Genomic DNA, 576,716 nt, shown 5'->3' with positions numbered 1-576,716 from the left:
ACATATGATACTCAAATGTTAAACATGGAACCTCAGATGAAACTGTCAGGAAGAAGCTGAAAGTAGTTATTAATATGGCTTTTGATAAATATCTGCTCAGCCTCATACTGTGCCTCGTCTGTTTTCATCTCGGAAAGTAGTTAATCTGATTGATGAAGATCCTGGTTCAGATTGTCTCCCATGCTGAGTTTAATAACAGCACTATTTCCCCCAATTTTTTCTTATATTTTAGGAATAATGTTCATGCCTTCTCATTTTACTATATTTTTTAGAAAGATACGCATTATGTAGAATTATTGGCATTCCTAAGAGTAGGAGTTCCGTACTGTCACAGGTCAGATAGGCACAAGTTACAAGACTGCTATCAAGGCTCTCTGGCTCATTGTAAAGTAAGGTTTAAAAGGAATGTCAAAAACAAATGATATCCCTGCAGGCATAAAAAAGCAAATCCATTAAGACAAATCCGGCAGCCAATATGGATGGGCTCCCATGCATTGGCTCATTTTCATTATCCACCATCTTACATGAGCTGTGACGTTTAAAATCATAATTCAGATAGTTCCACTTCTAAATTACACACATCATAACCATGAAGAAAACAATAGAGAGTGTGATTCACTTCATGATAATCATGCTGTTCTAACCATGATAAAGTCATTTTAGTTTTATCTAGTCTTCTCAGTATCTTCATTTTTTTAATTAGTCATTGTGACTTACAATACTGTTACTGATACCGTTTCATGCATATAATGTTCCAACCCTACATCTTCTATCAGAGTGTCCTCCCCCCCCCACCTTTGTGACAGGGCTCCTCCCTTCTATTCTACCACTCTCTCCCTCACTCACTACTGCCCTGATTAAGTTCAATTTGTTAGGATTGGTATAACCCACTATTCCATCTAAATGAAAATAAACACCAGATGAAAGTTCAAAGATTTATTTAATCAAAGAAAATCAAAGAATAATTTTGAGATTTCTTATTATTAGTAATTATATCTTATAAAATTCAATAAAAGAAAAGTATTTTCAGCTCAGCTTTATTCTTATAAAATTAATCAAGTTCATTATTAATCATTGTTTGAAGAATAATATGGAGACTAAAATTTTAGTGTGTATGCGAAAAACAAGCAATCCTATAGGTAATTGCTCATTTAATTTTACAAATCAAGCTTTTGTCATTTTATTTGTAGATTTAGATTCAACTTGCTGTGGAGCATCTTTACATATAACTTAAACCATCACATTATAGAAGCTGTGTACTCTGACTTGTTCAACTGTATCTTTTTTATATCAATTATAAATGCACTTTTTGCTGTTTTACCATGGTTTCTCTTGTAGACTATGTAGACTAAACATGCTTCTTTCCTATGTCACTATCAATCTTCCCACTGGCAGAGATATCAATGGAAATTTGTAGAGATTATCTTGAGTCCATGTAAGCTTTGGCCTGCTTAGAATGCTTCACCCTTGGGCAAGCCTAAGAGGATGAGTAGGCCAAAGGTCTATTTGTTGTTGGGGCTTCTCACAGGTTGTTCCCCATATTAGTATCAGTGCTTCCTTCAGATATGCACTGGCTACAAATCCCTTTTGTGCTGTGGCTGCTTTTGTATGGCTTACTCCCAGTCTCCCCTCATATTCTCACAGGCCACGAGTTATAAAAACTTTTTATAATTATAAAGCAGCAATTCACACATAAAATTTTTCATCAAACTTTCAAAATAATTATGCTTCATGTTTCTTAAAAAACATAGATAATTTCATTTTTGACCTCAGGATAAACTACTTAAAATGTAGTTTTAAAAAATGTCAACTACAAACATGTTCTCAGGAAAAAATGAGGGATGCATAAAATGATCCATAGTAAAAAATTTTTTTTAATTATTTGTGCTTTGAAGTCAAATTCTAAAACTTTCTCAGGTTAATGCTGAGGGAATGATAATTACAAGATAAGCAAAAGAGTTTTTGTGGGACTAAAATTATAGTTTTGGAGGATGAGGAATACTTTTTTGTTTCCCAATGTTGAGAGCATGATAGAAAATTCCAGTGCACTTGCTTATGTTGTATGCAGAGGTAATTACCTTAGTAATATATTTATACCTAGCTTAATTAAAACTACTTGGCTTAGAGCTGGAGAGATAGCATGTAGGGCATTTGCCTTGCATGCAGAAGGACAGTGGTTCAAATCCCAGCATCCCATTTGGTCCTCCAGCATGCCAGGAGCAATATCTGAGCATAGAGCCAGGAATAACCCCTGAGCGCTGCTGGAAGTGACTCCCAAAACAACATAAAAACAAAACAAACAAACAAAATTATTTGGCTTAAATATTTTTAGATATAGTTATGTTTAAAGAGTTATCCTCAGTTTGACACAAAGAGTGGGGTAGAGCAGTTAGGGCAGGCAAGATACCATTATGAGTAATACCTGGAATGTTCTCTCTGAACAAGAACTGGGTGTTTAAAGGAATAAAGTATACACAATATACATACAATATACATCTTTAGCATCATTATTGCAAAGCACAGTGTCTAAAAGAAAAAAATAAGACAGAAAGAGAAATAAAGAGTGAGAGAGAAATGATTTATGCTATAGAAGCAGGCAGGAGGGAGAGGAGGGAGAAGTGAAGGAAGCAAACTGTGAACATTGGTGGCGGGAAATGTGCACTAGTGAAGGAATGGGTGTTGAACAATAGAAAATGAAAAATGAAATGTCACTCTATCTCAGATGAAATATATATATTCAATAAAAAAACTACATAAAAAAGAATTTTTCTCAAGGATTAAGACTTTTTCTAGTAATTTTAAGTTTTCTAGTAATTTTATAACCACTTTATAATAAAACGTTTTATTGTGTCTTTTATTTCAATAATGTAGAAAGGCTATTTTCATAAAACATAATTGTTTTCTAAGGTAGTACAATTATTAACTTAAGTATTTTATTCTAATGTTAAACTTGCCCTCTGATGAAGGAAGTCATACTTGCAAAACACATGTATTAGTGAAAAACACAAGGTCATATCTCTATCACCTAAGCTAAATCCAGTTCTTAGGTAATTTTTAATATGATTTGTGTGTGCTTGCTTTTAATTTAGGCACTATGATTTATAAAGCTTCTAATAACAGTCTTAGGCATTCAGTGTTGCTTTACCAAGCCCACCATCAATGTCGAAGTCAGTCCATGAATAACCCAAATTTATGTCCCTCTTCCCAAACTGCCTCCTCAACAAAAATTTTTTTACTTATTAAAGTTTGAAAAACATGTTTACAATAATGTTGACTTATTATTTATATATATGCTTATATATAATTAATCTCACCTTTAAACCACCAAAATGTTCAAATATCTGAGACTGAAACCTTCAATTTGGATGTTATTTCAGTTGACCAACCATTCCCACCCTACACTTCTTTCTTTTCCAGTGCATAGGTTTGTTGTTTATTTGTTTGCTGTTTTTTTGTGGTGTTACACACCCAGCTAAACTTTGCTTTGGGCTCAGAATCAATCCTGAGAGGGATTTGAGGACAATATGGGTCTGGGTATCGAACCAGAAAAGTCACATGCAAGGCAAATATTCTTTTTTTTTTTTACCCTTAATTTAATTTAATTTAATTTTTTACCTGCCTCTGAATAGCATGTCAGTTTCCTCATATGGATCAGAAACTCCTTGGAAAATTTTTGTATAGCTACTATTAAATTTGGCAAGAGCATCAAATTTTTCCCGAACACACATGCTATCTCAAGGACCTGTGCCAAAATGTCACTAGGTAGATCAGGTTGCTTTTATTCATCAGTGTACTGCAAAGCAAATATTCTACCCACTGTATATCACTCCAAGAACCAGCCAGGTATTGCTTTGTCCAAAGCAACTTTTCCTGGCATATAAATTACATATTGAAATTCAAATATATATAAAATTTACTGAATTATGTGTGCAATATGTATGTGTTTGCAATTGGCCACATATACAAATATATGTTGAAAGTGTGGGAATGTTACTTTCAACTAGGTAGGATAAAATTATATTAAAGATCGTTTCACTAATTTCAAATGTTTGAAGAATTATGAAAGAAAATTGGTGTGTATTTGTACACACATGCCTGTTTTCTTAATATCTATTTTAAGTCTTCCTTTAAATGCAGATTCCCTAGACAATAAAACATATTGCCCTTATTATGATTAATATTATGGTTAATTAATTCATTTATCTAATCAATGTAACAGATATTTATTACCTTATTTACTGGATGAGTGGATATTATCGATTGCAGAAATAACAATAATGGGCGTATTATTTATATCACAGTTCGTTACTCATTGAAAATGTAAGGATTAGAAGCCTTTGGTTATTGGTTTTTGACAAAAAAGACTCATTTTCTTTAAAACTCCTTGTATAAACTAATATATTTTTCTTAATGCTTAATTAACAGTCAGAAATAATTAGTTATCCCAGGAAATGAAATATAAGATGAGTTCATTTTTAACATATCTAAGCGAGAAAACCAGAGACAAAGATTCAATGATTTTTATAATTTCATGGAAATTTTTAAGGGAAAGTACCAATTTCATGGTGACATCTAGGGAAATGTGATGATTTCATGCATATTTATTTCTCTGTTCCTAAACCATCAACAAACAGTTCCCATGAATGTGAAAACAAAATATCTTTCTATAATAATTTTAGCATTATAAATATAAACATAAAGATGTAGAGAATGTTGAAAGTCTTAGTTTATAATTAAAAAGATGTTTCTCTTTTTTTTTTTTTTATAAGTTTTTTTTTGGGGGGCCACACCCGGTAATGCTCAGGGGTTACTCCTGGCTATGCGCTCAGAAGTCGCTCCTGGCTTGGGGGACCATATGGGACGCCGGGGGAATCGAACCGCGGTCTGTCCGAGGCTAGCGCAGGCAAGGCAGGTACCTTACCTTTAGCGCCACCGCCCGGCCCCAAAAGATGTTTCTCTTTAAAGGAGCATTAAAACTTAAATTTAAACAAAAATGCAATTACTATTATTTTATTTGGATATTTATTTATATACCAGCAGAAATTAGGGCTTATTCTGGACTCTCTGTTCAGAGAACACACTTTATCAGCTTTGGATACCACATGGAATGCTAAAAATAAATCTTTGTTTGTCTATATTTAATGCAAGTGCCTTATGCATAGTACTAGCTCTTCAGTCTAGGAATAAAATTATTTTAAACATAATTTTATTAAGATATTCTTAAATAAATTCTTCATGAATTCATGATTTTCCATAAGTGATGCAATAAGTAAGTCATGTGTAAACAGTTTATAAAATTAGTAAGTGTTGATTTTAGTAATAAAATTGACAGGTTCATCAAATCAAAAATATGTTTAGTGCTTTTTTTGTTGGTTTGGGGCCACAACCAGCAGTGTGCTCAGGACTAAACCCTGGCTCTATACTCACTGATAACTACTGGAGAACTCAGGGGTTGCTAGTGTACAAACAACAGGTTGGCAGAATACAAGGCTTCTGTAAGGTAAGGTATAGGTCTAGTCTAGAGAGTATAGATCTGGCCTCCTATGTATTGTTATATTTTATTCTGGTATCATAAAACCTCGCAGATAAGCAGACAGGTAAATATTTTATCTTATCATCTTCATTAATATGGAAAGATAATCAACATAGTTTTAATTTGTACCAAATAAAGATAAATTATACTTAATAATTTATTTACTAATTAATACATATTGTAATATCTGTCATATTTTAAAAGGAAATAGTACAAAATAACGTTAATTTTCTGCCTAAAGGTTTTTTTTAGGCATTTAGTATAAGCCACTTCCAGAAACTTCTGTTTCTTTTTTCCTACTAGATTCAGCTCATTGTAAGTTATCATAAGAATCTCCTATGTGAGGAGCAGAAGGAAACTAAAAGGATTAATGTCTGGAGGAAACATAAAAATAGCTACTTATATTATTGAAGTTTTCCAGACAGGTGGCAAATAAGTCATCTTCTTTTAAGCAACTTTGGTTTCCTATATTATATATTATTTATTGTTATTTTCATATGAGCATGTCTTAAGTAAATATTATATTATCAAATAAAGGATGATGTATATTAAATATCAGTAGACTGGTTTCCTCATGTCAGAGAATTAGACCCAAAATTATCCCAAAAATGTACTTAAAATGACTTCAATGGGTAAGTATTAAAGATTCACTAAGATTATAAGTATTGTTTTAGCATGTCTATATAAAATTAAATAATTGTGGAAAAACAACTCACTCTGAATATTGAAAGTCCCTAATTTTGTTTTGTATACTGTTTATGTAAATGAAATTGAATACTTTATATCTCCATATCTAATATAAACTTAAGAACTGCTAAAAATTACAACTCTATTGTTTTCAAATTTCTATAATAAAATAGAAGATTGCTAATGAAAATCCCCATGATAGTGATTTTCTTTATTAATAGTAATATGACATGAATTATAGCAGTTATTCTCTATGTAATTCTTTCCTTTATTCTTTTTAAATTGGCAAGGCACATTATTTTTCTATCATATCATACCAGATAGTACTTAAAATAACTTATAGCAATGATTTTTGATTATCAAAAGCAATGTTTCCACACCTTAGCAGGTGAGAGATACAATATCACACACATCCAAAACAATCAGCCACATAAACATTCAAAAATATGCACATTCAAAAGACTATACACTTTCTGTAGACTTGGTAACAAAGATTGCATACATTTTAGAGAAAAAGGAAGTGTAAGTTAATTTTATATAAATTATTAGGGCATCTGGACTATGTCCATCTGGAATACAAGGAGAAGAATATAATATGGTCATGCTTAGAAACAGGAGGCAAATTTTAATAGTATAGTATATAGAGGGTCTGAATTTCAGGTTGGAGTTTCTGGAATAATCATATAATAAATATTTGTTATCTATAGATGTTTAGGAAATCAAAGAATTTAAAAATTATATTTTCTAAAACAGAACTCAGAGATTCCAAGGCAATAATGCAGTGGGCAGAGCATTTGATTTGCCTACAACTATCCTGGGTTTGATCCCTGATACCCCATATATCCTAAAAGAACTACGATTCATAATCTCTGAATGCAAAACCATGGGTAAACCTGAGTACTGCCAAATGTGGCCCAAAAATAAAAAACTAAGTTAAAACTAAGATAAAATAATAAAACTCTGTAAAAATGAATGCTGTACACTTACTGTAATAGGCAAAAGTATTTTTAGATACGTATGATCAAAAGTATATATTCTAAAGTAGAGTAGTGCTCACAGGAATGATAAACATAACATATATTATGATACTAGCACATATTATAAACATTTGTATATATTAATTATTTAGAGGTAGGAGAATAGTTAAATTCACTACTAATAATTTGTACCAACTAGTTGAAAAGACAGCAAAGAAAGCAATTTTAAAACCCAAAGTAATTGTTTGAAATTTGGGAGATCAAATATATATATATAAAATGTAAGGCAAACTTGAAAATTCTGTTTGAGAAATGTCTAAATTTGACAGATTAAGTAGGTTAAAGTATAATAACAAATAAATTGACTTAAGGCAATTCTAAAGATAAAAATAAAGAATAATGGTGGCAGAAATTTAAAGATCACTTTTATTTAAGTAATGCATCAAGAGTAAAAAGACATTCCTGTTATTTCTAAAGATTGAAATAGCATTTTATGTAATCAAGTGAATAATGCATTGTGTGATTCAATTTTGATTAATGTCCCAACTTTCAAAAATAGCAAATTGAAGACGTTTAGTCCCTTCAATATCCTAACAACATCTGATAATCGATACACACTTAATCATTTCTAAATGTCTTTCTTGAATAGCCTCATCAATAATTGAGATTGGACTTTAACATTTTGGCTAATGCTTCTAAATACATCTGATGCAATCTCGGATGGTAACAAGTTTTAAAACACTGAACCAAGAAAAACAAAAATCTTAAAAGTTTCATGCATTATTATTGCAGAAATAGCAAATGATCATCATTACTGAACCCAAAAATGCAATATCAAGTTCACTGACATTGTTTGCTGTGGTCAAACTACGTTATTTCCATGTTTATTATTTATTTCTCTCACTTGGTAGATATGATTCCTTGCATTGACATTTTTTCCTTCTTTCTTTCTCTTTTTCTTTCTTTTTCTTCCTTCTTTCCTTCCTTCTTTCCTTCCTTCTTTCCTTCCTTCCTTCCTTCCTTCCTTCCTTCCTTCCTTCTTTCCTTCCTTCCTTCCTTCCTTCCTTCCTTCCTTCCTTCCTTCCTTCCTTCCTTCCTTCCTTCCTTCCTTCCTTCCTTCCTTCCTTCCTTCCTTCCTTCCTTCCTTCTTTCTTTCCTTTCTTCTTTCTTTTCTTTCTTTCTTGGTCTTTGGGTATCACCCGGCAGCACTCAGGCGTTACTCCTGGCTCTGAGTTCAGAAATTGCTCCTCGCAGGCTCGAGGGACCTTGTAGGGTTCTCAAACTCAACTTACCTGCGGGCCACAGGAGGCAAAGTCGGAGTGATCCTTGAGTGCAAAGTCAGTAGTAAGCCTTGAACATTGGGGGGTGTGACCCAAACAACTAAAACAAAACAAAATAAAAGATTACTCTAGGGCAGGGCCACAAAATGTTGTAGGGAGGGCCGTTTGCGGCCTGCGGGCCGCAAGTTTGAGACCCTATTATGGGCTGCCGAGATTCAAGCCACCATCCTTCTGCATGCAAGGCAAATGCCCTACCACCATGCTATCTCTCCAGCCCTCAACATTATTTCTTGTAAAAAAGTTATGGCTTAGGTAGGAACAGTGTAGGTATTTCATTTTTTTTTTTTTTTTTGGTTTTTCAGCCACACTCATTTGATGCTCAGGGGTTACTCCTGTATAAGCGCTCAGATATTGCCCCTGGCTTGGGGGAACCATATGGGACACGGAGGGATTGAACCACAGTCCTTCCTTGGCTAGCGCTTGCAAGTCAGACACCTTACCTCTAGCACCATCTCACTGGCCCCCAGTGTAGGTATTTCTAAAATTTAAGCTATATAGGTGGATAAGAAGTCCAACTTTTAGCCAGGATAAATAGTATTGTGATTAAAAAAGATTACAGACCTTCAAAGACAAAATTTGAACCTTTCAACATTAAGGAGTTTTATATACCAGTACTGAAACTACATTTAATTAAGATAAAAAAATATTGGCCACTTGATGATAATCACTATTTATTATTTTAAAGCAATGCAACTCTTTTAAAGTCAGTAGCTAGTGACAGGACAGATTTTGTGATATTATTTAATATTTTATTATTATTAAGTAGTATATGTATGAATAAGTACATAGATGCAGATTATGCAAAACATATAGCCATAACTGTATTGCAACTTAGTGTCGATCTAAAATGATGTTCCTATTAAGAGGCAGCACAGAACCCAAGAAACTCTAATTTCAGCTTCTGTGATAATTTACATTTTTATACACATTAATATTGATGTTTTCAAATTTGATGTTATGTATCACATGTTATGGCTTTCTAGGGGAAAAGATACTGACTTGCTTCACAAATTAATTTGCCTTTAAAATAAAATACAATTTACAACTTTAACATTCCTTTAAATAGATTGCATATAATATATTGTTGATAAAAGATATACTTGATTAAACTGTCTAGTTAACTGATAGTGCTGTCTAATGTAATCAGTACATATAGTTGAAATAGTCAATTATAAAACTGAGAAAGACAAAATGAAGGCTAATATTTCAGAGTTCTGTCGCAAAGTGAAATAAATGAATACTTATCCTCGTGTTTGGATTCTGTTTGAAATGTTACATGTGGCATTTTCCAACAAAAGACGCAATTAATGTCATGGCTGGCACTGTCATATTGCATCGGAAACATTTCTCTGGATGTCTGTCAAAATCAAAGCAGCTGTCACAATTTAACACAAAAACTATTTTAAAGAACTTCCTGTATACTGATGTTAACTCAAACCAGTAATTATACAGATAACAGCCAGAAATTCAGACTAGAAAATTAATATATTATCACCCCAAAAATAGTTTTGCTGTACTCTCTCTTGATATTATTTTCTTTAAAGATCTGTCTTTGAAAAAAGAGCATCTCACAAAGTTGGCAATACTATTATGACATTAACTTGCCATTCTATAGAATAAGAGCATTTATTTATACCCCACTAAATGCCATCTCCGATAAGTGTCATCAAAAATGTGCGGTTTTATTCCTTACAACTTTGCTGTCCTTAGGACAATATGTTCCAAGATCATTGAGTTTCTCCAAAGACATTATTTCAGTGAGAAAAGGAAGTATAGGTTAAAAAAAAAAAAGGAGGTAGTCTTGCAAAGACAAACTTAGGAGAACAGAGATTATGCATATTTAAAATTAGTTAACTTTAAATTTTACAAACAAACATGTTTTGAAGTACACGAAATACAAAAGAAAGTATGAGTTTCCTTAAAGTTTTCAATTCAAATAACACAAATAATAATAAATAACGTAACATTCCTAAAACATAGCTAGGATTTTGTTGGTTCCTGTATGCACTTCTGTTAAAATGAAATTTGTAAGTAGGTTTGAATCACAAATTTTAGTATGACCTTGAGTCATATTACATTGCTAATTTTATTTTTCTATACTTTATCTACTTATTTTTTGTTGCTATTTGGGGACCATATCTGGTAGTGGTCAGTGCTTACTCCTGACTGCACTCAGGGATCACTTGTGTGGCACATAGAGAACTAGATGAGGTGCTAGGAATTGAACCCAGTTCTTCAGGGTCCAAGGCAAGCACCTTCCATACTTATAATCTCTGAAAAGATTGTGGTTATTTATTTTTGTTGTTTAATGAAATCGGACCAATGCACTGTAATTCAATTATGTATAAACACTCTTGATGTTAGCAAGATTAAAATTCTTTGCAAGGGCCAGAGAGATAGCATGGAGGTAAGAGCATTTGCCTTGCATGCAGAAGGACTGTGGTTCGAATCCCAGCGTCCCATATGGTCCTCCAAGCCTGCCGGGGCGATTTCTGAGCACAGAGCCAGGAGTAACCCCTGGGTGCTTCTGGGTGTGACCAAAAAAAATTCTTTGCAAAAGTGAATTAAAAATGAGAATCAGAATTGTTTAGGAACCAATTACAGAAGAATGTTATGCTAGTAGAATTTGAAAAATAATTACCAACTTTTTGAGTAAACCCAAGGAGAAAGTTAGAAAATGCCAAAACCAAGCCTAATTTGGCATCCTTGGGTTCATTCTGGATAAAAATGAGTGATATTGTACTTCACTAAAAGATCTAACAGTTGAGTTTTTAAATTTAGCATGCTAACTTAAAACTTGAAGTAGATGAGTAGGGCATTGAAGAAGAGAGGCCAGACTTTGCTAAAGGCCAAGCCCACTATAACTCTGCAATAATCTGAAAATCCAGATATTCATTTAAGCAGGGCACAGTTTCTTCAGTCAGATCAAAACATACATTTTTTTTTTACTGAAAGCTAGAATAATTGGGGGAAAATAGAAAATATAAAATGTTAGTAACAAAACAATATCACACCAACCATCTTGAAAAGACTAAATGGACATATATTTTAAGGAATAAAAGAAAAATTATAAGTGTATACGTTATTGTGCTATTTGGCAATATAAAATGCACAAGTTTAAAATGTACGGTGATTTGATTTATTTCTTACTAAAACATGCAAAAATTCAATTCAAAAAACAATGAAGTATCAGTACTCTGTATCCTATGTTTTTGTCTGGGGTCTAAGACATGATGAACTGTAGAATATGGGAGAAGTTTGGAAAAGTCTTTTGTTAGTCTGTTTTGAGTTTCTTATAAAGATTTCTTATAAAGTTTCTTATAAAGATCATGGTTTTATTTTACTATTTTTAAATTGATTTTTTCTCCCTGTCATTTTAATGATTTTATTCTATCTACTTTTAGGAAAATTGCAAATTGGGAGGAAATGTGCATGCAAATGTTTGGAGCTTTATTTTTTGTTTGTTTTTGGGCCACACCCAGTGATGCTCAGGGGTTATTCCTGGCTATGTGCTCAGAAATCACTCCTGGCTTAGGGGACCATATGGGACACCCGGGGATCAAACCTTGGCCAGTCCTGGGTCAACACGTGCAAGGAAAATGCTCTACAGCTTGAGCAATCACTCCAGCTCCTGTTTGGAGTTTATTTAATAATAAATACTTCAAACTAGAAGCAAACAATGAAAATATGCAATGGAATATTACTTGAGAATATAGAGACAAAATCTAATGATATATAGTAGATGGACGATCTTCATATGTGCTCATTAGTGTAATTAAAAAAACTAAACTGGACATGTCAGAAATAGAAAGAAATTAGAAGAGAGATTCATGAGAGACTATTATGAACAATTTTATGCTATTAAATTCGAGAACTAAGGATAAATAGGAAAAAATCTTAGAATATTACAGGCTCCTAAAGTTGAAGTAGGGTGAAATAAAAAACCTGAACAATGTAGTCAAGGAAAATGAAATAGAAATAAAAAAATAATAATAAATACCATCTCCCAAAATACCCAGTGTCTCATATATTTACTAGTGAGTTCTACAAAATTTCAAAGACGGAATCTGGAGAGCTCAACACGAAATCCTGTGTTCTTCTTGGATTGACACTGGAACACTTGGGACATTGGTGGTGGAAATGTTGCACTGGTGAAGGTTTATATATATGTATATATATATATGTATATATATACATATATATACACATATACATATATAATGCTAAACAAGAAAAATAAAATATATCTTGCATTAAAAAAACTAAGAGAAATTTTATAATCTGGCATTTAAAAAGTGGTTAACATTATGTGCTCCACCAATCCAAACATGAGTCTTCTGGCTTAATTTCAGGAGAATGCATTACTGTCGCTTCAAAATGCATTCAAAAAAACACCCCAAAACTTCAAAGACTTGGGCCGGAGGGATAGCTCAGCATTAGTGCAATTGCCTTGCCCACAGCCATCACAGGATGGACCCTGGTTCAATCCCTGTATCTCATATGGTCCCCATAGATGACCAGGAGTGATTTCTGAGTGAAGAACCAAGAGTAACCCATGAGTGGGCTAGTGTGCCCCCTCCCGAAAACAAAACAAACAAACAAATAAACAAAAACACTTTAAAGACAACCTAATAGGAATTAAATATTATGCTTCATTTGGAATTCTGTTGTTAATGAAAAAAATCTATACAATTAAATTTAAACATTATTTTTGTTTGTTTTTGTGTCACACTTGACAGTGCTCAAGGATTACTCCTGGCTCTATGCTCAGAAATCGCTCCTGGCATGCTCTAGGATTTCGGGATTTTAACCACTGTCCTTCTGCATGCAAGGCAAGTGCCCTACCTCCATGCTATCTCTCTAGCCCCTAAATTTAAACTTTTTGACAAAACATGAAGAATAAATTATTCTTAGTAAAAAGGAAAATAAAGGAATATGAACTGAGTTTCATATATATGAAACAACTCAAAATGCTCATTACCTGTATGAGCATTTGTATGTGGCACACAAAAGAAAAATCATAAAATTCAAAGCAAAAACAAACAAAAAAATAAAGCACAAACTTTGGAGCATATATATATATATATATATATACCTAAAAATCTTAGCCCAAATACATAAATACACTTCATAAAATGAAAATATGGCATGGTAGACTAAATTATCAACTTTTGTTTAGCTAAATTTCTTTACAAGATAAAACAATACATCTCCAATGGAAAAAAATAAAGATATATGACATAGAAGTCCCCAAAATTCACAATAAAATGACAATATTAGATAATGAGAAAGATGGAAGTGTTACTGTCGAAAGTCACATAAAAGCTCTTTTAGACGTGTTTTTAGAATTTCTTCATAAACAAGCATGAATTAGTCATATGACCCAGTCACTCTTCTTCTGTACTTTTACTACATCTTTATCCCAGAGAAAATGTCAGTTACAGACATGCACACAAACACTCACAAAGTTTTATTCTTTTCAACATTTATTTATACAGCTAATAACTAGAAACAGGCATAAATATTTAACAAGTAGATAACTGGAGAAACTAATAACCATGCCATAAAACATTGATCGATGATATTTTTGTTTTGTTTTTTGGGCCAAACCCAGTGATGCTCAGGGGTCACTTCTGACTATGAGCTCAGAAATCGCCCCTGGCTTGGGGGACCATATGGGATGCCGGGGATCAAAATGCGGTGCTTATGGTCCGTCCTAAGTTGGCGTGTGTGAGGCAAACACCCTACTGCCTGCACCACCGCTCATGGACCCCCTGGCTTGAGGGACCATATGGAATGCTAAGGAATGTAAAAGAGGTTCTTCCTAGGTTAGTGCCTGCAAGGCAATTGCCTGAATGACTGGGCCACCATTCCAGACCCTCAGTGATACTTTTTAAACAGGCAAATTATACACAACAAGTTGGATGAATCAGAAAATTATGGTAATAATTTTTTTGAAGTTGGCACTTCTTTTTAATTTTTTTTAATTTTTATTTTGATCATAGTGGCTTACATATCTTTCACGTACATATTTTAGATACATATTAACATTGAATCAGGGGAATGCCCTCCACTAAATTTGTCCTCCCCCCTTCCCCGTTCCCTTTCTGCAACCCATATCCCCCACCATCGCCCCCCAGGCTGTTAGAGTAGGTGGTCCCCTCTTTGTATAGCAAACTATCAGTGATCAAACATCTGTTTGGTCCTGGTGCCCTCCCTTGTTTCTCCCTCTATTTGAAAGGCTAACCTAGATAAATAGTTATGTGGTTTTGTTTGAGGGAAAGAAAGGCAATAGAATGGGGTAAAGATTAAGCAAAAAAAAAACAAATAAATAAAATAAATAAATAAATTTAAAAAAATACTGAAAATGGGCGGTATCCTTCTAGTGGCTATCAGCCTCAGTTTGAGAGAGGACATTTAAAAGATAATTGAAACACCATAACAATACAAAAATAAATGTCAAATTAAATATCCAGTGAGCCCTACAGCAATAAAGAGAAGCACCACAAAATAGTCTCGGTTCTGAATTCAAATCATGCGGGAGTGCAAAAAGAAAGAGAAAGATAAGATAAAATAATATAAAATAAAAAAGAAGACATCAACTTCAATATCTATACCAAAATAAAGACATCAAAAAAATCTATCAATAAATATATATGTGGAAAAATGATTATTTTGTGCTTTTTCCTTTTTTTTCTTTTTCCCCCTGCATAAGCACAGTAATTATTGGGGATATTATAGAGGGAATTCCCTTGGCCTAGGAGATACAGGGTTTCTCCATCCCTGAAGTATACTGTCATGGGATTAACTCTAGATTCCTTGCATGATCATTTACTCTCCCGTCAGTGCTTTCGTGGTGTATGGAAGACTTCTGCTTCGTCATGGATGGTAAAATCAGTCCTCTGTATCTAGAGATCTTGGGGACTGTGCAGCTCAAGGAATGGAGCTTATGATGAAGGCTTTCTTTGTGGTTCTAGCAGTTCTACTTCTTCAGTGTCATTTTAATTCATCTTCTGTAGATGGTGTTCTTGGTCATTATGTTGCTCCAAAGATGCATACTGTCTAGTCCTGGTTGTATATATACAGTTGTATATATACAGGACTAGACAGTATATATATATATATATATATATGTATGTATGTATATATACATATATATATGTATATAGCAATCTTGGTTTTTGCACAGATCAAAGGGTGACATGTCTTCTGATTTTGTCTTATTGTTGGCTGGTGAGGAAGGATAACTTGCTCTTAGATCTAGTTGTTCCCATTTCCTTGTTGTCAGGTTATCAATTTAGAACTGGCATTGGTGTCAGAGCAGCATTATGAATCCCTGGAGGGGACTTGGTTCCTGGAGCTGTTGTGGAGAACTCTGTCATTTCTATGTCTGGGATCCAGGAGTCAAGGCTGGACTGTCGGTGCCTATTTCCTGGAGTCTAAGTTGGTTCCCCATGACATACATTCAGGGTGGGAAATGTCCCTGTGTTGTAAACAAGTATGAGTTCTTATCCCTAGTAGATAAGAGCTTGTTTTTATACGTACAATTTCTCCTTTGTTTAATATGTCTTTGCAGGAGGACACAGCAAAAGTAGTAATTAGGGGGAAACTTAGCAATACAGGCCTATATCAAGAAAGAGGAAAAATGACAAAATCAACTGTTTGAGGGATCATCTCAAGGAATTGGAACAACAGTAGCAAAGAAATCCAAACGCAACCAGAAGGCAAGAAATAATAAAAACCAGAGCAGAAATAAACAACATAGAAACTAAGAAAACAATACAAAAATCAATGAGACCAGGAGTTGGTTTTTCGAAAAAAATAAACAAGATATACAAAAAACTGGCAAAAATCACCAAAAAAAAGAGGGAAAACACCCAAATCAGTAGGATCATAAATGAAAGGGGAGAGATTACAACAGAACCCCAAGAAATACAACATATCATGAGATCATATTATGAACAACTATACACAGTTAGGCTGGAGAACCCAGTAGAAATCGACAGATTCCTGGAAAAATACCATCTTCTGAGACTGGAAAAGGAAGACCTAGAAAGCCTAAACAGACCAATCACTTCAGAGGAAATTGAAGATGTAATTAAGAAACTCCCTAAGAATAAAAGTCCAGGCCCAGATGGATTTACAGGTGAATTCTATCAAACATTCCGAGAAGACTTACTACCACTTTTCCACAGGCTCTTCCAAACCATCGAAAAAACAGGAATCCTCCCCAACTCCTTTTATGAGGCTAATATCACACTCATTCCCAAAGATGGCAAAGACACCACCAAGAGAGAAAACTACAGACCAATCTCACTAATGAACATAGATGCAAAGATACTCAACAAAATCTTAGCAAACCTAATCCAGCACTTCATCAAAAAGATCATACACCATGACAAAGTGGGTTTTATCCCAGGAATGCAAGGTTGATTCAAAATCATGGTAATAATTTACAAATCTGTTATGTGCCATGGTCTATAGAAAGGGTCTTTAGGAAGTGATTTGGGTTAGATGATGTCATGGAGAAAAGAAATACCACGTAGTGACCTTCTAAGAGTCAGGACCTATAAAATAGTCACCTGTGTATTCTCATACAATGTGGGCATGAAATGATCAGGGTGTTTATTTTGTTTATTTGTTTTGTTTTGTTTTGGTTTTGGTTTTTGGGTCACACCCAGGAGCTCTCAGGGGTTACTCCTGTCTCTACGTTCAGAAATTGCCTCCAGCAGGCTCCAGTGACCATATGGGATGCTGGGATTTGAACCAACGTCCTTCTGCATTCAAGGCAAAAGCCTTACCGCTGTGCTATCTCTCAAAACCACAAGATCAGGGGTTCTTTCTGGCTCTACACTTAGGAATTGCTCCTGATAGTGCTAGAGACTCATGTAGAATAGAATAGAACCTGAGTCAGCTGTTTACACAGTAAACACCCTATCTGCTGTAAGATCATTATGGCATGGAGAATGTTTTTTTTTATTTATTTAAACACCTTAATTACATACATGATTGTGTTTGGGTTTCAGTCATGTAAAGAACACCACCCATCACCAGTGCAACATTCCCATCATCAATGTCCCAAGTCTCCCTTCGCCCCACCCGACCCCCGCCTGTACTCTAAACAGGCTCTCCATTTTCCTCTTACATTCTCATTTTTAGGACAGTTCAAAATGTAGTTATTTCCCTAACTAAACTCATCACTCTTTGTGGTGAGCTTCCTGAGGTGAGCTGGAAATTCCAGCTCTTTTCTCTTTTGTGTCTGAAAATTATTATTACAAGGGTGTCTTTCATTTTTCTTAAAACCCATAGATGAGTGAGACCATTCTGCATTTTTCTCTCTCTCTCTGACTTATTTCACTCAGCATAATAGATTCCATGTACATCCATGTATAGGAAAATTTCATGACTTCATCTTCCTGACAGCTGCATAATATTCCATTGTGTATATGTACCACAGTTTCTTTAGCCATTCGTCTGTTGAAGGGCCTCTTGGTTGTTTCCAGAGTCTTGCTATGGTAAATAGTGCTGCAATGAATATAGGTGTAAGGAAGGGGTTTTTGTATTGTATTTTTGTGTTCCTAGGGTATATTCCTTGGAGTGGTATAGCTGGATAGTATGGGAGCTCGATTTCCAGTTTTTGGACGAATCTCCATATCGCTTTCCATAAAGGTTGAACTAGACGGCATTCCCACCAGCAGTGGATAAGAGTTCCTTTCTCTCCACATCCCCGCCAACACTGTTTATTCTCATTCTTTGTGATGTGTGCCATTCTCTGGGGTATGAGGTGGTATCTCATTGTTGTTTTGATTTGCATCTCCCTGATGATTAGTGATGTGGAACATTTTTTCATGTGTCTTTTGGCCATGTGTATTTCTTCTTTGTCAAAGTGTCTGTTCATTTCTTCTCCCCATTTTTTGATGGGGTTAGATGTTTTTTTCTTGTAAAGTTCTGTCAGTGCCTTGTATATTTTGGAGATTAGCCCCTTATCTGATGGGTATTGGGTGAATAGTTTCTCCCACTCAGTGGGTGGCTCTTGTATCCTGGGCACTATTTCCTTTGAGGTGCAGAAGCTTCTCAGCTTAATGTATTCCTATCTGTTAATCTCTGCTTTCACTTGCTTGGAGAGTGCAGTTTCCTCCTTGAAGATGCCTGTAATGTCCTGGAGTGTTTTGCCTATGTGCTGTTCTATATATCTTATGGTTTTGGGGCTGATATCGAGGTCTTTAATCCATTTGGATTTTACCTTCGTACATGATGTTAGCTGGGGGTCTAAGTTCAATTTTTTGCAAGTGGCTATCCAATTGTGCCAACACCACTTGTTGAAGAGGCTTTCCCTGCTCCATTTAGAATTTCCTGCTCCTTTATCAAAAATTAGGTGGTAGTATGTCTGGGGAACATTTTCTGAGTATTCAAGCCTATTCCACGGATCTGAGGACCTATCCTTATTCCAATACCATGCTGTTTTGATAACTGTTGCTTTGTAGTACAGTTTAAAGTTGGGGAAAGTAATTCCTCCCATATTCTTTTTCCCAATGATTGCTTTAGCTATTCGAGGGTGTTTATTGTTCCAAATGAATTTCAAAAGTGTCTGATCCACTTCTTTGAAGAATGTCATGGGTATCTTTAGAGGGATGGCATTAAATCTGTATAATGCCTTGGGGAGTATTGCCATTTTGATGATGTTAATCCTGCCAATCCATGAGTAGGGTATGCGTTTCCATTTCCGTGTGTCCTCTCTTATTTCTTGGAGCAGAGTTTTATAGTTTTCCTTGTATAGGTCCTTCACATATTTAGTCAAGTTGATTCCAAGATATTTGAGTTTGTGTGGCACTATTGTGAATGGGGTTGTTTTCTTAATGTCCATTTCATCCTTATTACTATTGGTGTATAGAAAGGCCATTGATTTTTGTGTGTTAATTTTGTAGCCTGCCAACTTGCTATATGAGTCTATTGTTTCTAGAAGCTTTTTGATAGAGTCTTTAGGGTTTTCTAAGTAAAGTATCATGTCATCTGCAAACAGTGAAAGCTTGACTTCTTCCTTTCCTATCTGGATTCCCTTGATATCCTTTTCTTGCCTAATCGCTATAGCAAGTACTTCCAGTGCTATGTTGAATAGGAGTGGTGAGAGAGGACAGCCTTGTCTTGTGCCAGAATTTAGAGGGAAGGTTTTCAGTTTTTCTTCATTGAGGATAATATTTGCCACTGGCTTGTGGTAGATGGCCTTCACTATATTGAGAAAGGTTCCCTCCATTCCCATCTTGCTGAAAGTTTTGATCAAGAATGGGTGTTGGACCTTATCAAATGCTTTCTCTGCATCTATTGATATGATCATGTGGTTTTTATTTTTCTTGTTATTGATGTTGTGTATTATGTTGATAGGTTTATGGATGCTAAACCAGCCTTGCATTCCTGGGATGAAACCTACTTGATCGTAGTGGATGATCTTTCTAACGAAGCATTGAATCCTATTTGCCAGGATTTTGTTGAGGATATTTGCATCTGCATTTATCAGTGATATTGGTCTGTAATTTTCTTTTTTGGTAGCGTCTCTGTCTGGTTTAGGTATCAAGGTGACGTTGGCTTCATAAAAGCTATTTGGAAGTGTTTCTGTTTGTTCAATTTCATGAAAGAGTCTTGCCAAGATTGGCAGTAGTTCCTCTTGGAAAGTTTGATAGAATACATTAGTGAATCCAACTGGACCTGGGCTTTTGTTTTTCGGCAGACATTTGATTACTGTTTTATTTTCATCAATGGTGATGGGGGTGTTTAGATATGCTACATCCTCTTCCTTCAACCTTGGAAGATTATAAGAGTCCAAGAATTTATCCATTTCTTCCAGGTTCTCATTTTTAGTGGCGTAGAGTTTTTCAAAGTAGTTTCTGATTACCCTTTGAATCTCTGTCATATCAGTAGTGATCTCTCCTTTTTCATTCCTGATACGAGTTATCAAGTTTCTCTCTCTCTCTTTCTTTGTTAGGTTTGCCAGTGGTCTATCAATCTTGTTTATTTTTTCAAAGAACCAAATTCTGCTTTCGTTGATCTTTCGGATTGTTTTTTGAGTGTCCACTTCGTTGATTTCTGCTCTTAGCTTTGTTATTTCCTTCTGTCTTCCTATTCTTGGGTCCTTTTGTTGAGTACTTTCTAGTTCTATTAGCTGTGTCATTAAGCTACTCAGGTAAGCTCCTTCTTCCTTCCTGATGTGTGCTTGCAAAGCTATAAATTTTCCTCTCAGTACTGCCTTTGCTGTGTCCCATAAGTTCTGATAGTTTGTGTCTTTATTGTCATTTGTTTCCAGGAACCTTTTGATTTCCTCCTTGATTTCATCTCGGACCCACTGGTTATTGAGCATGAGGCTGTTTAACTTCCAGGTGTTAAAGTGTTTCTTCTGAGTCCCTTTGGAGTTCACAAATAATTTCAGAGCCTTGTGGTCAGCGAAGGTAGTCTGCAAAATTTCTATCCTCTTGATCTTATGGAGGTATGCTTTATGTGCCAGCATGTAGTCTATCCTGGAGAATGTTCCATGTACATTGGAGAAGAATGTGTATCCAGGTTTCTGGGGATGGAGTGTCCTATATATATCCACTAGGCCTCTTTTTCCATTTCTCTCCTCAGGTCTAGTATATTCTTGTTGGGTTTCAGTCTGGTTGACCTATCCAGTGTTGACAAAGCCGTGTTAAGGTCCCCCACAATTATTGTGTTGTTGTTGATATTATTTTTCAGATTTGTCAACAGTTGTATTAAATATTTTGCTGGCCCCTCATTTGGTGCATATATGTTTAGGAGAGTGAATTCTTCCTGCTCTACGTACCCCTTGATTAATATAAAATGTCCATCTTTGTCCCTTACAACCTTCCTGAGTATAAAGTTTGCATTATCTGATATTAATATGGCCACTCCAGCTTTTTTATGGGTGTTGTTTGCTTGGATAATTTTTCTCCAGCCTTTTATTTTGAGTCTATGTTTGTTCTGACTATTCAGGTGCATTTCTTGTAGGCAACAGAAGGTTGGATTGAGTTTTTTGATCCATTTAGCCACTCTGTGTCTCTTAACTGGTGCATTTAGTCCATTGACATTGAGAGAAAGAATTGTCCTGGGATTTAACGCCATCTTTATTTCAAAATTTGGTGTGTCTTTTGGGTAGTCTTGTCTTAGATTAGGTCTTTCAGTTTTTCTCTTAAGACTGGTTTTGTGTCTGTGAAGTTTCTGAGCTGTTTTTTGTCTGTGAAGCCATGTATTCTTCCATCAAACGGGAAAGTGAGTTTTGCTGGGTATAGTATTCTGGGTGAAGCATTCATTTCATTTAGTCTTGTCACAATATCTCACCACTGCTTTCTGGCATTGAGTGTTTCTGGTGACAGGTCTGCTGTAAATCTCAGGGAGCTTGCTTGAACGTGATTTCCCCTTTTGATCTTGCTGTTTTCAGAATTCTGTCTCTATCTGTGGGATTTGTCATTGTGACTAGGATGTGTCTTGGGGTGGTTTTTCTGGGGTCTCTTTTGGTTGGTACTCTTCGGGCATGCAGGATTTGATCACATATATTCTTTAGCTCTGGAAGTTTCTCTTTAATGATGTTCTTGACCGTTGATTCTTCCTGGAAATTTTCTTCCTGGGTCTCTAGGACTCCAATAATTCTTAAGTTGTTTCTGTTGATCTTATCATAGACTTCTATTTTCATCTGTTCCCATTCTTTGACTAATTTTTCCATTGTCTGCACCTTTGCTTTAAGTTTTTTGTTCAATCTCTCCTGCTGTATGGAATTGTTATGTATCTCATCTTCCACAGCACTAAGTCTATTCTCAGCTTCTGATACCCTGTCCCAGAGCTTATTCATTTTGTCATTCACTTCGTTTACTGACTTTTTCAGTCCTGTTAGTTGACATGTTATTTCAGTTTGGAGTTTTGTGATTTCTGTCTTCATATTTTCTTGGTTCTTATTAGTGTTCTGTTCAACTCGATCCATGGTTTCTTGGAGTCCATTGAGCATCTTCCATATTGCTAGTCTAAAGTCCTTATCTGAGAGGCTGATTAATTGGTTGGTCATTATCTGGTCCTCAGAATTGTCATCTTCATTCTCTATGTCTGATGCTGGCCTGCGTTGTTTCCCCATTGTCACACTTGTATTGTGGGTTTTTCTACGTGTTGTGGTGGTATTTATTGTCTATATGATGCAGGCAGCACACTCCTCTGGCTCCTCCCTTTCTGGATGGGCTGACTTGCCTCTAAGGGAGGGGAGTCCTCCGTGGATGAAGCCTCACACTGGGTCAAATCTTAGGCCCGAGCATGCAACAGAGAAGACAGTCCAGAGAGAAATGTTTGCTTCTGTGATATCGCACCATTCTTAGTGTGATTTTTCCTTCTTGTTGCAATGGAGTTCTTTCCTTAGAAAGAATGCACGGCCGCGTAGCGAAGCGGAGTGGCCGTGCTCCGCTGGAGCCTCTTTTTGCCCCACTCGCAAGAGTTTCACACAAGAGGACAGTAGACAGACATAGACAGGTCACACTCACAGTTTTTCACAGTTGAGCCCCACTGGGCCGGTGTACTTTCGCGGATTTTCCCCGCCTGGTGTCACACACAGGGAGCCGGCTTTTGCAAAGCTTTGCCGGTTCTCATGCTCTGTAGTCCCTCCCTGAAAATGGTGTCTGTGCGAGCGAGGTTTCTGGAGCCTCTTTTTGCCCCACTCGCAAGAGTTTCACGCAAGAGGACAGTAGACAGACATAGACAGGTCACACTCACAGTTTTTCACAGTTGGGCCCCACTGGGCCGGTGTACTTTCGCAGATTTTCCCTGCCTGGTGTCACACATAGGGAGCCGGCTTTTGCAAAGCTTTGCCAGTTTTCATGCTCTGTAGTCCCTCCCTGAAAATGGCATCTGGGCGCGAGAGGTTTCTGGAGCCTCTTTTTGCCCCACTCGCAAGAATTTCATGCAAGAGGACAGTAGACAGACATAGACAGGTCACACTCACAGTTTTTCACAGTTGGGCCCCACTGGGCCGGTGTACTTTTGCGGATTTTCCCCGCCTGGTGTCACACACAGGGAGTCGGCTTTTGCAAAGCTTTGCCCTGGAGAATGTTTTTTAAGATATTAAATTATTATGGCTGGAGAGAGGTTAAGTTTCTTCCCATGCATTTCTTTGATTTGTCACTATATATGCTCCCACACTAAAGTACCTTTAGGAATGATTCCTGAGTACAATACTAGAAGTAAGCCCTGTACTCCACAAAGCATAGCTCGAACCCTATTGATTTGGGATTTCCAGCCTCAAAAACAATGAAAATAAATACCTATTTTTAATTCATGTATTCCATTGTAAAATCATTCCATGCACTGTATTTTCAACCCCCAACTGAACAAGTCTGATGCAGGATAGCCACAAAGAAATAATAAGCCAATCCAGTCAGACAAGAATCATTGAGGCGGTTAGCTCCTTACCTTATATTCTCTCTCAAGCTGCCAAGCCAAACCGGAAACTTCTTTTTTGGTTTGTTTGTTTTTGTTTATGTTTTTGGGCACAACTGGTGCCTCTCAGAGGTTATTCTTGTTCTGCACTCAGAAATCACTACTGGTAGACTTGGTGACCACATGAGATGCCTGGGATTGAACCCTGGTCAATCCCGGGTTGGCTGCCTTCAAGATCAATGTCTTAAAGCCATGTTGTCTCTCCGGCCCTGAAACTTCTTTTTATTCTACCAGTACAAATTCAACTAGGAGAAGTGAACATAAAATGAGAGACAAAGGTACCTATCCAGATGGACTTTTACAATTAAAGACCTGGGTGAAAAGAAAGAGGAAGTTGAGGCCAGAGCGATAGCACAGCAATAGGGCATTTGCCTTACTAGCAGCCAACACTGGATGAACTCTAGTTTGATTCTCATAATCTCATATAGTCCCTGAAGTCTGCCAGAAGAAATGTCTGAGCTCAGAATCAGGAGTAACCCCTCAACATTGTAGGGTGTGACCCCCTCTCCAAAAACAAACAAAAAAAAATGGGAAAGAGGAAGTTGTGGGAAGCTTTTTTTTTTTTTTTGGGTGACCTAACATTTCATTTTGTGTTTTTTATGGTAACAAATACAGACAAGATGATATATGTTTCATTTAACATTACAAGAAGACACAATTATGGAAATGAACTACTATTTAGTGATTACCAGGGTTAGAAGAAGTCAATGCATGCAAAAAATGAGATGAAATTTAGTTGTAATAAGGAAATGCTTTGAATATTAAAACTATCCAAGTCATTATACATTACATATTATTTTTCTTCAAATACTTTTATTTAAATAAACAGATTTTATAACATTCTTATATATGAACGTAAATCTACATTAGTACAAACTTTTTTGAAGAGGAGGCACAAATCACTGCTGGCATGCTGGGGGACCATATGGGATGCCAAGGATTGAACCTAGGATATCGGTGCAAGACAGTCTACCCTTTGTGTTTTTTTTTTTTAATTGCAAACATTTTTTAACATTTGATTATAGGGGCTGGAAAGATAGCATGGAGGTAGGGCATTTGACTTGCATACAGAAGGACGGTGGTTCGAATCCTGGCATCCCATATGGTGCCCCAAGCCTGCCAGGAGTGATTTCTGAGCATAGAGCCAGGAGTAACTCCTGAGTGCTGTTGGGTGTGACCCAAAAACAAAACAAAACAAGCAAACAAAAAAACCCCAAAACCATTTCATTATAGCTGACTATTAAGGCCAGAGACATAGAACAGGATTTAAGTTGTGTGCCTCACTTCATCTGCTCAAATCTCTTTATCACAATATCGCCTGAATATTCCAAGTAGAACAACAGTGGGGTATCTCATGTAACCACAGGGAACTAGCCTTGAATCTTCACATTAAACCATTCTCTCCAGGTAGTTGAAAATCACAGAGTGGCCACAAGGGTGCCTGAATACTATTTGGGGGCTCAAAATGAAGCATAGCTGGTCAATAAATCTCAAGGGTATTTAAAGACAGGCTAGGACCCAGGGGTGGGAAGGTAATGAAGTAAAGTCACTTGATAGCAGGCTCTAGAAGATTCAGCAAGAAATGAAAGGTATATATATATTATATATATATATATATATATATAATATATATATAATCAAGACACAATTTAGATATGCTAGTGTTAGTATAGAAGACAAAGTTCTCTTTTTATTTATTTACTAAAAAGATGGGATTGAGCAGGGATTTTGTGTAGAGAAGCCTCCTCAAATAAAGAATATTTATCATCTTAAAGAGTATTGCTCCTGGGCCGGAGAGATAGCATGGAGGTAAGGTGTTTGCCTTTCATGCAGGAGGTCATCGGTTTGAATTCCGGAGTCCCATATGGTCCCCCGTGCCTTCCAGGAGCAATTTCTGAGCCTGGAGCCAGGAATAACCCCTGAGCACTGCCAAGTATGACCCAAAAACTACAAAAAAAAAAAAAGATGTATTGCTCTTAGAATAACCTATCTAGAATGTAAAAATGGAAATATGCCTGAACAGCAAAATGGTTTTAATGTTTCTGTGTTGTTGCTCTTTGTGATAAAGTATTAACTGAAACAAAATTTACCTTGTGGTTGTGTTATTCTAAGTGTCTATTAAAAAGTAGTTCCTGTGTCATGAGCAATTGAAACCTTCAAAATATCATTATTATAATAAACAAATGATTTAATATATGCATTAGAATTAAAAGCATTTTCTCTAATAAAATAAGTAATAAATGATCAGGTTGAATTAAATGTAGAAACCATTGCAGAAATCATTTGCAAAAGGTAGAAAGGAGCAGAGACACTGAATTCTTTGCTGTTCTATTTACTGTTTTATACTTTTACCAAGTAAATTTCCATTAAGTGTGGGTCTTATGGGCTGATTTCACAGCAGGGACACCCAGAAACAGACTTTAGAAGGGAAAGAATTGTCTTTTTAAAGTGCAAAAGAATCTATAAATTTATTGATTTTCTTGTCTTCCCCTTCAAATTCTTTGAAATATGATCAAAAAATAGTCTCCATTTTATACACCACAATTTCCTTTTAATAGCTTTTTCTCCACAACAGAGTCAAAGCTTTGCCTTCCTAACTAAAGAGGAAAAAGCTGTCTCAGAGGAAAAAATAACAACTGAGCTACACCAACCCTAAACCACCATTAAATGTGTGAACATTTGAAAGGTCAGAGAAAAAGCTGTCTGGTGGCTACACTTTCCTGTCTTAGCACTCTGCCTGGTGGAGACTCGCTGGGCACAGATATTGATAAAGTGGCTGATCATCTCTCTTCCCTGAGGCATCCCCCATTTCCCTTTTGAATTTATATTTGTCCACTTTACTTCTCTATCCCTCATATACCCGTGGCATTCCATTGCTTCCCAATTTTAACAGTCACAAAGCAAAATATGTAGGAAAAGCCATTTTTATCAGTTTCTGATATTCCAAATCTCACTAAAAAAACTCATATCTTAAGATATTAACTAACTGCGTAACAAGCTTTTCAGTTATGGGAAATTTGTTCTCTACAGCTTTTTTTGAATTTATTTTTAGACAGGTCTGACAGATAGAAATAGCTATTTTATGTTTAGGTGGAAAAATGTGCAGAAAGCTTCTAATTCTAGTGTTTAGGGGCTATTCAAGATAAGTTAATCTTTTCCTTATTTGACAACCTGCATAATACTTGAAGACAGTAAATATATCATCCATATATTTTATCTTTAATGTATACCCCAAGTCATCTTGTTCCATTTCTTTTGGAATGAACTTAAAATGATTTTAAGTTCTTTCCCATGCTCAATTTTTACCTGTTGGATCTACTGTTAGACCACAATCTTACTGAAGAATTATAACTTTAGAATTTGACTCTCAGGTATCAAGTTGATGTAAATATATCTACACAGTGATATTTCCAGAGATTCCTACCTAAATTATGTACCATTACAACCACCAAAATGATCATAGTCTTTGATCAATGTAGTATGATGTTAAGCCTGGACTCAAATCTCGACAATGTCCATTGCAAATGATTCATTTCTCATTGGCTCAATATCTTCATTGCTTAAATAAAGCTTAATCAGTATACATCTCTAAGTTTTTATGTTTATTAAATGTGGTTAGGCATACAAAGGGATTTAAACAATGATGCTCAGATGATATTATTAAATGTCTCTTATCATCACCATTATCCCTAATATGCTATTAGAAGAGATGAGTAAAACAGAACATTTGCCACATCAAATCATCACTAATCTCCTGAAAAGTGGTCTAAGCTTTAATTTGATATTTTGACTTGAATAGCATAGTAACCCACAAATCTATAAAAATTATTCAACATGGACTAAAAATTAATGCAAAGGATTATTTTAGAACTTGATGTTGCAGCAGCTATTATAAGCAGAATCAACTTTGGATGGAATAATACTAGAGTGTTTTTAAATAGGGGATATAAACCTATGGTATGTGTAATATGGTATGTGTATGTCTACCTGAAGTATATAAAAATAGTTGAATAGAGGCAAATATATTTGAAAAGATCTTTGAGAGCAATCCTATTATGAGCACTGTGGACTTTGACATTGTGAGCTTTCTAATTAGAGGAGCATGACCTGTATACAGTCATCCTCTATTGAAAAGACCTAGATATAGGGGAAAATTGAATTTTATTTCACTTCAACACAACTATCTGAAAGCAGAAAAATCCCAATTAAGATTAATTTGATAGAATATATTTTAATTAGGTGACAGTATTTCTGTTCATCTATATGAGAGGATCAGTCTCAGATTCAAATATAAACTATTAAGTGATATTTTATTAGACAATAAGCTATCAAATTCTACTTTTTGGAGAGTCAAAGAAAAAATTTTGTCCCAATAGTAATGCCTAATTCACTCCCTCAAGAGATTTTAGTTATTTAATTACAGAAAATACCTTTGTTTAAGTTAATTTAACTTTAGTTTTCTGGCACCTATAACAGAAAAATATGAGCGCTATCAGTAATGTGAACAATAATAATGAATTTTAAACATATTAAATAGAATTCAAGTTATGGAGTTTGAACTTAACAAACTATTTAATTTTCTTTGTTAGGCCTATAAATTCCAAGCAAAAGACTTGGAGTGAGTTACATTAATTTTCTGAGTAGTAGTGGACAAAATTTCTCTGAATTATCAGAGATAGACGGGGGAAAGAAAAAAATTTTTTTTGGTGGATCACATTTAACTTAGCAAGAATTTACATATAAGTGACCTTCTAATTATAAGTAAAATCTCTAGAATAAATTTCTTAAAATTATAATCTTAGAAATTATAAATATAAGTAAACCCTAAACATAGCTAGGTGTGCTTTTCAAAGGAAAACACACACACACAGACAAAAAAAGATTGCATTACTGTCCTTTTAGTCTATAGCAAGATGTTTCTTTTGTAATATATTCTCTGATACACTTTTATCCTTTCAGAAAATGTTACTATTACAAGTGTGATGCTATAGAAGGCTCTTTGTAATATGATTTCAAGGAGCATGAAGTTATCCTTCTGACAATTTTACTTAGAGAAACTGATATAGAGTCATACCATCCTTTCTGGTTCAGTGGTATAGAAACATTTGAGATCTTGGCAAAAAACAAACAGATATATGTTATTAAATTCTCACCAAAATATAAGCCTAAACCTGCACACCTTTAAATTATTCTAGTCTTAAGTACTGAGTAAGCAGAATTTTGACACAGAAGATTGTACTTAGTAGAAAAATGAGATGAAAATTCTATCATAACCTGAACTCTGCCCTCTATAGTGGAGAGAGCAAGAGTTCATTCATAAGTGTAAAATGCAAAGAAGGTGGAGAGTTTAGCATATTATTTTAGTTCCCAAGATTGTCCATGACAGCCTCACCCAATACTGCTAAGTATCCTGATAAGAAGGAGACAAAATCTATTAGTGATATCATCATCCCACAAGTCACCATTTTTTAAAATGAGGCAAACCGATTATCCTTCATCGTCCTGCTAGTTATTTTCCCAGCTTCTGTTCCACAAACATTGTACTATTAAGAATGTCATATTGGAACAGAAAGTGTCAATTCTCTAGTGCTGTAATGAAATTTTTAGAAGTTCTAAGAAATTGTTCTATGAAGTTAAATGTTTGTGGGTCAAAAGAGTGACGAAAAAAATAAAAGAGATAAACTCACAAAACGTTATTTTATTACACAAAGAGAAATCATCATAACTGAGACCCTAAAACTGAAATTGATAACATTTTCTATTTATTTGTCAGGAAGCTACACTAAATCTGGAAGCTACACTAATCTGGGAAAAAGTTATAACATTTCATTCCAGTCTATATTCTGAAAAAAAATACTAACTATAAAAGCATATATATATATATATATATGCATTATATAGCATTAAATAAATTCAAAGTACTAATATATAACAATGGTCAGATGAGAAATATAAATAAATGTTTGTCATATAACATAAATTTTAAAAAGCAACTTATATATTTGTATGTATATAGCCATTAAATATTTTGGCTGATTTATAATAATAATAATTTATATATTCCTTTATTAAACATTTTTTGTGAAGTGTCAGGATATGTTTTGATAAACTTAAGCTAGTAAAGCTGACCTTTGCATTTCAGAAATGAAAACTTCCAATTATAATATATGAGATAGTAATTAAGACATTTTTCTTCTTGTGAAAACTATGTGGCATATACATTATATATGATTTGGAAGCTAGTCATTCCTTCTTCATTCTCCAATAGTGTAAATTTGATTACTTAAATTTGATTATTAATTTTTAAACTAATAAAATATCAATTTAAATAGGTTATAATGTTTACTTATAAGAATTCAAAAGTTATGTTCTAAGAATGATTAAAATTTAATTATAATTTAAAGTATATAATGTAATCAATACAGTGAAATACCTTCCCATCAGACATAACAAGTCAATAACTTACACGAAGCCCTGTACCATCCTCATAGTTTTATTTTAAGTATCTATAATGAAGAACTCCTAACAAAGGACAGGAGAGGTGGTGCAAGCAGTAGGGCATTTGCCCTGCATGCGGCTGACCCAGGATGTACCGCAGTTTGATCCTCTAGCATCATATAGTCTCCCAAGCCAGGAGTGGTTTCTGAGTGAGCCAGTAGTAACTCCTGAGTGTTCTGGGTGTGGCCCAAAACCAAAAAAAAAAAAAAGAAAAAAAAAAAAGAACTAGAACTAGCAAGGTATGTAATAATTTTTGTGGATTTATTATAAGAGAAGAATTATAAAGACAGTAGAATTTCCATCTAAGTACATTCTTAGAGAATAATGAATGTTAAATCAAACACTTTTCTTTACTTAGGGTATATTTTTGATACAATATCAATGAAATACAGTATCAATAATAAATGAAACTTATTCACAAGAGAATGAGAAGTGATGCAACACTGGGCCACAGAAAAACTGCAAGAAACACATCATGCACATTGTGTGGCCTATTTGGTCAATCAGAAAATGTTTACTGTTGCAAATTTTTTACACACTCCATAATTTAAGATGCTAAAACAACAGTTTAAGAAATAGTATGGAGATTGCATGTGTCCAACCCTAGTTTGACACCCAGCACCACAAGGTCCCTGAATATCTCCAAATATAGTCCTAAAACTTCACTGACTTCACCCACCCTCACCTCCACACCTCATCATGACAAGGTGGCTAGCACAATCCCAAACACAGATAAAATTAAGCAATAGTATAACTTCATGACCTTATATTGAACACTACGGAAAAGACTCCCTCCCCATGCCACCTCCCAAAAGAAGAAAGTCAACATAGAGCATGCATTTTATTTAATTTTAATTTTATTTCAGTTTTTCTTTTTTTTTCATTTTTTAATAGCTTATTTTTATTGAAAATCAGAAGTTAATATACGGTTAACATTATTTCTGCACACATCTTTCCAACAGTACCCCCATGGCCTGAGCGCTTCTAACCTTCACAGTAGCCCAAGGGCCCCTTTCATAATAGCTCAATCCAGGGCCTATTTTAGTAACATAGGATTGAAACATAAACCAATCAGATTTGTACAAGTACAACAATTTTAACCAATGGGAGCATAAACACATTTTGATGGCGGGAAGGATAAAAAGGAACCTGGCAGGATGGGGGGAGGGGAAGCAAATTCTTAAACAAATAGCTAAATGATATTTATGCAAATACAATTATTTGTTTAGCCTATTTTCCATTTAGATCTATCTTTTGTGCAAGCGATAAGGATCATAATTTAAACTTTACAAAAACATATCAATAACTACATGCTTGAGAGCAGTTACAAAAACAGGTTCCATGGAAAGGTTAAGGCATCTGGTTAAGCCAGATTCTTTGTGCTGAGCTAAATTTATTTGCAGAGTTTTCTGTTGGTTCAGGGCTATGCAAACTTTTGTGGCTTGAATCAGACAGTTTTTCTTATAAGCAGTAGAGTATGATCAACATTATTGAACATGAGCCTTTGTACTCAGATGTTAGTTTCTAACCTAAATTCCTGGAACTTAAATTTCTGAGTTGATAAAGTTTTGCATTTGATCTTTCTTTTCTAAAAATTCACTCCCACTTAACTGGAAACATATTTATTATGATAAATTATGTGACACATGGTCTTTTTATAAAGTAATTTATATATTTTAAAAATATATTAAAGCTGTTCCCATAAGCAAGATGGTGCTTGTCATTATTTGCTTATTTAAATTTAATTTTTAATTTATATGAATGCTGTCATGTGGCAATCATTGACATATGGCTTGTTATTTAAGTAATTATTATATTTTTATTCCATCAGTGCTGACCTTAGACCTAGAACATGTATTCTTACTTCTATATATTTTATTATATGAGTACATCATTTTTTTAAATTTTTGCTATTATTGGTATCTTATTATTTTTACATACATAGCTTTAAAAATAAGTGATTTCCTGAGAGACATGGACTCAGAAGTGAGGAATAGCTGTTTACACAAAACAAAAGTCAGACCTAAATATTACCAATGCTTTTTTGGTCAGTTGTCTTTCCCCTCACAAAAAGAATTTCAGGAAGAAATTAAAAGTAAAAAAAAAAAAAAAGTGAAATAAAATAAATCTATTAGGGAAAAAAGGGAAAGGAGAGAAGTAGACAAATGTAACCTGTGCAAGAGAAAACAGGGCTTCTCCATAATAGAAACTAAAGTAATGTTTGGGAAAAGGATAAGAATGAATATTTTCATAACTGCCTTTGTCCAAATTCTTTTTTGTTGTTTATTTTTGTTCTTATTTTTGTTTTGGGGCCACACCTGGTGACACTCAGGGGTTCTTCCTTGTTATATGCTCAGAAATTGCTCCTGGCTTGGGGGAACATATGGGATGCTAGGGGGTGGAACTGCAGTCCCTCCTAGATTAGTGTGGGCAAGCCTTACCTCCTAGATTAGTGTGGCCACCGCTCCAACCACTTTGTCCAAATTTTTTGCCAAAGTAGGTGTATTTCTTCACAGAAATAGTTGATTCCTGAGTTTTTCCAAGGAAAAGCATTGAACTTTGAGTAGTTCATTCTTGACTTCTCTAGCAGCCTTTTCCTTGAATTCCTGGAGCCTCTCATCAAAGGGATCATTCTGCACCTTGCCTAGAAATTCTGCATCAGTAATTTTCTAATTACTAACCCAGTGGTGGGTTGTTTTTTGTTTCTTTATTTTTTTTGTTTGTTTACCTTTTTTTTTACTTTTTTTTAATTGAGATTGTTGTCTGTGTCAAAAACCTCCATGCTTTTAGGCTGGTTCCAATTTTAGACTCTATCCATAGATACTCTAGTTGGGGCCCCACCTTCTTGTCTGTAACATTATCTTGAGAGCATTCCTTGATGAGTAGAACAAACAGGAACAAAAATTAAACGGCATAGTGCTAGGTTGAGAAGGTTAAGGTGTTTCTACTTTTATAAGTGTGTTTGTAATACATAGTGATGAAAATATGATTATCTCAACAGTATTTTTGAACAAGAAATAAATTATAATATGTATGGCATCTCTTCACATATTCTAAGATGTCTACATACTTGGGTTTCCTTAAGTATGTTTATTATTTTCCATTTATTTATTTATTTGTTTTATTATTGAATCAATACTATTGTAATGATTGATCAGTTCTGAATCAGTACTATGTATATGTCTTTTGGGGGGGGGTGTTACTCCTGTCTCTGTGCTCAGAAATCTCTCCTGGCTCGGGGTACCATATGGGATGCTGGAAAACGAACCCAGGTCTGTTTGTTTGTATGTTGCATGCAAGGAAAAAAACCTACCACTGTGCTATCTTTCCAGCCCCTCATTTTCATTTTTGTTTTACAAAGAATTTCTGATTTTCAATTTTTTAATTTGTATTTTAATTGATCATCTAATTGGAAAATTATAAATGTTCTATTTTTATTTTTAATGCTTATTGTGTTATTTTCCCCTGTGAGATCTTTTTACCTGGATCTTTGAAAAAAATGATTGATATAGAGGAATTATTTTTTTTTACTTTGTACAGTTCATTTTATAATTCTAAATATTTGTAAATGCAACACAATGGATCTATTATAGAAAAATGTCAAAAATTTTGAAGACATGGTTGAACACACTCAGATGTATTCAGAATTTATTGCTATCTTTGTGCTCAAGAGTAATTATGAGTGATGTTTGGGGGAGCTGTATGAGGTACTAAAGACTGTATGAAGTCTCTGCTTTAACCTCTCTATTTTATCACCCAGCCATACTATCTCTTACTTCTTCAAAATGTTTTCTTTACTAGAAAACTCATACATGCACATGTGTATTTTTGTATTCATAAATGCATAAATATTCACGTTCATTTATATTTTGTTCTAATTCATTAATTATAGCTGCCATACAATATCTATCAATTATTGTCTAAGTAAAGTTTTATATATTTATAAAATAAGGGATAGTGCTCAGTGGTAAAGTACTCACATTGCTAGGCATGTTGAGCTCATGAGTTCAAATTCTTGCACTACTAAAAAAGGTGTCTAATTTCTTTTCTCATGATTCTGTTTATGTGTCTATATATGATTATTTGTTTTCTTTGTTTGTTTGGGTGCCAAACCTAGCAGGACTCAAAGAACCATAAGTGTTGCTGATAATTTATTCTTGTTTGTATGCATGCAAGGAAAATGCCTTACCTCACACACCTCAAGGCCATCTCATGATTCTTTTTTTTTTTATGTAATATCTTTATTTAAGCACCATGATTACAAACATGACTGTAGTTGGGTTTCAGTTATAAAAAGAACACTCTCCTTCACCAGTGCAAACTTCCCACCATCAATGCCCCCTATCGCCCTCCTCCTCCACCCCCCTGCCTATATTCAAGACAGGCATACTACTTCTCTCAATCAGTACCACTCTCATGATAGTTGTTAGTGTGGTTATTTCTCTAACTGCTAAGTCTTTTAGGTTACTCAGATATCTGCAGTTAGCAGGAACTCAAGTGTGAATGTTCAAGTTTGGTCTTGTTTCCATTCTGACTGCTGATGCTGACAATGTGGTTGGGACTCTGTTTGCATGTGCTTCATCACACTATTAAAAGGAAACAACACTTACTCTTAAGGTTAATCTCAGGACAGCAAGGACCTTAAATTTGGAACAACTACAATTACAAGGTCAATTCAATAGCATGCCAAACTGTCTCAAAATCTGGCCAAATTTAATGAGTGTAGGATAGAGAACATCTATTCTTTGAGTTAGATGCCATATATCTCAGGTATGCTTTCAGAAGTGTGTGTATATACAGACATTCAAACAAGTATTAATAGGTATAATAAAATAAGCATGTACTGTGAAAAGACAGTATACACATATTCTAAATTATGCAAGAAGAATACTAAAGGGGAAAATAGAGACCTTGTATATTTTTTAGGAATAACTTGTGTTATCAAGTCCACTTCCTGTCAATGAAAGAGTTAATGTATTCCGAAGACAACAGACTCTTCAGGACTATTGAAAAATGCTATACTTTGGAAGGAATAACAACAAAGAGTCTATGAAAGGAATGTCTGTATCTTTCTATAGCTAAGTGTTCTTTCATCGTATCCATGCTGTGTGTTAAATCCCATTCACTCTTTCTACATATTATTAAATAATCCATCTTCTATTGTGTGGACATCTTTAAAACTGTTATGTATAATAGGAAATGGTCAAATTGGGTTCATAATGCAATGAAAGCAAAATGATAGCTTGTAGTTTAGAAACAATCTTTAAAAATATCTAATGATCTGAAAGAGAAATTATAAAAATTATGAATAGCATAATCACTTGGTTATTCTAAACTATAACTCAGCAAACATTTTGCAGTCCAAGTATGATAAAACCGTATTTATTTAATCTCACTATTAAAATGATCTGATCCTCTCTTCCCAATTTTTACAAAACCAATTTTTATATTATTATTTTAATTTTTTATTTGTCTTTTAAAAATAATAGACTGCAATATGCAACAGCTATGAAAAGAACATATAAAGAATAAAAGTGCATAATGGGGGTCAGAGAGATAGCACAGCGGTAAGGCGTTTGCCTTAGATGCAGAAGGACTGTGGTTCAAATCCCGGGACCCCATATGGTCTCCTGAGCCTGCCAGGAGCGATTTCTGAGCATAGAGCCAGAGGTAACCCCTGAGCACTGCCGGGTGTGACCCCCCACACACAAAATGAAAAAACAAAAAAGTGAATAATGCTTAAGCTGAGAGTATTTCTTAAACTCACAGAACAAGTTTATCACTATCATGTAATTTAAAGTATACATATTTTTCTTATAATTTATTCCTGTGTAACAAAACATCCCATAATTTTTTGACCAAAAGTGGAAGAAATATTTAGTCTTCTCATAAACCTGCAATTTGGGGCAGAACTAAGTGGGCAGCCTGGATTTTTCTTACTATTAGCAGTGACAAGGGATACAATTGACAGCTAATGCTGGGAAGATTCAAATAGATGGTAGTTTTAACAACCTAGATAGGGGCATCTCTCTTTAACTCTTTGTAGTCTCCAGTTGTCTCTCTCACAGAATAATTAGGAATTCCTGCACTTTCCAAACAAGTGGAAGCAGAGATCAACAGATGGGAATACATTAAGCTGAGAAGCTTCTGCAACTCAAAAGAAATAGTGCCCAGGATACAAGAGCCACCTACCGTGTGGGAGAAACTATTCACCCAATACCCATCAGATAAAGGGCTAATATCCAAAATATACAGGGCACTGACAGAACTTTACAAGAAAAAAACATCTAATCCTATCAAAAAAATGGGGAGAAGAAATGAACAGACACTTTAATAAAAAAAATAAATACAAATGGCCAAAAGGCACATGAAAAAAATGCTCCTCATCACTGATCATCAGGGAGATGCAAATCAAAACAACAATGAGATACCATCTCACACCAGAGAGATTTGCACACATCACAAAGAATGAGAACAATTGGTGCTAGAGGGGAAGTGGAGAGAAAGGAACTCTTGTCCACTGCTGGAGGGAATGCTGTCTAGTCCTACTTCTATGGAAAGCAATATGGAGATTCCTTCAAAAACTAGAAATTGAGCTCCCTTATGATCCATCTATACCACTCCTAGGAATATACCCTAGGAACACAAGAATGCAATACAAAAACCCCTTCCTCAAACCTATGTTTATTGCAGCACTATTCACAATAGTCAGGCTCTGGAAACAACCAAGATGCCCTTCACCAGATGAATGGCTAAAGAAACTGTGGTACATATACACAATGGAATATTATGCAGCCGTCAGGAGAGATGAAGTCATGAAATTTTTCTATACATGGATGTACATGGAGTCTATTATGCTGAGTGAAATAAGTCAGAGGGAAAGAGAGAGAGACGCAGAATAGTCTCACTCATCTATGGGTTTTAAGAAAAATAAAAGTCATTTTTGCAACAATCCTCAGAGACAATCAGAGGAGGGCTAGAACTTCCAGCTCATTTCATGAAACTCACCACAAAGAGTGGTTAGTGCAGTTATAGAAATAACTACACTGAGAAATACCATAATCATGTGAATGAATGAGAGAACTGGAAAGCCTGTCTAGAGTACAGGTGGGGCTGGGGTGGGATGGAGGGAGATTTGGGACATTGGTGGTGGGAATGTTTCACTGGTGAAAGGGGGTGTTCTTTACATGACTGAAACCTAATCACAATCATATTTGTAATCAAGATGTTTAAATAAATAAAAAAATACAAAAATAATTAGGAATTCCTGAATTTTTAGATATATTTATTCAGCTTCATAGAGCTGTATCTCAAGGGAGAAATTTAGGTGGAAGCTCAATCCTTTTATTTAATGAAATAGCCTCAAAAATTATGTAGCTTTACTTCCACCACAATGTGTTTATCAAAACAGTCAAAAATTCCCACACAGTTTTAAGGGAATGAGTGATTTCACCTTCTTCTTCTGTGACTTGAGGATGTAAATTGTGTAGCTCTGGAAACATTACTAGTCAGGTTTTTATTATTGTTATTGAACACACTGTCTTACCTTAAATTAGTTATTAATTTTGCCTTGTGACATCTCTTACTTCATGCAGTCCTATCTCCTAAGTATTTATTGCTAACATGGAAATTAATAAATAGAAGCTATCTAGTGCTAACTGGTATATACTTTCTTAAATAGTATAAATGTAAATAGTATACTAGCTTGAATAAGGTTACTGTATGTCAGTGCAAAACAGCTACCTTTTCCTTATCAAATTATATTGTATATTTTAAAATGGTTTTGAAAATACAAAACTTTTAGCCTGTAACAATGACTTATTCAACTTGTTTGATTTTTTACAAGGTAGAGATCAGAAGTTATATAAGGTTAATTTAATAAGAACTATGGAAATGACAATTTTTACTTTATAACCTATTTTTGTTTATGATTAATTCAGTTAAAACTCAGATTTATTTTTCCTTTTATTCCAAAGTGTGAGTAGTAGGAAGTGGAGAAGATGGATTAAAAATTTTAAATGGAAAAATAAAAACCTGCCCCAGGATTGCTTTGGAAAGTCTTTGAAGTTCATAGCTAACAGGTCTTACGAGACTACCGATTTAAACTGTTTATAATGAAAGGGATGGTTTTCATTTTAACAGTTAAACTAAATTCTTGCCTTTAGAAGTAACTTTTTTCCAGAACTGGCATCATGATGAAAAAATCATCTACTCATTTTGGCTGTTATTTACAGTCTCCACTGGAATTGAAAACAAGGCTTGTAATGCTTTAGAACACAATAAGAAAGTGACATATTTAATATTCTTACATCAAGGAATCAGTAAACTCAGTAGATAATATAGAAATGAAAGAAAACAGTATCTTCATTTTGGTGGTTCTTATTGGCTCTGTGCTATATCCTGTGGTATTCAGAGCTTTTTTCTGGCTCTCTACTCAGAGGATTCAAATGAGAGTCAACCATATGTGAAGTAAGTGTCTTAGACATCTTTCCAGTCCCATACACTTCAACATACTATATATTTATGTATCTATGGAAATATTAAGTAAGTATAGTGTAGATCTCTAGTTATGTGGAGAAATACTAATTGATAGTCAAATCTATAGCTGATTGATACAGTTAAATCTACACTTCTATTTTAGATATTGAAAGACTTAAATGAAGTTCCCCACCTATAAGTTGAAGATGCTGCTTTATTTCTTGTAAGTAAAACATAGGATGTTAAATTAAAATTGCTTTGATTTGTATAAATACATATACCCATGTATGTACATGGTAAATTAATGTTAGACATGATAACTTTCTTCTCCCAATCTACTTGTCTTTGCAACTTGATAACAAACATGGCCTTTCTTTAAATTACCCAATCTAGATAGGTCACTGTCATCAAACTGACCTTTCCCTTTCTAAGTGCTCTCTAACTTTATTGCCTTTTTTGCATAGTCTGTCATTGACAGTCCTAAAATTTCATTCTTTCAGTGATGCCTAAATCAACTTACTCTGCACAATGTAATTATGAAGTTTTCTCAAAAAGTGATGATATAGTTCTCATAATATAAGTTTAGTGGAAATTCTGAAGAATTTTAAATTATTCCCCTAGAATTCCTTTTGTAATGTGCTAATTTATTTAAGGTAAGAAATAACTAATACCGAGGCCGGAGAGACAGCATGGAGTAGAGCATTTGCCTTGTATGCAGAAGGACAGTGGTTCAAATCCTGGCATCTCTTAGGGTCCTTCGAGCCTGCCAGCTGAGCAGGCACCAGCTGAGCATGGCCAGGTGTGACCCAAAATAAAAAAAAAATAAAAAAAAAAAAGAACTAAGTAATACTAATCATAACTCTAAACTGATGATAAATTCATTATGTTAAATGTGAGAAGCAAAAATAACCTTATTGTTAGCATCTTGTCACCCTATTAAAAATCTTAAAAGTCAAATTAATATAGTTAAATAGTCTATTTTTCTCACCATAGTATAATAAAACCAGACCTATTAATTTTAGATAGGAGCAAAGACTTGTAAAATGGATTACCATAAATAATGATAAATCATAGAAAATACCTATAATAAAACATACAACCTCGTAGATATATAATTGAACTTAAAAATCTATAACAATGAGTAAAATGTCTTAATTTTCATGATCTGAGTCTATAAATCAATCATAAACTTTCTATCTCAAATATAAAGTGGTACTACTTGAAATTAAATTATATATATTATGAATAATTCATTAAATTAGTAACCAGAAAAAACAATCAAAATATGAGCTACTTTTATAATCGACAAAGAATGTAAAGTACAATTGTAATTAAATTAATCATGAAAGTGCCTGGGTAATCAATATCTTTCATGTAAAGTTGACTGAAATGTAATCTAAAATATAGTGAAAGGTTCAAAAACAAAAGTGATTAAGCATATTACTTTAACAATTTCCAGTTAAATAAAAAGAATGTTATTTTATATTTCATTAATTATTTTTGAAAATAATAACCCTATTATATAATGATAAACCCTATTATATAAAATAGGTTATATTTTCTGGTATTATATACATACACCCATAACATATGTCCATGTACTAAATATCTTAATAGAAAAACTATATCTGCCATTTGAACATCTGATATTGAAATTTAGAACTCATTACATATGATCTTGTCTTCCCTGACAAAGACCCATAGAAAAAACATTCTTTTCCTTTCTTAATTTAATATAATATAATAATAATAAATATATAATATAATATAATATAATAATATAAAAGTAGGAGCATTGTGGTTTGAATCTTTATATATATATATTCTGTATACTAAAATAAAAATTTTGCATTTCAAAATTAATATTTAAATTATCATTCTAGTTCTAATAGTTTATGGTTTTTTAAATATCCATTTTAAATAAAAACTGATCCTTATTATCTTCACTGGTGTTTATTCATTCATTCACTTAATATAGTTTTTAAGCATTAGAAACACAGCCCTTGAATATTTTCTAAAATAAAGCATGGAAAAAGTCCTATTGTCTGATATTAAATAGCCTGAATATTTTTATTTATTTTATTTTATTTTATTTTATTTTGGTTTTTGGACCACACTCAGTGATGCTCAGGGTACTCCTAGCTATACACTCAGAAATCACTCGTGACTTGGGGGACCATATGAGATCCTGGGAGACTGAACCATGGTCTGTCCTAGCTTAGCACGTGTAAATCAAATGCCCTACCATTTGTGCCATTGCTCTGGCCCCAAATAGCCTTAATATTAAGATGAGTTCCGAACCTTTTCAGTTAAACAAGTCAATAGTCACTTTTTATTTTAGTTTATTGTGGTCAAATTGAATTACAATTCTTTCACAGTAATATTTGAGGCACATAGTGACAATGAATGAGGGGCATTCCCATCACCATTGTTGTCCTCCCTCCACCCTGTTCCCAGAATGCATTCCACATCTCTCCTTTACCCTCGTAATGCTAATGCAACTGTTCTCCCCTTGCACAGCTTGTTGTAGAATGGGTATCGATTCTGTTGCCATTGACTTTGGATTTGGTATTTATGTCTGATCAGTTTTTATTTTCAACAAATGAACATTTGACCGTCTGGTCTTGGTAGCATTGGGGAGAGAAAGAAAGAAAAGGAAGAGAAAGAAAAGGAAGAGAAAGAAAGAAAGAAAGAAAGAAAGAAAGAAAGAAAGAAAGAAAGAAAGAAAGAAAGAAAGAAAGAAAGAAAGAAAGAAAGAAAGAAAGAAAGAAAGAAAGAAAGAAAGAAAGAAAGAAAGAAAGAAAGAAAGAAAGAAAGAAAGAAAGAAAGAAAGATAGAAAGATAGAGAGAGAGAGAGAGAGAGAGAGAAAGAGAGAGAGAGAGAGAGAGAGAAAGAAAGAAAGAAAGAAAGAAAGAAAGAAAGAAAGAAAGAAAGAAAGAAAGAAAGAAAGAAAGAAAGAAAGAAAGAAAGAAAGAAAGAAAGAAAGAAAGAAAGAAAGAAAGAAAGAAAGAAAGAAAGAAAGAAAGAAAGAAAGAAAGAAAGGAAGGAAGTAAAGGAAGGGAGGGAGGAAGGAAGGAAGGAAGGAAGGAAGGAAGGAAGGAAGGAAGGAAGGAAAAAAGAAGGCAAACAAAAATGAGAAAAACTAGGAGTCCACGTAGATGTTATAAATATTCATTTAGAAGAAGGAAGAGAAAAAAGAAGAAAAAGGTAGCAAACAAAAAATAAGGAAATAACAAAATTACAAAAAGAATAAAGAATAAAGAAAACACACACACAAAACCAGACCAAAAACTTCTTAAAAAGGGTTGTGTTTCTTCTTCTTCTTCTTCTTCTTCTTCTTCTTCTTCTTCTTCTTCTTCTTCTTCTTCTTCTTCTTCTTCTTCTTCTTCTTCTTCTTCTTCTTCTTCTTCTTCTTCCTCCTTCTTCTTCTTCTTCTTTTCTTTTTCTTCTTCCTCTTCTCTTCTTCTTCTTCTTCTTCATCATCTTCATCTTCTCCTCCTTCTCCTTCTCCTCCTCCTCCTTCTCCTCCTCCTTCTTCTCCTCCTCCTCCTCCTCCTCATTCTCCTCCTCCTCCTTCTCCTCCTCCTCCTCCTCCTCCTCTTTCTTCTTCTTGTGTAGGCATGGTAAATATTGGGGAAATTACAACAGGAATTTTTTTGGCCTAAGTGATATAGGGTTTTTCTGCCCTTGAAGCATACTGCCATGGGAACAACTACAGGCTCTATATTCACTTATTTACACACCCCAAGGTCTTTTTATCGTGCCAGAAAACTTTCCACTCAGATGTGGGTGATGACATCCCTCCTTTGTAGCTGGAGAACTTATTTGAGTAGATCATACAGTGAAGGCTAGAAGAGAGATTTTCTTTATGGTTCTGGAGTTCTGTTCCATCACTGTTTCTGTAATCAGTCTTCTGTAATTAGTGGTCTTGATTTTTATTCAGATCCTAGCACAGAGCCTAGGGTATAGTCTTTCAGCATAGTTCCAGAAGTTCTGCTCAGTAGCAGTTGTCAAAGTCAGACCTCTGGAATTATAGATCTTGATTTTTGTACAAATCTTAGGCCAAGGCCTATGCTAGGAACTTCCTCAATGGTCCCTTGATAAGTTCTGTCCAGACCATGTTTATCAAAGTCAGTCTTCTGTAGATAGTGTTTTTGGTTTTTGTTTAGGGCAAAAGATGACTTGTCTCCTAGTTGCATCTTACCATTAGATGAGATGGTCTAGCCCTCTCTTAGCTCAAGTTGCTGCCATTTTCTCATGTCAGGATGTCATGTTAAAACTGGTTCAAGTTGGTGCTGGGATGGTATTCAGAGTTTCCCAGGGAGGAGTTTGGTTCCTGGTGCTATTGCTGGGACCTGTGTTGGTTCCACATTTGGGATCTGGGGTTCTGGATTGGACAATCACTGTCCAATCACATGGATCTTAAATTGGGTTCACTTGACACATGCTTATGGTGAGAGGAGACCCTGCATTCTAAAAAGTATGGGTTCTTTTCCCTAATATATAAGAGCTTGTTTCTGTGCATAATATTTCCCTTTATTTAGAGTGCCTATGCAAAAGGGCATGGTGACATATTATATTGCTGTTGGATTTGGAGGTAGGAATGAAAGTCTGCGTAATCTCTGTGCCCTGGTTTTGACCCGAGCTTTTATCACAGGCAAGGATTTTCTTGTAGGTTTTTGTACCAAGCAGAACCAAAACAGCTAAGGTTGGAGAGAGAAAGAGAGAAAAAAGTTATAACTATATCTATAAATATATAGATATATAATAGAAGAAATAAATAAAAATACATTTAAAAAGGCATTACAAATTGCTGTTCACGAGGCTGACTTATTTTTGGGAACAAACAGACTAAGAGGTATTATTATAGAGATATTAAACACATAAAGAAAATATAGACTTTCCTGCTGTAGGCTGCTTCTGTCCTACAGCCATCAGTGAGATTTTGGTGAATCCACTTTAGGGAGAGTGGGTTGCACGGATGGCGAAATATAAAATATAAAATAATGAAACCACACACAAAGAATGTGAGGTCAACATGTTATCTGGCAGGAGTGCGGAAAGTTAAATTTTTTGAGCAAGGGAATTTATAGGGGTCAAATTAGCCATAGGTGAAGAATAATTATAATCCAAAAGCAAGATACAACAGTAACAATACCTAAACTATGAGTGTGACTGTAAAAATTCCAGGTTACAAAGGAGAAGGTTACAACTCAAGGCAACTCTTTACAAGCTTACTTTAAATGCAAAATTAGGATTAGGAAGGAATAGAAAATATCTAGGAACTTGATCTTTACTGGGCTGGACTCTCTTGTTTTAGGTGTCAAGTAAAGAAAGAAGCCAAATCCCCTAAATTGTGATTAGGTGTGGTTTTCTTTTTTCTAAGGAGAGTCAATAGCCCAGGTTCTGCTTTCTAGCTTTGCCCTTGATTACCAGAAACTGCAGCTTCAAGGACATATCTGAAAAAGAGAGAAAAAGTATTGTCTTTGCTTTTAGGGCTGGCTATTATCCAGAAAAGGAGTTCTCAAATCATTTTCGGTGCTGAAATTTCTGAGCCAAATTATTTGATAGAGGCCATAATTTTGCCTGATATTTACAAAGGAGAGATGCCAAATAATGACCGAAAATGTAATGCCAAGCATCTCTTCGTAAATTCCTCAACCATCCACGCAGAGGAAAAAGGCTTCCACAGCACGCCTTTTGAGAAGCCCCGTGGGGGTAATTGTAGTTCTCCCTACCAAGAAAATCTGGTGGGCTGAGTTCCCCTAAAGGTTTTGTATATGTGGCACTTCCCCATTGAGTCTTTTGAGATATTCTTGTGGTGAGTGGAGTCCAGGACATTTTTTGTCACACATCATGTCTGTTGACTTTGTGAAATTATTTGTAGCCATGAGGGAAGTGTCCTTGGGCTGGGATTCTTCTGGGGCTGAGTCAGTGGCATGGAACAACCTATGATTAGGCGAGTAAGAAGAAGGGCCATGAAGCATGAATTAGCAGGTGTTTTGGTTGTAATTTCTTGCCGAGGCATGTGATGTGGGGCTGGGAGTGTGTCCTTTCAGTTTGGGGGCTTGGTGATGGTTTATTGGAGCAAGAGATTGGTCCCGGTAACTACTGGGTTAATAATTGAGGGCAAAGAGGTTAAATTAGGAAAGATAATGGATCAGAATTAATGGGAGATGAGAGGCTAGAAGGATTTCTGAAGGGGAGTGGAAGGGTATTATAATAAGAGGAGGTATATACAATTTAGGCATGGCTTGTTTACATTTTAGGTTTTGCAATCAGAGAGGAGTCCACTGTCTACAAACTCATGCCCACACAAAGAAAGACATTTTTTGTACTATTTTTTGTACTACTATTATTTTTTTGTACTACTCTTTTTTGTCCTATTCTTAGGTTGTTGTTGGAGGCCTGACCCTCATAGGCTGGGTCTGAGCTTTTAAGATATAATTGAGTTAGGAAAAGATAAGTAATTGTTAAGATATGGCTTAGGGGAGAAAGGAGGGGAAAACAAAATATAAGAGAGGAGAAAAGAAGTAAATACGGTACAAATAAGTTACAGAGGGGGCCAGTGCGTCAGTATTGGAGGGTTTTCCACTTTTGAAGGTCTTCATCACTGATGGGGTGGTCTTTGCTAAAGGATTATATAGTGGCTGGAGCTTTTTAGGATAAACACAATTTTCGCATCTAGAGTACTAAGCAATGTGGTGGTGCGGACTATAGGATGTGGTTACCCTATGTAGTATCATCTGCTACATCTTAAGTATAGAGGTATCTTTCCTAAGGAGCAACTGACAGCAAGAGCCTTTTTAAAAAATGGATTGAATTTATGAAGAAGAATAAAGGACAGAGGGTAAAAATAAGTAGAAGGAAGAAGAGAGAAGAAGGAAGAAAGAAAAAAAGAAAGGAAGGGAGGAAGGAAGGAAGGAAGGAAGGAAGGAAGGAAGGAAGGAAGGAAGGAAGGAAGGAAGGAAGGAAGGAAGGAAGGAAGGAAGGAAGGAAGGGAGGAAGGAGGAAGGAAGGGAAGAAGGAAGGAAGGAAGGAAGGAAGGAAGGAAGGGAGGGAAGGAGGGAGGGAGGGAAGGAAGGAAGGAGGGAAGGAACGAAGGAAGGAAGGAACGAAGGAAGGAAGGAAGGAAGAGAGAGAGAGAAAGAAAGAAAGAAAGAAAGAAAGAAAGAAAGAAAGAAAGAAAGAAAGAAAGAAAGAAAGAAAGAAAGAAAGAAAGAAAGAAAGAAAGAAAGAAAGAAAGAAAGAAAGAAAGAAAGAAAGAAAGAAAGAAAGAAAGAGAGAAAGAAAGAAAGAGAGAAAGAAAGAAAGAGAAAGGAAAGAAAGAAAGAAAGAAAGAAAGAAAGAAAGAAAGAAAGAAAGAAAGAAAGAAAGAAAGAAAGAAAGAAAGAAAGAAAGAAAGAAAGAAAGAAAGAAAGAAAGAAAAAGAAGAAAGAAAGAAAGGAAAGTAAGAAAGAAAGAAAGAAAGAAAGAAAGAAAGAAAGAAAGAAAGAAAGAAAGAAAGAAAGAAAGAAAGAAAGAAAGAAAGAAAGAAAGAAAGAAAGAAAGAAAGAAAGAAAGAAAGAAAGAAAGAAAGAAAGAAAGAAAGAAAGAAGAAAGAAAGAAAGAAAGAAAGAAAGAAAGAAAGAAAGAAAGAAAGAAAGAAAGAAAGAAAGAAAGAAAGAAAGAAAGAAAGAAAGAAAGAAAGAAAGAAAGAAAGAAAGAAAGAAAGAAAGAAAGAAAAAGAAGTAGAAGAAAGAGAAAAATAAAAGGAAGTAGTGATTTGCCAAAACGTGTTTGATGAGTGGGACCTGTAGCGTAAGTCTGTGGTGTGCCATTGACTATTTCAGTGAATGATCATATGCTTTGGGTCCTAATAGAAGACATAAACAAAAGGAAGTGGGTTAAATAGAGCATTTTATCAAGACATTGACATAATGGGCACTTTATATGGTATCCAATATGATTGACCACCAAGGTTTAAAATTAGGGTGTCCACCCTTTGTTTCCAAGGCTCCCTGTGGACAAAGAAGCTGAAGAGTTATTTTATACTTGGTAAAATTAAGGCATCAAAGCATATTGTCAGTAATCACTGCAGTGGGCAACCAGGCTTCCAATCATATTCTGCACCTGGTTTGGGCTGGCAGAGGGGATCCTAAAGCAATAGTCACCTTTAATTAAATAATCATCTTGATAATAAAGTATAATCATTACCAATGCTCATCAGCAGTCTGAAAATCTATACTTTCAAGCAGAATTCCCAGATAATTGTCTAAATCATAGTTATATATTGGCATCCTTGAACGTCAATAAAAGCAATGCCCCTGTATAAAAAGTTGATTTAATGTACCTATTAATGTGTGAAAGAACTTGGAATAGGACTCTAAGACTGTAAACGTTATGCTGTTCTGGTTGACTTATTATTTAGGCTATATATTATTACCACTTAGCTGTCATAAATCAGATATTAACACTGTGTACTTTATTATGCAAATCCTATATACATAGAAATGACTAAGTTCTATTCCAACTAAATTTCATGAGTAGCTCTCAGTAGGATAGGGAGAAATTTACATAAAGAGAACCACTATTTATTTATTTATTTAAGTTAGTTTTGTATGTACCTAACAAGGCTTATTCCTGGCTCTATATGAGAGATCAGTCTCAGCAAGAAAGTCCCATATTTAAAGCTGACTTTAAACATGAACTTTTCTCTTTACTATAAGTTAAAAGATGGCAGGAGAACTGAATGTCAGAATAATAGGGTTCACATGCTTAAAGTATGAGGGTTATCCCATATGTGTGTTTAATTCATAGAGTAACCATACTCTCTGGCTTTAACATTCTTGTTAAATTAAAGAAAACATAAAATAGTATACACACAATACTACTAAATAGTCATCATTTTATTTCATTTTATGAATACAGTCAAAAATTCTATTAAAAATATATTACAGTATTCTTTGGTGCAAATTACACAATCATGCTATGGGATTACTCCTAGCTTTGTGTTTAGCAATCATCATCCCTGACAGTCTCAGGACCACCTAGTGTGCCAGTAATGCCTTTATTGTTGTATCGTCACTCTGCTACAAATCATGGACATTCAGATCATTAAAGATGTTAAATATGAGGCAGTTTTTAATGCAAGAATTCTTATGTCATAAATACATAAATCCTGTACTAGTGCCACTTTGAAAAATTATCTGTAGAAAACAATAAAGCAGACAAACTCAGATAACTTATTTTGATAAGTATATATCAAATACCATTAAAATGCTAAATGTCAATAAAATTTGGTAGTAATAATACAAAGCAATGACTTTACTCAAATAAATGAAAAATAGACTTACTGAATATTATGTAAATATCATAAACACTTGCAAACTTGCTAAATATAATATCTCAAATATTGGCTACAGCGTGTCAGTCAAAATTCCAAAACCAGAACTTTTTCCTTCAGATCACATAATTATTTCAAAAGTCCATCTTTTATCATATTCTATCATCTTTTAGCTGGAAATACACATGCTGATATTAGGGGGAAATTTTTGATGATATGAATCACGGTAATAACTTAAATTCCATCTCTTTTACCTTCAGACACTAAGAATGTTAAAGTGAAAATAATTGAAAATCTGTTATTCTTTAGAGATATTAAAGGAGCTAGTCTATGTTTGTGAAGCCATCTAATTGCTAATCTATAATCCTTTTAATATGCTCTGCTTTTTTGTATTGATCTATTGCCAACTGACCTAACAATGCTTGTAGCTATATTAATCCTATTATTCACATCCTATTACAGAGTATCAATGATACTCTTTAATAAATCCTGAAAAGCTTCCTTGCCAGACACCAATATCAAGTATAATTACACATGTATCATTCTTTTTCTTAATTATAAAGCCTCTGATTGTATTAATTGTTTTCAGTGGGGATCAGCATTTTTCTTCTCTGTAGTTATTTGTGAATTGACTCAAGGTTTAAAAAATAGTTTTTCAAAATGTCATTACCATATATATTGTTTTGAACCTTCTCAATGACAAATTCACAAGACAAAATGTTGTAATACATTTAAAGATTAAATTTTGTTATAAGGTAAATAAAGTACATGTGGCATAGTAGAATTAAGTAGGTTTATCAAGAGCAGATAAAATATTCTAGAGCAAAGTCTGCACTTTGAGTTCCTGATATATTCATAGTACCATTAATCCCCTAATAGGATGGATAAATCTGTCTTGGATGATAAGCCTACTTGTTAAGAGAGGAACATTTTCTATTGAATTAATCACTCCATATGAAAGTGGAAAGTATCATCAGTCTGAAAACCTATGATACCTTATCATCAATTTTAGTCTGATGAGTTGTTAAAGAGAAAAAAATTAACTCCAGTAAAATTGAAAATGGGCTTTCTTTTATTTTCTAAAAAATACAAAAAGTTAGAATTTTCATTTAAAAGGAGTATACTTATAGGAAAGAGACAATATTGTTTATGATACTATTGTAGATGAAGTCTTATGGTAACTAAAAGGTCTGAGGACTTGTTGTTTATAGGAATTCAGAATCTGATGAATCAAAGCAAGCTTCTATAATATTAGAAGTCAAGACAGCAATATGGAGTTTTATATCTTGAGTTTACCCACATCTTGGGAGAAAATATATAGGCATACATGGGTGATCTAAGAGAGGTTGTTTTTTCTTCAGAAATTGTATAGTATAGATAACGTTCTAGAATATAGTCTTTTTGACTTTGCACTATGTTCACCATCTCTTTTGCCAATTTATAAAGCCATATGAATTAATGGCCAGATCTTTTAGATTAAGCTAAATGATTTATATTGGTCTTTCTTTTAGCATATGATCATCGCAAATTTTGTTTTTGATATTTTTGATACTAATATGATGTGAAGGAGAGAAATATAATGATAAAATAAGCTATCAGGATAAATTAAATGTGCATATTTATTGAAGGGTAAACATAATATACATTTAAGATTAAGTATCTTCAAATATTTCCCAGAGGATAGTAGTTAAAAATAAAGTATCCTCTGAGTATCTGAAATTCAAGTTTAATTAGACATTGTACATCTTATTTTTAAATATGGCAACTCTAGAAAAGAAACCACAAAGTTTATGAAAAATAATGGAAACATTATCTTTGTTGATACTAAGGCACTTAAAAAACACTCTACTCTTTCTGTACAGACTAAATAATTAGAAAGATTCTTCAGAAGATGTAACTATGTATATTTTATCAAAATTGTCTACCCTAGTGTTTTACCATTTTGTTGAACATTTTCTCTTTTTTATATCTGACTTTACTCTTTGATTTTAACTTTAAAACATAATTATTTAACTTGGCCTTCTGGAACGTGATTGTAAAGAAAGACTATATATGTAAATATATGTGCAAAGTAATATTGAATTAAATAGTACTTTTTTCTGTGGAAGTACAATTTTCAAAACAGCAAGAAAGTTATTTTACACAGTAAAGTGAAGCATTTGGAATTGAAATTCAAACCAACTAAAATAAATTCACACTTCAATTGTGACCTTCATGGCCCCCTAAGTGCATTTTTAACAGTAGGTTGCTTTTCTTTTTATAGTGCAGAGCTGCATGTAATCATAAAGAAGGAGAAAAATGTATACATTGATCCACTTATGTAGAAACATGCCAAGTCCATATTCTAGCAGCAGAACAAAGTTATGGTGAAATAGGCAAAGGAATGTTTGCCTCTATATATTTAGGTATATGGACTACAATACACAGCCATAGTAATATAGTAATACATCATTTATCAAGGCTTTGTGTCAGGTGAATCATTTGCAAACCTAGCTAGAAGTCACTGAAAAAGAATTGGGGAGAAGTTGACTAAAGAAAGAAATAGGCAAACCCTAATTGTATAAAACATACCATTGCTATGATATAGTTGCATTTGACCTAATCACTGTGAAAATTCATCTTTCTGCAATGTTTTTACAACATTTAAGGCAGAAACACATCAGTTAACGTTTTTTTCTGAACACATATTATTTTTTGCAGTGTAATATTTTAATCATGGTCTATCATCAAATATTTGAGGAGCATCTTTAATGTTTAGATAGTATATAAGCAGCATGCAATAATTACATCATAAGTTCCCCAGCAGAGGAAATCTGTTGCACTGACTTTCTTTGCTGCCAGTTATCATAGGTTGCTTTAAGTTAGAAAAATGAATAATACTGAATACTGGATGTTGCACTTTGCATTTTTCTCAGTAATACTTGAGTTGTCAAAATATTTGATTATCCATTGATTGTTACATAAAAATTCTTAACTGTAATTGATGATGGTTATTTCCACAATAGTAATATATTGTCTGCATTTCCACCTCTAGTTGTGGGCTTTATGAGCTAGATTTTAGTATCCTTTACTGTGAACAAGTGTACAAGTCTTTTTTTAAAGAAATATGCTTTACTTGCACAAAGCTTATCAGTTTTGAAATATTCTTAATGCCCTTGAAGTGTTTTTGTATATGTGTTTGTGTGGGTGTAAACAAATGATGATATTTTAAATTGGTCCCTCTTTTTTTTAAAGGTATCACCTTTTCTATAATTATTTTTTATTAAGAATTTTTTTCTTCATTTTTTTTAAAGACCCTTCACCAGGGCAACATTCCCATCACAAATGTTCCAAGTGTCCCTCATGGGATGGGGAGGAGGAAATTGGTCTCTCATTATACTATTGAAATTAAGTCTAATTTTTAAGTCAAGTTCTTAACCTGACTTTATATACATGTATCTATTAATAAGCCTTGTGATATCTGGGGGTAGGCATATTTTCTGAGCTGCTGGTCTTAGCATGGGCAACCAAATTTGCGGATCCATGATTGCCTGTGGGCCTCTGACAAGCTACGGTTAAAAAAACAGAGAGGGAGCATGGAAGTAAGGCGTTTGCTTTACATGCAGAAGGTCGATGGTTCAAATCCCAGCATCCCATATTTTCCCCCGAGCCTGCCAGGAGCGATTTCTGAGCATAGAGCCAGGAGTAACCCTTGAGCGCTGCCGGTTGTGATCCAACAACAAAACCAAACAAACAAAATCTCACCACCATAGATTCACTTACAACCTGGTGATTTCCGGTGGAGTAACTCAGAAACCCCTTGGCCTTCTCTGGCAGCAGCGTTGACTTTGCAGTTGGCCAAGATCAGATACCGCAAATAGAGTGGAAAAACCAGGACCTGCTGATAGAGGATACCACCAAACCTGTAGAAATTGCCATCATTTAAACGTCCTGCATACAAAATCCTGTGAAGAAAGTGCTCCTGAGCGAGGCATTATGGCATAGGCAAAATAGTCACCAAACTGAGAAGTTCCAACTATCTGAGGGCTTCTTGAAGGGAATTTTATTAGAAATATCTAATTATCATAATATAATAATTATGCATCTAATTTTTATGCTTAAATATTGTTAGATGCACTCTGACACACTGGGAAACAAGCATGATAAGAATCCTTACATCCACATTATTGTTTTTGTCTGCTTGTATTCTGATGGTATGTGGTTTTATTGTTTGATGGTAAACAATAAGGTGAATTATTCATATTTGTTAATACTTTTCTTAACAGTAACTGTCAAAAAAATAAATTGCAAAGTCTGTGATTCAAAATAATTAAAGCTCTACTTAGAATTGATATCATTTTTAATTCAAATAGGTCTAGTTCTCTCCTAAAATTATTTAATTATATATAGATTATTAAAATGTAGTTTCAGGGGCCAGAGCAATAGAAAAGGAGTAGGGCCTTTGCCTTGCACATGCCTGACCTAGGTTAAATCCTCCAGGACTGATCCTGAGTACAGAGCCAGGAGTAACATTTGAGCATCACTGGGTGTGACCCCAAAATAAAATAAAATAAAATAATAATAATGTGCAATATCAATAATTTGCTCTACAGTATTTACTTTCTTACTAAAATTATGACGGTATGTGGGTACTAGCTGTATATCTTTGTTTTATTATTGCATTCATGCCCTTATTTGTCTATAATTTTGACAGATTAAGGCAACAATCCTGTTGACATGTGATAATCAAATATATTATGCTTTAGTCATCTTAAAAAAAACATGATCCTGGAGATAAATTCCTGCATCCCAAGAGTCAAAAAACTGTACTTATGAAGAATGGCACTGGAGATAGAAAAGGGAATTACAGTTTAAGCAGATAATATCAGAGTTTAACAAATTATTTTTATTTTTAAATAAAATTGCAGCTTATATTATTTAGCAGTTTTATCAGTTCTTTATATTGAAGGCCTTAATAAAATGAGAAGTCCTGATATTCAAATATGTGATGTCTTTCTTTCTCACAAATATTTCTGATTTTTTTCACTTCTTTCATTGATTTAATTCAAATGATTTATCAAAACTCTATTATAACAGCATTTATTATTTATTCAATTCACATTGTTGTATTTTGAAGCTATAGTGACATATTAAAAATTTATTATTGGGGTTAGAGAGATGATAATACAGAAGATAGGGCACTTGTCTTGCACACAGCCAACCTGGGTTTGATCTGTGGCATCCAATATGGTCCTTCAATCACCTTTAGGAGTGATTTCTGAGGGCAGAGTCAGAAGTGACTTCTGAATCTCACTAATGTCTAAAACATAATAGGATATTTATTATTATAATATAATTAAATCATTTAAATTTACAAATCCTTCATTTGTTCACAAGTGTTCAAATTTAATATAATCTTTGGTGAGAGTCATTATAAAAATTTTTAGGAGCAAAAGTCATCATGCTTGTTAATAAAATCAGTATGTCTCCTGAAAGGTTCTTTGAATGCTTAGCAATTTGTATATACTAAATAGCAAAAAAAAAAAAATTATACTAGGTGAAATTATCACAGCATGCCAGTAGGGAAATGGGTTTTTCTATTCATATTCACTCAATTTATATAAGACAATATTTTAACCAATTATGTTGTATATAAGAGAAGTTCAACTACATAATCTGTCACCTTACAAAGGTAATACGTTTCAATTCATGATTAACTTTTCTGGTATTCAATCATTTTTTTTCAATTGTTTTCTTCTCTCTAATTATAAATAAGATATGTAAAGATGATGCCACAAATGTTTGAACTCCCTATCTGTGACTTTTTCCTAATTTCTTCTCCTAATTGATAGCTGTTTTATAGTGCAGAATTTCATGCTCTGAAACCTAAATCTTTCTTTTTGAGCTCAAGATAGATGATTTGTGAACTCAATATAAGAATATTAGAGAAAATAGATCATATAAACATATATTTTACTTAAAAGTGTTTATTTACTTCAAAATTTGGTGATCTTTGATTGGCTTAAATACTTTTAAATCTTTAAATATTTTAATATCATATTTATTTGTAGAAGAGATAATCTACAAATAGTAGATAGTCTTTGTTTCTAGTACCAAAAATCAAATAAAATTCTTCTTAAAAATATCAAATAAAATTCTTCTTAAATGGTTTGTTAGAATAAAACATTTGATGTATATCTGTCATTATCATAGATCATAAAGTTATTGGTATGATCCAGATACAATATGTCTATTGTTAAAATAGCTATCAACTGTAAATGTAAAAAATTAGATATACTTATATTTATGTCAGAACATTTTTGCATAGCATGTTGGGGACAGAGCAGTGGCGCAGTGGTAGGGCATTTGCCTTGCATGCGGCTGACCCAGGACAAATCACAGTTCAATCCCTTAGCATCCCAGATGGTCTCCCAAGCCAGGAGCAATTTCTTAGCTCAGAGCCAGGAATAACCCTGAGCGTCCCTGGATGTGGCCCAAAAACCAAAAAAAAAAAAAAAAAAAAAGAACATTTTTGTATAGCATGTTATCTTAAAACTTTGAAATATAATTATTTTAACCAGAAATGTTCATTTTTATTGAGTATAAATAATAAGGATGCAAAGGTACTCCCTATCAAGTTAATTTTGTTATATTTTTTAACAAATATTCATGCTAGATGTAACAAAATATAGTATTTAAGGAGAATAACTAGATGATTAATTTGTTGCATAAAGGTTTAAATTTACCCAAGCATAAAATTTCTTAGGGTGTTTTGTGAAAAATTTAGAAAAATATTTAAAATCATGGCAGCTATTTCTATAGTTTATTATTATTAGTTTATGCTATGCATGTTATTATCCTGTTACCATATTGATACATAGTCAATGAAATTTTTTATATATCTATTAACTAGAGACTATGTGATAGCTACTATAAAACATAAAATGTGTCTATAGAGGAGTACACACAGAGTAATATTAACACAGAAAAGCAGTTGATCAAGTATGCACTGGTAAGGTTGATAATAAACTGGTCAGTGAAGCCCTCGAAAAGAAAATAGCATTAATGCTAATCTAGCAATCCTGTGAGCAATCCTTCAGAGTTTGTGATAATGATCTGGAAATAGTTTTCTTGGCTTTCCAATGATCTGTGAAATGTTCCTGTTGTACTGACTCAGTAATAACTGAGAGTATAATTCAATATAGCATTGAATTCTTTGCAGTGTTGCTAGTCAGTAGACATACCTGTAGCATGCTGTCAGCTTAGAAAGTAGCAATATTAGAGCTAAATTGTGTTTTATATCTTTTAAAAATTATAATGAAATATATAGCATCATAATTAACTACATATTTTATGTATTATAAGTATTTTTGCTGTGTGGTTAGTGCAATGTCTTAAATCCTATTTACTTCTCTGAAAAATATGTCCAGAAGGGAAAGAGGTATATTTCAAATATTTATTAAAATATTAAAAATCATTAAAAACTAAAAGTGATGGCATATTAGGGCCGGAGTGATGGTGCAGTGGTAGAGTGCTTGCCTTTCACGCGGCTGATTCAGGAGGACTGCGGTTCGATCGGACGACGACCCAGATGGTCCCCCAAGCCAGGAGCTATTTCTGAGCACAGAGCCAGGAGTAACCCCTGAGCATCACTGGGTGTAGCCCAAAATTTCAAACAAACAACAACAACAACAACAACAAAAAAAACCTATGGTATCTAAATTGTAAATTGTCTCATAAAAAGTTATTTTAAGGAGGATGAAGCAACAGTGCCAAGTGCCTTGCCTCCAATGTGGATGACTGGGATTCAGTCCTTGACACCCATATGTTCACTAGCACTACCAGGAATGATCCCTAAATGAAAAGCCAAGAGTTAGTCTTGAACATCACTAATATGCCCCCTACAAAACAGTTACTTTAATATAAAAAAAAAAACAAATTATATTTTAGATTGATATAATTTCTAAAACAAAAATGTGATATGTAAAAATCAATTGCAGTTATACATATTTATAACATGTTATTTAAACACCAGATATATAATCAATAGAGATGTTTATATATATAAAATATAGTACTTTTAAATATTGAAAATTCATGTTTCTCCACTTTGACAGTTTCATATTGAGTTCGGGAAAAAATAAAGAGGAAATGAATGTAGTCTTCCCAGCAATATACAACAACAAATGTGTAGAATTCTATTTGTACTTAAGTTGAGTACAGAAATTAAAGGAAAGAAAATTTTATTATTGTTTTGTGGCCACAGTTAGTGTTGCTCAGTTCAGGACTTATTCTTGGCTCTCTGTTCAGGGATCACTGACAGTGTCAGGGATTAAATCTGGTAGAATTTGCAAGACAAATGCTCCATCAGCTGTATTATCTCTTTGGCCTTCACAAATATTTTTGTTAACAGATTAATAATTTATAAAATATTAGGAATGAAATTATTGTCAATTATTTTATATATTAGTATATTTTTAATTTTAAGAAAGGAGTCACAAATTTAAGAAAGAAGGGGGTCAGAGCAATAGCACAGCAGTAAAGCTTTTGCCTTGCCTTCGGCCAACACAGGACAGACTAGGTTGGAATCCCAGCATCCCTTATGGTCTCCCGAGACTGCCAGAAGCAACTTCTGAGTCTGCAGAGCCAGGAGTAACCCCTGAGAGCCATCAAGTATGACCCCCCCCCCAAAAAAAAAAGAAAAGAAAAAAGAAAGAAAGGATCACAAATAAAGTACAACACTTGGGATGAGTGCTTCCTTGCTCAAGTTAACTCAGGTTCTATTCCTGGAACCCCATATTATTCCTTGCACCAGCCAGAAGTAATCCCTGACTGCAAAGCCTGGAGTAACACTGGAATAAACCTGAGCACCACTAGTGTGGTACAAAAATCTTTGTTTTTTGAATATTTCTTTTGAGGATATCAGTCATCACATGATAGTGAATAACACAAATTTTGTAAAAGACAAATATCAGTGGTAAAAGCAGAAAATAAGCAAAATAAATAATTTATAGCATTTTAAAATATTGATTATTCATATGATATGACCTCAGATGGAAAGGGAGTGAAGTAGAGATTCAATGATGGATGTTGCTGTTCATTTTTAGATACCAAGAAATGATAGTCTTTAATCATACATTAGAAGTTGTATAAATATTCTGTGCTGGATGCATGTTTGGAGTGTTCAAGAAAAAGCAATAAGTAATTAGGTATTTGGTTGAATCATTGGATTGAATGATATAGGCTGTTTTAAGGATATTCACTCTTTTTAAGGCAAGAAGATACTGACATTTGAACAGAAATGTGGAGTCGATATATATATTTAAATACACTTTGGCTACTATGTTGGAATAGATTTGAGAAAGAACAGCAAAGAAGCAAGTTAGAATTATATTGAAATAGCAGAAAAATGATGCTTTTCCTGATAACCAGGCATGAAAGCAATGTTGCTTACCAGAAAATCTGAAAAAAATTATGAAATTTAAATGAAATCAATAAAATATATTAGCAAATTATTCTTTATTATTTTATAGGTAATATACCTCGTGGAACGGGTGGGGATCAGAAGCCATTCTAGCAATGTCTTATTGATTTGGGCCTCGTAGCTCAGTGTTTGGATTGGTGTTGCTATACGCAGAAGCCATTAAAGGCCATGGTGCTGGAGACTGAACTCAATACCTCACATATCGTGGACATGTGTTATACCATGTAAATAATTTACTTTCATCTAAAGCTTAAACTTTATAAATGAAAGTAGACTAGCAATGAATCCAAAAAGCCTTGAACTCACAGATTGAAAAGAAAGAGATGTTAAATACTAAAATATGCAAGATTAAATAAGATAAATTGATAAAATATATTTCAAGTTCAATTTTGAAGACATATTTGAGATTTAAATTATACATTAAAATAAGATATGAAGCATTAAATTAATTATGGTCACTTACATATAAAGTATTAAATTTGATGCTTCATGTATATTTATAAAGACAAAATTTATATAATTAAATGAATATATAAGTGAATACATAATTTAGGGTATACCTTATGCATTATTATCTTTAACCTGCATGTAATAATAACATTTTTCTATTGCTAATTGATCTGAGAAAATTTTTTTTAGCCAAGATTTACAGGGACACAAATGGAACTCCTATCTGGGTGCATTATTATTATGTCAGATTCACAATGCACTTACCAAGTGTAGTTTTACCTAAAATTCCAGAGACTAGTTTCTCAGACACATACACCACAGGCAGCTTCCAGGAGAATCCTTGCAATTTTGGTGACAGCTGTCCAGTTGATGGTGATCACACCATCCTTTGTTAGAATACCTGGGTCTCATCTTTGAAAGAAAGTAGTCCTTTTTAAATATTTTTCTACATGGATTACTCTATCTAGACCTAAAATTTTAATTATTTAATGTATGTATTGCTGCACTTTTACTGTCCCCTTTCCATTTTTACTGTGTGCTCTTTCTTTTGATTTAATTTGATATTCTAAATAATATTTGGAGCCAGGAATTTAAAAGGAATTAAGAATAAGCTGCAAGACAAGACGTTCAATTGTTGAGTCCTATTTTGGTCCACATTGAGAGATTGAATACTTAAAAATGAAATACAAATTTCTAGAAAGAGTACAATGGGTAGGGCACTTGGTCTGCAAAAAGCTGACTCTGACACTATCTAAGCCCCGGATATGTTCCCCTGAGCCCACCAAAAGTAAGCCCTAGAAAATGTTGGGTGAACCCCTACCCCAAAATACTAAGCTATAGAGTTTAAATTCAAGATAACAACAGATAATAGAAAAATCTAAGGAGATTGAAATTTAAGTGAATAAATAGGTTTTTGTTGTTGTTGCTTTAATTTCATCATTTTTTGTAGCAGGGCAGTCCATTTTAGACAGTTGCCAGAGGCTATAACCACCTCTATATCTATTCTTATCTAGTCAGGAGTTATTTCTGGCAAAGTTCAGAGAAGTGGCTGGTTCCACAGTCTGAAATTCTGCAAAACGTGTAGGAGTTCCATTAAGCTATCTTTCAAGTTTCTGCATAAGCTGTTCTACAGGGGAAACAAGTGATCTACTATCAAAATGTAACTAGATAGACTCCTTGCTGTAGTTATTTCCATACCTGAATGAAAGGGTAGGTCTATTTATATTCTAGAGTAAATAAGAAAGGAAAATTTAAGGTCACAAATAAAATTAAACTTTTGAGATAAGGTATATACTATAATCAGTTAGAAGAGAAAATAATATTAAGACACTGGTTGCAATTGATATCGTCCATATGAGGAAAATAAAGGGTATTAACTTTATCAGTGTTAGTAATTGAGGCATAAGGATAAATGGAAAGTTAAGAATTATCATCATACCAAATTGTTTAGTTAGTGAATTACTTACATTTAACTATTTATAGTAAAACTTAAGATAAAAGTCATAGCTCTGACTGCTATAAGAAAACATTTATGAAACAGACTTCATTATATAAAATAATAAAATTTATATTATGTTTTTCTGAAACCACTATATTTTATAAATAAATATAAGCATAAACATTTAAGTGTAAATTATGATTTTTATCATTGCTCTTAGGCATTTCCAACATGCATGGGGTCATTACATTTAAGAGTATATATCTACATAGCATATATGAATACAAATATAAAAGGAAAGATAATTTTAGGTGTGTATAATTACATATATAATATGTGATGAGTAAATATACCTATACTTAATATTTTCAGTGTTTTAATTATCTCAAGTAAAGAACAAATAATATGAAGGAGCATAAGAATTAAAATATATATCTACTGCTTTATTACTTTTATATATTAAACATTTTAAAAATAAGTCTACTTTGATTAAGATATTTCATTTCACACAAATAATCACTATCAAAAATGGACCCCAACATTCTCTTCATGTCTACTCAGCTACGCAGCTTTTTCCATTCTTCCCTGAAAAGTATTATTTTGTGCATTATGAACGAAGAATGATGGAACTGTGAATGATCCAAGCCACAATCACTATTGAGCCCCTACAGAGTTTCGTGTTACTCAGGCTTGTTATTTTAAAAATAACAATTTGTGAGGAAACAGCTACTAGTAATTAGAAAAACCATGACTATCATTCTATCATGTCATATGAATACTCAAAAATATTATCTTTTTCTTTTCTATCTACCATACACTACCAATTAAGCCATGGGACATTGACAACAAGATAGTAGTACTGATTTTAGTAAGTCAACAAAGTGTTCTGCACATAGAGCACACATTTTAAATTTACATTTTGGTTTTTCTTTTTGCCTGATATAAACTTTTATTTTCTTTTATCTTTTGTAAAATGAGGTAATGCTTCATTTATAGGCAATCTGACTCATCTGATTAATATGCTAGAAGAAGTACTGCAATAACAAAATTTCTAGGAAAGAACAGCTAATCATTCACATTTGGCTATATTATTTTATTAGTCATTTTTTGTATTAATCACAAGGCATTTATACTTATTTACATAAGCCATTATCAATAGTGCTCAAAGCTCTCCTCTATATTTCTGATATCTTTCTCAGTCATAAGCTAAATGAAATCTTCTGGCTGAGTATCTAACCATTTGGATACCAAAATTTATCTGTCCAAATATTATTACCTTTTTAGATTCAAATAAGTACTATTTCAGTACAAGTAGTACAAGTATTAATTATGCATACATTGCAAAAGATCTTTAAGTGTTGGATTTTGACTGTGCTAAGGTATCAGAAATGTCTTCTATAGTATCCAATACTGTCCAGTATTTAATTTTTAACGTTATATACTGTACTAACAATTTTTCATAGTCTAATATTTTTATTAAAAAGAACTAAGATACAGGATGGTTGATTAGCATGCAGAGCACTAAAAGTCTCTGCAGTATATTGCTATATAACTGTAAGATTAAAAGTTGTTTATAAATGTTTATGACTAACTAGTGTAGAAATCGAACTATTTAACAAGCTTAGATTGCATTATGCTCCACAAAACAGTTCAAACCTTGGGCACAGCCATCAAATAGAAATAGAAACATCAATCAAAAAAGTGTTCTCTACAATAATTGGAGAGTCATAAATTATAAGTATACTGAAGTAAAACAGTTGGTTAATATTGTATACACTGAATAGTCACGTCCAGCTCCATATTTGATCAAACATATTTTCCTCAAAATAATTGCCTCTAATTTCTTGTGAGAATTGTATTCTGCCATCAAGTCCTTTCTGCTGAATATTTCAATTTAACAATACAGGCTAGATGATATGAGACCTCAAGTTTCTTCCAGGGGTAATATAAAGATCATACCAATAAAACTTTACATACACCATTATGAAGGAAAACATTCATGTTCCTGAATTCACTAAATAACCACACTGGAAGGGTAAGAGCAGTGGCACAGGCTTGCAAGCGCTAGCCTAAGACGGACAGCGGTTTGATCCCCAGGCGTCCCATATGGTCCCCCTAGCCAGGAGCGATTTCTCAGTGCATAGCCAGGAGTAACCCCTGAACATCACCAGATATGGCAGAGAAACAAAAACAAACAAAAAAAGATTTAAAATACTAACCACACTGGAAATTTCTGATTTGTCCCTGCAAAAGATAGTTTTGTTAGAAATTACAAGGATGTAGTTATGTATAGTTATAAAGCATATTCTCTATCCATGTTGTTTTATTTTCAAAAAGTTCAACATAAGTAGGCATGTTTTTCACAGACAAAGAGTAAAAAGAGTCACTGTGATATAACCTATCTTACTTTTTCTTAACATTTGAGACTTTATGTATACAAGTATTCCAGGGTTCCCCAAATTAGGAAACTATTTTTAGACCAATAAAATTCTCTGGTAATTTCTCAGAACTTTAAAGAATATTTATTGTAAACAATTTTGTATTCCTCTTTAAGTTTCAATGTTTCCTAACTCTGAGCACTATTTGCCTTATTTTCTTATTATCTCTTAGTTTTAAGACTATCATAGGATAGATAGTACAGTAAATAAGGAACCTGCAGACGGATGACCCAGGTTTGAGTCCCCATAGACTCAATCCTCACCCTACCCTATGTATTGAACTGAAAGAATCTATCACTGACTTCAGAAGCAAAAGACATGAGTGCAGTCAGTTATGACCTCAAAACCAAAATATAAAAATTAATAATTAAGGTAAGACATTTTTGTTTCTGAGTGTGAATAAACAAATGTATATGTGACTATAAATTCGAGTGATTTTCTTCACATAAGAACAAAAATAGATTGGCATCCAAATACATTAAGTAGCTATTACAAATTAAAATATTGCTTCTTTTATTAATAGCAGTATTATAATACATAATTCTCAAATAATCTAAGTACAAGACTCTTATGTTAGAGAAGTATCCTACTGTGAAATATTGACAAGAATTGCCCCTCCTGCCAAATTTAAGAATTTATTTTTCACAAATTTCTATAAATTCCAAGCTGATTGTCTCTTACTGTGAAGCAGTAATGAGAGTAGTATATAACAGGCAGATTTAAATTAGAATAAAGAGATTTTTTATGAAGGCCTAAGTGCAAATATAACCCTAATTAATGAGCATGCTAATATATACCCTCTATTTATAGATATTAACTCAAGTGCAGCTTGGTAAAATATCTTTGCACCCTATTTTCTAATAAAAGTTAAGATTTCTGAGGGTAGAAATTTTAACCATTTATAACTTTTTCATAAAATGAAGTTGGGTAGCTTAATAACTTTGTGATTACATCAATATAATTATTATACTACTTTCCAGGTTGATATATTAGTTAGGAAGAACAGAGGGTGAGAAAAGTTTCAGGCATAAGGGTTGTCAGGTAACTTCAGAATTACTTCTAGACACACCGTCATACAATCACTTATATTAGTCACTTATAGAATGTCAGAAAATAGACTCTTGGAAGGTGGTATGTGCAGTGTTTTATTGTCCTGTTCCACTTTTGTCAATGACATTATCTATAACAAAATTTCAATATGAAATAGAAATAAATATTATTTTCCCTATGGAGAAATGTGATGCCTTTAAAAAAATCTCCTAGAATAATTAACTTTTTTAAAATATTGTATTAAAGAAGATAATATTTATAGTTTAAGGTTATCTGATTTTCACTGTCACACATTTCTACACAAGAAAATGATATGCCAGTATATGCCTTGAAAATACATAAAAATATAATGCCTTGCTATACCTGATAAAACAGTAAGTACATGACATTCTGATAATTTCTACATAAGAATTTAATTTGAGCTCTAAGGTATATTGCTAAAACTATCCTTAATAGAATTCTTTGCAATGTTAACATTACTAAACAAATAAAAATATTTCTAGGTAAATATTTAGAAAAATTCAGAGGATTTAAATTAATTATGTCACATAGAATTAAAATATTTTCAGTTAAATATTTAGCAAACAAAAATATTAAAAAGAATGTTAATTTTATTTTATTGAAATTTAGTAACATTTGGTGGTATGGTATGTTCTTTTTTTTAAGTTTTATTGGAGTTAGCCTGCTTTTTCCTTTTGGCCTTTCTGCCTCAATGTCTCTCTGCCATGTGCTGCCCAAAGCTGGACTCTTTATTCACATCCATTACCCAACCACAGGGAAGGACTAGTGATACAGGTGGGCTTTTACAATAAAAAAGAAGAGGATACTAGGAGAGGAAATCAGAAACACTTCAGTTTGGGGCTGATAGCTAAGTATTATCTTTTTTTTTATTAATATCTTTATTTAAACACCATGATTACAAACATGATTTTACTTGGGTTTCAGTCATGTAAAGAACACTCCCTTTCGTGCAACATTCCCATAACCAAGGTCCCAAATCTCCCTCTTCCCACCCTGTACCCCCACCTGTACTCTAGACAGGCTTTCTACTTCCCTCATTTATTCACATTGTTATGCTAGTTGTCTATGTAGTTATTTCTCTAGTTGCACTTATCACTCTTTGTGGTGAGCTTCATGTCATGAGCTAGACCATTGAGTCCTCCTCTTTTTTGTCTCTGAGAATTATTACAAGAATGTCTTTTTTTAAAAAAAACCCACAGATGAGTGAGACTATTCTACATCTATCTCTCTCCCTCTCATTTATTTCACTCAGCACAATATATTGCATGCATGTCCATGTATAGGAAAATTTTATGACTTCATCACTCCTGACGGCAACATAATATTCCATTGTATATATGTACCACTTTATTTAGCCATTAATCTGTTGAAGGGCATCTTGGTTGTTTCCAGAGTCTGGCTATTGTAAATATCACTTCAGTGAATATAGATGTGAGAAAGGGATTTTTGTATTGTATTTTTGTGTTCCTAGGGTATAGCCCTAGGAGTGGTATAGCTGGATCGTATGGGAGCTCAATTTCCAGGTTTTGGAGGAATCTCCATATCGCTTTCCATAAAGGTTAGACTAAACGGCATTCCCACCAGCAGTGGATAAGAGTTTCTTTCTCTCCACATCCCCGCCAGCACTGCTTGTTCTCATTCTTTGTGCTGTGCGCCAATCTCTATGGTGTGAGATGGTACCTCATAGTTGTTTTGATTTTCATTTTCCTGATGATTAGTGATGTGGACCATTTTTTCTTGTGCCTTTTGGCCATTTGTATTTCTACTTTGACAAAGTGTTTGTTCATTTCTTTTTCCCATTTTTGATGGGATTAGATGATTTTTTCTTGAAAAGTTCTGTCAGTGCCCTGTATATTTTGGATATTAGCCCCTTATCTGATGGATGTTGGGTGAATAGTTTCTCCCACTCAGTGGGTGGCTCTTGTATCCTGGGCAGTATTTACTTTGAGGTGCAGAAGCTTCTCAGCTTAATATATTCCCATTTTTTTTTTATCTCTGCTTCCACTTGTTTGAAGAGTGCTGTTTCCTCCTTAAAGATGCCTTTAGTATTACTGTCATGGAGTGATTTACCTATGTGCTCTTCCTTATACCTTATGGTTTCAGGTCAGATATCAAGGTCTTTAATCCATTTGGATTTTACCTTCATACATGTTAGTTAGCTGGGGGTCTAAGTTCAAATTTTTGTAAGTGGCTAGCCAGTTTTGCCAACACCACTTGTTGAAGAGGCTCCCCTTACTCCATTTAAGATTTCTTGCTCCTTTATCGAAGATTAGGTGATTGTATGTCTGGGAAACATTCTTCTGAGTACTCAAACCTATTCCACTAATCTGAGGGTCTGTCTTTATTCCAATACCATGCTGTTTTGATAACTATTGCTTTGTAATACATTTTAAAATTGGGGGAGGTCATGCCTCCCATATTCCTTATCCCCAGGATTACTTTAGCTATTCAAGGTGTTTATTGTTCCAAATGAATTTCAAAAATGTTTGTTCCACTTCTTTGAAAATTGTCATGGGTATTTTAGAGGGATCACATTAAATCTCTATAATGCTTTGGGGAGTATCGCCATATTAATGTTAATCATGCCAACCCATGAGCAGGGTATGTGTTTCCATTTCTGCATGTGCTCTCTTATATCTTGGAGCAGGGATTTATAGTTTTCTTTGTATAGATCCTTCACATCTTTAGTCAAGATTACTGCAATTTATATTTGAGTTTGTCTGGCACTAATGTGAATGGGGTTCTTTGCTTAATGTCTATTTTTTCCTATTATTATTGATATAAAAAAAGGCTATTGATTTTTGTGTGTTAATTTTGTAGCCTGCCACATTGCTATATGAGTCTATTGTTTCTAGAAGCTTTTTGGTAGAGTCTCTAGGGTTTTCTAAGTAGAATATTATGTCATCTGCAAATAGTGAGAGCTTAGCTTCTTACTTTCCTATTTGGATGCTCTTAATATCTTTTTTCTAGCCTAATCGCTATAGCAACTACTTCCAGTATTATGTTGAATAGGAGTGGTGAGCCTTGTCTTGTACCAGAATTTAGAGGGAAGGATTTTATTTTTTCTTCATTGAGGATAATTTTTGCCATTGGCTTGTGGTAGATGGCTTTAACTATATTGAGAAAGGTTCCTTTCATTCCCATCTTGCTGAGAGTATTTTTTTTTATCAAGAATGGATGTTGGACCTTATCAGATATTTTCTCTGGGTCTATTGATATGATCATGTGATTTTTATTTTTCTTGTTGTTGATGTAATGTATTATGTTGATAGATTTATGAATGTTAAACCATCCTTACATTCCTGGAATGAAACCTACTTGATTGTAGTGAAGATATTCATAAAGAGGTATTGGATCCTAATTGCCAGGATTTTGTTGAGGATATTTGCATCTATGTTCATCAGGGATATTGGTCTGTAATTTTCTTTTATGGCAACATCTCTGTCTGGTTTTGGTATCGAGGTTATGTTGGCTTCATAAAATCTATTTGGAAGTATTCTCGTTTTCTCAATTTCATGAAAGAGCCTGGCCAGGATTGATAGTAGTTCCTCTTGAAAGGTTTGAAAGAATTCATCAGTGAATATATCTGGGCCTGGGCCTTTGTTTTTGGGCAGACATTTGATTACCATTTTAATTTCTTCAGTGGAAATGAGGGTATATAAGAAACCTCAGTCTCTGACATTCCCACGTGGGGGGGGGGCACTCTCCAGGCCAGCTTGCTTAGGTACTTCTCAATGGCTATGGCAGTGGAGGCCTGCACTGGCCCTGGTCTGGGTGTCCAAGACACTTCAGTCTCTGAGCTTCTCACAGAAGGCATTCTCCAGGCAGATGCACCTATTCCCCTCAATGAGGACTGCAGTGGAGGCCTGCACTCTCCCTAGTTGTGCGGGTCCAAGATTCCTCAGTCTCTGAGCTTCTCACGGAGGGTACTCTTCAGGTGGGCGCACCTATAACCCCCGTATGGTATGTTCTAAAAAAACATTCCAAAACAAAATATGACATTAATATCTAGATCAACGTATTAAGGAATGGAGATCATCATCATTTTTAGAAATTCTAGAGGCAGTAGCAATAGCACAGTGGTAGGGCATTTGCCCTGCAGGGGCTGACCCAGGATGAACCTGGGTCATCCCATATGGTCCCCCAAGCCAAGAGAGATTTCTGAGTGCATAACCAGGAGTAAGCTCTGAGCATCACCATCATTTTTGTGACCCAAAAACCAAAAAAAATTCTAATTGTTCTTATATAAAGTATTTTTTTCTATTTCCATGAGGAATTCCATTTCAAGCACAATAATAGTAAGCTATAACTCAATATATTTCAACCTAGGTTGTAACATAAATATAGGTACACATAATAAAATATGTTAATTTTAGAGTTCACATAATATTAAACATATCTTAATGTACTTTGACAAGCTGGAAACAATCAATATTAACATTAAACACCTAGTGAGTATAGTCCAGTATATTAATGTCCAGTTGTTAATTTTCAAGACGTAATTACAGTTCTTCTTGTCATGTATTTATAATGAAATAGTGGTAAAACTAATTAATCGAAAAAACAGTCATGAAAGGACACTATCATAAAATTTATGAGCCTTCCCTAATCTAAAAAACATGGAAACATTATGAAGTTCAATTAAAATTTACTCTATTACTAGCACAAAAGATTTGATTTGAATATGTGGAAATGGTGGCCAGAGCCCTGGGAAATGTATTCTAACTAACCACCCATCAATACCAAACTCTATCAGTTTAATGAAACTTATGTTCAAGTTTCCTAGTAGACTGAATGAATTAGTAATTCTATTCATATGAAATGGTTGATGTAAAACACATTTTATTAATAATAGTGGCCAAATAAGGTCCTTCACATCTTTAGTTAAGCTGATTACAAAGTATTTGAGTTTCTGTGGCACTATCATTGTGTTTATAAAAAGGTTATTAATTTTTGTGTGTTAATTTTGTAGCCTGCCACTTTGCTATATGAATCTGTTGTTTCTAGAAGCTTTTTGAAATAATCTTTAGGGTTTTCTAAATATACTAACATGTCATTTGCAAACAGTGAGAGATTGACTTACTCCTTTCTGATCTGGATGCCCTTGATATCTTTATCTTACTTAATTGCTATGGTAAGAAATTCTGGCACTATGTTGAATAGGAGTTTTAAGAGGGGCAGCCTTATCTTTTACCAGATTTTAAAGTAAAGGCTTTGATTTATCTCCATTGAGAATAATATTTGAATTGCTTTGGCCTTCACTATATTGAGAAATGTTCCTTTCATTTTCTCTGTTCATGAACTGAGAGGACTAATATCAGTAAAATGAAAATAATCCCCAAAGCATTGTACAGATTTTATGCAATTCCTCTAAGAATACCCATGACATTTTTCAAAGAAGTGGATCAAACATTCTTGAAATTCATTTGGAACAATAAAAAGCCACAAATACCTAAAGCAACCCTTAGGAAAAAGAATATGGGAGGCATCACTTTTCCCAGTTTTAAATTATACTACAAAGCAATAATCATTAAAACAGTATGGTATTGGAATAAATTGAATAGATTTGAGTAGTCATAGAATGTTCCCCAGACATACAATAAATTAATATTTAATAAATGAGCAAGAAATGAAAAATTAAGCAAGGAAAGCCTCTTCAACAACTTATATTGGGACAACTGGTGAGACATGCTAAAAAGTGAACTCAGACCTCCATCTAACACTACACACAAAGGTCATATCTGAATTGATTGAAGACCTTGATATGGACTGGAAAACATAAGGTATATAGAACAACACATAAGTAAAACGCTCCATGACATTTAGACTAAAGGCAACTTCAAGGAGGAGACATCACTCTCCAAACAAGGGGAAGTACATATAAACAGATAAAATCTTTTATTTTTTTAAATGTAGTTCTCTGACTAAGGATAAAGAAACCTGTTTAATCTATCATTAACCTATAATTCATTTGTTTTATTTTAGTGATTATATATTTAAACATTCTTTTTTTTTAATTTTATGCTTTGTTTTGCTTTGTTTTGGGGTCAAGCTACTCGGTGATTATTTCAGGTACTGTGTGCTCAGGGATCACTCTTGGTGGGGCTTGAGAGAGTATACGGAGTGGCAGGGACTGAATCTGGTTCATCCCATGCGAGACAAACACTCTACTTGCACTACTTTTGTTCCAGCCCTGTTTAAACACTTCTTAACTTTTTAAATTTTGTTTAAAAAAAGGCATATGTACTACTTTATGGAAATTCTAAATATAAGCAAAAAGCTCTGCATGGAGGCATTTTTAATCATTTGTCAATGAAAACCTTTTAAGTAAATCAAACAAAGAAACTTCAGATTTTAGAACTCTGATATGCCCTGATGTGTTACTAACCTGCTTTAAAAATAGTAAAAAAAAATACTTTTCTTGATTTACATCATCATCTTTTCTTGGAGAAAAAAATACCTAAACTTATACATCAGAATTCCAACTTTCTGTGTTATTTTAGTTTATAACATGTCATTTTTAATTAATGGGGGATATTTACTTTAAATAGCTGATATTTTAAGATTTTGGAGACATTTAAGATATTTTATAAACGATATTTATATTGTCATTGAATAATAAATATATTCAGTGTATAGTAGGGTGTTTTACTTCACATAATTTTCAAACTTGGTCCTATAGAGATGCCTTGAAAACTTCATTTCCTTAAGACTTGTATCAAAAAGAACAAAGTTTTGCTCTAGTCTAAATGTGACACTCTCGAATTGCTACTTTCTTTCCATATTTTCAGTAAATGGAAAGTGGCTTAAAGCTCAGACTGATATTACAGGAGATAACACTGGAGTTAAATTCTGACTGATTTAACGCTGTATCTGAAATAGCTTCTGACGCATTAAAATGGTTCAACCCCTTTCCTACCAGTTCTGTTACAGAGAAAAACTTCTAAGTGTCCTATCATTCCTACTCTTGTATATTTAGTCACTCTAAAAAAGAGTATACTCTACTAAAAGCCAATTCTTTCTACCTGGAACACCATCTGTCTCTTCTTATATTCTTTACTTTTCTAGTGGATTTAACCCAAGATTACTAAACTATTATGAAACCTGCATCAATCCTAATTTCCCAATAAAAAGTTCATTGACTCCAGTGGTCACACTTTAACTACTTTCCAATATACTCATTTACTTTGTTTTGTGTTTAATTTTCCTCTATATTCCCTTGCCTTAATAGACAGTTCTTCATTTTCAGATAATCTTTGTTTAAACCTAATTTTTACTGCAAATTTTACCCATGTGGAGCCAGAACGATAGCACAGTGGGTAAGTTGTTTGCCTTGCATGCAGTTTACTCGGGTTCAATATCCAGCATCCCATATGGTCCCTGAAATTACCAGGAGTGATTTCTGAGCACAGAACCAGGAGTAACCCCTGAGCATTGCCAGATTTAGCCCAGAAAAAATTATGCAAATCACAGATTTATCATTATAAATAACAGTTTGTCACAAAAAATGGTATGAAGTTTATTTCTATATGCTAAAATCTAATGACAGCTTTAACATTTGTGGTTGGTTTCAGCTCTTAGACTTCAGTATTAGAATGAGTCTGTAGATATTATTTGCACTTATATATGACTCTCTGGAACTTTCTAAATATACTTCCTTTGTCCCAATCATATGAAGCCATAATGAACTATAAGAAAATTAACATTTTTCATAGTTTATAACATAATCAGTTAATCATTTAGAATGAGAGATCACATATGTTTGGAGATCAGTTTTATTTAATACCCACTATAAAGGCATTAGAGTATCTAGTAAAAAAATCTACTTTTTCTCATGTTGGCTTGATATGGATTTTGAAACTCTTTTTTCCTATTTTTACCCAAACTATCTGCATAAGACTTCTAATGAAGAAGCATGATATCAAACTTTCTCAGAAAGTACCCTAAGCTTTTGAAATGAAGTCATGTTTTTAAAGTGGAAGTTAATTCTAAGTTAGCTTATGCTTTTTATCCCTAGAGTAGGATAAGTAAGTGTGCAATTGATTTTAATTTAATATTCATGGCATATTATAGCTGCCAGAGAATGTGAATTTTTTTAAGAAAGAAAGCATAGCCTGGACCTAAACTTACCCTTAAATTTATTGCCAGAGTTGAATTCTTGAATACTAAAAAAACATGTCTATAGGAAATAGCTGTTGAAAAACATTTTCAAATGGCAAAATCTACAATAAACATCTAGAAGTGCTATGCACTATAGAAACTTCAAAGTGTATTCTATTCACAGTGTTCACTTATAAATTTTTCCTAAAGCATTTCTAAATTGATTTTGGTTGACACATCCTTATCAAAAACATATTCCAGTTCAAATATCATTTCTTCAAAAAAAACAATCATGACTATTTATTAGACATAAGACCCCTTTGTCTCATATAACATCATTACTTTAAATTTTCCTATTTTTCATTCTTCACTTATTTTTTTTCATCTTAGAAAAAATATTCATGAAGTGAATATTGTCTACTTTTATCCTTGTAATAATGTCAGTCATTCTCTTCATTATATCTGCATGTATATATATTTACATGTGTATTTGTACATATGCACACATACATATATGTAGATACATATGTATATGGTGTTATACATGAACATATGACATAAAATATATCACAAAGAACCACTTATACATTTTATTTGTTTGTTTTGGGCCCACACACAGAGGAACATGGGGTTTACTCCTGCTCTGTAATCAGGAATCACACTTAGTGTAGCTTGGAGGACCATATGAGCAGCCAAGAATCAAATACAGGTTGGTCATGTACAAGACAAGCATCCTACCTACTGATCTATCTTTATTGGCCCCAACTTAATTATTTTTGAGACTCAATTTTATCTCTAAAAGTGAACCAAAATCTTACTTTATAGTATTGTTGAGAATTAAAATGAAAATAATGTATATGAAAGCATTTCATGTGTAGAAAAATTCTTAAATATAAATTCAAACTGCAAGTTCACATCAGTTATATATAGTTATATATAAACCAGAAATTGAACATCCTTAACTTTCACTAAGTGTAACCAAGAGAAAATATGTTCAGCTCTGCTTATAAGTAAAATTGATAGGCTATATTACTAAATTCAAGACTTTTTACTTAGCACATAAACCTTACCCCCTGTCCAAAGTGTTCCAATGTCATTTTCCATTATTTTGTTATCTTGATTATTTCTGTAAAATAAATATCCCTTGTTATTTTTCATTACATAAGTTTTCATTGATTCACTTTTCAAAAACAATTTTGACATAAAATGACATTGTCTCTACTGTCAAATATTTTTATTTAATTTTGCATTGAACTAGTACTTTGAAACTAATTCCATTTTATTTACTTTTGAAACTAAAGATTTAGAAAGAAAACTAGATTGCTTATTAAAGAGCTTTCCCTTTGATCTTCACAATGATAGCAACTTCACATTTCTCAATAAAAAATAAGTTAGTTGAGGTTATTGGGAAGCAAATATGAATTATACAACACACAAAAAATGATTTTGTGAGAGCATATATTTTTCTTAAAAGTGAATTTTAGTCTAAAGATCCCAAGCATGCTTTGTGCCTCACAGTACATTAGGGCTTAAAAATATTCAAATGTGAATAGGAAAAATACCTGGCTATAATTAACTGGCTTAATTAAATAACATTGTGAAAGATGAGTTCTTTATCAAGTATAGCAAGCATGGCCTCTTAGCAGTTTTCAGATCAAAACATCACTAATCTGGGACCAAAAACCATGCCTGAGTTCTCTAAGCAAAATATATCTCTCTTTACTTTTGTTCATATATAAACTATAAAACTATATATAAAACTATCTACATATAGTTTTATATATAAAACGATCTCATCATCCTGAAATCCCCATTAAAATTGAAAAAATCTAGGTTATTGGAAGGGTTTGTATTTTCAAGATGGTATTTGTGACTAGAGTTTGCAATATATTCATGAAATCCACTATATTTTATTTATGATTTTTGGGGGGAGACCCATGTAGAAATGCAGGTCATACTCCCTCACTCCTTCATAAAATAAAATACTGTTTGATTTCCTGAGGACTGAAATCTTTATAAACAATTTTTCTTTTCTTTTTTCTTTTTTTTTTTTTTTGAGTAAAATTTAAACTTAATTCGCTTGCCAACTGCTCCTAACTGACTGGGTTAGGGTTCTCTCTCACAAAAGACGAACCCCACCCAAGGTCAAGAATGGCATTATATAGGGTAGGGATATAGGGAGATTCTAGCATTTCAATAATATTAAAAATGATTGTCTGTGGTCTACGGATACCTTCCTTCTGCTGCCTGTGTCCCTTCCAGATAGGTTGCCCGATATGGCCATGTAGCTTGGGGCAGTGTAAATGGAAATAGGCTTGGGCAACCTAACATGTGGCTCACACCATGTGGTCCTTATAAAATGCCATATATCTTTGTTCAGAACCTAAAAGAGGCCTGCATGTGGCCTTTTCAAAATGGCATCCATCCTTGTTCAGAAACCAGGTCCCAACATTCCCTCCTCTTTTTTATGGACCCAAGTCAAATCCTTGACTCTCCTTAAAGTTTGTCATCCCCATCCAGTTTCTTCTGCCAAGTATGACATCTAGGGTAAGAGAATGACCATGATGAAAATTTCATCTGGGTTTGCAAAAGCAGTGGCAAACACACAGGGTTCAGTACCTTGGTGATCGCAAGCCATATCCCATTCAGTCCCTGATGGAAATTACTTCCTCATGCAGTTATATTGACCTCAATGGTCTAATTGCAAAGGCCCAGGTAAGAGGAGGAACCCTTAGTTGCAGCACGCCCCCCAGGGTAGGTAAGAGGTACGTATCTGTACCTTGGATTCCCTGAGGGTGATTCTCCCCTCAGTCCAGGGGCCCCGAATCTGTTGCCTGCACTATTGCTCCCATTACTCCCACTTCCATGGAATATGGGGTCTAGGGTCCAAATATAACCAGCAATCTTTGGCCAGCCCTGGCTGGATAGCATTGAGAAAACGACAGATTGCTTCTATAGTCCTGTGTGCCTCTTTCCTTTCAGTTAATGGACCAAAAAGAGGTACAGGGTTGTGGGGCTCAGGTGTCATCCCTGGGGAAGATAGTTCTGCTGGGCTCAGTGGGGGTGTGGAAGGAGGTCATCTTTTTTTATCTTAAGTTTCTGCAGCAACCTTTGTGACTTTTACATCTAGTTTAATATGCACATAAATAAACATAGTCATTTTCGGAGCCAGAATGGTAAGGCACTAGCCTAGGACCTCAGTTAGATCCCCGGCATCAAAGGATGGGGCCCCAAAATAAACAAACAAAAACAACAACAACAACAAAAATAGTCATTTCCTAGAATAAAAATTCATCTGTACAAGCACTTCCTAAGCATGATGGGGATGGTCTTTGTCACATTTATCTAAATATCTTGGTAGTTCATCTTTCTGAAGATTTTGACTTGTTTAAAATCAAATTATATTGTCATTACATACTGTATTCCAACTAAATATCATAGAGAAGAAAACTAAGCTACAAAAAGGGTTGAATAATTTACTTATACTTCAATTTAGCAAAGCAGACACAGGCCTTACATCTACTAAAACAGAAAAGTGCTCACATCACTGATCAAGATATGAATAAAAGTCATCTTACTGTCTTCTCCTTAGTCATTTTACTTGGAAAAATTTTTTTACAAAATTTGTGATTAATTAAATAATTATTTTATTTACAAGGTTAATTAAATAATTATTTATTTACAAGATAATATGTTTGTTATATTGTTAATAATGAGGGGCAAAATTTCCTAAATATTCCAAATAAAATATACACATATTTATTACTTCCAAAGAAGAATGAATAGCAAGTAAACCATTTGTTAAAATAATTTAAAGGCTAATAAAATTCACTTCATTTATACAACAAAGAGTTTGGTGTCCATTTATGTGTCTAACCTTATTTTAAGTACTAAAGATAGAATAGTAGGAAAAGATAACCAAGTCCAAAATTAATAGGCTTTCTTTATGTTTTGCACTGAAGTCACAGCTGCCCTCTTTCTGAATCAGGGACTAGCCATTATGTTTTCTATCTCTAACTTCACATTGTCTCTACCTACTATTTGGTATATTCTAACATACAACATGCTTAAGTTCCAACCACAAAACTTATTTTACCTTGCTATCGTGTGAGAAATTACACACTCTATAGTTTGTCTTGTTCATAAGTCTCCCTGCTGTTTTTCTTTTACTTAGTTTGTTTTAATTTGTTTGTTTTAGTGATGCAGTATATTTTTATTAAAATAAATCTACTTAAAAGAGTGTGAAGGTAGAGAATGAGAAATATGTGTTCAAGAGAGAATACAGGCATTTCCCAAGTATAAAAAGCCTCTCATCTGGTTTTTTTTATTACTTATAATAAAAAGTGAGAGTAATTATCAGTTTAGAGTAAATTAAGGCTCAGGAATTAAGGTACTTTATTCATATCATCTTATACATGTTTAAGTATATGTATTTCCAAGTTATATGCCATTTCTAATATAACAAAATTCTGTTAAGACACTGAAAGTCATATTACAAATATAATACCACAAATTCTACAGTATTCTACAAATCAAGTAAATTTACTCACAAGTAAAATTTTATAATATATAAGATTTTCTTGTTTTTTTTTTTTTAGTCAAATAATTTTATTTAAGGAAACATAAAGAGATGGGAAGGCAGCAAAAGAGAATTATAAGAATTCTAGAAGAATGAGTACTTGAGATAACAGAGAGCTGAGAGTATACTTCTCAGACAGATTTTTTTTTTAAATAGGAATCACATACAAAGGTTCTCTTAAAATAGCATCCTATAGTGCTTGGGCTTGGAGATCAAAATCAGAGCTTTACATATATTAAGCAAGTTCTCTATCAATTGAATCATGTGTTTGACCCCAAAATATACATTGAAATGTTTATTTCTTATTTTGTATTTGACATTTACTTATAAGAACTCTGTAATCAACAATCATCATTGAATATACATTCAAATGAAATATTGATAATAATGTGATAGACCTAAAACCCACTCACACTTCAGCTATATTAAAAAAGTAATCATTTCTCTATATTAAGGGAACTGTGATCTATTTCAATCACCAAGTATATTCAAAAATATTCTAGCTGTTTGGATGATTTTAAATATCATGTTGCAAAAACAATATTTCAGATAACCACTCACAATAATGTAAGTTATGCATATCCATTTGACTTACTGTTTTAGTAAAACTAAAATATGCATAAAAGTTAATATGAAACAAGATTTTCAGAAAAAGAAATCATCTGAGTTAATGAGGACTGACTCACATTTAAATGATGAAGCATTTTAAAAGTTAAATATTTATCAACTTAAAAAATAGAGTGAATGTAATTTTTAATGATTGGAAATAAAATTTAGAGGATGGATTAATATTTACAAAGTAATTTTTTTAAAAAAATGTATATTAAAGAAAATACTACAATTAATACTGCCTGTGCTTCACGTAACAGTTGCTAGTTTACATAACAGGACTACTCCCCACGTTTTTGTAACTTTTATTTTATTTAAATGTTACCATGTTGACATCCAAAACCTTCATGAATTGATTTATAATGTATACATGAACATTTGCCCATGTGTGGTCCTGTCATTTAGATGTATAAGTTTGATAAGTCAAATTTCTTTTTTTAAGAGAAAACATAAATAACAAGTCAGCGTTCTGCAATATATTATCTTAAAGTACTTAGCTACTTAATTTTTTATAATAATTTTTATTTTGACCAAAGTGGATTACAAATCCTTTACAGTAATATTTTAGGTACATAGTGGCATTGAATCAGGGACATTCCCTTAATTTTTGAAGAAAAAATTACTTGTAATCGGGAAAACTACTTTTCATTTATCTTCATTGCCATCATTTTTAAGTATAAGTCACTTTCCTTTAACTCAAAATCCCCAATTAATTTCAACAGCAATTCTGAATATCAATTTAATAACTGGATCAAGTAGGGTGGATTCTATTCTCATTTCACAGAATATTCTTCTGCTATCCTAAAAATCATTTCCCCAGAGACAAACAACTGGATAGACTAAAACAATTGTGAAGAGCTGCTTGGCAGTCATTTCATTTTAAACTACTAATCATAGAAACTTAATTAAATGTGCTATTTTCTTATTCCTCAATTCTGAAAGTAGACACTTAAAAAGGATTCTTCCTTGTTTGTCCCAATTATCAAGTCTGGTTTTAGTACAGATGTAAAATTTGGGTGTTGATTTCCCGACATCTCAAACTAAAATTTCAAGTTAAAAAAATAACCTGAGAAACTTAGTTATTTGTGATAAAATTATGCTAGCACTACTTGACTAGATTGCTTTATAACTAAAGCTTTGAAACCTGTCACAGGTCTTAAAAATAAAATTGCCTGGGTAGCTGAGGAGAACTATATTAAAATGCAAATTTCCAGCTGTTAATATTTCTTCAAAAACCAATAATCCCTCAAGGCCACCAATATGTCATAATACTTAATGGAAAAATATCCCTTAGGCAGAATGGCCTTTCTTAGTTGACTTTTGATTAAGCTTAAAATATTATATGACAAAAAATTAAAATTAAAATAGGAACATAAATATAAACTCAACTGAAATACCATCCAGTATGCAACTAAATGAAAGAGAAGGGATGGTATACTATCCTTATAACAAATTTGATAATAATTTACAAGTATTCAAAATTAACCAATAACTTGTAATGCAGGTAATTTCAGGTATTCCAATAATTACAATTTTGCTTAGATTTATGAGTATGCAAGAGTATTCCATTATGAACTACACAGGAAATTATTTTATTAATAACTTCATTGAACAAAGAGATAATAACTATGTTTACTTTTAAGTATACATAAATATCATAGACATTCATTTTAACTAAGCCTTTAATAAGGCACTAGAGTACTGTAACACCAAAAACTAAGAGCAACTTTATTTTTATTTTATATGATTTTGGTAAAAGTAAAAAGGTACAGCAAAAGGGGTCTTCTGGTTTGTCTATTATTGTACATAATGTGAAATGTTCAGAAAATGACAAAAATATTTTTTGTATTTAAAAAAAAGTTTAAAGTTCAGATAACTTGAAAAAAAAAATAACTTTGCATAGCTCTGTAACTCCTACCTAATCCCTGCAAGATATGCTTGCAACGCATAAATCCTGAACGCAACTACATGATTAAGCTCTGAGCAGAACTAGGACATCCTTATAGAATGGACTTTAAGGTTTCCCTTTTATAACTATATATTCCCTTGTCATTTGTATTTGTTAAATTAGAACTTATAAACAGTAGACAATCAGCAAATTAATAATAAATATGAGAATAATAAATGAAAAGCTGGGCCATGCTTGAATTAATATGGCTACAACAGTATTCTTAGGAAATAAATTTTATAAAGAAACTTTGAAAAAAACTTAGTTAATCAAATCATGTGGAAAAAGCAGATAACAAATAACAAAATTTTAATAACTGCAAAGAGTACAGAGGGTAAAGTGCTGGCTTTGCACATAGACCCAGAATCAGTATCTGGTTTCCATATTATCAAACACACAGAGCCAGGAGGAAGACCTGAGCATCATTAACTGTGGCCCTAATTATACACACTAAATTTATTTTAGATGTGTTGCCACTTTCCAGGAAAAAAAATCATATGAATATGATAGATAGGCCTTAACACATTACCTGCCAACATAAAAACATAAAGTGCTTCTGTCGAAAATAAGTTTTAAAAAAGTCACTACATACTATATGTAAATTAAAATATTCTGATTACATATTTATCTATTGAGATAAAACCTCAATAATGAGAAAATAAACTTATTTTAAAATGGTCGGATGATAGATAATCTGAAATACACAATTATCTGAAGGAGAAATACATAATGACAATAGTAGATGAAAATGTATAGAATTTTTTATTATAAGGGACATTAAATCAAAAGAATGAGAAATTGATTTATCCATATAAGAATGACTATAATAGTTATGCAATTATACTAATTTGAAGAGATACATGCACTTTCCTTTTTTATTGCAGCATGTTACTATAGTCAAGAACTGGAATAAACTAATTGCTTACCAAATCGCTAATAATGAAAATGTGATACATATAAAGAGAATAAGCAAATGCACTAAATAGAAAAAAAAAGGGACATTTGATTAAAATTTTATTTAGTGGTTTCCAGAAAAAAAAATGGCGAAAGGGACAAACATACTGTGAGGTATAAAATGAAATGTTAGTGAAATTAATATTCATAGCAGAGATTTTATGATGTTGAAATGAAATTTATTAAGATTTCTTTCAGGGGCCGAAGCTGTGGCACAAGCACGTGTCTACCTTTCATGTGTTAGCCTAGGACGGACTGCGGTTCGATCTCATATGGTTTCCCAAGTGAGGAGCAATTTCTCAATACATAAACAGGAGTAACCCCTGAGTGTGAGCCCCTAAAAAACAAAACAAACAAACAAACAAACAAAAAAGATTTCTTTCAGAATTTTATATTAGGTATTTTATTGAAAAACTCATTTTTCATAAACTTGATTAACAAACGTCAGGCTAAAATAGATTTTTTTCTAATGGTTATGTAGAAAATTAATTATTGATGGTTATGTTTTGAAAATATATTGTCATTATTATCTTGCACAATTGATTTCCAATCAGTTAAAAGTCTTAAAGAAAAATATTTTATTGCATTGTATATATTGCTTTATCATTATTATATATTTTGGTATGAACTCTAATTATGTTTTGGTATTTTCTTTCATAATAATGAACTTCTTGAATACTTCACATATGCAATTAATTGTCCTTTTTAATCACCATTTTTATTAATAATGAATGATTATTGATAATGAGTACAAAATTTCAGGTTTTACACAAATTGTACCACTTTCTTCTTTAAATACTTTAAATTTTGTGTTTTTTTTTCCTTTTTTCTACATATGCCTTTCTTATTTATTATTATATCATAATTATGTCAAAAACTGTATATATTATATGGAATTGTGGCAATTCCCTGATATTACCATTTTATTTTTTATTGTGTTGATTTTTTAATTATTTACTTCTCAAGACTAACATATTAAAGTCTGTCTATACCTGTGATGTAGTACTGGATTTTTAGTCCTAATTTCTTAGAAGTTACTAGTGGATCACCTTAGTTTTTGGTCAGTCAATAATAGATGAATGAATGTGCTATACTCCTTGAGGCAGTTAGGCTTTTACATTGTTAATGAAACTCTGCTTAGGCTGAGAAATGCTTTCCAACTTAAAAGAGTTTTACAAACTTGCTCAGGATTTTACTTTTCAGTATACTTCCCTGTATGCAAATTTTCACATTCATTAAATCTAGGATAAGAAATTAGAACTCTGGGACCTGTTCAGAGGAAGATTATAGAGCTTGCTTTACTTATGGCTGACCTGAGTTAAATCTCTGGCATTAAATATGATAACCAAGCACAGCCAGAAACATAGAGCCAAGATTAACACCTGAGCACAGCTATGTGTGGCCCACAAACCAAACAAAATTTTAAAAGAAAGTTGGACTCTGTGTACTGTCTCCTAAATAGTGCTGTGTATGGCTTTGCATATTTTCTCAGTCTTCCTATTCAACAAAATTTTAAGCACTTTTGTCGTTATGTTGTTAGTTTTTGACAACATCCCACAGTGCTCAGGACTTACTGCTCTTAGCTCTGCAATCAAAGATCACTCCTGGCAGCCACTGGGGAACCATCTGAAGTGTCATGGATCTAACCACTGTCAGCCACATGAAGATGAATGCCTTATCACTGTACTACAACTCCGACCACCGATGTGAAGCTTAAAAGAAAATATAACATATTATGAGATAAAATACAAGAGATTCTTCATTTACATTAGATTTAATTATTTGATCTATATTATATGTTTAACATATAAGTATATGTACATATGCATATATGTGAATTATGTATATGTTATATGTATATGTATATATGTATATGTTAAAGTTCTAATATATCAAAATAAATTTAGATAGATAAAGATATAGTCATAGATATAAGCATTGATATATTTTCTGCTCCTAAAGCTCATGGATAATGTTCTCATTCTAATTTATTATAGCACAAAAAAAATTACTGATGACTTCAAAATTTTATAACCTGTACAAAATGTATTCTATCATAATAGAATTTTAAAGTCAGTTGTACCATTAGCTAAATACATTATTTTAAAATAATTTTTATAAAAAAACAGAAAATCACCATATGTCTCAGGTAATCAATTGTTAAAAGAGCCCCCTGAAATTAGTTTTTATCATAATAAATAAGATATTTTGGATTTTTTCTTTTATTTACTTTACAAAACTCACTTTGAAGTAATATGAACATGTTTTCTTACAGCTGTTAAATAGAATAAGAAATAGTCATGAGTATAATATTCATTTTTGTGGTTTAAGTATTAATTTATACATGTTATTATTTGTATTTCATAGTTATTAGGTAGGTAAAAAACTTGTTTACCCATTTTACAGACCAGTAATTTGAGGTATAAAATGATTAGGTGATGTGCCAGTGTTCATTTCTAAGTACAACACTTAATTTCGTGCCTCACTCTAATTTGGAGAAGTATAAATCATTTAGCAAGAATATATTTAACATTATTTTATTCATTTGTATTATGATTATATAAGTAGTTTATTTTGGGCTTATTCCTCATCCTTAGGGATCACCCCTGGTAATGCTTAGGGGACCATTTCAGTACCAGGGATCAAACAGAGACAGGCATGGTATGTAGAAGCCAGCATCTCACCTGCTGTGTTATCTTTCAGATCTCAAGAATATGTTAATTTTAGAAATAATGTTATTTCTAAATTATAATTCTTTAAAAAATCAAAAATAAAGAAGCACAGAAACATTTGGTGATTTTTCTCCGTATTTCAGAGGTAATAACAAGTAGATACTGAATTAGTGTTTAGATCTTACTATCTAAAGCTTCTGGCTTTTCTCCACCAAAATATGCCTAGGAATTACTTGTACGTGTCTCAAGTGCTAGTGTGAATACAATACAGTGACCTGGACACTGTTCAGGAAGTTTTTTTGTTTTTTGTTTTGGGTCACACCCGGCAGCGCTCAGGGGTTACTCCTGGATCTATGCTCAGAAATCGCTCCTGGCAGGCTCGGGGGACCATATGATATACCGAGATTTTAATCACCGTTCCTCTGCTTGGAAGGAAACGCCCTACCTCCATGCTATCTCGCCAGCCCCAAGTTCCGGAAGTATTTTATAGATGTGATTAAAGTTTATAATTAGTTGACTGAGCATAGGAGACTATCCCAGATTAGAAACAATCCCAGATTACTAATACATTTTAGTATCAGTACCATTTTTTTTTATATCAGTACCTAAATGACTTATGGCCACCCTGAAAAAAGCAAATTGTGTTTCAGGGAAACAGCATTATTTTGTGCTTGCTTGCTCCAATTTACCCTTCCTGACAATCTGCCCTATGGATTTTGGGCCTGTCTAGCCAGCACTCATAAACGCATATAGTATTATTTTGCAATAATATTCGTATACATGTCCTATTGATGGTTTCTCTTCTTGCATCTTGACCAATATATGCCCAAATATTTAAACATTGTAGTATTTAGTTTCATAAAGTTGATCTTGTACTAGAAATTTATTCCTTCAAAATGTAATATATATTTTATTAATGTTGTCTTAGTATCTAGCAAGTGACCTACCACTTCTCTTTGGGTTGCTAATCATTGATTAGATGCTTATAACATTTTATGTTACTAGTGTCTTCAGCCACATACTCTATATTTTCAGAATATACTGTGAATCCTATCTGCATCTTATGCTATAAAGGAAAAGGAAACTAGAAGAATAGCTATCATTTAGGTCAAGGATGAGTTTCAATAAGAAAATAGTAAAATAACACAGTTATATAGTTAAGTTATTATTACAAAGTAAATTCAAAATGGCTACATTCTCTTGGCATTTAATAACTTTCAAGTATACCATGATACCATGATTGGAAAATGACCAAAGATTCTATGAAGCCTAGGAAAATCTTTTAGTCTTTCAAAGAATTATGCTTTGTACCTAATAAGCAACAATTTGTGATATTTCAGGATAAAATTGAGGCTGAAGAGTTTAGAATTAAGATGAAAAGAGTGATATATTCTTTTTTGTTTTGAATTCATGTGCTAACTGATAATCACAAAATAAAATTTTATAGGCTTGTTTGTTCCATGAGTTGGAGTTGTCCAATTATTTAAACTATATATTCATATTTTATGCTTTGCTTTTATTGAGAAGTTTTTTCTACATATTATAGTGCTCAATCTTCAAAGACAGAGAGAAAATGTTCATCTAATGAATTATTCCAAACATTCAAATACTCAGAATTATTTATATTATTTCAAAGTAATAGAAATGAACCACTGATCCCACCAACTTCCCAGTAAAATATGCAACAGCAGAGCAAGAAGTAAGTATGTCTTAAGCACATGTCTTGCATATTACTGACCTCAGTTCAATATACCCAGTATAACCTGGTCCCTGAACTGGGATCATGTTATGCTGGGTCAGCCCTTCAACACTCAGTGGTGACCCAGATAATGCCCAGCACTGTAGATCTCAGGCACATCCTAAATTTTGCTCAGTGAGTTGCCCATCTGATGGCTGGGAATCATCCATAAGGTACCTGCGCCTCCCTGAGTACTTCTGGGAAACAACCCCAGGTTCCTGTATATAAGCAAAACAGTTAATAAAACTAATTAGGTACATATTATTCTAATGATAAAATAAAACATTATCTTTAGAATATTTTCCAAAGTAAAATATATAGCAAATCTCCCCAAAACAGACCTCAAAATATAATGCGATCCATTATGAGCTTCCAAATCTGAAAGTTGCTTTCAAGCAGTTTTGGGCTACCAGCTGAGTGGCTGATTTTTCAGTCCCTCTTATGAAATATTTCTTTTTTTTTTCTGTTTCTGATCCTCTACCTTGCTGGGCTGCCTCATGCTTTGCATGAATCTTAGTCCCAAACTAATTGGAAAAAATCCTCCTGGGAAGATAGATTTTCAGCATTTTAACATCTCAGACTATGTCTGTGATCCTGCCTACATAAAGACTGTTGGACATAAGCAACTCAATGTTCAGTTTGTCAAATGACATAATGAATGTGAAATAAGATTTTATTGTTATAATTTTCCTAGAGCACCCCTGGTGCTTGTATATTAGCATGAGAGTAAATTTCATTATTTTTGTGAGTTTATTAGGTTGAGAACACTTAATCTTTTTTATACATTAAAACTAGAATAACAGTTCTTTATTTTCTAAATTGTTCTCACAGAGATTATATACTCTCAAAATCACATTAAATCCTAGAGCAAAGAATAAAATTTTTCCCTAATTAATTCAATTTGCTTATGAATATTTGTTCTGTCTACATGGAAGCATTTTCTTCTCGTTTTGTGCATAATGTATTTCTTTACAAAGAAATTAGCAAAAAAATAAAAGTTAGATATGTTATGACAAAATGTATACAACATCCCTTCCTATGTACTTCATATCGTTAGTGGCATAAAAGTCATGGAAAAGAAACTAATAGTTCTGGGGCCTAGTAGTGGCACAAGTGGTAGGTCATTTGCCTTGCACACAGCTGGCCTAGGACAGATGACAGTTTATTTCCCAGGCATCCCATATGGACCCCCAAGCCAGGGTCAATTTCTGAGTGCATAGCCAGAAATTACCCCTGAGCATCACCAGCTGTGGCAAAAGAAAAAGAAAAAAAGAAAAAGAAAGAAGGAAGGAAGGATGGAAGGAAGGAAGGAAGGAAGGAAGGAAGGAAGGAAGGAAGGAAGGAAGGAAGGAAGGAAGGAAGGAAGGAAGGAAGGAAGGAAGGAAGGAAGGGAGGGAGGGAGGGAGGGAGGGAGGGAGGGAGGGTGGGAGGGATGAAGAAAGAAAGAAAGAAAGAAAGAAGAAAGAAAGAAAGAAAGAAAGAAAGAAAGAAAGAAAGAAAGAAAGAAAGAAAGAAAGAAAGAAAGAAAGAAAGAAAGAAAGAAAGAAAGAAAGAAAGAAAGAAAGAAAGAAAGAAAGAAAGAAAGAAAGAAAGAAAGAAAGAAAGAAAGAAAGAAAGAAAGAAAGAAAGAAAGAAAGAAAGAAAGAAAGAAAGAAAGAAAGAAAGAAAGAAAGAAAGAAAGAAAGAAAGAAAGAAAGAAAGAAAGAAGAAGAAAGAAAGAAAGAAAGAAAGAAAGAAAGAAAGAAAGAAAGAAAGAAAGAAAGAAAGAAAGAAAGAAAGAAAGAAAGAAAGAAAGAAAGAAAGAAAGAAAAAGAAGAAAGAAAGAAAGAAAGAAAGAAAGAAAGAAAGAAAGAAAGAAAGAAAGAAAGAAAGAAAGAAAGAAAGAAAGAAAGAAAGAAGAAAGAAAGAAAGAAAGAAAGAAAGAAAGAAAGAAAGAAAGAAAGAAAGAAAGAAAGAAAGAAAGAAAGAAAGAAAGAAAGAAAGAAAGAAAGAAAGAAAGAAAGAAAGAAAGAAAGAAAGAAAGAAAGAAAGAAAAAGTTCTGACAATTTGAAAGCTTATCATATGTAAAGCAGTATTAAAACATAGTCTTATGTCTCACAATAATCTGTTCTGGAACCAAGAGTGGAAAAAGACCTTGATCCCATCATTTTTATTTTTAAATTCCTTTGTGTGCAATGGTCTTCATGTTCATTTTCTACATATTTTGGTAGCAAATAATGTTATATTATGCCTATGAAGCATTTAAACTGACATTCTCTGCAATCATACATTTATATATAACACAAATAAGATGTATAGCTAAGTTTACTATAACAAGAGCTCAATAGGTCAGTCCTATAAAATTTTGTAAGGTTTCTGAAATTCTGTTTTTAAAATAAAATATAGGATAGAGTTTACAAATCTTCTTTTAGATTAATACCAGAATTATATTCCTTTGAAATACTCAGCCCCTTCTAATAAACGTGTCTTTAAAAGATTCTGAACAATCACGTTCATAAACACCTATTATAAAATGCTATTTTCTAGAAAATTTATATATATTGGATATACCTATATACTTGAGTATAAGCAAACCCCCTAATTTTACCCTAAAAGCTTGGAAACCTTTGTGACTCAAAAATAAGTTGAGGTGGAAAATGCAGCAGCCACTGGTCAATTTCAAAAATAAAAATATATACCCAAAACAATTACAATAACCGAGGAATAAGTAGGTAAAATGTTTTTCAATATTAATTGCTAAAGAAAAACTCTAAACTAACAACAGTAACTTTAAAACTTTAAGTGCAGAAAACCATGCTTAACAGGTATTCAAGCTAAATCACAAAGGTTAAAATCCTTCAAAACTGGATTCATCCTCCTCCTCATCTGTATGTCTACAAAGAGCTTCAGCTGTATCTGATGTGAAGGTATCAGCATAGATATTGTCATCATCATTGAGTTCCCAGATATTATCATCACTGCTATCGGTCTCATACAAAGCTCAGAATACAGTGTGGGTTATATAGTGGCATGCAGTTCGGTCCAGCCACCTGCTCTTCAGCTCAGCTGCGGACTTATGGACTTGAGTAGAAGCACCGCCCCCTCCAGCAGATGGCAGAAGACGACTGGAGACTGCATGCATTTTACTTGGTGCACAGGCAAAGAATCAAATAATCTGTATGACCCGAGTATAAGTCTAGTTCGTTTTTTTTTGGGGGGGGGCACAAATTTTGCGCAGCAAAAAATCGGCTTAGTATATACGGTATGTAAAAAGTAATTTAGGATGTGGGCAATATTACAGGGGTTATTTGCTCTACATGTGCCTGGCCCTAGTTTTTTCACAAAATAGAGGATCATCTGAGCTTTACCAGTAGTAAAACTTGAGCTAAGTCGGTATCATCTTTTTTAAAAAATAATTTAAAAAAATAAATTTTTAAAAAATAATTTAAGATTTATCGAATACAAAAATTTTAGAAATAATTTGAAGATTAAAAAAAAATAATTTAAGATTTATAGAATACAAAAATTATTTAAAATATACTATATTTATTTCTGTTGACAGATACACTTCAAATATTCCAATCATTACTGAGCTATAAATAAAATATGAATTTTAGATAGGAGCTCTTTGTATCCTATATTAATTCATACAAATATATTAAGATAAATACAAAGAGAAGCTATAATATACTACAGCAGTAAGTTTTATAGTTTCAAATTCACCTTGTATATAATAAATACATAGATATATGTTTCTAATATATTCTTAGAAAAAGTTTATTTTATATATGCTTTTGAGAGATAAGGCTTAGACAAAAATGATTCATATGAGACATGATTAAAATGACATCACTAAGAAAATCTGTAGAAATATGTGTCCTTACTTAGTTGAGTAGAAGATATGATAAAAGATAACAAATTAAATTGTAGAAATACAGTGATTTACATTGTATAGGATAGGAGCACACTGCTAAACCTTGTATATCCTTATATATATAAATGCACATAAATAAATATAAATATATATATTAATATCCAGGAAAGTCTGTAAATATTGGAAAAGCCTAAATATGCTTTTATTCAAAGTAATCTGTCATAAAAATTCATTGCATAATAGGATTTTACTGGTGATTATGAAGCAAATATTATCGATCATTAGCCCTTGGCTTAGGTTTTATTTTTTTTAAAATAACATCATTAAACTATTGTTGCTTGAGATAACACTGTTTGAAATTAAGGAATAACTAGGACTTTTACTTGTGACATTATCCAGAAGCAATGATATTTGAACAAAAATTACATTTTAAAGTCTTCATGCAGCAAATAGATGCTATAATTTAAGATTTGCCATTGGGGGCCGGGCGGTGGCGCTAAAGGTAAGGTGCCTGCCTTGCCTGCGCTAGCCTTGGACGGACCGCGGTTCGATCCCCCGGTGTCCCATATGGTCCCCCAAGCCAGGAGCAACTTCTGAGCACATAGCCAGGAGTAACCCCTGAGCGTTACCGGGTGTGGCCCAAAAACCAAAAAAAAAAAAAAAAGATTTGCCATTAATAATTGTTTTGCTATAATATTTTATATACAGTAGTAAGGCCTAAGTATAATAAGTCTCAACCCTATTCTGACTGTACATTGAAGTTGATTTATTGTTTCATGTGAAAGTTCCCTTAAGATCAATATCTTAATTTTTATATTTTTTCATTTTTTTCAAATTAAAACAATATAAATGTTTTCAAGTATATGCTTTTGTAGAGATAAATGTAAGAGTATATAGTTTTTAATTTATAGCAACACCTCTTGAAAATATGTTATCACACCACATATACCAGTAAAATACAAATGCCCTTCCATCACATCCATCACTCTTTATTGACAACCCTTCCTGTTTAAATTCTCTCTATCCTGTTCTGATTACATCAGTTCTTCTTATAAAAAGTGTATATTTGTTTTGTTTCTCTTTAATCTTTATATCATATTGCTTGAGATCCTCTGGTATTTTTCTTTCTACATTTTCTATATTGTTTTCTTTTTTGTTTGTTTTGCATTGTTTGGGGGCCACATTCTGCTCTACTCAATGTGTCTGCATTAAGGGGTCACTCATGGTGACAGTGGACTATATGGTGTGCTAGGGATTAACTCACATCAGGCACATGCAAGGCAAACGCCTTACCAGCTGAAATACCTTACCAGTCCTGTCTTTTTCATTTGGTTTATTTCACATAGAATGACATCCACCAGTTCATCTATTTTAAGGCAAAACTAAAGTTGTCTTATATTTTCCTATATCTGAATAGAACTATATTATGTATATTTGCAACATGTTTTAATTTGTTCATCTATCCTTGGACAGATGTTGTTTCCATACGCTGGCTATTGTAAATAGTCTTGCAATGAATAGCAGTATGTATTATCTGTTCAATCCATGTTTTTATTTTTCAGATAGTAGAAATTCCATATTATATGTTAGATCTATTATTAATATTTGAGGTTTAATCTGTTTATATTCCTGTCAATAATTTGTGTTACATTTTTTATTACTTATCAACAACTGTTGTCTCTGGGTTTCTTGATATATAAACCATTTTTACGAGTGTAAAATAGTGTTTCATTCTCATTTTTATTTGCATTTCTATGATAATGAGCATTTTTTTCTTGTGCCAGTTAGCCATCTGTATGTCTTGCTTGTCTTGCTCTTCTTGTGTTTGATGTTGCTGTTATTATCTTTTAAGTTCTCTGAGTTTCTTATATATCTAGAATATAAACCATTTTTCAGATAAATGTATGCAAATACTTTCCCCATTAAATAGGATGTATTTTCATTGTAAAGATCAAAAATTTTGCTGTGCAGAAGCTTTTCCATTTGATATGATCTTGTTTGTTTATTTTTTAATTTTTGCTAGTATTTTGTTCCCCATGGACATCCTAAAAGCCAATATAATAGATCTTTGTCTAGATTTTCTTCATTAATTACATTGAAATTACATACATATAGTACAAGCAAATCTTTAATCTATTTTGAATTATCTATTGTTTATGGTGAAACAGTGATCAGTGTTATTCTTTTGCTCTCGGCTCTCACTTTTTCTCTGGACCAAATATTTATCTTTTTTTTTCATTTTGTGCTCTTGATGCTTTTGTTGTGAATTAGATATTCCATGTATGTGAGAATATAATTCTGGGTTCCCAGTTCTATTCTACTGAATTGTGTGTCAGCTCTTATTTCAAAAACACTCTGTTATGATTACTTTAGCTTTGTAATATAGTTTAAATATGGGGAAATGATGCTTCCAACATTCTATTGTTTCAGAATTGCTTTAGCTTCTTTGTTTTTTCTGATTCCATATAAATTTCAGTAATGATATTTCTATTAGTGTTAGCATGTCTTTAAGATTTTGATAATATTTACAATGTTAAATGAATATCGCTTCCCTGTCTTCCAACTGTGACTTATTATCAATGTGGTAATCTTTAGTTTATTTGCTAAACATAGTCTACAATGCTCAATTATTTTGTATAAAATCATAAATATGGCTTTTCAAATTATTGCCTCATTTGTGCTTACATATAGAAATTTAAGAGCTGGAGAAATTGTACAACGATTGAAGTGATTACCTTTCATACCTCCTACCAATTCAATCTCCCTGCAAAACATATAGTCTGCCAAAGCAATAAGAGTGAATCCTAACCACAGAGCTACAAGTGCCTAAGCACTAATAGTTATGGCCCCACATATTTGCAGTAAAAACTTCAATAAAAAGTGTATATTATTTTGTAGACTGTCACATTAATATAGTAATTATTTATTTGTATTATACTTTATAGTGTTGTAGGTATATATCATACTAATTAAAATAAGAATAATTAGATTTTTCTTAAATTATTTTAATCCCTTGTACTCCAAATTATTGCTTAATTCCTCGTTGGAATTTTTTGTTTCACTGGCTTTTTTGTTTTGTGTTTATAACCATGATTCTTAGAAACTATTTCTGGTTTTATGCTTAGGGCTGACACTGGATGGTCCTCAGGAAATCTTGCAAATAAATTCGAATACTACATTGACTATAGTGATAAAGTTAATATTGATCTGGAAGAAACCATTCAGTATTTTTATATTATGTATAATATAGTATAATAAAGTATTCTTATATATCATCTGTATTATGCTGAGGCATGGTCGTTCTTTCCAAAGTTTTGAGAGTTTTGTTGCCTATTTTTTGTTTATTTGTATTTAAGCCCACCCAGAGGTGCTCAGAGGCTATTCTCTGTATAATCAAGTATATTGAATAATATTTATTCCCAAAGATAATCAGAGAACTAGTCAATGTGGGTGATTAAACTCAGATTTAACACTTGCAAAGGCTATGAGACATGCTGAGTTGAGTGCTATTTTGTTAATTTTCCAGTAATAAATAGGTATTAAAACTTGTTTCTCTATTCATATTTATATTTATAGTTTATCTATTTATATTAACTGATAGGCAGATATCAGTTCTACCCTTGCATCTACCCTTGAACTACCCTTGTATCTCTGGATTAAACTCCATTCAGTTATGCTGCACTACATTTCTAATATATTTTGTAGATTTCAGTTTGCTAAGATGCGTAGACAACTTTTTTATCTTGTCCATTAGAGATGTCAGTCAGAAATTTTAATTACTTTTTGCTAAATTTTAGTTTGACTGACTACTAGCTCTGTAACTGTTATTTACTTTATTCTACTGACTTCAATTTTCATTTATGATACTCTACTTTCATTATGTATGCATTTAATTTATTCATCAGAGTTATTCTTTCCAGATGTGAGTCTATATGGCCATGGAATATTTTCTTAAGATCATTATTCCTGTTTCCTATTTTTTTTTAATTTTTGAATCACCATGAGATATAGATTTTAAAGGTTATTTATGGCTTAATTTCAGACAAAATATTCTAACACTCATTCCTTCACCAATGTTCATTTCTCATCACCAATTTCCCATTTTCCTTTCACCATGCCCTTCTCTATATCCCCTACATCCCCTTTATCCCCTATTGCAGACATCTTTCTTATTACTTTCTTTGTCTCTATCTCTCACTTTTTTCTTTTTTGTCATTTTAGGCATTTTTCTTTGCAGTAATATTTTTCTACTTGCCTTTCAATTACACCTTATTAAAGCACCATGTCTAAAATTTGTTCATGATTGAGTTTATGTCATAGAATGTAATCTTTTACCAGTGCACTTTTCCCATCACCATTTACAATACTATTACTAAAATAGTATTACATCAATTTACCTAATTTTATCACCTAGTTATTGTCTATAGTGATCACTTCCAAAAATATTGTCATAGTGGTTCCTTTGTAATTGTAATCCGTCACCCTCGTTTCAGTTGTATTTGTGTATATTTACATACTATTTCTGATGAGGGCTTACTTATATCCCACAAATGATTGTGATCTTTCTATTTCTATTCCTTTTTTCTCTGATTCATTTTACTCAGCATGATTCTCTGCATGTCTATCCATGTATAAGAAATTCCATGTCTTCATTTTTCCTAATAGTTGCATAGTATTCCATGGTGTAGATGAACCATCATTTCTTTATCCACACAATATTTTTGACACGTGTGTTGTTTCCAGATTTTGGCTATTGTGAATAGTGCTATAATGAACATAAGAGTGCAGATGCCTTTTCTGATTTGTTTTTTGGGGACCCTGTGTCATATTCCAAGAGTGATATTGCAGGCTCAATTTATAGGATTTTGAGGAGTGTCAATATTGTTTTCCAAAAATGCTGGGCTGTTTTCTAAAAATGCTAGCAGACAATGAGTCCCTTTCTTCCCACAATCATGCCAGAACTCATTGTTCTTATTCTTTTTTGATATGTGCCAGTTTAAGAGGTGTAAGATGATATTTCATTGCTGTTTTGGTTTGCATATTCCTAGTTATTAAGATGTGGACCATTTTATAATGTCTTTGGGCCATCTATATTTTTATAAGGAAATTTCTGTTTATTTCTTCTCCCCATTTTGAGATGGTGTTGAAAGACTATTTGTACATATTCTAACTGTGCTTTTTGTTTGTTTGGGGGCCACATTTGATGATATTCAAATGGTACTCCTGGCTTTTTGCTCAGAAATCACTCCTGGCAGGCTTCAAAGACCATATGGGGTGCGGAAAATTTAACCTGAGTCAGCTGTATGCAAAGCAAATGCCCTATCCACTGTTTTTTTGGTTTTGTTTTTGTTTTTTGGGCCACACCCCTTTGATGCTCAGGGGTTACTCCTGGCTAAGCACTCAGAAATTGAATGCTTGGGAGGACCATATGGAATGCCAGGAGATAGAACCGCCGTCCTTCCTTGGCTAACACTTGCAAGACAGACACCTTACTTCTAGCGCCACCTCGCTGGCCCAGCCCTATCCACAGTTTAATTGTTCGAGTACCCGTCTACTTGAGTCTTATATATCTTAGATATTATTCCCTAATAAGATGGGCATTATATGAATAAGTTCTTCTAATCCATGGGCAGTCTTGTATCCTACTCACTGTTTCCTTTTTCCTTTTGGGGGGGGGACTTTTGGTTTTGGGCCACACCAGGTGACTCTCGGGGATTACTCCTGGCTGTGTGCTCAGAAATTGCTCCTGGCTCAGGGAAACATATGGGACATTGGGGAATCCAACCGAGTTCTATCAAGAAACAGGAAACAGCCACATGCAAGGCAAATGCCTACCACTATGCTATCCTCCAGCCCCTCACAGCTCCCTTTTTAAAATTATTGTATTTAAACACTATGATTACAAGTTTGTTCACAATACAGGGTTTTCTCCCCCACAAATTGTTCATGATTGGGGCCAGAGAGATAGCTGGAAGTGGGGCGTTTGCCTTTCATGCACAAGGATGGTGGTTCGAATTCCGGCATCCCATATGGTCCCCTGTGCCTGCCAGGAGTGATTTCTCAGCGTGGAGCCAGGAGTGAACCCTGAGCACTGCCGGGTGTGACCCAAAAACCAAAAAAAAAAAAAAAAAAAGTTGTTTATGATTGAGTTACCAATCATACAATGTATAACAGCCTTCACCAGTGAGCATTTCCCACCACCAATGTCAACAGTTTCCCTCTCTCCATCCCTAATGCCCCCTTCCTTCCCACCATTCCCACCTGCCTCTGGTAGAGGCATTTTACTTCTCTCTCAAACTCTCTTTTTTTCTCTCTATCTCTGACACCATCTCTCTTCTGACACTGTGGTTTGTACTACTGCAAATGAAGGGGTGCCATAAATGTTCTTTCCATATTAGACGAGTCTACTCGAATTACGCACTGATAATTGTAGCAAGTTACCTGCCATGAAATAGTTTTCTCAAATTTCATCTCTATTTTATCTGAATATCACTCCAACATTCTCTTTTTTTCCTTATCACACAGTGACATTATCCTATGTTTCTCCCTCTCCCTCTGACTCATTTCCCTCAGCATAATACTATCCATGTCCATCATTGTGTAAGTGAAATTCATTACTTCCTTTATTTTCTAGTGGCTGCATAGTATTATATTGTGTAGATCTACCACTGTTCCATGAGTCCTTCATCTCTTATCAGACACCTGGGTTGCTTCCAGATTCTAGAAATTGTAAATAGTTCTGTGATAAACATAGGAGTGCAGAGATCATTTTTGTATTCTGTTTTTGCATTTCTAGAGTACATCTTTAGGATTGGTATTGCTGGATCATAAGGATGCTCAATTTCCATTTTTTTAAAAAAGAATATTCATATTGCTTTCCAGAAAGAATAGACTAAACATCATTCATTTCCATCAGCAGTGAATGAGAGACCCTTTTCCCACACATCCACATCATCATTGGTTGTACTTGTTTTGTGATGTATGCCATTCTTTGTTGTGTGAGATGATATCTCATGGTTGTTTTGGTTTGCATCTCCCTGATGACCAGTAATATGGAACATTTTTTCATGTGCCTTATATCCATCTGCATTTCTTTTTGAGGATATGTATATTCATTCATTCTCCCCATTTTTGATAGGGTTAGATTTTTATTCAGTTTTGTCAGTACCTTATATATCTTAGATATTAGCCCTTTATCAGAAGAATATTGGGTGAATAATTTCTTCAAATTCTGTAGGTAGCATTTTATCCTAGTTATTTTTGAAGTGCAGAAGCTTCTCAGTTTAATGCAGTCACTTTTGTTTATCTCTGTTTCCACTTAATAGTGAATAGTGGTGTTTCCTCCTTGAAGGTGCCTTTAGTCTTAGTGGGAAGAGTTTTGACTATGCTGCCCTCTGTTTTATGTCTGACATCAAGATCTTTAATTCATTTTGATTTGATCATCATGTATGGTGTTAAAGAGAGGTCTGAGTCACCTTTTTGCATGTAATTGACCAGTTTTACCAACAAAACTTGTTGAATAGCAATAGCTTTGCTTGCTCCATTTTGAGTTTCTTAGCCTTTATGAAAGATTAATTGATTGATTGTATATCAGGGAAACATTATGCTCATCCTCAGTCTATTTCACTGATCTGAATATCTGTCTTTATTCCAATACAATGCTGTTTCCATTACTATTGCTTTATAGTAAAATTTAAAGGTGGGGAAAATGATGTAACCCATTTTTTCCCAACAATTATTTTTGTCTATGTGTTAGTGTTTTTTTAAATAATAATTTTTATTTTGACCAAAGTGGATTACATATCTTTTACAGTAATATTTTAGGTACATATTGACATTGGATCAAGGGAATTCCCACCACCAAAGTTGTCCTCCCTCCACCCTTGTTCCCAGCATGCATCCCATATTCCTCTCCCTTACCCACTGGGTTTCTAGTATAAGTGGTTCCCTCTATGTCTATCTAGTTGTAGATTATCAATTCTGTTTTTGTTGTATTGGGTTTGGTATTTATGTCTGATCATTTTTATTACTACTTAGTGATCATACAACTGTTTGGTATTAGTGCCCTCCATTGTTTCCCCTTCAAATTGAAAGGCAGAACAAGTTGGTTCAAGTTATGTGGTTCTATTTAAGGAAAATAAATAAATAAATAAATGGGGGTAAGAATCAAACAAACAAAAAATGAGTGGAGAAATTCTAGAGGCTATAAATATTAATTTGAGAGAAGAAAAGTAAAAAGGAAGAGAAACACATCAACAGGAGCTGGAGAGATAACATGGAAGTAAGGCATTTGCCTTGCATGCAGAAGAACAGTGGTTCAAATCCAGGCATCCCAAATGTCTCCTGAGTCTGCCAGGATTAATTTCTGAGTGTAGAGCCAGGAGCAACCCCTGTGCACTGCCGGGTGTGATCCAAAAACAAAACAAAAACAAAACAAACAAAAATTCATGCAAAACAAAACAAAAAAATCACATCAACAATACAAAAAGAAAATCAAACAAAAAATCCAAAATGCACCACAGTGATAAAGACAAACATCACACACTAACCACGGTCCTGAAATAAAAACAAAACAAGACACAAAAAATGAAAACAACAACAGCAACAACAACCCCCCCAATTATTTTGTGCTGCTTTTTTTCTTGAATAGTCACAGTAAATATTGGGGAAATTAGAAAGGGAATTCCCTTGGCCTAATAGATACAGGGTTTCTCAGCCCTTGAAGTATACTTTCATGGGAATAACTACCAACTCCTTACATGTTCATTTACTCTCCCCTGTCCTTTTGTGATCTATGGAATGTTATTGTTCCATCATGGATGAAAAAATCAAACCTCTGTATCTAGAGATTTTGGTATCTGTATAGGTCAAAGAATGGAGTCTATGATAAAGTCTTTTTTACGGTTATAGAAATTCTGTTCCACCACTGTTGTTTTAATCAGTCTTCTGTAGTTGGTGGTCTTGGTTTTTGCACTGATCCTAAGATAAAGCCCAAGATAGAGTCTTTCATTATGTTTCCAGAAGATCTATTCAGTTGCAGTTGTCTCAGTCAGACCCCTGGAGTTAGACATCTTGGCTGTTTTAGGAATGTTTTGATTCACTTTAAAATAATGTCATGGGTATACTTAGAGGGATTGCATTTCATCTGTACAATGTTTTGAAAGTATTTAAATTTTAATTATGTTAAACCTCCCAATCCATGAGCAAGGTATATTTTTCCTCTTCCTGTGTCTTTTTTATTTCTGGAAGCTGACTTTATATAGTATACCTAGTATAGTCTTTCACCTCTTTAGTTGACTCCAAAGTACTTGATTTTCTGAGGCACAATTGTGAATGGGGTTGTTCTTGTGATGCCCTTTTCTTCTTTTCCTTTATATATAAAAATCATGGATTTTTGAGTATTAATTATATAGCCTGCCACAATTCTATATAAATCTATTGTTTCTAGAAGCAGTAGTCTTTCAGATTTTCTAAATATAGTATTATGTCATCTGGCAATTAATGAGAATTTAACTTCTTCATTTCTTATCTGGATCACCTAGATATCTTTTTCTTGCATAATTGGTATGGCAAGTATGCCCAATATAATGTCGAATAGAAGTACCAAGAGGAGGCAAACGTGTCTTGTGCTAGATCTTAGGAAAGTCTTTTAGTTTTCTCCCATTGAGTATAATATTTGCTTGCCATGAGCTGGTCTTAATTGGCCTTGAATATATTGAAAAAAGTTACTTTAATTCCTATCTTGCTAAGAGTTTTAATCATGAATGGGTGTTGGATCTTGTCAAATGTTTTCTCTGCATATATTGATATGATCATATGGTTTTTATTTTCCCTTTTGTTGATATGACATATCACCTTAATTTGCATACATTAAACCATCCTTGTATTTCTGGAGAACCCTGATTGTTCATAGTGTATGGCATTCTTAATAAGCCATTGAATCCTATTTGTTAAGATTTTGTTGAGGATTATTGCATCTGTGTTCATCAAGAATATTGGTCAGTAGTTCTCTTTTTTGCATGTCATTTCTGTCTGCTTTTATTACAGGTTGATGTTAGCTTCATAAAAACTATTTGGGAGTGTTTCTGTTTCTTCAGTTTCCTGGAAGAGCCTGACTAAATTTGGCTGCATTTCCTTTTGAACACTTTGGAAAAATTATCTAGTGAATCCACTGAGCCTGGGCTCTTGTTTTGGGAAAGTTATTTTTATTACCGTTTTAATTTCCTCAATAGTGATAAGTCTGTTCAAATATGCCAGGACATCTTGGTTCAATTTTGGAAGTTTACAGAAGTCCAAAAGTTTGTCCATTTCTTACAGTTTTTTTTTGTTTTGTGCCAAAGTTCCCCAAGGAAATTTCTAATTACTATTTGAATTTATGTTGTAATCTCCCCTTTTTATTTCTAATTTGGTTTATTAACTTACACTATATTTCTTTTTGAATCCTGTTAATGATTAATCAATTTTTTTTTTTTTAGTTTTTGGGTCACACCCGGAGGTGCTCAGGGGTTACTCCTGGCTATCTGCTCAGAAATAGCTCCTGGCAGGCACGGAGAACTATATGGGACACCGGGATTCGAACCAAACACCTTTGGTCCTGGATTGGCTGCTTGCAAGGCAAACACCACTGTGCTATCTCTCCAGGCCCGATTAATCAATTTTGTTTATATTTTTAAATATTAGCTCTTGCTTTCATTGATTTTTTTGGATTTTGTGGGGGTTGTAATTCATTCATTTCTACTCTGAGCTTTATTATTTCCTTCTTTTTTTATTTTTGGTTCATTTTATATCCTTTATTAATTTTTAAGCTTATCCATTAAGTTTTTCTTCCTTCCTAATGAATGCTTGCAAGGCAATGAATTTTTTCTTAATACTTCTTATGCTATGCCAAAGAATTCCGATAATTTGTCTTTATTCTCAATTGTTTCCAGAAATCTTTTGATTTCTTCTTTATTTCTTCTCAAACTCACTCCATTATGTAATGAGCAGTTTAATTTCTAGGTATTAATATTCTTTCTCTGTGTCTGTAATTCACGTCTAATTTTAGTGGATGGCGATTTCAGACAGCATTTAATATAATTTGTATCCTCTTGATTTTATAGAGGTATGATTTATGGTTCAGCATTTGGTCTATCTTGGAGAATGCCTCCTGTACATTAAAGGTTTATTCAGCTTTTTGGGTATTTAGAGCTATATATACCAAGCCACTCTCTTCCATTACATTATTTGGAGCCAGTGTGTCCTTGTTGAGTTCCAGTCTGGTTGACCTATCAAGGAGTGGCAGGCGGTGTTGAAGTCTCCATTATTATTGTATTGTTATTGATATGTTTCTTATAATATGTCAGAAATCATTTTAAATATTTTTCTGGCCCCTCACTGGGTGCATAAGTTTAGAAGTGTGATTTCTTTCTGTTGTACATATCCCTTGATTATTAAAAATGTCTAGATCTCTTATAACATTTTTAAACTTAAAGTCTGTGTTGTCATATTAGGCCATATTAGTTTGAACACCGCAGCCTTTTTTATTTTTTTGAGTTCTTTGCTAGAAAGATTATCCTCCATTCTTTGACTTTAAGTCTAAATTTGCATGGACTATTCAGATGTGTTTCTTACAGGAATTGGATTCAATATTTTGATAATTTTTGTCACTCTATGACTCGGAATTGGTTCATTTAGTCATTAACTCTAAAAGAGATAATTGTCTTGGGATAAAGTGTCATTTTATTGTAGGAGTTTGCTTGGTTTATTGGGTTTGTCTTGGTTAGAGTAGACCCTCTGCTCTTCTTTTAAGGATAGTTTTATATCTGTAAGTTTTTTGCACTGTTGCTTACCATGAAGCTATGTATCCGTCCTTCAAACCTGAATGAAAATCAGCTTGTGTGAAATTTATTCAGCAAATCATTTATTTCATTAAGTTTTGTCACTATATACCACCACTGCATTTGGGCCTTGAGAGTTGATTGTAATAAATCTTAAGGATGTCTCTTTGTTTATAATATCCCATTTTGATCATCTTGTTTTCATTATTCTATCCCCATATGTAGTTTCATCAATGTGACTATTATGTGACTTTGAGTGCTTTTCTTTGGATTTCTTTGAGCTGATTCTCTTCAAACATCAGAATGCATTTGCATGCACTCTTTGGTTCTGGGAATTTCTCAGTAATGATGTCCTTGATTGTTAATTCTTCATCAGACTTTTCTTCCTAGGTTTCTGAGATCCCAATTATTTTTATGTTGTTTCTATTGAGCTTATAAAAAGAGTTCCATTGCTTTCTGTTCATATTCTTTGAAAAATTTTTTAGAGCATCTTCTTTTGTGTGGAAGTTTCATGCAGCTCATTTTCAGTATCATGATTTTAACCTCAGCAGCTTTTACTCTGGTGGTGAGGCTTTTCAATGAGGTTTTTATTTCACCTACCACATTTTGCAGCCCTGATTTTTAATGTTTGAATTTTTTTCATTTATACTCTCACATACTTATGAATCTTCTGGGATGTTCATTTCATCATTTCTTTATGTTCTTTGAAAATTCATAACACTTTCTCTCTATAGTCCTGATCAGAAATGTTATGTACAGTCAGTCAGTGTAAAGAACACAGCATGTGGTAAGCATTGGGAGGACTTATCTTTACTTTTTTATTTTTTAAATATATATATAAAAAAACACCCTTCACCAGTGCAGCATTCCCATCACCAATATCCCAAGTGTCACTCCTCCCCACCCCAAACCGGCCTGTACTCTAGACAGGCTTTCTACTTCCCCCATTCAGTCACATTTTGTTATGATAGTTCTCAGTGTAATTATTTCTGTGACTGCACCAAACAATCCCTGTGGTGAACTTCATGTAGGGAGCTGAACCCTCCAGTCCTCCTCTATTTTGTCTTTGAGAATCATTACAAAACTGTTTTTCATTTTTCTCATAACCCATAGATGAGTAAGACCATTCTGTGTTTATCTCTCTCCTTCTGACTTATTTCACTCAGCATAATAGATTCCATATACATCCATGTATAGGAAAATTTCATGACTTCATGTCTTCTTACGGCTGCATAATATTCTATTTTATATATGTACCATAATTTCTTTAGCCATTCATCTATTGAGGGGCATCTAGGCTGTTTCCAGAATCTGGCTATTGTAAACAATGCTGCAATGAATATAGGTGCAAGGAAGCGATTTTTGTATTGTATTTTTGTGTTCCTAGAATATATCCCTAGGAGTGGTATAGCTGGATCGTAGGGGAGCTCAACTTCCAGCTTTTGGAGAAATCTCCATATAGCTTTCCACAAAGGTTGCACCCAGACAGCATTCCTACCAGCAGTGAATAAGAGTTCCTTTCTCTCCACATCCCCGCCACACTGCGTGTTCTCATTCTTTGTGATGTGTGCCAGTCTCTGTGGCATGAGATGGTACTTCATAGTTGTTTTGAGAAGAGGTACAGTAAATGCACCCCATGTACACCTCAGCCCAGGCCCTTTGCCTGGTCTGTATTGTGAATGGGGGGGAGCAAAAAAAAAAAGAGAAAGAAATATTATGTAGGTAGCAGGTGTGGTATGATCTCCAGAACTAGCTTCTTAAGTTACAAGGTGTGCTGAGATTCTGCACAGTTTTCCCATTGTGAAATTTGATGTACGGTACTTTTATTAAGTCTTGTAGTACAGTTTCTTGACTCGAAGACATGAAGAGTCATGGAGCGAAGTGAAATGGTTGTGCTCTTGCTGGTCTCACTCTGCTAAGCTCAAGTCAGAAATTTTTCTATTTTAAGTATAACCATGCAGTCCTGGAACCAACTCTCCCTTTTGCTTCAATCTTTGGTAGTGGGGGTCACTTATTTTCCTACACTATTCTGGGAACCACCAAACAGGCATCTCCTTCTGCTTCAGTCCTTGGTGGTAGGGTCACTTACCTGACAATTCTATCCTGTAAACCACCAAACAGATGCCCCTTTTGCCTCAGTATTGGTGGTGGGTGCCACTTACTTCACAAGGCTACCCGAGGCACCACCAAACAGATCCTTCTTCTCTCACTGTTGCCTTTAATGTTCAAAAATTTTTTAATTTAATGTAGTACTATTTGTTTATCTTTGTTTTCACTTTATTGACCACTAGTGTTTTATCCTTGAAGATGATTTAGCTTCAATGTCATGGAGAATTCTGCCTGTTTTCCTTTTTAAACGTTCTGGAATCAGTTCTGATAACAAGATATTAAATCTATTTAAATTTGGCCTTTGTGTATGGTGTTAGAAAGAGGTATGAGTTGACTTTTTGACAAGTTCTCCCAACACCACTTTTTGAGGAGGTTTTTCTATGCTTCACTTCATATTTTTACATCTTTAACAAAGATTAACTACTAATATCCTTGAGAATCTGTTTCATGATTTTCAAGTCATTCTATTGATCTAAAAGTCTGTCTTTTGTCCAATATCATGTTGTTTTAATGGCTACCACTTTATAGTATAGTTTAAAATTGAGGAATGTGATCCCTCCCATCTATTTTTTCCCCAGTGATTGCTTTAGCTATTGCAAGTGGTGATTATTATGCCATATAAATTCCAGAAGTTTGTGATCTATTTATTTTTATAATGATTTTTATTTTGACCAAAGTGGATTAAATATCGTTCACAGTAATATTTTAGGTACATATTGACATTGGATTAGGGAAATTTCCACCACCAAAGTTGTCCTCCCTCCAAACCTGTTCCCAGCATGCATCTCATATCCTCCTCTTTTGCCCTTCTGGCTGCTCGTATAAATGGTCCCTTCTGTGTCTAGCTTGTTGTAGATTGGGTATCAATTCTGTTGTCATTGGATTGGATTTGGCATTTAAGTCCAATCATTTTTAATATTACTTAGTGATCATACAACTGTTTGTTCTTGGTGCCCTCCATTGTTTCCCCCTCAAATTGAAAGGCCGAACAAGTTGGTTCAAGTTCTTAAAAAAACACAATGGATATCTTTATAGGAATTGCATTGAATCTGCATAATATGTTGGAGAGTATTACCATTTTAATGATGTTAATCCTTTAAATACATGAGCAAGAGTTATGTTACTATTCCCTCATGTCCTTCTTTGTTCCTTGAAGTAGTTTCTTTGTATAGGATTCTAACCTCATTAGCTAAGCTGATCCTGAGGTACCTGATTTTCTGAGGTATAATATTGAGTGATATTGTCTTTTAAATATCTCATTTATTATTTGCATATAGAAACACCTTGGATTTTTGTTTTTTTGTTTTTTTGTTTGTTTGCTTGGTTGGTTTTTTGGCCACACCCATTTGATGCTCAGGGGTTACTCCTGGCTAAGCGCTCAGAAATTGCTCCTGGCTTGGGGGGGACTATATGGGACACCAGGGGGTCCTTCCTTGGCTAGCGCTTGCAAGGCAGACACCTTACCTCTAGCGCCACCTCTCCAGCCCCAACCTTGGATTTTTGTGCCTTACTTTGTAGCCTGTCACTTTACTATAACAATTGTGTCTAGAATCCTGTTTAGTCTTTAGGATTTTCTAAATACAGTATTATCATCTGCAAATTAATCTTGGAATATTCTTTTTCTATATGAATGCCTTTATATCTTTTTATTCCTACTTATTATGTCAAGGGGCTTTTTGGATACATTGAATAAAAGTTACAAGAGTGTAAAAAATTGTACAAATTTGCCATGTTCCTGATATTAGAGAAAACGCTTTTAGTTTTTCCCTATTGACTATAAAGTTTGGCATGAACTTATGGTAAACGGTTTTGACTAACCTGAATAAAGTTTCTTTAATTCCAATTTTGTTGAGTATGCCATATGTAAAGGCTCACATGACATAATTCTACTCTGGGGAGTGGGTTTGGAGCAAGGCCACTTCAGGAAATAATCCAAACCAGCTGGTGAGGGTACAACATGTGTCCAGTGACCTTTCCACTTCATGGAGCAAGAGGTAGAGGATGGAAGATATTGCAGTATTTATTGGGAGATTAAGACCATCTTCATCAGTGGAGGGAGTGAAGAATTTATCTAGATTTATCTACAAATTTATCTAGAAATTTTTTTCTGCCTAAGTGGTTCTTTGACATGTAAAGAGGAAGCCACCTTTGTTTAGGGTAAAGGCTAGCTAACCTAATAGTTGAGAGTTTTTATCATGAGTGGGTCCTGCCTGGATTCATAATTTTGATATATGCCATGCTCACTGAAGTGAGATAATAGTTCAATGTTGTTCTGACTTGCCATTTCTCTAATCATAAATGATAATGACTATTGCTCAATGCCTCTTGGTCACCTGAATATCTTCTTTGGGATAATGTCTGGTCAATTCTTCTCTCAATTGTTTCTTTTTTTTTTTTTTTTTTTGTCTTTGTTTCTGTTCTCTCATTAAAGATGCTTCTACAGTATTTTTCCTGGAGAGTTTGGCCTATTTTTGTTTTCTTAGGTATACCTTATGAGTTCTGGTATCTTGAGGTCTTTAATCCATTTGAGATTATGTTTGTGAATATTATGAGGTATAGTTATAATATTATCTTTTTTTTATTCTACCAGGCATGGATTGGTTTTTTTAATTTAATTTTTTTTATAATTTCTTTAAGCACCACGTGTGCTTAAAGCAGGGGTCTCAAACTCATTTTACCTGGGGACCGCAGGAGGCAAAGTCGGGGTGAGGCAGGGCTGCATAAGGGATTTCGCTTACCGAATATTCGCAATAAAAAATTACATTAGTAAGAAAAAATACCGTAAAAAGGGGTATGCGAATGTTTATTGTGATTTTTTCTTACTAATGCGATTTTTATTGCTATTATCCGGTAAGCAAATAATCGCAAATACTGCGATATTTGAAGGGCGGCCAGGGTCCACAAAATGTTGGATGGAGGGCCGCAAACGGCTTGTGGGCCGCGAGTTTGAGACCCCTGGCTTAAAGCATGTTCATAGTTGAGTTTCACTCTTAAACTGTATACCTCCCTACACAAGTGCAACTTTCCCTCACAAATGTCTCCCATTTCCCTCTTCCCCCACCCCCTGACTGTCTTTGAGACAGGCAATTAATTTCTTTCTCTCACTATCATTGCCATGGTAGTTGTTAATGTAATTATTTCTCTTACTATGCTCACCACTCTTTGTGGGCAGCTTCATTTTGTGGGTTTATTCTGGCCCTCATCTCTATTGTATCTTTGGCATTATTACATAGTGCCTTTTGTTTTTTCTTAAATTTCACAGATGAGTGAGACTATTCTGTATCTATCTCTCTCCCTCTGACTTATTTCACTTAGCATTTTCATTTTCTTTTTTTCTGTTTCTTTCTTTCTTTCTTTTCTTTCTTTCTTTCTTTCTTTCTTTCTTTCTTTCTTTCTTTCTTTCTTTCTTTCTTTCTTTCTTTCTTTCTTTCTTTCTTTCTTTCTTCCTTCCTTCCTTCCTTCCTTCCTTCCTTCCTTCCTTTCTTTCTTTCTTTCTTTCTTTCTTTCTTTCTTTCTTTCTTTCTTTCTTTCTTTCTTTCTTTCTTCTTGCTTCTCTCTTTCTTCTTTGTCTTACTATTAATTACATTCTAACTCCAATTTTTCATTATTTGAAATTTATAATTATTTAAACTTTCTAATTGATGATACCCCATATGCTTTATTCAGTTCATTTAACACTCAGATTTTGTCAGTTCTATCTAATCCATAGCATAGTCCACTTAAACAAGTACAATGTTATGTTGTCATCACCCTGTCATCATTACTATTACTTTAATTTATTCAGCCCCTTTCAAAATATGCATAATTAATAAACTTATATAAAGTTAATACATGCACTCTTCAAAAATATTAGCTTATCTATTATTGCTTAAATCCTAAAAAGTTTTTCTTCTAATATTACAATGCTTATATTTTAAATCACTGACTCCAAAAAGAACAAGAAATACTAATATATTCATTACATAAATTTAGCATCTAATAAAATCATTGTGGAAGTTTTGCTTTATTTTCATTGTTGCCCTTTCAGTTGTTCCTAATTCTTTAACACTTTCACATGTATGGTTTCAGAAATATTTGACAATCTCAAGAACAGGCACAAAAGCATTAAAAGGTCTCAACGAAGCTATACAATGAATAGATGTGCAGTGAAATTTACAAAAATGTGCACTGACATTTTAGAAAAAGGCCAGATTGTATTTTTTTAAAGTACAATAACTAAGGAATATTAAATAACCTGAATCCTGCTCTGCTTGCCTCACACATGAACTTCCTTCTCATTATCTCAGTGAATTGTTTTGTGAACTTTTCCAAGCTCACTCAAGCTCTGCTAATATTTTACTAATGTTTTGATTCAGTGTAGCATATATTTGATATTTTATCGCATTTTCAAACATCTATTTGAGTCACATAGGATTTGTTTTCATTACTTGTCCTAGAATATGTCACAAGCATGGGTAGTAAGTCTGATAATTCCATTAGTGGAGAGAAAAGAATGAGCCACAAAAAATTTAAACTGAGATTAATCTCAAAGCATACAGATCTAATTTATAAGGCATCTTAGTTCTTAAAAGTCAAATACTAGTAAACATGATCTAAATTTTTTTCAAATGAAATGACCATATTCTACATAAGCCAACTTTGTCTTTCTTACCCAACTGTTCCCTTAACACTCCCCTCAGTTTTGTTTTGTATTCATTATTTGAAGATGTGTATCTTGCAACTAAAGTCCTTTGGAACTGCATTTTCTTCTGCTAGAATGTCTTTTGTACTACTTCTTTTTAAAAAATATTGATTATTTTCAATGCTCAAACCAAATTATATGTGTGTATGTAGTTTACATAAGTAGTTTGTCCAGAAAACAGAAATAAAAACATATTTTCACAATGAAAGATTTAAAATATCATCTTACACTAGAGTCAGAACTGCCAACAGCAAAATTTTCAAGGCTGCTAGAAAAGAAACAATGGTAGTCTATTTTATCATCTTGAATTCAGAGAAAATTTGGAGAAAAAAATGTTTATTTTTTATTATGTAAACTAATAAGTTTTTCACCTCTTACAATTTGACTGATTAGACTGGGTCTAACCATAAGCATAGGCTAAACTACTTTACTCAGTATTTACTAATGTCAATGTTATTGAAAGAAAACCTTCAAAACAATAGCTATATTGGTGTTTAATAAATACCTGGGGATATTTTGCACATGACTAAGCCATATTGACCCATAAGTTTAGCCATCAAAGCTTAATAATTTTTCTACATAACTTGACCTAGATCCATCCCACTAAAATTTTTATTTTTCTTTATAACACCTATAATCTTTATGATTTAGTGAGCCTTTAAGAAATTAATTCTGTAACATATTCTTCAATCTCTGGAATTCTTGGTAAGTTTGGTAAGCTAAAAATGAATCAGTTGTGCTATGTTTAAAAATAAATAGAATTCTCTCTTAATAACAGGCATTCTGGATAAGTAATAAACAATAAAAAGACAAAGTGTCTAGCTGATTACAGGGTATTTAAAAAGATAAGTTATCAAAGAGTTTTAATTCACTGTGATTGGAATTCATGAGAACATAGAAAGACACAGGATTGCACTCTTTGGACTTTAAGAGGCCTAGACAGAACTTTGAAAAGACTTTTGTTTGATAATAACTCAGGCCCCTATTAAGACGATTTCAGTTCTTTAAGAGAGACTGCACAAAAGAGCCTTTCTAAACCTCTATCCTCTTTGGTTTTCATGACCATACCGAAAACACCCAATGATGTTTCTCCACCATTTTATATGCATGCAATGCAAGTTCATTTCATAATCCTCTATTTCACATGTTCAACATTCTCCCACTTAAATTCATGTAAGTTTCCTTAAAAAAAAAAAAGCCCTGATAATAATAAGTATGAGCTATCATACAGCTCTATCATCACAGGATAGAAAAAAAAAAAAAAAGCCTTCATCCCCAGACCCTTACTTCCTTTCTTACATACAAAACAATCCTGTAGCCTCAATCTCAGGAAACTATGTAAAGATGTTCAAACAGGTTTTCTGGTGTTTGTTTTTTGTTTTTGTTTTTTTTTTGGTTTTAGTTGTTGTTTGTTTTTTGGGGGGCCACATCCAGTGACACTCAGGGGTTACTCCTGGCTATGTGCTCAAAAATCGCTCCTGGCTTGGGGAACCATATGGGACTCCGGGATCTAACTGTGGTCCATACTAGGTCAGTTGCGTGCCAGGCAAATGCCCTACCACTGTGCTACCACTCCGGACTTGTCAAATAGCATTAAATGAAAGCATGTCAAAATAAAAATAAATCTCAAAGTCAGTATGAAGTCATTAGTACTTTGTCATTTAATGGAGCATTGTTTTTTTTTTTGGAATATATGAGAAGTATCAAAGTTTATTACTCTCAGATTTATAATTGGTGATCATTTTTAAATGGTTTTTACTCAGATTCAATATTTTATACTTACTCTTCAACTTCCTATTCTTATATTCCCATTATAGAAATTCACTTTGCCCAAAGAAAGAGTTTTGCAAAGATGGACTAGATGGACTAGAATTGATTTGACTGTGTTGGTTTATGTTTTGGTTTTGTCTTAAATGAGAAAAATTTTCAAAATGCATCTGACAATATTAGTAATGATTGTGAAAAAGAAAGCAAATTGATTCATCCCCTAATCACCAGTTCATAAATGTAAGGTAAGTTATAAATAAAATGACAAATCATATAGAATCCAAGTTGAGTGGGATCTCTAAAACTATGAAGGACATAGTACTGGATAGGTTACATATTATGGTTAGACTATTTCATTTATATATTCAAGTATCCCTAAATTTTAAACAGATGCCTCAGTATATTATTGAGTATGGTACTGGTGACAAGATGATAATAATGTATATTGATGGGGCAAATTATCTATGTCTTTCCATATTAGCAATGCATTTATGTAATAAATTCAGCCACAATAGTGAGAAAAAATAATGCAGTAGTCCAAATAGTTCTCCTCATATTGAAAATATAGTCTCAAACTTTAAAGAGCTTTATTTAAAAGTAGTGGTTCATCATACATTCAGATGAAAAATAGTATAATCTCATATGCTCAAGTGAAGGCAGCTGAGTCATTACTAGTGAATCCTAATTAGATCTAGACCAATTGAGACTCAGTCCAAGACTTTCCATTCTAAATTATTTTACGATAGTCTTTTATAAATAATGTTCCTACCAATCACCTTGGGATCATTGAACGAAAGGAATGATTCAGGTTAAACAAGAATAGAGCTGCTACTTGACAGAACATTGAGTGAGATATTGGTAGGCAGAAGAGATTTGCTGTATCCTTAAATCATTTTCTTTATGTAACTCCATCTGGGCAGAGAGCCAGTCCTAAATTTGTAGCTCTTTTTATCAGAGCATTTGATAAGTAGCAGAACAGAAAAAAGAAATGAAAAATTATGCCTGATTGCCTAGTACTGTACCTTAGAGATAGCAAACTTTTTCTGTGACAAAAAAAAGAGTAATTTTAAGATTTTTATGGACTAAACAGTCTGTTGCAATAATACTGTCTTGTTTTATATTTATAAATAAACAATCACAAATATATATAAATTAATGTAGAGCTGGTTTCCTGTAAAACTGCATTTATTGTCATAGAAATTTTAATTTCATGCAATAATCACTTGTCATGGAAAGGTATTCTTTTGATCTCTTTCAAGCTATGACATACCATTTGTTTATATATCGAACATATGAACAAATGAATAAGCCATAGTTTATAAAATTCTATTCTAGAGATAATTCATTTTATAATTTTACAAAGAGTAAATGGTTTGGGGATGTGGTTTAGCAGCTAAACATTTATTTGCCTTTAATGTAAGAACATTGGTTTGATTTCTGAATTCAGTACCTTTAGATTACTCATCTAGGTTGAGCCCACTCCAATTTTATAGCTCTTTTTAGCAGAGTTTGTGAAAAATAACACTATTGGGAGATGAAAACACTTATGTTTGCCTAGCACTATGACTGGAAACACATACACAAACAAACAATGTTAATGGGTCAAAAACAGTACACACATTCTGTCTGCTGCTTCACCATTCCAGGTAAGGCCAGCAGACTTCCCTAGGACTAATGAGAATCAGGAGACAGAGCCACTTCCTACCAAGTGAATCCCAACAGAGTCCATGCCCAATCTGCACCATGTAAATGGGCCCACATCAAGGTCCCTGAATGGCATAGATCTATTCCACAAATTACATGCTGTTGACAATTACTTTTTCTGTCATTTGGTATAGACAGGTATAGACAGGGAGCAAACACATTCTGATCCCTCAGAATTAGAGAACACCGAAAGACAATTGGAAAAACATAGAAACCCACAGAACTCAATGATTGAATGCAATATAATAATGACATAAACAATACCAGTAACTCCTCAGACAATATCTTTAGTGACACTATGATGAATATATTCAACAAGTTCAATTAAATAATAGCACATTTGTCAACAAAGTACCAGAAAGTATAAGGGTTAAAATGAATAAAAGGAAGAGGGGAGTATTTGGAGCTATAACATGGAGCACATATCTTGCATGCACTCAACCTGGGTTTAATCCTCAGAACTCCATGAATTGTGAACACAAAATCAGAATTAGGACCTGGTACAGCCAATTTAGGTCCACCCCCAAACAACAAAACACAAATGAAAAACTACAATCAGAAATGACAGAAATGAAGAACATGAAGATATAAAAAGTCAATAGAAGCTCTAAATAGAAGAATAGTGGAAGCTGAACAAACAATTGAGGAGTTCCAAGATGAAAAGGAGAAAATTTCTAGGTCACAGTAGTAGGTAAGAAAATGTCTGAAAAGAAATAAACAGCATACCAGAGAACTATACGATGAGTTAAATAGAAAAATATACAAATCATTAGGAACCCTGAACAGGAAGGCAAATGTGATGAAGAAACAATAGCCAAATAAATCATTGATAAGAAATTCCCAGAGTTGATTACTGAGACCAAAGGAGCATGAGACCCCGAAAAATAGATCGTTTACTAAACTCCATGATACATTATACTCAAAATGACAAAATCCAAAGATAAATACAGAGTGGAGCAGTAAGATTAAAAACAAACAAACATAGGTACTTGCATTCTAAGGAAAGCCCTTAAGATGAATAGCAGATTTATGAAATGAAACTGCAAGCCAGAAGTATATAGAGGGATATACTCAACAAATTAACACCTCATCAAGAAAACTCTATTTAGCGGGATTATCATTCAGATTTGAAACAATTCACAGATTCATGTACAGGCAACAGCTTAGGGAATTCATAGAAATGAATTCTTTTGCAAGAAGGATAAAAATGAGCTTCTCTAAAGCATGAAACAAACATCCCAACCAACATGTGCCACTGAGTATGGCACTCACTAACATGGTTGCCCTCTACAAGGTTAAAAAAGGTATATTTTCTCATAACCTGTTATAGGATTTTATACGTGTCCAATAGTGAATCAAAGTCTTATTTATATTGGTTAAATTTGCTTAGTTATCAATCATCACAAATTTAATTTTATTGAGTAAATTTTTGATAATTCCATTTGCTATTTCTTTAAGTTTTGTTGGAGCAAGTCATATGAAATAAAATATTTATACAACCTCCAAGGAGACAGGGTAAGGGAATCTGGTGATATTAATGAAAGGAAAGGGAGAGGCTGGTGGTGGGGTTGGCTTTATAACATTTTATACCTGAAACTATTCTACTATAAACAACCTTTTGAATCATGGTGTCTTAATAAACATTAAAAAGAAAAATGCAAAATTACATAAAAGAAAAATGTACTATTTTATTTAATCCAGTATTAATATAACCTTTAAATAAATATTTTATATGATAATACCTCTTCTCTCAGACAATTTTCTTCTATTACTCTGGAAAAATATGTTAGTCATTTTGATATACATATAAAACTTGCATACCTTACATACTTCTTAATGTGAGAGGTGATTTATTTTTCTCCTCTTGCAGCTTGAACCAGAAGTTCCACAACTGTCCTTCTGACATTTGCTATCCGCGCTCTTACACAGAGTCAGAAAAGTAACAAAAAGTTTCAATTCTTTCCAAATCGAAAGGAATGATCTGTGGCAAGTACAAAAACCCTTACAAAGCCAAGCAAGGTAATTTGAAAAAAAAAATGTAATGAGTTTCAGGTTCATGAAATGTGATATTGACACCAGCAGAAATAAATTGCTCCTATTTAACTGCAGTCCAGCTCAGAAGAGATGAGTATAAGCCATGCTCTAACAATGTAGCTGATGCTGGACCCTGAGAGACATACTCTATTAAGACTAAAGTGCTATTAAGGAGACAGACCTATACTGTAGAGTTGGAAGGGGTGGAGGAGAGAAAGAAAGCCCCAATCTATACATCTCAGGGACTTGACAGCACTTGTCTTCTTATAAATCTGTCTAAGTAAAGTTATTAAGTGACTGAGAAATGTACCATTGGCAGCCAACCTGGGACAACAATGGAAAATGAATAGCCAATAGAAGACAGACAAATAAAAGGAGGTGGAAAGATGCTTGCTCACAGATTCTGAGAGATAATAAACACTGCAAATGGGACTTGGGCTGCATCATTCAGCACCAAGATGTAGAAAATTCTTAACAGAGAAAGTAAATGACTATATTATTACCTATTAGTTTCTAATATAGTTGATTCAGAAAATTTGAATTTTGAAAATTGATTTGAAGCTTATATATGTGTATAACAAATATATACAATTTAATTTTGTACAGCTTATAACTAGCCTGAAAGTCTAAATCAAGACACTAAAGAAAGACTCATGAAAAAAATTGATTCAAAGGAAGCTTCAAAGTTTAAGTTCAAACTTAAGAATTTTCTCTTTACGTGCATGTCTTCCTTTGCAGGTTTTATACATCCAATAATGTATTTTTTAAAGGCAAATATAATCTCTTAAGCAGAAAACAACTTGTCTTGTAATACACAGAATTAGACACCAGGTTGACACTATGCTGACATTTACATCAAGTTAAAGTATCATAACGAGGCATATGTTTAGGAATTCATTTACAATTGTGCTACAGTCTGAAGTGTCAGATACAAGGTATTTTGCCCTGTGAAATATATTGGTGCAAAAGACTGCATAAGTAACATATCCATTGAATTTGACTGCCATTATAATAATAACACACAAACTAATTGAAGACATAGGAGTTCAGGGATAGAACAAATACTTGATACTAAAAGTTCTTTATTCCAGTCAGGATTCCCCCACTAACCAGAGTTATGACTTTTAGAACTTCATAACCAAATAGCTTTTTCATATGAATAAAAGAATATATAGAAACTTATCTGGGAATATTACATGTCAGAAAAATGTTGTGTAAATCTATATAATTTAATTATTTGAAATAATATTTTAATAAAGTGAAAGAGAAAATATATAACTATGGATTAATGTCAAGTATTCAGGATTATTTTAATGTTTGATATTAAAGGAATAAAATTGAAGTTACTGGAAGTTACAGATAGACCATATCTATTTTCAGAAAGATATTTTGATATGTCTAAAAGAGCCATGTTAACTTAACAATATCCTTTTAATTTTTGTACCAATTTATATATCTGAAAAATTCTGAGACATTTTAGGAGGAAAAGGCTTTCATATCCAGAAACGAGCTTTTGTTTACACTGTAATAGTAAGTTTAGAAATGGCTGTCCTCCTGAGATAGTAAACTAAGTCTTCCATTCATCATCGTTCCCCTATTTTAGCTGTCTCAGTATACTGAAGTCCAGTGTCAGTTGCTGTTTATCATCATACTGTCTAGTTGCTTTGTTCTTGTTTAAGAGTTAAAGTTATAATATGTTGGACTTATCACACTATCAAAACTTTACAATAAAAATAACTCTACAAAGAAAAAAACAACTTTTAAGAAAACTGGAAGAATTAATGTATCAATTGAGAAGTAAAAGATATAAAAACTGCAAAATATATAACCTGCAAATAAAGCTATATAGAAAGAATTTGACTTAGTAACTTAAGGACACCATATTACAATTGTTCCCATGTTTTTTGGCTCATAAGGAATATTTAGTTGGTTTTCACAGGCATTTAATTTTGCAAACGTGATCTTAAAAGAGAATCATGGCAATCTGGACAGAGGTAAAACTACTAGCACCAAGGAGGATTTTCTGTGCTTGTGGGTTCTTGAGAATTTTAGGAAATACTTTCACTAAAATTTTGGAAGCTTAGGAAGTTAACTATACCGTTGAATAGATGGGTGCAGTTCCCTTCACAATACCCAGGCCTCTACTTTTCTGTCTGTCCCTGTCCCTGAATGTCCTGTCCAGTGTATGATATCCTAAATTCTATCCCTTGCCATCTGTTCACTTTCAATGTATAATGGCCTGGTCTTTTGTCCCTATGCTATTCTCAATTCAGTGTATACTTTCCTATTCTGAAATCTTGTCACTTGGACTCTTTGGGACTGTTCTCCCTAAGATGCCAGCTTTCTTTAGTACCTGCTCAAGCCATGTGTGTATGGGTAAGTTCCTGCTTTTCTGCTGTCTGTCTATGCATAGAGCTCTGTCTGATTAATCTCTCCAGGTGTATAAGCCTATCAAATTCTGCTATTTGCTTGGACATAGGTGAATACAAAAAGAGAAAGAACAATTTTTCTGGAGTTTCCTATAATCTACTGCTATCTACTACCCATAGGCATGAATAACTTTTTGATGGGCAAAATTTAATCTGTCCAACTTAATTATCTGGCACTCTATCCTATTACACCTGTTATATCAAAGCCTTTGGACTAATTCTCAGATCCCTCTTCCACATTCCACAAATACATTTACTTCAAAGCCTTTAATTTTCTCATAAATGATATGTAATTTTAAACATAAACACAGAAAAGCATCAGAGGATTATTTCTAAATTCTAACTTCAAATGTTTCTAGACATGTCTTTTAGCCTTACAGGAAGAAATTCTGTGAACTGAGTGAAATATAACAATGGAGTAATATACATAAAACTATTTCCTGTAATAAATGATTCAAAAGGATCAGGAGCTTCATATATGAGCATAACTAGACTAGAATATTACTTAGTGTTATAATATTGGAAATATATAGCATACATATAAGAACACATTTAGTCTTTATAACACTTCTTAAATTAAAAAAAATTTAAAACTAGGGGGCCAGAGAGATAGTACAGTTGTGGGGCATTTGCCTTGCACATAGCCGAAATAGGACTTTTGGTGGTTTGAATTCCAGAATTCCATATGGTCTCCTGTGCCCACCAGGAGCGATTTCTCAGTGCAGAGCCAGGAGTAACCCCTGAGAACCACCGGGTGTGGCCCCCAAACAAAATAAAATTAAAAACTGGTACAATAATCATTTGAATAGAAAGTTTATTTACTCTTTATAAAAGAAAAAAACGTTTTAAACATAATTTCCAACTACAGTAGCAGTTGTAATATCAATATATGAGAAATTGCTTTCTGTAGGGAGGCCCAAATCAGGTAGTATTTGAAATAAGTTATAACATTAGTGTAGAAATAAATTTCCAGTCATAGGCTCCATATTAAAGATGCCAGTCCCAAACTTAGTTATTTAAGTGCTCAAATTTGTGTACTATATTCTTGGACAATAGCATAGTCATATAAAAATCTTAGTAAACATGCTTAGTTGAATTTCCTCTTAAACAAACCTAAGAGAAAACATATTTTTAATGATAGTAAAGGATTCATTTGGAATTCATCATTAACAGTGATTTGTCAGAAAGCTAAATCCTAAAGATGCCACTTTCATTTCTCATAAATCATTACATTAATGAAATTAAGAGTTGTAGGAACAATAGAAAAGCCAATAAGTAAATATAATCCAGTCATATTTTAAGGCAATATATATGAAATATATGTATTTTATGTGGGGTGAGAGGCACACCTAGTAGTTATCAAGGCTTATTCCTCTTATTCATGGCTCTCTTCCTGTGCATGAATCAGTCTTAAAAGTTTCTAGGGGGGGCGTATGCCGTGCTGGGAATTGAACCACTATTTACTTCATGCAAAACTTGCACTGCACTCAATCCTTTTTCTCTTTATGATCCTATATGAAACAAAAATCAAGACAGACTACACACTTTCACTTTGTCAGTTATCACTCTTATTCAATGAGATCTCTATTATTTTTTCATTTTATATGTAAGAGAACTGAGTTTGAGATTCAGCTATTAAACAATCTTAGAGTTAGTGTCTGATGCCCAACATCTAGTTTCTGATGTCTAACATCTAAGCTGTTATCTGCTTCCCTGAACATTATGGCTATAAAGGAAATGGGAATCTTTTTAAAACATTTCTGACTACAAAGGAAATGGGAATCTTTACAAAACATTTCTGACTACAAAGGAAATGGACATCTTTACAAATGATAGACAGGAAGAAATAGGACCCATATTTGATTTAAAGAAGCTATTCTGTTGTTTCCCTAAAGTAGTTAAAAGCATGAAGACAGGATCCACTCTTTGTACACAAGAACTGAGATTGATAAGACGTAAACTGATGCCTGCCCAGGAAAAGTTTGGACCACAGTTGGAGAGCAGAAACAAGACTACTATAATGAAAGTGGACCACCAAAATGTGAAATGGCTTTGCCATTTTCCTAGCAAAAGATTCATATTTGCATAAAAAATCTCAAGAGCATTTGAAAGAAACCTAAACAACCAACTTTAGAAAGGAAAGGCATGCTCTATCTTAGAGATTCACCCACTTCTCAACCTGATGTGTACAACCAGTTATCTATTTGTTCTGTCTTGTACATTTCCTTCTCTCAAACCTCAGTGAAATTGTCTTTCCTCACTACTTGCCCCCTCTTGAAATGTGTTTCTTTTCTGTTTTTTGTTTTTTTTTTTGTTTGTTTGTTGGTAGGGGCACACCTGTTGACACTCAGGGTTTACTCCTGGTTATGAGCTCAGAAATCGCTCCTGGCTCGGGGGACCATATGAGAGGCCAGGATTCGAACCACCGTCCATCCTGAAACGTCTGCATGCAAGACAAACGCCATACCGCTGTGTTATCGCTTAGGACCCCCTGAAATTCATTTCTTTCAAAAAACTTTAAAAATATAAACTTAAATTGGGCCTGTTATACTGGCAGGCTGTGAGGACAGAAGGATTAGAATGGCATGCACGGGGAACATTGGAAGAGAGAGGTCGACACTGGTGGTGGGATTGGCCCTGATTCATTATGTTTGAAACCCAACTACAAAGGACTTCGCAAATCACTATGGTTTCAATAAAATAAAATTTAAATAAAAGAAAATCAATGGGCCTAAAAAGAACTTAAGAAGTTAGTACTAATTATATCTTCCTGCAAAGAGAAATTTCTGAATCTATCTTGAGTTGTACTTTCATGGCTGCCTATGAAAGTAACTGGGATAATTTCCCACATCAGATAGGACCAAGTGGAAGGCACACAGGTACACATTTGATATCCGTCTAGTGGGCCTAGTGAAACATAAGGTATTTAACCATTATGGGGTTTATGTCAGAATTACGTCTGTCAGAAACACCCAAGCACTTCTTTAATGACAGAAATATGCAGAGAGGAAAGTGGTAAACTTCCATTAGAGACAGTGCCTCTTTTCTCTATTTTACTTAAGTTACCTGCACACGAATACCTTGGTAGTAGAAAGTTAGTAGCATCACACTAGGGAAATTCTAGGCCATTAGATTTCAATGACCCTCTATCCCTCATCATAATTTTTCCATCACCCATGGAGCCTCATTATATTTTTCTTGGCTGAAGAGAAGGCAGTAGTATGTCATAAAAAATTAACCAAACTTGTGGGAATGTTATTTTTCATTTTAAAATCCAGATTATTTATAAATTATTAAATTTTTTCCTTACTAGCAGTATTTAACAATACTAAATATTCCAGAGTACTCAAAGTAAAAATTATTTTTTCTTTTTTTGGATTTGTAACACATGTTTAATTTCATCTAAAATTATCATCCTTATTTAATATTACATTAATCATAAAAAATAACTTAATATCATTTCCCGATGAAACTTGTAATTATAAATAAAGAAACCTAGGGGCCAGAGTGATAGCACAGCAGTAGCGCTTTTACCTTACATGCTGCCAACCCAGGATGGATCAGCCCTGGATGGATCAGGGATCAATATCCCTGGCATGCCAGATGGTCTCCCAAGTCTGCCAGGAGCAATTTCTGAGTGCAGAGCCAGGAGTAACCTCTGAATGCTGTCGGGTGTGGCCCATAAAACAATAATAAAAAAATGCAATCTATCTATATAACATAGTGGCAGAATTTAACAAGAAAAATATCCTAACCCTATCTGAGAATGGGAAAAGATGAATAGATACTTCCTCAAAGAAGAAATATAGATGACCAGAAGACACATGAAAAATTGTTCCACATCACTAATCATCAGGGAGATGCAAATTAAGACAAAAAGAGAAATTATCTCATACCACAGAGACTGGCACACATCAAAAAGAACGAGTGCTGGCATGGATGTGGGGAGAAAGAGAATCTCAGTAACTGTTGGTGGGAATGTTAACCAATTGGTCTAGCCTTTTATATAACAATATGGATATTACTTACAAAATCAGAAATTAAGCTTCCATATAACTCTAACATGCAGAAACACAATGCAGAGAAGCAAGAAGCCCTCTGCACTTAGGTGTTTATTGTAACACTATTCACAATAGCTAGAATCAAGAAACAATCTGTGTAGCCAAGAATAGACACTTGGATAAAGAAAAGATGATACATCTGCACAATAGAATACTATGCAGCTGTTAGGATAAATAAAGCCACCAAATTTGGGGAGGAAACTGGAGACATTGGTGAGAAAACTAATCTTTAGCCTGAGTACTCTGAGATATATAGTATTGTTAAATATTGCTAGTGAGAAAAACAAATTCAATAACTTAGAATCAGTCTGAACTTTATAATGAAAAATAGCATTCTCACAGAGTATTGTGCTAAGCACAATGAGTCAGAGGGATTGGGATAGATATCATTCATTTATGGGTTCATTATGTTCATTAATATATATAAAACTTTAATTTATATGTACATATATATATATATAAAGCTAGCATGGTAATAAGATCCAAAATATTAGAGATTAGGGCAAGGAGGACCAACCAGTTCATGCTAGGTATCTTGCCACAATAACAAGAGAGTTCCGTTAGGGCGGAAAAGGGACCCATTGGAAATCATTATTCTGGACATGAATTGAGGCTGAAAGAAGACAAAGTGATAGGTATGATACCCCTTTAATACTAATATTGCAAACCATAACTTCTAAGTTATCTCTTCATTATCAATATTGCAAACTATAGTGTCTAAAAGAAAAAAAATGGAGAGAGAAAAAGAAAGAAAGAAAAATATCTGCCACAGAAGCAAGGGGAATATAGGAAGGAAACTTGGGACATTGAACTCAGGATATGCTACTCAAAAGACCTCCAAAGAGACAGTTCAGCAATGCTAAAACATGGGAGTTTATTTCAGCATGCTAGGATCCAGCATTTCCTAAGATATGAGGACCCTAAGAATGGCTCGCAGGCCAATTTTAAAAGATATCTAGGGCTTCAGTCTAGGGGATTCTCACCTCTGGGTAGTGGATTTTTTTTTTAAATTATTGGTCCTTAGTACAAGGTTGAACAGCCAGATAGCTTCGATTGTTTTCCTATACGTTACATCGGATAAATGGTTTTGACACCCTGTAAGCTCAGGGAAAGATGATCAGATATCCCCGGATCCAGGGTTCATTTTGGACCCAGGGTGTAGATGTCCTCTGGCTGGAAGTCCATTGCTGTTTAGCCTTTGATATCTGATCAGGAGTCCAGTTCCTGAAATGTCCTGTAAGGTTTGATTCCAGGAACTGGCTGCTCTTCTGAGCCTAGTCCCTGTTCCTTAAATCTTGAACCTATCATAGGTATACTTAGGTTCATAGCAAAGCTAGGTTACAGTTGTAGTTAATTTCTAAACCAAACTTTAGATTCATTCTAACAGGATGAATTAAGACTCAAAGAAAAAAAAATTTCTACGTTTTCAAAAATATCTTACAATTGTGGAGAATATCAACTTGTCTAATTAAGGACATCTTGGCACCATTTGATAAATTTGTACTGCTAACTCATGTATTTCTGTCCTATAAAATAAAAGAACTTTTGAACAAAAATATTTTTAAACTATTTCAAACAGAAGTAGTTGTGTATGTAATTAAAAATAAATTCTTCAAAATAATTAAATTCCAATATGCATTTTCTAACTAGGTAAAATCTATATCTCCACTCTGAAAAACAATTTTTGCCAAATATTTAAATATTCAACTTGTACACACTTTGGTCCAAAAATTCCACATTTAGGGATATCTTTTGAAGACATTTTCAGAGTGACTGTTATGGTTAAACATCAACAGTGGTCATTTTCCTAATACACTGATATGCAACAATAAGGAAACTGCTTTAAAAAAATGATGAAGGAGGTGGTCTCCGGGTGATTTATGTTAAGGTAAAAGGAGAGAGAATAAAGTCTCAATAAAGAAATTTGTGGTTTGTACCTTTCCTTCCCAGCAGCACTTGTCTCCTATTGTTGTTTTCTGCACTTCCCAAAGGACTCTGTGGCACTCAAATTCTTTTAACCATATCTGCTTTTCAGTTAACCTAAACTGACATGATTCTCTTTGCTTGTATATCTAGGTACTTCAATCACTTCAACCTGAAGATCTATCTCTCAGAGAAAGACACTGCAAATTTTCTTGTGAAAAATTTTCCTTCAATATTATCTGAGGCAGTAAGACCCATGTTCAGGACACAAAAACATTTGGCGGTATTTTGAAATGAAACTTATTTTGCTCTTTACTTACATTTCTAAGTCTCTCTGGTTTTTGTGAAAATATAAAAAAATGGTACATTGTCCCATAGGAAAATTACATTTCTATATGCTGTCCCATAATGATACTGAAGCAAGCAAACAGGAAGGTAGGGACTCCCAAGACAATGAATTCCTGAGATGGAATATAACCAATAGATTGGATTAGAAGTACTTTGTCATTGACAAGACTTTGACCAGTGTCACTATAAGCCGAGAGAAGACTGGATTCCCTAAGGAAAGAAGCACCTGAGCAGGAACAAAGAACAGGAAAAGAAAACCCCTTGACAACCAATAGGAATCTTGCCTAGATAGAAATACATGGGGCAGGTTGGGAAAACCCTATAAAGGTTAGTTTGGAACAAAAAGGAGGTGCACATGTTGCCTCAGTAGCTGGTGCCTTTATAGGGTTTACCCAACCTGCTCTAAAATGCAAAACACATACATATACAAACATATATATACACATCTACCTATATATGTTATTATATATTGTACATTAATATATAATATTATATATTATTATATATATTAAGGCTTCTTGTAGTAAAAGTAGGTGGGAGTCTAATTGATATGGGAGGCATACTGGTGGATAGATTGGTATTGAAACACTGTTTACCTGGAACTCAGTCATGAAGAATTTTGTAATTACATAGTGACTAAATATTTTAAGAAGACCACTGCTTTTCGGGGTATTAGACCCTTACCCCAGTTTATTTACTTTCTCTTTTTCAGGCAAAACCACGCAACTTGAACTAGCTAGCCCTGCCCCCACTTACAGGGGGAAATAAGGGAGGCACCAAAACCAAACTGATGCAAGACTACTAAGTAGTAGGTTAGATACAGAGGGGACCACATATTCTAGCCGCCCTCAGGGTGAGGGAAGAGGAAATGGGAGGTAGGACAAAAACGGAGGGGTAGGGAGGACAATTTGGGGATGGGAAGCCCCCCCTGATTTTATGTAAATATGTACCTAAAATATTATTGTCAACAATATGTAAGCCACTATGATCAAAATAAAAATTATATTAAAAAAAAGAAGACCACTGCTTTAGGTCATTGTATTTTGTAGTTTCAAAACTACTAATTATCAAGACAGTATAATTTGGGTGAAAAATAGAAAAATGAATAGAAACATGTTCCATAGATAAACTGACATTTTAGAATCAATTCATCTTTGACAATGTAACAAAAGCAATATAACTGAGAAAAATTAATTTTACATAAAAGCAATGACAACTTTTATACAAAACAATAAAATTACATTAATATAGATGTATTATATTATTATTATATTATATTATATTATATTATATTATATTATATTATATTATATTAATATATTAATATATTATATTATTACATTAATATAGATGTATTTATATATCCCTTATAGAAATTAAATCAAATAGATCATAAAACTATAAAATGCAAAACTACAAAATCCCTACAAGATAACATAAGAGAAAGCCTAGATATTTACCAAAGTGTTAAAAAACTACATACACCTTAAAACTTACACACTAGTGTTTATAGAAATTTTAGTTATAACCACAAAAAAGATATGGAAACAACCAAAATGTCTTTTAGACAGTGAATGAGATAGATTTGCTTTTATATACAAAAAAAAAAAACCCTTAATGTTATTTAAAGCTAAAGAAAATAAGATATAAGACCATAGTAATAGTGCAGAGTGCATGGCATTTGCCTTCTATGTGTCTGAACCAGGTTCAATCCTCAACACACTATATGGTATGCCAAGTGTGCTAGAAGTGATCTCAACTCCCCCCCAAAAAAGACGTTTTTAGATGTGCTTTTAAAAGGTGTGGCAATTCCAAATGCCTATGGCTAAATGAAGTGATTACATACTATAGGTTTTCAACTTTATGACATTCTGTAAAAATGATAAATGAAGACAAAATTGATAACCAGAGGTGAGGTGTTTGGATGGAGGTAGTATGAGTAAGAAGAATATTGAAAATAATAGGGCAGTAAAAATGATCAATACATTTTATTATATTTTGCTGAAGTCTATATAATATATAATAACCCAAAGTAAAATATGAAGTGCTAGCTCCAAACTTGAGTTCCATCCCACAAAGACCACAAGTTGATGAATCAGTTCTGACTGCAAAAATAAAAGATGTTTATTTTAAAATATTAGCATTCTGGAACCGCACCTCTCACAAGTGCCACCCTGACCCATCTTACATTCCATTTGAATCTTACATACAATTTTAGAATGTATTGGCCATATTACATCATTGCTTAGGAGTAAACTGGTTAGTGAAGGAAGAATCAGGCACCAGCTAGATAGATTTCATAGATTTTGTCAGCTAGATAAATTTAAGGCCCATGTTCCATTTGGTTGGGTGGCCCACTTTCCATTTGGGTGTCCTCAGGTACCCGGAAATAATTAGTCCCTGGATGCATTTAGATTTGTTAGTTTACTGCTGGTCTACTTAAACTATCTGACCATCCTGATATTTCTTGGAATGCACTTTTTTATGTCCAGTGTCTAGAGCAAAGCAAGGCTATAGCAGTGAAGCAACAGTTAACTCTAAACTTATATTTTAATATTTTCTTCTAACAGTAGTCTGTAGAATTTGAAAGACTATATGTTTGAGTTATCACTTTAATTTTGACAAGTAAACCACTTTAGTGAAGCAATAATGGAGAGTTTGAGTATAGGGTATGGTTGTTTATATCTTTTTCAACTTTGTTATGTATTAAAACTACTCTAAATATTGTCCATACTTAATAAAAACTATAAAAAGTCTCTAGATAGGAGGTAGTGGTAGAGCATATCCCTTGAACGCAGCCAATCTAAGATGGACCTTGGTTTGATCCCCTTGCTTCCCATATGGTCTCCCAAGCCAGGAGCGAAATTTGAGCTCATAGCCAGGAGTAACCCCTGAGCGTCACAGGATGTGGCCCAAAAAGCAAAAAATAAAATCTTTAGATATTATATTTGAAATGTTTTTGACAGAAATCTAAAATGACAGGAATTTTCTTATAGAACCCTAAAAGTATTAATCCATGCTTTAGCTTTTCATATTTTCTGATGAAAAATCTCTAGTTTTTCTTATTATTCCTTCATAAGATGTGCATCAATTTTCTTACTTTTAATAATTTATTTTAATATTAATTTATTTAATTTCATTATATTTGTCAGCTGGGATCAAGGGAGTTTTTAGTTTGTGATATTTAAATCAATTTTGAATTGTTGTAGGCCTTAATATATACAAATTCTTTTTTCTAGCTACTTTTTATGATTCTGCTTCTCATCTATTAATAAACACAACACATGATAGAAATATTCACTTTTCCCTATATTTCTCTGTGCTTTAGCTTGGATCTTTTCTAATTTTGCCTTAATGATAATTGGTCTTTTTTTATGCAGTATAGAATCTATTCTCAGCACCTTTCAATCATGTATTAATTTAGACAAATTTTTCATCTCCAGAAGTTATCATTTTTATATCTTTATATTTTATATCTTTATTTTTATAAATATATTATTTATATTATATATAATATATTATATTATTTATATTTTATATCTTTATATTTGAAATATCTGTAAACTAAGCATTTTAATAAGTGTTTTTGCTCAACAGATTCCATTATCTGTCATTTCTTTTTGGTTCATAGATTGGATTACATTATTTTATTTATGCATTTATTATTATAAATGTTTTCTCAAATAAGCATGACTCAGATATTCTGTATGGCTTATCTGTGTTACACTGTCTTTTAAGTACTGCAGGTGAAAGGTAGCACTCAATCAATATGTTTCTCTTCTCTCAAAAATCTCAATTATGTGCTCCTAGGTATTGAATATCTAAAAATATTGATATTATTTTATAATCATTTCCCCATTGTTTTCTGTGAAGAGGGTAATTCTAAAAGTAGTGATTATTTCTATGTACAAAGTAAGAATCACTTTGCTTTTTTATTCTATGTTTTCACTTTTTAAAATGTAGTTGGCATCAAGAGGCCTAGAGCCCCTTCAAGGAGATACAGCTACCCTAGAAGAGAGTTCAATGTGATGTTGCCTTTGGTGTAATGTTGCTCAAAACCTGCAGAATCAGGAATTGTCCAAATAATCTTGGTTATTGAGGGCCTCCAGGGATGCACCTTACAATGTTCAAGAATCTATGTGGTACTAGGGATCAAACTTGGTTGGTGACATCCTAAGTATTCTTCATAATCCATACAAAGTTCTCCAGTTCTTACATATGGTTCTCAAATATTCAACATCCTTAAAATGACCATCCATCACATCTTAAGCACAAAAATTTGTGTGTCTTTTTTAAAGACATGGGCCATATACTACTATTAAGTGTTATATGGAGTCAGAATTAGTACAGTTGTTGGGATGCTTGCCATGCACAGAACCAACCAGGATTATATCCTAAGCACCATATATGGTCCCCTGAGCCTCCTAGGAGTGACCCCTGAATTTTTAGAGTCAGGAATAATCCCTGTAACCTTTGGGTATTGCCTAGACCTAAAAAAATAAAATAAAATTTATGTAGTTATAAAACTATAATAAAAATAGTTAAAGCATTCTTAAAAAGAAGATAAGCTACTTTTCCTTCTCAACTTTAAAATATACTGTAAAATTATAATAGTCAAAAAGTTGCAGTACTAATCTAAGGCAGAATATTAGACCAGTAGAACTGAGCAGAAAGAGACAAACTTTCAGGTACAGGGAGAGCTAATTTTTCATAAAGAAACTAGATACGTAAAGTGGAAAAAGATGTTTGAAACAACAAAAGGTGCTGGGAAAACTGGTTAATTACATACAGTGGCAGGGATTGGGGAAGATAATTTGGTTCATACATCTCACACCATACTCAAATTTATGTTTAAAATGGACTATTTTAATATTAGACAAGAATACATAAACACATGGAGGAAAACATAAATATATGCTTACCTCCAGGGTCTCCATGTTTTACTTCAAAGTCTTGAAATAAATGACAAAGAAAGCAAAATAAAAATTTAAAAATGGAACTATATAAAAATAAGAACTATTTAGCCTGTAGCTGGAAAGATAATATGGTGTATATAGTGCTTGCCTTGCATGTGTCTGGCTGATCCAGTTTTAATCTCTTGCATCTCATAGAGTTTCCCAAGTCAGTCAAGAATAATTCTTGAGTACAGAGCCAGAAGTAACCCCTAAGCATCACTAAGTGTGGCTCAAATGGCAAAAAAAAAAATGTTGTAATACAAAAGGAAAAATAATCACAATAAAATGACATTATATAGTTTTACAAAAACCTTGCTCACTCCAATCTCACAAAAAGCCAATATTCAACCTTGTCAAAATAGAGGTATTATAGCAGGAAAGAGAGTTGCCTTTGTATACAGCTTACCAGGTTTGCCCCAGAACCTGATATGGACTCCTGAGCCCCTCCAGGAGTGATTCCTGAGCATGGAGCCAGGAGTAAACCCGAGCACCACTGAAAGTGATCCAAAAAACAATCCAAAATATGGGGAGAAGAGCTAAACATGCATCTTCAAAGAAAACATATATATGGCTAATTAGTGCATAAGAATACCCCAAATTTGTTATAATCTCTAAATTCAAATAAAAATGGCGCAGTGGTATGATGTTTGCCTTGCACGCAGCTGGCCCAGGACATACCGCAGTTTAATCCCCTGGCAAACCTCCCCAAGCCAGGAGCGATTTCTGATTGCATAGCCAGGAGTAACCCCTGAGCGTCACCAGGTGTGGCCCAAAAACAACAACAAAATAACAAAACACACACACACACACACCCCAAGATATCACCTCATCCCAGTGAGGTGGGACACAAATAAGATTGTAATCAGTCAGTGCTCTGCTAAAAAAACAAAACAAAAACAAAAAACAAAAAACTCCTTATTCATTCACTATTGGAAATGTCATCTGATTTAGTCTCTGCGGAGAACAGTAAGGAGACATGAAATAATAATGATTATTTTGAGCTTTTGTGTGAACCAGTGATTTCCTGTTCTGATATCTATACCCTCAATAATCCAAAAAATGTTAATTAAATATGTATTTTCCTATATTCATTTAGGCACTATTCACAATAACCAAAATATGAAAGTAATGCAAGTAATCAAGAACAGATAAATGAATAAAGAAAAGGTGGCACTTACATAGTAGAATTCAACTCAGCTATTAGAAAATATAAACTCAAACAATTTACTACTACATGGGTAAAACTGGAACATATGTTGAGTGGAGTGAGTCAAGAAGAAAAAAGACTAATGATCTCTCTCACAAGTGTAGAATCATTAAACTTAGTAAAAAATATTTTAATTGGCGAATGGTAACAAGCCCTGAGAGTCAGCCTATAAAACTCTGAATTTTGGGGCCTGAGAAGTGGTGCTAGAGGTAAGCCTTGCAAGCGCTACCCTAGGATCCCCAGGTGTCCCATATGGTCCCCCAAGCCAGGGGCTAATTCTGAATGCATAGCCAGAAGTAACCACTGACTATCAAATGGGTGTGGCCCAAAAAACAAAAACAAAAAAACTAAAAGTCTGAGGTTTTTGGAAGAGTAGTGAGAAGGGCTCTAGAAAGAGTGGCGGATGGACTCTGATACTCTAATAGAGGTGCAGTGTGTGTCTGAAGCATCACAGTAATATCTTTATTATAAAAGCCAGTTATAGTAAATATATTTATCTCTTATGTGCATTAGAAATTTTATTTGGCCAGAGAGAAACAATGAGGGTGGGGAAGGGGGAAAAAGACAGAGACAGAATTAAAGATATAATGGCCAAGCCAAAATTTAATTTCTTTTCAGAGGCAGCGGATACATATCATAAGTAGAATATTTTCTTTGCATATTGAGGCCCCCACTACTGCAAATGATGATGATATGATGATGATAAAATGTATGGGTCTAGAGAGACAGCTCATCATACCTCACATGCAAGAGAACTGGGTTAGATTCCTGGCATTCTGCAAAATCTTCTGAGCTCTGTTAGGAGCAACATCTTATAATCAAGTAGCTATAAACATATAAAGAACAAAATAATCTATTTTTTCTTACAAGTTTAGAAATTATCAATGTAATTTATATGGCTGGCCCATAAAGACAATATAAATGTATTCTTAGAATATACTCTGACCCTCAGCTTTAATGTCCTGTGATTATTGTATTTTGACCATCATACTTGAAAATCATGTTACTGAAAATATATGAAAAAAAGGCAACTCTTGTGAGCGAGCTATCTCCTAGTACCTGGGAATTTCTCACATACAGCTGGCCAAGATTATTTTACATTTTACCCCTTGGTCTTAAAGGAATCATGAGATACTTTTTTTTTTAAATATGTAACTCTACAACATTAGTGTATCAAAAAGAATTATCTGGGGACTGGAGAGGTAAGTGCAGAAGAGGCACTTACCTTGTATACAGCTGACCCAGGTTCAAATCCCATAACCTTATAAGGTCCTCAAGCCTGCTAGAAGTGATTCCTGAATGCAAAGCCAAGAGTAAGTTCTGATCTCAGCCAGGCATGGTACCCTTCCCCCAATCATCTGGAAGCCATAATTAATTATCTGTTCTAAAGCATTTTAAATTGATTAATTATATTCTATCATATGATACTATAACTTAATCACTAATTTTACACAAAATTTAGAAGTCTTCTCAGCTCTCAGGCAACAAGTCTATGTGTTTTATATAAACACCAATTATGAGGAAAGGAGAAGGCTTGGTAGAAATAAGAAAAATACCATAAATACTCGAGTATAAACTGAAATAAAATTTTGTCAAAACACCTGAACTCAGATATACTCGGGTTATACAGGTCAGGCACTGAATCAAATGCGCGTAGTCTCCAGTTGTCTTCTGCTGTCTGCTGGAGAAGGCGGTGCTTCAGCTCAGTCCATAAATCGGATGAGCTGAAGAGGGAGGCGGCTGAACTGAACTGTCTGCCACTGAACTATTTAACCCACATATTCTGCGCTTTGGAGGAGACCAACAGCAGTGATGATGATATCTGCGAACTCAGTGTTGATGACAATGCCTATGTTGATACCCTCCTATCAGATACAGCTGAAGCTCTGTTTGGATATACGGATGAGGAGGAGGTGGAGGAGGAGGAGGAGGAATCCAGTTTTGAAGAATTTTAACCTTTATCTTTTATGAATTAGCTTGATTACCTGTAAAGCTACGTTTTTCTGAACTTTATTTAAAGTTTTAAAGTCATTGTTGCTAGTTTACAGTTTTCCTTTAGCAATAACTATTGAAAAACATTTTACCTACTGATTCCTCAATTATTGTAATTGTTTTTGGGTGTATATTTTTATTTTTGAAATGTACCAGTGGCTGCTGCATTTTCAACCTCAGTTTATACTTAAGTCACTAATGCTTCCCAGTTTTTAGGATAAAATTAGGGGGGGGGGTCATCATATATACTCGAGTATATATGTTACTGAGACTAGATTTTTCTATTCTTTCTTCACTCTAGTCACTTCACACAAATAAGAGAAATTAACTTTTTATTATAATTATCATTATAATAATAATTTTGAAATAAATATTATGATATAAAAAGAAAAATAATCAAAATGCTTAAATGTATGAGTTGATTGAAACCATAAAAATCACTTTATTACTGGGCCTGAAGAGATTGCATGGAGGTAGAGCTTTCGCCTTGCATGCTGAAAGACAGTGGTTTGATTCTCGGCATCCATATGGTCCCCCCCGAGCATGCCAGTAGGGATTTCTGAATGTAGAGCCAGGAGTAACAGCTGAGCACTGCCAGGTGTGACCCAAAAACCAAAAAAAAAAAAAAAATCACTTTATTTTATTTAAGATAATATAAGAATGATGGAGAATATTTTACATGATGTTTCAAGTTGTACAAATATAAATCAGCACCTGTGAGTCATTGAAGCCAGCAGTTCATACTTAATTGGTTATGCATGCAAGAAGTTACTGAGTATCAAATAAGAAGCTCACTGATATATATGTATATATATGATTTTAATGGACACATAGTTTCTTATTGACTATATTTCTAAAGAAACATTGTTTCTTCTAAAGAAACATAGTTGACTATATTTCTAAAGAAACATTTTAATGTCATTTAGATGTATAAAAGAGAATATAATACTATCTGATAATGGACATCTTAAAATGGGCAAAATATTCGAATTGGATGTAATTTAATCTATTACAAACTTAACATTTATATTTGAAGGTTTTAAACCCCAATCCATTTTAGAACATTTAGGAGTTTCTATAAATGAGAAATATGAAAAATTTGTGGTATTCCATTATAACCTGGCCACTGCAATATGTTTGTGTCCATGTATAATGTACTGAATTCCATTGTATTTCTTCATGTGCTTTCAAACTCATTATTAGTATCTGGGTCTTCCAATGATATTACTTGTGTAGATATCTGGTCTACTAGATCAAGTTCTTGTACAATTTCTGAGCATGCATTAGGTGTATATTATTTAACAAATTACTAACTATCCATGACTTATTTAACTCTGCACATTTTAATTGGTCTATACTTTTGATAATTTCCCACATATGCACTATACATAATAAAAAGAATAATGTTTACTATGATGCTACTCACATAATTCAATAAAGAATTGTAAGACAAATGCTTGAGTTATCTATTTTAGGATTTTAGATAACTTTAGTGACCTAATCTATATTCATTAATGGAAAAATATAGAATCATAAAAACATTCAAATGCTTAAGTATATAAAATTTATTTTAAACAATGATACAAAGTATGTCAGTTAAGATAGAAAAATGCAGCATAAAATATTTATAAATTATAGAAAGATGCTATGCGTAACACTCTGAAAGTTTTCAATATAATGGTTTAGTTTTACATACTGTTCTATAATTTAAACTGATTTCAAGCAGAAAGTGAGGAAACAGTATGATATAAATAAGTCATTTTTATTTTGTTTTTATTGTCTCAATTTGTCGATAATAAACGTTATGCTCATGTTGTGTAATGTGCATATGATTTTATTCTGCTTTAATTTGCTTATCTAAAATAATATTAGATACCTAAGAAATTCCTTCTGTTTAATTGTTACATTTTATATAACCAACACAAATTTTATTAGGATAATTTTTCTCTCAAAATCTTACTTCATTATATTTTTTAATTTTATCTCTTTCCCTGGCTTAAAGAATTTAAATTTAATATTGAAATTGGGAGACTCAATTGTATTGTTGAAAACTCACTCATTGTTTAAATTTTCTGGCTATTGTTTTATCTCCTGAGAAAGTTGATTAATAAAAATAAAAGATTTCATTATTTTCAACAAAACAAGAAGAGTCAAAAAACATTCCCAGGAAAAATGAACAGTTCTGAACAAAATAGAGTAAGAACCTAGATCTCTTACATAGTTCATTTATGAAACATGAACCTGTCTGACAAGCAGATGGATAAAATTGGACAGGCTAGCAGATGAGGAGGAAATCCCCAGTGGGAGAACCAAGTCCCCATTCTCACTTAGCAGGTGTACCAAAGACAGAAGAGATCAGAACTTGTTAATAGGACAAGCCAAAAAATTCAGGAATTTGTAAATTGAACAGGTGAAAATGTAACTGGTGATAATTGAAAGCTAATTATCTTCAGCTCACAATTGGCCACCAGGTGTTCTGAGTCACCTAAAAGGCTGAGCGGGGAGGATTGTGAAGATATTTCCTTTTGGCACAGATGATCTAAGTGTATTTTCTGAATTTGGCTTCAATTTAGGAAAATGGTTAGCCTTTCCATTGCTACTGTTTTGGCATGTCTAAGTGCTAACCATGGACAGCAAGAATTGTAAAGCAAAGTAATTATGGCTTGTTTTTTAAAGAGCGCCTTATATTTTTCTAAATTGACTTTTTCTAAATAAATAAAGTAACAACTAAAGCCACATTTACTGGCTTTAGACTATAATACTACCAATGTTGGTTGGCAAAGTTCTGCAAAACCATTAAGTGCTCAGGAAAAAAAACAATACTTTGATTCAAGGCTATTGATATGTAATTTACAAAAGTAGATTTTAAGAAACTGAATAGCAGATAAATTAGGTAACACATACAAGATAAATAGTAAGAAAGACATTCTGAATTCAAAATCAAAACTGCCTTATCAACTGTGAACTGGCTTTCATTATGTTAAGTTTATTTTCATGAAGAAATATTCTGTTACTTAAAAGAATAAGAAAATTCTGTTTTGCTTTATTTTCACTTAACTATAACTTTAAGTATTATAAATCATGAACATCTTCAACATTTTTAAAGTTTATATTCAAGTATAACATGTATGCAGAGAAGTATACATACTAGCATTGCTCAATGAATGAACACAGTCCAAATGTATCTATCTAACTCTACCAAGCAAAAAGTAGAACTCTGCTAACATGTTGGATATGCTTATGTTCCATTCATCTTACTCCTCCCGCCAATAGGATGTTCTGATTTCAAATCAGATTCATTATGCCAGTTTGTGAGTATCATAGAATAGTAGTTTGTGCTTTCTTGAATTGACTTTCATTTTTTAATGTTATGCATATGATATTTGTTATTGCATTTGGAAATAATTAACTCATATTTATTATGATATGTTATTCCATTCTCATAATGTCAATATAATTATCCATTCTACTTTGGTGAATGTTGGGGGTAGTTTTTAGTTTCGTAGAATTTTTTTTATCTTTTTCCTAGTTGTATTATTAAATAATTAAAGCACAACTTTGCAGTACATGCATGCAATAGATAGTAAATTAGATAAGCAAATAGACTTTGATAGACAGTTGATAAGGCAGTTTTGATTTTAAATTCAGAATGCCTTTTTTACTATTTATCTTGTATGTGTTACCTAATTTTTCTGCCATTCAGTTTCTTCAAAATCCCCTTTTGTAAACTGTGCACAAGATGAGTTTTCTTGGAATATCATTTTGTAATAATTATGGTTTGTTATTCACTGTCTGGCATCACAGGACAAGCTTGAAGTATGTCTGTTTACATTAGTTCTAGATGACTATTAGACGACTGTTTATCTGCAGCTACTGGGATTTCATGGGGCTTTGCTGTTGTTTGCTATTTTGTTTGTTTGTTTGTTTTGGTTTTGTATGTTGGGTCACACTCGGTGGCACTAAGGAGTTTCTCCTGGCTCTACACTCTACACTCCTGGCAGGCGCGAAGGAACATGGAATGCCAGATTTTGAACCACCGTCCATCCTGGATCAGCTGCATGCAAGGCAAACACCCTACCACTATACTATCTCTCCAGCCCCAATTTTATGTTTTTTTTTTATCTGATCCTGAGAAATATAAGATTGTTCTGAGGACTAATATCATGGACTGTGCTCTTGAATTTTTATATCTGCTGATGGAGAGGCCCCACCAATTAAGCTGTTATTGAAATGTTTAGGTTGTTGTGGATCAGAATGCTTTCTGCTTTTACTATCTTGGTTCCAATACCTCATTTATGGCTCTAAATTTTCTTTGGGTTTTTCTCCACATCTGTTATGACTCTAGTGCTGAGACTCTGAGCTGCCCTTAGGGTATACAAGTAACTCTAATCATTGGTAAGAGAGAGGCCAAAAGTCTAGTTTTCTCTATGCTGTGAACATTTTCTGCTATAAACACATGTATGCATTTCTAAAAATAGATACTCAGATGTATTAGTATATGTCATAGATTTATTTGGGCTCAGGCTTACTAAATACCATCACACATTTCTTAAAGTGTTGTTTTTCTCCACCAGCAATTTGGGAGAATTTCAATTATTCTACAACATTGTTAATCCAAAGTAATGCCATTCATTTAATTTGTGCCATTCCAGAAATTGTGCAGTTACCTTATTTATTTTATTTATCTAAAAGAAAAAACTTCACTTAAGCATAATGAAGCTTAAGCCTTTTCCGTGTAATATTGGCCACTTGTATTTTTTAAAAAGACTATTCAGATAATTTCTACTGTAATCTCACTACCTTAAATTGTTCCTATATTTTTCTTACTATTTTATATCTGAGTAAGGACTTCTTTGTCAAGTATAATATTCTAATAATATTGAACTATGAATTTAGTCCTATGCTAAATTTCTTCCTGACAGGGAAATTTCTTTTTCTTTTACTTTTTAATTAAATTCTATTTCTAAAAAACAAAATTCATGATCACTGTGGATTTTCTTTTTTATCACAAACTTTAAGAGAAAAAATGTTAGCTTCTAAAATATTTTAATGTTGAGGCCTGAAATATAGCATGGACATAAGGCATTTGCCTTGCATGCAGAAGGACGATGGTTAGAATCCTGGCATCCTATATGGTCCCCCAACCCTGCCAGGAGCGATTTTTGAAAGTAGAGCCAGGAGTAACCCCTGAGCACTGCTGGGTGTGACCCCCCAAAAAATAAAATAAAATAAAATATTTTAATGTAGCCTTTAGTCTTTTCAATTCTTACAGGAATGCACAAGTGTTCTACAAGAGAAATGTTTGAGGGCCAGAGAGATAGTATATATATATATATATATATATATATATATATATATATATATATATATATATAAAATATGGAGGCCCAAGGTCTTCCCTAACAGGCCTTTTTACAAGAAATAAAACTTCTAAGATAGCAGAGCCAGAGCAATAGCATAGCTGGTAGGGCGTTTGCCTTGCACACAACCAGCCAATCTATGTTTAATCTTTGGTATCCCATATGGTCCCCTGTGCCTGCCAGGAGTAACTTCTGAGTACAGAGCCAGAAGAAACCCCTGAGTGCTGTCAGGTGTGGCCCCCAAACCAAAGAAAACAACAACAAAAAATTTCTAAGATTTTGGTAAAAGTCTTCCTATGTAAGTTACTGCCTCATTATGGATTGTCATCTATTATTGGTTCAGACAATGACCCAGTCTTCACTGTGGCATTTCTAAGACTTTGAGAATAAAATGGAAGGTGCATTGTGCTTACATATATCAGATAAATAAGTAGATACAAGTGGAAAGAACAAATTGGAATCTGAAAAATGTTTTGAACAAGTTTGTGTTAGAAACTGGTTCTGAGAGTTCAATGTTTCTTCTTTAAACTCTGTTACAAGGTCAGTGCCTCCCTTATCAAGGTTCTCTGTTCCCTTTTATAATCATATTTGTGTGATCCCCCATTTTCTCCACAAGGGGTAAGATAATAAATTTGGCAGAAATTTCCTCAAGCTCCCTTTTATGATACCTTGAGTTTCTCCCACTGGTCTAGTTCCAAGCTCATGATGTCTATTGGAGAGAGAATCTCAGGAGAAACAATGTGACCTTCACAATTTCCAGCTTGGAAACCTGGTTTATGTGAAGATATTCTAAAAGGAAGGACAATAACTTTACTGAAATGGAACCCATACTTTTATTCTGAAAACATTTAATGCAGTCCATCACATGGATCCACCACCCCAAAATGAATTCTGCAAAGAAACTGCTAAGCCAGACTCAAAGGCCAGCTTTGATCCTGAAGAAATACTCATAAGAAACACTCGTGAAAAGACTAGCATGACTTGACTTGCTTTTCTTTTTTTCTTGAACAAATACATTTTATTTATTTATTTTTAATACATTTTACTTTATTTAAACACCTTGATTACATACATGATTGTGTTTGGGTTTCAGTCATGTAAAGAACACCACCCATCACCAATGCAACATTCCCATCACCAATGTCCTAAGTCTCCCTCCTCCCCACCCGACCCCGCCTGTACTCTAAACAGTCTCTCCATTTCCCTCATACATTCTCATTATTAGGTCAGTTCAAAGTGTTAGTTCAAAGTGTAGTTTCTCTAACTAAAGTCATCACTCTTTGTGGTGAGCTTCCTGAGGTGAGCTGGAACTTCCAGGTCTTTTTTCTTTTATTTCTGAAAATTATTATTGCAAGAATGTCTTTCATTTTTCTTAAAACCCATAGATGAGTGAGACCATTCTGCATTTTTCTCTCTCTCTCTCTGACTTATTTCACTCAGCATAATAGATTCCATGTACATCCATATATAGGAAAATTTCATGACTTCATCTCTCCTGACAGCTGCATAATATTCCATTGTGTATATGTACCACTGTTTCTTTAGCCATTCGTCTGTTGAAGGGCATCTTGGTTGTTTCCAGAGTCTTGCTATGGTAAATAGTGCTGCGATGAATATAGGTGTAAGGAAGGGATTTTTGTATTGTATTTTTGTGTTCCTAGGGTATATTCCTAGGAGTGGTATAGCTGGATCATATGGGAGCTCAATTTCCAGTTTTTGGAGGAATCTCCATATCGCTTTCCATAAAGGTTGAACTAGACGGCATTCCCACCAGCAGTGGATAAGAGTTCCTTTCTCTCCACATCCCCGCCAACACTGTTTATTCTCATTCTTTGTGATGTGTGCCAATCTCTGGGGTGTGAGGTGGTACCTCATAGTTGTTTTGATTTGCATCTCCCTGATGATTAGTGATGTGGAGCATTTTTTCATATGTCTTTTAGCCATTTGTATTTCTTCTTTGTCAAAGTGTCTGTTCATTTCTTCTCCCCATTTTTTGATGTGTCTGTTCATTTCTTCTCCCCATTTTTTGATGAGGTTAGATGTTTTTTTCTTGTAAAGTTCTGTCAGTGCCTTGTATATTTTGGAGATTAGCCTGTCTGATGGGTATTGGGTGAATAGTTTCTCCCACTCAGTGGGGGGGCTCTTGTGTCCTGGGCACTATTTCCTTTGAGGTTCAGAAGCTTCTCAGTTTAATATATTCCCATCTGTTAATCTCTGCTTTCACTTGCTTGGAGAGTGCAGTTTCCTCCTTGAAGATGCTTTTAGTCTCATTGTCCTGGAATTTTTTGCCTATATGTTGTTTTATATATCTTATGGTTTCGGGTTTTATATCAAGGTCTTTAATCCATTTGGATTTTACCTTTGTACATGATGTTAGCCGGGGGGGTCTAAGTTCAATTTTTTGCAAGTGGCTAGCCAGATGTGCCAATACCACTTGTTTAAGAGGCTTTCTTTGCTCCATTTAGGATTTCTTGCTCCTTTATCAAAAATTAGGTGATTGTATGTCTGGGAACCATTCTCTGAGTATTCAAGCCTATTTCACTGATCTGAGGTCCTGTCCTTATTCCAATACCACGCTGTTTTGATAACTATTGCTTTGTAGTAAAGTTTAAAGTTGGGGAAAGTAATTCCTCCCATATTCTTCTGCAAAGTACTGCTTATAGCCGGTTTTCATGTTATGAAGCAGTTCTTTGGTGTTCCCACCCTTGAATGAGCCTCTGGGAGAGCAAGTTTTCTGGAGCCTTTTTTCAGCCCACTCCTAAGAGGTTCAGGCGACAGGACAGGAGACAGACACACACAGGCAGCACTCACAATTTTTCAAGGTCGAGCCGAACTGGGCGACTTGCTTTTCTTATGTGATTAGTATTCTCTGCTGGGGGAACCTGCACATATGTTTAAATATGACATACATAGGCTGTAAAGGGGAAACTTTTGGTTAGCTATGAATTGTAGACACATGGTCCACTTGTTACCTTACTTATCATCCTGTTCCAACATGTTTCTATATAGTTATAGCCTGAATTGTAAGAGTCCATTTTCTGAAGTCTATCTGTGCTCTGATGGTCTTCCATTAACAGATGAGTCCATTCAATGATAGACTGACCCTATTATTACTTACCCTGTTAGTAATATATTAACATTGTATATGAAAGGGACCAAATGATATATCATGGCTCAAAATATGAAGGGAGATCCAGTCGATCACCTGCACTTCCAAGATCCCAATATCCAAGAAAGTTCCTTTTCCTTGAGCAGTCTGAAAGAGTTCATAATCCCCTGAAATACAAGAGGGAACTGGGGGATATACTAGAATATTCAGGAATGTTTATTAATGTTTAACTATAGGCTCAGAAAATCACTCCTAGGCAAAGGTCCCTCTCTGAGGTTGAAGACCTCTTTTTCAAGCCCAGTTCTGCTCCTGTGGTACCTATAGATCTACCCTAATTAGGATAGATGTGTGATAGGGAACTAATCCAATGTGTTGATCTCCAAATCAATTGAAGTATCTGCCTTATATCCATATACTTCCCCTAGCTGTATGCTTATTGTGGGGCTGAAGAAATGCTTCTATTGTCAACCATAAATGTCAACCATTCATTTCTGTGATAGTCAGGTTATGAGTGTAGATGCAATAGCCATTTGCACACTACTGCATTGGTAAAACTCGACCTCTCTCCTCCTTGGGCTCTAGCTCTTGGTATTATGCTCTCCTGCCCACTGCTATAGATGTTGAGGTTTTGGAGCTTGTGTCAAACTCTTATTCCTGAACAGAGGTGCAGGCTTTACCTGGACCCCAATGCATTGGGAGAAATCCTGGCTTGGCTTCCAGCTCCACCCAGCCCCCCTCCAGTTACAGCATCAGTTGAGATCGTGGGACTTCACATACTTTTCAAAAGGTGAAATTATGCATTATGCCATAGTTTTGGTGACTAAGGTTGACGGGCTGTTAACTTTATTTTACAGAACCTGCTAGGGTGAGATCCATTTTAGGAGAGCTTCTCCCTTCTGGAGCTTTTGACTTTTCACTGGGAGGAGCTTCCTTGGCCTTGTCTAGCTATTAAGAGGAGAGGGACTTCCTGGCTTTAAAGACCTTGGTCTGACAGCCATTCTAGGGAATTTTTCTTTGGCTTGATTTAGGTTGAGTTGTCCTCCTGGTTTCTGAATTGCCTTTCTTACCTATCTTCAATTGGAAAGGTCCCTTTTGATCTTATTGGCATTAGGATGAATTTCTTATTGCTTTTTCTGCTTTAGTGTGAGCTCTCCTCTCTCCTGACTTCCTGGAGGTTCTTTCCTGGGGGTTTTCCTGGCCTGGGCTGGGAAGATTTTTCTTGACATTGATTCTTCTTGCCCTTGCTGATACTCCTGGGATCCTTCTCACTGCCTGCCCCCCCTGGGTTTCTGGGGACTATCTTAGGGAATGTCTTCTTGCACTAGATTTTTTTTGTCATGAGCTTGTGAACTAACTCTTTTGAAGCTGCAGGTGGCTCCCTGGGCCTTGGCGTTGGTGGGCTTTGGTGGAGTTGGTGAAGTACCTATTCCAACAGGTACTTGAGATGAAGCATGTGCACTATGGGGTACTTGTGAAGAGTGTAGATCTTGTTGTGGTTACTGATTTCCCCCTGACACTGCCCAACCTACAACACCTCAAGTACAATTTGCAGCATGGTGTACACAGACAGTGCAGTCCGTGGACTTAGGCAAGGTGTTGAAATCCTCAATGATGGTGAAGGTGAAGGAAGAGAATGGAGGATTAAAGATCTTTCTCTCCAAAAATATGGCACAGGAGAATTTAGGTAAGCAATGGCAGGTGTCTGGATTTATAGTTAAAATGGAATGTTTTGGACCAGGATAGATCTCAGAGTAGGAGCTTTGCATGCACATACATAAATCAATAGCCAGCACTATATCATCTCCATGCATCACTGGGGTGAGTCATATGCATAAAAAGACTTTATTTAATTATAAACTAATTTCAAGTGGCTTAATTCAATCAAAACTCTAATTAGGGCTAGAGATATACACATGTAAAAGGGTTAAGGAACTTGACTTGCATACAGCCTTTCTGGAAGCAGTGTACTGAATTATGGCCTTCCAGCATTAATCTCTAAACATAGAGCCAGGAATGAACACAACCAGGTGTTCTCCTTCATCCCATAAAGACCCCACACTGTTATTGAGGTTTTTACAATAAACACAAACAGTTTTTCTCAATATATAACAGGAGACTATTTATATGTTGCTTTCTTCTGTTATTTGAATGATGTTTATTTTAACATATATTAATATCACTAAAATTATTTAGTAGACATGAAGAAATGGAAACATAGTAAAAAGTACATTTTAGGGAGATAAGCAACAGTGACTTTATTATTAGACTGAAGGATGTGGAGGGATGATAATAGGAGGTAAGGAAAATGGATAAAAGTACAACTAAGTTTAATATCGATTCTTTTTATCTATTCCCCTCTCTTACCTTGCCTTTATACAGAAAGATTATAAAATGGTAACACTAAGTTATTAATAAGACTGGAGAAATTTATAAATATCAATCTGAATACAGATGAGATGACTAGTCAGAAATCTTTTCAGAATAACTGATTAGTATTAGTATTAAGACTATCTGTTAAAAATCATGAATTTAAGTGCAGTGTGTTACATTGATATATTCTCTAGCACATTTGTGCTTCATGGCCATGAAGACAAACAAAGATGATAATTGCAATCAACCAAGACTGGGGTTGTGCCAGAGATATGCAAAAGAAAGAGAATAGTACTCTTCTATTAAAAGAGGTTTTTGTTTGTTCTGTTTGACGGCCTTTGGAAATAAAACTGAGTATGAAGGCAATAGAGAAAGAAGTCGCTGATAAACTAGAAGTAGGGAGTATTGGAAAAATAATAGGTATCATGAGATTTATTGAACAGTAGATAGAGTGTTGGTTTAGATAAGAAAATTATATTCTTGAATTCACAGTTATAGAAGAAAGCAAGATATAAATATGAAGGGAAGCATAGAAGTGATGTAAAAAGATGTTTCTGAAAATAAGGAAGTCAGTGAATTGAAAAGTGAAATATTAGTGTAGAAAGCATTAATGGTATTAAACACTTAGAGTATAAGGCTGGGCCACATTTACTCTGATGTCTTTTAATATCTGAGATATGCCTATAGAACTTCTAGCAGTAATTATTTAAAAATGCTTTTTTAAATTTTATTTTATTTGGTTGTTCTAGGATAAAATCTAGGCTTTCATATATACATGGCAAATTATCTACTTTTGAGCAATATCCCAGGCTCCTTTTAATTGTTTGAATTGTTTCCATATTTTTCCAAACAATGACAAACCAGACAATGAAAGCAATATCATTTAGTTAGTATGGCTCCAAGTAAAAACCATATGTCAAAAAATGTATATAAAGTTATTGGTTAGCAGTTCATACATTTTAATTATTAAAATACAATTTTAGCATCAAAATGATGGTGATTATATGTCAGGTCTAATGCTCCTTCATTCAAAGCTACAAGTGATGTGAATAGGAAGGTTATCATATTTCAATTTGTATGGATTCTGTCTATAATTTTGACTCAACTACAGAGGGAAATAAACATTCCCTGTCTATAAGTTACCAATCTCACATGGTAAACGGAGGGAAGATCATTCAGATTTTTTTCTATGTGAAAAGACATGAAAGGTTACATTTTTCCATGATTTGCTTCTTGGGACATTTGTATTCTCTTTATTAAGGAAGCAAAGCAATATAGTAAGTGTACAGTTTGCATAAAAAAGAATAAAGTAGCATAAATAGAAACAAGATGCATAACAACTTCTGAATTGCTAGCAGAGGTTGAGGAGAGGTTAAGTTTCAAGCAGTTTCCAAGAAATATTCATAGAACTAATTCAGCTTGTTCTACTTTAGCAGGGGAAAATTCAAGTCTCTGTAATCATGCCAATAGTTTGGGAAAAAGAGTGAGTCCTGATGCCCTACAGACAATAGGTCACAAATATGCCAGATAATGTCAGATTATTTAAGGGTTCATTATCTTCCTCATGAGTTTCCCCTTAGACCTTTTTTCATTAGCTTTCCTTTTTTCATGTCCATGTATTTTGCCATATCACTGCTCATTAGCATCTAAATTAAAGAGTTGGAATTTAGGTTAAGTTGAAATTTCTTAGATGCTCTAGGGTTATGGGGTGAGATAAGGCAGCAGCATAACAGAGAGTTTAGAAATAAGGCTCAGCGGAAGATTCAGAAGTGCCAATTATCTTGTTTTAGCTTCCACATGTCCTCTTTGGAAAACCTCTTCAATCTCACTTCTTGAACATACTGCTCTACATTCTGAGTGGCTCCAGCCCTATGTGAACTAGCTCCTAATTTTAAATGATAGGACAGGGTTAAATATTGACTTGACATAAATCAATTAGGAGTTCTATTTCCTGTCATTTGAAAATTGGATTGCAAATCACAGAACATCATCTGCCATTTTTTGTGGTGTGTAATGGGGGATCCTTTGGGCCTCACTGGCAGTGGTCAGATCTGAACTGTCATGTAGAATAAGTGATCTCTGTAAACAAATTAAATATAAACATTTTTAAAATTTAATTAACTTTAAATCATTGGGTCACCCATAGCAGAGCTCAGGAATCAAATACTTCCTAGTGAGCATGGGATGCCAGGAATTGAATCAGTGTCAATGGCTCAAAAAGCATGTGCCCTACCCATTGTGCTGTTGCTCATCCCTCAAGATTTGGTTATTTTTAATAAAGAGAGATAACAATTCTACATTATCTACATAATTATAACATGTTAATTAGTAGCAAAAGTAAAATGGAGAATCTTGATTTTATTTTTCCCATAATATAATGTCAGTCTTTCAGAAAAGCAGTTTTATTGTATTGATATATCTTGTCAATTATCTAAAGACCAAGTCATTACATAACATTGCTAATTAGGAAAATGCTACTGCTCATCTTTAATAAGAAATACTCTCTTGGGCAAAAGATTTCCGGGTGAAAGAATCCAACATAACATGTAAAGCAGAATAATTCTGTTCAAGATGGCCTTGAGATGGAGCCCATTCATGGATTTTAGTATCCATGAAATTGGAGGAATAAGTATACCTTGAAAATAGTTGCATTTTCTTTTAGCAAGAAGGATAGTACTTTCTTGCTTTGCTGCTTCTTGAAAGTTTTTGGATCTTCAAAAACCATTAAAAGCTAGAGAAAGGAAAACAAAAACTGCAAGCAATTGCCCAACTAATGTGTGCCTTGGATGCAAAGTGAGGAAAAAGTAGAACATCTTCAAAGAATGTAATCAGCTTGAAATGAGTGATAAAAATTCGATTATCTACCAGTGCAAATTTGTGCAACAAATTACTAACAACTATATATGGCCTTAGAACCTATTTGCTATTTCCCAATTATTTTGACTTTCAGTATAAAAAGCAATCACAAAGATTTCAAAAATATATTTAAGGCTTGTCAATGCTTACCAACTATAGCTTTACATACCCATTAACTTAAAATAAATGATCTCCTAAACATTGTCATTATTTTAATATAACACTTAAACCATTTTGGTGTATTACTTTTAAAGTATATTCCCAGAGTGATAATTGATGTTTTTTTAAATCAAGAAAAGTAAAGAAACTAGACTTTACAGTCAACATTTCCCATAAAATCCTAAATAAGCAAAGGTAAAGCGATTCTTTTATTGTTGGTTAACTTAAAGGCTTACTAGATTAAATTTCATTGGAAATCTCAGTAAAGGAAATTCCAACTCATTTGCTCACTGAATTCTTTTCCCAGAAGTATCACAAGAAACCTCAGTTTTACATTTGCTAATGAATTCCAATTAGGTGTTTATCACCATGTAGTAATAAAAATAAACACATATACTTTACTGAATGTTGCTTCTTTTATTTTCCTTTGTTGCATTCCATTACTATTAGTTTTATGCTGGAGTGAATAAACTGTCAACAAAATACAAAAAAGTTCTAAACATACAGTTTAAACGTTTAGCTTAAAATAAATCAAATCAGAAATTTAGAAGAGTGCCTAACTGATAGCACAGTGGGCAGGGCATGAGTCTTCTATGTGAAGTGACCCAGGTTCAATTCCAGTCATCCCTTATGGGTCTCTTAGCCTGCTAGGAGTAATTTCTGAGTACTGAGCCAGGAGTAACCCTGAGTGCTACCAGGTGTGTCCCCCCCCCACCCCCACCCCCTGCCAAAACATAGAAGAGTATCTAGAGATCTCACAGAATGAAGTGCTTTCCTTGCACATGCATCATTAAGTTTGATCCCCAACAACTCATCTGGTCCCTGAACACTGCCAGGAGTTTTCTTAGCACCACCGGGTATGGCTCAAAAACAAACAAACAAAAAAATAAAATGCAAGTATTCATAAATGCTATTGTCATTAGATTTCTATTCTTACCTACATTTTTACTTTTTTTTGTTTTGTTTTGTTTTTCGGGCCACACCCGTTTGATGCTCAGGGGTTACTCCTGGCTAAGCGCTCAGAAATTGCCCCGGCTTGGGGGGACCATATGGGACGCCGGGGGATCGAACCAAGGTCCTTCCTTGGCTAGCGCTTACAAGGCAGACCGACACCTTACCTCTAGAGCCACCTCACTGGCCCCAACATTTTTACTTTTTAATCCCATAACTCTTCTTTATCAAATATTAACTTTTGTCCTTTCCAATAGGAAAATTGAATAAGTTCTTTCTAATTAATTGTCATTTAGTTCACGAACATTAATATTTAGTATATTTATATTTTGCCAAAAACTCTAGACCTCTAAGTCTTAAATAATTTAGTTGGCAATAGCAACACACATAATGCAATGTATAAAGATAATGTTCTCATCTTTCCAGATCTGGAAAATTGCCTGATATGTCATTGTAAAACTTTTTTTTTCAAAATAATTACTCTATTTAGAGTATTTATTGGTTAAATACATAATAAACACAACATGATTGTCTGGCTTTGTATCTCATTTGTGTTCTGTTTAGAGTTTTAACTTTAGGATAGATGTAAGTGGAATATTAACAGTGACTAAATATCACCACAATTTGATAATATGATATACATTTGGGTGAATACTATATTTCCAAACTTGTGTGATTTTAGAATATTTTAATTAGTAGTATAAGAAAAATAGTCAGTGTCAATGTAGATTAGACAGATATTTTTATTATTCTTCAACAAAAGTTGAGTTCTGAGGCTTATGTAGTGCATTCTATTCTTTGCAACTATAAATTATATGCTAAATAGTATCATCTTTTCCAAACCACATCTAAAAGGATATATCTCTCAATTTCTGTAATTCTTGGGAATTTATGACAATCCTACTCATAACTGGTTTCAATATTTATTCAATTTATTTAGTTCTATTTGTTTTTATTTAAATCTAATTATTTCTTATGTATACACATAATTATTATTTGATTATATACACATAATAAAATGTAAAATGTGCCCTTTCTTCACTAAAATAGAATGCATCCTGATTTCTTCATTCCCTAGTCACTGTTATTAAACTTTTCCTGTAGTTACCTTTCCTGGAGATTGTGGTCAAATGTTTAGATGTACAATAGGATAAACAAAGAAAGATTGAATATTTGTACTTCAGTGTTTAAATTTCCTATGGATACCTAACATTTAGATCTAGATCTGGATAATCTTTTAACAAATTTCTGTTTTCTCATCAGATCATCCATTCTTACATCTAATTATATCTTATACAGAGATTTGAATGCAAAGATTGGGTTTATAAAAAAAAAACAAAAAACAAAGATTGGGTTTATGTGTGTGTGTTCCCCGTAGTTATCTATCATAATTAAAAATATACTGAATTTTTGTTTTGGGGATACACTTAGCAATGGAACTCTTACTCTGAGTTTACAGATCACTCCTACAGGTACCCAAAGGACTATATGGGATGCCTGGGATGGAACTAAGGTTGGTCATCCACAAAGCAATCTCCCTACCCACTATGATATCGCGTAGACTTAAAAATAAAATATTCTTCATCATTTTCTTTGATTTTTTTTTTAGTTTAGTGTCACATCCAGTGGTACTAAGAGGTTGTTCCTGACACTACACTCCAGAATCACTTCTGGCAGTCTCTTGGGACCATATGGGACACCAGAGATTGAGCTAGAGTTGGCTTTGTGCAAGGCAAGGCCCCTACCTGCTATGCTTTTACTCTAGTCCCCCAAAATAAAAATTTCTAAAACCAAAAAATTCTCAATCATACTTTTTGATTTTTGGAGGGGTGTCAACTTTGAACAGCATCTCACTATTTAGACTACCCTCAGAAGGCCTGGAGATCAGGCCTCTAGTTTGAGATTCAGAAAAGAGCTTCCAGGAAAATTGGTTTTGTTTCGAAGTGGATTTGTATCTACTTGTCTTTCAGAATTATGAGAGTGAAACAACAGAAAAAATAGATCATAGTGAAGAATTAAATTATATGCCAAAGAACATCAGAGGACATCCTTAATATCCTACTTAAAAGCCTCATTTTTAATAATACATAATTATTTCTGAGTTAATATACCATGATCATTTTAATTTTTTTTCAAGTAGATATTGATCCCACATCTTATTTATTAAGAAGATTTTTTTCATTTCATTACAAAGAACATCTCACTGAACATATTTTTATATATAATGCATAAAATACTTAAGACTCTTTTCTTGGAAATCATGCATAGAAGTTAAATTAAATTTAGTAAACTCAAATATGTGGTCCTTTTAAAATTATGTTTATGATATTTACTGCCAATTACTTTTGAAAGATTATGTTATTTTTTACTACCTTGTCGTGTTTTAAACTTTAATATAAGCACTTTTTTGCAGCTTGAAACCAAATATCTGCTTTTACAAAAATTGTTGATTTTAAGAATAACAAACTGACACAAAGTCTTTGAGTTTGGAATGAAGACCGTGAAAGCTTGGGAATAATGTTCATCTTCCTCTATTGAACCATGAAAATCTCTCTTTTCTCTCACCATGTAGGATAGTATATCCCAAATTCAAATAATAAAAATGTAAATGTAAGTTATAGTATTTGATTTCTGTTATCATTGTTGAGCTATATGCTGGCACAATTTTTTGCCAATCTTTCCGATAATAAAATTATGCTTAATTGCCACTAAATTCAGAAATCAGATAATTATAAGCAATAAACTTTTAATTACTTGTGGTGCCACCAGCTAAACCAATCTCTTTATATTCAATATTTTCATTCTGAAGGTATGGAACAAACAATGCCATATTCCGAGCATTTCTTCTAACATATCATCAGAGCTAAATTATACAAGCAACTAAAAAATCATGAGCTTTTCACCTAATTTTCTTTTGATATTAAAATTATTTGTCAGCATTAATTTTTAAAAATAATGCAATATTTCTAGGATAGGTGTACTATAACTTATTTAACAGTTCTTGCAACTTTAGCCTAATTTTAACATTTCAAGTGGTCTTATTTTATGTTAAAATATAATAAAGATGCATTTTATAGTGCAGAATTTGATTTTATTATCATGTAAGGATAAATTTTTAGATAAAGAATTTCTGGGTGAATAGTTTTTCCCATTCTGGGGGTTGCCTTTGTATACTTTTTCCTACTACTAATTCCTCATGGGTATTTCATTAATACCCATCAGATAAGTGGCTAATATCTAAGATATACAAGGTACTGACAGAACTTAACAATAAAAAACCATCTAACCACATCAAAAAATGGAAAGAAGAAATAAACAGAAAATTCCTTAAAGAAAAACTAAAAAGACATGAAAAATGTTCCACATCACTAATCATCAGACAGATGCAAATCAAAATAGCGATGAGGTACCATTTCGTGCCAGAGAGACACCACAAAGAACAAGAATAATCAATCAATGTTAGTAGAGATGTGGGAAGAAAGAAACTCTCATTCGCTGCTGGTGAGAATGCTGTCTACATTTATAAAAATCCATATGGAGGGGCCGGGCGGTGGCGCTGGAGGTAAGGTGCCTGCCTTACCTGCGCTAGCCTAGGAGACGGACCGCGGTTCGATCCCCCGGCGTCCCATATGGTCCCCCAAGCCAGGAGCGACTTCTGAGCGGCATAGCCAGGAGTAACCCCTGAGCGTTACCGGGTGTGGCCCAAAAACCAAAAAAAAAAAAAAATCCATATGGAGATTTCTCAAAAAACTGGAAATTGAGCTCCCATATGATCCAGCTATACCATTCCTAAGGATATACCCTAGGAACACAAAATCAAATACAAAAATGCTCTCTGCATGCATGTATTCATTTCAGTATTATTTACAATAGCCAGAATCTGGAAACAACCCAGATTCCTGAAAACAGATGAGTTGCTAAAGAAACTGTAGAACATATATACAATGGAATACGAAGCAGAGGTCAGGGAGAATGAAGTCATAAAATTTGCCTATATAGATATGGACATGGAAACTATTATGCTGAGTGAAATAAGTCAGAGGAAGAGAAATAGACACATAATAGTCTCGTTCATGTGTGGTATTTATGAAAAATAAAAGACAGTATGATAATACTACCCAGAGACAATCGAGATGAGGGCTGGAAGGACTGACCCATGATATGAATCTTACCATAAAGAGTGGTGAGAGCAGTTAAAGAAATAACTACACCAACAACTACCATGACAATGGTAGTGAGTGAGAGAAATAGAATGCCTGTCTTGAATACAGGCAGGGAGTGGGGAGGAGGGAAATGAGAGGCATTGGTGGTGGGAAGGTTGCACTGATGAAGGGGTTGTATTTTTACTACTGAAACCCAACTAAAAACATGTTTGTAATCAAAGTGTTTAAATAAAGATATTACAAAAAATCCCTTTGTTCCCTATATGAAAAATGTACAAGATAAAGTATTTTTGAATTAGAATAACTCATCAGATTGAACTATGAAAATTTATTAATAAACTCAGATCTGCCAGAAAAAAAAAGAATCTGGTTCAAAATTTATTGGAGTTTTTTTTAAAGCTTTCAATATAAATTTTCAAAACTTCCTTCAAAATTTTATTCCAATTTAGTCTCTCGTTCCAATTTCATCTTTAGTGTCTTGATGCAAATAGACAACAGACTTTTTTTTTTTTTTTTTGGTTTTTGGGTCACACCTGGCAGAGCTCAGAGGTTACTCCTGGCTCTATGCTCAGAAATAGCTCCTGGCAGGCTCGGGGGACCATATGAGATGCCGGGATTCAAACCACCAACCTTCTGCATGCAAGGCAAATGCCTTACCTCCATGCTATCTCTCCAGCCCCAACAATAGACTTTTAAAAATGGAAAGAATATATGTACCACATCTTCATGATCAATTCTTTATTTGTTGAGAATCTAGGTTTGTTCCAAGTCTTAGCTATTGTACTGAGTGCTTTAGTGAATAGTGGGTTGCATGCATTCTTTTGGATGAATGTTTTTCTTTCCTGGGGATATATACTCAAAAGAGGATTGCTGAGAACCCTCCTTACTGTTTTCCATAGGTTTTGGATCAGGCAGAATTTCTTCCAGCACTTAGGAGAGTTCCTTTCTCATCACATCCTTGACAACAGATATTGTTCCCACTATTTTTGATTTGTGCTATCCTCACAGGTATAAGATGATATCGCACTGTTATATTGATTTGGGTTTTCCTAATGATAAGTGATGATGAGCATTTATTTTATTTGTCATTTGGCCATCTGTTAGTCTTTCTCTGAGAAGTGTCTGTACCTTTCCCCATTTGTGCGTACTTTTTGTATTCTAAATATTAAACCTTTACCTGAAGTGTTTAGTGCAAAACTTTTCTCCCATTCAGTTAGCTGTCTTCTAATTTAGCCCATGTTTCTTTTGCCATAAGAAACTTTTTACTGGGGGCCAAAGAGAGAGCACAGTGGTAGGGCATTTGCCTTGCATGCAGCCAATCCAGGACAGCCAGTGGTTTGAATCCTGACATCTCATATGGTCTCCATGCATGCCAGGAGGGATTTCTGAGCATAGAGCCAGGAGTAACCCCTGAGCAAGGCGGTGTGTGACCCAAAAACCAAAAATAAATAAACGTCTTAGTTTGATATCGTCCCATTTATTCAGATTTGCTGCTATAGCCCTTGCCATTGGCATCCTATCATTGAAGACTTCTTTGAATTTTAAATATTGTGTGTTCTTCTATGTTTTCCTCAACGAATTTTATGAATTAAGATCTAAACTCAAGAATTTAATCCATTTTGAATTGACTTTTGTGTAAGGAGTGATGTGGGATGGATCTTTAGTTTCTTACACATGGTTATATAATTATTCCTATTTGTTCCAATTTTTTCAACCATTTCTTTTTTTTTTTTTTTTTTGGTGGGACACACCTGGTGACACTCAGGGGTTACTCCTAGGCATGTGCTCAGAAATCGCTCCTGGCTTGGGGGACCATATGGGACTCCAGAGGATCAAACCACAGTCTGCTCTAGGTTAGTGCATACAAGGCAAACGCCCTACTGCTTGTGCCACTGCTTCTGCCCCCTCTTCAACCATTTCTTGAAGAGACTATTTCATTTCCAGTTTTTGGCTTCTTTCTTAAAGATTAATAGACCATATACTTGGGGGTTTATTTGAAAGTCTATCTTTGTTTCATTACCATACTCTTTTTTTATTTTTTTATTTATTTTGGTTTTTCGGTCACACCAGGTAGCGCTCAGGGTTCACTCCTGGCTCTATGCTCAGAAATCGCTCCTGGCAGGCTTCGGGGACCATATGGGATGCTGGGATTCAAACAACCAACCTTCTGCATGCAAGGCAAATGCTTTACGTCCATGCTATCTCTCCAGCCCCCCATTATCATATTCTTTTGATCACCATGGCTTTGTAATAGTGCTTCAAGTTAAGTAAAAATAAAAAAATTACTCCCAGTTTCTTTTTTCAATCTTAATTATTTTATGGTTCCACACAAACTTTATAATTTATTGTTCTAATTCCATAAAGAATGTTCTCTGAATTTGAATAGGAATTGCATTGAATCTGCTATATAGCTGTAAGGAATGACGAAATTATGCAATTTGAAGCAACATGGATGCAACTGGAAGAAATTATGTTAAATGAAGTAAGCCAGAAGAAGAAGGATAAATACAGAATTAAATAATTTATATGTGGTATTTAGAATAACTGCATGAAGACATGCAATGCTCCAAATGAAGTTGTCTTGAAAACTCTTAGCCTTAGATTATAGCAAGGAAAAGAAAAAATACTGAGTGGAAGAGGATAAATACAAATATGAAAGGATAGGGACCAGGGGACAAGCAGTCTCAGGTGCATTGGTAGAGTAAAAGAAAAGATAGAATCAAATATCTAAGCCAAAGTCAGAAACAATGGAATCAGAGATCCAAACTCTAACCAATCTAAACTTTAAATGGACCTGAGAGAACACTGTAGTAGTTGGGTTATACTCTGGGAATATGGTAGAGGGAGGTCAACACTGGTGGTGGGATTGGTCCTGCTTCATTGTATGTCTGAAACCCAACTATGAAGGACTTCTTAAATCACAATGGTTTCAATAACATTAAATTAAATTTAAAAAATAGAATAGTATCAAAATATAACAAATTAATATTTATAAATAAATCATTATGAATATTTTAGGAAGTAATTATGCTAAAAACACATACGCAAAAATCCTAAAAATGATTAAGGTCAGAAATCAGTAAAGTGGCTAAGATGTTCAGCTGACAAGCACTGAACCAGGTTCCATGTTAGCACATTTATGGTCCCAAGTCCATTATCAAGAGTTATCTCTGAATAAGTTAGTCCTGAGTTTCTACAGGTGCAAATTTTGAGCTCTCCTGAATGTGCACAACCCTCAAATATTTAATACTATAAGTGTTTTTATTTATTGCCTAAAAGATATTTGAAGCCAATTTTAGGAGGCTTATTTTCACTTCTAAAAACAAAACTAGACCAAAAGATAATATTTTTCTTCCAAGTTATTTCTAGTGTTTCATTTTTAAAATATTCCCCAAAATTTTTATATGATAAAAAAGCTATCTTTATCTTCATGGATAAAATTTTCTTACATTATGCAGTCTACTATAGTATAAGGGAAGATTCTTCAAAAAAGGAAAATACATTTTATCGTATATGAGAACATATTTAAATAAAAAAGTGTTTATGGGGTTTTTGGGGTTTTTTGTTTGTTTTTTATTTGGGGGCTGAACTTAGTACAGCACTGGTGGAAGAAAAGGGAAGAAAGAGGGAAAAAAGAGGAAGGGACCTTTGGGTCTTACATTGAAGTGAGTACACTGGTGTGGTGTTATATTATGTATTCATAGAAATTTAATTAACAGTATTGTGAATAATACCTCAATCCTGATTATATATATAAAATATATATAATATATAAAAATATATAGTATACAATATATGTATACTTTTCATATAAAATATATAGTAAGTATAAAAGTATATGTATAGTATATATAAAAGTATATATAAATAGTATATATATATATATATAAATTACCGGTATATTTAAATTTATTCATCCTAGGATCCAGATAAAATTTCATAGCATGACAATTGTCCTTCTCTACTAATTAATGTAAGTAACTATGTCAAATCAATTATATTATGGCTTCCAAAATATTTCAACTATAGTATCTTTTAGAAATTTAAGAAAACTTTAAAAACTTTAAGAAATTAGCAGCTAAAACTCATGTAAACTACATTCTCCCTCAGAGGACTTGGATCCACTTTCTCACTGAAAAGAACAGAGGTATTTGAAACTGTAAATTTGCTTCTGGATGATAGTTTATAGGATTTACTTGCAAATAAATAATCTCAAAAAAGACATGCATTTCCATAAAATTTCAGCTATATGTAACAACCTTGAGTAAATAATACTCTATTTTTTAAAAAATAGCATAAGGACACAAAATAGTATATCCTTTACCATCAACTGATATACAAAATTTATCTTAAAATAATAAAAGTATACAGGCTTGAGGGATCATACAAGAGTGATCCCTGAGTTCAGAACCAGGAGAAATGGTGCCCTGAGCACCACTGAGTGTGGGCTAAAAATTAAACAAATAAAAATTAAAAAGTTTATTTTGACTTTAATATTTTACTAATGTAGGAGGGTTTGACCCATAAAATGGCATAAAATGAGTAAAAATCAAAATTCTTTACAAGCAAATCCTTAGCACTCATGTCAAATCAGTATCAAGTTCTACATGGATCTTTTCAGAAACCTAGGTAATCTGATGTTTATTTGCTCACAGTCTTCAAATAAAGAACATGTAACATGTAAAGAGTTATTAATGAATACTTAATCTTTACTAACTTTTTAAAAAGAAACTTTTCTAATATTTAGACAGAGATATGCTATATTTATATAATGTCAAAATTTTCTAGGACATTTTACTACCTCAAGAACTAATCTTAAAATCAAAGAAATAAACAGAATACAGGTTTTAAGAAACCATTTGCATGAAACATTATAATTTACAAACATTTATCAACACAAGTGAGAAAAAAAATTGTTATTATTTTTAGACAACAACACTTGGCAGTGTTCAGGGTTATACCTGGCTCTGCACTGAGGGATCTGACCTGGAAGGGCTTGGGGGACCATATAGGGTGCTGAAGATAAAAACTGGGTTGCCCTCTGCAATGCCAGCATCCTGCCCACTATACTATATCCACAGCCCATGAAAAACGTCCCATGAAATATGTATTTTTATAATGTAAATTTATTCATATTATTATGAATTCAAGTTTATTTTAGTTTCATTGGTTAGTGCTCAAGAGACTATATACTGTGCTGGGGTTCAATCAGAGATGTCTGTGAGCAAAGAAAATGCCCTAACCTATTTATCTAGTCCAAGTTTTGTTTCTTTTCATTTTTTAAATTGACTGTATTGTCCTATATATGAAAAATTTATGTTGTATTTAATAGAAACAACTTGGTATAAATAACTAATGGTATGAGTATAAAAATAAATTTCAACGCCCAAATTGCTCTAGACCTGTGTCCTGAATCAATGTTGTAAACTAACATCAATTTTCTCATTTCATAGTATAATATATCTGGGCCAACAGCAAATAACTTTGGTAACAAAATAAGACAAATGAAGGAATTTGTAAAATGAAAGAATGCTATTTTCCAAAGTGTGAGCCAGGGAAAATTGGTCCCATGTGGAAGTCTGGGAAAGAAATCAACAAAACTGTTTTAGCTCCTGAGTGCATTCTTGACCTTTGCATTCAAAACTACAGATGTTTATTATATAAACATTTCTTGATTATGTACTAATGTACAGAGGGTAGATACTTAACTTGCATGAAAATACTCCCTGCTATTCGTATAGTCCCCAGAGTCCACCAAGAGTGATCCCTGGGCACAAAGCCAGTAGTAAGCATGAGCATGGCCAGGTAAGATTCAAAAACAAATAAATAATTTCTACAAATCTACAGTCTTTGGTAGGACATGTTGCTATAGGCCATAGCAAATGTCTAGATCTCTGTATGCTTCCAAATTAGATCAACCAGACCTTGTCCCACATTATCTTTTTTTCTTTTCTTATAATAAATCTTAGTTTCACCCCAGTTACTTTCTTCTCCCTCATCCCAACCTTCAGTGTACCAAGATCACATCCTATCCCACACACTGTAAACCTATGTTCCTTGGCTGATGATCTTGACTCTCCTTGTTTCCTTGACTATTTTCTGTTCTCTGAATACATGCATTTGGAATAAACTGCTGATTTTTATTAAACAATCTGGCATAGGTGAGGAAATTATCTTTCCTGTGTTTCCCCTTTCAAGTGTTCTTATTCTTGCCTTTTAGCCATTTCTAATATCCATCTGACTGATTATCCCTCATGTTGGTGAGTTTTAATATGACCAATTGCTTTTACTAGTTGGCCTAGGGATATCCTCTCCTTTTCCCTATACCATAACAAATGGATAACAGAAAAATAAGTTTTGAAAACACTAAAAAGAAATTCAAAACTTATATTTTCATTTTTAAAAATTTTCTAAACTCATAGTAAGAAAAACTAAATATTTTCCTAATTAGTATGTTCATAATATTTTGTCAATATTATTTGCTTAGTCATACTATAGATATAAATCAGAAAACAATGTAGAATACACTGAGTTGAAAAAACTTTGATGTTATTAAATTAGACTAAATATTTAGCTCAATATTTTCCTAACAGATATGTCCATATTTTTGTCTGTGTAATTTGCCTAGACATGCTATAAATATAAATTGAAAGTAGTGTAGAATATAGTGAAGTGAAAGGACTTTGATGCTATTAAATTAGACTTAATTCAGAACAATGTTGTAGGTCATTGTCTTACTAATTTTTTCAAACCTAACTATAAGAACTAAGGTGATATACAAAATTCAATGACCAATTATTGAACATCATCCATTGAACTCTAAGTGGAATTCTTCTGTTTGGTGCTATACTTGGGGTGCTCAGGATTGACTCCTGGCATTACACTCAGAAATCATTCTTAGAGCACTCAAGGATCCTAAAAATGACAGGGTCTGCCACATGTAAGTCAAGAAGTTTCTGCCCCTTCTTTGTTTTTTTTCCCTGAATAGCAACTGCTAAATATTATTTCTACTAGAAAAATCATATGATATGTATATGAACATACATGTGAACATATATATGTGTATTAATATTGAGAAAGAGTTTGGCAAGACTAATCTTGGCAGCAGCTGCAGTAACCATAGTTAAATCACTAAGTGTATCTGGTCAGTCTAATACTGCATAGTTTAGCTATGCATCAAATCATCATGCTTGCTCCACTAGAAATGACCCTGAACTCTCAATCAGTTCCACTAATTCCTAGAAATAAAATAAAAATCTTAAAATTTTTCAGATAATTGTTTGATATTGTAAAGGCATCAGAATAATGTTGGAATACAAAGGTGATTTAGAAAAAGAGAAACAAAGTATTCTGATTTTATAAATAATCAAAATATTTAAAATAATCTTACCAACAGTAGTCATAAATATATTTTGAAAATCTTTGATTAGAGAACTTTCTGGATTAAAGGCAATTCATGGATACAATGAATTCTGATGGCTTTCTATTGACATCATTCATAATCTGGTACTATATACTTTTTATTGAAGAAGAACAAAATAATGTACCCCAGGACACACAATATCTAGTAAATGACTCTCTGTGAGCACCATCATGTAAAAATAAAGCCATGGATAAGTTAATGATAAAATGAGTTTTAAGTAATAATATGTAAAAAATTTTCAAAAGAAAGTTTCTATATTAATATTTCTAGATACTAAAAATTTAAAGTTTAAGACTGCAATATTACCAGCAATAATGAAGTGTTTTCATAATAAAAATTCTTAATCTGTCAGGAGGACATGGTGACCTAAATATTTCTGTCGTTGATAATAGGCAAAAGTACAAAAAAGATTAATAGACAACTAAATTTAATAGCTTCAGACTTTAATATGCTTCTAATAGAAATGAAATAAAATAAGCATGAAGAAATTGAAAAATATATATAACTCCTATTTTCCCAACACCTGTAACAAAATATTCTAAATCAACTTTACATCATTGCATTATTCAATTTGATGACTAATAAAAGGGTATCAGAGGTGTATGGAGGTCACTTACTTTGCACACATTGACCTAGGTTTGATCACTGATATCTCATATAGTGCTCCAACTTCTGCTAAGAGTAATTCCTAAGTTTAGAGCAAGGAGTATCGTCATATGTGACCCCGAAATCAAACGTTAAATAAAATAAATTTAAAGAAAAAAGATAATCTTTTAATAAATACTGTTGAAAAACTATATATTTCATTTGAAGTATCAAAATAAGTCAAATATTCCTCACATAGAAGCTAACTTTAAATGCATCAAAATTAAGACTAAATATACAACTTCAGGAAGAAAATGAACAACAGGGGCTAGAAGCAAAGCACAGCACCTATGGTTGCTTACTACTACCTCTCAGAATTAAAATTTATCTGTCACCAAGAGGTGGCTAGTAATATCGCCCACATTTGGAAGCAGTGATCTAAGCAAAGGATTACTCATAAATACAGCAGACTCATTTACAATAGTCAAAATTCAGAACAACTCAATAACCAACTCAATTTATACACAAATAAGTACTGCTTGGCAACTAAAACTATTGATCATAGAAGACACACATATAATAAAACAAAACAAAATGCCTAGAAAACCAGACAAATATAGTGCACAATGTAGAAATCCTTCAAAATGAAAGAATAAATTAAAACTAAATAGAGAAAAATTAGGTTTTGGATGGGTATTAATTAAAGAGTTACGAGGTAACATTTTGTGACAGATTTTCTGTAATTGTTTGTAATGGTGAAAATTACATAGTTGTATACAAACTTGCTGAACTATGCACCTAAAAAGATTGCACTTTATCACAGATAAATTATGTCTAAATTAGTTTCATGTAAAATTTGTATTTATAGATATGCCATTTTGAATTTTGATTACGAGCAAGTAATAGCGTAAGTAAAATATTTCAGTCAACAATTGTATTAGTTTGAGTTACCTGGAAGTATTTCCTAAATCAAAAATTGGACGGGTTAGGGCGATAATACAGTGTTTGCTTTTCACCAGTCTGCTCAGGTTTGATCCCCAGCATCCCCGATGGTGCCCCAAGCTTGACAGGAATATTTCCTGAGTGCATAGACAGGAGAAAACTATGAGCACTGCCAGGTGTGCCCCCAAAACAAAATAAAAAGAAAAAATATTTGAATAAAAGTAGTTCTGAGTTAAGATGATTATGTGTCATAAGTAATAAATCAAGTAAGTCAGATGAGGAAGTTCACAGATTCATAAAAGCATGCTCACATTAATCCTATGGATTTGGGCAAATCAGAGTACAGCACTCACTTTAAAGTTATTTCACTCAAAGATCACGTGTTGAAAGCTGTTGATATTATTCTTAGAAGCTTGCCCTGGAGAACTTCAGAACCTGATTTCAAGGCACTCTGGCCCTGCACAAGCAGGCAAAATACGACAGAGAAATTCCTTTAGGAAAAGAAATGCGAATCCGGCCCCTTTATTGTTATTTACACTTCTTTGTGCAGAAGCAAATGTGATAGGGATTGTGAAATGCTAGTAGTAAAGTGGAGATGGAGAGACATGAGCGGCACATGGCCTGGGTCCTGACATAACAATGCTGGAAAAACAAACAATTGCCAGAAACTCAAGTACCATGCTGATTTAGAATTCTTTGTAACAATTTAATAAAAAAAATTTAAAATAAAGTCAACATGAATCCTTAATACTTATATGTCTACATTGTTTAACACTAGCAAATTTTTGACAACTCTATAAAGAAGTACCATATTTTTCTGTGTATAAGACAACTTTTTAACCCGTGAAAAACTTCTTAAAAGCCGGGGGTTGTCTTATATAAAAGTATACGGCATGCTGACAATTACTCCAGCTTCAGGGATGAGTGATTCCTCCCCTGCACACACACTCTTACCTCTGCATCCCATCCAGCTGCCAGGTGTCATCACTCAGTCCTCTGCTTGTCCTGATTCATCTTTCAGGGCACACAGAGGAGCTGAGTTACCAAGTGCTTTGGACCATGCAGCCCCTGGGTGTCATAATTGTTATGAAGTTTTCCATAGCTCAAAACCTATATTTTAACAGGAAAAGTATTGGGTTGTCTTACTGCCCAGTCCTCTTATATGCTAAAATATATGGTAGCCATAGAAAATTACTACAAATTTGAAAATCAAATTTAAGCCATTTAAATGGTCTGGGAAATGTAGACTAATTTTTTGAGCATATAAATAAATTCACATCAATGTGAAAAATGGGCTAAAATAAGAAAGTTATTGAGAAAAATTCACATTATTCATTCTTATAATGTTTTTATTTGGTATAGACTACATGTGACCTAACATCCATCATTAGCAGCAATAATTTTAGGGATGAGTATTTCGAATAAGATAAAATTGTTTTAACTATCTAAAACTATTTTTCAACAGAAGAATACTCAGAATATCTATCTAGAGTACTATAGAAATATAATTTCCCACATACAAAATGAAACAATTAGGCTTGTTACTGTTTTTCTATAATGACCTCAACCAAGGCAATTGCTGGCCATATTTAACTAATTATATTTAAATCTATAAGATAATATAAACTTGGGAGCCAGAGAAGTAACATAGTGGTAGGGCATTTGCCTTGCAAGCAGCCAAACCAGGACCAACGGTGGTTTGAATCCCAGCATCCCATATGGTCCCCAGTGCCTGCCAGGAGCAATTTCTAAGCAAGAGCCAGGAGTAACGCCTTAGCACAGACAGGTGTGCCCCCCAAAAAAACAAAACAAAACAAAAGATAGTATAAATGTATATATTTAATCACTAGGCACAATATTTTTGAACCAAATTGTCCTATTATTACACTCTATATTAATTAAATATGTTAGCAAGTAAACAATACATATTAAATTGTCATCAATTCAGGAGCTAGAGTGATGGCACAGTGGTAGAGTGCTTGCCTGGCACGTGGCTGACCAAGGACAGACCTCGGTTTAATTCCTAATATGGTCCCCCAAGCCAGCAGCAATTTCTGAAGGCAAAGCCAGGATTAAGCCCTGGACTATTATGAGTGTGGCCCAAATTAAAATAATAAAACAATTGAATTTTCATCAATTCAGTATTTTCTCTGTAGGAATTATTATAATACACACATTTATGATAAATTTACTTCAGATGAATTATTACACTTTTTCCACATTGAAATGTATAGCTTCTCTCCAATTATTAAAGTTTTCTAGAAAAATTGAACTTGGGTTTAATGCTAGTACACATTAATTATGAAGATAATTCTACTGCTAACATTTGATCATGTTCATTTTAGGATTTGATTATTATATTTATATATAAATATATATATATATATATTTTTGGGGGGTACTATACTCAGTGATTCTCAAGGTTTATTCATAGATCTGTGCTTAGGAAACACTTCTGGCAGTGTTCAGGGGACCTATGGGATGCTGGAGATCAAACATAATTTAGCCACATGAAAGAAAACTGTATTACTCACTCTGTAATTAACTCTCCAGTCAGAACATGGCAATAATTTGAGCTAAAATTATTATATTATTTGTCCAATTTATATTTGGAGATATAAGTTATATCAAAGATAGTTTTCTTACCAACTCAATAACAATTTTTATAATTTCAAATATTAACTATAAAAATAAATATACTTGAAAAGTAATTCTCCATAATATCTTTCAAAATTTCTCTTTATTAATAACTTTGATCATTCATAAGTTTATTGTTTCTTATTACCCAATTATTTTGTTCTATGGACTTTTTACTTTTAAAAAAAACAACTTTGAAGGGCTGGAGCGATAAATGCAGTGGTAGGGCATTTGCCTTGCATGTGGCTGACCCAGGACAGACCTCAGTTTGATCCCTGGCATCCTATACAGTCCCCCAAGCCAGGAGCAAATTCTTTTTTTTTTGTTTTGTTCTGTTTTGTTTTTTGGGGTCACACCCAGCACCACTCAGGGTTACACTCAGAAATCGCTCCTGGCAGGCTTGGGGGTCCATATGGGATGCTGGGATTCAAACCGTCCTTCTGCATGCAAGGCAAATATTCTACCTCCATGCTATCTCTCCAGTCCCCAGGAGCAATTTCTGCAGGCATAGCCAGGAATAACCCCTGAGCATCACCAGCCAAATAATTAATTAATGAATCAAACAATTAATTAATAAAAATAACAACACATGGGATTATTCCTGGCTATGTGCTCAGATATCACTCTTGGCTTGGAAAAACAATATGGAACACTGGGAATCCAAGTGAGGTCCATCCTGGGTCAGTCACCATGCAGGCAAACAAACGCCCTACTGCTGTGCTATTGCTCTGGCCCCAACTTTTTAAACTTTTTAAATCTTTTATAAATATGACATTTAAGCCTTCTCACCCAGGGAAAATAAAACATATGTATAATTTTGTAATGTTTTTGCTTCAAATGAGCCATTTTTGATTTCCTGCTGTGTAAGAAAAATTTGTTACCTGATTATATGTAATATTGCTTAGACAGAATTGGTTAATATAAGCTGAAGATTTTCACATTTTAATTTTTTCTGCTCCACATATGCCTTCCCAATTGCGAAAAGCAAATTTTATCTCAATTTTTCAAAAGATCAATATCAAGTTCTATTTAAACATAACACCATAAAGAAATTAAAATATGTAAATCTAGTTAAGTTTTAAAAACCAATAAAATAAATTCCAGAATGAAATAAAAGGAAATCAAGCTAAATCAAAGCTAGTTTTAAAATGCTTATTTTTTTATAACTTATTTTATATCCTTACCTAATAATTAAAAATTAGTAAGCCAACATTGATATTCTCTTTTTCTAAAAAAAAACCACTACCACTAGTATATCAGTTAATTCTAAGATATGCCTTTGGAATATACCAAAAGTATGATAATATCTACCAATATTACACAGAGTAAAAATAGGAACCGTCATTACCTCCATTATTAGAATAACCTCATACATTTCATCCCTATTATTCTCTTATTTATTCTCTTTACAATACAGTTATTATTTTAAAAGATAAGTCACATCATATCACTACCAGAAATTGTTTTATTTTGCATTTAACAGATGTTCAGACCTCTGCTTTCTTTCTTAGGTCTACTTTGGTTCTTTCAAAAATCTAGCCATTCTTGCCTTAAAAACATAACAAATACATTCGTTGTTGTTGCTGATGTTGTTGTTTTGTTTTTTTGTTTTTGGGGGCCAACCTCGGTGACGCTCAGGGGTTACTCCTGCTATGCGTTCAGAAATCGCTCCTGGCTCAGTAGACCATATGGGACACTGGAGGATCGAACCGAGGTCTTTTCTAGGCTAACGCTAGCAAGGCAGATGCTTTACTGCTCCGTGCCACTGCTCTGGCTCCAAATACATTCTTAACCCAATCATTTATGATTGCTTCTCCCTCAGAAATGAAAGGGAATGTTCTTTCCCTAGAAAACCAGGTGACTAGCTCTCTGACTTCTATAAATGCCACTGAGTCATAATTCCAAGTCACCAATACTTCAAAATAAGTAATAAATAAAATATCTTCTGGGATCTGAGCAATGTCACAGTGATAGCGCGTTTACCTCGCACTTGGAAGACCTGGGACAGAACCGGGTTCAATTTCCAGCATCCCATATGGTCTGCATAGCCTGACAGGAGCAATTTCTGAGTGCAGAGCCAGGAATAACCCCTGAGCGCTGCAGGGTGTGACCAAAAAAAAAAAAAAAAGAAAGAAGAAAAGAAAAGAAAATATCTTCTACCCTCTCCTGCTTCAATTATCTTTAAAGCATTTATTACCACCAGATACATACTGATATTCATGTTGACAGACATACATAAATCTCACAATAATCTAAAATACGTGAAATTAAAAACTTTTTCTAATGTATTACTCACTGCTTTATACTCAGAAACTTTTCTAGTGCTTAATAGAAAGTAGACAATCATAAATGGTGGCAGGTGAATATTTTGGTGGAAGATGAATATTTCAGTAAAAAATATTATAGATAGCTCATTATTTGCCCATGAGTTTCACCACCCCAACATTGTCCACAGCTTTATAACATTCATATCTCACTCTATCATACTACTCTGCAAAAATTATTTTAATGGAGCTAAAAGCAGAATTTTACAAATACAAAAACAGATGCTCTCAGAGTTTGTGGGGTAATTGTAGCTGTAGTAAAATAAAATGTTAAATGTCAAGGGAAAGGAGTGCAGAGATGAGTCCTATTTTATTGCATATTTTTGAAAGAATATATAGGATTTCCAAAACATTTATTTCATTTTAGCTTGTACTGTAAGAACTACATTCTACATTCAGTAAATGAAAAGGGGATGAAAGGAAAAAGGAAGTATAATAGATATGAATTAAAAACATTCTCTATGCATTTTCTTCATATGTATTTAATTATCCTTTAATCCAAAACCATTATTTATAATGGTTTCATATTTATGCCAATTAAAATTACAATTTCAATTAAATTACATATTTTACTGTAAACAAAGTTCACAAAATATTCTAATTTAATGATTTACCTTTTCCATTATATAGATATTTCTATATTTCTGAATTACTGAAATAACACTGTACCTTTCACAAAATTGATATTAATAAACTATAATGAATGAATGAAACAATATCTAGCAGATGTTAATTATGAGCCATACAAATAATTGAGGAATAAATGTAATTTTGACTTTCTAAAATTTAATTTTTATCTTAGGCCCAGATTCTAGCATATGGTAAAAACTAAAATTAGCCAGCTGGGGCCAATTTCTGCCTATCTAGGTTTCTTCCAACCTGTTTCCAAGGTTGTATAAAACTTTCATGGGGTATTTGTCAAGCCAAGATGTTATTAAGAATTAGAACCTGGTTCTCTTAAATATTATGCCCATACTTTTCTCTGCAGGCACACCCTTCCCATTTAACATTCATCTGTAGTGATGTCTGCATAATCCTTGCCCCAACCACAAGGCATGTCCACTACCTCCGTACATTAGAATATATTTTTACTGCTGTATGGTATTTTCACAATTATCCTGATGATTTAGAGAATCTATATCACCTTCTCAACTCTGTAATCACTTCCCAATATTCTGTCTACATATAAGGATATTTGTTCTCACATCTTTAATCCCACAAAACAAAAGACTTTCCAGGAACTACAACAATATGCTTAGTCTTATTTCCATTAGTAAATTCTTTCATTTTTTTTTAGTGTAAAGACAAAATATATGTTTTGTGTGGGAAAAATGAGAGATGAAGAATTGACTTGTATTAACTTGCCTTTTCCAAATAAAATTGAGTAGTAGAATCTGTGCTTTGATTTTCCAAGGCCTTTCTTTGATTTATGTGTATAATATAAATATTTCTTTGTGTATTTAATATATATAAGATAAAATAAATCAAAAAATAAAATTTGTCTTCAATACGTAGTTTTGTAGATTTTCAAAGTAAATTAGGACCAGCAGAAATTTGAATGTTAAAAGCTGTAATTGTCTAAATTAAAGAAAGTACCATACAAAAAGTAAAGTTAATGCTGTATGGAGAAAATTGGAATCTGTAGATCAAAGGTCCTTTTCAAAGATTATCTGACAAATATCTAGGTAGAAAAATAAACTGAGAGTGAGTGAGAAATGGCTGCAGGTGGGGGTTTCCAGGCAGAGTGCTGACTGCTCTACCTGCAGAATCTCCACCAGGCTGTGCTTCTTCTGAGGAACTGAGCACCGGAAGGGAGCCCTGTCCTACCCTTCTCTGTCTTTCCTGAACTCTGGAAGCTCTCCTCAGAGCCCTGGGAAGCGAACCCCAAAGAAACTACATTCAGAAGCTACCCAGCGAGCCAGTGAGTGAGTGAGAAATGGCTGCAGGTGGGGGTTTCCAGGCAGAGTGCTGACTGCTCTACCTGCAGAATCTCCACCGGGCTGTGCTTCTTCTGAGAACTGAGCACCGGAAGGGAGCCCTGTCCTAACCCTTCTCTGTCTTTCCTGAACTCTGGAAGCTCTCCTCAGAGCCCTGGGAAGCGAACCCCAAAGAAACTACAATTCGGGAGCTACCCAGCGAGCCAGTGAGTGAGTGAGAAATGGCTGCAGGTGGGGGTTTCCAGGCAGAGTGCTGACTGCTCTACCTGCAGAATCTCCACCGGGCTGTGCTTCTTCTGAGTAACTGAGCACCGGAAGGGAGCCCTGTCCTACCCTTCTCTGTCTTTCCTGAACTCTGGAAGCTCTCCTCAGAGCCCTGGGAAGCTAACTCCAAAGAAACTACATTCGGGAAGAGATAACAATGCTATCTGGGCAAAAGCCGGCTCCCTGTGTGTGACAACAGGAGGGGAAAATCCGCGAAAGTACACCGGCCCAGTGGGGCTCAAATGTGAAAGACTGTGAGTGTGACCTGTCTATGGTCTGTCTACTGTCCTCTTGCGTGAAACTCTTGCGAGTGGGGCAAAAAGAGGCTCAGAGGAGCACGGCCGCTCCGCTTCGCTATGCGGCTGTGCACTCTTTCTAAGGAAAGAACTCCATTGCAACAAGAAGGAAAAATCACACTAAGAACGGCGCTATATCACAGAAGCAAACATTTCTCTCTGGACTGTCTTCTCTGTTGCATGCTCGGGCCTAAGATTTGACCCAGTGTGAGGCTTCATCCACGGAGGACTCCCCTCCCTTAGAGGCAAGTCAGCCCATCCAGAAAGGGAGGAGCCAAAGGAGTGTGCTGCCTACATCATATAGACAATGAATACCACCACAACACGTAGAAAAACCCACAATACAAGTGTGACAATGGGGAAACAACGCAGGCCAGCATCAGACATAGAGAATGAAGATGACAATTCTGAGGACCAGATAATGACTGAACAACTAATCAACCTCTCAGATAAGGACTTTAGACTAGCAATATGGAAGGTGCTCAACAGACTCCAAGAAACCATGGATCGAGTTGAACAGAACACTAATAAGAACCAAGAAAATATGAAGGCAGAAATGACAAAACTCCAAACTGAAATAACATGTCAACTAACAGGCCTGAAAAAGTCAGTAAACGAAGTGAATGACAAAATGGATAAGCTCTGGGACAGGGTATCAGAAGCTGAGAATAGACTTGGTGCTGTGGAAGATGAGATACATAACAATTCCATACAGCAGGAGAGATTGGACAAAAAACTTAAAGCAAATGAGCAGACAATGGAAAAATTAGTCAAAGAATGGGAACAGACGAAAATAGAAGTCTATGATAAGATCAACAGAAACAACTTAAGAATCATTGGAGTCCCAGAGACCCAGGAAGAAAATTTCCAGGAAGAATCAATGGTCAAGAACATCATTAAAGAGAAACTTCCAGAGCTAAAGAATATATATGATCAAATCCTGCATGCCCGAAGAGTACCAACCAAAAGAGACCCCAGAAAAACCACCCCAAGACACATCCTAGTCACAATGACAAATCCCACAGATAGAGACAGAATTCTGAAAACAGCAAGATCAAAAGGGGAAATCATGTTCAAGCAAGCTTCCCTGAGATTTACAGCAGACCTGTCACCAGAAACGCTCAATGCCAGAAAGCAGTGGTGGGATATTGTGACAAGACTGAATGAAATGAATGCTTCACCCAGAATACTATACCCAGCAAAACTCACTTTCCGGTTTGATGGAAGAATACATGGTTTCACAGACAAAAAACAGCTCAGAAACTTCACAGACACAAAACCAGTCTTAAGAGAAACACTGAAAGACCTAATCTAAGACAAGACTACCCAAAAGACACACCAAATTTTGAAATAAAGATGGCGTTAAATCCCAGGACAATTCTTGCTCTCAACGTCAATGGACTAAATGCACCAGTTAAGAGACACAGAGTGGCTAAATGGATCAAAAAACTCAATCCAACCTTCTGCTGCCTACAAGAAACGCACCTGAATAGTCAGAACAAACATAGACTCAAAATAAAAGGCTGGAGAAAAATTATCCAAGCAAACAACACCCATAAAAAAGCTGGAGTGGCCATACTAATATCAGATAATGCAAACTTTATACTCAGGAAGGTTGTAAGGGACAAAGATGGACATTTTATATTAATCAAGGGGTACGTAGAGCAGGAAGAATTCACTCTCCTAAACATATATGCACCGAATGAGGGGCCAGCAAAATATTTAATACAACTATTGACAAATCTGAAAAATAATATCAACAACAACACAATAATTGTGGGGGACCTTAACACGGCTTTGTCAACACTGGACAGGTCAACCAGACTGAAACCCAACAAGAATATACTAGACCTGAGGAGAGAAATGGAAGAAAGAGGCCTAGTGGATATATATAGGACACTCCATCCCCAGAAACCTGGATACACATTCTTCTCCAATGTACATGGGACATTCTCCAGGATAGACTACATGCTGGCACATAAAACATACCTCCATAAGATCAAGAGGATAGAAATTTTGCAGACTACCTTCGCTGACCACAAGGCTCTGAAATTATTTGTGAATTCCAAAGGGACTCAGAAGAAACACTTTAACACCTGGAAGTTAAACAGCCTCATGCTCAATAACCAGTGGGTCCGAGATGAAATCAAGGAGGAAATCAAAAGGTTCCTGGAAACAAATGACAATAAAGACACAAACTCTCAGAACTTATGGGACACAGCAAAAGCAGTACTGAGAGGAAAATTTATAGCTTTGCAAGCACACATCAGGAAGGAAGAAGGAGCTTACCTGAGTAGCTTAATGACACAGCTAATAGAACTAGAAAATGCTCAACAAAAGGACCCAAGAATAGGAAGACAGAAGGAAATAACAAAGCTGAGAGCAGAAATCAACGAAGTGGAAACTCAAAAAACAATCCGAAAGATCAACGAAAGCAAAAGTTGGTTCTTTGAAAAAATAAACAAGATTGATAGACCACTGGCAAACCTAACAAAGAAAGAGAGAGAGAGAAACTTGATAACTCGTATCAGGAATGAAAAAGGAGAGATCACTACTGATATGACAGAGATTCAAAGGGTAATCAGAAACTACTTTGAAAAACTCTACGCCACTAAAAATGAGAACCTGGAAGAAATGGATAAATTCTTGGACTCTTATAATCTTCCACGGTTGAAGGAAGAGGATGTAGCATATCTAAACACCCCCATCACCATTGATGAAATTAAAACAGTAATCAAATGTCTGCCGAAAAACAAAAGCCCAGGTCCAGATGGATTCACTAATGAATTCTATCAAACTTTCCTAGAGGAACTACTGCCAATCTTGGCAAGACTCTTTCATGAAATTGAACAAACAGAAACACTCCCAAATAGCTTTTATGAAGCCAACATCACCTTGATACCTAAACCAGACAGAGACGCTACCAAAAAAGAAAATTACAGACCAATATCACTGATGAATGCAGATGCAAAGATCCTCAACAAAATCCTGGCAAATAGGATTCAATGCCTCGTTAAGAAGATCATCCACTACGATCAAGTAGGTTTCATCCCAGGAATGCAAGGCTGGTTTAACATCCGTAAATCTATCAACATAATACACAACATCAATAACAAGAAAAATAAAAACCACATGATCATATCAATAGATGCAGAGAAAGCATTTGATAAGGTCCAACACCCATTCTTGATCAAAACTCTCAGCAAGATGGGAATGGAGGGAACCTTTCTCAACATAGTGAAGGCCATCTACCACAAGCCAGTGGCAAACATTATCCTCAATGGAGAAAAACTGAAAGCCTTCCCTCTAAATTCTGGCACAAGACAAGGCTGTCCTCTCTCACCACTCCTATTCAACATAGCACTGGAAGTACTTGCTATAGCGATTAGGCAAGAAAAGGATATCAAGGGAATCCAGATAGGAAAGGAAGAAGTCAAGCTCTCACTGTTTGCAGATGACATGATACTCTACTTAGAAAACCCTAAAGACTCTATCAAAAAGCTTCTAGAAACAATAGACTCATATAGCAAGGTGGCAGGCTACAAAATTAACACACAAAAATCAATGGCCTTTCTATATACCAATAGTAATAAGGATGAAATGGACATTAAGAAAACAACCCCATTCACAATAGTGCCACACAAACTCAAATATCTTGGAATCAACTTGACTAAATATGTGAAGGACCTATACAAAGAAAACTATAAAACTCTGCTCCAAGAAATAAGAGAGGACACACGGAAATGGAAACGCATACCCTGCTCATGGATTGGCAGGATTAACATCATCAAAATGTCAATACTCCCCAAGGCATTATACAGATTTAATGCCATCCCTCTAAAGATACCCATGACATTCTTCAAAGAAGTGGATCAGACACTTTTGAAATTCATTTGGAACAATAAACACCCTCGAATAGCTAAAGCAATCATTGGGAAAAAGAATATGGGAGGAATTACTTTTCCCAACTTTAAACTGTACTACAAAGCAACAGTTATCAAAACAGCATGGTATTGGAATAAGGATAGGTCCTCAGATCAGTGGAATAGGCTTGAATACTCAGAAAATGTTCCTCAGAGATACAACCATTTAATTTTTGATAAAGGAGCAGGAAATCCTAAATGGAGCAGGGAAAGCCTCTTCAACAAGTGGTGTTGGCACAATTGGATAGCCACTTGCAAAAAATTAAACTTAGACCCCCAGCTAACATCATGTACAAAGGTAAAATCCAAATGGATTAAAGACCTCGATATCAGCCCCAAAACCATAAGATATATAGAACAGCACATAGGCAAAACACTCCAGGACATTACAGGCATCTTCAAGGAGGAAACTGCACTCTCCAAGCAAGTGAAAGCAGAGATTAACAGATGGGAATATATTAAGCTGAGAAGCTTCTGCACCTCAAAGGAAATAGTGCCCAGGATACAAGAGCCACCCACTGAATGGGAGAAACTATTCACCCAATACCCATCAGATAAGGGGCTAATCTCCAAAATATACAAGGCACTGACAGAACTCTACAAGAAAAAAACATCTAACCCCCATCAAAAAATGGGGAGAAGAAATGAACAGACACTTTGACAAAGAAGAAATACACATGGCCAAAAGACACATGAAAAAATGTTCCACATCACTAATCATCAGGGAGATGCAAATCAAAACAACGATGAGATACCACCTCACACCCCAGAGAATGGCACACATCACAAAGAATGAGAATAAACAGTGTTGGCGGGGATGTGGAGAGAAAGGAACTCTTATCCACTGCTGGTGGGAATGCTGTCTAGTTCAACCTTTATGGAAAGCGATATGGAGATTCCTCCAAAAACTGGAAATCGAGCTCCCATACGATCCAGCTATACCACTCCTAGGAATATACCCTAGGAACACAAAAATACAATACAAAAACCCCTTCCTTACACCTATATTCATTGCAGCTCTATTTACCATAGCAAGACTCTGGAAACAACCAAGCTGCCCTTCAACAGACGAATGGCTAAAGAAACTGTGGTACATATACACAATGGAATATTATGCAGCTGTCAGGAGAGATGAAGTCATGAAATTTTCCTATACATGGATGTACATGGAATCTATTATGCTGAGTGAAATAAGTCAGAGAGAGAGAGAAAAACGCAGAATGGTCTCACTCATCTATGGGTTTTAAGAAAAATGAAAGACACACTTGTAATAATAATTTTCAGACACAAAAGAGAAAAGAGTTGGAAGTTCCAGCTCACCTCAGGAAGCTCACCACAAAGAGTGATGAGTTTAGTTAGAGAAATAACTACATTTTGAACTGTCCTAATATTGAGAATGTACGAGGGAAATGTAGAGCCTGTTTAGGGTACAGGCAGGGGTTGGGTGGGGAGGAGGGAGATTTGGGACTTGGGTGATGGGAATGTTGCACTGGTGATGGGTGGTGTTCCTTTTATGACTGAAACCCAAACACAATCATGTATGTAATCAAGGTGTTTAAATAAAAAAAAATATGCAAAAAAAAAAAAAAGAAAAATAAACTGAAAAAAATAAAGCCTATAAATTAAATAAAATGAAGAACAACACTTGTAATTATTAATGACTTTTTAATTTAACTATTTTTGTAACATGTGAAGTAAAAACATTGCAAATATTTAAAACTTGAATACAAATAATTCTTTTTGTGATGAGACTCATTTTCACTAAAATGGAGAATATGAAAAGGTGATCATCAGGTTCATTAACAATGAAGAGAGAGCTCATAAATTATTTATAACTAAGAAATCTGAACATGATTCTAGTTAAGTCAATGGAGTGTAACTTGCCTTCAGACTATGGTTTCTTTCAAAGAACATTAATTTTCAACATATAAGGGAAAAATTGGACAAATAATATTGCTATAATCAGGTCATGATAAAACCCGCAAACATATTTGTGTGTTCGTGTGTGTTTATGTGTGTGTGGAGCTGGAAGAGTAAGTCAAGTAAATGATAACATATTTTCAATGTATTTGTTATAGGATGAGGCAAAGTTGTTTAAACGAAGCACACTAGAGAAAAAGACTGACAATCCTCCACAGTCTCTCTGTCTGCCTAAGGTTTATGCATTATAAATTATCCTAGGTTTTGGTTTTTCCCCAGTCAGGGGAAAAATTCAGTACCAGATAGACACAGTACAAAATGACAAAAAAAGAGAAGTTAACTGAAAAGTGTATTAAAATTACATGACTAATTTTGAGGAAATATTGAAGTCAAGTTGCCAAAAGTTTTCTAAACATACAGCAGAATTTTTCTGAAATGATATTTCTATGTAGGAACTGAGAAATACAAAATTACCTTATAGTTCTACTTAAACTTATTTTGCAATTTTTATATTCATCAAGTTTAAAGACATGTCTGACTCCAAACCAAAATGATTTTATGAAAAGTGACTTGGAAAACAGCACAGGCTACTGCAATAGGAGACTGAAGCAGATCAAAGGTGGAGGACCAAGAAATCAAGTGGTCAGGTTCTGGTATTTGATGGAGACAGACACTAATGCTTCTCAACAGCTGAACACAACAGCTAAGCACAATCCAATCAAGTGACCTTGTTCTGGTGGCCAGCAAGTTATATTATGTTCTAAAACATTATGATCAAAACATTCTGTATTAAATGACCAAGGAATAGAAAATATGTAAATGACTCTTAGGATTAAACTATTTTCCTAACTCTGGCTAGGCCATCATTTCAGTGCTGGTCACTACCTGAAGCATCATCCAGTCCTCTTAAACTGAACTGTACTGAACAAATTCGGAAAGCCTTTGTACTGAACAAATTGGGGCACAGCAAGCAACAGAAGAAAACAAAATGAATTAACAAAGTCAATATGTTGCAACAGCAGAACTGCAAAAGAAAATGTGACTAGATAAAGAATTGATGATACATATGCACACATTGTAACATTTCTCAGATATTAAAAAAGATAGTATGTGCTACTATATGTATATAGAACTAGAGGGTATTATAATGCAGTGTGAAGTCTGAAGTAGAGGCATAAATAAAAATGATCTTTCATAAATAGAATATAAAGAAGCATGGTAAGAGAGGAAACAAATAGCCAAACTCAGAATCTATGAGTTGTCATTAGTGAATTTACCTGGAGAGGTTAAGTGGGATGAGAAGGATCCTTGGGATATTGGTAGAAGGAAGCAGATACTTTGATAATAGGTGGAGTGATGGAAGAATGTATAAACAAGACAGTCTTTAATAGTATTGTAAATCATTGTACATCAATAAAAATGAAGATAAAAGGAGGAAGCAGGGCCGGAGAGATAGCATGGATGTAAGGAGTTTGCCTTATGTACAAAAAAATGGTGGTTCGAATCCCAGGATCCCATATGGTCCCCCAAGCCTGCTGAGAGCAATTTCTGAGCATAGAGCCAGGAGTAACCCCTGAGCGCTGCCAGATGTGACCCAAAAACTAAAAACAAAACAAAACAAAAAAAGAGGAAGCAATGAATTAAATGAATTATTAATCTTGCCTCCATATAATGACATTATACTAAGTTATTGTACACTTTTCTAATGCAACTTGAAAAATAAATCAATTATAGTAGAAGTAAAAGTTTAAAAGTTACATGTAATCAAAGAGATAAAATTTGATTCCTAATCTTTTAAAGTGCTCTGCTACTTTCTGAAATTCACATTATGTCCCCAGACAGATGGTTCTTCTTTGTAACATGGAAATACTAAGAATATTTACTTCATCAAGTGGATATGGCTAAATGAGAAGCAATGGAAATTACTTAGCACAGCAAAAAGCTCATCTTTAAGCTTTAGCCCCTCTCAGCAACTTGCATTTTGGTCTTTTCTTCGTGAAGTGAATTGTGCAAGAAAGAACATATACTTTTCTTGTTTGAAATGCCAGTGTTAAAACTGTTGGAGAAGGTTAGAGAAGATCCTATCCTAAATGTTTTTTCTCTTCCCAGGGTCACCTTGAATCTAATCCTACATATGGAACAACAACAACAATAAACATTAACAGAACAACTTCTTCACACGGAGCAAACACAGAAATTAAAAACAAAAAATGAATAAAACTGGTTGTAAGTAGATAAGAAAAGTTGAGACACTCGAGATAAAATTCGCCCAAAATATGATAAACACAGTCACAAAGCAATTCAAAATTCTGAGTTTTTTACTTTAGATTCTACATAGGGTATCTCATTGTTGATGACCAATTCTTGAGTGAGGAACTCACTAAACATGGAACTCTCAAAACCCAAAGAACTTGGGCCCAGGAGACCCCCAGAGTTTAATTTTGGCAAGCTGAGAAATGATACATTTCTTAACTGACTACCATCTTTCAAGCAGTGCTTAGATAGAGCCCCAAAGTGTATTCACCCCCAATGTTTGGACAAAAATGTTTGCTGGGCTATTGGCCGAAATCAGCCTTCTGATTGGTCACAAATGAAGGGAGTCTCAGAAGTATTCTCAGAGAAGTGAAGCTTATTAGTACAAACTCTGTTTCTGCCTTAAGCTGATAACTTCAGGACCTTTCTTCCCTGGGCTACTTCCAGGGGACACCAGAAATAGGTGTCTTATTTTTATATTTATTTTTATTTATTTATTTATTTATTTGGTTTTTGGTTTTTAGGCCACACCCGGTGACGCTCAGGGGTTACTCTTGGCTATGCGCTCAGAAGTCGCTCCTGGCTTGGGGGATCATATGGGACGCCGGGGGTCGAACCACGGTCCGTCCTAGGCTAGCGCTGGCAAGGCAGACACCTTATCTCTAGCACAACCGCGCCGGCCCCATAGGTGTCTTATTTACAGATGTATTCCAATCAAGTGACCTTGTTCTGGTGGCCAGCAAGTTATATTATGTTCCAAGATCCTTGTGGATTGTAACAAAGAAATTTTTCAAAAACGACTACAACACAGCCAGAGGCCAAAGATGACTCAAGAAGTCTGTCTTATATAATATCACTAAATCTGAACAACAAACAACTAATTAAATTCATATACAAGACAGATTGAAAAACTTTTTCAAAGAATTCTATGCCTTTCCCAGCCACGTTCTAGTTACATCACTCAGAGGGTGATTTATTTTTGTTTATGATCCGTGTCCTGAGTTTTTGATCAGAGATGCCCCTTGACGACAAGTTCTGTTATTCAGAGGGTCTTGCATTTCTGTCTCTTCTAACATATGTAACAATGCGGATGGATCATCAGCATGCTGTACTTAGTGAAGTAAATTATCTGGAAAAAGAACAAGTATCATATGATATTGCTTATATGAGTAATGCAAAGAAAACAAAACAAAAATAGAATCCATAGATACAGAGAACAGGTTGTTTTGACCAGAGATGTGAACAGGCATTAAGCATGAAGTGATAGTGGGGTGGGTATGAAAATAAAAAGGTATAAATTTCTAGTTAAAAATTAAACAGTGCCGGAGAGATAGCATGGAGGTAAGGCGTTTGCCTTTCATGCAGAACGGTGGTTCGAATCCAGGCATCCCATATGGTCCCCTGTGCCTGCCAGGAACGATTTCTGAGCATAGAGCCAGGAGTAACCTCTGAGCGCCTACGCGTGTGACCCAAAAAAACAATAAATAAATAAATAAATAAATAAATAAATAAATAAATAAATAAATAAATAAATAATAAACTATGCAGAAATACTGTATAGCATGACAACTATAGTCAATAATACTGTATTGCATATTTAAAAACTGAAAAATTCTACATGGTTATTAATGTTAACTTCTATATCATGAAACAGTATATTGTGTTCTAAGCTTTATATACAGTTATATATCAATAATACATGGTTTAAAAGTCCACAAAATATTTTCATTCCTTTAGAAGATGTCTCTTGACCATGGCTTATCTTACAAACTTCCATACAATGCAAAAAAGAAATTTATTTGCATAATGAGGTTAGACTTTAGAAAGTAAATGTTAAAGAGAAAAAGTGGTAGACAATTTTAAAAAGTTCTTATTTACTGTAGTGGCATCCTCATATTTCTAAATATTCAAAAATAACAATGAATAAGTTTATTTCTATGTTAACATTTAAAAAATGTCATCAGAGAGCAATAGCATTTTAGCTTCTCTTTAGATCTGCCCTGGAAATAGAATGTAGAATATCTGCACCTGCCAGGCAAGGATGAAAAGAACAGTTATTAATTTTTTTCTAAATCATGGCTTAGAATCTTGTAACTCCAAGTGCAAAGGCAGTAACTACTATAGCCTTCATATGAAGACTATTGTATACTGCACATTTTACAGTTATTCATTTGATCATTGATTAAAAAAACCTATTCCTAAATATGTAGATGTAAATATACTAAAATTTTTTAGTCAAACTTGAAAATAATTGGCATTATAGTCTGCTTCTAATTTTAACTGATTTATAAACATATTCTGTCATGGAAATTATTTTATTTTCCATCTTGTTTAAATAAATAAGTAGTTTTACTTAAATATATGTCATTATAAATATAAAACTTAATATTTCATACCCTTCATTTTAAAAGCAATGTCATTTTCGTGCTTCCAATTCCCCAAATAATTCTTTGAGATGCATGGGACCCCTGAGAAAAGCTTGACTTACTAATCATTAAGTAAGCTTGACTTATTCAACTTTAGTCACCTATAAAGCAAATAGGAAGCTTTGAGTGCAAATTAATCTTTTTAAAAGTTTAGTTTTTGAATAGATCTACTGGTGTTTCATTAAATAAATATCTAAAAATCAGTATAAAATATAAAGATGTATAAAGGTAATAATAAATATGAGATAAGGATATGTTAATCCTTGAATAAATAGAGTTTTTAAAAAGTCTGAAACTGTACATGATAATTTCAAAGATTTATAGACAGTCATTTGAATTCTCTTTGGGCTCAAACTTGGTATTCAAAATTGATGGTTAAGATGCAAATATTTTTCCCAAAGAACTGTTTATATTGGTTAAATTGCTTCTTACATATAAAGCAGTTTGGAAAAGGGAAAAGACAAATACTTTCTCAGACATCTCATGATATTTTTAGCCTATACTTTGCAAAAATATGGCTTACAATTTATTGCTGAAATGTAGGAACCTGGTGCTTCTCAGTCCACAATCTTAAATTTCACAAGTATGTAATTTACTGGCACAATAATCACTTCCAGAACATTGTCCTGTTATTAAAAGTTATATCATTTTTATTCATGCAGAGAAATTTTCATAGGAAAAAATGGACCCCAAAATTCTCAACTGAAACTATACTATAGAAATTAATTGATTTTATCTTAAATAGATAAACCAAAATTTCTTTTAATATTTGTCTAAAGCATAAATCAGAAATAATCATTTCTTTATAATATTTTAATTTTAATGAGAATTAACTTACAAATCAATAGATGATAAACTTATGCTTACTTCAGATACTATTTCTATCTTAACATTTCCCCTATAAATATAGCAAAGGTGTATAGTAATATTATAAGATTAAATTTCTAGAGAATATTAATTTCTTTATGTATCTTAAAGATTACATTTCTAAATTAAAAACATTTTATAGCTCAATTAAAATTTAAGCAGTTTGAAGAAGTAACAAGTTGATCTAATAAGTTTTAAATCTAAACCTTTGAAACTTTATATTCACCTTCCTTCACTAACTTCCTTGTCTAAAATAGAATATACACTAGACACAAAAATACTTTTTTGAATTAAGGTTTATATTATCATGAATTTTCTATAGTATACATGGAGCTTTAGATTATGAAAGAGTTTAAAATAAATTATGCAAAAATATATCTAAAAACTTGAATTTCCTGCTGGATAGCTGGTATATTCTGAATAATTCAAACTATGACATGGGAGTTAGCTATGTTTTGAATATGTTTAAAGACAAAATTGATACTTCAAGAAAACATTACCAAGGTAAAACGGGTATAGATTGAAACATGTTTTCATCTCATCTTGAACTCTGGATTATAAAATACAATTACACCATGTAATGAAACTCAAAGTACACTAATAAAATGTTAAAATAATATTTCTTCCTCACATAGTACCTTCTATGAAAGAGAAAACTAACTCTTAAGTGAATATTTTGATGAATCAATCCCAGAAAACAGATTCATCTATAGCAGTGATGTCCTGCTGCTGGAACTCACAAAGCTTTTATTGCTTAATGTACCACAGAGAGGCTATTCTAATATTAGCATCCAACTCCATGACAAATTAATTGATTTGTTGGTATAGATGGTTGTTGAGACATATTGGAAGATTTTGAGAGATGAATATTAGACAGAATGACATGTCTTTAACATTGATGTCTTTAATATCGAAAACTCTAGTCAACTAGATTATTGAGTTTTTATTATAGCAGTCTGTGACATTTTTATCTTTGTGTACTTTCATTCTTATTCTCTATGTTAAAATATATTTAACCCTATAAAAAACTGAAACTTGGTTAATGAATTTAGGTTTTTTAAGTAATCTCTGATTACTTCTTCCAATTCTAACCACCAATTCCTAATTTTTTAAAAGGCTATATGTTACTTCTTGTGTTTGTCTTCGGCATTTATTTTTTAAACATATTTTAATGTTAAGAAGCAATACTATATAGTTGATTCCAACTGATATAGGTAAATCATGTATTGATCTCCAACACAATGGAAATTTTCTCAATTATGCTGTCACCATATTTAAATCAGGAAAGTCTGCCGCAACCTTCAGACATTTGGATTTCTTTTAAATAAAACAATCACTATCTTTTCCTAGATCTCCTTAGCAAAGAAATTTTCTATATAGGAAAAAAATACAGCAAGCTGAAATTAATCTGGAGCACTGAGGTATCTCCTATGTTCATTTATATTTTGTGTATTCTTTACTAACTAGCATGACAGTAAATTGAAAACATATACAAAACCTGTATGCCACAATTACTATTCAAGCTTGAGACTGAACTTCCTAAATTGTTTTGATTAGTCAGCTAATAGAAATTTATATAGTTTTGTACAAATTTAAAGATATGAGACTAAAGTCATAACTATTCCTGCACATTTTTCTAGTCAGAACCATTTAAATCATCATCTTACACAAATACATATTGAAACTCAACTTTAAGCATTTTATTTTATGTACATTTCATTTTGTCCAGAAATAAAATATCTAAGTACAGACAGACTGTAATGTTGTATATGTATAGCTTTCAACAATACTTGAGCTGAATAAATGCTATGTACATTAAATTTTCTTTTTTAATGGATTTCACAGCTACAGTGATAAATGGATTCCTCATATCCATTGTTTTTATAACCAATAACAAGCAGAGAGACAAGTACAAGTTAATATTAATAAGCAGCTCAAATAACACTTGGTTAAACTATGTACAAAACAAACCATTCATACAAATGAAGACTAGGATATTGAATTTGTTACAATATGTGTAGTAAAGATAAGACAGACACATAACTTACATGGTGCCTGTCAGTTAATTCCCTTCTTATATAATGATCAGAATTCATTTCTAAGTGGCCTTTGCTTGTCTCAACTTTGCAAAAGTCCAATAATTAGTGATAGAAGTTATAATCCAATGTCTTCTCACAAGTAAATTTCAAATATTTGCTCACCTTTACAGAAAACATATTACCTCTATAGAAAAAAAAACAGCCATCTTGTATCACCTTGAATGTGCCTACTATATCCTGGGGGGGGGGGATCACTACACTTTGTTGTGTTCATAAAATAAAGAATACTGAGCTCTAAGGACACATTTTTTTTTCCATTTTAACAAGCATATACTCCTACAGTAGTATTTACCAGTACAGCTATTCTAAGCGATAAGAATGCATGAGTGAAGATTATTGATTACCATGTATTCAAGATTTCAAAAGATATTTCTTAACAGCAAGTGTTAAAAACCATTTGCCAACTAGTTAAGCCTTTTGCCTGATGATAGTTTATCCTGAACGATTATGAGTCAGACATGTAAGCCCTCTCAATAGGAATCATGATGGGTGCAAGCTGAAATGTGAGTATGTGTGTGTATATATCTACGATGAGAGTGTGTCTTCAAGTGTGACTTTAAAATCTGTGGTGATTTGCAACTATATTGAGAGATGAAGCTGACTAGGCAGAAATTACAACAGATTGTTTTCCACTAGCGTATTTGCAGCTGGTTGACAAGAGCAGTAGTGTAGACACATTCCAGGCAACAGGTGTGACCTTCTTCTTGAGGTAACAGCCCTGTCAAATAAACTTTAATTCTCCAGGCTTCAGTTTCATTCCCAGTTCATTATCACCCCGAAGGAAAGTAAGGTGTGTCACTGTGGTAGTTGTAGTCAGGACACACTTTCTGTACTAGTTTATAATCTGTACTATAAAAGGAAATGTAAATACAGATCACCTTAAAGGGCTTGGAACAGAGCCAGGACACATGACTTTGTGTCTGCTCCTGGTAACAGGTTTTTGAAGGGTCATAGTTGCAGAGTGTGTTCTTAGTAGCCTTGTCAACTTTTTCATATTCAATGCGACAGTTAAAGGACTTGGAATCTTTGGCATCAATCACCGTTTGTTGTGCCAAGTCGAATTCCACTATCTTAGTCGGGGGCACCAGACTGACAGATACATTCCCTTGACCAGTGGAATTATGCCTGAAGTAAACACTAAAAGTTCCATTGCCATGATCCACAATTTTCCCTGTTATCAACAGGTTAAGCTTCACTGTTTTGATGTTGGAATGAAAATCACCCCATCCAAACATTTTCTTAAACTTGCCCGTCTTGACAATGGGCCTTCTCTTGGCCCTGGGCCGAGGTTCTTGAAGGTCTGTGGAGTTTCTCAGCCAGTCCCAGAGGTCTTGCTCAGAATAAGGTTCTGGGGTGTCATAGCGTAGGTCTAAATCTGTATCATTTTCTTTGCCGCGAAAAGTCTGTGACAGGAGTCGGCTGATAGACAAGTCTTTACTGCTTTCTGTCCATATGTGCTTTAGTGTGGATTTGCTGCTTCCTGATTTTAGAAGTTCTGATTTTCCACCATTTGTTAAGTTGGTACATGAGACCTGAAAATGGAACAGAAAATATGGTGTTTATATTTTTATATCTGAGAATACCAATCATATAAACTCAAGTCATTTCAGAGACACTTATTAAATAAGGACACTTAAATTATTGGCAGCACCTCTAATATGGATTAAGTTTTAGGAAACTGCCAGATTAATTTTTATATAATGATCAGGAACAGTAAATATAGGTAGATTCAAGACTCTAAACATGAGATAAAGCTATTTAAAATATTAAAATGTTATTGGTTAATAAAATGGTTCCTGACATAAATAAAGCAAAATGAATCTATAACCAAATTTAACTATTTATAGTAATAAAGCACACTTCTGAAATAATAATTTTATTTTACAATCAATTTTAGCAGTTTATACTACAATTATATATAAAAAGTTAACTTTTGCCCAGGGACTCATTTAGCTTAAGTCACCAAAATAATCTGCTTATTTTTTCTTAAAGCAATGAAAATATTAAATAACATGTGCTTGTTTTTCTTAATCTCTAAATGAACTTGAAATGTAGTCTAGGAAAGAAATGAAAACATCAAATACACAATGTTTGTTAAATTATTTTTAATCTAAAAAAGTACAATAAAATAACACATATGTTCAGTAACAGATAAGTAAGTTCAGGATTAAGATGAGTCATATTCAGAAACTATCTTGATACCCAAAGCAGCAGTATTAATTGATAAATGTAGTGTTGGCATTTTGGATTTGGAGTTGATTTTTGTCTATTTGTTTAGGGTTTTGTATTTGTTTAGATAAAACTATTTAATAAAATACCCAACTCTTTAATTATATAGTTATTGTCCTAATTTCATTCTCTATATTTATCCTTGAATATGCAAGAAATAAATGCAGACTTTATTCCCTGACTCCTATATTGCTAGATTTCAGTTCTCTGAATGAAAAGAATAAACATAAACATTGGCTTATTACTTATATCTCAACATCTACAGTTGATCAAAGAAAGGAACCATACTGAGATGCATACACAGTGCACTCACGCATGAACTGGTAATAAAGTTGTACCAAAAAATGAATCAAAGAGGGATTTACACACGCAATGTAATTTACCAGTGCCACATATGAAGAAAAGAAAAAGATGTGAAAATGGGGTTATAGGTTTCAAGAAGGAAGAATCAATATATTAAACAAGAAACGAAGACTCTAAAAGGCAGGTAAACCTCTGGTATTTAGGGAGACTAGAAATTTAGTACTAAATTATGCTATCCATCTTGTAGTGTGACTGAGTGTAAGCTTTGGAGCCCAACTAATATGAACTCCATTCCAGATCATGATCTTTTAAAACTGTAGGACGTAGGCATGTTATTCAACTTATTTATACATCTACTGTTTTCTGCTTGAGAATAAGAACCAAATTTCTCACAAACTGTGGTGACAATGAAGTAGGAGACTCTTAAAGTACTAATAATAACAATAACTTAATAGAGTAATAAAAATAACAGGGACAATAAGAACCATGGTGAACATCAATATTAGAATTATTAACTATTATTGCCCTCAAATCCCACTAGTTTTAATATTTTATATTATAAATAAATCATAATAGAATCGTTTTGTTTTAATTGCTTTATTTAAGCACCATGGTTAAAAATTATTTATTGTTGGGTTTAAGTTATACAATGTACACAATCCTTCCCCAGTGCCCCATACCACCACCAGCACCTATGTCTCCCTCTCCACACCTGCCTTGTTCTAAAGCAAACAAATCTCTCTCTCTCTCTCTCTCTCTCTCTCTCTCTCTCTCTCTCTCTCTCTCTCTCTCTCTCTCTCTCTCTCTCTCTCTCATCATACCGGCAGCACTCAGTGGTTACTCCTGGTTCTATGCTCTGAAATAGCTCCTGGCAGGCTCGGGGGACCATATGGGATGCTGGATTCTAGCCACCATCCTTCTGCATGCAAAACAAATGCCCTACCTCCATGATATCTCTCTGGCCCTTCTCCTTCCTTTTGTGACACTGTGGTTTGCACTATTGTTAATAGAGGGGTGATTTGCCTGTTAGTTTCACCACTTTCAGCACCAAGTTCTTGTCCAGAACAATTAATACTATCACTGTAGCTACAGTCAAGAAGGGTCTACTAGGACAATGATACATGGATCTCATAATAGAGGTTATTTATTTTTTGTTCTTTTTGGGGGGAGTACACCTGGTGATGCTCAGTGGTTACTCCTGGATCTGGGCTGAGAAACTGCTCCTGGCAGGCTGAGGTGACCATATGGGATGCTGGTGATAGAACCCAGGTCCATCCTGGGTTGCCATGTGCAAGGCAAACACCCTACCACTGTGCTATTGCTCCAATTCCTCATAATAAAATTTAAAGGCAAAAATTATCTTATAATAAAATCTTCCTTCTGCATAATTTAAAGAAAAACATTTTATAAAAATGCTTATATATGTGGAGCCTGAGCAATAGCACAGCAGTAGGGCTTGCATCTGGCTGACCCAGGACAGATGTGGGTTCGATCACTGGCATCCCATATGGTCCCCCAAGCCAGGAGAAATTTCTAAGCTCAGAGCCAGGGATAAACCGGGTATCACCGGGTGTGGCACAAAAACAAACAAAAAAAAAACACATATTTGTGAATGTCGCATTGATAAACCAAAATATAAGTGAGGACATGATGTAACCAATAAAATATCAGTTAACCCCAAATCTATATTTTTAAAAATTAAAAACATACTCTACTGATAAGCAGAAAATATTTGTTCTTTATCATTTATAATGAGGGAAATAACACTAAGCAATAAGAAACCACTTCATACTTCATACTCCTGGAAATGGAACATAGCACAAACACTGGAAACAACTAATGCTGGTGGTGATTTGGGGAAATAAGAATATTCATGTAGTCTAGATTTACTTCTATAGGAAACAGTGTGGAGATTTCTCCAAAGAATAAATAATGATTTTCCAAAAGGCTTAGATATTTTATATTTTGTTATCTACCCTATGAATCCAAAAAACCTTTAAAAAAAGATATCTGTGCTCTTATGCTCTTATCAGCACTATTCACAATAGCCAAACTTTGTAAACAGTTCTCATGCTAAGAACTAAATGGAAAAAGAAACTGATCGATAGATACATATGTTATAGATATAGGGTTATTCCTGTTACAAAACAAAATATAAAATTCAGTAGTTCACTGATATGTAGGTAGAACTAGAAGATATTATTTCAATCAGAGTCAGAGAAAGGACAAATAAAAATGATATTTTTCATATATAAAATATAAAGTAACATAGTAAAGGATAAATAGATAACCAATGGCCATAGAGAATTAAATTTTCTGATGGAGTTTGGAGGAGAGGGAGGAAACACAAAGGTCAGGGCAGAGAGATGCTGAAACTCTAGTTTGTTGGTATAATATTGGAATATCAAATGTATGAAACAGTAACAGTAGGGTACTACTACTGCAATAGCAATAGCACAAAGGGGGAGGGCATTTGCCTTGCATGTGGCTGACCTGGATTCAATCCCTGGTATCCCATATTTGTCTGGAGCCTAAAGGAATGATTTCTGAGTGCAGAGCCAGGAGTAACGTCAGAGTGCCACTGAGTGTAGTCCAAAAACAAAATACAAAAACAAAACAGCACTAACAGTATTGTAAATCCTGGTGCATGATCAAAAAAAGAAACTAAGAAAAAAAAAAAGCCGACCAGTTAATAAAGGGTGAATAGCAGTTTCATTAACAACTTTCAAGTTATCAAATGCAATCAATATATTTTCCTGTAATGCTGCAAACTAAAGATTTCATATTTCTGGAAGTCAAATAATCTTTCTGGAATATCAGTTTAGGAGCAGAAACAAGGCACATTTTAATTATAATTGTCATCAACAATATCTTAGAAATTTGAGTTTCTCTTCCCTTTCTTTTCAGTTAGATAAGGTGCAGAGCAGAGCAATGTGGAAGAGAGCATCAATCATGAAAATCAACAAAGCAACTTTAGGAAATTATTCACACTGTTCCATATAAAAACTCTTATTTATAAATTAAATAACTATAATTGTAGAATATAACTCTGCTTGTATTAAATAAAATAGTAGGAATATAAAGATGAATTAGACATATTCCTTGCCTTCAAGAACTTTTAAATTTAATGTAAGACTCAAGCAAATAATAGTCATGTGAGAAATATTGTGAACAACATTGTAGAAGTCATAATTAAACCTAAAGAGGTAGAAAACATATAAGACAATAGATTACCCTAACATATGGGAAATGAAATAGGTTTAATAGCTCAACAGACAGGAAATTGCTAGAGGATATCTTATTAAGTATAAGGAATATATTGCACAAGAGTTCTAAGAAACAACACATCAAATGTGAGAATGGAAAATAGTTCTTTATTGCTGAATCATAGAGAATATTCATAGGGAGTAAAAACAGAAGTTGAAAACATTCAAAGATAGTAGTTTAGGATATAATTGTAAAGGCTCATCTAAGGTATCAAAACTTAATCTTACAGGTAATGGAAAAATCATACCTTGTTCTCTTCTGTTTTGTTTGTTTTGTTTTGTTTTCTGGGCTACACCCAGTAGCATTCAGAAGGCTCAGGGTACCATATAGGATGCCAGGTTTCAAACCCAGGTCTACTGCTTGCAAGGTAAATACCCTATCTTCTGTGCTATTGTTTTGGCCCCTGTTCTGGTTTTTTACTTTTGTTGTTGTTTTGTTTTGTGGCCTCTCATGATGGCTCTCAAAAGTTCTACTGGCTCTGTGCTCAGAAATCATTCCTGACAGTCTTGGGGGACCATCTGGGATACAGGAAATTGATTCCGCATCTATCCCTGGTCCTCTGCATTCAAGGCAAATGCCCTACAGCTGTGCTATCACTCCACCACCAATGTTTATTTTCTTTGTTTTTTAAAATAACTCATATATGAATTACCGATTGGACATTGAAGGGTAGAGAGACTATCAAGAAAGAAACACTGATTGACATATTGATTGCATCTTGATTTGTGAACAAGATGAAAAATATAGAGAAATTAAAATTTATGAGATATTTTATGTGGTTAATATTAACACAAATTGATGATGATTTGTGTAATGAGGAACACAAAATATTAGTAATTAGTGTGTTTGTTTATATCTGTCAGGAATACAGTACTTGTGTTATAAGTAAAATAGGTTTATAAGTAAAATATTAAATATCAAATATTAAATAATTAAATATTAAATATTTTGGGAAGTATATGAGAGTCATTCTGGTGACTGAAGATCGAAAAAAATATAAGTTGTCAGGATGATTTTATAGTAAACAACTTTCTGCATTTATAGGATGATAATGAAGAAATGTCTGTATACAATATATAGGAAATGTCAATGTTGGGGCCAGAGCAATAGTGCAGCAGTAAGGTGTTTGTCTTGCATGTGGTGATCCAAGGACGGACCTTGGTTCAATCAGTGGTGTCCCATATAGTCCCCCCAAGCCAGGAGCAATTTCTGAGCACATAACCAGGAGTAACCGCTGAGCATCACCTGGTGTGGCACAAAAAAAAGAAAAGAAAAGAAAAGAAAAGAAAAGAAAAGAAAAGAAAAGAAAAGAAAAGAAAAGAAAAGAAAAGAAGGGAGGGAGGGAGGGAGGGAGGAAGGAAGGAAGGAAGGAAGGAAGGAAGGAAGGAAGGAAGGAAGGAAGGAAGGAAGGAAGGAAGGAAGGAAGGAAGGAAGGAAGGAAGGAAGGAAGGAAGGAAGGAAGGAAGGAAGGAGGGAGGGAGGGAGGGAGGGAGGGAGGGAGGGAGGGAGGGAGGGAGGAAGGAAGGAAGGAAGGAAGGAAGGAAGGAAGGAAGGAAGGAAGGAAGGAAGGAAGGAAGGAAGGAAGGAAGAAAGAAAGAAAGAAAGAAAGAAAGAAAGAAAGAAAGAAAGAAAGAAAGAAAGAAAGAAAGAAAGAAAGAAAGAAAGAAAGAAAGAAAGAAAGAAAGAAAGAAAGAAAGAAAGAAAGAAAGAAAGAAAGAAAGAAAGAAAGAAAGAAAGAAAGAAAGAAAGAAAGAAAGAAAGAAAGAAAGAAAGAAAGAAAGAAAGAAGAAAGAAAGAAAGAAAGAAAGAAAAGAAAGAAAGAAAGAAAAAGAAAGAAAGAAAGAAAGAAAGAAAGAAAGAAAGAAAGAAGAAAGAAAAAGAAGAAGAAAATAAATAAATGTCAAGGTTTTAAGGATAAGCAGAAATCCTATATAAAATATGAAATGAAAATAGAAACTATAATTAATACATTAATGGATACATGTGCAGAATGTTAATATAGGTGATACTAAAATTAAAGCAACAATTTAATAACATTTTAAAATCAGTCAAACTGAGTGTTTTGAAATTTGTCTTTTGAAATTTGTCACTAATACAGATTAAAGTTGCTTTCAATAGGGGTGTAGTGTTAATGTAACTTAGCTTAATGTATGTATTGCCAGGTGCAATCAAGAATCATTTACTTTCTCATTTAATCACATTACTTTATTTTATCACGTTTTTTATAAACATTGACACAAAACTGAAATAGATGTTAGGCTTACAGTATAAACAAGATCACTAAAAAGAATTTATATGGAAAACCCCTTTCACCACTGATTTTACAAAAAACAAGTGTGTCTCTTTTAAAATTACGTAAAGATACAGTGATGTCAATATGTGTGATAATAAAAATTGTGAATTACTGTCATAAAGATGAGAGAGCAAAGGAAAAACTAAGTACTTGTAATTAACATTACTACTAAAAAGTTACAAATACTTTCTTTAAATTATATTTATTTTCTGTAACAAAACAATGAATAAACACAAATCTACTTTCTAATTGGCTGTAGTTTTCTATGCCAAAAGACCATTTCTGAGACACATTGATTCAATAATGTCATTTCCACAATTTATTTGAGTTATTCATTGTTTAAAGACACTATGATAGATATATAACTTGACTGGTTATATGCATTTTATATTCTGTGTTACTTTTGAGAAGATTAAAAATAGGAACAAAGAGAAGGGCAGTTTCATTAAACTATAAATAAAGAAACTTAGTTCAGATAAGAAAGAAATACAATCTGAGTTTGGAGATGGGGAGAAAAATACTAACATTGTCTTTTGGTTTAAATATAAATACAAATACAGTCTATGAAAATATGAATGGTCTTTAAAAATAGTCTTTGGTGGAAATATATATACAGAAAGAATTGATACATTTCGATCTTGCTTCCTAACACATTTTCACATATTCTCTTTGATATCTTTTTATAATTTAAGTCATAATATTAATATTATATTTTTAAATATTGCTGAAAGACAACACTTTTGAAAATTAAACTCCTAAACCTGCATATGTTTGTATCACTCTTTTTTCTTCTTGGTGGCATCTGGCAGCATTCAAGAGTTAATGCTAGCTCAGATCTGAGCTCAAACTCACTTTAGGCAGGCTCAGGGGACCATTTGGGATGCTAGGAATCGAACCTGGATTGTCCATGTGCAAGAGAAATGCCTACCCTCTCCCACACTATGGATCACTCTTTTTATAAAAGAACTGTAGGATATCTTCTTATTTATAACAAGTTGCACATTTTACTGTTGATCTATATTGCTCAATATAAACAATTTTCTTATTTTTTTGAAAATCATGTACTTAATTCAACTATATGAACACATAAATTAAATTAAAAAATTAAACAAACTGATTATTAAGCAAATATCTCTCATTGGTAAAAAAAAAATCCTAATCAATAAAATGCCTTTACTCTATGATTACCACTTCATTTAAACAGTTTAATAATACTCTGTGTTGGAAACATATTGCGTGATATTAACAGCTATTGATTAAGGGCACTATATATTCCAACTTTACAAATAATATTTTACATGTTACTATAATGATGCAAACTATACACATAAGGTTAATAATTTTATCTTAAGCTCACAGATGGACATGTAAAATCTTAAAAGATCTTTTCCAAAATTACAGCTGAGAAGTGAAAAAACTACTTTTTACTCCACAGGGCATGCACTTTTTTTAAAAAAATATTTACTAATGCAATTCTTAATTAAATATGCTCATCAAATGGGGCCAGAGCGGTGGCAATAGAGGTAAGGCATCTATTTGCCTTGCAAGCGCTAGTCTAGGACAGACTGTGGTTCAATCCTTCATTGTCCCATATGGTCCCCCAAGCCAGGAGCGATTTTTGAGCGCATAGCCAGGAGTAACCCCTGAGCGTCAATGGGTGTGGCCCAAAAACAAAACAAAAAAATTTTTTTTTAAATTTTAAATATACTCACCAAAATAAATGGGATTTATGAACTAAAGGTTAAAAACCTGTCGACCCTTATTCTTTCCTAATCTCACTTCTCTCTGCAGAATAAAAACCTACCAAGTTTTTGGTATATATTGTTTCTGAGAAGGTTGATGATGCTAAATTTTGAGGTACTTAGGAACTTTTGGCATAGAAAGAATAAATATTTTGGAATTATATCTTGACCAGGAAAAGATGTAGCAAATATACATCTAATCTAGAATTTTATTTCATAGCTCAGGAAAAAAATGTTAAGGAAACCTAATAGCCACTTTGATTTCAGAGAAAAAATTAGGAAATTTTTAAAATTACTGTTTTCTATATCTCCAGAGGAAATTTAAGATCTATTGTTTGACTTGTAAATTATCATTGGTGGCCAAATTCTGTACCATAAATGTCTCCTACTCTGTTATGGCCAGCTTTAGCAGCAGATACATTGCTACACAGGGTTTCAGGAACATTTCATTTTGGTCAAGCACCATCCCTTTTAACTATGCCATGTAGTGCAGGGGTGTGTTGTGTGGGGTTTTAGATATGCCTAGCTGTGCTTAGAACCTTATATTCAAGTAATCATTCCTAGAATTTTTACAAATTTGTTTATAAGACCACTATGAAAGACCCAAACTATAGCAAGTTATACACAGAATGGACCAAATACATTAGCAGTCCAGGGAGTTAAGGGTGGAGGTAAGGGATGCATGCTGGGAACTATAGTGGAAGGAGGTCAACAGTGGTGGTGGGAATGGCCCTTATTCTCTGTCACTATGTGCCTGAAATACAACTGTGAAAGACTTGTAATTCACATTGATCTCAAAAAAAATTTTAAAAAACTAAAAAATGTAAATCAAATTTTAAGCAGAAAACAATCAACATTTCTTGGGGGCATTTTCTTTACAGTGTTTAAATGAATATTAGTATCAATGAATACTTGCTCTCAAATAGGAAGTTTAGTATTTATCAATTATTTCTTGGAAATGTTATTTACTTGGAAAATGTAATAGTATTTTTATAAAGTGAACAAAGCAAGTTATTTAATGAGTGCTTTGAATAGTCTCAAAATTGAACTGTAAAACTGTTTATTAGCAGTAAATTTAAAATGTATCAGAAATATGAGTCTCGGAGGCATTTTTGGTTGTATTCTCTAGTTGGCAGAGAGTAAATAAACACACTATTAATGTGACATTTTCATTTCTGACTGTGTCAATAAAAACATAACTATTGAGAGTTAAATCTCAAGCTTAAAATTATTTGATTACCTAGGTAACTTAGCATCATAGAGCTAAAGAAACACATGTAAAGTTCCCGAATGGTAAGAACCATTTAAATCATAGTGAAGCTAAGCTAGCCTGGTTTCAATCAACCCTTATGTATTCTAAAGTTTTGTTTTACCAATACAAATTTCTTTACGTATCCTCAAATTGAAATAAAATCTGAAAATCAGAGTCCACTTCAAAATTATGAACTTGTTTATATCTTATTTATTTTTTCTTTTCCAAATAGGTTTTTATTTGGTTTTTATTGTACATCAATTTATCTGTATATAAGTTTGAGAGAAATACATTTGTCTTGAAAATACTAAATTTCTGATTCTTTCATGTAGTATATTACAACAATAATATCTAGTGTCTCTCGATAGTACTTTATAATTTTCTTATATCTTAATAAACAAACTTTGTTTTGGGTACTTTCTTATATTCTGTATTTTTATTTCATTTTTAAAGTGTACATAGAGTAAACTCATTTTGGTCAATGACCTTCCTAAGTTTATTTTTCTAAGTTTATTTTCCTAAGTTTATTATTCTAATAGCCTGTTTATTATTTCATTAGAATTTCTACAGGTGTGGTCATATTCTCTGCAAATTAGGACAATTTCACGTTTTTTTTTTTTTTCACAATTTAGGTGCCTTTCTTCCGGCACAACCATATGAGGTAGAACAATGTAATTTTTATCCCAAGAATCTGCAAAGAAGGCAGGAGCCCCTATTAAAAGATAAAAAAGAAATAAAAGTGGGAAAAAAAAGGGATTGGCAGATTTTTGCATTGGTTCAGCAACAGTTGTGTAAAACAGAAAGAAAAAATGTTTGGCCTTAAAAAAGGAAGACCCTACCCATGAAGCATCCATAAGACCAACTACTGGCTCCAGGTGTACTAAATTGTCTAACCCTAAAGTCTTTCTTTTTTTTTTTTTTTTTTGGTTTTTGGGCCACACCCGGCGGTGCTCAGGGGTTACTCCTGGCTGTCTGCTCAGAAGTAGCTCCTGGCAGGCACGGGGGACCATATGGGACACCGGGATTCGAACCAACCACCTTTGGTCCTGGATCAGCTGCTTGCAAGGCAAACGCCGCTGTGCTATCTCTCCGGGCCCACCCTAAAGTCTTTCTTCATGGTCCCAGTAAAAGTTCTCCTCAATCATGGTTGTCACAACCAGGTTTCTGTGATTATGATCTTGGAAAACATCTTATTTTTATAGAAAGAAGGAATGACATTTGAATTTGACATTATTTGTCAAGCCTAAAACCAGGGACCCTGAAACTTTTTAAACAGGGCCAATTCACTGTCCCTCACACCCTTGAAGGATTGTACTATAGTTTGAAAATAAACTATGAACAAATCCCTATGCATATTGCACACATATTATTTTAAAGCAAAACAACAAAACAGGAACAAATAAAATATCTAAAATGTAGAACATGAAGAATTAAATTAAAAAAAAACTTACACTAGTTCAATGAAAAAAAAAAACTTATGAGCCTGCTTTTTGTGGCTATAGTTCGAAGAGCCCTGCCTGAACCTGAGAGGAGTCATCCAGAGACAGAAAGAAGGAGGGGTGTCAGGGAGTGCTGTGCTTATCCTACACATGTGGTACTGTGGACCTGGGATTAGTCAGCTGTTCAGCAGGATAGGCAGTGGCAGCAAAAATACCAGACAGGCAAGATAAATGTCCTTGGTGGGCAGTATGTGGCCCACAGGACATAGTTTGAGGATTCCTGCCTAAAATATCATTTCCTAAAATATAACAATTACAGATTAGTTTCTAAACATAAGCATAGGTCCATTACTTTTTTTTTAAACAATTCTGACTATTCTGAGGAATGTCAAAATCAAGTCACCATTCTTACAGCTTTTAAGTCAAGCAAACTATAACATGCAAATTTATTCTTCAGTCTTCTTGAAAGTGTTTTTTAAGTTTCTGAAAATGTTACTATTTTCTATTTTCTGAATCTTTTTTAAAGGAATCAATGCAAGAGGTACATTTTCTCTTCTATAAATCTGTCAACAAGGTTTTGTTAAAGAAGAAAAATGGGACCAGAGCGATAGCACAGTGGTAGGGTGTTTGCCTTGCATACGGCTGACCCAGGACGGACAGGGATTTGAGCCTGGTGTACCATAGCCAGGAGCGATTTCTGAGCTCATAGCCAGGAGTAACCACTGAGCGTCACTGGGTGTGTCCCCAAATAAAAATAAATATACACTGGTGGAGTGTGCTGTAGATTGCATGACTAAAACTCAATCATGAACATCTTTGTGACTTTACCTCATGTGATTTAATTAAGGAATTTATTTATTAAAAATATAAATAGCACAAATGTTGTCACCGGTTGGAACCAAGTTAGCTCCATAGACTCACTGTTTTCTAGAAAAAGATGTAAACCAAGCTGTGAAAAATTGTGGGTACACTGGCCACACAGCTGAAAACTGGCGATCTCTGGAGAAGGTAGGACAGCTGCACTTGCTGCCTCCATTACCCATAGTCACTGTGTGTTTGTGGCCCTGCCTCACCACTCCTCTAAAATTCATTGCAAAGAAACCATTCTAACCAAACTTCAGGTGTGCCAGTAACCAGGCTGATACCACCAGGACTTTTGTGTGTGGCGAAGTGAGTGCAGACACCCTCATCCCCACATTTTCCTACCTCTGGGAAACCTTGCAGCTGAAAAAATGTTCTACAAAAGTCTCAGTATCAGTTATATTTCATTGAATTCCTATACAACTTTATTTGTTTGATGCTGTCAAAACTACAGAAACTAATCAATTTAGATGCCAATATGTTGTTGAGGTCATTTAATGTTCAGAAACTAATGAGGTAACAAAATAGACAACTAGCAACAAGAGCTTACTAAACCTTCTGCCATTGTCCTAATGACTTCATTGGAGATATGATAAATTTCACAAATTAGCTTACCTTTGTACTTTATTTTTCTTTCTTTTTTAAAATTTTATTTTCTTCTTTTCCTTTTCCTTTTTCATTTTTTTTATTTTGTTTTATTTTGGTTTTTGTTTTGGGCCATACCTGGTGATGCTCAGGGTTCCTCCTAGCTATGTACTCAGAAACCGCTCCTGGCTTGGTGGACCATATGGGATGCCAAGGGATCAAACCATAGTCCGTCCTAGGCTAGCGCCAGCAAGGCAGGTGCCTTACCTCTAGCACCACCACGCTGGCCCCTATTCCTTTTTCCCTATTCCCCTATTCTATTTTTTATTTCTATTCTCTTTTTTAAAAAAAAATTATGTGACTCTCACTTATCTGGAAACAAATGTATTTCCTATTGGCCTTTGGAGATAAGTAATTTTCATAAATTTGCTTGTCACTGTACTTTTTCTTTTAATTTTCTTTCTTCTCTTCCCTTTAGTTTATAATTTTATTTTCTATTTTTTAATAACATTTTTTATCAGGAAGCAAATGCATTATGGTCAACTACATGATGCAGTTCTTTAAATAGTTTAAAAAAGCTAAAGAACTATAATATATACAAAATAATAATTAAAAATATTTTTGTTTTCTAATTATCTCAAGGAAATAATTTTATGTATTACAAATATCAGACTCTGAATAATACATTAATTCTCTTTACTCTCTTTTGGATAAAGGATCTATCGTTTTGGAGGCCAACTACTGTAAAGAATCTTCAAATTCAGTGATTTCCAGCAACATAGGAATAAAGCAATGCCAGGAAAACATGATCTGTAATATATCCTGAAGATTATGTTGAAATTATTGGTGACAGTGAAGAAATGTACACACCTTTGAATAAACACCATTTATCAGATATTTTATATTTTTCTCGAAGTGTTTTAAACAGTCAAGAAATGCAAGTGTCATTATCTTCTAAGTAATCTTGATACTAGACAAACTGCAAGAATCATACACATAAATTTGAAATTGCATAAAATGCTATTTATATTTATACTTTTAAAATTTAAACATTTAATTTAATTACTTATTTATATGAGGTTATAATATATAAGAAATATATATTCCTCATATAGATTTACAAAAATAGAGCATGTAAATATAAATTGCCTAATTGTTTATATATTTCTTCTGTTGATTCTTTCTCTTACGTATGAATATCATAATATAGATGATTTCCTGAAAAATTTTCAAAGTAAGTTCAGGATAACATGACCATTTTACTTTAAATATATTACATAGATTTTTGTGTGTGTGGACTAGAGAGGTTGGGGGGTGAATTTAGGTCATAAACAGTTGTGCGGAGAGGCTATTTCTGGCTCAATGCTCAGAGTTTATCACAATATGTGTTACCAGATATTTGATTGCAGGTTTTTGCCGTATAGCTACATATAAGGCCGTACCTCCTGTACTATATCTCAGTCTAATTATTAAGGAAAAGAATTCTTCGTGTTGTTATATAACCAGAACTTAGCTACAAAAGTTCAACTTTTTGTTATTTAACCAGAACATAGCTAACAAGATAAAGAAATAAGAGAGGGAGAGACCAAGATGGCATAAAAGGGGACAAAATGAGAGGGTTCTTTGCCCTAGCCCAGTGACATGAAAAAAAATTGAATGCTGAATTTTGTGTGGAGACCCATTTAGATGGTGACCCTAGAGAGACTATTTATCATCTACAGCAGATTCTAAGAGGGAATCACAGGAGCAAGAGTGTGGTATAAAGAGTGAACTAACACTGAAGTGTTGCCTAGAGATAGTCAAGAAGGCAAGCCCACCTATGTTATTATGTTGAGTCCAGAGCCTGTGTTTGCTCATATGTGGCTACACCAAACTGACCAGGAATTTTAAGCCTTATCTGTAGCACATACTACCAGCCTTTCGAAGGGACACTACCATCAAAAGATTAGGGTAGAGAACAGATTTTTCATCTGCAACCTTCTCTTTCTCATCTGACTGCTCATGTGCTAAGTGTTTGATATTTGGCAATAGACTAAGCTTGACCATAATTGAGGCAAAACACAGGCCGGATTAACTTGAAACAGAAAGCAGCTGACTGTGACCAAATACAGAGCTCCTGTGGACAATGGACTTGGTGAGATGTACTGAATTACTGGTCACAGTGATGATATCCAAGAGTCTGGTAAAAGGTAGATCATATCGCAAACATCAAAGGTGCTGATTCGGCAAACACCAGGTGGCAGCACTGGTCTGTTCATTCATAGGGTCCTGTCAACCCAGTAACGATTTATTAGGACAGCGAACCTTGTCAGTCGCTGGGTGAAATCTGAAAATTAGAATAATATACTACATGTGGGCCTACAAAAGAACAAGAACTCACCCTTAATCCTCACATAACATTACATGCATACCATGAAGCAAAGGAGTTCACCTGTAGTAATGAAAGAAGAGAAAGTTTCAGAAGGACCTAAGACTCAAGAATACAAGAGCTCTCCAAACTACCTGAGAAAGTTTTCAAGATGATATCTACAAGAAAATTTTCTAAAATAAGGAAAACAATAGATGTAACCACCAACAAGGAAAGAGAAAGTATGAGAAAAGTTCAACAGTTTTAGAAGTCACCAAAATGAAGTAGAATTAATAGCAAATAACTAATAATAGGTAAACTAATATATATATATATATATATATATATATATATATATGATAGAGAAGCTCAGCAACTGAATCAGAAAGCAGAGCATTTAATTGCTGCATGTTAGGATAAATTGTCTGCAGGATTGTCAAAGAAAAAGTACTTCTCAAGGGGAGAGACAATAGGACAATTGGTAAAATGCTTGCCTTGCAGGTAACTAACTGACTCAGGTTCAATGACTGACATCTGGTAAATTCCTCTGAGCCTTGCCAAGAGTGATTCTTGTTGCAGATCCAAAGTAACCCCTGACTAAAACCTGGTGTTGCTCCAAAACTAAACATAATAAAAATATAAAGTACTCTTTTATTTGAGAACATGGAAAACAATGCCTTGAGTGGTTGAAGAGCAAGTCAGATTGTATACCATGCTAAATAATTAACCTTTCTATCATATAGATTATTTAATATAATTTTACAGATACTTTATTTTCATTCTTAAAATTATTTGGCCACTTTTATATTAAACTCTTTAATTTCTGTAGCCTCCTTATTTTTACATCTTTTGTAAATGAAATAAATATTTTTATTTACAAAGTTACAATGCATATCATAGAAGGCCAATGTTTGTTTGAATAAGCAGGATACTTAAAGGAATATTTACACTATATTTGATATTTATATCATACTAACATATTATGTGAGTAGACTGATTCCTAACATTTTCCTGGGAAGTGGATATAAATAAGCTATTAGATATAGGAGAAAGTTAACAAAGACTGCTGCAGAACCCCACAGTGAGAAAGCAATGTTCAAGTCTTTTTTTTTTTTTTTTTTTTGGTTTTTGGGTCACACCTGGCAGTGCTCAGGGGTTATTCCTGGCTCCAGGCTCAGAAATTGCTCCTGGCAGGCACAGGGGACCATATGGGACGCCGGGATTCGAACCGATGACCTCCTGCATGAAAGGCAAACGCCTTACCTCCATGCTATCTCTCCGGCCCCGCAATGTTCAAGTCTTAACTCCAAAACCCAGAATCATTCTATTATTACCAAAACAAAGGTGTTTATTAAATTAAAGTAAACATGGTTATTTTGTCTTTTAATTGGCATAAAATCCATTGGTTCTATAAAGTAAAGGTCATATCATGCATCAGCCCTAAATATAGGAGCAGAATTCAGACATTCGTTATTCTCCTGAATGGGTTGACTGAAGGATCACACTGTTGTGCTAATATACCAGGTGTTCAAGTACACAGAAACTCAAACTATATCTCTAGCAGATGTTCAATGACCAAACAACAATTAATTCAAAGCTATAATCTCTAAACTTCAATTTAATTCAAGTTTAATTTAAATAAAATTAGAAATATCAAATAATCATATTTGTATAATATCCTCACTCTAAATTAGAAATATTAATACCTTTATCCCAGCTTAAATTTGAGAAGTCAAGATAATTTATGTGTTTCTTCCCAATAAATAGTAATGTTAATAAAACTTGCTTTTATGCTTATAGTTAACTTTGTTTGAAAGAATTTTATTTCTGTAATTTAAATTCATTACAAAATTTTGACTTTTTTGAAGAAAAAAATGTACATTCTAGATTCTTGAGCATAGTGGACTTTGGAGTTAGGCTTATATCCAAGCTCTTAAGGCAAATGCTTTTGTTCACGGGAATTGTCTAAATGGTGACTTTCCAGATCATATTGGCAATCAAATAACTGTTATTTATTGAAGTGGTAATGTGCCAAATAGAATATGCTTTTCATTAATAATCCTAGTTTTAGAATGTAAAATTATGACTCTACAAGAAAATATGATTCAAACCATAGATTTTGTATTTGTTTTCTTTAATGTGAGAGAAATACCACCCACTATCCCCATCAGCATTGTATTACCCAAGCCATAAAATTTTTGATCTGTTCTTTACAGAGCATCCCATTAGTGTTCCAGAGAAACCTTTAGTTTCTATTATGTCAACAACACCTTCTCTGGCCTGGAGCCATCATCAGCTCTTGAGCACTGAACCATGAAGCAATATCTTTGTAACTAGGCCAAATAGGCCTTGACCTGACAGGCAATAAAGCAGTCATTATCTCCTATTAAATCTGAAATCTGTGCTTTGCATATTTTAAAACAACTATCCAGTTGTGCTATAGGAGTATATCTGCCAAATGAATAATTAGATTTTTAGGAAACTATAAAGAGAACCAAAATGCTTTCTACTGTGCCAAAAACAAAGTCAATTCTGATTATGTTTTCCCTCCTTCCTTGTTTTTATTCTCATTATCTGGCAGTCAGACCAAAAATATTTCAATAATAGACAAATAGGCTTCTGTTGCATAACTTCATGCATGAAACCAAGGCTGGGGTTGTTGTTACACAGATGCCAAGCCTCTGTTTTGTGCACCGGGGGCTGTATGCATATAGCACAGAGTAGAACAATGTGGATGGTCAGCACCTAATATTTACTTTATTTGCCTGACATGATTGCAAAGAGAGCTTTATAAAATTTAAAATGACTGAATGAGCCACTTACATGTCAAAGCTTAGGAGAGATTTGCTTTTATAGCTTAAAACTTAAGTGTTTTTCTCTGCTCCCTGGAGATGTCTAAGTAACTCATTTCACAAAGCTTTAATGTTATAGATGCAAGTGACTTTAGAAAGATTTGGAAGAGGATTGAAATACAGCAGTATAAAATAGGCTATTAACTCTTGTCCCCTGTTTTACATTTTGAAGATTTTTAACTAAACTCTTGAAGCATAGTACCTATGATGTCATTAAGCATTTTTCACTTCAGTGGATTGTGACTAGAAAATTTGCAAGGACTTTCAGCAGAGGATTAAACTTCCAGAGAATAAATTAAATTGGGTTAAAATGTTTAACAGTGTTTTCATCTGAGTGTTTTGTTCAAGTAGTACAGACGATATGTTAACTTTGAAATGAAACTCTAGTTAGATACAATACTTTTGTCAAGAACCTATTGCTCAGGTACTGTACTGCTCTAAGTCAGCTTTAATAATATTGCTTTGATATCTTCAGCAAAGGTGTAGAAAGGAATTTTAAATGCAATTAAAGCAGAGTTAAGAGGCCACACAACTACATTTTAATTAAAAGCTAAGTTCAATGGGGCCGGAGAGATAGCATGGAGGTAAAGCGTTTGCCTTTCATGCAGGAGGTCATCGGTTCGAATCCCGGCGTCCCATATGGTCCCCCGTGCCTGCCAGGAGCAATTTCTGAGCCTGGAGCCAGGAATAACCCCTGAGCACTGCCTGGTGTGACCCAAAAACCAAAAAAAAAAAAAAAAAAAAAAAAGCTAAGTTCAAGCCTAGTTTACATCTAATATGTTCAAAGAAAAATCTCTTTTCTACATTAAGTATGATTACATAAATAGTCTATTTTGAGAAAAAAGGCAAATACACTTCTAAAGAAATACATGTGCCACATCATAAAAAATTTCATAAGTACCTAAAGAAATATTATGCTAGGAATATATTATTATGTTATTAAGTATTAATTAATTAATTGATTAAGTATTACTCAAAATCCCAAACTATCTATTAAAAATAAATGTGGAAAGGATGTGAAAATATAAATCAATTTTGTTTCTGTGTATACATAACACTTAGGTACACAAAAGTTCTAATTTTTTAAATTTTAACCTTCAATATTAGGAAAAGCTAGGATATTTATGTTTAGTCATTTTAAACTAAACATGAATGCTCTAAAATGCATATGCTACTGTTATTAAATCATATTCACATATTCACATGTGGCAGCTAAATTAAGTTTATATATATTTATATATATGTATATATACACATACAAGGGGGATTCTCCTGCATATCTCATAGAGAAGAACATTAGTTATTATTTGAACAAATATCTCTCTACTATCTTTTGTCCAGAAAATATAAGCATGTGTTTATTTTAGACCTTGAAATAGACTACCCGAAAGTCAAAAGAAAAACTTACAACAGACGCTAATTCAAATTTTAGATTATTTGATAATGAAACTTCAGATATTTTAGCATGTACATATATATAAAACTCTTTAAAACATAATATGCTACATATTTTATAAATATTAGAAACTTTATAGAATTGGGATCATTGATATTAATCAGATATTCTGTTATAGTTCACTAACACATTAACTATTCAGCAAAATAAAATTATACTATCTTGTGTAAAATTATATTATGAATCTTCAATTTTAAATCCTACATTTTATATGTGTGTTTTTGTCAATAGCTATTTTTACATGAGTTTTTATAAAATTGTGGCAAGAATATTGGAAAATAATATACTTGGAGGGTATTTAAAATTTAAAGTACTATTGTATTATCCGCCCAGTCGTGCTTTTAGGCTTCATTGGGAGTATATAAAGTAAAAAAAAAAAATGTTGAGAACAAAAGAATAGTAGAAAGTCTACAATTAAAGTAAGATGGAATGAAGATATTTCCAATCACATGCAACCAGTAAGCTTGGCTTGATATTTCTTGAACTGCAATTTGAAATTTTTTTAGCAACTAAGATATTTGAAAATGGTTGCAGTGCAGTGTCCTGAAAGTTCCTGATAGTGATTCCACACAGTAAATATGCTAATGATAAAAAATCCATATGGTGAGTAGAAGGAGTAAATGAAATAATTTAACAAAGCTTCATCTGGCACATAGTTAAAACTGCTTTCAGTTTAGGGTCTTTGGGACTTTCGTTTAATTTATATATTTTTTATATTTTGTTGTTTGTTTTTGGACCACACCCAGTGGTGCTCATGGGTTATTCCTGGCTATGCACTCAGAAGTCACTTCTGGCTCAAGGGACCATATGGGATGCCAGGGATCGAACCTAGGTCTGTCCTGGATTGGCCGCAAGCAAGGCAAATACCCTACCACTGTGCTATCTCTGTGACCCCTTTTTTAATCTTTAATTTATACTTTTATTACTTTCTTCATTTTATTGCTTTCTTACAAAGCTTACTGAGAACAGAAGAGTTATTTAATTCTTTGTATCTTCCCAAAGTACAAAGTAAAGAATTCTTTATTCAGTGTAAATAATTCTTTACTATTTATACTACACCAATAGTGATTAAATGTTCAGAAAGAATTTGAACTGCCCATTTTTTAGGAGCTGATTTCATTGGTTATCTCAGCGTAGTACAACATTTTCACAAAAAGAAACATAATAATATTATAATTAATTTATTATTTTGATATATTACATATGCTTAATTGGTAAACAACATTATAAAAATACTGGATATTAGCTAAGAAAAAATGATCCTAACATTGAACACATTGAATTCAACATTTGTAAAATCACTTCATGCACCATATTTCCAAATCCAGGTGGATGGGTCTGAAGGATGGTAGGCACAAAGAATTAATAAAAACAAGCCAGTCAGAAGAGAATCATGGAGGCACTTAGCTTTTTGCCTCATGGTCTCTCTGGGCCTGAAAACTTATCTTTTCTATTCTAGCAGTACAAATTCAACCAAGTGGGGGATTCAGTGAGTGAGATTCAGGTAGACTTTTACATATTAAAAGGATATGTGAAAAGAAAAGGAAGTTGAGAGAAAGCCTTTGTTTTGGTAAAAGCAGAGTGTGATCTAAAACCTCACCCTTTTTGTTAAAAGAAATTTTTTGAGAAGGACTACAAAAGTTTTGTTCTATTGCCACCGGATGTAAAATAAATACCCAGTGTAGCTGTTAATCTGCATAGGCACAGTAAAAGATGGGGAAATAAAAATAAAAAGAATTCTTTAGTAGTAAGTAAGCTACTGAGGAAATATTTAAATTCCTAGGAATCACTGTTGGTGATGGTAGACTTGACTTTAAAAAGTATCAGAGGTTAGATTGTGCATACATCAATCTCAAAATAATTAACTTTTTTCATATCCTTATCTTGTAAACATTGCAAATATTTTTCATTGACTTCCTTGAACATAAATATTAGGACCTTTCTGCAGTTATTCTTAATTTGAAAATTCTTAAACATTTTTACACTAAGCACTGTAATGAGTCTACAGCATTGAAATTCCTTTTTCATAAACATTTCTAAACAAATTCTTAAGAATATTTCTGTAGATATAAATTTACAATTTGAAAAAAAAAGTTTTATAAAACAATCATATAATGAGCACTATAATAAGAGTCTGTAGTATCTAAGTTCCTTTTCCATAGACTTCTTTGGACAAAGATATTAAAAACTGTTTGCAGACATAAATTGACAATATTTGCTAAATAATATACATAATAAAGCATCACAGAAATTAGGAAAATTTCACTAGGATAGCTTATAATTATTAAAAATCTAACAACATTATGAATTTCCCCATAACTGTGCAAACTAGTATTAAACCACTAGAGTTGGATACAAAATTAACTGTTTCAGGGGCCGGAGCGGTGGCTCTACAAGTAGTCTTCCTTGTAAGTGCTAGCCTAGGAAAGACCGTGGTTCAATTCCCCAGAGTCCCATATAGGCCCCCCGAGCCAGGAGCGATTTCTGAGCTCATAGCCAGGAGTAACCCCTGAGCATTAACGGGTGTGGCCCCAAAACAAACAAACAAATTATCTGTTTGAAGTGGAACATAGAACAAAGGAGTAGCTATTAATATCTTTACAGATAGAACACAGAGTTTAACCATAATAAAATGACTGATGCAAAAAGGATCAAGAGTTTAACCTAGAAGAAAGTTGCAGGAAGTTCTGAAAGCAGCTTTAGCTGGGCTTAGATTCTCCATCTCCACCTTCTGTTTTAGGCTGCTGAGGTTGCCTGGGCTGGAAAGACCGTCAGTCCCTGGGCTGGAACCTGAGTGAGGGACATGCTCATTTTAGTGTTATTGGTCCCTCTCCAATGAGGCTTCTTCTTTGGCTTCTAACCAATAATAATCTCAATAAGCTACTGCAGTTTCAGGGGGCCAAGGTCCTCACAAAAAATATTTTGGTAAAAGAAAGGCTTTGGGAAACAGCATCTGAGATGCTGCCAAAGTCTTCAACTATCTCCTCTTCACTATACATACATACCATGGGTAGTAGAGCAGTTGAGCAACCAGACCAAAGAAACTTGAAGATGTTCAGAACTGGTGCCATATGCACGGATGTTCTGGTGAAGAGCACTGCATACTCAGTCCAGCTCAAGGGGCCATCATGGTGTTTATACACAAGAAGATCAACTCACTCATCATCGATGAGGTCTTCTTCAATCCCTGTGCCCCTGTCATGCACAATTGTGACATCACAACTTGAACTGTATTTCTTTTTTGTTTGTTTGTTTGTTTCATTTTGTTTTTGTTTTGGAGCCACATCCGGTGACTCTCAGGGGTTACTCCTGGCTATGTGATCAGAAATCGCTCCAGTCTCTGGGACCATATGAAACGTAGGGGGATCAAACTGCGGTCTGTCCTAGACTAGCGAGGGGTAGGCAGACGCCTTACAGCTTACGCCACTGCTCCGGCCCCCATTGTATTTCCAATTCCAGATGGATAGGACTGAAGAAGTGTAGTCATAAAGAATTAATAAACCAAGCCATTCAAGAGAAATTCATGGAGTCACTTGGCTTCTCACCTTGTGGTCTCTCAGGGCTCACCAAACTGACAGTTTTTTCTTCTGCCAGTACAGACTCAAAGGGGTAGGGCTGCTGGTGGGAGGGGTCTAATGAGATCCAAGTGGACTTTTACATATCAAAAAGATAGGTGAAAAGGTAAGAGGGAGTTGGGTAAAAGCAGGGTATCATAACAAACATTCATTTAGGGAAACATACTTAAGCCTATTTATTGTTATTATAAACTAAAAATATTTAAATCAGGACTTTAAAGTCTGTGATGTGCTCACATTAGATACTCATCCAGTAAACCAAATCCCACCTCTCATTTCTTTTGGCAAAGAGAACTCAAAAATTTTACAAGAAAAAAATAGAGAGATATGGATATAAATTTACATATATATATATATATGTTATATATATAATGCAAACCAGTATCTCTGATACAAACATACTGTAGGCTATCTTTTGCACTAGAACCATATTATTTTTTCCCCAAAACACAATTTTATTTTGCCATTGTCTACATGAAGCACCATTGTAAATTTTATGGGACACCGGGATTCGAACCAACCACCTTTGGTCCTGGATCGGCTGCTTGCAAGGCAAACACCGCTGTACTATCTCTCCGGGCCTCAAAACTCTATTCTTTATTTTTTATAATATAACTTTAATGTTTCTTAGTATATCCCCTTAAATCCCTTGCTCATTCTGCAGCAATGTGCATTCCCCACTATGTATGTGTCCCCACACAAGCACATATATAAACAGATCCCAAATGTGCACACACTCTCAAACTCAAACCAATACACAATCCTCCTACTCCTCCCATACTCTGTTAACTCCTGTATATTCTTCAGGTCTAGTTGTAGTTTTGCCTACTATGAATCATGGTAAGTCATACTATTCTCCCTTTTACTAAATATTCATAGTAACACTTTGTAAAACAAAATAAATATTGACATTTTTTATTCTATACCTAACTTGACACTTCTTGTAAAAAAAAAACCTAACAGTATTTAGTCAATTTATTATGTGCTCCTGACCAGATTATGAGCTTCAAAGGAGAATACTGTTTCCTTCATTTGCATTTGTATGCCTTCCATGCCCTAATCTAGCCCAGCGCAATGGTCCTAGGAAGGATGTATTAAATACTAAGATGAAAATCACTCTATTTTATACTGTAAGTAAATATGTCTAAGCCACTGCTAGGCAAGCCTCATAATATTTGACTGACTTCAAAGTGAAAATAGAGCAAAGATAAAAATAACCAAATATACAAACACCTGGAAGGCTACTGCAATCAATAAATAGGAATGCCAATAAAGCCTTTGTTCTCATTTCTAGGAGTATTGAATATCTAGGTCACTCATATGCAGTCATTACTTAAAAATGATTTATTCTTCATTTGCCTTTTATTAGGAACACTCATAGGATATGACTTCAAAGTTATTTTGCTTTATCTAAAATTAAAATTGCTGAAAATAGAGGTGTAGCAGGATATGGGAAATAAAATTTATTTCTACAGTATCTTTACATAATCACAAAACTGTGTTTGACATGTCTTTCTCAATAACTATGTAGGCAAATCTGAAAAGATTTAGTGCCTACCAGTTGATCATACTAGGCCTACAATGTCATTTGATTAGCAGATTTCCCCTTGAGCCTGCCTTTCTGAAAAAGAATTCAAGGTGACCCAAACCTATGGAAGCATGCCTTCTTAAAATGTAAAACATGTAAAATGAAAAACATGAACTTCCAATATTATTAAAACAGCCCCCATTTGGAAGGAGACTTGATTAAAAGATGAAAATCCACCTCAAAATTTCCAGAGAGGCAAGGAGGCCCATTTGCCCCACCTCCTTCCCGAAGATATTTTAACAGCAGGCACTAGGAGTTTTTAATGAAAATCAGGTTGAACAGTGTGGTGTCAGGAAGCTACCCAACTTGTCTGTCTGCCAGAATAAACCGTTCAACTTTCAGCACCCCTCCTCTTCTAATCAAGAGCTTAAACACTCCCATGAAGTCTCGGAATTGTTCTTAAAACCAATGCTGATCCTTAAAAAGAGCTTTTAAAATATCAATAGAGCTACTGCCTAATTATTCAATTCTGTTCATAAGGCAAAGGAGATTTTTTTCTGACCCCCCACAGTGATTAATTTATGCCCTGAAGCATAAGATTTGATTACCCTTCTTTTAGCATGTGTAGCATGTGAGTGTTTTTTACTGGTCATAAAATTATTCAGCGACCATAGTTGGTTCAATGGCCTCCTGAGGCAGTAAGTTCAGCTATTTGGCTGCCTGCTGCTAAAGATATATAGCCCAACATTAGCTCAGAATTTACCTGCTACTTGTTTTATCAGTACAGGTTGGGTGTAAATGATTTCTAAATTTTTACAAAATTACTTTACCCAGGATATAAAAACAAATAGAAAATGAAATTTTTTTATAAAAGTCTATAGTCTGGAGTGCAAAAAAAAAAAAAAAAAGTCTATAGTCTGATATTCAATAGTGTTTTCATGAGTAACATGGCTTATTATTTTTATAATATTTTTATCTAAGCACCAAGATTTTGAACATGTTTGTAGTTGGTTTTCAGTTATAGAAAAGAACATCCCCCTTCACCAGTGTGACCTTTCCACAAACATTGCCCTCCAGCATCCACTTCCCCCATCTCCTGCCTGTATTCTAGACAGGCATTCTATTACTATCACTCACTACCATTGCCATGACAGTTATTAGTGTAGTTATTTCTCAACCTGCACTCACCACTCCTTGTGGTAAGCTTCATATGGTGGGCTGGTCCTTCTAGCCCTCAGTTCTATTGTTTCTGGGTAGTATTGCAATAATGTATTTTATTTTTCTTAAAATCCACAGATCTATTCTTTGTTTCTTTCCCTCTGACTTATTTCACTCATCATAATAGTTTCCATGTCCATCCATGTATAGGAAAATGTCATGACTTCATTTTCCTGATGGCTGCATAGTATTTCATGAATGGCATATAAGTGAATATACTGATTTTGTCAGAGGTCTATTGGGTTTTCCTTTGTATCTAAAATCTTTATAAATGTTTTGGGTCAGTAACTACAGTCTACTCTTCTGAATATAAATTATATGTTTCTGATAAGTCTAATCCTGATAGCCTTAATATCTTCAGATACCATTATTATAATGTTCACGCTGGAAAGTATAGATGACATATGAATATACAAGAAAATTAATAAATTTTTGTATGACAATTATGCCATAGAATATTTAACAGGTGTACATGACTACAGAATGTGGTCAAGGAATTGCAAAAAATAAGAATGACTACCCAAGTCACTGTTAAAATACATTTTTTAAAAATAGCTATAACAGAAAATAGCTTTAGCAACAAAAATTTTAGAAAAATGTTCTGTTACTTAAAGTACATTCATAATTTTTCTTATGTAATAATAATTTTATGACAAATTTCATATAATGGACACTACTGACTATTGCTGTCCAGAGCTTCTTGAACTTTAATATGTAGGTGGGTCATCTAGAGTTTGATTAACACACAGATTCTGACACTGATAATTGGAATGTGTTATTCTTTGTTTCTAGTACACAAATTTTAAAGATTTTATGGCAAGGTATTGAGAAGCAATATATAAATGCAATCTAAGATATTCCTGCTAGCAAATAATTGATAATATATTTAGTTTTTCTATAGAAGTTCTCATGCTATGATACACGACATCATTTCTGAAGGCACAACTCTGTAAAAACAATTTTATCAAATACAAGGATAAAAATATACAGTCAAGGCACATATATCTCTTAACATTTTTTTGTTCAATAGCAAAATTATAAAAGACTCAGACAAGGAAAGTGAGTGATGCCAGAGATATGATTGAGTGAGTAAGAAATTGTGAGTGACTCAAAAGCTAAAGGAAATAAAAGGTAAACAACATATCTTTCTTCATGCCAGTTAAAAACAAAAACCAAAAAACAACCTTAAAGATATGAGGACTGATACTATTTTTTTGGAGAGAAAAAGAAGAATTATAAATTTTTAATATACTATGATTTGATTCTTTGTTATAACAGTGGTTCAAAATGCAAGATGAGTATTTTGTAATAACATACTATAAATATATTCTGTTTCAAATTAGTCCAATAAAAACTTGCATATATGTATATATGAATACATATTAAATTATCTAAAGATTTATGTTATGTATCCAAGCAAAGATTCCAGCATTGATCATCTTCAAAACTAAAAAATATACTTTTATCTTTAATATTTAAGTAATTACTCTGAATTATGAAAAATAAAGGATAAAAGTAAATTTGTTAAGTTAATTGTTTCCATAATATGATTTTAATCTATCTTGTAGTAAGTATTAAGAAAGTAGAATAATGTTATCAAGCCAAAAGATGCCTTTTAGTTTAGAAATGATTGCACTGAGGCTGAGGAAGGTTACGTAATATTCTATAAAGTCATTAAAAGTCACAGCTAAAATATTTCTATTTTAGACCTTTGACTGAGGTCAATACTTGTCTTTCATTTGTCATACTATTTTTTCATTATTTGCAAATTGATCTTCAGAGTCCAATGGGTATAATTAAATTTAGTTGCAAAATACAAAAATGAAAAATATCCCGTTCATAACTGAGTGGTGATAATATTTTACTTGAAAATTATGCATTATCCTGGAGACATAACACAGCGGTGTTTGCCTTGCAAGCAGCCGATCTAGGACCAAAGGTGGTTGATTCGAATCCCGGTGTCCCATATGGTCCCCCGTGCCTACCAGGAGCTATTTCTGAGCAGACAGCCAGGAGTAACCCCTGAGCACTACCGGGTGTGGCCCAAAAACCAAAAAGAAAAAAAGAAAAAAAAAGAAAGTTATGCATTATAGGTAGCAGCTTGAAAATTTATGTGACACATGGTTTATTCTATGTAGATATTTGGCCAGAGATAAATTACAGTAGATAGGGCACATGCCTTGTGTGTGTCCAACCCTAATTCAATACCCAATAACCCACATGTCAGCAATGCCTCACTGAGAACCACCAGGTGTGGCAAAAACAAAAAGAAAAAAGCCAAATTAAGCATAATATCTAGAATGCAGAGAGAGAGAGTGAAAAAGTTACAGTGAAAGATATAAAAACAATGATGGGCTACAGTTGACAGTAAAGCTTGTAGAGTGCCATGCTAATAATTGAATAGATGTTTAAAAGCATGCTAAAATTTAACATGTTGTACAATGACAAGTATTGTTTCATGCTCCAATCTGTCCCCAGTAAATCTCGTCCCTTCTAATAAAGGTATAGTGCCAAAATGAGAACACAGTCTTGTCATATTGTATTAATCTATTGAGACTGTCAGTTAATAGACATTATTCGACAGTGTCTTGGTATAGGAACACCTGTATTGTTCATATTAGGAGGTACCTCTATTCCTGCCCCTGGCTACTCTGTCACAGAACTATTGACATGTGTGGTAACACTTAAGGAAAGAAGTCACCAATGAAAACAAATCACCAATGAAATCAAGTCATCAAATTACTGAAGAGATCACTTCTTTTATATGAATACTCAGTCAGTTTGATAGATGTGTTTGTTGATAACTGTACAGAACACAAACACCATCACACTCTGACCATTTTAATAGACTCATGTATTACCTCAAACGAGCAGAGCACTCTGCAGCACTCAACTAGTCATAAAAATTTCTTCCTGGGCCAGAAAAATAGTACAGCAGGTAAAGACTTTCCTTGAATGTGGTCAAAACTGGTTCAATCCCTGGCACTCCAGACAATCCCTTGAGCACCACCAGGAATGTATCTTGTGTGAATAGCTAGAAGTAACTCCTGAAGACCAATAATGGGTGTGGCTCAAAAAAAAAAGTTTTTCATGAGGCTATAGTTATGTGCTGAGGGAGAAGGGCACTATAATTGTGTGTGCAAATACTCTGATAGAATATAGAATGCGGGGATTCAAACCACTGTCCTGCATGCAATACAAACACCATACCTGCATGCTCTCTCTCTGGCCTCTGATTATATTTTTGAGACTTCACAATAGCTCTCTAAAATACAACTATTTCTTTAAAGTCCAGCCAACTGAGTTAAATAAGATTAATATGGATATTATCATTCCTGAATATTTCAAATTTTGTTAATGGTATTAATTTTTAGCTCTCTTAGGTCTGTTATACTACTATAAATTCACCATCCTGAAAGTTATGGAAAGTTCCATAATCTAATAAAGGCACACTCTGTTATAATCACCACTCATCACGAGTCACTGTCTATAACTTGACAGTTGACATATAAGTACAATCCAATCCAATTATGCATGCAAATACAATAGTGATGAGGCCAGAGAGCTAGTATAGTGGATAAGGCTATGGTTTGCACATAGCTGTCCTGCTTTGGATCCCAACATCCAATATAGACCTGGCAACCCTTCAGGATTGATCTCTGAGCAGAGTCTGGAGTAACAACCTGAGCACTGCTGGACATGGTCAAAGGAAAAACTTTTGTTATTTCAAGACCCAGACTTCAAACAGATCATCACCTAGATAAATCTAAAAGCACATCCAAATTCTTGAACTCAAATTGCATATCTTTATTCATTCTAAGTTAGCCTATGCATTTGGCCACCAAAATATCTCCATATAAGTTGGTGAACTAAAATAGCATTTGGGGTCTTTAGGAATTGACATATATTTGAATTTCAAAAAACTTCTGTGAATTTTCTTCTCTCTAATAGTTTCTATACTTAGTGATTGCAAGATCTTCTGGACAAAGTGTGAGTGTGAAAGATGGCTAAATATTTATCTGTGACAGTATTTCAATATATTTTAGAAGATACAATTGCAGGTCTATAAACTGGCTTAGATTAGAAACTTAGTAAGAACAAGAACCTCTATTGTTGTTATTGAAGAGAGATAAGATATATTGGTGTCAGGATTCTAACACCTGGATTTTTTATTTACAATTGTAATAGGGCCGGAGCCGTGGCACAGAGCAGTAAGGCCTTGCCGGTGCTAGCCTAGGATGGACCGCGGTTTTATCCCCTTGGGTCCCCATATGGTCCCCCAAGCCAAGAGCGATTTCTGAGTGCATAGCCAGGAGTAACCTCTGAGCATTCCAGGGTGTGGGCCAAAAAACCAAAAAGAAAAAAAAAAACACAATTGTAGTGATATTTTAGCAAGGTTTTTATATAGCTGGCTTCTGTTAAAATCATTTACAAATAAAAGCACATAATATATATATATATAATGTTTTCCCTATTACCTTCTCTAGTGATAGTTTTTTGCACAATAAATAAAAAGACACATTCTCATGGGGCCAGAGCAATAGCACAGAGTAGGTCATTTGCCTTGCAAGCGGTTGACCCATGACTGACCTGGGTCCAATCCCTGGCATCCCATATAATCTCCAAACCTGGAGCGATTTCTGGGTGCATAGCCAGGAGTAACCCCTGAGCGTCACCAGGTATGGCCCTCAAACAAACAAACAAAAAGGCACTCTCACTTAGATCTTTCTCTTCTAAAATCCCAATAGCCTAAGGAATTAGCCTAAAAAAGCCTAACAATTTCTCAACGTGGTCATGATCTCTATAACATAAATGATTGTCCTATCTTTGCAAACATTATCATTACTATATAAATCATGTTCAGCATCCACTTGGTATCACTAACATTTTGCCTCAGTAGACATTTTAATCATCCTTAGAAGGTAATGTGTGGGGCCGGGCGGTGGCGCTGGAGGTAAGGTGCCTGCCTTGCCTGCGCTAGCCTAGGAGACGGACCGCGGTTCGATCCCCCGGCGTCCCATATGGTCCCCCAAGCCAGGAGCGACTTCTGAGCGCATAGCCAGGAGTAACCCTGAGTGTCACAGGTGTGGCCCAAAAACCAAAAAAAAAGAAAGTAATGTGTGTCTAAATGCCACATGTAATGAGGCCAACATTACCAAAGAAAAAAAATATATATATATAAATCAATAATAAAGTATTACTTTTGAAAGTGTATTTTTAGAACAATTTCTGATATACTGTCATGCAGCATTATGTCAAGAAAGCCAAAGTCATACCAGCATTTTAAGATAGCAAATAAAAGGGGCATTAGGTACAAAACCATTTATTGGGAATCGAGTAACAGAATTAAAAATAAAAGGAAAACTGCCTCTTCAAGGGCTAGATAAAGAAAAGGATGAATATGACCAGAATAAAAAGGCTAATGCGAAGAGCTTCACTTAGAACCCTGTAAAGGAACACTGCCTTGCTGTTTTTCTGAGAGGTGGTTAGGTAAAATGAGGTTGGATGTAGAAAGACCAAAACAAATAAACGAACAAACTTATATTTAATTTCTACTAGTAGGCATATTCAGTAGAAAGGGCAAACAAACAGGATGGTTAAAGTACTTTTCCACTTCCTCTTAGTAGCCATTCCCTCTTGTTTCTGCTATGTAAGGAGAAAATAAGAAATCAGAAAACTGGTAACAGGACTGTGCAGAGCCCTAAACTAAATAACTCATACCATAGCTTTAGAATAATGGGTATATGTTCAAATGGGGGTAAGCATTGGTGGAAGGAAGGAGGTACAGGTAAAGGTACTGGTGTTAGAAAATTGTTTTTTTTTTGTTTTTTTTTTAAATTTATTTAAACACCTTAATTACATACATGATTGTGTTTGGGTTTCAGTCATGTAAAGAACACCACCCATCACCAGTGCAACATTCCCATCACCAATGTCCCAAGTCTCCCTCCTCCCCACCCGACCCCCACCTGTACTCTAGACAGGCTCTCCATTTTCCTCATACATTCTCGTTATTAGGACAGTTCAAAATGTAGTTATTTCCCTAACTAAACTCATCACTCTTTGTGATGAGCTTCCTGAGGTGAGCTGGAACTTCCAGCTCTTTTCTCTTTTGTGTCTGAAAATTATTATTACAAGGGTGTCTTTCATTTTTCTTAAAACCCATAGATGAGTGAGACCATTCTGAGTTTTTCTCTCTCTCTGATTTATTTCACTCAGCATAATAGATTCCGTGTACATCCATGTATAGGAAAATTTCATGACTTCATCTCTCCTGACAGCTGCATAATATTCCATTGTGTATATGTACCACAGTTTCTTTAGCCATTCGTCTGTTGAAGGGCATCTTGGTTGTTTCCAGAGTCTTGCTATGGTAAATAGTGCTGAAATGAATATAGGTGTAAGGAAGGGGTTTTCGTACTGTATTTTTGTGTTCCTAGGGTATATTCCTAGGAGTGGTATAGCTGGATCATATGGGAGCTCGATTTCCAGTTTTTGGAGGAATCTCCATATCGCTTTCCATAAAAGTTGAACTAGACGGCATGCCCACCAGCAGTGGATAAGAGTTCCTTTCTCTCCACATGCCCGCCAACACTGTTTATTCTCATTCTTTGTGATGTGTGCCATTCTCTGGGGTGTGAGGTGGTATCTCATCGTTGTTTTGATTTGCATCTCCCTGATGATTAGTGATGTGGAACATTTTTTCATGTGTCTTTTGGCCATGTGTATTTCTTCTTTGTCAAAGTGTCTGTTCATTTCTTCTCCCCATTTTTTGATGGGGTTAGATGTCTTTTTCTTGTAAAGTTCTGTCAGTGCCTTGTATATTTTGGAGATTAGCCCCTTATCTGATGGGTATTGGGTGAATAGTTTCTCCCACTCAGTTGGTGGCTCTTGTATCCTGGGCACTATTTCCTTTGAGGTGCAGAAGCTTCTCAGCTTAATATATTCCCATCTGTTAATTTCTGCTTTCACTTGCTTGGAGAGTGCAGTTTCCTCCTTGAAGATGCCTGTAATGTCCTGGAGTGTTTTGCCTATGTGCTGTTCTATATATTTTATGGTTTGGGGGCTGATATCGAGGTCTTTAATCCATTGTACGTCTGAATCCATTGTACGCCTGAATCTAATCATGGGTAATTTTTAAATTCACAGTAACTAAATAAAAATAATTTATTTTTAAAATTTGGACCACACTTGGCAGTGCTCAGTATTTAATCCTGGCTCAGAGCTCAGGAATCACTCCTGTGCAGGGTCCGGGAACCAACTGAAATAAAGGGGATTGACTCTATGTTGGCCATGTGCAGGGCAAATGTCTTACCAGCTATACTCCAAATCCGAATACTTTTTTCAAGAAAATAAAAATCACAGAAAATTTCCTTGAGGTCAGACACTAGTTTTTAAACTCAGTCACATGCTTAATGAGCTCATTTTAGTAGTTAATTTTAATAGGTAATTTCATCTTTGTGAGCATCAATTTCACCTGGCAGAAATCATTATAATAATACAATTCACGTCTCCTTCTAGGATGCATAATATGGATAAAAGCAATTTGAATAAATATAGAACACTAAATAATCATAAGCTTTTCTTGCTGTTTTTATCCATACTAACTGGTGCCAGAGAAAGAATAAATGAATGATATTTCTATATAATCTCAAATATACTTCTGTGAATGGTTTTATGATCTTTCATATACAACCAGTCTTTGCAAGAAACAGGCAAAATAAGCCAATATTTAGCCTTCTACAGGAATACTAAAAAGCATAAATGTAAATTCAAGTAAACAACCAAAGAGAATGAGGAATATCAAGAATTTAATTAATTCTCCAAATGAATAGGCAGGTCAAATATCAAAATATAGACATGTTATTTTTACATAACATGTTCTTCTTTAAAACTAATTTACAACTTCAACTATTGCCTACAGAGACAAAATAAACAAGTTGTAGTTGACTAATGTAGAGAAAATTTTGAATATCTGTTCTTAGTTTTTACATTAAATTAATAAATAATTAAGGAGTTAATAATAGATAAATTATTGTTTTTAAATAAGTTTGCATCTTAGTATATATAGAATTAAATAATAAGTATACCACAATAAAAATTATTGAGTTCTTTTGGCTATTGCCCAAAAAAGATTCAGATTTCCATTCCAAACTAGTTAGAATTGATTCAATTTATTCTTTTTATTTGAGATTATTACCTCTGCTGAATAAAGTTTTGCCAAAGGTGTATATTACTTATATATACAACAAAAATGTGCAATTTTCTTTATGACAAATGATAGGCAGAGAGACTACAAGATTGAGGAAGCACTCTCCTGTCTCCACAGATAATCACAACAACGGATTTGGGACATGGTGGGAGAAAAATTAACTTTACCTAAAAAGTCTAGGGAAAATTCTTAAATGTGACATTTAAGCTGAATTTCAAACCCTTAAATCAAGTTTGCTATTTATAAAGTAATTAAAGAGTAGAAAAGGAAAAAGGCAGCTGCACTGCAAAGGCAGTATGCCATGAAAGGCATCAGCATACTAACAGAACAGTAAGCACAGTGTTGTAGAAATTTAGGATGCAAGGAGTGGAGAGTTGAGGGTGCAGACAGTCAAATAAGATACAACTAGAAAAGAAATTAGATCCAATAAATGAAAGGATTTGTTACAATCTAAAGAATTTAGACTTGATTCTATAAGGAGGATGTTTCCCGTGATCTCTGTGACAGGGAAAAATTATCTAAATTGTTAATTTTCTTTTTTTTTTTTTTTTGGTTTTTGGGCCTTCACCCTTTTGATGCTCAGGGGTTACTCCTGGCTATGAGCTCAGAAATCGCCCCTGGCTTGGGGGGACCATATGGGATGCCGGGGGATCGAACCGCGGTCGGGTCCGTCCTACGCTAGCGCTTGCAAGGCAGACACCTTACCTCTAGCGCCACCTTCCCGGCCCCTAAATTGTTAATTTTCAAATAATAGCATAAATGGAACTACAGAATTTTAATTTTATTATATAAAGACTGACTAAAAATTATTGCTGTCATTCCAGTGATGAATGACAAGATGAGTTTACAAAAGAGGTGTTAAGCCTGCAAATATTCGCTATAGACTTCAATAAGATATGCAGGTGTACAAGATCAAAACTAGGAAAATAATTTAGAGGTGTTGGTATTGCAAAATTAAGAATTGGGAGTAGTGAGATCTATAATTCAAATAGAGCAGGAGTCAGCATAGTCTTGTCATCTAAGGAAGAGTGCTTTGGCTATTTTAAGTTTTTAAAAGTCAGAAGGTTTTATTATAAAATATTCAATTCTGGTATCATAGCACAGAGCAGCCATAAGAAGCCATAAGCAATAACTTGTTTCCATTCTTTTAAAAATTTTTGTGGACACCTAGATATAAATTATTTTCACATGTTAAACTTTGTAATTTCTTTAGGCATATTAAATATGTAAAAACTATTCTCATCTCTTACAGCCCTGGAAAAACTAGTGGTGTGCTAAACTATACAAAGAACTATAATTTTCCAGTTTTAATAATAAAGAAATCATGGGAAGAAAAAGTATCCAAGGGGATCATGACTTGAGACAGAGGCAGTTGCTCAGCACAAGCAGCTGAACTTATTTTTCTTCACAGTTAAAGGAACCAAACAATGAGACAGTAAATACATAGGTAAAGGAAATGCGATATTACACCCTAATGCAATATCTTCTAAAATACTCTTCTAAATATTCTTCTAAAATCTTTTTGATTAAATTAATTTAATTTTTAAATACTTTTTAATTGTAACATTTGAGAATTTTATATTATCAATCTCAGAAACTAAAATCCTTAATAGGCAGTTAGAAGCCAAGACCACGGATCTAAAAACATTTATGTCAAAACTTATAAAAGTAATGAAAGATGATACTGCAAAGGAACTGTCTAAGAAACAAATGATATTTTATCTTTTATGGGTGAAAGACAAAATGAAGCATAATTTAATTTTAGAAGAGAAATTTCATTTGTTCCTTGCCAAACATTGATGCATAAAGGTAAATAAAAGTCATAGGCACTTCCTTTTTAGATAATATGTAGAATTACTTCACAGCATTTTCTTGTTAAATAACAATCAGGCCATTCATAAACAATCTTAAATAGGAATACTTTTCAATTCACTGTGGCAAAGAAAGGACGACAGTTTCTCAAGAGCCTTTCTGAAGAGCTCTGCGGGCAGGTGTTGCCCTGCCTTTCAAAGACAGTAATGAAAAGCAAATTTATCTTAAGGTTTCACCATTTATTTGGTTGAGGTACAGTATCTCTGGCCCACACTGAATTTTTAACAGATGAAATATTTCCTAGACCAAGTAATTTGATTCTGTGCAGATAGTAACCACAGGCAATGTAATTAATTTCTTTTATATCTCCAATATAGTAAGTGGATATTCCCTTTCTATCCATAAGACAAAGGCAAACACATATTACTATGAAAGGCAAGGTGCAACATAAAGATTAAGAAATCTATGATAGCATGCATCCAAACTATCCATTGTTTCAAAATGAAGTGAAGTAATAAAAAATCTTTTAGTACCATGTCAATTTCTTGCAAAGTGCACCAAAGACACACACACACACACACACACACACACATCTTTTGAGTTACACGCGGTTGTACTCAGGGGTTTTTCCTAGCTCAGCACTCACGAATTACTCATGGCAGTGCAGGGTAAACCATTTGAGATGCAAGGGATCAAACCTAGATTGGCCACATGCAAGGTAAGCACCCTCTCTGCTGTACTGTTGCTCAAACCATCTAAGACAGATTTTGTTAACTTCTATTTCTCTAATGGAAAACATTAAATAAACTCTCTGGTATTTGCAAAATATTGTTAATTTATTCCCAACAATTTTCTTAAATGTTGCAAAATTTTCAAGATTTAAAATGGACCCGAGAGGTTAAGATACTCACTATGCAAGCAGTTGACCCATGTTCATATGCCCTGTACCAGAAATGGTCCTCTGAGCACCACCAGGGGTGATAACTGAGCACAGAAACAGGAGTAAACCCAGTGCAGTGCTGATTGTGATGCAAAATACTTAAATAGTAGTAATTACTATAATTTGTAATTGGATTTAATTTAAAATGATTTTGAGTTCTGTTTGGGTGTTGGCAGTACTGACAATACTCAGGGCTACTGCCTGCACATTGATTAGGAATTGTTCATCTGAAGGAATCATGAGGTGCTTTGCTAGAACTCACTTAACTTACATGCAAAGCATGTGTATTTGCCCTATGAGACATCGTGGTGCTCAAAATTACCTTTTTAAGTGAGAAATGCTATCAGCTCAAGTCCTTCTTCCTTATACCCTACTCACTGTACTATCATTCCAGCTCCCTACAGGAGCTACAGTGGTACCTACAGTGGTACTTTATCAAATTAAAACATTGACACTAAGATTAGCACTTTACTAGGTGGATTTTCACAAAGGTAAAATATTAGACAAAAACAAAAGCAAATAAACAAAAAGAGCCCCACCTGGATTGTATTTCTATTTTTAGAATAGCATTAATTTAAATATCCCCAGTAAAAATTTGTATGTTTTCTATTTTTAATAATCATGAAGCATTCACCTAAGGTTTGGATAACTTGCAAGAAGAATAAAGTATTTGAAAACAAATAGGCTCATAATTTTAGGTTAGAAATCATAATAAAACCTGGCTTTTCTACAAGACGTTCCAACCATTATGTTTATGTATTTAAATGTAAACAGAATTTTTCTTCCTAGTGTATATCAAATAATCACTACACCTATCTTTTATTACAAATTTAGTTAATTTCATCACTAAACACAATGAATTGCCAAATTTATATTACAAATAAAGTCACTGTAATTCTAGAGATATAGTATAAGAATGAAGGAGCAGGGGGTGAGGAAATAAAAAAAATTAAGGTGATTGGTTTGCATATAGTAAACCTCTTATCCATCCTCAGCTGGCACTACCTGACCCCCTGAATACTCCTTGAGCCCCCCACTTAGCAGAGAACCAATAAATAATCTTTAAGCACCTCTAGTGTGGTCCCAAATACTCACACCAAAATGAAAGGAAAATACTTGTCTTAGGTAAAAGTCTTAAGCAGTAAACTCTACTATGATCTATAAATTTCAAAAATCAAAATATTATGATATAATGAATATATAATTTGGAGACAGTGATCTGAGTTTTAAACCAGTAACTGTGACTGATTCAATGTATGCTCTTGGAAAAATTGCATTAATCTTAGGGTCTGCCAGACCTAATTCCAACTTAATATCAATCATTCCAAGAAACGGAAATTTTCATTTACTTAGATCTATGGGTCTCAATTTGTCATTTTCATGCCTCTTTATATAATAGTATTTATCACTCTGAAATAAAATTCTTCAATACTGAAGTCTATGTAGATTTTGTAATCAGCATAATATAATGCAAGCTGTATGATAATGTGTAAACATATGTATACTATTATTTGCCAAGGTATGTTGATATCAAGTGTTGATATTTGATATAGATCAAGCCATCAAAAAGATGACAATTGCAAATGTATATAAATATTAGGTGTTTAAATACCATGTTTGGCTTTGCCTTCAGTAAATTTTCAAACTGGTAAATTATTAGTTGCCCAATTCTAAATAAAGCTTTTCTTTTAAAAAATATCTTTATTTAAGCAGCATGATTACAAACATGAGTGTAGTTGGGTTTCAATCATAAAAAGAACATCCCCCTTTACCAGTGCAACATTTCCACCACCAATGCCCAATTTCTATATTTTTGAGGAATCACGATTTTGTTTTCCATAAAGGCTGGACTAGGCGGCATTCTCACCAGCAGTGAATGAAAGTTCCTTTTCCCCCACATCCCTGCCAGCACTGATTGTTCTTGTTCTTTGTGATGTGTGCCAGTTTTTTGTGATGGTACCTCATTGTTGTTTTGATTTGCATCTCCCTGATGATTAGTGATATGGAGCATTTTTTTCATGTGCCATTTGGACATTTGTATTTCTTCTTTATTTTTCCTCCCCATTTTTTTGACTAGGTTAGATATTTTTTCTTGTTAAATTCTGTCAGGACCTTGTATATTAGCCCCTTATCTGATGGGTATTGAGTGAATATTTTCTACCATTCTTGGGTGACCTTTACATCCTCATCATTATTTCCTTTGAGGTACAGAAGCTTTTCAGCTAATAAAGTCCTATCTGTTTATCTCTGCTTCCACTTGTTTGAAGAGTGATGTTTCCTCCTTGAAGATGCCATTAGTCTCAGTGTCATGGAGTGATTTGCACCTATTGTTCTATATACCTTATTATTTCAACCCAAAATCATAAATAAAGTTTTTCTTCAATACACAGAATACTTGCATTCTTGGGGAATCTAGTAAAAACTAAAGCTGTGTACAAATGATTTTAATGAATTCAATATATTTAAATAAAAATAAATTTATGTATAAATAAATTTTTCATCTTTCAACTGTTCAGTTGAGCATTCAAATATCAATTGTGGGTGGCAAAATGTGTGATAGTGTATAATTCACTAAGTGTCCAGTAGTTTATATTCTACTCTTACTATACTTCCCAACTTTCTTCACAGAAAGGTCATATATTTTCATATAACTTGGTTTAATCACACACACACACACACACACACACACACCAATCCTGCAATGATAGCCACATTTTATAGCTTCTGTGCTCTACTTGAATAATTTACAAGAATGTTGAATTTCCAAAAATGAACATTTTGTTCACTATCCTTAAATTATAATTCTTTTCCTCCTAGCAAGTGATATACACACTTATGCAGGCTATAGTTTCTAACCATTCCTATCACCATACTGTAATGGTTTCAACTATCTTTGCTTTAACTTTTAAAATATATCCCCATGCATGCTACAGCTACTTTTACCATTTCTGCTTGAACCATAATCTTCTTTTACCTATACTACTTAATAGACCACCTAACTGGTCAAACTTCTTCTATGTCTGTATGATCGCTTTTCTACATAATATTTAGATTTAAAGTAATATCCATCAGTTCATGCCACTACCCCATTTCAAACTATTCTTAGACCTCTTTTACACACATAGAACCCAGACTCTAAACTACCACATTTTATAAGAGCTTTAGCAATATGTTATCTTTGCCAAATCATTTAGCTTTCTTTTCAACTAGCCATAAAATTGACCATTATAATAGAATAAGCTACAGATATTCCCACTCTACATTTACTCTATCTTGTAACTATGAAATTACTAGCACACATATTTAGTTGATTTACTTACATATGCCCAGGAAACATTTTTGGCCTAGTTGCTCTGAAAATATCTCAACCTATTTTTTGACATGATCTTCCTTTCTTCTTTGAATCATGTAATTGGTCAATCTACAGTTGGGAGGGATACCTGTTAGCCTAATTAATGTCCATTTTCTACAATATGATTCTTTAAATCAAGAAATTTGATTAAATTGGCTACAGTTTGTATCTAATGACTAAGTAGTCATCTTTTTTTACTTTTGTGGAATAAATAATTCAATAAGCCCATTTTAAATATAATTTTGCTACAGAAATTTAAATATATGATCTTCAAATCAATGTATATACATTGTTAGGTTGACATCCAGAAAAGGGCAGCATAGCTTCTTAAGGCATCAGTTCTATGTTCTTCTTCTTCTTCTTCTTCTTTTTTTTTTTTTTTTTTTTTGCTTTCTGGGCCACATCCTGTGCCACTCAGGGGCTACTCCTAGCTACATGCTCAGAAATCACTCCTGGCTTTTGAGGCGGCCATATGGGACGCCAGGAAATCAAACCTTAGTCTGTTCTAAGTCAGCCGCTTGCAAGGCAAATGCCCTATTGCTGCGCCACTGCTCTGGCCCCCAGTTCTACGTTCTTGAATAGTGAAAGTACTTAAAATTCCTCTTATATAAAATTAAAAAGGATATGTGGGATTAGAATAAACTAGACAAGTTCATAACATAAACCAAGATTTTGTGAAACTGTAATTTCATCAGTTGCTTAGACTGTTTTTGGGTACACTGTTACATGCAGTTATCGTTCTCTCTTTTAAGAAGTCTACAGATGCAAAAAAAGTTAAGACACAAAGGTATCAGTCTATGAATATTAATTGACATATCTGTCCAACATAAGCTTAATATCTCAGGCTGTATTAAGAAGTATCACTATGGATATAAGCAACAATTCCTAAATATTGAATAAATTTCAATGTGCTGAATAGTAACAATTACAAGGGCTTTTTCTTTATATAAAGGCTCCTAATTTATGTCTAGTGACTTTCATAGATCATAATGTTTGTGATAACATCATAGATACAGCATGTTAGAGCTCAATCTAGAATTTAGGACCAAAAGATATTTTAAGTTGCTTAATAAGAAAAGTAATTAGGTTTCATATCTAGTAACTTTCAGGAAACTCTATCATTAATAAACAATAATTAATTAATAATAATTAATAAACATTAATAAACAATAAAACAGCTAAATTTAATTATTACAATGTAATGAATATGGGGTTCAAAGGTAGTCAATAAGCAGGAAAGTCAATAGGAAATTATGAAACCCATTCACTAAAATAGTGAAGTCATTGAAAAGAGAAAGCATGGAAGCAGAAATAATCCTGAGAAACAAACTAAATTCTATGTTTTGGTGAGTAATAGTAACAACTATTACTTGTATGAAAAGTGTCTTTGTCAACAACTAACTTTGATCATGTTACTAGCCTCACTTTTACTTTCAGTGATATGGAGATAAAAATATTTCTTAAAATATTTGAGAGGATTACATGAAATAGTCCACATCACAGATTATCATTCATCAGGCCCGTAATTAAAGTTTTTATTGATACTGGGTAGTGAAATATTGCTACAAAATTGAATTATAATATTATAGCTCAAAGTTTAATATAAAAAGAAATTTAGTTTAATATTAGCAATGAATATTTTATATACTCCTAGAAGAAAGTTTTAATAAAATTTGGTACCCAGATTTGCCAGACATCCAAAATTTTGGTTTTTTAAGTCTAAATATTTAGATTATTCTTCCAAATTCACAAACAGATGTGAAAATCTTCCTTTATTTGAGGGGCTTATTGTCCTTTTTTCATTTTGGGGGCACACATGGTAGTCCTCATAGTCTACTCTTGGCATACAGAAGCTCAGAGCTTCATATATAGTTCTGAGATTAAAACTGTGTCAGCAGCAAGCAAGCAAGTGCTCTACCTACAGTACTAGATCTCCAGTTTTGTCTTCAATTTTAATGAGTCTAATGATGTAAAAAATACTTATAAATGATACTTATAAATAATGAAAGCTAAGAAATCTAAGTAAGAACTAAAAATACATCAAATGCACAAATGATTTCCTCTTTAGTTCTTATAATTAAGTCTTATTCTGTTAATAAAAATATTAAGTCTTATTCTGTTAATAAAAATAATAATAAAGCAGCCATATTATTATGGTTTTATATTATATTTAAATGATATTCTAAATTCAAGCATCTAAAGCAGGAGTTCTCCCCTTTTGTATTTTTCTCCATTGCTTCCAGCACCATTCTTGTTTTCCTAACTTAGTTCTCCACCCAGCAGCCTAATTTTAATTTATGTCAATAGAATTACTTCTCTGTTTTATAATATCCTTCAACTACATCCTATAACAGACTGAAATCTGAATTACATATCCTTACTTATATAAAGTATCATTCAAGGTGTCCTACTATCTAATTATTCTCCTCTTGGTACTGAGCCTTTATGAACTTCAAGAGTCTAAAAGATAGTTACTGATTAGGCGTTGGAGATTTGATAAATAAAGGGTAATTTACTTCCTACTTTAATAATCTTTACATAGAAATTGATGCTCTCCAATGGTTAATTTTTCACTTACATGTTCTTTAGTTGTTTACTGCCTATATCCCCTACTGAAAGGTAAATTACATCATAATAAACTCCATCAAGGTTGAGAATATGCACAATTATATTCCTATGACTAGAGCAATATCTAACACAACAAAACTCAACTTTTCATAGAAAAAATAAACTATTAAACTAATTTATTTATGGATTTTTGTTTTATATTTACATCATTATATTGAATACAAATCTTTAATTTTCACATCTCATTTAGCATCATAAATATTTTCTTAGAATTATGTGTGACTTCAATAATTATATTTATCATAGTTGAGTTGTGTGAATTCCTTGTGGACTGTTTCAATAAGAACTCACTATAGGGGCCGGAGCTATAGCACAGTGGTAGGGCATGTGTCTACATGCGGCTGACCCAGGACGGACCTGGGTTCTATCTCAGGCCTGCCATATGGTCCCCCAAGTCAGGAGCGATTTCTGAGTGCATAGCCAGGAGTAACCCCTGAGTGTCACTAGGTATGGCCCCAAACCAAAAAACAAAAAGAACTCACTACAATGAAAATACAAATCATTGCACAAAAATCTTTTACTTTGTTTTGTTATGAGATCACAACCAGTTCTACTCAGGGCTTAATCCTGGCTTTGGACTAGGTAATCACTCCTGAAGTGGTTCAGGGATCATATGTGGTGCCAGAAACTGAATTCTGGCTGGCTGTGTGCAAGGTAAACACCCTACAAGTTGTACAATCTTTCAACCTTGCAAATACATTATAAATGTGATGCCTGCAATACGTTACTTTAGGAAGACTTCACCTTAACTGAGGCCATGACCAATATTAGCTTAGGAGGTTTTCTAATAGTATTTCATCAGTTAAGTAAAACAAAGTATTTCCTCAAAAGCATGTTTTATCAGCCCAACTGAATAATTTTGCATAATGCATAGGCAGATATTGGAATTCTGGAGAGTTAAGACTTCATTGTCTGTATAAAACACATTGAATGACAAGATTGAATGATAGCTTACCAATGAAATGTTCAGTTAATTAACAATAACTGCAGAAAAGGAAACTCATAAAAAGTTAATAACTTTTTTTAAAGATTATATTTTTGCTTACAATAAGATTGGGGAACACCTGGGCTGAATGAGTTGCATGCCACACCAAACAATTACAGTCATAGTCAAGTAATTTTTCTAATTGTTAATTAAAGGGAAGTCTCTGGAGGAAAGAAGTAAGTCACTCTGTAGTGACCTTTTTAAAATGCAGTATAAAGTCAAAGAAGCAGTGCAAGAGCTTCCTTATGTATGCAGGAACTTATTTAAGGTGGCACTTGATCACACTTTCAAGTTTAAGACAGCAGGCCGAAAGCAAGAATGGGTTTCAATTTCAGGTTTCACAAAATCTTATTGAAGTTGAAAAGGAACATTCAGTCAATAAAGTTAGCAGGGTTGTCACAAAGAAGGTAATAAGAACATAAAATAACAGTAAAAATATTGACAATAATAACTAAATTAGGAAGCAAATAAAAAAATCTCAGACAATATATGCTTAAGAAATAAACTATTTCTTACTGTTTCCTAAATAGAGCTTCCTTGATTCCAAATTCACTCTATCAAAAATGATCATTTGACTTTTCTTGAATTAGCTAAAACTTGTCCAAAATTTTATATTTAAAAAATCATGATTTAAAAAGTTAGTTTTAGGAGCCGTAGCTATAGCCCAGCCTTGCATACAGCCTACATAGGACAGACCCCGGGTTGAATCCCGGCATCCCATATGGTCCCCGAGCCTCCAGGAACGACTTTTGAGAGCAAAGCCAGGAGTAACTCCTGAGCACTGCTGAGTGTGACCCCCCCAAAAAAGTTATATGTAGTTGGGTTTTACACATACAATATCTCAGAATACAATGTCTCAGAATCAACCTCATCACCAGTGTCAACCTCCATCCACCAATATTCTCAAAATACATCACTACCTCTCCCCAAGCCTCCCTTCATAACAGGCACCATTTTAAGTTTGGTTATTAAAGTAGTTTGGGTTTCATAATTTCATTGTAGTTGATTCTGGATTGAATATTTAGTTCTGCCCTTTCTTAACACCACCAATGTACCTCATGTACCTTGGTTCCTATCCCATATTTATTTTCTCCTCCTCCACTCAATTTCTTTCCTTCTCCTCACTATTCTTGGGTTTATAGTGTTCTTGACAACCCCCATTTAAATCACTGCAATTTTTCATGCAGTTATTCTGAATACCAGATATAGGTGATATCATTTTGTATGTATCCTTTTTCTGGCTTACGTCATTTAATATGTCATCGAATCTATCCAAGTTGCAGCAAATTGCATGGTTACATCATTCCTTACAACTATGTAGTATTTCATTGTGTATGTTTAACAAATCTTCATGATCCACTCATCTGTTTTTGTACATTTAGGTTGAGTCCAATTCTTAGTTGTTGTACTGAGTTCTGCAATGAAATAGCAGTATGCATACATCCTTTTGGATAAATAATATTCTGTCCTGAGGATACCTAAAAGAAGGATTTCTTGGACATATGACAATTTGATTGTAAGTTTACTGACAACTCTCCATACTGTTTACCAGAGAGGTTAGACTAGACAGCATTTCTACTAGCAGAGAATGAGAGTTCCTTTTTCTCCATATTCCCACCAACACACATTTTCCCAATATATTTGACATTGTGCCATCCTCACTGGTGTTAGGTATTTCATTGTTGTCTTGATTGGATTGCTCAAATGGTGAGTGATGATGAGCATTTTTCATATGCTTTTTGGCCAGCTTTTGGTCTTCCTCAGAGAGGTTCATAATTATTTCTTTTCCTATTTTAGATTTTGTGGGGTTAATCTTGTGAGTAGTAAATTAAATAAATATAAATATGATAATATATTTATATATTATAATAATAATATACCAATATTTATTTATGTATTGAGTGAAAATATTTCTCTCCCATTCAGCTTGCTGTAGTTTTAGTCCATCTCTCTTTTGCCATACAAAACCTTTTCAGTTTGATGTGGTCCCATTTATTTAAATTTATTCTATAATCCATGTCATTGGCATTATATCATTGAAAATTCCTTTGAGGTCTAGATCTTGGAATGTTCCGCCTATGTTTTACTCAATGTACTTTATGAATTCAGGTCTGATCTAAAGGTCTTTTATTTCTACTTTCAGTTGATTTTTTTTTTGTAAAGTGTGTGGTATTAATCCAGCTTTAGTCTCTTACACATGATTTCCAATGATCCCAGCACAATTTGTTGAAAAGGCTATTTCTATTCAATTTCATGTTCTTGGCTCAAGAAGATTAATTGACTAATTGACCATATAGTTGGAGGTTTTCACTGAATATGCTATTTAGACTTATTTATCTAAAAAGCTTTCTTTCTTCCAATACAATGTTATTTTGATAATAATGGCTTTGTACATTATTGTATTATTATTATCAAAGAAACTGCCTCCCATTTTCTTCCTTTTCAGTATAGTTTTGGATATCAAGGGTCTTTTATGGTTCCACTCAAACTGTATCATTAACTGTTCTAGGTCCTTAAAAATAACTGTCTGAATATAGTAGAAATTACTTTTAATCTATATAGTAGTTTAAGTAAGAATGTCATGTGGATAACATTGATTCTTCCCATCCATAGGAATGGAATTTTTCTATTTACTTAGATCTTCATTTGTTTAACTGTTTTGAAGTTTCCTTGGTATAAGTCTCACATCTCTCACCCATAAATCCATCTGCACCTGAACTTTTATTCTTAGGGAGGTTCTTAATAACTATTTCAATTTTATTGCTTGTAATTGGCCTGACTAGGCTCTACACTTTCTCTTCATTCAATTTTTGAAGATTACATGTTTCCAGATATCTCGAGAATTCTTCCAAGTTCCTTAGCTTAATTTTTTTTCATAATAAGCTCTCATGATGTCCTAAATTTTATGGTTTCTGTTCTAATTTCTCGATTTTTATTTCTGATCCAATTTAGTTGAGTACTTTCTTTTTTCCCCTGTGAGTCTTGCCATTAGTTTGCCTAGCTTGTTTATTCTTTAAATATGTCTTGATTTCATTGATTATTTCTATTGTTTTTTAAGTTTCTATATCATTGAATTCTCCTCTGGTTCATATTTTTTTTCTTCTATTTGTGCTTGATTTCTTTTTGTTAATTTTCCAGGTATTTAAGGTATGCTTTTAGGTTTTTTATCTTATCATTTTCTTTTTTCCATATGTAGAACTCTGTAGCTTTCCTCTAAATATGTGCTAAATCTGTGTCCCACAGATTTTGGTAACTTGTTTCTTAATGATCATTAATCTTAAAGAATCTCTATAACTTTTATGTTTGTAAATTTTTATAAGTTATACTTATGTCCTAAAATGTGATCTACCCCACATAATGTGGTATGTGATTAGATAAGAATGAATATTAAGCTGATTGAGAATAAAAGGCCCTGTATAAGACAAAGCTTGTGATCAGAGAAAAAGAATAGTTCATTCTACTGTACATCTTGTATCCCATTTGTTGTTTATTATGCTCTCTGTTACCTCTGTTATCTTCAGCATTCATGTAAAAATTCTAAACAGAGGAGATTATAAATGGTGATCAGGGCTCAGGTTTAAACACTAACCTAAACCCTTGTGTTCTCCTAGAAAATTTTAGCAAGGGACTTAGTAATAATTACCAATTTAGAAAGCCTGCCACAAGAGGTTGAGTGTAGATTGCTTCATTAAAATAATCTAATCTTCTTTCTCAAAGCACCTACATTATTCTATTACAAGAGGAAAGAATCTGAGAAAAGTGCTAAAGGAAGGAAACTAAATTCACATTTACCTAATCTTATTATCTTCTCTTAGTTGACAGTAATCACTAATTTGCTTGGCCCAGTTCTATCTTTATCTTCTAGTGCAGTTGTTTATAATTTTATACTCTGTAATTCTAAAAATTGTTGATATTGAGACAATAAATTATGTGGCTACCCTGTGTGTTGGATAAAATACACAATACTTATAATAAATCTACATTCTAGCAGAGTAGAGTGAAAAACAGGAAGAGCTTTCTCTGTTCTATCCTGCTATGTTCCCTGGAGGCACAGGTCTATGAAACACAAAGCTGGGTCTCCTGACTGATATTTTACAATCAGAACTACTAGCAGAAAATATGAGATGATAAGAAAGAGCAACCCAGCTGTGCAAATCTACAATTTCAAACATCTATTACTTCACACATGGCACTATTTCTGTATTCTACAACCTCTTCATTATTCTCATATGTTCAAACTTCCAGTGTTGATAGCTCCAGTATCTTTTATGATCATTCAACATGATGTTTTGTTGAAGATGTTTATACCCATAAGTGCTCAACACTTACTCGTAACTTTGTACCCATGGATCATTCTTTTTCTTTTAATCTTTATTTAAGCACATGATTATAAGCATGATTGTAGTTGAGTTTCAGTCATAAGAAGAACATTCCCCTTCACCCATGCAACATTCCCACCACCAATGGCCCCCTCCCTCCACTTAATATGCACAAGAAACTGTAGATGGTTCCAGGGATAAAATCCAGGTCAGTTGAGTGCAAAGAAAGGAACTACTAAACTACCTCTCTAGCCTTCATGATGTGTTTTACTTTAATCTTTCTCATTTGTTCAGAAAAGTTCCCCCATTTTTTGTCTTAGAGTTTTCCCTACATTTTCTGCCAAAATGATAAAAGAATATTGTCTCATTTCCTTCTACTAAAAAAGTCTATAGAGTAGAAATATATGTATGTCTCTTGTAAAAGAAAAGTTAAAACCTCATAAAGCTATTTTTATAAATATCATATTTAAACACCTTGATTACAAATATTATTGTAGTTGAATTTCAGTCATCTAAAGAACACCCCCCCTTCACCAATACAGCATTCCCATCACCAATGTCCCAAATCTCCCTCCTCCCCACTTTACCCCCACCAGTACTCTAGACAGGCTTTCTACTTTCCTCATTCACTTTGCTATGATAGTTCTCAATGTAGTTATTTCTCTAACTGTACTCATCACTCTTTAGTGAGCTTCCTGAAGTGAGCTGGACCTTCCAGGACTCCTCTCTTTTGTCTCTGAGAATAATTGCAAAAATGTCTTTTATTTTTCTTAAAACTCATAGATTAGTGAGACTATTCTGTGTCTATCTCTCTTCCTCTGACTTATTTCACTTAGCATAATGAATTCCATGTACATCTATGTATAGGAAAATTTCATGACTTCATCTCTCCTGACAACTGCATAATATTCCATTGTGTATATGTACCACAGTATCTTTAGCCATTTATCTGTTGAAGGGCATCTTGGTTGTTTCTAGAGTCCGGCTATTGTAAATAGCACTGCAATAAATATAGGTGTGAGGAAGGGATTTTTGTATTTTATTTTTGTGTTCCTAGGGTATATCCCCAGGAGTGGTATAGTTGGATAGTATGGGAGCTCAATTTTGAGCTTTTGGAAGAATCTCCATATCGCATTTCATAAAGTTTAGCCTAGACAGCATCCCCACCAGCAGTTAATAATATTTCCTTTCTCTCCATATCCTCACCACCACTACTTGTTCTCATTCTTTGTGATGTGCACCAATCCCTGTGGTGTGAGATGGTACCTCATAGTAGTTTTTATTTGCATCTTCCTAATGAATAGTTATGTGGAGCATTTTTTCATGTGCCTTTGGACATTTGTATTTCTTCTTTGTCAAAGTGTCTGTTCATTTCTTCTCCCCATTTTTTGATGGGATTAAATGTTTTTTCTTGTAAAGTTCCATCAGTGCCTTGTATATTTGTGATATTAGCTCCTTATCTGATGGGTATTGGGTGAATAGTTTCTCCCACTCACTGGGTGACTCCTGTATCCTGGGCACTATTTCCTTTGAGTTGCAGAAGCTTCAGAGCTTAATATATTCTCATCTGTATATCTCTGCTTCCACTTGTTGGGAGAGTGCTGTTTCCTCCTTAAAGATGCCTTTAGTCTCAATGTCATGGAGTGTTTTACCAAGTGTTATTCTATATACTTTATGGTTTTAGGTCTGATATCAAGGTCATTTAGATTTTAGCTTCATACCTGGTGTTAGCTGGGGGTCTGAGTTTGCTTTTTGCAAGTGGCTAACCAGTTGTGCCAACACCACTTGTTGAAGAGGCTTTCTTTGCTCCATGTAAAATTTCTTGCTACTTTATCAAAAACTAGGTGATTGTATTACTGGGAAACATTATTTGAGTACTCAAGCCTATTCCAATGATCTGAGGGTCTGTCTTTATTCCAATACCATGCTGTTTTGATAACTATTGCTTTGTAATACAGTTTAAAATTGGGGAAAGCAATGTCTCCCATAATCCTTTTTCCAAGGATTACTTTAGCTATTCAAGGGTGTGTATTGTTCCAAATGAATTTCAGAGGTGTTTGATCCACTTCTTGGAAGAATATCATGGGTATATTTAGAGAGATCCCATTAAAGCTGTATAACATTTTAGGGAATACTGCCATTTTAATGATGTTAATCCTGCCAACCCATGAACAGGGTATGTGTTTCAATTTCCATGTGTGCTCTCTTATTTCTTGGAGTAGGGATTTATAGTTTTCTTTGTATAGATCCTTAACATCTTTAGTCAAGTTGACTTCAAGATATTTGAGTTTGTGTGGCACTAATATAAATGGTATTGTTTTCTTAATGTCCATTTCTTTCCTATCATTATTGATGTATAAAAAGGCCATTGAGGGGCCAGAGACATAGCATAGATTAGGGCATTTGCCTTGCATGCAGCATCCCATATGGTCCCCTGAGCCTGCCAGGAGCAATTTCTGAGAGTGGAGCCTGGAGTGAACCCTGAGCTCTGGCGGACATGACTCAAAAACTAAACAAACAAACAAACAAACAAAAAGGCCATTAATTTTGTGTGTTAATTTTGTAACCTGCTACATTGCTATATAAATCTATTGTTTCTAGAAGCTTTTTGGTAGTCTCCAGGGTTTTCTAAGTAGAGTATCATGTCATCAGCAAACATTGAAAGCTGACTTCTCCCTTTCCTATCTGGATTTCTTTGATATCTTTTTCTTGTCTAATGGCTATAGCAAGTACATCCCGTACTATGTTGAATAGGAGTGGTGAGAGAGGACAGCCTTGTCCTGTACCAGAATTTAGAGGGAAGACTTTTAGTTTTTCTCCATTGAGAATAATAATTGCCAATGACTTGTGGTAGATGGTCTTAACTATATTGAGAAAGATTCCTTTCATTCCCATCTTGTTGAGCATCCTCCAAATTTCTATTCAAAACTCCTTATCTGAGAGATTAATCAAATGTTATTTTTGTGTCATCAGAGCTATCAGCTTCATTCTCTGTGCATGGTGTTTGCATGCAAGTTTTCCTCATTGTGATGCTTGTAGTATGATTTTTTTTTCAGCGTGTTATGGTGGGTTTCATTAGTTATAGGGAGTGTTCAGCTGTGAGCAAAGCAGAATGGAGGTGAGCAGCCATGCTCTTCTCAAGTCTCTAGAAACAGTGTTTGCTGAGCTCTTCCTGGCCCTCTAGGGATAGCTTCAGGGACAGAAGAGAAGAGAAACACACAAAGCCGACAGGTCTGCTCAGTCTCTCCCAGTCGCCAATCGCACAGTAGGAGCAGATCCCTCCGGCATTCGCAGACAACGAGCCACCTCTCTGCCTGGCAATTCTGGTAGCTGGTTTTCATTCACTCTTTCTTGGCCTTTTGGCCTGAGCATCTCCAGGAGACCGTTTTTTTCTGGGCCCTTCCTGGCTCTCTCAGGAGAGATTCAGGAGACAGAAGAGAAGAGAAACACACAAAGCTGACAGGTCCTCTCAGTCTCTCCCAGTCTGAATCTCGCCCATAAAAGCTATTTTTAAAATTATTACATTGAGAAAGAAACTCAAACCTAAGTGCTCTTGACTAAAAATCTACAGATTCTCTGGGACCAGGTAGTACAATAGTACAGCTGTAGGGTGTTTGCCTTGCATGCAACTGCACAGGGTTCTGCCCAGGACCAACCTATTTTCAATTTTCAGCATCACATCTGATCCCCCAAACGAGGACCTATTTCTGAGTACATAGCCAGGAGTAACCCCTGATCATCACCGGTTATGGCTCAACCTCCCCGCAAAGAATCTCCAGATTCTTTGGCTACTTAAATTGAGTCAGTGTAGGTGATAAAAGCATGATAAACTCAGTTTTCAGTTGTACATGTATGTTCATTCATTCAATATCAAGACAGTATTAGGTAATGTGCTAGTTTGAGAAGGCTTTAAAATAATTTTTAAAAATAATTTGAAAATAAATTTACATTAAAACATTAACTGTTAGGGGCCAGGAAGTTGGCGCTAGAGGTAAGGTGTCTGCCTTGCAAGCGCTAGCGTAGGACGGACCGCGGTTCGATCCCCTGGCGTCCCATATGGTCCCCCCAAGCCAGGAGCGATTTCTGAGAGCATAGCCAGGAATAACCCCTGAGCATCAAACGGGTGTGGCCCAAAAACCAAAAAAAAAAAAAAAAAAAAAAAACATTAACTGTTTTCAGCATTAAATTCAATTAACTTCAAAGTGAATTTGTTTTGATTTTGGGGATACATCTGGAAACATTCAATTGAACCCCTACCTAGCTCTGTGCTCAAGGAGCATTCCTGGTAGTGCTTAGACGAACATATGCAGTTTAGGGGAATTTAGTCAGGATAGGCATATGCAGGACCAGAATCTTATCCTTATCATCTCTCCTGCAGTGTCCCATATGCCAAATGCAATCCTAATAGCACTTGTTTGTCATTCTTGATGCTTCAACAAAGTTGGCTGACCTCCAGTACACCTCAACAAAGTATGTAAAAATGACAGTAATTAAAAAATTACTGAGCATATAAAAAAGGTTAAAGTTAAGTGCCTCTTGAGGGCTAGAGTTTAGTAATTCCAGTGTTTGCTTTTCACTCAACTGACCTGGGTTTTTATCCCTGGCACCACCTACAATTCCTTGTACATTTAAGAATGGTCATGGGCACAAAGCCAGGAGTAAGTCATGGGTATCTTCAACAAAGCATCAACATGAATTATTGTAAAGAATAATTATTCGGTCCTTTTACTGCACAAAGTATGTGCAGTCCCTGGTAATGATCACAATGACACTAACAACAAAGGGGAAAAAATCTTACAAAGTTTTTCAAATAAGAAATTGCATTTTTCAGTACCATAAGTTTTCTTTCTGATTTAACTTAATTCCAAAAGAACAATGTCAGTATTTAAACTAATTTCATTAGTTCTCTGCCCATTTGTTTTGAGGGAAACAAATACCCAGTGACTTAAATTGACAAAAAGAAAAATCATGTTTCCATGGTCATAAAGTGAAGATGAAATAATGTTTCCATATAGTATTTTTAATTAAATGCCTCAATGTTGACTCTTCACAAATTAAATATTAAAAAGGGAAAATAAATAATATTGACATAAAATGAATCTTCCTTGGTATTAAAAGATCTCATGTAACTTAAAGACCCTGTATCACAAATTTATCACCTTAGAATTCAGAATTCATTTCTCCTTTTCCCCTAAGTAAGAAAGGTCTCACTTTATTAGCAACTCTGGTACTGTCCAGTACTCTAAAACCAAGACTAACTTTACAATCTACAGCATACTCAATCTACCTCATTTTGTTTTACCTATTTGGTATCCTTAACAAAATAACACGCAAGGGACACATATCCTTAATTCACAAGTGACTCCCTTCAAGTATTAAGTAATTCCCAAAGTTCATTTTAGCAGAGATTCACATTTCCTCAAGAAAAACTCATTTTGTCAAATGGTACAACTTCTTGCCTAATTTTTCTCCTTTAAAATACATTTTTTTTGTTTTTTCGGGCCACACCCGTTTGATGCTCAGGGGTTACTCCTGACTAAGAGCTCAGAAATTGCCCCTGGCTTGGGGGACCATATGGGACGCCGGGGGATCGAACCGTGATCCTTCTTTGGTTAGCGCTTGCAAGGCAGACACCTTACCTCTGGCACCACCTCGCTGGCCCCAAATTACATTCTTATAACCAAAAAATTAGCATGATATGTTTATCATAATTTATAAGTCAGAATAAACTGCAAACTTCTCAGGCACAAATGTAATCATGACATAAATGAAATCAATTTAGCTTTATTAAAAAGTTGAGCTGATTTGAAGGTCCTAAATTGAAGTTGCATACAAAGAGTCTTCTATTCTGCTAGACCTTTCCATTTATCCTAATATACAGTCAAACATTTACCAGGACTATTTTGCAAAGGTCATATCTAAGTATAATAAATAGACCTGCTGTTTTTATATTATTTGCATGTAATTTGATTAAGCATAAACAGACTATCATTTTGAAGATTACAAATCCAAGTTAAAAGTTTCTGAACACCACAGTGAAATGAGGACAGAGTTTTTTGAAATTTGAAAGTACTATAGCATTTTTATGAGAAGTGAGTAGAAAACACCTAACACTTCTTAAAGAAATATACTCTAAAAGCAAAATAGAAACAGGAATCCTTGCAGGAAATGTTAAGCATATATGGTAAACTTGAGGCCATATCAACTAAGAACTTTAGAAGTGTCTAACAAAATAGAATGGCTTCTTTATAAAGGGAAAAATTAAAAGGTGTATTGGTAAAAGATGTATTATTTATTTTCAAAATATAGGAATGTCTCTCTTATTCACACTAGCCAGTTAGAAAACAATATATTTAAAGAAAGTAGACATGATAAAAGAAAATCGCTGAGTTATCAATATGTTAAACCTTTTCGTGAATGAGGTCAGGGTTCAGATTGTGTTTTTAGGTTACATACTTTTCTATAGTGTCCCACTAGTAAATTGAGCAAAATAAACTATACCAAACAGTGATATTTGGTATTTATAAGGCATTCGGTATTAAATTTGGCATGATCCTGTTTTTTCTCAAGGAGTCTAACATTATTGCAGTAACAATAACATATTTATTTAATAATTAAGGTAGCAAATGTGCACATATTTTGTTATAAAAGTTCATAGACGGGGCCGGTGAGGTGGTGCTAGAGGTAAGGTGTCTGCCTTGCAAGCACTAGCCAAGGAAGGATCACGATTCGATCCCCCAGTGTCCCATATGTTCCCCCCAAGCCAGGGGCAATTTCTGAGCGCTTAGCCAGGAGTAACCCCTGAGCATCCAATGGATGTGGCCTCCAAAAAAAAACAAGAAAAAGTTCATAGACATGACTGTTAAAACTGAATAAATACCCCACCTAAAATAATTACACATTATAAGATCTACCCCCCTCAGAGATCCTGAGGTCCTGTCACTTATCCAGGAATACCTAACCAAGGAGATTCATGATTTGCTGATTCTGCAGAGGTAAGAATAGTGGTATACTCACACATATTGAATATTGGTCATTCTACATATCTACAAATTACATCAAAAGTATATGTCTCATATAGATGCATACATACTATAATAAAGAATGTCCTTCGTCTCTATTAAATTAAGGATATCTACATTATTTATAACATTACCTCATAATATTGATGCCAGAGAGATAGATCATTGGCCTTAGCAAATGGTCTGCATGTAGGTGGTCCAGTTTTTATCTCAAGTGCCACAGGTTTCTGAACATTGCAGAAAGGGACCCAAACCAGAGAAGTAGACCATAAGGACAGCTGAGTATGACCTCTTACTAAATAAAAGTCATTTATCTTTCACAAATTAAACTAAAATCAATTTTAGTTTAAATTTGTGTTTTTGCACCACATATCATCACTTCTTCATGATAGAAAATATGATACGCTAGAAAGGTCTCAGATATAAAAGTTAAACACTGAGTTTTTTTATTACTGCTATACCGTTATAAGTAAATGATTTGAAAAGACTACTTCATTTTCTGAAAAACATATTTATCTAACAAGCTCATATGAGATATAATAGGGGCTATATATTTGTTATTTTTCTATGTTCCTGGGTACAGATTTCCCAGAAAACTACATTACATTAATATTTGGTTGGCTTTTGTTTCCAAAATTGTCACAGGGTTTCTTGGATATTTTCTGAGTGAAATAGGTGATAGGGTTGTGTTTATCGCAAGGTCTTTTCAACTATGCCTAAATTTATCTTGGAGAATTGCTGACAGAGGAATCACATATTATAAGTTAATAATGTCACTGTTTTCAGTGCCAATATAGACCTCTCATGAAGAAAAAAGGGGGTGGGGGAACCAAGTCAAATTACAGGTGATTAAATGTCTATATAATGTACCTTTCATAAATATTTTATCTAAAGTGTTTGTTTGAAAAGCAGTAGTTTTAAATGTTACCCTCTTATCAGTAGCTTGTAGAGAGATTTCTGTTTTATAGCTAATGCATAATACTAAAAATATTCTGACTCATTAAGTTCCTTGACAAAATACTTCAGTTTCTGAAACAGAGGATACTATATAGTATCCTCTTGATTCTACTAGTAAAATTATATTTTATTTAATTTATTTAATATAGTTATTTTGGTTACACCTAAGCTGTGCTCAAGAGCCCTGAGTATCTACCAGGGCAATATTTTAATGCAAGAGTCTGAGGATGCATTGCTGCTTAGGCCCTGGAGCCTCTCAGACTATACCTGTGATGTTCATGGGACCATGTGAACTTGGAAAATTGAATGTATGTAAGATGCATGTAAAATTTATGCTCCTATTATACTATCTCTCAGCCAATGTTTTTGTTTTATTTTGTGTGTATGTGTGTGTTTTCTACAATTAAAGAAAGTTACTTAAGCATCCATGCATACAATGTAGGATTTAATTTTTAATCATTTGGGGAAATACTCTATGTGATATAAGATTTGTTTTTGTTCAATCTACAATCTGAGATGATATAGTTTGGAGGAAAAAACTGTCTTGTAACTTCCGCTGTAGTTGACCCTCGGTCCAGCATTATATGGCCACATGTACCAAATACTTTCTAAACTACACTTTCAGCTTATACTGCTCTTTTATACTTGAAACAATTAGTTTTTCCTCTTTACTACTAGCACACCATTATCACATTTACATATTGTCACATCTTTAATGCCTGTCACTTTTAACACCTAATGCCGTAATACTTAATACATGAGCATTTGAGATGAATTACACTACTATTGTATCATAACTCGCATATATAAATCTATAAATAGAAATTGGTTGCTATTGTGGGCTGATAACCAAGTATAGGATCTTAAGTCCTTGCCTTGCATGTCTCTTACCCAGGTTTGATCCCATCACTGCATTAGTCCCTGAACATTACCAGTAGTAATTTTTAGTACAGATTTAGGAGTAAGCAATGAACACAGTGAGTGTGGCTCCAAAATAAAACAAACAAAAAAGATAAATGCTGAAAGGTGTCTGTTTGCTGGAATTATAACTATATTAGAAATGAATGTCTGAAAAAATTTAAAATTTTCAAAAACCTGATTTAGCTTTAATCTTACTAACTAGATTGTTATAGAATTTTTCAAATAGAGCAGATAATCATGTTTACAGATAAACAATCCACCAAATTCACACATATTTGATCAAATATATTATTTATTCTCAGTCATGGGTCTTTGAAATCACAGCAAAACTTAACACAAAATAATTTATGTCAAAAATTAAAAGAAATTTGAAAACAAAATTTTACTAAAAGTGTGACTAATGGGTCTCTTAATTCTTAGTTCCCTTTATCAAGTAAATAAATAAAATTGAAACAAGATAATTTTCATTAAGATCTAGTACCAAGTGAATAGATACCTAGTCCTTAAAATCAAAGTATAAGAAAACTGCGTGTAAAGGTAAATATTTTCTAAAGTATTAGGGCTAAATGAGATACTATGGTAAGTTGAGTAAAACAAGGTAGTTCACTTTATTTTTGTGTTGGCCATACCCAGTTAGGAAATAAATACTTTTGACTTTGTACTCAAGGATAACTCCAAGTGAGGCTCAGAGAAATATATGGGTTTCTATCAATCAAACCTAGGCCCACTGCATGAAAAACAAGTGCCCTAGCCTCTGTGTTATCCTCCCAGTTTGTGTGTACCTGTTTTTTCTGGCTCTGCACTCAGGAATTTTAAGCCTGTCAATGGCTGGGGGATCATAAGGGATACCCAGGATTGAACACAGCCTGGACTCCTGCAAGGTAAGTGTATTACCCACTGTATTATAGCTCTGGCCCATGTAGGCTTCTTTAAGTCAATAAATAAAGTTGAATCATTGAAGATGCTTCTAGTTTCACTATCATAGAAGCTATTACCTATGTTTTATTTGAAATAACTTCAGGTCTGATATAGACGTCTTTAATACATTTTGATTTGACTTTTGTGTACTCAGAAAGGGGCCTGTATTATGTTATGCATGAATCCTATTAATAACAGTGTTGTAGACCACAGTGCCTTAAATAAAATTATGATAAATAAATAACAGAAATAGGACATTAATTTTATGTAAGTAGTTTATATACAAACCCAATTCTGGGAGAAGTCACAAATGGTAGTAATATCAAATAGCACAAAGTGACCCATTACCCTGTAAGAGGCCCTATGGGAAGTGTCAAAGTATGTCATTTGACAGAGAAACAAAATGAAAGCAGTAGCATTTAAGATACAAAATATATTTCATTACTATTTATTGGCACAATCATCTACAAGATTGCCTTCCATGAACAATCCAGAGGAAGTTAAAATGCAATTATAGAAAATCAACACTATATGTGAGAAAATTTCACAAAGTCCCAGAAATAATTTTGAAATGGGAAGGACAAATCACATTATCAAAAGGTAAAAATGGGGGCTGGAGCGATAGCACAGCAGTACGGCTTTGATCTTGCACTTGGCTGACCCAGGATGTACCAGGGTACTATCCCCGGTGTCCCATATGGTCCCCGAGCCAGGAGCGATTTCTGAGTGCATAGTCAAGAGTAAACCCTGAGCGTCAACAGATGTGGCCCCAAAACAAAACAAAATACACACACAAAAAGTAAAAATATATATTAAGGTAATATAGGAAAAGTAAAAGATCTGTGTTTTTTATTTCTATTCAAAGAAGTGATGTGAGTCTATTACACCAAACAGAATGTCAGGGTTTATTAAGTTTTTTAACTGACAATATCTGTAAGCCTTTGAGCTACAAATAAATAATAAAAGCAATCTAAGAAAATTGATAAATAACCTTATTTGTAGAGTATGTAAAATAAGTATAGAAAGACTTGAGTGATCATAAAATAAGTAGGGAGCTTGCCTTGCATACAGTCAACCTGAGTTCAACCTCCAGTCTACTCCATCCCAGGAGTTATCCCTGAGAGCTGAGCCAGAAGAAGGGCTCTGATTATTACTGATTGTAGACTCCAAATCCAAAAACATAAAATCTAAACAATAAAAATACAGCTTTCCTCATTCAATAAATTTTTAGATATTTCCTCCATTTTTATTCTTTATGATTATTATTGATAATTATTTTTCATTAACTCCTTAAAAGGTTGAGATGCCTATATTCTGAAATTAACATTACCTTTTTCACATGATATCTAAATATGTTATACACTAATATTTTCAACAACTGTTTAGTACTATAAGCAAAAATCAACCAATAATAATAAAATTGTTTTGTTTTGTTTTTGGCTTTGGGACCATAACTAGCATTATCAGGGATTATTTCTGGCCTTGCACTCCTATGAATGAGCTCAGGAATCACATCTGGAGGAATTCAGGGGCCATATGGGGTACGAGAACTTGAATATGGATTGGCACCTTATGAGGTAAGTGCCAAACCTGCTATACTATCTTTTTGGCCTTTCAACAGTAAGCTTAACTAAATTTACTTTTTAATCAACTCATTTTATATGTTTCAAATAACCTTAAATAAATTTGTTTTGTTTTGGTTTTTGGTTTTTGGGCCACACCTGTTGACGCTCAGGGGTTACTTCTGGCTATGCGCTCTGAAATTGCTCCTCGCTTGGGAGACCATCTGGGATGCCAGAGGATTGAACCGCAGTCCGTCCTAGGCTAGTGCTTACAAGGCAGATGCCTTCCTTCTAGCGCCTCCACTCCGGCTCCACCTTAAATAAATTTATAAAGATTTCTGAGCGCATAGCCAGAAGTAACTCCTAAATGTCACCGGATGTGGCCCAAAAACCAAAATAATAATAAATAATCATACTAAATCTTATTATTAATGTGCTTACCTTTTTCATAACTAAATTTACATTTGCTTTTCTTGTTCTAAATTAAATAGATTTTCATTTTATTTCAATATATTTTTGTTTATTTGGAAACTACAGATGGGATGAAGGGCTTATATATTCTTTTTTGATATGACAGTTATGGGATGGCCTCCATATGGCCAGTAGATTTTGTCAGATTTTACTTTTTAATACCTTGGTCAATTGATTTTGAGCTATCACAGTTTATTTTTTCCTCTCTGGGGAACATCATGTCTGTTGCTAACATCTGCCCTTACTTTTTCCTGCAATGTCTTAGCAAATAAGTTTGTATTTACTATTTTATTAGTAAACTAGCACTTTATCTTTTAATTAATGAAATTCAACTAATATATTACTTTCTAAAGAGTTATAATTCTAATATAATATCTAGAATTCCAATATACATAATAACTTTAGGGAAGTTTTAATTTCCCCCAATTCAGCCATTATAAATTTATTTATAAGATTTAAAAAATTTTTTTAAAGATGTCTTCATAATTGTTTCCTTATTTTCATTAGGTTCTAATGGCATAAGATTATTTAGAAATAAAGCGCAACTATAATTTATTGCTTTCTTGTCATAAAGATTGTCCTGATCTGTCAGACTGGGCACAACTGATGGCTAAGTTTATTCCATATCACTCAAAGATTACAAACTGAATGAGAATTTTGAAAGAAACATGCATATATACCCAATAGTTTCTCAAGAACATAAATTTATATCATGGTTAGTTTTTCTGCCATCTATCATTTGAGTCATATCCTTAGTCTTCATTCCCTATAATAGAATAAGTAAACATTTTAATCCAGGTATTTTCTGCTCTTACTCATTTTAGTTAAATTTTTCCCAGCTCCTAAAAAATAATGACATTTGAAATAAGAAAGTATAAATTTAAAAGTTCTATCAGAATGTTTTGTCCTAGATCTGAAGTCCCATAACATGGAATATAAGTATTCATAATTTTCTCCATAAAGCCATTCCTTTCCCTGCGTTTGGATACACTACACAGATTAATATTCATATAAATGCATTCAGATAATATAAAAAAGGGTTTTGTTGTTTTTTTTTTTTGTCCAAAAGCTCTTTTCTATGGTTACTAGCTGAAAGAATAAACACAGTTCTATTGGTGAGGACTTATTTGGAGACACTTGGTGCAACATTATGCCTATGCTTCAATTTATTTATACTCACTTTGCTCACACAACCCAATTGACAGAGGGATGAAATTTCTCTTTTGCTAGGACAATGCTATGTCTATAATTTAGAATTTAAACTGGTTTTATTACACCATACAATAGCTGCATGATACTAGTTGTTTAACTGTATTGAGGGTGGGATTGGAACCACACCCAGCAATGCTCAGTGCCTACTCCTCACTCATGCCAAGAGATCACTAATGGCAGTGCTTAGGAGAAGCATATGGGGTTCCAAGGATCAAACCAAAATGTGTGACATGTAAAGAAAGCTCCTATCCCCTGTACTATCTGGCCCTATAGTACTTTTTTGGTTAATTTATTGTTTTTTAAATTTATTTCTTTATTTATTTAGTTTTTGGGTCACATCCGGCAGCGCTCAGGTGTTACTCCTGGCTCTACACTCAGAAATCATTCCTAGCAGGCTTGGAGGACCATGTGGGATGCCGGGATTTGAACCACCATCCTTCTGTATGAAAGGCAAACACCATACCTGCATGCTATCTCATCAGCCCCTGGTTAATTTGTGTTGGGGCACTCCCAGTGGTGTTCAGGATTTACTCCTGGTTCTGAATTTAAGGATCACGTCTGGCAAATTTAGAATATATGAACTACTGGAAATTGAACTGAGGTAAGCCCACTGTATTAACACTGAACCCTATATTATCCCTTTTAATTAATATATCAGGATGTTTGCACTCCTGAGTCTGGATAATATAGGTGCATACTTTATTTCTTCTTTCTAATTTTATTTCAACTGAATTACAGTTGTTCATAATACAGTCATTTTAGGTATTAAATTTCAAACTTCAATCCCACCACGTGCAGCCACAGACAAATTTACTTTGTATTGATTGATACAACACAAAAGAAACAGGAGTTTTCAAATCTTAAGGTCAATTTAAAATCATGATTATAGCGCTCCATGGAATTATTAAAGTCAGTGTCCAAGGATTTACCAGACTTTGATTTGGTGCTAGTTGAGCCTCTGTGTTCCTGATAGGTAGATTAATATATAATTTTCCCATCAGATTTCCTGCTATGCTATTGGGATGATACTCTAAGATGCTGAGCTGTCTCACAGTGGCTTGTGGCCACACAGTCCAGGATTTATAAATCTAAAACAGTTAAATGTTTTGGAAGGTTGATATGGTTAATTTGTGGATATTGGGACATGAATTTGGCTACTGTACTTCATGCAGAAAGAGGAATCTTCCCTCCATCTTTTTGAGAAAGCCACAGACCAGACTACCTGTGAAATATTTGCAGCCATTATTTTCTTTTGGCTCTATAGTCATATGTTAAATGGCTCCATATATGGCCCAACATTTTGCCTGTCTAAAGCACCGCTTTAGCATCTTTTGCTATATCTTTTGTCACAGTTTGTAACACTGTAGAAAAGTTGTACCTTAACTGTGGTAATCATTGAGCAACAGTAAAACGTAAAATATGTTATTGTTGAATAAATAAATGAATTATTTAATTTTAAATTTGAAAACAAAAGCAAACATTTAGAAAATTATAAAGATAGCACGATAAGTTTATTTATTGTGTCTAAAAATACATATCGAATTTGGGGCCGGAGTGATAGCGCAGCAGTAGGGTGTTTGTCTTGCATGCTGCTGATGCAGGACGAACCTCTGTTTGATCCCCAGCATCCCATATGGTCCTCCAAGCCAGGAGTGATTTCTGAGTGTATAGCCAGGAGGCCCTGAGTGTCACTGGATGTGCCCCCTCCAAAAAAAACCCTTATAGAATTCATATTTGTTAAACACATCTTGTGCTATTCATTTTAGGTTGCTTTGAAATATTCATGATGCTATTTAATAGCTAAAACAATTACCAAGACAGCAAATAACCTACTCCATTTCACAACAAATAAATGAAAGATGTTGAACTGAAATAAGATTTTTCTAACTATAGCTCCTGTTCTTCCCTCCACCCAAGAACAGAACAATTTAGCCAACTCTTTTCTGTTCTATTTTTGGATTTACCTATGTACGTTGTGTCTAAATAGTCCTGTCAGCAACAGTATGGAAAAATCAGGACTGCTCTGTCATTAAGCTGGCTTAGAAAAAAACACATATTTCATCTGGAGCTGCATACACTGGTGGAGACTTGATTATAAGAAACCTCTTGAAATACAGACCTCAGTTTCTAGGTCAATTGTTCCTGATGAGCATTCATTCATACTTCATCAGAGTGATACATAGAATCTCATTAGTTGTATTCCTTCTGTGTTAGGCCTCCAGAGAGCATGATTTACTCTTTGGGGCATGCTGCTAGCAGTCAGCATGGTTCACCCCAAATTGAAAAGAATTTGTTTCATTATCATGGGTACAATCCCACCTTTCTGTTTCTGTGGTCACATTTTCCAGTATTCCCCTTGTTTCTCATCTTTCACTTTATGCTTTTGTGAAAGCCTATAGCCTTGATTTCTTTAGATTTACTAAATTTCTACCTACATATGTTTGCTTGCCATGCCTCAGATCTTCAATGAGATCCCTATTTTATTGTTTTTCAATAAAAATGTAATTTCAAGAACAAAATTTATTTTATAACGCTGAATTTTCTGAAAAAAAAATACATTATATATTAACATAACAGGAAAATAATGTTCGCCATACTTTTAATGAGACCAAGCATTACAATGAAGTCAAGAAATCTACCACTTTTGTCTTAACTGATTCAGAAAAAATCTTTTAACTCTAATTTTTCTTTCCATACAATAAAAATATTAACATGTCTTTAATAATTAAACAAAGACTGAATTGTTTTTGCATGTATGTATATATACCAAGAATTTACTCAGACTTAAACCTTACAATAAAATAATTATGTTACTCATACTTTTACAAAATAACTATACCTGGGAAATATGACTTTTTATTTAGGTGCAACCTCCATATCAAATGATATTTCAAATGTAAATAAATGATGGAATTTCATTTTGTCATATGGACGAACTTTAAGAACTATAGGTCTTTTAGCTACATTATCAATGAATAACAATATCAACCTTTTAATTTTATATTCAGTCAGTTATTTTTCTAAACTTTCAAGTTATATTCAATATATATTATATATTATATTATATTATATATTATTATATTATATATTTATATTTGATCATTTATATTTAATAATATAAATAAATAGCTTTATTTATTTACATATATGATATACATTAATATGTAATAAATATACATATATAATATAGAAATATACATAAAATAATTTGGGAATGTTACTAAATGTAGTTTTTTGTTTTGTTTTGTTTTGTTTTGTTTTTGGGCCACACCCGGCATTGCTCAGGGGTTACTCCTGGCTGTCTGCTCAGAAATAGCTCCTGGCAGGCACGGGGGACCATATGGGACACCAGGATTTGAACCAACCACCTTTGGTCCTGGATCGGCTGCTTGCAAGGCAAGCGCTGCTGTGCTATCTCTCCAGGCCCAAATGTAGTTATTTTTGAGTTTATTTTCTCCCTGTAGCTTCTACACTAATGAAAATAATGGTACTTAATACAAATAGAATCATTACTTTTTGAAAATATTGTTGTGATTCCTTTCTTTGTATTCACTCAGTTAATTATCACACATGCATACACACATGTGGATCCAATATATATATATATATATATATATATATATATATATATATATATATATATATATATATATATATAAACATGAAACAAAAATAATTAGGTAGCTTGCCCATGGAACTAACTGATGAACCTGAAATGCAAACCCTGGCATTCCTATTCAGAACCCTAGTTCTTTTTTCTTTTTTTAATTTTTGGTTTGTGGGCCACACCCAGTAGCACTTGGGGTTACTCCTGGCTTTGTGCTCAGGAATCGCTCCTGGAAGGCTCAGGGAACCATATGGATGCCAGAATTTGAACCCAGGTCTGTCCTGGGTTGGCCACATGCAAGGCAAATGTCCTACTATCTCTCTGGCCCCAGAACCCTAGTTCTTAACTTCATGATATGTAGATTCACTAACTTGGAAAAAAAGACAATATGAGACTTGTCTTTAGTACACATATAATCTTGATCTACACTTGCATGTTAAAAATATATCCACAATATTTTACCATTGTAACTTCCAATTTAGAAAGATTACCAGTATATTCATCTTCAAATTATATTTGAAAACTTAATAATATTCTCTTTTATTTGTTTTAAATATTTGTATCCCAGTTCATAATAAGTTGGTAATGCTTATTTAAAAAATGATCATTTATTTTAAGTATATTTCTTTAGAATATTGATTTTATCAGACAAAATAATTATATAAAATTATATAGTGGAATTTGGATACAACTCTATAAAAATAAAAGAATGATTAATATTTATATACAACACAATGTGTCAACAACTACTGAGTTTTGCATATATGATACCATTTTGAGAGGTACAAATTACTTTGTTTTCACATGAAGATATTTAGTTTAAGGTAACTCTGAGGTTGTTTTGTTTTATTTTGTTGTGGGGAGTGGATTACCCCAAAGAATTACTACTAATGAAGATCAGGCTATAACAACCATATGTAGTGCCTGGATTCAAACTCAGATCAGTCATGTGTCAGACAGGAGACCTATTCGCTATATCTCTCCAGTACCACAATCTTGATGCTAAGTGACAAAATAACAAAACAATTTCAGTCCCATATGTGTGTATGTACACGCACTCAATAAAAGTGTATGAGATAAATTAACCATAATCACAGAGAAAGGATAGAGCAGCTGGGAAAAATAACAGAGAAAGAGATGGCAGAAATGACTGTGAGGCAGGAAAGAAACAAAATCCTCAAAACCGGAAAGGGAGAAAATACTTGGCTAGAATTTACTATATAAAGTTGGTGCAAATTAAAACCCAGTATTTTACTTCTATAAAACAATGTTTCCTCTTGAAGAACATTTTTCTTTCTTTCAAATTTAAACCTTTTGTTTTATTTACTCAACCCTCACAGCTGTTAGCTGTCTAGATATTAGAAAGCAATTGGACAAGACGGTTTTGAAGTTCACTTTTGAGTTCTTTCTCAAGAAGTAAAAGAATATTTACATTTATTTTGCATTTATTTTTAAACACTCTTTAGAAATAGTGAATTAAAACTGAAGCTAATGTTATGATGTTATGATGTTGCCAGTACCAGACCCAAATTTTCTGTATAGTAGAGTTTCTGTGAACGAAACTTACTTTGACATCACAACTATTCAAAATAAGACTTAGAATGACCTTATAAACCATCATAGAATCACTTCTCTATCATGGAAAAGAGCTTTATTAAGAACTCCAGGGTATAAATAGCCATTTAAAGGCTTAATGGAAGATAATTATACAACCTTCCACAGTACTGCATTCCAGTGCTCTAAAAAGTTTCTCTAACTGACACTGAGAAGCATTAGTATTTTCTGGCAAATAAATATATGAGAGAGTTTTCAAAACCAAACTTTCCATTGGCCACCAGGAAAATGTCTGTAGAATGCTCAGGCACATACCTGTCCAAGAAAGTTCAATGGCCAAATACAGCTGGGTATTTAAAATCCTAATGAAACATGGTCTTTCCAAATAAATATTTTCGTAGACTTTCTTTTTTTCTTTACCCTAAAGTTAAAGAAGCTTTTTCAACAATGCAATACACAAAATATTATTTATTTAGCATGTTGAAAATAAATGTTCTTACCATTACATTAAGGCATCTAAAATATGAACGTTCTTTTTGGTGGATTAATTTTGGGGTCTCTCCCAGTAATGCAAAGGAATTACTCTTGGTTTTGCTCTCAGAAATCACTCCAGGTGGCTCTCAAGGGACAATATGGGGATCCCAAGATCAAACTCAGGTCAATAGCATGCAAGAAAAGTGCCATTCCCACTGTACTATCTCCCTAGCCTCAACATGGAGATTATTTTTTATTGAATTGATTACATTTGGAGAAGAGTTAGTGGACTACTGCTGGTGGTACTCAGAGCTTACTCATGACTCTGTGCTCTGGAATAACTCCTGGTGGGATACAGAATATTAGATGGATGAAACTCAGGTTTGCCACATGTGATGCATGTGACTACTATTCAATCTCTCAGGTCTCTTCTTACAGATATGCTTGCATACCTGTGTTGTGCTTGACTTAATATTGTTCAATCAACATCATGAGGCCTTTCTGGAGAAGTTGTTAAAGAGTTCAATAATATGTGAGAGAATATTAGCATAACAGATAGATAAGACCATTTAAGAGTTTCTATCACCTGAGGCACTGCTTGATATACTGTAGTATATCAAGAGTACTATTGTGTTCTTGAATACTGTTGTACTATAATATCAAAGATTATAGACTGTTTATAGAAAGAAAAAATAATGGACTTGGACATAGTGCAAAAGAGGAAGTGACAGTGAGTTTATATGAAGGTTTACATTAGATTCTTCAGACAATGGTTGGTACCACTAAAATAACTGTGAAAGTCAAATAAAGATCTGAATGTTACTTTAATCTTGATTTTACACAAGCTCAAGTAAGCCCAATTCGGTTTCAAATATTGATTTTAGGTAGAAATGTTCAGTAAGAAAAAATTGATAGGAGTTAGGAGAAACGTTAAAACTAAGAAACACAGATTTTGGAAAGTGAATTTTTGAGAGGACAATCTGTTAAGATTTTTTTTCTTTTTTTTAACAAACTAGGGATCTGAGTTCAATGTTTTGCAAGGCATTATAAATTTGTTATGTATGCATTTAAAGCTATCTCAAATTCTGTCTGTTCATTCAGTTGGGTGCTATTAAGAACTTTTTTTTCCCTACATCATACAAAGATAGGCCACTGTTGTCCAATGTATTCACCCATTTCCTATTTCAAGTCCCATCTAAATTTCATTCATTGCAGTAGAAGTAAAGGTGGTCTCCCCAGACATTATTATTTCATTGTTCTTCATCCTGAAACAATAATTAAAATTTATTTTTGGGCTTAGTTGAGTTTTAATTGACTTTGGAAGATATTTTGTTTTATTTTTTCTTTTTCTCTTTCTTTTTTTACTAAAAGAACAACCTCCTTCACCAGTTCAACATTCCTACCACAAATGCACCCCAAATTCTTCTCCCCACAACCCCTGCTTCTATTTGAAACAGGCATTGCATTCTACTTCTCTGACTCATTAACATGGTCATGGTAGTTGTTAGTGTTTTATTTCTCTAAGGGCACTCACCACTCTTTGAGGTGAGAATCATGTTGTGAGCCAGTCCTTATGGCCTTCATCTCTGGGCATTATTACAGTAATGTTTTTTATTTTTCTTAAAACCCATAGATAAGTGAGATTATTCTGTGTGTCTCTCTCCCTCTAACATATTTCACTCAGCATAATAGTTTCCATGTCCATTCATTTATAGGAAAATTTCATGACTTTATCTCTTCTGGTGGCTGCATAATATTCCATTGTGTGTATGAAGCACCATTTCTTTAGCCATTCATCTGTTGAAGGCCATCTTGTTTGTTTCCAGAGTCTGGCTGTTGTAAACAGCGCTGTGATGAATACAGTTGTGAGGAAGAGATTTTGGTATTGCATTTTTGTTCCTAGCTGGAGTGGTATAGCTGGATCATATGGGAGCTTCATTTCCAGTTTTTTGAGGAATTTCCATATTGATTTCCAGAAAGGTTGGACTAGAATCCTCCCAGCACTGATTGTTCTTGTTTTTTGTGATGCGTGCCAGTCTCTGTGATGTGACATGGTGCCTCATTGCTGTTTTGATTTGCATCTCCCTGATAATTAGTGATGTGGAACATTTTTATGTGCCTTTTGGTCATTTCTATTTCTTCTTTGAGAAATCATTCATTTCTTCTCCCCATTTTTTGATGGGGTATTTTATATCTGTTCTTGTTAAGTTTTGTCAGAACATATATCTCTTATATATTAGCCCCTTGTATAATGGCTATTGGGTGAACAATTTCTCCCAATTCTATGGGTGGTTTTTGTATCCTAGGCACTATTTTCTTTGAGGTACAGAAGCTTCTCAGTTTAAGATAGTCCCATCTGTTTATCTCTGTTTTCATTTGTATGGAGAATGCTGTTAACATCCTCCTTGAAGATGACTTTAGTCTAAATGTCATGGAGTGTTTTATCTAAATGTTGTTCAATATACCTTATGATTTCAATTCTAATATCTAGGTCTTTAATCCATTTGAATTTGACCTTTGTGCATGGTGTTAGATGGAGGTCTGAGTTTGCTTTTTTGCAGTGGCTGACCAGTTGCTCCAACACTGCTTCTTGAAGAGACTTTCCTTGCTCCTTTTTGTATTTCTTGCCCCTTTATCAAAGATTAATTTATTGGTTGTCTGGGGAATATTTTCTGAATACTCAAGTCTATACCACTAATCTGAGGGTCTGTCTTTATCCCAATACCATACTGTTTTAATGACTATAACTTTATAATATAATTTAAAGTTGGGAAAAGTGATGTCTCCCATACTCCTTTTCCCAAGGGTTGCTCTAATTATTCATGGGTGTTTATTGTTCCAAATGAATTTCAGGAGTGTTTGATCCACTTCTCTGAAGAATGTCATAGGTATCCTTATAGAGATTGCATTAAATCTGTACAATGCTTTGGGGAGTATTGCTATTTCAATTATGTTAATCCTGCCAATCCATGAGTAGGCTATATGTTTCCATTTCCTTGTGTCCTCTTTTATGTCTTGAAGCAGGGTTTTGTAGGTTTCTTTGTATAGGCCCTTTAAGTCTTTAGTTAAGTTGACTCCAAGTTATTTGAGTTTGTGTGACACTAATGTGAATGGGGTTGTTTTTTAATCTCCATTTCCTCTCTATCATTATTGATGTATAAGAAAACCATTGATTTTTGCATTTTAGTTTTGTAGCTTGCCACTATGCTATATGAATCTAATGTTTCTAGATTTTGGGTAGAGTCTTTAGGGTTTAGAACACTCCAAAATAGTTTTTATGAAGCTATCATCACCCTGTTACCAAAACCAGACAGAGATACTGTCAGAAAAGAAAACTACAGACCAATATTCCTGGTGAACACATATGTAAAGATCCTCAAAAAAATTCTGGTAGATAGATCCAATGCCTTATCCAGGTCATACATCAAGACCAAGTAGGATTATTTCAGGAATTCAAGGATGGTTTAACATACATAAATCAATCAACATAATACACCATATAAACAAAAAGAAAAATAAAAGCCATATGATCATATCAATAGATGCAGAGAAAACATTTGATAAGGTCCAACACCCATTCTTGATAAAAAATATTCTCATCAATATGGGAATAGAAGGAACTTTTCTCAATATACTAGAGGCAATCTACCACAAGCCAATGGCAAATATTATTGTCAATGGAGATCAAATAAAAGCCTTTCCTCTAAAATCCATACAAGCCAAGGCTGGCCCCTCTCACCACTCATATTCGATATAGTGCTGGAAGTTCTTGCCACAGTGATTAGGCAAGAAAATGGCATTAAGGGCATCCAAATAGGAAAGGAAGAATTCAAGTTCTCACTGTTTGCAGATGACATGATAATTTATTGTTGATATTTTTGTTAAAGACCCAGAACACTGAAGTTGGGAAGATATACACATAAGAAGAAAAATAATCGAAGAGTCAGTACAAAGATAAAGACATCTTCAGGTATTCAGAACAAAAGATTTCTCAAAAGAAGCAGCAGTCATATCAAATGCAAAAAGGTCTAGAATTTACTGAATTGGATAATAAATAGCCACTGCTAATATATATCCTTAAAAGCCCAAACATTTCTTTTATACTATGCTTATTGCTTTATTTATCCTTAAAACTTATTATTTGAGAAAATTTCTATATTATGCTCTATAAATTTATGTTAGCCAAATTTATATTAGCAACCATTTAAATAATACTTCAAAATGAGTTAAATTATGAAATCCAATAAAACTATTAATATTAACTTCATAAAAGTATGTATTCTTCACATAGATGATTTTTAAAATCAAAGCATAGATGTTTGTGTTAATATTGTTTGCACATATATCTGTACGTAACTATATGTTTATGGATTAAAATTGGATATCCAGAGATAAGATAGAAAGATCAGTTACTATTCAAAATTAAATACAATCTAATGTTAATATGACTGATCCATTGGTAGTGGAAAGGCTAGAGTATTTTAATATTTTTTAAAATTCCTAAATAAATAGATATAAGCTGAAATACAGACCAAAAACCATCCTGCCTGTCAAGGCGAAGGAGAAGATTACTAATATGGGCAGTGAGACAAGATTACCAATTGCAAGAGCCTAGGGAGACAGCAGCTGAGGCAGGTGTGAGGAAAATTTAATGCAGATTACTCTTTTTAACAGCTTTGGCAATAAGAGGAAGCAGGACTTGCCAGAAAACATTAAGCAAAAGGTTTTCTTAGTGCAGAGAAAGGAGAGAGTGAGAGAAGAGATAGGATGTGATTAGTTTTCATTTTCTCTAAAGTGATATGGTGTTGGAGAGAATGAGGTAAAGACAACATGTTAGAAATGAAAATTTCAAAGATCATGCAGGTGTCTCCAATTTAGTCTAATACAAAGAGACTTTTAGGAAAAAAATCAGTATTAAGATAAAAGTTTAGTAAACTTGGTTACAAAGGTTGAGGTATTGGTATTGTATATGGCTGATTCTAGTTTAATTCACAGTATCACACCTCTCTCCCACCACCACTCCCCACAATGGCAGGAGTGACCCATGAGCAGAGTCTGAAATTAGCTCTGGGACCAATAGGTGTCACACACACACACACACACACCACACACACACACACACACACACACACACAGTTAGTAACTGATTCTGATAACCAGCAATGAAAAATAGAAGACTATCTTGCTGCAAAAAAAGAAAGGTAGCCATAAATCAATATAATCAGATACAGAAAATGTTATTTTTATAAGTTTGATAAAGTTAATTTTGGATAGCCTGGTTCATGAGTCAAGTAATTTATTCATTTAAATATTTCCATAAACTAAAATATTATGTTAACATCATTGATTTTGTGAGGGATTCCTCTTGTGCCAATTGAGAAACCTGAAACAAATTAAGACAAGCATTTGGCCTTAAATCGACATTTAAGGAACAAAAAAAGAATTGAGCTATCATTTATGTGCAGTGGCATAAGTCATCCAATTGTAAATATAAAAGCTACAGAAGTTTTGTTAAGCAGAAATGAAAGAATTAGATGAGAGTGAGAGGATCCATGGTAAAGTGTCAAGCACCTGCACATTCTGTAAAACTTTAAAAAGAAAAACCGTACCAGGCCTAACAAAGAAGGCAGAAAGAGCCACAGTCACCATGGTGAGCCTGATGTCTAACAATCTCATTTCATAGAATATTTTATAGTTGTATTAAGTACATCCATGCACAGTAAAAATTCTCAGATCCCGGGGCTGGCATGGAGGTAAGGTGTTTGCCTTCATGCAGAAGGACAGTGGTTCGAATCCCGGCATCCCATATGCCCCCCCCCCCGTGCCTGTTGGGGGGCGGTTTCTGAGCATAGAGCCAGGAGTAACTCCTGAGCGGTGCCGGGTGTGACCCAAAAACAAAACAAAACAAAACAAATTCTCAGGTCCCAATTTTCAAGAAGCACCTGTAGCACCACTGTGCCTTGTTGATCCTCTGTCCTTACTGTCAATCCTTTGTAGACAATCATTGTGCCTCTCAACATACCAAAATAATGAATCCACAACAGAATGGAGTACTATTCTCACACAGTTTTTCTTGTGGTCAGGTGCATGTGTGTGCATGTGTGTGTGTGTGTGTGTGTGTGTGTGTGTGTGTGTGTGTGTGTGTGTGTGTGTGTGTGTTTCTACCTAGTGATGCTCATAGTTTACTCCTTCTTCTGCATTAAGGGAGAGCTCAGGAAACCATACATGGCATTGAGGGTTGAATCTGGGATGGCCAATTGCAAGACAAGATCATATCCACTATCACTCAGAGTGCTATCAATTGGAGAAATACCTTACATTACTTACTGTTTAATGTGTTATAATCATGGAAACCTTTATCATGTTAAGAATAGTTAATATAAAAAATGGGGAGAGGAGGAAGATCAGTTGATGGCCAACAGGCATATGAAAAAATGGCTATCACTTATCATTAGGGAAATCTAAATCAAGATAGCAATAAGATATCATCTCACATAATTAAGAATGTTCCATATCAAAAACATTGGAAACAATCTGTTTGGTGGAGTGTATTTGTCAAAAAAGAGTCCCATTTAATGGAAATGTTGGCTATTTCAACCTCTGTGTAAATAGTATGAAGAGCTCTCTGTAAATTTAGAACTAAGCTGCCATAAAACCCAGCTACTGCTCTTTTGGGTCTCTAACCCGGGAGATATAAAAATCTATTTACACCATTATTCACTGCAGCACTTACTACAATAGCAAAATATTGAATAAGCTTAGGTATTCAAGACAGGTGAATGGATTACATTCAAAATTGTATACTATGCCCTGCAAGGAACAATTAAATCATTCCATTTTCTGCAACCTGGTTGGAAGTGGAAAATAATCATTTTGAGTTGAAGTAAGCCAGAAGAATAAACATGGGATTATCTCAGCTATCTGCATTATCTAGAATAAATGGACAAGAAGTGTTATGTAGGAAAGAGGAAATACCTAGGGCACCTATGTTACCCCCTAAAGTATAGGAAGGAAAAGGACAGAAAAGAAAATGAATCAAAGAAGAAAGGAAGAAAAATATGAAAAAGAAGTAAAAGTGAACAAGGGTCAGAATCTTCAAGATTACTGGTCATGTGGGACTGTTGTATAATTATATATCAAAAAGCACAGGATCAATATCACTGAACAGATGAGATCAAAACTACAACCAAAATTTTAAAATATGCCTATCAAGGTGGCAGGTTGGTGGTGTTGGAAGACACATGGAAACACTGTAGAGAGAAGTTGACACTGATTGTAGAATTAGTACTAAAACATTATGTGTCTAAAAGCAACAAATGACTTTGTAAGCAATAAATAATTAAAAAAATAAAATTACTTGGAAGAATTACTAATATGGATAATCATTCAACAATGCCTTAGCTTGTTAAAAATTCCATAATCTCAAAAAATACAAAAATATTCCATAACCTGTAGGAAGTTTCCTTCAAAGATTAAAAACAAAATTACTAGAAATCCCACTCCTGTGAATATATCCAAAATAAATAAAATAATTATTTGGAAGAGAAATAAACATTCTAATTTTTATTGCAGCATTACTTTTAGTAATCAAGGTATGAAAACAATCTGAGTGTCTATTAACTGATGTATAGAAAAAGAAAATAAATAGAATATCATACAATAGGCTATATTACATATATTATATATAATTATTATATATTTATATGTATATATTATGTATAATCATATATTATAATTTATAATTATATATTATAGAATAGAATATATGTTAAGAAATTAAAATAAATTAGTTTATAAAAGTATATTTTATTTACTTGACATATAAAAGTTTCTCTATTTTTATTTACTTAATTATTTTATTTAATTTACAATGTTAAGTGAATGTCTCTAAACTTGACACATATCAATTATCTGTAAAGTATCATAAGATTTAGATGATTATTCCATGTATAAATCACACATAGTAGTGCCTTACTTAAAAATGTACAAATATATTTTTGACATTATGAAGAGCCTACGGTTTCTCTTTATTTAGAAAATAAAATACGTAATATCTTTATACTGGGGCAATTTAAGCTTAGCCTTATTATTTTGTGTAGTTATTACATACAATACTTTCAATATAATTCGACTAAAGATATCCAAAGATCTTATTTCAGTTTACGTTTTAGTTGTTTTAATGCCCTCCTTTATTATTTTTTGCACAGGCATTGGTTAAATCCAACTATATTATGGTCTTATTCTTGATGAGTCTGAATTTCATGATACAAACTATAATCAGAAGATATAAAGATGGTCACTCTGCTATCAGCATTACTGGAGATGAATACAGTTTATATGCTGTAATTTAAGGTGGCAGAAAGCTTGCAATATGTATTTTCAGGATAAAACAAAGGAGGAAAGTTCTGAGTTTATAAAATCTAGAAACCTCAATATTCCAGTTATACTCGCTTTAACTACTCATTATTCAGACATGAATTGGGAAGGAAACAATTATTCTGCTGTCCTTCTGTGCCACTGAGCAGCTTCTTAATCAAAAGAGATTACCTGACAAAAGATTATTCTATTTGAGGCTATGCTATATATTATGATATTAGCCACTTTTAAGTAAAATAAAACAATGACACATAAATTATGTTCTCTGGTTTTTTATGTAATTTTTTCTTTGTAAGTTAATATTTTTTAAAGCTGGAAGTTTTAAATTTACAGATAAAATTGCTAAATGGGAACAAGAAAAGACAAAGAATTAATCTTCAAAAATATCCTAAAACTGATTACCTATACTGCATTTAAAAATGCTTGCTTATGAAGGAAACCCTGAGCTCCTGGAACAGGCCAGAGTGGGTGCAGGAGGTCGCCGACTAGGGTGGTTGGAAAGCAGCCATTTTAGGGAACCTGGTGCTCCCAGAACAGGCCAGAGTGTGTGCAGGAGGTCGCTGACTAGGGCGGGTGGAGAATGGCCATTCTAGGGAACCTTGAGCTCCTGGAACAGGCCAAAGTGGGTGCAGGACGTCACCGACTAGGGCGGGTGAAAAGTGGCCATTCTAAGGAACCTTGAGCTCCCGGAACAGGCCAGAGTGTGTGCACGAGGTCTCCGACTAGGGCAGGTGGAAAGCGGCCATTCAAGGGAACAGGGACAGGCCAGAGATTGAACATGCACTGTCTGGCTTGAAGGGAGTGGTGATTGGTCAGGCTGAACTGAGGACGAGGGAAGGTCCAAAACTCAGCAATATCACCCAACATACTCACGTAGAGCCACATCCCGAGAAGAGACCCAGCCCCACACTACAGGTGGCAAAAGCGGGCTGAAACCTGAAGGCACTGCACTCAAAGCCAAGCCAATAAATGCAAAGAAATATGGGTAAACCAAGGAAAACATTAACAACAGGGAAGATGGAGAGAAATTAGAACAAGTTCCCAAGTCCACCAAAATGCGCAGACCCAAGAGAGGAAGACCTAAAAGCAACCATGAGAATAGAATACCAAGCCATGCTAGAAGAAATGAAAGACACACTGGCCAGAGATTACAATAAATTAATAGATGAACAAATGAACCAATTTAAACAAGAACTACAAAATATGAAAGACTCCATACAAACAGAATTAAATAAAATACGTAAAACCATAGAAAGCCAGAAGAGCAGAATCACACAGCTTGAGAATCACATAGAACAACTCAAAGATAAACTGCAATCAAAAGACAACAAAGAAGCCAACAAATAAATAGAAGGAAAAGCACTGGAAGTAAAAGTCCAGTATTTAATGAACAAAGACAAAAGAAACAATCTAAGAATTGTAGGTATACCAGAAGGGGAGGAAACAGGGAAAGGGGAAGAACAATTAGTCAGGGAAATAATAGCGGAAAATTTTCCCACCCTCTGGAAAGACACATTTGAGCAAATCCAGGAGTTTAAAAGAGTCCCCAACAAAATAGAACCGAACAAACCAACTCCAAGACACATAGCAATTCAAATGGTAAGAAACAAAGAGAAAGGCGACCTACATAAAGCGAGAAAAAAACCCTCACATACAAAGGAAGGAACATTAGAATCAAACAAGATCTCCATATGAAATACTTCAAGCAAGAAAACAGTGGAATGACATATTTAAACAACTGAATGAAAGAAATTTTCAACCTAGAGTCCACTATCTCATTCATATGGGAGGGAAGACTAAAATCATTCTCAAACAAAAATGAACTTGCACTATTTGCGCAAACAAAACCAACCCTAAATGACCTACTCAGAGACGAATTATACAATCCAAACCCCAGATTGTAACAACCACCCTAAACAACACAACTGCACAACAGTTCTCTCTGTCAATAATCTCATTAAATGTTAATGGACTAAACACTCCCATTAAAAGACACATAATAGAGAACTGGATTAGAAAACATAAACCAGATTTTTGCTGCCTACAAGAAACACACCTACAGGTACAAGATAGGCACAGGCTTAGAATAAAAGGATGGAAATCAATTATCCAGGCCAATGGAAATAAAAAAAAAAAAGCAGGGACGGCCATTCTTATATCAGACCAAATTGCATTCAACCTCAAAAAAGTAATCAGAGACAAAGAGGGTCACTACTTACTGATCAGGGGAACACTAAATCAAGAAGTGCTAATGCTGGTTAACATCTATGAACCTAATGCAGAGCCAGCAAAATATGTATGGCAACTGCTTGCAAAACTGGAGAAACATGAAGGGAAATGTGATAGTAGTGAGAGACCTTAATACTCCACTATCACCAATGGACAGATCCACCAGACAGAAAACTAACAAAGAAATAAGAGCCCTAAATGAAAAATTTGAAGAACTAGGGCTCATAGACTTATTCAGGGCCCTCCACCCCCAGAAAGCAGAATACATATTCTTCTCAAATCCACAAGAAACCTTCTCCAGAATAGACCATGCCTTAGGATACAAATCTAACCTGCATAAAATCACAAAGGTAAGGATCATTAGAAGCACCCTGTCAGATCACTATGCAATAGAAGTCAAAATTGACTGTAAACAGAAACAATGGAGAAAATCCAACACCTGGAGATTAAACAATATGCTGTTCAAAAGCAGCTGGATAAAAGATATACTCAAGGAAGAAATAAAAAAATTCCTTGAGACAAACAGCAATGAAGAAATAACTTGTCAAAACTTGTGGGACACAGCAAAAGCAGTAATCAGGGGGAAACTCATAGCAATACAATCCTATGTCAGGAAAGAGGAAAACGACAAAATTAGCAGCTTAAAGTACCATCTTAAGGAGCTGGAACAACAGCAACAAAGAAACCCAAACACAACCAGAAGACACGAAATAATAAAAACCAGAGCAGAAATAAACAACATAGAAACTAGAAAACAATACAGAAAATCAATGAGACCAGGAGTTGGTTTTTTGAAAGAATAAACAAGATAGACAAACCACTGGCAAGATTCACCAAAAAAAAAAAAAGAGGGAAACACTCAAATAAGCAGGATCACAATGAAAGGGGAGAGATTACAACAGAACCCCAAGAAATCCAACACATCATGAGGATATATTATGAACAACTATACTCAGTTTGGCTAGAGAACCCAGAAGAAAGTGATAGATTCTTGGAAAAATAACAGCTTCCAAGACTAGAAAAGGAGGATTTAGAAAATCTAAACAGGCCAATCACGTCAGAGGAAATTGAAACAGTAATTAAGAAACTCCCCAAGAACAAAAGTCCAGGCCCAGATGGTTTACAGGTAAATTCTATCAAACATTCCAAGAATTACTTCCACTGATCCACAGGCTCTTCCAAACCATTGAAAAGACAGGAATCCTCCTCAATTCCTTTTATGAGGCCAATATTACTCTGATTCCCAAAGAGGGCAAAGATACCACCAAGAAAGAAAACTACAGACCAATCTCACTAATGAACATAGACGCAAAAATATTCAACAAAATCTTAGAGAACTGAATCCAGCACTACATCAATAAGATTATACACCATGACCAAGTAGGTTTCATCCCAGGGATACAAGGCTGGTTCAACATATGCAAATCAATCAACATCATACACCACATCAATAACAAAAAAGACAAAAACCACATGATCATATCAATCGATGCAGAGAAGGCATTTGACAAAATTTAACACCCATTCATGTTGAAAACACTAAGCAAAATAGGTCTGGAAGAAACCTTTCTCAAGATAGTTACAGCTATCTATGAAAAGCCCACAGCTAACATTATCCTTTTTTTTTTTTTTTTTTTGGTTTTTGGGCCACACCCGATAATGCTCAGGGGTTACTCCTGGCTATGTGCTCAGAAGTTGCTCCTGGCTTGGGGGACCATATGGGACACCGGGGGATCGAACCGCGGTCCGTCCAAGGTTAGCGCAGGCAAGGCAGGCACCTTACCTTTAGCGCCACCGCCCGGCCCAACATTATCCTTAATGGTGAAAAATTGAAAGCATTCCCACTAAGGTCAGGAACTAGGCAAGGATGTCTACTCTCTCCACTCTTATTCAACATAGTTTTAGAAGTCCTAGCAATAGCAATCAGACAAGAGAAGGGAATCAAAGGAATTCAAATAGGGAAAGAGGAATTAAAACTATCTCTTTTTGCAGATGACATGATGTTATACATGGAAAACCCTAAAGAGTCCACAGTAAAACTCCTAGAAACAATAAACCAATATAGCAAAGTGGCTGGTTACAAAGTAAATACACAAAAGACAGTAGCATTTCTCTATACAAATAACAAAGTAGAAGAGAGAGAGATTAAGAATACAACTCCATTTAAAATAATATCAAAAAAACATCAAGTACCTAGAAATCAATCTTACCAGGGAAGTGAAGGACTTATACCTGGCAAACTTCAAAACACTTCAGAAAGAAATTGAAGAGGATCTTGGGAAATGGAAGAACATCCCATGCTCATGGATAGGTAGAATCAACATAGTCAAAATGACCACCCTACTCAAACTCCTATATAGATTTAACGCAATCCCCATACAAATTCAGACATCATTTTTTAAAGACTTAGAACAATCAATCATAAAATTTATCTGGAATCACAAAAGACCCAGGATAGCCAAACATACTCAAAAAAAAAAAAACAAACCAGGAAGCTTGGTGGCATCTCCTTACCTAACCTGAAACTATACTATAAAGCCATAGTGATCAAAACAGCGTGATACTGGTACAAAGACAGAGCCTCAGACCAGTGGGGTAGTACAGAATTTCCAGACATAAGCCCCAGATATACAGTCAACTGATATTTGACAAAAGAGCCAAGAACTTGAAATGGGACAAAAAAATGTCTTTTCAATAAATTGTGTTGGTACAACTGGAAAACCACATGCAAGAAATTCAAAATTGACCCATACCTCACTCCTTATAAAAATCAACTCAAAATGGATCAAAGACCTTGTAATTAGAGCCGTATCTATAAAGCTTATAGAGAAGAAAATAGGTAGAACAATCAAAAACCTACATATCAAAAAGGTCTTCGAGGATGGAACACCAATGGCAAGAACTTTAGCATCAAACATAAATAAATGGGATTACATCAAACTAAAAAGCTTCTGCATGGCAAAAGAAACCCTTCTTAACACAAGAAGACAGTTAACTGACTGGGAAAAATCTTTTTACTCATTATATCAGATAAAGGGCTGATATCCAAAATATACAAAACACTCAGAGAGCTGAGCCACCCCCCCAACCAAATAAAGCCATAAAAAATGGGAAGATGAAGTGAATAGACACTTCTCTGAGGAAGACCGAAAGATGGCCAACAAACACATGAAAACATGCTCACCTTCACTCATCATTAGGAAAATCCAAATAAAGACAACAATGAGGTACCACCTTACACCAGTGAGAATGGCTCATATCAAAAATAATAGGAACAATCTATGTTGGCAGGGATGCGGCATGAAAGGCACTCTCATCCACTGCTGGTGGGAATGCCCCCTAGTCCAACACCTATGGAGAACAGTCTGGAGAGTGCTCAAAGAACTCAGATTTGAGCTACCATTTGACCCAGCAATTGCTTTCCTAGGTATCTACCCCCAAGTTGGAAGGACATTCATTCCAAAGTATGTGTGCACCCACTATTTACCGCAACACTCAGTATAATAGCCAAGTCTTGGAACCAACCTTGATGTCCAACAACAGATGAATGGATCATTAAGATGTGGTATCTATACACAATGGAATACTACATAGCAGTCAGAAATGATACAATCACAGACTTTGCAGCAACGTGGATGGACCTAGAAAATATTATGTTAAATGAAGTAAGCCAGAAGATGAAAGATAAATACAGAATGATAGCACTATTCTGAAGCACCTAGAACATACACCTTATATACAACTAATACTCAACAATCAAATAACAGGGTTTAACAGGGTAGAAATCCCAACATATACCGGAGAGCAGTGCCCAAAACATATAAAAGAGGAACAACACAAACTCTTGACTACACACTATACCACAAAAAAACCAGCAACAGCAGAAACAGCAGCATAGAAAGACCAGGTAAGTAATCAGCCTTCTACTACAAAGGCCCATAATAAGCCTTTAGGGATCTTATACAGGATTACAGGTAAAGAATACCATGAGAAACCACTGACTCCAATGGAAGCATGCCATAAAAATATGTTTTAATGCCTTAATCTTTCTATACTTAAAATAACCTCTCAGCTTTTCTGTCTACAGGCATTCTTGGATACAAAGGGTGGACAAACTAAGATTGCATCTCAGGGCTCAATCACACGAGATACCATACCCAGCTTCCACTACGAGAATGTCCCGATAAAACTCTTTAATATTCCCTTTATCCCTAGGTAATACCTTCATTTAGTACTTGAAGCATGTGACCACCCAAACCACCGAAACAGCAACTGTGACCTATAGACTTATACTACAGGCCCTACTCATCGAATACACTCAAACAAACTAGCATTTTCTCACTTTTCTCTATTCTTCTCACTACTGTTATTTTTTCTTTTTCTTTTTTATTTTTTTCCTTTTTCTCTCCTTTTCTTTTTAATTTATTTTCTCTTCTCTTTCCTGCCCCTTCTATATATTTTCCCCTTTCACCCCTTTGAAAATTCGACTATCCCTTCACCCCGCAATCCCATCCAGATTCCCCACATTAAAACTCTTCACCCTCATTTCCTTTTCCATTAGGCATCAAGAATGACCTCCTACCCCAGCGAACCAGTACCCAGCACCCAAGCGAAGGGACAACCAGTCAAACCCATACTTCGCCCCCTACAAGAAAAAGCTACCAACTCCCTTGCTGACTCATGCTGCGTGGTCCTCCTTACCAACCCTTCCTAACGTGGACTGTTACTTGAAACCGGACTTAGCTCTACAAGTATCCCCCAATGCATGAACTCTTCCCAAGTCCTCCCTACCGCAAATCTTTTGCCAATCTCAAGAAGGTCAGGTTGGGAGATGAATAGGCTCCCAGGAACTTACACACCACAAGAAAATCTCAAAAGACAATGGGGAAACCTATACTACCATCATAAGTATAAGACCTGTATTACACTACCTCTTTACCTGCTTTTCCCCAAATGCTAGATACTTTCTTGCATCACCTTGTTCCTTTAATTAATTTTTTACTTCATTTTTTGAAAATCTTTTTTCTTGTCATATATATACTTAAGCACATATATTTTTATTTCTATTTTTATCTACACCTTCAAATGCACCAGCAATATAATGTAGCACCATTTCTCCCTGCAAAGGCACACTAAAAACGGGAAATCTTACGTATAAAAAGGAGCTCTTATTTATTAGGGATAAGAACTCATACTTGTTTACAATACAGGGGTATCTCCCACCTTGAAAATATGTCACGTGGACCCAACTTAGACCCCAGGTGATTAGACACCAACCGTCCAGCCTTGAACCCTGGACCACAGACATAGAAAAGACACACTTCATCAAAACATCCACAGGAAACAAATCCCAACAGGGGCATCCTTAACAGTGCTTGGACACCAACAAGTGCCAGCCCTAATATGATACCCTGACAACGAGGAAAATGGGAACAACTTGACCTAAGAGCAAGTTATCCTACCTCGCCAGCTAATGATAAGATAAAATCAGAAGTCTTGTCACCCTTTGGTATGTCCAAATTCCAAGATCGCGATTTACAGATGACTGGCTGGCAGAACCATGGCCAGACTGTATGTATCCTGGGACCAATAAAAAAAGCCTAGTCTAGGGTGTGAGTACGACCTGCATAACAACTATGATCCCTAGTTCCAGAGGTCTGTCTGAGACTATTGCAATGGAAGGGGACCTCTGGAAACATAACGGAAGACGCTATCCCAGGCCCATCCTAGGATCAGCGCAAAGACCAGGACCGCCAAGCACAGAAGACGGATTAAAACGACACTGAGGGAACAGAACTTCTAGACCCACAAAGAAAGACATAATTATAAGTTCAACTCCTTGAGTCGTGTAGATACCGAGACCTCTAGATACAGAGATCTGATGTTATCACCCAGGACGGAGCAAAAATCTTCCATATACCACAAAAGCACCAAGGGGAGATTAAATGAACCTGAAAGGAGTCTATAGTTAATCCCATGACAATATACTTCAAGGGTGGAGAAACCCTGTATTTCTTAGGCAAAGAAAATTCCTTTTCAAATGACCCCAATATTTACTGTGCATCTTCTGCAGGAGGGAAAAAAAAGCACAAAACAATTTTTTATTATTATTTACTTACTTATTTTGCTTTTGATTTCATTGTTGTGGTTTGGCTATTGAAGTGGATGTCTCCATTTATATTTATTTATTTATTTTCTTCTTTTCTTTTCTTATGTGCTCTGCCACATCTTTTATCTCAATGCCATGGCTTTTATATGGTGCTTATCCTTTTGTTTTGTTTTGTTTTGTTTTGTTTTGTTTTGGAATGCTCACTAGATATTTTATTTGACAGTTCTTTTTGTACTGTTGTGGTGTTTCACCTTCTTTTTCCCCTTCATCTCTCAAACCAAGAGTGAAAGCCTCTAGAAGGACTCCACCCATTTCCGGAGTATCTGATTCTTTTTTTCCTTTTTTTTTCTCCATGTTATTACTTTTCTCTTCTTCAAACAAAACTACATAACTTGAACTATCTAGCCCCGCCTCCCAATTGGGGGGGAAATAGGGAAGTACCAAGACCAAATAGGTGTAAGACCACTAAGTAGTAAGCTAGGCACAGAGGGGACCACTTATTCTAGCAGCCCTGGGGGTAAGGGAAGAGGTTATGGGAAGAAGGACGGGAACGGAGGTGGAGGGAGGACAATTCGGTGATGGGAATTCCCCTAATTTTATGTTAATATGTACCTAAAATATTATTGTCAATGATATGTAAGCCACTATGATTAAAATATAAATTATATTTAATAAAAAAATGCTTGCTTACCTCCAAACCTATTACTGGAAGGAGTGTGCATATTTCCTTCAACTGGTACTACTACTTGAATCATATATAAATATTTTACAATTATTCTTATACCAAAGAGCTCAATAGTAAATACTTAAAAAAAAAACTTTCTGTTCTCTCGAATGACTTCAATGCTGTCTAATTTCATCTGAAATTTATATTTTTATCTCAAATACCAAAAGGGGAGATTTATATTTTAGCCTTTTCGATGTAGAAAATTCAACAAGTATGTATTGTAATTTTAAAATTTTGTAGCTACTTGAATGTTAGAGAAATAGTTCTTAATTTTGAATACTACTATGTAAGATGCAATCATTCTATGTTTCTACTTAGTGTCTCTTTTTAGGTTCTTTAACAATGGTTATGAGGTAAAATGAAATTTGTTTTGGAGAAACATCTCTACACCTAACTAGCCACCATCACCAATAACAATATTAACAAACATGAATGAAATATAGAATTCATACACTTAAAAATGAATAATCACACACGATATTATATAAACATAAAATTCTATGTAATTGGAATTATAACTAATATGTGAAAAATTTATGTCTGGGGTGCAGTGGCAGTGTCTGCCTTGCATTAGTGAGACCCTGGGTTTGATCCTTAGCACTGTAAAAATAAGTAAAACAAAACTGTACATTCCTACAACAATGGTGGTGAGAACAGCCCTAATTCGCTGTCATAGTGTAACTGAAATACCACTGTGAAATACTTGTAATTCACATTGGTTTCAATAAAAACATAAACAAAAACTCTAAGTTCCTTATTTCATCTTCTAATAGGTTTTCAAGTGAGACTCAACTCTTAATCACAAAAGGCCACCCATCATTTTGTTCCCACAATGTTAACAAACTCATTTGCCATTTTATTCCATTCAAATTTTACTGTCAAATAAAAAGTAAGAAACTATTCTTATGCCAACTTTCTCTTTAATAATCTCTTATAACTCATTATTAAAATATTAACTATATGACCCAACTCTTGACCATCTGATTCATAATTTCTTTTAGATGTCTCAAAACTATTTACCCTCCCATAAAACATTATATAATTTATTCTAACTCACAGTGTTGTAAATAAGTTGTTCAATATAAGCTTTATTCTATGTATCCTCTTGTTTAAATTTTTTCCCATTAAATATAAGAACCTGGAGGGCAGAACCATATATAATACCATTAATGAATAGAATTTTAGTGAGGACTAAATAATGTTATAAATATTGGTGATGCAGTGATACAGAAACCAGAGTGAATTTCAAGTGATGGTTTTAATCCACTAACTTGATTGTATACTGTACAAATAAGTAATAAGGATAGATAGGGACTTACTTTAATGTTTGATGTATTCAGATTTAATCTAAAAATCTTTATGTACTTATACCAAAATTATCGCATAACCAGCACTAAGAATAAAACCATTTTCTTGGTTCCTTATATTTCATATCAAATTAAATTTATTGCTGCTGTGGGCACAATGTTTCCAATAGAATAAAAAAATAAAACCCTGGGCCCGGAGAGAGAGCACAGTGGTGTTTGCCTTGCAAGTAGCCGATGGAGGACTAAATGTGGTTAGTTCGAATCCCGGTGTCCCATTTGGTCCCCCATGCCTGCCAGGAGCTATTTCTGAGCAGACAGCCAGGAGTAACCCCTGAGCACCGCCGGGTGTGGCCCAAAAACTAAATAAATAAATAAATAAATAAATAAATAAATAAATAAATAAATAAATAAATAAATAAAACCCAAGAAAAAGTCCTTCTCAAGTACTTAAAATTGCAAATATAATAAGTGGAAGTTTGTTCATTACTTAATTGCTCATTTAACACTTACAATAAAGTAGATACTCTGGTAAAGTACCAACATTAAAATGATGAATACAACATTACTATTAAGAACTCATAATTCCTATACATGGATGTACATGGAATCTATTATGCTGAGTGAAATAAATCAGAGGGAGAGAGAGAGACGCAGAATAGTCTCACTCATCTATGGGTTTTAAGAAAAATAAAAGACATTTTTTGCAACAATCCTCAAAGACAAAGAGAGGAGGGCTGGAAGTTCCAGATCACTTCATGAAGCTCACTACAAAGAGTGTTGAGTGCAGTTAGAGAAGTAGCTGCACAGAGAACTACCAGAACCATGTGAATGAATGAGGGAACTGGAAAGCCTGTCTAGGTGGGAGTGGGGTGGGATGGAGGGAGATTTGGGACATCGGTGGTGGGAATGTTGCACTGGTGAAGGGGGTTGTTCTTTACATGGCTGAAACCTAACCACAATCATGTTTGTAATCAAGGTGTTTAAATAAAGATATTATTAAAAAATGAACTCATAATTCAATGGTTATGCAAATATTAGAACTGATTGGTTCTATATTTAAATGACAGGAGTATATAAATACACAAACTAAAAATACTGCATTTCAAAAAAATCTAATGCTTGTCTGAATCCGGTATGTAGAGTGAAATAAATTTTGACTTTTATATTTTACTTTATATTTTTTCTTTACCTTACAACTGTTTTCTCAATATCCCTATTATTACTAAGGCAAAGAAACTTTACTATTTCTGAATATGTCCTTGATGTCACCTATTCTAAAAACAAGTAGTATTGAAATATTTAAATCTGATCAAATACTGGCTCTATTCCATACTGATTATCTTATCTCAATATTACTTAATTCATTTGAGTCTTTTTCCCTCAATTATAGAATCAGGATTCTCCCAGAGTGATAAAAGTAAAATGAAATTTAAAGAAATCTAATGAATTACAAACTGCTCACCAAAACAAGTTTTTGTTAATTATTCATTTTCTTAACAAAGATCCCTCAGGACCGAGTATGTGATTTTGTACTAAAATATCAAATTAGACACTGTGCATCACACCACACTATTCATATTACTATGAGAGAACTAGAAGACTTTACTTAGTTATGTTTCCTAACTATTTAGAACTGTACAAGCAATTATAGCACTAACCCAAACTGGATCCCATTATATATACATGAAAATAATATTAATTATATATTATCATGTCTATAATGTATATTCTGTTACTATGTGAGGCATAATTATATACTATATTACATAAAGAGAATAAATTCTATAAAATATTTTATACAGAATATAATTTAGGGGGCTGGAGATATGGCACAGTAGGAAGGGCATTTACATCACCTGAGGTCAACCCATGTTCAATTCCCCGCATCCCAAATGGTCTCTAAGCCTGACAAAAGTAATTTCTGAGTACAGAGCCAGGCATAACTCTGGTGTAGCCCAAAACCCAAAAAAAACAAATAATAAAGAAGAGTATGATTCAAAGGAATAGAGCACATGCCTTCCCTGCTTGAGATCCCAAGCTTAGTCCCTACAGATTCGTCAAGCCCTGCCTAACCAGGGATGACCCTGGTGGCATCTAGTACCACCACCTGAAGCAGCACCACACTGCTGGGCCCCAAGCACTGAATGTTCATGCCTTCTCAACTTTGATGTGTGACCCTAAACATGAACCTCTGGCTCCTGGACACAAAAGAGACCTCCCAAAATTTTATATCATAGTGAATTTGTGGCAGCAAATTGTGATAGATAATAAAATAATTTCCAGTCTGATGTATAAAACAAAGATCAAGAGATAGAATGAACAAGATAAGCCTGATTGTCCTGACTAAAATATTAAACTACTCTTTTCTTGAACAAGATTATGTCTTATTTAATAATGAATATTATTTCAATAAAAGTCACATTATCTGAAGAAAAATATTTAACAGTAACATATACGATGATAATATATACTGTTATTTTTATGTACTCAGAAAATTGTTAATATTTAGAAAAACATAGTGAATTTTGTTTCATGGATAATTTCATTTTGTTTCTTGACTGGAGAGGGGTTTTGGTCTTAAATATTTTATACATATTTTTTGTATTTTACTTCTCTTTAATTATTAGACATACCCATTCCTCCCTGAGGAAAAATCTGTCAAAATCATCAAGCTTTTTTTTGTTGTTGTTGTTCTTACACTAAATACCTAAGTCCCCAGCTCAGAGGGAGAGAATGAACCTGCCATGAATATCGGGAGGAGTAACTAGAATTAGTATAAGCAAACAGAAATGTCACCTCCACAATTAAACAAAAATATCATGTAAAAGGGACTGAAGGTTTTGGAGGATATATAAATATTATTATTACTGCTATTGGTATAATTTTATCTGATGTTTTATGGAGCACACAAGGAGAATTCCACAAGTCTATCAACAGTAAAGAAGTTGCTAATTTTAAAGAAATAGATCTCTTTACACCTAAATCCCTTGGCATGGTTTATATTTGTAATATACATCTATTCAATAGAACATAGCTTTATGGTATAAATTTATACTAGGAATATAAGATAATTTTGCTTTTTGTTGGGTATGGATCAAATTTCTTCATGCCCAATGAAATGCCAATACCACCTTATGTAATCTAAGTGATATAATTTAACAAAATATCATTTTAAACAGTTAAATTATCATATGTTCTTATAAATTTCCTTTTTCGATTTAAAATTAATTTAACTTTCTTTCTGAATGTCAATTAAAAATATAAAAGGCCTGAGAGAGATAGTATAAAGGTTAAGTAGCATGAGTTGAATGAAGCCAAACCCAGTTTGATTCTGGCACTGCAAATAGTGTCCTGTGCATTTTCTGAAATAACCCTTGAGCACAGAACCAAAAAATAGCTCCTGAGCAAAGTTAGTTATGTTTCAAATGTCTCCAAAACCCAATATGAAAACTAAATATATGAACTTATAAAATATACAGTAAGAAATATACTTTAATAAGCTAATTTATCTCAAAAATAAAAATAAAGTTTTTTCTTCTTTTTTTTTTTTTTGGTTTTTGGGTCACACCCAGCAGTGCTCAGGGGTTACTCCTGGCTGTCTGCTCAGAAATAGCTCCTGGCAGGCACGGGGGACCATATAGGACACTGGGATTCGAACCAACCACCTTTGGTCCTGGATCAGCTGCTTGCAAGGCAAACACCGCTGTGCTATCTCTCCGGGCCCAAAATAAAGTTTTTTCTACATTAGCTAGGAAAAAAGTACAGAATGTTAAGAATATTCAAAAGTTTGCTAATTTTTAAAAACTAGAATTTTTTTATTTCTTCTGTTTTAATCTATTGTCAGAAATATATTTGTACATTGACACATAGGACAAGCAAAGTACAATAAAACCCAATTGATTCTATATATCTAAATTTCTATACATTGAATCCAAACAATGTTGACAGTAATATTAAGAGTTCCACTTTGAATCTAAGAAATATTTACTTACGTGTTATAAGAAATATGAACAAGAAAATCAATATAATCCTCTGTAAATTATCATTTAAATAAAGAGAAAAATCCTATACTCTGGTTTCTCTTCAGATTTCCAGGGAGAGGAACTATTAAGTTTTTACCCAATCTTTTGAGAGCTTGCATCTGCAGGGCTGAAAAGATAAAATAAAATAAAATAAAATAAAATAAAATAAAATAAAATAAAATAAAATAAAATAAAATAAAAAGGAGCTGGAGTGGTGGTGCAAGTGGTAAGACGTTTGCCTTGCACGCGATAACCTAGGAAGACCACAGTTTTATCCCCCAGAGTCCCATGTGGTCACCCAAGCCAGGAGAAATTACTGAGTGCATAGCCATGAATAACCTCTGAGCATCACTGGGTATGCCCCCCAAATGAATAAATAAAATAAAATAATGAGGAAAATCCTCTGCAATATTTTTAGTAGCTTATACCTAAGTTAATAAAATTCCTTAAAGAAATGGAAAGTCTCTTTCTTCATCTAAGAGAAGTTTTCCCAGAATTGAAAAGAGTTCAAAATTTAATATAGGTTACTGATCTGGGTTGTATTTCATTAGAAAACTTCCCTTACCTATATTTTTAATAATTTTTATTGTGGCCAACGTGAATTGCAAATCTTTCACAGTAATATTTTCGGTACACAGTGACATTGAATCAGGGTTATTTCCACCACCAGTGTTGTCCTTCCTCCTCCCCAGTTCCCATCACTTCCCCTATTTTGTCCCCCAGACTGCTAGGATAACTGGACCCCCTGAATAGTTTGTTGAAGATTGGCTATCAATTCTGTTGTCATTGACTTTGGGTATGGCATTTAAGTCTGATCAAAACTATTAATGAAAAGTATAAGATTTTAAGAAAAATATGAAACATGCAATGAAAGACTGATATGTGTATATCAACAAGGATTGAAGTTATTTCAACTAAAAATTTTATAGCTGAAGAATAATAGAGCAATCACATACATAGTTGTACATAGTCAGCAATCAGAAATCATCTTTGATCTATGTCTGAGAATATATAAAATACCACACCAAAGCAACTCAAGAACACTAATGCCTTTTTTGTAGTTCACAATCAGTATGTGAATTTGTGGACAACCTTTGTAAAAACCAGTATGCAGTTTTCTTAAAGTAAACTAAACATATAAAAACTTTACAATCCAGTAGTAGATTTCTTCAAAGAATACAAAAATACCAATTTGAAAGGATATGTGAACCCTGTATTTATAGCAGTACTATTTGCAAAAGCCAAAAAGAAAATTCCATCTATGGATGTCTGGATAATTGATATAAATATATATATACATATATATGTATATATATATACACTCAATGAAGCAACAATTATTTTTAGAAGGACGAAATCTGAAATCTTGTTTTTCACCACAATATGGTTGCAACTTGAAATTAAATACATCAAAAAGTAAGTAAGTACTGATTGGTTTCACTCTTCTTTTTTTTTGTTTTGTTTTGTTTTGTTTTTCGGGCCACACCCATTTGATGCTCAGGAGTTACTCCTGGCTAAGGGCTCAGAAATTGCCCCTGGCTTGGGAGACCATATGGGACGAGAGGGGATCGAATTGAACCTCTGCAGTCCTTCCTTGGCTAGCACTTGCAAGGCAGACACCTTACCTCTAGCGCCACCTCACTGGCCCCGGTTTCACTCTTCTTTATTTAGGGAGGATACCAGTGATACTCAGGGGTTACTCCTGGCTCTGTGCTCAGAGCTCACTCCTGGCTTGGGGGACCATATGGGACACCCAGGGATCAAATCGCGGTCTGTAGTAGGCCAGCCGCTTACAAGGCAAATGCCCTACCGCTGCTCCACCTCTTTGGACCCTGGTTTTACTTTTACATAAAAAATAAATGGAAAGCGACATGGAGATTCCTCCAAAAACTGGAAATCGAGCTCCCATACGACCCAGCTATACCACTCCTAGGAATATAGCCTAGGAACACAAAAATACAATACAAAAACCCCTTCCTTACACCTATATTCATTGCAGCACTATTTACCATAGCAAGACTCTGGAAACAACCAAGATGCCCTTCAACAGACGAATGGTACATATATACAATGGAATATTATGCAGCTGTCAGGAGAGATGAAGTCATGAAATTTTCCTATACATGGATGTACACGGAATCTATTATGCTGAGTGAAATAAGTCAGAGAGAGAGAGAGAGAGAGAGAGAGAGAGAGAAACGCAGAATGATCTCACTCATCTATAGGTTTTAAGAAAAATGAAAGACATTCTTGCAATAATAATTTTCAGACACAAAAGAGAAAAGAGCTAGAAGTTACAGCTCACCTCAGGAAGCTCACCACAAAGAGTGATGAGTTTAGTTAGAGAAATAACTACATTTTGAACTGTCCTAATAATGAGAATGTATGAGAGAAATGGAAAGCCCGTCTAGAGTACAGGCGGGGGTCGGGTGGGTAGGAGAGAGATTTGGGACATTGGTGATGGGTATGTTGCACTGGTGATGGGTGGTGTTCTTTACATGACTGAAACCCAAACACAATCATGTATGTAATCAAGGTATTTAAATAAAATATATTTAAAAAAAGAAAAAAATTGAAGGAAAAAAAAGAAAATAATGACTATCTCTGCTTTCACTTGTTTGGAGAGTTCTGTTTCCTCCTTAAAGATGCCTTTAGTCTCAATGTCATGAAGTATTTTACCTACTTATTGTTCTGTATATCTTATGTTTTTGGGTCTGATATCCAGGTCTTTAATCCACTTGGATTTGACCTTTGTGCATGGTGTTAGAAGGAGGTCCGAGTTTGCTTTTTTGCAAGTGGCTGACCAGTTGTGCCCATACCACTTGTTGAAGAGTATATATAAATAATGAAAGCAAAAAGTGGGAAAAACCAATAATATCATTTAGACCTTCCCCCCAAAATATGGTTACCATAGGGGAAGGTAGTGGTAGATATGGGTTGAAGAAATCAATCTGATAATATTACTGAATTAGAACTTTAAGGGTAGCTATGTGAGTAGGTTAAATTCATACATACATGAAAGTGTGAAGCTTTATTATCTAAATTACATGGTAATTTAAACTATATATGATTAATCAGTAACAAAGAAACCATGATATATATTTATAAGTATTAAACCTACAAGCATCTGAAAAATATATGTCATGGGCTTATACATATTGAAATGTGTCACTGAAACACTTATTTTAATAATGAAATGTTAGAACATCAAAAAAACTAGCAATTATGACTTTTATGTTTTTAAAAAGCTCATTTTATGCCATTGCAGATATATAAAATATATATGGAAGATATATATATGCAATACAGATATATAAAATTTACTGATGCCATTTATGACTACAAGGATGGAGAAATACCTTTATCTTTAATTTTTGCTCTCTAGTTACAGATAAAAGCATCATATGTAGCATACAAACTAAGTTATCAATGTTATCATGAGTGAGAATATATCACATAATAGATATTTTGAAACCTCTTAAATTTTTAATAATCAGGTTTCTTTAAGTAAATCTTAGCACATCTATGTAATTTAATTAGGGAATTAATTTGATGGATAAATCTTAACACAACCATGAAATGAATTTGGAGATTTCACAAGGATTTTTATTGCTATGGAGAGATAATTATAATGTAAGTGTGCTCTATGCTGAACAAAAGATGATGAGTATAATTCAAGTATAATTCAGATATAAAATAAATAAAATAATGCATATATTTAAAGGTACTTATATTTAAGTATTCTCAAGAGTTTATGTTAAAACGTAACATATGAATTGACAAAGTTTCCACCACCAATGACCCCCAACTTCCTCCTCCCCCACCCCTTGCCTGTCATTGAAACAGCCATTCTATTTCTCTCACTCACTACCATTGGCATGATAGTTGTCAGTATATTTATTTCTCTTAGCTGCACTCACTAAACTTTCTGGTAAGCTTCTTATCATAGGCTGGTTCTTTCAAACCTCATTTTTATTATCTCTGGATATTAATACCATATTGTCTTTTATTTTTCTTAAATCCCACAGATGAGTAAGAATACAAAATCACTTTTTTATTTAAAAAACATTATTTATATTGATTGATTGATTGATTGATTGATATCTGGGCCACATACAGCGGTGTTCCGGGTTTACTCCTGGCTCTGCACTTAGAAATTGCCCCTGGCAGGAGGCTGGGGGACCACAGGGGATGCAGGAATCTAACCAGGTTTCTCCCAGGTCAGCCTCATGCAAGGCAAACACTGTACAGCTGTGCTATCTCTCTAGCCCCAAGCATCACTTCTTAAATGGAGTAGAAACTTCCTTGAGATATCTAGGACTCTTAATCTAGTTATAGAGGCCAGGGTTAGAAAAGTAAACTAAGTTTCCAAAGAGGAAGTTAACTAAATAGTATGTAGGTAGAAGTCCAACAAATTACTACACTCAGCAAAAGGTCCAGCTTGTTGCTACTCATAAACCCAAAGAAAAACTTCAGTGACCAAACACCATTATTAGAATTTAATTATAATACAAAACCAAAGCATTAGCTATCATGAATACTTAGATTGATAAAAGGCACAACCTATTTAGTTTAAATTTATTCATGCAATAATATTACCTTTAAAGTTAAATACCAGTTAATTCAACTAAAATACAAGAAAACTCAAAAGTTTTAGTCTTATTAGGTCACACTAAAATATTTATTCCCCCCCTTATATTAAGTACCTAACAGTAAGTTTTAGCTAATTGAATAATAATTAATTAATGAACATATAACTAGCTAGAGAAATATTTTATACAACATAAATTATATTTTCAGTTATTCTTTACAGCAATAAAAAAAGTAGAGTAAGTATGTCTATTATAAAATAAAAAACATCTCAGTAAATTCATATGAGCAATAAAAAACTAAACAAACCAAATCTTCAAATCAATGATAGAGGTTAACTAGAAAATTTCTAAAGGTGATAAAATACCTGACAATAAAATAAAAGTAAACCATAAGTATGATTCTTTTGAATATTAATTTTTTTGGATATTGATACAAAATTCCTTTAACAAAATTATAACAATTTAGCAGATTTTAAATAAAATAATACATTATATTCTAAAATGAATATCCAAGAGTTCAAATTTAGGTTTATGTGTTGTATACATATACATATATTGTATTAAAGTTAATGTCAAAATAATTAGTAAATACATTACACATTTAGGCTAATTAATTAAGATTTGATAACAAGTTCCTTAACTTGAAAAACATAATCCCTAGACATTAATGACATATTAGAAAAATTCTGTAAGTCACTAAAAATGGATACTTGCTACTAAATTTTCTATTCTCCATTGATACAGACACCAAGACAAAATACAGATAAGGAGAAAATATGGAAGTGAATGCAATTTTATTATTTATTGATTATAAGTATGTACATCTAAATATACAAGCAAAGCAGAATAAAACTTTAGAACACTAATGCAATCAGGAGGTCAACTTAAAAATATAAACTAAGGTAAGTCATAGTACAGTAGGAGAGTGTTGTCTTCACACATCCTATCAGGGTTCAATCTTCCTGGAATCCCATATGGTCCCCTGAGCACCTTCAGGAGTGATCCCTCCAACATATATCCAGGAGTAATCCCTGAACACTGTGGTCTGTCCTAGGCTAGCTGGAGCAAGGCAAATGCAAGCTTGTTTAGGAAGTGGCTGACTCTGGTTTGATACAGAATAGAACATAGAGTAACTCAAGTATTTCCAGGAGTAAGCCCTGAGCAGTTAAGTGTGGGCCACCCACAAATAAATAAACAATTACAATAATTTTATTTAATATTTATTTTTGGTTTGGAAGTCATATCCAGTGGTACTCAAGCTTACTCTTGACTCTGCTCTCAGGGATCACTCCTACCTAGCATGGATCCAGGGAACAAATGTAGTGGGGGAGATAGGGAACATCCCAGGTTTACCTAATAAAAGATAAGTGCACATTTCACCCCATTTCTCTCTGCCAATTAAAAGGAAGTAGAGAAAATTTCTTTTTCTTCAGTTACAGCAGCAAGCTGGTAAATTGATATGATCTTGTGGAGGCCAATTTATAGTTTAGTATAGTTTATCCAATGTAAATATTTGGGCCTTTGGTCATAGTACTTAAAATTAAGGTGAAATCTATTTGACTGATTCTCCAGGTAATGTTTTCTCTCTCTAGTTGTCCACACAGAGACAGCTATTAGACTGACTTTTTTCTAAATTAAATAAATTTTAGACAGTTTTTAAGTTGGTTGTTTTGGTTTATTTGTTTGGTTTAATTTTGGAGCCATACATGCAGCACTAAGGAATTACTCCAGGCTCTGCTTTTAGGAATCACTCCTGGTCAGGGGACCATATGGGATGCTGAGGACCAAAACTGGGTCAGTGCATGCAAAGCAAATGTCCACTAAACTATTTCTATGGTCCACCTAAGTTTTAAAACAATGTGATATCAGAAAAGCAATAATATTTTTTCAATACATTTTATTTTATTGTTTTCCTTTCTGGTCAGTATTTATTTTTATTTTTTATAAATAAAATTCTTTATTTGAATCACCATAAGATAAACAGCTACAAATTTGTCATGATTGAATTTCAGTCATATAGTATACAATATACCCTTCACCAGTGCACATTTCACAAAATGTCCTCAATTTTTCCCTGCATTCTCCTCTACCTGCCGCGGTGTTAGACATTTTTCTTCTCTCTCTTGTTCTCTCTCTCTTGTTCTTTCTCTCTTGTTCTCTCTCTCTTGTTCTCTCTATCATCTATCTATCTATCTATCTATCTATCTATCTATCTATCTATCTATCTATCTCTATCTCCCCCTCCCTCTCTCTGTCTCTATTATATTTCCCTTTAGACACTGTGACTTGCAATAGTGTTACTGAAACTGCATCTCTTTTTAGCATCCATTTCTTGTTCAGAGTTATCATTTCCAACTATCATTCTCTCTCTCTTTTTTTGGGGGGGGGATGTGGGCCACACACGGCTGTGCTCAGGGGTTACTCTGGCTCTGGACTGGGAAATCGCTCCAGGCCAGCTGGGGGGGGGGGGACTATATGGGATGCTGGGAATCGAACCCAGGACTGTCCTAGGTTGGGTGCATGCAAGGCAAATGCCCTACTACTGTGCTATCTCTCTGACCCCCAACCAACTATCATTCTCATAGTAGACCCTTCTCTTCCCTAAACACACTTCTCCACTCTTTGTGGCAAGTTTCCATGATAACTTATGCTTTCTGTACTGGTTTTCCTGGACCTCATCTCTATTGTCTTTTGATATCATACTTATTTTTAATTGAGACCAATGTGAATTACAAGTTTTGCACAGTTATATTTAAGGTATATAGTGACAGTAAATTAGGAAAATTACCACCACCAATGTTGACCTCTCTCTGGCACTGTTCTCAGCATTCATCCCATACCTCCACTCTTAACCTCCTGGACTGTTAGTGTAACCAGTCTTATTGTGTGTAGCTTGTTGTGGTATGGGTCTTTTGATTCTATTGTCATTGATTTGGGGTCTGATCATTTTTTATTTCACTCAATAAGACCACTTTGCCCTTGGTACCATTCACTTTATTTTTTTCACAATATGTAGGAATCCATAGAAATATGAGGCACATGGGGCCGGAGCAGTGGCGCAGTAGTAAGGCATCTGCCTTGCCTTTGCTAGCCTAGGACAGACAGTGGTTTGATCCCCCAGCATCTCATATGGTACACCACCCCAAGCCAGGTGTGATTTCTTTTTTTTTTTTTTTTGGTTTTTGGGTCACACCCGGCATTGCTCAGGGGTTACTCCTGGCTGTCTGCTCAGAAATAGCTCCTGGCAGGCACAGGGGACTATATGGGACACCGGGATTCGAACCAACCACGTTTAGTCTGGATAGGCTGTTTGCAAGGCAAACACTGCTGTGCTATCTCTCCGGGCCCCAGGTGTGATTTCTGAGCGAATAGACAGGAATGTTACCAGTCGTGGCCCAAAAATAAAAACAAAAAAGAAATGTGAGGCAGAACAAGATGATTCAATAATAATTTCAATAATTTTATATCTATCCCTCCCCCTATGGCTTATTTCATTCAGGATAATAATCTTGTATCCATCATATATAAGCAAATTTCATGACTTAATTTTTCCTAACAGCTCTATAGTAAATCAATTGTATAGATGTACCATAGTATCTTTATCCACTCATTTGTTCTTGGCACTTGGGCTGTTTCCAGATCTGGTTATAACTCTTAAAATATTAATCCATTACTAATTAGTTACAGGGGCTTTACTTGTTTATATGAATGTTTGCTAATTGTGATAATTTTATTTGGCAGAAAATGCTAATGGTTATGTTATTGATTGCTCTATGCCAAAAATCCTATACTGAACACTCTGTATAAATTCTACTTCATACTATCAGCAAATTTATGAGGTAAATGGTATTATCCTCAGTTTGAAGATAAAGTTTAAATAATTTAAATGATTTGTTCATGATCAGAGAAAATGAGTAATCCAAGCTCAAATCTGTCTCCAAAGAACCCTAACTCTGTTGTTATCATTATAAAACATAGAAACAACAAATTTTGAAGGATTAAAATTAATTCAGTCAAAACTAATCTTCAATTTTTGTTAAATGAAATTAAATGTGAAATCCATTTTTAAAATGGATTTTAAAATCATGTTATTAAAAATTTAAAAAGTCATTGACTGTGTTACTATGAGCTGCAATGTATAAATAGTGCAAGGTAATTCTCTCTTCCCCTTAAGAGCCTCAAAGTGTTATTTCTTTGAAAACATAAAAATATGGAGTTTTTTAGATAATAAAAACTAGATTATGGAAAACATTATAGAAACAAGGATATTGTAATCATTCCCTAAATTATCCATCATCAATTGTTATTTTTTTGCTTCATATTACCTCTTCTTAAAATAGTATATAGATTCCTAGTTTGCTTTATATTTAAATAATATTTAAATTAAGGATTTAATCCTTGCACAGTAAGAATTAATGTGCAAATCTTAAGAGCTTTCATGACAGTAGGAAAACTCTTTCCAGGGTTAGATGGTCCACAGTGAATGTAAGCATCTATAGCCAGGTGGTTCCTCTGCTTTTTCTGATATGTTCAAGACAATGAACTGAGAATTGCCAACTCAAATTCCTAGCTGTCTGACATGGTTGCCGAGGTGTTTGTTCTCTTTTATTAGTCCACTGTAGATATTGGCTTTTCTCCCAGATTGCCTGCTTTGTTTTCCTAGCTAGTATTTGTTTGAACCATCTGCTTCACTAGATCAGCATTCTCCTCCCCAGGCTCTTCATCTCCGTTACTACAAGTTGGAATGGTCTCTTTTCAGAGTAATAGCCATGTATGCTTTGCCATTTTTATATTTAATTCTCCAATTTTCTTCAGCAGACTTCATTTTGGGGAGAAGTTTGTCTTATTTAATTTTATAGGCTAGAACAGAATTGCAGTTCCAACTATGGGCTGAGTTTATACAATGCTCTTTTGAACCCCAATTTAAAATAAATTCCTTAATTTGCTTATACTATAGCAGTAGAGTCTATTGTTATTATAGAAAAACAGATAACATTTCTTTTTACATAATATTACATATTCAGTGGAAATACCAAATATTTATTTTTATTTTTGTTTTTTTGGGGGAGTCACACCTGGCAGCTCTCAGGGTTTACTACTGGCTCTATGCTCAGAAATCGCTCCTGGCATGATAGGGGTACCATATGGGATGCCAGGATTCAAACCACCGACCTTCTGCATAAAAGGCAAATGCCTTACCTCTATGCTATCTTTCAGGCCCCACCAAATCTTTATTTTAGTGAAAATTTCAAGGAGTAACATGTGAAGCTTTGAGAGCATTCATAAATTAATAAAAAATAGGACAGCTCAAAGTCCTAAAAGACAATAGAACAATACCTAAATAAGTGAATTTATAGAACAGATTAGTTTATGGAAATAGCTTACTATTTAGTCTCTCTGACCAGAGAAGGACATTAGTCAATTTCAACAATAAGCAAGATAAGGAATATAGGTATGAAAGACGTGATTTTAAAATAGGTGTAACCACACAAAAGAAACAGAAGTCTAATAAATTCTTTGTTTTGTATGTAACCTCTAACCAGATATCTGGGGTCTCTGCCAAGGTTCTGTATCCTGATAGTAAAGTGGACCAAAGTAATAAGCATGGTATATGTGAAGATGGGGCAAATGCATTCTCCAAGAAAGTGGAAGTTAAGCCATTATAACTGAAATAGCAAGTCAGAGGTTATGATCATAAAACCAAAGCACTATCTCTATACTTATAGCATAAGGCTCAATTTAGAAAATTTGTTCTTTCTCTAAATTTCTAATGATATTTTAATTATTCTAATATTTCAAATATCATAGGCATCCAATGATTTTAGATTCAAAAGAATTGAATTTTCTACTAAACCTTAGAAATACAAATTAGGAAATGATGAGTAATGTAGGTCAGAAAACCAGGTAAGTTACTCTAATTGTACATCAAGACAAAACTATAAGTAAAAGTTTAGTCTAGACATGGAATATATCAACACTTCAATATAATTCCAATATGGGACTTAACTATACATGCTTATGGAAAACATAAAAAATAATTAAATCATACTTTTCCACTGAATGCAGAAATACCTTTCTCATCATCTTCCTTATCCTGCACTTGATGCTCCAATTCTTAACAGAAATTAACATTACATTAAAAGTGAAACCAATTTATCACTGATTTGAACTTTTTTTAAATTTTTATCCCTTGAGTCCAGAGTGGTGGCGCAAGTGGTAAGTCATCTGCCTTGCCCTTGCTAGCCTAGTACGGACTGCTGTTTGATCCCCCTGCATCCCATGTGGTCCCCCAAGCCAGGAGCGACTTCTGAGCACATAGCCAGGAGTAACCCCTGAGCATCACCAGGTATGGTTCCAAATATTTTTTTTCTTGCTGATAAGTTTTTATAGAAGATTTTAGAGGAGTATCTGCTATAGGCTGATAGATCCTTTACCTATTACTGTGAAGAGAAGATTATTTGAACAGATCAGAGGCACTATTGGAAATTCTATTGATTGATGGATGCTTTTTCAAGTCCAAATTTTTTTTAATCTTATCTGGAAGACTGTTATACAAATAAATTCCTTTAAATATTCCAACAGTGTCCTGAGTTAAACTTTTGTTTAAAGGCAACAGATAGACAAACACAGGAAACTTGCACTTAAATTTACTCAAATATACCAAAGGTTTGTGACTGTAGTTTGGCTATTGAGTGGGAGAGTCTCCTGAGCCTGTAAGTTCAAACACAATCTTTTTCATGGTGTAAATGAGGCTGGTGAAATTAGGCAGAAAACTCTATCATTAAAAGAAAAGAGAAAGTCTATGCAGGCTGCAGTCCAACTTCAATACAGAATAGAAGAGAAAAAAAAAAACCTTGCCCTTGAATCAATGAAGTGACCTTCAGAGTTATAAGAAGCATTAGTTTTAAGCATCATCTTCCCTCTTTCCTCTCTCTCTCCCTTTTTCCTCTCCCTTCATCTTTCTCATCTTTCTGGCCCCGAATTAAAAATAGCAAGTTAATAAATGAGAGATAAAAGGATCTATCAGTTAACTTTATCATTTGGGAACATGTTCAATTAAAATTATTTATATTCTAAATCCAATTAAACAAGTCTTTTATTGAATCATACAAATCATTATATCTTTCCATTGGTACAAAGTCTTGAGTACTCCCAAAATCAATTCTATATAATAAAAATATTATTTCATATAGGTTATTTGGCAGGGGACATACTCAAATAATGCTCAAGGATTATTTCTGGTTCTGGCTCTGTGCTAAGTAGTAACTACTGGAAATGGTCAGGAAATAATTTTCATTGCCAGGATAGAATTAGGGTCAGCAACATGCACAGAAAGCACCTGATCTGCTATACTATCTTGACAGCTTGTCCATATACCGTATTTTCCCGCATATAAGACGACTTTTGAAACAAAAAAAAAGTCAACCGAAAATCGGGGGTCGTCTTATACGCCGAGTATATCCTGAAAAATGTTTCAATATGCCGCAAAACGAAAATTGTCTGAATATTGCCACAAAAAGAATTTTCCAACTCGATCCTGCACCAATCACTGCCAGGCTGCTTGGACTGCCTCTCTAGCTCAGCCAATCCAAGCAGGCTATTTATGCATGCAAATTAGACAATGTTCTGGACCCAAATCTACACTGTCAAAAGCCAGATTGGCCAGAGTCAGAGAGGAAGTCTATTACAGCATAACCTTTGAAACTTTGTTTGTTGTGATTGACTCACTGTGGTACATACAGTTGCAGCATAGGAACGTTCTGTCTGATACAGCGAATACAGGCCTAAACCTATGTTTTAACTGCAAAATTAGGGAGTCGTCTTATACACCTAGTCGTTTTATATGCAGGCAAATACGGTAGTATATTTTATACTTCCTTTCACATATTTAGATGTAACAAATATAGTTTGGGGATTTGTGTCTACTCGAGCCATATTCAGTGCTACTCTCTGTCTCTTTCTCTCTGACGCACATACACAAATTCTATCAGGTAAATGATCAGTAGCTCTTTATCCAAATAATGTATTTTAACATATTTTATTTTTACTCTATTATATTGCCCTTAAGATTTAATTGTTGTGGTCTTAAGGTAAATCCCAAAATAATTTACCAAGAATTTTTAGAATTTAATAAAATAACTTACATGGTGCTCAAGAGACTATTATATTTATAATACCAAATAGAGAAAGGAGGAAAAAGAAACTTGAAAGAAGTTCTAAAGTTCTTTTGAGTTAAATAGCTGTCTAACTAAATATAATGTGATGCGAGACTTTAGGTAAAAGGTAGCAAAGACTGCTGTAAAGAATTGTACCATTAGCTTGCTAATACTTGTCATTCCCGTAACCTTCAAAAAATAGGTATAGCACTCAAGTTCCAAGTTTAACTCTACTTCAGTGATATAGCACTTTTTCTATTCCCAAGTCTTATTCAGCACTTCTATTATCTTTTTTAAAACTGCCTGGTGTTTGAATGCTTTCAACAGATAAGACTTTTGGACTGCAGTATAACACAATTTTTCAACAAAAATTATTACAGATCATTGTTTTTTATTTATCTTGATTAATTCATAGTGATTTACAAAGTTTTATAGTTGACTTCATTTATATCCAGCATCAATCTCACCACCAATGTCAACTTCTCTTTACCAATATCCCTATGTTCCTTTATATAACTCCTCCCAACCAGTCACCTTGACAGGCACCAAACTTAAAGTTTAGTTGTTAAAGTTTGGGACTCATGATTTCAATATTGCTGACTGTGTTATTTGGGTGTTTAGCTCTGTACTTTCTTAACACCATTGATGTTTCTGAATAAAGATCACTATTTTAAAAAGTTCTCACAATTGCAACTACACTCTCAAAGCATTTTATCTGGTTAAATTAATATGTTGATGGTAATAAGCAAAAAAGAGTCAGCTTCGAGCATGATATAAAGTTATAAATTAAAATCTTGCAACATTATATGCAGTAACCATAATATGGCAGCAACCCAGATGCCTGACAACAGATAAGTGGCTAAGTGGCTAAGAGATTTGGGAAATTGGTGGTGGGAATGTTGCACTGGTGAAGGGGGGTATTCTTTACATGACTGTAATCATACAACTATAATCATGTTTGTAATCACGGTGTTTAAATAAAGATAATTATAAAAAAAAAAGAAACTGTGATACATATACACAACGGAATACTATTCAGCCATCAGGATAAATGAAGCCATGAAATTTCCTATACATTGATGCACATGGAAATTATTATGCTGAGTGAAATAAATCAAAGGGGGAGAGATAGACAGAATAGTCTCACTCATCTGTGGGATTTAAGAAAAATAAAAGATATATGTTAATAGTAACCAGAGACAATACAGATGAGGACTGGAGGGAATGGACCACAATATGAAGTTTACCATAAAAAGTGATGAGTTCAGTTAGAGAAATAACTACACTAACAACATGACAGTGGTAGTTAATGATATAAATAGAATGCCTGTCTAGAATACAGGCAGGGGTTGGAGAAGGAGATAAATGGGGGCATTGGTAATGGGAAGGCTACACTGGTGAAGGGGAGTGTTCTTTTTTATGAATGAAGCCCAATTACAAACAAGTTTTAATCATTATGCTTAAAGATATTGTTAAAAAATAGTAGTGATAATTACACCATTCTGTGAATATATTAAAAAAGTATTGACTTTTATGTCTTTAGTAGGTGAACTGGAGAGTTTGAGAATTATCATTCAATAAAGTGGATTGAACTTCAAAAAACTAAAAGCTATGGATTTCTCTCAATAATATATTTAGTAGGGTCTTACATGCAGTCTTACATGCAGCCAACCCAGGTTCAATCCTTAATCCCCCATATTGTCCCCTGAGACTATTTTGAGTCTTTTCTAAGCATAAAGCTAGGAGTGAACTTTGAGAAATGCTGATTGTGCCCCCAAAACAAACAAACAAAACAGAATAAAAATATATTTCAAAAATATCTCATGGGGCCAGAGCGGTGTGGTACAGTGACAAAGCATTTGCCTTGCACGTGGCTGACCTAAGACGGACAGTGTTTTGATTCCCCGGAGTTCCATATGGTCCCCCAAGCCAGGAGCAATTTCTGAGCACATAGCCAGGAGTAACCCCTGAGTGTCATCAGGTGTGGCCCAAAAACAAAACCAAATAAAATAAAACTATCTCATGAAGGAAAGGAATCTAAATTATAATATTCTCATACTTAATCTTAATTTTTTTAAATTTAGGCAAGATGAGCTCTTTATGTCTTTTTACTTTCCTATTAAGTAAGCAAATTAATTTAGACCTGTCATTTCCAAAGGCCATTATTATCTTAAAGTCATTCACAAACTAAAGTGGAGGCTGCTGTCCTTGAAAGAAATCTAGACAATCCCTGCAATGCAATAAACTGCAGAAGAAAAGTTTCATTTCAGAGAATTTCTTTTCTACCACTTTATAAATTAATGCAGATGTGACCATATTATGGGACTGAAATACCCAGGCAAGCACAATATAAATACAAAAAATATTAACATATAGAAAATAAAAATATAAATCTAAGTTACTATGAGCTAGATTTCAACCTAGCATCAAACAAAATTTTTCAACAACCCGTTTCCTCTTATAGGAATAAATAAATTCATCACTAGGGAGAAATGAATATTTATAAACATTCTTGCATAGGCATTTTGATAATTAAGAAAATGGGCTTAGAATACAGACTAGGAGTTCATACTCCAAAAAACATTTTGATGGATTTGAGAGTACAAGAGTTGCCATATTTTCCGGGGTATAAGACAACCGGGCATATGAGACGACCCCTAATTTTAGACTTCCTCTCTGACTCTGGCCAATCTGAGAAGGCTTTATACAGTGTAGATTCGGGTACAGAACATTGTATCATTTGCATGCATAAAAAGCCTATTTGGATTGGCTGAGTTAGAAAGGTGGTCTGAGCAGCCTTGCAGTGATTGGCGCAGGATCGAGTTGGAAAATTCCTTTCGTGGCAATATCCAGACTATTTCGTTTAGCACCATATCGAAACGTTTTTCCGGATATACTCAGAGTATAAGACGACCCATGACTTTCGGTTGACTTTTTTCATTTCAAAAGTTGTCTTATACACCGGAAAATATGGTATGTCTCATGCCTTGCTTGCTGCCAATCCTGGTTCAATCTCTTTATCTTTTCATCATATGGTCCTTGGAGTGCTGCCAGGTACAGTCACAGATGCCCCTGAGCTCTTACAGTAATACCCAGAATTGCTAGCCTAAACAGCACCACATCCTCAGGCTTGACAAGTTAGCTGAAAACAGGTAGAAAGTTTTCTAGGGCCTACTGAGCACTAGTTGGGCCTACTGAGCACGAGCAGTGCCCCCCACTACTAAGAACAAGAAAAAGAAAAAAAAATACTTCACAGAATAAAAAAAAAAAAAGATTTAGTATAACTTAACCAGCCACTTTTTTCCTGAAGACTTCATTATTTTTCTTTCATCTGAAAAAAAGAAATTTCACATGAAAGAGATACTAACTACTTGCATTGTTGTTAGTTCACATAAGGCCAGGTTGATGATCCATGGATCATCAGATAAAAAATTATAAGACTTTTTTTCAGTTGTTATGGGTAATTGGCTAGAAATTTATTTTTACAAATTATTAAAGGCTATTAAATATACTATTAAATGGTTTATTAACTGCTTCCAAAGTTTGGGGTTCATAAATAAATGTTGGCTCAGTGCAAGAGCTTATTCATGTTTAATTTAAATATTCTGCTAAGTAATTTTTAACAAAATTCTGGAATACAATGTATACAATGTACACTTCCATATATCCACAATTTTAGAGATCAACAAGAATGTCTTTATTTTTTTCAATTAATATTTTATTACAAAAATTTTAGTTATATTAACATTATAATTATTGAGTTTATGAGGATTGTCCTAGTACTCATGGAACTGTCTGTGTTCATCATTAATAGCTACTAACTAGTCCTCCCTTGGTACCGAATTAATGGAAATCTGTTAAATAATCATCTTTCCATGATCATTTGATGTCATATACATAGGCAAAAACAGGATAAATAAATTTTCCTCCCAAATATGTTATTATGTTTTCATTCATCACTAGATTTTTAAAACTAATATAAATATATTATCTAAACTTTCTAGAATAATATATTAAAGATATTCCAAAGAATTTGAAGGTTTCTAGGAAACTTACTCTACTTTAGAATTCCAGTCCTACAGCATAGTAATACTTCACATGTTGGGAAGCAAGATTAAAGAATGGCTGGAGAGGCACTGTTTTAACTAAACTGTTTGTTAGTCAATAATTACTATGCTTGCAGAGATAGCTTTCTAGTTCAGATCAATCATTAAAAAATCAAAAGCAGAGAGTTTTCGTATTGCAGTGCCTGCATTTAGAAAATAGAATACTCACCATTAAGCATGCCAAAGAAAAAATTTAAAGTTTAGCATATGAAGTAACTAGCAAAACTCATAGTAGTCAGAGGTGAGGCTTCCAAAGTAAATGACCAAGAAGATCAGAATCATAGATAAATTTGTATGTAAACACTTGAATATAAAACCAAAGAGACTAAACAGATGTAAACAGTCATCTTCATAGACAGAGTGATGAGATAAAATCGATGGATGAGTAGCGAGTGGGCTTTCTTTTTTTCTTAACACTTTCTTCATTTAAAAATTCTTTGCATATTCATCAAATATGTTCTCTTAATTCCATAATATTTTAAATAAAGATATTAAGTAGAATACTGAAATTTTCAATTATGAGTAAATCCCTATTTCCCTGCCACCAAGCTCTAGAGGAAAAAAGACAATTGTCAGCTTGTCAAAGATGGCTGATAGCTACTTAAATGGCAGATGTAAATTCTCCAAATTTCATGAGTTTGTAGCTATGCATTGTAGTATGTATTGTATTGTACATGTTGGAACATACAGGAGAATATTCTGTAAGGTTGAGTATATATCCCCAAGGGATAATGCATATTTATGCATATGGGAGGCCTAGTTCAATACCCAATTTATCACTGCAAGAAGAGACCCATGCACCTATACCAGGAGTAGTCCCTGAGCACCACTGTTTGTGGCCCAAACCCTCTCTCCTACACTCCCCATAAAAATATCCAAGATCCTATTAATGTAAAGAATGTTCTCTGTCACTCCAAGTTTTTGAGGACATATTCATTATGAAAGATTCAGGTACCATTTTAAGCAAACACATTTGAAAAAAAAGAAAGACACATTGAAATAAAAATTATAGTTTAGAGTTTTATGTGCTAACTGTAGTTACAAATCTGTTCTCATAAAACAATAAGTTTAGAATTAAAGAATAAAAATAAATTCACAGATGCTGAAATAGTGAGTAAGGAGCTTAGACAAGCCTGAGTACAGATTCAGGATGAAGTCTTTAGCACCACCATGTGTGACTTTGATGATAAATAAATACATTTTCAAATGATTAATACCTAAATCCAAAAATCTATCACATATTGAGCACAGTACAAGAAAATAATTCCATTGGTATGACTGAAATATTTTTTACATGTTCATTATATATGATTATATGTTACTGGTACTAAATATCAAGAGAGCAGGCCCCTGCTGTGGGATTTTCAACTGGGAGAGAATGAGGAGGCCTGTAGCCTGTACGAGTTTCTCTACTCTTCTGTCTCCTGAACCTCTCCTGAGAAGGCCGAGAAGGGCCCAGAAAAAACTCTCTCCTAGAGGTGTCCAACCCAAAATGCCAAAGAAAGATTGAGTGAGTGAGTGAAAACCAGCTACCAGCAGTGCCCTGGCAGAAAGGCAGATCATTTGTCTGTGAAGGCAGGTGAGAGGAATCTGCCCCTTCAGTAGAGTAGATTGCCAACTGGGAGATACTGGGAGGCCTGTCGCCAGTGCGTATTTTTCTATTGTTTTGTCTCCTGAACCTCCCCTGAGAGAGCTAAATAGGGCCCAGCAAAAACTGTTTTCTAAAGGATCGAGAAGAGCATGGCCGCTCCTCTCTGCTTCACTTCAAGGCAGGGCACCCTTTCTAACTAATGAACCCCACCATAACACACACACAAAAAAATGACACTACAGAGAGACAATGGGGAAACCTCACAGGCAAACAGAGTGCACAGAGAATGAAGATGATTGATGTGATGACCCAAAAATACCAAACATCTGATTGATCTTTCAGATGCGAACTTTAGAATAGAAATATGGAGGATCATCATGGAAATCAAACAAAATATATCACAAGCTCAACAAAACACAAAGGTAGAAATCAGAAAACTTCAAACTGAAATAACAGATCTGAAAAACAGAGTAGCTGAACTGAAAACTTCAATGGAAAGCCTCTCCAACAGAGTAACAGCAGCACAGGACATAATCAGTGAACTGGAAGGTAAAATGCAGAAAACTCCATACAGAAGAAGAGAATGAATAAGAACCTTAAGGAAAACTATCATACAATGTAAAAAGTACTCAAAGAAAGTGAACAAATGAAAATAGAAGTCTTTGATAAACTCAACCTAAATAACATAAGAATCATTGGAGTCTCAGAGGGCCAGGAAGGGGATCCATTGGAAGAATCAACAGTAAAATCACATAATCAAAGAGAAATTCCCAGACCTAAAGACTGCATTCAATCAAATCCTGCATGCTCGAAGAGGACCAGCTAAAAGAGATGCAAACAAAAGTACTCCAAATCACATCCTAGTCAAAATGATGAATCCTACAGATAGAGATAGAATACTAAAAGCAGCAAGATCAAAATGGGAAATTACATTTACAGGAGCATCCATAAGATTTACAACAGACATATCACAAGAAACTTTCAAGGCCAGAAGACAGTGACAAGACTAAATGAAATGGAGGCTTCACCAAGAATACTGCATCCAGCCCAACTCATGTTCAGGTTTAAAGGAAGGATAGATAGCTTCACAGATAAGCAACATCTCAGAAACTTCACAGATGCAAAAACAGCCGTAAAGGAAAAACTGAAAGGTCTACTTTAAGACAAGACAGACCAACAGACACACCAAACTTATACACAAAGATTATAGTAAATCCCATGACAATCATCATCCTCAATGTCAATAGACTAAGTGCACAAATTAAAAGACACAGAGTGGCAAAATGGATCCAAAAGAGGAATCCGACCTTCTGCTGTCTACAAGAAACACACCTGAATAGTCAGAACAAACAGACTCAAAATCAAAGACTGGAGGAAAATCATCCAAGCAAACAACACCCGAAAAAAGGTGGAGTGGCCATATTAATATCAGATGACACAAATTTTAGACCCAGAAAAGTTGTAAGGGACAAAGATGGACATTTCATACTAATCAAGGGATATGTGCAACAGGAAGAAATCACACTATTAAACATATGAGAGCACCCAATGAGATACCAGCGAGATATCTAATACAATTATTGACAAACTTGAAAGAGGACATCAATAATAAAACAATAAATGTGGGAGATCTCAACCCGGTGCTGTCAACACTTGATAGGTCATCCAGACTGAAACCCAACAAACATATACTAGACCTGAAAAGAGAAATGGAAGAAAGAGGCCTAGTAGATATATAGAACACTGCATCCCCAGAAATAGGCTTGAGTACTCAGAAAATGTACCCCAGACATACAATCACCTAATTTTTGATAAAGGAGCAAGAAATCCTAAATGGAGCAAAGAAAGCAAGTGGTGTTGGCACAACTGGTTAGTCACTTGAATAAAAGCAAAGTCAGACTCCCAGCTAACACCATGTATGAAGGTAAAATCCAAATGGATTAAAGACCTTGAAATCATACCTGAAACCATAAGATATATAAAACAACACATAGGTAAAACATTTCATGACACTGAGACTAAAGGCATCTTTAAGTAGGAAACAGCACTCTACAAACAGCTGAGAACGTCTGCACCTCAAAAGAAATAGTGTCCAGAATATACAAACTACCCACTGAGTGGGAGAAACTATTCACCCAATACCCATCAGATAAGGGGCTAATATCCAAAATATACAAGGCACTGACAGAACTTTACAAGAAAAAAACATCTAATCCCATCAAAAAATGGGGAGAAGAAATGAACAGACATTTTGACAAGAAATACAAATGGCCAAAAGGAATATGAAAAAATGCTCCACATCACTAATCATCAGGGAGATGCAAATAAAAATAATTGGCACACATCCCAAAGTATGAGAACAAGTAGTGCTGGCTTGGATGTTAGCTATTCCTTCTTTACTTATATATTTATTTAATATCTATATAAAATAAATTTTAAATATCTGGTATTGCTGACATTACTTTCACAGTTATTGGTCACTTATTTATTTGGTCAAATCTTGGAAAAGTCATAATATTATTTCATTTGGAATAATATCAATATAATCACAAGATGCAGCATAAAACCTTTCAAGAATAGTAAATAATTACAAAACACTGTATTTGCTAATGCTAATTCTTTGATTGGATTTTAATTCAGTATTGAGCTAAATATAACTCATATAATTATATATATATATATATATTAATTTTAAAAAATCACATAGCGTATAATCTAGAGAAATTTTATGTTAAATAACTTTCTACGTAAAGTATCCTAATAACCATAAGGATATATATTGATATAAAAAAGGATAAAAATTGAATGCAATATTATGCCATCTGTATAATTTTAATTAACATTAGTAGACCTTATATCATGAGTTCTGGTAAATTTAACAGCACATATCTCTTTCGTTTTTGTTTTATCTTTTTTAAAATAATTTTTGAGACCATTTTGAATTACAAGTCTTTTACAGTTGTATTTCAACATATAGTGACAGTGAATAAGGGCAATTCCCACCACAAATGTTGACTTCCCTCCGCCCCTGTTCCAGCATGTATACCCTACCTCCACCCTTAGCCCCCTGGACTACTAGTGTAATAGGTCCATTTTGTGTTTAGCTTGTTATAATTTGAGTCTCTTGATAATATTGTAGTTAACTTCCTACAAAGTGAGAAAAAAAATGGATAGGGGCCAGAGCCCCATTTTTGGAAAAAAAAATCAAATCGAAATACTCAAGCACATATATTTTTCTATGTACAGAGCAAGATGAAAAGGAGGGAGCAATTCACCAACCACCAGTCCTGGATTTCTGGTACATTTGGCAATATCAGACAGAGATATGTAATTTTAAAACTGTATTTAGATCAAGAATATCTAATTCTCAGAGAGGAGCAAGGGTAGAAGATTTAAACTAGCTACAGTGATTTTGCTGATATACATATTGGGTAACATCTCAACTTGCTATTTTACTTTGTGTAGCTACAACTGTGTTTAGAGAGTTCAAACAGAATTTTAAATGATCTCATATATAATATACTACATATAATGCTTCTATTTATTACTGGATGTTACTCTTCACTGTATCATAACTTCTGCCTTTGGACAGCAATTTGAACATTTTTCACCACTGGCCTCTACTTTATAGAAAATACTAGGTAGTTATTGCCTACCAATATAAAGAGCAATTTGAGTAATTTTAATGAGTTACACAAAACAGTGATTAACATTATTTTGGTACAACAAATGTAAAATGAATATACACTAGTTTTAACAAGCTATGAAAGTATATCCAAGGATTTCAAATACAATAAAATCTCCCTATATTACACATTGATCATTTTAAGCATTACTGAAGAAAGCATTACTGTAGTTATGTTCCTACCAATTCAACATTTTTGTGATTATAAATTGACTTAATAAATTATTATGAGTTATGAATCAGCTTTCCAGGTTAAAACTAATGTGTTTGGGTAGAGTCTGGTTGAAGACACACCTAGAAGAGCTCAGGGTTACTCCTGGCTTTCTGTTCAGGGATCATAACTGTAGAAGGAGCTCGGGAAACCAGACATAAAGTGCTAGGAATCAAACTATAGACGGCTTCTGTGTTTTACACAAACTCCTACCAGCCCTGTTCAGCCATAAAAGGGGTCTGTTCCATTAAGCACTGAGAAATCAGTTAGAAGGGCTCCCCTGTATCTGTCTTTTAGGGGCAGTTGCCCACTGGGTATAAATAAGCTCGTGGCTCATGTGCGGGGATGGTTGCTGCTTCTCCCAGACTCTGGATGTTTTTTCTGGACGACTTAGTTGGAAGGTTGCTGCTAGACTAATGGAAAAACTGTTGGTTGAATTTGTTACTCCTTTTGCCCTGTTGCTTCTACCTTCCCTCTCTCTGACTGACCCCGAACTTTGGTCCTAACCTCAGCTCTTTCTCTCTTTCTCTCCTTTCACACTCAGGGGTTGGCTATAAAGCCTCTGGATTATCTATCTGTTTCCCTATTAAACCTGGTTTTCATAAAAACCCTTTCCTGTTAGGGTATTGCTTACTGGGCCTTGGCAGTGGACTCTGGCAGTCAACTGCACAAAAGATATGTACATTAACTCCTGTATTCTCTCCCCTCTCCAAAATAATCTCTACATCAAAATTTTGACAAGTCTTAAATTTAAAAACTAAAAACTTTTGTATATAAAAAAATACTTAAAACAAATGTATAACAATTTATGTTTCTATACTGAATTTTATAAATACCTTAATTTTTCCAAAGGCATGTAATTCTTCAATAGTGTAGGTAAAAAATATTTCATATAATTATTTTGATAATGCAATATCAAATTTTGAAATAATTTGTGTGTTTGATGATTTGCTTTTATTCTTTTATTAGTTCATTTACTCCTTTAAAAAAAGAAAGAGCACAAAGCTTTAGAAAGGTTTGTTAGATGTTTCTTAAACTTCGCCAAGAATTAGAATGCATGTGGCCTTGACCAATCTCCTTAGCCTAATAATAGTGAGATATATGAAGCTTTCATCATTCCACCACATATGGGGTCTGACTCCAAGGAAAAATGTGACCATAATAAAATAACCTCAGCAGATAAAACTGCACTACACAGTCTGTTCAAACCAAGATATATAATCTCGGTTAAATTTACTCATTCTAGATCCAAACTTAGGTTCTTTGTTTATAAAAAAAATGATTTGCATTTCTTTTCTTTCAAATACATCAATCTTTTGTTTATCACTCAAGAGCATGTTTGTATCTTTCTTATGATGATGGATGCATTGTTTCTGGTACATGAATAGAATTTTTCACATCCCCAGTGCTCTTTTTCACACAAACACAAAAAAGAACTCATTAAATCCAGGGAAATAAACTATTTAGTTTCACTAAAATATATTATATTTCCAGAAAAGATTTTCTTGATGCTGATCTTTTCCTTTTAAACTTTATTGGTTGTTTATTATTTATTGGAGGAACTTTGTCTTGTGTCATGTCTGGCCTTAATAACCAAAAATAACTATATGCAAATACAATGTTCCCTTTAGGAACCAATGTTTCCTATATGGTTAATTCATAAGAAATCACTTATTACATATAATGTTATTGAAATATTGTTTAAAGCTAAATTATACTAGAACACACTGAGAACATTTTTACCTATGCATTTTTTTATCTCACTCACAGTATAATGCTCAGTTTTCACTTATTTTCTCTTTACATTTTCTTTAATTTGATTTTGTGAAAAACTGTATTTACTATGTAAAACATAATAACTTTTGAATACTATAATGATTCTAGTTGTCATGTTATTTTCTCATTTAATTTCAACAAGTATTTTGATTTGTACCAAAGAACAAAGCAGGTGTAGACACTCCTTTTTATAAAATATACTTTGTATTTATGCTGTTTCATCTATCTCATGTAGTTCTCTTTCTCTAATATGCCTTTATATTCTATAAATAATAAAATATGCTTTTATAATTGTTATTATATTGTTATTACAACTCTTTATCTTATTGGTGAAATCTGCTATAGATGTTAAGAAGCATGGATTTGAAAATACCCTAGCTGCTTCTTCCCTTCTGTTTCAAAATTGTTATTCTCTTTAATCCATTGAAATACATTTGACTATCATTTTTAAAATCTCCTTTTAAAAGTCAAAATGCAACACTCTGGAAACCAATGAATCTCATTGCCATGGTATGGTAGGTTTTCTGCTTCAAGATCTATAATCATTTCTTCAGTGTCAGTAATAAAATGCTTCAGTAACCTCTCCCAGCCCCTGGCAATCTGCCTACTAGTGTCAGGCCATTCTTCCCTGAAATCCTAGTTCTCAAAGAGCCAAGAATGATGGTACTAGTGCCATGGCAATTTGGAGTTCTGAAGGCCCGAACATCTTTTCTTGTTTTATATGATACATTAGTCAAAGAATGTATATTGCATAGTTTGAAATCGTGTTACATTGTCAGTTTCCCTTGAGTCAATTTTTCCCTCCCATTAGAGACTTGCTTACCTACGTATGACCCATTATTTCTAGACTAACCAAAGGTTTCTTATTCTGTCCCTTATTATTTTATTTAAACTCACCCACTACCCAGTTTCCCAGATAAAAATTATCAGAAAAATAGTATATTTGAAAGTTTACACAAATCTAATAATTTATTCCTCCTTTCAAGAAATACGATTTACCATGAAATTTGTTTTTCTTTTACTGTAAGGAATGAACCAAGCTAAACATATTGCTACATTTAAAAAAATCTATTCTTGTCCTCAAAGTGATCATTGTCTAACAGAATTAACCTTATGTAAGATTAAAAATAAACAAGATAGAATGTGGAGAGTCAAAAGAAGTAAAGATTATTTAGAGCAAGTTCAAATAGACTGGTAACACAGTAAAAGAAGGAAATTAGAAGGTCAGGGAAGTCAAATTGGGTAAATGAAAGTCTAAAAAGAACAGAATGGACAGGAGTTAAATAAGCAGATAGAGGGGGCAAGAAAGCATCCCAAACGTAAGAGCAGCATTAAGAAGTATCCTCAGGGGCCAGCGAGGTGGCGCTAGAGGTAAGGTGTCTGCCTTGCAAGCGCTAGCCAAGGAAGGACCCAGTTAGATCCCCTGGAGTCCCATATGCCCCCCCAAGCCAGGGGCAATTTCTGAGCACTTAGCCAGGAGTAAGCCCTGAGCATCAAACAGGTGTGGCCCGAAAAACCAAAAAAAAATAGCTCCTGGCAGGCACGGGGGACCATAAGGGACACCAGGATTCGAACCACCACTTTGGTCCTAGGTCCAAAAAAAAAAAAAAAGAAGTATCCTAGAGATGAATACAATATTGTGTCTAGTGAATTATTAGCTGCTCTTATTTAAGCATGACATCTGAGTGGAGTGTGCCAGTATTAAGAATGGAAAACATTATCTTAAACCCTATCCTAATGCACGCAATGCAGCATTTCGAACTAGCAAGGTAGATAATTAAAAAACACTGATGTGTATGATCTGAAACCTCAAAACTAAGTATGATGTTAGCACATAACTATCAAAATCATGCTACATGAACTCATCTCTAGTGGTTACTTAAAGAGAAAAGGATGGAAATCCAAGTGTCTTGGGACACTAAATGGCAGTATAAACACAAAATTGGTTGTCTAGTTACCCTCAGAAGAAGAAAAAACTACCATAAAAAAGAATTAGAAACTCCCAAGAGTGTTGTGAATGTAGGAATAAAAACATACAAAATTTAAATTGGACGTTAACTTTAATATGTGTACCAGTGCCATAGGGAGGTCATGAATGCATGGGCCGGGCCCGGAGAGATAGCACAGCGGCATTTGCCTTGCAAGCAGCCGACCTAGGACCAAAGTGGTGGTTCGAATCCTGGTGTCCCTTATGGTCCCCCGTGCCTGCCAGGAGCTATTTCTGAGCAGACAGCCAGAAGTGACCCCTGAGCACTGCCGGGTGTGGCCCCCCAAAAAACAATAAATAAATAAATAAATAAATAAATAAATAAATAAATAAATAAATAAATAAATAAAAATAAAAAGAAAAGAAAAGAAAAGAAAATCAGCCAAAATTTAGTGAATGTTCTGAGAAATAGGTGCCCACAGAGGTAAATGTAATTGGTATATTTCTTTTTTCCTTCCCCCCCCCCTTTTTTTTCCTATTTTGGGCCACACCCAGCAGTGCTCAGGTGTTTTTTCTGGCTCTGCGTTCAGAAACTGTTCCTGGCTTGGGGGACCATATGAGGATCAAATCGGAGTCCATCCTGGGTCAGCCACATGCAAGGCAAACACCCTACCTCTGTACTACCACTGTGGCCCCATTTGTTATATTTCTAATGTAACACTATGCTCCTCTGAAGGCCAGTGGCTCACAAATTTTATTTTATACTTTATACTGTGTTTCAAGCACTTTACTTAGACATTGAGAGCACTGGCAGAGGTTAATTGACCAGGGAACACATTTATCATTCCACATCTGTCATTTAAACAGAATTATATTATTGACATAATCCTTTTCCTGCATATCTGGAGTTAATCAGATGTGAAAATGTTTATAATGGAAGAGAGAAAGGGATAAAGAGATTTTAGTATATCTTTGTCCTAATTTCCTAATGGAAATTGTGACTAGTCACTAGTTTGATTGCTAAGATACTAAAAATAACTTTGACAATGGATACTAAAATGTGTTTTTGCCATTCAACCACATCATATTCTGTTTATTTTAAAATATTGTTTGTATATAATATTCATTTTCCCTTCAAATATGAGCCACAATTAATTGTTTTACCAAAAATAAAGTATTTTTCCTGAGTGCATATGGTTTCAATGGTCAACAATGTTGTGACACAGAATTCTCAAATGACAGATAAAACTAACAGTTCTATAAAAAGTATAATTTTTACTAGAAATACTAATAAATTATAGGTGTTAGAGAAAACATTGGGTATCATCCAAACACTTTTTTAAATAAAAAATTAAAGTCCAGGAAAGTCTTTAACTAAGTTGGAGCCATGCCTTCAATGAAACGTTGGATCCACATTCATGAGAAATCTTTAACTCAGTTTCTTTTCTTCAAGATCTTGGCTTGTACTTTCCCATTTGACCATTCAACATCTTCTCATAAGCCTCTTAATTCTGAATATAGATTACATTTATGAAAGCATGCTCAATCTATTTTCTTTTCTTTTGGTCTGCTCTGTCTATTGTGCTGGCACACTTTTTATTTCTGCTACCTAAATTGAAATTTCTCTTGGTCTTCCTGCTTTCCTTTATGATATTTCTAAACTCCTAACTTTCTAACAACTCCATGATTTCAGCATTCTGTAAGTAACAAAGTGACACCTCTAACCTTAGTTTTCTCATGATTTGCTAAAACTTCCTCCAATAAGTTTTCATTTGAAAAGTTCCGATACACTAGAAAATAAACCCTTCTAAAACTAAATACATACTCTTCCCCAAAAATATCCCCTATAGATTTTCCTATCCCACTATGGTCGACATGGGGGGCTGGAGCCATAGCACAGTGAGTGGTGCATTTACCTTGAATGTGGCTGACCCAAGTTCGATCCCCTGGCATCCTATATGGCCCCTAAGACTGCCATGAGTTATTTCTGAGCTTAGAGCCAGGAGTACTCACTGAGTACTACTGAGTGTGGCCCCAAAAGAAAACAAAACAAAACAAAACAAAAAAGTGACCAAGATCCAATTAAGGATTTAATGCCAGCCTTCATGCTTAATAGTATCCTCTGTGCATATGTAGTTTAGTTATTTTTGCCACTCACCAGTTCATGATCATACTATGTAGCTGTTAGGAAAAGTAGAGTTATGAAATTTGCTTATAAATAAACCCAAGAGCTTCATACTGAATAGAATGAGTCAGAGGGAGAGGGACAGGCATAGACTGATAGCACTCAGGGCTGGAGTGGTGGTACAAGCATAAGGGCGTTTGCCTTGCACGCTACTGACCTAGGAGGAACCGTGGTTCAATCCCCCAAGGTCCCATATGGTCCCCCGAGCCAAGAGCACTCAGAAATAACCTCTGAGAGTCACCAGGTGTGGCCCAAAAACCAAAAAAAAAAAGAATGATAGCACTCATTTGTAATATATAATATATACATATATGTAATTTCCCATTATTATGTCAACATGATCACTCTGGAAAAGAACTAGTTGCTGATAGGAAGTAAAGTGATTGCAACAGTATAGCAAACCACAATCCCTAAAAGAAAAAAGAGAGAAAAACAGAGTAGTGAGTATCTGCCATAGAAGCAGGCTGGGGGAGGGGGGGATATGGAGAGAACAGTCGGAAAATGGGAAAATTAGTAGTGAGAAAACAAAACTGGTGAAGGGATAGGTGTTGTAACATTGTATGACTGAAACATTAGCAACCTTTTAACTCTGTATCTCATGATGATTCCATAAAAAAAATTTTTTTAAGTATCCTCTGATGCTTTGAGTTAAAAAATTCACCCAGTGCTACCAATTATCTCTGAACATCTGCTCATTCTTTTCCACCCATATTGCTTCTGTTTTATGCTCCAAGGCCTGACCTATTTCTCCCCTTTCCTGTGACTCAGTTATTATTATAAAATTCTTCTACATACAAAAAATTGCAAAGAATTCTTAGATTTAATCCCATAATTTTAACATATATATTATATTTAAATAAATATGAAATATATCTATTTCTGAATCTATCCAGGTATAGAAATATACAGTCATCATTAATATAGAATATATTTATATAAATATCTAAAGGTAAAATATATATGGATATAGATATAGACACAAAACACATATATGTATATAGTTGTCAAGTAATTTGAACTGAATGGATAGATACAGTGGGTCTTTTCAGCATGTATTTTATGTATCTTATTAAAATAAATCTTAATAAGATATACTTTATCTTATGGCTATATCATTATCACAATTAAAAAGTAACTAGAATTCACTGACAGTAACTAAAATTAACTATAAGTAACTATAATCTAATAGAAATTCTGATGGGAATGGAAATCTATACTGTTTCCTTAAATGGCTGTTTTAACTGATTATTTAAAATGTTTCCTCTTGCCTCTATAACCAATATAGCTTTGACTAAACCTAATCACCTTATTTTCCTTGTTTATTTCATTTAATTTTCCCAGCATTTTATATACCAAATAATGGAATTTTGTCTCCTTCTCCTTATATTTTAACTCTTTTTTTTTAAATATGGAACGCTTCACAAATTTGCAAGTCATCCTTGCGCAGGGGCCATGTTAATCTTCTTTGTATCGTTCCAATTTTAGTATATATGCTGCTGAAGCAAGCACATATTTTAATTCTTTTAATAAAAATCTTCTCTGTTCTCACTTCTTTATACCAACCTCTCTCAATAATCTATTCCACATAAAAGTCACATGTCTTAGTTTTCCTTTCAGTTCCTCCTGAACCTGGTACTGATACATTTGTATGATTTCATCTCTAATTTTTCTCTTAAGAATAACTGTTCCCCAGGGCACAAACCATGCTTCCTTGTGTCTGTTTTTGATCTTCTTAATTTTAGAAAAATTTTACAATGTGAATTCATACCTTAGTTTAATACCTTCATGAAATATTTCCAGAAAATACCAGCACCTACAATTATTTTCTACCCCTGAACTCACTGCCCTTCATATTTATCTGACATCATTCACTTGAAATCAGTTATACAATGCCTCAAAACAGTTGTGTAATAATTTTTTCAAGATGCCTTATCACTTCCCAGGTAACTTTTTATGTACATTTATAATACATTTTGCCATGCTTCTTAGCCATACTTTAAATTCTGTTAGTGCATTGATGTATGATTTCACCTAATAAGAGGACCGCAATTACATTTCCACCATAGTTTATTGTGGGGGGATTAAATAAAAGTAATACAAGTACATTAACCCAATCCATAACAATAGTGAAAGTCTTTATAATTGGTGCTTATATCTAGTTTATAAAATTTCACTCTCTTGCTTGGAGTCTATAAAAAGAACAATTACCTCATATTAAAAGAGACTACTCAAGTGCTTTAAATCCAATCATTCTCATAATTTCCAAGTAATAACTGAATGCTAAATTCGCCAAACATATAAATATTCACTTAATTATGTAGTGCAGCATAGTTAATTTGCTAGTTCTTATAGAGAATGAATCAAATTACTAGACAAACTGGTGGGCTTCAGGGGTATATTGAGGTGAATTGCTTCTTCCACATTTACCTACAAGCTTGGTAAATGTATTCAAGTTTGCATTAAATGTAGAAAACATTGTATATACTTCAAACTTACAATTATTAAGTGACAATTTATGTAAAGTATTTATTTAATGCTTTGGATATAGCATTGTTTTTCACTAAAAAAACAAAAATCAAAGGACCTTTGTTCCAGTGTTGCCCTCAAAAATAACAGCAGATTACTGCAAATCAACTATGAAAACATGTTAAAATTAAAAAAATTTTTTTTTGGTTTTTGGGTCACACCCAGCAGCACTCAGGCATTACTCCTGGCTCTAAGCTCAGAAATCACTCCTGGCAGGCTCGGGGGACCTTAAGGGATGCCGGGATTCTAACCACCGTCCTTCTGCATGCAAGGCAAATGCCTTACCTCCATGGTATCTCTCCTGCCCCAAAATTTTTAAAAAATTTAAAAAATTACAGCAGAGTTTCTATATTGTTGTTTTTGCTGTTTTCATGCACTCTATTAGAGTTTATCCTGTTAAGTTACTATCTGCTCAATAGCTACAATTTCCTTGCCCTGCCTAATGCTTTACTTCACAGAAAGAGCTCACTCTTTCCACTCTCCCATATCATAAATATTTGACCCATTCATAGAAAGACACATTTAAACAAATGGTGCCTTTGTTCTTTTGTTAACATTTTCATGGACTCAATACATATAAAATTCATTTTATATTATTTTAAATATTTAACATATATTTGCTATCATTACACAATTATAAGACTTATTTTTATATTTTGGGGTTTTGTTCTATAGCCAGGGTGCTCAGGTCTTACTTCTATCTCTAAGATCAATAATCACTCCTTGCAGGGCTCAGAGGACCATACTGAATAGAGAGGATTGAACCCAGGATGGCATCATTCTAGGCAAATACACTATTGTTCTGGCCCTAACAATGTATCTTTTCTACCAAATAAATTACTGAAGTTATTGTGGGAAGATGATGTTTCATTTTCTAATTTAGCTTACTATCAAAACAATAATTATTTGTTGAATTATAATATGTAACTGACCATAACTAAAGCATCTTCTAGAAACCACTACACTATGTGAAATAATATATGCTAATATATATTTTATTTACAAAATATAAATTATCCTTTTAAAGAAAACAACATATTTAATCTGGAAATATCAGCCCCAAATGGATTTTTTTTTTTGCTAAATCTCTACAGGGTATTTAAAATAACAATCTGGGGCCAGAGAGATAGAACATAAATTAAGGGTGACTATCCTACTTTTATTCCCAGCACTACATGACCCTTGAGCATCGCTGGGTACAGCCCTGAAGAAACAAACATTACTGAATGGAGCTCTGAAGGCAAAGAACTTTGTGGGTTTCCCTGGTAATACTAGGCACAGCAGGGACTAAACATCTCTTTTTTTTTTTAATACATTTTTTTATTTAAACACCTTGATTACATACATGATTGTTTTTGGGTTTCAGTCATGTAAAGAACACCACCCATCACCAGTGCAACATTCCCATCACCAATGTCCAAGTCTCCCTCCTACCCACCCGACCCCCGCCTGTACTCTAAACAGGCTCTCCATTTCCCTCATACATTCTCATTATAAGGAAAGTTCAAAATGTAGTTATTTCTCTAACTAAACTCATCAGGGACTAAACATCTCTATATCCTTAGATTCTCTCATTGAACCTGGTGCAGCTAGAAAGAATAACAAGGAATGAGCTCTGTGACCCCTGATTACAGAGGGGCCCCTCTCAAAACTGAAGGAGACCTTTTAAAATTATAAAATAAAAAATAAATAAAATGATAATTCATAAACGTTAAGCATATATAGTCTAGATGACCTTTTTGTATAAATAAAAATAGAGTCTCTTTAGACTTTTAAAGTCTAATCTATTTTTAGAAAAGTGAAATTATTGATTTGTATAACTCAGTTTGGTCATTTTAACTAGCACATGAAGAATTTGGGACTGTTTGTTCAGATTAATATAAAATGATGCCAACAGGTGTCAGTTTATCTCTCCACTCATTTATTTCCAGGATGGCTTTAAGAGAAGTCAAGATATTGGAAACAAACAGCTCCAGATTGAATTTTTCTGATTCAGCTTCTGAAAAAATGGAAATATGGGGCTGGAGTTGTGTCCAAGCTGTAGGGCATCTGCTTTGCAAGCGCTAATCTAGGAGGCGACTTCCCTCCAAAACATTATGAGAGATGCCTTTAGAAGTTTCCTGGCAACATATAGAATAAAAAAGCAAAGTCTCTTAGAATAAAACAAATAGAGATATCAGATTATGGATAATCACAGGGAAATTTTTTCAGGACACAGAGTATTATATAGTTTTCAATATACTCATGCAGTGACTTATTTCACTAAATGCTAAGATTATGCTGTCAAGCTTCTTTTAGAATGTAAAAAGATATTGGAATTATAGAAATTGTGTCATAGTGAAGAGAGTTACTTACAAATCCAGATTCATAATTACTTAGGTAAACCCAAAGGCAATGAGAGCCATCTCAAGGTAACACATCAGTAGTAGAAACAGGAGTGGAAACAGGAAACAACTGGAGTGGAAACAGGTGGGGATACTATCCAATATAGTGTAAAGTCAGTGTGATTTTTGTAGAAAGGCAACGAATAAGGGCCTAACGTTTCATTCCAGATTCAACACTAACATTCAGTAAGTAGTTGTAGCAAATCTCAGATTCTCTATAACTTAGTTGTCATTGGTAAATATGTTTAATAGTTCCTTTGCAGTCTGAATAACAAAATCACTGAAAAAAATCCCTCAAAACAATGTATGTTGATGTGTATTGTGAATATATAATTTATAGAAATATGAGTTACTATTTCTTGTTTTCTCATTTAAAAAATAAGTTGGAAGGTGATATTTTTAGAATTTTTAGATTTATATAAATACTGACTTTCTTTTTGAACTGAAGAAGCTTTAGAAGTAAATATGTTTCCTTAAAGTAAATAAACTAACATTATAAATGCATGTTGATAAGAAAGGGATAGATGAGATACACATAGTTCAAAAATCAAATTATTGATCCTATTACTTTAAGAATATCTGAAAAGAACAGTGTTTTATTAACCTAAGTAAGCATAAAGAAAATAAATGAATCAAATCCATAACAAAGATTGCAATGAACATATAGTTGTGTTTCATCTGTAAACTGGAGTAAATGTTAAAAAGAGCATAGAAGTGTATTACAAAATTTAAAGAAGGAAAATAAAAGATTTAGAAGTCAGTCCAAATAAGAATAAAGATATTCAGTGCTGAATAAACAAAGGCCTGATTTTATTTCCAGCAGAAATAAATGTCCTTGAAAATGTATGTCACGTCCCAACTTTGCAATGGATAATAGCAAATATAGAAATGTTCACTAGACAGAAACAATCTTAATACCAATCTGAATAAGTTCTCAACTTGCTTTGCAAAAGAAAATAATAAATAAATTATGTGACAGGAAGAACTAATTCCATCTTTTATTCATATTAGAGATTTTAGTTTAAAAACAGTATGATATAAAATGAAAATATTTTAATTTTATAATTTTTTCACTACTCTATTCATGCTGTGAACTCTGCAGCAGGAGAAGAGAAAGAACTAGTACCCAGATAACTTTGATTGACGTGCATATAATTAGACATTACTGAAATTCTGTATAGTATGCTTTGCACAAATTCAAGTAAGTACAAGAATACATAGAAAAAGTATATTAGGTTCCACTTCTGCGGGTTCAACATATAAAAAATTGGATTAAGAATCTCAAATAACCTCAGAAGACCTCAAAAGAAGACTGATGCAGTGATTACACTGCTGGAAACTCAACTTGTTATCAGAAAGCTAAATCCTGACCCCTTATTTCCAGTTTCTCTTCTAGTTTTCAAGTAAAATATATGAATAAATAAGAATATTGCAGTGTCTTAATGTCTGATCCATAATACAATACAGTTAACTTGGGCTTTCTTTGTCAATATAAAGACATAAAGAATATGAAGAAAACTTGCATGTACTTGTGCTTTGGGCTCATAAAAATATGATAGAATATTTTATTACTTAAACATAGCCACTCACTAATTGGACATTTCAATTCTTGTAGTATACTGCTAACATTTTAAAGGATATATTTAGTAGCTAGTCAGATCAATTATGCACTAAAAATAGTATCACATAAATCTGTTATGTAAATATTATATCTAGAAAATAGCTGTTTGTAAATCCCGCCCCAGTCTTGCCTCTCTCCTTTTATTCCTTTCTTATTTACTTTGATTAGTCAGCAAACTAAATGTCATTCCTATGTTTTACAATACTACCATAATAGCAGGTAGGGTGTGTGCCTTGTATGACACCAATTCAAGTTTAATCACCTGCACCATATATGGTCCCCTAAGCGCCTCCAGGAGTGATCCCTGGGAGCAGAGCCAGGAGTAAATCTCAAGAAACATGGGCTCAAACCATCTATGAAATATTAGATCTACAATATATATTTTTGCAGCCCAAATATATATACATATATATTATGTTCTATTCCAAATGCCTACACACGCGCACACACACACACACATATATAATATGTCCAAATGTATTCTAAATGCCCACGCCCCAATCACAAAGTACAAATGTGGTTTACCAGTCTATTTTTTTCATATAGTTAATGCCAAAGACAGTTATTAGCTGAACCAGAATTAATGAGTATATATAGATGGAAGGCTTTAGTATGTTAATTGTTTAGTTAAGTAAACCCCACATTTAGGAAACTCCCATAACTACCTCTCTCCCTTACTCCCCATATCTACTTTAACATCACATTCAGAAATTATACCTCATTTTTCCTTTAAAATAATTTTTCAACCATAACATCACTACATTGCATTGGGATTTAACTCTTTGTATAGTTCCTGTGCTCTATGGGAAGTTCTATAACATACTCAGTTTCTACACACTAGATGACATTAGCAATTTTCTCCTGCCACTGAATCAATTGGAATGATAAAAAACAATATATCTAGATATTGCCTTTATTGAGAACCACTGAACACAAACCATATATTCATCTTCTGATTTCCTGAAGAAATAGCTTAAGGTATGACTATGTGTCAGCATATACTCTGCTTCTAACCATATATTCTCAGTGTATTTAGACATATGATTTGATTTTAGATACACACTCATGTAAATCAAGTCAACAAAACCTCTGCTTAAAACACTTTAATAGTGTAGAAAAAAATTTAAAATAATTTTATTCAGTCAATGTGAATTATAAATTTATTAAAGATTGGGTTTCAGGAATAAAATATGTCAACTTCTTTTGTGTCTACTTCCCTATACCGATGCCCCTCACTTCTCTATCATATACCACTTACATTTATTAGAGATAATAACTTATGCTATTAAAAATAATAACTTAATAACTTTGACACTAGTTTAAAGTACTGTCGCAAATTTCAAATATAATATTTTACTATCTTTAAGCTCACTCTTTTTCCTGCTTTAACATTTTCTTCCTCTATTATTGTATTATTCCCCTATCCACACACAAACACACATAAATATACACAAGTGACATGTTTAATAACTGCTAGGTCAGTATCTTTTCTGTCCTTCTGTCCTTAACTTTTTTATCTTTTTTTTTTTTCGTTTTTCGGGCCACACCCATTTGATGCTCAGGTGTTACTCCTGGCTAAGCGCTCAGAAATTTCCCCTGGCTTGGGGGACCATATGAGACGCCAGGGGATCGAACCGCGGTCGCCATCTTTCCTTGGCTAGCGCTTGCAAGGCAGACAGACACCTTACCTCTAGCACCACCTCGCCGGCCCCTAACTTTTTTATCTTAAGACAGGAATAAATTGGGCCCGGAGAGATAGCACAGCGGCGTTTGCCTTGCAAGCAGCCGATCTAGGACCAAAGGTGGTTGGTTCGAATCCCGGTGTCCCATATGGTCCCCCGTGCCTGCCAGGAGCTATTTCTGAGCGGACAGCCAGGAGTAACCCCTGAGCACCGCCGGGTGTGGCCCAAAAACCAAAAAAAAAAAAAAAAAAGAAAAGAAAGAAAGAAAAGAAAGAAAAGAAAGAAAGAAAGAAAGAAAGAAAGAAAGAAAGAAAGAAAGAAAGAAAGAAAGAAAGAAAGAAAGAAAGAAAGAAAGAAAGAAAGAAAGAAAGAAAGAAAGAAAGAAAGAAAGAAAGAAAGAAAAGAAAGAAAGAAAGAAAGAAAGAAAGAAAGAAAGAAAGAAAGAAAGAAAGAAAGAAAGAAAGAAAGAAAGAAAGAAAGAAAGAAAGAAAGAAAGAAAGAAAGAAAGAAAGAAAGAAAGAAAGAAAGAAAGAAAGACTGGAATAAATTTTGTTCACTCGGTAAACCAGCAGCTCTGTCCTTCCAAAGATCCTCTTAGCCAGAATACTTTCCTTCTCCTGAACCTCAGTATACACTTCTCTAGTCAACATTCCAATTCCCTTCAACTTTCATCCATTCTTCAAATATTGAAGGAGTGCTAGTAATTTCTAGATTTTATTTTGTGTTTTTGGATTGAACAATTAAAAAAAACTTAATTTGAGGGAATTTTAAACAAACTGAGTTGAAATTTGAAGGTAAATATTAATAAGTAAGTTTATCAACTGAAAAGGCATCAAATACAGTGTGAATGTGATGTAGAGTATTGGTGAAGACAGACTTGTTATTTTTTTATAGAAAATCTCATTATGAAATTAGAAACATCTGGGCAAATAAATTATGGAAAGAGTAACAAAATTAACATTTTTTTTTTAGTTTGGGCCACACCCTATGACACTCTTGGGGATTACTCCTGGCTATGCACTCAGAAATAGCTCCTGGCTCGGGAAACATATGGGACGCTGGGGATTGTCTGCGCTACAGCTCCAGCCCCACAAAATTACAATTCTAAGATGAAATTTAGCAGTATGTGCAGGAAAAAGGAGATTAGTGTAAGAACATGTGTAACAGGGGCCCTTCAGAGATAGTTTTGGACGGATTGAGATTCCACTCTAGCAAGTCAGGCTCTACTCTGTAGGTCCTCAAAGGAGGCACCCTGGGTGGCAGGGAGATGAGTGCCTATTAGAGCAAATATTTGTTTATAACAATGAAGAACACCTCATGTACTTTCAAGTCACATATGTCATGTTCACAGGTTCACTCTGCACGTACACCTGACCTTTAAGGACCTTCTCTTCCCTTAGTTCAATCTTCCTGCAAGCAGGTAAATGCTATTGGCTGTATAACTTTTTAAATACTCCTGCTCCCTTGGTTATAGAGAGTCTTCTCACTGCAGTCACTCCAGTAAGTTTGATTCAGTTCACTCCTATTGGCCGTCTTTCACACCACCCTAAGCCTGCCTAGGCTAGGTTGCTAAATCTCTCAGGATCTGACATTACTGGCATCTCCTACAAACATGTAAGTGGAAGTGGAGTAAGATAAGGTAAGATTAATAGCAAAAAGTCAGGCACATAGGCCACAAAAGCTCAGGTACAGTGTATGAGACTTTCTCTAAGTGAGAGTACATGTTGAGTTGTGCGGAGAGAATCTGGGCAAGATTCTAATGAAATCAGACTTTTATTTTAATGGTATGACTGCTTCTTTTGGGGGGGAGGCACACCTGGTGATGTTCTCGGGGGATCATATGGGATACCAGGGATCTAACCAAGGTCCGTCCTGGGTCAGCCGCGTGCAAGGCAAATGCCCTACCACTGCACCATAGCTCCAGCCCCTACTTCTTTCTTTTTAAATTATTTATTTGGGAGGCACAACCAAAAGCTCTCAGGGGTTACTTCTGGTTCTGTGCTCAAATATTACGTCTGACAGGATTGTGGGACTGTAAAAGCCTAGAGCCTGCTGTAAAGGTGAGCTGCAAGGCTACAAGAGACCTGACTGCCAGGTGGGGTGAGGTGGTCACCCAGGGACTCCAAAGTGTGTAGAAATGTGGAACCACTGCCCAATAGAAGAGCCAAACAGAGAGGTAAAAACAATATAACCATGCAACCTATAGACTTTTATTTCCAGTCTGAAATAATACCCCACTGCTGGGGGGGGAGAGAGAGAGAGAGAGAGAGAGAGAGAGAGAGAGAGAGAGAGAGAGAGAGAGAGAGAGAGAGAGAGAGAGAGAGAAAGCAGGCCCCCAGGGTCAGCCCTTAAGTCTGGCAGGCTCTGCTCCAGTTTTTTCCCTGCCACTCCCCCAATAACTGCCAGACTCCTTTTTATACTTCATGTGCAGATGACAATTACAGGGGGTGTGACCTAGTCTAACTGCCATTACAGGGGTCCCAGTCACTGCCATTACATCACCCTGTTAAAGGTACACTGACTAATTCCCTTAAATACCTCAACAGGGGACCGCATGGGATGCTATGAATCAAATCAGGGACGGCTGCTTGCAAGATAATGGCTCTAAACACTATGTTATAGCTCCAGCCCCCATTTGACTGCTTCTTGTTTGTTGTTGTTATATTTTGTTGTTTAATTTTTTGTTGTTTGGGGGTTACATCAGGTGATGTCCAAGGGTTTCTCCTGGCTCTGCACTGAAGAATCACTTGTGACCTTGCTCATAGGACCATATGGGATGTCAGGGATGAACCTAGATTGGCTACATGCAAGGCGAGTGTTTTGCTCTGGCCTCCTGTATGGCTGCTTCTATGCAGAGAATATTATAAGAGGACAACAACAGAAAGAGTAAACTGCTTAGAAAACTCTATGACTACACCAACTTAACTCATATATTCCTTATACACCTGTGTTCTTATATGTGTATACATATATAATTTCTTTTTTAACATCTTGGTTTACAGAATTATTCATAATACAGTTACTTCTGGCATTGAATTTTCCAACACCAACCCCACCATTGTCCCCAGTTTCTCAACCTACCCAAAATCTCTGCCTTGTGGCAGAGACAAATAATTTACTTAACTATTTATTAATTAATAATTATTTAATTATTACTAAACAACTTAGTAAAACTAAATGATAATGAAATTACCAAAAAGAAAACTTTATTAAAAATTGTGAAAATGGTCTTTCTCACAATGGGTTCATAATGTCATTGAAGGTTTACTAAGCTGTTTATTGCTAGAGGAGCAGAATCTTCCATTGTTGGCTTTATTGTTGGCTGTATTTATATAGCCATATAGTTCCTTTGAAGTCCATATAAACTTCAAGTCTAATTTGGTATATTCCTATTGGGAAATAAGTATTAAAATTATGAAGGTGTTGTGTGGCCACTTATGCTGCTTATGTTATGGTCCAGTGTTAATTTAATATATAAAGACAGTCCATGTGTGTTCATAGGTGGATGGTAAGGCTTTTCTCAGCTCAGCCTGTCTCCTTCAGCCCCTAATGCCTGGCGTGTCTGAAGGTTGCAGGGTGACAACAGAGAAATTCAAAAGCAGTCAGATGAAGTTCCAGGAGTTAGCCAGCTACATTTCCTCACATGGCTTCTATGCTAAGATTTTTCCATGCAGCCACTTATCTGCTCCTTCTCTGACTCTCTCTGCCCCCCCCAAAAATCTTTGATCTCAAGAGAATTTAAATTCTCTTGGTCTGTTTAACATATTAACAAAGAATATCATTTTGTGGTACTTGAAGGGGTAGAATCATTCTTACCTCAGTATTTTCAATAGGAACAATAACTCGCAAAATGAAATGCTCCAATTAACTAATTTTGTAGTAGTCAATAGGAGAAGTTATTCGAAGCTATATTTTGGAATTCTTTTATTAGAGTTGCATTATAAGAGTTGCTAAAATATTTATGAAATTTATATAATTCCAGTGTATTTTATGTTTTAAAAAAGTAAATTTCCTCTTATCTTAAATATTTAGACGTTTATTATCTATGTGTCTAGATATACATATTGATGGAGCTGGAGACATATATGTCTATGAAAAATATCTATATAACCCTGTCAAAAATAGCTTGAAGGAGCATCTGGAAACAATCCAAGTGCCCAAGAATTGGTGATAGGATAAAGAAACTGTAGTATATCTGCAGAGTGAAATAGTACATAGCTATGAGGAAAAATGAAATCATGAAATTTGCGTATGCATAAATATTATGCTAAGTGTAAAAAGTCAGAAAAAGAGGGATGTGCATAGAATAATAGCATTCATTTGGAGGCATAAAAATATAGAATGGTATGGGGCCGGAGCAATAGTGCAGTGGTAGCACATTTGCCTTGCACTCAGCTGACCCAAGATGACCTCTTTTCGATCAATCTCTGGCATCCTATATGGTCCCACAAGCCAGGAGTGATTTCTGAGTGCATAGCCAGGAGTAACCCCTGAGTGTCACTGGGTGTGGCTCCAAAACCAAAGATAGATAGATAGATAGATAGATAGATAGATAGATAGATAGATAGATAGATAGATAGATAGATAGAATGGTATTAATATCCAAAGGCAATAGAAACAAAGATCAGGACAATTGGTTGAAGGAAGGAAGTTTGCCCAGAGGGGGTGCAGGGAGATGCAAATATAAAAGGGACCCCTATGACAATGATCGTTTGAAAAATCATTCTGGACAAGAAATAGATGGTGATAGGAGGTAAAGTAATACATATGATACCCTAAGAAACAGTACTACAAACAACAGTGCAATAAAAGGAGGGAAAGTAGGAGGAAGGATTTAAATAAAGAGCAAAAGGAAAGTGTAGAGGTAGACTGAGGAGGAAGATGTGAGTAAACCTGGGACATTGTTGATGGGAAATGCACACAAGTGAAGGGATGGATGTTAGAAAACTGTATGACTCTAAGTAAATCATAAACAATTTTGTAACTATGTGTCTTACAGTTATTTAGTTAACTTTTTAATATCGTAGAGGAATATAAATGAGTTAGTACATTTAAAAGACATTTTTATGAAGCTATATAAAGATTTTATGTCGTGTTTGAGGTGTAATAATATAATATCTAGACACTATCTTATGTCAATAGAGAACGACTAAATTATGAGAGTTGGTATCTATATGGTTTACATAGTAGTAGTGAAATTATAATCTTTAAATAAGATAATTAAATAATTAAGTTAAATCAGATTATGGACTATTATGTGAATATTAGAAATAATGCTATGGAAGTACATTTTTATCTGGGACTATATTTTTCAGTTTATTGTTGTTATTTTAAAATAAATCTTTTAAAATTTCAAATATACTATTTTATTTTAATAAAGACTATTGAAGAAAATATGAGAAAAATAACTATAAATATATTAGTTATATATAGAATTTAGGATATGTGTTATTTTTATATATTTAATATTTTTATTATATTCCTTAACATATACTATTGATGTATATATTTTACACATATATAAATTTCCATAATTTTTCAATAAATTGGCCAATTTTTTTCTAAAAAGAAAACTAAAATATTAATATTTAAATATAAAATTCCTATTATCCAGTTACATCAAAAGTGATTAAGAATATAGAGTGTAAAGTATTTAAGGCCAGAGAAATAGTATAACTGATAAGACATGTTTGCCTTGGACATGGCTGACCCAGGGTCAAATTCCAGCACCTCATGTGAATATTGACAGGAGTGGTTCTTGAGTGCAGAGCCAGGAGTAAGCCCAAGACTGCCAAGTATGACCCAAAAATACTAAAAAAATTTTAAAAATTTAATTAAAAGTTTAAGATACTGTAAACTGACATCCAGCTTCAGTTATCCAAAACAAAGGCATTCCTCCATCTTCCTTTTTCCCTAAAACTACTCCTTGGATATGTCAAAGTCCACCTGGATCACTCTACCCTCTTTCACCTAACTGGATTGGTTTAATAAAGAAAAAGTAGTTTGGCTTGAAGCTCAGTCAAAGATACCACAAGAAGAAAAGCAAACTGACTCCCATGACTCTCTCCTGACATGGCTTGATTTATTAATCCTTTGTGGCTACTCCTTCAGACCCATCAGCCTAGGACTGGAGATAAGATGTTTGGGGTGGTTTCACAACATGTGGGATTTATTTTACAAGATACTTAATAAAATTCTAATTGAGATATCCGTTTTCAATAGTCTCTCTTAATTATTAAACCATACATAAATAATAACTTTAACAAAGATAGACTACATTATCCACTCATTTTTCCTAATCTGCATTTTATTGGCTCTTTTAAGAAAAGTTGAAAGCTACATTGATTGTCTTTCTATGATAAAAATACCCACTGTGTTCCCACTCAGTTTAAGAAATCAAAGAAAGAAATTTGGTTTGGCATGATTTGTTTTTGATGAACCCATGTTGCCTCCTAATTATCACATTATTTTCCTCCAGATGTTTGCAAATTGAGTGAGCACAGAGATTCTCTTTGTTGAAATGCACCACGAAAGCCCTGAAAACAGCCTGTGTTTAAATGCTTCTGAGTACTGTGTTTGTTAGCTTTATAAATAGAGTTTATCTGGCTGGAGGAAAAAATTTGCTCATATCTTAAAAGATGAGTAAAATAATTAAAATAAGCTATCCAAAGTAAGCTATTTAATTATGATAAATCATATAAATACTAAAGATCAAAAGTCATAGATCCAACACCATTCCAAAAAATAGAGGTAACAGTATTATACGAATGTAAACACATAATTACTCAAGTATTGAGTAATTCAATTGATATACTCAAGTTACTCACAACTGTATGGCAATGTAAAAATACTATGTGTATGCAATTTGGCAACATTCTTATCATATTTATTTATTATCTTATCATATTTATTTAACTTATTTTAAGACTATCACTGCCACAGGTCTATATAAAGTAAATTGAAAATAAAGTCACATAGTTTCAATGCTTTAGCAATAGCAGCAAATGAATAAAACAACAAGACTGTTGACTTTTGTGTTCCTTTATCTATAAGGATATATAAGAAAATGTTAATTATACCTGGCTATAAAAGAGCATTAAGAGATATCCCAAGAATAAAAATGCTAACAAAGTCAAATGTTCAGTGAGTAAAAGGGAATCATAACCAAAACAAAAATAGTAAGAATTCTTCCTTTGAACTGAAACTGTACTGGAAACAAGAAATGTAAATTTTCAGAATTGATTAGGTTCTCATATTACCTTAGCTATACAAGTGTTTGTTAATTCAGTCTTGGCATAACTGATCAGATAAATACTTTATGAATCTAACATAATAGCATTGGAATACTTGTAAAATTGCATCCCAAGTTCTTTATTTTACTGCTAGTTCTTACTTCCTTATCACTATATGTATATTTATAAAAATGATCTATATAATGACATATTAGTGTTATATAAAATCATATATATATTCATCATACATATATACATATATGTGATTATATAAAGTATATATGTATATAAATATTTTTTTGGGCCACACCTAGCAGTTCACAGGGTTTACTCCTGGCTCTGCAATCAGAAATTACACCTGGTAGACTCAGGAGACCATATGGGATGTCAGATCTTGAATCTGGTCTCACCAAGAACAAAGCAATCATCTATGCACTTTCTAGCCCCTAAACTCAATACTTTTTAAGAGATTAAAAGAGAATAACAGAGTCACACACAAAAAAACCCTTATTGTAATCCATGCCTTGACTTAAGGGATTAAATCACTAGTAACTAGCAAATAAAAAGGAAAGAAAAGAAAAAATGAAGGAAAAGAGGAGGGGATAAAAGCTAAAATAAAAGAGAAAGAAGAGAAAGAAAAATCAGAGAGGAAATTAAGAAAAAATACATAAATAGAATGAGCTAGGGGAAGTTAGTTCATAGAATGGGAGTATATGCCTTGCATGCCTGAAGCCCTGATCTTTTTATCGCTCTCATTACATGTCTCTGACCCTCAGCACTGCTGGTTATAATACTAGAAATCCCAGCTCAAGATTCACTGTCCAAAACACTCACCTCCCCATCCCATCCTTTTTTCCCCCAAGTATTTAGGATTCTAACATTGATTCCCGAGGCTCAGTACCCTCCACTATTAGTGGCCTGCAATAAAAACTGCTTTGTTCCTTGTCCTCTGCCCATTGTTTCAAAAGTCTGACCTCTGATTATAATTCTGGTAGAATTATTATGTTTCCTATTTAATAGATTTATTTTCTAAGATGATTTCTGAAGTCAACAATTTAACCCATTGGAGTATAGGGTTGGTGGAAAGAGGGATGACTTTAAAGAATAAGCTTTATAGAGATTTAAAGTAAAAAAGTCTTCATATGAGAAATCAAATCATATCAGGGGCCAGAACGATAACATAGTGGTAGGATATTTGTCCTGCATTGCCAATTCAGGACAGAGCCAGATTTGGTCCCCAGCATCCCCAGATTCCCCAAGACTGCCAGGAGCGATTTCTGACAACAGTCAGAAGTAACCCTTGAGTACAGCTGAGTGTGGCCCACAAATCAAAGAAAGAAAAAAAAATATTATATCATTCAAGAGCTTCCTGGATTTTAGCAAAAATATCTATGAGCTATCGGATCTATACTCAAATAATACATGAAATATGATTCTATTTAGCATTAGAATGACAGCTTAGAAATTGACATTGATAAAATGAAAATAAAATGGAAAAAACATTGGGATATATATAAAAATAGCACTAGAATGTAAATTACAATGTAAATCATCAATCTTGTGCTATAAAGTGCTTATAGCTAAGCTCACTGAAAATTATTTAGTCCCTTTTAAAAAAGCTTAAAAGAAAATATATCCTAGTTCCTTTCATGATTCTCTAAATGTTGAGCACAAAATGTTGAATTACAAATATGTTCTCAAAAGATTATAAAGTGCAGTTACTTCTTATTTATTTTCCATTTTAAACTAAATGTTATAAGTTTTCCTTATCTAACATAAAGTCAAGAAAAAGACAGTGCTCTCAGGACTAAAAAAATCCATACAGTCAGACATTATGTAACCTAGATAGACTTTGATATGATTAAATAAATATAACAAATAGGTACGAGAATTGGACATTAAATATACAATCTATCCAATATTGTTCATCTATGTGGACCAATTATCTGGTTCTGTTGTCTTTAGTCTTTTGTTGCCTCCTTACTGTTTCTTTAATTAAAATGGGATATAAAATTCTCCAATATAGGAAGCAATCTGTATAATATCACACATTAAGTTAATAAATAATTAAAATTACAGGTAATGCCATCACTCCTGTTATAGTAAAACAGATTTTTATTTTATATTCATTTTATTTGAAGCTTGCAGTAATGTATTGATGGGGTCATTCCTTCATTTGAAATCCAGGACAATGCTGTAATCATATATTCTTTAAAAGGGGAATATATTCTTTAGAAAAGAACAAACCTCCTTTTGTTAAAATCTCGTAGAGACACAGATAGAGTTATTTCACTTGGATCATTTGTTAAAATTTCTATATATTATTTCTGTCTTTTCTACATTTCTTTGCTCCTTCCTAACCACTACCTCATTTACTATCACTTTAGTAATAAGCAAAGTACAATTTTGAGAGTTTAACCTAACAAATACCATTTAATATTAGAGCTAGTTTATCATTTGCCACCAAAGAACTGTTAATCTCATCCTTCTCCCTTGTTAAGTGGTGAAACTGTCATCTCAAGAATTCAGATAAGAAAATTGTATTATCAGCCAGAGAGATAGTATAGTGCTAAAATGGCTTGCCTTGCATGTAGCGAAGCCATGTTTGATCCCAGTGTCCCATATAGTCCTCCAAGCCTTTCAAGGATGATTGTTGAGTACAGAGCCAGGAGTAATCCCTAACAACATAGAGCATGGGAAAGAAAGAAAGAAAGAAAGAAAGAAAAAGAAAGAAAGAAAGAAAGAAAAGAAAGAAAGAAAGAAAGAAAGAAAGAAAGAAAAAGAAAGAAAAGAAAGAAGAAAGAAAGAAAGAAAGAAAAAAAGAAAGAAAAGAAAGAAAGAAAGAAAGAAAAAGAAGAAGAAGAAAGAAAGAGAGTAAGAAAAGAAAGAGATGAAGGAAAAGAAAGAAGGAAGAAAGAAAGAAGAAAGAGAAGAAAGAAAGAAAGAAAGAAAGAAAGAAAAGAAAGAAAAGAAAGAAAGAAGGAGAAAGAAAAGAAAGAAAGAAAGAAAGAGAAGAGAAGAGAGAAGAGAAGAGGAGAGAGAAGAAAGAAAGAAAGAAAGAAGGAAAGAAAGAAAGAAAGAAAAGAAGAAAGAAAGAAAGAAAAGAAAGAAAAAGAAGAAAGAAAGAAAGAAAGAAAGAAGAAGAAAGAAAGAAAAAGAAGAAAGAAAAGAAAGAAAGAAAGAAAGAAAGAAAGAAAGAAAAGGAAAAGAAAGAAAGAAGAGAGAGAGAGAAAGAAAGAAAGAAAGAAAGAGAGAGAGAGAAGAAAGAAAGAAAGAAAGAAAGAAGAAAGAAGAAGAAAGAAAGGAAAGAAAGAAAGAAAGGAAAGAAAGAGAGATGAGAGAAAGAAAGAAAGAAAGAAGAAAAGAAAGAAAGAAAGAAAGAAGAAAGAAGAAAGATAAGAAAGAAGAAAAGAAAGAAAGAGAAAGAAAAGAAAGAAAGGAGAAAGAAAGAAAGAAAAGAAAGAAAGAAAGAAGATGTGAGAGAAAGAAAGAAAGAAAGAAAGAGAGAAAGAGAGAAAGAAGAAGAAGGAGAGAAAGAAAGGAAGAAAGAAAGAGGAGAGAAAGAAAGAAAGAAAGAAAGAAAGAATGAGAAAGAAAGAAAGAAAGAAAGAAAGAAAGAAAGAGGAAAGAAAGAAAGAAAAAGAAAGAAAGAAAAGAAAGAAAAAGAAAATAAAGAAAGAAAGAAAGAAAGAAAGGAAAGAAAAAGAAGAAAGAAGAAAGAAAGAAAGAAAGAAAAAGAAAGAAAGAAAGGAAGGAAGGAAGAAAGGAAGGAAGAAGGAAGAAAGATAGGAAGGAAGAAAGAAGGAAGATAGGAAGGAAGGAATGAAGGAAGAGAGAGAAAGGGAAAGAAAAAGAGAAAGAAAGAAATAATGAAAGAAAGGAAGGAAGGAAGAAGAAAGAAGGAAGGAAGGAAGGTAGGAAGGAAGAAAGAAAGAAAGAAAGAAAGAAAGAAAGAAAGAAAGAAAGAAAGAAAGAAGAAAGAAGAAAAAGAAAGAAAGAAAGAAAGAAAGAAAGATAAAGGAAGAAACAAAGAAATAAAGAAAGAAAGAAAGAAAGAAAGAGAGAGAGAGAGAGAGAAAGAAAGAAAGAAAGAAAGAAGAAAGAGAGAAAGAAAAAAAAAGAAAGAAAGAAAGAAGGAAAGAGAGAAGAGAAAGAAAGAAAGAGAGAGAGAGAGAAAGAAAGAAAGAAAGAAAGAAAGAAAGAAAGAAAGAAAGAAAGAAAAGAAAGAAAGAAGAAAGAAAGAGAGAGAGAGAAAGAAAGAAGAAGAGAGAAAGAAAGAGAGAGAAGAAGACAGAAAGAAAGAAAGAAGAAGAAAGAAAGAAAGAAAGAAGAAAGAAAGAGAGAAAGAAAGAGAGAGAGAAAGAGAGAAAGAGAGAAAGAAAGAAAGAGAGAAAGAAAAGAGAGAGAGAGAAAGAAAGAAAGAAAGAAAGAAAGAAAGAAAAGAAGAAAGAAAGAAAGAAAGAAAAGAAAGAAAGAAAGAAAGAAAGAAAGAAAGAAAGAAAGAAAGAAAGAAAGAAAGAAAGAAAGAAAGAAAGAAAGAAAGAAAGAAAGAAAAAGAAAGAAAGAAAGGAAGGAAGAAAGGAAGGAAGAAGGAAGAAAGATAGGAAGGAAGAAAGAAGGAAGATAGGAAGGAAGGAATGAAGGAAGAAAGAGAGAGAAAGGGAAAGAAAAAGAGAAAGAAAGAAATAATGAAAGAAAGGAAGGAAGGAAGAAGAAAGAAGGAAAGAAGGAAGGTAGGAAGGAAGAAGAAAGAAGAAAAAGAAAGAAGAAAGAAAGAAAGAAAGAAAGAAAGAAAGAAAGAAAGAAAGAAAGAAAGAAAGAAAGAAAGAAAGAAAGAAAGAAAGAAAGAAAGACAGACAGAAAGAAAGAAAGAAAGAAAGAAAGACAGAAAGAAAGAAAGAAAGAAAGAAAGAAAGAAAGAAAGAAAGAAAGAAAAAAAGAATTGCATTTATTTCTTTGAACTACTGTAACAAATTATCATTAGCTGGATGACTAAAACAGTAGAAGTCCTTACACTCACAGTGAGAGTAAAGCTGAAAATCAATTTGGAGGAATATTTTTTCTTGGAAACAGTAGAATCCTCCATCCCTATTGTATTCTGATGATCATTATCTATTTTTAATATCTTTTGGTGTATAGCTGCTTCATTTCAAATCTTTGTTTCTGTCTTCGCATGGCCTTCTCCCAGTATCTCTTCACTCATGCGGTCTGTATTAAGGTTTCACTCTAATTTAGTATTTCTGATTTCTTGATTTATACCTGCAAAGATCTTCTTTTAAAATAAGGTGACCTTCACAAATATCACAATTTCTGGACTTCACCAAAACTTTTGGGAAACACAGTTCAGACCCAAACAGTATCCCATAAGGATATAGCCAATTATAGTACTATAACAAGAGAACAAGAAGCTGTTGAGCAAAATATTCTCATATCGAATGTAAACCCCATTGCACCTATGTATCTGAAAACTTCTAATTATTATTATTTTGTTTTAAGTTTGCTGTCACACCTGGAAATTACTCCTGGCTCAGTACTCAAAATCTCTTCTGTCAGTGCTTGAGGGACCATATGGGATGCCAGGAATTAAACCAAGATTGGCCTCATAGAAGGCAAGAGTTTTTCTAGCTTCTCCAAAAATTTTAGAATGGGTTAATAATAAGTTGTGTAAAGTTAAGATTGTTTACAGAGCTAAGCTGAATTATCTTCTTAGGCAACTCTCCTCAGAATAAGTTGCAGTATTCAGTTGCATTAATAATCAAGGGCAAAATGTAGCCTGTAGTAATTATACTGTTAACACAATCAACGGATGAAGTTCATTAGTCTAGTTGATGGAAACAAGGATTTATTGACTTTTTTATTTGCCACCGGTAAATGAGTACTGTATAGAGAGACAATTTTCAGGCAAAGTGTGAAGGAAAATGCATTCTTGTCAGCATCTCATTGGTCCTAATTAAATTTTGCTTTTAGCTCATTTAAGCTAAAATTGTCCAAATATGTAAATTAAACAACTATTTAAGCAACAAGACATATATGTGCTATATTAATTATGGATAGATTATTTGTTATTATTAATTTAAGAGAGCCCAAAATAATTTTATATTCTTAGGTTTAAATTTATTTATTACTATTACTATGTCATTTAACTCTTTGTTCCAGGAAAAACCAGAATTAAAGCTCTAAATAAATAAAATATTTCCTCAAATTATCAAATAAATGAAGAATAAACTAAATCTCCAAACACCAGATGTTACTGTATTTAAGGTAGATAATAATCCCCTTAAATACAATAACAACCATGAAATATTTAGTTATTAAAATTAATGTTTTAGACGCTGGAACGATAGTAAAAAATGGGTAGGGTGCTTGCCTTGAACCAATCTGGGTTCAATAAAAGGCATGCCATATAGTTCTCTAAATTCTGAATTGCAGAGCCAGAGGAACACTGGGTATCATAAACCAATAAAATATTTTTTTAAAAAAATTAGTAATCTCTCCTTTGTGAAGGCCGGCGGGAGGAATCTTCCCCTGCTCTGAGATACAAACTGGGATAAACCAGGGGGCTGTCGCCTGGGCGTCTCTCTCTACTCTTCTAAACCTCTCCTGAGAGGTCCAAGAAGGGCCCAGCAAAATCGCTCTCCTAGAGGTGCCCAAGATGAAAAGCCAAGAAAGACTAAGAATACTGCACCCAGCCCGATTCACATACAGGTTTGAAGGAAGAATATAGAGCTCAGAAACTTTACAGATGCAAAACAGCCTTAAAGGAAAAACTGAAATATCTACTTTAAGATAAGACAGACCAACAGACACACCAAACTGATATACAAAGATGACATTAAATCCCATGACAATCATCTCCCTCAATGTTAATGGGATAAATGCACCAGTTAAGAGACACAGAGAGGCAAAATGGATCAAAAAGAGGAATCCAGCCTTCTACTATCTACAAGAAACACGCCTGTATAGTCAGAACAAACATAGATTCAAAATCAAAGGCTGGAGAAAAAACATCTAAGCAAACAACACCGTCAAAAAGCGGGGCTGGCCATATTAATATCAGACGACACAAACTTTAGATTCAGAAAAGTTGTAAGGGACAAAGATGGACACTTTGTACTTCATAATCAAGGGATATGTGCAACAGAAAGAAATATCACTAGTAAATATATATGCACCCAATGAGAGATCAGCAAAATATCTAATACAATTATTGACAAATTTGAAAGAGGACATTGATAATAACACAATAATTGTAGGAGACCTCAACACAGTGTTTTCAACACTTGATAGGTCAACCAGACTGAAATCCAACAAAAATATACTAGCCCTGAAGAGTAATGGAAGAAAGAGACTAGTAGATATATATAGGACACTACAACCCAGAAACCTGGATACACATTCTTCTCCAATGTACTTGGGTCATTCTCCAGGATATGCTGGCACATAAAACATACCTCCATAAAATCAAGAGGATAGAAATTTTTCAGGTTTGCTGACCACAAGGCTCTAAAATTAGATGTGAACTGAAACAGGACACAGAACAACTTTAACAACTGGAAATTAAACAGCCTGCTACTGAACAAACAGTGGGTCAGAGATGAAATTAAAGAGGAAATCAAAACTTTCCTGGAAACAAATGACAATGAGGACACAAAATATCAGCATCTATGGAACACAGAAAATGCTGTACTGAGAGGAAAATCTATAGGTTTGCAAGCACACATCATGAAGGAAGAAGGGGCAAACCTGAATAGTCTAATGATGCAGCTTATAAAATGAAAAAATGATCAACAAAAGGAACAAAAATAGGGAGACTGAAGGAAATAACAAAGCTTAGAATAGAAATCAATGAAGTGGAGACCCAGAAAATGAGCCAAAAGATCAAAGAATGAAGATAATGGTTCTTTAAAAAAATAAACAAGATTTATAGACCATTGGCAAAACTCACAAATAAAGAGAGAGAGAAACTTGATAATCCATATTAGAAATGAAAAGGGGGAGATCACTACAGATATTGTGGAGATTCAAAGGGTAATCAGAAACTACTTTGAGAAACTCTATGCCACCAAACATGAGAACCTGGGAGAAATGGATAAATTCTTGGACTCTTATAACCTTCCACGGTTGAGTAAGGAGGATAAAGCATATCTAAACACCCCGATCTCCATTGAGAAAATTAAAATGGAAATCAAATATCTGCCCAAAAAACAAAAGACAAAGCACAGATGGATTCACTTATTAATTCTTTCAAACCTTTCAAGAGGAACTACTAACAATCCTTTCATAAAACTGAAAAAATAGGTACACTTACAAATAGTCTTTATGAAGCCAATATTGCCTTGATACCAAACCAGACAGAGATACTGTCAAAAAAGAAGATTACAGATCAATATTCCTGATAAACACAGATGCAATGATCCTCAACAATATCCTGGAAAATAGATGCAATGCCTCATCAAGAAAATCATTCACTACAATCAAGTAAGTTTTATTCCAGGAATGTAAGAACAGTTTAATATCTGTAAATCTATCAACATAATACACAACATCAAAAACAAAAAACATGAGGAGTGAGAAATGGCTGCAGGTGGGGGTTTCCAGGCAGAGTGCTGACTGCTCTACCTGCAGAATCTCCACCGGGCTGTGCTCCTTCTGAGGAACTGAGCACCGGAAGGGAGCCCTGTCCTACCCTTCTTTGTCTTTCCTGAACTCTGGAAGCTCTCCTCAGAGCCCGGGGAAGCTAACTCCAAAGAAACTACATTCGGGAGCTACCCAGCGAGCCAGTGAGTGAGTGAGAAATGGCTGCAGGTGGGGGTTTCCAGGCAGAGTGCTGACTGCTCTACCTGCAGAATCTCCACCGGGCTGTGCTTCTTCTGAGGAACTGAGCACCGGAAGGGAGCCCTGTCCTACTCTTCTCTGTCTTTCCTGAACTCTGGAAGCTCTCCTCAGAGCCCGGGGAAGCTAACTCCAAAGAAACTACATTCGGGAGCTACCCAGCGAGCCAGTGAGTGAGTGAGAAATGGCTGCAGGTGGGGGTTTCCAGGCAGAGTGCTGACTGCTCTACCTGCAGAATCTCCACCAGGCTGTGCTCCTTCTGAGGAACTGAGCACCGGAAGGGAGCCCTGTCCTACCCTTCTCTGTCTTTCCTGAACTCTGGAAGCTCTCCTCAGAGCCCTGGGAAGCTAACTCCAAAGAAACTACATTCGGGATCTACCCAGCGAGCCAGTGAGTGAGTGAGAAATGGCTGCAGGTGGGGGTTTCCAGGCAGAGTGCTGACTGCTCTACCTGCAGAATCTCCACCGGGCTGTGCTTCTTCTGAGGAACTGAGCACCAGAAGGGAGCCCTGTCCTACCCTTCTCTGTCTTTCCTGAACTCTGGAAGCTCTCCTCAGAGCCCTGGGAAGCAAACCCCAAAGAAACTACATTTGGAAGCTACCCAGCGAACCAGAAACTGAGCACCTGAAGGGAGCCCTGTCCTACTCTTCTCTGTCTTTCCTGAACTCTGGAAGCTCTCCTCAGAGCCCTGGGAAGCGAACCCCGAAGAAACTACATTTGGGAGCTACACAGCGAGCCAGAGAGTGAGTAAGAAATGGCTGGATGTGGGGGTCTCCAGGCAGAGTGCTGATTGCTCTACCTGCAGAGTCTCCACCCGGCTGTGCTTCTTCTGAGGAAACTGAGCACCGGAAGCGAGCCCTGTCCTACCCTTCTCTGTCTTTCCTGAACTCTGGAAGCTCTCCTCAGAGCCCTGGGAAGCGAACCCCAAAGAAACTACATTCGGAAGCTACCCAGCGAGCCAGTGACTCTCCTCAGAGTCCTGGGAAGTGAACCCCAAAAATACAGCATTCTGAAGCTGCGCAGCGAGCGGTAGTGAAAACTACGCCTGACCAGTGGGGCCTGACTGTGAAAAACTGTGAGTGCTGCCTGTGTGTGTCTCTCTGCTATCCTGTTGTGTAAACCTCCTTAGAGTGGGCTGAAAAGAGGCTCCAGAAGGCACTTAGCTCCACTTCGCTACGCGGCCGTGCACTCTTTCTAAGGAAAGAACTCCATTGCAACAAGAAGGAAAAATCACACTAAGAACGGCGCTATATCACAGAAGCAAACATTTCTCTCTGGACTGTCTTCTCTGTTGCATGCTCGGGCCTAAGATTTGACTCAGTGTGAGGCTTCATCCACGGAGGACTCCCCTCCCTTAGAGGCAAGTCAGCCCATCCAGAAAGGGAGGAGCCAGAGGAGTGTGCTGCCTACATCATATAGACAATGAATACCACCACAACACGTAGAAAAACCCACAATACAAGTGTGACAATGGGGAAACAACGCAGGCCAGCATCAGACATAGAGAATGAAGATGACAGTTCTGAGGACCAGATAATGACTGAACAACTAATCAACCTCTCAGATAAGGACTTTAGACTAGCAATATGGAAGGTGCTCAACAGACTCCAAGAAACCATGGATCGAGTTGAACAGAACACTAATAAGAACCAAGAAAATATGAAGGCAGAAATGACAAAACTCCAAACTGAAATAACATGTCAACTAACAGGACTGAAAAAGTCAGTAAACGAAGTGAATGACAAAATGGATAAGCTCTGGGACAGGGTATCAGAAGCTGAGAATAGACTTGGTGCTGTGGAAGATGAGATACATAACAATTCCATACAGCAAAAGAGATTGGACAAAAAACTTAAAGCAAATGAGCAGACAATGGAAAAATTAGTCAAAGAATGGGAACAGACGAAAATAGAAGTCTATGATAAGATCAACAGAAACAACTTAAGAATCATTGGAGTCCCAGAGACCCAGGAAGAAAATTTCCAGGAAGAATCAACAGTCAAGAACATCATTAAAGAGAAACTTCCAGAGCTAAAGAATATATGTGATCAAATCCTGCATGCCCGAAGAGTACCAACCAAAAGAGACCCCAGAAAAACCACCCCAAGACACATCCTAGTCACAATGACAAATCCCACAGATAGAGACAGAATTCTGAAAACAGCAAGATCAAAAGGGGAAATCATGTTCAAGCAAGCTTCCCTGAGATTTACAGCAGACCTGTCACCAGAAACACTCAATGCCAGAAAGCAGTGGTGGGATATTGTGACAAGACTGAATGAAATGAATGCTTCACCCAGAATACTATACCCAGCAAAACTCACTTTCCGGTTTGATGGAAGAATACATGGTTTCACAGACAAAAAACAGCTCAGAAACTTCACAGACACAAAACCAGTCTTAAGAGAAAAACTGGAAGACCTAATCTAAGACAAGACTACCCAAAAGACACACCAAATTTTGAAATAAAGATGGCGTTAAATCCCAGGACAATTCTTTCTCTCAACGTCAATGGACTAAATACACCAGTTAAGAGACACAGAGTGGCTAAATGGATCAAAAAACTCAATCCAACCTTCTGCTGCCTACAAGAAACGCACCTGAATAGTCAGAACAAACATAGACTCAAAATAAAAGGCTGGAGAAAAGTTATCCAAGCAAACAACACCCATAAAAAAGCTGGAGTGGCCATACTAATATCAGATAATGCAAACTTTATACTCAGGAAGGTTGTAAGGGACAAAGACGGACATTTTATATTAATCAAGGGGTACGTAGAGCAGGAAGAATTCACTCTACTAAACATATATGCACCGAATGAGGGGCCAGCAAAATATTTAATACAACTGTTGACAAATCTGAAAAATAATATCAACAACAACACAATAATTGTGGGGGACCTTAACACGGCTTTGTCAACACTGGACAGGTCAACCAGACTGAAACCCAACAAGAATATACTAGACCTGAGGAGAGAAATGGAAGAAAGAGGCCTAGTGGATATATATAGGACACTCCATCCCCAGAAACCTGGATACACATTCTTCTCCAATGTACATGGGACATTCTCCAGGATAGACTACATGCTGGCACATAAAACATACCTCCATAAGATCAAGAGGATAGAAATTTTGCAGGCTACCTTCGCTGACCACAAGGCTCTGAAATCATTTGTGAACTCCAAAGGGACTCAGAAGAAACACTTTAACACCTGGAAGTTAAACAGCCTCATGCTCAATAACCAATGGGTCTGAGATGAAATCAAGGAGGAAATAAAAAGGTTCCTGGAAACAAATGACAATAAAGACACAAACTCTCAGAACTTATGGGACACAGCAAAAGCAGTACTGAGAGGAAAATTTATAGCTTTGCAAGCACACATCAGGAAGGAAGAAGGAGCTTACCTGAGTAGCTTAATGACACAGCTAATAGAACTAGAAAATGCTCAACAAAAGGACCCAAGAATAGGAAGACAGAAGGAAATAACAAAGCTGAGAGCAGAAATCAACGAAGTGGAAACTCAAAAAACAATCCGAAAGATCAACGAAAGCAGAAGTTGGTTCTTTGAAAAAATAAACAAGATTGATAGACCACTGGCAAACCTAACAAAGAAAGAGAGAGAGAGAAACTTGATAACTCGTATCAGGAATGAAAAAGGAGAGATCACTACTGATATGACAGAGATTCAAAGGGTAATCAGAAACTACTTTGAAAAACTCTACGCCACTAAAAATGAGAACCTGGAAGAAATGGATAAATTCTTGGACTCTTATAATCTTCCACGGTTGAAGGAAGAGGATGTAGCATATCTAAACACCCCCATCACCATTGATGAAATTAAAACAGTAATCAAATGTCCTGCCGAAAAACAAAAGCCCAGGTCCAGATGGATTCACTAATGAATTCTATCAAACTTTCCAAGAGGAACTACTGCCAATCTTGGCAAGACTCTTTCATGAAATTGAACAAACAGAAACACTTCCAAATAGCTTTTATGAAGCCAACATCACCTTGATACCTAAACCAGACAGAGACGCTACCAAAAAAGAAAATTACAGACCAATATCACTGATGAATGCAGATGCAAAGATCCTCAACAAATCCTGGCAAATAGGATTCAATGCCTCGTTAAGAAGATCATCCACTACGATCAAGTAGGTTTCATCCCAGGAATGCAAGGATGGTTTAACATCCGTAAATCTATCAACATAATACACAACATCAATAACAAGAAAAATAAAAACCACATGATCATATCAATAGATGCAGAGAAAGCATTTGATAAGGTCCAACACCCATTCTTGATCAAAACTCTCAGCAAGATGGGAATGGAGGGAACCTTTCTCAATATAGTGAAGGCCATCTACCACAAGCCAGTGGCAAATATTATCCTCAATGGAGAAAAACTGAAAGCCTTCCCTCTAAATTCTGGCACAAGACAAGGCTGTCCTCTCTCACCACTCCTATTCAACATAGCACTAGAAGTACTTGCTATAGCGATTAGGCAAGAAAAGGATATCAAGGGAATCCAGATAGGAAAGGAAGAAGTCAAGCTCTCACTGTTTGCAGATGACATGATACTCTACTTAGAAAACCCTAAAGACTCTATCAAAAAGCTTCTAGAAACAATAGACTCATATAGCAAGGTGGCAGGCTACAAAATTAACACACAAAAATCAATGGCCTTTCTATATACCAATAGTAATAAGGATGAAATGGACATTAAGAAAACAACCCCATTCACAATAGTGCCACACAAACTCAAATATCTTGGAATCAACTTGACTAAATATGTGAAGGACACAAAAATCAATGGCCTTTCTATATACCAATAGTAATAAGGATGAAATGGACATTAAGAAAACAACCCCATTCACAATAGTGCCACACAAACTCAAATATCTTGGAATCAACTTGACTAAATATGTGAAGGACCTATACAAAGAAAACTATAAAACTCTGCTCCAAGAAATAAGAGAGGACACACGGAAATGGAAACGCATACCCTGCTCATGGATTGGCAGGATTAACATCATCAAAATGTCAATACTCCCCAAGGCATTATACAGATTTAATGCCATCCCTCTAAAGATACCCATGACATTCTTCAAAGAAGTGGATCAGACACTTTTGAAATTCATTTGGAACAATAAACACCCTCGAATAGCTAAAGCAATCATTGGGAAAAAGAATATGGGAGGAATTACTTTTCCCAACTTTAAACTGTACTACAAAGCAACAGTTATCAAAACAGCATGGTATTGGAATAAGGATAGGTCCTCAGATCAGGGGAATAGGCTTGAATACTCAGAAAATGTTTCCCAGAGATACAACCATCTAATTTTTGATAAAGGAGCAGGAAATCCTAAATGGAGCAGGGAAAGCCTCTTCAATAAGTGGTGTTGGCACAATTGGATAGCCACTTGCAAAAAATTAAACTTAGACCCCCAGCTAACATCATGTACAAAGGTAAAATCCAAATGGATTAAAGACCTCGATATCAGCCCCAAAACCATAAGATATATAGAACAGCACATAGGCAAAACACTCCAGGACATTACAGGCATCTTCAAGGAGGAAACTGCACTCTCCAAGCAAGTGAAAGCAGAGATTAACAGATGGGAATATATTAAGCTGAGAAGCTTCTGCACCTCAAAGGAAATAGTGCCCAGGATACAAGAGCCACCCACTGAATGGGAGAAACTATTCACCCAATACCCATCAGATAAGGGGCTAATCTCCAAAATATACAAGGCACTGACAGAACTCTACAAGAAAAAAACATCTAACCCCATCAAAAAATGGGGAGAAGAAATGAACAGACACTTTGACAAAGAAGAAATACACATGGCCAAAAGACACATGAAAAAATGTTCCACATCACTAATCATCAGGGAGATGCAAATCAAAACAACGATGAGATACCACCTCACACCCCAGAGAATGGCACACATCACAAAGAATGAGAATCAACAGTGTTGGCGGGGATGTGGAGAGAAAGGAACTCTTATCCACTGCTGGTGGGAATGCAGTCTAGTTCAACCTTTATGGAAAGCGATATGGAGATTCCTCCAAAAACTGGAAATCGAGCTCCCATACGATCCAGCTATACCACTCTTAGGAATATACCCTAGGAACACAAAAATACAATACAAAAACCCCTTCCTTACACCTATATTCATTGCAGCTCTATTTACCATAGCAAGACTCTGGAAACAACCAAGATGCCCTTCAACAGACGAATGGCTAAAGAAACTGTGGTACATATACACAATGGAATATTATGCAGCTGTCAGGAGAGATGAAGTCATGAAATTTTCCTATACATGGATGTACATGGAATCTACTATGCTGAGTGAAATAAGTCAGAGAGAGAGAGAAAAACGCAGAATGGTCTCACTCATCTATGGGTTTTAAGAAAAATGAAAGACACCCTTGTAATAATAATTTTCAGACACAAAAGAGAAAAGAGCTGGAAGTTCCAGCTCACCTCAGGAAGCTCACCACAAAGAGTGATGAGTTTAGTTAGAGAAATAACTACATTTTGAACTGTCCTAATATTGAGAATGTATGAGGGAAATGTAGAGCCTGTTTAGGGTACAGGCGGGGGTTGTGTGGGGAGGAGGGTGATTTGGGACTTGGGTGATGGGAATGTTGCACTGGTGATGGGTGGTGTTCCTTTTATGACTGAAACCCAAACACAATCATGTATGTAATCAAGGTGTTTAAATAAAAAAATTATGCATAAAAAAAAACAAAAAACATAAAAATCACATAATCATATCAATAGATGCAGAGGAAGCATTTGGTAAGGTATGACACCCATTCTTGATCAAAACTCTCAGCAAGATGGGAATGAAAGGAACCTTTCTCAATATAGTTAAGGCTATTTACCACAAGCCAATGGCAAATATTATCCTCAATGGAGAAAAACTAAAAGCTTTCCCTCTTAATTCTGGCACAAGGCAAGGCTATTCTCTCTCATCACTCCTATCAAAGATAGCACTGAAAATACTTGTTATAAAACATTAGGCAAAAAAATATATCAATGGAATCCAGATAGAAAAGGAAGAAGTCAAGCTTTCACTGTTTGCAGATGACATGATACTCTACTTAGAAAACCCTAAAGACTCTACCAAAAAGTTTCTAGAAACAATATATTTATATCGTAATATGGCAGGCTACAAAATTAACACACAAAAATCAATGGCCTTTTTATACACCAATAATTATAGGGCAGAAATTGACATTAAGAAAACAACCCCATTCATATTAGTGCCACACAAATTCAAATACCTTGGAATCACTTGACTAAAGACATGAAGGACCTATACAACAAAACTATAAAACCCTGCTCCAAGAAATATAGAGGATGCGTGGAAATGGATACACATACCCTGCTCATGGATTGGCAGGATTAACATCATTAAAATGGCAATACTCCCCAAAGCATTGTGCATATTTAATATAATCCCTTTAAAGATACCCATGGCATTCTTCAAAGAAGTGGATCAAACACTTCTGAAATTCATTTGGAACAATAAAAACCCTGGCATAGCTGAAACCTCCTTGGGAAAAGGAATATGGGAGCATTACTATTCCCAACTTAAACTGTATTACAAAGCAATAGTTATCAAACAGCATTGTATTGGAATAAAGACAGACCCGCAGATCAGTGGAATAGACTTGAGTATTCAGAGAATGCTTTCCAGATATACAATCATCTAAATTTTAATAAAAAAGCAAGAAATCCTAAATGGAGCAAGGAAAGCTTCTTCAACAAGTGGTGTTGGCACAACTGGTGAGCCACTTGCAAAAAAACAAACTCAGACCCCCAGCTAACACTATGTACAAAGGTAAAATCCAAATGGATGAAAGACCTTGATATCAGACCTGAAACCATAAAGTATATAGAACAACATGTAGGTAAAGCACTCCATGACATTGAGACTAAAAGTATCTTTAAGGAGAAAACAGCACTCTCCAAACAAGTGGAAGCAGAGATTCTGATGGAATATATTAAACTGAGAAACTTCTGCACCTCAAAAGAAATAGTGCCCAGGATACACGAGCCACCCTCTGAATGGGAGAAACTATTCACTGAATACCCATCAGAAAGGGGCTAATATCCAAAATATTCAAGGTACTGACATAACTTTACTAGAAAAAAAATTTAATCTCATCAAAAATCGGGAGAAGAAATGAACAGACACTTTGACAAAGAAGAAATACAAATGGCCAACAGGTACATGAAAAAAATGCACCACAACACTAATCATCAGGGAGATGCAAATCAAAACCACAAGGAGATACCATCTCACACCACAGAGATTGGCACACATCACAAAGAATGGCAATAAGCAGTGCTGGCAGGGATGTGAAGAGAAAGGAACTATTATTTACTGCTGATGGGAATGACATCTAGTCCAACCTTTATGGAAAGTGGTATGTAGATTTCTCCAAAATCTGGTAATTGAGCTCCCATACAATCCAGTTATATCACTCCTAGGGATATACCCTAGGAACACAAAAATAAAATACAAAAATCCCTTCCTCACGTCTATATTCATTGCATTGCTATTTACAATAGCCCGACTCTGAAAACAACCAAGATGCCCTTCAACAGATGAATGGCTAATAAAACTGTGGTACATATATACAGTGGAATATTATGCAACCATCAGGAGAGATGAAGTCATGAAATTTTCCTATACATGGATGTACTTGGAATCAATTATGTTGAGTGAAATAAGTCAGAGGGAGAGATATAAATGCAGAATATTCTCCCTCATCTATGGGCTTTAAGAAAAATAAAAGATATTTTTGCAGTAACTCTCAGTGACAGAGAGGAGGGCTGGAAGATCCAGCTCACTACATGAAGCTCACCACAAAGAGTGGTGAGTACAGTTAGAGAGATAACTACACTGAGAACTATCATAACAGTATGAATGAATGAGGAAAGTAGAAAGCCTTTCTAGAGTACAGGCAGATGTGAGGTGGGAGGAGGGAGATTTGAGACATTGGTGATGGGAGTGTTGCACTGGTGAAGGGGTGGGGCATTCTTTACATGACTGAAACCAAAATACAATCGTATTTGTAATCAAGGTGTTTAAATAAAGACATATTTTTTTAAATTAGTAATCTATTTTCAATACATAGAATGCCATTTTTTGGTTCTGGTTTTGTTTCTTTTTTGGACCATACTCTGCAGTGCTCAGAAGCTACTCCTTGCTCTGTGCTTATAGTGTGTTCCCAGAGGTTCTTGGGGATCATATGGTGCCCTAGATTAGACCCAGATCTTCTGGGTTTAATACAAATCTTGCACTCATCCTAGTGAGCTCTCCTAGATCCTAGAAAAACATTTTGAAATTATAACATTAATACCTTTTCCAATATTCCAAGAAACAAATGTTCTTGTTCAATGGTAGCTCCCTGATCACTCTATGTATTTTTAGAACCTTCAAATTGTGGAAATAGTGGCATCATTATTACATATTTATTTACATATATCATTTAAACACAAATTCACTGATAAGGTACATGCTTATATTTAAACTCAGGACTCTATAAATGTTTCTAATTTGTAGTATGGCAACCTAATTTATTTAACAAGCTTATTAAAGAAGTGTAAGTGTGTCCATTACAAAAAGAGGGTCAAAAACTGTGCCTTCGCTTGAAGTACTTGGCAGGGATTTTATGCTATGCTTGTTCCAGACTGTCTTCTTGATCCCATTACATTGTTAACTCAAAAGAGAAAATAGACAGTTTAAAATATGTCACAGTGGGAAGTGCTTTAATATTGAGTGGTAGATCCCCAGATACAAATGCAAAATATATTCACATTGTTAACAAAGCCTTTGAGGCAGGCATACAATTGTTAAGATAAATGATTTGGGTTTCTTTCTTTTGGTTGAAGAAGTTTGTGGTTTGGGATTGCTTAGATGTAGGGAAAAGAAGTGTTTTCCATAAGACATAATCACTTCGGTATTCTTAAATATATTATAGTATGCCATAAAGAAAAAATTACCTGGGTGGAACCATGGCCCTGGTGCAGTCATGGCCAAGTCCAAGTACCGCACCACGTACAACCAGTCTCGAAAATGGCACAGAAAAAGGATTAAGAAACCCCGGTCACAGAGATATGTGTCTCTCAAAGGGATGGACCCCAAATTCCTAAGGAGCATGCCCTTTGCCAAGAAGCACAACAAAAAGGGCCTGAAGACGATGCAGGCCAACAATGTGAAAGCCTAGAGTGCCCGTGCTGAGGCCATCAAAGCCTTTGTGAAGCCCAAGCAAGCCAGGCCCATTGTCACAAAGAAGGATAGTCGCAAGCTCAGCCGACTTGCATACATTGCCCACCCCAGGGAAGACAGCTCGTGCTGGCATTGCCAAAGGTCTTAGGCTCTGTCAGCCCAAGACCAAGGTTGAAGCCAAGGATCCAAACAAGGTGAAAGCCAAAGCTCAGTTCAAGGCAAAAGCCAAGGCCCATCCCAAACCCAGCCCAAGACCCAGGCAGCTGCAACTCCAGCACCAGCTCCCAAAGGTGCCCAGGCCCCGCCCACGGTTCCATAGGAGGCTCCCATCAGCCAGTGCGAGTACTGAAGGACTGGTGCAACCTCTGAGCTGTCGGTTGCACAGGGGCTTCTGTGCTGTTTATACAAATAAATCTGAGAGCAGGACAAAAAACAACCTATTTCATCTTTTATCCATATTTCCTAAATTTAACAATTATAAGATACATATAGAACAATACATCAAATTTAGTATTGAGTACCTCATTAGGTAAATTTTTCTATTTTAGGTTGTTAAAGAGCATTATTGAAGGGCATAGCTAGCCAGCCCCATGCAGGAAACACCAAGAGCTATATTTACACACGAGACACAAATTATTTGAAACATGGTCAAATTAATGTTCTAGAATGACAATCTTTCAAGGAAGAAAAAAACCACTGGCCTCGATCTATTCCTTGTACTAAAGGAAAAACAAAGATATGTCCAATTATATACTCTGGAAAATAAAATCGAGTAGGTCCGGCCCACAATATGAAGCTTACCACAAAGACTGGTGAGTTCAGTTAGAGAAAAAAAACTACACTGAAAATTTCCATAACAATGGTAGTTAATGAGAGAAATAGAATGCCTGTCTGGAATATAGGCAAGGGGTGGAGGAGGGGTAGATGGTAGGCATTGGTGGAGTGGTGTGTTGTTTTTTTTGTTTTTGTTTTTTTTGTTTGTTTGTTTTTTTTGGTTTTTGGGCCACACCCAGCGGTGTTCAGGGGTGACTCCTGGCTGTCTGCTCAGATATAGCTCCTGGCAGGCACGGGGGACCATATGGGACACCGGGATTCGAACCAACCACCTTTGGTCCTGGATCAGCTGCTTGCAAGGAAACTAAACTCGGTACGACCCAGATGGGACTCGAACCCACAATCCCCAGCTCCGGAGGCTGATGCCTTATCCATTAGGCCACTGGGTCACTGCTCCTTTTTTAATGTAAATAAAGACAAACTACAAATATGCTTGTAATCATAAAATATTTAAATAAAATATTTATTAAAATAAATAAATATAAAGAAGGAATACTTTTATAAGTATAGAAATAAAAAAAACTATTTTTTGGAAGGGGACCAAGTATATCCAGTTGGCCTACATTTAATCACTGTTCACCCTATATTTTTCTTCAAGCCCTATCAGGAGTGATGTCTAGGGAAGTCAGAATTAAGTGCTGAGCACTTTAAGATGCAGCCTCTTCCCCCATAAAAAACTAAATGAAATCAATCAATAAAAATATTAATATTTTCTGAAACTTATCTTTTCCCATTTGGGTTTCAATTGATGCTTTCTTTCTAATATCACTTGACTTTTGAGGGGTTATTTTGGGTCACAGCGCTCAGGAATAGTTTTTAGAAGTGGAACTTAGGGGAAACGTGGTGTGAAAGAGATGTAACCCTGATCAAATGCCCTACCCATTGTACTAGCTCTCTACCCCAATATTTTTTGTTCCAGTCTAAAAGATTTATCTTATCTGTTTTCAGAAGTGCTTAGGTTTACGGTATCCATTGCAAGTCCTTTGTAGGCAGAATTAGTATTTTGATCTTTGACGCTGAACATCTGCAAACTAAATTTATATGCATGATAATGACACACAATCATAAAGGATGTGAAATAATCTGTCTGTGTTACAACAGATGTCAATTTTTGCTGCTAGTTATTATTGAAAGTGGAAATGGAACTCCTCTCTATGAGAAGTAATGTTGCTTCTAATTCCCAGCAATAAATGCACCTAGAATATGTGCAGAAGTGGCACTCAGCCTGAATATCCATCACCATTTTGATTGTTTGAAATGCATCTGGTCCCTTTGAGTATATTTACTGTGATTACCTAGTTCAAGCCTTTTCACACTATTGTATATGTCTTCAAATGACAGTAATGAAAATAACTACAACTATCATTATAGGTTTTAGGACTTTGCCATCTGCTGAGTATTAGCCTTTGCCATTCCCCAACTGGTATTCCATTGAGCCAAAATTACATAGAAGCTATCACACTTACTGTATTTTTATAATACCTTTCATTCCTCACACACAAAGAAAGGTTTTTCTAAGCAGTACTACTAGAATCTAATGGCTTAAAATAAATTTGAATGAATCCACTTGTTATTTCAAATCTTAAAATTTAGCTACAAATTCTTAAAATAAATTTGGAGTAGAGTGCAATATTCCACTAATTAGCAGTGATATATAATGGTGTGATATATAAGCATAAATCTAAAATAGTAAAAATGAGCAAATACGTTATTACCACCATGTATTGTGAGTTATCTAGAAGTTCTTAATATCTTCTAAGAAAGAGGAGTTAGAGTCAGGTTTATTTAGGTTACAGATTTTCAATTAATTGGAGTATTAGCATTTCAACTAGCTACACATTCTAAAATTATTTTATTCATGAATTCTATGGCTGCTACTTAATTAATCAATGATAAGCAGTAGTATAGTACCATTGTGAAATCTGACTGTAAAACCTTGTCTTAGAAAAAAAGATACAACATAGATTACAACTTGATGTTATAGTGTATAGGTAGATATAGATGAATGATAAATTATTAGAGATTCTAAATGTGAAGAATACAGTGCATTCTCACATACATACATTCAAACACACACACAGCTACACAGCTAAGGCACAGAAATAGTTCACTGTTTAAAATTATTGCGTTGCAAATGGTCAATGCAAGTTGAATCCCTGGCACTACATTGACCACTTCTGATTATGGTGGTCAATTGTCCCCAGGATAATTGTTTATATATATCTTAAGCTCAAAATTATCTTGAAAATTTAAGCTTTTAAAACTTTTGGTTTCAAAACTCCTTTTTAACCATAAATATTTGGCTGTGGTGCAAGAATCATAGTATAGCAGGTCAAGTACTTGCTTTGCTTGTGGCCCACCTGGATTCAAAATTCAAAAATCTATATAGTCCCCTGAGCCCATTACGTTCAATCCATGCATTCAGAGACAAAAATAAGTTCTGATAACCACCTGATGAGAGCCAAACTCGGCCCTATTACCATTACCACCAAATATATGAGGGAAATATTTCACTATGGACAGAAAAAAGGAAAGCATACAATAAGATAAATGGGAACACTGCAACTAAAAGGAAAATGTACATTAAAACTGTAATACTTCTGAACTCTGGCAGACATGGATTCTTTCAGTGGCACCCCATATAATTACTTGAGTCCACAAGGAGTGATTCCTGAGCATAGAGCCAGAAATATCCCAAGCAGTTCCAGGATTGACCCAAAAATCAAATTAAAAAGTATTAGAATTCTCTAATTATAATAACTTGTTCTCTTCATTAATAATCTTCTAAAATGGTTCAATTTATTAGTATTCAAGAAATACTTGCATATAGTAACTCAAAATTATAAGTTCAGTTATAGTAGAAATGGTTGTAGCAATGTTGAGTCAACAAATATTAAAAATAAAATGTATGGTATCTTTATAATAAATAATATATTATTGTATAAAACTTAACTTATCAAGGAACACAAAATTATGACCAAGAATAAGCCACAAATTTAAAGGTAGATGACAGTTTGACCTTCAAAGGAATAAAAACCATTCATATATATTTTCTTTTGGGGGGGAAGTAAGCATAATGGCTAATATGCTCCATTGTTTTTGCAAAGCTTCATGAGAAAACAATGCTGTAAGTATTCTAGATGGTTCAGTGACTGAACTGCCTGTTTTGTAAGTATATAGTCAGGAGTTTGATCCCTAATATCATTTTAAATGCTAAGTATAACCATAGAAACTGCAATTTATATCTGTAACTCTGTTATATGTGATGCCCTGAACTAAAATTATGGCCAAAAGCAAAAGTGCTCTACCATCGACAATAAGTGGTACAACCTCTGGTGAACTCAGAATCTAAAAACATCAGGGAAGCATTATGTCCAATAGTCTAACCTCCAGTGAGCATGTGTGTGAACACCATAACCAAAGTAAATAACCCTAGTAAACAATGTCGCTAGAATTTATATAAGACTACAGCTAAAGAGTTGGACCCCAGTTAGTTCCACATTCATATTGACAACACCATCAAACTACAACACCACTAAAAAAATTGACACAAAGCCACTATGATCAAAATAAAAAAAAAAAAACTGACACAAATACAATAGAATAAATATTAGTAAAATTGGTGATATGTCTCAGACAGAATGCAAAGCTAACTTTCTCAATTAGTTTAAAAGAAAGTAAATGAGGAAACAATGAGTAAGGAAATACAACCAGGTATGGTTTTTCTTATTAAAATAGAAAAAGAAAAAAATATGGAGATGGAGGAGAATGGACAGTGTCCTGAAAATAAAGGACACTATTTCTATTAGGATCTTAGAGAGAAAAGAAATAGGTAAATTTCAATATCATTTTTGAAAACAACCAAAAATATAAAATGGTTAAAACAAAAAAATGTGCATTGAAAGATAATTCTAATGATAAGTAAAATCTTCAGCACTGGAAGTGCTGGCCGATCACATGATAACCAATAAAAGTCAAAACAATAGAGAGATTTGTGTTGTCCTCTTAAGTAAATATGTGATATTATGCCTGGAAGGTAGCTGATGACACAATTTTTGATAGAATTGTAACTATGATGAAGCCAGCAGTACATAAACAAAAATAATAAAAGCAATAATGTATCAAAAGGTTATTGCAGCTACTGAGGTCATCAAGAAAACCCTATAATATAAAAATTTTCTGGAATATTTACTTACTCCCTGTAAAAACTCATTCTACTCCTAAGTTTGAAAGAAATGACCTTTATTTCTGCTGAAAACATTCTAAAGAATTTAAATTTCATATCCCACTGCTATTAACAAAATCATCTTTATCTGTAGTTAGTAGCAAATAATTAAATTCAATTTCTACTTATCAGCCAATACCACATTCTAGGCATTATACCAGAAGCTATAATCAACACATCTAAATAGAATGTGTTGTTGTTTCATGGTTTTGGAGGAAGGGGTTTGAGGAAATTTGGTACATATCTGACAGTCCTCTGGGCCTATTCATGTCTGTGCGTAGGGATTATTCATGGCAGTGTGCAGGTGACCATATGTACAGGAGATTTTCATTGGAGTTGGCTGAGTAAGTTGGTTGGCAAGAACCTTACCCTATATATTAGCTCTTCAGCTATCTCAAATGTTGTTTACTTTGTATATTTTTACATCCCTCACCATCAAAAATATTATCAGGGAGCTATTAAGTCGTTCCCTATCTTGTCTATGTGCCCTCACCATGCCACAACATGTTACTTTTCAAAGATAAATAATTTCTCTTTATAATATAATATTTTACAATAAAACAATACATAAACTTTTGCAAATTTAAAAGCAAGTTGTAATATTTTCTGATATAAATATAAATTATTTAATATATATAATATAAAACATGGATTATATTTACTGCTATTATTGTTTAAGAAATATAAGAGATTGACAGCAAAAGAAATGGAAAACTATATACATACTTAATTTGCCATATTGATTAAGTCAAAATACAGACAATGGTGTTTGGTCAAGAGGTTTTTGAACTTGATTTAAAGCCAAATATTTCCAGCAGCCAGCAAATAAAAGCACTTTCCCGAATATTCTGCCGTCTGGTCCTAGAATAGCACTATGACTCCTTGAATTACAGGAAGAAGCATCAGTCAGATCACAAGTCTGGGAAGTTCAAGAGTTTCTCTTCATAGAGCAAAATTGCAAAAAGTAAGCACAAGGACACACTGACTTCCTGCATTTTATGGAACCAAATCCATAGATACTATGTATTAGAGTGCCTAGATTTTCCTTCTATTGGTTTAATAAGATATAATCAGGCTTTACATTAAAGGGCAAGAATCAGCATCACTTGTCCTAATTCAGTATTGCTTGTATTCCATGTGGAGAAAAAGTCAAATAGCAAAGGAATTTTTCAGAGACCTTACCTTGAAGAGTGGGTAAATATAGAACTTCAGTTCACTGATTATGTTATCTCAGTCTTATTGATTTATTTCTTTTTTATCTAATATCTTTTATTTTTAATAAATTTTTATTTAAGCACCATGCTTACAACCATGTTTGTAGTTGGGTTTCAGTCATAAACAGAATACCCCCTTTACCAGTGCAACATTTTCACCACCAATGCCCCGCCTCCTCCCCTGCCCTTGCCTGTATTCACAACAGGCATTCTACTTCTCTCATTCTTTAACATTGTCATGCTATTTGTTAGTGTAGTTATTTCCCTAACAGCTTTTTATTTATTTTAACCAAATAAATTAATAAATAATTTTGAAGAATATTTTAATATTCTTAGACTGCTGCACTATGGTCTGACACAAATAAAATTCATAAACTGAAAATGAAGTTTTATCTTTAAAGTAATATAATGCCCAAAGACAAGTAACTATAAAACTAATAGCATAAATTTAAGAAAAATACTACCATAAACAATGTATAAATAAATATTTATATGCAATCATAAAATATGTACAGACATATAAAATATATGCACTTTATCAAATGCAATAGCTGTATGTGGATGGAGTATCATGACAAGAACAAAACTATACAACAGCATTTATATTCTTCTCTAAATGTTCAAGCATAAATTGTTGCTAGAATCAAGAGAAAGTTCTAAAAAGTACCTGAAAGTTCAGAACTTAACACTGTTTGGTCATAATTCACAAATCTGCTCTGGTCATCTGTGTCTGATCTCCTACATTCCTCACAAGCAGACAAAGTCTAGAAGATGCTGCAGTGTCAGCCATCAGAGTGTGTGAGCTAAGTCTGGTCAGAGCTATGGACCTCCCACCTGTTAAGTGAATGGCACAAGATAGGCAATGTGCACAGATTGCCAAGTGAAAATAGATAGTAAAGAAAAGTCAACACTACAAGAAGTCAAGTGGGCCAGGCACTGAGTAAACTGAACCATAAAAAGGAAATAAACTAAGATTCACAAAAATTCCCTGTGCTGGATTCCAGATTTCCAAATTAGTTTTGTAAGTGGTTCCTTTCAATCATTTGCATTGATTCACCAAGATCCATTAAACGTAAAAACTAGACAGAGGCTTCATATTAAATAAATACAAGTGCCTTGCAATTGATCTTTATTAATAATTTTAATGAATGAATTGGTTTTCATTTGAAAACCAAGCTCATATACATTACTATTATCTTAGAAAAGAATCTGTAAATATTAGAAAACATCGTTCACCATGCTATACTTTCCCTTCAACTATTGATCTCCCAGTAATTTATTTTGTATACTCTTCAACTCTTTCTTCTTTCACTTATTAATCTCTTCAAAATGTACTAGTTGAAGTATATAACAACATGACTAAAAAATACATAATCACTATAGCTGAAAAACCTATTTACTAATAAGCTAAAAGTAAATTTTTTCTTAAAAAACTTATTTGTCATATTAAGATATCATAGATACAGAGGAAATAAAACTGATTAACAAGAAACTAGTAATAGTACTACGTTCCTATTCCTCTCATACTTGCCTGTACTATCAATTTAGTAAACCAGGTCTTGATTGCTTGCTAAAGTAGAAATAGAAATGTTTAAAGTGACAGGCAGATAAGAGGAGAAAACATCAAAGGCAGAAAGAAAAGTAGACACAAATACATGCTTGTCAAACAGGTAATCCTGAGTCAAAATGTAAAATGATATAAAATAGCAGACATATATATATGAATGTGGATGAATACATATAAGTCAAGAATTTTAGTCTTTATTTGGAGAGTAGAAATGTTATTGCACTCTAGTGTGTATATTATACTCAAAACTTACCCTTGTAATATGGATAATAATTATATAGTACTTTAAAAGGTAATGAGAATTAATAAGAAATATAGCAGTAAAAACAGAATTGTGAGAACTGGGATAAAGACAATAGAAGATAAAAAGATGAAATCACAGCATATAATGAATTCCATTTCTGACTGTTATGATATTTCATCAAACTAAGTGCCCAAACCTGTGATTCCTATAAAAAAAAAAAGTCCTGTCCTGGGACCAGAGAGGTGGCACTAGAGGTAAGGCATCTGCCTTGCAAGTGCTAGCCTAGGCTAGACCGCAGTTCAATCCCCTGGCATCCATATGGTCCCCCAAAGCCAGGGGCGATTTCTGAGCGCATAGCCAGGAATAACCCCTGAGCATCAAATGGGTGTGGCCCAAAAAAACAAACAAGCAAAAAAGTCCTGTCTTCTTAAGATTCAACTCAAATATTTTTATCCATAAATTTTAATAACTTATCTTAGGTTCATGCAAAGCTGCATTAAAATTTTTATCCTGTTATGTTTAGTGTTAATGTATACCTGTTTAAGTGCATACTGCCTCAGTTATGCCACCAGTTTCATGAAAAAGGCATTCTTCTATTCCACTTCATTCAAGACTATCTATCATAGAATACTGCACACAAAGCTTTAGGATGAATAAATGAAGATTGTGAACTGTCACAAAGAAACACTTTGCTGATTTTGCATTGCTGTAGAGATAACTAAATCCCAGAACCAAGAGCAGGCATTAAGTGATGTGGAACAATCAGAATAACTTTTGAAATCAAATAAAGCAATCAAGAAAAAAGAATAATTGGCACATGAAATATTTCTGGGTAAGCACTGATATTTGTTTCTTTTTAGAAATATTTCCCTGTGCAGCTCCTTGAAAATCATGACAATTGTAGGAGACACAAGGGCACTTTATTTGTAAATTGCAAACAGATAAATAGCATTGTACAACGATCCTTGTAATGCACTGCAAAAAAATAATGGTTTTACATCTCACCACACATTCTATTCAAGTACTAAAATAGAAAAAGGAAACTTATGCTAGTTCTGCAGTTAGGAATAAACAAGTCATTAATGCTCTCGAATAGCCTAGTTACAAGAGAGTGTAGAAAAAGAAGCTGAAATAACAGCTCTTCTCCTTTAATTATGGCTCCACAGCTATGGAAAGAAACTGTGTCCATTTTCCCAAAATTGACTAAAGAGATATTGGATACTATGACACTAATTAACAATTTATCAGGCATTTTGGATCTCATAATTGAGAAGGGGTGAAACACAAAAAGAGAACTATCAAGAGCTATTGACTTTCTAAGTATTTGTTAATATGATACCACTCCTCCTAAATTCCTTTGAGGATAGTTTCTTGGATGCTGAAAGAAAATAATTACACAATTTCATGGTAACATTGAAACAGCAGTTTATAACTGACCTCAATATGAATACCAATAAATAGAGAATGACATATGCTCTGTACAGTGAATATAGACAGGGCTCTAATCCTAATGTCTCTAAAGCCATCAAGGAAGGCACACATGAAAATATTGCTTAATATTAATCCAATACCTATTTGCTTTCTATAGTGTAGTTGTGATTTTCCATGTCACCTCTGTTAATTAGCTACACTAAAATAATAAGACCAAAATCTGCAAAAATCACTCTGATATTTCCACTGAACCAGGAATTTAGCAATTTGGTAATGCCATTTGTACACTGTACGGAGTTCATTGAGTTCACTGTACAGAGCATATGTCATTCTCTATGTATTGGTATTCATATTGAGGTCAGTTATAAACTGCTGTTTCAATGTTACCATAAAATTGTGTAATTATTTCCTTTCAGCATCCAAGGAACTATCCTCAATTTGGTAATGCCACTAAAAGGAATTTTTATTGTTTAGATAAAAGTAAAGTGTGCAATTTTCTGTATAATTATCATTAATAAGATATAAAGAGTTACTGGTTTTCAGAATAGACGAGTTTGTTGCTAAATGTAAGTTTATCACTGCAGCTCATCCATCTCTGCTCCTTCTGTTCATATTTTGGGTTTGACTATATGAGCAAAGATCCAGATATTTTCTCCATGTGTTCTATTTCTTCTTAGTCAACTCTGAATGTTGAATAAGCAAATAAATGAACTATTTGGTTTTAAACACTAGCTCCCTTATGTATATTTTTCTTCAAAATAGATCATTGAGTCAATATATAGAACACCTGCATATTCATACTTGCATTAAAGGAAATCTAGACAACATATTACCAGGTGACTTAGTAATTGAATAGTCTTAACTCAAACACACTCTCTTCTCTCAACTCTTCTTTTATTCTCTAATTCTGATACCCCTAATCCACTTTTTATTCATCTGAAACTGGTAATACCTTTGATTAGACTGTTGTATTTATCATCACAACTTTTTTTCCTTCCCTTTCATTTGCCCACCACAAATCTATCTACCAAAGCAGTATAGGTAATTAACAAAGTTTTAATAACTAAAGTTCTAATTGTGCCTGCAAAGACCTATCTCTCCTGGAGTTGCCATTCTTTATTCACATTTCTTGGGACATTCTATTCTCCCTCATTTATTATTATTTCTCAAATACTTATGGGTCCACTAGTTCATTATGTAGTGACAGGCCTCCTTAAAATGCCTTGAACTTTTCCCTTTAACCCTGAATGCCATTTCAGCTTTGCTCATTTGAATATCTTGTCTTTCTCTTCAACACTTTGCATGGGTATTAGTGCTTCTATAAACTCCTTCCATAAGATTATTCCCATAATCAGTACTCACAGTCTCTTTTTTTTTTACAATATGTGTGCACCTTGTGCCTAGTTCTTCAGTTAAATTTGCCCAATCATAATAAAGACACATATTTTCTGCCCTGCTCCAGAAAATAAGATGACTGGCTCAAGTACATCAGTGAAGTGAATTCACAATGAAGAGTTTGGCGTGTGCAGCTCCTGATTTCCAATCCTGGGGCAAGTTTTCTAAATTCTCTGGGACTCAGGATTTTTAATGATAAATGAGGTTCATTATATATTGGGGCTGGAGTGATAGCACAGTGGTAAAGCATTTTCCTTACACACCACCAACACAGGACGGACTCCAGTTCGAATCCCGACATTCCATATGGTCCCGTGAGCCTGTCAGGAGCAACTTCTGAGAGCAAAGAGTACCGCCGGGTGTTATTCCTCCAAAAAATGAGGTTCATTTTAATAGAGATCATAGAGAAGAATTACAAGAATTAAAAAAATTAGAGGATTCAGGTTAAAAGTAACTAATAGTTCTACTTTAGTGGACACACAACAAAAATATAGGGCTGAAATGAATTCTGTAACAGTGAAAGATTCCAACAGAAACTTTCTGGTAGTGGTTAAAATTAGATGTTATAGGGTATTTCTCATTCCACGTTCTACCTAAAACTCTTAATAGCTAAATATCTTCCTTATATTTCTTTCTAGCAAAATAACTTTTTTATTCTTCCCAAGTTTTTATTTCTGTGCTACTGATTTCATTTCTGTTCTGAACATCCCCATCCTCACCCAACCCCGTTACAGATCAAAGTAACAAGGTTACTTAACAGAATCTAACTTTTCACCCTTCTCTTCAACGAGAATCTTTGAAAAAGTATAACTTCATGCATATTTAAACTTAATTAATTTTAAATAATTTAAACAAAAGAATAACATAAGACCATAGGAAAAATATATATCGTGTGTAAGTGAATGCCAACACATTTTGTTTCTGTTATACATCCCAAAAGACATGCAATTTTCACACTAAATATTTCAGTATTTTAGTGTTAATACATCACTTTATAAATTAATTTGAATAATTCAAAATTTATTGAATAAGTGCCAGAGACAGCACAGAGGTTAAGACATTTCCTTAAATGATCCTGCCTGGTTTGAGCCCAGCACATCAGCCCTCAGGCATTTCTAAGTGCAGTCCTGGTTGCCCTCCAAACACTGTCAGGATGTTTCAGGTATCCTCGGAAATGTAAAGCCTGATAATAACTGCATTTAACTGCTGGGAAAGCTGGCAGAGAGTCCTGGAAGGGGCCTATGGGCATCCTAAACACTTGGGAGCTATCCTCCAAAATATTTAATCTATTATTTTTCTTTTACTAACAACCATAAATGGCATGAACTATCTATTAAAATGGTGATAAAGGAGGTCTGAACAATCATTAGAATGTAAAACTTTAAAATTCTAAGAAGGACAGAGAGACATCACAGCAGGTAATCCCTTTGCCTTACATGTGTCTGAAATGCATTCATTTCTCAGTAACCCACACCTGCCAGGAGTGGTCCCTATACTCAAAGACGTAAAAAACAAACAAACAAACAAACAAACAAAAAACACAATAGTCGAGGTCAGTTAGAAAGCTTTCCAAAGTGTGGAAAGTTGTAGCATTAGAACTGAATTTTAACAAATACTTTGCAAACAAGTGTTTTTCTTTTTCTTGTTTTGTTTTGGTTTTGGGTTTTGGGTCACACCCAGCAGCACGCAGGGTTTACTCCTAGCTCTACGCTCAGAAATCTCGCTCCTGGCAGGCTCAGGGGACCATATAGGATGCCAGAATTCGAACCACCATCCTTCTGCATACAAGGCAAACGCCTTACCTCCATTATATCTCTCCGGCCCCCAAACAAGTATTTTTCAAATAAATTAAATACTACAAAAGTCTGACTGGTAGCGAAAACGGTAAGGCATTTGCCTTGTCCATGCTGACCTAGGACAGACCGAGGTTGGATTCCCCAGCGTCCCATATGGTCCCCCAAGCCAGGAGCGATTTCTGAGTACATAGCCAGAAGTAACCCCTGAACGTCACTGGGTGTGGTCCAAAAAAAACCAAAAAATATTAATACTGCATACCAATTTATATTTACAGACTTTACTGAATTTACATTATCTAAGTCATGTTTTAAGTACCTATTTATACATATTTGTAACTTACAATTTCACAAAATTTTCAAATGACTGTCATTTCTTAGCTTCTCAACTTGTCATAAACATGAGTTCAACATTTGTTATGTTATGTTAAAAATAAATTATTATTTTTAAATCCAATAAAACTTGATATTTTAATTTTTTGTTCTTGTTTTGTTTTTTTAGCTACACCCAGCAGTGCTCAGGGGTTATTTCTGGCTCACTCTGCTCAGAAATCGCTTCTGCAGGCATGGGGGACCATATGGGATTCCGGGATTTGATCCACTGTTGATCATGGGTCGGCCGCTTACAAGGCAAATGCCCCATCACTGTGCTATCTCTCTGGTCACAAAAAAACATGAAATTAATTAAGACATATTTTGACTTGTTTAAATGTAAACTTTTATAAGTTTTTGTCTGTGTTTCTTTTACCACACTGGTTTTGGTTTTCTGGAGTACAGAATATATATATATATATATATATATATATATATATATATATATATATATGGAAATATACCAAGCCTAATTTTATAATATGTTTAATTTGTGAAAATTAAATAAATTTAATTTAATTTATTATTTATTTATTGTTATTAATAATAACTATTATTAATATTATTCAATAATGATTTGTTTTATTAAATAATTAAATTAAATTTTCACACATTAAACACATTTCAAACAAAACAAAATACTTCCAACATCCTAGAACCCTAGTCACAAATATTCAGGAATACGTCTTCTGTCATTCTTGACTGTTTAACATGCTCTCTTGTGTTTTCATTTTTTGAACCACATATGAACACAATTCTAACATATTTACACTTTTGTATATGTCTGTCTTTACTGAATTATTGTGTAAGGTACATTCATATTTCTGTGTGCACTTATAATTAATTTACTTGCCTGCTCTGTTCTTTTCTGTTATCCAAATAATTTTTATTCAACCATTTTACTCTTGATAAATGTTACATATTATTTATGGTGTAAGACTATTGCATATATTTTCTTATTTGGTACTATCAATAATTAGGTAAACTTAAATTATTAAAATAAAATGATTATTCATGAATCATTTACACTTTCTTCACATGTACCATGGGAAATATGCTTCGCTTTTTAAAATATAAATAAGTGGTTCTAGAAAAGAGTGTAATAAGAATATATATGAAAATATGATTAAATCACTCAACATAATATCCTTGGAATTCCAGTTAATGTTGTAGAATTTATAGCTTTGTGTTTGCCAATCTTGGTAGCTTTTAGTGAGGATTAAGATCTCTTGAGTCTTACCTCAGCTGATTCATCTTTTGAATTGACTTCCTTGCTCCCTGCTCATCTAATTAATGATAATGCATATCTAGCCTGCAAGAATGCAAAAAATATTTACTTCCCAGGAAAAGTTAAAGAAAATGCTGAGACTCTACAAAAGAACAATTTGTTTTCATTTGAAAATACAACTGAAAACAGCATTAACTCCTTGGAGGACAATACAAGAGAGTGTTATGTAGTACAGTCTTCCTTTACTAAATCACAGAAAACATCCAAAGAAATACAACCTGACGTTAACTCAACGTAAGAACTTTTCACTAACTAAACATATTTTTAATCATGGTGCTTACATAAAGTTATTAATCATAAAAATAGAAGTTTTCACTAATATCGGGCACATTGTTTCCTTCATCTCTTAGCACTATTTTGAAGTACTTATTGTTGTTTTGATTTAGTGTCATCTTTTTTTTTTTTTTTTGGTTTTTGGGTCACACCCAGCAGTGCTCAGGGGTTACTCCTGGTTCTATGCTCAAAAGTCACTCCTGGCAGGCTCAGGGGACCATTTGGGACGCCGGATTCAAACCACCGACCTTCTGCATGCAAGGCAAACACCTTACCTCCATGCTATCCTTCCGGCCCCGATTTAGTGTCATCTTTGTGAAGGAATTTGGTAGATTTCTTGGTCTCTTTTGTCTTAAAATAGACCTTTCATTTTGCCTTAAAAAGCTGGGTTTTATTCTGTAAAGTTTCTGAGTTGTTTATCCGTGAAGCTATGTATGCTTTTGTAAAACGTGAATGTGTTTTGGCTTGATAAAGTATTCTAGGTGAAGCATTCATTTCCTTGATTTTTTTGTCACTATATCCCACCACTTCCTTCTGGTCTTGAGGATTTCTTCTGACAGGTCTGCTGTCAATCTTAAAAATGCTCTGGTGAATGTAATTTTACTTTTTGATCTTGCTGCTTTCAGTATTCTATCCCTAACTGTTGGATTCATCATTGTTACCAGAATGTATCTTGGGGTGCATTTCTTTGGATATCTTTTAGCTGGTACTCTTTGGGCATGCAGGATTTAGTTGCCTTAGATCTGGGAGGTACTCTGCAATGATGTCCTTGACTATTGATTCTTCCTGGTGATTTTCTTCCTGGGTCTCTGGGACTCCATGATTTTTAATGTTGTTTCTGCTGAGTTTATCAAAGAATTCTATTTTTGTCTGTTCACATTTTGTGATGTTTTTTTCCATTGTCTGATTGTTCATTTTAAGGCTCTTTTCAAATCTCTTCTATTGTATGAATTTATTATGCATTTCATCTTCCAGCTCACTGATTCAATACTCAGCCACTGCTACTCTTTTGGAGATGCTTTCCAGTGAGGTTTCCATTGTGCCTACCAAGTTTTTCAGTCCTGTTATTTCATTTCGGTGCTTCCTCATATCTATTTTTATATCCTGGTTTCATATTTTTCATATTGCTGCTTTGAGATAACCTCCTTGGTTTGGTTTGGTTTGGTTTTTGGGCCACACCTGGTGATGCTCAGGAGTTACTCCTGACTATGCACTCAGAAATCCCTCCTGTCTTGGAGGATATTCTGGAACGCTGGGGGATCAAACCTCTGTCCGTGCTAGGTTAGTGTATGCAAGGCAGAACCCTGCTGTTTGTGCCTTCACTCCAGCCCCATAATCTGCTTCGTTTAACTTAATTCTTTCATAGTGTGCACCCAAAGTGAATAGGAGCATAATTTTAAGCTTGAGTGACTATATCATAGATATATAGATGATGCATCTTTCCTGTAATATCCATTGCACAGGAAAAATATACCTTTCTGTTGCCAGTCATCTAAATAAGGTAATGTTTGTTTCCTTCTCCAGCTGCTCTAGACTGTTATCTTCTCCAGATGCTTACATTTTCAATAATATCTGAAATATGTGAAACTTCAAAACTACCCTTTCGTTTCATCGCTAGAGAAAACAAAAATAAACATTTTCTTTTCTTGCAAATAATAAAAGCAAAAATGGCACTGCAAAGCTACTATAGCTTGTGTGCATTGTATTTCATCTACTATTTCTATTTCTGTGCCAAAAGCATACCATTCAAGTAAATGTGGGTCCAATGTAGTCCTCTAAAGGTGGATAATTATTATGAATATTGAAGAAGTTCAATTTTGTAAAGAGAAAAATTCTTGGAGAGAAAAATTTCAAATAGATTCCCCAAATCAGTATTTTTTATATTTATAGCTCTCACTCTGTTCAGAAAAACTTTAAAACAGTAAACGCAATCACATCTTTTAAGTGGATTTTCAAGTGTTGTAATAAATTTAAATGTTGTTAAACATATACTTGAGAGAGAGTACATGCATGTGGCATAGAACCAAGAGTAATCCCTAACCACTGCCAAATGTGGCCCCTAAATATCTATGTATTATGAAGGTAATATATCATATGTATATTATGAAGATATATATTTCTATACATGCATATACACATGTGTATATATACTATATTATGCAGATAAACCTATAAATATGGAAGTAACAGCATATATATGCTTTAAATTTTACTAAAACCTCAGTATTATATATTTTAGGTAGTTCAATAAAAGATCTATCCTAAAATGCCTGTTTTTATTCAATAAAACTAGCTACTTTCTAGACATTGATACAACCCTTTGGCAATGTTCTCACATATAAAGTATAATTTTCAGATCATCTAGGAGGAAAAATTAATAAAGAAACAGAGAACAAAATATTGAGACATTGTCTCTTCATAATATTTTTATGATTTGAACCTTTTTTCTTTTGTTTGTTTTTGGGGGCCACACCCGGTGATACTCAGGGGTTACTCCTGGCTATGCGCTCAGGAATCGCTCCTGGCTTGGGGGACCATATGGGACTCTGGAGGATCGAACTGTGATCGGTCCTAGGCTAGGACCTAGCGCCGGCAAGGCAGGCTCCTTACCACTTCATGTCACCACTCCGGCCCCTGATTTGAATGTTTTTAAGTGTCTCTATTCTGTACTCATTCTTAAAGTCTTAAAAACTCTTAAATTCACCTATAATGAAATTCAGAGACATAATTTCAAAACAATAAATTAAAGACTCTCTGATTCTCAGAGATGGCACAGCGGTAGGACATTTGCCTTGCATGCGGATGACCCAGGACTGAAAACGGTTCGATTCCCCAGCGTCCCATTATCTCCCAATCCAAGAGCGATTTCTGAGCGCATAGCCAGGAGTAACCCCTGAGTGTCACTGGGTGTGACTCAAAATAAAAAAAAAATTAAAGACTCTCTATGGTTTAGGGAACCAGTAGGTAATTTATTCCAGAAAGAAAATCAATTTTGTGTACTTATGAGATTTTATGTTTTAATAAAGTGATTGCAATTCTAAAAATATGACATAAGAATTACATCTAGAGCTCAGAATCATATGTGAGATGACAAAGTTTTGTTAGCAATAGAGATACAATTATTTTTATTCTCCCAAAACATTTAATTCAGTGATTTTCTGGAAAACCACTGGAAAAAGTTACACCACATTTGATGGCCATTATCTTTAAGGAAAACAACACAAGTAAAATAAAGGTTTATTTCTTTGAGATATATGTTATCTGGTTGGGGAATAAAAATTATACAGGAGAAACAGGAAGTAATTCAATTAAATAATAGAATTGTTAATGCTGAGAGGTATTTGAGTCAAAACACTTAGTCCTTGGGATCTACCAGTTCTGGGTTTCATTTCTAGCTATAAATTACTTTTCAGTAACCTCGGCATCCTTGTCTGTTAAAAGACAACGAGAAAGGTTATCATGATATTTTGGTTTATAGTAAGAAATGTGTGAGTGTTGTGTGTATGTGTGTGTGTGTGTGTGTGTGTGTGTGTGTGTGTGTGTGTGTGTGTCCCCTTCTTCCTGGTGTCTGGTGCAAAGCTCTAACAATGCTTAGAATACCTAAGTGGGGGTAAAACAAACTTGGCTCTTGTTACTGAAATGGCTTTTAGAGCGCTAAAGGAAGAGTTGTAGAAAAAATTGATCTGTAATTAGAAGGTTGAAGTTTTCAGTTCTACCCCAATATCAGGGAAGTTAAAAATACTTGGAGTAGAGTCAAAGGATTAAGTGATTTAACCAATCCTGTCTAAGTAATGAAGTCCCCATAAAAATCAGAGAGGTCAAAAATTGTATATGGTTCCAGGTTGTTGAACATGAGAATATTCTTGGAAAGTGGCACTCCAGGAGGCAAAAAAATCTTTCTCAGACCTATCCAATGCATATCTTCCCTCTCTCTCATGTTTCTGGGTTATAAACATTTTATAATAAACTAGTAGTATGGCAAAATTTTTCCTCAAGATTTCTGATATTTTCAACAAATTAGTAAAATCAGTAAGATTAAAATTCATAGATCATAGATTTTTATCATAGATTTAACAAGTTGAGGAGCCTTTCTATAATGAAGACCTTAACCTGGGAAATCTGATATGATTCCCCAAGAGAAATCCAGTCACACATGTGGGAATCTGGTGGTCAAAATATAATAGAATAGCTCAGGAGATTCCTGCCCAAAGCCCATTTCTGTATAACTTCTGAACTAAGAATGGAATTTTTGTATTTTAAATAATCAAAAGTCTAAATGAATTTTTCATTATATTTATAAAATATATAAAATCAAATTTCAGTGCCTAGTAATAAAGGTTTTATGGAAAATTACATAAATTAATTTAGCCAATAGTATTTTTATCAACACACAAAAATAATCATGAGCTTACTATTTATCTTATGTGTTTGAATGAAAAAATGAGTCAATTCTCTGTGCTCTTTCCTGATTTGTAATGTTTGCATAGGATGTACTACCTGAAAAATACACTCTTGCCTCTGCTCATACCAGATAATTTTCCTTCTTACACTATAAGTCTTTGCTTAAATTTAACGTCCTCTATTACACCATACTAGGTAGTTTATGGTTCAGTCTCAGCATATTTTTATTTAGTTGGGCTATATTCCATATTATACTGTAAAACTCAAGAGAAGATGAACATATTTGCCTCTTGCTACCTAGCTCCTAAAATATTAAAATCTGGCAATTAAGATCTGAACAACAAATATTTATAACTATGGAGGTCACCTTTAAATAACAATTTTTCCTCAAATATAAAGAATTTCAACTAAAGAAACTGTCAAATAAAAGTGCATTTCTCAACTTGAAAACAGAGAAAAATATACTTTAAATTACCAGCCTTTATTTGGATCATAAACCCAAAAACGTATAGTGTTTGGCTATCATTTACAATACACAACTCTAGGCATCAAGAGATGAAAAAAATCTAGAACAGCTACATTAAAGCTCAGAGAAAAATACAAGCAAAAATCTATATAAAGTAAATATTTTAAATAATAATGGAGTTACAAATTTTTGGAGGATTAAGGATAAAAAGGAATATTAATTTTGTAAGAGCTAAGAAAAATCTTAGAAGATATGAGAAAATCTAGATCTTTATACAGGATAGAACTTCAAAGATCAACAATCTAAAACAGTTTGAAAAAAAACACACATTTAGGAAAATGCATAATGTACAATTAAACAAACATTTTAGTCAACTGACAGAACCTGATGTTTAAAATTATAATTTCCGAAATCAAGAAATTTGGGTCCAAATCTTAAATGTACTTCTTACTGGATCTGGGTTATTGGAAAAATAATCTCACTTCAATTCTAGTTTTTCTTTTTAAAGTATGACAATAATGATATTCATATTGAATTATTCTTTAAGAGATTAAATAAGATAAAGAACATGAAGACAAAAACAGTTGACTCATGGTAAGGGCTCAATAAATTCTAGTATTGATTATTTTTATTATCTTTCCTTTGTAAACCATAGGTTTGAGATATAGGATCCTATTTTCTTCTTCCTGTTTTTCTCATACTATTCCAAGGTATGTTATTCCTGTAGCTGAAAATTAAACATTTCTGAAACTGCATGAACCCTTTAAAGCTCTTGGGGTGCCATTGTATAAGAAGAAATACCTAATTGAGTAGGAACCTAATGGACTCAAAAATCTGCTGCAATTTAAAAAAATGTAGAGTTAAAAATAAGAACATTTAAAGAAGTTGGAGAAAAGCTTCTAAAATTTGCCAAGATAGTGTTCCTTAATGTACCTTTAAAAAAGAGCAAAATTCATTTATACATATTCAAACCCAAATTACTCATAAATTCAACAAAATCGGAATCAATTCTTAAGCTATTCCTAGAAATAATTGATTATGGCAAGAAAACCCTAGTTAAAATAAATATTGTCAAAGATTTAATTTTTCCAAATAATAATATATGGAGTTTATGTTTCAACATTTATCTTTTTCTATTAAGTTTTTCCAAATTAAATATATTAATATCTAAAAGGCAATTTTTTTCATAAAAATATGGCCTAGTTTCATAATTTTAAATGACTATATTTTTAGACTAGGGTAGGAATTATTTTTATATGTTAAGAAATTTGGAGTGGTGTCTATTTGACATAGATGAATGGCTTTACTTACCACTAAATGCCAAACATAGGAAGATTTTCTTCCAAGCATAGAAAGAAATGAAAGCAGATCCACAGATAAGTTGGCTAGTTAATTGTCATAGATTTTTTAGGTATAAGTATTTACTGCTCAAGCATCCAGATAACCATAACTAATACAAGTCTTAGCACTGGCCTACAAAGTTGTTTTTTAATAATCTTAAAGGAATAATGTGAGCGCAGAGTGATTTTTCTAAACCCACACTAGCATATATCCTTTTGGTGATTTTAAGTTCCCATTTCAGTTCCTGCAAAGTATACTGTATCACTGTTAGGATTCAAGGAAACTTCCTTATCATCAGTTACCAATATGTATGCAAAGAAAAATAAAGTAATGATGGTTTCCTGCCATTTCAAATTGTCAGTCTTTCAGTTTTATCCAATGGAACTGTCCTTTATGATGAAAATGATCAGTCCCAGCATTGGCCAATATATTAACCTCTAGTCCCACATGGTCATTAAACTGTGGCTAATGAAACAAGAATTGGATCTCTAACTCAATAGGCAGAGTGGACTAGTGACAGCTGATTGGACTGTGCAATTACAACATTAGCCTAGAGATTTATCCTTATCATTTCCCTAAATATGTTACATGGCACCAAATACCAGCTGTATCTTCATTTCTGACTCAAGATTGAATGCCAATTTAGCAATTTTCCATTTCTGTTTTTCTTTATTTGACTTGCTGACTTTTCCTGTTTGTATGGCCACACTGCTATCTTCTGTCTTTGAGTTCCATGCTGGGAGCTGATCTCTGCACCATCATCTTCACTGTGGTCCTAAATCCCCTCAGAAATCTCTCTCCTATAATCCCTTGTCTTCAGTAAAATTTCACCAGCATGTATCTCAGGGTCTTCTTCTGGTCATTAGTAAATATACTTTCTCCCTCTAGATATTAATTAACATCCACAAAGATGTTTAATTTCCAGAATCTCTTCTCTTAAATCTTAAACATTTTGGTTTAACATAATAGAATGGCCAGACCTGCCTGACAAAGATAATTTAACACTATATCTAATTTTCTGACTCCCAGATTCTATTTTAGGTGTCTATTTTCAACTTTTATTTTAAGATTAGTCTCTTTTTAAGATTATTTATCTCCAGTCTGCTTTTTTACAGCCCAGAGCAGAGGAAAATATTTTAAAAGATTATATGTTTTAAAGGGCAGTTATCTAGGCTTGAATGCAAGCAAACTTAATTCCACCAGAAACCTATTTGAATTATTTTTATTCTTCACTATTAACACACTACTTCACTTGCATATTAAAAATTTGTATAATTTTAATAAATAAAGAGCCTAGGTATATTTCCTTAAATTTATATGTAATGCTAATATTGCAAGGGATAAAAAGTTAAAAGCACAAATCTATGTGAGTTCTACATTTATCAAACTTATTTATTTAAGCAATTAATTGCTAGACTTCTCTAAACTTTAAGAACTTTTGATTTTTTCTACTCTAATTTTCCACATCTAATTTCCATATCAAGATGAATGTAGTTTAATAATCTTATTTGACACCATTTCTGGGAGTATGGCTATTCAGGTTCTTATCTTGGAACATGCTGGATATACAGAATGGATTCTGATTATCAAGCCTGTGCCAGGCAATATTTTTCAAAATAAATGGTGCACCAATCCCTAGCCAAACTAGTCTTTCTTCAAAATATGTCATACTGAAACTAAGAAAAGAGATTCAAGCCTCTTATGAACTACAGGATATTAGACCTGGCTGTCTTGAGCAGCTGTGTTTCATTTTAAGTATATGGCTAGCTATGCAAGAGGAAATCAAATACAAACAGAAGCAGACATTATATACATTACTGATTTTCTCCATTCTCGGGTCCAACCTCTGCCTCCCTTTTACATTTGTTGTTCTGTATCATTGCACTGAATCCTCATTTCTGACATAGTTGTATTGCTACCGTGTAGTATTTTGAACATTAGAAAAGTCCAGGGGCCAAAGAGAAATCACAGGGGTAGCACATGTGCTTTGTATGTGGCCTATCCAGGTGTGATTTCTGGCTTCCCCGATAATATCTCCAAGTAGTAATCTTTGAGAAGAAGGCCAGGAAAAACCTTGAATACCTCAAGTGTGGCCCAAAACACTAAACAAAACAACAGCAAAAGTCTAAAAGGTAAAAAGAAAATATTTGAATGAGTTTGTGACTCATATTTTTTAATTTTCTGTTATACATTATCTCTAGCAGTTATGAAATCATAAACAATTTTGTATCATTTTATTAGATGTAAATATAAAAAGCTGTAAAATAGAAAACAAATGGAAATATTTTATAATAAAACCTGAAAAAGAGAGTATACTATGAAATCTATTTTTAAATTAATAATGTTTTTAGTTTATCATTTTTATTTTCATTACCTTTTTTTAAATTATCTTTATTTTGAGATAAATAGTCTTTAATTTTAAAAATAGATTTTGATAGCATAGCTTATGCCTTTAAAATCTAATGCTGAGGGGCCCGAAGAGATAGCACAGCGGCGTTTGCCTTGCAAGCAGCCGATCCAGGACCAAAGGTGGTTGGTTCGAATCCCGGTGTCCCATATGGTCCCCCATGCCTGCCAGGAGCTATTTCTGAGCAGACAGCCAGGAGTAACCCCTGAGCACCACCAGGTGTGACCCAAAAAACAAAAACAAAAAAACAAAAACAAAAAAAAAAAGAACCCTTGGTTTAAAATCTAATGCCCAGAGTTCAATTGCTGGCAACCAAGAGATAAATAAATAAATAAATAAATAAATAAATAAATAAATAAATAAATAAATAAATAAATAAATAAATAAATAAATAAATAAAAGAAAAAAAATTATCAGTAGGGTTGGAGAGAAAAACAAACAGAATTAAATCCTGAATACTTTCAGGTGAGAGCCAAAAACAAAACAAAACAAAAACAATCTTTGTAAGTAAAATTGGATAAATAAGGAATGAGACATATTACTGAACTTACGTTTAGTAAGTTGTCAGCAATTCCTGATACAGGAGACAAGCACCTTTCTTTCTGCATCTTTTGTTGTCTTCTGCCTATCATGTCTTCATTATGATATTATATTCCTAGAGAGTTGAGGTTTTCCCTTCATAAGGAAGTGATAGGAGCCAAATGTTAGGTCCTACATGTTCATTCTGAAGAGATACATATGTATGAAACAAAAGCATATAGCCCAGAAAAGCATAAATAATCCACAAAAATACAAAAGTTTTAGAAATACTCAAATTAACTAGAACTACAAAAAAAACTTTTTTTGAAAAAAAAATGAAATCAGTCCTAGAAAAAAAACATTAATTTAACCTAGAAAAAAGAGGATTGGATTTACATACATAAACCCAGAAATGAAAATGTATCTACAGCAACTAAACTAGAATAAATGTCACATCCATTAAAGTTTATGAGAAACAAGATCCTCCAGCTAAATTTAAGTAGAGTAAAAAATAAATTATTTTAAATTCTCTAACATGTCAACTGCTTACTCATATTATGAAATTACTTATCAGTAGCAATAATAAAGAAAATTCAAATGACATATAACACCTGATCCTAAAATAATTTTAAATGAAAACATGCTATATATATTTTAAATTTTTTAATAAAATTATTTTTCCCTTTACAGACTTATGGACTAAAATTCTCTATACTGATCTAAGAAATTTTTTATCCTGGATATCTCAAACTTATTTCTGGGGTCAGCAATAACACAGCCAGTAGGACACTTTACCTTGCCTGCAACTTGCCAAGGTTTGATACAAAACACCTCATATGTCACTTAAGTCACACAAGGAATTCCCTGAATATAGAGCCAGGAATAAGCCCTTCTGGGTATGATCACTTCTGGGTATGAGCCCAAAATAATAAACAAGCATGGTTTCTATCTAATTTTAGAAATAAACAACAACAACAACAACAACAACAACAACAAAAACCTGCAAGGTTAGGCAAAACAGTGCAAGGCTGGGGGTAAAAAAATAAATAGTCCTTGGTGCTGCTCCATAATGACTGAAATAATTTTGTAAAATGATCAATCTTCTTCTAATGTAAATCTTTAACTTATTTATATAATGTAAAATTTTATTTCATATAGATATGAATTATATTAGTATGTAATTTTATTCCTGAAATTTTTGCCAGACTCCTCTTTGATCCACTTTTCACCTTTTTAAACTGTATCACCATTCAAGAATAAACAACATATTTCTTTATGATTCTCTCTCATCTCAGTTCTGAGGAACCTCTTTACTCCTCAGGTACTTCAGAACTTAGTTACTTTCCAGCAGTATAATTGGGTCCTAAGAATATTGTACAGGATTCCATTAGTTGTATCTTCATAAATCAATCCTAAATTCCAAATTAAACTACCTACTTTTTTAGATGAGTACTCAATTTTTAAAGCCCATTAACACCACAAACTCTCCCCATAATCTTCTAACAGTGTTGGGAAATTAAGAAGTTCAGAGATCTTGAATTCCTACCCAAGATCACAAAAATAATGTTCTGATTTTGCAGTGTTGGTGATCTGACCTGGAACACCCATATCCTCTTTTCCTCTCCTAACAAGAGCTCTGTGACAGAGCTACACCTGCATGGAAGGTTAAGTTATACCCAACTCCTCAAAAAATTCCCAGCAGAAATGGGACAGAACATCTGTCTCCTCTTCATTTGCAGTTCTTGAGTCTTAAGCATTTACAATTGTTTATGAATCACTGTGGCTTCATTTGGTTGCATGGCCTGTCTGGAATACAATCTTTTTGGTTCAATGCCCTCTCTTTCTTTTGGAAAAAGTAAGAAAACTGTCCTTGCCAATGTAGTATAAACCCCTATCTATCACTGCAAAATGTGTAATACCCAACTAAACCCCTGCTCAACTCAGTCACTATTTTGTCAAGTGTAGGTTAAAATAACAATATAAAGACACGTTAAAATATAGAACAAAATATTTATAATACACTGAGCATTGACCTTTCTTCATGTACACATGACATAAAATATGTACTATTCTTATCTAAGATTCCCTTACATATATACAAGGAATGAAGAAAAATCTAACTTGTTCAGAGTCACTTTCCTAAAGAAAATGGCAATATTAGTATTTAAATTCATATTTCTGAATTCATGTTATAAGGGACAATAAAGGCAATCCATTTGGTGCTTTGTAAAAGCTGTCTGTGAAGTCATAATGAGTCCAAATTTGACAGGCAATATGTAAGTAAGGGCCAAACTTCACACTATTTCTTTATGAGTAAAAGAACCAGTGCAGTCCATACCTATACAGATGAAATCAGTCCTAGAAAAAAACATTAATTTAACCTAGAAAAAAGAGGATTGGATTTACATACATAAACCCAGAAATATAAACGTATCTACAGCAATATCTATAGTATTCTATACTAGAATAAATGTCACATCCATTAAAGTTTATGAGAAACAAGATCCTCCAGCTAAATTTAAGTAGAGTAAAAAATAAATAATAAACATAAATAATAATAAATATAAATAATTTGTTCTTCTTATCTCTCCTACATTTTCTCAACATCTCTATCCCCAAAATTAATAAAAAAAAAACTCTCTCTTAAGTCCAGAACAAGAAAATCCCCATCAGTCACGTAAATTGCTCAAAATTTTATTTAAACCATAATTGAGGCTTCCACTATAGATATTTTAAACTCCTCATATTTTTGTTTAGAATAGTTTCTCTTACACCATGTCAAAGAATCGCTACTTTTAACTTTTGTCTGTTTTTAATTTTTTTCAGTTGTCTAGACCAAATCCAGCAAAGTATACATGGAAAGCATGTGCTATCCTTGGAAAGTCCTTTGATTCCCTCCATTCTTTTTTTTCCAAATAAATTGATCCAAATATATTTTTCCAAATAAATTTATAAATAAATTTCAGTGTTTACTCCTCTAGCTTTCTATAATTTTCTATTATGGCTTTTAATACACATATAGACATGTCTATTTGTGTTTCTCTTAGACTGTAAGCTCTTTGAGGACTGTAGCACAACATACTTATTTTTTTACTCCTACTCTTAATGTATTTATCAAAATCAAAGAAGACAGAAAATGAGAAAAATGATCAACTTATATACCCCATGAGATAACATTTCAATAAATATGAAGATCTAAGTTTTAGGCCAATAATTTCTATGATTTCTCAGATATAGGTGATGAATATAATGGATTCCAATTGGGTTCTGAAGCACAACTCTTTTCCCTTCTTAGGAATTTATTAATTCTCAGAAGTAAAGATGCATTCACAAATCCCAGATGTGTGAATGATTAGAAACAGAAAGCATTGACATATAGTTTGAATAATTCTAATGATTCTATCTTCCATGTCAGAATTTAAATATTTTGTTGATAGATTTACTAAACCTGGAAGGAATAAGGAATGCTTTAAATTACCTAGAAGAAATTGAATTTGTTTAGAAATCTAACAGAGTCCAGTATCAGGCACAATTAATTTTCTTCCTCCTCATAAAAGAGTGAGAGGAGTGTCCAACACAAGTCAGCCTCATGAAAAGTGCAGATTCATCGTGTATGTCAGAGAACTACTCTCAAATGCCAATCACATGAATTCTAAGTTATCAAGAGGTTTGGCTGGATTACTGCCAGTCAGCACTATGACTGATATCTTTTTCTTCAGGCATTTCAACATTCAAAAATAAAAGAGAAATATGTTTAGCTGCTGCCTCTTCAGCAGCTTTGCAATTTTCCAAGGATCAACCCTCTCCTATTTCAGTTCCTAATATTCAAGCTAAGTAATATTTCCTTGCCTCGGGAAGCAGAAATTCAAGAATCTTTGGTTTCCAATCCTTTTTTCTTTCAGAGATAAACCAGAAGGTATCAGTGAAATGTTAAAATGCTCTTTCTCCCTGTTTCTGTCACTTCAATCATTCAAGGTATCAAAATAAGTGAAACCATACATTTTTAATAATAGCAGCCTGCAACAAGTTCCTCTAAACTCTACATGAAGTCAGTACTTTCACCCGTATTCATATTCATTTTCTAGCTATATTTGGGAGCCCTCATGCACCTTCTTCTTTCTTTTATGTGAAAGGTCATAAGATCAGTCTATTCCATTATGCCCTCTTTCTCCTGAGAAGAAAACCATAGGTCTATAGCCTTTACAATTATGCATTTTTATACAAGGAATAATGTTTTGGCAGTCACAACACTCTTACCAATTTTTTGTTCTGGGCCAAATCATTGTGAAATATTATTATTATTATTATTATTATTATTATTATTATTATTATTATTATTATTATTATTATTATTTTCTATTGTCTCTACTCACTGCTCCTGATGATACTATAAGCTTTCTTTTTATTTATTTTTTGAGACACCTAAACACAAAACTTTATTCCTCTCATTAAGAGGCAGTCAGTTGCCCCTGCTCTTTTCTAAGCTAACTCCTTTTACTAGTCCAGAATAATAATTTCAGAAAAGCTTTTCCTCACTACTCCTCCCTCAAATAAAGTCTTCCATCCCTCTGTTATCATTAGAACTCAACAATATCATTTCATGAGGTCCAGAGATAGATCAAAAAGTTGGATGCATATTTTTGGAACGTAGGAGACCTGGCTTCCAAATCCAGCACTGCATATGGTCCACTGATCACTTGTAGGAGCAAATTTCTTTTTTTTTTTTTTTACTGATATATAACTTTATTTCTTATTTTAAAAAAAAAACCTTCGGTGCAACATTCCCATCACCAATCATTTTATTTTTTTAATGTGAAGACTCTGCTTCCACATCCAGCAGGGAATGAAGCAAAGGGAGTTGAAATATGACAAATATCTGACTCCTTAGAGTCCCCAAGGGGTTTGACAGAGCTGTCAAAATTTCATAGCTGAATAAGTCTTCATTCCTGTTCTATTCCATCTTAAGTCTTTCCAACAGAGCCTTCTTTATCTTGACTCACAACTTTATATACTGAAAGAGTTGGTTTCACTTCCACCTACCACATTTTTTTCATAAGATAACTGCCTTAAAGTTAGAAAAATTTTAACTAAAATATAGTTTCATAAAAAATAAACCTTCTTGGCCCATGATTAATTTAATTTCCATCTATATTATACTGTCATATATACTTGTCATTTGACTTGAATATTTGTTGTGGGCATGACTGATAATAATTTAAATGTTTCTGTCCACCTTTGTGAAGTTAAAAAGATTTTGTTTCACTTATCTCTGACATTACGGTCCTTTCTAGCTCAGTCTGTCAGATAGTAATTACTCAAAATATATTTGAAAACAAAATTTTCATCTTTAAAATCTGTTCACTCTTAAGAGACAAATTTATAAAGTTATGATATGTAAAAGGACTTCATAAACTGCAAAAGTAAATTGTAAACTGCTATCATGTTGTCAATATCCTCTGTATATTCTTTGAGTTTCAAAAATATCACATTAAAATTAGATTTCTATGTTTTGAAGCGATGACTGTAATTTTTTTTTACTACTCCTGGAGTATATTTGGAATGTGAATACTACTCTCTTCTGCTTTAGAAAGAAGTACAATATGATGCAGGATCAGGATTATAACTTTTGTTGCGTAATAAATGACCGCAAAACCTAGTGACTTAAAACAAGAAGCACTTACTATTTTCCAGTGCTTTTGGCCAAAAAAAAATTTGAGAATGACTTATTTAGATATATCTAGCTCAAAGTCTCCCATGAGATAGAAATAAGACATTTGTTAGGGCTGCAATGATTTGAAAGCTTGAGTAAAGATGAGTTATTTACTTCCAGAGTGACTTCCTCAGAGACATGTTCATATGGATAGGATGCCTCACCTCTGTCTCACATGGGTCTGTCTATAGATACTTCAATCTCCTCACAACATAACAGGATTTCCTCAGAACAATGGATCTGAGAAAACCTGATAGAAGACACCACTGACTTCAAAAAATCACTGTTTTGAGGAAAAGGTAAGAAAAAGGATTTCTTGGTAAAGAAGTGTCCTTATTCATTCAATATCTTGATCTACACTTTCTTTAACATTCTAGCATAGCTAAGAACAAAATGTGCAGATTAACAGACATTCATTTTTACAAAAAAAGAATTTAAGAGAGGCATAGAAACTATTAAATCCTATTTTTCATAATTGTTATGAAATCCATAATTTAGCTAACTTTATGAATGTGATACAAATATACTAACAAAAGAAGGGTATTTGAGCTTTTAAAATTTTCGACTAATACAAGCTTTGCTGTAATTGTCACTTCAAAGTTCCAATAATGTTATTTGTATTTTCCTTGACATCATTTTTGAAAGAATTTCAATATTGTTGAGTAAATATTTATAAATTGTGACCAGGAAAAAGTAAGTCCATTCTAGTAATAAGGAAGATCACAATTGATTACTTTAATATTCAAGCTTATTAGCTCACTCCAGAAGCAAAGCTCTGATCCTATAGGCCTTTATAAGCAAATGAGCTAAGAAATAGGACAGTATTTCAAGGAAAAACAGCCATGATATATCTAGGAAGGAAAGAAGAAACATGATACTTTTTGGAATACCTCCTTCTCCTACACTTTCCTTATCAAACCCATCTTAATAGAGGATCTACTCTCTGTTACAGTCACTGTAGACCATCACTAAAATTCCTCTTAAGTTTTAACATATCACTCATAATTAATCATTCATTTATACTCCCCTTAAAATCCAAGCTTACCTTTTAAGAAACAATGGTCTGTGGCCAGAAAGACAGTAGGATGGGTAAGGCACTGCCTTGTTACTGAAGTTTGATACCTTGGTAAGGCATGCCTTACCCTAAGCCAGCCATGAGTGCTCTCTGGGGACTGAGCCAGGAGTAAGCCCCAATCACAGTTAGGTGTTGCCCAAACCACAAAATATAAAAATAAACCAAATTAATTTTGAAAAATTACATACACGTCTTTCTTCAAAAGTCATCTCGGACCCGGAGAGATAGCACAGCGGCGTTTGCCTTGCAAGCAGCTGATCCAGGACCAAAGGTGGTTGGTTCGAATCCCGGTGTCCCATATGGTCCCCCGTGCCTGACAAGAGCTATTTCTGAGCAGACAGCCAGGAGTAACCCCTGAGCACCGCCGGGTGTGGCCCAAAAACAAAACAAAACAAAATAAACAAAAAAAAAAGTCATCTAGGCTTTTTATCACTTGAATGTAGAATAAAAATAAGAATCACTAACGAGCTATAGAATCATATATGGTCTAGTCTAGATTTAATTCTCTTACATTTTATGAAAAGATCCTTCCCCAGGCTCTATACTCTGCCCTTCTTGCAGTGCTGGATAAATGATCTTTTACCGCTCTGTTGTTTTTTTTTTTTCTTCTGTGGCTTACCTTGTCTAGAAGTTCATCACTAAATCCTTTAACAGAAAAGTTTTAAAAACTTTGCTTAGGACAAAGCATGCAGTAGAAACTTGTTCTTTATAAAATGCACTATGGTACTATGTTTCTCCTTGGTAGAATTATTATAAAAATAATTTTTGCTTACCTAAATTTACCCCTTCTCACTTCAAACACAGTGACTGTGGCACTCTCGTGTTTCCAGTGACCCACATCAGGCTCAGTCAGAACTAAAGTTAATTTTGTGTAAATAGATTGAGTAAATGAAGATTTCAAATGCATTTCTGGAATGTAGCTTATGAGAGAATGTTGGTACACTCATTGAAAAAAAAGTACAAGTATAATGCCTCTCTTGAATCCTCCTTAATGAATCAAACTGACATAAAAAGTAGAAGTAGTTTTGAAAAATAAGGAATATACTGTCCCTATTTACAATTATTTTAGAAAATTTTAAGATGTTTGTAGATAGCACAGTATTCATAGACAGGTTCCAAGCATAAGTTTGCTTTGGATTTTTGTGTTCTTTTTTTCCCTTTGGATGATATCCAGTACTGTGTGAGGTGCCAGGGATTGAACATAGGTACAATGTGTGTAAGGTAAGCATTTTACCAACTGTATGCTGGGCCTAACCTGGCCTCTCTAATGTGTGTTTGTTGTTGTTTTATTCTTTTTTCAGAGTGTCATCCAGAATATAATAGAAGGGAAACGAGAAGTAAAAGGCAACATGACGTGGCAACAAAAAAATCGTACAGATTCATTAGTATCAAACAATCTTTTAGAAAACATGTTATTTAAAAATTATTGTTAGCTGTAGTGAAATTAATTAATTATTTCCATAAAATGAAAAGCAGAATGATAGCCAGGATGCTTTACCAGGTAGGATTAAGAAAAACAAATGTGGGGCCAGAGCGGTAAGGCATCTGCCTTGCTGGTGCTAGCTTAGGAAGGACCACAGTTCAGTTCCCAGCATCCCATATAATCCCCCAAGCCAGGGGCTATTTCTGAGCGCATAGCCAGGACTAACCCCTGAGTGTCGCCAGTGTGGGAAAGAAAGAAAGAAAGGAAGGAAGGAAGGAAGGAAGGAAGGAAGGAAGGAAGGAAGGAAGGAAGGAAGGAAGGAAGGAAGGAAGGAAGGAAGGAAGGAAGGAAGGAAGGAAGGAAGGAAGGAAGGAAGGAAGGAAGAAAGAAAGGAAGGAAGGAAGGAAAGAAAGGAAGGAAGGAAGGAAGGAAAAGAAAAGAAAGAAAGAAAAAGAAAGAAAAAAAGAAAGAAAGAAAGAAAAAGAAAAGAAAGAAAGAAAAGAAAGAAAAAAGAAAGAAAGAAAGAAAGAAAGAAAGAAAGAAAGAAAGAAAGAAAGAAAGAAAGAAAGAAAGGAAGGAAGGAAGGAAGGAAGGAAGGAAGGAAGGAAGGAAGGAAGGAAGGTAAGGAAGGAAGGAAGGAAGAAGGAAGGAAGGAAGGAAGGAAGGTAAGGAAGGAAGGAAGGAAGGAAGGAAGGAAGGAAGGAAGGAAGGAAGGAAGGAAAAGGAAGAAAGAATGCACATAGCTCCAAAAATTGCAGAAAGCAATTTAGAAATTGCACTACATACATAAGAATATTCAAAAAATTAAATAAGTGTATATATTGATATTGAAAATTTGTAACTTATAGAACCACATTCATTCTGTAGGAAAGTTAGCCTCATATTAAAGAATGGAGAATCAGCATTAACTATGTGTAGAAGTAATTTAATGTATTTCAACTCTTTTTTAAAAGATTTCTATTCATTCTATTCACTTTTAAGAAATGCTAGGCATGAACTCCAAATTTCTATTAGGACAGTCACATATAAAACAAAAGAATTTTAATGAGTTTTTTTTTCCCCAAAAATACCCATAGGTACAACTCTACATTAAGGATTAATGACCTGCCAGCTTGTACTTAAAGGAGAGAAGAGACATTTCAGTTGTATAGATTTAAAAAGAAAAGAATTGAAGGTAAGAAAACTTATCATTTTTCCCTTTTGTTTCATAAAAGGAACTGACCTGGTTTATTTGCTTTAAATTGGCTGAAAGAAAAAAATATTTAATAGTTGTCCTTTTAAGCAAAAATTAATTCTGGACCAAGTTTCATGAAAAAATTTTTTATAAAGACTGTTTTTTTTAATTCACTTTTGCCACTTCAGTGATAGAGCATTAATGTCAGAGTCAAATAGTATAAAAGGAGAGGCTATTTACATTTTAGATTTAGCTAAATTTCTCCAGTGACTGCTATAATATGGAAGGAGTGTATCACTCTCAACCAAGCATGTCTGCTAGTGGGTGCCATAAAACACTCAAATAGCTATTTCAAACCATGCACACAATTTTCCTCTATTTTTTAAAGTCTTATCTATTTCAAGTAAAAGTTAATGCTCAGTTTCTGAATCGTTTACACTTGACACACATCCATGCCACAGAAGCTCCATTTGACTCGAGACGTGATGTTATGACAGCAGGAGACAGAACCCAAAGGCTGAAAAGACCAAGTAGAATTGGAAACTCCAAACCCTCAGTGTTTAAATAGATTCCAAATTTGGAAACTTTGCATTCTCCCTGCCTCTGAGTGTACATGAAACATCAGAAAAAGAATCGCGGAAAGAATCACGTGGTTTTCAGTGTCCTTCCTTTCTGTGTGCATGAAGTAAACAGATTTTATCTCTTCCTTCAGATAGAGAAAAATCTCATTAAATGGCCTGAGCAGGGCTATTGAGTCTATTCTTGGTCCATAGAAGCATTGGTATGACAGAAGAAGTAAAACAACCCAGTTTGCTTGCAAGCTGTAAAATAAATCTAGATGCTTAAATGATCTATTTCCTTTAACTTTTCATGTAAGTATTTAGTAGCATAATTTGGCACTGGAATCTGATTTTAAATACATAATGTGTAATTGATTTGACTTTCTTTGAATCTTTCTGTCTTATAAAGACCTGCTTTAAATGGAGCATCTGAGGAATTGTTACTGGGCACTTCATTAAACAAGAGGGTCTTAGAAACATCTTAAATTCTCAACAAATCTTTACAACACTGTGTTCCATGTAACATCAGAGTTCACATTAAAAGATTTCCATGACACAGAATTGACCTAGCACTTTCCATCGTTCAGGTACTTTATGCAGTCACTACAAAAGCATGTAAAAATCAATTTATGTTCAATAAGGTAAATGTCAATGATATCTTTAAACTTGACAAGCCAAGGAAGAGTTTATTTCTAGGCATTCAAATTTTGATAGCAATTGACCTTAAATATTATTTGGCATGATCCTAAAGTTCAGAGACATTTAATAGCCTATAATTAACTAGAAGAATTTTCTCAAGTCATGGCATTCTACTCAGAACCTTCCATAGCTCACAATTTCCTGCAAAAGGAAGACACATACTGGTGATTTGCTATTTAAAGCTGACATAATCTGGTTTGAACTCCCCTTTTTTGCCTGATTTTACCCATCCCTCATTCATATATTATGCTCCAAATGAACTTGACTTTCCCTGCTTCACTCCATATGACATGTTGCCACCGCTGTCTTCTAGGGCTCCAATGTCATCCTTTTTCTTGACTCTTTAATTTGTGACAATATATTCATAAGAGAGCACAAGTGTCAATATGATTGATATTTTCATACTATGAACCTAATCATTTTATTTCTAAGTCTTAGAAATTACTGTAGAAAATATTTTTTTGAAGGCTTACCAAGGAGGAAACAGCAGGCCATACAGGTGTTCCAGGCAATTATCAGCCAACCAGACCATTATCTGGCTATAATCAGGGTATATAAAGCACTCTTCAGCCCTCCTAGAAGAAGTTTCGGGAAAGTAAGAAGTATTGACCTCCAAATCACACCAATCAGTACACGAGGGCTCAAGGTTGTACCCATCAAAGCTCTGTAAACAGGTTATGTTTAGGGATCAAACTACAGTTGGCCACAGGCAAATCATGTGCTTTAACTCCCGTCCTATCTCTCCAGTCCCTTAGAGGAATCGGTGGGTTTTATTTTATTGTCAGTGTATAGAAATGTTTAGAAAAAGAAAAAAAGGATATCGTTAGAAAATATCTATACATATATACAATTAAAATAATTTGGTTTTATTTAGGTTTAGAAAAACTTGGCAATGCTTGGAGTCTACTCCTTATTCTGTGCTCAGGGTTATTCCTCACAGTATTCAGGGAAACATATGTGGGTGGTACCAGGAGTAGGACCAGGGTTGACTACATATAAGGTAAGTGCTTTACCTCCAGTTCTATCAACCAGCTCAGGAAAATAGTTTTCGGTCCTAAATGTAAGGAAGATGTTCAAGTGATACCTCTTGGAGGATTTATCAAGTAAGAATTTATAAAATTAATTCATTTCTTTGTATATTTGTAATACTCTGTACCTCTATTCTTTACTTATATTTTCTACATGATATATTTTGTACCTCTGACTATTCTTTACTTATATTTTCTACATGATATATTTTGTACCTCTGACTATTCTTTACTCTTATTTTCTACATGATGCATTAGTTGAATTTATTTGAAAATCAAGTCATATCATACGTCCAAGACTTGGTATTTTTCAACCAAACCCAACTAAAGAGGGTGATTCATGTAGAATAAGCGCTACTTGTAATATAATTTTATTTCTAACATTTCCTTACTCCCAGAAGCACAATTTATCACCAGGGACCTCCTTTACACACTAAGAAGCAGTCTCTATCCTTCAGCATTATATCTGCAGTTTGGAAATGTCTTAATTATAGAATGTTTTCCACTAAATGATCTACTATTATTATAGAACAAAATGCTAAAATTCACCGAGGGATTAAAAAAAACATTAATTTAATTACAAGCATCAAAACAAATTTCAGGACATAATTTTCCCAGCAAAACTTTTCTGTTTTGAAACCCCAATTCGTTTATAAATATATATATATGTATATATGTGTGTGTGTGAATAAAAATTTCTATATATCATTTTGAAAAAATGATCAGCTTAGCCATTAAAATGTTAGTATTTTCTATAATATATGATGAAAACTGCCAAATAAAACCAATACCTAAGTTTAGATAGATTAAAATTCTTTTTATATTATATACATATTATACAGTACAATATTTTTACTAAAATATTTTATTACTTATCTGAGAGTCAAATTTACCAAAGGTCCTATATATTTCTTGCTATATCTGGTAATGCTGGGTCAAAGAATAAATGCATATCTGTAGATTTTTATAATCTTCAAAAAAATTTCTCAATCCTATCCAAGTGGCATTTTATTTAAAATCAGCAGATAATGAACTCATATATATATACATATATATGTATGTATGTATGTATAAATTTTCTGCATACTTCCAAAGTTTGTCCTTTTTTAATCCCAGTATAGTTGCCAAGTCATCATCAGGACGCCCAAACTTCTCCACATCCAGAACCTGAATTCTTTCCAAGTCTGTACAGGAAAATTATGCACAAATTATCAACTTCTGTCTTGTCTTACAGTACCACAAATATTTACAAGATCAAAAATTTCAGATATTAGTGCATACCAGAGACACAGTTTCAGTTTGCCTTTACTCTTTTATAGAAGACAAGTAGAGGATATATGCCATTGTTAGATTAATCTTGTTATGATAGATAACGACCTTATTTAGATTCCTAAATAATTCAACTTAATCATCAAACTTTACCTTTCTGGGCTCCCTGTGTGTGACACCAGGCGGGGAAAATCCGCGAAAGTACACCGGCCCAGTGGGGCTCAACTGTGAAAGACTGTGAGTGTGACCTGTCTATGTCTGTCTACTGTCCTCTTGCGTGAAACTCTTGCGAGTGGGGCAAAAAGAGGCTCAGAGGAGCACGGCCGTTCCGCTTCGCTACGCGGCCGTGCACTCTTTCTAAGGAAAGAACTCCATTGCAACAAGAAGGAAAAATCACACTAAGAACGGCGCTATATCACAGAAGCAAACATTTCTCTCTGGACTGTCTTCTCTGTTGCATGCTCGGGCCTAAGATTTGACCCAGTGTGAGGCTTCATCCACGGAGGACTCCCCTCCCTTAGAGGCAAGTCAGCCCATCCAGAAAGGGAGGAGCCAGAGGAGTGTGCTGCCTACATCATATAGACAATGAATACCACCCGCAACACGTAGAAAAAACCCCACAATACAAGTGTGACCAATGGGGAAACAACGCAGGCCAGCATCAGACATAGAGAATGAAGATGACAATTCTGAGGACCAGATAATGACTGAACAACTAATCAACCTCTCAGATAAGGACTTTAGACTAGCAATATGGAAGGTGCTCAACAGACTCCAAGAAACCCATGGATCGAGTTGAACAGAACACTAATAAGAACCAAGAAAATATGAAGGCAGAAATGACAAAACTCCAAACTGAAATAACATGTCAACTAACAGGACTGAAAAAGTCAGTAAACGAAGTGAATGACAAAATGGATAAGCTCTGGGACAGTGGGTATCAGAAGCTGAGAATAGACTTGGTGCTGTGGAAGATGAGATACATAACAATTCCATACAGCAGGAGAGATTGGACAAAAAACTTAAAGCAAATGAGCAGACAATGGAAAAATTAGTCAAAGAATGGGAACAGACGAAAATAGAAGTCTATGATAAGATCAACAGAAACAACTTAAGAATCATTGGAGTCCCAGAGACCCAGGAAGAAAATTTCCAGGAAGAATCAATGGTCAAGAACATCATTAAAGAGAAACTTCCAGAGCTAAAGAATATATGTGATCAAATCCTGCATGCTCGAAGAGTACCAACCAAAAGAGACCCCAGAAAAACCACCCCAAGACACATCCTAGTCACAATGACAAATCCCACAGATAGAGACAGAATTCTGAAAACAGCAAGATCAAAAGGGGAAATCATGTTCAAGTAAGCTTCCCTGAGATTTACAGCAGACCTGTCACCAGAAACACTCAATGCCAGAAAGCAGTGGTGGGATATTGTGACAAGACTGAATGAAATGAATGCTTCACCCAGAATACTATACCCAGCAAAACTCACTTTCCGGTTTGATGGAAGAATACATGGTTTCACAGACAAAAAACAGCTCAGAAACTTCACAGACACAAAACCAGTCTTAAGAGAAAAACTGGAAGACCTAATCTAAGACAAGACTACCCAAAAGACACACCAAATTTTGAAATAAAGATGGCGTTAAATCCCAGGACAATTCTTTCTCTCAACGTCAATGGACTAAATGCACCAGTTAAGAGACACAGAGTGGCTAAATGGATCAAAAAACTCAATCCAACCTTCTGCTGCCTACAAGAAACGCACCTGAATAGTCAGAACAAACATAGACTCAAAATAAAAGGCTGGAGAAAAATTATCCAAGCAAACAACACCCATAAAAAAGCTGGAGTGGCCATACTAATATCAGATAATGCAAACTTTATACTCAGGAAGGTTGTAAGGGACAAAGACGGACATTTTATATTAATCAAGGGTACGTAGAGCAGGAAGAATTCACTCTCCTAAACATATATGCACCGAATGAGGGGCCAGCAAAATATTTAATACAACTGTTTGACAAATCTGAAAAAATAATATCAACAACAACACAATAATTGTGGGGGACCTTAACACGGCTTTGTCAACACTGGACAGGTCAACCAGACTGAAACCAACAAGAATATACTAGACCTGAGGAGAGAAATGGAAGAAAGAGGCCTAGTGGATATATATAGGACACTCCATCCCCAGAAACCTGGATACACATTCTTCTCCAATGTACATGGGGACATTCTCCAGGATAGACTACATGCTGGCACATAAAACATACCTCCATAAGATCAAGAGGATAGAAATTTTGCAGACTACCTTCGCTGACCACAAGGCTCTGAAATTATTTGTGAACTCCAAAGGGGACTCAGAAGAAACACTTTAACACCTGGAAGTTAAACAGCCTCATGCTCAATAACCAGTGGGTCCGAGATGAAATCAAGGAGGAAATCAAAAGGTTCCTGGAAACAAATGACAATAAAGACACAAACTCTCAGAACTTATGGGACACAGCAAAAGCAGTACTGAGAGGAAAATTTTATAGCTTTGCAAGCACACATCAGGAAGGAAGAAGGAGCTTACCTGAGTAGCTTAATGACACAGCTAATAGAACTAGAAAATGCTCAACAAAAGGACCCAAGAATAGGAAGACAGAAGGAAATAACAAAGCTGAGAGCAGAAATCAACGAAGTGGAAACTCAAAAAAACAATCCGAAAGATCAACGAAAGCAGAAGTTGGTTCTTTGAAAAAATAAACAAGATTGATAGACCCACTGGCAAACCTAACAAAGAAAGAGAGAGAGAGAAACTTGATAACTCGTATCAGTGAATGAAAAAGGAGAGATCACTACTGATATGACAGAGATTCAAGAGGGTAATTCAGAAACTACTTTGAAAAACTCTACGCCACTAAAAATGAGGAACCTGAAGAAATGGGATAAATTCTAGGACTCTTATAATCTTCCACGGTTGAGAGGAAGAGGATGTAGCATATCTAAACACCCCATCACCATTGATGAAATTAAAACAGTAATCAAAATGTCAGACCGAAAAACAAAAGGCCCAGGTCCAGATGGATTCACTAATGAATTCTATCAAACTTTCCAAGAGGATAACTACTGCCAATCTTGGCAAGACTCTTTCATGAAATTGAACAAACAGAAACACTCCCAAATAGCTTTTATGAAGCCAACATCACCTTGATACCTAAACCAGACAGAGACGCTACCAGAAAAAGAAAATTACAGACCAATATCACTGATGAATGCAGATTGCAAAGATCCTCAACAAAATCCTGGCAAATAGGATCAATGCCTCGTTAAGAAGATCATCCACTACGATCAGTAGGTTTCATCCCAGGAATGCAAGGGCTGTGTTTAACATCCGTAAATCTATCAACATAATACACAACATCAATAACAAGAAAAATAAAAACCACATGATCATATCAATAGATGCAGAGAAAGCATTTGATAAGGTCCAACACCCATTCTTGATCAAAACTCTCAGCAAGATGGGAATGGAGGGAACCTTTCTCAACATAGTGAAGGCCATCTACCACAAGCCAGTGGCAAACATTATCCTCAATGGAGAAAAAACTGAAAGGCCTTCCCTCTAAATTCTGGCACAAGACAAAGGCTGTCCTCTCTCACCACTCCTATTCAACATAGCACTGGAAGTACTTGCTATAGCGATTAGGCAAGAAAAAGATATCAAGGCAATCCAGATAGGAAAGGAAGAAGTCAAGCTCTCACTGTTTGCAGATGACATGATACTCTACTTAGAAAACCCTAAAGACTCTATCAAAAAGCTTCTAGAAACAATAGACTCATATAGCAAGGTGGCAGGCTACAAAATTAACACACAAAAATCAATGGCCTTTCTATATACCAATAGTAATAAGGGATGAAATGGACATTAAGAAAACAACCCCATTCACAATAGTGCCACACAAACTCAAATATCTTGGAATCAACTTGACTAAATATGTGAAGGACCTATACAAAGAAAACTATAAAAACTCTGCTCCAAGAAATAAGAGAGGACACACGGAAATGGAAACGCATACCCTGCTCATGGATTGGCAGGATTAACATCATCAAAATGTCAATACTCCCTAAGGCATTATACAGATTTAATGCCATCCCTCTAAAGATACCCATGACATTCTTCAAAGAAGTGGATCAGACACTTTTGAAATTTATTTGAAACAATAAACACCCTCGAATAGCTAAAGCAATCATTGGGAAAAAGAATATGGGAGGAATTACTTTTCCCAACTTTAAACTGTACTACAAAGCAACAGTTATCAAAACGGCATGGTATTGGAATAAGGATAGGTCCTCAGATCAGTGGAATAGGCTTGAATACTCAGAAAATGTTCCCCCAGAGATACAACCATCTAATTTTTTGATAAAGGAGCAGGAAATCCTAAATGGAGCAGGGAAAGCCTCTTCAACAAGTGGTGTTGGAACAATTGGATAGCCACTTGCAAAAAATTAAACTTAGACCCCCAGCTAACATCATGTACAAAGGTAAAATCCAAATGGATTAAAGACCTCGATATCAGCCCCAAAACCATAAGATATATAGAACAGCACATAGGCAAAACACTCCAGGACATTACAGGCATCTTCAAGGAGGAAACTGCACTCTCCAAGCAAGTGAAAGCAGAGATTAACAGATGGGAATATATTAAGCTGAGAAGCTTCTGCACCTCAAAGGAAATAGTGCCCAGGATACAAGAGCCACCCACTGAGTGGGAGAAACTATTCACCCAATACCCAATCAGATAAGGGGCTAATCTCCAAAATATACAAGGCACTGACAGAACTTTACAAGAAAAAAGACATCTAAACCCCCCATCAAAAAAATGGGGAGAAGAAATGAACAGAACACTTTGACAAAGAAGAAATACACATGGCCAAAAGACACATGAAAAAATGTTTCCACATCACTAATCATCAGGGAGATGCAAATCAAAACAACGATGAGATACCACCCTCACACCACAGAGAATGGCAACACATCACAAAGAATGAGAATCAACAGTGTTGGCGGGGGATGTGGAGAGAAAGAACTCTTATCTACTGCTGGTGGGAATGCTGTCTAGTTCAACCTTTATGTGAAAGCGATATGTGAGATTCCTCAAAAACTGGAAAATCGAGCTCCCATACGATCCAGCTATACCACTCCTAGGAATATACCCTAGGAACAAACAAAAATACAATACAAAAACCCCTTCCTTACACCTATATATTCATTGCAGCTCTATTTACCATAGCAAGACTCTGGAAACCAACCAAGATGCCCTTCAACCAGACGAATGGCTAAAGAAACTGTGGTACATATACACAATGGAATATTATGCAGCTGTCAGGAGAGATGAAGTCATGAAATTTTCCTATACATGGATGTACATGGAATCTATTATGCTGAGTGAAATAAGTCAGAGAGAGAGAAAAACGCAGAATGGTCTCACTCATCTATGGGTTTTAAGAAAAATGATAGACACCCTTGTAATAATAATTTTCAGACACAAAAGAGAAAAGAGCTGGAAGTTCCAGCTCACCTCAGGAAGCTCACCACAAAGAGTGATGAGTTTAGTTAGAGAAATAACTACATTTTGAACTGTCATAATATTGAGAATGTATGAGGGAAATGTAGAGCCTGTTTAGGGTACAGGCGGGGGTTGGGGGGGGAGGAGGAGATTTTTGGGACTTGGGGTGATGGGAATGTTGCACTGGTGATGGGTGGTGTTCCTTTTATGACTGAAACCCAAAAACAATCATGTATGTAATCAAGGTGTTTAAATAAAAAAAAATTATGCATTAAAAAAAATAGCATCAATATATTTCTCACCACTGAATGGTATGCCTGCATCCACAAGTAAAAAAAAAAAAACTTTACCTTTCTCACTCCTGTTTTAATAGATATTCTTGTACATTACAAATAGGGTTTAAAATCAACATCATTAAAAAATTATTACTTTCTATCACCTTGTTCCTCTAACTTCCAATTTTCCTGTATTCTTCATCACATCTCACATTCACTCAGAAGTTCTTATGTGAATTTTGTTTTTTAGTACATGCTCTTGAGCCATATTCATTTTTGATACCTATAAATTGCCAATCAGATAATTTCTGTTTCATTGCTTTTTTTATTTTTATTTTGATCATATTGGCTTACATATCTTTCACAGTAGTATTTTAGGTACATATTAACATTGAAATCAGGGGAATATCCATCACCTAATTTGTCCTCCCCCCAACCCCGTTCCCTTCCTGCAACCCATATCCCCTACCATCACCCCCCGGGCTGCTGGAATAGGTGGTCCCCTTTCTGTCTAGCTTACTGTTAGTGATCATATATCTGTTTGGTCCTGGTACCCTCCCTTGTTTCCCCCTCTATTTGAGAGGCAGAGCTAGATAATTCAAGTTATGTGGTTTTGTTTGAAGGAAAGAAAAGCAATAGAATGGAGTAAATTAATTAATTAATTAATTAATAAAATAAAAAATCGAATAAGCTAGAAATGGGCGGAGTCCTTCTAGAGTCTTTCAGCCTCAGTTTGAGAGAGGACATGTAAAAGGTAATTGAAGCACCACCACAATACAGAAAGAAATATCAAATTAAATATCCAGTGAGCACTACAGCAAAAAAGACAAGCACCACATAATAGTCTCGGTCCTGAAATCAAACCATGCTGGAGTGAGTGCAAAAAGAGAGAGAGATAAGCTAAAATAAAATAAAACAAAATTGGAGACATCAACTTCAATATCTACACCAAAATAAAGTCGTCAAAAAATAAATATATATATATATGGGTAATATGGTGCTTTTTTCATTTTTTAAGTACATCTGTTAGTTGTTCTCATTCTCTTCTTTCTGTATCACAATACATACTTTAGCACACACTCCCCCAAGTTGTCTCTATACAATTGCTTCCACAATATTAGCGATCTGCTGACTCAGGAGTCATACACTGAAGAGTAAAGCTCTAGGTTATTTTCAGATTCCCAACAATACTTTGCTCCATTTCAATTAATTATAAAACAGCTGGTACTCTACTGGGTAAATTTTACTTAGCCCTATGATTTCTTTAGTCTAAGAAAATATGAATAACTAGGTATTTCAGCTTCATGTCTGCTAGCTTTTTATTCCACAAATCAATGATCTAAAACTGTAATCTAAAAGAAGTAGTTCTTTTTTCTTATGATAATCTTTACCATTTTCTGTTCTTTAAATATTTAAGAACCTTTGTCTAAAGCTTCTTTAGAATAATCTTTTCTTGAATGGATCCTTCTGTTCTAATTTCTGAGGACTTTTAGTATTATACATTTTCTTCGTGAAACTTTTGATCATTCCAAGTCTCATTATTTAGAATATCAGTTATAATAAGATAACCACAACTGAGTGACAGTATATTTCTTTCTGCACTAATGGCAAAATTACACAGTGTTTATTTATACTAATTACTGTTGTGTTTTATATTTAGAACCCCTAAAACTTAGAAGAGTAAGTACTATTTACAGCACCATTATATAACCCTGATCTAAGATGTTTAAAAGTGACTACCCAGAATCACACAGCATTTTTTATGCAATATCAAGTTACAAGACCAAAAACCCCATTAAACTGTGTATCATCTTCAGTATCACACAATTTATCCTCCATGATTACATCTCTCCTTCAGTTAACCGATTCAACCATGTGAATTTGGTAGCATTGAGATTATCTTACACACAAAAATCTCGACTCTCTTTGAAATAAATATTTAAAATAAATTAAGAATAATTCAGGGGGCAAGAGAGATAACTCAATGGGTTAGATATCATGCTTTCCCTGTGGCAGTCCTGCATTTGATCTCTGGCACTACATGGTCCCCTGAGCAACAGCATCCCTGTGTATTAATCCAGGCATAACTGTCAAGCACAGCTGGAGGTGACCCAAAATTTTAATAAACAATCATTACAACCTAGGATAAGATATTTTTGCTATCCTGCTGCAAAATATCCTGGAAATTATATTGGTCTGGCACATATCTTAATTAACTTAATTGACCTTTGTTAAATGAAGCAAATATAGAAACAACCTACATTTATTGAGGAGCAAAGACACAGTGGAAACAGCACCAGGTTACGATACGGAAATGACACTTATTTAAACTATGCTTTACCCACATCAATGAAGGTAATAAACCTAAATATATAATCTAAATTATATAACCTAAATATAATGGTTATAAAAATTGATCAGTGACTTCAAATACTAAAATCTCTGTCAATCAATTACTGTCCATTAATTAGCATCTCTGAATTACTCCAAACTTAAAATTTTATCAAAGTATTGTAGATAAACTATTTTAACTTGATAAAAATATATTTAAGTGATTTCCACTTCTAAGGGCCAAATCTGAGTGGTTCTTTAAATTATTTTTCCTCTAATGTTATCATTCTTTTTCATTTATCAATGTTAAATTGTTTAGCAAATGGGTGAGTACAAATACAGAAACATCAAACATTGCATTAAATGTTAACTTGGAAACAGATAAAATTCTCTATATTTAAAATTAAAATCTATATCATGATTAAAAAGTTCTTTCTTCAAATTATAAGTGACATAGAATAGACTTGGGTATCAAAAAATTGTTTCTTCTTGAACCTTTTAGCACTAAGTCAGAAATATTTCTCCTATTCATACTAGGAATTTGGGGGAAAAAACTATGTGCTATTATAAAGAACTTTAACTAAACCATGAAGTTTGAAAAGTTGCACAATAGACAATTATATTAACATAGCCTAAAATTTTGTTGAGTCTTTCCTTTAAGAAGCTACATGATAAGCTTGCAATGTTTGGGCATTGTGTAAAATTTTATTATTCAAAATATTTGCAGAGAGCATCAGATAAAGAATTTTATAACATCAGATAGTAGAATGTAGTTAATGGAAGTACATTATTAATTTGCATTTGCCTATTCATTGGCAAAGGAAATGGAGTCCCAAAGAGGTAACATACAAAGAAATCTTAAAAGCTTAGAAATCATTTGAAGAAATAAAAGCCGAATTTCTTGGTTATGGGGCAGTTTTAGGTAACAGAGGTCTCTACTAACTAAATACTGTTTCTAGCTAGTATTTGCATAATTATTTCTATTCTACTAAACTATATACAGCTTTATGATAAGTTATCAATTTTAAAACATATGTTTTGTTTCTAAGAAATACAAAAGGAAAAATTGGGACCAAGAATGATAGCATAGCAGGGAGGGCATTTGCCTTGCATACATCCAACCAAGTCTCAATCCCTGATTCACCTATGATCTCCCCAGCACTGCTAAGAGTGATTTCTGAGTGCAGAGCCAGAAGTAACCTCTGAGTGCCAACAGGTGTCGCCCAAAGTGAACAAGAAAACAACAAAAAAGAAACAATTAAAAAGCTTCAACCTAAAACTCATTAAACTTAGTTTCTAACTTTCACTCCCAATTTAAATTAATGAATTAGATATTGAAAAAATCTTTTCTTACAAATAAAATTGATTGATATAAAATGTGTGATACTTTTGTTAAAGATTGTGGAAAAAGGTATATAATTGCAGTTAGTCCTGTAAAAATAATAGTCTAAGTATTAAATTGTCCTTAAACCATATATGGTTTATGTATTTGTATATGGGTTTATATATTATAATATGAAAACCATATAGCTTTACTAACAGAAATCTCACATTACAGATCTGCAAATATAGCCTGCCTCATGACTTTAACTATATGTTATCCCTCCCAAGGCCAAATGCTAATCTTACCTGGATGATCAGACACTCCCACAACTGTGAGGAGTCTGTGGTTGGTAATTGGAGTGGCTTGGGGGAGCAGGTGAAATAAAAGCATTAGGAAGAGAGAAGCAGGAGGTGGAGAGAGATCAGAGACAGCATGGATGCAGAGGCAGTAGAGAGCCTCAAGAAGGAGAACATGGCAGGTTGAGAAGAGACACAGGTTGGGTGCAGAGAGGCTGTTTAGCTTAGAGGCCATGTGAGATATGCACATGGCAGTTAGGGCCTAAATAAATATGTACATGACAGTTAGGGCCCTAAATAAAACTTTATGTCTCCTGAAACTTCTCCTGACTCTCTGTGGGTCATTTCTTCACTATTATCCTGAACCCTCAAAACTACTAGGCTGTAGGGGCTACAGGTGCCAGGCCAGGCCGAGAAAGGCCCAACATTACACTCCATCCATGCACCACTAGGATTCTATAATTAATATTTAATACAACAACTATATACACAAGAAAAAAACAGAATAATAAAGATTTGGTAAGAGTTGTACTTCAAGAAAGTTGTACTTTAAGAAAAATGAAGGACATTTTTAACAGTATCTCAGAGACAAGAGAGATGAGGGCTGGTAGGTGCAGCTCAGGACATGAAGCTCATCACATAGAGTGATGAGTGCAGTTGCAGAGATGACTACACTGAAAACTATCATAACAATGTGAATGAATGAGGGAAGTAGAAAGCCTGTCTCGAGTACAGGTGTAGGGGGGGTGGGGAGGAGGGAGATCTGGGAAATTGGTGGTGGGAATGTTGCACCGGTGAAGGGGGGTGTTCTTTACATGACTGTAATCATACAACTATAATCATGTTTGTTAATCACGGGTGTTTAAATAAAGATAAAAAAAAAGAGTTGTACTTCAGTATTTTGTTTCATAATCCCACATTTCCTTGTTTTAAATCATTAAAATATAAATATAATTATATAACTTAAATAACATATAAATATATAAATTAATATATATAAATATAAATATAAAATGTTTTGAGTAACAGTTTACTATACTAAGCCCCTTCTTTATATTTAAGTATATATCTGACTATTAGCACCAGCCCTTTGCAAAATAACTTCTAAAAGCACAGACATTTGGTTGGTTTTTGGTTTCTATTTTTTTTTTTCACATTGCTTTGGGTGTTTTGTTAGTACATTTGTTTACAATGTTGTTGATGGTGGTGGAAGCTATATACCTAGAAACAGAAAACCTAAACACTAATAGGTTTAGCTCAAACAAAATTGAGTTGGTATTATAAAAATTGAAGTAATCTAAAAGTAGTAATTAAGCAATCCCAGTTAGAAAATGTAGAGTAAGCATTAAGGAAAACAACAGAGATATCTACTCAAGAAAGATAGCCAGTTTGTTAATATAGGGACTCATATTTTGACAATATTTTCAGAATTCAACTCTATACTCTAAATACCTTTTTGTTTGAAGTAATTTTATTAGAAATAATTTTTATCTGTTTAACCAAATTTAAGTATTATGTTTAACCATGGTAACAATTAAATAGCTTATGTGTTAGTACATATAATTTTCAGTAATTCTGTATCGATAATTTCCATATCATCAAGAAAATTTAAAATGCCAAAAAACTAAAATGATGGAAGTCCCTTTGTGTCTATAGGAGACACAGAAAACACAATTAAGTGCTTCCTTGGAAACCAAAATGAAAAAGAAGGAAACAATAATAACTGACTCTTTAAAACAGATTTGGATAAAGTCTTTGTGGTCCCAGGACAAATTCTGCTTAGTCGAAGTTGTTGTAGTTCTATACTTAGAGATCTTGGTTTTTGCACAAATTTAATCTCACCTTTGGGTGGTAAGGGAGGGCAACCTGCCCATAGATCAAGTTATTGCTGTTTCCTCCTCATCAGGGAGTCTTATGGACCTACCCTGGAGTAGATTTGTGCAGGTCAATATTTGGGCCCCCCCCCTTAGTTTGATTCCTGCTGGTGATTCCATAAACTGTGCTGGTAAAAAATGTTGAGATCTGAGGTTTGGCCTGGATGGTTTGTTGTCCGATTTCATTGAGGCCTAAGTCAACTCACTATGACCAATGTTCAAGGTGCAGCCCAGCACTATGAAATTTATGAGTTTTTACCCCTATTAGATAAGAACTTTTTTTCTATATGTAAGATTTCCCCATTTTAATGTGTCTAAGCAAAAAGGAACAATGCCACATAATACTCCTAGCACATATGGGGGTAAAAAATAACAAGGTAAATAATCTCTGTAACCTGATTTTAACATGAGCTCATAACTCAACCAGGACTTTTCTACAAGATTTTTATACTAAAAGCAGGGATGGGGAAATTACCTTTACATATAGAAATAGACACTAAGATATAACTATTAAGAAAATGTGTCTACAGAAACATACAAAATATATAGAAATTTCCTTTACATTTTTTGAGAGAGTTGGGGGGTGTTTTCTTTTCTTCTTTTAATTTTATTTCTATATAGGGACTCCTGCTTTTTTCATAGAACCATAGAACTTAAGTAATTTTGTTTTGTTTCATATTTTTATGTCTTCCTACAAATTGAGAAAAGAAAACAGAGTGGATGTGGCCCAGGGACCAAGCAGTATCAGGAGTATTGAGTGAAAAAAAAAATAATAGGTCAGATCTAAATACTCAAGCCAAAGTCAACAACAATAGAATCAAGACCCAAACCAACAACAAGCTAAACACAAAATGCATGTATTACACTGGTAGTCTTGGGAGCTAGAGGTGGAGGTATGGGATCCATACGTGGAATTATGGTGGAGGGAGATCAACACTGGTGGTGGGAATAGCCCTAATTCACTAAATGCCTAAAATACAGCTGTGAAAGACTTGTAATTCATTATTGTCTCAATAAAAAATAATAAAAATGATTTGGATACTTTGTTTCTGTCAAGGGTAAAATATATATTTATAACATCACCACAGGCTCTGCAATATAGACAGATGGGCAGCACACTAGAAGTATAGAGTTGGCGCTATCAAGTAACAGTGACCAGACCACATGATTTCTGAGTCTTATACAGCCCCATGCTATTCATATCCCCAGCCCTGCTCCAGACTTCGGGGAACTTCATTACCTGGCATCACCCATCTGAGTCAGGTTTCGGTCAAGATAACAGAATTTGGGGCCGGAGGCAATAGCACAGCAGTAGGGTGTTTGCCTTGCAAGCGGCTGACACAGGGCAGACCTCGGTTCGATCCCTAGCATCCTATATGGTTCCCCAAGCCAGGAGCGATTTCTGGGTACATAGCCAGGAGTAACTCCTGAGTGTCATTGGGTGTGCCCAAAAACAAGCGAACAAACAAAAAAGAAACAGAAATAAATGAAAATGTCAGCATAGTATCTTGACCTTAAGGAGGTTATTAGGTTAGAGTGAAATTTGTTGTGAGCATTCTGAAACAAATGAACAGTGTTATTTACATTGTAATGCTAGCATTCACTGGGACATAATGTTAGAAATCTAAACTCACGTAAAGTGATTTTCTGTAAATTCGCTGGTAATTGGTAACAATAAGAAAAGTTGTCCATCCTGATTTGACAAAGAAATACGTGGTGAAAAACCTTGGGGTTTTAAAGATTCTACCCAGAACTTTTTAGTCAAAATTTAAGTATGAAATCTTAATTCTAAATTTTAAATTCTTATTCTATTAGCTTATTCCACTTTGGTGTCTTGTGCTATGAAGTCGCCAAGATCCTATATTGCATGAATGCTTAAATGATGAAGTGTTAGACAAACTCTTTCCAGCAATTTTTCTGGAAAATACTCTTGAAGAAAGTAGAAATGACCTCTAACGGCAGCAAATTCACATATTATTTGTTTTGAAATGGACCACTAATGGTAACAAAGGGCTGGAATTTAACCATCTTCACTCTCTAGATAGAGAATGACCCTGTAAACTGCAAAAATAATCATGAGAAAAGTTCTCATCAAGGTCTACATCTGCTTTGAGGCACCATTTTACATGGCAGAGGAATTTAACTGGAAATAATTCTCAACAAAAGGTTCCAATTTTATCTCTACTACTTGCTACCTCTAGTTCAGTGCTTCTCAATTATTTTCTGTCATGTCCCCCTAGGAAAACGAAAACATTTTCACACCCCCCAGTGCGACTGTAAATAGTATCTTTATTTAAAAAAAAACAACTCTAACCTGCAAAAAAAAAAAAAAAAAAAAATATATATATATATATAATTTGAGCTGATTTCTTAATCAGAGGTGATGTCTGGATTAATGGCTACAATGAGCACGTTTTGCAATGCATAGCTTTTCGAAGCGGGGTTTGAAGCAGGACACAGCAACTCTCAGCTCCAGAGACATACAGAGACATAAACACGGGGCTTAGCTTGTTATGACAGTGTTTGCCGAGGTCAAAAGCGCCCCCCTTTATGGAGCCTCGCTCCCCACCCTGGGGAGGTGCGCCCCAATATTTGAGAAACACTGATCTAGTCCAAAAGTTTCAGAGATCTCAATGAGTACATTGCTGAGAGGACACAGTACATCAAACTAAGAGAAGATTCATCAAAATGGCTGCTAAAGGCTTCCGGAATTGGCAACTTGGTGTCAAGTAAACAAAGGAAAAAATATTGTTGTGCTTCTCATTACTTCATTTTTTTTCTACTTTGGGTTTCAAAGGAACACAGCCTCTGTCTCTTAACAAGGGAAATAACAGCTGACTTATTCTCTTTAATGAGATTAAGATAATAAAATAGATGTCTTCTGTATTAAAAAACTATTCTGCCTTAATGAGTTTGTCAGTCAGCAAGACCTTGAGATGATGCTTATTTTACCATATATTCCTGTTTTTCTCTTCCCAACAGGAATTTGGAGTCAAAATTTCTATCCAGCAGGGAAATGATAGTGTTTACTAATTGAGATGGCAACCACAAGCCCTCAATTTGAGCTAGGCCCTTCAACTAAGTGATGCCAACTTTCCTTCCAGATTGCTGTTAAGCAACACAACCAATGACCCACATAGCTTCTGGCAACTATTGTGGAAAGAGTTGTGAGCAATGTCACATCCTGTGCAGAAAGTCATCAAAATCACATGTTCTGTCCCCCACATTCTCAAGCACCAAAGCAGTTCTAATTTTTATTAACAGGACCATTTAAGATAGCATTAACATGAATTCATTGCTACACATATTTAAAATATGTATTTTTCATTATTTTAATCGCTGGCATGATTCTGTTTTACTGAAAGAGAAAGGGGGACATAGATTGCCTAGCAAATGAGCAAGAAAAGATAACATAATAATTTTGAATCAAGAACAGTTTAGGTATTCCTGCCCTATGAGCAAGCTGTTAGTACAAAAGATAGAGGACTAAATCCAACATTATGGTTTTTGGGATTGACATTGTAAGGATAAGGATCTCTTTGTTACATACAATGATACTGAGTTGAATATTTCTCCTATCTACGATTTCTGACTGGCATGAGAGGGTCCTGACAATCACTAGCTGAAGAAGCATCACATTTTTATTTGTTTTGTGACCATTTTGGTTTTTCCATTTTATTTTAATAACCCATCCCATATACTTTGGGGAGGCAAGTTAATCATAATAAGCAGCCATGTAATATCCCTTGCAAAACTCAGAGAACACAGTAAACTTGGACTCATGGTAAATAATTAAAGATATGAAGCTTGTCTCAATCTAGGCAGAAAGAAATGTCTAAGAACATAGTCCATTTCCCAAAACAGAATCACTCCATAATTTATTTACTTCTCTTTAAGGAATTTCATTTTCCCAGCAACACTCATAATACATATCAGTGTTCTTTATCTCTTGTGAGTCAAAGTCATAAGGTACTTTCCAAAGTCTGTTCCATTTCTTCCCTTCTTATGCCATCAATAAAACATCAGCACACCATGTCAATATTTAGTATTATGGGAGCCAGAGTGATAGTGAAACAGTAGGGCATTTGCCTTGCATGCGCCTGACCCCAGACAGACCGAGGCTCAATCCCTGGCACCCCATATGACCCCCCAAGGCCAGGAGCTATTTCTGATCACATAGCTAGAAGTACCCCGTAGCATCACTGGGTGTGGTCCCCCCAAAAATAATAAAATAAATAAATATATTTTGTATTATCATGACTGAGTTTTCGGTGTCCAGATACAAAATACCTATTACATAGCATGTTCGAGAAGATAAATCATGTGTACTTTTCTGAATATAAGTAACATATCCAATTCTAAGTATGAAACTCTCAAAGAACTTAGAAAATTAAAACCTTATAACTGAATATAACATACAGTAAAAAAAAATAATTTTTTTCCTCAAGAAGTAGTATCCTCTTAACACAAAAATATTGTGCTTCCTCCCCTTAACTAAACAATAGTGTTGTATGCTTAAAAAAATAAAAAGAGAGAGATCCTGATGATCCCAAAGGTTTAGGGCTGAAACTTGTCCATTTTTGTCACAATGTATAACTGGAGAGTTGGATCCATTTTTGACCCTCTGGAGCTTCACTTATCTTGTTTTATTTTACTTTACCCAATACGCTACTTGCTTAAAAAGTCAGGAGTTTTAATTCATATAAAGAGCGCAAAGAGATATGTGAATGCTGCTCTTGGCTTGGATATAACACTTTCTTAAGTATTTCTTAAGCAGCCATTACCTGAGTACGTTATTGGCCATACCAGGTAAAGCAATAACTCTACTGAAGTCATTCTGAAAACATGATGCTGGAACTAGCTGTATTTTCACATTTGATAGTATCTTCTATCTTTACAAAATACGTTACTTTAAAGGACTAAGAAATTAGAAGAATTAAATAAACCATTGATATTCTGATCACAGAGGGATGTGTGAAGATATATTCTGCTAGTCTTTTAGAATATATACATATAATGTATATAATGGTGTATAATTAGTAATTACTATTCTAATTATTTTATTAGTATACATTATAAATATTATAAACTACCTAATTAATATAATAAAACATAAAATCAAGGTCATAAAATGCATAAAATTTAGGTATTATGAATATTTTAATTTATGCTGTTATCCTACTATTTAACCAATTGTATTTGTTTTCAATTTTGTTTTAATGTTTTCAGCTAAAATTCTTCAAGCCTAATATCTTTGTCATCATGGTGGGTGGTAAGAAGGTTGGGTGGGAGGAAGGGAGGGAGGAAGGAAGGAAGGAAGGAAGGATGGAAGGAAGGAAGGAAGAGAAGGAAGGAAGGAAGGAAGGAAGGAAGGAAGGAAGGAAGGAAGGAAGGAAGAAGGAAGGAGGGAGGGAAGGAAGGAAGGAAGAAGGAAGGAAGGAAGGAAGGAAGGAAGGAAGGAAGGAAGGAAGGAAGGAAGGAAGGAAGGAAGGAGGGAAGGAAGGAAGGAAGGAAGGAGGAAGGAAGGAAGAAGGAAGGAGGCAAAAGGAAGGAAGGGAAGGAAGGAAAGAAGGAAGGAAAGAAAGGAAGGAAGGATAGGAAGGAAGGAAGGAATGGGAGTAGGAAGGAAGGAAGGATGGAGGGAGGGAGGGAGGGGAGGGAGGGAGGGAGGGAGGGAGGGAGGGAGGGAAGGAAGGAAGGAGGGAAGGAAGGCAAGAGGAATGAAAGGAAGGAAGGAAGGAAGGAAGGAAGGAAGGAAGGAAGGAAGGAAGGAGGGAGGGAGGGAGGGAGGGAGGGAAGGTGAGGGAAGGGAAGGAAGGAAGGAAGGAAGGAAGAGAAAGGAAGGAAGGAAGGAAGGAAGGAAGGAAAGGAAGGAGGAAGGAAGAAGGAAGGAAGGAAGGAAGAAGGAGGGAGGGAGGGGGGAGGGAGGAAGGAAGGAAGAATTTTAAGGGGTAAGGATAACACTTATTTCACCATACCAGAGTCTTTCCAAAGTTAAGGAGGCGAAGGAAAATTAATTTTCATGAAGTAATTTGAGATAATTATCCACGTAATAAAAACCAATGAATATCTATATTTATTTTTTGAAGAGACAGTCCTTTTAATAGAGTAATCATGTTGTCTTTTGCAGGGGTCTGGGGAGTCCAACATCCCGTAGTGCTCAGGTGTTTACTTCTGGCTTTATGCATAGTGATCATTCATGGTCTGTTGCTTGGGGATGGTATGAAGAGCCACGGATTGAACCATATGCAGGGCAAGCATCTTACCTGCTGAACTATTTCTCCAAATTACAGATAGCATCTTTTTAGTACAATTTCTGACTAGCTCATTTTCTACCGACTTTTGGGAAACTAACCTCTATCTGAAAAGCTTCTTCAATCTTTTCAAGAAAGACTCATATCTCTTAGTAGAAAGGGATCTAGATCAAGTTATTGTTGATCTATATAAAACTTCCTATGCTGCTAGTCTGTCATCTGAAAAGTGAGATAAAATTATTTCTTCCTCATAGAATGTTATAAAGTTGATAAGTCAGATATATAAGGATCTTAGAATGGTGCCTATAACAAAACAGATATCTAATAAATAATAAATTCCACTTGAAACTCATTTAGTGACTTAATTTTATTGTTTTGCTGTTACTTGCAATAATTTTTGCTTTCTTGGTTTCTATATTTTACTCTTTTGGCACAATTCTCCTTTTCATTAGTAATGCTTCCATTCTGGCTTGCACAACATTTTTTTCTCCTTTCTTCCTGTTGAGAACTCATGGACCTTTTACAAAACCTGATTATGTCCTTTAATAGTCTAAGGCTTTGACTGTCAGCCTGGAGTTAGGGAGTAGTCTAGCAGAAAAGTCAGCCTCAAAAGATTAAGTTTAAGGATCTGTTTCTGCCAACAGGCTCCCTAAGCCATGTGACTCAGCCCATTTTATAATCTTTGCTCATTTGTTTCACCCTGGGGCTGAATTTCCCCAGGCACAGAAGGCCTGTCTCTCAGGTAGTAGTAGAGCCAAAATAAAATCTACTCCTACATTCCCTGGTACACTATTCTAATTACTGAAAACAGCCCAGAGGAGTGAAAACAAATTGAGAGAGGGAGCAAGGGATTCACATTGGGTTCCCTCATCTATACAACTGAATAATATAAAATGGGGTGAGTAGACCCTACCATTCAGCTAAGGACAGTTTCTTCCACAGCTAGCTCAGCAGATGTGAGTGATTCTTTCTCACCCACCAAATCTTACTAGAAACATTTTTTTCATTCAGAGCCTCAAAACACTAAAGCACAAGGAAGCATCATGTTACAAGTATCAAAGACCAGCTGAGTCCCTGTGTGTACATCTCTGTAGCCCACTGGGAGAGGTATATAAGATCCTGAAGTTATAATTGGTGCTGCTGCCCTTTGGCTTAAAATTGCATTACTTGAAAAGCAGAGGGGTTGCTGTTGTACTTCTGATCATTATATATTTCAATCCAGAGGGGGACTGCTTCCTAAATCCTAGAAGTAAACAGAGGTTATAGCATGGTGGAAGGCAGCCAAAAATGCCATAACCTGCAGCCAGATGTGTTATTAATAGCAATATGTGGAAGAAGAAAAAAAATGAATAAAGAGAATAAGCTTCCAGAGTTATAAAAACCTTAGCAAATTGAGGTTTTTGTTTAAGTATGTGGGAGCTAAATGCCAAGGAAAGCCCCCTGACCTGAGGCAGCTTGCTAAAATGTAACTGCACATAATTCAACAACTATACAGAAAAGTTACACACAAAAGGTTCCGAGGAGCTGATCTAATAGATCAACTAATGGCCTGGAAGGAAGTTATAGAACCAAACATCCATCCTACACTTTTCTCCTTTTCCCCCTTGCTTTGACATTCCCTCAGGGCCCATTGCCTTGAAAAAATAATTTAACTTGCACACTGAAAGGTAATAAATACTTGCCAACAACCTACCATTGGAGGGCGCAAAGGAATAGCAGGGTTTTAAATAAATGACTGCCTTTGAAATAAAAGAGTCTCTCTGACGACAAAGTATTCATACTCCCTTGCAGTATATCACATCAAACCACGACCTACAGATCAGATTGCTTTTTTTTTTTCCTTTCTAGAATTAGAGTGTGTTCTTTAGTTGGTATTCAGCTTCTCTTGTCTTCAAATGCCAGCAGTCTTTGAGGATCTACTGCCAGGGAGTTAAGTGGGTCCTGTGACTATCTTTAGTTTCATAAAATGAGAAGGCTGGATCAGAGAAATTCAAACTTCATAACTGTAATCATTTGATAATGTTAAACTTCTAGACATGCTGTTAAGTTTTTATATGACCTGACTAAACTATATATATTGAAGGTAAGTGGGTGTTCGAAAGGCCTTATTAACCTTATAAAATAGAATCTTGTTTTGTGGCTAAGGCTTTTAAATGAAATGAAAAGAACATTTTTGTATAATAAGTAATGAATGCCAAAAAATAAATATGGCAGATAGAGTTCCTCCATTACCCCATTACCACTTTTTCTTCATGCAGTCATCTTTCTATCACATATTTGTTGTTTTCCTTGAAACCAATTCTTTCAGCACCACTGTAAATAGGTCAGCATTAGTGACCAAGTTGAGACTTGGCACAGTAAGTCAATGCCAGATTCTAAATTGGTCACCATTAAATTAAACATCATGGGAACTCTTTTGTTCATTGAGATATCTGTATATCTATGACAGAGTATGTGCCTCTGGTAAATTATCTTGAAAGGAATATTAGACAACTTAATCTGCCAGTAATGACATCTGGTTTTCCTTTGGCACCCAGACCAACCCAAGCTCTATAATCTAAACTGAACAAGATCAGTTACATGTAAATAAGTGCATATAAATGCATAAATGAACTGCTAAAAATTACATCTTCTTTCTATTTGAAGCACTTTGATTTGTAGTATCAGTATAAAGGTTTCATGAGTACAAAGTGCTTATTTTCCCCCAAAGTGCCTACTACTCCTCGACTATTACCTTGGGATCCCCTCCCAATCATCACAAACCCTACCTATTCACACTCACACACACACACACACACACACACACCACACAAACACACACCACCCATCATCATTGGTTAGCCCAGTTCTAGTTCTATTTCATTTGTTATTCCTATATAAAGTTTATTTATATACCACATATAAGGAAAATCATTCTATTTTTTCTGTTATGGCTGACATCACTCAGCATGGAAACCCTCCAGTTCCATTCATGTAGTAAAAAAACTGCATACTTTCTATTACAGCTAAGTAGTGTTCTATTATATATATATACATATATATATCAACTTGTCTATATAGTCAGCTGCAAATTCAACTAAATACATAAGTTTTATCTCAACATAAGGCAAAAACTATGTCTTAAGAACTAAGAAAAATGAGAATCAAAATTGTTCACATTGCTATTATTAAATTTTGAAATTTAAATCATGACTTCATACTTGATAATGAAAACCCTAAATACTGAGGCATCAATTACTAGTGTAATCTAAAGAAAACTTCAATACAAACCTCTGAATACTTGAACCTACAAAGAATGTAGGAGATAAAAGTAAAGACATGTTTAACCAAAATAATGATGTTTCTTAACAGATCTTCAATAACTATTGCCCAATAATTATCAACTCAATCAATATTATAGAATAAACCTTCCTTTCCCATGGCTCACTATAACCTTTAAAAATAAAATAAACAATAAAACAGTCATCTCAAAAAAAAAACAATTAAAAAAAAAGAAAATCAGAAACATAAACAATTCAATTGATTCTAACTATTAAAAAAACCTGAATTTTGCTGTAAGATGAAGAGATAAAAATATATAGTAGTAAATGTATGAATTTATTGAATTTTAGTAGCAGCAACACAAAGGGTTAGGAAAGGGTTAGGTTTCAATTTTTTGAAGAAATAAACTTATGAGAAAAAAAGAAACTAAGAAAAAAGATAGAAACCAAACTGAAGGCATTGTTAAAAAAATGTTTTTCGACTAGTAACCAAGAATCAATTCCCTTGCTTCCAACAATTCAAATGATGAAAAACTAATATTAAGCATCTAGTTCACCTTTAATTCTGTTCAACTCAGCTAGGCAGACTCTTGAGAAAGCTTTCTTGAAGAATAACAAACTAGTTTATTCTAACAGCTCCATTGCAAACACAGGCTCCCAGTCTGCACAAAGTTACAACAATGTTTATTTTAACAATACACATTAAAATCTTACCTCATGTGAATAAAGAACCCAACTGAAGCCCAAGGAATTATCAGAACCTAAAATCAAAGTGTTTGCTTAGGTATAAATTCAAAATTAAAGCACCTCTACAGTTATTAGGGAAATACCTAATTTTAGAAGAGAGTAAAGAAATTTTAACAAGTCATTTTATGTTTGTTGAGCCTTTGGGAGAATGATGAGAATTATTGGTTTATATAGAAAAGATTAGCTGGAGTAGAAGCTGAAGATAAACTGGGATAAACTGATCAGAAAATGAAGAATAAATTGCCTGAATTGATTTTCTGTATACTTTCACTTGCTGCTAAACCTGTAGAATGTTTTTACACACACACACACACAATATATATATATATATATATATATATATATATATATATATATATATATATATATAGAACCTAGCATGCTACTGAATAGTGAAGCATGAGCTGGACCATTTATGTAGTCACATGTACTGATTCAATATGTGGATTTCTTTGGGGATTTGTTCTGCTTTAAAAGGGTAGCAGCTACTTGAAAAGAAAATGTTTTTACTGTAACAATTTAATGCAATACTCAAAATGCATTTAAAGGAAATTACACTAGATGAAAACCTATGATTGCCACATACAGTGTACACATAATAGATTATTTCATTCTCCCAACTATTAAAGGTCATTAACCCTGTTCTACAAAACAGAAAACTGGACCCTAAGGGGAAAGGGGTCAGAAATTTACTGAAGTTATAAGCTTTGGAAAAGGAGGCTAGAATTTTGGCCTACAGGTTCCCAGCAAATGGGCCTCCTTATAATCTTCCTCTTTGTATCTTCCAAAAGGTTTAAAAGAATCAGGTAAATGATCCGTTAAAAGATTTTTGATTGGGGAGCAGAGCAATAGTGCAGTGGTATGGCGTTTTGTCTTGCATGTGGCTGACCCAGGATAGAGCTCAGTTCAAGCCCTGGTGTCCCCATATGGTCCCCCAAGCAGGAATGATTGTCTGAGCACATAGCTAGTAGTAACTCTCTGAGCGTCACCTGGTTTGCCCCCCTCAAATAAAAACAAATACAAGATATTTGATTGGTTCATAATGAAAGTACAGTGAGTATGGGGTTTTGGCCTTGCAAACAGTTGACCCAGGTTCAATTCCCAGCACTCATATAGTCCACCAAGCACCACCAGGAGTGTTACCTGAGCACAGAGCAAGAAGTAAGTCCTAAGCACCCCAGCGTGTGGCTCAAAAAATTTATTTTTGAATGTAAACCCTCCTTCAAAAAAGAGAAATACTTGCATTGAATTGCCATTTTTTGGCATTTCAATGTTTGCAATTTTTGTAAAACTAAGGAAATCAAAGGTCATTCACATATGATGAATGTTGTGCAATAATCAAGAGACTTCAAGTGCCCCATGAGCACATGGTTTCAAACCTAGATTCTTAACTTGCAGTAAAAATGCCTGCTATGAACCAGAGAGAAAACTCAAAGGATTAAGTGCATACTTTGCAGATTAGAGGCCTGGAATTGATATCTAACACAATATGGTCCTGCAATCAGAGCCAAATGTAGACCCAGTCAAAGCAACAAAATACTGCTCACAATTCTTTTTCTTGTAGTTTTTATGTATGTTTTCTTTAGGTCAACAATTTTAATGTCAAGGCAACTAATACAACTAATTTTTTAAATAAAATCTTTATTTATAGCACCATGATTACAAGCATGTTTGTAGTTGGGTTTTTTAGTCATAAAAAGAACATCCCCCCCCTTCACCAGTGCCACCTTCCCACCACCAATGCCCCCTATCCTCTCCTCCTCCACCCACTGCCCTGTATTCCAGACAGGCAATCTACTTTCTCTCACTCATTAACATTACATGGAAGTTGTTAGTGTAGTTATTTTTCTAGCTGTACTCACCCACTCTCTGTGATAAACTTCTTATCTTGAGCCAGTCCTTCTAGCCCTCATCTCTATTGTCTCTGGGTATTATTACCATACTGTTTTTTCTTTTTCTTAAATCCCAATAGTGAGTGAGATTATTCTGTGTCTATCTCTCTCCATCTGATTTATTTCACTCAGCATAATAGTTTCCATGTCCATCCATGTACAGGAAATTTTCATGACTTCATCTCTCCTGACAATGCATGGTATTCCATTAGTGTACATATTCCACAGTTTCTTAGACCAGTCATATGTTTAAAGGGCATCTGGGTTTTTTTCCAGATTCTGGCTAATGTAAATAGCACTGCAATGAATATAGGTGTGCAGAAGGCATTTATGTATTGTGTTTTGGTGTTCTTAGGGTATATACCTAGGAGTGTATAGCTGGATCATAATGATAGCTCATATCCCTTTTGAGGGAATCTCCATATTTTTTTTCCAAATTGCTGACTAGACAGCTATTCCCCCACCAGCAGTGAATGAGTGTTCCTTTGTCCCCTCATCCCTGCCAGCCACAGATTTTTCTTGTTCTTTGTGATGTGTCTCAGTCCCAGTGGTGTAAGATGGTACCTTCATAGTTGTTTTGATTTGCATCTCTCTGATGTTTGGTGATGTGAGCATTTTCTCATATGCCATATGGCCATCTGTATTTCTTTTTTGAGGAAATGTCTGTTTATTTCTTCTCCCCAATTTTTGATGGGGTTAGATTTTTTTTCTTGTTACGTTCTGTCAATACTTTGTATATCTTAGATATTAGCCTCTTATTCTGATGATTATTGGGTGAATAGTTTCTCCCATTCTGTTGGTGGCCTTTGTATCCTAGTCACTACTGCCTTTGAGGTGCAGAAGCTTTTCAGCTTAATATAGTCCCCATCTATTTATCTCTGCTTTCACTTGTTTTGAGAGTTATGTTTCCTCATTGAAGATGCCTTTAAGTATCAATATCATGGAGTAATTTACCTACTGTTTGTTCTACATACCTTATGATCTGTGTCTGATATCAAGGTCTTTAATACATTTTGAATTTGACCTTTGTGTATGGGTTTTTATATGGAGGTCCAAGTTCACTTTTTTGCCGCTGTGGCTGACGAGTTGTCTAAACACCACTTTATGAAAAGGCTTTCTTTGTTCCATTTTACATTTTTTGCCTTTATAATCAAAGATTAATTGATAGTATGTCCTGGGAGCATTCTCTGAATAATCAAGTGGTATACCATTTATCTGAGGGTTGTCTTTATTCCAATCTATGCTGTTTAATGATTTTTGCTTTGTAATACAATTTAAAGTTGGTTAAGTGATGGCTACCACAATCTTTTTCCTAAAGGTTTCTCTATCTATTCATGGGTATTTATTGTTCCAAATGCCATTTCAGAAGCATTTTATCCACTTCTTTGATGAATGTCATTGGTATCCTTAAATTGATTGCATTAAAACTGTACAATGCTTTGGGGAGTATTGCCATTTAAATGATCTCAATTCTCCCAATTCATTAACAGGGTATGTGTCTCCAGTTCCTTGTGTCCTTTTTATTTTTTGACAAAATGTTTTCTATTTTGTTTGTATAGGACCTTCATCTTTTTATTTGTTGACTCAAAAGTATTGTTTTGTGTGATACTAATGTAAATGGATTAAATGTTATAATGTCCATTTCTTCTCTATCATTATTAGTGTATAAGAAAGCTTATTAATTTCTGCATGTTAATTTTTGTAGCCTGCCACTTTGCTATATGAATCTATTTTTTTTCTAGAAGTTTTTTGGGTAGTCTTTAGGGTTTTGTTTTCTAAATATAGTATTCATGTCATCTGCAAACAGTGAGAGCTTAACTTCACCTGATATCTTTTTATTTTGCTAGTTGGCTATGCAAGAACTTCTAGCACTGTGTTGAATAGGATTTGGTGAGAGAGGCAGTCTTGTCTTGTACCAGATTTTAGAGGAAAGGCTTTTAGTTTTTCTCCATTGAGAATGATATTGTGCCTTTGCTTATGGTATATGGCCTGATTTATTGAGAAAAGTTCCTTCCATTTCCATCTTGTTGAGATTTTTATCATAAAAAAGGTGTTTTGACCTTATTAAATGCTTTCTCTTACTTATTGATATGATCATATGGTTTTTCTTTTTTCTTTTGTTGGTATGTTTTATATGTTGATTGATTTATGTATGTTAAACCATCTTTGCATTATGGAATGAAGCCTACTTGGTCCCTATGTTGTATAACCTTGATGAGGCTTTGAATCCTATTTTCCAGGATTTTGTTGAGGATCTTTGCATCTGTTTTCATCAGGAATATTGGTCTGTAGTTTTCTTTTTTGGCAGCATCTCTGTCTGATTTTGGTATCAGGGTGATTTAGCTTCATCAAAACTATTTGATAGTGTTTCTGTTTCTTCAATTTCCTGAATGAGTCTGAAAGTATTGGTAGTAGTCTTAACTCATTGTTACTTTACTATGATATATCAGTCTAGATGTTCATTCATTCTACATATACAAATGGATTATAAATTTAGTAAGTAAACTTGGATTCACATCTTGCCTTTACCATTTAGTATTTGTGACCTTGTGGCCTGGAAAGATGACTAATAATATAGAAGAACATGTATTACATGCAGGAGGCAAGAGTTAGATCCTAGTACCACAGAGTGCTTTGAGCACCAAGATCAAGTACAAACCCTGCACATTTCCAGGTATAGCATCAAGATATACATTGTATATGAAACCTTGAACAAAATTATACTCACTCTTTATATCTCACGTTTCTTCATTTATAAAATAGGAACTACAATAAATGTCCATTTTATGAATTGTAAAAATAAAATGAAAAATCATATACACATCTTTTATCTTGGTGTCTGACATAGTAATAAATAATGTAAACTGGCATCATCAATATCTAGAATTTATTGATAATAATGAGACTTTCTTCTCTTTATGTGCACTATGCTTTTGTGTAGTTTGTTTAGTAAAGCAGCATGCGGTGGATTGTATTTTCCATTGTTTTAAAAACAATATCTCCCATTGAACTTCCTTTCTAATAATAAGCGTGCCACTTCCTCACAGAGGCAGAATTTATTTCTAAGTAAACCTACACAGTCTGCACATAGTTTTTAGTTTGCCAGTTATTTTTTACTTCCTGCCTTTTGCAGTCCTTTTTTCTCTGGAATTCATCTACCATGCTGTGAGGAGACACAAGTAACCCCATGGAAGCATCTACATGGAGAAAAACTAAGGCCCCCAGCCAACACTTACTTGCAGTTGAACTCTCAGCCAACAAGCACTGCCAAGTTGCCCGCCAGATGAGTGAGCAATCTCAGAGGTAGATTCCTCAGTCTCCACAGCCTATTTAACAACACATGGAATAAAGCTGAGCAGTTTCTCTGAAATGCTGCTCCATGTCATATTGTTGTGTTCAATCATTATATTTAGAATAGTGTGTTAAGCAAGAATAGATACCTAGGACACAGAACTTTAGATTATTATTCCACAGCACTTTTTTGATGCTCATCTCCCATAAAAGGATTCTTCATAAAAACTTATCTTATTTAGAATTTACACATAATTTATCTTAGTGACTGTTTGACAGTCACTAGAATGTTCTGGATAAAGGAAAGAATCCATAAAAGCAGAATCTTTCTATCCTCAGTAACAAATATTTGGGAAGGTTATTTGCTCATAGATTTAAAAAAGTAGAGTTATTAAATACCTGCAGTGCAGGGTTTACAAATTACAGGAGACGTTTTCAAGGCTAATGAGGAATCACTAGCCAGGACTGCTGCTGCTATAAAATTTTTTCCCCAAAAATTTTAGATAAGCCAAATTTTAAGGCAATTGATAATATAGAATAGACACAAAGCATCATACAAAAAAGATAATTTGTAAATTCTGAAGGGCATATGAGAAGGTTCAAAATGAATTACAAGCAAGTCATAGACAAGAGTTGTAAGGAAGAGAGCCTAGATTCCAGTGGAGGGTCCTTGCCAAGAAGATCAAAGAAGTAAAGTTGGGGAGATCAGTACAAAAGGTCAACAAATATCTACTCAAAGCTTTTACAGCCTAGTGTGCTTTTGGCCTTAGGGAGGTTTTTCTTTTCTCCTTTCAGAAGTCCTCTTTCTAGCTCTCAAAGACAAGCAGGCTGAATGGTGACTTAGGTGTTTCTATAACATAATGCTTGGACTCTTTACAAACTGGCTTGCTGTGTTTTACTCAGCAGTCTGTGTCCTCTCTTTTATGGATTGGGGCTGCTCAAAATCTAACTGTATCTTCTGCCTGGTGTCTTCTGTCAGAGGTGTCTAAGAGGATTCCTTACACATCCATCAAAGAGATACACTTCAAAATGTGAACTGAAAGCAAAGACCATATCAGTAAAAGCTGCTCTTAGCTGATTCACAAATGCAACTGCCAATAGAGTTTTAAGCAGAGTAACTCCCTTTCTGTAACTGGCTTTCAGTCTATGAATTTCTTGTGTTTCCCTGACCCAGAGGACTCCGCTTAGTACTGACCACTCATACTGCAGGACTGGATACCCGGCATATCTGGTTTATAGGCAATTTTTTTCATTTGATATCTTCTATTTAGGCTCTACCCTTTATCGGAAATGAAGCCAAAATATAGAGCTACTCCAAATTGCTGTCCATGGACAAGGTTTCCCTATTGTTAAGCTTGGATAGAAAACCTTGTAGAGATGGGTCCTTATCCAAAATACTCTAAAATTTAGGTAAGTCAGGAGATAAAATAAATTTCACACCAACTTAATATTCCACTTGAGCATTCTAATGAGATAAAAAAATTTTTAAGTGCAATTAATCTTGTTCTTTCTCTTCTTGTTTTAAGTCCTGAAAAGTCTCCTTCATGTGATTCTATGAAGAAATGCAAAGAAACTTCCCTGACAACAGGAAGACTTGAAATTTTAAAAATTTAGATATAAAGTAGATTGATTATGTTCTGCTTGTTTCTTAGTCAACTCATCATCTGTAGTCTATCTTCAAAATGCAGTTTTGCTTTCCTAAACTGTGAAAATGAAAGTTAGGAAAGTATAAAGAAAAATATGAGTTCTAGAGACTAATAATGAATTATTCTATTCCTGTGGTTTATTTATCCTAATACAGGGTTCTGAGGTTGCTGATCACTTACTTTTGTATCTATGTTTGTGACCCCAATAAGTTTGACAAACTTGGCCCCAGTATGTACTAGCAGAATTATTCTCATGGATTGTGCCAATTTTACACCATGTGGCTTCCTTTCTGCCTCTCTGATATGTGTGTCCTATCCAGGTTTGGATCACATCTGTCTCATTAGACCTATGGCTGCCTCTGGCTCATAATGTATTTTTAGACAACTTGAGTGCCATTCTAAAAGACAGAAAGTTAATACCCAAATAATGACTGTGTAAACATTAGTATTGCCCTCTTTTCATGGCTTTGTGATTTCATCATTTTATGTGGTCCAATAATTTTGGAATCTTGAAATTTTGCCCATAGCAAGCCTTGATCCTATCCTCACTACTCAATATCTCAAGGGTGGGTTGGAAACTTTTTTTTAACTATTTAGGTCCTTTGAAGTGTTTACAACACTCATAGGTCATTTAATACAGTCAAGCAAAGAAGAAACATAAGAGTCTTTCTGGAACTTGATCACATGATTTCTGGGTCTTATTTGGTCTGTGGGCCAGATATCTCTCAACCCTGTTTTAAGACTTTGGAAATTAAACTGCACATTGGCTTTTGATAGGATCCTCTGAATTCTCTGGAGATTAAGGATCAAATTTCAAAGCTAAAAAGAATAATTTCTTCTAAATATTTATTAGGGAATAAAGAATAGTTAACATTTTTCTCTATTCACAGAAAATCTATACTATTTAAAGAGCTCTGTGATAATTTTCAAGGGAGAATACAGGGTATATGTGTCAACTGAATGGAGTGGGTAATGTCATAAATTAGTACCTTGAGAAAGTTTACTTAGTCTCGCCTCCAATTTTAAGAACTATACTTAATTAGAACTCATTAAAACCGGATATAGCTTCAATAAGACAAATAATTAGAAACAAATAATCCTGAAACTGGCTCAAGATTTAAATCAAGATTATGCCAAATAATATTTAATCTCATAGAACTTCTTCAGTAATGATTTACCAAGCAATATCTGATCTGGCACTTATAGAAAATTATTAGATTGTTTCTATTTTCCTGATAACATATAAGTCATATCCACCACCTACCTGAGAAAATATATATAATCATGTATATATTAAAAGCTACCATTCTTCCAATCCTTTGGAATTGCAAACCTTAGCGAGGAAATAACTTGCTTGTTCCTTGGAATCCATTTTCCGTTTGGTACATTAAGTGAAGCGAAATAGATTGTGTTGTTGACTTGCTCTTTGCCTTTTTCAGAGTAATAGAGTGCACAATTTCCAAAGGCACCTTTGGAGACTACTGGTTCAAACATTACAAATGTCTTTTGGCAGACCACGGAGACAGCTAAGAAATCAGGGGTACAACCTAAGTTCTAACACTGATACTACCTGCCTTCGCACCCATGTCACTCCAGCTAGCACACCCAGTGTGGACCTGAAGTCCCTCCTCCCCCACTTACTGCTCAAATGTCTAGACACAGCATGTTATGAGCAAAAACTCAGCACTCTTGAATCCTCATATTAAACTCCCTGGCCCAGTTTGCTATTTCTAACAGCAATGAACCTCAGACACCCTTCCCAGCATTGTTTGGGAACCTGCCCCCTCAAAGTCTTTCTCATTGTCTCTAGCAATATTTGATAGAAGGGATCGTTTGAAAGACATTTATCTAATGAATGAGTCTCTTTCACCTTCTTTTATTTTGCAATTACATTTAGTCTTATCAAAATAATAGCCAGAATTGTTAAATGGAGCTTTCCTCATCAAAGTTTTAAAAATATCTTACACACATCCATTAATACCAGCATATTAAAAAATCTTTTCCTCCAACTTTATTTGTTTAAAATATGTTATATATATTCAGAACTGTAATCATCTGAGACATAGCACACATAGCAGTTTTCAATTAAGGATAATTTAATGGTGATATTAAAGGAATCATGAAAATAAATACAACCTAGTCATTGTGCACAAATGAAAAGCAAAACAAGTTGAATGTTTTTCTAAGCACTCACATTCAATAAGAAAACTTGATAGCAAGTGGCTTATTGTTTAATCATGGAACTGATTGCTCATGTAGAAAGAAAACAGCTTAAGAAATTATGTCATACAAGATTAATACTATTTAAAATGTGAAGGCCAGGACAATGGTAACCATATGAGTTTGTCTTTTCACCATTTATGTACCAAAAAGCAGGTATGTTTATCTTTTACTTTACTCCTGATTGCTGTGTTAATGCCGTTTAAAACTAGATAGGAGAAAATTACATTCTCCTAAAGAGTTTACTGATTCTTTTCTTTAAAGAAAAGAAAAAAAAAAAGATAACCATTTGATTCAAAATGCTACATAGAAACCTCTGGGCATAAATCACATCGAGCCTCTATAATTTTTGCTTGCTATCAAGTCATTGCTGGGATAATTGCACAGGAACACTATTTGTGTAATTTTCAGCAGTAATACTCCTGGACCAAGAACCAAGGCCACCTGCAGATTTCTACAAATCATTACTCTTCTTACAGTTTGTGTTTTCATTTTTCCTGACGATTCACTGGAGTTAAGCCAAATGAAATTATTGTTCCCAAACTCCGGAAGATTCACATTAATTTCTGAAAAGTATAGAAAAAATTGTGGCCAAACAAACATGTATGTGTCCTTTGTTGAGAATAAAAGAGAGGAGTAATGATGGGAAATGTTTAGAAAACAACATATAGTAAAAGCCATAAACCTACTTGAACAAATGGAAGTTTAATTTAGTGGAAGGGGTCAATGAAGTTCTTAGGCTGTTTAACTCAAAATAATTTGACAAAAATAGATTTCACAATATTTGTACAATTCTAGGTTTTTACTCATTCTTCATCAAGTTATTACAATGCATTTATGCATATGTGGAAGTAATAATATTTGAGAGTAGTAAATTAAGTTCATTAGAAAACTATAATACCAAATATTTCTTTCTTTCAATATTATAAAATGTGATAGTACTTTACTTATAATCTACCACTTTTTATAATATTTATAAACATGTCATTATTCTATGTCTTTCCATGTTTCTCCTGAAAATGGACTTGATAAATAACATATTAATAAAAAATGCAGACCATTAAACTGATTGGCATGTAGCCTGGTTTGTTTTTAACATGCATACTCAGATTTTCTAATTTGACTACAATATACAGTAAAAAAAAAAAACCTCCTCTTAAATATTTTAGATCTTAAAGAATTTAAATAGGTCATTCAATTTACAAAGAAAGAAATATGAATGACAAAAATTTAATAAATGGAATTGAAATAAGGTATTATAATTAGTCTATTAAATTAACTAAGCACTAATGATTATTCTTATTCTTTGTGAGGATTTAACAAAGCAGACATTCTTGTTTCCACTAAAATGACAAATAACAAGTAAATTTTAGCAAAACAATTTTGAAAACTTTTTAAAAAAGTTTTTTAAAACAATTGTTTTTTAGAAACAATTTTAAAAACTTCATGTTAAACTGCATATTTTTGAGGACCATAGTAATAGTACAGCAGGTAAGGTATTTGCCTTGCAAGCAACTGACCTATTCTCATTCCCTGTACTCTGTCTGCTCCCCTGAGCCTAAAAGTAATCCCTGAGCACAGAGTCAGGAGTAAGTAAATAAATAGCATAGTCTTTAAAAATAACTGCTGATATAAGGATGCTATTCCAATAGTTACAAGACATTCAAACATGGATGTAGGAAAATACTAATTTTTAAAACAACAAATATATGCAAATAATCCTTCAACAATTAAAACTTCAAGTAAAACATAGTATTATATACAATGTGTTTTTATGCACACATTTAATGTTTTTCTTATTCAAAATTTAAGAATATATGATTATCTATCAAGCTATACATGTTAAATAATTTAATATATTTAAAACCATACTATATGATAAATTATATGTAAAAAATATAAACATTATAGGAAAAATATAAGTTGGTAGTTTTTAAATAGGAATCATAAAGTGTCTTTGCCCTTTGGTACTATTTATCTTGATACATATAACATATATATTGAAGTCTTTTTTCTACTAATTATCATCTTCATCTATATATATATATCATCATTTTACATGAGTGTAAAATAAATAAATTTTAAAAGAAAATTATGCTTTCCAATATATCTAGAGAAGAGTTTGTGAAATTAATGATGTGTCTTTACATTTTATCAAAGACTTTATTGATGAAGTCTAGAACAGACTATAGTGGCAGAGAAGATGCTTGCCTATGTGAGGCCCTGTGGTTGATGCCTAGTACCCGCAACACATGGTCCTGGGTCTCCCTTGTTTTGACCCTAACCTCCCCTCCTCTGAGCTCCAGAACTGGCTCATCACAAACTACCCTATAAAATAGCAACAACTTAAGACTTAAAGGATAAATCATGTAAAAAAAAAAACTTGGTATACTATGAAGATTAGGATTCAAATAATTAATAGTGAGATCATCTTGGATGGCATTTAAGAATGTGTCATGAATTATGTTCTAAGTTGAAGTTTTCAGGAAATTAATACTATAAGCCAGATCACTGGAACCCTCTTTTTATACACAAACATTTCCTGTTGGATTACTTCCCTTTGAAATTATTGTCTATTCACTATTTCTGTGTTATACAGCCATGATTGGCTATCATAGAAAAGATAATTCTACAGTGCTTCTAGATACAAAGCAGAATCAATTAGAAACTGGTATTTAATTCCTGCTTTCACAAACATCTTCAGATCACCTCAGGAGTTTTCTACAATCACCAATTAGTTAATTATCTTTTTTAAGAATTGGGTTGCATTTGATATCAGATGCTTTCTAACTGAGAAACAAAATAAGACATAAATAACACTAATAGCACACTGGGATTTTGTAGTTTCAGTGCACACTATTCAAAGTTTATCCTGTCTCCTTCACCTAAAGGAAGCCGTGCAACATAATGGGAATTTGAGAACAAATTGCAAGTTTAGTGGTTGCAACCACAAACTCAAAATGAACTTCCTGCTATTAATCTATCCCTATCACTGATAGTTACATAATCTTGAGGTAAATGGCATAGTCTCTGAGCAATTTATAAGTTCTAATCATATAAAATATTTGATTAAATATATATCACCTAAAGCCATTTCTATATAGTATGATTACAAAGCAACATATTATCTCTTTTCAATGGTTATAAAAATATTTACAACATTCCAAACTATCAGAAAGTATAAATTATGCATTAGAGCTGCCATTTAAAAACAGTTTCATTATAAAAAATAAAAGAGGAAAACTATTGGATTAATTTTTGAGGTAAGCAATTCAAGGCAAAATAATACAATAAAATTGTTTTACATTTGTTTATTATTACAGACAGAATATTATTAGTCTTGATATTCAGTATCTTTACTAAGGACAGAGCATTGACATATACAAATTCCCTAGTATTTCTGATTTGTATCAGTATGTGATGCATCTACTGTCCAACAAGTACAAATTTAAATTATATTTTATTTTGGCTCAGGTCAGCCACAAGTTAACTTAGCGCAATTTAAAAGAGAAATGTGTTTGCCTTGTGCACTTAATGTGGCTACATTTAATGAGACTGATGGAATCTGAAATTATAACTAACGAAATTCAAGGTTCTGATTCTTGGTTCATTAGGCAGCAAAGTCTTCAATATAGTTTTTCCAAGGGTATTGGGTTTGGTGTTTGTTTTTGATTTTTATTTTTTTAAAGATGCTAGGAAATTTGTCATTTGGGTATTTGTCTTTCAACAAATAAATAAAATAATTTTCTAAAAGATTTAATTAACAATATGTATGTAACATGGAATGACCCAAGGCTACTTTTATGAACTTTAACTATCAAATAACTATTTAACTATCCTTGATGGAAAGTTTAAAATCACTAGAAGAGACTGAGGCAATAAAAAATAATGTGCTTGTCAATTCCATTGTTATATTTTCTTTCTGAAACAGATCACAATTTTGATTTTTTTTTTTACAATTTTGATTTTTTTTATTCCTCAAAAACAATCCACTTAACATTAACAGATGATAAAAATGTGTTGACTTAACAGAATGCAGAGACAGGCAATTGTCGTCTAATAATCAACAAAACTGTATTGAAAAAAGGAACTTAACAGTAAAAACGATGCTCTAAATTCCTATAGAGAACAATTCTGGCGAACAGGCAATAAAAGTTTATCTTATATCGAAGGCAGATTCAGGGACATTTTATGCAGTCTGGATGTAAAAGTACCAAAACACATAATACTGTTCTCTCTCTCTCTCTCTCTCTCTCTCTCTCTCTCTCTCTCTCTGTCTCTCTCTCTCTCTCTCTCTCTCTGTCTCTCTCTCTCTCTCTCTTTCTGTCTCTGTCTCTCTTTCTGTCTCTCTCTTTCTGTCTCTCTCTCATCTCTCTCCTCTCGCTCTCCTCTCGCTCTCTCTCCTCTCTCTCTCTCCTCTCTCTCTCTCTCTCCTTTCCTCCCTCCCTTCCCATTCAGCAATAATAAAACTTCTTAAAAACTCACAGGTTAACTAGGTCAGAGAGTTTTGATATATGAAAAATATATACTGATTGTTAGTCATCCATTCTTCTGAATCCTTTTAACAGATAGGGATTCTGCATGAAGGAATTTCCTTAGAGACTATCACTACACATCTTACTCTTTGAAACCAGAGCAATGCCAAACAATGTACTATACCAGAAATACTGATCTTTAAGGCATAGTGCAGATTTTGTGAACAGAAAAATCTTTTTGATGCCATTTTATTAATTTTTGTTTAAATTAAATTGGGCTTTAAATTATTCATTTGAAAAGTTAAAGTATACAATACATACCTCTTCTATTTACTCATTATTCTTTCATGAATTTAATATAGAATATTAATGTGAATTTGCCAAGATGTTCCAACTTAACTAAGTGTATAGGAGAAAGTAGGCTTTCTACAAAGTTAAGAACTTGGAGTTTCAGGACCCCTTGTTCGTATAGCCCCTTTAAGGGTAGGGCTAATATATAGGATAAAAGAAGTGTTCTCAAAATCAAATATTTGTGTAAAATTTCGAAAGTAAGACATTTTAATTACTATCAATTAATGTCACTATCACATCTCATCTTTTTTTCATATACTTCATCTCCTTACGTACTAGGTATAACATTAGAATGCCTACAGGGATTTTTGGCATCAGACTTAAGGAGAAATTTAGTCATAAATGTTATATTTAAGTGGCCTTTATGAGCTCTATTTGTGATTTACTGTCACTTCCATGTAAATTTAAGTTATTGCTAAACATCTCAGTTTAGCAGCATGTCTCAGAGTGCTCCTACTTCCTAATGTGCCAACTCATTTAAAAGTGATTGTTCAGAAATCTAGTGCCAGGGTCATGTCACATTATAAAAAATTCCTGCGGTTTTGACACCAGAAGAAAGATGTGAGTGGAAGAGACATATAATTTGAAATGTAAAAGCCCCACAGCATCATTTATTATTATTATCCCTGATTTATATATTACTAAGATAGAAATGTCCACTAGAGGGTCTTATATGTTAGTTCTCTCGAGCAAGCATTAGTTTACATTTCACTGAAATCAAAATAAACTGCAGAGAATGGAAGAGGAATTAAGGAGTAATTTGGTGAATAATTAGTGAGTCTACTTAGAAACAAGAAAAACAAAAAAGAAATATTTGCCTAGTTTTGGGGTACAGATATTAGTTGTTTGAGAAATTTTACTAAATTACCTGGATGTATTTGCTAGGAATTAAATATTCCTAAGAACAATTCCTATACAATAGAAACAATATACTTGTCTGGAGTACTAGAAAATTTGAATTCTAAGAAAAATTTTAATTATAATGCAGGTAATATAAAAATCACATTTTGATCTAAAGAAAAAAATTAACAATGACAAATCTATTAATTCAGCTAGACTATTCATAGATGCATAACTAGAAATCTGACAATCACCCCAAAAGTTGAATAAATCTTCCTGTTTCAGTAAAGATATGATTAAATCTACTTTTCTGTGTCTTTGCAATTTTCTTTCTTGCACTCAACTGCTCTTTGGCACAATTGGGTGGATCTTATATTAATCTTGTAAAGGAAAAAAACATAGCTTCACAAATATTCTTTCAAAGGATAATGCATATGTTTTCTTGGTAGTTACAAATAAAAATAATTAAATAAAATGTGATCATTTTATATGCATATGTGTTAAAAAGTTCTGCTTTACACAGTGATCTAAGAAAATCTTATAGGCTTGCATAATTATTAATATTTAAATTACATTGCATCAAAAAATTCCTGACCTTTTTTTCCAATACGTATGGTGAAATCAAAAATATAACAGCTGGTCTCATCACCCAAGATGAGATTTAGCAGACACATAAAAAGGTGACTTTTTTCATTTACATAATTAAGCTAGATATTGGCTCTCTGTGGCAGACTTTGTCCAGAAGCTAATGTGTATGAGAGTTTGATGCAATTGTTTTAACGACTGAACATGCTTACTTGCCATGGATTGAATAAGAAAAATATTTTAATTAATATAGTTCTATATATAGTGTATTCTATATTTAGTTTAACAAGCAAGTAAAGCCTAAGAAGTTGATATTTCTCATTTCTTCATTTTAATTAGGAAAATAATCAATATTATAATCACTGAGTCAAATTTCATTTAAACATTAAACCACTCATTGACCTACTGGGGTTCAATACTGCTACGAGCAAGTACTTTTCATTTTTAGTCATTAAAGAATAAAATTTCGATATTAGTATTTTGTTCTACTTTAATTAAAACTTTTGTATATTGAAGTCCCTGTATGTATACATTCTCTATATGTAAAACCTCATGTTCAAGTTTCTACTAGAGGATTTTTTTCCTAATGGAATCTACATTATTACTTAGGGTATTTTTCTAATACAATTTTCTCTTCCTTATGCAGAATACCATTATTATGAGTAACATAAATAACTGGAATTTGTACCACAGATGTGAAGTACAAGTCATGAACAAGATCAACTACTGCAAAACCATTGTTAAGTAATAAATGAAAATATTCCTGAGATCATAGTGTCCTTGTGCCAGAGCCAAGACTGAAGTTCACATTTTCACTTTCCCCATGTTATTTCATACTCTACTCTTTGGAAAAATATTTTCATTGTATTATATTTCTCTTTTGTTAGTCTTCACTATAATCACACCTAAGAGATATTTCTCTGGTAGTTATTTTGTAACATGTTGCAGATTACTTATTTTTTCAGTTCATATTCACTGTCCTGTGAGAGCAATATTATGCTCTTTTCTTCAGAACAATGAAAAAGATGAGCAGATATATATTAAGAAATTACTCTTTAGAGGCAAACTTTACAAAAATGGTCATATAAGCTTTCCTAAGCTTCTACATGCCAAAAATGGCAGGGAAAATGGATTACACATTGCATGTTACAAAGAAATAAAGGTTTGAAGTTGTATTTTTCTAAAGGATATAGATACATGATATTTTACCTTAAAGTAAACTGAAGTTAAATGTTTCATATCTAGAATAAATATATATGCTTGATAATAAAAATCTTTATGCCATTGTATAATATTCAACTTAAAAATAATAGACACCCTAGAATTGAAGACTATAATTTAAAGGGTTCTAATTCAATATAAGACATAAAATCTTTCTAAGTTGCACCATAATAGACCTAGATTCATTCTATTTTATAGTATTACACTTTGGTTTAAACTTCACTATCCTTTTGTTTATAAATTTGCATATGGTGGTGTTAAATATTGTTTACTTCATAGTCAAGTATCCTCACAATGCACAGACCTGTCTTGATAGAGTCTTGAAACATGTTTTAAATCCTTTCAAGGAACTAAGATCTAACCAAAAGTTCTTTACTCAAAAAAAAAAATAGTTCTCATCTGATAGTCATTTTGTTTCATAGAAGTATTTGGCAATGTCTAGAGACTATTTTTTAACAACATAACCAGAGTAAAAAAATGGCAACCAAATAGTAGAGGCCAAGGTATCCTACTAAATTTTCTAGAATATGCAAGACAATCATGCAGTACTTCATTCATTATCATTAAGACTAAATAGGCAAAAAAAAAAGTTGCTGTAAAATTTTAGAATAATATGAACATACTAATACTTAACTTCTTGAAAAATGCATTGAATATTATTGCAATTGTCTCTAGCTAGATTTCCCAAGTAATTTCCTAGTGAGAGACAACATGTGCAACAATAAGAACATTTGGGCTTGCAAGGCTGGATACTGGGCTTCTGAATAATGTAGCTCTCTCACTAATTAACAGCATGAACTTACATAAGTATTTAACCTCTCATGCCAGTAGCTCTATTGGTAATTGAGAGAGCCAAGCAAAATTAATTCTGAAGATCACTCCAAGCTTCAAAATTCTATTAGCCAAATGAGAAGCAATACAAGTTTAGAAAAAAAAGCTTTTAATTATGCAATCACTAAAAATAAACATGAAACCTATACAAAGAATGCATGTTAAATATAAAAACTAAACTACTTCAATAAATTTATGAACATGTATTAAACACACAATATATGTTTAACACCTGCTGGTTGATATAAAGGCATTTTTAAAATATTCCATTCTGTAAATCTTTATGAGTGAACTAATTTAAACTATTGAAGTTTGTTAAAGAATTTTTTGGAATCCCTTCCTCCATTATGATAATATACAGACCATCACATTAGAAAATACTGATACTTTTAATAAAATACAAGTTTTGGGGTAAGGGTGATAGCACAGCTGTAGGGTGATAGGGGTGATAGCACAGCTGATCCAGGATAGACCTGGGTTCAATGCCTGGTGATCCATATGGTCCCCGATAGCCAGGAGTAACCCCTGAGCATCGCCAGGTGTGGCCCAAAAAATAAAAAATAAAATACTAGTTTTTGACACTCCCCTCAATCATAGTGGTTTGGATTACTAAGAACTTAGCCTCAAGCCTGGATTGTTACAATCACTTCCAAATGATCATGACATTTATAATACATATATTAAAAACCACTGAATTGATGAAAGAAAGAATAAATTATCCTTCTTTCTTCTAATTATATATAAAATCTATAGGAATTTAGAGAAAAAATAAATATTGTCTGGTTCAAAGGAAAGTCCATATCAAGTAAAATAAAATCTTAATTAAATGTACTGTGGGGGAAAAGCCATTCTCGGTGTCCCATTCTTACATTTATGTTAATAGTTATTCAGTTTCCTTTGTGTAATCTTTTCCACTTTTGTTAAGCTGATTCCCAGATACCTACTATTTAGGTACAATTCTGATTAGAATTTATTTATTTTGGAGTTTTGTTCAGAGGTCATACCTAGATGTGCTCAGGCTTCCTTATGGCTCTGTGCACAGAGGCCACATCTAGTGAGGATCAAAAGACAAATGTGGTGTGGCAAGGATCAAACCCATGTCAGCTATTTGCCAAAAAAGAAAAAAGGCACAATTTCTCTTTTTTTTCCACTTAATTGTTTTATATAGAAACTTTATGAACTTCTGGTTGGATGATACAAAATGCTACTTTACTATTCAAGTTTATTGCTTCTAGGAATATTTTTTAAATGTTTTTAGTTTTTAAGTAACTTTATCAGCAAATAGTGTACTTTGACATCTATTCCAGTATGAATACCTTTAATTTTTCCTCATCTAATTGCTGTGACAAGGACTTTCAATACTATATTGCATAATAGTAAGTGAGAGTGGGCAACCTTGCTTTGTGCTTGATCTTATGAAGGGGAGTCTAATGCTACCCTAGAATCAACTTGCTCAAGAGAGGGTTCATATGACACCTTAAAGACTTGGTAACAACAACCTGCTTTCAGGGCAGAGCTCTCTGTTTTGCCACCTAATGGTAAGATGAAACCAGAAGAAGCTCCATGCCAAACTGACTTCAACATAGGATCTGTAACAAAAATTATAATCTCTCACTACAGAAACCTGACCATGACAACCGTGATTGTGAAGAACTTATACTGGGACCACATAAAAAGACTATGGTGTTAAACAACTTAGTATGCCCAGATCCTATAGTTGGTCTTATGTCAAGATGCTCCATCAGTACGGTTACCCTGCTTTTAGGCCAAAGCTTTTTCCTCTCTATTTTCCTGATATTTTGGTGTGCCTATGAAAAAATAAGCTGCAACACACACCATTTTATTTTATTTTATTTATTATTATTTTTATCTTTAAATCGGGGCTCCCACCTTTTTCATAAAAACTTAGGACAGAGATTACTTTATTTTACCACATATTCCAGCATTTTCTATAAAACTAAGAAGAAAGGAATAAAGAAAGGCTAGGGACCAGGGGACAAGTGGCCTCAGATACATTTATTTGCAGGGAAATAAGTAAGGTCAGAATTAAATATCCAAAACAAAGACAACAATAATAGAATCAAGGAAACTAAGCTTCAACAATCTAAACTTAAAGGAATATGTTATACTGGGAGGCCAAGGGGAAAGGGGTGATTATATAAGATCCATTGGTGGAGGGAGGTTGACACTGGGGAGAGAAGGGCCCCGACTTAGTATATATCTGAAATTTAACTTGAACGTCTCTGCAAATAACATTTTTTTAATAAAAAGGGGCAAGTGAATCAGAAGATATTGCTCCTCCTTTGGATTTTTTGTTTTGGCCACTCCAGGCAATGCACAGTTACTTCTGGCTCTGTACTCAATACTTATTCCTCACAAATGGTGGTAAAATGCTGTTAGGACCTAAAAGGGACCCACTGTGATAAAAATTATCACTCTGGACAGGAACTTGGTGCTGAAAGAAATGATGGGCATGATACCTCTTGCTAACAATATTGCAAATCACTGTATTTTAAAGGGAAGAAGGCAGTGAGAATGAGAGAAAAAAGATAAGAAGAAGAGAAGAAGAAGAAGAAGAAGAAGAAGAAGAAGAAGAAGAAGAAAAGAAGAAGAAGAAGAAGAAGAAGAAGAAGAGGAGGAGGAGGAGGAGGAGGAGGAGGAGGAGGAGGAGAGAGGAGGAGGAGGAGAGGAGGAGGAGGAGGAGGAGGAGGAGGAAGAAGGTGTTTATGTAAAGTAATTAAAAATAACAACAATTACAAAAAATATTACTGTCAAGTTTAAGAAAACATATGAGATGTCAGCGACTGAGCATATACAAAAAATGCACTCTATCTCTTTTTCTTTTTGGCTTTTTGGCTTTTGGGGCCACATCCAGCGGTGTTCAGGGGTTACTCCTGGTTTGGGGCTCAGATATTACTCCTGGCAGGCTCAGGGGACATATGGGATGCTGGGGATTGAACCCAAGTTGGCCGTGTGCTAAACAAATGCCTTTTCCTGATGTGTTATCACTCCAGTTTCTTGCACCCTATCTCCTGAAACACTATATCCCTTTTTCAAGCCTACTGATTTTCTCTTTTTGTTGGGGGGAGGTGGCCCACACCTGGTGACGCTCTGGGTTACTCCTGGCTATACTCTCAAATCATCGCTCTTGACTTGTGGGACCATATGGGATGCCAGGAGATCGAACCATGGTCAGTCCTAGGTCAGCGCTAAAGCCCAACCTCTTGCACCACAGCTGTGGCCCCAAGCCTACTGATTTTCGTAACAGACTCCTTTTTGTTTATCACTGAATTAATATTCAATATTTCCAGATAAAATTGAAAGACAACAATTAGCATCCTAGTCTACTGACACCTATTAGAAAAACAGTAATTTATGGTATCAGTTATTTTAACATGATAAAAAATAAAATGGCTCCAGAATTTGCCTGGCAAGTTAAATTGCAACAGTATAAAAACAGAAATATTCTAAAACCATTTTCTTCTCACTCTAGAACCTTGTCACCATCTTTGTTCTCCTCATTTTTGATCAGAATAGAATTTCAAATACTTTTCATTATAATATACATTTAGAGGATCCAACCCCTAAACAGAAAACAACCCCTTATTTCCTTATTTTAAGGCTAAGCATTTAGAGATCTGTGTGAAATTCAAGCATGAATAGGGAAGCATGAACTGAGCACTCTAGTGACTTCAATCCAATGGGACAGACTGACATTCAATAAACAAGTGCAACTATAATGACAATTAAAAAGTGAAAGAAGAGTTTTTGGCTCGTTTTGGAAAGATAATGTCCATTGTAAAAAAAAATCTGATAACTGAAATATAAATGGGATTAAAGATAATGTGAGTAAAAGAAGAATAGAGTGAGATGTGGGAGCAGATAAGGAGCTTGTAGCAGCAGAAATTGCCTGATGATATACATGGTAAGATTCTGCCATTACACATTATCTATATCTTTCAACATTTACCATCTTTGAAAAACGTATTATTTAGAACTACAACTGATTGAAATGTTCATTAAATATTTACCTTGTCAAAAGGAACAGAAGGCTTTTCCTGGCCATACCACCTCAAAGAACATCTCTTTTGATCTGTTTCTTCTTACTTTGTTTACCTGACCCCCGTTCAGTACTTCCCAGTGATCGTCACACCTAAAATGTCAAGTACTTTGGTTCTTTTTAATTTCTATATCCATTAAATTCTAAATACCATAAGGAAAGTTTATCAGTTTGTTCTTATTTTCACTTTTCTGTGCTATCGCATAATCCACCATCTTTAAGAGAGAATATGTACATCCAGTTCACAAGACCCAATGAGGAACCCAATTACCTACTTGGTTTTTTCATCTGCTGGGAATCCAACCCAGGACTTCAAATGTGAGATAAATTCTCTTCTACTAATATATAGATCAACCTCAGCAACTACCTCTTTGTCTTTGATTTGTTGGAATCAGCAACAAACCAAATGTTTAAATAGGAAAATATTTTAAATTAATTTTCCAAAACTCCCAGAGGAAGCATAGATTTTATTATCTCTCTCTAAGTTTGCCCTTTTTTGTTTCTGCTTCATGGTACAAACCAAAGGAAACGAACATCTAGTTCTATTCAATCCATAATCACAATTATTATAAAATGTATATGAAGATCCAGATAACCTTGATTATATATTCCTATTAGTCCATATTTTAATTTCAGCATTAGATAACTGGCAAAGTATCTAAATAATAAGAAAATTAAAAGTAAATTGGAATATTACATTTTATAGTCACAGATTTAGGCATGTCTAACTATTAAATTCTAGGCATGGAAGGTTTTTTCTATTTTTGTTTATGTGCTCTTACTTTTAATATAAGTATTGTTATGACAAGATGACAAACATTTGAAAAATAATAGTGTCTAAGTAAACCCACATTTATAATAGACATAAGGACCTGTGTTATAAATCTTATATTTAGCAAATAACTTAGTTTTTTATTAATTTGGTGTAAACTGTATACCTGTGATGAAACTATTACAGAGAAAGAGTGATCAAATGAATATTAGAACAAATCAGGTGTTTGAGAATATTTTAATTTATAATTGTACGATACCATAATTGTATACTATCTCAACTTTGACTATACAGATATTAGAATTTTTCTCTACATGTTCTCAAAAACTCATGATAACATATCTTTCAACTTTAGAAATTTTGATTTTAAAATTAAAAATTATGAAATTCCTTTACCCAAGAGCTCCCTTCTCCATTAGATACCAAGCATCTCCTATTATTCAATAACTTATTCTATCACTGTGGCAAGAAGATTAATATTGGTGTAGTGAATTATTCCTTACAAAGTGCAATCTCTTTATCCCCAAAAGTTTTCAACCTAGTGAAAAATTGATTGATTGTAATATACTATTTAAAATCCTTAGAAATACCTTTATTAGAAAAAAAAGAGTTTCTATGATCTTTTATGAAATTGAATGCTATGATAATGGTTTTTCCATCAAATATTCTTTTATAACTTATTATTTTCATAATTTTTATCATTGAAGTACTAGTACCTGTTGTGTATGTAAATATTTTAGGGGATTATTATGTTACTGACCCTAACCTGATCGGTGATTGTGTCCTACCCTAGGGTGTGACCTGACATTCTGTCCCCACCCTAGGGTAGTACCTGATTCTGATCCCACCAGTGGGTGGTACCTGATTCTGGGGAATAAAAACAAGGGTCTGTGGAAGGCGAGGGGCTTTGGGGGCAGGAACTGATGCTGAGGCTTTGGACTTCAGTCTTGTTCCCCGAATAAAGCTAATATTTCCACACGCCTGATTGCTAGCTTTTTACCCGCCGCTTCACTTCAGGACCGCCGGCTGAACAGGGTGGCAGATGCGTGCTCCAAGCTGGAGGGGAAAGACCTCCTCCTCCATCCTTCCATCAGTCAACCCCGTCAAGGGCTGACTTGCAACAAGTACCTATTGAGAATCTAGAGTGACCTCTAACTTCATAAGTGGTAATTTAAAAAGAGGTGAGTCGTATTTAATTGATTAAACTGTAGCCTTATCTATAAAAATGTCCATTGATTTCTTTTATCAATAATTTTACTAATTTTTCTTTAAATTAATATTGCATCATGGAAACATATATTGCTCAAATTGAAAGTGACTTTTCTTGTTTATTCTGGGACTTAGCCTTTTGATTACCCTAGGTTAATTTTCAAGGTCAGTGAACTGAGGCATACTAAACTCACAGAATTTTAAAATATTCTCTCTCTCACCAGCCCCTCCTTCTCCCTCTTGGCACCAAAATATTGATCAGTTTTTCTCTCAGTGTCCTATTCTGGTGTTCAAGATACATGCCTAGGCATGAACAGCAAAGTAAATATAAGGTGTGAGGATGTATTCCAATTAATTTGATTTTTATTTAAAGCTATAACTTTATAATTGCAAAATAAATTATTTGTGGCACAAAACAGGAAAGAATGAAAAGAACAGAGAATTACATAAATCATTCATTATGCCACTATCTAGAGCTAGTCTCAAACAATACTGAATTTTCAAAAATGCTTATAGAAGAGTAACAAATTTAATGCCAATGTTTCTGAATCACCAAATATTAATTTTATGCATATATGCACAGATGTTTTAATAATAATTTTTTGCATCTTTCTAGTTCTGTGATGTGTAGGATCTTATTTTAGATTATATGCTTTAAAACTTCCATATCACCAATAAACATATCAGTGATAGGACAACAGATTAACCAGGATTAACCACATTAACCAGGCTTTAACACAGAACTGATGACTACCACATACAAAACTGAAAGGTAAAAGTTAGGTGCAGGGGCAGAAAGACAATATAGTGCAGGTAGGACACTTGTTTTTCACACAGCTGACCCAGTTTCGATGCTCAGCATCCCATATGATCCACAAGCCCTACCAAAGGACTTGATTTTGTCCCTAGGCACAGAATCAGGAGTAAACCCTAAACATTACCAAGCATGCCACCAAAAGAAATAGGTGGACTGGAATGAAAATAAGTAATCATAGGTTAAGTATCTTAACCTTGAATCCTCATCCAGACTGTCCTTACTGAATCTGAAATAGACTGCATAATTTCACTGTCTCTCAATCTTCTGAGATGTGTAAAACAGATATAACAGCAATGTCTAGCTTTGACAGTGCTCTTTAGGCAGCAAGCATTCATTACATCTCAACTGTTGGCAGTAGCAAGAGGAAAATATTTATTAAATTTTGAGCTAAATGTTTTACTTTCACATATGTTGCTTAATTTACTTCTAAACTATCCTATAAAGTAGGATTAAAGGAGAATGTAAACAGAACCGTTTTTTATTCATAAACTTAAATTACAAATGAGAACTTTGGAGTTTAGAAAATGACTCATAGTCTGGCCCAATGCCCTAGAATTTATGAGTGATGGTATGTCAATTCTAAGCCAGGGCTTGAGGTGGCCAATGAAACTTTCAAAGCCAGCCATTGGGAAGTTATCTGTGCAATCTGAATGATTTTAATGAGTCTAAAATTCTACAAGTTAACAAATTTCACAGAAGGATTTTAGACCCCAAACTGTGATTCTTTGCTACATAATCATTTCCAAGGAAAAGTCTTTCCTGTCAATTTTCTCTATTCAGAAATGACTAACTTTAAAATCTAAATGTAATCTCAAAAATCTTCCAAATTTTATCCAGACCTACATAAAACGATTGCTCACAAAGTACCAAAGGATGATCCTGCAGTCAGTAAGAATATTCATCCCAAGAGAGGCCAACACTGTGTGGCAGGAACAGGGCTGCAACAAACATTCATGCTTGAAAGTGTCTGTTTGCCTGTGATTGATTTTTATCTTAGACTTGATGAATTGATACATAGATTTAATTATTTCATGTGTTGTCTCATCAATACAGCTTTGCAGCTACTTTACATTCAGCCTGGGTGCCAGATTGAATTAAATGGTTTTTTAAAGCCTATAAAGCAGGAAAATATCTTTCCCTGGTTGGTATTTTTTACATATTGGCTACTAAGAGCGTACAAACTAACGTGGGTAGTAAAGTTCATTTGCTAGTGGGGAAACCAATTTGACTTTTATGGCTATTAATTTTTTATGGGGCACAGAACAGAATTACTGGTGTTCTCCTCACTTAAGACAGCTCAATAGCTGTGTGGATTGAAAGCACCTCTATTTAGAAACAATTTTCCTGACCATCCCCAAAGAAACAATCACAAATAGCTTCCAGCTCTTGATATACTCGAATATGAGCCATCCAAAAAACAGTTATGTTTTTTCTAACTAGATTTTATATATTAAAGGCTTAAGATAGAGGCAAAAATCAACAGAATCATTTAGAAAAAGTTATCATCATAGTGAAGTGCCCCTCTCCAACAGTCATATAAAGAAAGAGACAATAGGTTAATATTTTGGAGCAAAGAACCTAATCTGATGGACATTTTGATACATCTAAACTTATTCCTTATCCTACCAGTCTATCTCTCCAAAGAATAGAATGAGCATGTTTCCAACATGCTCAATAATTGAGTTTCTACAGCATATCTAATAATGGTCTTACAGAAAATTTCCTGGACTTCTATAAGCTGAGGTATGACACTAATGAGAAATAATCTAAAAGAAATGAGTATTTATTTATTTTGTAAAAGCATAAACACTTTATAATATTAATTCTGTGAAAGTGGTCAACTTTATCAGTAAGCCCAATTTAATTTTATATGATTAGCAAAATAATATCTTTATTTTTAAGTGGCAAAACTATGACACAAAAAATCTAAACCTATTTATAGTTCCTCTTAAAATTTTCTTAATTCTCCTAAATTCTAAATTGTACATTTGTAAGATATGACTATTTAACATAAATTTTAAGATACATTCCTACAGAATTATTTATGCTAGTAATTTTTGAATTTATATAACTGTAAAAAGAAAATATATTTTTTGAAAAAAATAACTTACATTTATAGTTTGTGCAATTTCAGAAATTCAGCTTTATTTATCCATATCTGCCTCACCACCTACCTAAGAAATTTTTTAATATATTTCAAATGTAGAATATAAAGAATCATAGTTGGGAACAACAAATGGTCATAGTCATTAGAATAACATTAGAATAACATTTGGAGAGAAGATGCTTGAAAGGAAGCTTGGGACACAATGGAGGAAAGCATGATGGGTCTGGTACTGGAATGATATATGCATGAAAAGCAAAATTAACAATATTATAAATTCTAGTATCATAATAAAATAACATAAAAAAGAACAATTACAGTTAACTGGTAGAAGAGAGAAAAACTGAATTAAAACCTTTCTTATTTTTTTGTTTTCTTTTTTTGTTTTGTTCTTGGGCCACATACAGTGACACTCAGGGGTTACCTCTTGCTCCTTGCTCCTTGCTATGCACTCAGAAATCACTCCTGGCTTGAAGACCATATGGGATGCTGGGGATCGAACCAAGATCCATCCTGGGTCAGCCGTGTACAAGGCAAACACCCTACCACTGTGCTATCACTCGGCCTCAAGAGTGAAACTTTTTTTTTATTTTAATAATATAATTTTTATTTTGATCATAGTGGCTTACATGTTGTTGACAATAATATTTTAGGTATATATTTACATAAAATCAGGGGGGATTCCCATCCCTAAATTGTCCTCCTTACACCTCCGTTTTTGTCCTACCTCCCATTTCCTCTTCCCTCACCCCCAGGGCGTCTAGAACATGTGGTCCCCTCTGTATCTAACCTACTACTAGTAGTCTTGCATCAGTTTGGTCTTGACGCCTCCCTTATTTCCCCCTGTAAGTGGGGGCAGGGCTAGCTAATTCAAGTTGCGTGGTTTTGCCTGAAAAAGAGAAAATGAATAAACTGGGGGTAAAAGTCTAATACCCCGAAAATGGGCAGAATCCTTCTAGAGGTTCTCATCATCGATTTGGGAAATGAATGAGAGAATGAAGGTGAAACACTCCACCAGTACCAAAAGAAGTGTCAAATATCCAGTGAGGACTCCAGCTATATCGATAAGCACCACAAAAGACAGATAAACAAAACAAAACAAAACAAACAAAAAACAAAAACAAACAAAACAAACAAAAAAAAACACACCGTGGTCTTGAAATAAGAAACATGGCGTAGCACATATTGAAAGAAAAGAAAGGAAGAGAAAAAAAAATTAAGGATAATTGGGGACAACAATTTCAATAATCACATCCAAACAGAGAAATCGACCAAAATAGCTAGGGAAATAAAAATAATAATAACAATAAAAAATGAAGGTAATATATATATATGTATGTATATATATATAAATGTCCAAGGTTTTGTGTTTTTTTGTATTTTTGTTTTGTGAAACTTTTATAATAAAAATTATAAATGTTTCTTGACTACTGAATATAACTCATACTATTCTTTATTTCCTCTATACTTATCACCTCCTATAAACTAAGTATCACACTAGATATTTAAGGAATATATTTAAGGAATATATTTATTTTATATACCTTAGCTACCATATAAAATACTTTAGGCTTAGCTGCAAATCATAATTGGATCAAGGTAATAAACATAAAATAAGCCAACACTTCAGTGCAAACCATCTGATCCTTCAGTTTTCACCACAGTAGTAGAAAATCCCTTTATTACGAGCATGAAAAATGGATCCTGGAGATGTGCAGAACACCTAACTAGTCTGCTTATTGCAGAATTATTTCTAAAATACAATCATAACAATGAGTGAAAAAAATACCTAAAAATTCTGGGGCCAGCGAGGTGGTGCTAGAGGTAAGGTGTCTGCCTTGCAAGCGCAAGCCAAGGAAGGACTGTGGTTCGAACCTCCGGCGTCCCATATGGTACCCCCAAGCCAGGGGTAATTTCTGAGCACTTAGCTAGAAGTAACCCCTGAGCATCAATGGGTGTGGCCCGAACAAATCTAAAAAAAAAAAAAAAAAAAAAGCCTAAAATTTCTATTTCTTTCTTCCTTTACCTTTCCATAAAGTTGTGATCATATTTTTTATATTACACCTTTTCTCTTGTCTGTCCTCTCTACCAAAATCTTACTCCTCCTCACCAAAAATCAGTTCAGTACTTGGCTACTATAATGAGTCAAATCCATGAGCATGTTACCTTAAATAACCTAAGGAGCTTTTTAGTTCTAAAAACATGAAGATACAATTTCTGGGTGATCACAGTGCTAACACATGAATCCTTAAAAGCAAAACTTTAGAAGCCAGAGATGGGACAAAGAAAAGAAGTCAATCAGAAAGGGAGGGTACCAGGACCAAACAGATATATGACCACTAATAGACAAAGAGGGGTCCACCTACTCTAGCAGCCTGGGGGGTGATAGTGGGGTATATGGGTTGCAGAAAAGGAACTGGGATGGGGGAGGACAAATTTGGTGATGGGTATTCCCCTGATTCAATGTTAATATGTACCTAAAATACTACTGTGAAAGATATGTAAGCCATTATGATCACAATAAAAATTTAAAAAAATAATTCAAAGAATGAGGCCTCAGTATTGACTGAGTGATGAGTGGGGATATATATTTAGGAAATAGGAAGTACATTAAATCAACAACAATCTTAATACTGCCAACATGAATGAATGTGAAAGAGAACTACAACCCTCAGAAAGTATCTACAATTTTATCTGACTCCTTGATTTTAAGCTGATTAGGTTATACCCAAAAATATGGACATGTCTTGCAGAATTTCAATCTGCTGTACAATAATAAATAGAAATAATTTTATGGCAACAATTAAAAACTAATATAGTGCATCCAAACTTTGTCCTTTTTCTAGATTCTACATGGAATAGTAAAAATAAACACCTTAACTTTAAAATAAAACTTAGTATATTAAATAATCATGTGCCATTCATTCATTTTTTGTGATTTCTGCAATTCCTTCATAAAGCAAAAACTTGATGCTTCCAAAACACTTGAACTGTTTCTTGGAAGAAAAATAAGAGGAAGAAACCACTGCAAAAAAAAATCAGATTAATTATGCAAATGGGCTACCATTCCAAACAAAGAATCTTAAAACAAAGACAATTTAATATGGCCTATGCCTTGCATTTCGTCTGCACAGATTTCATGTTAAAAACAAATAATATGTCTGTTCATCTTGTTTTCTAGAGGGATGCAATCTCTTGGAAAAAAACATTTCTGCAAACGAAAGTCAAACCTGTATCCCACAACATCCTCCTGAAATATATCCAGTTGATACCTCCTGGCTGCGTGGGCAGTGCCACTATTCAGGCTCCCCACTGAGATCTGGTCACAGGCTGCCAAGGCACTGTGGAGAAGAGCACAATCTGTGCACCCCACAGGTCTTCAAGCTCACTCTTCAAGGAATGAAGGTCCTTTTGCAAGATAATCTTTTTGTTTCCTTTCCTCATCTAAGCCTCTATTTTTTTTTTTATAAATGAAACTGTTGCTTCATACCACAGATCTTTTTTCATTCAAAGCCTCCATTCTAGTGATGTTGGAAATGGCTCAAAGAAACCACACTTCTGAGTTGTCAGTGAAGATTAAAGCAAGGAATGTAGTCTAGAGAGGGAAATATCTTACCAGAAAAATCTTAGCTCCAACCAGATAACTAGAAGTTAACATCTGGTAACAGATGTTAAAACAGATTTTAACAGTACTTTCTAAAATCTTGGAAAACAATACCCATTGTTCCTTTGATAACACTTTTCTAAATTAATCCAAAATGAAATAATAAATGTATGTGCAATGAAAATGTAAATAAACAATTATAACGTTAACATTAACAAAAATAAATGCAGTGCCATAGACTATTAAACTGGAGCAAAATCCAAAATCCATGAAGTCAGTTTCCATATCTCAGGCTCTTTTTTTTCCTTATATCACTAAAAAGTACTTTTAATTGTGTGTATCTCTTAATCATATTAAATCACTTTGACTAGATCTGCTATAGAGGATGTCTGTCAAATAATTTCTGGTTGGAACTTGCATGAATTTAAAGGGCATATCAAGTATTCAACTATGATGAGGTCCTTGCCTTCCACACAGTCAACTTGGGGTTAATTCCCAATTAACTATAGGGAGTGATTCCTATGCAAAAAGTCAGGTATAATCACTGAGCAGCTCTAGTGTGGCCCAAAACCAAACAAAATTTCAGCTAATCCAACAAATTCAGTTAATCTATTAAAAAAAAGTCAATTTATGAGCAGGGCATATAGAGAGATATCACTCACAAGTATACACCATCAGTATCTAAATCCAAGATAACTTATAGATGTGATCCTAAGTAAGGATATCTCAACTAAGTTGTGGTCCTTCCTTTCTGATTCAGTAATAATGATCTTTCTTCTCAAACTTCCTGCCAAAGCCAAGCTTGTTTTCATTTTTCAAATGAGGAATTTTACTACTTATTCCTTAAATGACAAGATGTAGTAGGAACTAGTTGCATGTGCTGAAGATAAGAATTTGAAGGCAGATGTCTTTTAAAAATTGAATAAGAAAAATGAAATTATGGAAGCTTGCATCCATGTGAATAAAGCTGAAAACTAGCATGCTGAAGAAGTTAATCAGAAGGAGAGGGACAGGTATAATAATCTCTAATAGATAGGATCTGAAGAAACAAAATATGGGAGTAACAAATGTCCAAAGAAAAAAGAAAATAAAAGCTTGTTTTCAGTGGGAAGCTTGGGAAATAAGCGTAGCGACCAATGCTGAGGGATACTGGGGCAATGATGAAGAGAAGCAGACCTGGCCTGAGAGAAGGTTGTTCTGTCATAATAGTTCGTGTATGAAATTCTACTAATAGTGGGTTTGTAAATGTGTGTACTCAAATTAATTTTTTATTAGAAGGCAATTCAAAAACCATATAAACTCACTTCTCCCATTTTATATGAAGCAGACTTTTTAATCCTCGTTTATCTATATACAGTCAAATGTACAATCTCTGGCAACTATGCTCCCGATTACAATCTCTACATTATAAGGATCTGCCACTCAAAATAGCCACAACTGTTCCTACCCAATATCCTTTCATTTTTCCAGCTAAAAATCAGTGATAAAAGATGTTATATCAATTTTATTTATTTTACTTGCACATCAGGATGCAAAAAAAGTTTTATGAACTATTTTGGGGAAATCTCTGTGGGAGAATTTCTGATGGGGCACCATTTTATAGAATGTAGCATTATTAAAAGAACTGGAAATATCTTGATAACCTAAAGTACTCTAACAGAATGATATATTTACATGATCTTATCTCTATATTGTATGCATACTCCAAAAGTTTATTTAATCATCTATTTCTTTTTTTGTTAGAACTTTTTATTGAATTTTTATTGAGGTACCATAGATTACACTACTATTACAGCTATTTTAGAGTTTCAGAGCATTTCTCCAATCTCTAAACCAGTTTTTTATGATTCCTCCACCATTATCCCACTCTCTCAGCCTGACTAGTCATCTATAAATTTTAATGAGCAACTGCCAAGCCTGTGTAAGAAGAAGGAGAGGTAAATGAATTTCTACAGCTGACCTTTTAGTCTGAGCAGTGTGAGTAAGTGCTGTACCCTCTTTAAGAATATCCTAGAGAAAAGAGGAAGAGCTTAAGGGGATATTGACTAAGATTTATTCGGGTCACTACTTAGATGCTATAAGAACTCACAAGAACGAAAATTACTCACCAAAGTCTTTAAATACCAGAAACATCAGTGTTTTGCTTGGTTTATACAAATAGAGAACCAAGAGAGAGATATGCAGAATTATAAAATAATAGACGATTATTAGAGAAGACAATCAAATCAGGTGCAGGCACATGATAAGGAAGGAATAGGAAGACAAAGTAAAGAAAAACCAATACATTCTGCATCAAACACATAAAGAACAATATTGGCTTGCTTCAGTCATTTATTAATTCACTCCTGGAAAGAATAATTGTTACATTTCTACTTCATTTTAGGCCTTAAATACACCCATGCTACAAATGAGAATATAAAACCTGTTATATACTAAACTAAAGAGGAGTTTCCTTAAAGAATTTTAATTCTTAGTATTCTTTATTCCCTGTTAGGACATTTAGACCAGCTCAGAAAATTATTATTCTCTAGGAAACCTTTTTAGAAATGCTAGAATAGAGAAAATTTTATTTAATTCTCATTAAAGAGCAAGTTTTAGTCATATTTATCAAGCCTGCTAATCATTTTCATGCAGTTCCAATATCTTAGAAATATTCTATGAATGGCCAGAGCAGTGGCACAAGGGGTAAGGTGTCTGCCTTGCAAGTGCTAGCCTACAACGGACTGTGGTTCAATCCCCCTGCATCCCATATGGTCCCCCAAGCCAGGAGAGATTTCTGAGCACATAGCTAAGAGTAACCCCTGAGTATAACCAAGTGTGACCCAAAAACCAAAAAAAAAATTTTTCTATGAACTTTTATCTAGAAGAAGATTGAGAGGGGACCTATCTTCAAGCTGAAGGTTAAATTTTAAAACAAGATCCATTAGAAATCTGTTTGTTCCTTCCACAAATATACAGACATTATAATGTAGCACCACTTCCCCCGGCAAAGGCACACTAAGTAAAGGGGAAATCTTACATAAAAAAAAAAAAAACTAACAAGTTTAAGAAAAATCATTTAAGTTCAGTTTAAAAGTTTTTAAACAATTGGCGATTGTTAATTATAAAATTTTTTTTTGAATGCTGAAGCCTTACAGAAGTCAGGAGGCATTCCTGTGGCATTCAAAAATAACCATTTTACCTCCTGCCAAGCTGTTTTCTTACAGACTTCCTGCAGCTTCCCGCAGTCCTGTCCTCATTCACTTCAAAACAGCCTGTCACCCCTCCTGCTAGCCCACCATTCCTGCCAGACCTGTTTCTGACTGACTCTGCCTAAGGGGAATGCGGGATGATACTCTGCCTGGCAGTCCTTCTATAAACCTTCAGCATGCCCACTGCTACCAACAACCCTGCTGACCTCCACTGGGGAGCTGTGACTCATCAAGGCATACCTTTGACACAGGTCATGGGCGTGGGACCTTGCTTACTCGGACCATATATGCGCCCCCCCCCGTCCAACTATCAAACATTTGCAATCAAACCATTGTGGTTAATAACACTTCCATCTTCATTGAAGCCCCCAGCTCCACTGGACATTCTCCCCATATTGTTACTAAAATGTTTCTTGCTTATCATGACTATTAGCTTTGTTAATGCCTAGATTAACCATCAAACCTGTTGGTCCAGTTTCCACCTCGAACCTCATCTGCAGATGGTCAACGCCTCCACCATCACTGACCCTGCCTATCTGCTATTCATCTCAACCGCCCTTCTGCTTTGGCGACCCCCTGCCTGTCTCTGCCCCCTTCGCTCTGCAATCCAGCCCCAAGCCTCACTTCGGCATCACCTTGGAACAGGTAGTGGAACTTGAACTTTGCCTTTTGGTACCCAATATGATTCCCCCTAAAATTGTAATCAAATTCTTGTCGTTGATTTCTCCTTTCAGTTCATGATTGACCCCAATTTAACGTTTTTTGCCTGTTTCACTAGTTTATCTCCCCCATTGTTTTACATTTGTTTCTTCAGTCCTAGTACCACTGTGTTTTGGTTGTTTTAATGCCTAAATTGACTGTTAGATCAAAAATTGCCTTATTACCTCTTAAATATAATCTTGTGTCTCTCCCCCGCTGCAGTACAAAAATCAAACACTGCCATCACCCTAGCCTTATTAAAAGGCCTAGGTGTTATTGGTGTAAGCACAAATATTTATTCATTGGTTCATACTCTAGAATCTGCTAATGCCTTATAACTGTTGCTAAAAATGTTTACAAACTTAAAGAAGTTTACACTATTGTTGATTTCCTAGCAAAGAGTGCAGAATAACCACCGTGGTTCAAAATTAACATTTTTTTGAGGGAGGGGGGGAATTTGTGTCATCCTTAGAGTAAAATGTTGCTTTTTAAAATAAATTCGGCTTAGCTAGAGATAGCATTCAACACATAGAGGATAATTTAGTAAATAGATAAAAAGATATAGAGCAGAGTGAGAGCTGGTACAAAAATTGGTTTTCTACCACTCCATGGATAACAACAGTGCTCCCAGCCTTTTTGGGGCCCTTCATTGGCTTTATGTTGCTTGTTTCCTTTGGTCCTTGGGCTTTTCACAAACTCACAACCTTCGTAAAGAATCAAGTGGATGAAGCAACCAGAAAGGACTCAAAGGTTCTGTACCAACAACTATGCACCTCAGAAGACCAGCTGACACCTGACATCTCCCCTCCTGCCAACTCTCCGCCACTTAAGTTTGAAGTTATCGAGGAGCTGGCACATAGACCTCAATCTGTGCGCTAGCGCCTTGCCAAGCTTTGGAAATGACTGACTCAAGGGTAGCAGATGCAGTGACTGGAAGCCCCACACCTCTTCACCCAGTGTGGCCAGTCCACCGAGGCACGTCTGTCCCTTCCATATTGTATACTAAACAGGGGGAGATGTGGGAGATCGAGCACCCCACATATCAAAGGAACTCTGAATGAATTTTCCACCGCCTGCCTGATTCAAGCCACAAAAGTTTGCATAGCCCCGAACCAACAGAAAACTCTGCAACTAAATTTACCTCAGCACAAAGAATCTGGCTTAACCAGATGCCTTAACCTTTCCATCCAACCTGTTTTTGTAACTGCTCTCAAGCATGTAGTTATAGATATGTTTTTGTAAAGTTTAAATTATGATCCTTATTGCTTGCACAAAAGATAGATCTAAATGAAAAATAGGCTAAACAAATAATTGTATTTGCGTAAATATCAATTAGCTATTTGTTTAAGAATTTGCTTTCCCTCCCCCCATCCTGCCAGGTTCCTCTTTATCCTTCCCGCCATCAAAATGTGTTTATGCTCCCATTGGTTAAAATTGTTGTACTTGTAAAAAAAAAAAAAAAAAAGAATTTCCTTACAGTTTCCCCATGGAGTCTGAACCAGATAATATTGTCACTAATTGTGAAAAGGGTTACTTTTGTTACCATATTCCCACCAACATAGGTTGTTTTGTTTGTAATCATTTTTATTTATGCTATTGTCACTGGTGTGCTATGGTTTCTTGTTGTTTTGACTTGTATTTTCCTCATAATAAACAGCATGAACACGTAAAAAAAAAAAAGACAAAAAAAAAAAAAAGAAATCTGTTTGTTCCTGCTTTAAAATGCCCTAAGTGAAAGCAACAGACTTCTTGCCTTGATTCTAAAAGAATCATATTCAAGATGTCCCAGACAATGTCCCATGAAAGTGCCCTGTGAACATTGTCAGTTAGATTCACCTATACTATAGGTATAGTTCGTGTTATTATCATTTAGTGCATATCATCTTCAGAAATGATCCATTACTTCTTTTATTTCTCACAACACCATCCTCACATTATTTCCATCGCACAAGTGAGAAAAAAAGCACACAGACGTTACACAATTTACCCCACACCACACTGTTAATGCTTAACAGAACTGAGATTAAAATCCAGATCCATTTGTCTCTAAAGCCAATGGTCTATCACATCATAGCACTCTCTGAGAGAATGCTCCACAGGTGGCCTGCAGACTCTGTGGTGCTTATGGCCCTTTGAGTACAAAGCATGATATAATTACATTCTCCATCAGAGGGACAGGTATACACAGGACTTGCTCCCACAGGTGAGAAGCAGCAGGGGTCCAGCTTTGGTCATTTATGGGAGATAAAGACTCACAAAACTGGTTTAAATGGAAAATTCAGCCTTTAAATAGAACTATTAGTTTCTGCAACTAAGAAAAATTAATAAATGCCGCTGAAATAAATATAACAATCACAACATCAAGCTTGAATTTTAAGTTTCTTACTAATATCTTCTATGTCTTAAAGGAATGACATTAGAGTTAATATAAATTGATAAACATGACTCTCCAATAATTGATAACTCAAGAAAATTAATTAATGTATATTAAATAGTTATAAACTACATCACATAAATTAGATCCATTTTTATAGAACTTTTAACAATGTTGTCATCACATTCAATTGTTTAAACCAACAGATTTTCAGACAAACTATTCAATGAGTGTATGCTTTTGCTCCCAAAACTGCACAGTTCTGGAAAATAGGTCAAGGGTAAAGATCTTATATTCTTTGTCTTAAATGGCAGTAATGCTTGATCAAATTCTGAAACACTGCTTCTTAATTATTAGCAATATCTATATGTGAATAGTCTTATAGATTTAAATATTTAGTAACAACATTTGTTCGTTGCACTTTTCCTCTCCAATGGTGACAATAACCCATCCTGAGTATCTCCCATGTTGCTCTGAAAGTCTTTGCTCTCAACAGGATATAATTGCCTCCCTGAAACATTTTTTCATGGTGTCATTAACTTCTTCCCATCCTAATCTTCCATGCCCTTCAAGCTACCTTTATGCACACCACTGACCCATCCTTCTTTCCACTAGAAAAATTAGTTGATCTTACATTTCATTTGGTAATATGGGGTGGGTGGGTTCGTGTCTTCTGGTGTTTAATTCTTACTCCAGCTTCTATTTTCAGAGACCACTCCTGGCAGTGCTGGGAAAATGATCAGGAGTGCCAGAAACTGAACTCAGATTGGCCAAGTGCTAGACAAGTATCCCACACAGTGTATAATCTCTCCTGCCCAAAACACTGGTGATTGCTTTTATATCTGCTGGTGATAATTATTTTGTCACTGTCTCATATTCTTATTATTTATTTGGCACATAAGACAGAAACTATTAGACCAGAGATTCGAAAAATTAACTTGACTTATCATCCCTTTTCAAAAAAAATTTTTAAAGTTTTTCAGCATCTCATCCCATTTTTATATTCAAGTAAACAAACATAAAATTGTGATTCAAATGCCACCTTAGTTTATTAGGGATTAGGACCACCATGATCAGGGTTCCATAGTAGGAGCAATGTCTCCCACTTTTAGAACAATTTAACTAAACTAAACAATGGCATTTCAAAACAAATCCTTTTTGTTTGTTTGTTTTGGTTTTGGGGCCACACCCGGTGGCGCTCAGGGGTTGCTCCTGGCTCTGTGCTCAGAATTCACTCCTGGTAGGCTTGGGTGATTATATTGGACTTCAGAAATCGAACAGGGTCACATGCAAGGCAAATGCCCTACCACTAAGCTATCTCTCTGGCCCCTCAAAACAAATCTTTTCTCAATTGTGTAAACCAGTAAAAATGTATATTTCTATGATAGAGTCAAATGAGGATTATTAGTTTATTATTATCATCCTAGGAGTCAGAGATGCAAACTCCATCCTGAGATGCTGCCATTTCAACTCTGCCCCTCAAAGATGGCAGCATGAGAGAGGAGAAGGTTTAATAGTGGGTTATGCAGTTCTTCAATATTGCAAACACAGTGGTTTGCATTGTTTTCACTAATACATAACTAGCTAGTTACACAATCCAGATGTCAATAAAAAGGTAGAGAAATAAAAAGAATAGGAGAGTTTCATTTTTTTTTTTTTTTTTTTTTTTTTTTTTTTTTTTTTTTTTTCTCTACTTTTCTCTATCATATCATATGGTATGTATGAATCATAGGTGGGGGACATTAGTGATACTAATTTGATACTAACTAGAAATGCATTTTAGCTGTGTGGCAGGGCATTGGCTTATCTATGTTCTCTAGGATCCTTAAGATATTCAACATAAGAGCCAGAGTAGTGGTTCAGGGCATAAGGCGTGTCTGCCTTACGCGTGCTAGCCTAGGACGAACCCCTGGCATCCTATATGGTCCCTCATGCCAGTGGTGATTTCAGAGCCTATAGCTAGGAGTAACATCTGAGCATCACTGGGTGTGGTCCAAAAACAAATAAACAAAACAAAAAGGTATTTAACATAGGCATCTCTAAAATTCCATGACCAATTTATGGATAATAGTACCTATATAGAAATCACCTTTGAAAGTATTTATTGACAGATTTATTCTGAATACCAACTAGGAAAACATCATATTTGATCAAGCTATATCTTTCCTAGAGCTCTTTATCCCACAGTTTAGCTTCAGAGAATACAATAAAAAATGAATGTAGCAAGGATGTCAGAATTCCTTGTGACAAACTCAATCAACATCAAGTATATGTCACAACATTGGACAGCACCCACCTATCCCACTCCAAATACACACAAACACCTCACATTTCACTTCTTTGTACTTTAGGATAGAATTAAATCAACAGTGATGGACAGATCCCACTGACAAGAAAAGGGAGTGTCAAAATCTCTCAAGAAATATGCTTATAATGCCACAGCACATTTCACCTGATCTGCATTTAATAGAAAGGCCCTTTTAAAGGATGAGGCAAGTGATACCTGAAGAAAGAGGTTAAGTTTCTTGGTCATAGCCAAACAATCACCCAAGAAAAGTCAGGGAGAGTACCTGCAAGGTTGCAGGCTTGGAGCTGTTCCTATTAAATTAGATGATGTTCATTCGTCACTGACAGCTTTGGGGGAAAATGGATCAATAAGCACTTCCCTTTGGGTCACTTTCCTACTGTGTCGGATTTATATCTGCAAATGTTTAAAGAGTTCTCATTTACCTGGGGTTTTATGACTTTGTTATAATTGCCAAAGCTGAGAGAAAGCTGCCTTCTGTCTGGCTTCTCTTCCAGCAGGGAGCAGTCCAAAAACCATGTCATCTCAATCATAGAACAAAAATGCTTTGAAAGAAAACAAAAGCTGCTTTTCTTCCCCTTAAAAAGAAATTGTTGAATTGCCTGGAAAAGTCAGACAGTGACTTGCAAAAAAAAAACCTTTCTTTCAGGTTCTCTAGCTACTGGCAGGAGAGGATAGATCATGGCAATGGATTTTCTGAGTGTTTCATCCAGGTCAGCATGAAAGATTGGATGATAATTCCAACCTCATGTCGTGAGATTTTGCAGTTCAAAATTTAAATATAGGGCCATTATCACCATTCTTTTTATATGATAAAGAATGTTTATTATGTATATATTAAATAAATATTTATTAATAAATATATTCATAAAACAGTTGGGAAAGAGCACTGGTATAATTATCTATTGATAAGGTGCCATTGAGTTTTTGTACTCAACCTTTATGTCAATTAATATGCAAATTCATATATTATTCATACATATGTATATGTTATTCATATAAAGTTGCATATATTGTCTTATGTATTAGAACAAAATCAATGTTTTATTTCCTTTTACTTTTTTTTTTCAAGTGCAACATCCTTTAGATTATATTTCACTTAAAAGTAATGCACTTAAGTTTGAAAGGGTAAAATACAGATGGGAAAAGAAATAAAAGAATATTTCTCCTTATCTAGTCTATCTGTTTTCTTTCCTTGGAGTCTTCTAGCATTATTGTGTTTTCCATTTAAATGGGCTCATTGCTAAAGCAAATCAGTATTTATAATGCTAGAAAATGTCATAGAAATGTTATTAAATAAAATAACATATCAAAACACTCTGAATTTGAATTGGTGACTTACAATATATGAAATATTTTTATTGAAATCATACCCAACATGCTCAGAGCTTACAACTGGCTCTGTGCTCAGGAAATACTCCTAATAGTGTTTAGAGGCCAAATATGGTTCTGAATATATAACCCTTGTCACCCACATTCAAGGTAAACATCTTAGCACTTTGCTATCTCTCAAACTTCCAATATATTAATGTGATAATTAAGCAACTCGAGTACATTCATCACAGTTCATATAATTTCTTTACATGATTTAATAAAAAAATTCCCTTGTGGAGTTAAAAAATAATAAATAATTAAGAGTAAATTAGATCATACTAATGATGCCATATTGCTCAGAAACTGGATCTTCACCACAAAGGAAAGAAGAGATAAACACACAGGGTCTATGTTTCAAATAAAAACATATAACTCATTGAATTATCAAACAATTTTATAAAATTAATATTATTTTAATTTTGAATTAAAAAGCATGAGCAAGAGTCAGAAGTGGAAAGAACTGAGGAAGAAAATTTAAGATCTTAAAAAGATTATGTTTATAGAACTGATTACAAGCAAGTGTGGGTTTGGCATGACTCCTGGGACACTGGTGCAGGAAAATTGGTACTCTCGCGATGGTGTGGTATTGAAGTATGTATGCATGAAATTATAATTAAATACTGTAAATCTTGCTTACAATAAAATGACTTAAAACCCTCAATAAAAGTGTTTTGTGAAGGAATTTATCTCATCTTTCTCCCAGTGAAAGCAATTAGGTTAAAGATAAACCTACAAGGTTTTAAAATCTGGGCTCTAGCAAGAGCTTCCAGACATTTTAATGAAAATTTTATCTAATTATTTGCCCTTACAATGAATATTCTTTCCTCTTTTTTATAATAGTTCTAGGTTAAAAAAGGTATTATTAAAATATACATAGTATATAAAAACATGAAAAGTGAGACAACCTTATAAGTGATGATGAAGATATGTCCATGCTATTAATTAGGATCACACTCTTTCAATGTGCCAATAAATAGTATATATTCTGTACCAGGGATAATACAAAAGTAAAAAACATGTACTAATATAGAAAAAATTAATTTGAGGTTTTCTTTAAACTCGATTTATATGATCAAAATGCAACTTTAATCCAGTTAAACTTTGGTATACCCACTATGTAAAGTACTATGTTCTACTTTAAATGAGGACTCACCTTAAGCTTGCAAAGGACCACAAATGTGACTGCTAAATTTGGTACCAATTATTGTTATTTCTACTTAATTTGTATCTGTACAATTGAAAAATATTGCAACAGTAGACAAAGAACTGATTCAGGGCATCAAATAAGTAAAAGTTTTCATTTTAATACAGTTGTTTTTATCAAAACACAACCAGATCTGTTCATACCTAGCAGTTTTTCAGAGATGCCAAAGACCATCTCCCATTTCTTCCCCCCAAGGCACATTTTATTCTTCTTTTATTGTCAAATAATGTCTTGGAGCAGCCTCTATTTCCCTAGAAGAATATAAGAAAAATAAATGTTTCCTCTCCCCTCCCTGAGCTCTACTCTACTATTCCTATAAACAGAAGCCGGAGCACAAATCTGGGTAGAGCTCTCTTCTGGGAAGGCTCAGTATTTCTATGCCATATGTTCTTTTTGAAGAGAAACAGTCAGAAGCCTTTTTGAGTCTTTGTGGTGTGTGTGCTTCAAACAGAGAATTAGTTCTCAAGCAACACACGTAAAAGCCAGCAAAAACCACTCCAAATACCACTCTCACTGCCACTGCCCCATCCAAAACATGAGCTGCTGCAGAAATGTACCTCACCTCAGCAGCCCACACATCTGTGCTGTAGCCCATTGACCTGTTAAATTCTCCTTCCACTCAGACTTTCCTGCATTCCATTGTCACATTCCATTGTCCCTGCTTGCAACTTTCTTCTCATTTTGACTAATTAACTCCTATTTTGTCTTTACAGTTTACAGATGATTCTGTGTCTGAACTCCTACATCTGACTTGGGTACTCTTGTGATGCCACACAATCCTGGTCAACCCTAGGTGCTTATTTGGTTATATTTCACTGTGGCTCACAGCTTAAGTGTTGTCTTCCACATTACAAGATTTGTAAGGGAAGGTGTTGCTTCTGTCTTGTTCACTGTAATATTCTTTGCTCCCCAAATTATGCATGAACATAGTTGAGGCTCAGCAAATATTTATGAATTTAAAAAGTTCATTGCTCTTTGTTATAATTTAATGATTTATGCATACTTTCTAAAATATGCATTTTAGAATGCACACTTTCTAAAATATTTTCTAAATGATTAATCCTATCCTATTTAAGTCTATAAAACAAAACAAACTATAAAATCTTGGATCATGATGGAAAAATACTTACCTTCTTTCCTTTCTATCTTTCTATATACTAGATGTTTTTCTGCATTTATTCATGACTTTGATTGAAAAAATACTTTATTCCACTGTATTCCCTTCAGGGATTACTCCTGTCTCTGGCAGGTTCTGAGGACCAGAGGAGGAGCCAGGTATCAAATCTTGGCCTGCCACCTGCAAAGTAAATGCTCTACCCACTGTATTATCACTTCAACTAAACAATTTGAGTAGGAATAAATGGCAAAAGTTTTATTCTTGCTTTCTATTACACATGTCTGTTTTTGTTTCCTACTCTTTGAAGTTTTTAATTTAAAAGACTCTGAAGTTTTATCTACTTCTGACCACTAAGCAAATATATAAATTCATTCAATAAAAAGTTGAATTAGGGTCAGAGATATAGTATAAATAGTTCACTTACAATTCATGCAATCAACCTGGGCTCTATCACTATCACACCAAATAGTCCCCCGAGATTGTCAACAGTGATCCCTGAGTACAGACCGAAGAGTAAGCCCTAAGCACTGCCACTTGTGGCCCAAAAATCAAACAATAAAGCATAAATAAATTGAATAAAGCAATTCTCTCACCCAAACGTTAGCTTTGGGTAACATTTCCTAGAGGAAAAAGAATCATTACATTTATTGATCAACTTAATAAAAATTTCAGTAGGATCAAGATATTTCTTAGTCCTACCTAGAAAATATCTGAAGAATTTCAAGTATAAAATTTAATTCCTAATCAACTAACAATATTAAATAGTCCTTTGAGGTTCACTATAAAGCTTTTTGATTTGTATTTGTTTAGTATTTCTGAGCAAACATTTTTGTTCAATTGACCTACTTATTGATTAGGCTTTTGATGTATCAGTAAAATCTAATACCTTCAAGACCAAATGAGAACCTACAGAATTATATGAGAGTTTAGCAACTAATAGGCAATCATAAGTCGAAAGAATATGAACAATAAAAGGGAAAGAATGATCATTGGTGATCCAAATATGCTTAATATCCAAAGAGGGGTAATATGAACAAAATCTAAATAATTATAGAAAGGGGTATAGGAACAAATTTTAAAACCAGTTAAGTTGATCAGTTCCTAATGATACCCATGATTTAATACTTTGAATTATAGTATAATTTAAATAATAGCATAAATTGAATATAGTATATAGAATTAGATGAGAAGACTAAAATTAAGAGTTTGGAAGCAGAAACGTATGATTTGAATCAGCTTCACAAAAGTACCAGTTCTGTGTACATGAGTATGTAAGTAGCTAAGTAGAATGTGCAATTCAGGGAGCAAAAAGGAAAAATGAGAAAGACTTGGGGACTAAGAGTAATGATAACTCTTAAACCACATAAAATGATAAATTTATATTTTATTATATTTCCCCTGGATTGGAGAGCCTATGTGATTATATTCATATTTAATATGTTTTACTTTATTGGCATGAGTAAAAAACTCAATGCTTCAGTCCTCCCAGATGTGTGATAAGAAAGATATTAACACCTAAAAAAAACATACTTCCCAGCAGTGATTCTGAATAGATATTAAATTTTATCTAAAACATTTTAGAATGTTTCAGTAAAAAGTTCTATGAAGTATATGAGTTGTTATTACAATTCTTTGAACAAAAAAAAACATAAAGCTTGTTTTTATCAGTATACATTTTACATCCTTTCTGATAAACTACTAAAATTATACATACTCATAAAAGAGCCTCCTTGATTCACAAAGACTAAGAAGTAATTTTATAAATATTATACAAATGAGTCCCTTTAACCAACTGTTCAAATATCTGCCATTTAGCTGTGAAATGTAGCTACTCTTCAGGATTCCATAGTAGGAAATAAATTACCCTTTGGAACAGCGTTCAGTGCCATGAGCTTCATGATATATCACTCAATAAATATTAATTGATGATGATGAAGCAGAATCACACAGACTAGTGGGAATTCTGTAGCACTGTTCTCTTATTTAGCCCACCTCCCACCTAGATACACATCTGTCCAGATATGCAGACATTTTCCCTCAATAGAATTCAGTCACCCTGAGAAATATGTTAAACTTAATCCTACGAAGATAGACACACGTTTATTTGTTTGTTTGCTTGCTTGCTTAAAACAGAGAATTTAATTATCAAACCATTGCTTTCTCAAACTTTTATTACCATTTGTGTCTGTGTGTATGTATGCGAAGTGCACATGCATGTACAGATCACTTTATGTAATGCTTTGTTTGTTTTAATGTTCTTTGGAAAGGAAGACAGGCACCGAGCATGCATCTGCTCCTGTGTGGGCAGAGGACATATGGGAGGGACCATATGAACTAAACTGACCAGAAAACATTTGAAGAAAAGACAGTAAAATGAATGTCCTTTACAGAGTGTAATCTGTGCTGTCATCTCTACAGAACCACTGACTTGTAGCAGGGTAGATGTGTGGAGGGTTAGAAGTTAAAATGAGGTATATGATCACATGATAAAACAAAACAGTGCAGAACTGCCGTGCAGAGTAGCTGTTTGGGTCAGATCCAACAATATAAAATACCAAAGATGTAGCCAAACCTATCTATCTGAAACATATACCCTGTAATTTTCAAGATTCCACAGCCATGATTCAAGTAGCAAATGGGGAATGAGGTAATATCTACCTTTCTGAAGCAATATATGGGGATAAGTTTCTTTTTGATTTCTCAATTTACCAGTGCATCAGGCAAAACCATAGCCTATAAAAAAAAGTAAGAAAGTCTAAAGCTAAATTCTGTCATTTTTTATTGTGTAATTTTAAGAATATTTCTAGACTACTCTGTCATCCTTAGATATCATGTTGCTAATAACAATTTGGAAATATTATAGAATAATAAATACTTGCATAAGAAGAGAAACTATAAGGGAGGAATGCATCTAGAAAGAAAAACCCAAAGGAACTAAGAACAAGCCAAACTGAAGCAAAATTGTTTGACAAGGCAAATAAAAAATGCCATAACCCTAACCTATCTAAAAATGTGCTTTTATTTTAAAATAATTTCTTATAATAAGATAAGTAATATGATATCATTAGGTTGATCCTTAATCTAATATGATTGCTGTCCTGACTTTTTTTTTAACAAATTTTCCTAAATGGTGACAATTGTGTCCACTGTCTTAAGTTCCCTACTTTTTGTCTTTTTTTTGCATTGTGAACTGTTCAATAAGGAATTTTGGTGAAAGAGTCCCTCAGTTTAATGCTTATGTTTGTACCAGGTCATGGGGATTGTTGGACTTGTTCTTGCAGCCCCCTTATGCACTGATAACGCCAGGTGGCATAATTTCTTGTTTGCATGGGCACATTAAAATCGAAAATACTATAGATACAAATAAGTTCTTATCTAATAGAGATAAGAACACACAAATCTTGTGATGCAATGGAACCTTACACCCTGAACATTGACATGATGACCTGGCACAGGCCTCAGAGGTTTGGGCATTTTCCAGTCACCCCTGAACCAGGGAAGCCATCTATAAAACATCCAAAGTTGTCTATGACATCACCTGGAAGCAATCCTCTACCAGGGAAGACCCTCCTGCTGCTCTGCCATCGATTTATTCAAAAGAGTCTTCCCTTAACACTGAGAAGATTTAAACAACAATGACCTGCGTGCTGGACAGGGCTTTCTGCATTGCCCTTTAATTGTGAATTGAAATTAGATGCCGCTCCACACCATTCTGACTTCAATGTAGGATATACAGATTCCAAGATCTTCAATAGAGAAACATGATACCAACAACAGAGACTGTGAAAAATATAACTGTATGGACACTACAGACAATGACTGAGATTGGACAATCTAGTTTGCCTGGAGCCTAGAAATGGTCTTATGTCAGGAAACTTCAGGGGTACGGTCTCCTTGTACTTAGGCCAAAGTTTTCCCTTTCCATGACCCCCATACTTTGGTGGGCCCATGCAAACAATAACTGCCACTCTAACATTGTTTTTACAGTACTCATTTTACTCTAAACCTTTAAGAAACCACTAGTAAAAATATCTGGAACTTAAAAAAAAAAAAGAAATTTTAAACCCCACTGAGCCTCCAGCTGCCATAGGTCAGAGCCCCATCCCCACTGGCAAAGGTAAGCCAGGCATGACCCCTCATCAATCCTCATCATCCCAATGTTGCAGACCTTATATTTTTAATGAGACTGAGACACAGGGGACCAAACAATGGGTTTTAAAACCTGACCACATGTAAATGCCCCTTCACTACTAAGCCTCCAGCTGCCTGTCAAAAGCCCTATCCTCCTGATCAGGAGAAATCAGTGGGATCTGTACATATACACTTTGGCCAGAGCTCCTCTGCCCACAATCCCCGCTGACACTTCAGACTATACCAGACAGTCCTAGGCAAACTAGGCCCAAATTCTTTCTTTCTTAGAAAATATATTGCCCCAAAACCAAAGGAAAAACCCAACCAACTAAATTGCAACATCTCTACCATACTTGGATAACCTTGCATACCTAGAATAAATAAACCCTAAAACAGATCTACCACCAACCATCTCTTACACAATTAAACAGATCACTTTTAAAAAGAAAAATACCTTGAAACTCCAGCATATCAACCCACTCTATGCAAAGAACAATGGGAAAACTAAGGAAGACACTAGCAGCTGAGGATATGGAGAGAAATCCTAACAGATTTCCAAGTCCTCCAAACTGTACAAACTTCATAGATAAGGACCTAAAATCAGCATTTAATGTCTTAGCAATTGAATTCAAAGAATAATTAACCAAAGAAATTAAGAAATTCATAGATGAACAATTCATCCAACTCAAAGAACAACTGTATCAGAAGATGAGAGAGTTCATAAAAATGAAACTAAGGGGGGACTGGAGCAGTAGTGCAGCCATAGGGCACTTGCCTGTACGCAGCTGACCCATTACAGACCTTGGTTTGATCCCGACATCCTATATGGTCCCCCAAAACCAGTAATCCCTCCTGGTATGCCTCCCCAAAATAATGGAAATAAGGGAACTAAAAAATATTCTACCAAGCCACAGTGGCAGAATTACACACATAAAGAATCGCATGGATGAACTTGAAAACAAAATGTAAGCCAACAACAACAAAGTCAATAAAGAAAAAAGAAACAAAACATTGGAAGTAAATGTAAGGTACTTAATGAACAAAGACAAAAGAAATAATCAATTTATAGGAATACCAGAGGGAGAAAAAAAGGGAAGAAAAGAAGAACAAGTAGTGAGGGATCTAATAGCAGAGATTTTTCTCACTCTCTGGAAAGAGACACTTGTACAAATCCAAGGAACGAAGAGTGATGAATAAAATAGACCATAAAAGATCAACACTAAGAAATATAGTAATCCACATGGCAAAAAAAAAAAAGAGATGAATTCTTTAAAGCAATAAGACAGAAAAAGAACCTCAAATACAAAGAAAAGAACATAAAAATCAAACCAGATCCCCCATTTGAAAGAATTTAGGGAAGAAGGCAGTGGAATGGCATTAATAAATTACTGAATTAAAGAAACTTCTGATCTATAGTCCATTACCTGGCAAAACTCTCATTTACCTAGGAGGGAACACTAAAAACATTCTCAGCCAAAAAATAACTTGTAACATTTACACTAACAAAACTAACTTTGAATTAACTACTCAGAGATCAGTTATACAACTCAAACACCCAATTGTAACAACAACAACAACCCTACACAATATAACAGCAACTGAACTCTCTATCAATAATCCCCTTAAATCACAATAGACTAAACACTCCCATTAAAAGACACAGAGTATAGGGTTGGACCAAAAAACAAAAATCAGGTATCATCTGCCTACAGGAAACACACCTATAAGATCAGGATAGACAGAGCCTTAGAATAAAACAATGGAAATCAGCTATTTAAGCTACTGGAAAACAAACAACAACAACAAAAAAAAAAGGTGGGACAGCATATTTATTTCGAACCAAATTACATTCAACCTCAGGAAAGTGCTCAGAGATAAAGATGAACACTACTTATAGATCAGGGGAATATTAGACCAAGAAGTACTGACTCTGATCAACATTTATGCACCAAATGTAGAGCCAGCAAAATATGTAGTGTTTTGCTAACAAACCTGGAGAAACATATGGATGGAAATGTGACAGTAGTGGGAGATTTTAACAGATCATTATCGCCACTAGACAGATCCACTAGGCAAAACACTAGCAAAGACATAAAAGTCCTAAAAGAGAAACTAGGAGAACTCAGACTAATGGTCTTATACAGGGCCCTCTATCCTCAGAAAAAGGAATACTCATTTTTCTCAAGTGCACATGGAACCTTTTCTAGGATAGACGACATCTTAGAACTCAAATTTAACTTACATAAATATAAGAATTATATTATGATACTCAGTGCAATTATCAAAATTCTCAAAGATTTTATCAAGGATATAGAAAAATCACTACTAAAATTAGTTTTAAAACATTGAATCCCACTAATAGTCAAAGAATCCTCCTGAGAAAAGAGGATAGGAAAGGCCACAACTATCTTTAGAGGCTAAGTTACAAAACTGGTGTGCGTATGTAACTTGTGTGCAATGGGAGTAGAATATAACCAGGGTTATATGTGCACACAAATCTTATATAACCCTGACTTTATTTTATATATAAATATATATATTTATATATATGTTTATAATTTATATATAAGTCTTATATAACCCTGATTTTATTTTATATATATAAAGTATATATAATATATATTTATACATATGTTTATATATATAAAATAAAATCAGGGTTATATAAGACTTGTGTGCACATATAACCCTGGTTATATTCTACTCCCATTGAATTAGAATTGCCAGTTGTTAGAAAATTGCCTAAAGTGAACTCCAGGACTGCTGAGCATTGATTAGAAACACCCTAAATTTTAAAAGAAGAAGAAAGAAGAAGAAGAAGAAGAAGAAGAAGAAGAAGAAGAAGAAGAAGAAGAAGAAGAAGAAGAAGAAGAAGATGATGATATTGATGATGATGAAAATAGGATGCAGTTAATTCCCTGACTTTACCTCTTAGCTCAAAAACTATAATAATCAATTAGTGTTTTATTGGAATAGAATCACTCTCAAATTAATGAAATAGAATTTGGAGTCCAGAAGAAAATTTGTGTATATATGGATATTTATTTAGGACAAAGAAGTTAGATTTATTGAGTAAAGAAAGGAAAGTCTTTTTTAAAAGCCTGTGAGAACTGATTAAACACAAACCCCGCCAAAAAAAAAAAAAAAGAAAGAAAGAAATCTGTATACTATTTCACACCATACACAAACTTAATTCACATGTATCGAAGATTATAATATTAGGCTCAAATTCTTAAAATAAATCAGGAGAAAAGCATAGGTGAAACTTTGTGATATTAACTTTATACATGTCTTCAATACTGTATCTCTATTGGCAAACAAATAAATAGACAAAGTAAATAAACATAGTAAATGAAGTAATCTTTATTGTAAAGACACTACAACCAATATGAAAAGACAACCTATTGAGTGGGATAAAATATTCACAGCAAATATTTGACAAATAATTAATATCCAGATATATAAAACTCACAAAACTCAATAAAAGCAAAACTCACAACAAAATATAACTCAAACTGGAGAGAAATTGAATAGACATTTCTTTGAAAAAGTCATATAGTCAACAGTTATATGAAAATATTTCTATTATCACTGACTTATTTTCAAAGAAATTCAAATCCAAATAACGAGAAGATATCATTTTACATAAATGAGAATTCTCTATATAAAATAATCTATAAACAATAGAACTGGTGGGGATGTAGTGAAAAGGGAACCTTTATTTATTACTGTAAAAGAACAGATAGAGATGTCTTAAAACTTAATAGAACTACCATATGACTCATCTATCCCAAGAACACAAAAATTTAATTTAAAAAAACATATTCACTCCTATTGTTACTGTAGTGATGTTTAATATAACTTAGATATGAAAAACATGAATTTAAAGGATACATAAGTTAATAGGAAATTGTGTCATATATACACTCAGCTATGCAAAATAATGTGAAATCATGCTTTTTGTTGCAGCTTGGATATTGCCAAGAATATCATGTTAAAGAAAATAAGTCAGAAACAGGAGAAAAGCTGGATGATCTTACTTGTATGTAGTCTATTAAGAAATCAAAAAAAATATGGAATAAAGACAAATCTTGAGGATCTTACAAAAGAATCTGGGGTGGTTAGGCAGACTAGAGAAGTGACCTAAGGACAACACTGGAGAATTTTGGTGGTGGTGATGATTCAGTAACTTTATACCCCAAATGTATAAACTTGAACACCAACACCAATGTAACCATGTTTACTCAGTAATAATAAAAAAAAACATAGAATAGTTGCATTTATTTGTGGACTATTAACAAAAAAGATAGTCTGATAATATATGGAGACAATAGATATGAGGGCCAAGAGAAACAGTCCATGGTAGGAACATACCACAAATAACAGGGGAGTGCAGTTAGGGGAGAGAAGAGACCTCTCTGACAACGATAATTAGAAAGGATCATTCTGGACAAGAACTACGGTGATTTGCATGATTCCCCACTAGTAACATTGCAAACCTCCTGTCTAAAAGGGAAAATAAGGAATAAAGAGAGAGATAAAAAGAGAGAATAAAAACCAGCTGCCATGGAGGACAGGATAAAATCTAGGGACAGTAGTGGCAGGAAATGTGCATAGGTGAAGATGCTGGATATTGTATGACTGAAACTCAATAATGAACAACTTTTTACCTAAAAGAAAACTTGTATGGGCCGGGAAGGTGGCGCTGGAGATAAGGTGTCTGCCTTGTAAGCGCTACCAAGGAATGGACCGCGGTTCGATCCCCCGGCGTCCCATATGGTCCCCCCAAGCCAGGGGCGATTTCTGAGCACATAGCCAGGAGTAACCCCTGAGCGTCAAACGGGTGTGGCCCAAAAACCAAAAAAAAAAAAAAAAAAAAAAGAAAACTTGTATGATGAAGAACCTTGTAAACAAATGATGGGTATTTAAATAAAGTAACTTCTAAAAATTAAAATAATTTAAGAAAGAAAGAAAACTAGTATTTTGGAGTATATTGTTAGTATTCTAATCCAAGGACCAAAGAGATAGTATAGGAGGTACTACTACTTACTGTAGTATCTCTCCACTCCCAATTATTATTATTATTATTATTATTATTATTAAAATAATAATTATTATTATTATTAAAATAATAATAATAATTCCAGAGTGCAGAGTCAGTAGTGGACCTCTAAGCATTGTCAAGTGTAGCCAAAAGACAAAAACAAAAATGAAAATGAAAAATAAAAAAAAAAAACACCAGGAGTAAGGCTAACGCTGCCAGGTGTGACCCAAAAACAAACAAACAAACAAAAAAAACCCAAAACAAAAAAATAAAAATGAATAATAAAGAATTATGAGTTTCCAGAAGGTATAGAATCTCACAAACTTCTCCAAGTTTGCAATGATACACTGGATTAAGCTAATTTTATGATTCTTCTTTGTGCTTCTTTTATGTTTTTTTGTTTTTGTTTTTAGTCCATGCCCAACAGTGCTCATGGGTTACTCCTATCTCAGACCAAATAGTCATATGAACATTGAGTAGAAATAAAAAAATTATCAGACTTGAACACCAAATCCAAAGCCAACTACAACAGAAACGATACCCAATCTACAACAGGCTAGACACAGAAGGGACCACTTGTACTAGCAGCCGGGGAGTGGGGAGCAAAGGAGGAGTGATATGGGATGCATGCTGGGAACAGGGGTGGAAGGAGGACAATATTGGTGGTGGGAATGTCCCTGATTCAATGTCACTATGTATCTGAAATACTACTGTGAATGATTTGTAATCCACTTTGGTCAAAATAAAAATTATTAATATAAAAAATGATTTTATAACAAAGTTGAAACATTGAGTATTTTGAAAAACATATGGATTAATTTTTTCTGGAGTTTTAGGTTAAGATTTTGTTATATAATTTTTGTGGTTGTAACTTGACCATTGTTTTCTGTATTTCATATTTTATTTTATATTATTATTTCTAACTGAAATGTTGTTTATGGTAGAGCATGCAATGTTTTATTTCAAATCCCTCCACCTTGTGACATAACTCTACTAATGACACCAGATTTTTTTCTTATTCTCTTACCTGTCTTCTTGGGACATGTGTTTAATTATTGTAATTTGGTTCCTATGTGTTAAATACTTATGGAAATAGTGGTTTAGATATAGGGATACAATTCTTCTGTTAGGTATTTTAAGGTCTAAAAAATTATATCTTAAATATTAAAAATAAAAAAGAAAAGAAATCATACTCCTAGCAGGCTAAGAGAACCATTTGCGATGCCAGGGATCGAACCTGGGTTGGCTGCACACAAATTAAACACCCTACCCACTGTGCTACCACTCCAGTCTCTCCTTGTGCTTCTTAAGACAATGAAAATTGCAATGTTCTTTTGGCTTCCCTTTAATGCTGTATTTGGAAAAAAGCCATGGCAATCCCTTTGGTTCCTTACTGTCATTTTCTTCAGAAGAGCCAACTCATTTGGCCTCTCAGGGGGGCTAGTTTGGCAGCTGTTAAGCTCTGGATCATACATCTTGAGTTCTGGCATCTGCAGCTACAGTGATACTTACCTCTAGCTACTATCTGGCTTGACTCCAAGGGCCAGAGCTATTGGATCAGGGTTATTCACTCTTGAACTGTCAGAACTCCTGGTGGATACTTTTTATCAGTTAACTTTGATTAAAAGAAATATGCCTTCAATTCACTATCTTGATGTATTGAAGCAACCTGCATGCAATCAAGCAAAAAATGTACCAAAATCTTCAGAAAGATCCTCAAACCTATTGTTTGAAGATTTGTAGTTAATAAATGAATTCATACAAGAAATAAAACACTATCATTAATGCTGGAATCAATAAAGCTTTTCCGTTTTCTGGCACCAGAAAGTGGGGGCAAAAGTGAAAAGATCTTCCTCAAATCCTTTAACTACAATGTGAAGTTCATGTTTTATTCTACTGTTAATCTTCTCAAATCCAGTCTTTACAGAGTAAACATGATACACCAAGGTCTCTAGCTGAATAAATGATTGGGTTTACACCATATATAATACCCTCAAAACCTAGAAAGGGGGAATTTGGCAGACACCATTTCTAACAAAAGGCAATTTACATCATAAATATAAAATTAGAAGACAACATTCAAGGCAGAAAAATATACATGGAAATTTCCTTCCACATTTGTGAAGAATCTAGGAAATTATAGTTAGAAGTATCCAAAACAAGACCTTTGCAAAGAAAATAAACCCTTCAGGAATTAATCCAGGAAGTCACCAACACAATGTCTGTAAACAAAAAAAATTAATAAATAAGATACTAATAGTATCGCATTACTTGTTAGAATGATTATATAATGATATACATAGTACATTGTTACTTCAGAAGTCCTCTCTGCTATGAAATACAAGATTAATTCTATTTTATTTCTATTTTAAACCAAATTCTACTGCTCTACTTAAAATAAGATTTGCTTAGAAAGTTGAATATGTTTACTAAATCTTCATTATTGATCCAAAATCAGGAAAGCTAAGGTCCAGTATAATTGCAAGTTCTTTCCTAAGATCTTGCTGCATAATAAAGTGAATTCTTCAAGTGAAAAAGCTTAGAAGTTCAAATACAAATGCATTGAAACTAAAAGGTTAGTGTTGTAGCTCCAACTAAGAGTAATAAATACCAAATTGGGAGATAGTGCAAGGATTAGGGTTCAAGCAGATACCCAATCCCCATGCAATTCCCAATAGCACATATCCCCAAGCATTGTTGGTTGTAGTCCTGGAGGACCCAAACATTGCTGTGGTGACTCTGACAGTCCACTGGCTCACAGGATCAAAGCATCAACTAATTCTTGGACCCTTGCAATAATCACCACAAGTGAAGAAGAGAGCACAGAGTGATAGAACAGAATTTGCCTTGCACGCTGCCTAACTTAGGTTGAATTCTCAGCTATATATATGATTTACTAAGCCTGTCCAGAGTGATTGTAGAGCCAGAAGTAAGCCCTTAGCACTGCCAGCAGTGCTCTACACACACATACACAACACACACACACACACACAAATACATGAATCACCAAGAGTGGGCCACAGACGACCAGGAACATTGGGAGACTCACAAATGTAATAAAAAATGCCCTAAATGTGTACAATTCCTTCACATTGCTTTTAAAAATACAGAATAATCAAATTAAACATTAATAAAAATTTATATCAATAGTTATATTTGAGCATAATTATATATTAAGTGTATTTTTGTTTTATTTTTGGGTCACATCCACTGTGCTCAGAACTGACTCCTGCTCTTTGCTCAGGTATCATTCCTGGCAGTGCTCAGAGGACCATATGTTGGTCCAAACCTTGGTGGACTGAATGCAAGGTAAGTTCCTTTCCGTCAAACGCTCTCAAATCCTACATAAGAGCAGTTTTTAAATAAGGCATTCTTATGCTTTATATCAAACTGCTGACAGTTCACAAATGTAAAAGGTTTAGAAGCACTGCTTTATAATTGTTTAAAATTGTATATTTTTATAATTTCCACAATAGGGAATATTTCTTCCATGCTTTTATTCCACTTGGTATCTTACTTTCTCTAATAAATACCTAAAATGGAATATGTTTTCATCATCATTCTTTAAAAAAACAACTTAAAAATAATACAACATTCCTGGTAATCCTATATTTTTATTGTTTTTTCTTTTAATATAAATTTCTAAGCACCATGATTACAAATATGTTTGTAGTTGGGTTTCAGTTATAAACAGAACACCCCCATCACCAGAGCAACATTCCCACCACTAATGGTGAACTTTGCAGAATTGTATATGGAGAAGATTGAAAGGTGGAGAAGGAAAAGGAAATCTGGAATCAACTTCTAATTATACGATGAACATTGTTACAGAAAAAAAAAACTCTCCACATCATTTATTGTTATTTGTAAGATAAGAATAAAAACCTCAAAGAGGACTCTGAAAACTGCATGAAATAACACTGGTAAAAAGTATTTTACTTCATATTTATGGACAATACTAAATAAGAATTATTTATAAAACTATGATTAAATTCATCATTTACATGCAGTGACTTTCGGGCTAGAAAGTGGCCAAATGTCAATGATGCTCATCATTCTTGACTCCCCAGAGCACCTTTTATTGTCAATGTGGATTTCAGCTTCACTTGGCTGGGCTCTGCACCAGGACGCATTAGTTAGAGTACTGTCTGGCATACGGTCACTATGTCAGGGTCTGTAGTAAGTATTCTCAAGTTTGTAATTAGCTCAGAGCTAGCGACTCTAAAACAGAACACATCTAAATAGAACCCTTTGGTGCAAGATTTATAACTACAGATTTGTCACTCTTTCCTGATGTTAAAAAGAGCTGTCATTAAGCAGATGCTTCGAGAAGAAATAATCATTGCTAATTCTCAGCTACATTATAAAATGTCATCACCACACTTCCTGTTCCTCTCTACACAAAGGCATTGATGAGACATTCCCACTTGGTTTTGCTTTTGTTGGATCATGTGTTAACTATTTCACTGGTGGTAATGAAGCTTATGTATGGTAAAACACGAAAGCAGAATCAATCACAATGAGCTAGAGGTGTCATACCCAACTTTTGCAATCTCCTTTTGCTCTTCTCTTCCTCAAGTAAAACACAAGCTTCTGTCCACAAGAGATCTCTCCTCACAAGCCCCACCCCACAAAAAAATAAACACATGCAAAAAAGTGGGGAGACTGTAAAAGATAAATCTACTAAACTCATTACCAGTTTTATCACTATGAACGCAATGACAGTAGACCCCAGGTAAAAGATGAAGTTTGTCATCTACAGGAACAAACTAGAGGAGAGAAAAAAAAAGATACTCTATACAATGGCATTAATTTCTGTGACAGGCACAAGTTGGCATAACTTTGAAAAATGAGCATGCTGCTCCAAATTTAAATTGTTTACTCTCACTACCACAAGATATTAATGTAGGATTATGCTACTCAAATGATATAAAATGCCTTTCAAAATTAATTTTATCACACTATATTGAATCAGCATAACTTGAATTTAGCAATAGCCCTGTAGAATCACATTTTAATTTTTAAATAATATATGAAAGTCTTGGAGTTCTTCTTAGTCTGATAAACAGTGAAATCAGCAGTCATACATGAATGAATACTATCATTAATAAAGATATCAAAATCATACCAGGTGGTGAGGTTATTCATGGTGTTTCATGCCTATTTCAGGCATATCCAATCATCTTATCTGAGAATATGCCCACAATTTGGAGTTTTTACAAATATCACTTATTGAGATGTTACAAACAACCTAAATTACATGAATTCAATTTACTGTTTCCCAAAGATACTATTTAATTTAAGTAACCATGAGAAAAATTTTACCAGCATTCTGTACTGTGTATTCATTTACGTAGTATAGTCATTGAATTATATACCATATTAATCTAATCCCTAGAATTATTAAAGAGAAAAAGATAGAACCTTTAGTCCCTAGGATTCACATTTTAGATATTAGCCATTTAGAAGATGCTGGGAAATATAAAATCTCATAAATAAAGAGCAATTTATTTTGATCTAGTTAATACTTATCTACATGTTTACCCAGTGATGAAGAAATGTATGTTTGCAGTGTTATTCTTTACACTAAGCTAGAAAAAGACTTTTACATTAAGTACAGCCCTTGTTGAAGGAAAACTCATTGCAATAGAATAAATGTTTTTATTTTTTTCAAAGTTCTTATGTTAAAATATAATTACTAGGGTTATAAATTCATTAAAGTGGTTTTCTAAAATGGGATAAATGCCATTTGATAAAGGACTCCTAGAGAATTCCCTCACCCTATTATCAAGTAAGAGGACTGTTCACATGTATAAACTAAAATGTGGATTCTGACCAAATAAAATTCTGCCAGCAACATGCTCTTGAACTACTCAGCCTCTTTAAACATTCTTAATTATGTAATTCATAAATAGCCCAATCTATAGCAGTGATTAAGCAGACTTTTTACACCTGCAGACCAGCACTAATTCCCACTGTGGTGCATATACTTACAATTAAAACTCATTGGATTCTAATATTCTCTTATAACTTTCTCTAATACCATCCCAAATGAATTAAGATCTCACATGGCTTCTCTGTTCAAAATGCTTGAGATATTTTACAGCAGATATTTCTTCATATAGTTATGCCAAATTTTTTTAGGAGAGAGGTAATATCATTACCTTTTCTATCTTAAAGATGAAAAAAGCAAAGCTCAATGTAGTGAGGTAATTCAACATGGCAACTCCATACAATTGTTAAATCAGGCTAATCTAAATCACACTTCAAAAAGCCACTAATCTAAATCACACTTCCAAAAGCCACTTATTCTTTGTCCTTAGCCATCTAAGTTCAGTTTCTAAAAACATCTAAATTTTTCAAGAGACTGGATATTTCTGTAAAATACATTATGCGATTATGATTTATTTTTACAAGAGAAACAACATACTGTGTAATAGAAAACAAAAACTAAGTCACAATTACCTGAACATCATGCCAATAGGAAAAAAAGTCATCCCATAATGCAATCAGTCATGTAGTCATGATATATGTTACTGGAAAGTATGTAAAGTAGACATCAGAAACATTGAATAGGCACTAGATGACCACTGAGACCCAGTTAAATCAGCTTGACTTAGAATAAATATTCTTTTCAAATGTTATACCTGATTTCATTATTAATTAACTTATTCCTCTTTTCCCCATTGACTGGCCATCTACTTCAATGGAATAGCCTGACTGTTTTCATCTTTCTCATTCAGACTTTAAATTAGCTAACAGCCCAGCCACAAAATAGGTCATAATGTATGCCAAACAAATCATGAGGTAGGAGACACTGAGAAAAGACTGCTTATTTTCATTCTATTCTCTTGTGAGGAGGAGAAAGTGTGACAGTGACAAATAAATGTCTGTGGATTGGTAAACTGACTAATTTACAAGCCTAGTGTCATCATTCTAATGTAAAATTCCCTAGAGGGGATTTTGTAGTTGAAGCTTTCTGCTTCAATCAATAAAGTTGGAAGATCATGAAACACGGGCTCCTATTTAATCCAGTTAAATCTGGCTTTTATATCATTGGGTGGAGATGTAATGTTGTGATATAATTTTGAAGTATAAATTAAAGAAATTAAAACATGAATTTCTTACCTAGTTTTATAAATTTGAAGTATAAGTTAAAGAACTTAAAACATGAATTGCTTACCTAGTTTTATAACAAATAGAAACAATCAACATTTGTATAGTTCATTACCATTCAAGGTATCATCCCACTAGGATGTCTTAAGGCATTTTTTCTCATCACCTTCAAAGGGTCTACCAGTCATTTACCAGCAGATTCTGTTCTATGTACAAGCAATGTTGTACATATGCTTCACATACTTTCATACTTTCATACTCTTTGCATGTTATAGTGAATGAATCACTATCTATGAGGTTATTGAAGTCGGAAATCTAAATAATATCCAGGCAACTCTTTCCATTTTATCTTCCAAATAAAACACATAGCCAAATTCAATCACTTTTATCCCTGAACTCTACTTGAAATATACCCACATCTTTCTAGGTTTACTACAATTTATCTTAGCCCACATCTTTACTGAAAGCATCACAATAGCTTTCCAAATGACCTTCTGAATATTCTGTCCTTCCTCCCCCAACATTCCATCCAACTTCCTAGTGTTTGCAATAGCAATGTAAATCAGGCACATCACACTCTTGCCAATATGAATGAAGTGATTTTTGTGTATGTCCAGGCTTGGAAACAGCCATCTATCTACATTCTCCAATTCTGCTTTAAAATAGCAAGAGCTCTACAAAGAGGTCAATCACCTGGTTGAGTCCTTGTGTAATTTTTCTCCAAAGTTTATTATTTAACAAACACTGAGGTTTTTGATAACTGAAGGAAAAAAACACAGGTTTTACAATGTTATTAATCTAACTGGTGAAGAAGATTCAGTATTGCAAACAAAAAGCCTTCCAGTTAGTCATAGGGAAATCTAATGGACAAAAAAACATCCAAGTATTATAAATTTATTTTAATTATAAAACTATATCCTGTAATATATCTTCTAATTTCATTAAACAAAAATGGCTTTTACTGTTTTATACTGTTTTATTTTTGTTTGTTTCTTTGTTTTTATTGCTTCCACCAGGGACCTCTATATAGTAGCTTGGAAATCTAATCTGCAATGTTGAACTCTACTGTTTGTTTCTTCACAGGCATTCTCATGGCGCTTTATTCAGGAAAGTCTTCTTTTGGGTCACTCAGATTACTCTTGAGCAAATTAAAGCCATAAAGACCTTGAACTGGAAGGCTGCTGAGGCAAATCTTCAAGAATCCTGCAGATTGCAGGCAATGAAATTGACCAAGGTCATTAGCAAAGCTTTCAAGATCCAGTAGCTATTGAGGGTGTGAATGAGACTGACTTCAAAACAGGTAGACAAAGCAGAGCTATCTGGGTAGAGACCAAATAGTATCTTCGAATAAGTAGGAAAATACTGATTTTTTTTCAGCACACACAAAAAATCAATCCAAAATTATATCATTTATATCTTTGTAAAGGTATAACTTTATACCTTGGTACAAAATGCCTTTTACACACTCAGGGATGTGTAGCAACAAAACACTTAAACTAATGGAACTCCAGCACCATGATTTCTCTGCTATACCTTTCTCTCTATTTTTTTTTTTACTATTGTTATTGTGTCAGCACTATGTCATGGTAAGACCTGAGAACTGAGTCTCTATTTGAATACCTGCTGTCCCTGTGAAGCTGCTATTGTATATGCTTGTGTTCTATATTCTATGGCTTCTCTGAACTAATCTGATTTTGTGTCTAATTGAGTCTTCAGATCATGTTTGAAAATCTAAACTTTAAAGCTCATTGGTACACTCTCTTATTTAAGGAAATATAAAGAATCAAGTTAAAGATATCTAGTTAGTGAATTTGTTATAAATGGTAAAGGAAGTGACTGGAGGAATAGCGCAGTAGTAGGGTTTTGCCTTGCATGCAGCTGACCCAGGACAGACGTGGGTTCAATTCCTGGCGTCCCATATGGTCCCCCAAGCCAGGAGCTATTTCTAAGAGCATAACCAAGTATAACCCCTGAGTGTCACAGGGTGTGATCCAAAAAACAATAAAAGAACAAAACTGAAATGGTGAAGGAGGAACAATATAAAATATTGTCTTCGTTTCAAAGTACTTGAAACCTAATAAAGGAGTGTGCGTCAAGAAAATTTTGATATCGTAAAAAACTATTAAATGAGAAAATCTAGTACACTGGAGTTTTAAACAACTAAAGATTATTTTAAAATAGGAAGAGTTTTAAAGAAACTTCTGAGATCGAGTAGGATTGGACAGAGGCAGCTGGGCAGAAAAATTCCCGGCAAAATAGGTGTCTAAAAACAATGGATGGATGGAAGCACAAAACAAAGTAGTAGACATACAGAATCCACAATAGCTAGAAAATTGCTACAAATAGGAGAGTTTGTACTGAAGAGGTGTTTAGTTAAGATGATAATGAAAGATAATGAAAGTTTTGTAAGCTGAAATGAGGGAAGGTGCTTTAATAGAAATCAAGCGCCTGAGGACTAAGGAAACTCTGGAGGAGGGTAGTGATATAACTAGGGCTACTCTTAATTAAAGCTAGCTCTGGTTTCCAAGAGGACTCAAATCACTGATTGGAGGCTGAGGAACTGGTAAGACTGACTGTGTTCATTATCAGTAAGAGGTACTGTGGAGCTGAGTTTGCTCATTAAGTAAGAAGGCACAGCAGATATTGAAATTTTATACAGAGAATCTACAGACCTCCCCTTCATATTTTCTCCCTTGTAAGCAATAGGAAGTGTTAAAAAGAAGTCTATAAATAGACTAACTTACTAGGTTTAGTTAGGATATGTGATTTTTGAAACACTTGAAAAACAAGCTGGGGAATAATTAAGGAAAAATAGTTTCTGATATATGAATATAAGAAACAATCTTTAAGTTGAAGTCTTGTGACACTTATAAATGAAGATGATGATGATAATGTTGAACACATTTCAGGAAGAGAAAAATAAATACAAAATATGTTGGGGAATAAGATGGAGTAGACGTCAGACTACCATGCCAATATAAAATCCTTGCTCTTTTTCCTAAGTAATTTTTTTTAAATATGGAATGCTTCACGAATTTGCGTGTCATCCTTGCACAGGGGCCATGCTAATCTTCTCTGTATTGTTCCAATTTTAGTATATGTGCTGCCAAAGCAAGCACTCCTAAGTAATTTTTCTTAGGCAAATTGTTTAACCTTTGTTTTCTGTTACCTTATCTGTAAAATAGAATAAACATAGTACATATTTCACAAAACTGTCAAAAGGCAGTCCATAATCTATGAGCAACCTTCATCCTCCAAATCCTCCAAGCCTCTATGGTGCTAAAATTGCTAAACTTCCCCTAACATGACTCACTTCACTCATATAATGTAAAGCTAAAATTAATGTTGTGTTAATGTCTATCAATCCACAACTCCTTTGATTCTAATATTTACAATATAACTCTAGGGTTTCAAGAAGGTTTTAATGTCTCAATAAAGAGAGTGGTTCATCTAAATCACCATTGAATGTTTTTATAATTATTCCATCCACTATGTAATGCTGATTCCAAATTCTTGAATGAGCTCAAGAATCTACATTGTATGATCCTGGGTACCACAGATTGCATGACTGAATGTAAAAATCACTGCTTCCAAATATTCATTCTCACTGTTTTAAAGTCATATCACGTAGAGAATATCTTTTAAAAAACTTCTGGGAACTGATTATTTTGCCATTTCATTACTTGATAGGAAATTAAGTTTTACATCTTTGCATTATACACATGAAAAATCCAACCCCAGTACAGCAGTGGGAACTGATAGCAACATTACATTATAAATTTAGAAGTGACAGATTCTCAGTTCTTGGAAGACCCAGATAATAGAAATCATATATTTGACAGTTGACATATTTATCAAAATTCTAAAAGCAAAAGTCAAGAACATATGTTGAAGATTCCAACACCTAAGTAATTGTCATCAAAGTATTTAATGAGACAATATTCATGATTATAGACAAAACTTTCCAAGATCAGATCACATAGATCTTATTTCTGATATTTACCATTGAAAACTGAGTTTAATTGAAGGTTTTTTTTTTCTTTTAGTTACATCCATTAGGATTGTTTTTAAAGTACAACTCTATAAATGAAAGTAACCAACTTATATAGCCTTTCATCTTATGTCTGGAAACAGAGTTTCACTGAAAATCTGTATTAAAATTGCATAATTTTATGGAATTTATGGTTAGAAAGTAAAACATATTTTTACTATCCTAATAATGGATAAGGATTTAAATGACTTCAGTTTTATTATCATTACAATGAAGGGGGAAGTGGTTTTTAAATAGTATTTATTGCAAGAGAGAGATAATCTTATTATTCATAAATAAGTGGCTTCTGTTTATAAATAATAATAATTATAGCAAACATTTACAGGTGAGGCACTGTCACGAAGGTCCAAATTTTTCCACTGGCAGAACAGAGCAGATATAGGCATTATGCAACTAGATGATATCCAATAGAGAATCAGATTTGAGCAGTCTAATATTAAAATATATAATATAAATTGGGGTGCCTCTTAAGATTTACTACTGTCTGTTTAAGGACCACTACCAGCTGTACTCAGAGAACCAGAGTAATATAGGGATCAAACATGTTTTACATCATTCAAGGCAAGTGCTTTAACTCCTACCTCATCTCTCAAGATCTCCAGATGCGTGCTTTCAATGTCATAACACATCCTCTCATTTACAAATTTTTTTAAAATAAAAACAATCAATGAATTATAGGTTTTCCTAATAAATCATAAAAATTAAAGTACTTGATACATTTTTATAATTCCAATCTTTTGGACAGATGGGAATTAAAGCCATTGAGAAAAAACAGATTTATATTTACAAAAGTCACCATTTCTTGAGACCACACTTAGAGAGGAAAAAATTGCCAGCTTTTTTTTAAGTTACTTACATACTGTAGTTACAAGGTTGTTCATAATACAAGTAGGTGGTATTTTCACAGTTATGAAGTTGTTTTGTGATTTAGTTTCAGTTATACCAATGTGCCAGCTTTTTAATTCCATGAGCAAATAGATACAAAAAATGCCTAGTTTTGATTTACTCTATTTGGTTTTCTAGTCCTGAGAACAGTGGTCAGGAAACCTGCTAGTACAAATGCAATACCTTGATATGCATTTTAAAACACAAATAGATGAAAATAAAAAGAATATTTGTTCAGGATGTTGGCACACACTCTATTATAAAAACATTAATTTCATTTTATAGTTCACTGGATTAATACAAACTACAAAGGATATGGTATTTTCTGCTTACCTGTAGTTGTAGAAATTATTTATCATGGCTGGAAAAGGGAACTGGCTAATATAGTTCCTTCTTTCTTTTTAAGTGTTTGGATTATGGTTTTTATTTTTATTTTTTTTTAAGTAGCTAATACATTTTTATTCTTTTTTAATATAAAATCTTATTTAAGCACCATGATTACAAGCATGATTGTAGTTGGGTTTCAGTCATAAACAGAACAACCTCCTTCACCAGCTCAACATTCCCACCACCAAAGTCGCAACCCTGCATTTCTTCCCAACCCTTGTCTGTAATTGAAACAGGCATTCTACTTCTCTCTCTCATTAAGATTGTCATGGTAATTGTTAGTGAAGTTATTTCCCCAATGCACCACTACTCTTTGTGATGAGCTTCATATTATGAGCCAATCTTTCCAGCCCTCGTCTCTATTGTCTCTGGGCATTACAATAATATCTTTAATTTTGTAAAACCCATAGATTCGTGAGAATCTCTCCCTCTGACTTATTTCACTCAGCATAATATTTCCATGTACATACACGTATGGGAAAATTTCATGACTTTATATCTCCTGATGACTGCATAATATTCCATTGTGTATATGTTTCAGTTTCTTTAGCCATTCATCTGTTGAAAGGCATCTTGGTTGTTTCTAGAGTCTGGCGATTGTAAATATCACTGCAATGAACAAAGTGTGAAAAGGGGATTTTTTTTATTGTATTTTTGTGTTTCTAGGGTATATCCCTAGCAGTGGTATAGCTGGATTATATGGGATCTCAATTTCCAGTTTTTTGAGGAATCTCCATATTGTTTTCCATAAAGGCTGAACTAGAAGGCATTCCCACCAGCAGTGAATGAGAGTTCCTTGCTCTCCATATTTTCACCAGCACTGATTGCTCTTGTTTTTGTGATGTGTGCCAGTCTCTGTGGTGTGTGATGATACCTCATAGTTGTTTTGATTATTTTTGATGATTAGTGATGTGGAGCATTTCTTCATGTGTCTTTTGGCCATTTGTATTTCTTGTTTGAATAAGTTTCTGTTCATTTCTTCTTCCCATTTTTTGATGGGGTTATAGGTTTTTTTCTTGATAAGTTCTGTCAGTACCTTGTATATTTTCTATAGTAGCCCCTTGTCAATGGGTATTGGGTGAATGGTTTCTCCCATTCTGTGGTGGCTTTTGTATCCTAGGCACTATTTCCTTTGAGGTGCAGAAGCTTCTCAGCTTAATATAGTCCCATCTGCTTATCTCTGCTTCCTCTTGTTTGGACAGTGTTGTTTCCTCCTTGAAGATGACTTTAGTCTTCTTAATGTCATGGAGTATTGTACATGAAGTCAATCATAAAGTGACAAGTCACAACTAAGTCAGATGCTCACATGTATACAATGGTGGTGTGGAGAATAAATACCCCCAAGGAACTCTGATGTCTGGTAATATCTTACCCTTAGCTTATGATAAAAAGAAGCCAACTTTTGTTATTCCACTCTTTGCACCTTACCAACTGGTTTTGGTATCAATTATAGAACTTTATGGCATCCATTACTAAGTAGAAATTTAGATTCTAAAAAGATGCTGTATCCACATTCTCATTGTAGACTGTTTCTCTTTACAATGGCTTATTTTAGTAATGCAATGGTTAATCAAATTGTGAGCAATTTAACATCAGTCCTAATCTCACCCATGCCAATCTTTACATCTAGATGACCTTGTGTTATAGCATAGTTCAGCTAAGATTTTAGCTATTTACATCATGGTCTTATTACTGAATCTATATGTTGACTGCATACAAGTTGAAAACAGTCTTTGAGATCTGGTTGTTTGTTGTGAGCACCAGGAATGGCTATGTAAGTCCTATGTGAAGATCTCTTGAGCATTCAATCTGATCTATCTTAACTGGAAGAACATTTTTCTGCCCAAACAACTTGTTCACTTTGTAGTGGTAAGGGAAGGGCTTTTAAAGGCTTTATCTTTTGAATGGTTTCTTACTCCTTGATGGAGGAACTGAAAAGTGAATATTTCACTCACACAGTTCAAAGACAGTTCCTTCTAAACACTATTAATCTTCACTCAAGCACTAATAGTGAGAATTCCTGTTTGCATTGTTGTTTCATATCATATTACCTAATAAGAGATTTAACCTTGTGTAGAAGCTGTGTTGTATTAAACATTATTCAAACTGCTAGACTGACAACTAGCAAACATTTTACTATACATAGAGCAAAAAACCTAAATCCTTAATCTACCCAATCCTAATGTTGACTCTATTTGTTTATACCATTCTTGGTTGGCATCACTTCTCCCCCTGGGTCTAAATCATATTCCTATTTCTAACTAAGCTTTGATAAAATATGGAGCAAATACTTTACTTAATTTATATCCAAGACTTGTTTTCTAATAGTGCATTCATTGCCTGTTAACATATTGAAGTTGACAACACATAATTATTTGCCCAATTAAAGGCAAAACTTTGTTGTACTCTAATTTTCCAAAACTGAAAATATGGAGGAAAAACATAACAGTAATATGAGAATAATTTCAAAATGGAAGCAACTTTCTTCAAAGAAAATTTCCAATTTTATCTCATCCTTAAATTTCTTTAAGTTTGCTAATTTTATTAATTTCAATAAAGATGGTTTCTTTACAATGGGCAAAACATTTATTTTAATTGGGAAAATAGAGTTTGATAAGGAGGTGGTCATTATTTTACATAATTATTCAATTTCAGGCTTGACAATACCACCAACAATTTTTTCTCACCAAAGCATTCCATCATGTGACCATTTTTTCTCTCTGATTTGATTCCTGCTTGATATCTTATTTGATTAACAGGTTTGGTAATTAATGTTAAATAATCAGCAAACCCCAAGTATATATATCACTTTCAAAATGATGTTTTGAATAATAAAGTTAAAAGTCCATGCAAATAAGGTTTTGTGATAATGTATATTTACTGTGCTTTGTATGGAGAAAGCATTTTCTACATATTAGTGGATTTGATACATTATTTTCTTTTATTTATTTATTTATTTAATTTTGGTTTCTGGGTCAGACCCAGCAGCGCTCAGAGGTTACTCCTGGCTCTATGCTCAGAAATTGCTCCTGGCAGACTCGGGGGACCATATGGGATGCCGGGATTAGAACCACCAACCTTCTGCATGCAAGGCAAATGCCTTACCTCCATGCTATCTCTCCAACCCCAGATACATTATTTTCATAAAATAAATGATGTAGGGACCAGAGCAGTGGCACAAGTGGTAGGGCATTTGCCTTGCACGTGCTAACCTAGGATGGACTGTAGTTTGATTCCCTGGCATCCCATATGGGAGTGATTTCTGAGAGCATAGCCAGAAGTAACCCCTGAGTGTCACAAGGTGTGGCCCAAAAACAAAACAAAAAAAAAATATATATATATGTAAAGATGACTATAAACATCAAAATAATAATAATACCACTGTAAGTAAACAAGTCAAATATTTTGGTATTTGTATATCAGCTTTATATTTAGTAAGAGGAGTCATTCATTAAATAGATTTAAATGAGTACATAGTAGTTCTACTTCTTTCTTGTGCAATTGTCAGATACCATTCTAAGACAAATTTTCCAAATTTACTCATGCATAAAAATCACCTGAGGGTTTAAATACGTAGACCACAGTGGAAACTCCATAAGACTAAGATGGAGGGACCAAAGGCATTTGTAAACTATTCGTCAGACACTATTCTTTTTGTCTCCATTGATTCGAGGTGACAACTCAAGGTCCCAAGGTTGCTTTGCTCACAGTTCTTTTATATTACAAATACAATTGTGAGAAATTAGAAATATAGTTTCAATTCAGTGCATTGAACATTCAATTATGATGTTCATCAATAAACTGAATTTAAATTTTAAACTTCCTCTTCAGGCTTTCTTAGGCTGGTGGGCAGCAAAGTAGAAAAGAGAGGCATGACTAGTTTCTACATCCTATTCCCATTATTCTACATACTATTTGCTTGCAAGCTATTTGTTCTCTGTTCCAACCAGCTACCAGATACTCTTTTGTTGTTGTTGTTGTTGTTGTTGTTGTTGTTTTTGGAGGGCCACCCAGCGGCTCTCAAGAGTTACTCCTGGCTCTGCACTCAGAAATCACTCCTGGCTTAAAGCGGGGGACCATATGGTGCACAAGGAATCGAACCTGCATCCATCCTGGTTCAGCCGCATGCAAGGAAAACGCCCTGCTGCTGTGCTACCACTCCTGCCCACCAGAACTCTTTTATCAGTCCCTATAAACCTAGCTTCAAAACCTCTCAGTTCCTGCCATAAGAACCTTTAATCCCTTCACGAGGTTCTATTGTAGACACTCATGAATATTCACATAAGCTTTATTTATGATTCAATAGAGATTACACTACTGCATACTTTGTCCTAGCAACTTTTAATAATGCCGATTATTCTTATGACAGCTAAGTTCATGCCAAAGGTCCATTTTACTATTCTTGAACATGTAGAGACACTTATCTATATCTTCTCTAAATTGCAAAGGAAATAGTTTAAGTTCTCCAAATAGAGGTACAAAGGTCTCCCTCACAGATCATGAGGTAACTGAGGAAATATCTGTACTAATACCTTGGGAAATGAAGTGTTAAGATTCAGAATATGCCAGTTCTCTTTTAATATCTTCATGAATTTTGTTGTTTTAATTTTGGGTCCAGGGTTTACTACTCATATGTCAGGTTCACCTGATATGGCCCCAGAGTTTGAACCCAGGTCAGCATTGTGCAAGGCATGTGCTTAAAGCACTATACTATTTCTTACTATTTGGGGCTTTGGGGGGATTCCTTCGTGAATCTTGATTCCTCTTTATTATCTATTGACTCTTTTCTCTTTTTATTCAGAAACCAAAAAGTCTATAAATGTTTGGAACTACTATTGACCATTTAGTCTATGAATTCAATGTATGCAAAATCAAATTGAAACTTATCCATTTCCATTTTGTCATAAGGAGTATCAGTTATTTTATGTTTAAAGTTGACTAAACTAATATATCCATATGGTAAATCTAGTTTCAGTGTCCCTGGGAAAGTTTTTATAAAAATTAATAATATTTAAATAAATAGATTTTATATTAAATAGATTACCTTCTTTAATGTAAACAGTGCCCATTTATTCAATTGCATGTCTTAAAACATAGACTATAGCTTTTTCAAAAGGAAAGAACTCTGGGGTAATTTGATTGAACTATCTCTCCTACAGATATTCCTAGGCTTACTGATTACTCAACAAAATATCCATAATCATGTGAGTCAATTCTTTAAAACACGGGTCTCAAACTCGCGGAACGCGGGCTGTTTGCAGCCCTCCATAGAACATTTTGTGGCCCGCGGCCGGCCTTCAAATATCGCAGTATTCGCGATTATTTGCTTACCAAATAATCACAATAAAAATTGCATTAGTAAGAAAAAAATCGCATTAAACATTCACATACCCCGAGCAGTTTCGTTCGGAGTATGCAAATGTTTAATGCGATTTTTTGCGATTATTTTTTTACTAATGCGACTTTTTATTGCGAATATTCGGTAAGCGAAATCCCTTATGCGGCCCTGCCTCACCCCGACTTTGCCTCCTGCGGCCCCTAGGTAAACTGAGTTTGAGACCCCTGCTTTAAAACAAACCTCTCTCTCTTTCTCTCTTCTCATTCTTCCTCCCTCCTTACTCCCAACCCCCCACTTTTTGTCTTGATATGGAATGACCTCCAATCTTTCCTAAATAAAAACAAATTTCTTAAATGTGTAGTTGTTTCTGGTGCTTCCCATAATTTTACTTTGGACCTATATTCTAATTTTAGTAAATAATTACAGAACACAATGTATCATTTTATAAATCATAGCCAGCAGTAACCCTGTGTTATTCCTAATATCATGCATATAGAAAATTGTCTCAACTTAAAAGAGAGAAATTGAGTATACTTTCAAACACTCATAAATATCTCATATAGCTATAAGTCATTTCTTCTAGACTATTGTCCTTAAATGTGGGGAACCTGACCTCACTAAAATTTTCCCTTTACTCTGTAATCTTTTGATTGCATATATATGAGAATTTATTATGTTGCTGACCTCAGTGCACTGAAAATAGACAATTAATTTTCCTCTAATTCCAAAAGTGGACACTTAACACAGGTCAAGGTGGGAAGATATATTAAAGCCATATAACAGTGAAGTTTATACTGCACTCCAGGTTATTGTTCAAGGTAAATTAGCCTTAGCTATTCCCTCATTCTGTCAGGACAAAATGTTCTTTCTTCACATGGTAAAAGCAAATATTCAGGAGAATATCAGGTGCTGGGAATAGCAATAAGCAAAGTCAGAGCACAAGGCAGTCGGATTTATCATCTGCTTACCTGCTGTCACTTTTTATACCAGCAAAATACTGGGTGTGAACCCTAACTTTTAGTAAGCAGTGCTGAAATAGCCAGAGCTATAAGTCTCAAAATAAGAGATTTAAAATGTACTTCTTCCTTAGCCTTACATAAAAACCTCAGAAGGAAACATCTCTACAAATAAGCCAGACATGTTTCTCACATTGTTTGTAAGATATAAAAATCACATAAGATAACTGAGGGTGAATACAATTTTCTGGGTCAAAGGGTCATAACTCCTTCATTGTAAATTTGCTCTGTTTGACAAAAACAATTGAAACCGTTTTACAAAAACAGTTGGATTTTTCCATACTTTGTGGCCCAAGATAAGATACTGAGTGATTGTGGGTGAAACAGGGAAATTTATTCTTTGAAAATGAACTTCCCGTGCTTATTGACTCTGATAGATTGCTTTTTAGAAGAGTATAAAGAAATGGCCTTTCTTTCTGCTTCTTTGTCTATTTCACTTAGAACACTCTGACAATGAGGGAAATAATCAATAAGTAGCGCTTCCAGCCTAACTTAGGGGATAAACTAGTAAATGCTAAGCTTTGGAGCATTAAGAAAGTTCATTGTGCAGTTTCAGAACAATTTCCATGTCATTAGTTCTAACAGCTCCGAGCCTCCACCAATGGGACTGACTATCAGCAACAGCCTCAGCATTATTCTACTTTCCCCTCTCAGGCCTAAGACCAACAAAAATAAAACTGTAAGAATGAGGATGTCACCTTTCATATGATTAATATACTTAGGTATATGGAGTTTATGTAGGCATATGAAATTAGGAATTATGTCTTTCTTATTCATTCATCATTTTTTCCAAAACCTATAAGAATGCCTGATTGGTATTTGTTGAATAGAAAAGTAAAACCTCATTTAATATTCATAAAAAAATGTTCCCTTAGGTTAGATGTTGGTTTCATTCAAGGAAAGTTAAAACTGATGAGACCTATGCAATAGTAGTGGATAGGAAAATGCCTTTCATGCTGCTGACCAGATTAGATCTTCAGTGCCACATCTAGTCTCCAGGACCCACCAGAAGTGATGTCGGGCACATAGCCAGGAGTAAGCCCTAAGCACCACCTGGTGTGCAAACCTTCCCCACTCTAAAAAAGGTTAAAATTGAAACTCGGGGGCCGGAGAGATAGCATGGAGGTAAGGCGTTTGCCTTTCATGCAGAAGGTCATAGGTTCGAATCCCGGCGTCCCATATGGTCCCCCGTGCCTGCCAGGAGCAATTTCTGAGCATGGAGCCAGGAGTAACCCCTGAGCACTGCCGGGTGTGACCCAAAAAAAAACCACAAAAAAAAAATTGAAACTCATGGACGTAAGCAACATGATCAAGGCATACAACTACTGAAAGGCTAAGTAAGTCAGAAAGAAACTAATGTCTTCATTTCCTTTTAGTTGTGACAAATTTGAGAACTGCCTCTTAGATAAGACATGTGATTAAATTAGCATGTCAAGCTTGAAAATAACCCTGTTTCTCAACAGAATAGTTAGAAGGCAAAATCTTAGGCCAGATCACAACAAAAGAGCAGTAAGGAGTCAAGTTCAAGAGACTGGTCATTATTAATCAAATTATACATCATCCCCAACAGCCACATATTTCCTTGCTCTTGCACTCAAGAGACCCTTTTGTAAAACATTCACACACAAAAAGGAGATCAATAACTCTCTGGAGGTAAGTGGCATAAATTATGCTTCAACATATACACCACAGGAGTTTTACTGTGTGTTGTATACAGTAATTGCATTTTATAGATGGCTGGGAAAGCCTCAGTCCTCATTGATTTTGATCATAAACTAAAAGGCGACAAAAAGAAAAGAACAGCACTTTAGAAGAAGTTAGTCAGCTGAAGCTGCAAAAGAAAATGAAAATCTGGCATGCTGAATGTGATCAATTCATGTTTCTTAGAAACACGAATGTAGACATTTGAGTGCTTTCGTTATGAGGCAGCAGCAAGACTTGAATGGTGCTCTGAGAATCTGTTCATCTAGTAGTCAGTGGTGGTACCTATGAACAGAATTTAAGATGCCAGAAAACCAGCTTAAACTATTGTCTTCGAACTTTCCACAACAGAATGACTCATGATTCACAGTAATTGAATATTTGCAATTTTTTTATTTTATTTAATGTGTCTTTGGGATTTACAAGGGAAATTAAATAAAGAAGGTGATGTAATCTGTGAACATCAATAGGTCAATAGCATTTAGAACTTCCAGAAGCAGATTTTTTGAGCATTCCTCTCTAATTTTTTTAATTTCTTTATGCCTTTCATAGCAAGTAATTTTGGAGGGATGTTAATGCAATATCTAAACTCTTTACCATTTTGCAAGGCCAATTTTGCAATATGGGCAAAACGATTGAAAATAGAGCTCTGGAAACACTGAAGCCATCTGTCAGGGACTCAGTTAAGAAGACCCACACTGTTTCACAGCCAAAGATGGGGATAAAATATGCTTGGCTTGGAATGTACAAAGCAAGTAGATTCCTATTCAAAAGTATTAGGATAAGTCACATTTTTAAATTATTCATTGCCCTGATAAAATCATAACTTTGGGATGATAAAAAATCACAAGGTATTTCTGATGAGGAAGAAGGCTAATAATGAACATTAGACAAAAATGAAGAAATAAAACTATTTTACTAATGATAAATAATAGCTAAATTAGGTATCCACTAAAAGAAATCACAGTTCTGTTCAAATGTCTCTAGATCTATTTTCATTCACAGACATAGTCCTGTGAAATGCTTCTGCTCATCTTGTAAAAATATCCCTCTTAATATTTAATCCTAACTCCATGAGTACTTGACTAATATTTAGTAATGAAATGCATTTGATAAAATATTAAAGAACTAGAGAGTGGGGCTGTTGTGATAAAATTATACAGCTTGGAAGATCATGTTGTAGAATAAGTTAAACACTGTGCCTCCTTCCACCCTTAAATATTTATTGCTATTCTAGAAATCATTGACATCTTAGAAAACAGTGGTTCTCATTTTTTCCAACATACAGTTTATAGAAGTAAACAATGGTAGTCAAAATGTTCTCACAAATATTGGAACAGGAAACAAAGTTCTCCCCAGTTATGAGAATAGTAACACTAAAAATGAATCATCATTACCATACTCATTCAATCAAGCTTGAGAGAGAATGAAAAATAGGACCCTTTCTGCTGTGGTATTAAGAATTTGGTTATAAATTTAAATTAAGCAAGTTTGTTATTGCAACCTGTGTATACGTCAGGACAAACACAATAACTTTCCCTCCTCCAGCATTCTGCTAATACTTTTGAAAAAATGAACTTAAAATAGACTATGTTTTACTCAGAATGTTGTTCTCTGATTACTTTACTTTTTTGTTATTTGCATTCACTCCAGGCTTACTTGGTTCATTTCTACATAATATTGATGAAGCTCTACTTATAAATGAAAAAAGTAGATTTATTGCTTTGGAAATGTATGCAGCTTAACTCACCAAATCAGAGCTTACCTTGAGAGAGATGTCCTAAAGAGCAAGATTATGTCAGTAGGAAATGCAGAAAAAAACCCTCCCAAGCTCAGTCTCAGTATTGTGCCTCTGTGGTTTTACCAATGAGGATACAAGAGGACTTGGAGATCAAAGAATCTAAGCACATGCTCAGGAGAATCAAGTGGAGTTCAGCTTAATTAAGTCAAGGACTCAATTACCCTGAAGCAGATGTCAAATCAGAATAGGATCAAAAAAACATTTAAGATGAAGAGAGAACTTCCTTATCCCACCATTAGGGTGGTCCCTGAATTTACAACAAAAAAAAGGAAAGTCCATTTACTTTTAAAGATTTGGGATATGCTGAGGAAGCTTTTTTTCCCCCCTCAGCTTTTCATCTACTAGAAAAAAATGGTGTTGTATTTGAATCCCAAAGCAGAATCTTTTCTTTCTAAAGTGGGAATTTATTAAATTTGTAAAACACTGCTTTCCAAAGGGGCACTCTCCAAATAAGAGAGAGTTCATGCTACACAGTGAAGGGTCTTGTGAATAAATTAATAATCCAAATATGGATTCAAATAATAGCAATATTATTCACTCAACCTATGAGTCCCAATACAACCCCCAGGGTTTTTATAGGAACTAAATGTGGCAAAAAGCTTTAAAAAAAGCATCGATGGTAATACCTGGGACATCATATGCATTTGATAAATTTCAGTTACTTTCTCATTATTATAGCCAACAGTAGTTAAATGTTCTGCATGATGACAACAGAATTTTCTGGGGAGATGGAACAGATGACCACAAACATAATAAATTCAGATGCTCTTGAATAAAGAAGCATTATCTTCCATCTGGAAAGGCCAACCACTTTCCAGAAGATCCCATATGGAATATTGAGGGAAGAAGGGAATATGCCACAATCAGTCAGAGCAACCTACCCTAGCACAGGGGGATGCAGATGTCACTGTGGTTTTATCCTAACATTTCCTCTCTGCTAATGAAACTGCCAATCACTTGCAATCCCCTTCAGCGGGAATTCTGTATCTATGCCCTCATTCCTCAGAGCTCCATATGTTATAATTTGCAAATTTGAGGAATTTGACAAAATATCTAAGAAAAATATGGGTCTAAAGACCCTTAATCAAGACCTATATGAAGGTTAAAAAGCCAAAAAATAGTTTTCATAACCAAAGGCTTACAAAATACATATTAAATTTCAATTAATTGTCATAGACAATTATAAATCAGAATCCATACCATTCACTTTTCATTTCTAAACTTTTAACTGCCCAAAACTGCACATTGTAAAATGTGCAATGTATCATTTAGCTTTGATAGCCTTTGAGATGAATCCTATCATCATACCCATTTCACAGATAAGTAAACAATATTGAAGTGGCTATCACCTCCTTAGTCCCATGGCTGGTAGGCAATTAACGAATTCATATACAGTATAAATATATATTCATCCTCTATTAATTTTCAGAAGAGATTTTACCTTTATTAAATTAAAATAAATTACATACGAATAAAAACAATTAGTTTTTCATAACTCATAATAAAAAGAATGCAAACTAAAAGATGTGAAGCCTAGAATTTAGTAATTTGATATTACAAAAGATTAGCTTTATACTTTTACATTGCCTAAATATAGTTTAGATTTAACTTGTCATTACATGGTTAATAGTGTAAGTATTAAAATGGGAAAGACATTACCTTTTTTGACGCTTGATACAATGCATAATTTATAAGCACATAGATTACATTGTTACTATAAAAAGCATAGAACACATTCTTTATGCATGCGTAGTAGGTATATATGTTGATATTTTCAGTGCAATAAATTAATGAATATAATAATTTATATTATTACCATTAAGAAAATAGATTACAATAGCTATGGTAAATTAAAATTATTTAATAAAAAGGGTACTCTAAGGGGTTGATAGTCCATAGGTAGAACCTGATAAATTTTTAATCTCAACAGTCTATTACTTGACAACCACAAATATTTTAAGTGGTCCTTTTATTATATTTTCCATTTTCTTCATTATTATATTACCAATATTTCAAATGAACCTCAAAATTCTACAGATAAGAAAATAAAATTTTGCCATTTCAAATAACTTAATCAGGTACCTATTCAAAGAGTGGCTCCAAGCCATTCTGTGGCTCTTGTATTAACTCCAAACTCTCAGGATTGTCCCACAGTATTTTCATATTCCAGAGTCTCACTCCAAAGGAATAAATTCTTCCCATGAAGCACATTGTCTAAGACTTCCTATTTTGGATAGAGTTGCTGATTTGAAGGCAAGTCGTTAAGTCAAATATTATATTTTTAAAAAATTAAAAATTAAAATTAAAAAACTATAATTTAGTGATAGTAAACTGGTAGGGCATTTGCCTTGCATGAACCCAACCCAGGATGCACCTGGGTTTGATCCCTGCATCCCATATGTTTCCCCAAGCCAGGAGCAATTTCTGAGTGCAGAGCCTGGAATAAGCCCTGAGTGACACAGGGTGTGACCTAAAAAAAAACAAAAAACAAAAAACTATAATTTATTTTTTGGGTTTTTTTTGTTTTTGTTTGTTTTGTTTGGTTTTGGTTTTGGTTTTGGTTTTGGGGTCACACCTGGCAGCGCACAGGGGCTACTCCTGGCTTCACACTCAGAAATCACTCCTGGCAGGCTCAGGACCATATGGGATGCTGGGATTCGAACCAATGACCTTCTGCATGAAAGGCAAATGCCTTACCTCTATGCTATCTCTCAGGCCCCTATAATTTGTTTTTTTTTTTTAAGTAATTGAACTAGTCTGCATTGAATAAAGTGAATAAATAAAATACATAAATACTTTTAACTAGTACTTTACTTATGGCCATAGTTTCATAAAATGAAAAGCAGGAGAATATCATCTAATAAAGTTTCTGCCCCCTGTAGAGCAATGAGATGACTTTTTTAGAAAGAAAAGAAAAATTGTATCTATGGACAATACTACATGTTAGGCTCTTAAGATAACCCATTCAACAAATATTTATTTATTGAACAATTATGATAGGTCAGCTACTCTGTAGACTCTCAGTCTATAACTGCAAACAATGTGAACCTATTTTCTGATGCTATACATAATACCTACAGAGGGGAAATAGGCATCAAACCAGCAATCATTTAAATAAAAATAGATTTTGAATCAGAAAAACTGTGAATTAGAAATTATAAAGAGTAGAAAATATAGATTAATTTATAAGGAAAAACAACTGAGAATGTCATGTTTAAGCTAAGAGCTAAAGAATAAGCAGAGAAGAAAGCTGGAAATATCTATACACATAAAAACAACAGCATCTCCCAAATTCTGAGATAGTACAAAGCATGAAGTGCACAGGAACTGACTGCTAAGTTAGAGTATTGAAAATAAAATTAGGCTAGTATGTGATAAATTTGGAGAGAAGGCAAGAGTTACTGCAATCTGTCAGAGATATATTTTATCAATTAAGTGTGAGAGAGAGGTCTCTGTATTCACTAGAAAGAAGAAACAAATTCAGAAGTTTGCTGAGTTATTGGAATTCACACAAATATTCAGAGATAGTATGGTTTTATCAGAAGTATTTATTTCTAAGGGAAGGTTTTGTAGGCTCTAGATAATTATTCTTCTGTGAAGAACTCTACCAGCCAAACAGGCTAGCCTTTATGTACTCTGATAGAAAGAAAACTTAAATCCAAAAAGTTTTGTAAGTGAAAATTGAATAGATCCTACCTTTTCTTCCTCTCTTTAAGAAGCACTCCTTTGGCTTTACCTATCCATGCCTGACATTAGGAATCACGCAATAACACATACTTTGCTACATGTAGCTGAAAAGAAATTCTGCTAATTTTTTTCTTTAAAATAAAAGAATTCAACTTACAGGCTGATGTCAGTCTCAAAAATTGTTTTATCAGAATAAAGAATATATTTGACTTATCTTCCAAACACCTCTAGATTGGATTAAACTTAGAAAAATAAATGGTATTTTAGATCTGTGGAGTAACTCTCTAAGCATTTTATCCTAGCTAGACAGACTAAAGGGGGAAAGCAAGTAGATTAAAACTGATTTTCATAACCAGTCACTGCAAAATAAACAGCAATGATATTTACCTAAAATGGTTCTGGCAGCTATATTTCTTTTTTTTTATAACATTGATTTGAGCTTATCAACCCTGCTTCCTCCTATTTTCACAGAGGGTTCTAATCAATACCTGAATTCAAATATTCTCTTCAAGAAAATAATTTGTTGTTATTTCCTATCATATTCTATCTATGATGTATTCTTTAAAACAACTTAGCCTGAAGTATAAGACTAAGTTTCCTTTTTTAATGTTATTTAAGCTACCAAAAAATTCTCCAAATAGGCAGCTAAATCTTTTTAACACCACCACCCCATCTCAAAATAAGAACCTACCTCCATGCTCTCCACCCTTCATGATATCCCTAAAGTTGGATTATGCTTTACTAACTTCTGTGGTCCTGGTACATAAATACCCCAAGGAAATGTTGTGCCTGATGCACAACAAATTTCTGTGTCTCTGTATTTGTTTCAGGGGGAAATTATAGAGGGTTCAATTTTCCACAGCAGATGTCTCTATAGGCTGTAAGAGACTTTTGTTTTTATTTAAAAATATTGTAATTGAATCCCCCAGGAGATTCAGCTACAAAATTCTTAATGATAGTGTTTCAGTCATACAATGTTCCAATACTCATCCCTTCATGAATGTACTTTTTCAATGTCTTCTATAAATGTCTTTTGATGACTTCTACTGAAATCAAAGACTAAGTGTGTCACTTAGTCTGGCTGATTGCTTTCATATACAGTATATATTAACTATTCTCAACATTAATGCCTAAAGTTCAGAGAAGAGAAAAAGTCTGGAATGCCAAGGCATAAACATCTGGAGCTAAGATAGGCTAAATTATCTGCCAGTTTAGGTTTAAGAAACCTCGAAGAAAACCTAAAAGACCCCATCATGTTATGAGAGTGTGGCCAGGTATTTCCCTGATCTAAACAGCTTTCCACTAAAAAACAAGACTAGAGGAGATTTGATTGTGTGGGAAATAGACTTTAAAAAGAGAAATGAAACCACCTTCTTTTCAGTGAAGCATAATCAGATGGCTGTGTTTAGACACTGCTGACAGGGGCCAGATTCCACAGTCATTTGGGAAAGCCAGCAAAGCTCCTGGAAAACTTTCCCCTGCAATTTAGCCCCAGCTGTTCCAGCTGAGGCTGCTCTTTAAAGTGAAGCAAAGTGGTGAAAAAGCTGAAGTTCAGCAGTTTCACTCTGCTGGGCCAAAGCTTCTGCAAAGTCCTAGCCACAGATTCTGATACATTGGACAGATGTTCAGGGCCTCCGGAGCCGTTTTAGAGGGAGTTCCGGAAAAAGTCAATAGGAATCCCTGTGCAGTAGGTCCAAACAATGAAGCAATCCAAAGTAATCTTTAGGTGTGTGTAATTTTATTTTGTGGCATTGATTCTGTTCTATGAAAAAATCCTAATGGAATCATGAAACTGAAAACATCAAGATTTGATTTTAAAATACATTTAGATCAAAGACAAAGCTTTTTATTTATTGTGGTGGGTTTGTTTTGGTTTTTGTTTTGTGTGGTCTTTTTGTAAATATCATTGTTTTCTAATGGGGGGGGGTTTGGGTCACACTTGGCAGCGCTCAGAGGTTACTCCGCTCAGAAATCACTCCTGGCAGGCTCTGGGGACCATATGGGATGCCGGGATTCAAGCCACCGTCCTTCCGTATCCAAGGCAAATGCCTTACCCTCCATGCTATCTCTCAGGCCCCATGTTTTCTAATTTAAAGTGGTTATTTCTTTCCTTTAAAATGTCTCTAACATAAACAAATAAAAATCAATGCAGGGGCCAGAGAGATGTACAGTGGGTAGGATGCTTGCCTTACATGCAATTAATTCCTGCATTTAGTCTCTGGCACCCAATATGATCCCTGGAACTTCCAGAAGTAATCCTTGAGATCAAAGCCAGGAATAAGCCTCAAGTACCACAGGATGTGCTTCTCTCTAAATGCAAGTGTGTTCATTATTTCACTTCTGTTATCTGCATCTCAGTTTACAATACTTATTCTGTTTATTCCCCAATATTCTCCAAGTCCTCAAATCAAGAAATCTTTCACAAACAAATACCAAAAAATATTTTTATGGCAGTTTTATTTCCATGATATTTCTACATCCACCCAATCATCATCACTGCTGGGTATATTGGACCTTTGCAAATGCTTCTTTGATAATTGCTACACAGCCTAATGTCAATAATTTGCCTTCAGTCTTCTTCTAACACTGCGGCTTTATTTCTGAAGAAGTTTACTCTACTATTTGAAAAAAAAAAGAGAAAATAAGTTGATTATTATAATCATTTCTTTTCATTTTCAGGCGTTGACTGAAATGATAGACCCTTCTTAGAGTTTTAGAAATTCTCCTACAACGCGGGGCTTGAGAGGCAGTAAGTATACTTGGTAGGGAGATTGTCTTTCATGTGGCTGACCCAAGTTAAAGCCCATGCATCTTATATGCTCATCGGAAAACTTCTAGGATTAATTGTAATTGCATAGTTCAGAGAAACTCGTGAGCATTGTGTATGCCTCCCCCTCAAAAAATAGGAAAAAATATAAATCTCCATCAATGTCCAAGAAAGAGACTATTGTGGCTCATCAGATATTGGACACAATGCAGCACATCTGTGAGCTTCATTGCTGAGTACAAATGAAAACTCTCTACTTGAGCCTCTCATGTCCAGTTTCTGTCAGTAATTGAAGTGTCTGGAAGATAAAAAGAATCTCACCATGAAATGAAAAAATAATTCCTTTAGAAACATCCATCTTGACAATGACTAAATGTGTGTACTGTGATTGCAAACACTTAGTAAATCGCAGAGAAAAAAGATTTAATTTCTAGAACTTCTTGGAGAGGCTGTGGGGAAGGGAGATGGAGTGAATTTGTCCTCCTCAATATAAAAGTCTTGGTGATTCATTTTCCTTCTTATAATCATCAAGTGCACTGTTTGTTTATACAATAGATGTATAGATTAAATAAATAACACCTCAAGCTTCTGTCTGGAAAGTACAGCTTGAAGTCACTGTTAGCAGCTATTCAGAAAATGCAAAGGCATAAGTAAGCCACTTAGGGAAGGGCGTTTAGTTCATTGAGATTTATGGCCCAGTTGCCTGATAACCATGTGTTAGAAATCCTCATTTATAGCTATAAAGTCATGTTGTTTTCCCTAAAGGCATATAAAATTTGAAAAATTTTGGATTAGCAAATGAAAATATGTCTGTTGTGAAGCATGTCAATTCTCTGGAGAATTGTATACATTCATATACAGAAAGATTTTCTCTCCACTTTAAAAAATCGTTCAGATTTTTTGGGGCACACTTGGGGATGCTTAGGGGTCACACCTGGCTCAGTTCTCTCAGAAATTACTACTGGGAAACTCAGGGAACTATATGGGATGCCTGGAATTGAACCTGGGACAGCCAGGTTCATTTACAGATTCACTCATCTGAATCCCAAAGCAGTAAAACTGGTCCGAGCAACAACAGAGTGTAAGATTAATGATGCACTGGGCAGCGTTAGGAGTGAAATCTTATGGCACGTGGCATACATAATACTGCCAACAAATAGCCACCAGAACCAAACTCTGACAGTCTCAGGCTACATCTCTAGCAGCTTGCCCCCTTCATGATTGGGGTATGTTGCCAATCCCATAGCAAACAATGCCACAGAGGGCTTATTCAGCCAGTAACACTCCTGGTTAACATCTCTAAAAAGTCACAAACCAAGGCTAAACCAACAGTGTCACCCCATATCTTAGGCTAGGCCTAAAGCCAAAGCCAAGTTGACCACCCAACAAAGCTGTCCTGATACAGTAGGAAGGTGGGAGAGACCCACAAAGGGAACACATCTTTAGCTAATCACTTATCAAGCTAGGGTGATGGTGTCTCTGGAAAACGTACAACTTCACAGTTATACAACTAAATACTCAACACCAGAACAGGTAGCAGCAAATGCAGAAGACCACGCCTTAAAATACTTGGCAAAACGCAGCTCTAGAAAAAAAAAATTCTAAAGAAACAGATATGCAAGCAAGCTGAGGAAGAATTCAAAGTTACAAATATCTAGGAGAAAAATAAATGAACTAATAAAACTTAAGGAAAATCTAACCAGAAACCATATTGCCGGGAAATATAATGATGGAACTTAAAAAATGTAGAGGGGCAAGAATGATAGTGGAGGAGTTAAGGTGGTTGCTTGGCAAGCAGACATCCTAGTTCAATCCTAGTACCACTTAGGTTCCCCATGAACTGCCAAGAGTGAACCCTGACTATAGAGCCAGAAATAAATCCTGAGCACTGCATTGAGTAGCCCCAGTCACAATTCCCCAAATACAGTAGAGGGGTCCAGTAACATTCTGTATAAAATAAGGAATAAATATGCAAGTTGGAAAGTAATGCAATATAAATCACCTTCAAGGAGAAGATAGCTCAAAAGGTTGGAGTACATGCATTGCATACGACTCCAAGTTCAATCCTCACAACCAGATGGTACCTGTAATTAATGCTGGAGGTAGCCCAGGAAAATTCTAAGCACTGAAAATATTGCCCTGGTGTCCCCAGCACCTCCATCCAGGCACAAGCATCACATTGTTACTGAACATAATTATCAGGCTAGACACTAAGTCAAGTATCATTAGCTTTAGGCACCCAAGCACTGATGGGGAGTCCCCCCAGATAAAATGAAGAAAATATAACAAACCTCTAGACCAACACTAATACAAGTAATATTTACATTATAAAGGACTCTGAGAAGAAAGAATAAAGGATTGAAAAAATTAATTTAAGAAAATAAAATCTGAAAACTGCCTTAAATTGAGAAAGGAATTTCTCAATCCTAGAGAGCTCTAAATAAGAGAAACCCAAAGAGACCCATAGCAAGAATCCCAGAGAGCTCTAAATAAGAGAAACCCAAAGAGACCCATAGCAATGTACATTTTACAAAAGTATGGTAAAATTTAGAGATTAAAAAAATCACCAAGGATCTCAAAAGCATCAAGAGAAATACAATATGTCACATACTGATAACACTATCAGACTTTTCAATAGAAATTCTGCAGAACAGAGATATTGCATGTACACTCTTTGAAGTCATGAATATTTTGTTGAAGGAAACTTTCTAACAAGAATTCTTTTTTTCTTTATTGTTCTATATCCAACAAAGTTGTCATACAGATTTAAAGAAATCAATAGCTTTCCAGATAAGCAAAAGCTAAAGGACTTCAGCACTGACTACTGAACTGATTGCAAGAAATGTAAAAAGGAACTCATCTGAACTTATAAATAAAGGCATTAAATAAAAGCAAAAAATATACAAAAGAGAAAAACACATTTTGAAAGAAAAATGCAGAGACAGGGGAAAGCCATTTAAAGGGTCAGTGTCCATGCTTTGCCTGAGAGACTCAGGTTCTACCCACACATCACATGGTTCTCTCATCTTTGCTCAAAACAACCTCAATTAATGCACCGGAAGTAATCCCTGAGCACATGGTGGTGTGGGTCATCCAAAAACGGGAGTGATACTTATTCATAATAAAGGCAGATTAACTATAAAACAGAGCAAAGTTTAAAAGACAAAGTTTAAAAAGACAAAAATAATCAAAGTAAATAAAACAATTAGTCAAGTAAAACACATAACAAATAAAATAAGGCATGAAAAATTTAAAATGGGAGAATGTAGTTTAGGAATGAATGCAAATATAAGAGCAATCAACTCAATTCTGATAGAAATAAACATAAAAATCTTATATCTGGGGCCCAGAGAGATAGCACAGCGGTGCTTGCCTTGCAAGCAGCCGATCTAGGACCTAAGGTGGTTGGTTCGAATCCCGGTGTCCCATATGGTCCCCCGTGCCTGCCAGGAGCTATTTCTGAGCAGACAGCCAGGAGTAGCCCCTGAGCACCGCTGGGTGTGGCCCAAAAACCAAAAAAAAAAAAAAATCTTATATCTGGACACGAGAGTAATTGTGAAGCAGAAGTCAATAGTGTAAAAAAAGGAGCCGTAGCAAAATTACAGAGGGTAGATTGCTTGTCTTTCATGTAGTCAACCCAGGTTCAATCCTGAGCACCCGCCTATGGTCCTTCAAGCACCATCATGAGTAATTCCTGAATGCAGAGTCATAAGTAAGGTCTGAACATTTCCAGGTGTGCCCTCTCCAATTTTTTAAATAAAAACAATGAAAAGAAAATGGAACCTAAACACAACAGAAAAATCTGCAGAAAAATCTCAAGGAAGAAAAATAAAGGAATAGAGAAAATTTGTAAGAATAATCACAAATAAACACATAATAGCAGTGAGCATGTACATATAAATCATCCTTTTTGTTTGTTTAGGTTTGTGTGCCACAATGAGCAAATCAGAGATTACTCTTGGCTCTGCATTCAGAAATTATTCTTGGCTAGCTCTGAAGGCTGTGCAGGTAGCTGAGGATCAAACCCATGGTCAGTCCATGCAAAGCAAATGCTTTACCCAATGTATTATCACTCCAGCCCCAATTGCCTTAAATTTCAATGGATTAGAAATTCCAAACAAAAGATATAGACTGGTTTAATGGTTCAAATAATACAACACAACTACAGTCTCCCAGAGAATCACTCAGGGACAATGCCACTCATTGAAGGGATTGCAATTCAAGATATTCATATGTTACACACAAACAAAGCGGAAAGAAAATTTGGTTCTTCTGGGAATTGATATACTTTCATATTATAAGATAAAATTAATTTTGAAAACAGATTATAATGCGTGGGGGGGATTTGAAGGTTGGACCACATTTGGTCATTTTTCAGGGCTTATTCCTGGCTCTGTGCTCCAAGATCTCTAATAGTCTCAAGGAATGCATAAGATGCCAGTATTAGCCACATACAAAGCACGTATTACCATTATACTATCTGTCATCCCAAAGATTATAATTTTTAAATATGGGCATTATATTTTGATAAAGAAGTTATCTCCTCTCTTCTCTCAGTCCATCAAAAAAAATATAATAGTCAGGGCCAGAGTGGTGGCGCAAGTGGAAAGGTGTCTGCCTTGCCCGCGCTAGCCTAAAACAGACTGCAGTTCTATCCCCCAGCATCTCATATAGTCCCCCAAGCCAGGAGTGATTTCTGAGCAATTTCTGAGTTAACCCCTGACCGTCACCAGATGTGGCCCAAAACCAAATATATAATATTAATCACTGTATCCAGGATGTAATACCAAAATATTTTTAAAAAATTAAAAGATCTACAGGGAGAAATTTGTGGTGATATAATGTTAATAGATGACTTTAACAATTGACTAACATTAACAAATAGTTCATCCAGACAGGAAATCAATGAGAAAAACATTGATCTTAAAGAATAAATTAAATCAAATAGATATAGAATATACAATCTTCTTAACTGATCTTAAAGAATAAATTAAATCAAATAGATATAGAAAATACAATCTTCTTAGCTGCACTTGAAATAGTCTCAATAACAGAAGACATACTAAGAAACAAATCAACATTTTTTTTTGGTTTTTGGGTCACACCCAGCAGTGCTCAGAGGTTATTCTTGACTCTACACTCAGAAAAAGCTCCTGGCAAGCTCGGGGGACCATATAGGATGGTGGGGTTTGAATCTTTTTCTTTCTGCATGCAAGGCAAATGCCCTACCTCATGGTATCTCTCCGGCCCAAGAAACTAATCAACTTTTAATAAACGTAATATTGGACCAGAAAAGCACAGTTTAAGGTGTTTTAGTTGTTTGCAGCCAACCCAGATTTGATTCCTGGAATTCTTGATAGCCCCTAAGCACCACAGGTAGTGAACCCTGTGCACAGAGCCTGAGTAAATTCTGAGCATTGCTGAATATTGGTCAAGAATAAAAAATAAATAATAATATTAATAAATATAAAGAACTGCTATCATACCAAATATTTTTTTCTGATCAGGATGCTATGAGGTTAAAAATCAACTTTAGGGGGCCGGCAAGGTGGCGCTAAAGGTAAGGTGTCTGCCTTGCAAGCGCTAGCCAAGGAAGGACCACAGTTTGAACCCCTGGTGTCCCATATGGTCCCCCCAAGCCAGGGGCAATTTCTGAGCATTTAGCCAGGAGTAACCCCTGAGCATCAAACGGGTGTGGCCCAAAAAACAACAACAACAACAAAAAAAAAATAATCAACTTTAAGAATAAACTGGGATGGGGGTTACAAATATATTGAGATTCAACAATTTGTTATTGTTTGGGGTCATCAAATCAAACCAAAGGAATTATCAAAAAATTTGGAAACAAGTACAAGTGAAAATGCTACACACATGAGTCTTTGACACGGAGCAAAAGTAATACTTAGGGGGACTTTAATGATAATGAACACTTCATCTCATATATTAAAAAATGTAAAAACCTAGTCAGACTTAAAGGAGCTAGAAAAAGAACAAATAAATTCCAAACTTAGCATAAGAATGAAAATAATAAAATCAGAGAGGAATAAAAGAAAATAAAACCAGTACAAAGGTCAATGAAACAAAGTACTGATTGTTGCTTTAAAATTGACAAACTATTGGCTAGATTTATTAAAAATAAGGAGAAATATGAGAAGTTAGAAATTAAAAAGTAGACATTGCATATTATATAGATGTATTACAAGTATTTGCTAAATGAGGCCAGAACAATTGTTCAGGGTGCAAGCATTTGCCTTGTACAGTGCCAGTATGGGTTCTAGCCCTGGCACCACATATGATCCTCTGAACCTGCAAAGTGTGATCCCAGAGAGTTGAGTCAGGAGTAAGTCATAAGCACTACCAAGTGTAATTTAAAAGAACAACAACAAAAATATGTTCTAAACAGTGAGGGGAGAAAGACAAAGTGGAAATGATGTAAGGAGACTAGTAGATGGTTTCGAACACATGGTGTATTAACGTGCATTAATTTTGTAGTCAAAACAACAAACATTAAACCTAATATAATCATGATACAAACTGCAATAAAATAAATTAATAAGAGCCCAGAGAGATAGCATAGACATTATGGTACCGTGCATGTAATCAACCCCAGTTTAATACCAAACACCATATGGTCTCTGACCATAATGGACTACAGCACTAGAAACTGACAATAGCTGCCATTTATAGTCCTGAAGACTTCTGCGTATTTCTGGAATGGCCTAGGTAATTGCTGGCACTGTATTGCAGAACCTTACATTTAAAAACTGGCCAGGTAGACCAAGAATTGCAGTGTATTCATCCCAGTATCCAAAACACTGTTTGGGGGGGGCATAAATGTAATAATAATAATAATAATTTAATGCATTTGCTATGTTTCAACATCTAGTTATGACAAATATTCTCTTTTTATTCTTCTTTTTTTTGAACCCCTTTATTAGAGTGATGCAGGTAAGAGGTCAGGGTAAATGCAGGAGCTGGGAGGCACGATGGAAACTGGTGAGATTGGTGGCAGAAAATGTGCATTGGTAAAGGGTGTTGTACATTGTATGATTGAAACTCAATCATGTACAACTTTGTAACTGTGTGTCTCATGGTAATTTAATTAAAGAATTTTTTAAAGAGTAATCCCTGAGCAGAGTCATTAAAAAAGACTTAAAACAGCCAAATGTGGTCCAAAAACAAACATTGAAAATGTTAATAATTTAATTATCCACTTTTTCAATTTACTAATGTATAATATACATTAGTGCTTCTTCTCAATGATGACTGGTTTCCTGGTGGTATCATTAACACAGGGAAAAAGAGAAAGTTTGATGGGGCCGGGCGGTGGCGCTAAAGGTAAGGTGCCTGCCTTGCCTGCGCTAGCCTTGGACGGACCGCGGTTCGATCCCCCGGTGTCCCATATGGTCCCCCAAGCCAGGAGCAACTTCTGAGCACATAGCCAGGAGTAACCCCTGAGCGTTACCGGGTGTGGCCCAAAAACCAAAAAAAAAAAAAAAAAAAAAGAGAAAGTTTGATACTTTTTTTTTTAAAAAAATGAACTGGGTCTCTAAAAGTGACTACAAGGATTTAGAAAACTATAATTTTATATTTATGAATTTAATTATAATTTCTGTTTTACTCAATATCAGTTTATTTTTATTATTATATTGTCTCTTGGCAGACTAAATATTTATTCCTAAATTATTTTCACATTATCCTAGTATTTTTCCAAGAATTTAAGCTAAAACATACCAAATGTCTTTTAAAGATGGATGCTCTTTATCCCTGTACCTTCCCAGAAACCAGATATATTATACACTATAGTATTTTCTAAATTCATATTAATATTTTAAATTTCAAATGTAAACATTTTTATTAAACTCTTTTAATATTGCATCTGTAACCTTCTTGTTCCACACCAAACTTATAGCTGTCAAATTTACATAGCATGAACAAAATAGAAAATTACCAAATTGTTCATTTACTTTATCTAATATTACATGTAATATTATCTAATACTATAAGTAATATTAATATTACTTTATCTAATATTATAAAATAGCATCACTATTACCACCGCAACCAATAGACTTATTGTATTATTGGGGGATTCCAAACAGTGCACACAAATCAGAGTTCACTCCCAGGAATACTTGATCATTGGTATGTTTCTGACAGTTTAGTACTTGTCCAATAATGCAGTACTGTGCAGATTCAACGATGCTGGGCGACACCAGGGCCACCTCAAAGGGGCCTAAGAAGCATGAGGTATAAAATATTAAACTCTGGACCAAGTGACTTACACACCTATGAGCTATTAATGACAATAAATTTAAATTTGGGGGAGCTCGTGAGATATTATAGTGGGTTTGACTATACTAAGTTGTTTTATTTTCTTCTAGATAAAAATATGGTGGCCAAAAAAACTTAGGCCCAAATTAAATCTAAATCTAAATTGCTTCTCTTGTTAATCTTTTTTAAATATAGTAGGATATTTTCATTGATTTTACTGAAATATGTTATTGGCACTAATTTTACTGAAATATGTTATTGGCACTAAGTTATTGACTTATACATTGCAGACTTGCTTTAATTCCTGTAACCCATTATGTTCCTTTGAACCTGCCTCCTTAATCCCTGAGCATAAAGCCAAGAGTAAGACCTGACATCACCAAATATACCCAAAAAGCAAACAATAAAAAAGGCACATTAATTTGTAGATGTATGTTTATATCACATTTATTTAAAATTGATAGTTGTTCTTTCTTAATATTGTATACTGCTACAATAATACTTTTACTTCTCTCTTTTAGCCTTACCTCTAAAAATAACTATATGTTTAATAATCAGCACCAGATCTTAGTACAAAGTCTTTCTCATTATTACCATTGCCATAATGTTTATTCTTTAGGAGATTTCACAGACAAATTTCATGGAAATGATTTTTGGGGGTCATTGTATATTAATAGCAATGTGTGTTCTTTATCATTGAAAAAAGAGGTTTTCAGCTAGAAACCACTTATTTACATTTTCTTTCTTTGAATTTCTAAACTAAGTTGTTTTATTTTCTTATAGATAAAAATATGGTGGCCAAAAAAACTTAGGCCCAAATTAAATCTAAATCTAAATTGCTTCTCTTGTTAATCTTTTTTAAAGATAGTAGGATATTTTCATTGATTTTACTAAAATATGTTATTGGCACTATTTGTAATGAATTTATATTTGTTAATATATTTCAATATGTATCTTTCTTTAATTTAAATATTTTAATACATACACTATGAAATTATATAGTTTCTAATATCTTGTAATTTTAGAATATTCTTCTTGAATTAAACCTCTTAAAATTTGTTCAGTTCTCTTGTCTAACTTTTCCTTTTTTTGTTTGTTTGGTTTTTGTTTGTTTGTTTGTTTGGGGCCACACCCATTGACGCTCAGGGGTTACTCCTAGCTCTGGCTCAGAAATAGCTCCTGGCATGGGAAACATATAGGACAGCGGGGATCTAACCGAGGTCCCTCCTGGTACAGCTGCATGCAAGGCAAATGCCTTACCACTCCACTATCGTTCTGGACCCAATCTTGTGTAACTTTTATGTATTTATATATACAAATATATAAATAATAAATATAATATTTAAATATATAGTATATATTAATATTATATATATTAAGTAAATATATTATTTAAATAAATATATATAAATATATATGCTGGATGTTCTTTTTTTCAAAACTTTTTCATGGGGCCAAAGTGTTAGTACAGTGGTAGGGCACAAAGCAAACCCACGTCAGATCCTAAGCATCTCAGATGGTTGTCTGAGAACACCAGGGATAATTCTTAAATGCAGAGTCAGGATTAACCCCCTAAGTATTGCCAAGAGAGGCTAAAAATAAAATAAATAACTGAGTCTGGAGCACAGTGGTCAAAGTGCTTGCCTTACATGTGGCCAAACCGTGTTTGATCCCAACATCCCTATTGGTACCTTGAACACTATTAGGAATAATTCCTGAGTGCAGAGCTGAGTAACTCCTGAGTAATTTGGGTGTGAACTAAAAGAATTTCTGAGGTTATAGCTTCATTTCTAAGTACTATAAATTTGGGTATAACTAACACATATATTATATATTTCCTAAAGATTTTGCTTTTTAAAAGATAATTCTCAATTATTGTTTAAATGATTTTGATGTTAACATTATGGATGCTAGGTATTGTGAACAGAAAGAACATTTTTGCAAGTACTCATGCCAATTACTTCTTAAATACCAACTTAGGAGCAGGAAAAATAATACAGTAGGTAGAAAGCCCTTGCCTTGCACATGACAGACCCAACTTCAGTTCCCAATATCCATCATCACCCCCCCAAGCACTGCCAAGAGTAATTCCTGAGGGCAAAATCAAGACAAGAGTAATACCTGGGCATTGCCAAGTGTTTAGTCTCTGGCATTCATATAGTCCCCCACTGCCCTGCCCAAGCAGAGCCAAAACCCAGAGCATTGTGAAGTGTGGTCTAAGCACAAACAAAATATCCAACTTAAACATCAGAAATATCTCCACTTAAAATGTTTCTCCAAGTATTATACTGAGTGAAATGAGTCAGAGGGAGGGTAGACTTAGAATAATCTCACTCACGTGTGGGATATAAGAAAAAAAAGGCATATGGTAATAATGTAATTAGGGTAAAAAGGGGATCTTTATGGCAATAATAGTTGGAAATGATCACTCTGGACAATAAAGAGATGTTAAATAACTACATATTGAAGGGCCATACTAAATGTTGAAGGAGATAAAGTGAAATGTATGGTACCCCTTCATTAATAATATGCAAACCATAGTATCTAAAGGGGGAAAAAAGGAAGAGAGGTAGAAAGAGAGGAGTAAAATGCCTGCCCTAGAGATGGGGAGGGGGTAAGATGAAAACTGGAGACATTAGTAGTGGGAAGTGGGTGAAGGGTATTGTACATTTTAAGTCTGAAACTTAAACATGAGCAACTTTGTAAGCATGGTGTTTAAATAAAAGGGGGAAATGCCTCTCCAATCATAATAGATTCATTATTTCACTCATTCAATAAATTTTCAAAAGCACCTGCTCTATGTACTTGAGTAATAAGAAATAAACGTACTAATAAGAGTACTAAGCATTACTAAGAAAGATAAATAATGAGACAGAAATGGTTCCTGACCATTATAGATATACAACGTAACAGAAGAGTCAGATAATATTAACATAATGAGGTCATTGAACATATCATACCTTTGTGTTTCTCAACCTTTATGCCAGAACTCATATACATAATAGTGATAAACAATAAATTAATGAGGTGTGATGATTCTGCAGCTCAGAAAATATGTTTTCTTTAGGCAGATTTCACACACCTCTCCACAAGATTCTCATAGTCATCCTTTCCCCACACCACACCCAGGAGATGATTCGAGCAGAGACTTTTTGATATGTCAATCACCTAAATGTCAGTAACAGAATTATGAGTTTGACTATAGTGATAAAATATGTATATTTGTGTATTCTTTTCTTAATTAAATATTTTATTTTATCCTATTAATTAACATGTACTTCAGGAAAAAGAGCCAAGAAAGAAAGAAAATTATTGCTATTTCCACAGTGGTCTTTACCTTATGGAAGTAGATATTCATTTAATTGATTCAATCACATGCACCATAGCATCAAAAAAAATTTTTTAAAGAAAAAAATCAAGAAAATAATGATAGATAAAGAAATATAAGAGCCTTTGGACAGACTTTTTGTTTAGTCTTTTATTGTTAAAGTAACTATAAAAATAGGGTGTGTATTGTTCCTAGTCATCTACCTGGAAAGTACCTTATGAGTTGAGTCTTAGTTGTTTGTCTTCATTTTATAACCAAGGAGAAAAAAATAAAACATTTTTTATTTCCTTGACTTCTTTACTTTGTATGTTGGACACTGTAATTTTGGGTTCTTTAATACACATCTAGGCACAATCTTTCATAAAAGGTATCTACATATGAATATAGATAATTTCTTTAAATAAAATTTTCTCTGGCTGGAGCAATTGCACAGAAGGTAAGGGTGCTTGCCTCACACACAGCTGATTGGAATTTAATCACAGGTCTCCTGAGCCCACCAGGAGTGATTTCTGAGTGCAGAGCCAGGGGTAACCCCTGAGTTTCACCAGATGTGACTCTAAAACCAAAAATTAATAAATAAATAAATAAATAAATAAAATCCTATTGAAAAAAGTAAGTAATTTCCCACCAGAGACTAGTGAGATAATACAGAGAGGGGCTTGCCTTGCTCCTAGCCTCCCCAGGTTTAATTCCCAGCACTCTATATGGTCCCTGAGCACTACCAAAAATGATGCCTAAGAATAAAACCAGGAGTAATCCCCGAGCACAGATATGGTCCAAAATATAATATAAAGAACCAAAAATAATAAAGCACCTTCCAGTCATCAATTTGAAATAAATTGGGTATTAGTACTATAAGGTAAAAGCATTTGTAATTTGCTTCTAACGACAGCTCTGGAGATAACTGTGAGAATAATTTTACTTTTTTATTAAACTTTTTCTTTTAATTTTATTTTAGGCAGTCTTTAGTTTACAAAACTGATAATGGTAAGTTTCATGCAAAAAACATCCAAGCACCACATTTTCCAAATACAATGATGAATCTATTATCTGTAAAAAAAAAAAAAAAAAAAAAAAAAGGCATGACTTTCATTGGCATGTTTCATAGGTGAAGTAGGAAAAATAAGCAACTACACCTAAATATGTAAGATCATAGGCAACATAGCATATATATGTAATTAAAGACTAAAGTAAGACTATGCATACCAAGCAGCACCAAATATGAAACTTAAAGTATTGAGAAAGAAACTAAGATTTATGTGAGGTGAAAAAAGGAGATTAAACTTATATCAGATAAGAAATAGTATTAGGTAAGAGGTTCTGTAGGGAGATATCCAAAAGGTCTCTCTGTACTGAAGATATAAAAGCCAACTTAGATCTGGAAGAATAGAAAAAAATATTAGAATAGCAATTCAATTATTTTATAGAAAATGTTCATCAACTAAGAGAAAGAGCAGGACTTTCTCACTTTCACTGACATCACTCAAAAATGTCACAGGCAGGAGCATAGTTAGGAATTTAAGAATTTCTCCTAAATAATAATAACTATAGGGGGTTTGCTTCCCAGTGCTCTGAGGAGAGCTTCAAGAATTCAAGAAAGACAGAGAAGCACATGGATGTACATGGAATCTATCATGCTGAGTGAAATAAGTCAGAGGGAGAGAGAGAGATGCAGAATAGTCTCACTCATCTATGAGTTTTAAGAAAATTAAAAGTCATTTTTGTAACAATCCTCAGAGACAATGAGAGGAGGGCTGGAACTTCCAGCTCACTTCATGAAGCTCACCACAAAGAATGGTGAGTGCAATTATGGAAATAACTACACAGAGAACTACCATAATCATGTGAATGAATGAGGGAACTGGAAAACCTGTCTGGGGGTGGAGTGAGATGGAGGGAGATTTGGGACATTGGTGGTGGGAATGTTGCACTGATGAAGGGGGGTGTTCTTTTACACAATCATATTTGTAATCAAGATGTTCAAATAAAGAGAAAAAAGTTTAAAAAAATAATAATAATAGGATAAAAATTCCAAAAAATTAAAAATTCAGAAAAGTCATACAACCTACAAAATTTGAAATCTATGAAATTATTTTCAGAATCAATAAAATAACATTAGTATTATTTCAGACTTATTCCTATTTCTATTAGCTTAAAAAAACAAAGCTATTCACTATTAGAAAGGTGGATGGTAACTGGAAAGATCAGACAGATAAATATTAGATGCAATAACATAATTATGAATATAAGTCATAGATCCCAAATGCATGTTTCAGATAATATTTCATTATGACTAAGTTTTACTTTAAATTATTTAGCATTTCTAAGCAAGAATTATGTACATGATGCCAAATTATCCACATTTTAATAGGGTAAAAGAGGAAAGTAAAGAATGAATGAGAAGTAATGGAATTTAAAATAATATAAAGCATTATAATTATGATCTCTCAAGAGAAAAGAAGAAATCTCCAAAGAAAAACCTCAAATTTGAAATTCCTACCACAATTAGTTCGTTTACCATGTTCTTCACAAGAAAGCAAAGATCAACCATGTGGTGGAGAGAATTAGTTGCTTTTATTAGAAAGACTATTGGTATATCTTCTAAAGGCTTTTCTTCTCTGGGTTTCTCAGTTATGATAGAACTATAAATTATGTCCTAATTTGCATCACATGCCAAATTCCAAAAATTCCCAAATGCTCCATTACTTTTAGACACCAGATAAATGATATAACTATATAGTTGTTGTTTTTTTTTTCATGAAAAAAAAAAGAAGTCAATAAAAACATAAAGTCCCTGAGATATCTCAAAGAAAAATCTAATAGCAGATCTTAAATGGACCCTTTGGCAGGTAGGCCAAAATTAAAATCAGACTGAACATCCTAGAATTTTCTCCATACAATTTAAGGAAGAATTCTCAGAAAGTAGAAACAAAAGCAAAGAGAACACCTTGTTTCACGACAAGCATGACAAATCTTCAAATCAGCCTATGATCTCCACAAGCTAAGGATCAACATCAAGATTTGCTAGTAGAATTTGTGCCCTAATACTTGACTGCATACTTATGTTCAAGCTTTTGTTGCACCTCTTCTGTCGACCCTGAAGAATTGGTGTGGCTGTAAAAACATGAGGAATTTCTCTTGAGCTCTATTTTAAAAGGAAGAAGAATTGAAAATAAGTAATGAATTAATGACAGAGGTATGTAAAAGCATGGTTAGAAAAATGAAAAACAAACTAAGTATGAGTGACATGGTTAGATTAAATAAAATGTGTGACCCATGATGCAAATATTGAATGCATATTTTCTAATATTTATAATGCTATGAGAAAAATATTTTAAATATAATAAAATTTATTGGGTTTGATAATACAAGGATTAAGACTTTTGTGTTTAGTACCAGAGTGACAATACAGTTGGATAAGTGTTTGCTTTACACATGGCCAACCTGGTTCAATCCCGAGAAACCCATAAGATCTCCTTGAACTCCACCAGTAATGATTTTATGCCCAATTACAGAACCAGTAATAAGTCTTGAACATCACTGGGTATGACCCTAAGACCTGAAAAATAACAAAGTCATTTGCCTTGTATGTGTGTGTACCTGACCACAGTATGATCACCAGTACTGCATATGATCCTCAGAGGAGTTATGCTAAATGTGACACATAAACAAACAAAAAGGCAATAGAAAACAAAAAATAATAAAATATGATAGCATGTCACAAAATATTTTGTGTATCTACTCATCTTTGAAAATATCTGTAAAAATACAAAGTTTTGTACACATGTGTATGTGCTATATGTGTATGAAAGATGGGAGTAAATGCAAAAACCAAAGAGACAGGAGACTATATACCAAAACACTAGCATGAACTTGTTTTGAATGATGTGATCAATATGATTTTCTTTCTTGCATCTATTTAAGGTCTGTGAAGTATATAAAGGAATAATAATAATTAATAAAAAAACAAGAGAGTGTTCTACTACTTTTTTCTGTATCTTTTTTCCCATAACCCATCTGATGGAAACTTGTTATCAAAATTATACAAATTGGAGGGCTGGAATAATACTATAATTGGCAGGTGTTTGCCATCCCCACAGCCCACCTGGGCTTGATTCCCAGAATCCCATATGGTCCCCCAAACACTTCCAGGAGTTTTCCCTGAATGCAGAGCCAGGAGTATTACTTGATCATTTCTAGGTGTAGCTCAAAAACAAAGAAAATTATACCAATTGGAAAGATAAGGAATAAATAGCATAAAGAGGGGCCAGACAAAGAAGGTCAAGGATACATACCTTGCATGTTCTAGAACTCAACCAGGGCTCCTTAAACAAACTACAGCCCATGGGCCACATATGACTTGCCAAGCATATTTATCCAGCCTGCCAGGTTTTCTGCTGTTGCTGTCTGTCTTGCTTAACTGTCGACTGGTCCCAGACCATAATGAGAATGAGTGGATTGTGCCATGCACAACACTTTTTTTTCGATTTTTATTGAGACCAAGTGAATTACAAGTCTTTGACAGTTATATAAAAGATATATAGTGAAAGTGAACGAGGGCAATTCCCAGCACCAGTGTTGACCTCCCTCCACCACTGTTCCCAGCATACCTCCACCTTTAGTCCCCTGGACTGCTAGTATAACAGGTCCCTTTTGTGTATTGTTTGTTGTAGTTTAGGCCTCTTGACTGTATTGTCATTGATTTTGGGTTGAGTATTTAGCACTGATCATTTTTTATTTCCACTCAATGCTCATGAGACTGCTTTTCCACTGATACTATCCACATTTTTATTCCCAGTTTGTAGGAAGACATAGAAATATGAGGTAGAAAAAGATGATTGATGTCCTATGGTTCTGGTTTATAAAAAAAGGCAAAGGAGAAGATGAAAGCCCCTGTCCAGAACCTATAAATATAATTTTTTTAAAAAGGGGAGGCTGGTGTGTCAAGGTGTTTTATGTTTGTTTTGTTTTATTTTGTTTTGTTTTGTTTTGCATAGGCACAGTAAGTATTGGGGAAATTAGAAAGGAAATTCCCTTGGCCTAATAGATACAGGGTGTCTCTACCATTGAAGCAGATGATCATGAGACCAATTATAGGCTCAAGATCTGTTCATTGTCTAACTTAAGGTCTTTCTTTATGGTACCAGGAAATGTTCTGCTCAGTTGTGATTCTCAAAGTCAGTTCTCTGTAATTAGAGATCCTGGTTTTTGCACAGATCCTAGGATAAAGTCGAGGATAGAGTTTTTCTTGATGTTTCCAGATGTTCTGCTCAGTCACGGTTACTGTAGTCAGCCTTCTGTATTTAGTGTTCTTGGTTTTTGCACACATCAAAGGATGAGGTAGGGTAACTTGTCCTGAAATCAAGTTGTCACACTTTTTTAACTCCCCTCTTTCTCTCTATCAACTCCACTTCATGTTTTCTGGCTGAGGTCCTCAAACTACAGTCCATGGGCCACATTACTTATATAGATTAAACTCTAGTTCATCTCTCCAAGGTTTGAGGGACAGTGAACTGGCCCTCTGTTTTAAATATTTTAAATGTTTTAAATACCATCAGAAGATGATATTCCAGTGACCTCAGTATCTCAGGCTATCGCAGCACCAAATCACTCCCTTTCAAACAATGAACTTGTGCATGTACACCTGGTTCTTGTCTACACATAAAGATACTTGGTTTCAAGGAAACAACTTTGGAAATTCAAAGTTAATTCATTAAATTACACAAAGCATTTCTAATAATCACAAAAATCCTAAAAATGTCCCTACATAATTTATCCTTAATTCTAACTAATTCTGCCCATGTTCCTCATTCTTATATGGAAAATAAACATCACACTTGAACAAGACAACAGTCAATATTCGTAAAGGCACATTTGCTGTTAATTGGCAACCCACCCTAGAAACTCATTTTTTAATCAAATAATCATAGGAGGCTCTCACAGATTAGCTAATGAGCTGTCCACTCTCTGCTAAATCCTGCTACTCAGAAAGTCCCTGAATAATTTGAAGAGAGTTCAAGATACTTATAATAGTTCAAGTGGAAAATAAAATCTAAATAGCTCGAGTAACTTTTAAAGGGAGAAATAATGTCCTACCAAAACTAAAAATGTCTGTTCTTTGGGGGGAAATTCATATAGATTAGTCAAATTGTACTAAGAAGTTAATGATAGGGTTCTTTTATGTTAGGGATTTTTAATTTACGTTCTCATCTTGAAAATCAAGCACTCTCACCCACCTCAAGTTACTGTTTATTTCCTCGAAGCAACTTTAGAATCAGTAAAAAAGCAAGTGAAAGACTACATAGCTCTAAGGAATGATTCAGTCATACAATTTGCACCCCATGGGTGGAGCTGGAAGATATTATACTAAAGTAAGTAAGCCAGAAGAAGGATAAAGAATGATATCACTTATATGTGGTATTTAGAATGACCGCATGAAGAAATCCAATGGTCTAAATGGGAGTTGTCTCAAACACCCTTGGTCCTCAAGTATAGTGAGGAGAAGGAAATAAAATGAGTGGAAGAAGAAAACACAAATATGAAAGGATGGAGGCTAGGGACCAAGCAGGTTCAGATGCATTGGTAGTATTAAAAAAGGATAGAACTAAATATCCAATCCAAAGACAACAATGGCATCAAGGGACCCAAACTTTAACAAACTAAACTTAAAATCACCCTGTTATACTAGCAGTCTAGAGGGCACAGAGAAGGGAGGTGGTATGGGGTGCACTTAGAGAACATTGGTGGAGGGATGGTGTTATTGGCCCTGAATCATTATATGTCTAAAATCCAATATGAAGGACTTTGTAAATAACAGTGATTTTAATAAGATATTTTTTAAAAAGAAATAGGGGGGTGGGGAAAAAACAGAGATAGGAAGCAATAGGAAGAATGCTGAAAAATGGGGCTAAGATCTTGTAAAGGTAGACAAAAACGTTACAGCTGATAGGCTAGAAAAACTGTGACAGTGGGGAAGTAAATCAAGAGGGCAACAATTTAAGTGGATTTTAATCTGAATATTCCCACCCACATGTCAGTTTTAGATTGCAGGAAACATAAAAGGACACTGGAGCTTAGCAATGTCAAAAACACAGACAAATAGTCACCATGTGAAAATCAATAGACATGGGAAAAAGACTTGCTTGTGCATTTATGATGGATAACACAGCCTGTTACAATCCATCGAAATAACTAAGAAGATGCAGCCTGCTCCTGTCAATAATTTTCAAGCTTTGGCTGGAAACAGCTGAACTGTTAAACAATTACAGTTCTAGATATGTTAGACTGTCATTTCTTTCCTTCCAAGAATTAATTCAAAGGTGTTCCTTAAAAACTCCAAGTTCCCTGACTATTTTCATCAATTATACTATGTCTATACACTATCATTGGAAAAGAGGCACATAGCAACAGATCATTCCCTGCCTAGCTCATCCAAGAAGAACTGGATGGCAGCACTAATAGTAATCTGCCATTACAAAAGCCTACTATGAAATGTATCTTAGAGGCAGTAAATTGGCTTTAGTGTTAACTTAGAAATATTAAATCTTCAGAGAAGTATAGAGATATTAAAACTTTCAAGTTTCTACAAGTTGTGGGAAAGTCTGGGACTAGGAATTAAAATCAAGTGCTTTTCTACCTTTTAGTCTACTCTAGAACATTGTGTTTAAATATTCTGCCTCCATTAGGTAAGTGGGAAACTATTGTATCTATGAGTCTCTTTTGCAGTGGAGTTTAGTAGGTTCAGAAGGATAACTTGAAATCAACAATTCCTCTGCCATGACCTGAAATTGTCTTACATCCACTGTATTGTCAGGAGAACCAGGAGGACTCTTGTTTCATGAGTCTGCATCTCTTTCTAGCAGTCACTTGTGGCCACCCAAGAGAATGACACTGAGTGTCCCCAGATACCAGAATATCTGATAACATTGGTGGCAACAAGGCAAGCAACAGAACAATAGCAACATGGATTCAAAGATCATACAGGCTTTGCTACTGATTCAGGGTGACATTGGATAAACTAACAAACTGCTCTGTGATTCAGCCCCTCATTTGTAAAATAGTAATGATCTCTACCTCACTAGGAGGTCGGTAAATCAAATGAAGTCATGAACATGAAAGTACTTTGAAAAATGTTCACTAATAAAATTATAGATTTTAGAAGGACCTTAGAGATCATTTACTACAGGCCCTTATTATACAGATGAGAAAATATTCCCTAAGTGTTTGAATGACTTGAGCAAAGTCAAACAGAAGCAAGGCTTATGCACAAACCTGTTAAAACAAAACTGTTAAAAAATGAGTACAATTTCAGAATTCAGAAATAGTAGGGTAGGATAGGGTGCTTGCCTTAAATGCAGCTAACCTGAGTTTATTCTGCATCCCAAATCCCAGCATTGCCAGGAATAATTCCTGAGCACAAAGCTAGGAATAACCAGAGTAATTCCAGTTATGACCAAAAAAGTACAATTTTGAAATGACTTCCATATATTCATAACTTATTTTTTCTTATGACATAAATAACATTAATCACTAACAAAATTAAAGAAAATAATAATAGAAGTCACCAAGTTTTTAAAACATAGTAATTTGCTTATTGTTATTATATTGCAAGCATGACAAAATAATAGTATTCACTTTTATGTGAAGTAGAAAATGCAATAATGAACAAAATTATCCATAATATCTCTCAGGAAAATATCAACACTAACATCTCAAATGTTAATAATGAGAAAATGGACATTATATAGACTCATTGGCAAAGGAAAAAAATAACTCCACAAAGTTCCAAATTTATCTTCTGCAGAATGAATTAGTAACTATAGTAATGTAAGAATTAAAATTTTAAAGAGAAGTTCCTTCTAGAGCAAAACACCATAAACTTCTAATGTTTTTGCTAAGCTAAGGATTTTCTGGAGAAAGTATCCAAATGAGTTTTAAAGAGAAATTTACTTACATTTTATTTCAACTTATTTTCAAAGATATCACTGAAACAGAAGCTGAGATATTGTGACTTTAATATTCATCCTTCCTACCATTTCTCTTTACATCCTCATCTAAGCAAAAGATCATATGCATTATAAAAAATAAATTTTACATGAATGATTTTTCATGATTCCATAGACAATACTGTAATTCAAAAATAGCATACTATGAAAGGCCACAACTAGAAACTAAGAAAAGCTCTGGCTGAGCAAGAGATGGCAAGTGCTTTATCCAGCCAAAGAGATTAAAGTGGTTCTGAAAATTTTCGGAGTAGTTCTGGAGGTGATTTTGTTGGGAATGATAACTTTGATCTGGAGCAAATTTCATTTGCTGAAGAGGATTTAGTAGCAGCCAAGGTGGTTGTGAATATTGTGGCATTGGGTAGTTTGTTGGAGTAACCAGTTTTACTCTATTCAGGATAATTCTTTTTTACTTGCTCTTGTTACTCGTGGACTGGAAATATCTCTGGTTTAGTTCCTTACCCCTACCTATTCTTCAACCAAGTGGATGGATTTTCCAATAAAGAACTCAGGTCCAGGGGAGAAGCTGCTTGCAGTTTCAGTTTCCACAACTAGTCTATCTGCCTGCTGGTATCTTTAGCTAGTGAGGGGAAAACTTGTAATGGAAGTTTCTTGAACCTGTTTTAATCTCTTCAACTTTGTGTGCATTATTTCCTGTGTCAGCATTTGCTTCCAGACCCACACTCCCCAATCTTTCCCGATTGTGGTATGAGGCTTCAGCTTCATCTGGCACCCAGAATAGAGGAATCATTTACAACTGGTGAGATGATTTCTGGGGTGATTTTGTGGTTACTCAAGTAGATAATTCCACCTTGAATAATGATGTTAGTTCCTATTTGGTTCAATGTTATGGCAATGGGTTGGCTTTGGGTAGAGGACGCTGGTCTTTCTTCACATACATTAATACCTTCTTTATTCCAACAATCAATATAAAATAAACTAAAGTATTATTTTACATATTGGTCATTCTGGTATTGATCCTAATTAGCAGTAAAATGTATATGTACCATGAAATGCGAGATGATGGCCAAGCTTTCTGAAATGCCTCCAATTTAAGAAAACAAAAAGCACTTTCCTAGAAGTGACATGTGCTCAAGCCAAAAGTCCTGAGGCCAGGAACTCACCACCCTCAACTAGGCCAGAGTAATTGCCAGGTACTGAGATTCATATACAATTAAACAAATGCGAAAATGAGCCAGAAATAGCTCTTTCAGATGCTGAGTCTAAAATCAGATGTGTAAGATTACTTTCCACTCCTCCTCTGTCACTACTCTGCAGAGACTGCAGGAGGAGTACAGTTCCAGAAACAGCTCCCTCTCATTAAGGAAACAAACTCCAAACTATGTGGGTTTAACAAAAGGAATCTCTCTGTCAGTTTAAGAAAGCATGCTCACAATATGGTTAACTTTCTCCATTTAGTGTTGAATTCCTTACTAACTGCATTGAAGGTGGGTGTTGGACCCCTCAGAACTTTAATGCTGTTGCTAAGATCTGTATGAGTTATCCTCACTAATGCAGTGAAAAATGTGATTTCTGTTGAAGCTAAACATTAAGCATAATAATCTAGGTCATTCTAGAAGGATACTTGCAGTTCAGTTGTCTTATGAACTTTTGATAGGGAAATGGGCTTTCTCAGACTCTCACAAGCAGATGACTTTAACCCCTACTGTTTGGGAACTGATCAGAGAGATTGCATTGTTTGCTTGGGAGAAAGTTGATGTGGATGCAGAAATTAAAGGCAGTTTTACAAAAATTTTTCAGGTTGCTATGAACAACATGCAGAATTTCTGGGGAAACTGACAGATGCTATATGAAGGCAGGTTAAAGCGAAGAAATATAACAGCTCCTGACTAACGTCTTTTGAAAATGCTAGTGAGAATTGTCTATTTTATATCCCATTAGAGAGATAAAAGATGTCAAGAATTTTTTATAGGCTTGTAGAAATGTTGGTTCATTCGGTTTTAGGGCTCAACTGAATTCTAGGGAGAAGGCTTTAGTGACCTACCCCTTACACAGGCAAACTCCAGGGAATTGAAAGGATCCAGCTATCCTATAAAAAGATACAGTTAGACAATCTAAGCTCTAAGGAGACCATTTGAACTTTGTCCAAGGTGTGACAAAGGATTCCATTGTTTCAGAGGTTGTTTTACAACTTCTTATCATTTCTTCAGTAGTTGGGAAAGAGGTGCAAACCAAGACCCACGAGTTCAGGTCAGATGCTTTAATTATGGCCATTTGCACAAAGACTTCCAGACCTCCAGACCTTCTTCCTCTTAACCAAGACCTAATCATCCAGTCTTGGTAAACTGGGACAGGAGTCAATCCTAGGCCTCACAAAGGTTACCTCACAGGTAACATTTTCATCAAAACAATACAGCTTCCCAGCCCGGCAAAGAAAGCTGAAAACTATAGACTCATTAAAACCTGCTACTTCAGGAAGCTGTGCCTTGGATATCCCCTGCCTTAAACTATGAAAATAATGCTAGCTCAGTGCTCTTACAGTTTAAGATCTGGCCTAAAAGGTCAATTCCTTTACGAGCTGTGGGCTCAATAACGGGAAGAGGATTCTGACTATTAAAGGCATTTCTGTTCATCTGGGAATTATAGATTCTGACCATGATTGAGAAATAATAGTTCTTATTTCCATGCCCACAATTTAGACTTTTAAAAAAGGTGAAAACAGAGCTTAAGTTTTATTACTTTGTTATGTTATGACTGGCCAACCAGACTGTCTCAGTAAAATCCAATGTTTTATTTTTGGTTTTTGGCCACATCTGGCAGTGCTCAGGGGTTACTCCTGGCTGTCTTCTCAGAAATAGCTCCTGGAAGGCAGGGGAGACCATATGGGACACTGGGATTTGAACCAACCACTTTAGGTCCTGGATCGACTGCTTGCAAGGCAAACGCCGCTGTGCTATTTCTCCGGGCCCAGAATCCCAATGTTTCTTAACCCTTTAATATCCTTTACGGCTAAGCATAAAAAAGAACACCCAATATTAGCCATTAAAATTGAGGGCAAGAATCCCCCCCAGGGCAAGAAATTTGAAGGCATATTTGACTCAGGTGCAGAGGTATCTGTGATATATTTAAAGGTCGTGTAATTGGGCCTTACAAGATAAACAATATGGCTTGGAAGGAATAAATGGTGTTTGTTGTCATTATCTGATAGAGCTCTAGACTTTTAAAATGAATAAACTTTTAAAGTGTATAAACCAAAAAGCTGCTTTTTGCCATATATGGCTCCAATTTTCTTGAACCTCTGAAATCTTGACGCATAAACAGACAGTAGGGATCAGAATACTCCATCCCTCTCCCAACCCCCTCCCAAATCATCAGATCAGATGTTTTGACTTTGTAATCAAATCAAATGTTCCCATATGAATTCCTAAGTGGCCCGTGAAAATACAAAATTAGAGGCATTAAATAACTTAATTCAAGAACAGATAAAATTGGGGCACATTGAAACATAATTTTCTGACTGGAATCTGCTGTTTTTATTATTGAAAAAAAGTCAGTTAGCTGATGGCTATTATCTGAGTTATTACCTGTCAAGGTAAGCATGTTTCCAATTAGAAAATTACAGAACAGCTTCCCTTCACCAGTGGGAATACCAAAAGATTGGCCTTTGATAGTAATTAACTTAAAAGACTGTTTTTAGAACATTTCCATTCACCCAAAAGGCCAAAGGGTTTTGCCTTTGCAGTTTCTTATACTCCCATGGAGCATTTTTAATGGACTGTTTTATGTTTTACTTCAGGGCTTGGAAAACACACCCACAATGTGTCCATATTTTGTTAATATGGTTTTATGCCCTGCTCCTGCATAGTTTCTCCTTGCTTATATTATTCTCTATATGGATGATATTTTGCTTGTTTGCTCTATTAACTGATAATTAAAATGTTTGTATAAATATGTCATCACTTACTTGCCAGCTGCTTGGTTAAAATTAGCCATAGGAAAAATCAGACTTTTCACCCATTTCAATATTTGGATTTCATTTTAAAGCATATATCACTATGCCTTCAAAAGGTCCCATTTATCAGAAAAATATAGGAACGCTCAATGATATTCAAAAACTCTTAAGTGGCATAAATTGGTTGTCCTTCCCTAGGTATTCAAAATTCTAAACTTAACAACTTATTAGCAACCCTGGAAGAAAATAGCCCAGGTGTTTAATTCAAAAAGCCCAAAAGGAATTTTTTTCTCATGGACCAGTTCCAAATGTTCTATCTTTCCAGGTTTTCACCTGGAGATAAAGTGTAGCTATTAATTTTTGCAACTCTTCTATCTCCCACTGAGCTACAACTCAGTTGGCAGGGCCATTAGTATGGGTTTATTTATACAACAAATAAACTTGAGCATTTTTTCTTACTTAGAGTAATTGCTGCTTTAGTATGGGTTTATTTATACAACAAATAAACTTGAGCATTTTTTCTTACTTAGAGTAATTGCTGCTATTATTATCAAAGCAAGGATCAGACTTGTTTCTTTGTTGGATTTTGATCCTTGCCAACTCCAAGAATGGAAGTAGAATGTTTTTACTTATCAGTGTGCTTATTCAAAGAGCTTTGTCACACATCTAAGGAGAGATATCCTCCCTTTATCCTGCTGAAAAGACCTGGGATTTTTTCAAGATAGATTTTGTAATCTCTTCAAAAATCCATTTCTCCACCATAACTGATGCCCCCTGTTTTACATTGATGGATCATCATCAAGAAAAGGTATCACTGGTCCCTCACTCATCACAGCAGTATCTAAAAATTACAAGTCCAGTCAACAAGTGGAACTTGACACTTTAATTCATCTACTCTTTCATGTTTCAGGACCAAGTAACATGGTGAGTGACAGCATGCATGGTCGGTCTTTTGGTCTTTTTTCTGGGATTGCCTCTGCCTCTTCAAATGCTCATAACCAGCAATTACAAGCTTTTTACAAAAGCATCCCAAGCCAATTTTCATGACTCATATAAAATCTCATTCTTGGCTCTCAGGGTTGATGGTTTACAAAATAAAACTGTTGATCATGCCAATATTTAAGTCACCTGCAGAAGAACACATTTCACTTCATACAAATGCAAATTGTCTTTAATTGAAGTATTATATTTCATGGAGACCAGCCAGATATATTGTTGATAAATGTACCATTTTTGCATCTTTGTATAAAAGAACACATATAGCTGAGGCCAAACCCAAGGTTTATAGAAAAAGAATTATGGTAAATGGATATGACATATATTAACTTCTTTTCAAAACAACCCTAGCTCCATGTAGCTGTGGACATATATTCTCATTTTATATTGGCAATTCTGATGATGAAAGAGCTAAAGATGTTAGCATCTTTCTGCTGCAGTGTTTTTCTGTCATGGGTATTCCCTAATCTGTAAAAGCAGACAATGACCAGGCTTACAGCAGTAAAAATTTTTAATTATTTTTCATAGAATGGCAAATCAAACATATTACTCATAGCCCTTATAATTCTCAAAAATAAGTCATAGTTAAAAGGTCTTACAGAACCCTCAAAACTCAATTATTAAAATATAGAAAGGGGCATGATACTGACAGACCTTTTATTCTTTACACTATTTTCAATAAAATTCTTGAATTTACCCCAAGGAGAGCCCTACATTGCTGCAGGAAGAAACTTTAATGAGGATTTAGGTAGTTAAAACAACTACGTACTTGGATAAAAATTGGAAATTAATGGATTTCTGATAATCTTCTCATTTAAGGAAAAAATATGCTTATGTTTCCACAGATGACAAACCTACCAAGAAACTCGAAGATCGACTACACCTTGTCAGAAGCAGGATTCTCAACCAATGAAACGCAGACACAGGTCCATGATAAGGAACCCTCCAAACCAAAGACTGCATGCCTTCCCCCAGACCAACATAGAGACTTGAGAGAACTCAGTTCAAAACCAACATCTAACCTTGCAGGTAACTGAACTTCATAATATAGGAAAAACTTGTTACATAAACTCAATATTATAATGACTATGTTATATTCCAAGTTTGACTGATTATTTTAACTAGACCATTACAAGGAAGGTATCAATATGTCAAATCCATTGGGACATAAAGGCAAAGTGGTAGAATTTGATAAAACTATGAAAGCTTTATGGGTAGAACAACATAATTATATCAAAAGACTTCAAATAAACATTAAAAAGCTAAATGGCCAGTTTGCAGGACACAGTCAACAGGATACACATAAACTTCTCTTCCTAATGAATAGTATCTATAAAGACCTCAACAAAGCTGATAGGCACAAATATATAGAGAGGAAAATAATAATCATTTCATTTACTTAAAATCTGCAGGGCAAGCTTGGCAGAGACACAGCAGCTTAATGAGCATATTATTGTTAATCTTTTCCAAGGCTAGTTCAAGTCTATAGACCAATGTGTTGCCTATCACAAGATATCTTGGACATTTGATATTTTTATAAAGTTATCTTTGCCTGTGACATCTACAGATAAATTCACATTGCAAGATTGCCTTAAGTATTTTTTAAAGAACTGAGAGACAATAATAGGTTGCATGCAGTTACTGCAACACAGAGAGGGATTCTTTAGAAAGGACAGAAATTTGGAAACTGCCACCTGTGCTGCTATTACATCTGAAGCATATTTCCTATGCTGCAAATGGATGAAAAAGACACAGATATACATGGATTTCTCTTTAGAAAATCTTGACTTGTCAAAGTATGATATGGAATCTAGGAACAATCCTGAAGAATAAAATTTACTCTCTGTTTTGAACCATTATGGTAAAATGGAAAAGGGTTATTGCATGGCCTATTGTAGAAAAATAGCAAAATAACATTGGTTTAAATTTGATCATCAAGAAGTTTCAGAAATTTTCACCTCATCTGTGAAATCATCAGCAACTTAATTCTCTCATATAATTCAAATAGATGTGTAGCAATGAATACAGGTGCTAAGATTAGGTAGTTGTTCAACTAACTGCTCTTTATAGATGTCTGTAATAATGTTCTAATGCTGTTACCTACAGAAACAGCTGCATATTGCATTTGGAAGCCATGGACTCCCACTAGTAACCACCATAAGAATGTTTTAATGTCTTAATTTTAAAAGTAATATGTTTATAATAACTTTGTAATGTTTTGTTCCCAGTGACTCTTGGATAAATAAGTTAAATGCCCTAGTTTCACATTACAATGCTATATTCTGTTCGATTCCTTATACAATGTTCATTAGAATAATGTCTTAATAAATATACTAAACTATTCATTATCCATTTGATTATGCCTACTAATATGATCTAATGTTTCTGTCCACATATATCTTTGAAAAAAGCATTTGTTCCATAGACTCTTGGTAAAGTGCTCATTCATTGAGTATGACTTTGCAACTTATTTTCAATTCAAACTAGTTTACTATCATATGAACAATGCCTTTGTTCTCAGTTTGCCTTCAGGAAAGTAACCTAGATTATCAAGACTGATAACATGATACTCTATGATGTAGGCTTCTTTTATAGTGCTCATTATCATATTACTTAGTTTTCTAAAATTGGAAAATATGATAGTTTTGAGAATGTTCTATGCGAAATTTAACCTATGAAGTTCTTTCAGCCAAATTTACCCTCACCAATTGTGCTTTTCCTAGGGACTAGAAGGTTTTCTTCTGACCTGCCGGCTTTCTATTTTTTAAAAGCTTTGACTGTTCCTCCTGGGTCAGTTTTACAATAGCAACCTAATGACTGATCTTGTGTGTGTGTGTGTGTGTGTGTGTGTGTGTGTGTGTGTGTGTGTGTGTGTGTGTGTGTGTGTGTGTTGGCCATCTCTATATCTGTCTAATGTCTGTCTGTATTGTACATAATGTTGGTCTATGTTGTAAATATACATGTTGTTATATTTGTTATATAGTCCTTCCTTCTGTTGTATATAGCCCTTTATCTCACCCTCCCCCACTGCTGACCACCTTAAAAGTCTTTTTATATGGTTTTCTTTGTTCTCTAAACCCTGATTTGTTATTACTTCCTACTTAACACTTTTTATCCTCAATTCTTCACTCCTCAGGAACCATAACATTTCATCCACCTTTACCTTTCCACCTCCTTTCACCATGGACTCCTGCTTGCAACCAAATTCGGCTTTTGAGAAATCCTGGGCTTTAAGATATATCCTGATTCATGATTGCTGGGAGCCATATATCAGGCTGTCATAAAACCATGTGGCTTACTGAAGCTGTGCTCTAGAGTCTATTACCCTTGAACTATTTCAAAAGACCTAAAGGGAATATTTATATTTATTTATATATTTCTTAGCTATATTTTCTTAATGTGTATAAATCCTATTATTTATTTATTTCCATATTTAGATGTAATGTTCCCACTTTTCTTGGATTTATTTAGTAGAAAATTTTAGTACATGTGTATCTCTTGAGTTCTGTGTTTCTAATAGAATCAGGTTATCAGGATTGTTTAACTTATTATTACTACCATACACACTAATAGGATCCTGTGGCATTTTTCCTTTTCACATAAGCAGAATAAAATGGGGGAAATTTTGAGTATAGAAAAAAGTTTCTGTCTAATAGGGATAGTAACTCCGAATTTGTATGCTGCAGGGGCCTTTCACCCTGAACATTTCTCATAGTGACTTGACTTAGGATTCAGTCACTTGGACATGAGCCATTCATATCTTTGGAACTGGCACGTTTTCTGCACCATCACCCAGAACCAACCTTCTACTACGACAGGCCCTAATGTTGCCTTGGCAGCAACTTGCTTCAGGGTGGGCTCCTACGCCACCATGATAAATACTTAAAAATCAACAATGATTTCAAGATGAGTTTCCTTATCATAGTACCTAATGGTAATATGTAAACAGGAGGTGCATCATGACACCCTGACTTAGACATAGGATCAGTGCAAAAAACAAAATCTTTATTTACTAAAGTCTGACTGTAAGACTGTAATGAGAACTTTTCCTGGGACATGAAGAAATACTTTGGGGGTTAGACAAATTAGTATATTTGGAGCCTATAGTTGGTCTTCTGACAGGATGCTTCGTGGTTAGGGATACTGTTTTTAAGTCAAAAGTTTTTCTTCCTATTTTCCATGACTTTTTCTGCATCTATAAAAAAAAAAAAAAAAACTACCACCCTTTTTTTATCTTTTAGATAGGGGTTTTAGCCTTTTGCATAGAACCTTTGGACAAGAATTACTTTGTTTTAGCTCATATTTCTTCATTTTCTATAAAATTAAGAAGGGGGAGTTTTCGGAGTACCTGGTTTTCACTTTATTCAGGATAATTATTTTTTGCTCGTGCTTGTCATTCATGGACAAGAAGTAACTATGTATTGGTCCCTTATCTCTAATTGTTCTCCATCCAACGGGGTGATCTTTCTCTTCCCAATAAAAAACTCAGGCCTCAGGGAGAAGTTGCTTGCAGTTTCAATTTCCAAAACTAATCTATCTGCCTGCTGGTCTCTTTAGCTAGTGAGTGGAAAGCTTGTGATAGAAGTTTCCTGAATCAGTTTTAAACCTTAAACCTTGTGTGGATTATTTCCTGTGTCAGTGTTTTCTTCCAGACCCACAATCTGCAATCCCTCAGGATTGAGGCATGAGGCTTCCACTTCAGTGAGGGTTATTAAGGAAGAAAATTTTAATAATAAAGGAAGAAGTAAAGGTATAAAATTTGAAGGGAGTGGAAGTATTCAGTTTTAATTAAAACAAATAGTCTTCAATTTTTGTACCATGGAAGTGAAGAAACTTTAAAGTCTAATGCTGAAATTCCTGTGGTGGGAGAGAACAATCTTTTGCCTAACCATAAAATTAAAGTGAATCCCAACTACAATCATGTTTTGTAATCATGGTGCTTAAATAAAGGTGTTATTTAAAAAAAAAAAAAAAAGATTTGTGAACTCAACCAAACACAGGGGTGGCATGGGCTAGCTGCTATAAAGACACATTTTATATGATAGTCATGTATAGGCAAAAAAGCTCAAGTACTATTTTGGTGTCAAAATTGTTGTTTTAGTTTCTTGCAGGTGGAAGTATAAAGCATTCTAACCATGACTTAGCATAGTGTTTTATGTTTGGGAGATCTTTTAGCACCCATGCTATTATTTGCTTAATGTAATAGTCTGGTCATGACACTGAATAAATGTGTATTTTTTATAAATCACTTGAAGAGGCTGGAGAGATAGTATACTGAATAATGCACTTGCTTTGCAGCCACTAAAATTTAATCCTTGCCATCTCATATGGTTCCCTAAGAACCACTAGAAGTAATACATGCCCACAGAGCCAGAAGTAAACCATGAGCACAGCCAGTGTGACCTAAAATTAAAAATAATAATAAATTTTTAAATTACATATAAAGTTCATAAATGAATAAACAAAGATCTTAAACATTTCATGTTTATTTTACACTTACTCCTGAATCAACCCCTACTAGGAGCCTGCCCCAACCTCCTAGACCCTTACTGCTAGGTTCCATTTATCCTTCCCTAAAATTTATTTCTGTTTCAACGCTGAACTTTCCCCCACAAAGCTTAACTTAGCCCTAAAAGACTTAAAATGCAAAACCTCAAAGATAAAATCAGAGGTTTTATTTTAAATAATGTATGAGACATTCAAATTCCATTCGTATTTTTGGAAATAGCCATATTTTAAATAATTAGTAAAAATGTTTACTTTTGTAGAAAAGTTCCTCCCAAATATAGAATTTTTTTTAGAAATGGTTGTCAGTTATTCTTCATAGTTATATCAAATGCTATAATTCCTTAAATCGCTCTTATTATTAGATGATATACACTAAGACCACTTAGACAAAGATACATTAAATGATTGTAATTTCTAACACAATTAGTGGACAGTGTGGGTCTCTTTCTGATCCATCTGGCAATGCAAGTTCAATACAAATGAAAAATAAATTTTTCTGTTCACCTGACATGTTGAATGAAACGTGGTAAATTCTAGAACTTTAAACTAATCACAGTCCAAAATTACTTTTAATCAATTAATCTGTACCTGATCTAAATTACTCTAAATGCAAGACACATAATTCACATTGCCTCATATTTTTAAGACTAAGATAAAATCAGAGACCAAATAAAAGTAGTTTGGACTACAGTCAGAACCCAGTGGAGTTCCAGTTCTTTCAATTAGAGACCTTTTAAACTTAAGCAAGCTCCAAAATCATTAGCTTTCTGCTTCCACATGTAAAATTAGAGTAAAGGCAATAAAATTTCTCAAATTTTTGTGTGGATTAGAGATAATATATATATATATATAATGCTCTGAATAATATTTCATATGTGCTAGATACTTTGTACATGATAGGTTTATATAGGTAGAGTACAGAATTAAAGGTTAGCATTTTATTCACGAAATACTATTTATTTCAATCCATTATTACATATGAGAAAAAGATCTTACAAGAAATTCTGAGTGAATTTAATTTATTCATAGCTAACTTATTCAACATAAATTATCTGATTAACTCTGGCTCCTTTTCTGAGATCAAAAATTTAAATAAAATACACCTAAATGCTAAAATTATAATGGGAGACTGCAGTACTACTGTAAGAAATGGGACTCAGAAAAGAAACAGCTGATAAAACAAAGCATATTTGTTATTCTGTTTGCTTTTATTTTGTTTGTTTTATATTTAGGGCCACCTCCAGCGGAGCTTAGAGGGGTTACTTTTGGCTCTGCACTCTGAAATTGCTCCTTGCTCTGGGGACCATATAGAATGCCAGGGGATCAAACCTTTGTCTATCCTCAGTCAGAGCATGCAAGGAAAACTGCATATCACTTCTACCACTCTGGTCCCACAAGCATATTCATTGCTTTTTATAAAGTTCTGTATGATGGTCCTCACAAAAAGTCAAGAACGTTTGTACTAGAGTTATATTATATAGCAGTCTCTGACACCTGATAAGAACTTAATAAAAATGCTCTGACAAGTATAGATTATATTTATGCTCTAAGATTCTTAACAGAAAATCACAGGAGTTATAATATGAGAACTCATATTCAATGTCTAGATAAATTTATTGTAGATGTATAGAAGATTCCAAGCTTTAAAATTTCAGAGATTGGAAGATTTCAAATATATATAATAGTGATTGAAAATTTTATTAGTGTTAACCTAATGTTTTTATGATATGAGATACTAAGAAAAAAACCAAATTTTTCTACATTTCAATATTTCTTTTTTATACACTATAAAGATACTTAATACCAATATTTTCTTTTAATTTAACTATAAAATAATGAATTTAAAGAATCATTTCAACATAGTAATTTGATTAAAAACAATATTATATCCTTAAGGCCCAATCATGAATAGCTTTATAAATTCATAGTGACTATATAAAAATAAAATTAAAAAAGTAAAACAAATATATGAGGCCAGAGCAATAGCACAGTGGTAGGGTAGTTGCTATGCATGCAGCTGTCCCAGGATGGACCAAAGTTTGATCTCCTGTGTCCCATATGGTCCCCCAAACCAGGAATGATTTTTGAGCACACAGACAGGAGTAATCTCTGAACATCATAGGTGTGGCCCCCCAAAAAACAAATAAATAAATATGTAAAATATAGCTTATTTACACTGGAAGAGTAAAAAAGCAATATATCAATATTATAGAGAGAAAGCATCTTAAAATCATAGACAAAATGTGACAATCTCTAAATATTGTTTAATTTTCTTACATGTTTTCCTTCATGAAACTACCTTTCTTTGGGCAGGTGAAATAGTATAGTGGGTAAGAAACTTTTTTTGCTCATGGCCAACCTGGGTTTGATTCCCAAACCCCATGTAATTCTCCAATTTTTTCAGAAGTGATATCTGAGTGCAAAGCCTGAAATAAGCCCTGAGCACTGCTGAGTGTGCCCCAAAACATGCACACACAGATAGAACACACACACACACACACACACACACACGCTGTTTTCAGAATTTGATGTCTATCTACAGTACAACACTGAAAACTGTAGATCTATAAAAAAGAACGGAAGTTATAACACCATAACTACTTGGAGCAAGCTTACAAATGAAAGAAATATATATGTATGTGTATGTATATGATATATATATATATATGTATGTGTATGTATATGATATATATCAACAAGTCACACTGAAACAGCCCAAATCTTTGAACCTTTCTCTAATACAAAATTAAACTCAGAATATCCATGGGAAGTACACTTTGTTAAGTGCACAAAAGGATCCCAGGCTATTCTTCCATGATCTAAGTAATTGTGAGTCACAGAGTAGGAAAAAAATGTTTGAAATAAAAAAATACAAATTCAAAACAAAAACCAAACATAAAAGTTTCCATTCAGGAACAAAATCTCATAAATAGCATAAGATACATGAGAGGCCTGAGCAATAGTACAGCGGGTAGGATTCTTTTCTTACACACAGTTGACCCAATTTTTAATCCCTGTATCCAATATAATTGAAGAGCCCACTAGGAATGATTCCTGAGTACAAAGTCAGGGATAGCCCTAAATATTTCCATGAGTGGCTCCAAAACACATACAAATAAATGATACTTGAAAATGTATAGTGTGTGGTAAGCATGCCTTTTACTTATCTAGTGGGCAGAACTTTCAAGGAAAATGCTTGCAAATTCAAAACACAAATAGACTTTAATGTCTGATCTTGATGTAAATCTATCTTAATTTCTCTAAATTCACCAATATACCTATTTTAGAAAAAAAGCTGTATAGTAAGGTCATTTTTACTGTGTTATCTGATAATATATTTGTCTAAGTTTTCTTTATATGTAATAGTCCTGCAAAATTCTAGATTTGATTTCACACTGCATCCTATATATTATTGTCTGGCAGGAATTATGTTTATCAATTTTCTATAATCTAACATTGGTTTTCAAAATTTTGGTGAGAACATATTACAACATAGTACATAAACTGTTTTGTTCTTTGTCCTACTTGATTAAGGTCAGTATGGTTAGATCACAATTTCTGTTGTCTTATTTTGTTCATTTGATTAAACACGTTCAATAAGCTTTATTAACTAATTGATAACAATTTGCAGGCATCTGAAAGGTGCAATTATATCACAGATAGTGTGAGAAGCCCAAAATATTAGAATTGGTCTCAAAAATGAATAGCATTGCTTGGCAATAGATTTCCAGAAGAAAGAAGGCAAAATACCCAAGAAACATCATTCTCCCAAGGCAATGTCAATTTTTAATTATCCATTTTAAATCAAAACATGCTAACTTGAGGTTGTTATCCTGTTACAGATCACCATATTAGCCAGCTGATTCTAATGACAATATGATATCTGTGAACTTCTATGATGCTCTGGCAAGATATAGAGATGGTGAATTAAAAAGTCCACACTTTCACACATAAATTAAACTTCCCTTAAAAATTCTTATGTTAATTTCTTCTAACTCATTAAGAGTAGTTTATACATCTGCTGTCTCAGATTCACACATAGAAGATTAACATCATGCTAAGTGTGAGGTATAAAGAAGTCTACAAAAAATATTAGGAAAATTCAGAGCATTAGTGTCCTAAGAGGAGTCATAATAAAAACCAAAGTTGAAAATATTTCCAGATTAGAAGCCTCTATAAATTATACATCATATAGATGCTAATAATATCATTCCATAATTCTATAAAATACACTGACCTTTCAACCATATTTAAAGTTATCCATATTGTTAGGCCCAAAGTTTTCCTAGACATCGACATAGGAGAACATATTCTAGAGTAGAAAGATTTTCCAAGACTCTCAACCAAGTAATAAAAGATACTCAACACCAACAATAAGGCACTGTAATGTTTATAAATATATATACACATATAACAATTATAGTATTCATCCTCAAAACTGCCTTATAGGGGACTATTATCTCTTTTCACAAGTGCAGAAACAACTAGGTCTAGAACATTTAAGGAAAGGCCTCAACTTAAGAGTTTGTAAATATAAAAATCTGTAATTACATGAGCCCTGTGACTCCAGAGTCTGGTCTTATTACCACATCACCACTTCCCACACACGTTTGAGAGAAATAAATGGGGAGAAGCGTGATTGCTTTTAGACCCAGGGAACAAAAAACTAAGACTCAACATCTCTGAAGTTTGTTCTCCATCTAAAATTGTATTTCTTTAATTTTGTTTTAAATGAATATAGGTAATATCACAGAAAATCAGATAAAATAATTTTTCACACCTCTTTCTTAAGATATTAAAACCTGAGAATATGTGAATTCATAATGTCCCTTCAAACCTTTATCTAGATGTAAGAAAAATGGACATGAATAGATGGTCACAAATGTTGCAGGCACCTTTATTCTCCCAATCAAAAATGTCTACATTTTATTTTTCTGTTCATAAAAATTCATAATTAAAATTGCAAAGAGCAGTCTAATCTGTTCCCTCATTTTAGTGCCTCCATACATCACTGGTTCTGCTGACCTAATAAAAAAGAGCTCATCTTTCCCATATCAATTGATGTACCAAGTCACTGATTAGCTAGTATCCATTTGTGTACAGTCTAAGGCTATGTTTAATATATCAAACCCATTAGCTGCTTAATGCCATTTCCAGATTTAACAAAGCGAGTTCAAAAGCCCATTCAAATAACTTCCTGACAATATCATCACTTCGTTCTTTATTTCCTCTAACTCATTAAATTCTTTGTATTTTGTAATCACTTCTCAAGGTGCTGATGAAGGTCAAGGAGGGTCAACAGAGGCCACTTTTGCCAAATCCCCTTTGATTACATTTCTTTTTTTCACAAACCATTTCATTAGGAATGACTTGAGAAAATTAAAGCAAGTCCTGGAATAGTCTAAATATTTCCCCCCTAAACAACTAAGAGCTACCCACTGATATTGCCCTGTCCACCAAATTAGAGAATTTTCAGTGGATGGGGGGAAGGGTTCCTGGCCTTCTCCCTCAAGGCTGTGGGCAGAGCAGGCTCCAGTTTTGTTAATAGCATGCCAGGGCGGTCAATTCTGCTCAGGGGGCTGCCAAAATCCCCCAGAGAGTCACATTGTGTGACTTGAAGTCAGCTATTGCTAAGTGAGGTCTGGGGAATAATTAGAAAGCAGGCATTTTGACTTTTAAATATTCTACTGTCTTTAAGTGGTTTAAATAATTCCTAAGCATAAGTGCCGCCAGGGAGAGCAGGATGTCAGTAGCAGAATGAATGTTGCTGCTAACAGCCAACAGCTGGAAAGGGACTGTGACAATGCCCCCTGCTTTGCAATACTTTCCTGGTATCCTGCGCTTTACTAGTTCAGAAGTCTAATAGCACAATATGGGAAATGAGAGCTCATCTATCTACTTGTCAGGGGCACTGCAGGCATCCACGTACAAGCCTTCCCAGCTCAACCCAGGCAGAGCTGGACCATGACCTTAAAGGAAGCCTTTCAGGGCTGAGAGGCCTTTTATGGTAATTAATCCTCCTTTGAGGCAAAATCCCCAATGTCACTTGAGCATAGAGGAGCAAGTAGGAAATTCCACTATTCCACATTCTTTATGTAGAGAGACAGTATACATTAACTGAAATTCTAAAACAAAACCTAGCATTTCTGTAAGAATGCTATACTAATTCTCTAGGTATTTTCATTTTGTTTCACTCAAGTTTTTCCAGAAGACCTCCTTGTACAAATCGGAAAGCCTGTATTTACCATTTTAGAAGATCTCCTGTGTTGTATCTGTCTCTGCTGTCCTCTCTATTATATATACCACCATATCCTCATTCATCTACTCACTTGTCTTGTTCCTTTTTTCCCATCTGACCTATACCCACACACTGCCAGATTACTTCTCCAAAATGCATTTTAATTATATCTTTTCTAACTCAAAAAAAAATCTATAGTCTAAACAATTTTAGTTAAATTTACAGATACCAAAAACCTGTGCATATGAGTCTTCAGTAATAAATAGTGCCAGTCCATAGAGCATAGAGCCTGCAAATACCATGAGTTGTTAAGGGTAGGCTTTAAAGATTAAACAGCAACAAGAAAACTGCATGAATTACCAATCTACTATGTACCTCTCACTTCACTAAACTCTTTTGACAATCATCTGTTATTTTTTGTTATTTTGAATTTTAAGAAAGGAATTGTTTCTACCTAACATCCTCACATTACTTTAACATAAGTAGGATTCAAATCTTCATATAATGACTTGACTTCTACTCTAAAACAATTTACATTATTTCAAGGTACTGTTTTCTTATAAAGGTATGTTCCAAGGGCCAGAGAGGCAGTACAGGAGATGTGGTACTTACCAAATATGTAGCCCTGGCAAGAGTGATTTCTAAGAACTGAGCCAGAGGTAAGCTGTACACAGCCATATGTGATCCAGAAAAAAAAGAGGGCTAGTTTGTCACAATGATTGGCATTTGAATTGTCCCTTGGGGATGAGCATAGCTTTAGCTAGCAAATGATAGGTGAAAAGAGGGATATGTTTAAAGAGTAAGAAATGAATCGGTCAGATGGTTAAATCATCTTGTAAAAGCTTTAGGGTCTTGGAGAACTGGGATAGTGGGGTGAAGGATTAAAAAAAAATTAGGGGGCTGGAGAGATAGCATGGAGGTAAGGCGTTTGCCTTTCATGCAGGAGGTCATCGGTTCGAATCCCGGCGCCCCATATGGTTCCCCCATGCCTGCCAGGAGCAATTCCTGAGCCTGGAGCCAGCAATAACTCCTGAGCACTGCCGGGTGTGACCCAAAAAAAAATTTAAATGCAAAATAATTTTTAAGGCCTGAATGAGGAGATTAGACTTTGTTCTGTGACTAAAGGCAAATAGCAAATAAGATGTAAATACACTTAAGAGCTCATTTGTTTTTTAAAAAGAACAATTACTAATACAGAGAAAATAGTTTCAAGAGACAAGAGGTCACAATTTAGTGAGGTAGAGAAGGTTCTATCAATGAATATAAAGTTCAGAGAGTTCGGGGCCGGGCGGTGGCGCTGGAGGTAAGGTGCCTGCCTTACCTGCGCTAGCCTAGGAGACGGACCGCGGTTCGATCCCCCGGCGTCCCATATGGTCCCCCAAGCCAGGAGCGACTTCTGAGCGCATAGCCAGGAGTAACCCCTGAGCGTTACCGGGTGTGGCCCAAAAACCAAAAAAAAAAAAAAAAAAGTTCAGAGAGTTCAAACAAAGGTTACAGTAGCTACCTTCTGGCCTCAGTTTTGATTTCTGCAATAATTACCCAATATCAACTATAGAACTAAAATAATACTTAAAATAAAATATTGTAAGAGATTATATTTATATACCTTTTATTTTATTATATTTTAATCACTCTATTTTTATCAGGATCTTACTATACCTATGTGATTAAACTATATTTATTTTTCTACTGATAATAAACTCCATAATAGGGTCTACTTGTACACACATGTCATGTATATACATATATATATATATGTGTGTGTGTGTTATAATATATATATTATAAACACAGTTTTTGTACTCTCCATGGTTTCAGTCATCCACTGTGAATTATAGTTGGATTATGGCCCCAAATATAAGAGATAACTATTGTACTGTCAGGCAAAATTCACACTATTTGGCAACTGATTAAAAATAGTAAAGGAAAAAAGGGAAGGTGAGGAAGAGCTTTAAGAATTTTCTAACCTAATCAGTTAAAACATGAAGGAACCACTAAAGTGAGAAATATAGAAAATATGAAACAAAGAAAAAACTTCTAAGATGATAATGTATAAATGAGAAGAAAAAAATACAATCTGGAATAAAATGTCCAAATGATAGGAGAAGGAGATGCTAATATGGAATAAAATAAATTATTAAAACACCAAGCCACTATTAATTGCCACTTTTCTGCCAGGTAGAGCACAAAACCAATAATATTATTATTTATTCCACAGCATCCTCAGTTTGCAGGTAAGTTAACTAAAATTTAAGGAAATAAAGTGAAAAAATGTAAAAAAGAACATGAACAATTTATGAAAAAATGATATTAGTGGGTGGGAGCGGGTGATATAGATTGTACATGAAGCAAGACACTTACTTTCCACATAGCTGACCTGAGTTCAACTGAGTTCAACTACCAAGCACCTGAGAAAAGAACTAAGAATAGTCCCTAAGTAACACTGCATGTAGTCCAAACCCTCCACACTGCACACCCCCAATACAAGTGACAATACAAGTGAAAGAATGTAAACAAATTTAAAATTAAATTAGTATAGGGGGTGGGAAAATAACTTAAAGGTCTTGAGCCTCCAAGAACTGCCAAATATAACCTAAAGAGTAGAAAATTTTGAAGTATGTAAATAATAAATTTTACTATGAAAATACTAATAATGGTATTATCTCAAGTTAGTGAAAGTATGAGAAGTAGCTTTCATGTGCATTTATTTGTGTAAATAAAGCTTGGGACAATTATTCTTATTATATTGAGGCCAGAGAGATATTACAATGAGTAGGGCACTTGTCTTGCACAAGATTTATTCAGATACTTTCCTTGGCATCCCATAGAATCTGCAGCCCTCCAGGAGTAATCCCTGAGTGCAGAGGCAGGTATAAAGCTTGAGCACCACTGTTTGTGGCCCCCCAAAAAAGAGTTTTGTAGTATAATTTAGAAATATATAATTCTCATTGTGTACCTTATGACTCAATCATTCCACTTATAAAAATAATAAACATTATTATATTTTCATCTGAAAGTATATTTATGCACATGTGTATATTATTTATTAAGTGGGGGAGTAAAGATTTGTAGAATTGGGAGAAATTCAGTGGCCTAGATAAGACTATATATTTCAAATTAATGACACCATCTCTTCCATCCTCTCTGTAAAATTTGTTTTCTTGATTTCTAGGTCCATTGATTCTTTTCTTTTGTTTTTTTTGGGGGGGGGTTTGGGCCACACCCGATGACGCTCAGGGTTACTCCTGGCTATGCGCTCAGAAGTCGCTCCTGGCTTGGGGGACCATATGGGATGCGGGGGATTGAACCGAGGTCCGGCCTAGGCTAGCGCTGGCAAGGCAGACACCTTGCCTCTAGCGCCACCATGCTGGCCCCCCATTGATTCTTTTCATTTTCTATTTTCTCTTTCTTTTTTTGTCCCAGGACTAGAATCTTATAGCAGCTGAAGTTACTATTTGTTTCACTAGTCTTAGATAAAATAGAGTATTTGTGCCACTTAGGATCTCTTACTGATCATTTAATATGAACACAGGAGAATAGAAAACTAAAAAGGAAACCTTTACACAGAAAATTCTGATGGACAAAATTTACTCTTCAAAAGTGTTCCTCCTGTAGCCAGAGCTATAGCACAATAGGTAGAATGTTTTCCTTGCACGCAACTAACCAGGTTTGGATACCAGGCATCCCATATGGTTCCCGAAGACTACCAGGACAAATTTCTGAGCCCAGAGCCAGGAGTAATGCCTAAGCACCACCAGGTGTGACCCAAAACAAAAAAACAAACAAACAAACAAACAAAAAATGTGCTCCTCCTACACTCAAAACTGAGATAATTTCCATGCATTCCTCAACCTTTATATATCAGCCCTGTAAATACTCATTTTTAGTAATTACATAATTCTATCAAAGATCATTGTAGTATTTTGATATTTTAAATTTCTATATACAAAGAGCCAAAAGAAAAGGAAGAGAATATAATAAGTCTTCACTGCATTCCAGATATATATTCACTTGTTTTATTTATTCCTCATGAAGTCCTGGGAGATGGTTACTATAACCTCCCTTTTACAGATGGGGTCACAGAGTCTAGTCTACTATTAAGCAATTTTGCCCAAAAAATGGCATTCAGTGATTATGAATTCCATATTGCAGACTACATATGTTTGGTCCAAGGCTTTTTTCACTTCTTGTTAAGCCAGGAGACAAAAGAAATTTGAGTACAATAGATAATGAGCCTTCAAAACCATATGTTCTTATTTCTCCTAACCTGTCATTCACAACCAGATAAATTAGATCTAGGCATGTGTAATGACAAATACTGTGTTTGAAGTTATCTTTCTCATTGAAATTGGTCTCAAAAGAATGTTGAACCCATTCAATTACTAATGACCTGCTTAGGGGAAAACTAAGCAAAGTATCAAGAAATCCATTTTGCCCAAACATCTAGATCAGATGACTAATTTTTCAAAAAATTATTCTTAATGTAATCTTTAAGCAATAATGAGAGGAACAAAAAAGAAAATGAAATGAGACCCCTCCTTATCATCCTCTTTTGGAATCAAATGTCTTGGCTCTTTAAGGAAAATAAATGTAAAAGAACAGGTTATAAAACTGAGAAAAGATAAATTCAGATTAAAAAGTTTGGCCTCGCTTTTTCTTATATACTAAGAACTTTCTTATTTACTCCCGAAACTAACAAAGCACCTATTATAAAAATAAATTTGATACACTATATAATACTGCTAAGAAAAGCCATTTACTCTATTAAATTTTGTGGGGTATCATGACACAGTTCGTTTCAACTAAACATTCATATTTTATAAATCTCATAGATACTTTAATTTTCAAGGGATATTTAGACCTACATCATTCATAAACACATATTTTTTGCCTATCTAGTTCTATATTGCTTTCTATCATTCCCTTGACAGACATACAGACTGTGTCATGGAATCTGTATCTACTCTTTCTCTCCATACCCTTCCTTCAGTTTCCCTGAGCCTTTCTGTTTCATGTCAATGTTCTTGCCTCCATAAACTCAGTTTCTTCTATCTTTGACAAGCCACAGAAGATAAGTTGAACAGCCTAGTACCCAAACTTTTGTCATCATAAGGGAATTCAATATGCTTTTATGTCAGTATTTCTAGAAGGCAGATGTCGAGGTAGTGCACAATGACTCATTTTCCCAAATTAAACTGAAAACACAGTTTAACATTTCAAAATGCTGGCACTCCAAGTATGTTTCCACTGTTGATGAAACTGTAATTATACTATTGGGCAATTTGATTAATTTTGTGTTTTTCTTACAGAAGTCCATGATTCTGCCTAAATAGAGTTAAATTAATGGAATATAAATCAGTTTGTCATTTCTCCAAGAATGTTTGTGAAGGGTATTTGCCTTTCATTCATAAAATCAAGTAAATTCTCCACATAATTAAATTACTCACTCACCTCTCGCATCATTTTACTTAAAGTTCAGGTAGAAAATGAATCGTTTTATATAATCAATTGCTTTACCAACAAAACATTACAGATCTTAGATAAACATTAAATTATCTGATTATAGAAAGCATCCAAGAAACTAATTTAACTTAATTTCTTGTACTTAAAGGAAATCAAATTAATAGAACAGTACCAAAAAGCTATTATATGATTATGGATATCTTACTCTAACATTAAACATTAATATGTATATATATGAGTTTATAGATAAGTATGCCCTAAAGATAATAATAAATTTATAATTTTAGTTTAACAAAAGAAGGGTGATATTTATTCTTTTACCCCTGCTAGAAAATTTCTATTCCATGGGTCTGGAGAAATAATACAGTGGGCAGTACACTGTATGGAGCCAACAGGGATTCAATCCATGCCACCCTTATGATACCATTGAGCCCCACTAGGAATGATTCCTGAGTAATCTCTGAGCTTAACACCAGTAGTAAACCATGAGCACTCTTGGGTGTAGCCCAACCAACTCTCCCAATCCTAAAAAATTTCATTCCTATGCCAGAAATTATATTTTCAAGTACTTTTTGTAAAGCATACCTTTTTTAAAGAGTATTTCACCTACTAAATTTAGTATTAGCCTACTAAATTTATAATGTTTTACTCATAATTTTTTTCTCCACTCAAAAACACTTTTTTCCTTACATCCCTTTCTCCCCTTCATTATTGGAATTAGTTTTTTTTTCAACAAGCCATTTAAATAGCTAAGCAAATACTACAACCATCATTTCATAATTGAGAAAAAGGACTTACAGAAGCTGAATGCCCTTTTCTTTCTTCTGCAGAGTCAGGACATGATCCCAGGTCTCACACATAAAAGACAGGCACTTTGCCCTGAGCTGCTAAGCCACTGAGCCATGTACCCATCCCATCCTACCCCTGCCATATCCAGAAGCTGAAAGAATTAATTTGAAAGCAGTTAGTATAAATGTAATACTAAAGGATTTGATGTCAAGAGCACTGATTCCTTCTGTAGCTAGCAGTGTGTTCTTGAATTTGTTTTTGTTTTTGTTTTTCTCTAAGGGGCAGCTTTTAATCTTGAGTCTTACTTAAGACTGAGTGAACTAGAATTAAAATGCAGGTCTTCAATTAGTCATCTATTCCTCTCTCCACTACTTAAACCAGTAAGCCTAAAAGTAAATTAGCCAAGCTCTGTTGGAAGACCTTTGTTTGTCATTTGTCATTTCTCCTCATCATAGTTTTACAGTCTCTGAATGAAAAGAGCTGAAACTGTACAATGTATGTACATTACAATGATATGAACATTAGACTTCAATTCCTCGGGACTGCTTTATTATTTTTGTGAACCAGTACTTTTATTTAAAATTTTTTAAAAAATCAATTCCATTTGAAGTAGTTCTCAAATAACTAAATCAAAACAAATAGTATACAGTGGGTAGAAAGTTTGCCTTATATGTGGCCAACCCCAGTTTGATTCCCAGCTTTCCATGTAGTACCCTGAGCCCTGAGCAAAGAGCATTGAGTAAAAGCCTTGAACACTTATGTGACTCCATAAGAAAAAAACAAAAAAGAGTGATCCCTGAACACAGAGCCAGGAATAAGCCTTGAGCACCACTGGGTATTGCACAAAAAAAAAAAAAAAATACATACATACATATATATATATATATATATATAATCACTCTGTAGAAATATAGACAGGGACTTTTAGTTTTTGGAGGTTTGGGGGGTACAGTGGGGGCCACACCCTGTGACACTCAGGAGTTACTCCTGGCTATGTGCTTAGAAATCGGGGGGAGGAGGCATATGGGACACCAGAGATCAAACCCAGGTCCATCCTGGGTCAGCTGCATGCAAGGCAAACATCTTACCGCTTTGCTACTGCTCCAGCCCCTAGACTGGGACTTTTAGTGGTAAATTTTAATGTCATATATACACATATATACTTCAAGTGATGCATATCTCAAAATTATATAATGTTATAATACAAAATAGCTTTAATGAAGAAAAAGAAAAATTAAAAAGATTTGGACAAAAAGAGTAAAATAATTATCCTAGGAATCTGGCTCAGGCATTCAATTCGTTGTCTCATTTCAAGCAATGAAGTTCTAGGCTATCATTTTAGATAAAAAATTGGTCAAAAGGGGCCGGAGAGATAGCATGGAGGTAAGGCGTTTGCCTTTCATGCAGGAGGTCATCAGTTCGAATCCCGGTGTCCCATATGGTCCCCCGTGCCTGCCAGGAGCAATTTCTGAGCCTGGAGCCAGCAATAACCCCTGAGCACTGCCGAATATGACCCAAAAACGACACACACAAAAAAAATTGGTCAAAAATATCTAAATGTTTGTGACCCATAAATAATTTTTAAATATTTTAATGGTTGCAAAATGATAGAAATATTTAGGTAAATTTCCAAAGAAATAAATGCACATATAGAGAATGGGAAACAGTTGCCTATAGTTATCTTTGCTAGAAGTCTGAGAAGAAAATTAAGAGATATATACTTTATAGAGACCCTTATAGAGAGCAACATTTGAAAAATGCTAAGAAAAATCTAAAGAATGAGAAGAATGCCAGTAGCTGTGAGACCTAATGGACCAATGAAATTGGCTTACTTGCCTTCTAAAATCCTTGCAACATTTTCTAAAGAAAAAAAAAAAAAAACTGACAAGAACTAGGGAAATGAAAAGCATCCTACCAGTGAGAAATATGGTGTGTGACTATACCCTTGGCTTCTAAACAGTGTTAAATATGTAGGCCTTCAGGCCAAGCTGTCATAGGCACCAAGATTCTTATCTGCATTACTTCAAAAACATTTACTCAGTCAGTGTTCTAATTCTATCCAGTTTATCTCAGTCATAGACTGTGTCTGTGGATTTCCCTCCATTTATAAACTCTAAAACTACCTAAGAAATTAATTTACATAGACCAGATAAGTAGAGCTGTTTTATATGTCATTTGCCAACTATTATAAAACAAATGTTTGTACAGTGAAGAGCGTTTTTTGTTTTCTTTTTCCTTTTTTGTTCTTTGTTTTGGACTACATCCAGCAGTTCTCAGGGCTTACTCTTGGCTCTGCAATCAAGAATAATTCCTGGAAGGCTCAGGGGACCAAATGGGATACTGAGAATAGAATCTGCATTGGCCACATGCAAGGTAAACTCCCTATCTCTGGTACTACCATTCTGACCTCAAAATCATTCTTTAATGCCACTGGAAATTAAGTGGAAAAGTAATGCCAAAATGTAATGTCTCTTCCACAACTCCAGAGCTTGAAGTATCTCTTAAAAGACATTTTTAAATGTAAATTCAGAGCATTAAAATGTAAAAGCACAGAGTGCTTTGAAAATCCGATAAATTGGGTTTATGTCAATTGAACTTTTGGAAATATGAGGTTTCTGTTTTGTATAAGGATCACAGTGTTTGAAAGACTGTCTAGGATAAGGTGCCACTATATTGACAATGTAATATGGTAGAAAGTTTATTTAGACAATTCTGGGAACAAATGGTGTAGCAAATCAAGAGTTATAAATCATTGGTCAAGAAATAAATTGAAATTACAAATCAAAAGTAAAGCATTGCATTAACCAAGCTAGACTTTAACAAGTGAATAGATAGAAAAGGGTAACCATGGATCAAATTTTAAGTAAAAAAAAATTACAATTAATTTATGACTTACAATGTTATAGGAAAGCTATAGAAGAGAATTTTAAAAAATTCTTTTTGTTTTAATTTGATCATTCTGATCAACTACAAACAATGAGAAAAATAGTTATGTTTTCAAGCCTGACAAACCCTTCTTCCATCATGATCTCTAATGTGTCATGATGAGAAGCAGATGCCATTCCAATAAGACCTCTGTTTCCTTGAACGTGAATGTCTATTCATCATTTTTGTCACATGCTGAGCATACACAGTCACTTGGACCAGATTCAAGGTCCCACTGTCTCTCTGAATTCTAAAGATGTAAGCAGATTATTTCACAAAAATGCTCAAACTACAGTAATCTTAGAATCAAGAAATAATTATAAAGAATCACAGTACTTTATTATCCCAAGCTAAGGATCAATGAATTTATCATCTGCTACCAAGTTGAAACATCTGAGATAAGAAACGAGTTCTTTATCTCACTTAAAAGAATTGGGCTCTAGGGGCCGAAGAGATAGTATGGAGGTAGGAGTTTTGCCTTGCATGCAGAAGAACAGTGGTTCGAATCCCAGCATCCCGTATGATCCCCTAATCTCCCGAGCCTGCCATGGACAACTTCTGAGCACAGAGCCAGGAGTAACCCCTGAGCGCTGCCAACTGTGATCCAAAAAAAAATAAAAAGAAGAGGAAGAAGAAGAAGAAAGAAGAAGAAAAGAAGAAAAAAGAAGAAAGAGGAAGAAGAAAAGAAGAAAAGAAGAAGAAGAAGAAGAAGAAGAAGAAAAGAAGAAAAGAAGAAGAAGAAGAAAAGAAGAAGAAGAAGAAGAAGAAGAAAAGAAGAAGAAGAAAATAAGAAGAAGAAGAAAAAGAAGAAAAAGAAGAAAAAGAAGAAAAGAAGAAAAGAAGAAGAAGAAAGAAGAAGAAGAAGAAGAAGAAGAAGAAGAAGAAGAAGAAGAAGAAGAAGAAGAAGAAGAAGAAGAAGAAGAAGAAGAAGAAGAAGAAGAAGAAGAAGAAGAAGAAGAAGAAGAAGAAGAAGAAGAAGAAGAAGAAGAAGAAGAAGAAGAAGAAGAAGAAGAAGAAGAAGAAGGTGTTTGCCTTGCATGTGGCTGACCTAAGAAGGACAGCGGTTCGATTCCCCGGCGTCCCATATGGTCCCCCACGCCAGGAGCAATTTCTGAGCGCATATCCAGGAGTAATCCCTGAGCGTCATCATGTGTGGCCCAAAAACAAACAAACAAACAAAAAATTGAGCTCCTAGTTAAGATCCCTTTAATGATTAACTTACATACAAAGGTTTTTCACCCATTATAATATACAAAGGACTGGTAACGTTGTATGAAAGTCTATGCCTCAATTTCCCTCATTAGCAGCATAGAAATTAATAGACTTAAATTCTAACTTTAACATGTATGATGGATGTAAGTTATCTAACTATCCTGTGGTTCAAATTAATCACTTATAAAATAATTTATCTATTTTATAATCTATTTCAGAGTACCTATAATTTAGAAGAATGTTCAATGATATCACAATGACATGTATGTACTACTCCAAACAACTCACTTTCTATAAGAATTAAACATATATTGGGTGTCGGAGTGATAGCACAGTGGTAGGGTATTTCTCTTGCATGCACTGATCCTGAATGGACCCAAGGTTGATTTCCTGCATCTCTTATGGTCACCCAAGCCTGTCAGTGGCGATTTCTGAGCACAGAGCCAGGAGAAATCCCTGAGCGCCGATGGGCTATGACCCCCCCACCCAAAAAAACAGAAATAAGCATATAAATATCTGTCAAAGCTACAATCCTTAGAATTAATAAAATAATCCTTGTCTCTTATTTATCTTCAATTAAAGACAAGTACATTCATGTGTATTGGTACAAGCCACTATTTTGTAGATTAGAGCCATCCAACATATTGCCCGAACTCTGGGAAGAAGTGAATGAATGCTGATAACCACCACATAATTTCCTTCCAAATTGTGTTCACAAATAATTTTTGAATGTCAAAAATCTGGTTGCAATACTACTCAAATTCTGATTATTTTCTGAGAAATACCATTCTTCTGGACAGAAACGGCAACCAAGGACACCGGTCTATGCCGATTAGTGTAGAAAGAGGGAAATATGTTCGCATTGTAAGCTGAAATGCTTTGGCTTTAAAATGAGGCTCTACTTTTTACTTTTTGTTGAAGCTATAACAGCCCTGATTTTCACAAAGAGATCTACTTATTTCTTCATTTAATGCTATTAAAATGGAAAAATAGTTCCAGACTTATCAAGATACAATATATAATACCTCAATTTTCTTCATGCATAAAATATTATATTAACTGATTAAAATCACAGGATTTATTTTTAAATCAATATCAAATTTATCTTTAGACCAACTCAATATATCATTGGCTCTATACTAAAATTTTGCAAACAGCTTTAGCCCCATTTTGCAAAATTTACATATAAAATAACTAACTACAGTTTATTAATTCATTTAGAGTATTATAGAAGTTAATAACAGAGAATATCACTGCAATATTACCTTTGATAACTTAAGACACAAATATCTAAGCTGAACCATAATTTCATCCTGCAGCACATGACAAATCCTAGAATAAAATCTATAACAAAAGTTAGATGTCTATGGGACTGAAGTGATAGTACAGCAAATAAGGCACTTGACTTGCACATAGCCAATATGGTTCTATCTCCAATCTATTAAATGGTTTCCTAAGTCACACCAGGAGTGATCTCTGAGCACAGAGCCAGAAGCTAGCCCTGAACACCACTGGTTTTGGCCCAAAAACAAACCCTCAAATACTAGACTTCTGCACTCTACATTTAAAAATTGCCTGTCCTTCTATATATTCTCCATAAGTCTGTTTCTTATCTCTGAAACATAATTTACCATGAGCACATAAATATAATATAATGGTTTTTAGGAAAAATAAATTTCTACTTATGTCAACTTAAAATATAGAGATGGTTAGGAGCCACAAGATAATAACAGGGTAGAGACTCATTCTTTGCCTATGATCAACTCTAGTTCTTTCTCCAGCATGGTATAATTACCCAAGCATCAACAATTACAACCCTGGACGCTCCTGAGAAGTGTCAGTTTGGCATTGAGGCTCTAAGCATTTCTGCAGTGACCCAGGTACTCCATAGTAACCACAGAACAGCAGCACCAAATCCTGGGGCTCTTGCCTTAAGTAGCTGACCCATTTGACCTAGGAGACACAGGGTGAACCTTCTGCCCTGTTAGGCAAATAAGGAGACCAAAAATAAATTTAATATTTCATGATTTACACAATGTGTCTCATTGCACAATGAAGATGTGTACACTGGTCTTAATATGGGACTCCACTAAATATAATATATATTATAATTATTATAATTGTTAGTAAATTGATACATATTTCCTACCTTTATCATAAACTATAAACAGTATTCTAAAATCATACTTCTACCCTTTAAAGAATCTTATTTTGCTTATTTTTACTCAATTTCAAGTATATCAGAAACAGTACAGAGACACATTATAGATCAGAATAATAAACTAGTAACCAAACATCAGAAAATCTATATCCTTGTCTATTATATTTTATTTATATGTTTTTGGTTTGGGGACCACACCCAGCAATGTTCAGGGCTTATTTCTGCTTCTAAACTTAGAGCTTGCTCCTGGCAGTTTCAGAGGACTACATTGGGTGCCCTAGATCAAACCTAAGCTAGCTGTGAAGAAAGTGCCCTAACTACTGTACTATCACTCCAATCCAAATCTATAAAGATTTTTTATAAGGATGGTTCTAATTCTATCACTTCCCTGATCACTAGTAATCAAATATGAACAAGGGTTAGGGCTTAGAAACAAGGCAAAGTCTTATCTTACAAGGGCAAGCATCATGAATAATTTGGAGAGGAAAAACTATATTCCTTGGTTTAAGTTTGTGAAAATTGATTACACCTTTTTTAATTTTATATAGATAAGACAAGAAAATTACATATTATTTCAGTCTCATCACATTATTCACTGAAATCTGACATATCCTAAAGGCAGTTTCTCTAGCTTTATTAATTATGCATTAAGGTTTATCTAAGAGAAGTCATTCACTTTTGAAATTCACTAGTACCAATTCGTGATAGTCCTCAGAGTAATAATAACTTACACAGTTTATAAATTCCTCAGCTATTGACATTTTATAATTAAAAAATTGAATTGGTTTTTTACAGTTCATGATTAAGAACATATTTGCCCATTTACTATATTTAGAAAAACAATTCTAATGCAAAATGTCCTGTTTGTGATATGCAGTCATCTTGAAAATCAATGAGATATTTCCATAAAATGTTTGGCAGTTGTACATGGCTTTTGCTTGTTTGTTTGTTTGGGTTTTTCCCTTTGATCTACTTTCTGCTAATGAAAATATTTAAAATCATTTTCAGATGTGACTAAGAAGGCAGAAGCTCATGTCACTTCAGCTCACTGGAGAGAGTAATTTTTTATAATAGCTATATATACAAAATAGATGCCAATGCTGAATATATTTTCATTTTCCTCTTTTATATTCTCACTCTTTTTTCCCTCCTATCTTTTATCCTCACAATTCTGTGAAAAATTAAAGCAACTTTAAAAAGAAACGTGATTCTTTCTATCATTAAGACAATTTTTATTTCTAGTAGAAGTGCAAATCCAGGTGTGTTATATTTAACTCTTTCTTTAGTCCCTAGCATCAGTTTTGGCAATGCTGTTTAAATGACATCAAAACACAAACAATAAAAGCAAAATTTACCAAATCAAACTAAATTGAGTTAAATGTTTCAACATTGAAAAGGCAATAATCAATATACCTGAACGCATATGCAGGCCATCGATCTGATAAGAAGTTAATATATAAATTATACATTAAACACACATTAAAATTTAAAAAAGATACTATCACTGCAAGCACTGACATATATGCAGCCAATCTGAGTTTGATTCTTTTTTTTTTTTGGGTGAAAGAGAAAGTTTATTTGCAGGAAATACGAGTTTCCAGATACCCCTCAAAACTCTCAGTACTGAAAAAATGGGTACCTAAGGTGGAAGCAAACAAGCAAGTGGGTTTATGCAAGCAAAATTTTACAGATGTGGCTTTAAAGAACAAAGACTTTTGCATTCAACTGACTTTTGCTTCAGTTTTTAAGTTCTAGTCATTTGGGTCTCTCTATATTCATAAATTTTCTCTACCTTGTTTTCACCTCTTCTTGTTTTTTTTGTTTTTTTTTTGTTGTTGTTGTTTTATTTAAACACCTTGATTACATACATATTTGTGTTCGGGTTTCAGTCATATAAAGAACACCATCCTGAGTTTGATTCTTGATACCCAGACACACCAATCACTGATACAACAGAGGAATGCATAGCAGTGGGATAGACATAGATGCAAGGATATTTAATATATGATAAAAAGTACCATTTTAAATCACATGTGGTTTAAATAAGTGATGTCATAATATCTGATTTAACATTCAAATTATAAATGTAGATTAGCACTTTATATCCTATACATGTTCCAAATGTAACAAGAATTAATATGTGAAATAATTAAACTACAAATACACAAGAAGAAAATATCATTAAATTCCTATTAACTAGGTATTTACTAAAGTTTCCTCAGTAAGATTAAAAATTCACGGAAAAGGCAGGAATGTGTGCAATGATAAAAGAGATGCCTTGCATATGTGAGAGCCTAGGTTTTCAACCATGGAAAAAGTAAAACATTTACAAAAGTAAAATGACTAATAACCCTCTCCTTCTTCTCTCCAATCCCTGATAGCAACAAAATTTACAGATACTAACAATAATGATAATTTGACCATGTTAAAAATAATTTAATTTAAAATGAAGAAAAGTTTGACAGATTCCATAGCATAGATAAACATGTGGACAATATGCTAAGAAAAAAGTCAGTCACACTAAAACATGACTTGGTGCTGGAGCAATAGTATAAAATGTTTGCCTTGCATACAAAAAACCTGGGTTCCATTTCAGGCATCACATATGGTCACCCAAAAACCACCAGGAAAAGTACTTTATATGAGATACCTAATATATCAAAATCAGAGAAACAGAAAATATTATATTAGTTTCTATGAGCAGGAAAAAGAAAGAAATAGGAAATTCCTGCTGAATTATTATAGAATTCATTTTACAAATTAAACAAGTCCTTAGAAATTGGCTATATGAAGATAGGAATATGCTTTACAAGTTGAATTGTACACCTAACAGTACATTTTAGATTATATATAACTTTGCAACAGTTCAAAGTGAAAATCAGGAATTCTTTTTATTGTGTCCATACCAGAAAGCAAAGGAATTTACATTTCTAGGAAACAATTCTGTATGACGTTTCCCCAAATAAAACAAACTACGAAGCACACTTAACCTCCTGAGCAGTCAGAAGTTACTTCATAGATGCTTCCCTCATTAAGTGGAGGACCCAGTTAATGTTTGCCAATGTGTTTGCATTACAGAGAACCTGGAAAATAATTCTAGTATCAATTCCCACAGCTACCTCACTCTACCTCACTCTTTTTCATGCTTTACCAGGTACCAACTTCTTTATTCCCCACAAAATTTGAAGTGTGTGTGTGGGGGGGGGGGTGTGAAACATCTATAGGATTCTTACACTGCAAAAACGTGTCAGCCTGCTGAATAAAGGAAAGAAAAAATCTCTTCCTATCTCCTCTTCCCACCACACACTGAATTTTGCCCAGGAGTTTAATCATTTGAATTATCAATCATGAATAAGTCCTGAGTTGATGTGTGAAAGAAAAACCCATTAAATTAACATCACATGTTCATTTTCCTAGTCTCAATGCCTTAAAGAGCCCTTAAAAAATGGGAGACATAAAACATGATGGAGAGATAAGTGTGCCATTGAGATTCTAACCCATTAAGAACAAAGATAGTGAGAAAGAAAACAATGCCTTTAGGAAATCTGGAAAAAATTAACAACAAAAAAATGGAAATAGGAAATATATTCAATAGGACCACAGGAGCACTTGTTGAAGGCTTCATCAGTGATAGTAATACCATTAGAGGAAAACATATTTGAAAATATAAATGGATTTGTCAGCACAGAAAATCGGGATTCAGAAAAGCAAGCAAAACAATCATGATCACTAGTCTTAAAGATGGGATGACAGTATTAAAAAAAGAAAGGAAAGGAAAGAATTTCCAGCTTTACTTTTGGTTTTGCTATGACTTCTTAGAAAATAACTTCAACGTTTTCCCTTTCTTTATTGGAATTTGCAGAATAATCATTTTGAGATGGAAGATGCTGCATATATGGAAGATATTTCATATACTTCTCTAATAGGAATGGAGAATTTTAAAAATGGTATTCTGTTAGACTGAGTCTATGTCTTAAATTTAGGGACATTGGAAAGTTCAGATTTTGAGCATTGGACCAAAGCACTTTCATAATGATATGAAGCCCCATCACCTCTAAGTGGGTTATTAAGTGGTAACAAGTTTTTCCCATGACTATTCAATGTATAAATTAAGTTTTTTAATCCTACCATATTTTTATTTATTTTATTTATTCTTGGTGGTTTTAGAGAACACCCAGCACTGCTCAGGGCTTATTCCTAGCTCTGCACTCAAGGTAGGCTTAAGTACCATATGAAGTGCCAAGAACCAGACAAAGGTTGACTGTAGGCAAAGCAAAAATCCACATGCTGATATGTCATTCCAGTATATCTACCATATTTTTAAATAAAAGTAGATCTGTTCCATGTGGCACAACCTAGGACACCAGTAACCCAACTTCATGAGGCCACCTCCTAAATACTTTGTGAGTGAGTATTAAGAGAGATGAGAATGTTTTTCCTATCAATTCAACACTCTTTTATAATCATAAACCTTTCATAAGGACCTTTAAATAAACCTTTTCAGTTCTTAGCACATTGAGTTATATGTTATATGAATTGTATTCAATATGAACATTGAGTTGTACATAATATATTAATATATTACCCACACTAGTAAGACATTTTAAAATTCACAGAAGTAATTTTTGATATAGATAGGAATAATACAGAACTAGCCCAAGAAAACAGGGACATATTACTATTATTTTATATAATTAAGCACTGAATATTTAATGTACGCTTACTCAGAGAAGACTATGAGTTTTTAATAATATCTTTAGTTAAGCACCATGACCACAACAACAACAACAACAAAACATAATTATAAACAAATAAAAAACTATTACTCTTTACAGTGAAAAAAAAGAAGTTGGAGCTTTTGAAGAAAAAGAAACTATATGATTATTTTAAAATTCTTCCAATGACTGAAAAACAAGGGGTAGCATTGCTTTGCTCATGTCACAAAATAATGTGTTCAGTCTCAAGGTTAGTAGGAAAAAGAAACTTCTCTGGCTGCTAATAAAGCCATCTGTGCTTCAGAAACGGCTGACAGGTGCCTCCAGAAGAAGCAATCAAAAGTCATTAAGGATCAAAATCATGACAATTAAATATAAGGATCTTTCAGGATCTTATTATCCAAGTTTCAGTGAAAAGAATTCAAACATCTTCTTACAAAGAGATGACAGACACTTTACTTTCTAAATTTGTTGGTCGCACTTCAGACTGTTTTATGACTAATTTCCAAGGAAAATAATAAGCAAAAGAAAAAAATGATGAAAACTGAAATTAACTGGAGTCCAAATTTTCTAAAGTGCCTTGTTCTCTCACTGCAGATTTTCAGTGAACCACTTCTATAATGAAGGAAATGCATTCAAGGCAGATGTGGCATTTTTTAAAGTTCAAAGTTGAAAGCACACATTCTATAAATAAATCTACAATGAAGTGCTTAAAAGGTTTATTTCTGATTTCACAAACTAGGTACTATAAATAAAAATACTGGGTTATAAAATGCTTTAAAAGAAGATTACTAGAAACTAATAGAACACATTATTATCTATTGAGCAATGATGGGTCAAATGGCATTTTGAATTCTTGCAGAGAATATGAGTATGACCTTCATGTATTCCACTTACAGAAAGCAATTTTATTTACATTTTTAAATCCACATAAAGGTGAAAGATGATACTGCTACAAAATGGAACATTTAATTTTTTGCCCTAAGACATAACTGAGCTCTCTCAAGGTCAAATGTAGTGTGAGACTGCAATGAAGCCAAACTCTCCCTCCTCATGTTATGCCAGACACTTTGGACTTTGGGCAGAAGTACAGCGGATATGCAGTTATTCTTCTAAAAGGGAAAACGACTAAGTTCTACTTAGAAATTCTATGACATACTTCAAGATAATTTTTCTTTTTTATTTTACAATTACATATACAATCTACAGTAAAAATGCCTCTGCTAAGTATGACTACAGTATCTATTAATTAATGGTTTAATGACTATTAGATATTATGAACAGATTTTTTTGTTTTTGTGCCACACTTGGAAGTATTAAGGGTTTAATACTGGCTCTGTGCTCAGGGATCACTCCTGGCAGGTTTTGGCATACCATATGCAATATCAGGTATAGAACCAGGTCTACGTCTATGTAAAGCAAACATCTTACAAACTGTACTATCTTTCCAACCCTATAAATAGACTTGTTTGTTTGTTTGTTTGTTTTTAGGCCACATCCACTGATGCTCAGGGGTTACTCCTGGCTGTGTACTCAGAAATAGCTCCTGGCTTGGGGGACCATATGGGACTCCAGGGATCAAACCCAGGTCCGTCCTGGGCAGCCGCTTGCAAGGCAAAAAGCCCAACCACTGTACTATTGCTTTGGGTCTATAAATAGAACTTTTAAAAGTTTCTTTGATTGTATCATTTTTCGATAATTTTTATTTTGAAAATAATATATATCATCATCTCTTTATATCTGATAAGCTGACAGATTCACAGAACTCATGGCAATAATCTATGGCCATGAAGAAAACTATAGTCATGCTTTTTAACATGTGGTTATGCCATTACAAATACTCTCCTCTCCTCACCTCACCTTGTCCTGTTTGGACACATCAAGCAATTCAGAAACAGGTGTGTGATGACATTAGGTATCATTGTACATGCTATCATAGATGACTGTGTGTATAGAGCTTTATGCACCAGTTTCAAGTATTACTTTACTTTGTAGCCCTGGGATCATTTGTCACATTAGTCAGGTCAATGCATGCAGAGTTCCTAAAGAGATAGTGTTTCACCTGCCATCAGGAGAAGCCAGAGTCACAATGATCAGCAACAAACCTGTGTTTGTTACTTTTGTATTCCACTGCTGGGAATCTTTTCAAAATAGACCTACATCTAAAATATATACTGAACTATAGTCTCACCAATAGCAATTATATCAACTAAGGTCTACACATGGGCGATGAAAAGAAAAACTATACATCAAAGGTAGCATAGTTATTTCTTCCAAAATAATTTAAAACTAGGCATCTTTCCTCTCTGTTACACACATGCGTACATACACACAGACCCATAGCATAGTAATAAAGTTGTTTTTATCTTTTGGTTTTTGGCCCGCACCCGGGGATACTCAGAGTTTACTCTTGGCTCTGAACTCAGAGATCACTCCTAGAGGTGTTCAGGGAAACATAGTGATTAAAAGAATGATATGGAACCCTACTACTTTACACTCTACACTCTCAGTATCTCAAATTCTTCATTTAAGATGCCAGTTGATAGAGAACTTGCCTTGCATACTACAAAATGTGGTTTGATCTACAGATCCCTCATATGATCTCCCAAACCCACCAGGAGTAATCACTAATTCCAGTCAAAAGAAAACCCTGAACACTGCCCAAAAATGACACCCAAAAAATTCAATTTCCTTAAAAATAACTTGGAGTATTATAACTTGAATTATTATTTATGCTATGACTGTATTGGTATATCAGTATTAGCAATATTATTAATGGTGCCATATCATATGATTAGGAAAACTTAATGGAAACAAATCTATGCTAAATCTATGCTCAAGTACTAGAATTGCTTGACTTAGATGTAAGTAGAAAGGTACAATATTTTGTCCTTTTTCCTTCCCACACCTTCCCCTCTTTAATGTCAAATTCAAAATACAAAATAGTGCTTTAGTTTAGAAACATGTCTTGGGCACTCTGTCTTGACAGCCACCTACAGGAGATATTTGAGCAGCATATTAAAGGATAGTGTATCTCTCATTCCACTAAACATTTTGTTTTGCTTTGTTTTGTTTTGTTTTTTACATCTAACAGTGTTTGAGGGTCACAGGAGATCCTGTGGTACAAGGGATCAAGCCTAGGATCCCAAGTGATTTGAGCCATTTTTCTTGACCTCTTATCAAACAATTTAATTTGTTACTTTAGGAGTTGAGGTATCTCCATATCCAATGGAGAAAAGAAACCTATTTTCTCTGGTCAGATATTTTGACTTGAAAACCTATAAGTTATGGTTACTTTGTATATAAAGGTTTTTTCCACCAAGTATTTTGAAAAGGAGTTAAAATAAAATAAGACCTTATTAAAGCCCAAAGTGCCATTAAATTTGGGGAGTGAACCTTGGCCCTGGATGAGGTTATTAAGATGTAAAAGTTACTTTACTAGTATGCTTAAGAGTTGACCCTAAATATCCATAATGCTTGACACCGAGAATTATAACATCCCAAGAGTTCTCATCTCAGTTAGGCAATCTCTTCATTGGAGTTGTTGATGATAACTTATATAGAATATGTTGAGTTTCTGTAGAAATTGCCATCTTCTACTTCAATCACTATGGTTTATCTCTACAGTGAATACATAAGTCTTTCAGTGTAGCCTTAAACAACCATACAGTGATCAAGAAAGAAACAGACTGGAGAAATGGTACAGTGGGTTGAAACTTGCTTTGCATGCAACTAACCAGAATATGACCCTTTGCACTACAGATAGCTTGTTATGCACAGCCAGCCATGATCACTGAGGCCAGAGTCAGGAGTAAACCCTAAGCAGCACTGGACATGGGTCTTCCCTCAAAACAAAGGGAAAAAATAGATTAAATAATCCTAGGAGAGAAGTAGTCCCATTTTAATCTCTTTAAGGGTTATAACATAGGAAGATAAAATGGGAATAAACCTCTCTCAAAAGAGTACAAAATATTTCCTTTATTTTATCACCATTATTTTCCAGGTGTTCTTTATAACACACTTATTCAGCTAATCTTTAATAATAGCTCCATACAATCAGAGATATTGATTAATAGCCTCTTTTACATACAAATGAATGTTAAGGTCTGTTGAGGTTAAAAAGTATTAACAATATTGAGAAAATACTTTATAGGACTAGAGAGATAACAGAGTGGGCAGGGAGGGCATTGCTTTACACATGACTGATTCAAGTTTGGTCCCTGGCATCACATTGGTCCCCTGAATTCCAGCATAATTCCTGAGTGAAGAGCCAGGAGAATCCCCTGAGCATGCTGGGCATGGCCAGAAAAAAAAAACCACTCATCATAAAAAAAAAGATAATATTTGAGTTTCTTTGACCTTCTTATACCCTTGCAAGTCATTTTCAATATTACTTTTCTTAATAACTGAATGATATCTCATCAGAAAGTTAAAAGTTAGTATAGCAGGTAGGGTGCTTGTTTACTGAAGACCCACGTTTGATTCCTGGCATCCCACATGATCCCCTGAGCCCATCAGGAGTGATTACTGTATGTAGAGACTGAGCATCAACTCAGCAAACCAAGTTTGCCCTCCACCACACACACACACACACACACACACACACACACACACACACACACCCTGAAGAATAAGTGTGAAAGAGAATAAAAGAGAAAAGGAATCCTGTGGTAAATTTAAGGAGTCCTACTTGATTGCCACAGGTAGCTAGGTACTCACTGAATACAAAAAGTAAGCCAGGGTGGGCCAGAAAGAAAGCTCAATGGGCTATCTCTTCATATAGGAGGCTCAGTTTGATTCCTAGCACTGCATGGTCATCCTCATGAATACTGCTGGCATCAACTCTTCAGCACAGAATTGCTTCTGAGCATTGCCATATGCAAAATCCAAATAAAATGAAATAAAATTCAAGCAAACCATTAAAAATCACATTTTTATTTCTATTATTCTACCAGAAATTCAGGGTTGGTACTCACCAGTCCCAAAATAACATCCTCCTACTTAGAAATAGAGTGAGGAGTCAACCATTGTTAAGCATGTAGCTTTGCCTGTAAAATCTCCTATTCTTTTTACCATCTGTTGGAGTCATACTAAGCACATACATATTTAAAAAAAATGTACTAATCTGAGGGATATGCAAGTGCATCTGTCTACCCATCAATTAGAATCATTCTAATTGTGAAGGATTAGTCAAGAATGCAAGGCAGGATTAAACATTTCAGAACAACCATTTGTTTTCATGCTTCCACAGTCCAAAACATTTCAGCCTGAGAGCAGACCCAAAAAGTGGTGGCTCAGCTCATCTTCACTAATGCCAGATCTGCATTAGTCTGATAATGGTTAGAGATTGTGGTCGCCTCTTGAGAGCAGCTATTTATAACTCTGTCTTGTTAAACCAAAAGAAATAAGGTTGAAAATCTAACATGAGGTACTCATCATACAATTATACATTTCTTATAAAAGAGGCAAAAAAGCTCTGCCTTGTTCTGCAAAATCTGCACATCAATAGCAATTAAGCTTCAGATCAAGATTCAAGAGAGATAGCACTAATCATGCATGAACAGCTTTCTTTCAAATGCAGAGGTTTGCATCTTTCTCTGCACTTAATTCATAAAACAATAAATAAGTGATAGTGCCTGGTGGAAGAAACTGTTCACAGATAACTAGGAAAAATATGCGAGGAAATGTACTTTATATTTTCAGTTTCAGAGAATATGTAGTCAGCCAGAGCTGCTCAAGTAACAAAACACAACCCATCATTCTAAAGATATGCTTTAGATTCAAGTCTGAGATAATCGTGACATTTTCATTGAGAACCTCTCAAATAGAAAGTATAACAAGTTTGGGAATGGAGAGAAAATACAACAGGTAGCAACTTTGTTTTGCATGTGACCAATTTCAGATTAATTCCTGCTTCTCACATGGTCCCTAAAACCTACGAGGAGTGATTCCTGAGTAGAGAGACAAGAGTAAGCCCTGAGCATGATGGAGGGTGCCCCCACCCAACAAAGAGATAGTATAATGAGTTTCATGCAAGTCATTCCATGCATGTAAGATCACTGAACAGCATCAGCAATGTATCTTGCCAGTTGGTAAATAAGAGTTGTTGGGTACTTAGAGACCACGATAAAATAATAATCCAGTGGCTGTTCTTATGAGGAATGTCTGTCTCAGTAACCTTCAAGTGAAATGGGTAGGAGGAAGGGAGACGATTTTGAAAATGTCCCTATGGCTCTGTACAAGAAACAAGAAGTAAAAGGGCTTCAATATAAATGACAGTAAAGAAAGAAACTTCTAGTAGAACTTATTGTATGATTTGGAGCTTATATACCATGTAATAGAATAAAGAGAAAAAAGTAAAAATATATGTAGAAGAATGAGAACCTAAAGATTTTCTAAATTCAAAAAGTACTTGTAATGAAGATAATATTTTTGTGAAAATTTGGGGAGGGTGCCACACCTGGCCGTGCTCAGGGGTGACTTCCTGGTTCTGCACTCAGAAATCACTTCAGGCAGACTTAGGGAACCATATAGGATGCCAGAGTTCAAACCCAGGTCAGCTGCTTTCAAGACAAATGCCCTACCCACTGTATTATTACTCCAACCCCAGAAGAGACGTAATTTTAAGTTTTAACTATAACATGTAGTCTTTTTTATGAATATTGATACTACTACTTAAAATTATATATCCTCTTATTAAAATATATATAATTAAATGATATAATTTTGTTTGTTGTTTTGGGGCCACATCCACCAGTGATCAGAGCTTACTCACAATTGTGCTCAGAGATCACTCCTGGCAGGCAGGCTAAGACCATATGGGGTACCAGAGATTGAACCTTAATACTCTATTATTGGATTAAACAAGTCCCTGTCTATTGTTCACCCCAGGAACCTCCCCATTATGCAACACAGGGTGAGGTCTGGATTCTTCCTAATAAAAATCCCAGGTCTCAGGAAAGCACTCTCTTGCATTTCCCTCTTTCCTCCTCTGAGCTCTCTGTTCCTTAGAAGAGGGAAGCTTGATGTTGGAATTTCTGAACTTGTTTCCCCCACTTCAGTGTATTATTTTCTGCATAGGTGTTTGCTTCCAGACCTCTGTCTCTCCAATGGCCTGGTCTTGGAGTGTGAGGTTTCCATCACACTCTACTATCTCTATGCCCCAAGACTATATGATTTTAATATATATATTATTGATAATTTTAAACTAAATAATAAAAAATATTTGAAGTATTATTTGCTTTCTTATAAGTAATTTCACAGTGACCAATGGACGCCTTGAAATCAGCTAAGGCATAAAGGCATCTACCCTAAATTTCTGATTCTGAGCTTAAATGTGGCATTAGAATCTATGATAAGTTTTTAAAATGGGTCAAGTAGATAAAAGAGGAGTGGCTTCACATTTAGCACATCAGTGCACAAAAAATGGACAATAAATTTCTATCTATTGTCAAACTCACTAAAAACAATCATACATCCCACTGAACCATTTACAACTATTGATTGCACACCAAACCTAACTTTTTCTCCCTACTTTAAATAGATGCAATATTTTATAAGAGCTTCATAAGTAAGAGATTGTGAAATGTAAATCAGTCCATTAATTTTATATAAGCTGTTTTATGTACCTGTGCGCCACTAACATTCAGCTACAAGGTTATAAGAAGAATCACTTTCTAAAGTTCAATTGAAGAGCCAAAAGTCTTTGTATATAACTAAAATTCTATCATGCTAGTAGTTCCTTTTTTTTTTTAACCATAATTGCTTTGCTATTTCTAAAAATACTGACAAAAATGGAGCAATTTTGTTTGTTTTGATTTTGAGGTCACAACCAGGTCATTTGTGACTTATCCACTGTACGCTCTCTAACCCCAATGGTATACAGTTTCGATACTAAATTCCCAACAAAGAAATATTACCATCAAATATTAATTGAAACTTTCATGCCAACAATTGTAAAAGGACAAAATAAAGTTCCATTTATATTTTCTGGTAAATACTTCAAAGAAAATACATACAGATGGAAATTCAAATTTGCAATGGTATGCAAGTGTGTGTGTGTGTGTGTGTGTGTGTATGTATGTGTGTGTGTTTTGTGCTATATGTGTTTGGCCCATAATTGGCAAAGGCTCTTTTAAGCTAGAAGTTTTTCTCTGAATCTTTCTAGCAAATTGCTTTCTGGCACTCCTCCCCTTTAAAAATGTATGCCTTTCCCTTCAATCTGTGGCTTTACATATTATTAAAATTTCAGCCAATTTGTAGCATGATGTTTTGTGTTGGTTCTGGCAGACCCTATTATAAATCTATGTATAAATCTATGTATAAATCTGTAGGTTGTAGTGACTTAAGAAAGTAAGATGAGGGGCCAGAGTGATAACACAGCAGTTGGGTGGCATTTGTCTTTTACACGGCTGATCCAGAGCAGACCTCGGTTCGATCATTGTCATCTCATATGGTCCCCCAGGCCAGGAGCGATTTCTGTGCACATAGCCAGGAATAAACCCTGAGCACCACAGCGTGTGATCCAAAAACCAAAAAAAAAAAAAAAAAAAAAGTAGGTTGAGGTAGAAAAAAGTTCCTGTAATTGTTAATAGCTGCCTGTTTAGCATCCTGCATCATAGTGCAGCTTTGTTCTGATAAGCTTGGTAAGCCCACTACTCCCAGTGAGTATTTAGTTGCTCTCTTGCTTCAAAGCAATAAATAATACCCTTTTCACTCTCTTGGTTGATCTCCTGAAAATGCATGACTGTGAGGTCTTGTTTCACAAAGATATTCTTCTAGACTTAAGAAAAATAAATTTAAAGGAGATTTCTGTTATTATCAGAGTAGGCTGATTACTTTAATACAAGCACTTAATTTTCTCAGCATAAATTACTACTTAAATGTAAGTAAAAGAGTATCTCCACTGAATGTATATTACATATATATTACAAAGTTTAATTATAAGGTCTTTAGAATTGAATGTGGTCTAAGAAAATGATGACAGTAAATCAGAGAGTCATGGTAGTATATTGGCTGGTGGTCTCTGGTGTCAAGGAAACAAAGACACTCAGGTAACAAGACTATATCATGAAAGGTTGGATTCAGCTTTAAATAAAATCCAAGAAAGATGGTATTATAAAGGAACTGGAATTCCACAATTCTCTTTTTTCTCTCATTAATATTTATAAATATTGCTATGATTTCAATTTTTCTGCAATTGAGGAGCAATTTGGTTTTGTTAGTAATGGGGTTTTTATTTGTTGTTGTTGTTCTTGTTGTTGTTCATTTGTTTGTTTGGTTTGGTTTTTGGCCAAATCTGGCAGTGCTTAGAGGTTACTCCTGGCTCTGCACCCAGGAATTATTCCTAGCAGTGCTCAAGGAAATCCTATGAGGTGCCTAGGATTGAAACCCTATGTAGGCCTCATGCATGACAAATGCTCTTCCTGCTCCAATCCCAGTAGTTTTTAAGTGTAACACCCTATTTCCTCTGCAGGAATTCATGTGCCAGGACAAACTAAGCACTTAAACACACACACACACACACAACTCACACAAACACATACAGGCACACAAGCACATGCACACACTTAAGCATTCTTGATAGTAAGAATTGGACTTTACAAAGAACAATGGTGAAGGCCATACAACAATACAAATTTTATCCTAGCAGTTGGGTATTAGGCACCTAATAAGAAGGACAAAGACTGTCAGGAAGACCAAACTGTGGCACCAATACAGAAATTGGAAAACTGTGCTCAGTCTCTTGTCAGGACTCGGTAGAGTTCAGCTACTTCCAAGACAGTGAGAGGAAGAGGGGTTTCCACTCCTGAAAAACCTGCTTGCTGGCTGCCCTGAGAGCCAAAGTTCAGAGTCCTGCCAAGAGAAGGACAAAGACCTTAGCATTCAGGCCTCTACAACTAGCCTACAGGCCCAGCGCCTGAATCAAGCTTCCTTTTCCCTTACTAGGCAATTCCCGACCTGTCATCGCCTCAGATTCCTTCTTTGCTCCAAGGCTTGCTTTTATCTGGCTTCTCACACCGGTGATGGAACACTGCCTGCCAGACCTCTGCTCCTTCCATTCTCCTGGGAATTACAGATTCAGGAGTCCTGAAAGAATGGGGCTGACTCTAGAGCGAGAGAAAAGGACAGAACTTCCTCACAACCTTTGTCTTTGACACAGGGTACCCCTAGCGCCTATGCTTGGAACTATCCAGCTTATTTCAAATAAACCCAAATCTACCATAGGACACCGACAACCAGGAACTGCTCACACTGGGCAGGTCCGCACTGCCCATTCTGGAGGGTTCCTAGATACGGGGGGGGAGGGGCACAGAACAGGTGGAATAGCAGAGAGTGGGGTGGGGTCGGAGGGGGGGGAAGACAATGGTGGTGAGTTTGGGAGTCACTGAGGGGCGGCTAGGATCTGTTTGCGTGGTTTGCTAAGTAAATAAGAAGAGAGAGGCCACCACTACATTGAGTCTAATGATGATAGATTCCTCGCTGCATCAGGCCCCACGCCGGGGAGTCTAACCATGGAAAATAATGAGACTGCCTCCCCCATTCGTCTGCATTAAAGGCGAGCCAGGCACTTTCGATAGCAAATATATCGATTCTCCTACTCAGACCTTAGTTTGTCCTGCTTTCCGTGAATAATTACAACTCCTATAGAAATTCATAATAATTAGGATGTCTCACTACCTCTCCACCCCAACACACACCATAAACCCCCACTCCCAGGCCCTCTCGGAGCAGCGCTTTTTCAAGGCTTCTTTAAGGTTCCTGGAGGGCTCTTTGGTAGCTGGCCAGAGAAAGGGGCAGAAACCACTGGTCCCCATTTGCTTTTAGCTTTGGCTTTTTAAAAAGGTGACTCCCGCTCCGGACCTCAGTTTCCTTGTTGGTTGTTAATCAAGTTCTCAGGTTGAGTTTAAGGCCCTTGCAGATCTACTTTAGGACTGCTGTTTTCGCTTTGTGAGGATGTGTGCAAAGTGGGGGGAAGGGGGAAGAGACCAAGGCAGAAGGCGGGAAGGGAAGAAGCCTTCACCACCACCGCCCCCAGAGGGTTGGGGGGTAGCAGTGGCGGTGACCACGTGACGCCGCATCCGCAGAGGGGGCGGGGAAGAGGTGCCAGGGAGAGGTTCGGGCCGCCGGACCCATTCTGGACCGAGCGATCGGACCTCGAGCAATCGGGAAAGACTGGGAGGCAGCGGCGGCGGGTCCTTCCAGGTCCGTTTCCAGACTGTGCGGCGGCAAAGTGACTTGAGTGAGGGCAGCGCAGGGGCCACTTGGTGCGCGGGAAGGACGCCCGGGAGGCTGGCAGTAGGGTAGGGCGGAGGTTGCGGCACTGTCCAAGGTGCTGGAGATTGGTTCCGCGGCCCGTGCTGCCATCGCCTCCACTCCCGGGAACTGTGGCATCCTGACGGCCGTAAGAGACTCCAGCGTCGGTGAAAAGTTCTCTAGAAGCAAGGGTACGGGGTGAGGGCTTTGGGAAGGAGGCATCCCGAGGCGAGAGAGCTGCACTGGTGTTTTCAGAAACCAATGGAGAAAGTTTGAGATCGCCGAAAAGCTAGAAGCCGGTGCTAGAGTCCCGGGGCCGTGTCGGCGGCCAAGTGCGGTTTGCAACTTTCCCAGGTCCCGAACTGCGCATCTTGGATCAGAGAAGACCGAGTCCAAGGAAGTGTCTTGCTCCTAGTTGTAAAATAAAAACTATTTCGAATGACCTTTAAAGCAGAGAGGCTCGGTATTGGTGGGGAGGGCTTGCCCGTCTCAGGAAGGCGTCCCCGTCTGCAGTGGGGCGAGGGCCTCCGGCTTGAGTCTGTGCCCTACGTCGCCTCCTCCTTCTCAGATTCTTCCCATCAGAATCCATTAGGGCTAATGGGTGAGACCCGGCTGGATACGGGTTCAGCGGGGACACGCCGAGCCCCTCCTTAACGAGCCAGTTTCTAAGGAAACATCCGCTTTTTTTTTTTTTTTTTTCCCAAGCAGCAATTTCTCTTATTGTAGAAGAAAGAACCCATACAAGCAAAGCCTCTGGGTTCTCCATTTTCATGCAGATGAGAGACGATGCGCTCTGGCTGCGGCCTGTGAACCGTCCTACCCATAGTAAATCTGGCGTGAACAAGTAAAATATCCTCATTAATTTAAAAGAGGTAGGAACTGGGGGAGGTTTCTGCTATAGCGGCTGCATGAGAGGCACGTGCTGCACCTCACTGCCCCCCAGTACCCCGTGCGCAACCCTCCCTGAGCGCCCGTCCAAGCAAGACTGGACTGGGAAGGAATTTGCCAGAAAAGCACCCGAGCAAGGGAATTCTGCCTGCCCCACCTCACCCATCCCTCTGCTGAGCTCCCCCACCCAGAGTTAAACACAAATATACTATGAAAAACTGTTGACGGAGCAGTCATTAGCTTTGCAGCCCACAGCAGAAACTCGGCACACTCATCAAAAGTTTAAACAACAGCCAAGGAAGGGGCAGACGGAAAACTTGGAAAAGGGGCAAACGCGCTCTGAGGGACCTGAAGAAGCCGCCAACATATAACATTTAAAAAAAAAATTAAAAAAAAAAAAAGCCGCTCTTGGAAAGCTTGCATAGTAATTGAGACGGGCGCTCTTTCCTGATCTGGATTGGCATTTCCTCATCTCGAGCTGACAGAGCCAACTCAGGAAATTGCTGGTAATATTCATCTGGGGAGTACTTTCATTAAACGTAATTCATTCGACTTTCACAATAAATTGAGTGACATCCTTACAGCGGAACCTTTTTATCCTTGATTAAGTGCTTGCCAAGCGTTGGTTTCCCGCTTTATTGTCACATTCCTTCAAGCGAAGTCGTCAACATGCCAATCCCGGGCAGAAAAAATGCGCGCGCGATGTTTACAAAGCTCCGGGAGGGGTTAAGTGCTGACACAGAGAGGCGAAAAAAGCTGCTCGGCAGCCCCAGTATCGGATAAATCATGATCGCAAGTTCCTGTAAACGCTCCGCGGAACCAGACAAACCTGAGAGTTGCAGGATGCAGGCGACGGGGCCGAGCTTAGCAGCCTGGGTCACTGGCAGATCCTGGTAGGCGCTGACCCGATGGCACTGGGCCAGCTGACTCGCCCGATGCCCCAGATTAATGCAAATGACCCCGACAGTAAAAGTCCGACTGTGAGATCTGGGATTCCTATGTGACGCTATGGCCTGGGAGGGAAGATTCCTGAATGGAATCAAAGCCAGACACTTCTCTCTTTTTCTATCTCTCTCTTTTTTAAGGATTCAGAAAGAACGCGGGGTACCGAACTCGCCATTTCAGAGAAAATGAACTTTTCAAGTTGTGAGCATCTTTAGAGGCAGAGGAAGCAAGGGGTCTAGAACTTTGCTTAGGCCCTTTAATATCTACGCACGCCAGCCTGACTCACTGAGGGAATCTTCAGACTCCGAAATTCCAAATGGACTCTGAATGCAGCTCGGTTCTTCAGTACTAGAGGAAACCAGGAAGGCAGCCAGATAGCCCTTTGCCAAAGCAATGCGTGGGCCCCTTCTCCCCCTACACCCTATAAACTCAAAGAAGCCCAAGAAAGAAAATTGCTTATTTGAAAAGGCAATATCCAAATGCTTTCATCACTCAATGCCCTTTTGAAAATATTGTCGAAGGTGGTTATTACTGGACAATGCTGTCAATTTCTGAAGTCTGCAGAAAATCTCCCCTTCAGGCAGAAAAGTAGGACATTGGGCACCTAAATCCCCCCACCCCCAAGAAAGTCAACAAATTTCCTTATCACCTGATATATTTTTCACCCAGACAACACTTTCATTAAGGAAGAAATCGCCTTCAACAATTCAAAGCCAAATAGAAATCAACTTCACACAAAGAAGAGCCAGGAACTTAATGGTCTTTCCTGAAAATATCTCTGAGAAAGTTGTGGTAATTCTGCTTGTCTCCTAAGAGAAGACAGTTTCCCTGAAGCTATCACTAGAAGGCCTCAGAACATTATCAATCATCCCCTAAAAGAGTGGGCAGAAAGACCACCCACGCAAGCACAGCACACACCCTGAGCTGCTTTAGTTAAGGAAGAGGTGAACATTTCAGGAAACTGCCCTTTGGGACTGAGGTGATTTTGTGCTGCTGAGGTACAGGTCCTTCCAAAATGTAGCTTGAATTCTATAGAAGAAAAGCTAGTCATGGTAGAAGTGAGGAAATGTAGCATGGAGATTATTGCAATGCTTACAAGAACTGGCCTTAATAGTGAACTCTGAATAACTACAATTAGGTTGTCGATGTGCCTTTCTTTTCAGAAATAAGTTCACATTGATTAAATTTTTCTGTGGACAGCTGACTTAATTTTCAAAGAATGGGAAGTACACATTACTAGTCCAAAGGACATTAGTGATATTTTGCTGCTTTTCCCAAACCTGCCATATTTCTTAACAGCTACTCCCATGAGCGGTGTCCACTACAATGCCTCCAAGATTGCAAAGGTAGTGTTTCATAAATCTATTTATCATTCTTAATCTCCATGAAGCTACGGAGCCTAATTCACATTCCAAGAAAGACTACACAAGAGCTGACTCAGAATGTTTAGAAAGAAGCATAATGTTGAAACAAAATTTTAATTATTCCTCATGTTGGTTTCAAAGATCTTATTATTAATTTTAATATATAATATAACAACAGGACTTATGGTAGAACAGTATGGGAGACTAGTGACATAGAAAAGAATTGAAGAGGGGTGATTTTTTCCCTAGAATAGTTCAGTAAATGTGACTGCCCATAATAGCATCATCCACCCAGTTGTCAGATTCTCTTGACTCAATTTCTCATTTTTTGTTGGCAGGACCAGGGACTACTCATCAGATTCAATTCTTGACTTTGAAAATTTTCATAGGTGAACCTTCACCCAGGGTATGTCTGCTAATAGCTGTGTTCCCATTGTCCTGGCCTACTCTTCTTCTACTTGATCCACTGTGAATGACTCAGTTTAGGGCCTGCATATTTAAGAGCCAGGAATCAGATTTCCCTACTTTAGTCTATGGTTCAGCTCATTTAAAATGCAATCATCTGTTACACCAGTATTTCATATAAAAAAGTATCCTGGAATAAGTTAGGAACTGACATGAGAATAAAACTTACAGTACTCTGATTTTAAACAAGTATTATATAAGCCATAGGCTCCTCTCTTGTGGAATTTAGACTTTCAAGCCTCAGGACAACCAGTAAAAAAGACTTTTAGTTTTTATTCTTTTTTTCTTTTAAAGACAGTCACTTCTACTTCCCTGAATTTATCAATGTGGTTATTTCTACCTGTGTTGATTTTTTGAGTTTTCTTAACTGGTAGGTTTCAGAAGGAAAATTTCTAATTAACTTTCCAGTGCAATTCTAACATAAAATCCTAAATTGAAATAGGACTGATCTATTATTTGATAAATTCAAATAGACAGCAAATCCCTAGAACAGATATTTAAAGAGCACAAGGCCAAGAAACCCATGTTAAAACACACACATAAATACAGATAGAAAACTAGCTGAAGTATCTTCTGGACACAAAGAAGTTTGCATTTTTTTAAATAATCTATTTGGAAATTTGGGGGATTTATATACTTCTCTTTAAGCAGAAGCAGACATCATTTTATAGGAGACATGTAAGCAACTTATGTTTCATATACAAAATATGTGAATTAGCCATTAGAAAACTTCACACTGAGATTCCAGGTCCCTTTAAGGGAAAGGTACATTCTGAAATTAACTGTAAGACAATATATACAATCATGATTGTGGTGGGAGTTCATAGAGACCTCAATATCTACTTATTAAACTACTCTCTGGTTTAAAGTAAAATATTTTTGTTGATTTTTGCCTTCTTGAAATGTCACCTAAAGCATCTGTTCACAAGCTACAATCATCTAAAGTAGTTTCTTACAATGGTCTGGGATGTTGCAGGGTGCAGATCTATGTAAATGAAAATATTAGTTACTATGGCATGTGTTTGGTAAAACATCTGGAGAAAGAAGCCTTCCTGGTCTGTCTCATTGCTCAAGAATTTTAATCAAGGTTCTCTAAGTTTACACCAACCTGTTCTGACTGCTTAGTTTACCCATTTACATGTTTTTATTTTTATAGTAAAAGTCAGCTTCTTGGCTCTAGAAAACAATTCTGACTTCTGCTGGCAAATAACCATAGGATTACAATCCTACAAATACTGCCTTGAGTCACAGCCACATCCTTTGTTTTGTGTGATTTCTTATCCCCGACACACAAAACAACTTTAGGTAGAAGAGAAAAGAATGGACTTCTAAATCGCCTTCTTTATTTTATTGTTCACAACTCGTATTGTTTTGAGTGAAATTGGAAAAATTGTCTCCTTTCTCTGTATTGCCAAAAGGCATTCAGGTAATGAAGTCTGTAACTAAACGGTAATTGAATCAGCATAATTTGCACACTGAATGGTTTTCAAATGCTCCCAGTTTACAATTAAAGGAGAATTAATGCGCTTGTTGTTGAGAACGCAGAGCATTAGAATAAATCCAGCACTGTTGTTGTAATGAGTGGAAAACGGTTTAACTGCCAACAAACACATTTAAAATTTAACACAACGTATTGATTTCACTTCTGCATTTGATAGATTATTTTCCAGACTATCGAAATATTTGCTCCGAGCAATAAACTGTACCACACCAACAGCCTCTGCCATGCGTGAAAACAGAGCAAGGACATAAGAACAACCCTGATATCCAAGTCCTAAGTAAAGGTATGCAGAGAACAGAGGCATGGCTATGGCTGGCTGCCATAGCCAAAGAAAGGAATCATTAGTATTCTTCCTCCATCTTTCACTTAGCATTCCTTCAACATTCTCTTAATAAACAGTTTATTCCTCTCTACAAACTTTCTACCTTTCACTGTCAATGGACAAGAATGGAAGCAAGAATGATTGAGAATGAGAAACGGGAAGGACACTTTTTGCATTCTGTCTGCGTTCCAAGCCGGGAAGGCACAGACTTGGATGATTGAGTCAGAAGGACTGTTCTTTTGGATTGGCTGCCCTGGCTTTCACCTGGTTACCCCCAAGGTGTCCTGTGGGCTAGGACACTGGCGCGCAGCGCCCTCTGGCGTCCACTTCTGTCATGCTCAGGCTATCGAAGTGCAATGACAGGTAACACGGAGAGTTCTTAGATGGAAGCTGAAACCCGTTAAACAAACGGGTTTGTTAAACATTCTCAGCCCATTTTCCACACGCGTTTATATACTCACTCAATAACACATTCAGACCTCACTTTAGTGCATTTATTGGTGAAATAACTGGAAACGTTCTCAGGTGCAGGAAAACTACTACCCTTTTTCTCCCAGGCTTGTGGGTACCAAAACCTTTGAGAGAAGGCATCTCCCCCTGAAGTCCCTTTATCCACCTCATTGCTGCCTCAACACTGCTAGCTCCAGATTCAAGCCACTGTTCCCTGAGTGCATGCTTGTGCCCAGAATAATCTGAGAGCCTGGGGTGGGGTTGGGGTTGGTAAACTGAGCATAACTTTGTCCTCCCCAGAAGATAGAAAAAGGAGTTCACCCTCTCAGTCTTAGCTGGTCTGCCCTCAACTCCCAAAGAATCACTCCTCCAATCCATCGTCTTAGTCCTCTCCTCTCTAACTCCCAGTGGAGAGCAAAACCCAAGTCTTTGGAAGCTGGATTCTGAGAGGACTGAGGCTTTGGTTTTGCTTAGTAGTCTCTCCCTGACGACCAAGGTCGACCACTCTAATAAGTGGTTGGAGACTGGAATTTGGGACGTCATAGTGAATCAGAAGCAACTGGTTTTTTCCAGTGCATCCCTGACCTAACTTTTTCCTTTGGCTAGTAATGCCCCTGTCCAAGAGTCAACTTCTCTCTGAACCCTACAAGTCTAACAAAGTTTCCTGCAGTTCTTTTTGTGCCCCGTCTTCAAACTGTGGGTCCAGGTGAGTAGGTTCACTTTCAAAGTAACTATCTTGGGTAGATTCCTACACTCTACTCCCACTTCCATTTCCTTGAGCCCACCTCAATGAGAAAACAGGAGGAAGAGTGCCACCAGATCTTCCTGTCCTTCTCTGTGCCTTCTCCCAAATAAAGCACCCTGCCTCTGCCCTCTCTTAGGTTTCGGGGTTTCTCAGGAGCTCTGGATACTGTTCAAAAATACATGCGCGAAAGAAGGGGCCACTGGTTCTGGAAATGGGTGTAGGAAGCCCGGAAAAGCCAGCAGAGATCCAAAGTCCAGCTTGTGAAAGTTGCTGCCACACAGTCAAAGGGACGCTGCAGGCGCTGAATTCGGGCCCTCCTCCCCCAATTGCCTGGCCTCTGCTTCGGGTGGGATGGCCGGAGTGGCCGGTCGCTGTCCGCTACTTACCAAGTAGAGGGTGGGCTGCAGGAGGAGAAGCACGTACCAGCAGGCAGCCTGCATCCTCCCGCGTCTCAAACTTCCTTGGCGGCGCCTTCACTGAGTCTTTGTTCCTTCAAAAACATAGATCCACCTGACATCCACTTTACAGAGCAAGGAGCGCTCTCAGCAGCCTAGATACAAATGAAATTAGACAGCCCATGACCAAGCGGGCAAAGTTAAGCTTGGCGACTAGCGGAGAAAGGGGTCCTTGGAGGGGAGGGGTGGACCAAATAAATAAATAAATAAATAAATAAATAAATAAATAAAATGGAGGGGGTGTGGGTGAGGCACACAAATTGAAACGCCAGTCAATTCAGCGCCTGGAGCCCAAGAGCGCCCAGTCCGCGGTCTGGCGGGAGGTAGCAGAAGGACTCCTGAAGCCCCTCGCTCCTAGATCTTAGGTTGCAAGTTCTTAGGCTGCAGGAACAGAGGTGGCAGGGCCAGCCCGCCGCGTGCAGGCAGGCGTGTTCGGAGCCCAGAGCCAGGCTTCTCTGCTAACTAGACCTGTCCTAGAGCTTGCTGACCGGGCGGCTTGGACTCGAGGCGTCGGCTGTCGCCAACCCTGGCAGCGCTCACACACGTACACACACCGGCAGGGAGAGGTAGGGGGAAAGAAAAGGAGAGAGCGAGAGGGGTTCAGAAAGGGGAAAGAGGGTAGGTAGAGCTGACCAGGCTTCAGTGCAGGGGATCGCCACACACCGGGGGATTGGGGAGTGGAGAGCCAATACGATTTGCATACAGGCTCAGTTGATCGGTTCGAACCCCCTGCACGCACAAGGCTATGCACACATATACACGCGCATATCTGACACGGACATAGCCAGTCACTAACTTCTAGAGTGGGAGCCTGCAGTCACCAGCCAAGTGCACTCACTCCCCCAACCAGAGGTTCCCTCTTATCCCTTCCCCGCTCCCCACAAACATCTGCGCCCCGAGACGCCAAGGGAACGTACCGCACAGAAGTAAAGGAGAAGCCGGAGGGCAGGAAGCGCTCTGGGCTGGCTCCATGGAGGAGCTATTCCGGCCTGGCGTCTCCGGCGCTCCGGACATGCCCTCCCTGGCGCTCCGTATCCATTCTCGGGCGCGGACCGCTGCCGCTGCCGCGTCCAGGGTCGGCGGAGTCGGGGCGATCCAGTGCCCAGGTCGCGCTCGGGACTGGTTCCACCGGAGCCTGGTCTTAGGCACAGTTGAATTCACGGTGCAGAAAACTTAAGAGGCAAAAACAGGGTATGGGACGTTGAAGGGGCCTGAGAGGGCGAGAGAAAGGGAGGCAAGAAGGGAGAAAAGCGACTGCGCCGGGTTGCTGAGCCAAACACACCGGGGACTGCCCGCGCGAGCACTGAGAAACGAGCAGTCCGGGGCGCTCAGCTTCCTGAGACCGCCTACAGGACGGTCGTAGAACTGACTTAAGGAGACTGGGCAAGTCCTGGGGACTTGAACTTGAGAGATCAGACACTGGTCTTTGGGAAGGAAAAAGAAGAACGGAAAAGCCAGCCAACCAGGCAGCCGCGGCTCAAGTCCGATTTTCGGAGGACTCGGAAGGCGAGGTTTCAGGCGCGCACGGCTGCGGCTCCTCTCCCCGCGCCCGAGTCGGGACCGCTGCCGGGCCCAGCGCCGGAGCTCAGTCGCTGTCCGTGGTCCTGCCCCGCCACCGGGGGACGCTCCGGAGCGCCTGCGACTCGCGCCGACGAGTGGGAGCCTCGCCCGTCACTGTGTCTCTCTCTCCTGGGGGCCGTGGCCGGGCGCGTCTCCCTTCCCGACCACCGCAGTTAGATTGGCACGCGGGCCACGGATCCCACGGAGACTGATCCACACCCCGTATCAATAGGTCCCGCTCCCGAGCTATCCGCGGGCCCGGCCCGCAGGGACCAGGAGCTCCTCCGGCTAGCGGTCTCCACTGGCCGCCACTCCTGCTCTTCCTCCCCAGAAGGGTGCGAGGAGCAATGCGACTGCCAGAAGAGTGGCGGGAACCGAGTGGGGCGGTGCAAAGAGTAGGGATGGGCGCTGGAGGGTGCTGGACCCCCAGGCTCGCCCTGGGCTCCGCCGCCCGGCGCCACCGGGGACCTGTAGCTGGGCGGCGCGTGGCGGGGGCGCTGCGGACCTGCAGCCATCCAGCGCGCCACAGCCGAGAGGACTGGGCGACCTTGTGGAATCGACTCCGGGCCGCGGAGTTGAGAAGAATGGGGCAGGCGGGGCTGGAGCAGGGACGGCGGACCGTGATGCCTCCTCGCTCCTGACACCTATTCAACCAGTCTCCCAGTCGGTCTGTCTCTTTGCTCTGGCTTTCACAGCGTCTCAGAGTCTAGCAGATCTCTCCTTGCTGGGGTGTGTGTGTGTGTGTGTGTGTGTGTGTGTGTGTGTGTGTGTGTGTGTGTGTGTGTGTGTGTGTGTGTGTGTGTTGGTGTCTGGGGGGGAAGGGAGAGAGATCTTTATCTCCTTTTTTCTTTCTCTCACCATCTGCACCTCGGTGTCTTTCTGCCTCTTTGTGCTGCTCATTCAGGATTCCTCTAATAATGTGCATCTGCGTCTCCACGTCAACAGTCACCCATTCACCCACTTGACCTTTGTTCCATTTCCCATCCATTTTCCTCTCCTGCACACAACTCTCAGGTTAATTTAGCCCAGGTGAGTCAAGATCTGGGGAGGCAGTGGGTGCTGAATTGGCTGCCTGGACTGCAAGCTTCTCTTAGGCCCCCTACCCACACTTTGTCCACAGCCCCAGCCTCACTCCCAGAGCATTGTATTTCCGTCTGTCTCCCCTTTTACCTCCCCACACCCACCCTTTGCCAGAACCTGGTCCTGAAGATGCGCACAGTAGTATGACACTTTGACAATAATCTGTAAGAGATGGGTTGAAATTTATCTTAGGAGCCTGGCAGCACCAAAAGAGAATGGTGGTTTTTAATGAGTCTCTGTGAGCCCTTTCTTTGGAGCATGACTATTGGACACTCCGCCTTTAAGGGTCCCTCCCGGATCTGTCTGTTTGAAATACAATCAATGAACTGTGTGAGAAAGAGTTCCCGGGCAACTACAGGTTAAGTTCCCCAATTTTCTCACCCCTTTCCCCAACACAACTAAACACAGTAATAGGCAGAGAACTACCAAGTCCCCAGAGAAAATGAAGGAAGAGCCCTGCTGAGAGGACAAAGGAACCTGAAAGTCTCCCATTTAGAGCCCCACTATGACAAACCTGCTAGCCCTTGGAGGCCTACACTACACTCCCTTCAGCTAAAAACAGCTCTTGGAAAAGCAAGATCTTCTAATCTACAAACTTGTACTCTCCTGCTGTGACCTCTTGGAATTCATTAGGGGCATATGAAGAGTAAGATGGTGAAGCATATTTTCTAGTTGGGAGCTTGAAAATGCACTTTAGAAAAAATGTAATACATAGATTCTAGCAGTGTTCTCTTGGTCATCTTCATGTACCAGGTTTTCCCTGCTTTTGAAATATTTCAAGAGAAAATCATTTCAGGGCACCAATATCTGAGGTCCAAGGATCAAAGAAGGGCAAAGAAAAATTTTGCCCAGATTCCCCTCTCTAAAATTCAGGGAGCCTGCCTAAAATTTATTCTTGTTATTATATGAACTTTTAGCCCTCTCAAGTTACTGTGAGGGGCTGGAGAAAATGTGGTCTGCTTTTATTCAAAGGCCCTAGTAAAAAAAAATGTCAGTGCTGAACTTGCAGCTGACTTTGAGGGGGGAAAAAAGAGATAAAGAAAGAATCAGGCCAGCTTTGGGATGTTCCAAGTTTTTTTCAAAACCTTACTTCTAAAACAGTCTGCTTCTAGTGCCATTTGGCCTTAAAAAGGACTGTTTGTGAAATAGAAAGCTGATCAAGGACCTAAAAATCACTGCCTGAATGGGACTGATTATTTAAGAAAAGCACCACAGGCTCCTAGTGATGGGAACTTGTCTGACACTTTGTTCTATGACCCAGGGTGCCAAATAACTTTTATGGTAATGCCCTAAGACCTCTACCCAGAAACTCAACTTCTATCAAATCCTCTAAGACACTTGTCCTGGTATAGAAAACCTCAATGAATTGTTTTCTGTCTTTACAAGTCTTCATCTTCTACAATAAATTAATCAGAAGTGTACACTAAGCAAGCTATAATGAAAAACTTAATTATTGTTTCTATTAAATGTTAATGATCTAATGTTTGGGAGGAGAAAGACAAGGATGCCTCACTCAAATTCTTACTTTCTTTGATTTTGTTTTGATTGTTTTTGTTTGATTTTGTTTTTGTTTGGGTGCTATATCCAGAAGTGTTCAGAACTTCTGGATCTGCATTCAGATCCAATGGTGGGTTGAGGAGTAAAAAGAGGTGCTGGGGAATGAACAAAAGTCAGGAACAAGTAAGGCAAACATCCTATCCTCTATACAATTGCTCTGGCCTTGCATATTTATCTTTTTTTAATCACAGTTTTAAACATAATTAAAATAATTGTTTATGGTTCTAATATATTCACTGTTTAATGTATCATGCTACTTTTCTTTTTTTTTTTTTTTTTTTTTTTGGTTTTTTGGGTCTCACCCGGCAGTGTTCAGGAGTTACTCCTGGCTCCATGCTCAGAAGTCACTCCTGGCAAGCACAGGGGACCATATGGGACGCCGGGATTCGAACCGATGACCTTTTGCATGAGAGGCAAACGCCTTACCTCCATGCTATCTCTCCGGCCCCATCATGCTACTTTTCAATGCACTTGTAGAATACATTCAACCATCAAACTTATGGAAATGAAAAACAAATGGGATTTTCTTGAAAAATTTGTGTGAATTGTAGAGAAATCACAATCTTTATAAATTTGTTGTGTAAAATGTAAAAAAGCTGGAATATAATTAAAGTAAAATACTGTAACTAAGGTCAAACACTTATAATTAAAGTAAAACTTCTGCCCTCTGGTACTCTCACCCGATTTGCTGTTGTACAAAAACAATGGCAAATTAAAAATAAAAAAATATATAGTGAAATAATTGAAGATGAGATGATAGTAAAAGAAAATAATAAAATTAAATAATTGTTCTTATAGTAAAACCAGAAGAAATTAGAATTAGAATCCAAGTGAGTATACTGATAATTCTGTAACTGTAATTAATTGTGCTGATTTGGTTTGAAATATTTATATGATTTTTTTTAAAGTGAAAGGAGAGGACAGAACTAAGAAATTTGAACCATCTAGGGACTGAGAAGAAGAGAGAGTGAGAGACTGAGTTTTACAAACTATATCTTAAAATAAACATTTTATAAAATATATGGCTATAATCACATTATATCCAAAATTTAACTAAAAATAGAAAACTATTTATTTAGACCTGCTATGATCTTGCTTAAATGTCAGGCCAAGTTTTATCACCTGTTACATAGTATTAATTCTTCTAATTTAGTTTTATTAAACCCTATAAACCATGTTTTTTTTTCCTGCATCAGCCTGTCTGGTATAGTGTAAGACTATGGATAAATGCCTGAAGAGTCTCCAGATCTAAGAAAATAAAGCCAACTGAGGAGGTGGGGTTAACATAATATGATAATAAAATTATAGATGTCCATTATAACTTGCAAGTCTAAATTTCTTGTATTTTGTATAATTAAAAGTGAAGTCATCTCTGATTTAAAAACAAATAAACAAATATCTTAACTACTGCACAAATAATAATATATCAGCAGTATAGTCTCAGTTATAACAATTTTTATTTCAGTGCTATCATTGGCAATACTATTAATGATAGAGTTTAGGCATAAAATGTTCCAACACCACATCCACCACCAGTGTCTGTGAAGCTCTGTCTTTAAGATTCCCAGTGTTCTGCCACTGTCTCAAGGTTTCCCCACACCACCTCTATCCAACCCCATTGGAAGACTCAGTAACAACAGTTACAGACTCTGGAGGTCTGGTAATATTGGCCAATTGTTATTCCCTAATTATGTGTTTTTATATTGCACATTTGAGAGAGATTATTCTGTATTTGTCCCTCACCTTTTGACTGATTTCACTCAGCATGATAACCTCTAGTTCTATCCATGTTGCAGCAATTGCATGATTTTATCATTTAAAAAGAAGTAATATTCTACTCTATATTTAAAAGAAGATTTTGTTGATTGAATTTCAAAGATTCTAAGTCAAGCATGTTATGGATATGAGCCAAGACTTTTGGTGAAATTCTTCTCTACCTCACCCTCATAAACTTTCTTCTAGGTCAGCTAGGTTTACTCTATTATATTTACATGTTATTAATTTTTAAATATAAATTATTCTACACATGTTTTAGTGTCATTGATTTATGAGGATATACATTCAGTGGCATCCTTATTACAGTTATGAGTATTTGTTTTAAAAAAAAAAAACCAATGCTATTTGTTCTACATATGCAATATGCTTAAATGTCATGTAGGGCAACCCAAAGCTTATTTGGTCCCTCCATACCCCAAGTGATTTTGCTAGTAGAAAGAAGAAAGTATCATTTACAAAGTGATTTGGTATTTGAATGTAGTAAAATTTGGTTAATAACTAGGGGCATGTGTGCTAAATTACCTCTACAAGAACGCTTTAATAACAAAATCACTGGACTAGAGAGAAAAAAAATAGCAGTTAAGCTCTGAAATAAAAAAAAAATGAAGGGAATAAAAAAGCTTTAGGTAGGAGGCATTTTCCTCTTTTAGAGGTAATTTATATGCTCAGTCTTTGTATCCATATTTCATTTATTATGCAAGGTGAGGATAAAAGGTTCTCAAAGGTAGGTTAGTTTTAATTATATTTTCCAACTTTAAAAACAGAAATGCAATCAGAGAAATCAAAAGAAGTGAGCATTTAAAAGGTAGTTGAAAGTAAACAATTGTAAAATTGCGGTCATCACTCAGAAATCATAACTAATTGTGTTTTAAAATATTATAACTGAGCAAACCTTTGCATTATAATCTAATTATAGAAATTCTTCATAATATTGTCTCCAAACATTATTGATAATTCCCTAAAGAAGAACAGTTAAAGACAAAAAAAAATAACTTAATGTATAATTTTTGTTAACAAAGTGAAATACAGTACCTACATTCAGCCAGAAAGAAGTCTGGTACATTGAACTACAAAAGGACAGAAGAAATTATAAGAACAAAGGCTGCAAGCTGTGTGGTTACCTGAAAATAAAAAATGAGTGTACAGTGTATATCTCTACAACTTGGAATGCTTGGATATTTTGAGACATGTATGTTGCTATAACTTTTATCCTGATATAAAAAAAGAACTTTAAAACAGGATTACTTATATAGGCAGGAAACAAAGGCTACTTTAGTCCAAATATCACAATGATAAGAATGATTTGGATTAGATATATTTTAAATAAGTGATATGCCAGGGATGCTCTAAATCTAATCTAAACCTTTTTTGAAAAAAAAATGTATTGAGACTATTGTGAAATACAAATTCTTCATAGTTGGATTTCGAGCATAGTGACAGTGAATGAAGGCCATTCCTACCACCAGTGTTGATCTCCCTCCACCAAAATTCCCAGTATGAATCCCATACCTTCGCCATTAGCTCCCTGGCCTGCCATTGTAACCAGTCCATTTTAAGTTTAAACTGTTGTAGTTTGGGTCTCTTGTAATCTTCTTTTTTAAGACCAAATTAAATAAAACAACTACGCCTGAATTCCTCTGCAATTAAATTCAAGGTTTATGAAAGAATATAGTATTCTATTTCATTCTTTTCTGAAATACATGCTTTTAATAATTTTTAGAGCAAAATAGTGGGTTGGGGTATTGGCTAAAAGTGCATACTTGATCCCCAGCACAACATTGTTCCCTGAGTATCTCCACTAAGAGCAAATCCTAAGTACCAAACCTGGAGTAGTCCCAACATTGCGAGGTGTGGCCCTCCCTCCACTCAGCAAAAAAAAAGAATGTCAAAGCAAAATGGTGTCATATCATATCATATCATGTATCAAATAGGCAGTAATTTCTCAATGACCCATTGTAATAAGAAAATAAATGCAGGGCTGGTGAGATAGTATTAAGGTGGAATGGTGAAGCTCTGATCTCAGTTTAATCTCTGCACCACATTGTCTCCTTAGACCTCCTGAAGTGGCCTGGTAATTCCCAGCACTATAGGTCTAAACTGCATAACATTCTTGGGTTTTCATATTGAAATACTAGCCCTACTGGCCAAAAGTCATTGAGAGGGGAGGTCTTTAGGTATCCAGAATACAGTTCAGGAAGCTCCATAAAAGAGAATCATGATTATGATTTGTTGAGTGCTGGGAGTAGGTGTGAAATGAAATCTTATTTGAACTGTTCAGCTGTTTCTTTTGGTGATTCTATGAGCATTGATCTACATTGTTGTTTTGAATGGAACTTTCTGATTTGACAAGACCCACATTCTCTCCACACTCAGTCTTCTATAGAGATATCATAAAATAAATGTGCGAGTCACTGGTTGTTCATTACAATTAACTTCTTGTAACTCTCTCCTCTATTTTAACTTTAGTATTCCCATTCTCTCTTTACCTAGTTATCTTCAGATATTAAATAGAGGTAAGTTACTATAATCGATCAGTAATTTCTCTTTTCTCCTTCCATTCTCACTTTTTTCTCCTTCCCTCTCAATTTTATTATTACCTGATTTTATTCATAAGGTATATCAAATGATCATGACATTCATAAGCCCAACTCTGATATTTAACATGGTCCAATGGTTCTATTATTTATATTTCTACTTGGAAGTCCAGGAATAGCTAGAAAATGTCTACAGCTGAGCATGTTATAGTATCACATTAAATTTATATCCTGTTAGATAGTGTAATATAATGTAATTTGAAATTCCCTACATGTAATAGAATTAAGCTCATGCCCTTTGATAAATGGCCTTATGGTAGAATGGGGGGGGTAGACCTCTTTATACATTATACTTCCATTTATACTCTTGTGCTCCTAATCTGAAGAAACTTTTCCCTAAGTTTCCTTTCATTTTTAATAAGAGCTTTTATTATCAGAACATTCAAGAGGCATTGTATGTTTCTACTTGCTTTTACAGCCACAAGAATTACTACATATAGCAGATAGCAGCTGTTTCCTTCAGCCTGGCTGCTAAAATGGTAATACACGAAATCAACAAAAACTTGATCTTTGATCTGAATAGAGCAACCATTATAGCCAAGTAGGAGTTCAACAAATTTAAAAGCAAGAAATCAATATGTGTTGTTTAACCATCAGGATTTGTGAGTTATTTGACAGCATTATCACAGCCAAGGCTGACTAATTAGTGGTCACAAATACAATTGTGAAAAACCTTAATACCCCTATGTCTTTTTTTCTCTCCTACACATTAAAAATAGAATCCCTAATACTTCTTCATTTCTCATTTAAAATGATTTTTCTTTCTCCTCATTGTTTTGCTATCACTGCTGACTCGGGTTCATATCTTTAATCCTCTGGTCTATGGAACAAATATTATAACTGATAACTGATCTTGCCCTTTTCAACTTTTTTTATAATTTTTATTAAAACCAATGTGAATTACAAATCTTTCACAATTGTATTTAAGGTACACAGTGACAGAGAATTAGAGCCATTCCCACCACCAGTGTTGTCTTCCTCCAGCCCTGTTCCCAGCATGCATCACATACCATCCCCTTATGCCCTGGACTGCTAGTGTAACAGGTCTCCTTTTTGTATAGCTTGTTGTAGATTGGATCTCTTGATTCTAGTCATTGACTTTAGTTTGGGTATTTACGTTTGACCATTTTTTATTTCCACTCAATGCTCCTGAGACAGCTTGGCTCCTGGGCCCCATACATTTTATTTTCTTTTTTCAGTTTATAGAAAGACATAGAAATATTAGGCAGAACAAGATGATTCATGATCTATGGTTCTGTGAAAACAGCAGGTGGGAGCCCCTGTCTAGAAGCTATAAATATAAAGAAAATTAAAATAAGAAGAAAAAAAATATAAAAATAAAGAAGAAAAAAATAAAATAAATAATAATAAATTTAAAAATTGGGGGGCAGATATGGCAAATTATTTTGTTTTTGCATAGGTGCAGTAAATATTGAGGAATTTAGAAAATAAATTTCTTTGGCTTAAGAGATACAGGGTGTATCTACCCTTGAAGCATACTGCCATGAGACTGACTACAGGCTCCAGACATGTTAGTTGTCAAACCCCAAGGTCATTCTTTATGGTGATAGGAAACATTCTGCTCAGTCACAGTTGTCAAAGTCAGTTCTCTGTAAATAGAGATCTTGGTTTTTGCACAGATCCTAGGATAAAGAAAGATAAAGTCTGGTTCCAGGAAAAGTTCTGCACAATCTCGGTTGTTGCTGCCAATCTTCTGTAATTAATGATTTTGGTTTTTGCACAGATCCTAAGAAAGAGGGTCTTCTGATTTTGTCTCAATATTAGGTAATGAGGTAGGGCAACCTGCCTTAGATTAAGATTGTTGCCATTTCATCGTCATCAGGGTGTCTTATGAACCTACCCTGGCTTCTTCCTGAATGATAAAACCATATCAACATGTACCCCTTTCATATAGTTCTTCCAAACTCCTTACAGAAGGAAATCAAACTATTTAGCTCAGTACAAACATAGTTTTTGAACTAGCTTCTGTCTGCTCTGCCATCTTCATTTTCAGATGGTCCTTCTATAAGGATGAGCATATTTCTATTTCCTCAGTTACAAGATATTTAGAATCTTCTTATATGCTTTCAAAACACAATGGACACTTGCTGATTAGGCTTGTTTGTTTCTCTACTAAACTAAGAAGCATTCAGTTTTGTTATACTCCATCTTATTTTGAAGTGGACTCAGATAAAGATTCAGTAAGCATGGTGTCTAAAAAATGATCTACTAAAGTCCAGAGATATGGATCAGCACACAAAAAGTCCCCAGACATAGGAGGGACATGGAGAGAAGGCAGTTGGGGGAAGGAAACGGAAGAGGGGGAGAGGACTGCCACCCACCCCCAAAAATCTACTGCATCTTCTATATAAGAACATACAAGACATTCTAGAACTTAAAAAAAAGCTTCATGCATAAAGTGTTCAAAGGCTATATACATAGAGAAGTAATTCAGAAAATGTCATTGAAACAAGTAAAAAAAAATCTCCAGAAATTGCTATGCCCTGAAATAGCCCAAAGGCCTATACATCTTTTTTGAGATGTAAAACCTGAACTCTTTGAGATGAAACAACAGAAGCATCATCCAGATCACAAAATCTAAGGCTCTAGTTAGCAAAAAGTGGACACCATGAAAAAGGGATGCTATGGAAGAATCTTAAGGTTGTAAAGTGGATTATGAAAGGACCATCAAGGCTTTCCTAAGACTAAGTTTTAATTAACTTTTATGTGTTCAGAGAATTCCAGGACAAGACAGTTGGGAATTGTATATGATTCTCCCAAAAAATCATTTGCAAGCTTGTGTTACCTCTTAAACATCTCTCTTTTTACTTTCTTTATATTCATATATCTGTAAATTTCTTCCCTTAAAACTTTTCCCTCATCCCCTCCTTAAAGACTTTTTATTAAAGGAAGAAAGAAAGGACGGGTAGATCCCCCAGAGTCCCATATGGTCCACCAAGCCAGGAGCGATTTCTGAGCGCATAGCCAGGAGTACCTCTAAGCATCACCAGGTGTGGCCCAAAAAAGGCAAAAAAAAAAAAATTAGTCTTCCCCAGCTTCCATTAATCTCACTAATCAACAAAGTAATGATAATGACTATATTCTACTCACCTTTGCAACTCTACTAACTACTAATTTACCTAGCACATAGAAGATGTTCAGTGAATATTACCTGTATTAACTTCTCCTGCTACTTCTGGATTACTTCTTAAACAAGGTATTTTCTCTATATTCCATAATGTTTGAATGTATGTTGCAAATATATACTTATTTTATGATTATAGGTTTGCAGTAAAACTATTCATAGATCTTTTTCAAAAAAGTTTCAAGATAAATTCACATGAAAAAAATGGCAAGTAAAGCAGAGAAATCGACAGTTCAATTTCATATAAAAGCTTGGGTATATTCCTATAGATTTTCTATCTCCACACTCTTTCCACTGACTAATCCCTAAGAAAGCATAACACTAGCATCTGTCTATGATATTCTGACATAGTATTTTCCAAACCTCCATTTACTTCATTTTTACTGAATATTTTGTAAACACATACTAGCAGTTCATGCTTTTAAGTAAGATTTATTAGTGAGGACTCTAACTTTGACAATGATGCATTTTATAACCATATAGGTAATCCTGATAAACTCTGGTGAACATATTTGGAAAACTTTGTTCTGAAAGGTAAATTCAAAGTTAAAAGCCCAATTTACTGAATGTCTAAAGATTTTGTGGTAACAATATTTTATAAATAGTTTTAATATTTTAATATTTAAATTCAAATATTTAAAAATTGAAAGTTTAGTACTTATTTCAACCATCACCATAATATCATGGTCCCCTGAAAAAAATTTTTTAGTTTATTGTTCCACAACTTTGAAGTCATGTTAGGTATACTTTATGCTTGAAGTTCTTTATTACTAGAATGTCTAAATAGAATGCCTGTTTATAAATATTATTTCATTATTATTGATATAAATGTCCCACAATTAACTGTTAATGACTATGTTCCTGCTGTGAAAAACATCACAGCACAACTACCACCAGAGAGCTAAAAAACCACTATCTCAAAGAAAAAAAAAAAAAAAAAAAAAACCACTATCTCTAGATATATCTCTTCTAGTTTTCCCCATCATTTCTCTCGTGGCCTCACATCCATCCATGCTTCATAGCCTCAATATTATTTAGAATGTTTTTCTCTATTTCCTTTTCTATGAACTATTCCAAATCCAATCATTACTCATTGTCTTATACCTTTCTCCCTGATGATTCCTTCCCTAGTTTGCTATCTGCCCATTCAATAAATAGTTATTAAATGAACCAAGGTCCTGGTCTTATGAATATAGCAGTGATCAAATAATAATAAACAAATAACAAATAAAAACAATCCTTGACCTCAGAGGTCTTGGCGGGAAAATTGATAAAACATAAGGTATAAGTAGTTAAGTTAGGTAGTGGTAATTTGTTCTATGGGAAAAATAAAGAGAAACATTTTATTTATAACAAGAAGCAACTTTATTTTTACAGAAGTCATTTTATATAGAGTTGTTGTAGAAGGCTTTGTGAGGATGTTATAATTGAACAAATATTGAAAGAGATGAGGGAGTAAACCTTGTGAATATTTTGATAAAAATCTTTCATAATAGCAAATGCAAAAAGCTGAGAAAAAAAACACTTGCATTATAGCAGAGTTCCCGAGCGCACTTAGTTTACAAACCTTCCTTTTAATCATAAGTGATAGAAAAATAATATTCAGCACCTCTTGGAAATCTACATAGGATACTACAGAGCTCCCATAATTCCAGCAACAATGTTAGGCATTATTATCCACTTTGGGAAACACTGATTAGAATAACTTAAGTCTCTGTGGGTTTCTAAACTGGCAGTGGGTGGGAAAAGAAACTTGTAGATAAAAAGTTAGAATAGATATATAAAAACTATAAAACTGAATGAAAGAAGAGAAAAATAACAATATGTCTGGGGAAAGAGTTAGAAAGATGTAGCAAAGAGTCATGTCAGAGGTGACAAATTGAGTCATATCCAAAGGATTTTGTAAAAGTTGGTTTCATAAATCCTAACAGGATACCCTTAGATTGAGAAGAGGAGAGACATGTCTAACTCACCTATTGAGCAGCCTTATTCTAGATACCATGCCAAAAATAGTTGTAAGGGGCAAAGAGCAGAAATTAAAAAGGATAGCTAGGATTTATGTCATCTCTTTTCTCAAAATATGTTCAGAATCAATTCACTTATCACCACTTCTACCCCAATCTATGTCACTAAGCCATCATTATCACTTGCTTCAATCATAGAAATAATTTACTCAAGGGTTGAATTTGAAATAGGAGAGACATTGTTATCTCCACTTTTTCTTCCCAGAGTACTCTGATCAGCATGAAGAAACTGTGAGAACAAAAGTGGTAAACAGAGAAGGAATCTATACTTGAGTTTGGGACATATTACTACTTCAAGGTTAACATGTACATTAGATATTAACACATTTTCATTTTAGATATTTGATAATAACATATATTTAGAGACACCAGATTATTGGCTGAAAATATAGCATAGGGGTGAAGGCACTCTGATGCATTCCTTGCCCAGCATATGGTCCCTTGAGCACTACTAGAATGACCCTAAGCATTGTCAGGTGTGATTTCCTCCACTTTCCAAGAAAGTTAAATTATCCACAAAAAAAATAAATAAATAAATATATATATATATATATATATCAGTGTAGATAAAGAAGAATCATTGAGCACAGTTCTGAGAAGAGCTCAGGAGTATTTTGGATCAAAGAAAACTGAGAATGGGCATTCACTGATGTTGGAAAGGCAAAGTTTTTGAGTGGGCAATTCAAGAACTCCATAATTCAAGCAAAATTGGAAATGACCACTGTATTTAGAAAAAAGGAAGTCCCTGGGAATCTTAAGGAACTATCTCAGAGGTTGAGAGTGGAAAAGGATGAAGGTAGAAGGTTCCAGAATGAAAATGAAGAGTCAGCTGAAGATGAGGACATCTTTCTTTCAAGAAGTTCTTTCATTTCTTTTAATTTCCTTTTCCTTGAGTTTCTATACCAAATAGTACCTTTCTGTTTGTTCTAACATTTTGCCACCTTAAGTGATACTTAGTTCTTCATGTTTATATATTTTTCCCCAACTAATTTGGAAGTTCTGTTGAGACTCACTCACTTCTTTCATATGTATAATACTTCCTTCAATACTTGCACAAGCCTGTGTCCACAGTGAACATTTGATAATATTGAGCTAAATAAATACTTTGCCTACAGTTGATCCCCCTTTTTCCTAATATATCTTTGCGACTATAATTTTAAGCATTTATCAGGTCAAATTTCTGTTATTTAACCTAACCTTTAAGGATTTTCATGAAGTAGGCTTGTTCATGTATATTTTTGAGCATATTCCTCTTACTTTAACACTTCGATGCTTCTGCATTAGTCAGGAAAATTTATCAATTATCTCCTGAAGAGGTATTACTTACTTTTATCTCACTTTCAGTTATATTAGCCTTGTGGAAACATTTTACAATTCAAATGTTTTGTTGTAAACTACCAAGAACATTTCCTAGTCTTACCATTTAGTCATTTGCCCATATGTCACATATGAAATTATGCCACATATTAGGTCTAGCATCCCTACCTCAACATCATAATCAATATCATACTATCTCGTATTGGAGTGAACATTCTTTTATTGGGCTGGTAGTCAAGAGCTTCATCCAAGGTACACCACTTCTTAAAGAGATCACCATAATTTAGTGGTGGATTTCATCTGGGTTTTATGTCTTAACATAAGAGATAGGCACACACACACACATTCACATTCTGGCATTGCATGCAGACATCACACACTGTAGTTGGCCAATGTGCTCATAGAGCTCATCTACCTGGTAATGGTGGCATCTAAGAAAGTGAATCTCAGGCAGCAGACACCATGATGTTTGCTGTAAAGGCTTATCTGCCCTTTACATAGGTCCTCACACAGGCAGTCAGGCCTTCTCTCAAAACCTATTTGATCACTGACAAATGCTACCCAGAATGCCTTTTTAGGCCAGCAAGCTGCTCCAGTCCTGTGTGAGAATGTGCAAACAGACTCAATAGAAGTTATTCCAGCAATAGACAACTTCCAAGAGAGATTATTGGTGTTATAGCAATTGCCTGCTTGCCCTGGATAGAGAGTGTGGTGCTGCATGGATACTGGGTCCGCAAAAGGTCACAGAAAAAGTCATCACATGGAGACGGCCCTAAATCAAAGAGGCTATCCCTGATACAAATAGCTTTCATCATTCAGCATGAACACTCGAAGCCCTTTCTCTCCACATGTATTTCAGGATTCCGTGGGTAACATGTGTCCTCCCAAAAGGAACTGCTTTGGTCAGTGTATGTGGTAGCAGTTGCAGAATGGAGGTACCCAATATTTAATTGTTCATTTTCTTAAAGGTAACTCAAAGTCCAAAAATACTTTTAAAATTAATGCTAAATTAAGAGGCTTAGTGGGGGGCCTAAGTGGTAACACAGAGGTAGAGAGGTAGGGTACTTGCCTTGCATGTGACTTACCCAGGACAGACCTCAGTTTGATTCCCGGTATCTATATTTTTTTACATTTCTCCAAATTAAATTCTTTTTATTTTATTTTAATAGCTTATTTAAACACCTTGATTACAAACATGATTATTGTTGAGTTTCAGTCATATAAAGAACACCCCCCTTCACCAGTGCAACATTTCCATCACCAAAGTCCCAAATCTCCCTCCTCCTCACCCCACCCTCGCCTGTACTCTAGACAGGCTTTCTACTTCCCTCATTCATTCACATTGTTATGATAGTTCTCAATGTAGTTATTTCTCTAACTGCCCCTAGCCAGGAGTGATTTCTGAGCGCATAGCCAGGAGTAACCCCTGAACTTCACTGGGTGTGGCCCAAAAACAAGACAAAACAAAAAGAAGCTTGATGGAAGAGGAAGGAGATTCTTTTACATAATTACCAATTAAAAATATATCAGATGGTTGGATAAGGCTATACTACAGTTTGTTCATGGATCATCCAATATTCTATTTAATCTTCCCAAGAGACATATGATGTGCGTAGCATACATCAAAAAACTGTGGTGAAAGATAAAATAGTCTTAAAAAGATTGACCTGTACAAGGTTACTTCAGGACAATAGAGTCTACATCTGTAACTCTGAAATCATATTTTTAACCATAGTTGCTTCCTGTATATATATATGCTTCCTGTATATATATATACACACATTTAGTGAAGTTAGATATAAAATCAAATTTTTGTTTTTTAAAATGTTTTCTAATTCTTTGATAACTTCACTTGGAACAATGGTTGCTGTGCATCAGACTTGTACTCTGATTGTGGTGCTTGTAAACCTTTGGTCACAGTGCTCTGGAAGTTGCATTTTTGTTTGTGGCATTGGAACCACAAACATTAAGGTAACCAGGATTGCACCCTGGATATGGAGCAATGTTGGTGATTGATCTTGAAATGTCATGCCTACAAGAAGTTGCTCTACCACTGTGCCACAATTTCAAGCTTCTAGACTCAGCAGTTTTGCTTAAATTATTACAACTAAATAAAATACTAGTTTTCTTTAGATATGTACTTTTATGTTTTAAAGTTCAAAGTTATTATTTTTAACCTTAAGTCTTAGATTTCAGAATTGGTTAACATTCAGAATTAACTAATAAGGCCGACCTCTTCAGATATTGCAGAAGAACCTGAAAAACAACATATTGATAAATTAGCAATATGCTTTTCTATTATCAGTTTTTAAAAGAGATTAAAAAGTTAATGATCCTTAACTCAGTTGCTATTTCTTCTTCTTAATCAACTACAGAATATGTTACCTTTCAACAGAAACAAAAAATAAAACTCAATGAAATTATTATGAAATGTATTTTTCTTTTAAGAGAAAGATGAGACAAACAACTCAGCTTATGCAGTAGACATTTTTTATTATTTTTACAACATGAACAAATGGAGGATGAAAGAACAACCTTCACCTTTGACTATATGTTCTGCTCTGCTCCAAGATTTACAGGGACCCTGTAAAAAATTTTAATGCACAAAATAAGGAAACTGTCAGTCACTAGAGAAGTGACCGTTAAGTATATTTTTATGTGAATCATTTACAATAAAATAATGGCTGTTGGTAACAAAACTAAGGCCATAAGTTTTAGGATCAAAAATTTTAAATGAGTTTTTCCAAACAAAAGTGTTTCTTTAGTGTAATTTGTTTGCAAAGTTACTACATTGTGAGAATTGCACAAAGTCTCCTTTACTAATGAGAAAACTACACTTGGATTTTTGGTTCAGTGAAGTTATAGTCAGAAGAGCAATCTAATCATTTATATCATGTTAAATGTAAGATTTCACACAATTCTTGATTTTAAAATGGTGTCATTTGTAAAAAGCTCTAATTGTAGTCAATTATTACAGTCCTCCGGCGCCACCTAGCGTTATCCATATATTGCTGTAAACCTAGTAAAGCAATTTTTCCCTCTAGATTTTGAGCCAGAAGGTGCTCAGGGCTTACTCTGGCTCTGTTTAGGAAATGACTCCCGCAAGGATGATGGATTGGCCACTGCAAGATAAGTGCACCACCAACCTACTAACTCTTTAACTTTTTATCTGAACATTCATACTTAGAAAATAAATAAAAATAAGTCATTATTTGATTTAATTTGATGATCATGTTATTTGTCATTATTTTGATTGATTTTAAATTACTGAAAATTTGTCACTTTTGTTTCCATTGATAATGTCTATATACCACTGACTTTTTTTTAAACTGGAGTTATTCTAAGGTTAGATAGCTTTGGGTAAAAATTAAGTCACATTATAATTGATTAATTTAAGCATTTTAGAGTGGGGCATCTACTGAAATAAATGTTGATTTTACAGAAAAATTCAAGTAAACATGAAAATATGAGGTACTCATTGAATACCCAGTTCTTATAAACTGACTTTATACCTTTCTCAGTTTTCCTTATAGAAAGAGTAATCACAAAGGTCAGATGAGGTGGGTTACTGCCACTTCCTTTAACTTCATTACAAATTAGAATGCCATGCAGACAGTGGTCAAATAATTAAAATAAAATACATCAACTATTCATAAAGTTAATTTTATATGCTTAATAAAGTTCTAGCCTTTCTTCTCTCGAGTGTTCAGAAACCTGTCTTGTGCCTGCAGAAATAGGAGGATTATAGCACTTTCCTTTTTACATACTGCCAACATAATTAAAATCCACAGCATCACATCTGATTCCTCAAGAGCCACTAACAATAATAATCTCTGAGGAGAGTGAGGAGTAAGTGCTGCTGGGTGTGGCCACCATGAAAATTGTCTTATACAAAATATGCACTAGAGACAGATTTAGCAAGCCTTAAAGAATAATTTTTATTTTATGATTAGCCTCAGACAAACAGGTTTTCCCAGAAAAATCTTTAGGCATAATCCTAAAAATACCTTAGTTTTCTTTCATAATAACTACTAAAAATAATTTTGCCATATAGATGAAAGTAGTCTTTTAAAAGAATGATTCACTTCAGTTCTCAAATACATTAAGAATATCACAGGGATGCGGTTTCCAGCTGCCTGAGACTGGATTTCATCAGCATTCCTGCTGGTGATCCTGTGTTCTTCATAGGTGGGTCCTGAGGTACACACACTGATTCCTGCTGGTTTCTGCTGGGTGTCAGAAGGGCGCAGAAGCCATTTTGGGACATGGTGTTTCCAGCCACCTGAGAATGGATTTCATCAGGGTTCCTGCCTGCAATCCTCCCTGCTACAGAGAGTTCTTGGCTGACTCAACCCTCCTGCTGTTCCTTGGATGATTCTGAGGACTTGAAGGGAACTCTTTGCTTTGCTTGTCAGTCTTTCCTGAATACTTGAAGCTCTCCTCAGAGGCCTAGGAAGTGCACCCCCCAAAAAACTGTCATCTAGAGGTCGCAGAAGAGCACAGCCACTCGGCATCGCGGCCAAACACTCTTTCTAATCAATGAACCCCACCACAACACGCAGAAAAAAAATCACACTACAAGCGTGATAATGGGGAAACCTCGCAGGCAAACACCACACACAGAGAATGAAGATGATAGCTCAGATGACCCAAAAAATTCCAACCATCTGATTAACCTCTCAGATAGAGTTTAGGATAGAAATATGAAAGATGTTCGTAGAACTCAAAAGAAGCATAGATCGATCTGAACAGAACACAAAAACAGAAATCAGAAAACTCCAAACTGAAATAACAGATCTGAAAAACACAGTAGCTGAACTGAAAAACTCAGTGGATGGCCTCGCCAGCAGGGTAACAGCAGCTGAGAACAGAATCAATGTGCTGAAAGATAAGATGCAAAAAAACTCAACACAACAGAAGAAATTGGAAAAGAACCTAAGACAAACAATCAGGCAATGGAAAAAGTACTCAAGGAATGTGAACAGATGAAAATAGAAATCTTTGATAACTCAACAGAAACAACGTAAGAATCATTGGAGTTCCAGAGGCCCAGATAGGAGATCCCCAGGAAGAATCAACTGTCAAAGACATCATCAAAGAGATACTCCCAGAGTTAAAGACTACATGCAATCAAATCCTGCATGCCCGAAGGGTACCAGCTAAAAGAGACCCAAAGAAAAACACCCCAAGACACATCCTCGTTACAATGACAAATCCCACAGAAAGAAATAGAATACTGAAAGCAGCAAGATCAAAAAGGGAAATTACATTCAAATGAGTATCCTTAAGACTTACAGCAGACATGTCACAAGAAACTCTCAAGGCCAGAAGACAGTGGTGGAATATTGTGACAAGACTAAATGAAACGAATACCTCACCGAGAATACTGCACCCAGCTGACTCACATTCAGGTTTGAAGGAAGAATACATAGCTTCATGGATAAACAACAGCTCAGAAACTTCACAGATAAAAAAACAACCTTAAAGGAAAAACTGAAAGGTCTACTTTAAGACGAGAGAGAACAACAAACACAACAAGATTATCTACAAAGATGACATTAAATTCTATGACAATCATCTCCCTCAATGTCAATGGACTAAATTCACCAATTAAAAGACACAGAGTGGAAAAATGAATGAATCCAACTTTCTGTTGCCTACAAGAAATGCACATGAATAATCAGAATAAGTATAGATTCAAAATCAAAGGCTGGAGGAAAATCATCCAAGCAAACAACACCCTAAAAAAAAGCTGGAGTGGCCATATTAATATCTGATAACACCAACTTTATACTCAGAAAAGTGGTAAGGGACAAAGATGGACACTTTGTATTAATCAAGGGATATATGCAACAGAAAGAAATCAGACTATTAAACATATATGCACCAAATGAGAAACCAGCAAATTATCTAATACAATTATTGACAAATCTCAAAGAAGATATCAATAATAACACAATAATTGTGGGAGACCTCAACACGGCCCTGTCAACACTTGATAGGTCAACCAGACTGAAACCCAACAAAAACATACTAGCCCTGAAAAGAGAAATGGAAGAAAAAAGACGAGTAGACATATATAGGACATTCCACTCCAAAAAAACTGGATACACATTCTTCTCCAATGTACATGGCTCATTCTCCAGGATAGACCACATGCTGATACATAAAACATACCTTCATAAAATCAAGAGGATAGAAATCTTGCAGGCTACCTTTGCTGACCACAAGCTTTGAAATTAGATGTGAACTACAAAGGGACACAGAAGAAAAACTTTAACAATTGGAAATTAAATAGCCTGCTACTGAACAACCAGTGGGTTCAAGATGAAATAAAGAGGAAATCAAAACATTCCTGGAAACAAATGATAATAAAGACACAAACTGCCAGAATCTATGGGACACAGCAAAAGCAGTCCTGAGAGGAAAATTTATAGCTTTGTAAGCACACATCAGGAAGGAAGAAGGGGCATACCTGAATAACTTAATGATGCAGCTCACAAAATTAGAAAATGACCAACAAAAGGAACCAAAAATAGGGAGACAGAAGAAAATAACAAAGCTGAAAGCAGAAATCAATGAAGTGGAAACCAAAAAACACTCCAAAAGATCAACAAAAGCAGAAGTTGGTTCTTTGAAAAAATAAACAAGATTGATGGGCCATTGGCAAAATTCACAAAGAAAGAGAGAGAAACCTGATAACCCGTATGAGAAATGAAAAGGGGGAGATCACGACAGATATTGCAGAGATCCAAAGGGTAATCAGAGACTACTTTAAGAAATTTTATGCTACTAAACATGAGAACCTAGAAGAAATGAATAAATTCCTGGACACTTATAACCTTCCACAGTTAAGTAAGGAGGATGTAGCATATTTAAACACCTTCATCACTATGGAGGAAATTGAAACTGCAATCAAACAGCTGCCTAAAAAGAAAAGCCCAGACCCAGAAGGATTCACTAATGAATTCTTTCAAACCTTTCGAGAGGAGCCACTACCAATCCTAGCCAGGCTCTTCCATGAAATTGAAAAAACGGGAACACTCCCAAACATCTTTTATGAAGCCAACATCACCTTCATACCAAAACCAGGCAGAGATGCTGCCAATAAAGAAAATTACAGACCAATATCCCTGATGAATGCAGACGCAAAGATCCTCAACAAAATCCTGGAAAATAGGATCCAATGCATCATCAAGAAGATCATACACTATGACCAAGTAGGTTTCATCCCAGGAATGCAAGGATGGTTTAACATCCATAAATCTATCAACATCATACACAACATCAACAACAAGAAAAATAAAAATCACATGATCATATCAATAGATGCAGAGAAAGCATTTGATAAGGTCCAACACCCATTCTTGATCAAAACTCTCAGCAAGATGGGAATGAAAGGAACCTTTCTCAATCTAGTTGAAGCCATCTACCACAAGTCAATGGCAAATATTATCCTCAATGGAGAAAAACTAAAAGCCTTTCCTCTAAATTTTGGTACAAGAAAAGGCTGTCTGCTCTCACCACTCCTCTTCAACATAGTACTGGAAGAATTTGCTATAGCGATCAGGCAAAAAAAAAAAAGATATCAAGGGCATCCAGATAGGAAAGGAAGAAGTCAAGCTCTCACTGTTTGCAGATGACTTGATACTCTACTTAGAAAACCCTAAAGACTCTACCAAAAAGCTTCTAGAAACAATAGATGTATATTGCAAGGTGACAGGCTACAAAATTAACACACAGAAATCAATGGCCTTTTTATACACCAATAATGATAGGGAAGAGATGGCAATCCCATTCACATTAGTGCCACACAAACTCAAATATCTTGGAGTCAACTTGACCAAAGACGTGAAGGACCTATACAGCAGAAACTATAAAGCCCTGCTCCAAGAAATAAGAGAGGACACACAGAAATGGAAACACATACCCTGCTCATGGATTGGCAGGATTAACATCATTAAAATGGCAATATTTTCCAAAGCATTATACAGATTTAATGTGATCCCTCTAAAGACACCCATGACATTCTTCAAAGAAGTGGATCAAATACTTATAAAGTTCATCTGGAACAATAAACACCCTCGAATAGCTAAAGCACTCCTAGGAAAATGGATTATGGGAAGCATTACTTTCCCCAACTTTAAACTCTACTACAAAGCAATAGTTATCAAAACAGCATGGTATTGGAATAAAGACAGACCCTCAGATCAGTGAAATAGGCTTGAGTTCTCAAAGAATGTTCCCCAGACATACAAACACCTAATTTTTGACAAAGGAGCAAGAAATCCTAAGTGGAGCAGGGAAAACATCTTCAACAAGTGGTGCTAGCATAACTGGTTAGCCACTTGCAAAAAGTGAACATAGACCCCATGTACAAAGGTAAAATCCAAATGGATTAAAGACCTTGATATCAGATCTGATACCATAAGGTATATAGAACAACACATAGGTAAATCACTCCATGACATTGAGACTAAAGGCATCTTCAAGGAGGAAACTGCACTTTCCAAACAAGTGGAAGCAAAGATAAACAAATGGGAATACATTAAGCTGAGAAGCTTCTGCACCTCAAAAGAAGTAGTGCCCAGGATACAAGAGCCACCCACTGAGTGGAGAAACTATTCACCCAATACCCATCAGATAAGGGGCTAATCTCCAAAATATACAGGGCACTGACAGAACTCTCCAAGAAAAAAACATCTAATCTTATCAAAAAATGGGGAGAAGAAATAAACAGACACTTTGATTAAAAAAAAAAAAAGAAATACAAATGTCCAAAAGGCACATGAAAAAATGCTCCACATCACTAATCATCAGGGAGATGCAAATCAAAACAACGATGAGATACCATCTCACACCAAAGAGATTGGCACACATCACAAACAATGAGAACAATCACTGCTGGCAGGGATTTGGAGAGAAAGGAACTCTTATCCACTGCTGGTGGGAATGCCATCTAGTCACAATAGCCAGACTCTGGAAACAACCAAGATGCCCTTCAACAGATGAATGGCTAAAGAAACTGTGGTACATATACACAATGGAATATTATGCAGCTGTCAGGAGAAATGAAGTCATGAAATTTTACTATACATGGATGTACATGGAATCTATCATGCTGAGTGAAATAAGTCAGAGGGAGAGAGAGAGAGACGCAGATTAGTCTCACTCATCTATGGGTTTTAGGAAAAATAAAAGTCATTTTTGAAACAATCCTGAGACAATGAGAGGAGAGCAGGAATTTCCAGCTCACTTCATGAAGCTCACCACAAAGAGTGGTGAGTGCAGTTATAGATATAACTACACTGAGAACTACCATAACCATGTGAATGAATGAGGGAAGTGGAAAGCCTGTCTAGAGTACAGGTGGGGGTGGGGTGGGATGGAGGGAGATTTGGGACATTGGTGGTGGGAATGTTGCACTGTTCTTTACATGACTGAAATCTAATCACAATCATATTTGTAATCAAGATGCTTAAATAAAGATATTATAAATAAAATGGGCCGGGCGGTGGCGCTGGAGGTAAGGTGCCTGCCTTGCCTGCGCTAACCTAGGACGGACCGCGGTTCGATCCCCCGGCGTCCCATATGGTCCCCCAAGAAGCCAGGAGCAACTTCTGAGCGCATAGCCAGGAGTCACCCCTGAGCCTCACAGGGTGTGGCCCAAAAACCAAAAAAAAAAAAAAAAAAAAAAAAAAAAAAAAAAAAAAAAAAAAGATATTATAAATAAAAAAGAGAAGTACTGAAAATTATAAGAAAAGGAGAGAGATGGGGACAATATAAGTAGGAAAAAATGACTTAGAATGCACAATAGCTAATTGTTTAAACTCTATAAAAAAAGAATATCACAGAATAATAGAACAAAAAAATTATCTCCTTTCTTTTCTTGAAACATATGAAATACTATAGTCTTCATATGCACTCCCAGAAATAACCTTTTATTTTATTATTTATTTGTCTGGATTTTTCTTTCTAAAGTCATTTTACTAAATTATGCAGTATGAAATTTATAATCAATGATATAGTATTGCAAATTTTAAAAAATTACTAAGAATTGATGGAAAATAAGTTTATTTGGTGATTATTTTGCATGAATATTAATGTAAAATCATTATGTTGCTAAGCCAAAACTAATCTGCTAACAATTGTACTTTTAATTAAAATTTTATGAAACAACCACAAAGTATTTCAACAACTAGAAAAATATATGTGTTTTTGCTTCTTGATAAGGAATGCTAAGATTGAGACAGATAAAAAGCATAATTTAAGAAATAGGATCACAATCTGGATCTTTTGAATTCAGATATATAGAAGGATAATACACTATCTTGTTTTTCTTTCAGAGAAGCCAACATTACTGTACTATCTAGCCTATAACAAAGAAAAATGGAAAAAGATCATCATTTCAGCATGAATAGTCTTTTTTCTTTCTTTTATATGAAGTCAAGTCAGTAAGTGGAGTTCCCTGTAAACGTGCCTTAGTTTCTTCATTTACAAACATTACTAGGAGCTGTAATTGCGAGTTGTTCTATTAAAATCACCAGTTCTCCCAACAGGGTGTGAAGACACTTTAAGAAAGTTATATTTTTTTCAGGTTAAATGCTGGCTTGTTTTATGATCAAAATGTGTCTCTGAGACTGAACTTTGGAGACTGCAATACTTTGTATGACTCACTCATGTATTTGTGGGCAAAGTTGCCATTACACACTGACACAGCCCAGCCAACAGTCATTGACTATTCTCCCTGTGTCCTTCCCCATTGTCTCCTCAGTGATTGATTCTAACCAGATCAATCCTTTTCATGATAGGCCCCATCATGCACATCTCTGCTCAGCCTAGCAGCATTCCATGTCAGGAATTCTATGGAAAATAGGTAAATTGTCCCTAGGCATAGAGGAGTTGTACAACCTACTCTTTCTTTCTCTTTTCCAACTTCACTTTCCCCTTTCTCCTCCATTTTGTGATTCTTTTTTCCAGTCATTTCCTCAGAGCCAGAGGTGTTGTCTCCTGAGTCTCAAGATCTTTTCCAAGGATGAGAATGTGCTTCTCTTAACCACTCTCATAATCTACTTTCAGTTCATTATTTTGGAGGTTTGCCATCATCCTTGATCATACACCCATATTTTACTGAACCTCCTGTACCTCGAAATCTAATTTACTTACCTCCATTATTTATATCATCAGATGAAAAATATAACTCATCTTTTTCTTTCTCCAGGTATAGTTGACATCCTTTATACCTTTAAACTCTCTAGATTAGAACATGAATGGACAAACATTTTTGATAAAAGGGAAAATAGTATTTTTTTTATCTTGTGAGCTATACAATTCTACATCAAACCTCTTAACTATATCACAAAGGAAAATAATCATTCAAAATATAAAGAAAAAGGCAGGTCTCTATTCTAATGAAATGCCATTTACAAAGACAGACAGGTGGCAAGAAGTGGATTTGGTATCTAACTTAGTAGTCAGGAATTGGCATTTATTTCTTGAAATCATCATATGAAAGCATGAACTTAATGTATGTTTTATTCTAAATCTATGAAGTCCCTGGTACAAAATAATTCCTCAATAAACTTAAATGGACTTGAATGTCTTCAAACAATGTAACAGTGTCTCACTGGTAATATGTAACTTTGGAAGTTACAAATAAAGTTTATGAAAACATATCACACTTCTAAAAATAATCAGTACAAGACCTTGTTTAAGTCTTTCTAAACTCTATTCCCCATGCAGAATATTGAAAAACTGGAAAATGAACAGGATTTGTAGGATAACCCAAACTGATTACTGAAGAGAACACTGAGATACTAAGCTAGTAAATATGGATTTACAACTCATGGTTTGTGCTTACCACACTTTATTTAAAATAAAAGTAAAAGCAGAGCAAATCTGGTGAGAAAAAAATGATGTTAGTTGACTAAATGCTGTGGATTAACTCCATTTTTTTGTTCATGAGATTTATTAAAATTAATCAGGCCTAAATCTATAATTAATTAAGTGGCAATATGCTGCCTGAATGCTTTGCTTATTTAGAATACTTTAATCTTTGCAGAAGTTTTGGGTAGATATTAAAATCTCTGCATCTTTGCTTGGTATCCTCACATTTCCTCTCTGCTTCCAAATGTTGTATTAGCAATTTCCTGCTTCACTGCTCCTCCCTATAAAACAAGCTGTAAGGTTTCTTAGTTGTACAGCAGAGTTGAGTAACAGCACTTTGGTGTCTCTTTATAAAAATTGACTTTCTGGAACTCTCATTCTCTGCTGATGGTAATGCCTTCTAGTTGAGCCTTTCTGGAAAACAATATGGATATTTCTCAAGAAAAAACTGAAAATTGAGCTCCCATATAATCCAGCAATATCACTCCTATAGATACATCTTAGGAACACAAAAATATATATAAACATGCCTCTGCACACCCATGTTCATTACAGCTCTATTTATAGTAGCCATAATACAGAAAAAACCCAGATGTCCAACAACAGATGTGTGACTAAAGAAACTGTGGTACATCTACACAATGGAATACTATGCAGCTGTTAGGGAAAATTAAATCATGAAATTTGCTTATATATGAATTGGCATGGAGACTATTATGCTAAGTGAACTAAGTCAGAAGGAGAGAGATAGACACAAAATAGTCTTATTCATATGTGGGATTTAAGAAAAATAAAAGATAGTATGGTATTATAACCCAGAGACAATAGAGATGAGAGCCAGAAGGACCAGCCCATGGTATGAATCTTACCACAGAGTGGTGGGTGAAGTTAGAGAAACACTAAGAACTACCATAACAATGACAACTACCAAACAATGATAGTGAGAGAAAGAGAAATAGAATACCTGCCCCTAAGAGAGTCAGGTGGTGGGGGAGAAGGGAGATGGGGGACATTGGTGGTGGAAAGTTTGCACTGGTGAAGGGGTATATGTATTTTATGATTAAAACCCAACTAAAAACAAGTTTGTAACCATGGTACTTAAATAAATTTTTTTAAAAAGAAAAAATATGCAAAAAATAAATAAAAATAAAAATTGACTTTTTCTTGTCTTTTTTTCCCCCTTAAGATCAAACTTTCAGGATATTTAACTGTTGCAATAGAAATCAAGAAAGCTGATAACTCGGCTTTTCTGTAACTTGTTTAGACTCTTCTGACTACATATACCCCTGAACTACATTTTAGAGATATCTAAATGAACAAGACTGGCACCCGAAGGCATTGTGCAGTTTATAGTGGATGCGGGCTTTATTTACAGGTAGCCTTCCTATTCGAGCTAAAGCATTATTTAGCTACCTTTTCCATGTAATTACTCTCTTCTGATCTTATCTTTTTGTGTTTCCCCCAGCCTGTGCTGTGGTCTTGATTTACATGATTTTCATCTGTAGCTTTTTTGGAGGCTCCTGGGAACTGGGTGGCTGGGAATACGAAAAACCCCTGATTGATAATTGATGGGCTAAAAGAAGATTTTGAACTTAAAGGTGGGTTATTGTCATTTTAGTTATTTTTCTGAATAAAATAGTTTTAATTTACTGAAATATATCTAAAGGACTATGAGAGAAAGAGAGCTAGAAAAATTGCAAACACACATACAAAGAGAAAGATTTCATAGAGGAAAAAGCCAAAAACACATAGCACAGGGTGAGATGTAGGAGACACCAAGATGGAGAATGAGCTTACCTTTTAAGTTTGTTGCTATGTTCTAAATAGAAGGAAAAAAAAAAGAGTGCTGAAACTACAGAAAGGAATGAAATCATTCATTCTTCATCCTCAAGCTGATGACTTTTATTAATGGCTTTGATTTAAAGTGTTACTTAAGAGTCTGATTCCACCAAATTTACACAAGTAAAGATACCTATTTAAATGTTTGCCAACACTTTTGAATAGAATAAATGGTTTATATATTCCACAGTCTCCAAATTCCCTATAACAGCAGAATACTTTTAGGATCTTCTGAGAGAATGCTTAATGACAAAAGCTCAGTGATGCTTTGAAATAAACTTACATTTCTCACAAACATTTATGTACATTGGAAAATAATGATCTATCTTTTAGCTATGCATAATATTTATTAAAATTTATTTGTTTAGATGAAATAATTTTGGTTCACAAATAGAAACTCCTCCCAATAAACTTGGAGCCAGGATCAGAACATGATAGCCAAGTAACTATAGATACATCAATGGTTGATTATTTTTCTTGTTTTGTTTGTTCTGTTTTGTTTTCTTTGCCACAATCAGCAGTGTTCAGGGATCATTCCTGGCTCTACACTCAAGAATTACTCCTGGTAGGCTTAGAGGACCATATGGAATGCTGGAGAGCGAACCCAAGTCAACCATGTGCAAAGCAATTGTACTTGCTGTATAGTCTCTCTGGTCCCAGTGCTTGAGTTATTTAAATAATATTCTAAATAATTTGGGGGCTGGGGAGACAACACGGGCATTAGAGATGCAGACTATGCATGTACCGTCCCTTTTTTTTTCCTGGCACCATGTGGACATCTGAGCATTGAGCATAACCAGGTATATCCCTGATGATCTTTGCACCACCGGATCCAAGTAGCTCCACATACTCTGACCCTGTCATAGAACCTCAGGCCTTGTTGGAGCATTTCTTCACCACTCCCCTACAAAAATAATTCTTATTAATTAAAGGGTAGTAAGCAAACGAAGGGTAATAGATCCCCTCAAAATACATGCTAACAAGAATAAGTCTTCTGGGGCAGAAGAGATAGCATGGAGGTAAGGCATTTGCCTTTCATGCAAAAGGACATTGGTTTGAATCCGAGTATCCCATATGGTCCCCCAAGCCTGCCAGGAGTGATTTCTGAGCCTGGAGCCAGGAGTAACCCTTGGGTGTGACCCAAAAAAAAAAAAAAAAAACAAAGAATAAGTCTTCATGATATCAAGTAAAATATGTTTTCTCTTAATCAGAATGTTTTAGGAAGATATTAACTCTTTGTACTAACTGAATACCTAGAAGAAGGAGGTGGAAGAAGTTAAATTTTAGTTGAAATGATTACAAAAAATTTCAATTTTAATTAACATTCTAAATGGTAGAGAAAGATTGCTCTTAAACAATAATATTAAAATGAGCAGTGAAACAATGACTGATAATATTGGATGGAATTTAATATTAGATTCTGTGATAACAGGTACAATGTACTGAAAACATCAAATACCTAGGAATTCTATTTCTTGGAGATGAAAATAAATTTAAACATTTTCATGTTAATAAAGACTGTTAAACTCTTTTCCAACAATAGAGATCTGGTTAATCTGATTGCATTCGATGGAGCATATGGAACATTAAGCAGCCATCAAAACTTACATTTGTAAAGCATTTGTGAGCTATAGAACTACCTATTATTTAAGGAAAAGGCATGCCAAATTGTGCATATTGAATAACTTCTTCTACTCCACCAGCTGAAGGAGATTGTTCTAACTTTGGTCAACTCTTAGGGGAGATTATTTATCCTTATTCACCAATTTAATTATATTATTGGAGAAAATGAATATAGCTCTGTCCTCTCAGTTCACTAGAAGGTGTATTCCTATAGTGATATTTACCATGTGATATTTACCCAGTTAGTCACAAACCTAGTATATCTGATGCCACAAAATATATGGAGTCTTTTTTACCTTAAAATAACCTTCAGATTTACCCTGGTAATGACCATCCTTTATGTAAGTTTATTTCAGAAATAATGTCCCTAGATTTTGTGATCCTGAGAACAGATGCAGGAGTAAACGTAGAACACCATCAGGTATAGCCCCAAAACAAAGAAAAAAAAAAGAGAGAAAAAATGTGAAGGAGTAAGGAAAGGAGAGGAAGTAGAAAAGAAACTGGAAGTAAAAATAGAACATGTCAAAAAGGATACAAATCTGAAGAGTTAACCATGCTCAAAGCTGGAAAAAAATTAAGCGCTAAGTAACAACGGTAGTGTTCTCGGTAGTGAGAATAAACAAATGATTGAATGAACAAATGAAAGAGATGAATTTCCATTATGTAGCTGCCTGGCTATGAATGCAAACTAAAAGAAGTGAATAAACTAGGAATTACCATTAGAATGTACAACATAAATGGCTAAAATTAGTGGGTAAAACTTTAATTAGAAACAGAGTAGTTAATAGCTTTAAAAAATGTTCCCAAAATATTTACTAATTACTGATGATGGTTTTAACAATCCACGTTCTCTGGTTCTGCTCTATGAAGGGGTTAATAGCTTAATTTTGTACCCCTTCAGTGTAAATTGCAATGAATAACTTATATAAAATTAAAGATGGGAAAAGGAAAATGAAAATTTTACTGTGGATAATTTTAGCATAAATCACTTACCCAAGTGATCAAAACTAAAAAGTTATATCAATACTATATACCTCTATTTGATTCAATGATTACATCTCCTGTTTTTTAATGCAACACCATGGACTAAATATGATACAATATCTGATAGAACCAACATATTTTATGAAATTCTTATCAACACTATTTCAGAAATGTTAAGGCAGAAAGGACAAAAAATGAGGAGCTATGACCTTTCATGGAGCTGACCCCAGATCAATTCCTGTTATCACATTTGATCTCCTAAACACTGCCAGGACCGATCTCTGAGCACAGAACTAGAATGGGCCCTGAGCACCACAAGATCTGTCCCAAAAACTAAACATATGTGTCAAACCTATAAAAGAAAGGGTCAAAGAAAAAATCAAGATTTGTCAAAGACTGAAAAGATGTAAAAGACAAGCAGAACTGCTAAAATGTTTACTAATTCACAGATAAGTATCAACATCCCTTTTTCAGATTTGATAAATGGACAATGGTCATACAAGAAAGCTTTCCCAGAAGCTAGTTTTCCTGTCTGAGAAAGAAGTGATTTTTTTTTCTTTATCAGAATTAAGTAATGCTTTTTACTTAATCGTTGGAATCTTGGATTTTAGGAAGGGTTACATGTTTTGTTTTGGAACCATACCCACCAATACTCAGGATTAACTACTTCCTCTGCACTTAAGAATCTTTTTTGGCATTCTTAGAGGGACCATATGGGATGCCAAGGATCAAATTCATGTCAGGCATATGGAAAACAATTGCCCTACCCACACTGCATCATCACTCCAGCACAGAAAACTTAGAAATAATAACCTAGATTTTATAACTGTTCTATAATGTAGTTATATATAATAAGAAATTGGCCTAATGTTAACTAAGGACTTCCAGAACCTTTCCTCTGTGTTCCTTTTGTGGTGACAAAAGGGTTTTAGAGTTTAGTAAGGGCCCAGAGTTGACTTTACTAAATAACTTATATGTTGGGGTCCAGAGTGGTGGTGCAAGCTGTAGGGCATTTGCCTTGTGCATGCTAACATACAACGGACAGTAGTTTTATCCCCCAGTGTCCCATATGGTCCCCCAAGCCAGAGGCTATTTCTGAGCATAGATCCAAGAGTAACCCCTGAGTATCATTGAGTGTGGCCCAAAAACCAAAAAATTAATTAATTAATTATATGTTGTACATTAGCATTGACTGAATGAGCTAAATTTCAAATTTTCTGCAAATAAACCCAAAGAAATTTAAATGGCCATAATACGTGTCATTTTTTTGCAACTACTACACTTGATGAAATATTTTATATATTAACTTGTATTTGTAATGTTATAGTTTTCATTTCTTAGGCAAATGCAATAAAAGTTTCAATGGCTAGTTTTTATTAATGGAAAAAATCACTTTACCCACATTTATTCATTTTAGGTAGTGTTGTTGAGATACGTTTTAGATTTTTCAGGGGAAAGTAGGAACACTGTTGAATATTGTGTTAAATCAATGTGGCGATAATTCAGAACAGGTGCCTGAAGTGAAAAGAGTCTGAGGGAAGAGACAAGGTTCTTCTTTCTTTGACTTTTAACCTGTCTTAGATCATGGATCCCTTATATCTTTTATAAAAACTTATAGACTTCTTCCAACAACAAAGAACATAAATTCATGCTCTCCAAATTTGAGGTACAATTTGAAGAAGTTATGAAAATCTTCAGAGGACTCAGGAAGAAAGAGGCCTTTGCTAAAGAAAGACAGATAAAGCTGCAGTTCATATGTTGGAGTATGTCAAAGCGTTTTTGCTTTATTAAAAATAATAACAGTTAGGTGAAATGTAGAAATAACCTGAAATGAGACATATGAACTAGGCATGTTATAAAAAGCTAAACTCATCCTCCTTTCTATCTCTAAACTTATATCCCTCTCAATTGCCCTTCTTCTACCCATATCTATTCAAGAGCTAAGAAGGACTTGAATTATTTTGGGGGAGGCACACCCAGTGGTGCTCAGGGGTTACTCAGAAATTGCTCCTGGCTTGGGGGACCATATGGGATGCTGGGGGATCCTGGGTCAGCCATGTGCAAAGCAAACTCCCTACCGCTGTGCCATTGCTCTGGCCCCGGACTTGAATTTTTTTATGTGAAATAAATCTTTATCAAATTACTTAATCTGTCACCTGTTTTGTTTTTTGTTTTGATTTTGCACTACTCCTATATGTTCTTTCTATGTTTCTGGCTCTGCTCTCAAAGAGCACTCTTGGTGGTCCTCTTGGCAAGGCAAGTGGCCTTACCTGAGTAAAACAGAGAAAGAGGAAAGAGCAATACAAGAAAAATGTTACTAGAGTCTCGTAAGTTACATCCTTCTTCATAGCCAACATCCTTAGGATCTATTGCCTCAAATGTCCTAAAAATTCAACTCAAAGGTCCATGGATGGCAGATATTTTATAGATATTCTGGATATTTCCTAGAGGGTTATCAAAAGTATCATCTTTCTTCATATAAATGATGCAGCAAATAAACTGGAGAGTTTTTTATTAATATCTTTATTTAAACACCTTGATTACATATATAACTGTTGTTGGGTTTCAATCATGTAAAGAACACTCCCCTTCACCAGTGCAACATTCCCATCACTGATGTCTTAAATCTCTCTCCTCCCCACCTCACCCCCACCTGTACTCTATACAGGCTTTCTACTTCCCTCATTAATTCACATTGTTATGATAGTTCTCAATGTAATTATTTCTCTAACTGCACTCACCACTCTTTGTGGTGAGCTTCATGTTG

The 576,716-nt window shown here is 34.6% G+C and overlaps 1 protein-coding gene, 3 non-coding genes and 2 pseudogenes across 4 annotated transcripts; 2 read left to right on the top strand and 4 right to left on the bottom strand.

Moving 5' to 3' along the window:
- The first annotated feature begins 101,018 nt into the window (after nt 1–101,018).
- Nucleotides 101,019–101,118, top strand: LOC126032597 (uncharacterized; annotated as a pseudogene).
- A 75,960-nt stretch (nt 101,119–177,078) lies between these two features.
- NXPH1 (neurexophilin 1) lies at nt 177,079–544,776 on the bottom strand. Its single transcript, XM_049769117.1, has 3 exons — nt 543,482–544,776; nt 542,496–542,659; nt 177,079–179,031 (listed from the first exon to the last, which is right to left on the bottom strand). The coding sequence occupies exons 2-3, from the start codon at nt 542,547–542,549 to the stop codon at nt 178,270–178,272; spliced, it is 816 nt and encodes a 271-aa protein (XP_049625074.1). The 5' UTR covers nt 542,550–542,659; nt 543,482–544,776; the 3' UTR covers nt 177,079–178,269.
- Nucleotides 297,794–297,900, bottom strand: LOC126026988 (U6 spliceosomal RNA). Its single transcript, XR_007502173.1, has one exon. It is a non-coding gene; the product is annotated as a U6 spliceosomal RNA (small nuclear RNA).
- LOC126012770 (60S ribosomal protein L29-like) lies at nt 330,708–331,239 on the top strand (annotated as a pseudogene).
- TRNAR-CCG (transfer RNA arginine (anticodon CCG)) lies at nt 332,071–332,143 on the bottom strand. Its single transcript has one exon. It is a non-coding gene; the product is annotated as a tRNA-Arg (tRNA).
- On the bottom strand, nt 451,029–451,135 carry LOC125996994 (U6 spliceosomal RNA). The gene has a single exon (XR_007491618.1). It is a non-coding gene; the product is annotated as a U6 spliceosomal RNA (small nuclear RNA).
- Nucleotides 544,777–576,716: the final 31,940 nt, after the last annotated feature.

The sequence above is a fragment of the Suncus etruscus genome, chromosome 1 (genome assembly GCF_024139225.1).
Source record: "Suncus etruscus isolate mSunEtr1 chromosome 1, mSunEtr1.pri.cur, whole genome shotgun sequence".
Classification (NCBI taxonomy): Eukaryota; Metazoa; Chordata; class Mammalia; order Eulipotyphla; family Soricidae; genus Suncus; species Suncus etruscus.
The sequence above is the reverse complement of the archived record's forward strand: the minus strand, read 5'-3'. Positions and strand labels throughout refer to the sequence as shown.

What these genes read in the sequence shown, in the direction of transcription:
- NXPH1 (XM_049769117.1), bottom strand. Translation starts at nt 542,549, where the DNA reads ATGCAGGCTGCCTGCTGGTACGTGCTTCTCCTCCTGCAGCCCACCCTC. An exon ending in TGCAGCCCACCCTCTACTTG is followed by an intron (nt 179,032 to 542,495) that starts GTAAGTAGCGGA and finishes TTCCATTTTCAG; the next exon opens with GTCTCATGTACCAACTTAAC.